Raw genomic sequence first — 576716 nt, 5'->3', positions numbered from 1 at the left:
TCTTTCCACAAATATTTATTGAACACCTACTGTGTGCTGGGCATTGTACCAGAGGTACAAGCAGCAAACATCTGCCTATCATCATAAGATGCCGTCTAATTCTGATAGTGGAGAACAGAAGAGAAACAAAAGAAGTGATTATTACCATATTTGAGGTTTAAAAAAAAGTGGTATGTTAAGGGTTAAGGATGGTAGATTTCCACTTTATGATGATGGTTCCAGGTATCACAGTCTATGTGTATGTGATTTTTGAGTATTTGGGGGTCTGTGACTGTGTATATGTTTGTGTGTGAGAGGAAATATGTGTCTGTGTGGGTGATGGCTTGGGGCTGAACACTTGCGTGTGCTAGCATGTATATTTGTGACTGTATCACTGTGTGAGAGTGTGGTCCCCCGTTCCTGGAGCAGAGGCAGAAGCTGGGGGGATGTGGGTGTGGAGGACTGGGGTGGAAGGGTTAGAAATAGGTTTCTTCAGGGGTGGGGAGGAGTCCTGAGTTCTGAGCCTCATCCCTTATTCTTCTAGCAAAGACTGAGACCCATCCACCTTCTTCCTACTTCCTTCCCCACTGCAGGCAAAGCTGGGATTTGGGGGCAGCCAGTGAAGGTACTGAGGGGCACAGTGACCAACCCGTAGTGGAGCAGATTAGCCTTCCCCTCAAAGCCTCCACTTCCTCCCTATCCCACTGGTGTCCAGTCCCTTTAGCCTGCCTTAGATGGGTGGCTCCAGGCTCTTCCAGAGCAGTGAAGAGGCTCCACAGTCTGGCCTCTGACCTGCTCTTCTGCCTGGTGCCATGAGACGCCGCCCGCCCCCCACCTCCCGCTTCCACTCTTCCATCCCACACTTGGTCAGCAGCCCCGAGGGCTTTGGAGTCTTCATTCCTAGGAAACTAATCTCACAGCAAGAGGACAGTGCCGTTTGTTGAGCTGGTAACACTGGAGCTTGCAAGGTTTCCAAGGCTAACATTGAATGGATGGAGAAACAGGTCTAGAGGAGGGGTGAGGATGGGTTCGCTCAAAGTTGCTCAGCAGGATGCCAGATATAATGCTGGAATCTACAGGCTCTATGAACCAACATCAATAGTTAAAGTATTTGCTTAGGCATTTTGAGGGAAATAAAAACCCAGCATCTCCCCTGGTACTCTAGGGAAGTCTTAAGTGTAGTCTGGGTTATGGATGCTTCTGAATCCTTGCTTCCCAGAGGCAGGACTGGAGGAATGTTGAGATCCAGGTGTGAGAAAGCAGACTATGATTCAGATAAGTTAGGGTATGAGGTTGGTTGCCCTTGGGTGAATGAGGTGCAGTAAGGAGGAGTGTGAGTGAGCAAGAACCTCTTGTGTTCCACTCTATGCCATGTTCCTGGGCTGGGGCAGACAGCTGAATCCTTCCGTGAGCCCCAGACCTGGCGAATTTGGGGCAGCAGCTTGGCAGTGAGGAAGGAGCGGTGGAGAGGCAGGAGAATAGTCAGGGTTTGCCAATAAATTGTCTCTTTCCCTTCAGTCTTCCCAGCGAGTAACATTCCTCCTTCCCGGTTTCTAGTCCACCCACCTGGCTACCCCGAGTCTTGCTTCCCATGCCCCATCAGACTTTAGACCTTTCAGACAGTGGAGGATAAATGAAGAAAATCTGAATCAGGTAGGCCTGAGGTTCCCCTGGCTGGCGCCATTCCTTCCTGAACCAGGATGGATGGAATGGCCCAGTTTTAAGGCTTTGAAGAATGTTGGTGGGCGGTAGGCCAGTGTATGTGTGCGCCTGTGTGTGTGACCCCACCTGCGTGCATGCACAGGAGTGCATAGAAATTCTGAGTTACACTGACCCCCGAATGGTACCAGACTTTGATGCCTCTTTCCCTTCCTTCGCAGTTTTCATTTTAGCACCTTCCTGAAGATGATTAATACTAGGGGCAGAGACGGGGAGGAGGGGAGAGGATTGCTGCCTCTGTGGCCTGGGGCCAGTCTTTCCTGCCCTCATTGAGCCTCAGTTTCTCTGTCTGAGAAATGAGCTGGGTTCCCTTAGCCTGGACTCACCTTCCAGGTCTGGGGTCAGTGACTTCGTCCAGCTCCTCCCTCTGGTCCGCCAAGGAGTTCTCGCTCCTCCCTCCACTCTCCTGCCAGGGTGCAGGAAGGGACAGAGCTGGCCTGCCACAGGTTGTGCTGGGACTCCAGAGACGCAGCCCAGGGGGCCACCTCAGGGTGTCCATTGTGTTGAGGGGTAGGAGAGTGGGGGCTTGACTTGCTCCTTTCTGGATGCAGGAGACTTCTAGCCTAGACTGTGTGATTTCTCCTCCCCTGGCAGAGCTGAGGGCCTGAGTCTCCAAGGACTTCTTGGTTCCCTGCTTCTGCATAAACCTGCCTCCTTTGTGGATCATGGGGAATACATGCTACTGTGAAGGTGAGTCACCACCTGGCAGCATGCTGAATTCCCTGCCCTTTGTGGCATTGGGATAGGTGCCAGGGAGTGGGAGGCCGGTCCCCAAAGTGACCGGGAGCCTCTTCCCCAGCTCCCTTTACTCCTGCCTCTTTTCGTCCAGAGACACCGCACCCCCCTTTCTGGGAAGCGCTATGGGGAGTGTCCGCATGTTGAGGAGGAGGGAGAGGGGCTGGAAAGACTGGAACCAGGATAGGTGGCCCGCGGCGTGGGAAGGACAGTTCCAAAGCCCGGCTGGGGAGCGGGCTGTGTTCTGCTTCTTCCCTTGGTGTCCCGTCTGAGGGTAAACTTGAGAACTTCAGATTGTGTAGGGTTGTAGCGGCAAGTACACAGAGCCTGGGGGTAGGGGGTGGACCGCGCTCTCAGAGACAAATCCCCAGCAAGCCTGTCCGCAGACCGAGACCCAAGGCAGAGGGGAGAGGCGGGAGGGGGAGGGTCGGGCTCCGTGGTCGCTCGTCTGCTCTCTGCTGCATCTAGAATTCTCGCTTTCAGATGCGCTCACGCACCCAGTTGCATGCTGTGAGCAGAAAGAGCCACAAAGATGCGTGTAAAGACTATTGGGAAGCAAAACACTTCCTGGAGGGCGAGGCCCGGGACCTCCAGTCTCCCCACCTCCACCAGGCTCCCCATCTGAAAGTGAGAGGAACGGAGTTCCTGAAACTCTCCCAGACCCGGATCCGAGCGCCGACGGGGCCCTGCCACCTGGGGGCGCCGCTGGCCCCGAAGTACCCGGAGCTTTCCCGCCGCTACCGAGGAGGTGACCCCGCCCCGCCCGCTCTGACCCTCCGTTAGAGGCTGATCTGCAAACAGGGAAGCTCTTGCTTTAAAGCGAGCCGACCTAGCGCTATAAGGGATGACCAACTCTGAGCCCGCCTGACCCTGCGCTAACAGGCCTGACCCTGCACTGACCCGGGCCGATCCACGCTAACGTGCTAAGGGGACGTGCTTGGGCTAACCCGTCTGGCTCTGTGTTCTCGCTCGCAAGGTTTTTCCTCACAGATTAAATGCTGAGGCTGTCCGGTCCTTGTCGTAGGTCCCCAAGCTCTGGCACCGAAACTGGACCCCTCATCCTCACCCCCACCTTCACACCGGTCGCTGCTCCATCCTTTCTCCCTCTGGCACATCATTTGAAGAGAAGGCTGGGCTTGCCATAAAGGTGGTGGAGTGTGGGAAGGAGAACTTCCTTAAGAAACTGATTCTGTAGAGGCTGCGGCATCTTGGGGGCCAGGGCTATGTGTGCCTTCCTGTGTCTGTGCTCCCATCCTGCCCCCACCTCTCTGTCTACACTTGCAGCTCTAGCTTGGGGCAACTCCATCCTCTGTGGGCCCAGTGTTGCTCTCTGTGAAATGAAAGGAGCTTACCACCAGGCCATCCCTCATTTGCTGAAATGTTCTTCCATATCCACTCATCAGTCTCAATTCATTTCAGCAAGTCTCTTATTACCTGCTTTGTGCTTGAGGATACAGTGGTGAGCAAAACAGATGTTGTTCCTGGCCTTAAGGTGATGATGATCTAGGGAGGAGAGGAAGAAACAGACACGTGCATATCTAATTAAAACTGTAACATGGGCTCTGAAGGCAGGAGACAGGGGGCTTTGAGAGAGACTAGCTGGAGGATATAATTTAAGAGGTGAATCACTTCCCCCCTCTGGCAGGCGGCAACCTGTTGCGGAGACCGACCACCACCCAAAACTCCATCCTGTTTGACTCTGATGCCTATCAACAGAGCTCTGACCATTGGGTTACCAGTCACTGCATTAGCAGGGAGCCAGGGTCCCCTTCTGCTGTGCCATTGTCCATCTCAGAGAATTACTTTCATTCCACCAAGAGGGATTCACCCTTCTTTCTTATATTCAGGGAATCTTCAAACTCGTTTTCCTCTCCCCTGGTCCTTGGAGTTGGAAGAGGCAGTCTACCCTTCAAGAGCCGCTATGGAAACCAGGCCAACTTTGAGATACAAGATCCCTTTGATTCTGAGATCTTTTTACCCATCATGGTCATCTTGTATTGGTCATACCCAACAATACATTGTTGTTCATTAGAAGAATGATTCTAGATGTCTATGATTCTACCCTTTGATAAGTCCAAGAGTCAGTGATTCTAAGGTTCATGCATTTGATTGTCTCTTCTCCCCCTTTCTATTAATACCTGGTTCACTCCCAGCTCAGGTGTCACTTCTTCCAGGAAGCCTTCCATCCCTATCCCTCAAGGCTGGTGTTAGATCTGTCCCCAGTACTTCTACAACCCCTGGTGCTTTTAAATAACTATTGTAGAGTGTTTTCTACTCATTGTTCTACCTCCCTTTACCAGACTGAGAGTTCCCCGAGGGCAGGAGCTGAGTCCAGTGCATCTCTGTGTTCTCAGACATGACACAGGCCTGGCACCTGAGTGAATGAATCAACCACCTGCATGTGGAAGTGCCCCCAAAATGCGTCACATTGCTCAAAGTCAAGTGGAGTTAATGTTACTCAGAAGCTTGACCCTTAATAGAGCAGTGATGGTGTTTGGTGCCCTGTGTGGTGGGGGAGAGGGAGGGGGCACAGCAGTATCCAGAGCAGGGCCTGGGGGCCCATGAGCCCCACGGTAGCAAGATAACCCGAAGAGAGAAAGGCAGCAGGGACTTCAGCCCAGCTCCATCTCCATTCTCTTCTCCCTTCTGAAGGGAGCTTGAGCTGGCAGGAGCCCTCTGAAAGAGGGGACCAGAGACTTCTCCACTGTTTCCACTCTCCCATGGTGCAGCAGCTGTCAGGGGGCAGGTCTGAGCTTCTAGAGCTACACGGAGAAGAGAAGTGCTCCCAGTCCAAGAGCAGAGGCTTCACTTGCCTGGTGTGAGTGAGGGTGAGGGAGGGGTGGGAGAGAGGGGAGTGAGCAGAGGGAGTGGCTTTCAAGGGTATGGGACAAAGAGGCTGACTCAGCTGGGACCCACAGAAGGCATCTTTCATCGGACTCATCTTGTTTTGAACTCCTTCTCGTCTCATCTGGCTACCCAGACGATAGAGACCTAGAGGACAAATGTATTGATTGGAAATCCAGGCTGAACAGAAATAATCTCAAGAGGAGGGGACTTGAGGCCCCGGTGTGGGAACGCACCTAATGCCCCCTCACCCTCGCCCGCTCCATTTTCCCTAAGTGTGCACACACTGTGAGGACCTGGACCAGGTTACAAGGGAGTAGAGCTGAATCAAACAGACAGTTCCCTGGCCATGCACCTGCCTCCCATGCAGCAAACACTAGCCCTACCATGGCTGATCATTCCTGAAGTGGGCCCACTCTAGGGGTGGGTGTAGGCTGGGGGACAGGAAGGGAATTTATCCAATGTCCTATGCCTGAGGAAGCTCGCAGTCTAATGTTGGTATCGCCTGGTGCTTCAATTCAAGGGCAAGAGGGTTCTGGGATGGGGAGGAGACCTAGGAAGACTTCCTGTAAGAGGTGGCATTTGAGCTGGGACTTCAAGGTTTGGGAGAATTTGGATAGCAGAAGTTTGAGGGGAGGGCATCCAGGGCATTCCATCCTTCATGAGCAATGGCATATAGGAGAACTAAGACTGAGTCTAGAGTTAACTCAAGCCAAGAGGGCCACCCTGTACTCTTCCTGGATCTACAAAGACTACTCTCTGTATATAAAAGGTCTTCAAAGTCTTAGTAGTTTAACAAATGAAGATTGTTTTTATTCATCTCATAATCCAAATGTTGGATCAGTGGTGGTGGTAGTAGGGCAGGGGATGTCATCCAGAGACCCTGGGCCTTCCCTCTAGGGGCTCTATTACTCTCTAGAGGAGGTGTTCTTATTTTTTTGTGTGTCATGGATCCTGTTGGCAGGCTGCTTAAGCCAATGGGCCCCTAAGAATAAAAATGTTCAATACATAAAATCCAATTCATGGGACTGTAAAATAAATCAATTATATTGAAATTCAAGTATCAAAGTGTTAAGAGTTTTTATATAATAGGATGGAATATAACAAGCAGAAGACAGCAAAAGGATTAATAGTACAATTTCAACATGTTTTCAGTGTAAATGATCTTTTGATATTTCGACAGCCACTTAACATCATATAGAAAAATATATGGGTGGCCTAGTGACAGGTATGGGGAATACCACTGGGATTTGTTGCCTCTCTTTGCAGTTAAATATAATATTGAATCTCAGTTTGGAGGTTCTGTAAAAATAAAGATAAAAATTTTTTCATCTGAATATATGAAGCTCCCACATAGCAAATTCTATCATCGACCCTCTGGGGATTATGTACCCCAGTTCTAGTGGCTTGGCATCCTCCACTGGAACTTCTAAACTCATCAGAGGAGGAAAGAGAGCTGAGGATTTGGGGTGGGGGTGGGGTGGGGGCGTGTGTGAGTTTTTAAAAGGCCAGGTCTGCAGGCAGCAAATATCACTCTGATCACTTTCCTTGGTCAGAACCCAGTCACACGGCTCCAGCTGATTAGCTGGGAAATAGTATCTGGTCTTGAGCACAGGGGTCTTTCTAGGTGGTAAAAGAATCCGCTTGCCAGTTCAGGAAGTGCAGGAGACCTAGGTTCGCTCCCTGGGTCAGGAAGATGACCTGAAGAAGGAAATGGCAGCCCACTCCAGTTTTCTTGCCTGGGGAATTCCATGGACAGAGGAGCCTGGTGGGCTACCGTCCGTGGGGTCGCCAAAGAGTCAGACGTGCCCGAGCCCATATGCTTGTGTGCAGGAGGAGAAGGAGTAGGGAGAGGAGTAGACTGACCTCGCCACACTTCTGTCAGGGGAAAGTCATCTGAAACCAAACACAGAAGATGCTTGAGAAGGAAAGGCTGAATTGAATATTGGAAGAAATGACCTTTGCCCTAAACGTCTCTTGCCTTCTTGTTGCCTCTGTCTTTATTCCTCTCTCCACCCATTTGCCCTTCGGTCAGTCTGTCTGATTTTCCCCTCTTGGCCAACTCAAATCCTTCGTGGGATGAGGAGGGACGTAGAAGCACGCGTAAGTATTGAGAGTAAAATGTCCCTGTTGGCAGATAATTGCTCACGGTCATGTCTACGCTGTCTCATGGCTTCTCCCCCGCTGGCAACCTCCATCAATGAAGAGGTGCACAGACCTCGCTAGAAAGTAGTTCCATCCCTATCGTCTCATTTGGTCCACCTGGGGACTTGAGGTGAGAATCTGTATTTTCCAGATGAGACTTGTAGATGTTAAGGGGCTCCTGCAAGGTTGCACCGGAAATAGCAGCATCAGGACTTGAACTCGGATCTGATTCCAAGGGTCCCTTCGCTCCTTTGTCCCCACTGAAAGGTTTTCTTTTTCTTGCCTCCCACCAGCTTCCTGCTCCTCCATGGGCCTCCAGGCAGGCTCTGAAGAGGGAGGGATGCTCACCCCTCCCCCTGCCCCCCTCACAGTGTGGTCCAGGTCCCAGGGAGGTTTCCTTGAGGATTCTTGGACAGGTAGGGCAGGACCCACTCTTTGTCAATGACTTGCTAAGGCTGCCAGAGAGACCCTGGTCCTGAGTCCTTACGTCCCTTCCTGCTGCAAGAGTTTCTGTCCTTTATTTCAGCACTGCCCAGGGTCCCCCGTTGGCCTCAGTCTTCTTATCCATCCTACTCAGACATTTCTTCTCTTCTCGCTGCCCCCTGTTCTTTCCTCTCTTTCTCTCCTCATTCATCTTTCCGCCACCTCTGCATCCAATCTGAATCTCCTTTGTCCGAAGGCCGCTCTGCAGGGTGTCTTCTGCAGGCTCACTCGGAGCCTTTGTCTCCTGGAGTCCTCTAGGCACCCTAGCCTCAGCAGCTCCAGGAAGGGGGCTGAGGCTCACCCCCATCCTCTCAGATCTGGTGACCTCAGAGGACCCCCGAGGGGCTGGAAACCCAAGTCCTCCTCAGACCCTCAACCAGTCAGTGTCCACGGCTCTGGACCATCTCCTTGGTGATAACAGAACAGCACATGTTCCTGAATCTAATTCTCCTCTGGACCGGCAGGTCCCAGTTTCTTCCTCTGCCCTCCCTCATCCCCTGCCCCCTGTCTCTTTCAGAACACCCCTCCCCCCACTGCTACATTGACGGGGGCTGCAAGGGGATCTGGTTTGTGATGTGTTTGCTCTTGGATAGTTATGCAGAGGGCAGCCCTACCCTGCAAAGACTCCCCGGGGAGAGGGGCCGCCAAAGAGTCACAGTCCGGGGTCTGCTCTGTACAAACACACACGCACACAGAGGCAGCCGTGCTGGAGTGTGAGCACATGCACACCTCTCACCTTACCTTACCCTGCAACACACATAGGCGCCCACACACAGATATAGCGTCAGGGCTTTAGGTGTACCCAGCAGGATGAACCTTTTCAAACACTGGCAGAAGCGGAGAGAATGGTAAAATGAATTCCTTACACACCCACCACTTAGATAAAACAATGATTAGGTACAGGCACATCCAAGTGACAGCTGCATTTAGCACAAGTAAGTGAAAAAGTCTATTTAGCGTTTTGCTGGTTACACTAATGCAGAGTTGAGTGTGTTCATTATTTTCCCATGAATAATTACGTGGGGAGGGTGTATTTAATGGAAGTGGGTATGGGATGGGCATTACTAGCAGTCATGGAATATCCTCAGCCGTTATCCTTGTAGTGTCTTGTGTGTCGATGACAACAGGGGTGTGAACTGGGTGCGTTGGGAATCTGTGACATGTGTCATGCCTGGGTGGGTGTGTCCTGAACAGTGAACTCAGATCATTTTGTGATGATAACTGTGCCTGTGAGGAAGTGTCTGTGTGTGATAGGGTATTTGGCATGTGTGTGTGTGTGTGTGTGCGCGCGCGCGTGCATGCGCATGCCTAGGGCCCACAGGAGAGGTGTGCAAGTGTCAGGAGAAGCTGAGAGGCAGCCAGCCTGGCTCTTGGGAGAGACACTCATTGTGAAGAGCTCAGCGCTCGAAAGCGGCTGTTTAACAGCTTGAGCATCAAATTATAGCCCACGTGGACAGAGGTGTCAGCGGTCGCTGGTTGCTGTAAATACTTCACTGCAATTGACAACAGCTTGTGGAGGGCTAAGTGAGACGGGGAGTGGGGGGCCTCCTGCAGGGACCCTAGCCCTATAGTCCTGTCGCTGCTGGATGGAGTGCCTTTGGGGAGAGGGTACCTGGCACAGAGCAGTGGGTCTGCAATGGGGTAGACTTCAGAGATAGACTGGTTCCAATAATCCATCATTTATAGCTGGGTAATCTTGGGCAAATGATTTACCTACTCTGTGCCTCTGTTTTTCTATCTGGGAAAAAAAGAAAACAACCAACAGAGATCTTCGTGAGGAAGTATAAGAACTTTCTCATCTGAAAGCACTTGTAGTTATACAGACATTATCGTTTATCACTTTGTGTAGGAAATTGCACGGGAATTAACACAGAGCCTCTCCCACAAGAAGCTCTCAATAAATGTTAACCAGTGCTGTTAGCTTAGTGCTATTGTCTTCATAAGCCTGGATCCATAGCTGGAGGTACCATAGTGCTTCCAAATATGCATGGGAAAAAGGCTTCCCAGAGGGCAGCCAGTGGGTCTTTGTGGGTTTTCAGAGAAGATGTTTTTTAGTTTCCTGTCTTTCAGAGAATCCTGCTGGACAGGATCTGAGAGATTCTGCCCAGGGACTCTCTCTGTAGATCTTCTTGCCTTCATTAGTGTCTTGGCTGCTGCGTTCTTGAAAAGTCCTGGGTAAATGGGTTTCTGCAAACTCAATCCCATTTAAAATGCACTAGCAGGGCTAGGAGCTTAAAGGGACCCTGGGGTGAATTCTTTTGTAAAGCATAGCATCTCCTGAATGTATCTATTTTATAAAGCACAAAGAATTATAAAGTAGTAATAGTCAGGGTTTCTTGAGTGCCTACTATGTGCGGAATATTTAACATCTATTATTTAATTATGGGCTCCCCTGATAGCTCGGTTGGTAAAGAATCCGCCTACAATGCAGGAGACCCCCAGTTTGATTCCTGGGTTGGGAAGATCCCCTGGAGAAGGGATTGGCTACCCACTTCAGTATTCTTGGGCTTCCCTTGTGGCTCAGCTGGTAAAGAGTTCGCCTGCATTGTGGGAGACATGGGTTCAATTCCTGGGTTGGGAAGATCCCCTGGAAAAGGGAAAGGCTACCCACTCCAGTATTCTGGCTTGGAGAATTCCATGGACTGTATAGTCCATGGGATCACAAAGAGTTGGACATGACTGAGCGACTTTCACTTTACATTTAAGTATAGCCTCAGAACAAGCCTATGGAGGACAATATCCTAATCTTCAGAAAGAAGAAATAGATGCACAGAGAATACCACAAACCTACCCATGGTCACACATGGGAAGGTATGATGGGAACTCTGTCCTGCTCCTGTGGAAGCTCAGTTCTTTCAGCTGTGCCCTCCCCTGCTTCATCCTGCCTTTCCCATCCCTCCTCCCCTCTTCTTCCCTTTCCACAGCCTCTCTTCTTTTTTTTTTTCCTGCAATTACACAAGAATCTTTATTTCATATGTACTACAAAGAGGGTAGTTCTAAGAATCAACAGTCACCTGAACCACAGAGACTTCAACAGTGTTTAAGCAGTAGGACCAGTAGTTGTTACACGTTCCCGAGTTTTTGACAGTTCTTGTTAAAAAAAATTTTTTTAATGCACATTTTCAGAGAGAAAAGTACAATGAACCTCCTATATACCCACCATTTAGATTCAACAATTATCAAAATTTTGTTTCCTCTGTCCTCTACTTCTTTGAGATCCTGTTTTAATTTTCAGACAGAGGAATTATTGCATCAGTTGTACTAGTTTCTGAGCATGCACTGAACTATATATACAGTTGGAGAGTTTTGCTTTTATTCAGAACAACTTGATGTAATTATCATATCCCGTAAGCAATAGTGTCTTTCCTGCATTTCTGTGTTATCACAAGATCCTTTTAGATCTTGTGACTGGGTAGCTTTTTTTTTGTTGGCTTTATCCTGCACCCTGTTAGCTGTTTTCTGATGGAACCCCTCGAGGAAGGAAGTTCCCAGTGTGATGGAAGGGACAAGGCTCTCCAGCAGCCCGTTCTCCATGGCTCAAGGCAGTTGATGGTCACCAGACTCTTTGCTTTCTTTTGTAAGGATGCAATGAAGCTCTCTCCTTCACCTCCTCCTCAAGTTAATAATTATGATAATAGTTAAAATAATAACCGTAATTTTCTACAGCTTTCCATTTTCCAGGACTGCTTTCTTTTTTAACTTTTTTTGGGGGAGGAGGGCATGCTGTGTAGCTTTTGGGATTTTTTGTTCCCCTGCCAGGAATTGAACTTGGGCTCTGAGAGTGAAAGCTCTGAGAAGGACTACTTTCTTAATGCCCTTGTGAGTGGTCCTATTTCTCTTCCAGTTGATTGGCTTTTGTGTGTTGAATTCACCCATGAGAGGTCCTATCTGTGGTGGTGGGGTCTTGGGCAGGCGTTTGACTGGGAGCGGCAGGAAAGAGTTCCTCCACCTTAGAGGAAGCCGTGGCTTCCCTGTGTGTTCTACTCCACAGCATCTGGACGGTCAGTCATAGGTCTGTTGGATGAGTCTTGAACACTCTCTGCATGTGGATGTGTGTGTGGAGTGTTCCAAGGACGAGCTACTGAGAGAAGCGAGTCCTTGGACCACGAGACCTGCCCTTCTGATGTGGGATGCAGGTTTGCCCCCTGGGACGGTGGCTTCTAAAGCAGTTGGCCGAGTAGAGCAGATCGTTCCTAACGTGGCAGATGGCTGCCCGTGCACAGCCGCCCCGCGGCTGCCTGGGTGGTCATCTTGTGAGATCATCATAGGAGAGTGTGGTGGGCTGGCAGCAACACTTACACCACTTCACTCAGCAGCCAGGCCTCCCTGCTTCCCACCAGCTCACATTCCCATCCATCCTGTTTAACATAGGGCGGGGCGCTTACGACCCCTGAGGAGCCAACACCCCAGGAAAGTGGAACAGTTTCTCCAAGAATTTTGAGACATGACTGCATCTCGGACTGGATTTTCATCACCTTTGTGAGATAATGTTACCCCTTCCCTGCTTGTCATAATTACAGAATTTGATTTAGTTTTCATCTCCTTTTACTTCACTATGAACACAGCCTTACCCTGATAAGGCCTCTTCCTCACTGAGTCTACCTTGTCCTACCAAATTATCTTTGGACAAGTCATTCATAAAAAATTTTCATTGTTCCAATTCTGGAAAAATCTGGGGGACTGTCAATGGCAAGATGATTTTTGCTGGTTGATGCTGCATCTGTTCATCATATGGTGTTTCGTCTGTCAAGAGCCCCCTTACAAACTATTGAAAAGATTTCAGAAAAACTACCCAAGATGATAATTTTGAGAAAAAATTAAAAAGACCATTAAATGATCTGACTTTAACCATAAGAATGGCACTGCTCGACACAGACTTCAGTCTGGGCAGCCAGCAAGGAAATGTTGCAGGCTTGCACATTAGAGCATGAGACGGGCCTTAAGAACATCCTGGCTTCACCGGATGCTTCCACACCTTGCCATGACATGGCACCCGGAGACTGTCCTAGTCTCTGTATGGCACACTGGTGTAAGTGGAAGGTCAGAAGCCCCAGAGTGTACAGTTCAGAGTTACACTCACTGTGTAAGTGCAGCTGTGAGATTCAACACAGGGCTGCCCACAGAGGGGGGGTCCCCTGAAACCAACAAGGGGGTATGTTCTGAGGAGGAGTGATTGCATCGACAGTGGGGTTTTCTGGAAGATTCCCTGGAGGCAGTGGGCTTTGGTCAAAGGCCTTAAAGATTTAAGAGAATCTTTGTTAATTGCAATGGTGGTGGAAGGAGAGACTGATGTTATTTTTAAGCACTGCCAGGTGATGGTGGCAACACCCAGGGTGGAGGGGCTGTGAGCACAGGTGTAGCAGTGAAGGCTTTTTACCATTTGCAATTAAATTGTACAGTCAGTTTTTAATAACTGTCTTGAGAGCAGGGACCCTTGCTCCATTATTCATCTCTGTATCCCCAGCACAGCCTGGAAGGATGGTGGGTTTGGATATAGGGCAGGGAGAAGGGAGGGCATTCCTGGAGGGGAAGTAGTGTGGGCAAAGGCACAGAGGTAGGAAAGCATGAAACATGGGTTGAGATCAATGAGAAGTCTGGATCATCCGGAAAAAAAAAATAGCGTGTGCTGGGGAGTTGTGGGCGATGAGGTTGGAAGGTGGGCAGGAATGCTACATTTTCCAGGTTGGGTCTGAGGCCACAGCAGTGATTCCCTGTGGAAGAGCAAGGGAAAGGATTGGGCAGCAGCAGGGTTTGCTGTGTGGCCTATGGTGGGCTGGGGTGGGTGGCAAGAGGCTGCAACCGCCTCCTTGAGTTTCTGTCCAGCCCCTCGTCTCTTCCGGTGTTATGCAACTAGAAGTTGAGGGAAGGGCCAAAAATGTCATTTTTCCTCTGTGGGCAGACACACAGACACACACACACATCAATCCTGAGAATGATTTTTTTTTCCGTTTGTCAAGAGCCAGAAAAAGGCTGAAGGTATAAAGTTCAGAACTGGCAGGGCCAGAGGGCCGACAGGAGGGCTGAGGATCTTCGAGCTTCATAAGCTACAGCAACTTTTGGGAACTGGAGAGAAGAAAGGGATTTCCACGAAGCTTTGCGGTGGCCTGTGGGAGACCTTATGGAATGTCTGGAGAGGACGTGCGCTCTCTCCTGAGCCTGGGCTATGCTGGGGGTTGGCACCCATGCCCATCAAACACTTCTTTGGGCGTAGAGGGTAAGGCTTTACAGGCCAGGGCTGGAAGCACCTGGTCTCACTGCCAGAGCCATGCTGCCAGGATCCATGTCCTGAGTCCCCAGCCTGCCAGCTCTGTGACCTTGAGGAAGTTACTCAACCTCTCAGTGCCTCCCTTTCTTTGTCTATAAAACAGACGCCACAGCATCCACCTTCTAGGGTTTGGACAATTATGTCAGTTCATATTTACTTAGAATGGTGTATGCGGTAAGTGCCCGATAAATGTTAGTTGTTGAGTTGTTGTTGTTGTTATTGAGAACATGGAGGTCAGAGAAGGGACGTGATGAAGTTATTTATACTCGAGTCCCAGCTGGGATTAGAATGGCTACCTTTAGGCTTTAAGAAAGGTTACATTACTTTCTGTATATGCTGATTAAGAAGTCAGGGAAAGAGTACATATTTTTAGAGAACAGTTTCTAGAAATGATTAAAATTAAAAAACAAAGTTGATGTTTAAATCTCTAGCTGTCTGAAAGCTCCGGTATCTGGAAAAATGCATTAATCAAAGGTTCTAGATAGCTGAATGTCACCGTATGTGTGTTTATTTATTTTAATTCTATTTTTGTTTTCATATGTGAATTTAGATTTGTGGCAGCTAGACACACATGATAATTAAAAACTGAATGTAAGCATTGCCAACATTGGGAAGAGGTCATGCAAAAATGTTTTGTTTTGTATTGTAAGGATCATTAGACGTGGAGACCAAAGATCTGGGTGTTGGCTCAGCCAGTAACTGGCTATGTGTCTGGGCAACTAGTCTAGCCTTCCTGAGACTCTATTTCCTCATCTGCAAGATGAGGATAAAAATTCATTATTCATTCATTCATCAGTGATGATGATGGTAACAATGACTATACCTACAAACAAGAACTGTCACAAAAAACAGCAAAACGGGAAATGTCCCTGAATAATTTCAAAATGCTAAACTTTCCTCCACTTCTAGGTAGAATTTATTTTTTTTCAAACTTTAGTTTTCCCAAGTTATTAAATAAGTAATTTTTATTTACTGTAACAACATTAAAAACTATCATGAGCAAAGAGAAGAAAATTAAAAATCAGCTTAATATAATTATGTATTTGGTTTCTACTGAAATATTGAAAACCTGTGTATCTTTAACAGATGTTCAGTAGGTGACCATTTGCATTTCATTTCATTCTCGTAAGAGACCTGGGGGAGGCAGGCAAGGCTGGGAATTATTAATTTTGTTTTATAGGCAAGAAATTGAGGCCCAGAGAGGTTTGTGATTGGATTAAAGTCACACAGCTAACCATGTTTCTTCTGGATGGAGGAGACAGGAATCCTTTCCAACTAAGCCAGAAGGGCTGGGCAATGTGGGCAGCTGGGCTTATTGACAGGGAAAGAGAAAGAGGGGAAGGCAGCTGAACCGCCCCAGACGTGCAGGAAGACATGTGAGCAGCCAGCAGCCGTGATGTGGGTGGAGATCACCCTCTCCAGCTGTGGGTTTGCTTTTCCAGGGCATCATTCCTGGTCACCCACTTACCAGGCCATCCTCACCCTTGGAATGCTCCAAGACTGGGAAGATTTTTAGGAAGATGGAGGACTTGGAAAAATGAAGACGGGTGGGGCTGTGAGGTCGTAAGATCTGTGCAAGAGAAAGCATAGACAGAAAGACTTCAGGTCTCTAAATGAATTTATAATTTCCCAACTTTGTGTCCCTTTTCCCATGCACTAAACTGCTCCTCTTCTGGTAACCCTGTCCCAGCAGAAGCCACTATCTGTACCTTAGCTTAGGTGTTACCTCCTCCAGGAAGACTCCCCAGCTTGCTCTGCCCAGCTCCAGTCGTGTCAGACTTACCTGGACTGTCAGCTCTGAGTGGCCTTGATCTAGGGTGTGTGTGTGCTCCCATTTGCCCTTTCGTGTACCCTCATCACTCACTACCCTCCTTCCTTCTACCACCTCCAGACCTGGAGAGTGCCTGTGGGTAGACCTTTGCTGTCATTGACCAGCTGTGAACTGGAACCACACTGACAGCCTCCACTACTCCCAGAGTCCCCAGGATGATACCTATGTCATACATTCTATTCTGTGGTCGCCCTGTTCCTTAGAGGCTGGAGTTGGCCAGGTGTGCTGAATTTCAGTTCCGAAAATTCTGTCTCTATGGTTGTACAATGTCATGAACCTCCATCCATAGTTCTTCAGGCACTCTGTCTATCAGATCTATTCCCTTGAATCTATTTCTCACTTCCACTGTATAATCGTAAGGGGTTTGATTTAGGTCATACCTGAATGGTCCAGTGGTTTTCCCTACTTTCTTCAATTTCAGTCTGAATTTGGCAATAACGAGCTCATGATCTGAGCCACAGTCAGTTCCTAGTCTTGTTTTTGCTAACTATATAGAGCTTCTCCATCTTTGGCTGCAAAGAATATAATCAATCTGATTTCGGTATTGACCATGGGGTCACAAAGAGTTGGACAAGACTGAGCGACTGAACTGAACTGATAGTTGTATGACCTCAGCTGACGGAGTCCTAAGGTATCAAACCTGAGCTTCATAGCTTTGAAAATTTTCAGTGAGACAAAAATATGTAGGCATTCTTTTGCAAAATGAAGTATTGTCTTCAAAGGTAAACTTTCATAATCATTATTCAGCAGAGACGTCACTTTGCCAACAAAGGTCCATTATAGTCAAAGCTGTGGTTTTTTCAGTAGTCATGTGTGGATGTGAGAGTTGGACCATAAAGAAGTCTGAGCACTGAAAAATTGATGATTTTGAACTGTTCTGCTGGAGAAGACTCTTGAGAGTCGCTTGGACAGCAAGGAGATTAAGCCAGTCAATCCTAAAGGAAAGGAAACCAACCCTGTATATTCATTGGAAATACTGATGCTGAAGCTCCAGTACTTTGGGCACCTGATGCAAAGAGTTAACTCATTGGAAAAGACCCTGATGCTGGGAAAGATTGAGGGCAGGAGAAGAGGGCAACAGAGCATGAGATGGTTGGATGGCATCACTGACTCAATGGACATGAGTTTGAGCAAACTCTGGGAGATAGTGAAGGACAGGGGAGCCTGGAGCGCTGCAGTTCATGGGGTCTCAAAGAGTTGGATATGACTTATTGACTGAACAAATTACTAATAAGGTCTCTATATCTCTCTCAAGGGAGAAATCACCTTCTCTACCACAGTTTCTTTATCCATTTATCCACTCATTGATGAGCACTTAGAGTGTGTTCATATCATGGTTATTATAAATGTTGCTACAATGAACATGGGGATGCAGATTAGTTAGTGTTGTCGTTTTATTTGGGTAAATACCCAGAAGTGAAATTCAGATCTTCTGCCCAGGTTTTTTTTTGTTTGTTTTCTGCCCAGTTTTTAGTCAGACTGTTGTTTTTTTTTTTTTTTGCTGTTGAGTTGTATGAGTCCTTTATATATTTTGGATATTAATGACTTATCAGATACATGGTTTGCAAATATTTTCTCCTGTTTTGTAGGGTATGTTGCCTTTTCATTTTGTTGATAGTTTCCTTTACTATGCAGAAGCTTTTAGTTTGGTGTAGTCCCACTTGTTTATTTTGCTTTTGGTGTTGGATTAAAATAATCATCTCCAAGACCTCTTAATTCATCCATTGTTATAAAGACGGTATGGTAGGTAATGAATTTAATTTTCCATCCATCCATCCGTCCATCCTTCACCATTTTACTTATGTATCTTGTTTCTTCATCTCAACTCCCTCGGTTCTCTGAGCAGCCTCCCCAATATCTCAGCCTTCTAATTTAGAAATATCCCTTTGAAATTGTAGATACCCTCTACAGAGTATCCATAACCACTTTTTCCAGCTCAAAGGGATTTTTCTGGACTCTTCCTCTGTCCTTCCCCCAGGGACCTCCTTGGCCTGGTTTGTTTTCCAGAATTTCAGCCTTATTGTCTCCTTCTTGAATTCTCCTCCTTTGCCTGGTCTTTTTGCGCTTTATCCAGACTCTCATGCCTTGTCTCTGATCGTTTCCTCTGCCTGGAACACTCTTCCCTACATTGTCTCCTGTTGATGACTTTCTACTTATCTTCCGAACACTTAGTTCAAATGTCACTCTTTTGTGACAGTGTCTCTTTCACATCTTTCGACATTACCTTTTCCAGCTGAATTAACAGTCCCCTCCCCTGTGCTCCCTCAACAATTTATACATCTCGCTAGCACAGCATTCACCACTCTGAATTTTAATTAATTGCTTGCTTCTCTGTCTCACTGCCTGGAGGGAGCATGCTTAACCCACCCCTGTGCTTCTGGTACCTGGCTCAGAGCTGGGCTAGTAGTAGCATCTGTCTGTCTATCTATTTATAGATCTATCATGATCATCATCACCATCATCAACATCTATCCATCACTTATCATCTATGTATCTACTATCTGTCAATCATTTATCATCAATCAGTCATTTACTTATTTTTGTATCAATCATTTATCACCTATGTATTATCTATAGAAGAAGTTAGATGTGTTAGTCGCTTAGTTGTATCTGATGCTTTGTGACCCCAGGGACTGGTCAGACTCCTCTATCCATGGGATTCTCCAGGCATGAATACTAGAGTGGGTTGCCATTCCCTTCTCCAGGGGATCTTCCTGACCCAGGGATCAAAACTGGGTCTCCCACACTGCAGTCAGATTCTTTACCATTTGAACCACCAGGGAAGCCCATATCTGTTCATCTATCACCTACCTATTTATCTATGTATGGAGTGAGTAACTCACTCTGTGGATAAATGGACTGACTCACTCCATTTATAAATGGATAAATGAAGGACTCACTCTGTCCTTCACCACTGTGGTCTCCATTCACCTAGTCACACTCTACTCTTACTTGAAAGCTTTGCTCATGTACTTGCTTCATGAAATCATCCTTGATTTCACTGCCCCATCAGAATTTCCACTCCCTATTCTAATTGTCCCAGCGCTTTGCTGAAGGGGAGATGGAGCGGGGAGTGGGAAGAGGTATCCTGTGGAAACTGATGGCACCTCTCCTCCCCTCCCGCTCCTCCTCTGTTTTAGCTGTGCGTCATTATACAGGCCCCTGGCCAGCCTGGCATTCTTGATCCTTGAGACTCCAGCTTCCCCTCACCTCTACCCCATGTCCCAGGTGACTTAGGCAGGCTAAGAGAGGAGCCTTCAGAGGTGCTAAGACAAAGCCGGCTCTTTCCAGGACGGGAGGGACATGTTCACCAAGAGAACTGTCTAAGAGGATGGGCCCATGCTAGGGGACTTATGTAAATCAGAAGCAAATTGAATGCAAATATTATGCAAATATACATGTGGTTCTCCTGATTGCTTCTTTCAGTGGGAGGGGGTCCTTGGCAAGCCTCTTGCCTGGGTCACTGGGAACAGGATGAGCAGGGACCCTACCCCCATCCATTTGTTCTCCTTCCCTTCTCCCACAAGGCCCATCATCTCTATCTGACACCATAGCTACAGCCCATGCTTCTGTCAGGAGTGTGTGGGGCTAGGGTTTCCTATCACCCTCTCCTTAGGGGTGGGCTGGTTTGTATCTCCCTTGTCAGACTGGGGAGTCCTGGAGGGAATGTGGTGGCAGGAATGCTAAGGTCGGCTTATCTCAAGCATGCCTACATTCTGAGAGGATGAATATGGGGAAAGGTCCTTCTCCATGACTGTGTCAGCTTTGCCTGAGTAATTCTGCCCCTCTGTCCCCACTGTCCCCACAGACTAGCGAAACCCAGTGGGGGAGGCTGGAATGAGACTTGAATTTCTTGGTTTGGAGTAAGGCAGAGTCCTGTTTTGTTTACTCCACCAAAAAAGAAGAAAAAAAAAAAAGTTGTTTTTCCTGAGGGGAGAAAAGCTCCAGTCATTTCCATAAACAGGTCCACCTCCTCTCCTGTGCCGGAGAGTAGGCTTCTTAGTTGAGCCTGGCTCTTGGTCTGAGTGTGAATGAGTCAGTCCCCACAGGCTGCGCCATGATCCAGGGCATGTCTTTAATTAAGGGGACAATTGCTTGGCTCAAGGATGGAGACTTCTAGCCAACAGCCCGATCTACTCCGTCCTGTGAATCTTCTCTCAGCTTGTCTCAGAGTCAAGCCTCTTTTTTTCTTACTGAGGAGACGAGATGTGGGCAAATTGGAATGAGAGATGGGGGAGCAGCCACCTTCTGTGATTATGTCTGGACTCTAGTGAGGGCTCCTCCAAGAATCTGGAGCTGGTAAGAGCAGAGACATGCTGGACCAGAGCCCTTGACATCTGTATCCTTTGGTATAGGAAGGTGAGAGACCAATCCCTCATTTTACAGGGGCCCAGGGGTGGGAGACCTTTTTTAAGGTTATATATAAAAAGGCAGTGACAGAATTTGGATGCTAGAATGCTGAACTTGTGCTGAGTTTAGTTCACTGACTTCTTTATCCAATGGGTATTGATCTGAGCAAGAAGTGGACAAACGAGATGATGGAGGCCTGAGCTGCTGGGTTCAGCACAAGTAGCTTAGTAGGCTCTTTTCTCAGCAGTGATGTTTACAACTGCAGATTAGCTTTTTTTGTTTCTGTTTTTCCCTTCTTTTTTTCAAACTGCTCCTCTGTCTGTTGTTTGTTTCCTTCAATTAGTCAAGTTCCTGAAAGAGTCCTAGAAATTCTTTGTCATTTACGAAGGTTGCTAGTACTGGAGCTGCTGTGTTGGGGTTCCTGGGTGACCCCCTGAGCCTGGGAGGAGCCTGGGTCCTGGGATGCTGAGGATGGAGGGGAATGCTCTGAGGTATGGATGCTGGAAGGATGGTGTCCTGCGCATTCCCTGGGCCTGCTGGGTTCTCAGATTGTCCCTGGGAAAAAGGAACAGGGCCCAGACACTCAGAATCCATGGGGAAAGGTGCAGGCTGAGAGGTTTGCAGTGCTTTTCTTTCCTCAAAGACAGCTGAAATCTGGAGATGTGTGCAGGGAGAGTTGTGGCTTCTCCAGCAACTCAGCCGGGACCGCCAAGTCCCCTCTAAAGGGTAACAGATGGACCACAGCTAGGGCTCCAGAAAGCAGCGCCAAGTCCTCGTATCGGAGCCCAGTCAGAGGCCCGTGGTATTTCACTAGTAGCGAGGCCTACAGGGAAGTGGGGCCCTGAGAGGATGGCTCCTTCCTCAGTGGGCCTTGAGAACCTGGTCTTGGAACTGGGGCATGTACCTCTGCCCACATATTCTTTATTTTATTTTTTTTTGTCCACATATGCTTATCTAGAGCATCCCCAATACAAGGAAGTGGAAGGAGGGCTGGGCCATAGGAAGTATAGTGGCCTGGATCACTGGGAATGCTGTTTGTGTGTGTGTGTGTGTGTGTGTGTGTCTGTGTGTCTGTGTGCATATGTGTATATGGGAACATGTCTCACCTCCCAGAATCTCCAGTATTGTGTGTAGAGGTTAAGGTTAAGGGCACAATGTCTGGAACCAGGTTCAAATACTGATTCTTGTCACTTACCAGTTGTATGATCTTGGGCAAGTCACTCCACCTCTCTGTGCCTCAGTTTTCCCATCAAGAAAATGGGGATAACCTACCATGTAGGATTGCTGTGAGATTCACTTCGTGAACACTAGCATCTAGTAAGAGTTATTTGTATTATTTTGCACAACACTTCCTGTCAGTCTCTCTTATGAGTCTTAGGACTAGGTTTGGAAGTAGCTCCACAGATGTTCACTGCTTTCTCTGTGTTTCAGAGGAGATCTGGGACTGGAGGGCAGCATGATTGATTAGAGCAAGTCTGGAGTTATACAGCCAGGTAGACCTGAGTTCAAAGCCATTTACAAGGTATGTGACCTTGGTTAGGAGACCTTGCGTTTTTGTACGTCAGTTTTCCCATCCATGAAATGGGGAAATCCTTATCTCATAGAGAAACTGTGAGAATTAGATGAGAGGACATATGAAATCTCTTAGCTCACTGCCTGCCAAATTGTAGACTGTCAGTGGTTAATGTGGTTTGTTCCTTTTTGCCCTTTAGAATGCCTACAACAGAACTGAATTTTTTTTTTTAACCAAAAGCTTTATTTTTCCTCCATATACATTTAGGAAACTGGTCTGAGAAGAAGGTTCATGAGATAGACCAGAGGACTATATACAAACTGAGGAATTCCAGATCAGCAAGAAAAAGTGCACAGACAACACAGTCTTCCCCAGCGCCCTGGGGCCTAGGACTGTCCCAGCCGAGAGGAGGCAAGCTCCTGGGTGGCTGATGAGTTCAGCTGAGGAATCGTGCTGATCTTCAGGAGTCTGCTACTTGCATGCTTATTCCTGACGGCGGTGAACTTGGTCGTGTTCTCGACTCGCATGGCATTTTTGGCCATGCGCTGCATGCCCGCCGGCACCTCACTCTCTGGGTAGCTGGTGTGATACTGCTGCTTTAGCAGAACGGAACTTTTTAAAAAAGTTTATTTATTTTTGGCTATGCTGGGTCTTCACTGCTGCACAAGTTTTTCTTCTTTTTAGCGTGTGGGAGCTACTCTTTAGTTGCGGTGCTCGGGCTTCTCCTTGCGGAGGCTTCTCTTGCTGTGGAGCGTGGGCTCCAGGGCATGTGGGCTCCAGTGCCTGTGGCGTGTGGACTCACCAGTTGTGTCTCCCAGGCTCTAGAACATAGGCTCAGTAGTTGTGGTGCATGGGCCTTGCTGGTCCCCAGTATGTGGGTTCTTTCCAGATCAGGGATGGAACCCATTTCTCCTGCATTGGCAAGGGGATTCTTTACCACTGAGCCACCTGGGAAGCCCAGAACTGAACTTTTATGTATTTCTCTATAATTGCAACAATTATTTGAATGGCAGTGATAATAACATTCATAATAGTAATAACTCCCCTCCTCCTATATAGCTGTTTATTGATTTACACATTGTTCACATATATCATCACAGGTAATCATAACAATAGCCCAGTGAAGCATGTGGTATCATTATCCCCACTTAAAGATGAGGAAACTGAGGCCCCTTGAGAAGGCAAGTAGCTTCCAACAAGGCACTGGCCAGGTTTTGCAGAGGGATCCCCTTTCCAGCTGTGCAGAGGCCGTGGCTCGCTTGGGTCTAGGGAACCCCTGTGCTTATGCAAATGGATGAGTGCTAATCGCTTTCCTAATGGGAAACACACGGGGAGATAGGATCTGCAGCAAAGCGGAAAGGCCTTCCAGGAGAGCAGAGTTGCAAGAAATCCCAGAGAAATCTGGGAAGATAAGGCGCTGCCATGGAAACTCGAGGGTGGGAGCCTGGCAGTGACTCCAAGGTAGGCTGGGATGTGTGTAGTTAACCGACTGCCTTGGGCCCAGAGCAGCTTGGAGAGCAGGGTCCCTCTCCCTGAGCCAGGTCCACTTGTAGGGCAGCTGAGCACAGAATTCCTGGGCACCTTCTCCTCTTTACTTTGCTCTGTGATGGGTTCTAGTGTCATCCAGACACATCTAAACCCTGCCTTTTAAGAGAAGACTTCAGCAGATTGAGCATCTGGACTCTAAAGCCAGATCCTCTGGATTCAAATCTAATTTCTGCAAACTTACTAGCTGTGTGACCTTGGACGAGTTACTCAACCTCTCTGTGCTATAGTTTCCTCATCTGTGTATTGGGATACTATATGTTAGTGATGATCCTATACTGAGGATTAAGTGAATTAATCCATGTAGAATGATTAGAAGAGTGACTGAGACATAAGGAGTACTAGATAAATGATAGATACTGTTGTTGTTGTCATTATTACTTTAGAAAGACAATAAAAATTTGGCCAAGTCCTTTCTTTATTTGGAATACTTCCAGAATGTCTCACTGCCCTCAGGCTCCAGTGCATTCTCAGTGCTGCCGTCTGCATGTAGCCCCTGCTCGTGTTCCAGCTTTATCACATTTCCTGACCCACTGCCCTGCAGCCACCCTGAATGACGTGTGTTTTCCTGAACGTTCCATACTTTTGCCTCTGGGCCTTTGCATATGCAGTTTCCTTGGCCTGGAGTTTCCCTTTCAAAGGATGTGCTGTCCTCCCATCCCCTGTGTTCGGCTGTTGCCAAGGAAGCTTTATTTCTGATGCCCAGCAGATTTAAAAATATATATATATTTATTTGGCTGCTCTGGGTCTTAGTTGTGGCATGTGGGCTCTTTAGTTGTGGCATGTGGGACCTAGTTCCCTGCCCAGGGATCAAACCGGAGCCCCTTGCTTTGGGAGCACGGAGTGTAGCCACTGGACCACCAGGCAAGTCCCTGTCCGTCAGATTTTGACGTCCATGCCCGCGGCCTCATGGCCTCTTGAGTCCCACTAACCCAGCACTTACCACCATGTCATGATTGCTCAAGATCTGTCCCCCACACTGGGCTGGGTGGCCTCTCTGTGCCCAGTGCACAGAGCAAGTCCTGACCCGGAGGAGTTTCAACAAGTGCTTGTTGAACAAATCTAGAAAGGAACTCAGACAAGTCCACCAAGATAACTGCCCTGAGGTCCCACTCGGCTTCCATAGACAACACAACCTGAGAAACGGCAGCTTGAAGGGAGGTGAGGCTGGTGGTTATAGAACAGGCTTTTGAGACAGATTGAGGTTTGAGTCTTGACCCTGCTTCTTGTGAGCTGTGTGACTGTGGGTGAATTGTGTAACCTGTCTGACCTTCAGTTTCTACCTTGGTAAATGGGAATAATAATAGACACTGAGCATGAAGTGAAATCATGATGTAAAGTGCTTTACCCCATGTCTGGAACATAGTAAAGGCTGTTAAGTGGTGAGTGTATACTTCACCATCACCATGATCCATCCTAAAGCTGCCTATCCCACAGGCTGCCTTTACAGCTACTGCCTTTAACCTGGGCAGCAGCCAGGTGTGTGAAACTGTCTCTCACATTGTCAGCAAGGAGGAACCACCTGGGAATCTAAGTGGAAAGAGGACTGGTTCGGTGTTCAGACATCTACCTGACGGCCCTGCCTGACCCAGCCATTTCGAGATCTCTTCTGGCATTTGGATTCTAAGGTTTGGTCCCCTGGACTCTAGAATTTAAAATTGCCTATCTCTAGCTGGGGTTCTACTATATGAATAAAGCCACACTGTGTATGGGTTGATGCTAACATGCATTCATTTTTTACTCATTCCACATTTACTGAGTACTTGCTCTGTGGTTGGAGTTGGCGATACCTAAGACTAGTATGGTACAGTGAACCTGCTCTCAAACTGCTCACAGCCTGGAGGGGCAAAGGTGTAAACGAACAGTTAAAGACCAAGCTGTCAGGACTTCCCTGGCAGCCCAGTGGTTAAGACTCTGCCCTTCCAAAGCAGGGGGTGCAGGTTCGATCCCTGGTTGGGAACTAAGATCCCACATGCCTTATGGTCTGTCCAAAAAATAGAAAAAGGGAAAAAACAAGCTGTCAGGGGCTGTGAAGGGATCAGGGGGCTATGGGAGCCCTAGCTTGGACACCTGACACTCCTGAGCCTGTTCTCTGTCCCAGGTGCTTGCTAAGGGGTCTCCATGTGGACTGCTATTTGGTCTTTCAAGAGCCCGAAGCTGAAGTTCCAATGCTTTGGCCACCTGATGCGAAGAACTGACTCACTGGAAAAGACCCTGATGCTGGGAAAGACTGAAGGCAGGAGGAGAAGGGGACAACAGAGGACGAAATAGTTGGATGGCATCACTGACTTAGTGGACATGAGTTTGAGCAAGCTCCGAGGGATAGTGAAGGATAGGGAAGCCTGGTATGCTGCAGTCCATGGGGTTGCAGACATGACTTAGTGACTGAACAACAACAGAGCCCAGCAGTTAGGCATGAATATTGTATTCGCCTGAATGTGTTTTCTGTTTCTGCTGTAACAAATTCCCATGAAACTGAGTGGTTTAAAACAACACAAAACTACAATCTTATAATTCTGGAGACAGAAATCAGGAACCACTTTCACTGGACTAAAGTCAAGGTTTTGGCAGAGCTGTTTTCTGCAGGCTATGAGGGCAAAATCCATTTCCCTGCCTTGTCAGGTTTTGGAGACTGCCTGTGTCCCTCAGCTTCCAGAGGCTGCCTGTGTCCCTCAGCTCAAGGCTCTTGCGTCACTCCAATCTCTGCTTCTGTCACCAAATTCCCTCCTCTTACTCCGACCCTCTGCCTCCCTAGGGTGGCAGGGACTCATGATTACACTGGATCTGCCCAGATAATCCAGGATAATCTCCCCATTCTAAAAGCCTTAACATAATCACACCTGCAAAGCTCCTTTTACTACACACGGTAACACATTCACAGGTTGCAGGGATTAGGATGTGGACACCTTCGGGAGGGGTTGCTATTTAGCTCACCCCACCATCTTCCAGATGAGAAAACTAGGGCGTCTGAATGTTAAGGAATTTCCGGAGTCATTTAGCCCAATCCTGGGCTCCCTGGTCTTAGGCCTTGAGCTCTTGTCCTTGAAACAAGAAGACTGCTAGTGGAGGTGAACCTTGAACCAGGTTTTGAAGAATGAATTGGAGTGAACAAAAGGTGTGGCAGGTAGAGGAGTGGTGTGAGCCAAAGCACATTGGTGAATGTAAGCTTAGCTCCCGATGTGTTTTGGGGCCATAAATTGCTCAGAATGGCTGGAGTGTGACGTGAGTGATGGGGAGCAGGTGGACAGGGTCTGGATGGTGGAGATGCCTGCCATTCAGCCTGAGAGATGTGAAGATCCCTGGAGTGGGGTTGGGCTTCCCTGTACGTCCTGGATCAAATCCCATTCTCTCTCTGAGCTCTGATTTCCAGTCATGGGAAATGATGGGCCGTGACTGGGTGAACCCACCGGCCTGCCCCCTCGTTGCCTGGCCTGGTCCCATCCATCTCTGGGCAGAAAGGAGGGCTTGATGAACTGCCCCCTCCCCCAATACCAGGACAGTGACGGTTTCCAAATATCTGTCTGTTGAAATAATGTTCTCTGGGCGCTGGGCCTCCCTCCCGCCCTCACATTCCTGGGCGAGCCTGCCTGTTTGGCTTGCTCGGACAAATATTGACTTTCTCTGTCCTTCTCACTCTGGGTCTGTTTAAAAGGCATCAATCTTTGCCGGGGTGTGAGCTCCCTCTCCGTAACCTGTGGCCTCTGCGGTCCTGTCCGGGCAGGGAGTGGTGGGGAGGGGCTAGCAGGCCCCGGGGGACACCCCTTGGGCTGCCATAGAGAGGCTTTCATGAGATCGTCAAGTGCCTTCCATCCGGTCCCTGCAGCGTGGCATTCACGTGGAGACTCTCCGGTTACCTTCCTCCCAGCTTCACCACACCAAGCAGGGTAGCTCTGTGATCCTCTGTTAGAAAACCCTGCTGACTCTACCTTCCAAGTCCTACCCATAAGCCAACCACTTCTCAGCTTCCCCAACTACTGCCTGTGTCCAAGAACCATCATCTTGCTCTTGGGTTATTAAATTAGCCTCCTAACTGGTCTCTCTGCTCCTGCTCCCGTCAGGCTGTTCTCAGTGTTGGAGCCAGACTGCAAATGGTCGTCAGATCCTGCCACTCCTGTGCCCCCAGCCCTCCAGTGATCTCTCGGTCACTCAGAGGAAAAGTTCTTACCAGTGGCTTCAAATCCTCCATGGTCTGTCCCCGCCTTCCTTCCTTGACCTCCCTTCTCACTCACTCCTGGCTGCTCTGCTCCAGTCTCATTGGCCTCAGCCTGAGAAACTTGGCACTGACGGTTCCCTCTGCTGGCCTGGGGGGGCTCCTGTTCCCCCACATCTGTATTGTTTTTGCTCAGATGTCACCTTTTCAGTGAGCCCTTTCCTGGACAGCACCCTCCTACCCTTCCCCCCCCCAGCACTCTGTCCCCTCCTGCTTTATAGCGCTTCCTACATCTAACAGGCTGTGTATTTAATCACTGATTTTATCAGCTGTCTCTCCTGAGGGCAGGGATTTCTGTCTGTTTCATTTCGCAGCTGCAGTGTCTGCACCTAGGATGGTGCTGTCCCACAGCAAAGAGCCTGACTGTCCGTGGAGTAAACATGCAGCTTCCTGCTTTGTAGATGAGAGTTCGTGGGTTGTTAGTGTAGTAGCCAACGTTTATTATGTGCCTTCTGGGCACATCACATACACAAGCTCACCAGATGCTCACAACAAGCAATCTGTAAGCTGGGCACAGCTATTGCCCCCTTTCGTGGATGAAGGAAAAGAGGCGTCAAGTAGCGTAGGGGTGGGGCCTGGCTGCCTCCCCAGGCTGTGTCCAGCCCTTGGTGCGTGCATGTGTGCGTGTGCCGCAAAAGGCCAGCTGCGGGGTGAGCCGGTGTCCAAGCCTGTGATCCTCCATTCACCCCCTGCTTCCTTGGCCCTCCCACCTGTCACCAGGACACGAGTTCACAGATTCATCTCAGTCCATCTTGCCCCATGGCACTTGGCCAGGCCCCTTCATTCAGCTCTGGCTTCCAGCCTCTCCCTCTGTATCCGTGTCTGCCTCTCTCTTTCATGTGCCACCCAGCTTGCTGCCTACGCGCTGCCCTTAGACCTCATTTCCCTCCTCTCTTTGCCCTGAGCTCCAGGGGGACCAGTACTAACCCCCCTCCTGGATTTCTAAGCCCCATGGTCTCTGGCTCAGGAAGCCCACCCCCACTCCCTCCCTTCTCTCATAATGAAGGTCAGCCCCATGGTTTTCCCCGCCAACCCTGCACACCTCTGCTTTTGGGATGCCTTCTCCTGTTTTCTCAGTCTAGCCAATACCCCTTTTTATTTTGAAAAAAAAAAATTGAAGAGCAGAGAAGTTGTAAGAATCATTCTAACAACATTGTACATCTCAAGTTACCTGTCTGAATACATTCTCCGCTTCCTCCCTCTGTCCTACTCACCTCTTTCCTCTCTGCCTCCCTCTCTTTCTCTCCCCCACCATCTGTCCCTCAGCATTTGTAAGTAAATAACAGCCCTCAGCCCTCAAACTTCAGTACATATCTTTCAAACAAGGATGTTTTCGTACATAACCACAATAGGATTATTGCCCTGAGTTTAATTTGGATACTTTATTATTATCTAATACATTGTACCCATTCAAATTTTCCCAATTTTCTAAATAATGCCCTGTAGAACATTTATTTTAGTTGTCATGTCTCTTTAATCTCCTTTAATCTAGAGTAGTTTCCAAGTCTTTTTTGGTCATCTTTCACGACACTGACATTTTTGAATGGCCTAGATTGGTCGGTCGTTCAGGGAGTTATCTCCTGACTTGGATTTGTCTCAGCGGTTCCTCACGATTAGGTTCAGGTTAAGCATTTTTGGCAGGAGTACTCCCCTCCCTGCCCCCAGCCTCTCCCTCTCTCTCTGGATCTTCCCACCCACACTGCTGCCTCAGGCCTTGCCCTTGACCTCACCACATCTTGCCAGTGCTTCTCCACCCATGCCCAGCCCCATTCCCAGCCCCAGCTGCCGGGTCAGCAAGAAGACCGGGTCAGCACCCAGGGACCGGAGTGGGAGGAGCAGAAAAGCCGCCCTGCCCCGCTCGCTCCGAAGACATGAGGGAATCAGGGACCCTTCCCCTGGAGAGGCTCAGGAGGTGAGGGTTTGCTCCTGAGATGGTTTCCAGCAGCCCAGTCTTCTATTCAGATCCATCGTACACGGGAAGCGATGGAGACTGGCCCCGCTTCTATTGGAGGAGGTGTGTGCCGGTGCATGTGTGTGTGTACATCTGTGTGTGCATATCTGTGTGCACACACAACTGTGTTCTTGGGCTTGGGTTCTGAAGCTCCAGCTCCAGGCCATCCTTCTCTGCCCCAGGGTGCCCCCAGGAAATTTTCATAGAGTCTTGGGGGTCCCACTGATCCAAGGAAGCCGAACCACACAAACATCCATGAGATGTACTGTGCTGAGTCTGGTGCTAGGCCTGTTGAAGGTGGTGTGGCCCACTGGCTTTGGAATCACATAGACCTGGCTTCCAAAGCCCACCCTGTTTTATTTTGGTTCTGCAGTCCTGAGCAAGTTACTTAACCTCTTTAAGGTTTGGTTTCCTAATCTATAACATGGGATGGTAATAGTATCTACCTCTGTGTGACCCTGTGAAGTTGAAATACAGTAATGGCCTTGCAGGCCTGACACATAATAGATGGATGTCCCCAAGTGGAGTGAGGAGAGCAGGGAGGGGGTCCACAGGCTGGGATACTGAACCCCCTACCCGGCAGGCTGAGGCTCAGGAACTGATTGTCAGAACAGTTGTTTCTGATCCACAGAAGGCTCCTGACTTTCCGCTCTAAGACTGTCATTCTGCAGTGGGTAATCAAGTGGGGCTTTGATGGTGGATGCAGTGGATTAGGGCTGGGAGGAGTTTCCAGGCCCAGCCCTTGGCAGTGACTGTGGGGAGGAGAGACTTTCAGAGCTGAGGGCAGGAGTGGGGGGGCAGGGAGCCCTAATTCACATCAGCCTCTGCTTGGCGCTTACCCCACCCTGTGCTTGGAGACCACTCCAGCTTGTCCAGATGTGGGAGAGGAATTGGTCCCCTGGCTCAACAGTTGGGGTGTCTGAGTTCTAGTCCTGACTCAACTGCCTATTCTCTGTGGACCAGGGTGTCACTCCCTGGCTCTCAGACTACTTTCTTCATCTGTAAATTGTGCATGATCATGCATGTGTGTGTGTGTGTGTGTGTGTGTGTGTGTATTGGATTCATTCACTAATTCATCAAGATTAGTTGAGTACTTACTGTGTACAAGATGTAAGGATATAGTGGTGAGCAATAAAGAACTGTGGGAAATGCTCAAGGAGAAGAGCAGAGTGCTCTAAGGCTGATAGTGATGGTGGGGGCAGTCAGGGAAGGCATTCCTGAGACGGTGACATCTAAGTCGGCATAGGGCAAGAGACCTCTAGGCAGAGGAAACAGTATTTGCCAAGGTCCTGGGGTACAGAGAGCACAGTGCTCTACAAGGACTGTTTCAGCTCCGCCACCTGAGGGTGCTTGACACGCACCTTCCTTCTCATTTGATGCGTGCCTCTCACAGTATATGGGATTTTCAGAACTGGCCTTCCTTCCCTCTGTTCTCTGTGGCCCCAAAGACTGGAGAAAACAGGGATAAAACCGGAAAAGGGATATTCTATTCCCTTGTCAAGCCTCATCAAAACATTCCTTGTACCTTGGGCCTTCTCTCCCATTTCCTCAATCTTGAAATGACGTATGATGCTTGGGATTTTCTTGTTTGCTCTCCTCTCCTTCTGGTTTTTTCTCCACGCTTCCTGTCAGTGTCTGCTAGGAGGAGAAAAACATGGAATTTTTGGTTTTGTTGTCAAAGTGACTCATTCTCCATGTAGGTGACCCAGATGAAGTATGAGTGTGAGTGTGTGTGTGTGCGTGCGCACGTGTGTGTGAGGCAGTGAAAAGAGTGGGTGGTGGCAGTTGCTGTCAGGAGGCTCGGGGTTGGAGAACCCAGGCTTCAGCCCTGCTCTGGCTTTGGGACTAATTAGTATGTGGGCAGCAGGAGAAGCAGGGTAAGAAGAGACTGTGGGAACCTCAAAGTCCCCTTGAGCAGATGTGGCTGTGCTTTCGCTCAGGGAGAGCAGCAGGTTGTTGCCTTGGGCCAGCTGCTTACAAGGTGCTGCTGCTGGTGCCCTGGAGTCACTGAGGACAAACTGCTCTAGCAGGACCCTGATGGCACTCGAGGGCCTGGGGGCTGCTCCCTGGAGCCCTCCTGTGTGCCTTGCATGGCCGAGAGGGCTGAGTGCATCCTGCGGCCCAGCCTCTCGAAGGCTCACAGCTGCAATCAAACAGTCCTCATGGAGCTCCAGGGGAGGCTGAAGGGTAGGGAGGCATCTCTACTGTCTGCTAGCCTGCAAAAAGAGGATCCGGGTAGTGGAGGGTCCATGGATCTGTGGCTCAGATTTAAAAGTCCCTCAACTTTTAAAAGACTTTTTATTTTATATTGGAGTATAGCCAATTAACAATGTTTTGATACTTTCAGGGGCATGGCAGAGTGACTCAGCATGTCAACATGCTGCAACATGTATCCATTCTCCCCCAAAGACACTTAACTCAGCTCACTCCTTCTCCCCTCAGCTCAGTCGAGCTTGTATCAATACAACCCAACCTAATGCAGTGCAACAAAGCTGAGTTTACCGTAGGGCAGGTTTATCCAGCCCAGTACAAGTCATCTGGGCCGAGACTAGCTGTGCACTGACCCATTATCCCAACCCAGTCTAAAACAACTTGGTCCAACTTGAATCGACCCAGTCTGACTCAAGTTCAACTAAAGTTTCCTTTCCTAGATTTGAGCTAATTGATCTCAACCCTTTAGTAACTCCTTTAGTAACTCAGACTATTAACTCTGAGGGCAGAGATTTTGTATGTTTTAGTCATCCAGGTATCCCAAAGAAATAAAATAGATACAGAGTAGATGCTTGATAAATCTTTGTAAAATGAATTGTTGAATGAATCTTTTCTGGCCCAACTTAAATTGACTCCATTTCATTCCACTTTTAGTCTTAGTTTGAACTAGATTCTATGACCTCTTATATCAAACATCCAACTTATAAAAATTTTGTATATTTATTCAATTACATACTGGGAAGGGTTCCAGTGCTCTGAGTATCACAGTGAAAAGGCTGGCGAAGTCTTTCCTTGAGCTTACATTAGCAGAGATGACAAGAATAAAATAAAAATATATAAACACACACGAATGTGTGCGTGTATGTTGTAATGCCACATAGTGAAAAGTCCAGTGAGAATAAACACAGCTGAGTAAAGGGGTAGAGGATGATGGGGGTGGAGCAGTGGTCTTCATGTATGAAGAAATACGCTGGTCATAGAAAGCCTCTCTCAGATGATATTTGATCAGGGACCTGAACAAAAGAGCAAGCCCTTTGGTTATCTGGGGCATTTTCCAGGAATGGGATACAGCAAGTGTATCCTGAGGCCCTGAGGCAGAAATGAAGTAGGTTTGTTCAAGGGACAGGAAGGCCAGGGCAACTAGAGCAGTGTGAGATCCAAGAGACTTCTCTCCTGCTGGTCTCTTGCCTTCGAGTGTTGGGACTGTGCTGTGTGTGGCCGCATGCCCTGCTTCTGGCATGTGCTGACACACAGGAGCCACTTAGAAACACATTTTTGAGTGAATGGATTCAACTGAGCGTAATGCCAATTGATTTAACCCTAATTAGTATATTTAACACAAGACACTTTATTTCAGTTGGACTTTGACTTTTTTGGACCTTGACAATCTTTGGAAAAGTGGGCTGCAATTCTAAGATTTGAAGAGTGTAAGATTCTCTTAATTTTCCTAAGCCTCCATGAACTCATTTATTAAAGAGGAACAATAACGTCTGCCTTGCCTCTTTGGTGGGTGTTTTGAGGATTAGTGAGATTGTAAGCGTGAAGGTGCTTTGCAGACAATCAAGTGCTCACGTGACCTTTCTGACCTTGGAGGTGTATGAGTAAGGGGGAGGGCAGACCATGTCATCTGTCTGGTCCCTTCTCTTTATAACATCCCACAAATCCCTTTTTCTATTGGAGTATCTAAGAAGACCCAGACTTGAGCAAATCCCTTCACAGGTTAAAACCCTCCCAGGGAGCTTCCCTAGTGGTCCAGTGCTTAAGAATCCACCTGCCAACGCAGGGGACATGCGTGTGATCCCCGGTCTGGACCGATCCCACATACCTCGGGGCAGCTAAGCCCGTGTGCCACAACTACTGAGCCCGTGCTCTAGGGCCCTTGAGCCACTACTTCTGAAGCCCTCACACCTGGAGTCCTGGGCTCTGCAACAAGAGAAGTCACTGCAATGAGAAGCCTGTGAGCCGCCACAAATAGAGAAAGCCAGTGATCAGCAACAAAGAACCAGCACTGCCAAAAATAAACAAAGGCGACAATAATACCAACAAAAATCTCCCCTAGGGATGCCTGGTGGATGTGAGAGGAAGTTCAAAGTCCTCACCATGGACCCACCACCGATCACAGCCTGCCCTGACCTGCCGGGCCTCTGTTTGAACGCTTGCTCTCCTGTGTGTCCCATCCCAGGCCTCTCTTCTTTCTCTGGGTCTCTGTACCTGTGGCTCTCTCTGCCTAACTCCAATTCCTTCCTGTCTTTTCTTTTTCTATTTAAATCTCAGGTAGGCATAGAAAGTTTAGTTGATGACCCTTCTCCACGTGGTAAAGCATCATTCTCATATATCCTGCAAGGCCCTGCTCTTGTTTTATTCTGTTTATGATTTTCCTACCCCTCCATCCCCAATTCCTCCTCCCATTTCACTCTTCCCAATAGGTCCCCTCTCTAATGTGTTTGGTGTATGAGCTTGGAAATGCACATTTCTTAGAAAAAAATACATGGTGTTGTTTTCTTCGTGTATGTTTTTAATTTGTATAAATGGCATTTTGTTTTTGAGCACCTTCTGTTTCTTATTTTTGTACTCTTAACGATGTTCCTAAGATCTGTCCATATCACTGTACGCTCCCCTGGAGTCTTGTTCCTTGTGTCTAACTGCCTACAGGCTGTGTGATTTCACTGCATTTTTCTTACCTGCTCCCCTGCCACTCCTTGCTCCTCAGACCACTAACAGTGCTCTCATGAACATTCTTGTACCTTCGTGATCATGGACAGGGCGAGCATTTATTTGTGGTGAATACCCAGGAGGAGCACTGCTGAGTGGGGGTGGGGGTGGGCGCTCAGACCTGGATTTAATTTTCCTGAGTCTTGCCTGATAGTACCCTGCAGTGGTTCAGGGGTCAGTTTTCCCTAAGTCTTTGCCATAATTTCGTATTACTCAACTTTCACATTTACAATCTGATGGGTGTAAAATGGCCCCTCACCGTTTTGATTTGCATACTTCTGGTTAGGGTGAGGCTGGGTGTCACTCCCACACCTGTTGCCTTTGGCTTTCCGCTTCCTCTTCACCTGCACTGAGTCCTGCTGGCCCTCCCGGCTTCAGTGCAGGCGTCCTCCCTTGGGAAGCCTTCCCTGACTGTGCCCCTCTCACTGCATTTCCTGTCTCTCCTTTGTTTCCTTAACCCCCTGTGCTCTCCTATCCAAGTACTAACCAGGCCCGACCCTGCTTTGCTTCCCAGATCAGATAAGATTGGGCACATCCAGGGTAGTATGGCTATAGACACCCCCGTGCTCTCCATTGCAATAAAACTTGTCCTCATCTGTGATAATTGTCTCTGTCACTAGACTGTGGGGTCCTTGAGGGTCCCCTCCAGGTCTAACTCATCTCCTTGACTCTGGTGCTTGGTATGGGGCCTGGTCTGATAACAGTGCCAGGGAATGTTTGATAACTGACTGACTGATGGAGAGAATCAAGGTGGTGGTTTTGAAATGTTGAGAGGTCATGCTGGCAGGGGGCAGCGTGTGCCAGGCAGAAGGGCTGGGAGGCTTATAACTGGAAAGACAAGGGAGAATCAGAGAAGGAGACTGTAAAACTAGATCAGACTTCACAGACTGAGCCACAGGCTCAAGATCCTGCCAGAAAGTACCCCCACACTTAGGGGGCTTTCGTTCACCTCTTGTTGGAGGGGCAGTCCTGGGGTGGTCAGCCTGAGTATGGGGCCATGGCTGGGAGCAGGGAGAGAGCAGAAAGAGCCTCCCACACTTGGTAGTTACTCCTCTGCTCATCATCTTGACTCGTTGTCAGTGTCCACCTAGAAGGCAGTGGCATCCCATTCCAGCACCCTTGCCTGGAAAATCCCATGGACGGAGGAGCCTGGTGGGCCGCAGTCCATGGGGTCGCTAAGAGTCGGACATGACTGAGCGACTTCAATTTCAGTTTTTACTTTCATGCACTGAAGAAGGAAATGGCAACCCACTCCAGTGTTCTTGCCTGGAGAATCCCAGGGACAGGGGAGCCTGGTGGGCTGCCGTCTATGGGGTCGCACAGAGTCAGACACAACTGAAGCGACTTAGCAGCAGCAGCAGCAGCAGCAGCAGCAATGTAATCCTGGTTCTTTTATGCCCCTGCCGACACTAGTTCAAGATGCATCTTCTTACTAGCTTTTAATCTTTGTCTTGCAGCCACAGCTGCCAAGGGGGCTGCTGGCAGGGCCGTGGGCTTTGGCCAGCCTCGCATTAGAAGCCCCTGCAGTGATGTGCAGCTGCAATCATGGCTGTCCCAGCTGAAGGATTCTCTCCACAGAGCCCACTGCCCTGTCCTGCAGCTGAGGTAATTCCCCGCCAGAGCTTGCTCCCTTCTCCTCAATGCCCTTCTTTTCTTTCCACATGGTTTGGCAGAGGCTTAAAGGCAGAAGATTATAAGCATGCAGCACAGCCCCGCAAACCAGCGTGAAACCCCACGGTTGTCTTTTTCCACCCTCTGCCTCTACTTAGTTTTTCCTTTCTCTGAGGAGCTGGGTTCCCAACATCTCCTTTCCCAGGATCAATCAGTTGGCAGGGTGTTGTGGGAAATAAATTTGCATTCAATCATGCCCATGGCAACCATCATAAGCAGGGCCCATGTTCCTGTCCTGGAGCCCAGACTCCTTTCTGTTTTAAAAGGCTTGGGGTTTACAAAACTAAGTGGACTAGAACATAACTTTTAATAGCACATTTGAACAGAATTTAATGAGGTTTTAAGACAGAACTATAAAGTGGTTTTTCTGCAAGGACTATTATTAATCATAAGAATAATCATAGCAGTCTATTACATTTGCCCAGCATGTTCCAATATTCAAGAGATTTTCACATTAGTCATCCCATCTGACACTCTTAACTCTCCTGGGAGGGCTGATATTATCTGCTTTAGCTTAGAACTGTGTTTCTCAAATGTGAATGTGCACAGGGATCAACCAGGGATTTGTTGAACTATAGCCCCTAATTCAATAGGCCTAGGGTTGCCCTGAGATTTGGCATTTCTAACAAGATCCCAGGTGATGCCCCTGCTGTAGAGCCATGGACCACCCTTGATTATTGAGAATGAGTGACTCGAAGTTTGTATAGATAAATGGTGTGAGAGCCAGAATCAATCGCCTTCTTTTCTCCTTCAACAAATACCAGCAAGTGCTTACTATGTGCTAGATGTGGTTCTAGGTGCAGGAATGAGTGACATTTAAAATACCTGACAATGGGAACTTCCCTGGTGGTCCAGTGGTTAACAATCTGCCTTGCAATGCAGGGGACACAGGTTCAATCCCTGGTTAGGGAACCAAGATGCCACATGCCAATGGGCAACTAGGGCCACAGGCTGCAATAACTGAGCCCGTGCTCTGCAACTGGACACAAAGCAGCCAAAATTAAATAAGTATTTTAAATACCTGACCATGGTATTTAAGCATTGGTCACAAGCACTGACCAATCAGATCAGATCAGATCACCGGCTATGTCATTGGGCATTGACCCTTCAGTGACGGATGGAGGCAGGTCCAGAGGATCTCAGAGGGAAGTGTGAGTGGCCAAGGGAGTTCAGGGCGGGTATTTGGGGAGGGGCGCTGACAGAAGCCTCTCAATATTCAGTACCAGTTACATAAGAGCTTTGGGCGATTATACAGAGAAGCATCAGGAAGAGCTTCTGGCCTTGCTGAGCACCCAGTGCAGCAGGAGAGCAGACATGGCTCCATGAGGCTTGGAGAGCATTGTGTCCGTAAGCTCCCTGAGGGTAGACCACTGCGTTCCTCTGTCCCCTTCTCTGTTACAGCCCCAGTCCTTGGGCAATGGATGTCCTGGTACATAGTAGACACTCCATAAATATATATTTTTTCTGGAAATGAAGACTGAATAGAACACAGGGGGTGCAGATAAGGGAGCGGTCAGTTCTACTTGGGGTGCACTGAGGTGCGGGGGAGCTATCAAGGAAGGCTTCCCAGAGGAGGTGATATTGGAGCCGTCATAAAAATCCGTGGGTATTTGCCAGGCAGATGGTGAAGGGGAGCAGGCAGGTCTGGAGCAGGGGCTCCTGTTTAACCTCATAGCTACCTTAGTACAGGGAGCTGGCGTGTCTGTCTTGCAATCAGGATGCTGGAGCACTCACCTAAAACTCCCCTCCTCCAAGGTGTCTGGGCATTAGGATGTGGTATCAGGGTTCCCCCAGCTCCCTAGGAAGTCTTCTCTTCACAAGGTGAAGGGGCTCCTCCTGGAGGACGATTCAGGCGTGCTTGAGCATACTGTGTTCCGAGTAGGCCCAGCCAGTGGAAGGGACCTCCCCTGTGCCAGATGCTGGGGCCTCTGGGATGAATCAAGTGGCCTTCCATCAATTCCCGGCAAGTCTTCCCTAGTTTAGCCTCAGGCTGGTTGACTTTCCTGGCTGAAAATGCTGGCCACCAAGCGCTCCTCACCTCTATCCTCTGATCCCACGGCCTCGGGCCACAGCTTTTGCCACCTTCTCTCACTCTCTGTTCCACCTTTACATGTTTGATATTATTTAAATAATAACATAATAATAATATATTAAAGAATTGAATAAATCTTTTGATATGGGAATCAGAGCAGGCAACATAACCCCCATTTCATGGATGTGGAAACTAAGACTAAAGCTTTTTGTGTATGTGTGTAGCAGAGTTTTATTGAAGTAAAAAAGGGACAGAGAAAGTGTCTGACACAGACACAAGGAGAGTGCCCCTAATGAAATGTTTGACCAGTAATTCTTCCATAAGGGAGAATTAGACTCAAATTCTGTATTTTCCTCCTGGGTCTGATGACTTGCCTAAGCGGCAGCGTTTTAATCAATCAGTCAGTCAACAAATACTTCTTGATGGTCTACCGTTTGACGGTCCACTGTGCGCCAGTCTCTGGTCTAGGTTTTGCCCTCATGGAGCTGTCTCTTTAGTGCAGGGACACAGATAGTAACAAATATAACATACAGTATAGCAGGTAATGTTCTTATGGACAAAAATGAAGCTGGGAAGGAGGACAGAGAGCACAGAGGGGCTGTGTCTGCCTGTAAAAGTGGGGGTAGTTAGGGACTACTTTCCTGAGAAGATGAGTTCTGAATAAAGACTTCAAGGAGATGATGGAGCCAGCTCTGCAGGTATCTGGAGGAAGGACGTTCCAGACAGAGAAACAGCACAGGCCCAGAGGGGGAAGCGCGGGAGTCCCTGCTTCCCTTTTGATGTGAGTCTGGTCTTCTCAACCCCACAGGGGCAGGATTCTTTGTTCATCTGCTCTTTCCATCTCCCCTTGGGGCTCCCAGCATGTAGCTTTAATAAGCCAAGGCACCTGGGAGCCACTGCAGCTGCTGGGAGGGTGGTAACAAGCCAAGAGAGGCTTCGAGAGCCCACGAGGCTGGGGTGCCCACTCTCCCGCTGCCCTGGGATGTGTCTCTCGAGCAGCAGTGGTAGTATTGAAAGGTTGATCTCCCCATTAGGAGGGATTTGTCAGTACGAGCTGGGGGCTTAGCGGCCTAAGCCATGGGTCTGAAGGCTCAGACAGGTTCAGGGCCTGGAAGAGCTGACTCAGGCCTGGCTCCCCGGGGAACCAGGGAAGGCCAACAGAAGAGACAGCCCGGGTCAGAGTCAGAAGGAGTGACTTGGTGTCTCCAGTAGCACTGCCAAAGCCACCGTCACTCCCAATATTCTTCCTGGGATTCAGGAGCAGCCTGATGCTGTACCTGGCATGCAGAGCTGAACAGAGTCTCAGGGCTCAGCTGGGCACTGTGGGGCTCACTTTTCTCTCTTTCCTGAGGACAGTGCCTCCTTATCCAAGGCTTTGGATACACCTGTGCTGCAGTAATTCCCTGACTCCCTCAGGCCACACTCCTGATGTGCAGCAGTCTACCTGACATCCCCACCGGGATGTCCCATAAACCCCTCTGCCTGAATGTGACCAAAACTAGACCCCCAATCTTCTCCAAGATCTGCCTGTCAATCAGGCTACTTTTTACTGTCCCACGTACTTCATGGTGTATCAACTCACCTGTGTAATTTCAACAGTCTTATGAGTAAGGTCCTGTTGTGCCGAGTTGCTTTAGTCGTGTCCGACGCTTTGCGACCCTGTGGACTGTAGTCCGCCAGGCTCTTCTGTCTGTGGGATTCTCTAGGCAAGAATGCTAGAGTGAGTTGCAGCACCCTTCTCCAGGAGATCTTCCAAACTCAGGGACGGAACCCACGTCTCTTATGTCTCCTGTAATGGCAGGCGGGTTCTTTACCACTAGCGCCACCACAGCCCCATTTTCAGAGGAGAGAACCGAGGTAGGGGGAGATTACATCACATAACTCTTGTGCTAAACTGTTTTGCTGAGTCAGTTTTACATCCGGAATCTACTTGGAAGCTTCACATCCCTCCATCTCCCCTGCCATGACCCCATCCAGTTCCAATTATTCTAGTAGTTTGCTAACTGGTCTCCATTCGCCTTCACCCTGGAGCAGCCTGAGTGATTGTCAAGAAAATACAGAGAGTTTCCCTGGTGGCTCAGTGATAGAGAATCTGCCTGCCAATGCTGGAGACACGGGTTTGACCCCCTGTTCTGGGAAGATCCCACATACCTTGGAGCCACTAAGCCTGTGCGCCACAACTATTGAGCCTGTGCTCTAGAGGCAGAGAGCCACAACTACTGAAGCGCTGGTGCCCTGGAGTCCATGCTCTGCAACGAGAAGCCACCACAGTGAGAAGCCTGCACACCACAACTATAGAGCAGCCCTTGCTTACTGCAACTAGAGAAAAGCCTGTGCATCAGTGAAGACCCAGCACAGCCAAAAAGAAATAAATAAGGAAAGAATTAAAAAACAAAATGCAGAGCTGATGACGTCACTTTCCATGGCTCTTGGATAAAATCCAAACTCCTTACCATGACCTACCAGGCTGTGTCCAGCATGGCTCCTGGTCACCCCTCCTGACATTTCCCCCGGCCCTTGCACAGCTCACACCAACCCCATGACTTGCTCTTGGGTCCTTAAACATGACAAACCCCTTCCTACTCAAGGCCCTGCCACTTTGCTGCTTCGTCTGCTGGGAGTGCTCGGCTTTGTGACACTTTCTTCAGGCTTCAGTTTAAATGTCATGTCCTCAGGAAGCCTCATTGACTTCTTTCTCAGGTCTCATCACCCTGTTAGATGCTCATGGCTCCCTGAACTTCACATTGGCCGTCTCTACATCAACTGCAATTACCTAATGGTCTGGGTCCTTCTAGGTTGAGCACGTGGCTTCCCTGAGGATCAGAAGACCTGTGGGGCAGGCCTGGGCCTGCATGGTTCCCAGCACGCACCTGATGTGCTGCGGGCGCCTGGTGAATACTGGAGAATGAGCCAATGACATTCTCAACCTTTCCTTCCAAGTTGTCCCTTGTTCCCCTTCACATGCGTCGTGTTTCACCTAAGCTGCTTCACACTCGGTGCAGCCGCTGTGCCTTTGCTCTTTCTGGTGCTCCAGTCCAACGCCTGCCACTTCTTCCTGCCCCTCCATGACCTATCAGTCACTCTAGGCTCTGCTCTGGCCTCCACTGGCCAAGAAGCCTCCCTTCTGCACGCTAAGAGTTGCATAGTCCTTGGTTTTTCTTGCCGTCCTGTTCTATTTCTCCTCCAATACTGGCCATGCAAGAATCCTTGACCTCAGCTCCATGCAGGCAGGGGCCAAGTCCTTTTTTTCCAGGACTCTCCCCAGAACTGATCAGCTCAGGGCTGGGCACGAGAGATGCGCATGAAGGTGTATTGAGTCAGCTGAAGCCCCATTCTGCTGTCTCCATCTCTCCTGGTCTTTTAGGTTCTCCTGGGAAGCACCCCAACCCCTACCCCATTCCTCACCACCTCTGTTTATACCACCCGAGAGCAACTTCTCACTCACTAGAACCTATGAGTGAGTTTGCTTATGAGAAAGCACAGGAAGTGGAAATAGCTTTGGAGTCAGACAAATCTGGACTAAAATCCTGTTTCTGTCAGGTTGACCCTCATGAAATTGCCATGTCTCGACCCCAAACTATTGAAAACAACAGACTCGTGGGTTCAACAAGATCGTTCAGGCAGCTGGTCTGAGCTTTTTGAGACTTAGTTTCTTCATCTGTGAAAAGGGAATGGAACCATAGTTACAGAGTAGGGGATGGGGGTGAGGAGAAAATGGAGTGTGGCATTGTGGGTAAGAGCTTGAGTTCTGCAGCTAGGTTTGAACCCTGGATCCCACTGTCTTATTGGGGTTTCTAATTGCAAACAACAAAGGTCATCATAGTTGGTTTAAGCAGAGAGGAATTTATTACAGGGTGCCAGCCGACTTGCAGAACCTCTGGAGGGGCCCAGAAATGAGGCCTGACAAAACCATGAGCGCATGTTTAGTGAAAACATCGCTACCCCGTCACTCAGTCCCCATGGCCTTCTGGGCTGGATGCCAGGGGCCCTGTCAGTTCTGCCCCTTGTGTCCTAGTGCCTCTGCCACTGCCCTGGCCACATGACCGATCCTCTCTGAATCCAGGTTTCATATCAGTGTGCGCCTGGGTCACATGTCTCCTTAGAGCCACAAAGCAGTCTGAGGATGAGGCTCTTCTGGCTTCTCCCTGGAGAATGTTGTGTTCAAAATGCAGGAAACAGCCAAGACACAGGGAGGGTCTTCAGCAGTGACAGCTATTTGCTACTGTGTTTTGTTTTGTTTTGTTTTTTAACTGGGGCTTTCTTGGTGGCTCAGGTGGTAAAGAATCCACCTGCGATGCAGGAGACCTGGGTTGGGAAGATCTCCTGGAGGAGGGCATGGCTACCCACTCCAGTATTCTTGCCTGGAGAATTCCATGGACAGAGGAGCCTGATGGGCTGCAGTCCATGGGGTCACAAAGAGTTGGACCAGACTGAGCAACTAACACACACACACACAGCTGCTTTACAATGTTGTGTTAGTTTCCGCTGTACAATGAAGTGAATCAGCAATACGTATACATATATGCCCTCTCTCCCTACCTCCCACCATCGCATCCATCTAGGTCACCACAGAGCACTGACCTGGGCTCCCTCCACTATATAGCAGATTCCCGTAGCTATCTGCGTTACACAGGGCTGTGGACATACTGCAATTCCAACTCATCCCATCCCTCTTCCCCACCCCATGTCCACACATCCATTCCTCACGTCTGCATCTCTATTCCTGCCCTGCAAATAAGTTCATCTATACCATTTTTCTGGATTCCATATAAGTGCATTAATATACGATATTTGTTTTTCTTTTCTGACTTCACTCTGTATGACACACTCTAGGTCTATCCATGTTTCTACAAATGACCCAATTTCGTTCCTTTTTATGGCTGAGTAAAATTCCATTGTTTATATGCACCACATCGTCTTGATCCATTCACCTGTCAATGGGCATTTAGGTGCTTCCGTGCCTTGCTATTGTAAATGCGTGCTAAGTCGCTGCAGTTGTGTCTGACTCTTTGTGACCCAAAGGACTGCAACCCGCCAGGCTCCTCTGTCCATGGGATTCTCCAGACAGGAATATTGGAGTGGGTTGCCATTTCCTCCTCCAGGGGATCTTCCTGACTCAGAGACTGAACCCCAGTCTCTTATGTCTTCTGCATTGGCAAGCAGATTCTTTCCCACTAGTGCCACCCGGGAAGCCTGCCATTGTAAATAGCTACACTAAGCTTTGGGGTGCCTGTATCTTTTTGAATTGTGATTTTCTCAGAGTATATGTCCAGGAATGGGATTGCTGGGTCATATGGTTGTTGTTGTTCAGTCGCTAAGTCGTATGGACTGCAGCACGCCAGGCTTCCCTGTCCTTCACTATTTTCCAGAGTTTGCTCAAACTCATGTCCTTTGATTCGGTGATGCCTTCCAACCATCTAATTCTCTGTCGCCCACTTCTCCTCCTGCCCTCAATCTTTCTCAGCATCAGGGTCTTTTCCAGTGAGTCTCAGGTCATATGGCAGCTCTTTTTTTATTTTTTTAGGGAACCTCCACACTGTTTTCCATAGTGGCTGCATCTGCTACTGCTTGTTACTGGCTATATGATCTCAGGCAGGTAACTCGTTCTCTCTGAGCCTCAGGCTTTTTCTTCTGCAAAGTGGTGATGATAGTAATATGTACTTCATAGGGTTGTTGTGAGGACTGATTTCTAAAAAACTTCTTAAATGAAAACCTGGCATATAGTATACTCCTAGTAGATGAGAGCTAGAATTATTATTTTATTATTATTAATGGCTTGAGACTCTCGGCATGGCCTAGTGTGGAAAAGGTACTCTTTAAATGTCTTTTCAGTGCAAAGCCTGGGCGGAGGTGCTGGTGTTCAGAATTCCTCTTGGCCAGCCCAAGCACTGCAGACATGTAGGATCAATGGTGTGTTGCAACTGATCTGTACTAGCTGACTGTTAACTTTTTAGGAATTTTACAAGCTGGTTAATGATAGTACTGGTAGCTAGAAATTCACCACTGTGGGAGAATTTACATCATAGAAATTGGTAAAAAGTCTACAAATTGCGGCTCTCTTTTGCCTAGACATGGCAATTTCATATTCACATGGTTAGCATTCATCAGCAGAGCACAGGCTAGAACAGAGGGCAGGAGGTATACAGAGTGCCTAGCACTGTGGCATCTCTACTTGTCCTTCTACATGATGTTCTTCTCCCTAGTGAGCAGATTCTTAGCATCAGCTTTATTTTCCAGATACCAGGACATGTATTTGAACGGAATCCCTGGATTCATGGCTCTTTCAGGTCCCTGGCAGACAGTGAGTCCTTTGAGGAAGGCCCAGCACCCAGCACTAGCATGTGGTAGCGCAGGAGACACTTGTAGAAGGGCTAAACGGATGCGATTCCCTTCCCCTCACTGCTTAACAACACTCTTTCTTGCTTCCTGATGCTCTTAGAAATGCATCATCACTCCTGTTTTCCTTCTTGGTGCCCTTCTGTCAAGTGGATCACGGAAGAAGGACAAGTGGTGAGGTTTGGGGAGGCGGGAGGGCCACTCAGAATGTTGGTGAACCTCCTAAAGAGGGGAAGGTGGGGGGCTGCCTCCCACTTTGGAAACATTTCCCTGATTGCTCTGCACAGCTCAGCAGGCAGCACTGGCTTAGTAGGAAAAGGAGGGTGAGGCAAACACCCTTTATTTTAATTAAAGCCAACTTTACATTGTTATTCCATTTGCCTGTGTTATTGCACGAGCTTACAATAAAGTTATATGGCGCCCTCAGGGCGCCTTGAGCTGCGTGATAGAATGTATCCAAGTTCAGCACTCCAGGACTGTGCTTGGCTTCTCTGCAGGGTGAACCGGAGCCAGCCCCTGGTCCTCTCTGGGGCTCCAAGCCATTGTTCGAGCTCAGATCTGTCAGCAGTGCTTGTATTTATATTTCATTCATTTGAAAAACATTTATTGAGTACTTTCCATGCACCCAGCAATTGACTAGGTGCCAAATCCACTGCTGGCATATTGCTGCATGCTCCCTGCCCCCACCCTCCCCAAGAGTATACATACTCAGTCTCCAGGACCTGGCCTGATCCATCCCTCTCCAGCATCCCGGAGCTCCATGTGGTCACCCCCACCCTCACCTGTGAATGCTTATTCTGGTCTTTCTTCTTTTGCTCAGAGGAAGCATCAGTGATTGAGTTGAACAATCCTTCATATTTAGCAGTTCCCTAAGTTCCTTCATGGAGAAGGCAATGGCACCCCACTCTAGTACTCTTGCCTGGAAAATCCCATGGACGTAGGAGCCTGGTGGGCTGTAGTCCGTAGGGTCACTACAAGTCGGACACGACTGAGTGACTTCACTTTCACTTTTCACTTTCATGCATTGGAGGAAGAAATGGCAACCCACTCCAGTGTTCTTGCCTGGAGAATCCCAGGGACGGTGGAGCCTGGTGGGCTGCCATCTATGGGGTCGCACAGAGTCGGACATGACTGAAGCGAATTAGCAGCAGCAGCAGCAAGTTCCTTCATATCTGGCATCTTGTCTGGTTCTCACAATACTCCTATTCAGATTCTTTAAGCCACAGTGCAAATGCCACCTCCTCCCTGAAGCCTCCCCTCCTCACACCTTTCCCTAGACATTTTTGGTGTTCTCTTTGCCCTGCTTTCATGGATCTCATCACAAGTTTTTCAACTTTTAAAATTAAAGCTGATTTTAGATAGAGTGAGATATATAAATCTTAAGTGTGATTGGATGAGTATGTATATACCCAGGTAAACACCACCTGAATCAAGACATAGAACATTTCCATCATTCCCAGAAAGTTCCCTCAGGACTCTTCCCAATCAATTCCACCCTCCAGAGGCAACCAGTTTTCTGAATTTTAACACTATTGATGAGTTTTTGCCTGAACGTCGTATAAATTGAGTTTAACAGTATGTATTCTTTTATGTCTGTTTTGTCTTGCTCAGCATAATGTTTTTGAGCTTCTTCCACGTTGTTGGTGGATTAGTCATTTGTTCTTTGTGCTTGCTGAGTTGTATTCCATTTTACGGAGGTACCACTTTCTTGTTTATTCATTTACTTGGATTGGCTATGGTTTGAAGCCATTATGAATACAACTGCTATAAACATCTTTTGTATAAGAAAAATGGGCACATGTCTTCATTTCTCTGGGATAAATATCTAAGGCTGGAATTGCCAGGTCATAGAGTGGATATGTTTTTAACCTTTTATGAAGCTATCAAAGAGTTTTTCTACATGGTTGTACCATTTTACAGTCCCTCCAGCAACGTAGGAGCATTTTAGTTGCTCCACATTCTTGCCAACATTTGCTCTTGTCAGCCTTTTTTCATTTTAGCTATTCTATGAGGTGTGTAGTTGTAGCACTTTGTAATTTTTAACTTGTGTTTACACATGCTTAAGATATTGAGCACTTTTTAATGCATTTATTGATTATTTGTATATCTTTCTTTATGAAGTGACTATTTAGCATATGCCAGTTTTTATTGGTTGGGCTTCCCTGGTGGCTCAGAGGGTAAAGCGTCTGTCCGCAATGTGGGAGACCTCAGTTTGATCCCTGAATCAGGAAGATCCCCTGGAGAAGGAAATGGCAACCCACTCCAATATTCTTGCCTGGAGAATCCCATGGATGGAGGAGCCTGGTAGGCTACAGTCCACGGGGTCACAAAGAGTCGGACACGACTGAGCGACTTGACTTTCTTTCTTTCTTTATTGGTTTGTCATTTTATTATTAAGAATTTCTTATATATACTGAATACAAGTAATAGGCAAGCTATATTGAGTTTCATAATATCTTTGATGAATAAAAGTCCAATTTGTCAATTTTTAATTTTATGGTTAATGCTTTTTGTGTCTTGAGAAATTTTTTCCTAGTCCAAAGTCACAAATATATTCCATGTTTTCTTCTAAAAGCTTTGTAGTTTTAGCTTTTAAATTTAGGTCTATAGTCAATTTTGAACTTTCCTTTTTTTTTTTTTTTGGTAGAAGTGAGGTAGTGGTTGAAGTTTGATTTTTCCCCTGTGGATATACAATTGTTCCTTTCCCTATTGGATTGACTTGGTCAAAAGTCAACTGATACGTGTATGGATCTATTCTGGATTCTATGCCAGTCCCAATCTATTTGTCTACTTATGCCAGTTCCAACTTTTCTTGATTACTGTAGTTTTTTGATAACCTTTAAAATCAAGTAGTCTTAAGTTGTCTCTGTTCTTCTTTTACAAGGTTGTTTTGGCTGTTCTACGTCATTGTTTTTCCTAAAAATTCTTCAAATAAGCTATTGTTATTTTGATTGGCATTGTATTGAATATATCAATTTATTTGGGGGACAGCTCAACAATATTAAGCCAACCAATCCATAAAAATGGTGTACCTCTCCATTTCTTTAGGACTTCTTAAATTTCTTTCAGCAACATTTTTTAGTTTTCTGTGTAGAGGTCTTACACATATTTTTCTAAATTTACCTGTTTTGTTTTTGATGCTATTTTAAATGAAATTAAAATTTTTTTATTTTCTTATTGTTCATCACATATATTATATATGATTGGTTTTTAACATTTACCTTGTATCTTGCATTCTTGCTAAAGTCATTTATTAGTTCTAATACATTTTAATAGTCTTTATTATTTTTTATAATCAAAATTATGTCATCTGTGAATAAAGACAGCTGTACTTTTGCTTTTGAAATATTTATGCCTTCTATTTCTTTTTCTTCCCTACTGCACTAAGATTACAGTACAGTGTTGAAGAGAAATGCTGACAGTGGCATCCTTACCTTATTCTTTTTTTTAAATTTAATTTAATGTATTTAAATTTTTAATTTTATATTGGAGTACAGTCGATTTACAGTGTTGTGTTAATTTCAGGAGTACAGCACAGTGATTCATTATACACATACAGGTATCTATTCTTTTTCAGATTTTTTTCCCTTTTAGATTATTACAGAATATTGAATAGAGTTCCTTGTGCTATATACAATAGGTTCCTATTGATTATCTATTTTATATATAGTATATGTTACTCCCAAACTCTTAATTTATCCCTCTCTCCCAGGTTCCCCCTCTGGTAACATAGGTTTGTTTTCAAAGTCTGTGAGTCTATTTCTGTTTTGTAAATAAATTCATTTATATCTTTTTCTTCTTCTTTTTTTTTAGATTCCACATATAAGTGATATGATACAATATTTGTCTCTTTCTATCTGCCTTTCAGGACTTCCCAGGTGGCGCTAATCGTGAAGAACCTGCCTGCCAGTGCAGGAGACACAAGAGATGAGGGTTCGATCCCTGGGTTGGAAAGATCCCTTGGAGAAGGGAAAGACTACTCACTCCAGTGTTCTTGCCTGGAGAATCTCATGGACAGAGGAGCCTGGTGGGCTACAGTCCATTGTATCGCAAAGAGTTGGACACAACTGAAGCGACTTAGCATGCATGCATGCATCTGACTTACTTAACATTGTATGATAATCTTTTGGCCTATTCATGTTTCTGAAATAATCTTTGCCTTATTCTTGATCTCAGTGGGAAAAGGATTTAATATTTCATTATTAAGTATGATGTTAGTTGTTGATTTTTCACAGATGTCTTTTTATTAGATTGAGAAAGTTTTCTTCTATTTCTAGATTTCTGAGTTTTTATTACAAATGAGTATTGAATTTCATCAAATGGCTTTTCAGAGTTTATTGAGATGATTTTCTGCTTTGTTGTGTTAATGTGGAGAACTGCCTCTGCCAACTTGGTGTATATATATATACATATATGCATGAATTTGGTTGTTTGATTTGATTTGTTAAAGATTTTTGTGGGTGATATTGGTCTGTAATAATGTCCTTGTCTAAAACAAGGTATCAGGATTACGCTAATCTTATATAATGAGTTCCTCCTACATTTTCAGGAATAGTTTTGTTGTTCAGTCACTCAGTCATGTCCAACTCTTTGCGACCCCATCAACTGCAGCACACCAGGCTTCTATCCGTCACCATGTCCCAGAGTTTGCTCAAACTCATGTCCATTGAGTTGGTGATGCTTTCCAGCCATCTCATCCTCTGTTGTCTCCTTCTCCTCCTGCGTTCAATCTTTCCCAGCATCATGGTCTTTTCTAATGAGTTGGTTCTTCGCATCAGGTGGCCGAAGTACTGGAGCTTCAGCTTCAGCATCAGTCCTTCCAAAGAACACCCAGGACTGATCTCCTTTAGAATGGACTAGCTGGATCTCCTTGCAGTCCAAGGGACTCTCAAGAGTCTTCTCCAACACCACAGTTCAAAAGCATCAGATTTTTTATTTATTCAGTGTTTGGGAGAATTCGCTATTGGAAACATCTGAAGCCATTTGTGAGAATTTTAAAAAATTATGAGTTCAACTTTTTAAACATATAAGGCTATCAAGATTTTCTATTTCTTCTCATGTCAGCATTGGCAATTTGTGTCTTTTAAGGAATTTGTTTGTTTCATCTAAGTTGTTGGATTAATCAACATTAAGTTGTTCATAATATTCCCTTATAGCATTTTAATGTCTGTAGGATCTCTAGTGATATCTTTTATTTCTGATATTGGCAGTTTATGACTTATATTCTTCTTGGTCAGTCTAGCTACGGGCTCATCAATTTTATTAATCACTTCAAAGAGCAAGATTTTTATTTCAATGGTTTTATTTATTGTTTGTTTTATGGTTCAGTGTATTCCATTCTTATCTATACTATTTCTTTCCTCTACTTACTTTGCTCTTTTTCTGGATTCTCAAGATGGAAACTTAGATCATTGATTTTATTTTTCTATTTTGGCTGCACTGGGTCTTTGTTTTAGCACACAGGCTTCCTCTAGCTCCGGAGCCGGCTCAGTACTTGAGAAGAGGGGCTCTCTAGTTGTGGTGCCCAGCCTTAGTTGTCCTGCAGCATGTGGAGTCTTAGCTCTGCAACCAGGGATCGAATCTGCATCCCTTGCACTGGAAGGCAGATTCTCAATCACTGGACCACCGGGGATGTCCCAGATTATTGATTTTAAATCATTCTTCTTTTAAAATGACATTTAAAAGGCTAGAATTTTCTCTAAGCACTGATTTGGCTTCCTTCTACAAATTTTATGTTGTATTTTCATTATCATTCAAGGTTCATGCTTTCTTTCCACTCAGGTCTGTGCTTAACTGTCAGTTTCTCAGAGTCTTTCACGATCAATTCATATAATCCATTTCACCTCTACCAGTCTTTATCCATGCCTTAAATTATTTTTTTTCATAACATGATATACTACAATATGTTAACATATTATATTACACATATCTATAATATATATGATATAATTTTATGTGATAGTTTATTCACTTTTTTATTATCTATCTTCTCTACTAAGCTCCTTCAAAGCAGGGGCTATTTATTTTCTCCCCTGATGTAGCCCAAGACTTTAAAAGAGATTCAAAAATATTTGTTGAATGAAGGAATAAATACATTGTTTAAAACCCTGTACAAATATCCCTATCACAGAAGGCCTACTTGATAGCCTTCTCCAGTTCTCAGGCAAGTTCACCTCACTTGTATATAATGTTTTTATCCTTGCTTATACTTTGTCCCTGGTTATAAGTGTAGCATTATTGTCTGTCTCTTCCACCAAACACCTGCTCAAGAGCCAGGATTATGTCTCTATTCACCACTGCCCAATGTAGGGCCTGAGACAGAAGAGATTAGCAAATGTTTAGAAATAAATAATGAAGTTTCATCAATCATTCCTGCCTTGCAAATCAGCACTGAGCTAGACTTGTTTGTTAGAGCAAAAACCTCCTCGTGAATGTGGGGGATTTGAACTAGGAAAAGCTTTCAGTCTGTAGGGTGATGTTGCTTGTCTGTGATCTGGGCAATGAAGCAAGTCTGAATAGGTTTTAATAAAAGTATGTCCATGCAATATTTGGCATATATCTATACAGAAAGCTATTTATTTATCTGAAATTCAAGTTTAACTGCATAGTCTATTTTATCTGGCAACCTTAATCCACGAGTTTGTAAGTATACAATAGCTTTGAAGCCTTCTGGGAAAGGTGGTGCTTTTGTTATGGCTTAGACTGGGCAAGTGCCTAGGGGCCTGGAAATGGAATTGGCCTGAGAGCCCACTAGTCGAGGGCCCCCACTTTATAGACCGCGGCCCAGAGATTGGAAGGATGTGGCCAAGTTCACACAGCGGGAGGCTGAGGGGGCGCCAAAGGGGAGGCTGGAACTTGGGCCCCCAGCTCCAACCACGGCTCCCTCCTGGGCCAGCAGCTCTGTGCTCTGGGCTGATGGGGAGGCTCAGGTTCCCACTCCCCTGCCCCTGACCTGCCCTTGGCCAGCTTCAGAGGGGGGTCTGAGGACGAAATGTGATCCTGCCATAAAATCTATACCAAACCAACTCTTCTCACAGCCCACCCGCCCGCCTCAAAGGGGGGCACCTAATCCCCATTTATGGGGCTGAGCAGCTGGGCCTGGCCCAAGTCTTTGAACGTGAGCATGGGGTGCCCTGGGTCAGCCCAGCCTTGGCCAGGGGAACCTGAGAGTGAGGGCATCTAGGGAGGCCATGCAAGTTGAGGGGCCAGCCTGTCAAGTATGGGTGAGAATATAAAATCAGAGGACTGAAAATGGAGGGTCAGTGTGGACACATCTTTCCAAGGGTGTATGAGAAGCCTGGGCTTTGGTCCAGCAGCCGAGAAGGTATTAGGGGGTTTAAAGCAGAGAGCAATAAGATCCTAATAGCAAGATGTCTTGGAGACCCCTTAGTTACAGATTCTGGAGGTTAATTCAGACGGAATGATGACAGTTCTGACTCTGAGAGTGGTGGCCACTGGACAGATTGAAAGGAAACCATTTAGATGTCAGGAGGTTGTAATGGGACAACTGGGCCATGGTGTCTGTGGGCGGTTCCCGAATGATGCCAGTTTTCTGGTTTGGGTGATGTGGTAGGTGGAGGTTCTGGCACAAAAGAGGAGCCTTAGGGAAGGTGCAGGAAGAAGCTGGGTTCCCTTGGGTGTGCTGAGTAGGAGGGGCCTGTGTAGACCCCAGCAAAGATGCCAGAAGGTAGATGTGAGCCTGGGGCCTGGAAACAGACCTGGGATGTGGAGATCAGGTTAGGCATCATCAGCCTTGAGACTATTACTGAGGGGAGAGTGAAAAGAGAAGAAAGAGACCCCAGGAATGCCAACAGGAAGACCTGGGTAGAAGCAGAGAAACCCACAGAGGAGATGGTAGGCCCCACCATCTGGGAGAAGGAAAACCAGAGAAGGGAAGGCTGTGGGAGCCAAGGAGACAGTCAGTGCTCTGAGAGTCCTGCAGGCAGAACCTTCGTTGGATTGAGCAGCAAGCCCGTGTTGGTTCTGAGGGGTGTGCTGATTTGCCAAGGAATGGGAGGCAAGGGCTTGTAAACACAGTGTAGACAACTCTCCAAAGATGATTGGTTGTGAAGAGATCTGGGAGGTGTTTGGGCAGAAGGGTGTAGTCATGGGAGGAGAATGTGGGCTTGAAGGGGAGGTTGTTTCTGAGATTCTTAAGGATGTTCAACTGCTAAAGGGAAGGAGGAAGTGGAAAAAGAGGCGGAAGGATGCCTTTCATTCTTGCCCAAATGTCAGACCTACATTATCTTCCAGACCTGGGAGGCCTACACACAGATACACACCAGAAACAAAGTTTCATGTCATATACTCAGCTTTACTGGATGAGACACTCTGTTATTTCCTCTTCTATTTTATCTTTTAAAATTGCTGGTCACAGCACCCCAAATTGAATTTGTGATCCTTGAATGATTCACCGTGGTCAGTTTGAGAAATCCCAAAGTAGAAGTCATGGGCAGAGAAGAGAGAATGGGGAGGGGTGATCTCTCTAGTGGTGAGGGCTAGGATCCAGAGGGGCCGCTGGGCTTCCCCTGGGGAGACATCCCATCTGTTATCCTGGTAGGGGAAGAGGAGATGAGTGGGAGGAGGCACAGGTAAATATCCAGGTTTTGTGGCTGAAAGTTGATGGCTTTTGTTTTCTCCTTGAAGGTCACCTGTTGAAAGGTCAGGGGAAGGAAGAGAAAGGTTGGAGGTTCTGAGGAGAGGGAAAAGATTTGAACAGCTACTGGGGGGAGCAGAAGGAGCAGGGCAACAGCTTTGAGGTTTGATGGAGGTGGGCAGCCAGGGGTTTAAAGTGGTACTGATTTTCTGGGAATCTTAGTGAAGCCGATGCAAGAGAGTTCCTTCTTTGGTTGGGGTCAGGTAAGTCCTGCCATGGAACAAGGGTGGAGATTTCTTAGCTGAGTGAATGAATGAGCAAATAGCTCATTGAACACATTTGTCAATTCAACAAATATGTGGTGAGCACTACCTATGTGTCAGGTGTGTGCCAGTATGTCCCACTATGTTCTAGGAGGGGGATACAGAGGTGACAAGGCAGAATTCTTGCCCCATTGGAAGCAAAGTGTGCAGTGGACCCTTCAGACTTCATGAGGCTTTCTTGAGGGTTTCCTCCTTTCCTTCCTTCCCTCTTTTCCTCTCTCTTTCTTAAGGTGGCAAGCCCAGTCCAGTGAAAAATGCGGAGAGATGGCCATCATCTTTCCACGTCCCTGTTTGTGTTCATTTCAGCCCAAGATGAAGGAGTCAGGAAACCTGGTCCTCATTTTAAGCAGCTCAGAAATGCAAAGCCACTTGTTCCAGGTCACACAGCACATCAGCAGAGCAGCTGAGAAGGTGAGGGGCTGAATTTCCCACTCCCGGTGCTGATCTACTCCTGCTGTCTACATGGCGCTGTCTCTACAAACCTTGACATAGGTAGGATGGTGGGGTGGGAGGTGGCAGCTTGGATTTCAGTTTTCTGGAGGGAAACCTTAACAAGCTTTTCTTTTCTTGTTTCCCTGAAGTAGAGCAAACAGGGATTACCTAAAAATGAAGTAGGTCCAGCAGGCCAGGGCATATCAGTTGAAAGCATGGCCTTTCACGGGGAATGTCTGCCCTCAGTGGAAGGTATCCGTGTGTGTGTATTCAGGATCCAGACCCCCCACCCCAATACAGACATCAGAGAAGGTATGGGAAGTGGCAAATCAGTATTCGTTAAAGACATACATTAAGAGGTACAGATGCTTGTGCAAACACGAATTTACAAGTTTTTATCCAGACTCACAAGTATGGACATATAGTTAACTGTATAGGTATACTTTCAAATACATTCATATTCACATTTAAGTGCTTACCCATTCATTTATACATATATACACACTTCCAAGAAGACATACCCATTTTAAACAAGCACACGTATGGTGTATATTTGGGGGTGTATTCAAATGCACATACCTTAGGTGTATATTCTCATGTGTATATGTGTGTTTGCATGTGAATGCACACACACACACACACACACTCACACAACAAAGAATAAAATCTAAAAGTGCTCACTGAAGGTTGTATGCTGTGAATTTACACTCCCGAGTTGGTGATGGACAGGGAGGCCTGGCGTGCTGTGATTCATGGGATCCCAAAGAGTCGGACACGACTGAGCGACTGAACTGAACTGAACTGAACCCCTCTCCAGTCTCATTTCCATCTGGGCCTTCAGCAGGGATCACATGTTCTGTCTTGCCTCCGCGCCTTTGCAGGGGCTGTTTCTTCTCCTAGAATATCTCTCACTGCTGCCTCCGCCACTCCTCACCTTTCAGCTAAGTGTATCTATCCCTTCCTCTGGGACCCCTGCCTGGGCGCCCACTTGGCATTTTCTATGCCTCCTTTCATAACACTCAGCCTCTTGTTCTAACTGCTCACACTGTCCGCTGTTTAGTTCATGACTGTACATAGGAAGGCCTTAACAAATGTAGGTTGCCTGAATAATAACCACTGTGTACGGAGTGCTTGGCTATGCCAGGAACTGCAGTAGGTGGGTACAGGTATTAACTTTCTATTATTGATGGCATTTTATAGGGGAGGAAAGGGAGGCATCCTAAGTGTCAGAGCTGGGATTTGAACCCAGGGTGGACTCTTTCTACTCCCAAGTGTTTCTCTGATTCCCCTTTTCCCCAGAAGTCTGCGCTTAGAGACCCACCCACTAGTTCATCCTTATCCTGCTCTTCTTCCCAGGGACTTCCCACCTCCCTGGCCGAGGGCCTTGAGGTCCCTATATTCATATCTCAGGGGTGCCAGCCCTGGTGTAGCATGGGGCTGGGGCGGAGCAAAATCTTCCGGGAAAGGAGCAAAAGGGAACCCCTGGAAACAGGTTTGAGGGGATGTGGAGGTGGGGGTGCAGCTGGGGGCGGAGTTATTCAGCCGATCCAAAGCGAACTCCCGTGGGGAGAAAGCTCTTTTCGAGCCCACGCCCGGCGGAAGCGCCTGGGGTCAGCGCTGTCCCCTGAGCTGGAAGCGGGGCGTGGGGTCCTCATGGGCAGCGCGCTCAGCTGGGTCGGGGGCGCCGGGAGATGAGCGGAACGGGCGGCGGGCCGAGCTCGGGCTCCCGGCGTGGGGCGGGCGGCTGGCCGGCCGACCGGGTGGCGAAATGTCTTTTCCAGATTAGGGGCCCAGCCCGCGCTGTTGACACAGTCGTAAGTTTTAATGAGAAATTTTGAGTATTTGCGTGGGAGACGCCGCCTCTGTGTGCACAGATGCCGCGGGCTGGCGGCGCGGGGTCCGGGCCTCCCGGGGGCGCCGCTGCCACAGGCCCGGCACGGATTCCTTTCAGGCAAAGGGGAAACATTTAAACTCGCTCACCTTTGAACTGCCAGGGACTCTGTTTACCTTGGCTGCCCGACTGGCAGTTTTACAGATATTAAATACCGTCCTTAGGGTGATCTGGGGCCTCCCTCCATCCCCACGCCCCGCCTGGGGCTGGCCCGGGCGCCCATCCTCACGGGGGTCACTGGGGTGGCTTCCCAGGCACACGGCTTCCCGAGGGGTCGCGAGCCCCTCCCCTGCAGATGGCTTTCTGTATTTTGTGCTGGAGAGACGCCCCGGGGCTCTCCCTTCTCATCCACTCCCTAGCCCATTCATCTCTTAATTCGATTTTCTGTGTCAGGGCCAGAGCGATGTGGAGGAGATGCAAGGCTGTCTGGGGCCGGCTCACACTTTCTTGATCTCTGTGTCTAGAAAGGGGATGTCTCAAGTGTAGGCGCCTCCCAGGCAGGACCCAGGTTGCCTGGCTCTCATCTTCTCAGGGGATAGTGGAGACTCCTCTGCCTAAAGAGCCCTGCGGGACGGAGGAGGGCTCTGCTTGAGCCCCAGGCTTCAGCCCTGGCGGTCAGAGGGCTCCCTGCAGAGGAGCAAGCCATGTTGATTTTACGGAGAAGGCTGCTATGCACATTTCACTGCTGATTTATTGGTTTTTAACTAGATCCTTATGCTGGGCTAAAAAAGCCATCTTGCACTTTGCAAGGCTCTGCTGACTGCTGCCGAAAATGACACACACAGGCTCCTCCTGCCCCCACCCACTCCACCAAAAGGGCTGTGGTGGAGGTGTGAGCCTGGAGTCCTGTTCTGAGCAGGGAGCTTCAGCCCCCAGCCCCTGACCACCTGCGGTGTACACTCGGGTGAGTGTGTTTGTGTGTAGAAGAATTTATGGACTTGAAGGGAGGGGCTGGGAGAGGCGGAGGTCCCAGATTGAGCCCTGGAACATACTGCCATCTCTTCTCCCCCAGGGCTCACACAACACTTGTCATACGTTTTGGTGAACTCCGGAGTCAGGTGAACCTAGGCTGACAGCTTGGTTATCGTCCCAGCTGTGTGATTTGGGAAAGTTAACTAACCTCTCTGACTTCTGATTCATCATCTTTGGAGTGTGTATAACTCTGATCTAGGATGTGGGGATCACGTGAAATATTAACCCAGCATCCAGCACACAGAGGGGGCTTACTGACTAGATTTCCTTTTAAATTCTTCCTCTCAGCCCTGGCTGGTCACTCCCAGTAAGGGGAAACTCTTTAACACATGGGTGGGTGAGCCATACTGCCTCCCAGTACTGTGTGCAGTTAGTTCTTCATGAGTCACACGGAAAATTATATACTAATATAGACCACCAGTTTATAAATCATAAAGCACTTTTAACGTATTAGCTCATCAAATCCTCATAAACGTTCTATGAAAGAAGAGATGGGATAAAAGGAAGTAGCAAAGTCATTTGACCCAGACAGATAAAGGGATTTTATCGTAGAACCATAATTTGAACCCAGGGCAGACAATTTCTAGCCTAGAGCACTTTCCTTGACAGCAGCTGTCTCTCCTGTTATTCAACATTGCTTCTCTTCTTAGGGAGAATGGCTTCATGGAAAAGGAGGCTTTTCTTAGGGAGAGGGATCTTAGATACACAGATGGGATACTTACAGACATGGAAGCAAAGGAGACCCACATGACACCCGCCTGTTGGAGAAGCCAGCCTTGGAAGAACAACGAAAGCAGGGTGGGCACAGTGAAGACAGGTCTGATTGAGACCCCCAGAACTCAAGGAGCTGGAGGAGGACGCTGGCCGCATCTGCAGAATCCATCAGGCGGCTTGATGGGTCGCCGTTAAACAAAGATGGGATAAGGTTACATGTGTTTTCCGTGGGAGTCGGCTCCAATTTCAGCCTGATGATTTAGTCAGGTGTAAGCATGAAGTTTCCAATTTAGAGAAATAAATCTCCAGTGATTTTATTATCCCCTGTTTTACCCTGACACCCAACTTCACCCCGGCCCCCTGTCAAAGCCCTCATGATGTGTTTATATAGGGCGCACTGTAATTGATTGGCATGCAATAGAACATGACACAGAAAATGTGGCCTTCCCCACCAGGCCCAACTCTGGGAGCTTCCATATTTCATCATCCCTCGGGCCCAGTCTCAGGCCCCCACTCACAGTGGCCTCAAATTCCTGGGATTCTAAGTTGTCTGGGAATAGGAGGACAGGGCTAAGGAGTCCAGTCAGGCACCCCAAGGCGGGCTCAGAAGGAGTTTTGATTTGGAGATGTGGGGTGAAGAACGCCAGAAAGGGACATCTGCCCTGGATAGAGGCTCTTTTGGAATGGCCTGTCTCCTGACCTCAGAGGTCCTGCCTTTTCTGAGAGCTGCTGAAATGAATCATCTGTGTCTCCGAGGCTTGGTAATTCTACAGTTCTACGCTTCTGAGATGGTCAGATTCAGATAATTTTTTATTTCAGTCTATGACTCTGTGGTCCTAGATTTATGAGTCTATGACAATAATAAGTAATACAGGTAAATACTATTGTATACTATGATAATATTTCCCATAAATATGAATATAAACGTAGGTGTGGATTTGAATACTGATATTAGTGCTAAACTAATAATTCCAGTGTTGTTTATCATAGGCTTTCAATATGCCCAGCATATTAGGTACGTTATGCATTAGGTACCTTATGAAATTCTTTCATTTACTTTTCCCAGCAACTCTGTAGGAAGACATTGTAATCTCTGTCTTATACATGATACCACTGAAGATCAGACAAGTTAAAAAGTTGTTCAAGTCTATACTGTTGGTCTCTATGTTTTAAGATTCTGGGATTTTAGTATTCTTGCCTACAAAGCAGTCAAGATAAGAGGGAAAGCAAACAGATATGGGTTGAGAAGCAATTCCAACTTCATGGGTTGTTGTTAGATATGTGCCTTATAAGTGCCCAGTGTTAGCATAGCTGTCACTGATGCTGTCTTCAGTCCTTGGAGAAGTATCAAGGTAGAGAATCCCCAAGATTCAGGATAGAGAATGAGGGCTCAACCTTCACCTAATCCAGATGATGGAGGAGTGCACTTCTGATTTCTCTAGAATCATATCATTTCTGCATCTGAAGGAAAGAGTCATTAGCCCAGCCTCTCAACTAGGATCTAGGTTCTTCCCCTGATGGAGGTGGGGTGCCTATTTTCTATTTGTGCATCTTTAGAACGGGAAGCTTCTACCTCTGAATGAGCTGAAACATGTTTTCCCGTAGCTTTGATTTAGGGATACTAACTCTTACCTGCAGTTCAGTTCAGCTCAGTTGCTCAGTTGTGTCCAACTCTTTGTGACCCCATGGACCACAGCATGCCAGGCCTCCCTGTCCATCACCAACTCCTGGAGTTCACTCAAACTCATGTCTATTGAGTCGGTGATGCCATCCAACCAGCTCATCCTCTGTCATCCCCTTTTCTTCCCGCTTTCAATCTTTCCCAGCATCAGGGTCTTTTCAAATGAGTCGGTTCTTCACATCAGGTGGCCAAAGTACTGGAGTTTCAGCTTCAACATCAGTCCTTCCAATGAATATTCAGGACTGATTTCCTTTAGGATGGACTGGTTGGATCTCCTTGCAGTCCAAGAGACTCTAAAGAGTCTTCTCCAACACCACAGTTCAAAAGCATCAATTCTTCAGTGCTCAGCTTTCTTTATAGTCCAACTCTCACATCCATACATGACTACTGGGGAAACTATAGCCTTGACTAGATGAACCTTTGTTGGCAAAGTAATGTCTCTGCTTTTTAATATGCTGTCTAGGTTGGTCATAACTTTCCTTCTAAGGAGTAAGTGTCTTTTACTTTCATGGCTGCAGACACCATCTGCAGTGGTTTTGGAGCCCAAAAAAATAAAGTTTGCCACTGTTTCCACTGTTTCCCCATCTTTTGCCATGAAGTGATGGGACCGGATGCCATGGTCTTAGTTTTCTGAATGTTGAGCTTTAAGCCAATTTTTTCACTCTCTTCTTTCACTTTCATCAAGAGGCTCTTTTAGTTCTTCTTCAATTTGGTGTCATCTGCATATCTGAGGTTATTGATGTTTCTCCCAGCAATCTTGATTCCAGCTTATGTGTGTAGGGCCACAAGTAAATCTGCTTCCTCTACTCGATGACTTTGGAGATTTTGAACCATAGTACGTGAAATCTGTCTACTGACTTATCCACTCATCCATCCATCCATCCCCCCATCATCTATTAATCACACACCTGAGTGTCTATCCATTTCATCATTCACCTATTCGCTCATCCATTTTCCACTCATCATCCATCCATCCATCCATCAACGCATTAATTCTTCCCTCCTTTTGTCTATTTCTTCATCTCTCCATCCATCCACCACTACTGTAATAGCCATCCCTCATTCATCTATTCATCTCTCCATTTACTTGACTCATTGAGGGACAGTCACTCAAATGGCACTTGTCAGGCACTCTGGGGAGGAAACAAAGATGAATATACTCTCAGTAACCTTGAAAGAGAGACTAGGCTCTCATCTACAGGGTTTGCTCATTTCAAGGTATCAACAGTGTAGATGTTGACCAATAGTTTTAGCAGTTTGTACATTAGCACTGGGTGAGGGGTTCAGGCTCTAAGCACAACTAGGGGTCAGGTTAGAGAGGGACCAAAGTGAATGTGCTATTCAGATTGGGCTTCCTGCGTATTATTTTCTTGACTTTATAAGCTGGTTTCTCAGACATGATCCCTCCACTGGACCAACCCTGAAGTTTTGTAGTGATTCCATTCATTCATTCATTGGTTCAAGAAATAGTTTTTGAGCATTATTGTCTATCTCTTCAGATATTGTGGTGAGTAACAGATTTATCATTTAGTATAGGAAGCAGATGATAAACAAGTAAACAAATAAGTACCCAATATAATTCCAAATAGTAATAAGTGCCGTTAAAAAAAAGAGCAGGAAAGGACAGAGCAGGAAGGAAGATGCTATTTTAGATAGGAAGACTGGGAAGACTTCTCTGAGAAGATGACATTTGGGCAAGGATAGGAATTGTTGGGGATTCCTAGGGATGGAGGCCCCAGTTCTTGGCTTCCCGTTTCCACTGGAGAAAGGGAAAGATATGCACCAGGACTGGAATCATGGGAGCCTTGGGCCCTTAGCTGGAAAAAGAAAGATGGTTCATCAAGAAGCAGAGCTGGGACCTCCTTGGTGGTCCAGTGGTTACGAATCCACCTGCAAGCGCAGGGGACATAGGTTTGATCTCTGGTCCAGGAAAATCCCACCAGCCTTGGGGCAACTAACCCTGTGTGCCAGCTACTGAGCCAGTGCTCTAGTTCACAAAGCCACAACTACTGAAGCTCTCATACATAGATCCTATGTTTCACAATAAGAGAAGCCGCTGCAGAGGGAAGCCTGTGTGCTGCAACAAAGAGTAGCCCCTACTCACCACAACCAAAGAAAGACCCAGTGCAGCCAAAAATAAACAAATAAATAAATCCCCCCCCCCCCCAAAAAAAAACGATGAGTCTTAGAATCCCCAAGGGGCCAGGAGAGGTAGAGGGCCAAGGTGAAATCAGTGCCTTTCCTTTGGGGCGAGAAGAGAGAATGATGTACTCAGCCTAAAATGAGAGATGAATGGAGACAGTTGTAGGCTTGGAGTCCAGATACCTGGTCTCTAATCCTAGTCTCTGGTTTACTGTGGTACCTAGGAAAATCCCTTCTTCTCTTGAGATCCTTACTATAAATTGAGGGGTTTAAACCAGATGATGCTTGTGAATCCTTCTAGTTAGAACATGCTTGATTTGCACTGATATAAAATAGGCTGGAATTTCAGCAAGAGGGTAGCAGGTAAGATATCAAATGCAACTTCCACTAAAACAGTTTACCTACCGTGGGATACACTTTGCCTTCTAGAAACCTGGTAGCCAGACACACAGATCTGTTCTGGGCCCAGATTGGATCTAGGCCTCAGGGAATTGATTGTATATATCACTTGATGTGAACAGCCAACTCATTGGAAAAGACCCTGATGCTGGGAAGTTTGAAGGTAGGAGAAGAGGGCAACAGAGGATGAGATGGCTGGATGGTATCACTGATGCAATGGACATGAACTTGGGCAAACTCGGGGGAAATGGTGAGGGACAGGGAGGTCTGGCGTGCTGCATTCCATGGGGTGTAAAGAGTCGGACACAATTGGGCAACCAAACAACAACATGATCATTTATATCCAAAGATGTCCCCAGGTGAACCATGCTTCCTGGTATTCACGTCCTGTGCATTCCACTCACAATTACCTGGGCTGATCCTGTGACTCTTCTGACCAATAGAGTGTGGTGGAAGCGATGATGCACCAGTTCTGGTTGGAAGATACCTGATGCATACATAACAAATTACCACAAACTTGGAGGCTTAAGACAACACTCACTTATTAGGTCATAGTTCTGTAGGTCTACGCATGGCACAGATGGGTCCTCTGCTCATGGCATCACCAGGGTGAAATTAAAGGTGTTGGCTGGGGCTGTGACCTCATCTGAGGGTTGGGGTTAATCTTCTTTCTGAATTCTCTCGGCAGCACTGAAGTCTTTGTGGCTGTAGGACTGGGGTCCTCATTGTCTTTCTGGCTCTCAGCCAAGGGCCTGTCTAAGGTCCTAGAGGTTGTTTTCATATACTAGCAGCATGGCCCTCTCTCAGCATGGCAGTTCTGTTCTTCCAAGCCAGCAGAAGAATTTCTCTCTCCAGTTTGCTGTGATGGCATCTTACATAGTATAACATAATCTATGCCATTGCCTTTGCCATATAATGTAACATAATCAACAGAGTCACTTTCCCACCATATTTTCAGGTCCTGTGCACACTTAAGGGGAAGGGATTATACAAAGTGTGTACACCTGTGGGTGGAAATCTTGAGAGTCATCTTAGGATTCTCCCTATCTCACTGACCCAAGATTTAGGAAGACCTGGCAACTTCCACTCAAGTCCGCTTGAGATCCCTGAGCTGTGATCTAAGAAGTCAGGCTGCCCTGATAGAGAGACCAAATGGAGAAGCCACCTGGGGAGGGGATAGGTCTTGAAACTACATGGAATGAGAGAGGCCTAGGTGCCCAAGTGTCCCAGCTGAGCCCAGCCTTCTAGCCATCCCTGCTGAAATGAGCTTTCTTTGTGAGATGCACAGATGAGCTCTCTTAGATATTCCAGCCCAGTTATGCCCCCTGAAGTCTGCAGCCCCAGAGGACATCATGTGGGGTAGAAGAACCATCCAGCTGAACCCAGTCAACCCAATGAGAGTAGTAAATGATTCCACCTGCCAAATGCTCCTTGTTCTAGGAGGAAATATGGTTCTTCCCATTGTATTTTTGGGGTCATGGCAAACCTGTCTCTTGTGTGGAATTTCTCCACAGCAGAGTCTCTGTTGTGGAGGGTGGTGCCATCATTGAGGGATGTGACTGGTCACAAGGCTGGTTCCTTCCTAAGTATCTTCAGAGGCAATGTGGCTGAGTGGGGAAACTTCTAGAAGAGAAGGCTAGGGATCTGGACAGTAGCACCAACTGTTACCCTACAGCGTGATCTTAGAACTATAGGCATCAATTCTATGGTGTTCATACACATTAACATACGACATAATAACATTAATTCAACACAATAACCCTGGGAATAGATACAGTTATTACTCCATTTTATAGATGAGGAAATGCAGGTACAGAGATGTTAAGTAACTTGCCCAAAGTCACACAGCTAGAAAGCGGTGGAAGCTGTCTCTTTCCTGAACAAAATAATTCTGACTCTCAGATTCTGGAATTTCATGGTTCTAGGATGTCTAAGATTCTACAGCTCTTAAGGTCCTGGTAGTCCCAAATTCCATTAGTTTGAAGATCTTAAAATGCTCAGATTCCAGGTTGAAAAAGCAAATGCCTGGCATTTGTGGGAGTGGGGGCCCAGGCTGTGAGGGGGAATGACACAGCTTGAACCTTCAGCCCCCCTCAGCCCTCCGCTCCAGCAGTTAAAGACACCACTGCCCCTGTAGGCACTGCTTTCATTTCTCTGAAACTTGAAACCTCTCTTGGAGCCTTTGGTGGTAAGAGAGCAGGAGGGAGACCTCCTTGCCCCATAACGCCTGCAGCATCCACGGAGAGGGGCCAGAATAAGCAGTGAGAACGGGACTCGGAGTTCCCTGAGAATGATAACATTCTCCACATCCCGCAGACCCCAAATAAACCCACGTCGTCCTCAGGCACTGCCGAGGCCTGAGGAGGGGAGGGAGGTGAGTGTTTGCATAGGGCCCACCACCCTGGGTGTTGTGTTTCTGTTGGAGTGGGGGCCATAGGACTGGCGGCCCTAGAATAGCTATCCGCTTCTCGACCGCGGGGAGGCCGTCCAAGGCCCGGAAGCAGGGCTGGCTGGCTGCGTTCTGCAGGCAGAGATAAGAGCCAGGTCAGGGTTGACATGTGGAAGTGTTTAAGAGTCCGGGAGATCGGACACTGCAGAATGAGATGTCCTCGAGGGCCTGGGGGCCCAGGGGTGACTGACTCCGGTGGCCTCATTCTACAGATGGCGAAACTGAGGGGAAGAGAGTGGCTACCACACAACATTCAGTGTGGAGTACAGAAAAACCTCTGAAATGGACCCTGCACTTCAGTTCCACCAGCCTAGTTAGTGCCCTTAACTCCAATACTGTCTCATCTCCAGGCCTCTGTTCATGCTGTGCACTCTACTTGGAGGGCCTCCCACCTCTTCTTTTCCTGTCGAAATACTTAGCATTCAAGGCACAGCTCTGAATCTTCCTCCTCCAGGAAGCCTTCCTTCATCCTTCCCCTGTCTCTGATATCCTTTCACCCCCTTGTCTGAGTACTGCCTCTCTCTTTTGTTACATGTCACTGTCCCCTTTCAAGTAATAATAATAGTGAACTGACTGATAGGCCAGGCAATTCACATGCATCCTCTTAAAAAAAAATCCTCAATACAAATGGGCAAACTGAGGAGCAGAGAAGTTAAGCAACTTACCCAAGGCTGCACAGCTCATGGCTAGCAGAGCCTGGGTATTGATTCAAACTTGGTATGGCAGTATAGTCCACACTCCTGTATTTCGTTTTCATTTTAGGACCTAGCATAGTGTCTTACACCTAGTAAGTGTGTTGTTCAATAAATATTTGTTTACTAAATGAGGGAGGTGCTTTAATAAGAAAATAAAATTTACTTGTTATCCTGCCACATAGAGAGTCTGGGAAGTCATCCTTTAGATTTTTTTATAATGCAGGGATACACTTTCTGTTTGTTTGTATTTTGTCTGAGCCATGCAGCATGCGGGATCTTAGTTTGCTGATCAGGGATTGAGCCCGTACCCACTACAGTGGAAGTGCAGAGCCCTAACCACTGGACAACATTTTATCATCATTTGAAGATGATAGATCAGGCATCAGTGTACAATGTTTGACATTTTGTTGTGTTTTTTTTTTATATCTAATAAGTATTCATTGGATGAAAATACACAAGCTGCTGCTGCTAAGTTGCTTCAGTCGTGTCCAACTCTGTGCGATCCCATAGATGGCAGCCCACCAGGCTCCCCCGTCCCTGGGATTCTCCAGGCAAGAACACTGAAGTGGGTTGCCATTTCCTTCTCCAATGCACGAAAGTGAAAAGTGAAAGTGAAGTCGCTCAGTCGTGTCCAACTCTTAGCGACCCCATGGACTGCAGCCTACCAGGCTCCTCCGTCCATGGGATTTTCCAGGCAAGAGTACTGGAGTGGGGTGCCATTGCCTTCTCCGACATAAGCAATAGTCTGTGCATATTAAAGAGATTTGAGGAGTGTTGCAAGGCTTGCCAAAAACACCTCCTCTGCCTTGTGACAGTAGTCCTAGAAATTCCTATTGTTAGACTCACTCCTCTGGATTAAGTTACTGCTTCCAAGGGGTTCTGGAAAATTAAATATTGTATATCAGTTACCTGAGAAAGACTAAGCCAATTAGCACTTGGAATAGATCTGTTCCCAGTCTTGATAGAATGACACGACATCTTTTTCAGGTTAAGGAAGTTCTTTTTTATTTCTAATTTGCTAAGAAGTTTTTCCCTTTTCAATTATGTATGGATGTTAAATTTCATCAAATATCGTTTCTGCATCTGAGATGAACATACCATTTTTCTCCTTCAATCTGTTTATATGGAAAATTTGTTAAACATTTTTGTATGTCAGATCATCTTTGAATGATGAAGATAAACCAGCTTGCTCATTATGGGTTATCTTTTTTATATTTCTGCATTCAGCTTTTTAATATTGTTTACAATTTTTGCCTCTGTGTTAAATTGGCCTATACTTATCCTTTCTCATACTTTTCAGGTTTTGATATTGTGTTTATGATAGCTTCTTATGATAAGTAGGGAATATTCCCTCTTTTTATCTATTTTGAAACAGCTGTGTAAGACTGAAATTACTTGTTCCTTCAGTAAAAACCTTGGGTCTGGATTCTCTTTTAGCAAAAGAGAATTTTTCAACTACATATTTAAAATATTTCGTGACTATAGGGCAATCTAGACGTTTTAACTTTTTGGGTCAGTTTTGGCAAATTGTAATTTGCTTTTTTCATCCACAGTTTTATATTTATGTACAAAAATTTGTCATAATATCCTTTTTTAATATTTGCAGCATATATTTAGTTATAACTCCATTCACTGCTAACTTTTTCCCCTTTCTTGTTGAGATATAATTGACATATAACATTATATTAATTTCACGTGTGCAATATAATGATTTTGTATATGTAAATATTGAGAAGTGATCACCATCAACTGATCAGCACCCAGTTACAAATTTTCTTCATCTTCTGAGAGAGCTTTTAAGATCTCTCGTAGTCACTTTCAAATATACAATACAGTATTATTATTATTATTATAGTCGCTTTACACTACTGTGTCATTTTCTGCTGTGACAGTGAACTAGCCATATGTATACATGTATCCCCTCTTTTTCGAATTTCCTTCCCATTTAAGTTACCACAGAGCACTGAATAGAGGTGCTATACAGTAGGTTCTCATTAGTTATCTATTTTATACATAGTCGTGTATATATGTCAATCCCAATCTCCCAATTCATCCCACCCCTTTTCCCCCTTGGTATCTATACATTTGTTCTTTATGTTTGTGTCTCTATTTCTGCTTTGCAAATAAGATCATCTATACCATTTTACTAGTTTCCACATATATGCACCAATATACAGTAGTTGTTTCTCTCTTTCTGACTTACTTTATGCTGTATGAGTCTCTGGGTCCATCCACATCTCTGCAAGTGACACAATTTCATTCCTTTTCATGGCTGAGTAATATTCCATTGTTTATATGTACCACATCTTCTTTATCCATTCCTCTGTTGATGGATATTTAGGTTGCTTCCATGTCCTGGCTATTGTAAACAGTGTTGCTATTAACATTGAGGTTCATGTATCCTTTTGAATTATGGTTTTCTCTGGGCATATGCACAGGAGTGGGATTGCTGAGTCATAATGGTAGTTCTATTTTTAGCTGTTTTTTTTTTTTTTAAGGAAACTCCATTCTATTCTCCATAGTGGCTGTATTAATTGACATTCCCACCAGCAATGTAACAGGGTTCCCTATTCTCCACACCCTCTCCAGAATTTATTGTTTGTAGATTTTTTTGATGATGGTCATTCTGACCAATGTGAAGTGATGTCATTGTAGTTTTGATTTGCATTTCTCCAGTGGTCATGTATGGATGTGAGAGTTGGACTGTGAAGAAAGCTGAGCGCCAAAGAATTGATGCTTTTGAACTGTGGTGTTGGAGAAGACTCTTGAGAGTCCCTTGGACTGCAAGGAGATCCAACCAGTCCATTCTAAAGGAGATCAGCCCTGGGTGTTCACTGGAAGAACTGATGCTAAAGCTGAAACTCCAATACTTTGGCCACCTCATGCAAAGAGTTGACTCATTGGAAAAGACTCTGATGCTGGGAGGGATTGGGGGCAGGAGGAAAAGGGGACGACAGAGGATGACATGGCTGGATGGCATCACTGACTCAATGGACGTGAGTCTCAGTGAACTCTGGGAGTTGGTGATGGACAGGGAGGCCTGGCGTGCTGCGATTCATGGGGTCGCAAAGAGTCGGACACAACTGAGCGACTGAACTGAACTGAATCGTCCTGTTGAGTATCCTTTCATGTGCCTGTTGGCCATCAGTATGTCCTTTTTGTAGAAATATCTATTTAGGTCTTCTGCCCATTTTTGGATTGGGTTGTTTGTTTTTCAAATATGCAATACAGTGTTATTAAATATAGTCACCATGCTGTACACTAGCAACCTCTTATTTAATCCTCACACTATCTGTCTTGATAGATAAGGAAATCGAAACCCTGAGAGGTAAAGTTATCTGCCTGAGGTCACACACCCAGGAAATTCCAGAGAAGAGGCATACACCTGGGTCTGACTGGCTTCACCATGCACACCCAAGCCACGGGATTCTCAATTTCCTAGATGTCACTCATCTTCAAGGACATGGCTCTCGGTCATGCTGCCTTTTCATTTTTCATCTACACCTGACCCCACTCTGTCAGCTGTTCAGGGGCAGAACTCCTGCTAGCTTCACTGAACGATTCCCCAAAGAAAGTGCCCACTGAAAGTTGGGTTAATTTAGGGACTATGAGACCATTAAGGTGGAATAATTTAGGACCCAGGGAAGGGCCCAGATGATGAGCGTCCAGGGTGTTTCTGGTCTGTTTTGTCCCTAAACCATCAGGATAGTTTCCTGGAAGATGGTGTTGAGCTCTCCCTTGAAAAATGGTATAAGAGGCGGAATCAGAGGAAGCATTGAGGTGGGAAGAGGGAACCTACAGGAGCCAGAGAGAGGCTCATTCAGCTGGAGTTGGAGCCCCTTGATGCTGAAAATTGGAAGCCTTAAGCCACAGAGGGAAAAGCACTGAGACTTGGTGAGAGAGGCAGTGGGGATCCGAGGTGGGTTCTTGGGTGGCAGAATGATGGAGATTCCCAGGGCAGCCCAGGAAGGAACTCACCAGGTGTGTCTCCAAGCTTCTCCCACTTGCCTTGCCTTCAGTGACGAGCCCTGGCCACCTCACTGGAGGATGATCCTGTGGTGTTTCCTGGAAGGATTCCTCAGGTAGAGGCACCTGGAGATGATGGAGAAAAGGACATAAGTTGCAAGAAGACCAGGGAATCCATCAGGTGGCCATTTAGTCCCTCAGGGCAGACCGACTGGGGCACCATGTGCAAGGAGCATGATGCTGAGCCCAGGTCTCCAGTTTCCCTGTCTTCTGACCAATAGTGGACCATTGGGTTTCCAAGCTCATCCAGACGTGCACAGTGTGTACGTAAGGGCCCAAGCTTTGGGATCCGGCAGGCTGAGGCTATCTCCCAGCCTTACCACCTTACCAGCCAGGTGCCTTGACACAAATGGCTTAGTTCCTCCAAACCTCAGTTTCTGGTTTCCTCATGTGTAAAATAGGCACAAAACCCTGTATTTCTCAGGGATGTAAAATAATTGGCCCACAGAAATGCTTGGAAGATGATGGCCATCCCTGCAATGCTATTTCATCTACATCCCATCCTTGTGCCTCTGTCTGTCCAGTGGGATTGTAGGGCCTTTAATAGTTCCAATTAGAGTCCATGTGCCTCTAGATCTTTCTGGAGCTGCAGACAGCTGTCATCTGCTTTTTGGTCAGTGGCTCCTGGATTTGGGATCAGGAGCCTGGGCCAGCTCTCAAAGTTGTTTGATTCTCTGGGTTTCTGATTCCAAGGTTCTCGGGACCCCTGCTTTCACCCCCAGTCTCTCTGTGAACACCCTCCCTGCCTCCTCCTCCCATCTCTGTCCCCTCAGTGTGACTCTGCTTGCTCACCTGCCTCCAAACCTTTGCTCACACCTTCACCCTGGAGCACCTTCCCCTTCACTCTCCATGCAGCTTTCTCTAACTTCTCCTTTTAGACTCTAGTGGGCTGGGTCCTTTGGCTCTTTCCCAAGACTACAGGGTGGGTATTGGGTGAAGGTCTTTAAGTGGCCTGGGATAGAAGAGACATTTCCAAATGTCAGGATCATAGGCAACTGTCCATCCATTCATTCAATCATCCATCCATCCATTTATTCATGAAGCTCATGCTCTGGCCAGGCCCTTTGCTGGTGCTGGAACACTGAGGGAAATGGCACAGCAAAGTCTTAAGGAGCAGCAATTTTGGTGTTTGCCTGACCAAAGTATCAGTATCGATTCTGCCACTTTCTAACTGTAGCCTTTGCAACTGATCTACCTTCTCTGAAATTTACATTCAACATTTGTAAAAGGGATTGTTGTGAAGATGAATGGGGATAATCCATTTATTGGTGTCTCAATGGTAAAGAATCTGCCTGCATTGCAGGAGACAAGGATTTGATCCATGGGTCAAGAAGATCCCCTGGAGAAGGATATGGCAACCCATTTCAGGACTCTTGCCTAGGAAATCCCAAGGACAGAGGAGCCTGGCAGGCTATAGTTCATAGGGTCACAATAGTTGGTCACGACTTAGTGACTAAATCACCACCACCAGTCTTCTTGGGCTGCAGTAACAAAATACCACATACCAGGTGGCTCAAACGACAGAAATGTATTTTCTCTGTTCCAGAGGCTGGAGGTCTGAGATCAAGGTGCTAGCAGTGTTGGTTTCTGGTGAGGCCTCCTTCCTTGGTTTGTAGATAACTCTGCTCTTGTTGTGTCCTCACATGGCCTTTCTTTGTGCATCAGTTTTTATCAGATTAGAGATCTGCCATTCTAACCTCATCTAAAAGTCCTATCTCCAAATATAGTCACGTTGGGGATTAGGGCTTTAACATAAGATTTGGTGGGGACACAGTTTAGTCCACAGTATCATGTTAAGTGTTTAGCTGAGCTTGGACGGTGCTTAGTGACTGCTCCTATGGAGTCTCAGCTTAACGGCTGAAGGATATGATGGCGATGATGAAGACTCAGTCGCTGTGTCCTTCAGAGTTTCTGGATCTGGTCGCAGAAACTGGCCTGTACATAGGAAAGGATGAAAAGGGGCTAGGGATATTTAGAAAGATTATCCAAGGGTAGAGTCAGAATGCTGTTCTAGGTATTTGTCTACAGCAGTGTGCTGCTTAGAGTTGTGATCTCAAAATTAAAGTGTGTGTTTCCGTGGACTGGGAGCTCCCTGAGGGCCACAGCCTGCTGGCCCAACGCTGGGGGCCGAGCACACGATCAGGTACCTGAGAGTGTGATGATAACTGATAGCCATATAGACCACAACTGGCTTTGAGGATTTATTGAGTTACTAAAATGATTTAGCTGGAGTAAAGCTCATTAGATAATGAGCATAGCTTTTAGGCGCAGAAGTAGGATAAGCCCTGGATGGAGCTGAGGCTGCTGACCATGGCAGACCAGGCATCACCTGCTCAAGTCTCACATCTCTCCCTCCATCCTCCGAGGGGCCAGGGTCAGTGTCTGGGGGAGTCAGGACTGTCTGTCCAACTGTGCCAGGAGCTACAGGAGCAAACAGAGTTGTCCACTGGTGACACTGCTTAACTGATTTCCCACTTCAGCTTCCTTATAAGCCTTGGGAGGTAAAACAGGATTTTTACAATCATTTGTCAGCAGATGAAGCCGAGACCCAGGGAGTGGGAGTGACTTGCTAAGGTCAGGAGTATGAGCAAGCCCGGGGCAGATGTGGGACCAGGCCTCTCTTGTCCTGACTCACCCAGGCCTCTGTGACCTGCCTCTGTGGGAGGGGTCTTCATGGCTAAGCAGACACACGTGGTTATCTCCAGCTCCCTGGAGAGCCCCATGGCATCGGGCACACTGGATTCAGTGCCCTTTAGGTTGATCCTCCACTCCTCCAAGGTCATCTTCCACTTTGAGGGTTTTCTCTGCTTCTCACATCAGCAGAGACCCAGGAAGGGGTTTGAAGGTGAGGTTTTGTGCAAGGAGAGCTGGGCTAAGTGGGGACTGCAATGTCTCCTGCACACAGGATAGAAATGAGAGATGGGTTGGGGGTTGAGGGAGGCTTGAAGGGGTTCTCTTTGCACAGAGGCCTCCTTGGGAGCACCAAGGAGGGGAAGACCTGTCCCGCCCCCTCACGGAGGCCATATGTTGTCCTGGTTCAGGCAGGCATTCTGGAGCCAAGCACATGAGCACCCACTCCTCCACCCTGCTCTGCAAGCAACTTACACCTCTGAACCTCAGTTTTCTCAGTTTGACATGGGCACACTCATAAGGATACTTAGCTCATTGTGTGGTTGAGAGGGTCAGATGAGGTAATGCACTCTGACACCCGGGAAGCATTAGATAAGACCATGATTTGCTTTCTCCTGGCCAGGAGTGAGGGAGACACATGGTTTATATAGGGCTTTCCCTCTCCTGGGGGAGGTCCACAGCACAGGGGTCCACAGCTCAGGAGGAAGGGGGGCCAAGCCCATCATCTCCCCACATGCCTGAGCCGAGGAGAGAGGACAGGCTCCAAGGAGGCCCCTGCCTGGCCAATCCCCAGTGATAAATCATGAACATGTTTTTAATGATTATTTAAAGCTCTTGGCTGAATGCCCATCCTGGAAGGGCCATCTTAGCCTTTGTCAGGCTGTGGTAGATTGGAGGGAAGCCTGCACATCCCTTATTGAGGGTGGCTTCTTTTATTCCTTTATTTTTATAATAGACTCACTGACACAATATTATTCTTGGCCCCAGCTCAGACCCTCTGAATATGTTCAGAGGCAATAGGCTGGCCTGGCCAGGGTACTGCAAGCTTCCCATCAAGGGGGTGGCAGGAACAAAAGCTCAGCGATTTCTTATCCAAGTTTCTGATAGAGTGAGGAAAGAGAGAGTACGTCTTGCAGAGTTTGCAGGCCTGGGTCTGGGCTTCCTCTACTCAGGGTGAGGGGAGAGAGCTGAGGCAAAGGGGGAGAGGTAAGGGGGGTGGATGTCCTTCTCAGTTATCTTTCCATTCATTTAGCAGTCCTCACCATGCACAGGAACAGAGGACCAGCTAGAACAATGGTTGTCAAACTGAGCGTCAAGGAACCCTAGGGTTCCTGAGACACTCAGAAGGAGCGATGGCTTCTCACGGCTCCTCAGCCCAAACAGCCCTGATTTTATTTTGCTTTGGGCTCCTTTGTAAGGTTTTACTTGAAGAAAGAATTCTGAGAGTTAAAAGAAAAATCTGAATATCACTGGCTTATACCCTTATTGTATAGAAGGGGAAACTGAGCCCCAGAGAGGGGACAGACTTGCCTAAGGTCACACAGACATTTGCCAAGTGAGGATCCATCTCTTGGCCCCTCGTTGTGTGAGGAGCCCGAGCCAGTATGTGAAACAGTCAGGGAACAATCAGCTCCACTGGTCTGGATGCAAGTGTGCAGGTGGCGTCCTGTGTCAGCATATGGCCAGGCGTGCGGGGGACCCCAGATGCCGGCACCCTCAGTTTCTTCCTGGTTTCCAACGGCATCCAATGAGAGCTTAACAAGCTCCCCTGTACAACTTCGAGGGTCAGCTTCCAGAAACCTCCATAGGAGGACAAGTCCACGGTCAAGAACTTTGGAAGAAAACTGGGTAGGGGGAAGTATCTATCAGACAGGGTCCCTGGAGGAAACACAGCCACCCTCTGGGTGGTTAATGGAGGTGAGGATTGCTTTTTTTTTAATTGTGCATATATATATATATATAAAACATAAAATTTTCCATCTTAGCCATATTTTGATGGTAATTAAAAATTTTTGTATTGAAGTACAATTGATTGCAGTACAAAGTGAAGCAGATCAAAGGCTAACAGAGTTTTGCCAAAAGAATGCTCTGGTCATAGCAAATACCCTCTTCCCACAACACAAGAGAAGACTCTACACATGGACATCACCAGGTGGTCAATACCGAAATCAGATTGATTATATTCGTTGCAGCCAAAGATGGAGAAGCTCTATACAGTCAGCAAAAACAAGACCGGGAGCTGACTGTGGCTCAGATCATGAACTCCTTCTTGCCAAATTCAGACTTAAATTGAAGAAAGTAGGGAAAACCACTACACCATGCAGGTACGACCTAAATCAAATCCCTTACAATTATACAGTGGAAGTGACAAGTGGATTCAAGGGATAAGAACTGATAGAGTGCCTGAAGAACTATGGATGGAGGTTCGTGACATTGTATAGGAGGCAGTGATCGAGACCATCCCCAAGAAAAAGAAATGCAAAAAGACAAAATGGTTGTCTGAGGAGGCCTTACAAATAGCTAAGAAAAAAGATGCAAAAGGCAAAGGAGAAAAGGAAAGATATACCCATCTGAATGCAGAGTTCCAAAGAATAGCAAAGAGAGGTAAGAAAGCCTTCCTCAGTGATCAATGCAAGGAAATAGAGGAAACCAATAGGTCTAGAAAGACTAGAGATCTCTTCAAGAAAATTAGAGATACCAAGGGAACATTTCATGCCAAGATGGGCACAATAAAGGACAGAAATGGTATGGACCTAACAGAAGCAGAAGATATTAGGAAGAGGTGGCAAGAATACACAGAAGAACTATACAAAAAAGATCTTCATGACCCAGATAATCATGATGGTGTGATCACTCATCTAGAGTCAGACATCCTGGAATGTGAAGGCAAGTGGGCCTTAGGAAGCATCACTCTGAACAAAGCGAGTGGAGGCGATGGAATTCCAGTTGAGCTATTTCAAATCCTAAAAGATGATTCTGTGAAAGTGCTGCACTCAATATGCCAGCAAATTTGGAAAACTCAGCAAGGGCCTCAGGACTGGAAAAGGTCAGTTTTCATTCCAATCCCAAAGAAAGGCAATGTCAAAGAATGTTCAAACTACCACACAATTGCACTCATCTCATATGCTAGCAAGATCAGATCAGTCACTCAGTCGTGTCTGACTCTTTGCGACCCCATGAATCGCAGCACGCCAGGCCTCCCTGTCAATCACCAACTCCCGGAGTTCACTCAGACTCATGTCCATCGAGTCAGTGATGCCATCCAGCCATGTCATCCTCTGTCTTCCCCTTCTCCTCCTGCCCCCAACCCCTCCCAGCATCAAGGTCTTTTCCAATGTGTCAACTCTTCCCATGAAGTAGCCAAAGTACTGGAGTTTCAGCTTTAGCATCATTCCTTCCAAAGAAATCCCAGGGCTGATCTCCTTCAGAATGGACTGGTTGGATCTCCTTGCAGTCCAAGGGACTCTCAAGAGTCTTCTCCAACACCACAGTTCAAAAGCATCAATTCTTCAGTGCTCAGCCTTCTTCACAGTCCAACTCTCACATCCATACATGACCACAGGAAAAACCATAGCCTTGACTAGCCAAACCTTTGTTGGCAAAGTAATGTCTCTGCTTTTGAATATGCTATCTAGGTTGGTCATAACTTTCCTTCCAAGGAGTAAGCGTCTTTTAATTTTGTGGCTGCAGTCACCATCTGCAGTGATTTTGGAGCCCCCCAAAAATAAAGTCTGACACTGTTTCCACTGTTTCCCCATCTATTTCCCATGAAGTGGTGGGACCGGATGCCATGATCTTCGTTTTCTGAATGTTGAGCTTTAAGTCAACTTTTTCACTCTCCACTTTCACTTTCATCAAGAGGCTTTTGAGTTCCTCTTCACTTTCTGCCATAAGGGTGGTGTCATCTGCATATCTGAAGTTATTGATATTTCTCCTGGCAATCTTGATTCCAGCTTGTGTTTCTTCCAGTCCAGCATTTCTCATGATAAGTTAAATAAACGGGGTGACAATATACAGCCTTGACAAACTCCTTTTCCTATTTGGAACCAGTCTGTTGTTCCATGTCCAGTTCTAACTGTTGCTTCCTGACCTGCAAACAGATTTCTCAAGAGGCAGATCAGGTGGTCTGGTATTCCCATCTCTTTCAGAATTTTCCACAGTTTATTGTGATCCACACAGTCAAAGGCTTTGGCATAGTCAATAAAGCAGAAATAGATGTTTTTCTGGAACTCTCTTGCTTTTTCCATGATCCAGCGGATGTTGGCAATTTGATCTCTGGTTCCTCTGCCTTTTCTAAAACCAGCTTGCACATCAGGAAGTTCACGGTTCACGTATTGCTGAAGCCTGGCTTGGAGAATTTTGAGCATTACTTTACTAGCGTGTGAGATGAGTGCAATTGTGCGGTAGTTTGAGCATTCTTTGGCATTGCCTTTCTTTGGGATTGGAATGAAAACTGACCTTTTCCAGTCCTGTGGCCACTGCTGAGTTTTCCAGAAAGAATGAAGGGATGGAGCCAAAGCAAAAAGAATACCCAGCTATGGATGTGTCTGGTGATAGAAGCAAGGTCCGATGTTGTAAAGAGCAATATTGCATAGGAACCTGGAATGTCAGATCCATGAATCAAGGCAAATTGGAAGTGGTCAAACCAGAGTTGGCAAGAGTGAATGTCAACATTCTAGGAATCAGCGAACTGAAATGGACTGGAATGGGTGAATTTAACTCAGATGACCATTATATCTACTACTGTGGGCAGGAATCCCTCAGAAGAACTGGAGTAGCCATCATGGTCAACAAAAGAGTCCTAAATGCAGTACTTGGATGCAATCTCAAAAACGACAGAATGATCTCTGTTCGTTTCCAAGGCAAACCATTCAGTATCACAGTAATCCAAGTCTATGCCCCAGCCAGTAACGGAAATCAGTCCTGAATATTCATTGGAAGGACTGATGCTGAGGCTGAAGCACCAATATTTTGGCCAGCTGATTGGAAGAACTGACTCACTTGGAAAGACCCTGATGCTCGGAAAGATTGAAGGCAGGAGGAGAAGGGGGTAACAGAGGATGAGATGGTTGGATGGCATCACCAACTCTATGGGCATGAGTTTGAGTAAGCTCCAGGACCTGGTGATGGACAGGGAAGCCTGGGATGCTGTAGTCCATGGAGTCACAGAGTTGGACACGACTGAGCGACTAAACTGAACTGAATTTGCTTTATAAAGTTGTGTTAGTTTCTGCTGTACAACAATGTGAATCAGCATCATTTTAGGCATTTTAAATATACAGTTCAGTGACATCAGGCTTCCTTGGTGGTTCAGGTAATAAAGAATCTACCTGCGATGCAGAAGACCTGGGTTGAGAAGATCCCCTGGGGAAGGAAATAGCAACCAACTCCAGTATTCTTGCCTGAAGAATTCCATGGACAGAGGAGCCTGGAGGGCTACAGTCCATGGGGTCACAAAGAGTCAGACACAACTGAGTGACCAACACATTGCACATCAGTGACAGTAAATATATTCACATTGTTGTACTTAATGTTGTGCTTAATTGTTGTACTATCACCACCATCCATCTCCAGAGCTAAACAACAACTCCTTAAACACTAATGCCTCCTCCTGGCAACCCCCATTCTACTTTTTGTCTCTATGCAGGTCAATCCTTTGTAATTCTACTTTTTGTCTCTATGCAGGTTTATCCTATGTAAGAAAGTGAATGGTTTTTTTTTAAGAGACTCTTTACAAGGTGTGGATAGGATTTAGAAGCAGTGAGGCATGGGCCATGGCCTGGGGCTGGTAAATCAAATACTGTTTTCTCTTTGAGAGGTGATGGCTGGAACTACCGTTGGCTCAGGGAAAGGGTGGAGGGTGGAGGTAGAGGATCTATGCAAGATGCTGAGCTCAAAGCCTGGGGAAAGCCTCCAAGCTGTTCATAAAGACACAAAAATAAATCACAGAGGCAGTTTGTATATTGTTGGAGAATGACAATGGGAAGGTGTAATGAGTTCCCATTTCCTGCCCAATGCACCCTACCCATTTCTCTCACTCAGTGATTTGCTGGCAAATTTGTTTTGCTTTGTGGCAGTTGATTTGCAGGATGAGAGGTGCTCCCCTGCCCCCCAGTGTCGGATACTTCACTCCAATCGCCAGCACCTCTCTCAATTCACAGCAGCAACTTTGCCAACTTCAGCCTGCCCCGTCCTTCACCCTCCCAAAGCAGAGACACTGGGATATTGGTGAAGAACAAGCAGAGTAGAGGAGGTGTTTCCTAATTACCCTCACTTGGGCTGTGGAGTCTTAGCTCTGCCCACATGACTGACTCCTCACTAAAACCTCTGCGCCACCTCTGTATGTGTGTGTGTGTATGTGTGTGTGTGTTTCTCTCTGCGCCACCTCTGTATGTGTGTGTGTGTATGTGTGTGTGTGTTTCTCTCTGCCCCACCTCTGTATGTGTGTGTGTGTATGTGTGTGTGTGTTTCTCTCTGCACCACCTCTGTATGTGTGTGTGTGTATGTGTGTATGTGTTTCTCTCTGCACCACCTCTGTATGTGTGTGTATATATGTGTGTCTCCATCACCTCTGAATGTGCGTGTGTATGTATATATGCATTTTTCTCTCCTCCTCTCTTTCTCCTCTCATTTTCTTCTTCCATCCTTCCATATTCTAGGCTCAGCATATCCATCAGTGAACTCTCCTCCCCCTTGGACACTGTGTTGCCCAGTGCCTTCCTGCATCCACCCCTGAGCTGATGGGTGAACTCTGACTTCTTATGTCTGGGGAGAAACCTCAAGAAATCCCAATCCCTTACACCCCTAACTGGGACATGGGAATAGGGGATGCTTAGGAGGGAAGCAGTCAGTGTCAGAGGCAGGAATTCCTGTGTTCCACCCGGTTTTCACTTTCTGCTTATGTTAAAAAAAAAAAAAACTGTCATTGTGTTGATTACTCTCTGGGAATTTTGCACATATTTATAAACTCACTTAATTATCACAACAACCCTGCCCGGAGGCTTTATTCCCATTTTTCAGAGGAGAACTTTGAGGATTAGAGGTCAAATGACTTCTCAAAGGTTGCACAGTTGTCTGTCACAGAGACTTGAATGTAGGTAGATCTGTCTCCAAAATGCTTTTCAACCAGTTCAGGAGGTAGTGAGTTCCTGGTCTCTGGAAGCATGTAAGAAGTGTTGGAATTGCCCCCTGTCATGGAGAGAGCACATCCAGGAGGGTTTTCCTTCCTGTCCTGAGACGCTGACACTGTGACTAGATTTAGGTTCTGACTTGGATTTCCTCTAATTGACACGTGTCTCTTGGGAAGCAGTGTTGGGTCAAGCACCTCAGTGGGGTCTGGTCACACAGGGAGACAGGCATTCTGGGTAAAGGGGCAGGGAGAAGGGGCGGGAGGGCAGAGTGCTTGCGAGCAGTAATTGCGGAAATAAGTTCTCTCTCCTTCCTGTCCTTGCTTGTTGCCCTGGGCTGATTTTGGAGTCCAAGAAGGGCAAAATTTAAAAATCTATTTAGTTTTGAACCAAAGTGTCACCAGGATTGCGATGTGCTCTTTATGTGTTGGAAAGAAACAAGCCCAGGGCAGGGAGCAGAAGTGCTGGCTTTGATCCTGCTGCTGCTGCAGGTTTGTGGTGTGATTTTGGGCAAGCTTCGCCATGTGTTTAACGAGGACTTGGGGAGGCAGATGGCTGAGGACCCTCTGGAGTCTGATGCTCAGTCCCTGGGAGGGAAGCAGCCTTGCAGGCGTGCCGAGCGGGGGCTGTACTGAGGGGCTCCATAGCATGCAGAGTGTGGTCAGTGTTGACTCAGTTTCCCCTGCTCTTGCCAGCCCCCAGATTCCCATTCCAGCTAAGATCCTCAAAAACTGAGATGATAAATGTGGTTTTAAGCTTTTTTGGGGGTAACTTGTTATGCAGCAATAAACAACTGAAACACTCACACATCTGTGATCATATGGCAAAGATGGTCTTACTTACATGCCTGGTGGGTGGCTGGCTGGCTGGCTGATGGCCTGGGATTCTTCACGAGGGGCAGTCCCAGGCTTCCCAGAGCAGTGAGAGAGGCCAAGTCACAATATGTAAGTGCTTTTTAAGCCTCTGCTTGTATCACATTTGCTAACAGCCACTGGCCAAAGCAGATCACTTGGTCAACTCATGTTCAGAGGGTGAGGAAAACAGTCTCCATCTCCTGCAGGTTGGGGAGGAACTTGTGGCCATTTTGTGAAACTGCAGAACATGAAGCTCCTGTACTAAATATCCCTTCCTTCTCCACTTGCTCACTTTTGAACAGACTCCGTTTTGTAAGATTGAGTCTAAATCAACTCTTACTGAGCATCCGTGATGTGGCAGGTGTTTTCACCATCATGGCCTTAATTAATCCCAGACAATAGCCCTTAAAAGGTAACCCACTGTGTGGGTGAGGAACGCAGGTTCAGAAAGGCAAGGTGGTGGCCTGCAAAAAGCTGGTTAACCGGCAGAGCCAGGATCCAGTCCACGTCGAGGAAGTCCAAGTTTGGCATTAGTTTTACTTTCTCTGTCAAGATGCCCAGAACTTTCCATTTAACTTGGTCTTTTCAGGTATACACAGGCAAAATATGTGGAGACTTGTCCTGGTTGGGTTCTCCCCAGGAATCCCTGTTCTGTGATGACTGGTCAGGGCTGAAGGTGAAAAGTCTGTCTGGGGCAGGAAGTTTGGGCAAAATGAACAGACTCTAGGGGGCGACAAAGGCCAAGTCGCCTTCTCATTGCTACCCTATGCTCCATTCCTTGGAGGAGAGAGATGCTGGCAGTTAGGAGAGAAAACTGTCATCTTTAGGCTTTAAGAAACCATGAGAGGGATGGGAAGAAGGAGGAAAGGAGAGAAAAGAGGAGGAGGAAGAAAGAGGAGGGAGTAGAGAGAGGTATAAGAAGGTAAAAATGGAGGGAAAATAATAAAAACACATAAAGAGAATGAGGAATAAGACAGGGACCTGGTGAAAAAGAGCAAAAAGAGAGGGGCAGATAGAAAAACTCCTAAGATGGGGATGGAGAGAAACAGAGACAGGGAGACAGAGATGCATGGAGAGATAAGGGAAATAGAGAAAGGGCAAAGGGAGAGAGAAAGGAAGTCGGCAGGGTGGTGGAAGAGGAAGGAGGCGGGAGAGGGGAGGAGAAGGCTTTAGTCATGCCGTGTGACCTTGGCTAGGTCAGGTCAGCTCTCTGCGTCTGATAAAAAAGGACTGACTGCAGAAGTAGTGGCGCGAATGACCTGAGCAAATACTCATGAAGACTTCAGAAACTCTAAAGTGCTAACAAACCTACACTGCTCCTACTGGAGTATTATCATTCTCATGCTATGGTGGGAGATGCTAGAAAAGAGTCAAAACAGGGGACATGTTTCCCGCCTCTTCTCTAATGAGAGGCTTGGTGTCAAGGGAACACTGGGGCTTCTTGATACTAAACACTACTGCATGTAAGATGTTATGGTGGGAGAATGCAATGCTAGAAAAGAGTGTCAAAACAGGGGACATGTTTCCTGTCTCTTCTATAATGAAAAGCTCGGTGTCAAGGGAAAACTGGAGCTTCCTGATACTAAGACACTACTGCATATAGGACGCCAGATCGATTTAAGTCCACTTTAGGGTGGTGGGAGAGTTGCCGCATTATAGGTACATAATTAGGAAAAATAACTGAGAGCACATAGTTGTTCCTACAACTGCTCGCTTTTGTTTTTCAGGATCATAGTCGACATTTGAGTGGACACTAGAACTTCTATATGATACACTGTAGATCCCCTTTAGGTCATCAATAATTACGCAGAATGTCATGGTGATGATGCTGCCTTTTTGCTCATGTAAATAGACTTAATTTTCTTTTTAAAAGATTAGCAGTATAGGGACTTCCTTGGTGGTCCAGTGGTTAAGATTTTGCCCAAGCAGGGGGTGCAGGTTAGATCCCTGGCTGGGGAGCTAAGGTCCTGCATGCTTTGTGGCCAAAAAGCCAAAACATAAAACAGAGGCAATATTGTAACAAATTCAATAAAGACTTAAAAATGGTCCATATTAAAAAAATCTTTTAAAAAATGATTAACAGTATAATGTCAGGACATATTGAAGACCACTGGTGTTTCACATGAATTTCCGCTTTGGATAAATACACAATGTCCCTCCCCTCTCCATGCGCTGCGCCGCATGTTGCTGGAGGTAAAACAGCTTTTTTTGAGATTTAACTGGAAGCTTTTGACAGGTAGGTGTTTAGTGTCTACGTTATAGGACTTGATGGATCAATTTGTCAGACCCACCTCACACCACTCAGAAAATGCTCTGATTTATTTGGGAAGACTGGGCAATTTTTATTGCCGGTAACTGCACTGACTGGGGGGTGGCAGGCCATTTCTTGCATAAACAGTAACTTTAAAAAAAAATCACCATGAAATCTTTTTGAGGACATTTAAAGCAGTATTTAGGGATCCAAATTTAAGTTAATAACCAACTCTTTCATTGAAAATTACACATCTGAAGTAACACTGCATAAACATGTCAACTACCTGACTACTTATTCCTCCTCTTGAAGGTTGACCCATTATTATAACACACATTCTGATTTCAGAAATTCTAAAGTGTAAAGAAGAACAAATGTAGGAAATGCTAGTGGTTAAGAACAATGGAAATGACCTAATATAGCTTATTGATAAGAGAGAACCAAATGTGTTGACAATGTCCTGATTATATCTAATGTATTAATTCAAAATGGCATACTTCTGCCTCTTTTGAGTGAATGAGATACTATGCCTGCAATACTCAATGCTGCCACTAGGTAGTGGTATTGTCTTCAATGGCCTTAAGTATCTGAACTTCCTCCATGCGGTCTAAGTGTCAGAGACTTCTGGCACTCATCTAGCCAATCACCTCCCCGCCCCCACCCCCCAGCCCCCAGCCCCCAACCTAAAATAAGTCTGGTTTGAGTTATGGTTCTGGCACTAACTAGCCATGAGGCCTTAGGTAAGTCAGCTTTATCACTGGAGAGGAGGGGGATAAAGTAGTGCCATCCAGGCCTTCAGCATTTTATATCTGTAGAGCACTTCTCATCTTGCCAAGAACCCTCAGACCATGTCCCTCTAGGTGCCTAGACAACCTGGCATGAGGTTGATGGTTACAGCTGTGAGCTGTGTAGGGCAGGGAGCATAATTTATAACTGGACTAAGCCCTTACCTTGGTACATGTATCAATTCATACTTACACAATAGCAGTGTCATGTACTGAGTGCCCATCTCGATACCAGTTCTTTTAATCCTCACAGCAACCCTATGAGGTCAGTATCATTGTTATGCCCATTTCATGGAGGAGGAAATCCCCAAGGTTGTAGGAAGATTAAATGACTTAATGCATGAAACTTGCTAGCATAGTTCCAGGACACAGTGTTTAGGATTTACAGGGATTACTATTAGCAGATGAGGGGATCAGGCTCATAAACTGGGGCATATAAAGCAACAGTGTACAAGGGGCTGTAGAAGCAGAGAGGAGGGGACAATTGATTCTTCTTGGGAAGGGATCCAGGAAGGTTTTGCTGAGGAGGCAACATGCAAGCTGGATGGTAAAGGACAAGGAGGGATGGCAGAGTATGTTACTTGTTTTCCCAGTTCTGTTTATCTCTTCTTCCTTTTGGTAATAGAAATACCCTTCCTAGTGAAGTTGCTTCCCATGGCTGGAATGAGGATGTGGTGTAGATAGATGAGTTGGGCCATGAAGGGATGGCAGAGCAATACAATAGAAGGAACCTGGGTCCCTAAAGCACAGCTGCCTCATTCACCTTGGATCACACACCTATCTCCAAACCACTGCGAGAGAGAGACATGAACTTCTATCTTGTTTGGACCACTGTATTGTTGGTTCTTTTATCTAAAGCCTATTACTTTGTCTGAAGCCTAAATTGTGCAGGTAAAAACAGAGGAATATTTACAAGGCAGAAGGAATAGCATGTGCCAAGACATGAAATATGAAAGAAGTTAGAAAGCTTTAGGAAACCATCTCAGAGTATTTCTGTGGCTCAAGTAAGATAAATGTATATAAAGTACTTTGTATAGTACATTCTAATTGCTCACTAAGTGAAAGCTGCATAATGATGTAAATGTACATCTGATGTAAATGACTTCTCAGGGCTTCAGCTGTAAAATAGGAGTAATGCCACCTGTAGGATGAAAACAGAGGTCTGGACCTTTCTGTTCTAAGAGGGTATGAATAACATGGAGAAACTGTATTGGGAATAAGATTTAAAAGAAAAACAATTACTAAAGGGTAATGAGTACCCTGCGTTCCCACTGGTTTAAATAATTTACTAAACAAAACCTCTGATGCTGTCTCATCATTCCAGTTAACACCTGTCCTGCTCAGTCAGTCAGTCAGTTCAGTGGCTTAGTCATGTCTGACTCTTTGTGACCCCATGAATTGCAGCACACCAGGCCTCCCTGTCCATCACCATCTCCCGGAGTTCACTCAGACTCATGTCCATCGAGTCAGTGATGCCATCCAGCCATCTCATCCTCTGTCATCCCCTTCTCCTCCTGCCCCCAATCCCTCCCAGCATCAGAGTCTTTTCCAATGAGTCAACTCTTCGAATGAGGTGGCCAAAGTACTGGAGTTTCAGCTTTAGCATCATTCCTTCCAAAGAACACTCAGGGCTGATCTCCTTCAGAATGGACTGGTTGGATCTCCTTGCAGTCCAAGGGACCCTCAAGAGTCTTCTCCAACACCACAGTTCAAAAGCATCAATTCTTCGGTGCTCGGCTTTCTTCACAGTCCAACTCTCACATCCATACATGACCACTGGAAAAACCATAGTCTTGACTAGATGGACAGTGGGCCCTAAAAAGTATAAGCAGCTCCTTGAAGGGGTTCTGGATGGCCAGTGCTCCATACTTATCACAGGCAGGTTTCTCAGTTCTTTCTCCTCCCAGGTAACTCCTTTACTTTACTTCAGAAGACTCTGTACCAACATTACATCTATTGAGACCTACCTTGACCTTCCCTTCTGGGAAGATCTGCTTGATTCTCTGCCTCAACATAATAAGCATCTCTATTGTGGTTTTATTCCTTTATTATTGGTTCAGCTGCCACTTTCCCCTGCTGGGTTGTGAGCTCTCCAAGGGCAGAAAACATGAGTGTTTCACTTTTGTTTCCTCAACACCCAGCCAGAGTAGAAGCTCCATTCACATTCACTGAATGAATGAGGTGTTCTTGGGTAGATATGCAGGGTCAGTTGAGGGGGTGGATTTAAGGGATGTTAGAAAGTCAGATGTGAAAAACAGAACAGGTTTCTCATCTACACAATAACATATGAGCGTTGCTGTTTAGGCATTGCTATTGCTTTCGTGGTATTCTTAAAATGCTGTTTACAGGTGGTGAGAAGTCTGCTGTCTAAGAGGTGGTTTGGAAGAGTGAGGGAACATTGACTTGGCCGTCAGATCTAGGTTCTAACTATGGCTCTGCACTGACCTGCTGAATAAACTTGGGCAAGGGCCTTTACCTCCGGGGTTCAGCTTCCTCAGCTGTAAAATGAAGCAATGAAACCTATCACAAGAGTGTTGAGAGAAGTAAATAAATGTGTAATAGCAGCTCATAGGTTTTTGTAGGCATATTAGTGCTATTAATCACATCCCTTAAGTTGCCTTCATCCTTGCCTTCTCCCTGTGAACTCCAGATTGTATGGTGATCATCAGTACTGTGGAGTTTTGAACCAAACTGCGTAGGTTACCTATCACTTCCTAGCCACTGACTTCAACAAATCAGTTCACTTCTCTGGGGTCGTTTCCTCATCTAAAAAATGATAAGCACGGACCTTAAAGAGTTCCTATAAAGATTATATGTGGCTTCCTGGATGGTACAGTGGTGAAGAATCTGCCCTCCAATGCAGGAGGTGCAAGAGACATGGGTTCACACTCTGGGTTGGGAAGATCCCCTGGAAGAGGAAATGGCAACCCACTCCAGTATTCTGGCCTGGAGAATTCCATAGACAGAGGAGCCAGGCGGGCTACAATCCTTGGGGTTGCAAAGAGTTGGACATGACTGAGCAACTGAGTGCACACATACACACACCCAAAGATCAAATAAGCATTATTTTATTTGTATTTCAAATAGTTCATTATCTATTAACATAGTTCATTATTATCTATTAATAGTGAGTGTATATTAATAGTTCATTATTATCTATTAATATAATATCTCAGAAGGCAATGGCAACCTACTCCAGTACTCTTGCCTGGAAAATCCCATGGACGGAGGAGCCTGGTAGGCTGCAGTCCATGGGGTCACACAGAGTCGGACACAACTGAAGCAACTTAGCAGCATAAATGTATGTGTGTATATATATATATATATAATATATATATAACATACTAGTGCCTGGCATGAGGGAACCACTGCCTAAGTGTGTGTCAGTATTTTCTCTCCTTGTAGAAGGTAGGAAGCTCCAGGCAGCTGAGAAGATGGGGGGAGGGGTTCAGCAGAGAGGGAGGCTAAATGGGAGTTGGGGTCACTGAGGGCAAACTCCCTCCAACAGATCTTACTTCGGAATCTGCATGTTGGACTCACATGCAATCTGCTGCTAAAAACCAATGAAAGAACCAAAGTTCACAATTTTCCTTTTTCTTTTAAGAAACCCAGAGGAATTCCAGGTCACCTCTCTGAAATAATTCTCTGCAACTCTCCCCAACCCCTCCCCCCGGCCGCTGTGTACAGTGCTTGCTTGGGCCTCGGGAACAGGCCTGGGGCCCTGTACACACTAGCCATGCAGCCCGGGGTTACCTGCTACAGCGCCTCACTCTGGACCCTCCTGAAGCAGTCAACCATTGCTTTGTTTGTGCTGAGGGAGAAAAATGGCTGAGAACTCCTTGAATGGATAATGCAAATCCCCAGATAATCCCAAATTCCATATTAGCCAGTAATTTTCACTTCCTTCTCTGCAGCTGAACCTTTACCAGAGCTTCCTGAAGGGGGTCGGGTTACCTTGCCTGCCGTTTCCTGGCAAGGACATCAGCCTGCACGTTCCCTGGCACCAGGTGGGTACTCGGGAACCATTTGCTGAATGACTGACAGGACAAGTTGATGCAGCACTGAATCCTGCAGGTGTCATTGCAGACAGGACTACACCCTCTCTCTCATGTTCTCATTTCATCTGTACCATAATCCAAGGAGATGGAGATTGTTCTCCCGGTTATACAGATAAGGAAACTGATTCTCAGAGAGGCCAGCAGCCTAGTCATGGCAATGGCAGGCTCAGAAAACTGTGCAAAGCTTGGAAAGTACTGGGCCAATTAGGGCAGAGGACTTCGGGGATGTCAGAGTGTCAGATGTAAAAAAAGAAGCTTTTCACCCACAAAATTATGCCGGGACTGCCATTTAGGCATCATTAGAGGGACAAGAAAAGGCAGTTTGGTAGAATGTAAACTACCCAGTTTGGAGAAGGCAATGGCAACCCAGTCCAGTACTCTTGCCTGGAAAATCTCATGGATGGAGGAGCCTGGTGGGCTGCAGTCCATGAGGTCGCTAAGAGTCGGACACGACTGAGCGATTTCACTTTCTCTTTTCACCTTCATGCACTGGAGAAGGAAATGGCAACCCGCTCCAGTGTTCTTGCCTGCAGAATCCCAGGGACGGGGGAGCCTGGTGGGCTGCCATCTATAGGGTCGCACAGAGTCCGACACGACTGAAGCGATTTAGCAGCAGCAGCAGCAAACTACCCAGTTTAGGAAACAGGAGGCCTGGCCTCCCACCAATCTTGCCCAGGATGCATCTGTGTGACCCTCTTAAGTGTCTTTACCTCTCTGAGCCTTAGTTTTGGCCATTCCCTTTCCTGTCTTTTATGAACCTGAGTCTTTTAAGTCACTAAGACTAAGTGACTAAGTCTTCTAAGTCTCACGTCTAAGATTCCTAGAGCCCGCAGTGGAAAAAAAAAGGCTTGGCTCTCTCAGGGGCCCAAAGGATGACTTGCTACCTTCCGTTAGCCCGAGATGGCGCTGCCCACCGACCACTGTCCCTCCCCTTCCTCTGTATTCCTCGTCTTCCTCCTACTCCTTCCTCGCCACCCTCCCCTCTCCTTCCCCCGCCGACCTCCCCTTCTTCCGTACCTCTTCCCTCTTCCTCCCCTCGCTCCTCCTTCCCTCCTTCCCCGATCCGCGGCCGGGGCGCGGGCCGGGCGCGCGCTGGGTGGTCCGGCGGCCGGGGGCGGGCGGTAGCCTGCAGGCGTAATTGGCATGCACGCCGTTGTAGCTGAGACCGCTTAATAAAGCATTACATATCTCACCGCTTCCATATTTCATTACCTCACGCGGAGCCTGTGAGAGGGCCCTAATGGGAGTCAGCTGTGTTTTTACTTTCTGTTGTCGGCCGGGGGACGGGTTTCTCTGCGGATTCTTTGAAATGAAATAATGTGATGCACGCCGCGATAAGGGCCGGCCCTGTAATGAGGCCCAGGCCGCGGGGCGGCTGCTATTGCTCCAGGTGTCGCGTATTTGGGCTCCGAGGACAAGGAGGAGGAGGGGGCGGCGCCGAGGAGGAAGGGGAGGGGAAAACGGGGGCCGGGTGGGGAGGGGAAAACGGCGGGGAGAGGAAGGGAGGAGAGGGGAGGGGGTTGAGGGCGGTGGGGCTGGGGCCCCCACTGGCGGAAGCCAGTGAAGGCGGAGACAGCAGCGGGATGTGGGCCAACGGACTGATTCTGGGAGAGAGAGCGTGCTGGGGGCCCGGGTTCAAATCCTGATTAGCTTTTGGCCGTCAGTGCGAGTCAGTCTTTTTCCCCATAATGCTCATCTCATAGTGTTGTGCTGACAAATATGAAAGGGATTTGTAAATTGCAAAGGGAAGTCTCACGTGGAAGAAGTGGAATCGTTTATTGAGAAAGGATCTGATGCCCTTTGAGCAGTTCCTCTGGGCATGGCACCTGCCAACAATTTCAGCAGCCTTGCTCCCCTTCACGGAGGAGACTGAGGGTCAGAGAGGTTAGGGACTGGCTCCAAGGCACCTCATAAGAGGCTGGGGGCAGCCCTGGGCATGGAGCCAGAGGAGACAGCAAGAAAGGAGGAAGGAGATAAAGCTGGAAGAAAGCTGGGCAACTGCCCTATGATTTGTCTAAGCCCCTCCCCACCCAGGGAGCAGGGCTTTCTCCTCCAGCCTGTCCTGTGGGTCTCCTTGCTGGGCCTGAGACCTTTGCTTTCCTCACTGGGAGGGAGAGAAGGATGGGCAGGCTTATGGGAAGGGGACCCGGGTGGAGAGCTTTGTAGTTGGGGCAGCAGCTGGGTGTGATGGGTGGGACCTCAGGAAGCCCCTCTGTTCTGAGTTCTCTCCTCTGTTGAAAATCCCATAACTACAGTCCTTTGAGTTAAAGATGGCTCTTTGTGCTTTGGTCATCCAGGTTTAAAGTCATCAAAACTGTCTAGTTCTTCCAGGTCCACTCTCTTCATCTCCGTTTTCTCCTCTAAAAAGTGAAGGCTCTTTGAAGAGTCTCCTTGGTGTCTCTCACACCCACCCACTTCTCCCTGTCCCTCCTGGCATGGGGCTCAGTTTACTTGCGCCTGGGTTAAGCCCACAGCCTGGCCTCTTGCCCTGTAGGACTCTTCCTAAGATGCTGATCCAATGCTGCTGCTGCCCTGCGGGGCTCCCTGCTAGTCAAGAGCTTCCCTGACACGCCCCATACATCCTCCCCTCCCTGATCTTGAAGACCTGCCTCCACCTCCACACTCCAGCACAGACCCTGACAGACCAGGTGACTTGTCTTCTTCTACGTTCATCAGTGACATCTGGGCACTTGCTCATGCTGTCCCTCTGCTCGATATGCCCTTCCCATCCAGACCCATCTTCGCAGTCCTGCTCACTCTCCAAGCAAGGCTCAGCACAATGGCTGGGCATTCCAGGAAGGCTTCTCTCCAAGAACTCTCTCTGCCCTCTGCTTCCAAGCTGGTCGTGATCTCTTCCTTCCTGAGCCTGCATTTCCCCGTATGTACAATGATGGGCTAGGGGCCTGATCCCTGGGCCTCATGGTCTCATGAATTGACCCTTATTGGGTGGTGAAAAGAAAGTGAAAGTGACTCAGTTATGTCCAACTCTTTGAGACCCCATGAACTGTAGCCTGCCAGGGTCCTCTGTCCATGAGATGCTCCAGGCAAGAGTACTGGAGTGGGCATCATTCCCTTCTCCAGGGGATCTTCCCAACCCAGGGATCGAACCCAGGTCTCTTGCATTGCAGGCAGATTCCTTAGCAGCTGAGCTACCAGGGAAGCCCCTATTGGGTGGTAGTTTCTTCTTAAAGACAGCTTGAGTGTGTTGATGTGTTGGATGATGATAACCGTATTTTGTGTGTCTACTACATGCCGGGCACTTTGTATGCAATAGGTACCTGCTTTGCTCAGGCTCCTGCAACAGCAAATGGAAAAGCTGGGGTCTGAAGCCAAATCTCTCCGATCCCTGAACATGTGCACACTTGCACATATGGATGTGTCTGTGTACATGTAAAACAATGGCATACAGTATTGGTGGAGCACTTTAACTTTCTCAAAAGTTTCTTACCTCCAAGAGGGAGCCCTTGGAGGCAGCTAGGGAAGGGACAAGAGGGATATATAGACACACAGAGATGGGGCAATTGCCTGAGTTACACAGCTGTCGGGAGGAGACCCAGGGAGCAGGAGACCTGCCCTGGCCCCGGGAACTGAGCTGGACCCTCTCGGGACAGGATTCTTCAAGCTTTGACTTCAACTTGACTTTGCCAGTATTGTTTCCCAAATGTTTCTGTACATCCCACCTTTCTGCATACAGGGCTTGCTTTAGAGCCTTTGCTTGAGCTGGTCTCCATCTGGAAAGCTTTTCCCTGGTGCCTGCCTGTGGACATTTTATTCATCCTTCAAAACCTGGATTATATCTCTCCTCTCCACAGAACCCGCTAGAATCTCTAGGCAGGACCATCTCTCTCTGTGTGTCTGTTCCAGGCTGTGTACACACTTCTCTGGCCCAGCTTATGGTCTCTCAGCTCAGAGCTTCTTTGTTTCAGGACCCTGAGTTCCTAGGTCAAGGGTTGAGCCCCACTCTTGATCAAGAGAGAAGTAGCTGGGAATGAGCACAGAGGATAGGCTGTGAATGCCTGGCTAAGCAGGGTGTGCTTTGAGGATGGCTGAGAATGTCTGCAAGTCTCCACTCATAGAAAACCCTTGATAAATGGCAGCTTGTGATATTGTCATGATTTATCCCTGGGCTCTTGCTTTGGGTCAGGTTTTATGTCACAATCTGTATTTTATTTAAATCTCACAGCATCTTGATGAGACTGCTGTTATTACCCCATTTTACCAATGAGAAAACCGAGGCTCAGTCAAGCTAAATAAGTTACCCAAGCCTATAGAGCTAACCAGGGGCAGAGCCAGGGCTCACGTCCAGTTCTGAGTGCTTCCCATTCCGTCCTTTCTGCATGCCTCACACACATCGTATTGTGAGCTACTTGAGTTCTCTGTGCCTGTCGGACAGGCTGCTCTCCTGATTAACATGCAAATGGTTTTTGGAGAGAGGGCTTAAGTGTAGTTGGTCCCAGCCAGCCACAACTGAGCTTTGCAACCCAAGCTCCAGTCCTCACCAAGGGCTCTGCTATCAGGTTTTCATCTCTAGAGTGATTGACGGGTATTTTTTTCCTTCCATGACCCAGAACGCCAGGCCTCCAATACTACTGAAATGTTTGCACAATCTTGAAGCATTTATTTAAAAGTTGCTTTTCCCCAAAGGGCCCGGCCTCAGCCAGATCCTGAGCCAGATCCAAAAAAACAAACAAATCCTATCTTTACAAGCTCCTCAGCTGGGCTGCGTGGGGAGGGTGGGGGCGGGGGTCCCCTGGGTCCTACCTTTCCCTTGGCTGGCTGACAGACCCGCCTCGGGGGCAAGGAGCCCGCTCTGGCCTGTTTATAGCCCTTTCCAATTCACAGGCCAAACAGGAAAGGGTGGGGACTTGGGGAGAGGGCGAATGTCAGAAATTACAAATAACACAGTTGCTCCTCAAAGCAACAGGAGGTAGAGATGTGATGGGAACGTGACTGGGTGGCTTTTTTGAATGTTCATAGGGCCAGAATGAGATCCTGCCCACACTTTGTAGGTCCCAGCTCCAAGTGCTCAGCTCCCCACCCCCACCCTGTCCCAGCATCATGATCAGGGCAGGGGTCCTGAGTGGGTGTCAGAGGACCTCAGTGGTCTGCCTGGCTGGGTCTGCATCACACTCTGCAGGCTTGGAAGAGCCCCCTTTTCTCTGGCTTCCACCATCCTAGGACCACATCTGGGATCAGAGGTGGCTGATCTGTAGCCCCGTACTCTCTGCTGCTGAATACTACCCGTTTGAGACTTTTCTCGTGGGCAGAGCAAGGGGAAGAGGACAAAACCCCCATTTACAGAGGACATTTTATGTGCCTGGCACTAGGTTTGGCATTTTTTGGAGATGGTCTCATTTACTTGTCACAGCTACCCTGAGAGGTCTTTGCTGTTAACCCTTTCTGCAGGTGAGAACTCCAGGCCAGGACTGGAAAGCCAGCTCTGTCTCTGAGTCCCTCCTTTCAGCTCCTGGTACCTCCTGGCAGAGCACTGGAGCCAGGCTGGGTGGCAGGTGTTGTCTGTGTAGAGTGTGGTGGGGCGGCCTTTGTGTGTCCTGTGATGAGACCAAGGGGGCGGTAGTACTCTGCAGAAGGGCACACTGAGGTCTGGGGGAGTGGCATCTCTCACCCAACTTCTCATCATCATAGAGGGGCCCTCTGGCCACAGATGGTTACACTGAGGCCCGTGACTGGGAGGGCTCAAGTCAATCCGCTGAGGTTCTGTCAAAGAAGTGGGGCTCAAACATTTTGGTTGTTTTTTCCAAAGCCCCCCTAATGTGTAGTCCTCAGGGTGCCCAGTGGGTATTAGCCACACCTGAGGTTGGCTCTGTGCTGCTGACTGGAAAAAAACAAGTCTTTAATGGCCTCCATGCACACCTCCTTGCTATAGCCAAGGCCCACTACTTAAGCTTTGGGCCATTTCTCACGTAGACTGGGCATTCGTATATTTCTGGTTCTGCTTTCTAGAATATTTCATGTCTCATCCTGGTCAAGTGACTTCAGTTTTCTCATCTTCAAAAGGGGGATCTTATGCAGGAGTGGATATCACAGTGCTTTGTGACCACGAGTCCAGGCTAATGTCTGAGGGCTCGCGGTCACTAATGCTGTTTTCAGTATGCTGTTCTAAGTCTGACCAGGAACTGCTGTTGAATGACTGCTGAATTGATTGGCTTCTTCTCACTCCAGCCAGCTGCTTTATGAGCAGTTTGTGCCTGAGTTCAGTCCTTAAAGATGCTCTGGAACAATTATGGGCACAGACTGGGTACTCTGGGAAGAGGAAAAACAAAGAAATATTTTGCTATCGTTTCCCTATAGCTGGTCCCCAAACTGTGAACATGTGCCATGGGAGCATTCTGGAGGAGTGGAATGAGCAGATCAGGCTCCACCTCTCCCCAGATGGGAACCCTGAAGGGGGACCATTCTGATTTCTCCTTGTATCTGCAGAGTCCAGGACAGAGCCTGAGACTGAACAGGCATCCACTAGATACGTGTTTACAAATGAACAGAAACTCGGGCTAGTTAGCTCAGAGCCTCAGTTTCCACATCTGTAAAGTGGGGATAATATTCTGACTTAACTCATAGGTTCATTGTAAGGATTAAGAATAACAATCCATAAAACGTGCTTAGGATATTGACTTGTGATCATAAGGATCTGATGTGCATGGAGAAGGCAATTGCTTTGCTCAGTATTACACAGCTAGAAAGCGCAGATCTAGGAATGGAACTCAGGGTTGTCTGATTCCAGAATTGGAGATATTGGCCACTGTTGTGTATCACCTGAGGTAGAGATTACTGGTTGACCCACAGCACCCTTTCTTTCCCTATTTCCAATGAATAGAACCTCCAAGTTTTAGTTGAGCACATGGCCAGCTAGCATAGACTACATTTTCCAGTCTCCCTTTCAGAGACTGGGTTGTGTGATCAAGTTCTGGTCAGTTAACTGCAGTTACATGTGGAAGTTACCAAGAAGTGTCCTGAAAAGGGCGGGGGCATGTGCATCCCCTGCCCTTCCTCTTCTTTGATGCTTGGGATTGTGACCTAACAGCTGTAGCACCCGCCGTCAGGCATCTCAGATTATGAAATGACAGAGAACAAAGCCATACGTGGTGGAAGGAAGGAACCTGGATCCCTGACAATATAGGAGTCATCACAGCAGCCTGTTCTGTAAGTCAGAGAGAAACATTAATCTGTTTCAGCCACCGTTATTTTGGGTATGAAGATAATCCTAACTAATGCTTCTCCATGGTAGACCATCAATAACTGTGCCTTACCATCACATCGATCAGACTGTGGCATTTAAAAATTTTTCTGTCTGTCTTTGTCAGAAGATTAAACTCTGTGATGACAGGGACCCTGGTTTCTCTCTGCTGGATCTCTACTGACTGGTTCCCTGCCAGGCACCCAGCAGATTTGGTGGTTTCTATCATGTCAGCTCAGCTAAGCTGGAACCCTATTTCCCAGAATGCCTTTCCCTCCATAATTCTAGGTTAGCAAGGGTTGCTTGCAGAAGTCTTTTGCTTGAGATCTGGAACGTGGCAGGGAAGCAGCAGCCATGTTCCTTTCATGCTGGAAGATCAGGGATGGGCCTGAGGTCATGTTCTTTGTCATGTCTCTGCTGGCTCACCTGTTGACGTGCGGCCACAGCCAGGGCCCTGAGCTCTTACTGCATCTCTTCCTTCACCTTCCCTGAGTTCTGGCCCCAGTATGTATGCAGCTCCATAACAAAGGGACCAAATTCTCCTGGAGAACATCCAGTCATCAAAGTTAGAGGCTTAGAGTAGGGAGAAGCCTTGTGGTTCCAGTTTGTCCTTCCTTCTGTACATTATCTTCTCTTCCTCACTGCCTGGCCTATGGACTTTTAAGACCAGACACGGAAGCCTGCAGAATATCTCATTCCCACTATTGCATAAGATCAAATCCCTATAATAAACCCATCATTCTACATATCACCTGGTGGTTCCACTTCTCTGATCAAATCCTGATTGACCCAGAGATATTCTATGAATACTTAGAAAGGGCTTATACAATTGGCCCTCTGGTAAGTGGTAACTGCCAATGGGCATCTAGTTCTACCTGCTTGGAGGCTGGAACAGGTGGGAGAAGGACTTGGGGTCTATCTCTAAGACCACAAGTTTCCCAGTCCTTGTGGACACAGCATGTCCAAGTGGAGTTAGAGGGGGCAGAGAACTGTTGAGAGCTGGCAGAGAATGTAAGAGGGGATTTGGGGTAATTTCTTGGGAGGCCTGGATGCTGGTCCCAGTCACCAGACAATACTTACCTCTGTCCCGGAATGGGGACCTAAGGTCTCGGGAACCTTTCGTTTTTCTGATCAGCCTTTTCACAATAGACGGGGAGGAATACCTAAGGTCAATACCCCAACTCTTCCATCTCCTTTTCACTTAGAGCACTCAAGATGTTGGTGGCTCCTTTTGATGCCAGAGAACCCTCTACCCACTCTTTGTCAGGCTCACGATAAAGGTCAAACCCCTTAAATCTGTGCAAGACTCTCTGTGACCTGATTACTGCCAACTGGAGTTCTCCTAGAGCCCAGCCTGTATAATAATGTCCCTCATCTGGGCTTTACCTCAGTGAAATTGAAAGAGTCAAGATTTTCAGGTCTGTGCGCCTATAATTTATTGTCTGGGTCATCAAGAGCCTCAGTTTTTTAAAACTGATTTTTTTTTTTTCCAGGTCAGAAGATTCTTCCTGGAGGTGGGTTCCAAAGTTTATTTTCCTTAAAGGAGAGATACTGTTTGTCCATTCATTCATCCATCCATCCATTCATGTAACTACTTACCATCTATCCATCCATCCAACCACTTATCTATCTTTCCAGAATGCTCTGATTCTACTCTGGACCAGGTCCTGTGCTGAGAGCTAAGGATCCAGAGATGAATCAGATATATTCCCTGCTCTCCCAACAGCCCACAAGAGGATAGACAGAGATGATGCAAATAGACCATAAAACAATAAACATCTGAGTGCCATCTTGAGAACACTCAGGAGCTGTAGGAGCACAGAGGAGGCCTTCTGAGTCCCGAGCCATGGGATTCAGAGAAGGCTTCCTGGAAGAGAGGACACCAAAATTGGCCTTCGAGGACAAGATGGCCTTAGCTAGTCAGAAAAAGAATGGAAGTCATGCAGAAGGAAGAGCGTGTGCAAAGGTCAACTGTGTGTAGTAGGGATGGTGGAGGAGGGTAGGAGAGACGTCAGAGCTACAACCAACCCAGATCTCTGAATCTGTTCCAGATTCTTCTGGAAAAAGTGGGCAGCTGACAGGGAGGAAGGTAGGAGAGAGGTCAGAGCTACAACTAGTCCAGATCTCTGAATCTGTTCCAGGTTCCTCTGGAAAAAGTGGGCAGCTGACAGGGAGGAGATGCAGATGGAGGCCCCACAGAGCTAGTGTGGCCAATACTTGGCAACTGAAACCAGATGTGAGTGAGTGCTCACAAAGGCTGGGGTCCTTGGGCAAGAGGGCTGAGGAGGCTCAGTTTCAGGCCATCCCACCAGTCAGATGTGCACGAGGCATAAATTGTAGAGACAGGCAGAAGGGGGCCAACTCTTGACTCTTTGCAGACAAGTAACCTTGGACAGATCTCTTTTCTGAGCCTCATTTTCCCATAACTTGCTAGGGTTATATCCTTAACCCATAGGGCTGCTGACACTCAATAAACATTGCTTTTCTTCCTTTTCTTTTCCTTTCAAGATGACTCCACATTATAGTTTTCTAGTTGAGCACCAGGCAGATCCCCTTCGGTACCCAGACTTATTTTCAATAACCAGTTCATCTTGGTCAGAATGCTTTTTTAAAATACAGCTTTGAATGTGTCATCTGCTCCTCAAGGGCATTTCGGAGCTCCTCAGTCACACTGCTTGTGGAATAAAACATAAATTTAGTAGGTCAGTTCAGAAATCCCAGACTTCTTGATAATCTGTCTCCTCTCCATCCATCCATCCATCCGTCTGTCTGTCCATCCATCTCTCCATCTAGCCACTTGTTCACTCGGTAAACAACCACTTCTTGCCTTGCCCTCCTCTATTCATTTTTTCTCCTTATGCTCAGTTTCTGAAAATGGTCAGCTTCTTTTCTTTCATGCCTGTGTGGACAGGTTCTTGCCCCTGTTCAAGGGGTGGGGGCTGTTGATCCCTTTCTTTGCCTCTCACTTCGTACTTTTTCTTCAAGGCCAAACTCAAAGGTAACTTCCTCCATGAAGTCTCCTAGCCTGCCAGTGGTCCTCTCTCTGGGCTTGCACTTCCAATAGCTTGTCTTTTTATGGGACGTGTATTCATATCACTGTTTCTGGGTGTCTGTTACCCACTGGCTTGCACCCCTACCTCAACCCTCTATGTACGGTTGTTTAGGTTGCACACTGCACAAGAACACGAGGGAGCTGCCTCTGCCCAGAGAAAAGAGTGCTTTTTTTTCCTTTCTAATTCATACCAAGGCACCAACTCCAAGTGATAGGGTCAAGTGGCTGAACCCACCTGGAGGGGACACATTTTTTCCATTTTCAACACAGGAGTTATTAGAGCTAGTGGTGGCCCTGTCCTGATTCTAAGTTCTTGGAGGTCAGAACCATGTTGGGTTCATCCCTGTCCCCTCAGCTCCTAGCACAGCAGCACCAGAGACCTCTGTCAATGCTCTTGAGAAGAAAGAAGGAGAGAAGGAAGGAGAAAGGAGAAGGCTATCAGTAGCAAATTTTATTTCTTTGGCCTCAGAGGGACAGGACTCATGCTTACCTCGCTGAGAGAGGAGGCTTCTGGGCTGACAGTGGAGGCAGCAGGTTTGTTTGGAAATTCCCCAGTAAGTGGAGTTCTTGGGCCCGTCACCCAGGGACACAAGAGCTTGTTGGAGGACCTGCAGACCAGGGCTCCTCCAAATATTGTTTTAAACTGATTGATACCATGCCAGGCAGGGAAGGGGCGGGCATTTTTCATACATGAAAAACAATACATTCTAGGGCCAAAGTGAAATTATTTTACATTTATACAATCACAGGCAGGGAGACAAAGACGATGTGTGAGGACGTTTAAACCCTCAAAATCATTAGTCACTGTCCCGGCGGGCTACACAAATGAATGATCAATGCACAGAAAAACAAGACCCTCCGAGGTGTTTGCCCAAGACCACTTATGTGTCAAACAGACTTATTAGATGTGAAGGGAATGATTATTTGTACAAAGTGAAATGAACATGTGCAATAATATTGTAAAATGTTTATTAGTCTAGAGTGTGCTGAATGTTCCTAAAATATATCAGGTTCTCAGCTTGCATTTAATGTACTGTTATAAATGATATCACATCCTTCCAAGCCGATTTTCCGCTTAACGCTAAGCTTCTTTGCTGGGGAAATCATGTTTTCAGATCTCAAGTATGAAAACACTGTGGGGTTAAACTCTTCCAACTACTCCCCACCCCCAACCCAATCAGTTCCCTCCCTGTGAAACTTGTCCTGGGTCTGGCTGGGAGGGATGGGACAGTTGGTCAGGCCAGATGTCAGCTGAAAAAGGGTGAGTGAGCTGTCATGGCTGGAACAATGCCAGAGACTCAGATTTCAGGATCTGCTCACTGAGCCCCTGCTGTATGACCTTGGGAAAGTCCCTTTCCATCTCCCATCATCTCAATCAGAAAATGAGAATAACATCTAAAGAGACTTCCAGAACTAAACATTTGCATGTTCTAAATCCCCTGCTTGTTGAGTTATGAGTCTAGAAGGCCAAACGAAACATGGAAGTGAATAAATAAAGAGCTATAGAAAAATTGTTAGTTTTTCCCTGATGTTGGCAAACTTCTACTCATCCTTCAAGGCCCTGCCCAAATGTCCCTCCTCTGACCCCTAAGAAGTCTGTCAGTATGTCTTTTTTGCTCTTAACAGCACCTAATCCTTGTGTTCTCTATTGATTTCTCACCTCATCAGCCTGGGGTGTCTCCGTATCTCTGCCACCCAGGCCAGGCATAGAGTCAGTGCTCAGGGAATGGTTAGTGGATGCCAGACAAGGGGGAGCAGAGCTGGGGTGGCCTTTAGAGGTGATCCATCACCCGCCCTGCACTTTCAAGTAGGAGTCTCAGCCCTGAGTAGGGGGGGTACTGGCCCAGTTTGTCCCTCGGCACTGTCAGAATCCTAGGGAGGGAGAGGGGCTGCACAGCCTTTCTGGAGAAGAATCAGGCGGAACATTTCCTACAACTGTCACACCCCACCTGTTGTGGACTGCATGTCTGTGTTCCCCAGATCATGTGTTGAAATGCTAATGCCCAGGGGGATGGTATTAAAGGTGGGGCCTTTGGGATGTGATGAGGTCGTGAGAGTGGAGCCCTCATGTTGGGATTAGTGCCCTTCTAAGACACACCAGAGAGCTGGTTTCCCCACCCCATCCCCACCAGGTGAGGACACCGGAAGAAGGTCCTGCCTGTAAGTCAGGAAGAGGGTACTCGCAGAATCTGGTCAGGCAGGCACCCTGATCTTGGACTTCCCAGTCTCCAGAACTGTGAAAGATACGTTTCTGTTGTTTCACCTCCCCAGTCTGTGGCAGTTTGGTATAGCAGCCCAAGCTGACAAGAGACCCCAAGAATGGGGGGGCACAGAGGAGCCCCCACAAGGAACTGGAGTCCTTTGTACTTGACCGGCTGATGGGGGCAGAGGTGTAGGGGAGAGTGTGAGGTGAGTTTCCTGGCACAGGCCTGTGGGTGCAAGAGGCAAATTAGCACCCTTATTTTGAAGGCTCAGAAAGGCTGCCCTCCTTGCCTGGGGTCACGCAGCAAGTGGGTAGCCCAAAACCTGTGTTTTGGCTTAGAGCCTATGCCTCCCATCAGGAAGCAGCCCAGCAGTATCAGCCTTACCCTCCATCCCTTCCCAGCCCAGGATTCCTTCAGACCCTTCCAGTCTCCACCTGGTGTTAGAGGTCACCAGGGACCTGCTTGTTGCTGTCAGATGGTGGTGCCTGGAGGGTGAAGCCAGGTCTCTGCATCTCTGCATCTGCCTCAGTGGACAGGTGGGCCATGGTCTGGGCCTGGCACAGGGGACTGAGCAGGGCCAGGTTTGTTGAACCCATGAAGGCTGAGAGAAGGGGAGCAGAGGACAGAAGGAGTAAGTGAGTGAGTGCATGACTGAATGTGGGCATCTCCTGAATGAAAGGATGAACTTCCCATGCCATTGCCAACTGAGCTCCTGAAAGAGTAGCCAGCCCCCACCATGCTCCTGATGATTCCCTCCAGTGGCCTACCACTGCAGGCAGAATAAATCCCAGTTTGTTACCTCAGTCCAGACACACTGGCTGACTCTGACCGCTGTGCTGACCTGTGTACCCCTCCAGATGCTCTCTACCCCTGAGGCTCACTGACCTGTGTGCAGTCCGTCAGTGCTTCCCTTACAGTCTGGTCTCCAGCTGGCTTGGTCCCTGGGAGGCACCTGCAGGAGATCAGATGGGGTGAGCAGAGTGGGGTCTGCGTGTTTATTCCCACGGCTCTCTCCCTGCGAGTGTCCTGGGCTGGTTGTGTCCCTGACTGGAGGCCATCCCTTGTCCCAGGGACCTGCCTCTAAGTTCCTGCAGCACTGCCCCTTCTTCCTCGTAGGATGGTAACATCTTTGCTGTTCCTGGCCCCGGCTTCTGCTCTGCTCTGCTCCTGTGTTTCCCTATATCCTCTCCTTTCATGGTAACTTCTCTGCAAAGAAAATCTCCTTGAATCCTGCTTCCCCCCTTTTATGAATATTTATTTACTTGGTTGCGCAGGGCCTTAGTCGCGACCCTCGGGTTCTTTTAGTTGCAGCATGTGGGATCTAGTTCCCTGACCAGGCCCCCTGCATTGAGACCGTGGAGTCGTAGCCACTGGGCCACCAGAGAAGTCCCTGAATCGCCCTGTTTTGTGTGTGCTCCCTGTTTCCTGTTGGGATGCTAACGGATGCAGCACCCGTCTCAGGACCTCCGTTCTTGCTGTTCCCACTGCCTCGTATGTTCTTCCCCCAGGTTTCTACACGAGCAACTACAGTACTTTTCTGACTGGTACCTTCTCAGAGAAGCTTTCCTGGAGAGGGGTCTCTTCCAGCCGAAGGGGCCTCCTCACCCTGGTCAACTTCAATCCCTTTACCCGGAATACTTTTCTCCATTGAACTCACAGTGCTTGAAATGTTTGTCTGGCCTCCTCCTCTGGAATGGAAGCTCAGAGAGCAGAGGCTTTAGCTGCTTTGTCTCCTTCTGTGTCCCCTGAGCCTCAGACAGTGCCTAGGACATAGTAGGTGCTTATTACAAATGTTTACTGAGTTTATAAGTGAAATGGATTTAATGTTCAAACCAGTGAGTAGCATGAATGAATGAATGCATGGATTGGCAAGTAAATAATCTGAATTTGAAGATGAATGAATTGGGCAAATGTGTGACGAATGAATGGATTGTGCAGACATGTGAGGGAAGGAAGGAGTCAGTGAATGATACAAGAATGAGTGAGTGGATTTGTCTGGGGAGTCAGTGAGGAACCCAGTGTTTATGTCCCCTTGGCAGCAGGACAGTGGCATTTCGGAACCCAGGAGGTGAGGTGGAGTCCTTGATATGTATGTGTGTGGGGTGGAGCTCTGTGGGGGATAGACCCCATATTTCCTGATGAAGGTCAGCGTGGATGACCTCCTGTGCCCTGTGAGCGGTGCCTGCCAGTTTTAATTTCGGGCCCTTGCTTCCCTGCCTCAAAGTGTCTCCTTTTCCCATGTCAGACCTTCTCATGGAGATAGGGTCTTTAAAAAAATTCTATTATTTTATTTTAAAAATATTCATTTATTTTTGCCATACTGCACAGCGTACAGGGTCTTAGATCCCCAACCAGGGGTCATACTTGTGCCACTTGCAGTGAAAGCACAACTCTTAACCACTGTGCTGTCGGGGAAGTCCTGGAGATAGGGTCTCTATAGATGCAACTCAGTGAAAATGAAGTCTTTAGTGAAAAAAAAGTGAAGTTGCTCAGTCGTGTCTGACTCTTTGCAACCCCATGGACTGTAGCCTACCAGGCTCCTCCATCCATGGGATTCTCCAGGCAAGAATACTGGAGTAGGGTGCCATTTCCTTCTCCAGGGGATCTTCCCGACCCAGGGATTGAACCTGGATCTCCTGCATAGTGAGCAGACGCTTTAACCTCTGAGCCACCAGGGAAGCCCAAGTCTTTAGAGTGGGTCCTAATTCAACATGACTGACATCCTTGTAAGAGGGAAACTTGGAGATAGGTACACACACACATACACACTGAATGTCACGTGAAGGGGAAGGTGGAAATGGAGGGTTGGCTTCTAAAAGCCAAGGAATGTCCAAGGTTACCAGTAAACCCCCAGAAGCCAGGAGAGAGGTGTGGAACACATTCTTACTCAGCCTTTGGAAGAACCAATCCTGTGACGTCTTGACCTTGGACTTGCAGCCTCCACAAACTGTGAGACGATAAAGTTCTGTAGTTTAAGCTCCCCCCTGCCCTCAGTTAATGGTATGCTATTACGACAGCCCGAGACAACTAATGAAGCATCTCTGGGCCGCAAGGTTCTATTTAGAGGTGATGACCTACTACGTGTAGGCTTGGAGAGGCAGCACCGTGTGGTGGAAAGAGTGAGTTGCGGCTGGGGACAGGGACTAAGCCCACATCTGCCATTGATTGTTGGGCTCAGTCTTCCTGCCTATGAATCAAAGACATTAGGGCCCCAAGATTTGTGGGGTCCCTCCTAGCCTTGACTTTCCCTCCTTGAGGAGTGGTCAAGAGGAGGCCCGGTGAGATCAGGGGCCCAACTGGGGTCTCCCAGTGTGTTAGCAGGGAGTGGGCCCAGGCACTCAGTCTCCGCCTCTTGCATGGTGATGGGTCCTTTGACCTCAATGCCTCTTAGCAGAGTCCCTGGTGAGCTGAACCTTTTCCCTGGACATCTCTTCTGAGACCCTGGGTGGCCTTCATGATGTGTGTATGTGGTGAGGCCCTGGCTGTTTGGAAAGGCAGCCTCTTGCAGGAGGGGGTAGTGTGTGCCCTGCTGGTGCCCTGAGTTCCAGCACTGCATGCCCATGCTGCCTGGATGCAAGGCCTGGGTAGGCTGCAACCCTTGAACTCACTGTGCAGAAGCATAATATGTCTTTGTCTGGCCAGGGCTTCTGAGGACCATGGAGTCTGATCACATGCCCCACCAATATTTTCTTGGGGTCCCTAGTGGGAAGCTTGATGCCCTGACTGTCTTTCTGACTTCCCTTCCTGTCTGCCTCCAGTGTCTTCTGAGAGCTAGCCTTGGGACTCAAGCCACTCAGTGCCAAAGGGACACCAGCATTCTAAAGCCAGCAATTTGCAGTTGTAGATCATTACACAGTGGTTCTCTGCCTCTTTGTCATTCAGGGCTTGAAAGGCTGTAACCAAGAAAGGTCTCCTGTTGGGGGCCAGAGTGAGGTACTCCGCCCATGGCAAAGGTCATGAGGAAGGAGGCTCGACATACGCAAAGGCGGGATCGAGCCTCAGGAGTCCCCCTGGAAATCCTCGAGCGTCTACCCCCATAACCAGAGCCTGCCTACTTTACTACTTCGTGCTCTTACCTACACCTCTGACTTTACGGGGGGCTGTCCCCCACCACCTCTTTCGGAGAAGGAGTTAACCTAGAGCTCCAGTCAATAAAAACTCTTGGGTGTGAAAGAGTGTTTTAACCTACAAACTCCTCTGAAGGTTCTCTAGCCTGCCTGACAGGCTCCTCCGGCCACATGTGATTGCTCACAGCCTCCCAACCGTGAGAGGCACAAGATGCTTTAAACCTTCTAAAAACAGGTTCCTTAGAAAAGTTAGAAAACTATTAGTATAAGTATAATGGGCTAATTAGAAATTGTGTTGGTGAAGGGTTTTTCATTTGTTGAGCCAATGTTTGTTGCTAAGTCTCCATATCCTCTGCCCTTACACACATTAATGAATATATAGAATTAACCTTTGATATTAATCACGTTAGACCTTAGGCTAAGTAAATTCTTTCCTTAACTAAAACCCACTACACCCTCACCCTGTAGGAATGTAACTTTATTTGGGTGGCATCTGTTTTGAGAATAATCAGCCCTGGAGAAATAAGTGTCCTGATTGACTGACCGCTGTCACAAGGAGAGGGTCGTAAATTGTCAGCAGGCCCCCCTGGCCAGAAGATGATGTAACACCCCTAAGACCTCTGTATACATTTGTGTGAAGCACCTGACTTTAATAAAAGTCAGGACTGCTGTCCCCACGTGACTTTTGTATAACATCTCAGTGTATAAAAACAGACTCTGGAAAATAAAGAATGGGGATCAGTTTCTCGAAATACTGGTCTCCCCATGTCGCTCTCTCTCTCACTCTGGCTGAGTCTCCATCTGGAGCGCGGAACCCACCATGCTTACTAATTATGCCTGGGCTTCTAAGATCCGACTGGGGAGGCCTCAGTGTCTCCTCTCCTTCGGGAGAACGGAAGGACGCCTGCGGCCTACGTAAGTGGTGCAAACTTCTTGTCTTGAAGTTTTATTGGTCTCCCGCGTAAACCAAGCCACTCAGCCTCTTTTCTCCACTGAATTTTCCTACTGAGCTATCCTTATTCTATTACTCTTTATATCTTTAATTAATATCTAATTGAAGCTATTGTATCCTGATCCTCGCCTATGCCGTCTCTCCTTCGAATACCCTGGATCAGCCGGGGCTGGTCCCCGGCAGTCTCCAGTGAGGTCCTGCACGTCTCTGCCCTTATCCAGGGCTGCTTAGTATACTCTCAGCTGGTAATGTTAATTTCATGGAGCTGGAAAGGAGAGTGGAGATGCTGGCTGGCAGAACGAGAATTTACAAAGGTTCAGTGTTTGAAAACATCGGTTTGAAAAGTGACAGCCTGAGTGTAGGGTAATGGGGTTTGTTTCAGAGTTCTTTGTATGAAAAGAGTCTGGAGGTCACAGTGGTACCCAAGTTCAGTATAAGTTGACAATGCCAGGCAAGGGAACACACTTGAGGCTATATTCATGAAGGTATGGCTTCCTGAGCAAGGCGGTAACAAGTCTGTTGTTTCTGACTCATCTGACTCCCTGTTCCTTAAACATGGGAATTCTGCCTAGAAGCCTCCAATGACAAGTTGTCTCTCTCTCTTGAGGTGGCTCTGTCTTTTAGGAAGTTTTCTTTTTTTCCTGTATTCTATCTTTTGTAATTTTATTCAGTAATATTTGTCAAGTACCTATTGGGTGCCATACTATTTTTTTTCTCTGTTCTCTGACACTCATTTAGTTTATCTGCTCTCTTATCCTCTGAAGGTCTTCTGCATTTTCCAGACATTAACCCCATCTTTCATGTCTTCTCTTCTCTGGGGAGAACAGTCCTTCTTCCTTCATCAGTTTTTCCCAGGACATGGCTCTGAGAACCTTTTCTTCTTGATTGTGACCCACTTTATCATTTGCCCCTTAACCTTGATCTTGAACTCCTTGTGGAGCCTAGTGAGACCATCACTCCCTTGTTCTGATGATAATACTCCTACTGATGCAGCCAGGGATGGGAGGCCCTGTACTGCTCAGACTCAGTGACCAGAGCTTGTGACCCTGAATGTTTCTTCAGCAATGATTCACTCATCCTCTCCTGAAGGGACCTGCGTTAAGTCACACAGTGAGTTCAAGAGCTGTTTCAGATGCATCCTGGCTGCAGCCTTTCCTTTCCCTCCTCCCCTTACTATCGCACCAGAATGGACATCTTCCCTAAACTCCCTGATCAGGCTTTCCAATTTCAACCTGTCTACACTGAGAAGGGTTAATTACTTGGCATGCCTTATGGCCCAGCTCATAAAGTCCTTGTCTCTCTCTAGAACTCAGTTTACCCTCTATGAAATGAGATCAGTCCAGCTCCCTTCTAGAGGCCCCCCTCCCCCGCCCCCCCAGCAACCCGGCCCCGATATCCAGTGTGCTGAGTACATAATATGGGCACTTCCGCTCCCATGACCCGCCAGCAAGATCAAGGCTTTGTTGGCGCCACTCACATCACACATGGTGTAGGCGGTTCAGCTGAAGCCTCCTTCAGGAAGCCAACGGGGAGAAAAGTCCTCCCTCAGTCATCCGTGGATTTTAGGGAGAAGCCCCCACCCACCGGGAGAATAGACATTAGTATCCGTGTGGTCACTAGTTGGAGGTACACAGATTAGGGCTAATCAAAGGCAGGGAGATGTGTGCTTTTGTCAGTGAATCCCCGTGGTCTGGGAGCAAATCTCCATCTTGGCAGGAGGGACTCTTACTTGATGGGGCTGAGTTCTACGAGCGACTGTAAATTCTCAGTAAAACAGCCCCATTGGGCCTAATTTCAACCACTTAACCCAGAGGTTGCATTCTTGAAGTGTTCTGCCAAATGCATTCATCTCCTGGCTCGGGAGAGCACAGCTCCTGAGCACTCTCGCACGCAGCAGCTGCATTGCCACCAGCCTTTCTGTTCTCACCTGTCTGAGCCCAAGCTCGAGACTCAGGGTCCCCCAAGTCCCTTTTCCACATGAGGGAGTCTTCCAGAGTGGCTCCTCTGAAAATGCAGGTCTGTGTTGCCCACTGCTGCTCCTGTCTGTTTGAGACCAAACAGTTGGGCAGCTCAGTGAAAACCTGGTCAGCTTAAGAGACCCTGTCTGAATGCCTATTTCAGTGAGCCACAGAGTCAAGTTGGTCAAATGACAGCTGAAACGATCAAGAAGAGCCCAAATGCCTGGTCAACTCAGTTAAATCAGTCACTGGCCCCAGTAGTGCCAAACAAGCCACCATCGTGGCCCAGGAAATGGGTATTTTCAAAACAACTGGGTTAAACCTTGACAACACATTGCCTCAGTTTGAATAACGACTCAACTTGTTCAAATAATACAAAAGCAATTGTTCAACTTAGCCAAACAAGCAATCAGCTTGATCAAACAATTCACAAACAACCTGTCTTTAGAGTTAAACAAAGCGAAAACACCGAACCAACTCAACAACTAGCCATTAGGTCAGACAATGCCAGAACGACGGGTCAGCCGGGTCAGATGATAGCAACACACCCAGTCTGTTGTAAACAGCCAATCGACTGCCTCAAACAATGTCAAAATATTTGGATTAATTCACTCAAACATCCAGTCAGTTCAATCAAACCCAGCCCGCCTGGTTAATGAATGCCAAAACACCCACCCAACTTAAACAGCCAGTCAAATGGGTCTAACTGTGATGGAACAACTGGTCAACCTGGTGAAACCACCAATCACCGCAGCCAAACAAGCAGTCAGCCGGATCAAACTAAGCAAAAGCCACAGGTCACCCTGGTCACCAAGCCGTAACAAAACACCCACTCCGTTCTGTCAAACAACCTCTCAAGCAGGAGAGGCTGTGTCTAAACATTCAGTCACTTCTATGAAGAGCCAGTTGCCTCGATAACCGTGAAACCAAAACAACCACTTAACTTGGTTGAATTAATGACAGGGCCAAGTACTTAGAGAGCACCTCTGCTCTGTCCAGCCTTCCTAGGCAAGCGACGCCAGAAGAGGTGGTCGACACAGCCCAGAGAACTGTTCGCCTCTTTATACTTCACCAAATGCCCATCAGTTCAGTCTCAAATACCCAGAAAGAAATCAGACCTGCCACTCGATTGGATAAATAAACTCTCCAACTTGGAGATTGGGTTTCTTGGAGAGCATGGTTGAGGGTGGAGGGGGAGAAGATTTGTGAGAGCTGTTTCTGTCCCTTCCCCCAGCCTGAGGTTGAGCGGGAGGAAGACCCCTCCAGTGTCCCTCATTGCAGAGTATTTGGGATGGAGATCCTTTACTCCAGAGGCCAGACTGTGAGGGGTGAGGCTGCTCATTGCCTGCAATGACCTGGTGGTTAGCCTACTGAACCGTGTGTTGGGTCAGTTAATTCTTAGAGCAAGGCACTAGCCCCACAGCACAAGCCTGATATCCGAGGCCTGAGGCCCTCACTGGAACTAGAACTCTCCTCAAGTGCAGGAGCTCTGGTTGTCGTCATAGCACCATTGTTCAGAGCTTGATAATGACAGTGACCTTACTGAGCTTTTACTGTGTACTAAGGACTGGGCTAAGAAGCCCTTTTCGTACTTCATCACGTTATCTTTCAAAACTCGACAAGGTCAGCACTATTATTATCTCCATTTAATAAGTGAGGTTTATGGGGACTCACAGAGGTGAAGAGAGTTATCGAATATCACAGGAGTATTAAGTAAGAGGCAGGGCCAGGGTTCAAAACCAGCTCTAACCTTAGGAGCCAACTGTGTCTTCAAAATACTTATTGATAGAAAGGATGAAGTAACGAACTGGCCTGAGCCGCAGTGCACTGGGTGCAATGGTGCGTAAGGAGCCTCTGTGTGTGTCTGCTTTGTGGTGGCTCTGAGAGAAGAGGCACTTCATTCTGGTGGAGACTCAGGTGTAGACAGGTTGGAAGCCTAAATTTCAGTAAAGCACACTCTCAACTTAGATTTCACCTTAGTGCTAAGCCCTCTTGCCCAGGAATGCCAAACAGGCGTTACTCATTCCCCCAGAGGCCAGTGGGCTCTGGGGTACCTGGACCGACAGGCCACCTCGAGGTCTGCCTTACAGGACAAAGGTTCAGGCGACTTCCTGAGCTCTGCCCAATCCTCCCCACTAAAAGCCCCCTAGGCGCCTACCTCCTGGACCAGCAGTGGGTCTGAGCCACCATTGACCACAGTCGACACCCTCCCTTCATTCAAGGAATGGTTGGCGTGGACTCACTCCCGACGTTCGGCACAGACCATTTTATTGAACGCTAACGCAAATCACCGGGGCAGGAAATGTCGTAAAAAGAAAAGTAATCTTCTGACGGAAAAATAAATTATCAGCCATGTTCTGAAGGAAAAGAAACATTCTTAAATAATTTCTCTTGCTGTTGGTATTGGCTGGCAGTGTGGGCCAGCCAAGCAAATGGTAATTTCCAAATTAGATTATACATTATGTCATATTAGTTTTATGTTAGAAAAACAAACGGGATCAGAGGAGAAGTGCCAAGGTTGGCGGGCCATGCTTGCCACGTGACCGGCTGCGTTTCCACTGCAGAATGTTTAATGATTCCGGGGGAGGTTGGGAGAACAAACATTTGGACCAGAATGGGGCGGGCGAGATTGGCTGCAAGGAGGGAAGGGACCTCTGTGAGTGTGGGTAGCCGCTGGGGTGGGAGGCAGGGAGTACGTTCAGAGCACATCCCCTACTCTCTGGGGATCTGGCCCCTCCCCAAGGGGCACTGTGGGCAGTAAATGTTCATGGGAGTGGCAGGTGGAGGTGTCAGTGTGGGGTCCCAAGAGGGGACGACCTGGTGGGGCCCTGTTGCTGTCCCCACTTTCCTATAGAGCTGTCCTTGGGCCAGAGGACAGATATGTCTGTGTCTCCCAGAGCACAAAGCCAAGGTAACCTGAGGCGGTGGACTTTGGCTTGGAGTCATCCTGCAGTTCACCTTCATGGGGGCCTACTATGTACGGGGTGATTTACCTGTACTCACGTACAGGTAGAAATGGAGAGCTGTAGAGGTTAAATTGCCTGGGATTACATGACTGGGAAGTGGCAGAGCCTGCAGGGCCTGAAGCCTTAACCACCAACCACTGGGTGATACTTTTGCCAACAAGAAACATGATGCCTCCCTGATGGGAATGCCTGTGAGGGGTGGGGAGGGGGGATAACGATCGGTCAAGGGTCCCCACAGGTGTTGAAGCACCACACCCCTGACCTCTGAAGCCCCCTTTGTTTCTAAGACTGTAGCTGAGACTTCTCCCATTGTTTGCCTGGGAATTTGGGCAAGCAGCTTTCACCAAACTGTGAGCTTCTTGAGGGCAAGGATCTTGTTTGATTATCTAATGATACTTTGTACACAGCACAGAGCTTTGTACTGCTGTCAGTGTTCACAGAGGAGGCAGGAAAAACAGGAAACTTAGATGGCTAGAACCGGAAAGGAGTCAGGGGCTGTAGGAGCCTGGGTCCAGGTCTCTGACCTCTGCTGTCCCCCAGGTTGCCTCCCGGCCCGTGACAAGCATCACTTATCAGTTATAGGTCTCCCGCCCTTATAGCTCTTCTCAAGCAGTCACTACCAGGTCATCAATGTTGGCACTGAGAGGAAGCCTGTTTGCCCTCTTGAAATAGCCCACCTTCTAGTCTGCAGTTGAGAACACTGACAGCATAGGAAGGGAGAGATAACACAGCCAGTCATGGACAGGGCAAGATCCGAGGCCACCGTCCAGAGCATGCAACGAAGACTTAGAATGGATTAATTGGCAAGTATCCGACAAGTAAGAGCACATGGAGTCTGGGTGAAGAGATAAGACAGAATGTGGGGAACCAATCAGGCAGCAATGCAGTTCATCAGTTTGGACCCTCTCATTCTCAAAATATTTTCCATCTTCCTCAGGGCATCTGGGTTCTGCTTCCAGCTCTTTCCTTTGGCAGAGCTGGAAGGAAGCCTACGTCTTGTCTCTGAACCTCAATTTTTCCATCTGTTAAATAAGGGCAGGCAAGGTGCTCAAGCTCCCTAAGATGTAAAATCTTTCTGGCTGTAACTTGCCAGGATTCTGTACTCCCAAATTCATCTCAGATTCTCCCATGACTTACTTGAGGTGAATCAGGGCCACAGGAAGCTGCAGTAACTTGCTCAGACCACGAAGGGGAGAAGGAGGGTTCTGCATGATTTCTGCTTAACTTTGGTACTGACCCCCTGGTGGCCTGGAGGTTAACTGCAATTCCTGACTTGCTCCCTGTGTCTTCCTGGAGTTCTCAGCTCCTGAGGATCATCTGATGTAAAAACATGTGTATTTACTCATCAAATAGCATTCGAGTCTCTCCTCTGGACTGGGCTCCTTCTTACTGAGTGCTGGGGATCCCATCTCTGCCCTTGGAAGAGCTCACAGTCCAGTGGTGGAGCAGTGGTGGAAATGCATGGAGACCACCCCAAAGCACCATGTGCTGTGACTAGGGTATGTATGTCCCGTGGGAGTACAAAGGCACCTTCCTGGTAACTCTTCATGGAAGGAGGGGTGTCTAAGCCAAATTATGAGGGATGAGGCAGACTTTGGCAAGAAGGGTGGGGGTGGGGGGAGGAGTGGAGGGGGGGGGGGGCTGTGCTCCCAGTATAAGGAACAGCACAAGGGAAGGTCAAATTAGAGGAGAAAGAGTGAGTCACAGGTAGAGAATGGGGTGGTGCTGTGGACTGGAGGCCAGACTGTGAGTGTGAGCTGCAGGCGAGGTGAGCAGGGACAAGCATTCTTTTGCTCAAAAGCATTTATTGACTATCTACTGAACACCAGGTTAAATTGTGAAAGGCCTTGAATGACATTTCCCAATCCCAAATTTCCCTTCCTGGTCCCTGACCTGTGTGCCCACAACATTTATGATAAGAATTTGTTTCTAAATTTACTTAATTATGTTTGGCTTCCTCTGTCTCCCCTTGGGGATAGATAGCTGCGCTAGAGGGAGTTGGGACAGGAAACTGGCCTCGAGACTGGGACCAGCACAGGGACAGTGCAGTCCAGGACAGGTGAGATAACAAGGGCAGGAGCCAAGGTCACACCCTGGCCAGCTGGCCTCTCTACCTAGCCTTTTCTCTTTCCTTGGCTTCCCATGTCTCCCTAAGGGCACGAGATCCAGGAACCTCACTCTGCTCAGAGCTGCCCTCTTCATCAGTCTCTGAGGTTGGTCCCACATCTGGACATATTTGTTCCTGAGGCAACACTGTTCAGAGGTTTGGAGCCAGGGTCGTTCTCAGGAGTGCATGGGGTGGAGAGCAGGGGTTGGCTGAGTGCAGAGGCTGGAGGGGAGTGGCTGGAGGAGCTGGAGGGCAGAGAGGACCCCTGGGGCAAGAACTTTGTGAAGGAAAGTCCTACAAGAGGAGGGAGGTGGTGTTTCAGCCAGGAGGCAGCCCCAGAAGTGCAGGGCCCAGACTCTGGGAGAAGCAGCCCTGGTGGAAGGGAAACAGGAGGGAGTCCTCATTAATAGCAAGATTCCAGTGGGCTGGGAGCTTTGCTCACATTCTCTCATAAGATGTTCCAGTTACCTTGTGAGGGAGGGTCATGTCCGCATAGCAGGGTTGGATTTGATAGAAATGGCATAAGCACAGAGAGGTTAACCAAATTGCCCGAGGTCACACCGTCAGAAAGTGGTGCCACTGGGATCAGAACTCAGTCTGCCTGGGTCCTGGATCACTTCTTTTGGTGGTGCACACTGTGATCTGCATTTCTTCTTTCCTCTTTCTGCCTCTCTCCTTTCCTAGATTCAGTGAATCTCATCCCTCCCTATCTTCACATGCTGTTCTCCTGTCTGGAACACCATCTCTTTTGTTCATCTATCTTACCTGGTGATATTCTCATATTTTTTAGGTCTGGTTCTTTTGTCCTTTGTAAAAGTTCCTTGATACTTCCAGACAGATTTTTATTTTTTTATTCTTTTTTTTTTTTTTTGGCCTCACCATGTGGCTTGTGAGATCTTAGTTCCCTGACCAGGGAACTAACCTGGGTCACCGCAGAGAACGTGCTGAGTCCTAACCATTGGGCTGCCAGGGAATTCCTAGATTTAATCATATTTTATCCACCTATCTACCATTCATCCATCACTTTATCTCGTCACTTGTTGCAGAAGGATTTATGGCCTTCTGGATAGAGTCAGTGGCTGCCTCCTCTTGTGATTCCACAGCACTTTATCAAACAGGTGAGCACCACCATACTTGACTGCGTATGTTTGTTCACGTGTCTCTCTTTCCACCAGCCTGGGAGCTCCCTGGGGGCAAGAGTGGTCTGACTCTGCTCTTAGCATTCCCCGGCAGACTCTGCTTCCTGTCCACCTCACCCTGACTCTTCTTTTGCACAAAGGCTTTCTCAAATTTGGTCTGTTCCTCAAAGAGAGAACAATGTCTGCAGTGACTTTGGGTTGAAATGGAGAGTTTTTGTTGTTTTTGTTTTTCTGATGTCAAGAGAGATTCTTTCAAAGCACTGCTGTGAGATGGGAGAACTGAATGGGAGGTGCTACTGAGAAATGGTTTCCTTTGCTTTTTTGTAGAACCATGGGATGACACTAGAATTGTAGAGAATTTTGGACATTTTAGGGACCCTACGCTTCCCTAAGCAGCCTGGGTTGGGCAAATCTTTGCTCAGAAGTGGGGGAGGCCTGGTGGCTCCGTGAGTCCCTGGGGGCTCAAGGCGGGATGCTGGGGTATGAGCCAGTTCTGGATGGGGATGGACTGAACATTAGTCAGTTTTTTCTTGGTTATGTTGTGGTAACAGACACACCATAGCAGGCCCCAAATAGGGGCTTTACAATAACAAGTTTACTTTTCGCCTACATTATACTTTGTCTGTGGTGGCTGTGGGTTGACTGTGGCTCTGCTCCATGCATCCTCTTTATCCCAGGATCCTTGCAAAGGAGCTGTGACATACTCAGGACAGAGAGCAAAAAGAGAAAGGGCTGAGCCACACACTAGCTCTTCACTCATATCTCAGGACAACGGCTGAGTGCAGTGAAAACTCTTCCTGCAGGAGGTGCTGGAAGCTGCTTGGCAGTGGGTAGGTACATAGAAGCCTCTTACAGGGAAGGGGAGTGAATAATCAGGACCAATAGCACAATCCATCAGAGCAGAACCATCTGGGGACTCAAGCCAGATCCCATGCAGAGAGCTTTCTCATTTCAGAGTCCAGTTCTAAAAATCACCTCCTCTAAGAAGCCCTCTGGGACTGACCCTCTGAGTCAGGATTGGTGCTTTTCCTCTGTGCCCACATGCCGCTTTGTGTTTCTCACTCCACACCAGTCACTTTGTGCGTGATGTCTGTTACTGTGTATGAACCTCCAGGCAGCAGTGGATGCTGGAACTGGCTCTTGAAAGTTGATGGCATGCATCTCTTCCCAGCGGCATGGTCAGAGGCATCATGTGAGCAACTCGAAATTGGCCAGGTTAGAGTATTTACATCACAAAAAGTAGCTGCTGCTGCTGCTGCTAAGTCGCTTCAGTTGTGTCCGACTCTGTGCGACCCCATAGACAGCAGCCCACCAGGCAAGAACACTGGAGTGGGTTGCCATTTCCTTCTCCAATGCATGAAAGTGAAAAGTGAAAGTGAAGTCGCTCAGTCGAGTCCGACTCCTAGCGACCCCATGGACTGCAGTCCACCAGGCTCCTCTGTCCGTGGGATTTTCCAGGCAGGAGTACTGGAGTGGGGTGCCATTGCCTTCTCCACAGAAAGTAGCAAGTGCTACAAATAAGAACTGTTTTTCTTCTGCAGAGGTAGCTAAACACTGGCCATTGGCCACTGTCCTGGAGCACAGACAGACTGAGGGCCAGGCGTGCCGTACTCACCTCTACCTTCTGATAGGGCCTGGCGGGGCGTCAGCTGTTCACAAATGATGACCGACAGCCTGAGTGGAGGAATGAGTGGGCTCACGTTTGGGTAGTGAGACAGAGCAGTGAGTGAATGCATGTCTGTCTGCACCGGAGTTCCTGTCTGTGTCTCTCTGCTCTTCCCTGGATCTCCTTCTCCTCCCAGTGCTCATTGCCCCAGGGAAGGTATGCAACAGGCAGAACACCAAAAGCCTGCAAACCTTCCTGGTCTTTGTTCTCCAAGTCTCTGAGCTTGTGGAATTGAGAGAGTTTACAGAAGACGTAAAGGGATCAACTGAGTGTCTTGAAGAAAGATAAAGAGGAGAAGTGCAGCCTGGCCTGTATGTCGTAAATGACTTTGCTGGGAGGTGATAAGAGTCTCAAGAGGAAGGGCTGTGGGGTGCAGCCAGGACACAGTGCCATGCAGGGGGTAGAGGGTGGCCAGACATGCAGTGTCAGGTCAGGGGTCTCAGATGCAATCAGTGCGGGCCAGTGCCCTGTCCTTACCCCACACCTTGATACCATGTAAGATCCCCAAATTGCGGAATGACCCCAGAAATGTGGGATAAGAAATTAAGTTATAGGAAACAAAGAAAGTGACATTTCTTGCCCCCTTACTCCCATGCTCATTCCCAAGATTGAGACCTGAGGGTTATACTTGCTGCTCATGAATGATGTAGATCAGAGGTTGGCAAGCATTTTGTTTTAGAGGACCATATAGTAAATAATCTCAGCTCTGCGGGCCCCACAATCTCCATCACAGCTGTTTAACTCCGCCCTCGCAGTGAGAACACAACTATAGGCATATATAAATGAACAATGTGGCTGTGTTCCAGTAAAACTTCATTTATGGATGCAAATTTGAATTTCATATAATTCTCATGTGTCTTAAAATATTCTTCTGACATTTTTTCCCCAACCATTTAAAAATGCAAAACACAGGGGACTTCCCTGGCAGTCCAGTGGTTAAGACCTCGCCTTCCAATGCAGGGGGTGCAGGGTTGATCCCTGGTCAGGAATTTAATATCCCACATGATGTGCAGGTGAAAAATCAAAACATTGAAAAAAAAGCAATATTGTAACTAATTCAATAAAGACTTTAAAAGTGGTCCACATCCAAAAAGATCTTGAGAAAAAAAAATGTAAAAGTCAATGTTCATTTATAGGCGGTGCCTGGATTTGGCCTGTGAACCATAGTGGACTCTGATCCAGACGGACTAAGTGCTGTGAGGAGTCAGTTGTCCATCATAAGTCGGTAGGGTGGACGCACCTGGGCAGAGGGGGTGGAAAGCAGACTTGTTTGGAGGTCATAGCATGAACCTGTTTGGAGGCAGGACACCCCGTCTTCTCTTTCTCTGCACCCCACCTCCCCTCAGCCCTGCTCTGGGTCATTCTGCAGCCTTCCATGGCGCCTGCCTGCAAGAAGCTGGGCCCTCCTTGGGCGGGTAGCCTGACAGCTGGACTCAGCAAGGCGGGCGGGCCGGCCATGTTCAGTTTCTGGGAAATGAGTGTGGACACGGCTTGGGCCCCATGGGGCAGCCCACCCTGATCTACCCAGATCAGGTTCCCGGCGGCGTCTGAACGCTGTAAACACAGCGGCTGGACAGGCCACCTCTCCAGAGGCCCACTGAAGGTGGCCCTGCCCAGGAGGAAAGGATTGGGGCTGACAATTTGACATAAACCACGGGGCAGTGTCCGGCGGCTGGGGAAGCTGGGCGACTCCCTCCCCAATGCTCCCACGCTCGCTCTAGTGGCAGCTGCTCCCAATTACCATCTCCTGTGGAGCAAGGGGTCTGTAGAGTGGGGTGGCCCTTGAGAGATCCCGCTAGCTACCCCTTCTGGCAGAGGTAGGGAAACTGAGGCCCACAGACACTTGCTTAAGGCCAGGCAGTCATTGACAGACAGAGGCTAGAAACTTGGTCCTCCCAAGACAGGGCTCTGGATCTCTCCCAGGGTGATCTAGAGAAGAAAGAAAGTCTCTTGAGGGGCACCTGGGACCCTGTCCCTTAGCTTTCAGCTGCCCCCTGGTGGGGAGGGTGTTTTCCTTTGGACCCATCCAGAACACTGGAGTAGGAGTCGGGGACCTGACCATCACGCCCAGCACTGACCCTAGAGGTTTAGAGTGCTCATTTCCAGCTGAGGAAACAGCCTAGGAGTGTTGAAGTGACTTGCCCAAGGTCACCCATCTAGTCAAAGGGAGAGCTGTGATTTGAACCCGGGCTGTCAGATTTCTAAGTCTGTGCTCTTTGTCAAGATGCCTTGCTCCATCCCCAGCCCTCAACTTGTGGGGCCATGCAGGCAGGTCTCTGCCTCTTCGGATGCTGTGGGTGGTCTTCAAGGGCTCTCCAAACTCGGGATGCTGAGTTTGCTTCCCATCTAAGGGTACCTCTGCAGCGGCTGAGCCGGTTATCCAGATGCCCTTAAACAGACCCCCTCCCCTCTCCTAGTCCCTCTGACATCGTGGGAATCTCATGTCTTGGGCCCCAACCTTCCGCCCAGGACCAAGTGGACTCAAACAGGACAAGGCTTAGTTCCCTTTCCTGTCCTGCCCCAGGTCCAGCGACTGTCATGGTACCTCAGTCAGACACAGTCAAAGCAGACACATGGGCAAGTATAGTCCATCCATTGACACCTACAGGGGAGTGTATGTGGGAAGTACAGGTGATGGGCACCTACTGTGTGTCAGGCTGGTAAATGCTTAACCCATGCCATCTCTCAAGCATCTTATAGCTGGGCAGCTGTTCCCATGGAACCCATCCATGGTAGATGGAGGCATGTGCATGCTGACCTGAGTGTGCAATCACGTGCATGGAGACACAGGCACGTGTCAATGCTCCTGACCGCTAGACATGCACACCAGCTCTTGGGTCCAGGTATGAGGATGCACAGCACCACATTGTGCTCTTTCTCATCCCTTTCCACAGGCAACTCTGGCAGGCACGGCTCCACTCAGACCTGGGATTCACAGTCTTCTCTGGGGTCCCTCACCATCTTGTTCTTGACATGTTTCAAAGTTCTATTCAGAGTTAGTTCTGAGGGCGAGGGGGCTGGGAGCCCTGAGAGTGGAAAAACAGGCGATTTGGAAAATTCCTGTCATTTTTGAGCTCTGTCCAAAAACACCCGTGGGAGCCACAGTGGAGTCTGCCGACATCCAGCCTTGGGTGGGCCCAGTGCCCCAGGGCAGGCCTCCTGCCTCCCCCAGCCCAGCCCAGCCTGTTTGCTGACACCAAGCCTACCAGACTCTAGTTGCTCACCTCCATCAAGGGTTCCTGCTGGAGAGCCTTGTGCATGCCCTCCTTGGACCAGGTCTCCCTATCCATGCACGCCCTCCTGTAGGCTGACAGTAACAGCAAGTGACTCCTGGTGCCAGCTGACTATGCACTTTATTTTTATAACAAATCTATACAGTATGAACTATGGCTATGTCCATTTTATCAACAAAAAATACCGGAGGCACAGAGAGGTTAGGCGGTAAAGCAGCTGGCCGTTAGTCACACAGCAGGAAGTGGAAGAGCTAGGCTCTACATCCCAGTGAGCTGGCTCCAGCATTAGCGTCTTGTCCGCTCTACTCCATGGTGCTGCCTCTTGAGACACAAGGTAGGTTCACCTGGAGAAGTGCCAGGACCTCAGAAGCTCAGGGAGGACCAGAAGGAGAGGACTCACACCTCTTGTGGGCTCACTGTGTGCCAGGCCTGTGCTGGGAGTGCCCACTGGCCTCCCTGCCCCCAGACTCCCCCCACAAGCTGTCCTGGACACAGCAGTTGGAGGATCTTTCTTAAAGCCCAGGTTGGGCCCGGCTGGCCCAGCCCCTCTGAACGCTGTGGTCTCCTTCAGGGTCCCGGGCTCCCCATTACAAGTTTCCATGAGCAGGGCTGTGAGTGGGAAGGCAGTGCTGACAGTCAGTCCTCTCAGGTCCTTCAGCAGCATAGCAGCAGCCCCAGGAGCAGGCGCATCTTTGTCTCCGACCCTGCCTGCCTGCCCTCCCGCCTGCCATCCACATGGTGGAAACGCCAAGGAACAAGGGCCTTCCTGTCTTCCTCTCGATCCCCCTTTTCTAAAAATAAGCTGGAACCTTCCCTTCATCTGCCCCCAATTTTCTCCTGCTTGACCCTCATGACCCTACACCCTCAGAAGAGGCCACATGTGTGCCCACTGCTGGACAGATAGGCCAACACTGCAGTGCAGATGGTGGGAGCGGGGAGCCCGCCCTGGCCTCTGCCCCAGTCCAGTTAGCCCCTCCAGCTATGCCCAGAACAAAGCACTGAGCCAGCCCCTGATCTGCAGGGTGGGGTAAGGGAGACCTTGTTTATAACAGGAAGTTCCACCAGGGTTTTATGAGCTGTCATGATAATAATAATCATCGCCCACATTTGTATACACTAAGCACTTTCACATCTGTTATCTTCTTTAGTGCGTGCGGCGAGTCCTTGAGATTGGTATTATTGTTACTACTTAGGTGGAACAGATGAAGAGACCAGAGAGGCTAACTGACTTCCCTAAGGTGGCACAGCTGGGAAAGAGCAGGGCCAGGATTCAAATCTAGATCCTCAGATTTGAAACTCTGCCCCTTGATACTTCCCTCCTGCTTGCTGACATCTGTACCAGGCAGCAGCTTTGGTGCTTTGTGCCCAAGGATCTTCACACTTCCCTTTTAGCTGTCACTTATGAGGGTCTTTGTGTGTGCTGGCCATTGCGTTCGGAACTCCACCACAACTAGGGAAGAAGGAATTATGGAACCTCATTCTGAGGAGGAGGAGGAGGCTGAGACTCAGAGACGTAACTCAGCTTGCCAAGGCCCTTCTGCAGTAAGAGCTGGCATCAGAGTTAGGATTGAAGGCTGCCTGACCCCGAAGTTTTTCTTCTGCAAAATAGTTCACAGTAGCTGGTACCATGTCTTTCATTTTAATTAATTAATTCAATAGAACATCTTCCAGGTGTCTGCTCTATGCTAAGCCTAGGGACACTAGGGTGAACACAAGACACACAGGTCCTACCCTCGTTGGCTTCGTGATCTAGTGGGAGATGGACGTGAAAACGGCAATTATGGCGCAGGGCGATAAACCATTATTAGCCATAATAGCTAGCTTTGCACAGTGTTTATAGCTCACTGAGGGCCCCAAATGGAAATCTGGTCATTTCCATGTCTGCTAAAAATGGCCTAAAGGCTTCCCTGCTGCTGTAGCATCACATCTGAGCCTCCTGGCCTGGGACTCAAGGTCCCTGTGATGGGGTGGAACCCACCTCCACACCCCGGTCCCTGGAGAGCCCCCTGCCCCACTTTGTGTTCCAGCACCAGCAACTGCTAGAAGTTCCTCCCACATGAGGGTGTTTCTCCCCTCCACGGCTTTGTCACTCAGAATCTCTGTATTCTTCCCTACTCCCAACCTTCTCCTGGTTAACTCCTATCCTGCAAAACTCAGCTCAGATGGTACCGCCTCCTCAGGCTGGGTGGAAGGGAGTTTCTTGTTATTGGAGATGTCTGAGCCAAGGATGGAAGATCAGGGCAGGGAGGCAAATCACTTAACCTCTATGGGCCTCAGTTTTTTTCTGGAAAATGGGCCCCAAAATAAGCCTAACTATAGGAGGATAAAGGCCTTGTTAGAGGGGGAAGCACACAGCCTGTGGGGGCTAAGAGAAGGAATAAAAACAGCCTGTGGGGTCAGAAAAGCTTCCTGGAGGACTCAAACAAGGGGAAGACTCAGATGGGGATATTTTTATTTGTAGCGAATACGCACATGGTGTGTTTTTATGCAGAGAGCTGCTCTAGGCCCTTCCTATGTGTAACGTCATTGAATCCTTGTGATGGCAATATGAGGTGGCCACTGTCATTATCCCCATTCTACACGTTAAGAAACTGAGGCACTGGGAGATTAGGCAAAATGTTTGGGGGCATCCAGCTAAGAGGGGCAAAGCCTGAATTCTAATCCAAGCATGTGGCTCCAGTGTTCACTCTCAAATCACCTTGTCATTACAAGGAGAGCAACAGGAGTGGAGGATGGGGGTCCACTTAAACTCTGGGGCAAGCATCACTGTACTTGGTAACACAGAGTAGCGTGAATGTCTTTGTCCTCCAGGAAACAGGCATGCCCTCTGGACCCACACAGGCCAGGGAACTCTTGCTTTGACTCCACTCACCCAAGGGAAGGGAAGGCCTCTCAGTAAGGTGTTCACCCAGGTGTCTCCTGCTCTGCCTGGATAATGAGGCTTCGTCTGGGGGGCAGTGGCTGGACTGGCACTGCCTCCTGGTAATAACCACCCAACGCAGGCAGAAGAAACATTTTTCTCCTCATTTCACAGGTGAAGAAACTGAGGCCCAGCAAGACAGGAAAGGATGGGGAAGTCTCTAAAAAGGCAACTCGAAGCTGAGATTCTGGCCTCAGAGGCCAGAGGATCTCCTTAGCAACGGTGGTACCCAACATCGCCATTTCTGGGGGATTGCTACGTGGTGTGCATCAGATGGGAAAACCTTTGTCAGACGTCTAGTGCTAGACCTGCCCATGACACCTGCTCAGTCCCTGGACATTCCCCTTCCTTCCCTCAGGAAATGAGTGAATAGATGAGTGAAAGATTGTAGAAGTCACCTAGAAACTGGCAGGAGGTGGGGGAAGCTTTCTTGCTGCTGTGAACTCTTCTGGCTTCTGCCCCACTTGCCGACCTGGGCAGCTAGAGCTGGTGGCATCTGCTTAGCTCTGCCCACTCTCCTTGCTGCCTCAGAGGCAAGCCCTGCATGTTTATTCTTATTCATCTCACACTCCATCCCCCTTCCCTCAACCTGGCAGCTCACGCTGATGTGGGCATCCAGGAGTCAATGGGGATCGTTCTTCTGATCTGACTGAAGACCAGTTCTTCATTTCTGGCTGGAAGCTAGGGGGCAATGCTCAATCTGTGCAGATCCGTGAAAAAGCTGACTCCCCATCCCCCTCCTCCCATTTGTAGGGGCTTTTCCTACTTTCTCATCACTTTTCCTACCTGTGACCTAGGGATATTTTCACAGCCCATTTTATCAGAGAAAAAGGCCAAGGAAAAGGAAATGATTTGATCAAGATCACAGGCCATAACTCGGGATCTTTGCCGCAAAATCATGATGGTTCCCTGTCTCCCTGTCATTCTCCCTCCCCCTCCTCTGTCTCCTTTCTTTTCTTCTTAACACAAACACTTATGTGGAGGAGGAAGGGAAATAGGAGAAGAGAATAGGTGGGCATGATGGAGTGGAAAGAGTACTGGATAGGAGTCAGGGGCCTTCAGTTCTGGTCCTGGATCTGCCACTAATTTACTCTGTCACCTGAATAAGCCGCTTTCTCTCTCTCAGCCTCAGGTGTTTATATTAATCATCTGGGGCAATGTCACTTCCATCCTTATCCTTGGGAGAATTGTTGTAAGAATAGATTCAATGAAGCAGTATTTTGTTCTCACATCTGCTCACCCACCTGACTAACCAACATCCATTCATCCATCTATCCTTCCACTCACTAATCCACTTATCCATCCATCCACTCCCCCATTTACCACCCATCCACCCATCCATTCATCCTTTGTGTCCCTACTGTGTGGCACGTACAATAAGAGAAAGACCATGCTCTTTATGGCCTGGCACAACCGCCATCTCCTCCAGGTGATTTCCCACCTGTGAAAACTGATTGCCCATCCCTATTTCGTCCTGGACGGTGCCTGTCTGTCACAGTGAGTCCTTAACCAGACAGGGAGGCCTCTCCACAGTCACCAGACCTGGCTGACTGGGCTGGCGCATTCTTTCCTGGTTCTGGCCTGCTGCGGCAGTCCCCAGCGCCACTCTGAGTCAAGCATCCCCTCAGTGCCTGCAACATGTCACTGGTACCTGTGAGCCCCGCCCCTGCCCCCCACTCCTCAACCAGCCTCTCTGCACCCAGGGTGGGTTCCTGCAGGGAAAGTGGGCTTGCTGGGTGGGCTGTCAGCAGAGGTGGTCTCACTTTTCCCCGCTCCCTCCCTAAGAGTCTCTCCTAAGCTGTCAGCCACATTGGAAGAATTAGGGGCCTCTGGCAGAGGGAGGTGGCTGGTCCCCGTGGTGGGGACGGTACATAAGTCCTGACACATTGGCACTGTGTGTGCACTGGCTGTGGGCAGTGAGCTCTGTCCATGTGGACGCTGTCTCACGAACTGTGTGCAGGGCCTGCCCAGAAAGTCTTTCTCCCTGATTGGCCCTATGACTTTTTTGGACCAGGGAAGGGCCTCCAGTATTTTTTTTATTTTTGCGTTTGTTGTAGATTCTGCTCATCACGCATGGAAGGGTCTCCTCTGGGACCTCATTGTTGGGTCCCGGGTTAATGATTCTCTGTGTGACTTTGCGGGTGCCCGTTCCTCTTTGGGTTTCCATTTGCTTGTGGGGCTGCTGTGCTCCTAAAAGCCATTGAGTGGACTGCCCGGGACTCAGATCTTCATGTTTATGAGGGTCTGCTGTATACCTGATCCTGTGGGGCTGTGGGATTAAGTGGGGCCCATGGTTCTTGCCCTCATTGAACAGGGTCCAACGAGTAGTGAGTGCCGCCAGATGGGGTCTCCTGTGCCTACAGGAGTGATCTGGGCAGCTGGGACCTGGGGAATGGGCACAGCCTGAATCCCGAAGGACTGCACTGCCAGGGATGGGGGCTCCAGACAAGGACAAGACAAGGGACAGTGCTGAGGGTGACCGTGATCATGTTGATGCCCCTCTGCCTGCAAAACTCCAGGAACAGACTTGCTGCCCCCCTCCCCTTTTGTGATAACTAAACAAGACATCTGTCCCTCTCTTTATATCATTAAGAAGTAATAGTAACTAAAAATGTCCAGCATGCCAGGTCCTTGCTGTGTCCTGTGCAAAGCCTTTTATACACATGTTGTTGTTGAAACCTCACAACCAACTATTATTAGTGGTTATGACAACTGACAACGAAATCCTATTATTATCTATAATATAGAGAGGAGGGGATGGACTGCGTGGGGTGGAGGCCCTGGCTTGAGGTCTTAGAGCTAGAAGTGGCCAAACAGGGATTTGATCCTGTGTCTGTGGGGCTGTGTTACTTTCTCAGCACCAGGCCACTTCCTGGGGCAAGCAGGAAGAGCAGAACCGGTTTGTCCCAGCTCAGCTCAGGCAGGAAGCAATCAGATGGGCCTTGTGGGGCCTGGGAGAACCTGGGCCAGGACATCAGGCATGCCCGCACTTCTCTCGGGTTCTGAGTCAGGGTTCTTAGTCGGGTTCTCAGTTCTCTAGTCCAGTAGGCTAATTTCTAGTGCTTCCTGGGAGGCATGGAAGGGCTCTGAGGCATCTAGAGTCTGGCTCACGAGAGAGTGAGGCAGGCAATTATGGGTCCAGCCCATCAGGAGAGGCAGGACCGCTCCAGTCTGGGCGGGGTCTGCATCCTTTGGTGGCATCAGGGCATCCAGCGTTCACCTCACAAAGCGCCAGGCCCGGAACTGGCGACATATGGATTTGATTGTTTGGGAAATCTGCTTGGGGGGCCTAGGGTAGGGGAGCAGGGGTGGAACAGCTGATCGGCCTAAAAATAGCACAGCCTGGAATGCTGAGGGGCTTGAGGGTGCCCCATTCCAAATTTGGAAGTGGCCCAGAGTGTTCTTGGTCGCCGGCACCCTACGTGGGTGGCTCGTCAGCGCTTCAGCAGCAAGCACTGGGGAAGGGACATCAGAGGTCGGTCCTGGCATGGCCTCTCGCTGGCTGAGCAACCTGGGCAGAGAAACCCCTACTGCGCCTCGACTTTGGCTACCTGATAATCCCTGCCTGGCCACCTGGCAAGCTGGTTAGGAGGGTGTATTTGGACAAATGTAAAATGGTTGAGTGTTGTATATGTGTCCGCTCTCACTGTGAAAGGGGAGGGAACCCTGGGGGAGGGCTGATTTCACAACAGTCTCTGGGTGTTGACAAGTCTAAGCTCTCTCTGATGAGGTTCACAGCTTCCAGAGCTTTCCCATGGCTCCCAGCCTCTTCTCATAGATGTGTCTTGTTGCTTCTTCATAGAAAATGCTTCCTTTGCATGAGCTAAAATTTGGAGCATTCCAACCATCCGATGAGCTGTATTGATAGGAGGTGAGCTTTCTGTCACAGGAGGTATTTAAGACAAAGCCAGACAACACCTGGCAGGGAAACCATCTATGACTTAGACGAGATGCTGCTGAACTCCCTCTGACCCTCAGAGTGCAGCCATTTGTCCACAGGGACTACACTCCACCCTCAGCCACAGAAGTGCCTCGTCCAGATCCGAGGCAGACATTCTACCCCTGGCCCTTCTGCACTGTGTCACCCCAAACTCAGCACCCTCCCTGACTCTCACTGCTCAGCGTCCAGTCCTTGCCACGCCTGAGCCTCCTTATCTGGGCATGTTCTAGTTCTCTGGTCATGTTATCCCCAGGGCCGCAGTCTCCCCATTTGCAAAATGGAGATGCTGATGTTTGGCACTTCTGCTTTGCAGGGCTGAGCAGGGACAAGACGACATCAATTCACAGGCACCTCAGATACCACACAATCCGATTCCCCTTCAAGGAGTCTCCTCGTCTCTAGAGGACAGACCGGGGCCTTGGGAGAAGGGACTGCTTGAGGTCACAGGTGAGACAGCCCTTGAATCTGGTTTCTCAGTGTCTAGCACTGTCCTCGGAGCTCACTTGGCACGAACGGGTCTGATGTCACCACTGTGAACCCGAGTTTGAGTCCTGCCACTTGCTGGCTGTGAGGCTTGGGGTAAATGACACCCCTCTGTGCTTTAATTTCCTGTCAGTACATTATCGTGACACCTTGCACAGTTGCTGAGGGGATTGCATGTGATCACATGGGGGAGGAGGCCAGACTCTAAGGCAGGGGCTGAGGGAGGCAGCGCAGCACGGCTGGCTGGGAGTTCCCGAGTGCTCGGACACGGGAGTAGAGGAGGGTGGGGTGTCAGCAAGGCTTCTTGGACGGAGAGGGAACAATGTCTTCAGCACGCCTCCTTGTCCATTTCCTACTCATCCCGCAGGTCTCAGCTCAAAGGGGCCTCTTCCAGAAGTCCTCCTTGAGCCATGAGCAGAGCTGGCGCCCAGGCTCCCTCGCACTTTGTGATTCCAGTTGACAGTTTCTTGACATTGTGTGGGAGACAAACGAACTTGGATTGGAATGCCTTATTAGCCGAATGAACTTGAGCCTTGTTTTCTCAGCTGTGAAATGGGCACCGACAGTCAGCCTCATAGATGTGCTGTGCATATGAAGTGTTTGGTTTAATATTGAGGATGTGCTTTTGCACAAAGATGATGATGATGGCCTTTGTTCATTTATTAATTCACTCATTCATGTGTTCAAAAGCCTTGGATACATCCTTCTCTGAGCTCCAGCTGGGCATTAGAGACACAGCAGGTGATCAAATAGTCCCTGACTCCTGGTGGCTCAGAATCTAGGTGAACAGGCTGCACACTCACCATTCTAAACCTAGTACAGTGACAGTTGCCGTAGGTCCTCTAAGACTCAGAAGAAACACAGAAGGAGCCTGCCTCCCCTGCAGGCTACTAGCAGGAGTCAGGGAAAGCGTCACAGGGAAGGAAGCACTTGAGCTGAGATTGAAGGGTGAGTTGAATTTGGTCAGGTAGGCAAGCTGGGGAAAGGCTGCCCAGGCCTAGGGCACAGCATATGCAGCAACCCAGAGGTGGGAGAGGTGATGGGGACCCCTAGGCAGACCATGGTATCCAGAGCATCAAGTGAAACCCTGGGCCCAAGATGGATCCGAAGTCGTGGGACCATCTCCTCACTCAGTCATCCATAGCGAGTAATGACCACAAGGACCCTTAGGAGAGGCAGGTTTTGACTGATGATGCTGATGGGGAAGAGGACAGCATCTTCATCATTGATGAAGTGATTGATCATTAATGAAGTGACAGTGATTGATGTTGTGGCTGGCACTGTTCAGGCCCTGTTCCCCACAGACTGCTGCTTGTCAAGGGCTGGCACACACTCCCTCCGGTCAGGGTGTACAGGCACTGGGAAGTGATGACACTCAAGGCTCCAGGTAAGCGGGAATAAGCTCTACAAGCAATGACGCTCCCTCCCCGCATTCCAGCCTGGAAAGGCCCCGAGTTTGCTGACTTCTCCACCTTGGGGCTGTGTCCACCTCTGCGTCCCCTGTGCCTAGCACAAGGTGGCCCCAAGCAGGTATTCACAGGTGTCAAAGAATCGCGTCCCCGCATGGCCATTCAGATGGAGACTGGGAGGGTCACAGCAAGACAAAGGGTCTCCTGTTGGCCTGCACCTACTGGCCTTCTCCATTCCATCCACTCAATCAGTCCTGTTCCCCTCCAGTCTGATGCTCGGAGTCTGTCCTGCCTGGGAAGAGCCTGGACAGGCTGGGCTGGCAGTCACTCTGCCCTTCCCAGGATCTGAGCCCTGACCCCGGGCACCGCCCGTGGGCAGTCGGCAACCTTCCGAGGGCTCCTCGAAGCCATCCTGTCTTCTTGACGAAAGGCATCTGGGGCCTGCCAGCTCCTCCTCCGCCCAGGCGGGAAACACAATACGCCGATAATGATCTAATATTTATACAACGCCTTTCTACCAGATGCATCCCAACAAAGTTTACAAGCTGTCCCCGCTGACGGCACAATGTATTCCAGATCCTCCCCCGGGCCCCTGCCCGCCCCCAGCCTCCCGCCCCGCTCATCCGGGCATCCCAAAGGCCAGCAGAGCTTCCTTCATCCACCTGAGGGATGGAGAATCCAGCTGGCTGGAGGGACCGCCACTCCCATACCCTCTCTGGGCACTGCCCTGCGGGGCGATGATCTGTGCTCATAACCGGGGGTGTGGAAATAAGCTGTCCAGAGGAAGGCAGGGCTACCCCAAGGGTTTTGAAGTTTGGCCAAAACTCACAGCACCCCTCGAGCCTCCCCCTAGCCCTCCACAGCCTCAGACCCGCGGGAGGGACAGGGGAGGGCCCGGCTGCCCGCGAGAATGTGCCTCCTCAGTCACTTCCTCCGCGGTGGCTCCATGAATGAGGACTTGTGTTCATTCCCTCCCATAAATTGCCCCTGGTCACCAGGGCCATGTACTGTGTCAGAGTCCCTGACCACCGGCCTCGGACAAAACCTGCTTTGTGAAGTCCGGGTGGAAGACAAACAAATGCTTATTACCTTCATGTATCCCCTCCCCCACCTTCTTTTCTTGGCCTGGAGTTAAGACCTTTTTTCTCTGTCAACAATCTTGACTTTGTTCCCTGAGAAGGAAACAGCTCCGGGAGGGACTTGCAGAGATGCTGCTTGCAAGAAAACCGTTTGGGAGGGAGGGTGAAACAAGACAGAGGTTACAGGAAATGGCAGACATTTTTTGTTGAATTAAACCATTAGGAGTGACCCCCAAACCAGAGTGAGGCAGAGGGAACAACTGGATACATTTAGGTCAGGACAAGCAGCCAAGTGAGGAGCTGAAACCAATTACCATAAATGAATGTTTCTCTTTTATTCACGACCACCGTGCCTGTTCCCAGGATGCTCTTGGGCCTCTTATAAAAACAGATGAACTCTCTGGTTTTGTTCGGGGAGTTATTAGCTAATGCAACTGTTGGGCAATTTATCAAACATTAGCACATGCTACGATTAATGACCAAAAGAAGTCGTCACTGGCTGGTCCGAAGCCACTGGGGCTGCCCGGACTTCAGGGCAGAGAAGGGTCTTCTCCTTGGTGCGGCCATTTACTTAAGATGCTCGTAACATCTTAAAAAGTTAACAGTCATTCTCAAAACCTGCCCCTCCTGAGGGTCCTTGTGGCCATGACTCGCTATGGACAATTGGGTGAGGAGATGGTCCCTAGATTTTGGTTCCATTTTGGGCCCAGGCTTTCACTCGATGCCCTGGACACCACAGTCTGCCTAGCAGTCCACATCACCACTCCCACCTCTGGGCTGCAGCATATGCTGTGCCCTGGGTCTGGGCAACCTTTCCCCAGCTTGGCCACCTGACCAAAGTCAACTCATCCTTCAGCTCAACTCAAGTGCTTCTTTCTCTTGTGAAGCCTCCCCTGACTCCTGCTGGCAGTCTGGGGTGGTGGTGGGGTGCTCCTTCGATGTGTCCTCTGGGTCTTAGAGGACCTATTGCAGCTTGCACTGTACTGGGTTTAGAATAGTGGGTATGTAGCTCGTTCACCTAGATTCTGAGCTGCTAGGAGTCAGGGACTGTTTGATCCTCTCCTGTGTCTCTAGTGCCCAGCCGGAGCTCAGAGCAGGGTGTGTCCAGGATTTGTGAGCAAATGAATGAACGATTCCATGTATAGCAGTGCCCTTCTGTGACTCCTGTGGTCTTAGGCTGTCTCTCTGTCCACTGAAGGAACAGGATCGTGATTCTCCCAGAGGTGGACTCTGGGAGAGCGCACCGTGTAGTGCAACTCCAGTGTGGAGTTGCAGGAAGCTGGCGTCTAGCTGAGAGCCACACAGAGGATCACATGGGGAGGGGGAAGACCTGGGCTGTGGCTTGGTCTTTCTCTCTGCAGTCCTCAGTATTCTCATCTGTGAAATGGGCTAATTAACTCATCTCCGAAGCTTCTGGAAAGAAAAGCTCCAGAGGATTACATGTCCTTGGGGGCATTTCCAATCCCAAAGGGGAGAGAAGGCAGCAAAGGGAATTGAACCTGCCCTCCCACTTCCCCTGAATAACTCTGACTTGAGGAAAGAAAGGGTTTAACTTCTTTACAGACTTTTGGCTAAAAAGACCTTCTGTGTGTGGGGTGGAGGGAAAGAGCTCATCTTCAGAATCAGAAGGAGCTGGGTCCAGTCCTGCTCAACTGTGTCTTTGCTGTGTGACCTAGGGCAATTCACACCATCTCTTGGAACCTTGGTTTTGGTTCTGAAAAATGGGACAATAATGCTTGCCACCCTGGGGTGTGTCAGTGCCTGACAAGTACTGAGTCTGGCTCCTGGCCCAGAGCAGGGACTTACTACATAGTAGCTTCTCTTATTGTCATTAATTCCATTAACAAATGCCATCAGCAGGAGAGAGGCGTGGAGGAGCAGACCTCAGCCTGTTGTCTTCTCTGTTGTTTTTTTTTTTCTTGCCGGCAGTCTTAGTGTTGCAGAATTAACATTCTTCCTTTCTGCTAATTCCACTAAAATGTGTTTCCAACCTAGCAGCTACCCTGTCCCCGGCTGGCTGGGGCTGACATCTGCCAGAGAAGCAGACCACCTTCTCGGATTTTCCATTTGCAGCTGGGAGGGCGGGCTGGCAGAGCAAATTACAAAGCAGGCTCCGGCTCCAGCTCCTGCTTGGGCGGGGCTGGCCCCTCGTGTGGTGGGTGAGGCCTTGCCAGCAGCTGGCTCAAGATGGGCCTGGAGCAGCAGGCGCCCACACGTCTGGGCGAACAGGAGTCCCCATGTGTCCGTGGGCCAAAAAGGAGAGCAGGAAAGGATTCGGGCAAGGTGATGAGGGTCTTCCTGGCTGTAAGGAAGGATTCGGGTAGGAGTCCTCTCTCTGGGATTCATGCAGGTTGTTTTACCCTTTTCAGACTTAGTTTCCTAGATGGTGAAGGACAGGGAAGCCTGTTGTGCTGCAGTCCATGGGGTCATAAAGAGTTGGACACAACTGAGTGACTGAACAACAACCAGTAAAGTGGGAAAAAATGGAGGTGCACCATCCCTTATCTGAGCTGCTTGGGTCCAGATCTGGTTTGGAGTTCAGAATTTTTCAGATTTTTAGAATGTGACGTTGTTTAATATTATACTTTATTAAGCTTTTCACTTTCATGCATTGGAGAAGGAAATGGCAACCCACTCCAGTGTTCTTGCCTGGAGAATCCCAGGGATGGGGGAGCCTGGTGGGCTGCCGTCTATGGGTTTCGCCCAGAGTCGGACATGACTGAAGTGACTTAGCAGCAAACACCCCCAGCAGGGTAAGCGGAGCTGCTTATAAGCAAACAGGTGATTTCTGGAGTGGAATGTGTGAATATTCATATTAAGTGGGAATAATAAAGACCATAAATCGTATCATGTAGGTTCAGCTTGAGTTTTTTGACGCCAAATGAATTTCTGCCAATTTATGGAAAAGCTCTCCTTTTTCAGAACTTCTTGGACTTCAGAGTTACGGATAAAAGACTGTTGCAACTGTCATATTCTGTGGGCTAGAGTTGTAAAAACGGTGCGAGGTAGTGAAAATAAGGTGGCTTGTGGATTTTCAGTAAGTGGGAGGTACTGGTTCTCCTGGACCAATACCTCCAGTGATTCTCAGCGTTGGCTACATATTGGAACCACCTAGGGGACTTTAAAACTACTGATGCCCAGACCCCACCCCAGGCAGCTTTAAATCCAAACCTATGGGGCTGGAGCCCTGGCAGCTATGTTTCAGAATATACCTTGGGTGATTCCTTTTTGTTAATAGCTTTACTGAAATACAACTCATGCATCAAATAATTCATTCATTTACAGGATACCATCCAGTGGTTTTTAGTATATTCACAGAGTGATGTAACCATCACCACAATCAATTTCAGAACATTTCATTATCTCACTCAACCCTCCAGTCCTAAAAACCACAAATCTACTTTCTAGATCTGTGTATGTGGGTGTGAAAGCACTTCAGTTGTGTCTGACTCTTTGTGACCCCATGAACCGTAGCCCACCAGGCTCCTCTGTCCATGGGATTCTCCAGGAGAATACTGGAGTGGGTTGCCATGCCCTTCTGCAGAGGATTGTCCTGACCTAGGGATTGAACCCAGGTCTCCTGCATTGCAGGCAGATTCTTTACCACTGAGCCACCAGGGAAGCAGCACTTTCTATCCTTATAGATTGCTTATTCTGGATATTGCATATATATGGAGTCATAGAATATGTTGTCCTTTGATTCTGGCTTCTTTCACTTTGCATAAAGCTTTCAAGGATCATCTTATGTTGTTGGGTGTACCAGTACTTCATTACTTTTTATGGCCAAATAATATTCCATTGAATAGGTATACCATATTTTGTTTATCTACTCACCTACTGATGTAAATTTGATGTAATACTGCTATGAACATTCATGTACAAGCTTTTGTGATGACATATGTTTTCATTTATCTTGGATCTATGCTTAGGAGTGGATTTATTGGGTCAAATGAGAATCCTATGTTTAACTTTGTGAAGAAATGCCATACTGCTTTCTATACTGGCTACACTATTTTATATTTCTACCTGTAGCAGATAAGGGTTCTGATTTCTCCACATCCTTTCCAACACTTGTTAGTATCTGACTTTTTGATGATGGGCCTGATATTGGGTAAGAAGTGGGTGGTATCTCATTATGGTTTTGATTTGCATTTCCCTGAAGACTAATGATGTTGAAAGTCTTTCTAAGTGCTCATTGGCCATTTGTATATGTTGTTTGGAGAAATGTCTTTTCAGATCCTTCACTGATTTTAAAATGAGTTATTTATTTATTTATTTAGAGTTTCAAGTGTCTTTATGTGTTCTAGATACAAGTGCCTTATCGGTTATATGATTTTCAAATATTTTCTCCCATTCTGTGGGTTGTCTTTTCACTTTTGATGGTGTCCTTTGAAGCACAAAAGTTTTAAATTTTGATGAAACCTAGCTTATTTATTTATTTATTGTTTATTGCTCGTGTTTTTGGTTTCATATCTGAGAAATCATTGCCAAATCCAAGGTCAGGAAGATTTGCCCTATGTTTCTTTCTAAGAGTTTTATAGTTTTGCCTTTTACATTTAGATCTTTTTGTATCCTATTTGAGTTAATTTTTATGTATGATGTGAAGTAAGGGTCCAACTACATTCTTTGCAGGTGGCTATTCAAATTGTCCATTCTTGAGTAATATGTATAGAGTTTGAGAGTCACTTCTGTGGGATGTAAGCCCCAGAAAGGCTGAGTTCATGCTTGCTATGTCCTTGGTATTGACCAAAGACATATCAGTTCAGTTCAGTTCAGTCGCTCAGTCGTGTCCGACTCTTTGCGACCCCATGAATCGCAGCACACCAGGCCTCCCTGTCCATCACCAACTCCCGGAGTTCACCCAGACTCACGTCCATCGAGTCAGTGATGCCATCCAGCCATCTCATCCTCTGTCGTCCCCTTCTCCTCCTGCCCCCAATCCCTCCCAGCATCAGAGTCTTTTCCAATAAGTCAACTCTTCGCATGAGGTGGCCAAAGTACTGGAGTTTCAGCTTTAGCATCATTCCTTCCAAAGAAATCCCAGGGCTGATCTCCTTCAGAATGGACTGGTTGGATCTCCTTGCAGTCCAAGGGACTCTCAAGAGTCTTCTCCAACACCACAGTTCAAAAGCATCAATTTTTCGGCACTCAGCCTTCTTCACAGTCCAACTCTCACATCCATACATGACCACAGGAAAAACCATAGCCTTGACTAGACAAACCTTTGTTGGCAAAGGAATGTCTGTGCTTTTGAATATGCTATCTAGGTTGGTCATAACTTTCCTTCCAAGGAGTAAGCGTCTTTTAATTTCATGGCTACAGTCACCATCTGCAGTGATTTTGAAGCCCCAAAAAATAAAGTCTGACACTATTTCCACTGTTTCCCCATCTATTTCCCATGAAGTGATGGGACCGGATGCCATGATCTTGGTTTTCTGAATGTTGAGCTTTAAGCCAACTTTTTCACTCTCCACTTTCACTTTCATCAAGAGGCTTTTGAGTTCCTCTTCACTTTCTGCCATAAGGGTGATATCATCTGCATATCTGAGGTTATTGATATTTCTCCCAGCAATCTTGATTCCAGCTTGTGTTTCTTCCAGTCCAGCATTTCTCATGATGTACTCTGCATATAAGTTAAATAAGCAGGGTGACAATATACAGCCTTGATGTACTCCTTTTCCTATTTGGAACCAGTCTGTTGTTCCATGTCCAGTTCCAACTGTTGCTTCCTGACCTGCATACAAATTTCTCAAGAGGCAGATCAGGTGGCCTGGTATTTCCATCTCTTTTAGAATTTTCCACAGTTTGCTGTGATCCACACAGTCAAAGGCTTTGGTATAGTCAATAAAGCAGAAATAGATGTTTTTCTGGAACTCTCTTGCTTTTTCCATGATCCAGCGGATGTTGGCAATTTGATCTCTGGTTCCTCTGCCTTTTCTAAAACCAGCTTGAACATCAGGAAGTTCACGGTTCACATATTGCTGAAGCCTGGCTTGGAGAATTTTGAGCATTACTTTACCAGCGTGTGAGATGAGTGCAATTGTGCGGTAGTTTGAGCATTCTTTGGCTTTGCCTTTCTTTCGGATTGGAATGAAAACTGACCTTTTCCAGTCCTGTGGCCCCTGCTGAGTTTTCCAAATTCGCTGGCATATTGAGTGCAGCATTTTCACAGCATCATCTTTCAGGATTTGAAATAGCTCAACTGGAATTCCATCACCTCCACTAGCTTTGTTTGTAGTGATGCTTTCTAAGGCCCACTTGACTTCACATTCCAGGATGTCTGGCTCTAGGTGAGTGATCACACCATCGTGATTATCTGGGTTGTGAAGATCTTTTTTGTACAGTTCTTCTGTGTATTCTTGCCATCTCTTCTTAATATCTTCTGCTTCTGTTAGGTCCATACCAAAGACATATAGGAGTGAATAAATGGATAAATTAATGAATGGATGGTTGGATGTGTAACGTCTATACCCTAAAGACTGCAATGACGGCTGATGTGTCATGACTCAGAGACTGTCAGGTCTGGCTAGGTACTGATGGAGACCAACCACTCTCCTGGGGAGAACCCCCTCTTGGAAAGGCATGGCTTATCTTGGCCTCTTTTGACATAGCTTTGGTGTTGGGAGCTCTTTCCTTACAGAGCTGGTCTCTGGGGAGAGATCTCTTTGGCCTGAAGGAAAGTTCTTCCTCATACAAGTGGAAACTTGCCTTCTCATAGCTTCCTCTTTGTCCCCAGCCCCAGATCTGCCTTCTGGGACTCACCTGGGGTTTCAGTCTCATCTGCTCTAGGCTAGCCCTGGGGATTGTGTGATGATGAGGATGGCTGCAGCTTCCTCTCCTGCTGACTGAGCAGCCCCTGCTCCCCACAGGAAAGGATCCCAGCCTCTCACATTCCAGCTGCCTCCTCTGTGTCCATCTCAGCTACCTCTGTTCTGCCAAGGAGCAGGCCAGGACTGGACATGGTCCACCAACTGGGGTCTAACCAACCAGCTCAAAGGAAAGCCGGTCCAGTTCCTCCCTTCTTTTGTACCCTTGACCTCTATTAATGCAATCTGGGCTCACATTAGCTCTTTTTAGTTAGACCCAACACATTGCTTACTCAGATAATTATTAACATAATATAGTATGTACTGTTATTTATTAATAATATATTAGTATTATCGATAACATATTGGAATATATTCATGATGATGAGTATCACCTACTGAAAGCTTGCTGTGCACCAGTATTATGCTCATGCTTTATAAACATTGTCTCACTTGATCCTCTATTAGTCATCACTGGACCCATTTTAGAGAAAGCTGAAGTTTGGAGAGGTTAAGTAGTTCATTCAAAGCCGCGAAGCTTGAATTTGAACCTGTGTTTGTCTGACTTCAAAGCCCCCGATCATAAGCTCTGTTAGTCTGCCTCCAGGTGACTGTCCTCTCTGGGGGTGGGGGTGGGGGTGCAGCCCTGCTCTGCCCTCGTATGGCTGGTGCCGAGCCTGGGCTACACCGCATCCTAGTCCTTGCTCTGTCCTTGGATTCTGCCATCCCACATTCTTGCTGTCCTCTCTGTAACTCTGGGCCTCCCTCCACGTCTCCAGTCTGCCCTTTATGTTCTTATTGACAAAATTCTGACCAGGCACGGATGTGCAGAGGCAGAATCCTTCATACTCACTTGTGACCCTGCCCAGCTTAAGAAATAATCCCTCTGCTGTCAACTGGGAGCCCCGCTGATGTGCATCGTCACACCTCCCCTTGGGATGAAAGAAGCGATCCCTGCAGCGCTTTCTCTTTCCTGGAGTTTGGTGTATCTTAGAGCATGACCACCTGGTTGAGGGCATGTGGGGTTCACTTCTGCATTCTGAGGAGGAACAGGCTGGGAGTATTATAGACTCTGAGACTGGCTGGAGAAGGAGCTGGTCACGGCCCTGCAGGCTTGCCTTATGCTCTCCTCCAAGAAGGCACTCCCTGGTCCCACCCCATCAGCCTGGCCAATCCCCTGTGGCTGTGAGGGAGTTGAGTGCAACCTGCAGAACCCTTGCTGCTGCTGCTGCTGCTAAGTCGCTTCAGTCGTGTCCGACTCTGTGTGACCCCATAGACGTCAGCCCACCAGGCTCCCCCATCCCTGGGATTCTCCAGGAAAGAACCCTTAGGGACCTCTAAAAAGAAGGGAGGCCCTTGAAACCACCCCGCAAAGTTCATTAGACACATTTTCAAGCTACTAAATGGGCTCTAGGAAGTCATAGAAATAGCTGGTGGTTTCTTACCAGCCAGTATAGTTTGACCACTTCATTTCACTTCACCTCACTTTACTTCAATTCATTATAACAGATAAACTAGTCACAATCCTCATGTTCTTGTCCACTCATTCATTCATTCATTCAGTGATTCCTCATTCATTAATTGCTGTATTCATTGAATTATGATTAATTATTATTCATGTGGTCTGATTGTGCCAAGCACCAGGAGAAGAAGTCATTTGGCTTCCTTATCCATCTCTGCTGTCTTACATCCTGGGTGTTTGTGAGATGTGGCTTCTTTGTGTGGATGTAGAAAAGGTGAAACAATGAAAGACCCACCCATGAGCCTTTTATTTATTTATTTATTTTGGCTATGGTTAACATGGCTGTGGTTAGACCAGACTGAGAGATAAAGTATTAGTGTTTGACACTTGGGCCTGATTGCCTCCAAGTGAGTATCTGCCTTTTGAAAATTATAGATAAGCCTGCCCTGGAATTTTGAGCAAACTTCAATCACAGCATCAAAGCTTTGGATTTTATGCAAAATTATAGCCAGAAGAGGAGGAAGAGGGAGAGGAGCAGCTGGGAAGACTTCCTGGAGGAGGAGTCTTTGAAGGACCCTTCCCTGGTAGAGGGAGCAGGCCTACCCTGCAGGGCCCCAGTGGGAGAGAATAGGGAGGCTGTTCCAAAGCATGAGGAAGGACCCTCTTAGAGTCAGATTTTTCCAAGGATGGGATGGTTCGACTTGGAAAGTAGTGAGCTTCTTAATCCATGAGGTGTGTGAGCAGCTGCTGAACAGCCAACTAATAGGAAGACTGCACAGGGGCTTCCTGTTCTGGGTGGGTAGTTGGAATGAACTTCACCTTTGAGGTGCTTCCATGATTTGTATCCTAAGCTACTAAAGAAATGTCGAGATTAAACATGTCACATCATTGCCCCTCCCTAATGCTGAGATGCTCATCCCCCAAGGACCCAAAGTCATGACTTTAAGGATGGAAATTATTCATAGGTCATAATAATAGTGTTCCAACTAATGAATTTACAATAAAAAGACAGAGTCTGGTATCACCCACCATTTTGTAATATCCAACACATGAATGGATCTCGGCATTGAGGATCAGTGGGTGCTGACCATCCCAGAAAGAAACGCAGCCAGACTTTATATATTTCTGGCAAAACAGGACAGCCCCGTCTGTCATCTTGTCAAAGGGGTTTGAGCCAGAGCCTGATCTACTCTCTGGATCCAGCCACCGATTTGAAGGAAGGGCAAAGAACAAACATACATGGTGAATGGTGCTGTGAATATTCAATCAGCAAAGTCCAGAGTGTGGATTCTCTGCAGGTCACGGAGCTGGGGTTCTTCAGCTGACAGATAAACTGTCCGGAAAAGTAAGAGATGGAGGTGGAAAGCTGGGGAGTAGGAGAGATCTAAAGGATGTACCAAATATAGAAAATGGGCACAACTATATGGCAGTGTCTAGAGATGTACATTTGAGTGATAAAATTATCAGGAAAAGCAAGAGGGCAATAATTATAAAAGTTAGGATTATGGTTAGTTTTAGGGAAGGGAGAGGACTGTGAGTGGGATGGGTTGCCCAGAGGGGCTCCTAGAGGGGGCTGGCCCTGCTCTACTTGATTTTGTTAATCTTACAGGCACGTTCACCTTACAATGATTCATTATGCTGTCTGTTTGCTTTGTGTGGTTTCCTGTTATTTTATAATAAAAAGGTTAAAAAAAGAATAAGTCACATATGTACTATTTTGGTAATCCTCCTTACATGCCAATATGTTGGCAGCATCTCTTCTGCTCTCAGTTAGGTGACCTTGATTGGTGGTGGGCCTCTTACTTCCAGCCTCCCAGATGTGCTGAAATGTAGAGATAAAAAAAGAATGAGAATGGAGAAAAATGGCTGAGATGGAGAAAAACCATTGCTTAAAAACACCAGTGACAGCCAGAACAAGAAAGAGGCCCATCTGCAGAGCTGTAGGTCTCCAGTTAAGCAGATGGGTCCCTTCCTAATTAATCCCTATTTGGTTGAGAACTGGTGTGGGTCCAGGTTGGGGAGGGGGGAGATGGTGGTGGGAGCTGGAGGCCTGTGAGAAACCTAAGGCTGTCTCGTCCTTTCCATCCCAGGGGACCCCCATGCTTTGAACAGTTGCCCTGGGAAGCTCGGCAGGTCCCCTGGGCCCCTCAGCCTCCTGGGACAGGTGCTAATCCATTTCCTGTGAGATAAGCCAGAGGAACATATTTAGATAAGAACAAAATCAAACTGAAACTTCCTTAGGGGGTGGTGTAGAAGGTTCTGGTTTACAGTCTGGTGAGCAGGGAGCTTGATCCTTGTCCTGTGCTGAAGGCAGCATCAGGCCACCAAAATAATGTGTGTGTGTGTGTGTGTGTGTGTGTGTGTGTGCATGCTTGTGTGTTAATGAGTGTGTGTGCCTGTACTGGGAGCCCTGGAAGAGATGGACCTGACTCCTGCCCCCAAGGGCTCAAATAAGGGTTCCCTGGGATGGGCCAGGCAGGGGGTGCCATGGAGAAACTCAACTCTGGAAGTTGGAAGGTCTAGCGCTGTCCTCAACACTGTCTTCAATACCACGGAAACTACACAACTCCTCCGGTCCTCTGATGTCTCACACGAAAAATAGGGGGTTGTAATAAGACGACCTAGTGGTCCCCCCTAGTTTTAACAGTGAGGGACTCTAAATTGGAGGATTTCTCAGGCTCATATTTCTTCGATCTTCATCCTGGGCACCAAAGAGCTTTCTTTCTATGAAAAGCCTCCAGCCTGTGCTTACACCTCCCTCCTGGGGGAGTGGCTGAGCTGCCTTGACACCCAACCTTCTCATTTCTTAGGATCTTTGAAAATAAGGCACATCTCAGCTTTCTTGACTTGTTCCCAAAGTCGGTGGTGCCCACACACCTTGTGAGAGTTAGAGAAGGTACCCTAGAGCGGGCACAGCCCAGGGTGCTCATCGTTCAGTTGATGGAGAGGGGGTAGTATAGCTATGCAAATTGGACAGGGGAGCTCTTTTTTCCCCTAGAAGATACAGCCTCATGGCAGCACACACAGCTTGGAGAACAGAGCAAGGGCTGAATTTCAGCCTCCACTCATCCCCTTGGCAGGGTGTCTTGGTCAGTGAATGACCTGTACAACTGTACATGGTAGACCGTTTTACTCTCTTGTATTCCTGAAGGGGCCAGACCTTCAATCTTACTCCCCAAAAAGAAAACAAACAAGCAGAGAGGAATCTCTAAAGAACTTCCCATGTGAGCTTCAGTGCTCAGCAGAAGGCTTGGGAGAGAGTAGAAAGCAAAGGGTTTCATGGAACCCTGGTTCAGTGACCCATTGGCAGGCTGAAGTCCTAGCAGCGGACTGCTCCTAACCTCCTATTCATGGAGAAACAAGAGTCCAGCACATGGGGTCTCCCTCAGCTTCCTGCCCCCAGAGCTAGGAATCTAGTTACATCCCACCCCAACCACACTCCTCCATTCTCACCCTCTCCAGCTATGCAGCCCTTCTCTGCGTTTTCTGGATTTCTTCCCCTGCCCCATTTCTCCCTCAATCTAAGTCATCTATATTCACTTTCAAGTCTTCTTGAGCATATCTTCCAAGGGGCCAAGGGGAGGCTGAGACAGGACTTCCCTGACCCCCAACATGGGAAAGGTCTTCCTGTTACAAATTCCCATCACTTTCTGCACTTCTTCATGGCACTCCATGGATTGCTAATTTACTTCTTCAGTTTCTCTTCTTGCCTGATAGACCACAGGCTGTTATGGGCAGGGGTGGTGCCCACTGTGTTCATTTGCTGCAGCCTCAGTGCCTGGGCCCTAGCCTGCATGTGGACAGGGTGTGGGGGTGGGCAGTTGTGGTCTATGACTGAATGGATCAGTGTCCTTGCAAGGGAACAGAGGGATAACTGAATTTGTGAGTGAATACTTCAAGCTCCTGTGTCTTGCTTACCTGCAGCGTGGATCCCTGGATTCCTCAAAGGTGAGAAATGGGAGAAGATACAGCTCATCTAGGTTTATCCTGCTACTCTACAGCTTAGGAAACTGAGACCCCAAGAGTGTAAAGGAGGAGGAGCCTGCCTAAAGTCACTCAGCCAGGGAATGGCAGAGCCTGGGTTTCATCCTGGCTCAAGGCCTGTGGGAGAGAGTGTCTAAGTGACAAGATCTTACCAGCAGCTCCCCCAACATGCACAGCACTTTACAGTTTTCAGAAAGCCATCACACCAGGTCTGTAAGGCAGGCAGGCCACGCACGCTGGGTTATCCTCAGTGTTCAGGTGGAGAGCCTGAGCTCAGTGTCTCCTGTGTGTGACTGGGGTTGCTTCTTCCCTCCCAGCTCCCTGGAGAAGAGCATCTCAGAGGACAGTGTGAGCAAGGGGCTGTGAGACCTAGGCATCACCAACCTTGTGCTAAATCTGCTTTTGAAAATGTGTGTGGTGTGGGTGCATGTGTGCCTGTGTGTGTGCATGTGTGCGTTTGTGTGTGTGTGTGAGCGCGTGTGAAATGGGGGCAGCGACCGCCTCAGCTGAGGTGGAAGGGGGAGGTTGAGTCAGGCATGGTGGGACTTAGAATCCAGGAGAGGAGGCTGGGTTTCCCCAGCAACCGAAGGGAAGCCATGGATGGCGTTTGACCCAGGGGGTGACACGCTCAGAGTGGGTTTTAGGAGCAACATCCCACTGGTACAAGTGAGGATTGGTGGGTGTGAGTCTGAGGCAAGTGCTGGGGGAGATGTGAGGATGGTTTCTCTCTTTTGTTGGGTGGGCGCTGGCAGGTTGCCAGGCAGGACAGGAGGAGGGGTGGCATCTCCGAACACCACCAGCCTTTGGCTTGTGGAGGAACAGTGAGCTCCTATTTTGGAGCCGTGAAGCAGCAGGCCAGCATCTGGCCTGGGACCGGGCTGCGCAGCTGCACACTCTGCTCCAGCATCAGTGGCAGCCGTATCCACCAGGGGCAGCCCCTGCGAAGAGAAGAAGGCCAGGCAGGGCCAGGGGCAGGGAGGGCACGGCTGGAACACATGTGGAGGCTGCGGAGAGGTCTCCAGGGTCACCCTTATCAGTGCTGGCCATAGGCACCCACGGAAAGTGAGACAGAGGGGTGCCCAGAAGAGGTGTGTGAACAAGAGGATGTGTGTGACACTGAGTGTAGCTGAGTGGGAGATTATGAGACCACACATGCACAAGCATGAAACTGTGTAGTGATTGTGTGTGTGTGTGTGTGGTGAATGTGAGCACGTGTGTGACACCCTGTGTGGGCAGCTGTGAGACTCTGTGTTGTGTGTGTACACCCAGGAGCAATGCAGGGGCTGGGCGGGCTGGAGGTGAGGGGCCAGCTCCGAGCCCAGAGGCCCCTCTTAGGGGTCAGAGAGTGTCAGTGCTGTCAAAGCCCTCAGAACTCCTTCCTCCTAGACTAACGCTGACCTCAGTCTGCAGCAGGACCATGGGGGTCCGAGTCAGCCCTGTGGCGCTGCCTCCCTGCCAGGACTCTGTCCTCTGCACAGGCTGCCAACCTATGCTGCTGCCACCAGCAGCTGGACCCAGGATGGGGGCAAAGGGACTCCAGAAAGCCTCGCCAAGCCAGCGACTTCAGGAGCTGGCGGCAGCTCTGGCTGTCGGCTTGGGCAGGGACTTCAATTCCAATTTGGCTCTCTGAGTGAAGGAGACAGCCCAGTGCTCATAGCAAAACAAAACAAAACAAAGCCTTGACTGGAGGGCAGGAGGCATGGTCCTAGAGGCCCAGCTCTGTCACAGACCTGCTGTGTGACCTTGAGGAGGCCCTTTGCCCTCTCTGGATGATGGATTAACATGAATGCCTCTCACTTTGAGCTCAGAATGAACAAAGGTTTATCTGATCCCCAAGCTCCGGAGGAAAAATCCTGTGATCCAGTTGAACAAGATTATCTCTAAGCTCCTGAGGACAGAGGAGCCTGTCCAGGCTACAGTCCGTGGGGTCGCAAAGAGTCGGACACGACTGAGCAACTAAGCACAGCACAGAGGGCAGGTACTGAGTGGGGCCGGCACACAACAGGGCCTCAAGAAGTGCCTGATGAGCTGGAGTGGTGAGTCCCGCCCTTTCGGGGAAGGCCGCTGGGTCTGCGCTCCAGGGGCAAGGGCTGGGGACAGACCTCCACCCCAGGCTGTGGGGAGTCAGGGAGACGGGGAGGCCACTCCCCTGCGAGCCCTAGGGTATCTTTGTGCCAGCTAGAAAAGACGCCCCCTAGGGTTGGCACATGATAGCAACAAAGGGACCCGTGAAGGTTCTGCTAGCACCTGCCAGGTGTCAGGGAAGGCCCGGGGCGCTTTCCATTAACCCCCCACCACGGCCCTCTGATCCAAGCGTGGGGAGGCATGATCAGCCCCCGGCGGAGGGATGAGGGAGTGGAGGCTCCTCCGGGAGGAGCGCGAAGGAGCCGGCCTCACACCGCACATCCCGGCGGCCGGCGAGCAGCCGCAGCCAGCGCCCTCCCGCCCCGCGTGCGGCCGCCAGCCCAGCGCTGAGCTGCCCGGGCAGGGCCGAGGATTTTCACAGCGCAGTTTCACGAGAGCGAGCGAGCGAGCGAGCGAGCGCGGGATTAAGAGGAACTCCTCGGGTGGGCCCTAGCCAGGGGCCAGGGGGAGGCCGGGCGGAAACCCAAAACCTCCGCAGCTGTTTCCAGTTTGCCGCGCGGCCGGGCGGAGTGGGGCGCAGGGAGGACGGCGCGCACCTCCGAGCCGCTCCCGACCGTCACTGAGGGTCCCTCTCTTGTCCTCCGTCTCCGTGACTCTCAGTCTGTCCCCCGTTTTCTCTCAGGTTTCTTTCCCTCGCGGAATCCAGGAAATCATTGAGGGCTCTGGTCCCTCCTTGCTCCCGGCTCCTCCATGGTGCATGCCCGGCCTGCCCGAGCAGGCTCTGCTGCCAGGTACGAAGTGGCTGAGAAAGCCCAGGGCTCAGAGCCCAGCGTCAGGACGGTAGAGTGGTAGAGTGCCTGCACCGGAAGACATGCCAAGGGCTCTGGGGACATGCTTCACATCCTGGCCTCGCTCTGCTCCTCCATGCCCCACACCTTCCTTTCCCGGGCATCTCCACCACCTTCTTCCATCCTCCCCACCCCCCTACCTACCAGCCTCACAGCCTGGGAGTGTCCATGAGGGATGAGGTTCCAGCGCTGACTTCACACTCCAGGCAGAAGGCAGGAAACCTCTGCTTCCCAACGATCTCGAGGCCTGGTGTTCAAGAGCCCATCTGTGGAGACATGTCAGATAGTGATGAAGGCAGTAGGGGAGGAGTGAGAACCTGGGCTCTGGGGTGGGACAGAGCTGGGCATAAATGCAGCTTCACTGCTTCCTAGCTGCTCTCCCTTGAGCAGGACACCCTGAGCCTCAGCTGTAAAATGAGTAGTCCTGGGCAGGGAGCAGGCACAGTGCCTGGTGCTGAATAGAATTTAGGTTATAGGATCTGGTGCTCCATCCCTCTCCAGCCCGGTACTCCATATGATCTCAGCACCACTCTCATGTTCTAACACTCTCTGTGGCTCCCCAGCACCTATAGAATCAACCCCACCCTCCTGCCCCACCTTTTGCAGTCTAAGCTTTCCATGATGACTGCCAAACCTACCTTTGAAGTCCTTATCTTGTAAGCACTTGAGAGAAGCTGAAACAACATATTCGCAGTCTCCCACTGCCTCCCCCCGACCCCCACCGCAGCCTTCCCTGGGAGCCCTTTCCACTGCCTCCCACTGTCCTCATTTTTATGTCACTTAAGTTCTGTAACGCCTTCCATGATGTCTTCTGTTGCCATTCAGCCAGAAGAGGGGCATTTAGTCACTGCTTCACTTGACCTTCTTGGAGCTTCCCTGCTGGCTCAGACGGCAAAGAATCTTCCCACAATGCGGGAGACCTGGGTTGGATCGCTGAGTTGGGAAGATCCCCTGGAGAAGGGAATGGCTACCCATTCCAGCATTCTTGCCTGGAGAATCCCCTGGGCAGAGGAGCCTGGTGGGCTACAGTCCACAGGGTCGCAAAAGGTCAGACATGACTGAGCGCCTAACACTTTTTCTTCACTTTTCACTTGACCATGCAGCTTCACAGAGAACCAACTTGGTGCCAGGCCCTGGGCACAGAGAAAAGAGCCAAAACAGCCATGCTCCAGTGTGGGGGCTGGGGATGAGCTTCACTCGTGGCATTTGAATGGGAGCAGGAGATGTGCCAGGAGAGGAGCACCAGGGAAGGTAGAGCTGAGGGCAGTTAACAGGGGCTCCCAGTGGGTCCACTTCTTTCCCCTGCAGGCCTGCCCACCCAGCCCTCATCACTTTTCAGCTAACTGACAGTGTACTTCCCTGGGTAAGCTTAGAGTTTAGATTCTAAGCTACAGGTCAGGTGCCGAGGCCTCCAGTCACCACTTAGAAGGAAGGCTTATCACAGGCAGGGGTCACCAGCTCTCACTTGCCAACCTCCAAGTCAAGGAACTCAACATTACCAAAGGAATAGGGAAGAGTCAGTTGCAGCTGTATTGGAGTGTTGCTTTTATCACTTCCTAGCTTTTAAACCTTAATCAGTTCTTCTTCTTCTTTTTTTTTTTTTTTTTGCTGTACTAGGTCTTCACCTAGAGCCAGACATCCTGGAATGTGAAGTCAAGTGGGTCTTAGGAGGCATCACTACGAACAAAGCGAGTGGAGGCGATGGAATTCCAGTTGAACTATTTCAAATCCTAAAAGATGATGCTGTGAAAGTGCTGCATTCAGTATGCCAGCAAATTTGGAAAACTCAGCAGTGGCCACAGGACTGGAAAAGGTCAGTTTTCATTCCAATCCCTAAGAAAGGCAATGCCAAAGAATGCTTTTGAGCATTCACAATTGCACTCACCTCACACTCTAGTAAAGTAATGCTCAAAATTCTCCAAGCCAGGCTTCAGCAATACGTGAACCGTGAACTACCAGATGTTCAAGCTGGTTTTAGAAAAGGCAGAGGAACCAGAGATCAAATTGCCAACATCCATTGGATCATCGAAAAAGCAAGAGAGTTCCAGAAAAACATCTATTTCTGTTTTATTGACTATGCCAAAGCCTTTGACTGTGTGGATCACAGCAAACTGTGAAAAATTCTGAAGGAGATGGGAAGACCAGACCACCTGACCTGCCTCTTGAGAAACCTATATGCAGGTTAGGAAGCAACAGTTAGAACTGGACATGGAACAACAGACTGGTTCCAAATAGGAAAAGGAGTACGTCAAGGCTGTATATTGTCACCCTGCTTATTTAACTTATATGCAGAGTATATCATGAGAAACACTGGGCTGGAAGAAGCACAAGCTGGAATCAAGATTGCCGGGAGAAATATCAATAACCTCAGATATGCAGATGACACCACCCTTATGGCAGAAAGTGAAGAACTAAAAAGCCTCTTGATGAAAGTGAAAGTGGAGAGTGCAAAAGTTGGCTTAAAGCTCAACATTCAGAAAACTAAGATCATGGCATCCAGTCCCATCACTTCATGGCAAATAGATGGAGAAACAGTGGAAACAGTGGCAGACTTTATTTTGGGGGGCTCCAAAATCACTGAAGATGGTGACTGCAGCCATGAAGTAAAAGGACGCTTACTCCTTGGAAGAAAAGTTATGACCAACCTAGACAGCATATTAAAAAGCAGAGACATTGCTTTGTCGACAAAGGTCCATCTAGTCAAGGCTATGGTTTTTCCAGTGGTCATGTATGGATGTGAGAGTTGGACTGTGAAGAAAGCTGAGCACCAAAGAATTGATGCTTTTGAACTGTGGTGTTGGAGAAGACTCTTGAGAGTCCCTTGGACTGCAAGGAGATCCAACCAGTCCATCCTAAAGGAGATCAGTCCTGGGTGTTCATTGGAAGGACTGATGTTGAAGCTGAAACTCCAATACTTTGGCCACCTCATGCGAAGAGCTGACTCCTTGGAAAAGACCCTGGTGCTGGGAAAGATTGAAGGTGGGAGAAGGGAACAATGGAGGATGAGATGGTTGTATAGCATCACTGACTCAGTGGACTAGAGTTTGAGTAAACTCTGGGAGTTGGTGATGGACAGGCAGGCCTGGTGTGCTGTGGTCCATGGGGTTGCAAAGAGTCAGACACGACTGAGCGACCGAACTGAACTGAGGTCTTCATTGCAGCCCAAGGGCTTTCTCTAGTTGGTGCTCTCAGGCTTTGTTGCCCTGAAGCATGTCAAATCTTTTTAGTTCCCTTGCCTGGGATTGAGCCCACGTCCCCTGCACTGGAAGGTGGATTCTTTACCATGGGGCCACCAGAGAAGTCCCCTTAATCTCTTTAAGTTGAAGTTTATTCTTTTTGGAAAATAGGGATAAAAGAGATAATAAAGAACAACAGTTCTGAAACTCTAGTGTGCATCCCCCTGGGTGGGAGGGGAGCATATTAAAACAAATTATTGGGCCCCAACCACACAAATCCTGATCTGGTCAGTTCAGTTCAGTCACTCAGTCATGTCCGACTCTTTGTGACCCCATGGACTGCAGTACACCAGGCTTCCCTGTCCATCACCACCTCCTGGAGCTTACTCAAACTCATGTCCATTGAGTTGGTGATGCCATCCAACTATCTCATCCTCTGTTGTCCCCTTCTCCTCCCGCCTTCAGTCTTTCCCAGCACCAGGGTCTTTTCCAAGGAGTCAGTTCTTCACATCAGCTGGCCAAAGTATTGGAGCTTCAGCTTCAGCATCAGTCCTTCCAATAAGTATTTAGGACTGATTTCCTTTAGGATGGACTGGTTTGATCTCCTTGCAATCCAAGGGACTCTCAAGAGTCTTCTCCAACACAACAGTTCAAAGCACCAATTTTTCAGCTCTCAGCTTTCTTTATAGTCCAACTCTCACATCCATACATGACTACTGGAAAAACCATAGTTTTGACTAAACAGATCTTTGTTGGCAAAGAAATGTCTCTGCTTTCTAATATGCTGTCTAGGTTGGTCATAACTTTTCTTCCAAGGAGTAAATGTCTTTTAATTTCATGGCTGCAGTCACCATCTGCAGTGATTTTGGAGCCCTGATCTGGTAGGTCTAGGGTAAATCATTTGCTTTTCTAATACACTCTCAGGTGATGGCTGTTGCTGCCAGTCCACAGCCTGTGCAGCCCTGCCTGGCACTGATATGGAAAGCATGGGCCAGCACTGTCATAGTTGCTGTTTTAGTGTTACAGGTGTCTGGTGCTCTCACTCAGCTGCCCTCCTTGGGGCAACCCTGGTTTGTCTCTTTCATTCTGACTTGGCCCGTATTACCTGGCTGGGCTCTGGGCAGCAGACACTCTGCCAGCGCCAGAATAAAAAAAAAATTATTTTATATGGCTACACTGTGCAGCATGTAGGATCTTAGTTCCCAGGCCAGGGATCAAACTCACACCCCCTGCACTGGAAGATGAAGTCTTAACCACTGGACCGCTAGGTGAGTCTGTTTTTAGGATTTTTTTTTAAAGCAAAATCTTTTGTCCATGAAGCACCTTTATTCTGTGAAGCTGTGAAAATTGCATGGGTGTTTATTTAAAATTTGGCAAAGGAAATACTGTACGTCCCCAGTATGTGAACGTTCAAGTTGCGAGCTTTGAGAGATGCGATCTTGTTTGCCCTCTGTCTCCTATTGCTGATGAGCCTTCAGCTCCACCATCTCCCACCTCCTCTGCCTCCTCCAGTTAGTAACTCTTCTTGCTGTTTTCTTGATGCCAGTCCCTGTTGCCACTTGTTGTACTGTACTACTGTACTATTCAAGGTACTGCACTATAAAATTTAAAATGTTTCCATTTTTTGTGTTTATTAGTTTTATGTATTATTTGTGTGAAAAGTATTACAAAGCTATTACGGTACAGTACCATGTCATCAATTGTGTTAATTGGGCACCTAGGCTAACTTTGTTGGGTTTGCTAACAGATTGAACTTGCAAATGCCCTCTTGAAATGGAACTCGTTCATATGTAGGGGACTTAAAGAAGACTCCGTTTTTGTTCAGAAAAATATGACCCCAAAATGTCTACAACAAAAGACATTTCAGTTCAGTTCAGCTCAGTCGCTCAGTCAAGTCCGACTCTTTGCGACCCATGAACTGCAGCACGCCAGGCCTCCCTGTTTATCATCAACTCCTGGAGTTACTCAAACTCACATCCGTTGAGTTGGTGATGCCATCCAACCACCTCATCCTCTGTCATCCCCTTCTCCTGCCTTCAATCTTTCCCAGCATCAGGGTCTTTTCAAATGAGTCAGCTCTTCCATCAGGTGGCCAAAGTATTGGAGTTTCAGCTTCAGCATCAATCCTTCCAATGAACACCCAGGACTGATCTCCTTTAGGATGGACTGGTTGGACCTCCTTGCAGTAAGCATCAATTCTTCTGCACTCAGCTTTCTTCACAGTCCAATTCTCATATCCATACATGACTACTACAGTCACTGTTAAGCTTATAAGTTTCCCTGTCTCAAAGGCCAGGCAGAAAAATGTGTCCTCAGGGCTCAGGGATGGGTGAAGCCTACCTAGGTGCTCCCCTCCCAGGGAGTTTCTAGATTAGGGTTCAAGGCCTATGGCTCTTGTTCCTGTGTTTTTATTAATTGAGGGAAATGTGTATAAGAATGGTGTTGCCTTGTGTGTTTGTGAGTCAGAGTGTGAGTGGGTGTGTGCCATTGTGAGTATGCATGTGTTTGTGTGTGTGAGATACCTGGTGGGTGCATCTGACTTTATGCAGCATATGCAGGGTTGATGTGGGTCCTGAGAGCCTTTGGAAAGTCGTGAAGCCCTGTGTGGGTTACAGGCCTCTTTTGGGAGTTTGTTGTGGGTTTGTGGGAGGCTCTGTGAGTTGGGACTCTGTTGCAAAGCTGACTGGGTCCTGATTAGCACGCTAAACAAATATAAGAAACATCTGATCCTCTTATGACCCCAGAGTTGAGGTTTGGGTTGATTAAAAAGGCAACAGTTGGAAAACAGACCATCAAATGAGGCCATCTCTGACCACTTTTTCTTTAAAAAGAATCCAGGCCCAAACAACAGTGCAATTAATGGGAAAGTTCTAGCTTTCACAGGGGACATCTCTCTCCAGGGAGACAAGCACTCAGAGCTGGCCCCAGAGTCAGGCTCCGCTCTGGTCTCAGCCTAGCAGCCCCCATGGTCAGGCTTTGCTGTGATGCCCTCATGTGCTGGAAAGAGCATGGGCCCTCGTGCAACACAGATCCGGGTTCAAACCCCAGCTGTGTTGTTCACTTGCTATGCGACTTTGGGCAGGTATATTCCTCCTCGGCCTTAGTTTCCTACCTGCAGGCTGGGCAAGGATATCGTCTTGCAGGGTTATTAAGGGAATGAAGGACCCAAAGTGTGTGCAGCACAGTTTCTGGAACATAGCAGGCATTTAATAAATAGATGCTCACTCACTGAGCTAGCTATTTTTCCCCCCACCCTCTCTATGACTCTTCCCAGTCCATCCTCTCCTTTGTTCTGTGCCCCAGGAGTTTGATGTTACCAACTGTATTACCTGAACTGCCTTGTCTCAGGACTTCCTGTTGTATTCAACCCATGGAAGACTCCAGCAAGAATTGGAGGGCTGGGGAGAGAAGGCCAAGGTATTCATTGCTTCCCTCCCTGTCAAGCAACCCCTCTCTCATGCCTGTATCTCTCACTGGTACCTCCTTTGAGGGAATAGAAATGGTAAAGTCTGGTCCCTGGAGACTTCACCATATCATATTGGTTCCTTGACACCTGCCCACACCTCTGTAAACAGACCTTCATTAAATCCCCAACAGTTAACCCTCTGGTTGAGCCATCTATTTCCTGCAGGGAACTTAATGGACACATTCACTCATCATTCATCCTGGTTTGGTCTGTACTTTATCCCTTAAGGAGCTGCAGAAGAGATAAAAATGAATTCAGTGGATTTGTGTGAGCTCAGATCATCATGATTGAAATCTGGCTTCTCATTTTGCCAGTGGGAGAAAAAGAGGCCCAAAGCAGGACAGGACAAAGTCATATCTCAGAGAAAGAGAGTGACCAAATGGAGTGAGAACTTAGGACTCTTATCTCCCTAACCCCACGGACCCACTGATAATAGCTTCAGTCTTTTATTAGAAGGCAATGGCACCCCACTCCAGTACTCTTGCCTGGAAAATCCCATGGACGGAGGAGCCTGCTAGGCTACAGTCCATGGGGCCACTAAGAGTTGGACACGACTGATCGACTTTACTTTCACTTTTCACTTTTATGCACTGGAGAAGGAAATGGCAACCCACTCCAGTGTTCTTGCCTGGAGAATCCCAGGGACGGGGGAGCCTGGTTGGCTGCCGTCTATGGGGTCGCACAGAACTGGACACGACTGATGTGACTTAGCAGCAGTAGCAGCAGCAGCATATGTATTACTGCCTACTTGTGTCATGAGTTTAGTCTCTGACAATATTGCAACTCATTTAGGGCAGAAATATTGACATATATTCTAAATAAAACGAAAGCCTCACAGTGCTCCCTTCATGCAGTGACACTCAATGCATGTTTTGTTTAATTAACAAATACCTCTGAGTATTGTATTATAATAGCTATCATTTGTTGAGCACTTCCTATGGGTCAAATATTAAGTTAACTATTTTATGGAGAAGGCAATGGCACCCCACTCCAGTACTCTTGCCTGGAAAATCCCATGGACGGAGGAGCCTGGTGGGCTGAAGTCCATGGGGTCCCTAAGAGTCAGACACGACTGACTCTTTCACTCTTTGACTTCACTTTCACTTTTCACTTTCATGCGTTGGAGAAGGAAATGGCAACCCACTCCAGTGTTCTTGCCTGGAGAATCCCAGGGATGGGAGAGCCTGGAGAGCTGCCGTCTATGTGGTCTCACAGAGTCGGACACAACCGAAGTGACTTAGCAGCAGCAACTATTTTATATACATGTTCTCATCTAAGTCTCATTTTGTAGACAGGAATTCTGAAGCACAGAGAAGTAAACTAGAAGTAAACTAACTTCCTGAAGTCCTGGAGTTAGTAAGTGGCAGACACGGGGCTGTTCAAAGCACTTTCCTCCCCTATCTCCTTACGATATGTCAAAGTCTATGTCAGATGTGAGAATTCAAGGCCTTGTCAGACGTGGCCTCTGTTCTCAGGGAGTTCATGGCTGAGTGGGGGAGGTGTTTGAGTAGATATCCTGGGAACAAACCAAACACACAAACCCAAACACACCTGATATCTGACAAGAGGACCAAATAAGGCCAGATGCTGCATCCTCCCCCAAACTGAGCCTTGAAAAGGCCACAGATTCATCGAGATATGGATAGTTTTCAGATGATAAAAACTGTGAGAACCCCCTGGGGATATATTAAGAGAAGGTGGTAGGTCTTGGAGGTGTGAGGGGTGGGTAGAATCCTGAAGCAGGGGAGTGCAGGGGCCATGGATGGGGGCAGGCTGGGGAGAAGATTACATAGCATCCTCGAGTCGCTCTCGCTGGGACCATGTCCCGGATGGTCACTGCCCATCCTGTTGCCACTGCAGAATAGAAAACACCAGTGACAGTGATAACAACACGTTTCAGGATTGGCCCCTGAACACTCCTTCTCCTTAGTCGCTGCCAGGCCTAACCCTGAGATGTAGATGATTGCACCAGAGGAAGACAGTAAATGGACCAGAAGGATCAAGAATTTAAAATAAACATGTAAGTGTCCCCAAAGAGATAAATTAGGATATAGGGGACATGGGGTAGGTTCAAGTAGTTGTTAGAGGAGAAACAAGGGGAGATCCTAGATATGAGGAAGTTTATCACCAAAAATCTTCTGCAACACCTTCTAAAGGAAATATTTGAGAAGAAAGATATTGAACCCAGAAGGAAGGAATGTGTTGGGGAAAAAAAAGCTGGAAAAAGAAAAGTAAATATGAATTTATACACTGTCAAATAATAATTGTATAAAGTTAAAATTATTACCAATTTAGGGGTAAAATAAAGGTAGAACACAAATTCTATATAGTAATGTCATTCAAGAAAGGAGAAAGAGTGATTTAAGTTGAAGCAGTCTAAAGTCTTTGTAACTAGAGGGGAGGGAAAAAACTTCAATATAAAATTTTTTAAAATAATTTTAGCTTTTAAAAAGTATGCATATTAAAATTTTAAGAGTGACTAATAAAAAAAAAAAAAAGTTGGAGAAGGCAATGGCAAGCCACTCCAGTACTCTTGCCTAGAAAATCCCATGGATGGAGGAGCCTGGTAGGCTGCAGTCCATGGGGTCGCTACCAGTCGGATGCAACTGAGCGACTTCAATTTCACTTTTCACTTTCACGCAATGAAGAAGGAAATGGCAACCCATTCCAGTGTTCTTGCCTGGAGAATCCCAGGGACGGCAGAGCCAGATGGGCTGCTGTCTATGGGGTTGCACACAGTCGGACACGACTGAAGCGACTTAGCAGCAGCAGCAGTAAAAAAAGTAAAAATAAAAAACCTATTAATCAGTAAAGAAAAAAAAAACAAAGAAAAGCATTGATTAATTCTAAAGAAGAAAGAGAACATTTTAAAAGAAGCAGAGGAGAAACAAGGAAAGCAGGAAGCAGAAAATAATGTTGTAGACATAAACCCAAATATAGCAGGAACCCCAGTAAATGAACTAAAATCTCCAATTAAAAGGTAAGGATTTCATGTTAGGCAAAAATGAAGAAAACAACTCCCTGGCCATACCCTGGCTGTGTGCTATTTATCCAAGATAACTTTAAAACATGCAGACTCAGAAATAGTGAAAATAAAAGGTATTAAAAAGATGTTGTGAAGATAGATAAGATTGATGAATGGTTCCTGAATTGCCAAATCCATCAATATTTATTAATGACACATTGTAATCAGTTGTGTCGACTTCATTAATGCAAAGATGGTATAGCATTTTTAAATCTACTAACTCAATCTCAAATATTAGGAAATTAAAAGTGAAAATAATGATCTTAATGGACTTAGAAAAAGCATTTGGTAGAATTTTGTACCTATTTATGATAAGAATCTCACTAAACTATTATAGGAAGGGGTATTTCTTAACAGATAAATGACTTCTACCAGGAATTAGGCAAGGATGTTTGCTCTACAACTTCTATTCAACATTGTACTAGAAGTCCTAGGCAGAACATTAAGGCAAGACAAAGAACTATAAACCAGACCGTGAGTGATTACGGTAGAACATAATGATCTATATAGGAATCTAGAACATCTGCAGACAAACTATTAAAATGAACAGGAGCTCAGCAGATTTTCTGAATAAAAATAACACCAATATACAAAAATCAGTTGTGTCCTTATATGCCACAACAAACTATTAAAGATGAAATTTTAAAAAGGTTGCATTTATGATGTGAACAAAAAACAAGGTACTTAGGAATAAATCTAACAAAAGATGTAAGAGATACTTTAGTAGATAATTATGAAATTGAATTTTGAGGTAATAAAATCCAACTAAATGGCTTCCCAGGTGGCTCAGTGGTAAAGAACCCACCTGCCAATGCAGGAGATGCAGGAGACATGGGTTCAATCCCTGGGTCAGAAAGATCCCCTTGGAGGAGGAAATGGCAACCCACTCCAGTATTCTTGTTGAGATAACCCATGGACAGAGGAGCCTGGTGAGCTATAGTCCATGGGGTCGAAAAGAGTTGGACACAACCAAGAGACTGAGCACACACACACACACACACACAAATGGAGAGTTATGGAAACAACCCCAGGGTCCATCAATGGATGAATGGATAAATAAAAGGTAGTGTGATATGTGTGTGTGTGCTGCTGCTGCTAAGTCGCTTCAGTCGTGTCAGACTCTGTGCAACCCCATAGACAGCAGCCCATCAGGCTCCTCCGTCCCTGGGATTCTCCAGGCAAGAACACTGGAGTGGGTTGCCATTTCCTTCTCCAATGCATGAAAGTGAAAAATGAAAGTGAAGTCGCTCAGTTGTGTCTGAATCTTAGGGACCCCATGGACTGCAGCCCACCAGGCTCCTCCATCCATGGGATTTTCCAGGCAAGAACACTGGAGTGGGTCGCCATTTCCTTCTGCAATGCATGCATGCATATGCTAAGTTGCTTCAGTCGTGTCCGACTCTGTGCGATGCTATGGACAGCAGCCCACCAGGCTCCTCTGTCCACAGGATTCTCTAGGCAAGAATATTGGAGGGGGTTGTTATTTCCTTCTCCAGTGTGTGTGTATACATACATTAAAAGAAAAAGTAATCTTGACATTTGTGACAGCATGGGTGGCATTATGCTAAGTGAAATAAGTCAGATAGAGAAAGACAAATACTGTATATGTGTAGTCCAAACAAAACACAAACAAACTCAGAGATACAGAGAACAGACTGGTGTTTGCCAGAGGTGGGGAGTTGGGGAGGAGTGCAGTGGGTGATGAGGATCAAAGACACAAACTTCTGGCTATAAAATAAATGTTATGGGGATTTAATGTACTCCATGGTGTCTATAGTTAATAGTACTATATTACATGTAGTAATATATTACATTATATTACCAGAGCTTCCCTGGTGGCTCAGTGGTAAAGAATCTTCCTGCCAAGCAGAAGATGCCGGTTTTATCTCTGAGTCAGGAGGATCCCCTGGAGAAGGAAATGGCAACCCATTCCTGTATTCTTGCGTAGGAAATCCCATGGGTAGAGGAGCCTGGTGGGCTATAGTATGTGGGGTCGCAAAAGAGCTGGACATGACTTGCTGACTAAACAGCAGCAGCAGCACTATATTACATATTTGAAAGTTGCTAAGAAAATAGATCTTAAAAGTTCTTCAGTTCAGTTCAGTCGCTCAGTCGTGTCCGACTCTTTGTGACCCCGTGAACTGCAGCACACCAGGCCTCCCTGTCCGACACCAACTCCCAGAGTTTACCCAAACTCATGTCCATTGAGTCAGTGATGCCATCCAACCATCTCATCCTCTGTCATCCCCTTCTCCTCCTGCCTTCAATCTTTCCCAGCATCAGGGTCTTTTCAAATGAGTCAGCTCTTTGCATCAGGTGGCCAAAGTATTGGAGTTTCAGCTTCAGCATCAGTCCTTCCAATGAACACCCAGGACTGATCTTTAGGATGGACTGGTTGGATCTCCTTGCAGTCCAAGGGACTCTCAAGAGTCTTCTCCAACACCACAGTTCAAAAGCATCAATTAAATTCTTCAGCTCTCAGCTTTCTTTATAGTCCAACTCTCACATCCATACATGACCACTGGAAAAACCATAGCCTTGACTAGATGGACCTTCATTGGCAAAGTAATGTCTCTGCTTTTTAATATGCTGTCTAGGTTGGTCATAACTTTCCCTTCCAAGGAGTAAGCGTCTTTTAATTTCATGGCTGCAGTCACCATCTGCAGTGATTTTGGAGCCCAAAAGGATAAAGTCAGCCACTGTTTCCACTGTTTCCCCATCTATTTGCCCTGAAGTGATGTGACTGGATGCCATGATCTTAGTTTTCTGGATGTTGAGCTTTAAGCCAACTTTTTCACTCCCTCTTTCACTTTCATCAAGAGGCTCTTTAGTTCTTCTTTTTTGTAACTATGTATGAGACTGATGTTAACTAGTCATATTGTGATTACTTCACAATGTACACAAATAACAAATCACTGGACCTAAAAATAATATAATGTCATGTGTCAATTATATTTCAATTTGAGAAACATAAGTTTGGAAGAACAACATATAAAACAGACAAACCACTTCCTAAAGCTGCCCAAATTTTATTTTAAGGTATTAAGATAAATAAATGAAAAGACATATCATATTAATGGATACGAAGAGTCAATGCTATAAAAATATCAGTTTTCTCTAAATTAATAATAAATTTGTTGAAATTAAACCCCAAAGCTCAACATCGTGTGTGCATGTGTGTTTTAATTTTTTGGCTGTGCCATGTGGCACGTGGGATCTTAGTTCCCCGACTAGGGATTGAACCTGCTCCTCCTGTACTGAAAGTATGGAGTCTTAACCGCTGGACCACCAGGGAAGTCCCTGTGTGTGGAATTTTTTAAAAGCTTGCTCTAAAACACATATGGAAAGTTGAGATTTAGAAACAGTTAAGAAACAATTGAAGAAAATGAAAAGGCAGCTAAATTTTCCCTAGCAAAAAGTAAAACTTATTTTAAAACCTTTGTAATTAAGACATTGTGTCCATCTGGAATAGATATGGCTGTGTAAAGCAGCATTTTTTCTCCTTCTCCTAGAAACCATCCAAAATCAACAAAAAGAGTGAAAAAATAAACACTATTTTTGGCAAAACTTGAGGACAGGTATTATCCAAGACTCCAAAATATGTGTAAGAACAGTCCAAAGAAGCTGAGATTAGGAAGAAAATAAATAGGAGGAAATGAAGAGAAAGCAGCTCCGAGGAAGATTCCTTTGATGAGATAGCCAGGCAAACATATCCTTCTGAAAAGTAAGGGATATATCCAGAGAGGGAAAAACTGTATCTCCTGCTTTCAGGTGCAATGACAGGAGTAAAACGGGACGGGGGAAAGCCTTCTTGGACCTGAGTTAGTTTAGAAAAGCTAAGAAGCCAGAGCTACCCAAGAAGCATAAGGATGAACTCCTTTGTGGAAGCAATTTGGCTTTGTGGCAGCAGAGAAGAGACTGTTTCTTGTGAAAGCCAGCCATGCTGGGATTCTATCTTGCTACCTCCTTTCTTCCCCTGACCAAAGCATCTTTCTGTTCATGGAAAGTCCAAGCAAGCTGACTCCAACTCATCTAGTTCTAACAAGGATTTTTGGTGCTATAATAAGGAGGAATTAAAAAAAAAAAGTCTAACAAAGTATCACTAAAATGATATTATAGGAAAAGAAGAGAAAAAACTCAGAAAAGTTTATTAAATGGCAAAGACTTCTCCCTAGAGAAAGTTACTGCAGAGCAGATGAAAACTGGGAGCAAACATTTTATCATGAATTTTAAAATCGTGATAAAGCAATTATTTCTATGAAATATAACAGCAAAGCAAAGATGAAAGAAGCCGGAGAAGAAAGGACAAAGTCATAGGAGAAAATAACACATGAACTGGCAAAATTCAAGAAAGGAATAGAAGAAAAAAAAAAGTCATTCAGAAATGAAGACAGCTTAGAAAAAGCACAAAGGAGAATAGATGTTGAAAAAAATACAGTAAGTGACCTAGGGAATAAAGAAGAGAAAAAGTAAACAAAATTAAACAGAGATATATTTTTTAAAAAAGGATTTAGAGAAAATGACTAATATAGAAAATAGACAATGAAGATCCAATTTATGTACTTTTGGAGTCCCCAGAGCTGAAGAATCTCTTGATGAGAGTAAAAGAAGAGAGTAAAAAAACTAGCTTGAAACTCAACATTAAAAAAACTAAGATCATGGAATCTGGTCCCATCACTTCATGGCAAATAAAAGGGGAAAAAAGTGGAAGCAGTGACAGATTTCATTTTCTTGGGCTCCAAAAATCACTGCAGATGGTGACTGCAGCCATGAAATTAAAAGACACTTGTTCCTTGGAAGGAAAGCTATGAGAAACATATGACAAACACAGCATGTTAAAAAGCAGAGACATCACTTTGCTGCCAAAGTCCATTTAGTCAAAGCTATGGTTTTTTTCAGTAGTCATGTACGGATGTGAGAGTTGGACCATAAAGAAAGCTGATGCTTTCAAACTGTGGTGCTGGAGAAGACTCTTGAGAGTCCCTTGGACTACAAGGAGATCCAACCAGTCCATCCTAAAGGAAATCAACTCTGAATATTCACTGGAAGGACTGATGCCGAAGCTCCAATACTTTGGCCACCTGTTGTGAAAAGCCGACTCATTGTAAAAGACCCGGATGCTGAGAAACATTGAGGGAAAGAGGAGAAGAGAGAAATAAAGGATGAAATGATAGGATGGCATCATCAACACAATGGACTTGAGTTTGAGCAAATTCCAGGAGATAGTGAAAGACAGGTAAGCTTGGCATGCTGCAGTCCATGGGGTCACAAAGAATCGGACACTTAGGAACTGAACAACAACAAAGCAAGCAACCAAATTAATTGCACCTAATAAATAATTAAAAGTTTAACTCAAGAAAATTTTTCATAAGATAAAGTCAATTTGATTCTATATTTTTATCGAGAATGAGAAAATCAGGGCATAGCTTAGTAAGTTTATTCTACTTATAAAGATAAAGAGGATTTGGTAACCCAGGTAAGTTTGGGTCATGTATAAGAGGAAAAAAGATCTGAATAGACTGAGACTTATTCAAGTTAACTTTTCATGGTGTCAGGCAGTGGAATGATATCTACAGAAAAGAAAATAACACCTTCAAAGAAAGAAAACGAGGCCCCAAAATTGTTTTATACATCCCAGCTAACCTTCAATTAATAGTTCTTTAATTTTAAAGGCTACACAAGCAATTTAAATGTGCATGATTTCAGGATGACCAACCAATGGTAAATTAAAACTATAAAACTAAAAACTGTGACGATTAGGCCAAAGAACAAAATACACTGCATTCTAAAATTATAGAAATGACACAACTTTACTGTTTGTAAACTGTGCAGAGAATAGGAGTAAAAGGATTGGAGGCAAAGTATTTGCTGTTTGTCTCTACTTTTATAAATGACAGTAAAAAAGCATATATTCTTTAGCTGAAAAATCAAATAATTGAAGTATATGCATATTTAACTGCACAGAAAATAATATTATTAACAAAAATTGAGGAGAAGAGAAGAGGAGGGAAGAGGGGAAGAAAGCAACACACAATTTTTTACCATTGTTCATAGGAAACAGCTGGTAGATGCTGTATAAAGAGACAAAGAACCACAGGAGTTACGTAAGAAGAGGTGGCAAGAATACACAGAATAACTATACTAAAAAGATCTTCATGACCCAGATAACCACGACGGTGTGATCACTCACCTAGAGCCAGACATCCTGGAGTGCGAAGTCAAGTGGGCCTTAGGAAGCATCACTACGAACAAAGCTAGTGGAAGTGATGGAATTCCAGCTGAGCTATTTGAATCCTAAAAGATGAAGCCGTTAAATTGCTGCACTCAATATGCCAGCAAATTTGGAAAACTCAGCAGTGGCCACAGGACTGGAAAAGAAACACAATGCCAAAGAATGTTCAAACTACTGCACAACTGCACACATCTCAGTTCAGTTCAGTTCAGTTCAGTTGCTCAGTCGTGTCCGACTCTTTCTGACCCCATGAACCGCAGCACGCCAGGCCTCTCAGTCCATCACCAACTCCCAGAGTTTTCACAAACTCATGTCCATTAGGTCGGTGATGTCTTCCAACCATCTCATCCTCTGTTGTCCCCTTCTCCTCCTGCCCTCAATCTTTCCCAGCATCAGGGTCTTTTCAAATGAGTCAGCTCTTTGCATCAGGTGACCAAAGTATTGGAGTTTCAGCTTCAATATCAGTCCTTCCAATGAACACCCAGGACTGATCTTCTTTAGGATGGATTGGATCTCCCTGGTTGGATCTCCCTGCAGTCCAAGGGACTCTCAAGAGTCTTCTCCAACACCACAGTTCAAAAGCATCAATTCTTCAGCGCTCAGCTTTCTTTATAGTCCAACTCTCACATCCATCCATGACCACTGGAAAAACCATAGCCTTCACTAGACGGACCTTTGTTGACAAAGTAATGTCTCTGCTTTTTAATATGCTATCTAGGTTGGCCATAACTTTCCTTCCAAGGAGTAAGCATCTTTTAATTTCATGGCTGCAGTCACCATCTGCAGTGATTTTGGAGCCCAAAAAAATAAAGTCAGCCACTGTTTCCACTGTTTCCCCATCTATTTGCCATGAAGTGATGGGACCAGATGCCATGATCTTCGTTTTCTGAATGTTGAGCGTTAAGCCAACTTTTTCACTCTCCTCTTTCACTTTCATCAAGAGGCTTTTTAGTTCTTCTTCACTTTCTGCCATAAGGGTGGTGTCATCTGCTTATCTGAGGTTATTGATCTTTCTCCCGGCAATCTTGATTCCACATTGTGCTTCATCCATCCCAGCGTTTCTCATGATGTACTCTGCATATAACTTGAATAAGCAGGGTGACAGTATACAGCCTTGACGTACTCCTTTTCCTATTTGGAACCAGTCTGTTGTTCTGTGACCAGTTCTAACTGATGCTTCCTGACCTACATTCAGGCTTCTCAAGAGGCAGGTCAGGTGGTCTGGTATTCCCATCTCTTTCAGAATTTTCCACAGCTTGTTGTGATCCACACAGTCAAAAGCTTTGGTATAGTCAATAAAGCAGAAATAGATGTTTTTCTGGAACTCTCTTGCTTTTTTGATGATCCAGCGGATGTTGGCAATTTGATCTCTGGTTCCTCTGCCTTTTCTAAAACCAGCTTGAACATCTGGAAGTTCGTAGTTCACGTATTGTTGAAACCTGGCTTGGAGAATTTTGAGCATTACTTTACTAGCATGTGAGATGAGTGCAATTGTGCGATAGTTTGAACATTCTTTGGCATTGCCTTTCTTTGGGATTGGAATGAAAACTGACCTTTTCCAGTCCTGTGGCCACTGCTGAGTTTTCCAAATTTGCTGACATATTGAGCGCAGCACTTTCACAGCATCATCTTTTAGGATTTGAAATAGCTCAACTGGAATTCCATCGCCTCCACTCACTTTGTTCGTAGTGATGCTTCCTAAGGCCCACTTGACTTCACATTCCAGGATGTCTCGCTCTAGGTGAGTGATCACACCATCATGATTATCTGGGTCATGAAGATCTTTTTTTGTATAGTTCTTCTGTGTATTCTTGTCACCTCTTCTTAATATTTTCTGCTTCTGTTAGGTCCATACCATTTCTGTCCTTTATCGAGCCCATCTTTGCATGAAATGTTCCCTTGGTATCTCTAATTTTCTTGAAGAGATCGCTAGTCTTTTCCATTCTATTGTTTCCCTCTATTTCTTTGCATTGATCACTGAGGAAGGCTTTTTTATCTCTCCTTGCTATTCTTTGGAACTCTGCATTCAAATGGGTATATCTTTCTTTTCTCCTTTGCTTTTTGCTTTTCTTCTTTTCACAGCTATTTGTGAGGCCTCCTCAAACAGCCATTTTGCTTTTTTACATTTCTTTTTCTTGAGGATGGTCTTGCTCCCTGTCTCCTGTACAATGTCACAAACCTCCGTCCATAGTTCATCAGGCACTCTGTCTATCAGATCTAGTCCCTTAAATCTATTTCTCACTTCCACTGTATAATCATAAGGGATTCAATTTAGGTCATACCTGAATGTTCTAGTGGTTTTCCCCATTTTCTTCAATTTAAGTCTGAAATTGGCAATAAGGAGTTCATGATCTGAACCACAGTCAACTCCTGGTCTTGTTTTTGCTGACTGTATAGAGCTTCTCCATCTTTGGCTGCAAAGAATATAATCAATCTGATTTTGGTGTTGGCCATCTGGTGATGGCCATGTGTAGAGTCTTCTCTTGTGTTGTTGGAAAAGGGTGTTTTCTATGAGTGCTTTCTCTTGGCAAAGCTCTATTAGTCTTTGTCCTGCTTCATTCTGTACTCCAAGGCCAAATTTGCCCATTACTCCAGGTGTTTCTTGACCTCCTACTTTTGCATTCCAGTCCCCTATAATGAAAAGGACATCTTTTTTTGGATGTTGGTTCTAAAAGGTCTTGTAGGTCTTCATAGAACCATTCAATATCCGCTTCTTCAGCATTACTGGTCGGGATATAGACTTGGATTACTGTGATATTGAATGGTTTGCCTTGGAAATGAACAGAGATCATTCTGTGATTTCAGAGATTGCATCCAAGTACTGCATTTCAGAGTCTTTTGTTGACTAAAATGGCTACTCCATTTTTTCTAAGGGATTCCTGCCCACAGTAGTAGATATAATGGTCATCTGAGTTAAATTCACCCATTCCAGTCCATTTTAGTTCACTGATTCCTTCTTTCTTGCCATCTCCTGTTTGACCACTTCCAATTTGCCTTGATTCATGGATCTAACATTCCAGGTTCCTATGAAATAATGCTCTTTACAGCATCGGACCTTGCTTTTATCATCAGTCACATCCACAACTGGGTATTGTTTTTTCTTTGGCTCCATCCCTTCATTCTTTCTGGAGTTATTTCTCCACTGATCTCCAGTAGCATATTGGGCACCTACTGACCTGGGGAGTTCATCTTTCAGTGTCCTATCTTTTTGCCTTTTCATACTGTTCATGGGGTTCTCAACGCAAGAATACTGAAGTGGTTTGCCATTCCCTTCTCCAGTGGACCACATTCTGTCAGACCTCTCAACCATGACCAGTCCGTCTTGGGTGGCCCCACAGGCATGGCTTAGTTTCATTGGCTTAGTTTCATTGGCACTCATCTCACACGCTAGCAAAATAATGCTGAAAATTCTCCAAGCTAGGCTTCAACAGTACATGAACCGAGAATTTCCATATGTTCAAGCTGGATTTAGAAAACGCAGAGGAACCAGAGATCAAAATGCCAACATCTGTTGGATCATAGAAAAAGCAAGAGAATTCCAGGAAAACATCCACTTCTGCTTCATTGAAGCTTTGACTAAAGCCTTTGACTGTGTGGATCACAACAAACTGTGGAAAATTCTTAAAGAGATGGGAATACCAGACCACCTTACCTGCCTCCAGGGCTTCCCTGATAGCTCAGTTGGTAAAGAATCCACCTACAATGCAGAAGACCCCAGTTTGATTCCTGGATCAGGAAGATCCACTGGAGAAGGGATAGGCTACCCACTCTAGTAATCTTAGGCTTCACTTGTGGCTCAGCTGGTAAAGAATCCGCCTGCAATGTGGGAGACCTGAGTTCGATCCCTGGGTTGTGAAGATCCCCTGGAGAAGGGAAAGGCTATCCACTCCAGTATTCTGGCTTGGAGAATTTCATGACCAAGTGACTTTCACTTTACCTGCCTCCTGAGAAATCTGTATGCAGGTCAAGAAGCAACAGTTAGAACTGGACATGGAACAACAGACTGGTTCCAAATTGGGAAAGGGGTACATCAAGGCCGTATATTGTCACCGTGCTTGTTTAACTTATATGCAGAGTACATCTTGCAAAATGCTGGGCTGGATGAAGCACAAGCTGGAAGCAAGATTGCAGGAAGAAATATCAATAACCCCAGATATGCAGATGATACCACTCATGGCAGTAAGTGAAGAGGAACTAAAGAGCCTCTTGATGAAAGTGAAAGAGGAGAGTGAAAAAGCTGGCTTAAGGCTCAACATTGAGAAAATTAAGACCATGGCATCTGGTCCCATCACTTCATGGCAAATAGATGGAGAAACAATGGAAACAGTGACAGACTGTTTTCTTGGGCTCCCAAATCACTGCAGATGGTGACTGCAGCCATGAAAGTAAAAGACACTTGCTCCTTGGAAGAAAAGCTATGACCAAACTAGACAGCATATTAAAAAGAGACATTACTTTGTTGACAAAGGTCCATCTAGTCAAAGCTATGGTTTTTCCAGTAGTCATGGATGTGAAAGTTGTACCATAAAGCCAGCTGAGTGCCAAAGAATTGATGCTTTTGAACTGTGGTATTGGAGAAGACTCTTGGAGAGTCCCTTGGACAGCAAGGGGATCCAACAAGTCAATCCTAAGGAAATCAGTTCTGAATATTCATTGGAAGGACTCATGCTGAAGCTGAAGCTCATCAATATTTTGGCCAGCTGATTAGAAGAACTGACTCATTTGCAAAGACCCTGATGCTGGTAAAGATTGAAGATGGGAGGAGAGGGGGACGACAGAGGATGATATGGTTGGATGGCCTCACTGTTTCGATGGACATGAGTTTGAGCAAGCTCCAGAAGTTGGTGATGGACAGGGAAGCCTGGTGTGCTGCAGTCCATGTGGTTGCAAAGAATCGGACACAACTGAGCAACTGGAATGAATGGAACTGAACTGGTGAGTGTAATCACAAATACAAAAATAAATCTTTTTTTTCTAGCTATCAGAATAACTTTACTCACAGAAAATAAAGCAAAGAGATCACATAGTAAAGAACTTTAGAATAACTTCAATATGGAAAAATGTGCAGAAACCAAGACTAAACGTATCGCTCATATCAACTAATGTGAACAGGCTAAAATCACCTATTAAAGGAAAAAGATTTTGGGGGGACTTCCCTGGTGGTTCAGGGGCTAAGATTTCTCACTCCCAATGCAGGGGGCCCAGGTTTGATACATGGCAGGGAAGTAGATCCCACAAATCACAACTAAAACGTCACACGGAGAAACAAAAAAGCTTCACCATTCTGCAGTGAAGACTGAAGATTCCACTTGATACAACTAAGACCAGGCACAACCAAATAAATAAATAAAGAATACTTTAAAAAATTAAAGAAAAAGATTTTCAGACTGGATCACAAAGAAAAAAAGTTCTACACAGTGTAAAAGAGATATGCCTAAAGCAAAGCAATTCGGGAAGGCTAAAAATAAAAGTTTTGGCAAAAATACATCATGCACAGAAAAAGTAGACATAATCAGACAAGAAGGACTTCAGGCCAAAAAGCATTAAATGAGTTAAATATTATATAAGCACATGATCATGTAAAGTTTGCAATGTACAAAGAATACATTTATTAGCTATCTATGGGTGCATATCAAATTACCCTAAAGCTCAAGAAGTTTAAAACAAACAGCATTTATTACCACATAGAATTTCCAAAGATCAGGAAATCTGGAGCAGCTTAGCTGAGTGGTTTTGGTGGAGAGTCTCTGAAGAAGCTGCAGTCAAATGGTTGGCCCAGGGCTGCAGGCAGCTGAAGGCTTCCCTGGTACTGGCAGATTCACATCCAAGCTCATTCACCTGACTGCTGGCAGGAAGCTTCAACTCCTCATCACATGGGCCTGTTCAAACATGCAGTTGGTTTCCCCATAGCAAATACAGGGTGATGAGGGGTGGGTGGAGAGAGTGGGTAGGGGTGGCGTGGGGAGGGAGAGAGAGAGAGGAAGGGATCAAGATGAAAGTCATGAGATCTTTCATAACCTATTCTGAGAAGTGATGTGTATCATCATTTCTGTCCTATTCTGTTGGTTCTGTTGGTCATGAAGACCATCAACCTTGGGTATACAGTGGGAGGGACTACACAAGCGTGTGAACACCTGGAAGCATTGTCCATAACAGTTATGAAGATCTATCTATGCACAAAATAATATAGCATCAACATTTATGAAACTGAAGCTACAGGAAACATGAGGACAAATAACTTTGAATATACCACTAATGAGAGATTTAATGTAGCAATCTTAGCACATGATGAGGCAAGTGAATAAGGAATAATTAAGGATGGAGAAGACTAAATATTACTTAAAATGCATACTATAATATAGATAATTCACCAATTTTATTCAATTGCTTATAAAGTATTCATTAAAATTAATACTAAGTCCCAAAGAAAACCTTGAAAAACTACAAAAAGTAAAAAATTGTTTGAACAGTATTGTTCAGTTACAATAAGTCTAAATTAGAAATTTAATTGTAAAATCAGCAAAGAGTCACTCTACTTGGAAATTAAAATAAAACAACAATAATGAAAGCCTTGGGTCAAAGAGAAAAAAACCCTAAAATTGTAGAATATTTAGAAAATTAATTCTGATAATGCTGCATATCAGAGCCCATGACATACAGCTGGTGATGCTGCAAGGCCAGTGCTGCTTATAAATGAGTGGTAAGTCAGACAGAAGCCACATTTTCTAATATCTAAATTTTATCAGCAATAAAGTGTATTTGGCCTCTTTCTGTGTTATTTTCAACTGGTCCAGAATTTGGGCAAGGAAAGGTATTATTTGCTGGGCTTTCCCAAGACCTCAATACCACTAGATGAGGCAATGGGACAAAGTTAAAAAAATGAGAGTTGTAAAAGCTGGAAAAGAGACGTCAAGCTATCACTATTTGCAGATGATTGTAGTCCTGGAAAACCTAAAGAACCTACTGAAAAGCTATTCCCAGGAGCAAGAGGATTTAGTAACATGGCTCTGTAAAGTTAATAAGTAATCAATTACTTTCTTGTATAAATATAACCATTGGGAAGATACACTGAATGAAAAGATGCCATTAACAAGAACAATGACAATAACAACAACAAAAACAATGAAATCAACTACTTTGCAATGAAGTTAACAGGTAGGAGCAAGACCAATACAAAAAAAGCTGAGACACTTTCAAGGAAACAACGAAAACTTTTGAGTAAATGCAAATCCTGAAAGATGATGCTGTGAAAGTGCTGCACTCAATATGCCAGCAAATTTGGAAAACTCAGCAGTGGCCACAGGACTGGAAAAGGTCAGTTTTCATTCCAATCCCAAAGAAAGGCAATGCCAAAGAATGCTCAAACTACCGCACAATTGCACTCATCTCACATGACAGTAAAGTAATGCTCAAAATTCTCCAAGCCAGGCTTCAGCAATACGTGAACTGTGAACTTCCAGATGTTCAAGCTGGTTTTAGAAAAGGCAGAGGAACCAGAGATCAAATTGCCAACATCCATTGGATCATCGAAAAAGCAAGAGAGTTCCAGAAAAACATCTATTTCTGTTTTATTGACTATGCCAAAGCCTTTGACTGTGTCAATCACAATAAACTGTGGAAAATTCTGAAAGAGATGGGAAGACCAGACCACCTGACCTGCCTCTTGAGAAACCTATATGCAGGTCAGGAAGCAACAGTTAGAACTGGACAGGGAACAACAGACTGGTTCCAAATAGGAAAAGGAGTACATCAAGGCTGTATACTGTCACCCTGCTTATTCAAGTTATATGCAGAGTACATCATGAGAAACGCTGGGCTGGAAGAAGCACAAGGTGGAATCAAGATTGCCGGGAGAAATATCAATAACCTCAGATATGCAGATGACACCACTCTTACGGCAGAAAGTGAAGAGGAACTCAAAAGCCTCTTGATGAAAGTGAAAGTGGAGAGTGAAAAAGTTGGCTTAAAGCTCAACGTTCAGAAAATGAAGATCATGGCATCTGGTCCCATCACTTCATGGCAAATAGATGGGGAAACAGTGTCAGACTTTATTTTTTGGGGCTCCAAAATCAGGGCAGATGGTGATTGCAGTCATGAAATTAAAAGACACTTACTCCTTGGAAGGAAAGTTATGACCAACCTAGATAGCATATTCAAAAGCAGAGACACTACTTTGCCAACTAAGGTCCGTCTAGTCAAGGCTATGGTTTTTCCAGTGGTCATGTATGGATGTGAGAGTTGGACTGTGAAGAAATCTGAGTGCCGAAGAATTGATGCTTTTGAACTGTGGTGTTGGAGAAGACTCTTGAGAGTCCCTTGGACTTCAAGGAGATCCAACCAGTCCATTCGAAAGGAGATCAGTCCTGGGTGTTCATTGGAAGGACTGATGCTAAAGCTGAAACTCCAGTACTTTGGCCACCTCATGCGAAGAGTTGACTCATTGGAAAAGACTCTGATGCTGGGAGGGACTGGGGGCAGGAGGTGAAGGGACGACAGAGGATGAAATGGCTGAATGGCATCACTGACTCGATGGACATGAGTTTGAGTGAACTCCAGGAATTGGTGATGGACAGGGAGGCCTGGTGTGCTGCGATTCATGGGGTTGCAAAGAGTCAGACACGACTGAGGGACTGAACAGAACTGAACTGAAAGACCATGCTTTTGGCTAAGAAGCCTCATCATCATAAAGACGTCAATCCTCTCTAAGTTAACTTCTAAATTTAATGCCATCCCAATAAAATACCAACAGTTTTTTTTTTTAAACCCAGATAAGCTGATTCTAAAGTTCATGTGAAAAATAAAGAAACTAAATATTCAGGGAAACTCTGAAAAGGGAAGTAATATCAAGGAACTAACTCTACCAGATATTATATTGAAAGTCTCAATCATTGTAATAGTGAGGAATGGAGAGATGAATAGCAAGACAGGCTAATCAAATAATAGAAAGTCCAGAAATAGAAGTGAATACACATATGGGAGCTTGGTACATAAGAAAACGGGCCTCTAAATCAGTGAAGGAAATGATTAACTATTCAACATGTATAGTTAGGGTCCTGGTTGGCCATGTGGGAAAAAGATAAAAGTTTGGTTCATGTATCCTGTGCTTTGCACCACATACCAGAATAAATTCTAAGTGGATCAAAGATTGAAGAGTAAAATAATGCCACAAATATGCTAGAAGTAAACATGAGTGAATCCTTTTATAATCTTGAAATAGAGAAGATGTTTCAAATAGTGACTCAAAATAGAGATGACGTTAGAGCAAAGATAGAAAAATTAAGGTGCATTAAGGAAATCTTTATGCCAAAAGGCAAACAGAGTCGAAAGATAACTAAATGGAAAATATTATCTGATACTCTTATTTTATCAAAGGGTTCATTTCCCCAGGTTATAAGGTGGGCCTAGAAATCAGTGAGAAAGTACTAGATGCTCAGTGGAAAACTAGGCAAAGACTATGAACAAATGAGTCACAGAAAAAGTTCTGCCTCATGCACAATAGTAGAAAGGCAGATTAAAACTATACCAAGGTATCATTTTCTTTTAACCTGTCAGAATGATAAATATGCTGGAATCTGAAAACCTGCTCTGTTGACAAGGCAGAGGAAGCCACATTTGTAGGTGTGAATTAGTACAGTCCTTGTGGAAGGCAATCTGGCGAAAACCTATCCAAATTACAAATGTGAATGTTTTCTGTATTAGGGTTCTCCAGAGAAGCAGAACCAACACAATATGTTGTTGTTCAGTCTCTGTGTCTTATATATATCACTAGACTCTTGAGAGTCCCTTGGACTGCAAGGAGATCAAACCAGTCAATCCTAAAGGAAATCGGTCCTGAATGTTCATTGGAAGGACTGATGCTGAAGCTGAAATTCCAATCCTTTGGCCAGTAGATGCGAAAAACTGACTCACTGGAAAGATCCTGATGCTGAGAAAGACTGAAGGCAGGAGGAGAACAACAGAGGACAAGAGGTTTGGATGGCATCACTGACTCGACGGACATGAGTTTGAGCAAGCTCCGGGGGCTGGTGATGGACAGGGAAGCCTGGTGTGCTGCAGTCCCTGGGGTCGCAAAGAGTCAGACACAACTGGGCGACTAAGCACACACGACAGCACACGTAAGTCTCTAAGTGATATATAATATATATATATATATATATGGTGGTTTGGTCATTGAGTCGTGTCCGACTCTTGTGACCCCATGGACTGTAGCCTGCCAGGCTCCTCTGTCCATGGGATTCTCCTGGCAAGGACAGTGGAGTGAGTTGCCGTTTCCTTCTCCAGGGGATCTTTCTTAGCTAGGAATTGAACCCGGGTCTCCTGCACTGCAGGCAGAGTCTTTACTGACTGAGCTACAGGGGAATTCCATATATATTTATTATAGCAATTGACTTGTGTGGTTATGGAAGCCAAAAAGCCCCATAGTCTTGGCCTTCTGCAAGCCGGAGAACCAGGAAAGCCAGTGGTATAATTCAGTTGGAGTCCAAAGGCCTGAGAACCAGAGGAGCTGATGGTGTAACTCCTAGTTTCGGGCTGAAGGCCTATGGACCAGGGGTCTACTAGCTTAACTCTCAGTGTCCAAAGGCCCAAGAACCAGGAACAGGAAAAGATGGACACCTCAGCTCAAGAAGAGAGAGAGGGGACTTGCCCTTCTTTCATCTTTTTATTCTATTGGGCCCTCAGTGGATTGGGTTTTGCCCACCTGCACGTGGTCACCTGAGGGTCATCATCTTTATTCAGTCCACTGAATCCAATGCTAACCTCCAGTATTCTGGAAAGGTTCTCACAAACCACCCAGGAATAACGTTTTACCGGATATCTGGGCATCCTTCAGCCCAGTCAAGCTGACACATAAAATTAACCATCACATTCTCTGATCCAGCAATTCCATTTCTAAGAATCTACTCTAAAAATAGATCTGTACATAAAGGAAATGACATATGCCGAGTTATTTGTAATAGAAGATGGAAGCAATCCAAATGTCCATCAATAGGTGAATGACTTTTAAAAACTTTGTCACACACGTTATTTCTACACAAGGGAACTCATAAAACTGTACAAAAGAGTGAGGAAACTCTCAATGTACTGACATGGAATGGTCTCTAGAACCTAGCATCCAGTGAAAAATCTTGTGTATTTGGTACATTGGCATTTGTATAAAAAGATGGACAGCGGAATATATGTTTATATTTGCTTGAATATACATAAAAAGCCTGTGTCTATCTGTTCAGAAGTGGGATGGGGATAGATGTGGGATGGAGACATTTTGTCCTATATCAGCGTGTTAATTATTTAAATAATTAAATACTTTAGTGAAATTTTAAATTTTTCATAAGTGAAAAAAATGTAGTACTCAGCACAAATTTAGATAATGGAACAATGGATCAGAATAGAGAGACTAGAAACAGACCCCCAATTATATGGAAAGTAACATGGTAGAGGGAGCGTTCCAAAGAAGTAGAAAAATGATGGTTAATTCTATCCATTGTGTTGGGAAAATTGTTATCTACCTAGAAAAGTTAAAATTGGACTGCTTCCTCTCACTCTGTACAAAAATTAATTTTAGAATCAGTATGGGAAAACATGCAAACAAAAAACTTAACATTTTTAGAAGAAAATATAGAAGAATATCTTTATGACCTCAGGGTATAAAAGGATTTCTTAAACAATTCACATAAAAACACAAACAGGATGGGAAAAGATGGATAGATTTGACTACATTAAAACGTAAACATTTATGTGCTTTCAAAGACAAAATAAACAAAGTAAAAAAGAGAAGTCACAGATTGGGAAGAGATATTTGCAACCCGTATCACCAAAAATGTAACAAGTACTCAGAATGTATAGAAGGACCTACAAATCAGTTAGCAAATGTAAAGAACCCTACAGAAAAATAAAATACAGGAAGAGTCAGTTCACAGAAAAGGAAACCTGAAGAGCTAATACATTTTTGAAATGGTGCTCAAATGTACTACTAATTAGTGGAAAGCAAAATAAAATCATATGGTGAATATATTAGGTACACATTAGATTTGCAAAAACATGAAAGCTTGATAATTTCAAGTGCTGAAGGAATTATAGAGCAATGGGAGTGCTCATATGCTGCAGATGAGAAGGAGAATCAGTAAAACTACTTTGAGTGCAAGCTGGTATTATGTGATAAAGACACATACATTTCATATATGTAATTCATGTTTCATATATATAATTCATAGTTCTTATATATGTATATACTGGGAAAGATAAGGTGGTCTGGTATTCCCATCTCTTTAGGAATTTTCCACAGTTTGTTGTGATCCACATAGTCAGACCACCTGACCTGCCTCCTGAGAAACCTGCATGCAGGTCAAGAAGCAACAGTTAGAACTGGACATGGAACAACAGACTGGTTCCAAATTGGGAAAGGGGCACATCAAGGCTGTATATTGTCATCCTGCTTGTTTAACTTATATGCAGAGTACATCATGAGAAACACTGGGCTGGAGGAAGCACAAGCTGGAATCAAGATTGCCGGGAGAAATAGCAATAACCTGAGATATGCAGATGGCACCACCCTTATGGCACAAAGTGAAGAGCAACTAAAGAGCCTCTGGCTGAAAGAGGAGAGTGAAAAAGTTGGCTTAAAGCTCAACATTCAGAAAACTAAGATCATGGCATCCGGTCCCGTCACTTCATGGCAAATAGATGGAGAAACAGTGGAAACAGTGGCAGACTTTATTTTGGGGGGCTCCAAAATCACTGCAGATGGTGACTGCAGCCATGAAATTAAAAGACGCTTGCTCCTTGGAAGAAAAGCTATGACCAAACTGCTGCTGCTGCTAAGTCACTTCAGTCGTGTCCGACTCTGTGTGACCCCATAGACGGCAGCCTACCAGGCTCCCCCGTCCCTGGGATTCTCCAGGCAAGAACACTGGAGTGGGTTGCCATTTCCTTCTCCAATGCATGAAAGTGAAAAGTGAAAGTGAAGCTGCTCAGTCATGTCTGACTCTTCACGACCCCATAGACTGCATGGGGTTCCTCCATCCATGGGATTTTCCAGGCAAGAGTACTGGACTAGACAGCATATTAAAAAGAGATATTACATTGCTGACAAAGGTCCATCTAGCTATGGTTTTTCCAGTAGTCATGTATGGATGTGACAGTTGGACCATAAAGCAAGCTGAGTGCCAAAGAATTGATGCTTTTAAACTGTGGTGTTGGAGAAGACTCTTGGAGAGTTCCTTGGACAGCAAGGAAATCAAACCAGTCAACCCAAAAGGAAATCAGTCCTGAATATTCATTGGAAGGACTCGTGCTGAAGCTGAAGCTCCAATTCTTTGGCCAGCTGATGTGAAGAACTGATTCATTTGAAAAGACCCCAATGCTGGGAAAGATTGAAGGTGGGAGGAGAAAGGGATGACAGAGGATGATATGGTTGGAGGGCATCACCAATTCGATGGACATGAGTTTGAGCAAGCTCCAGGAGTTGATGATGGGCAGGGAAGCCTGTCTTGCTGCGGTCCACGGGGTCACAAAGATTCGGAAACAACTGAGCGTTTGAACTGAACTGGGAAAGATCAAGGGCAAAAGGAGAAGGGGGCGGCAGAGGAAGAGATGGTTAGATAGCATCACTGACTCAATGGACATGAGTTTGAGCAAACCCTGGGAGACAGTGGAGGACAGAGGAGCCTGGCATGCTGCAGTCCATGGAGTCACAAAGAGTTGGACACAACTTAGCAACTAAACAACAATGTAGTTCTCACAAGAGGAGGCATGCCCAGAAATACGTCTTACAACATTGTTTAAAAGAGTAAGAAACACGTGGATACAACTTTAAATGTTTATCAAGAGCAGAAATGGTGAGTCAATTGTGTTATAACTTAAACTGGAAAGCACTATGTGTCAGTAAAGATAAAAGAGCCAGAGCTACATAAATCAATGTAAGTAAACCTCCCAAACATAGTATTGAACAAAACCAAAGCAATCCAGAAAAAGCAAATTGCAGGATAGATAGTATGATAGCATTTGTATAAAGTTTAAAGACAGGCAAAATAAAACTATATAATGTTTATGCTCATATGAACTTGACATGTGTGCAGGGGTATAGTAAGAGTGTAAGCACATTCACAATAATGTACGCAGTAGGCATTTATCATATTGGTGACCTCTGTAGGGCAGGAGAGGAATGGGAGTTGGCAGAGGTCCCTAGAGATCTTCAACTGTATGTTTATTATTTCCAATCTGGATGGTGAGTATGTAGGGGTTTGTTTTCTTATTTTCTGAACCGTTTGATGTCAGCTTCATGTTATAATTGCAAAAGATTAAGTGTTCCTTAACAACAATAGTAATTAACTAGAAAATATCATAGTGTATATGATACCTTTAGGTTTTTTTTAACGATAGCAGCAAAAGCTATTATATGTCTGGGAATTAACTTGTCAAGAATGTATAAGATCTTTATGAAGAAAAAAATTAAGTTTTACTAAAAGACCAGAAAAGAAGCCCTTAATGAAAGAATAGATACACCACATTGATGGATTGCATAGCTCTTATTTCTCTCCAAGTTTATTTATAAACTCAGTGTAGCACTGAATAAAATTTCCTTCTCCCCACACCCTCACCCCATTCTTTGATGATAACAACTATGTTTTCTCAGTTTTACGAGTTGACATGTGAAACAATGGGCACAGTGTCCCTCACAGAGCAAATGTGGGTTAAATAGGATCAGTTAGGATGGTTCAGTCCACCACCCCACCATAGGGTCTCTGGAACTTTGAGTTTGTTGGGGGTTTGTAAAAGGTTAGGATACCATGCATGTGAATAGATAAACCATTTATTTGGCAAGTCTGTGTGTGTGTGTGTGTGTATGTTTATTTACAATTTACAAAAAGAGAAAATTAGGCCTTGTCTCATCCGTGTGCATTCAGGTCAGCGGCTGGGGCTGGGCTGAGAAAGAGAAGGAGGGAAGGACTGAGAGGAATGGGGAGAAAGAAAGGGAGGAAGGGAGAGGAGAAGAGAGTAACGAAGGAGAAGAGAGGAATGAAGGAGAAGAGAGGAACGAAGGAGAAGAGAGGAACGAAGGCGCAGCGCGGCACAGAGAGGGAGGCTCCATCGGGATAGGTCTGCTGGCTCGCTGGTGATGGGAACAGAAAGCCTCTTCTTCCTCACTCAGGGGAGGACACCTCCACCCCCTCTTCTGGGGGAGCTGACTTGTCCATCTTCATGGTGCTCTTTCATTTTCCCAACCCAGTGATGTCTTTGTCTCTTTGGTTGAGCACTTTCAACCCTGATCTCATTTCTCTTCATTCTCATGGAAAACCATGAGGTCCTAAGTGGTCCCCAGTACAATCTTGGCCCTCTGGGAGTTTCCAGGAGGAGAATCTTGCAAGTGTGGTGAGGGGTGAGTGCAGGGGCCTTTCCCAAGCCTCACGTGATCCCCTGCAGAACAGTGTCATTGGCGGGGGGTGTGGGGGGCAGAGTGGGGTCCCCAATCTGGAGAGGGTCAACAAGAATTCTCAGGGCTCATGGGAGGGCTCTCTGCCCTGTGGTCCATTTCACCTCCCCCATTGGTTAGAGAACAGCTTCTTCTGCACTCACAGGAAGTAAAGAACAGTGACAGGGGATAAGGTTGGAGACTTCTTGATGGAAAAAACCACATCCCTATGGAGAGAACAGATTCATAGATGTGAAGCAGACACACTAGCTCTAGGATGCTGAGGACTGCCTCTCACCAGGAGAGATGGGGGCTGACCAGAAAGTAGGAGAGGGTATTAGTTTTCTTTCTAAGTTCTGGATTCTATAGTGGGTAATCTTCACACCAACTCTACCAGGTGGATTTGACTAATTCCAGATCACAGAAGTGAGAAGAAGATCTCGGAGTGAGGCTCCGAGAGGTAAAGTAACCTAGCAAAGAAACATAGTGGGTCTTTGGGGCTGATGGTGACAGAGACAGGAGTTGAACACAGGGATAGCTGGTTGCACAAGTAGCTCTTTCTGCTCATATGCCATGATGCCTCGTGCTGAAATCACAGGGGAGAGAATGGCATTAGAATTATTGTCTGAAAAAGGGACGTGCAGAATCTGGGGGAGAAGGCTAGGCTCCAGAAGCAATGAGGGAGTCCTGCAGCAGGATCCTGGAGACTGCTTAGGAAGGACTGGAGGAGCTGCCTGCTCCAGGTCCAAGTCAACAGGCTGTGGACTGTCTCAGAACCTGGGGTCGTCTGGTCTTGTCTCCAAGTTCTTCCTCCAGGTTGTGAGCACTCACGGCCATGAGTCCCTGGAAAATCATTTCCTCATATCTCTGCTGGTGTCTCAACCATCCCGACCATCTTCGCCCTCTGGAAGGGGACCTTGGCCTGTGCCATGGCTGCTGACCCCTCCTCAGGCATGGGAATCCTTGGTCCCCACACTGAACTCCTATGAGGCAGTGGCCAACTTCCTCAGCAGACAGGGATGGAAATACTCAAGTGGAATGCTGGCGAGGGGCCAGGCCTCCAGGTCCAGATGGAGGGGATCCTGCTCAGGGGAGCCCAATCTAGGATCTGTTAAAAGTCATCATCTCTAGTCCATGATTTTCACACCTGTGTTCCTGCCTCTGGTGCCACATGGGTGTATGTATTCGTGTGTGTGTGTCTAGCATGTGTGCATGCATGTATGGTTGATGTGTTTGTGTTCACAGTGGGTTTGTGTATGTGATTTTTCGCTGTGTACAGTGACCTCATTCTTCCTTATCCTCTTGCAGTCATTCTCTAAGTCATACAATCTGACAGTGAGAGCCACAGGCTCTTCCATGGACCCCACATGTGTGGGGGACAAAGTCTGATCCTCTGTAGAGTATACTGGTCCTCCCCAAGCTGGCCTCGGTAGCGCTTAACCTCTTCTCTTGCCATTCACAAGCTCGGTCCCTGCTACCTCTTTCCCTGGGTGTTTGCCATTCTCAGCGTGTGCTATGCTTACTTATTTCTATGCTTTTGTACATACTGTCCCTCTGCTTGAATGTCCTTTCCCCATCCCATATCTGGCCAATACAGTCAAGGACCACTTTCTCCAAGAAGTCTTCCCTGACCTGACCAGGATGGCTTGGCTGTGTGAACCTCTGCCACAGAAACTTCCCACACTCAGCCATGTCCTTGTCTTGCCATAATTACATATTGCTGTGTCTGTAATTCTTTCCCTAAGCTGTGACCTCATTGGAAGACCTGGGTCTAATCCATCAGTGCATTTCTAGAGTTCCTCCCAGGACCAGACACAATGTAGGTGTTCAAGGAGTGATGAATGAATGAATGTGGGACACAGTGTCAGGATTGTGAGTGCTGGCCCTGGGCTCCTGCTGCTTGGATTGGAATTCCAGTTACTGCACTTAACTGTGCAGCTGTGGACAAGTTACTAATCTGTGTGTGCTTTATCCCCATCTGCAAAATGGGGCTAAATAGGAGTTCCTACTTCATGAGGTTACTGTGAGTCAATATGTGAAAAGCATTTCAAATGGTGCCTGGCACATGGTTAAGTGGTATAGTAAATATTAGCTATAATTATTATTGTTGCAACTAAATTATTTGTTGATTTATTCAGTCTTCATTCATTTATTTTCCATAAAATATTTCATCTAATGCCTTTCCTATGTTAGGCATTAGACTGACCACTGGAGTCTCGGATACAAATCAAATAACTTTAGTCTTCAACACGGGCAGGGATCAAGGGGAGATGAACCTAGGTACTGGTAATTATATCCCTGGGGAGGGGTGCCCAGTGCTCAGTGGGGCATGGCTCAGGGTTAGCAGACAGAGGCTCCTGGCCTGCGCCAGACAAACCCCTCTCCTCTTGGGGCTCACCAAAGATTCAGTGGCTCTAGGGAGAAACACCATGTAAATGAAAGCTTGACCTGGGAACCTCTGCTCAGCCTTCATGGATAGCCAGGCCCTAAAATCCAGGACCTTTGATATGTCATTGATTAATGCTGTATTTCATTGACAGAAGCTTCCAGTTAAAACAGATGAGATTTTTAAAATAATCCTAATTGATGCCATCCCTAGAGTTCAGATCAGTAGCTCTTGCACCCAGCCAAGATCAGAGTAGGGTGTGTGTGAGCGTGTGCAGCTGAGGGTAGGCATGGACAGATGGCGGCAGCAGCCACCCTTCAAACACCCCCCATGCACCTGTACCAGTGCTAGGCCTCTCGCTAGCACTTGATTTCATTTGGTCCTCACATCACTAGGCATAGGACTTTCGTTAGCATCATTTTAAAATAAAGAGACTGGAGGTCAGAGAGGTCAAGACACCTGCCCAAGATCATAAAGCTGTAAGTGGTAGAGTCAGGGCTTGATCTTGGTTCTTTCTAATTTCAAAGCAACACACGGTGAGGGATGACAAGAGGAGTGAGAAGACATGAGAGTCATTGGGCTTATTTGACGAGGCAAGGGATCCAAGAGGTATGTGATAAGAATAAAAATAATAGTGACAGCTACCCTCTGGTGAACCCACCCACTGAAGGCACTGGCATCAACAATTTGCAGCACTAAATCCTCACATTCTTTCAGTAAGTGCTATTAGTCCCATTTTCAGATAAGGAATTTGAGGTTCAGAAGAATTACGAGGTCTTCCAAAGTCATGTCATTAGTAAATGTTTCTGATGTGCAAGTCTTCCTTTCTTTGTGGCTATTGCATACATTATGTGCACATGTGTGTGTGGCAGGGAGGCATGAATCGTGACTATTCCTTCAAAACTGTGCTTTGAGTCCTCACACTGGAATTACGAGCTGCTGCATTCATTCATCAATTCGGTCATTCAGTGCCTGTCCTGGCCCAGCCCTGCCGCTGAGAACACCTGAGCACAGGAAGTCAGGGTGGAGAAGAAGATGGGCAACGTGCCTGCTGGCCAGGAGCTGTAACAGAGACAGACACCAAGCCTCTGAAACAAGACATCAGGAGAACTCCAATTGACTGGGGGTGGCTATTTTGGTAGGTCCATTTAGCAATGATGAAGCATTTACGAAGAGAGCCAGTGGGATGTTCTTGGGGAGGAGCATTCTAACAGACCAGGCGGCTACTACAAAGGTCCTGGTACTAGAACAGGTTTGGTGTGTCTGAGTACCAGAAGGAAGGGGGCTGGGGCCAAGCAAGGAGATAAGGACAGGGGGCAGGTGCTTGGATTAAACAGGGCCTGGGAGACCAGCACAAGAAGGTTGGATTATGTTTTAATTGCCAATAGAGAGTTTTTGGCAAGGGTGTGACTTGAGCTCATCTACACTTGTGAGGACTGCTCTGCTATGGGGATATGGGGTGGAACACGATGGGGGAAGAGGCGTGGCAACACAGCAGCAGGGAGTCCATCCAGAAGCTACTTCAGGGTCCTGGAGACAGAGGGTAGTGACTTGACTGAGAAGTTAGGTGAAGAGATGTGGACAGATGGGGAATATGTTTCTGAAGAGCAAAGCTTTCTGATGAATTGGATGAGGGATGTGAGGGGCAGAGGAATCAAAGAAGATCTTCAGGTGAGCAACCAGGTAGATGGTGGATCCTTTGCCTGAGATGCAGGAAGACAGGGAGGAGCAGAATTTGGAGGAGTCAATCAAGACCAGGAGAGGGAAGTAGGCGATGCCAATTAGATACCTAAGGCAATGCACCTAGAGTTCATAGCTTTGCAGTTAGATTTGGTTGTCCTCAGCATAGAGACATTCAAAGGTAAGAGACTGGCTGAGATCAACTAAGGGAGTCGTTGTTCAGTCACTAAGTCATGTCCAACTCTTTTTGACTCCATGGACTGCAACACACGAGGCTTCTCTATCCTTCACCATCTCCTGGAGTTTGTTCAAACTCATGTCCATTGAGTCAGTGATGCCATCCAACCAACCCATCCTCTGTCACCCCCTTCTCCTCCTGCCCTCAATCTTGCCCAATGTCTGGGTCTTTTCCAATGAGAGGGCCCTTCACATCAGGTGGCCAAAGTACTGGAGCTTCAGCTTCCAGAACATCAGTCCTTCCAATGAGTATTCAGGGTTGATTTCCCTTAGGATTGACTGGTTTGATCTTGATATCTAAGGGACTCTCAAGAGTCTACTCCAGCACCACAGTGTGAAAGCATCAATTCTTTGGCACTCAGTCTTCTTTATAGTCCAACTCTCACATCCATACATGACTGCTGGAAAAACCATAGCTTTGACTATAATATGGTCCTTTGTCAGCAAAGTAATGTCTCTGCTTTTTAATATGTTGTCTAGGTTTTTCATAGCTTTTCTTTCAAGAGCTAGTGTCTTTTAATATTGTGGCTGTGGTTAGACCATCCACAGTAATTTTGAAGGCCAAGAAAACAAAATCTGCCACTGTTTTCATTGTTTCCTCATCAATTTGCCATGAAGTGATGGGACCAGATGTCATGATCTTAGTTTTTTGAACATTGAGTTTTCAGCCCTTCCATGTACAGAGGAGCCTGGTGGGCTACAGTCCACAGGGTCACAAAGAGTCAGACATGACTGAGTGACTAACACTTTCACTTTCACCTAAGGGAGAGTGGAGGGCAAATTTCCAAAGAGCCAAGGGAAACCAGATGCATATCCATGAGTTGTCCAGGGTTCTCTCTCAAACCAGCAAGTCCCAAGTTCAGCCTCATGTTGATCTTCCAGAGCAATCATGGGGAAAGAAGATGGGCTTCCAGGGAGATCGGATTTTGATCTCAACTCTGTTATTTCTATCATTTCCTAACTACAGTGACTGCTGTTCACTGAACCTCAGTTCATTTATCTATACAATGGAACAATAATGTCCACCAGAGAATGGATTGAGTTAGTGGTTGTGAAAATGATACAAGCATGAGAGACTCAACAGTTGCTTTAGAATGTCCTGTGAAGGAAGCAAGATGGTAGAGTACAGTTACACTGATGTTCAAAACTGGTTTCTCTCAAGATTTCGATAAATCAGGCTTACTGTAGATTCTAACCAACTTCAAATCCATCCTTAAGTGACCTTCTTTTGAGGCTTTCTCTAATCTCCTAAGGATGCTTCTTCTCCTGGATGCTCTCTGTTGAGTAGGGGCAGGGAAGGAGGGACATATCTGATTGTGGAGTTGGGGAGGAGAAACTGGGCTTGAGCAGCTCAACTCCCCCTGCTCCTCAGAGATCAGTCGGCTTGCAGAGCAGCTGTCCAGGTGACCCAGCCTCTGATCTGCCTCATCCATTGCAGGCTTCCGAGAAGGCTCAGTGATAAAGAATCTGCCTGCCAATGCAGGAGATGCAGGAGACTCAGGTTTGATCCCTGGGGCAGGAAGATCCCCTGGAGGAGGAAATGGCAACCCACTCCAGCATTCTCGCTATGAGGGCAGGGAAGGTGCCATAGCCATAGCCATGTGTGTTTCATTGGCTCTGGGTACAGAACTCGATAGGGAGCTGGTCTGCAGATGAGAGACTGAATGAGGCAGCGGGAGGGGGTATCTCAGTGGGATACAGGAAGTAGCTGCCTGGGACCCAGTCCTGATGGCATGGCCATTACGAATGGCTCTAGGGCTTTCTGAGAACTGTGGGAAGGCTGCATGCCTGGTTACCCCGAATTCTAGGCCTGGAGTTTGAGACACAGGGGACCCACAGAGTTGCCCATTTACATGGGGAAATTGTAAATGGGAAAGATAAACGTTGGAAAATTAGGCACTGACCCATGGGCTCACCACTGGGATGGGGAAACCTGAGCCGAGCTCATGGAAAAACTATAACTGGAGCAGGCTGAGCCGCACCGTCCCAGAAAAGCAGATGGGGGCAGCCATAAAACCTGACCCCTTTGAGTCAGCCAGGCCAGGCCCAACTCTATTTTTAGATGTCATATTATTTTAAGCATTCCTCCTTTAAACGCCAGCCTCTGCCCCCCAGTGCGGTGCTATGAGGGGCAAGTGGCCTGACTTCCCTGGGCCTCCTCCTCTCTGTCCTCAGACTGGGGTTATCTCTCTCCTATCCTGTCCCCAACATGGGTCTACTTGGGTTGAGAGAGAGAACTTTTTGTTGGAACATTCTAAAACTCTGAGATTTTGATCCCCATCTTCATGTTTTATTCTGTATTGGAGGAGAAAGAATAAGGGTTTTGGAGGAAGCTTGTCAGTCCTCGAATTTTCCTCCTTGTGTGTTATTTACTTCAGGCGTCTAGAAAGGGAGGATTTGGTGGGAGTGGAGGGCCTTCTCCAGCCTCATCTTAATCTTTCTACCCACCTTGTCACTCTCCCCAGACATCCTGTCTTTGTGGGACACCTTGTCTGGAATCCTTCCCCACCCACATTTGCTCCTGCACTCACACTCCATCTGCCATGGGCCGAGAGATAAGTGTTGGGCTGTGGGGCTCAGCCTGGGGACCCCGAGTGCTTCCCACAGATGGTAGTGCCTGAATGGGGGCTGAGAAGGGAACTGACTCACAGGAGGGCCAACGGAGATGGGCAGGAATTCCAGACCACGGGGTCAGTGTGAGCAAGAGTGCAGAGCAAAGCCTGCGATGAAATCAAAATAAGCACTTTGGTGTTTCAGGATCATCAAGCGCAAGGTGAGGTGTGGATGGAGGGTGCTGGAGAGGTACTTTATGGCCAGAATGAAGGCTCTGCACTTCTGCCTAAGAGTGATGGGGAGGTTTTCAGGTAAGGGAGTGATAGCTAGTGGGCCACCTTCTCTTTCCTCCTGTTGGCCGCAAACTGACTCAGGGCCACATGGACTTTTTCTCTGGCTGTTTCACAGATAATCCAGTGCCCAGCATGGGTCTTGTTCATTTCCATTCAAGTCCTGGTCCTAACCCCTAGACACCATGTCGTCCTTAAAGGTCATCTGATCCAAACCCCTATTCTGTAGATAGAGAAACTGAGATCCAGAGACGGGCAGATTCAGGAGTGGGTCTGGGTCTTCTGATGCCCATATAGGGACTCTGTCCACCCTATGCCTTTCCTCTCAGAGCCCGAAGCGTTCTGGGCATGATGGGAGGGAGAGAGAACAGGGCTGTGCCTGGTGGGCCACGCGCACTGGGTCACTTCTGAGGATTCAGTCGGTCTCAGAAGAGACCCCTTTGCATCCCATCTCCTCCCATTCATTTTAAGGGCAGGTTGCTTGTAAAACAGTCAAGATTAGGTCATTTATAGCAGAGGAGTTTGGGGCGGGTTATAAAAATGTGTGTCTGGGTGGGTAGGGAAATTGTTTTTCTTTTTCCATTTCTTTTTGGACTTTCTCTTTGAGACCTAAGCTGGAATTGTCTGGAGCCTTGTAAACTCCTGAGAAATGCAAGCCAGGAAGGGGCCAGTTGTGGAAAACTGTGGAGAGTGGGCATCACCAAAAAGGCTGGGTATGGCACCCACAGAGGAGGCGGCTGGGAGTCCTGACCCTGGGGTGCCAGGTCTGCAGTCCCAGGAACATCTCTGAGGAGTTTCTCAAGAAGAAAGAGGAGAAGACATGAAAGAAGTCAAGGAGACAGTCAGTGGGGAAGATTCAAACTGGAACCAGAGTAAGAGAAAGAGAGAGCCCCACAGGGCAGGGGTGGGCAGAGGTGAAGGCAGCATGGTGGGGAAAAGCGCTTCCGGCTGGTTGTTGAAAGACTGGTCCAGCCCCCGCTGCATCCTCTGCAGGACTGTCAGAGTCTCCCAGCATCAGTGTTCCCATTCTTCCAAAGCAGAGGCTGCCCCCTGACCAGCCCCACTGGCGACGAGAGTCCAAGGAGATTATGGAGTGAGCAGCATCCTGTTAAGTTCTCCGGAAGAAAGGGAAGCATTCTGAGCATCACTGTTACTGTTCCCAAAGAACAATCGAGCTTGGTCTTGGGCTCTGGTGGAGTCTCTGCAGGGAGCTGGGCTTGAGCCCACTACAAAGCTTTGAGTGGGGCATTCTGCCCCGCTGTCCTGTCCTACACATTCACCATCTGGATGGGTCACTGACCCACTCACGTGGAAATATGTAGAACTGTCAGAGGCACAGCATTTCTCCATGCACGGTCTCCACCCATCCACCGTCTCACTGGGTCCTTGCCCTAAGCCTAGGAACTGGTGGCCAGAGATCCTTTATACCCTTGGAAGGCAACTTGTCCCCAAACCATGCCATTGCTAAGTGGATGAGGCAGGTCTGGAGGCCTGACTACAAAGGCCAGTCTTCCGGCCACTGGGCCTCTTGTTTTCCTAAGGAATGAAGATAGCCTGGACCCACAAACAGCACTGGCATCATTCATGGGCCAGGCTGACATTTCTGAACGCCTGCTCTGTGCCAGGTGCTCTCCTAAGCATTTTAGGAGCAAAGCATCACACCGCCTGGTTTGCATGTCAACCCTATGAAGAGGGTGGTGTTATTGCATAGGTTATGGTGCTGCAATGGAAGCACATAACTTCCATTATGAGCTTACATAACTTCCATTATGAAGTTACATAACTTGCCTGGGGTCAGATGGCCAAGAAATGGCGGGGCTGGTATTTGAACCCAGGCAATCTGGCTCCAAACTCTATGTTCTTAGACACTGCTGCTGCTGCTGCTAAGTCGCTTCAGTCGTGTCCGACTCTGTGCGACCCCATAGACAGCAGCTCACCAGGCTCCCCTGTCCCTGGGATTCTCCAGGCAAGAGCACTGGAGTGGGTTGCCTTTTCCTTCTCCAATGCATGAAAGTGAAAAGTGAAAGTGAAGTCGCTCAGTTGTGTCTGACTCTTAGTGACCCCATAGACAGCAGCCTACCAGGCTCCCCCGTCCCTGGGATTCTCCAGGCAAGAGCACTGGAGTGGGTTGCCATTTCCTTCTCCAGTGCGTGAAAGTGAAAAGTGAAAGGGAAGCCTTAGACACTAGCCATATGCAAATTTGTTGGGGGAAAGGTCCTGAGGGTATTTCCTGGAAGGAAGTGGCAAGCGATGACTACCTGATTCTTTCCTGAGATTAGGGGGACTGGAAAGCAGGGGACCTGTGGTGGAAAAGCCAGAAGCAAAGTCCCGGCACGAGGCTTGTTGGAATCTCTTGGTCCTGGGGGGCCTCACGTGTCACATGCAGTTGACCAGAGCAGGGCGCCCCCAGCCTCTCCGTTTCCCCAGTTCTGTAAGGGGCACCGTCATCCACCCAGTCTGGAGAGCCAGAAACCTCAGCAGAGTCCTCGATTCCCCTTTGCTCTCCTCCTCCACAGCCCATCTGTCTGCGGGTCCAGTCGGTGTTACTGAATTTGTCCACCTCTCTCTGCCTCCCCTGCCACCATCCTCATGGATTAATAGCCTTCCAGTAGGTCTCTGTGCATTCCCTCTCACCCTTCTACCATCCATTCTCCACACAGCTGCTGGAGGGATTTCCTTAAAATATAAATCAAATCACATCACTCTACAGCTTGAGAACTCTTCACTGTACTTAAATAAAATCCAGATTTCTGGCCATGACCTAGAAGCTCCTGCATGGCCCAGCCCCTGTGAACCTCCTAAACTTCCTTCATGTCACTTTATCCCTCAATCCCCATGCACCAGACAGACTGCTTCAGTTCCTGCAGCATACCACGTGGTTTTCCTCCCCAGGGCCTTTGCACATGCTGTTGTCTCTGCCTAGAACGGTTGTCTTTCATTCTTCCCCAAGTTAAGTCCTTCACATAAATATCACCTCTTTAGAGGGGACTTCTCTGGTCACCCTCTTATCAGTTTCCTTTATACCACTTGTTGGGCTTCCCAGGTGGCTCAGTGGCAAAGAATCTGATTGCCAAGCAGGAGACTGGGGTTTGATCCCTGGGTCATGAAAATGCCCTGGAGAAGGAAATGGCAACCCACTCCAGTATTACTGCCTGGGAGATCCCATGGACAGAGGAAACTGGCAGGCTACAGTCCAGGGGGTCTCAAAGAGTTGAACACGACTTAGGGACTAAACTACCACCATCACATACCACTAATTATGACTTGGAGTTATTTCAGTTATTTGTCCATGTTTGACATTTCCCTCCAGATTATAAACTCTCCAGGGAGAAGGATTGTGTCTCTCTAGTTCCTGTGTGTATCCCTGGCACCCAGCATCAAGTGGTACATGGTAGAGATGCAATAAATGTTGTTGGATGAATGAGTGAATGAATAAAATCTGAATAATCAAAGGGAGTCTGTGGAAGTCCAAGGCAAATTAGTGATGCTTCTGCTCTGCCAGCCCCCAGGGCCTACCCCTGCACTCGCAGACATCACTCGCCTCTGCCGTGGCTGCCTGTCCTTTCTCAGATTACTTGGATGGCGCATCTGCTCTTATTTCCTGCAACAGCCTCATCATTACTGTCCTGAGCGGGCTCTCACGTGACCAGCCTTTAAGGTAGGTGCTGAGATTACTCCCCTTTTACAGGTAGGAAATGAAGAAAGGCAAGGGCCAGTGCTGGAAAGTGGAGGAGCCAGGACTCAAACCTGGACAACTTGAGGACGAAGCACCTTTGGGTGTGCTGTTCCCACGTGTGGTGCTATTCAGTGACTCAGCGTCTCACCCAGTGGTGTTTCCCAAACTTGCTTGATTTGTAAGGATCATCCAGGTCCCTTCATATAAATGCAGGTTCCCAGGTTCCTTGCCTAGAGGCTCTCTCTTAAAAAAAATCTTTATTTTTTTGTTGTTGTTCATATTAGTGCCATTAAAAAAATTGGAGTATAGTTGATTTACAATGTTGTCTTTGTTTCTGGTGTACAGCAAAGTGATTCAGGTTTTTATATGTATATCCATGTTCAGATTCTTTTCCATTAGAGTTTATTGTAAGATATGAATACAGTTCCCCGTGCTCTACAGTAGGACTTTGCTGTTTATCTATTTTATATGTAGTAGTGTGTCTCTGCTATTCCCTGGTGTACAAAAGTTTTAAGGGAATGTTATTCAACCCAGTATACACTGTTTCTTTCTCTATGTGCTATGCCTTCTTTGCTCTTTTTAAATATAATATTTTTTTCTTTGATCTGCCAATTCCAAACTCCTTCCTCTTTCCCCTTTGCTAACCAGAAGTTTGTTTTCTATGTCTGTGCATCTATTTCTGTTTTGCAACTAAGTTCATTTGTATCATTTTTTTTTTTAGAGAGAATCTGCGATTTTAACAATGGCCACAGATGATCCCCAGGAGCCAGCAAGTTTTAAATACACTGGTCTACAAAATACAGCCACAGCTACTCAGTCTAACCTGCAAAGCCTTTGATGACACAGCCCTTGTGCCCCTCTCTCGTCTTATCTGTCTTCCTGGGCCAGCCTTCCATGCGGCCTAAACGGGCCCCTCACTGTTGCCTGAAGAATACACCTGGGCTCCAGCCTCTGTGCCTTTGCTGCTGACGCACCCTCCCCTCTTCCTGTTACTGCCTCCTCCTCCTCCCCTGATGGCCCTGAGCAGCACTGACCCCTTTGGCTGACATGTCCGGTTTCCCAACTAGCTTGTGGCCCTAATGGGCAAGGTCATGCCTGGGGCTTAGAATTCCAGAACCTCAGAGCCGGAAGGAACTTGGAAACCTCACCATCCAACTTTTTTATTTGACAGATGAGGAAATTGAGTCCCAGAAAGAGGCACAGACTCACAGAAGGCCACAGGGTCTTGTGACAGAAGCAGGATGAGGTGGATCTGGGGACTCCCACCGAGTCCAGTGAATTTGTCAGACTTGCTTCTCCATTCAATATTTCTAGAAAAATCCTTTCTCTGGTCGTGAAAATGCAGGGCAAACAGCGGGCTTCTTAGTCACTCACCCAATCGACACTGTGCTTAGTCGCTCAGTTGTGTCCGACTCCTTGCGGCCCCAGGACTGCAGCCCGTCAGGCTCCTCTGTCCATGGGGATTCTGCAGGCAAGAATACTGGAGTGGGCTGCCATGCCTCCTGCAGGGGATCTTCCCAACCCAGGGAGCTAACCCAGGTCTCCTGAACGGCAGGCGGATTCTTTACTGATTGAGTCCCCAGGGAAGCCTAATCAACACTCAGTTCCTGTTAAGGGCAGAGGGTGGTGTCAGGTCTGCCCCTGGGAGCTCACAGTCCAGGGCAGAGATGGGACACAGGGTTCAGGAAGCACAGTCATCTTTGCCACCATCATCGTCATCACCTAGTCATAGTATGTATAATGGCTTTCATTGAGTGACTATTATATGCCAGATTCTGAATGAATGTTTTTGCCCCTCACTATAGTCCGGTTGTAGCTTCCCTGGTAGCTCAGATGGTAAAGTGTCTGCCTGCAATGCGGGAGACCCAGTTCAAGCCCTGGTTGGGAAGATCCTTGGAGAAGGAAATGGCAACCCACTCCAGTACTCTTGCCTGGAAAATTCCATGGATGGAGGAGCCTGGTCGGCTACAGCCCATGAGACCGCAAAGAGTCGGACACGACTGAGCGACTTCACTTTGTACTTGGTACTTATAGTCCCATGAGGCGGGCCGTGTTACCATCCACATGTCAAGGCAGCGCCTGCTCTGAGCCTTGAGTCAGGGCCCATGTGTGGGGAACCAGGGAGGAGGGGGAGAGAGGAAAAGGAGGCTGGGGTGGCAGGGGGTGGTGGTAGGGGAAGAGGAGAAGAGGGGGAGCAGCCTTCTTTCTGCTGGCTGGAGTAGGAGAGCTTCCTGAAGAGGGGCGGGGAGCTTGCCTTGAAGTAAGTAACTTGATCTCGAGGATGGAAAGTGGGGAGGCTGTTCCTGGCGGAGAGAACAGCACGGAGAAAAAGGAGGAGGGAGGGATGTGTTTGCAGACAAGACGCGATGGGAGTGGAAGGCGTGTGTGGAGGGCAGGGCCAGGTATGAAGCGCACCTCACTTTTCCTGAGGGCAGGACCCCTGGCGAGTGTCACAACCATGGCCATTATTAACAGTACCTGCAGGGGGGGGCGGAGTGTGTCTGAACTTAGAAATTGGCGTTGGGGCGCGTGGGGAGGCCTGGCAACAGTGACTTTCGGGGGCACGATCAGGGACAGCGTCCTGCTGCTACCCCTTCCTGGGACCACCCTACAGGGGTCTCCTAGGGGGTGAGCGTGAGAAGGAGACAAGCAGGCCTGCCTCCTGGTGTGGCAGCCGTGAGGGTATGTGAGGGCACGTGTGAGCCTGGTATGGGGCGGGGTGTGGATGCGTGTGTGTATATGTTCATGCGTGTTCGCCAAGTGTTCTGCAGTCCGCCTGTCCCTGTGGACAGATGCCTGTGTCTGTGAGTCCAGCCGGTGGGCCAAGTGTGTGTGGCACGCGTGTGGGCTGTGCGTGTGGGGCTGTCCTGTGCACACGCGCTCCCCTCAGCCAGTGTTAAACACTCTTTGGACAGCTCACTAGGTAAACATTCAATAATGTAATTTGGAAACCTGTCCCCAGGGCCCCGCTGTGTGGCCGGGCAGCTGGCGGGTGGTGGTCGGATTAAGATATTAGCGCATTAATGCCATATCAAAGCGCAGCACCCTGGGCCACGGGAGTGTCTGCTGACAGCGCGCCGTGCCCGGGCTTCGCGGGCTGGGCAACCCCCGCCGCATCCCTCTCGGAATCACAAGGAGGCCTTGTGCTCGGAGCCCACTCTGAGAGCCTCGGGGCTCCGCAGACATGAGCTCATGCCTGCCCGTCCCTCTGGGAGGCGGTGGGTGGCCTGCCGAGCCACCAGGCCTCAGACCTGCAGCAGGGGCCAGGCCACGGGAGGGGTGGGAGCTCGGCTTTGGGGTGGGGCTGGTCTTTTGACTTGAAAAAGTAGGTGCTTATGTGTTTGTTGGATGAATAAATGAATGATTCTCTTTCCAGGAGCTCTTTTGAAATTCCACAATAGCAGGTACCAAGTTCCTCTCACCTTAGTGTTCGAAGTGCCTAGCAGCACTTGGTGTACAGCTGGTGCTGTATTATTGCATATTGGATGGATGGACTGCTGGCAGAGAGAAGAGGATTGGGCTGGAAGCCAAGAGCCTAGGGTGTGAGGCCTGATTTTTGCCTTTGATCTGCTTGGGGATAGCTGGTTACCATAAACAGTGATGCTAAGTCTAGCCTTTTGTGCTGGCCTCTGTGGCCTGGGGGTGGTGGCTGAGTCTAACTCCTTTTCCCTGGGAGCCAAATATGTGGAGGGTTCAGAATAGTGATGCCAGTCCTCTCCAGAGGAGGTCCTCAGGACTGACCATGAAAGGCAGGGGCCAACGCAAAGAGTTCTATGCAGCTGACCGGAGGGAGCAGGGAGGAGCACTGGGCTCAAATATGTGCTTGAGGGTGTCTGAGCAGGGTCCATCTCCAAGACTATTTAGCCTGATCCTGTACTTTGAAAACTGAGGCCCAGAGAAGAGAAGTGAAGTAAGCAAGGTCCTCTAGTAAAGCAGTGTCCAAGCCAGGACTAGGACCAGTCCCTGAACAGGGGAGGTTGGCTCTCTGAGTGCTGGCAACCAGGTCAAAGGAAGGGGAGAGGTGTCCTAGGGGCAGACTTTAACTTTCCATCCACTTACCCAGGGTCTACCTGGCTCAGATGGAGAAGGACATGACAACCCACTCCAGTATTCTTGCCTGGAAAATCCCATGAACAGAGGAGCCTGGTGGGCTACAGTCCATAGCGTCACAAAGAGTTGGACACGACTGAGCAAATGAGCACACATCCCGGCTCAGACGTGAAGAAGCATTTTCTGACAATTAAGCTGCTGAACAATGGCCACTGTTGTCCATTGTCCAATAATAGGAATAGTCAGGGAAATGGGACTGATGATGTCAATAGAAGCCACCTTTCCTCAGGTCTCATTGAGTGCCAGATGTTGTGTTAAGTGGTCTGCATATTTTGTCTTATTCATCCCCATAAAACCCTCTCCCCACAAAAATCTCAGAACGGGAAAGTTATCTGCCCCAGGTTACAGTACTGGTGAGCAAACCAGACTCTGACTTCTTTCCCACAAGCTGACACTGTGCCCATGAGATGACACAGTGACCCTTTGAGGGGGTGGGTGTCCTGCCTCTGGCACCTGAGCAGAGGCTGGTGGCTCCTTCAGGGGAGCTGTGGGGGGGGGGGTCTGGACCTTGGGGCAGTGAGGATGAGGGAGAAGATCAGACTTGATGACTTGTGATTCTATTTTCCTCTTGTTGAGAGTCTCGGGTTCCTGTGAATCTCTACTCCTGAGAGTCAACTTCTACCAGACATAACAATCGATCATTCGCTCTTCCAACCTTGAAGGGAGCCACTGATAAAAATAAGGAAATAGTCCCAGAGGCCCATGTCCACTTTCCTGCCCAAAGAAGGGTCATGTTCAACAGCAAATGAGGGACAGAATGGAAAGCTCAAGGTCTCTGCTTTGAGGGAACTCTTGATTCTTGGAATTCTATTTTTTCAGAGTTGGAGGGTTCCTTGGTGGTCACTAGCTTGAGGCTTGCCTACATCGCTTCTGTAATTCCTTTTACCCCACTCAGCCCAATTTACTTTTGTTCTATTCAGCTTAACTCAATGCCATGGAACTCATCTTGAGTGAAGTCACTCAGTTGTGTCCAACTCTTTGAGACCCCATGGACAGTGACTCTTTGAGCCCACCAGGGTCCTCCGTCCATGGAATTTTCCAGGCAAGAGTACTGGAGTGGGGTGCCATTTTCTTCTCCAGAGGATCTTCCTGACCCAGGTATTGAACCCAGGTCTCCCGCATTGCAGGCAGACACTTTACCGTCTGAGTTACCAGAGAAGCCCCATAACATGCCACAAATCCAACTCAACCAACACAATCCAACCCAACCCAAACCAAACCAAGTGAATGAAAAAGAACTCAACTCAGACCAGTGAATCCCTCCAGTCAGCTCACTTCAACTCCTTGCAATTCAACTCACAAACAAAGTAGGACAAAGAGCATAAGCAAAGATAAGGAGGCCAGAATGCTTGCCTGGGGGGATGTGGGAAGGTGAGCACAGTAAGCTCGGTCAGTGCAAGGGAACAGGAAATACCAAGATGGCACAGACTGAGAGGGAACTGGGGACCCTCGTGGCTGCAGCTGTCATGCTGGGCTGGGGAGTAGCTTTGCCCACCTTCTCTGGCTGATGTCAGGAATTCCTTGGAAGAACTCAGCTCTCTGGAGAGAGACATCCTCGGCGCTCTACTTGGGAATCCTGAGAAGTAGCCACTTCCCGAGGAGGACCTTGTGAAGGAAGTCCAGACCCATCCGTTTCCCCCCTGCCTCCACCACAAGGCTCTCCTGGGGGAATCAGAGCTGGGCAGAATCTGGAAGCTGAGGTTGACTTCCTTTTCCAGGCCCTTCAGAAATGAAGGAAAGAAGTGCTCTGGAGCAGTCTGGGTATGAGCATGCCACCATGCATGGAATCCATCCTAGCTCTGCTACTGGTTAGCACTGTGAGTGGCTCTTCCTGGGTCACACTACTTCCATGGACCTCAGTCTCCACATCTGTCAAATGGAGCTCCTTCACGGTATTGTTTATATCCGTCGAGGTGGCTTGAACTTGGACCCATGCACAGTGTCTGGCACCCAGCAGCCAATGACCAAATAACAGAGCCCCTACCTAACTTCCTAATACATAGCCAGACACCTGTGGAGTATGACTACCTTGGTGAGCATCCCAGCTCTGCTGCTTGTACCAACTCTGTGATCTTGGAAAAATTACACACTTTCTCCTAAGCTTCAGTCTTCTCAAGTGAAGACAATGCAGCATTTATCTCAGAGCATTGATGGGGCAGTTGAGAGTGCTTAGCACAGACCCTGGCACTTACTAAACGCTCAATAAGTGCTTTTATTATTACCAGCCTCCTCCTAGCCTCGATGTAAGTTGCAATGAGGAAAAAGGTTGTTTTTCTCTGTTCTGAGCCTCTACTTCCCCATCTGTCAAGTGGGCTTGCCAAGTTCCCTTTCCTCTAATAGTCTAGGTTTTCCAGGTTATGGTGACTCTTGAGTCTCAGGGTCAGATAAAGGCAGAGGACATGTGGTTGGGAGCAGTTCCCAGTCTACTGGGGTGGGGCCCTTCGCTCCTGTGCCCGTCCCCAGCGCTGCCATGGGAACCGTGCAGGCTGGAGTACAGCAGCTTGTGATAAATATTCATGAATGGGCTTCGGTCTTGCCCCTCCTCAGGTCCATTTGGGGCACCTCAGTGAGCTAATTGAGGGCGGCCATTGTCCCTGCACTCCCATCGCCTGGGCCCCGTTTTCACATTCAAGTGCCTGGCCTTGGTTTAAAGTGGCCGAGTGGCGGGTGCTATTTTATTCAACAAAAGCCCCTTGAGAGGATGGACGGAGAACTCTGTGGGCCAGCCCATCGCCTGAGCCCATTCCTGTCCTGGGCCAGGGGAGGGTGTCCCATCAGACCACCTGATCACCATTGAGGCCGAGGCGGCAGGGGGGCACAATGGATGTTCAAGAGGCCCGTTCACCTGCTGGGATGAATAGAGAGGACGCTGTCCATCAGCCTCCCGTTAGAACCTGGTATAATTTCCCCCGGGCCAGGGGGAGGGCGAGCTCTCTGGGATGAGAAGAGGCAGGGGAGAGGACAGACAGTAATAAAGCCAGAGGCACTTTGAAACCCACCCCAATGCCCCACTTCTCTGCCCCCATCCCCTGCCAGGAAGACCTCCACTTCGTCTGCAGTTGGCACAGTGGCTTTCCTGAAGGGCAGGAGATCCCCGGGGAACACGGGAGAGGGAGAGTGCAGTCAAGATGTAGGGTGTCTCAGCTCCTTCACCCTCAGCTCCCACCGTGAAGGGGCCTTTAGGTGACATGCAAAGAAGAAGAGAAGCTTTCCTTCCTCCTTGGGTGACACTCCTCCACCCTCTTCAGTGGTAGCCACCTTCAAACACACGGGCTAAATGCTGCAGTGGGCCATGGAAGTCAACCCTGTGTTCTGGCTGTAAAACAAGTGTTGCTGACTGGGAGGAAAGCAGAGGGGGTGGGTGGGTGGGAGATGGGGTCGGGGGCAGGTAGGGGTAGGTGGGGGGAAATGGAGTGGGTAGGGGAGCGTGGGGTGGAGATGGGGTGGGAGGGGCGGGTGGGGGGAGATGGGGTGGGTAGGGGAGGGTGGGGTGGAAATGGGGTGGGAGGGGAGGGTGGGGGGAGATGGGGTGGGTAGGAGGGAGATGGGGTGAGTAGGGGTGGGTAGGAGTGGGTAGCGGGGAGATGACTCCATTTCTTCCCACAACAGGGAGCACAAAAGCTGCTGGCAAGGCTAGGTCCTGAGTACTTCTGTCCCAGCATCCTGAAATCTCACCAGCCCACAGGAGATTAGCTCCCCAGCTTAATGATGAAGAGAATGAGCTCAGAGAGTTGAAAGCTCACCCAAGAGCAAGCACGAGAAGGCAACAGAGCCCTGTAGAGAAGAGCGTGGCTTTGGAGGTGCCTGCTCCGGCTGTGAACCCCCGGGCTCAGCCACCAGGTGGGTGGTCAGAGCCAAGGATGGAACTTTGGGGAACTGAATAAGCTTAGAAGTGAGAAGAGGAAGTGGCCTATGAAAAACACTGGAGTAAGCAGTGTCCCAGAAACCGAGAGGAAGGAAAATATCAAGAAAGAGGGAATGGCTAGCAGTGCTCAATTTGTCCCCGCAGGAGCAGACAGGCCATCCCCACCAGGTTTTCTTGGGAACAGCCCTAGCTGTGGCTCTGCCTTTTTATTTCACCCCTGGCTCCTGCTGTTTTTATGAGCTTAGTTCTTCAGTCTTCCCCTTAATTCTGTGGCTCACTCAAAAAAAAAAAAAAACCAAGATGGAGATCCTTCCCCCTTCCCCATCTTCTTCTTTCTTTAAGTCAGCCAGACTCAGCTCGTGTTACCTGCAACCAACATCCATGACTGGTTCATTTGGAGACACTGCTAGACCTATGCTGAGGTACTAATTCATACTAAGAGGTGGGTGGTTGATAGAGCTGGGAGGGCCTTTAGAGATTACTAAGTACAGCTTTCTTATTGTGAGGAGTTGGGGAGTCTAAGGTCCTAAGAAGTGAAGGAATGAACCTACACAAAATTAATGTAAAGGCTGTAGCTTGAATGCCATCCAAGGTTTTCATGAATGGTAATCCTTCTGGAGAAATTTTTTGAGGCCTTCTCAACTTTTCCTAAAGAACAATCATTATCATCTTGCACAAGAGTCCTTCATGGGTGGATTTGAGTTGATGGTGGGTATTTTCGGTGCAGGAAGAGATCATGGGGGCACATTTGTGTTGGGCTCTATCTTGTAGAACTCTGCCTACTGGGCCATGGACACAAGGAAGGCCAGCCCATTGTTTTGAGACCAAATTTGGACTGGACTGGGCTTCCCTGGTGGCTCAAATGGTAAAGAATCTGCCTGCAACGCAGGAGACTTGGGTTTGAACCCTGGTTTGAGAAGATTCCCTGGACAAGGGAATGGCTACCCACTCCAGTATTCTTGCCTGGAGAATCCCATGGACAGAGGAGCCTGGCAGGCTACAGCCCATGGGGTCACAAACAGTTAGACATGACTGAGTGACTAAGCATACGCACACACACACACACACACACACATTGGACTGCACCAATTGTAAATTTTGACAAAAATCCCACAAATGGGAAATTCAGGGAGCCTTATAAAATCTCAGAGATAAAAAAAAATCCAAAGAAAAGATGAAATTAAGAATGTTTTCAAGAAGAAGGTAAGGGAGTCAGGGTGATTGAAAAGAAGAGAGTTGTCACAGATCAGAGAAACTGGCTGTAATCTGTGTGGTGCCTGTGCCCTGTGGGGTAGGATGAGGTGACAGACACACAGATGTCATACATTAGGAAGAGCTGAGCAGCCAGAACTCCCCCACAGAGGAGCTAAAACTCTTTAGGTAATGAGGCTCCCATCAAGGGAGGTGTGCAAGCAGGGCCTGGTGCCTCTTGGAGTTGTTTACCAGATGGAGATTGGACTAGATGCCTCCATGTTCCTTTGTCAGGATCTAGAATTTTCTGAGACACTGAGAGTGGTTTGGGTTTGCTGAGTGAAGTGAAACCACCTGGAATAGCTTGGCAAATCACCACCAGGGGAAAGGCCGCCCGCTGTGCCAGGCCAGGAGGAACATCCACAAGGGAGCCATAGCGGACGGGCCAGACCACAGCCTTGGCAAGACCAGTTTATTCCATCACAACTCACAGGCGTTGCTAGGATGGAAGAACTCTCGGGGCTGTTCAAAAGAAACTGGGCCACTGGGATTTATGGCCGGGCAGAAGGGTGGTTCTGGGCATGTCTGGATCCCTGTCACCCACAGGTGGGGACCTGGCCAAGCAGGTGGGGTGGTTGTGTGTGTGTTTAGCAGGGTCTCAGCCTCACCATAATCAATAAGTCAACAAACATTTTATTGAACAACTGTTAGGTACAGGGCACTATGCCAGGAGCTGGAGGTAGATACCACAGTGCGTGTGTAAAGGCTGGGCGTTGCTCTCAGAGTCCAGCAGGCAAACACATAAGCATGATAATAATAGGTGACCTTACAGAGTGCTTACTCTCTGCCATGGCCTGTTCCAGATGCTTCTATCAGTCAGAATAGGACAGGTATGCTGCAGAAACAAACAGCCCCTTAATCCCAGTGGCTTGAAATGACAAAAGGTTGTTTTTGTTCACACACATTGTTTATTATGAGTCAGCAAGAGGTACACAGCACATCTCCCCTCATTCAGGGTCCCAGGCTGAGGGAGAGGCAGGACAAGGGGACATGACAAACCGCATAGTGTCTCTTAAGACTTCTGGGAAGTGGCACTCTTAACTTGGCTCACATTTCATTGGCCAAAGCAAATGGCACTTCAGAGGTGAGTTTGGTCCTGCCATACACCCAGAGGAGGGGAAAACAGCCCCAAGGACTGCTGTTCACTACAAATTTACACTTCACCTCTACCACTGGGAGGAGGTGACTTTCCTATATCCACTTTACTGATGAGGAAACTGAGGTGCAGAGAGATCAAGGGACCATCCCGAGTTGATAAGTGGCAGAGCTGGGATGTGAACCAGGCAATCTGGCTCCAGGGTCCACAGGCTCTTAACTGCTGTGCCTCATTGCATCCGTGCCATACAGCAAAACAGGAATGATAGGGAAATATGGCTACAAAGGCCCAGGGAAAGGTCAGGGAGTTAAGGGGACCTCGGTGCAGTAAGGGGTGAGTGACATCAAGGATGGCCTCTGAGAAAGGGACCTTTGTCCTGAGTCAGGAGGAATGAGCTTATGCAGCTTGGATGAGGTGAGAAGGGTGGGCCTTTGGGGCTGAGGGAAGAGCACCCATGGCAGCCGAGGGAGGGAGAGAACATGGCACATTGAAGAGCTGTGAAGCAGGAACACAGCAGGTGCAGTGCCAAGACTTGGTGAATAAGGCAGTCATAGTCAGGTGATCATTACAGAGATTTAGTAGAGCTAGAAGTGGGGGCTATAAGAGAACAAAGGTGATTCCAGCCTGGGGCATCAGGGAAGACTTCCTGAAGGAGGTTACATGTAAACTGGATAAAAGGGTAGAGGAAGATGAGCATGTTCCAGAAATAAGGAACGGCATGAACAAAAGCCAGAAGGGAGGAGGAGGCACAGAAACCTCAGGAAAGTGTGGTGAGTTCCACCTGCATGGAGCTGATGGAGGGAGGTGAGGCATGGGGGAACAGAAAGCGACACAGCAGAGAGGGTGTCTCTGCTTCTCTTCATCGTGGTTGCTGGGAGGTTGGGCCTCAAGAGGCGGAGAAAGAACTGTCTAATCTGAGACAATGATTGAGAACCTACTGTGTGCCTGCCTTGGACTTGGACTTCTTCAAGCCCTTATCTCCTAACCTTTAGGGCTAGCCGGAGTAGCTGTGTCTTGCAGTCAGTATGCTCTGTTCTTATCTGACTTCCTTGCAGAGCAGCTGCCAAGCAGCTCTGGGACTCAGCCTGGTCTCCATGTCTGACTTCAGGACACCAGGAATGCCCTCTCTGCCCTTCCTGTTCTCTATCTGCAAGGGCCACCAGACTCTTTTACTTGGCAGGCAAATAGAACACATCGAATATTCCATCAGCAAATGAAGCCTGGGCCCTGGAGAGGGCAGCTGGTCCACTGCGTGTCTTTGCACAGGGCTCCCGGATCCTGCATACTCTGGGTGGACCCCTGCAGGCCTTTGATTAGGCTGCTCCTCCTCTCAGCTTGGGCTTCCCTGGTGGCTCAGTCAGTGGTAAAGAACCAGCCTGCCAATGCAGTTCAGTCCCTGGGTCGGGAAGATCCCCTGGAGAAGGAAATGGCAACTCACTCCAGTATTCTTGCCTGGAGAATCCCACGGACAGAGGAGCCTGGTGGGCTACAGTCTATGGAGTCACAAAAGAGTCGGACAAAACTTAGCGACTAAACAGCATCAACCTCCCAGCACAGCCTCCAATCCCATTTCGCGCCTCAGGAGAAGGACCGACTGGGGCTTCAGGAGTGGTGGGACACGTCTGCTCTATCAGGATAAAGAGACACATCACTTCCTTTCACGTGACCGCACAACCACCTTGTGCTCTGGCCCCTCCTGAGCACTCAGGAGAAGCAATTGCTTCCTGACTATTCCCCACTCTGTCCCACCTGAAGCTTCAACGTATAATGTGTGCAGAGAAAAACAAATCCTCTCTGGCGCGTACTGGTTACCAGGTTGGAAAGTTCAGAGGAATTTTTAACTCCATTCTCCCCTCCCACATCCAGTCAGCTGCGAAGTCCTGTCAATTCTCCCGCCTAAGCAGGTCCCCAGCCCATCCTTTGATCTTAGCCCATCTATCTGAGTGCAGGCCAGCATTCTCCTGCAGAGTCTGGGTTAGCCTCCTAACTGGTCTCTGCACACCACACTGCAGCTGGGAGACCCTTCAAACATGGAGATTTAATCACGGTTTAATGATAAGTATCCCCTTATAATCTGCTTGAAATCCTTTAACAGTTCCCTGTTGACCTCAGGATAAAGTCTAAACTCATTAGATTGGTATTTGAAACCTTGTCTCAATGCCCAGACTGTCCCTTTCTCCCATGTGAAATTGGCCCAGCACTTATTCTTCACTCAACTAAGCCATTCTTGTCATTCTGGGCTCTATTCCAGTCCTCTTCCAGGAAGTCTTCTCAGATCTTCCAGGACTCAGGGATTTCTCCCATCTCCACTAGCCTTCGTGTCCATCCTACTCAGCTCTGTTCCAGATAGCTGTAGCTATTTACCCCTTCCTCCCTCTCATTTGTCTTAAACAGATGTATCTGGTTAGTTAGATACTAGATGCTGGTGAATGAATGAATGGAAATAAAGAATGATAAGAAGTGTTACAAAAGAAGGAAACTGGGAGGCTGTAGAAACAGAAAGGAGATGTATCTGACTCGTATACAGCAATGCATGTGTGTATAGTCGTGAAGTCATGTCTGACTCTTTGCAACCCTTTGGACTATAGACCACAAGGCTCCTCAATCCATGGGATTCTCTGGGCAAAAATACTGGAGTGGGTTGCCATGCTCTCCTCCAGGGATCTTCTCGACCCAAGGATGGAACCTGCATCTCCTGTGTCTCCTGTATTGCAGGCAGATTCTTTACCCACTGAGCCATCTTATCCAACCAGGGTTCAAGCAGATCTTCCAGAGAAGGTGAAGACTGAACCAAGTTTTAAAAAGGGGTAGATGTTTTCTAGGAGGGAAGAGTTCCACCTAGAAGGAACAGCGTGTGCAAGGCTGGAAGGTGCAGTAAACAGCACACACTTGTAAGTGCATCTGGCTAGATTGAAGAGGGTGACGGCAGAGGTAGCAAGAGATGAGACTGGAGGGTAGGGGGCAGTTAAGCCAAGGCCAGAAGATGGAGATCTTATAGGCCTTAGTCTTGACTCCAGAGGGGGAGATTTTAAGGAGGGGCATGACCTAAACTTTTCTGGGATTTAGAAAGATGACTCTAGCTGCAGTGTGGAGGGAAGGTTGGGGCAGGGCTATGGGCAGAGGCTGCTCTGGTGATTCAGGTGAGTGAACAGATTCCAGAGAGCTTGAGGAGGCAGACATGGCAACTAATCAGATGGGAGTGGGGATGCAGGGGAGAAGGGTAAGTGAATATCATCACTGTGGAAATCCCAGGCCCCTGGGCTCTGACCACAGACCAGAGTAGGCCCTATTAAGTGCCCGGATACTGTCCCTGAGGCTCGCCCCTAATGTGTGAGGCTCGCCCCTTTACACTCAGCAGACCCCCGTGTCTTGTCTGGCCCTGGAGGGTGGCCCCAGGGCTTCATACATTGGAGTGTCTTGGCTGAGATGCATGGAGTTTGAGGAGTGACATCTGGGCACACCATGGACATATCCCTGTCTGCTCCTAGGGACGTCAGAGTGGGCGGGATGGAATGGGGGAAGCTACGGAGGCCAGTGTCTTGTCAACCAGAGAGATAGAAGATACCAGGCAGGCTGACTTCTCCTGAGGGCTTGGAGAAAAAGGCTTATATCAAGGTCAGATTGACAAGCATAAACTGAGCTGTTACTATGTGCCAAGTGCTGTGCTTCATCCAGCCCGGCATTTCGCATGATGTACTCTGTATATTAGTTAAATAAGCAGGGTGATGACATACAGCCTTGAAAAGCAGATCAAACCAGTCCATCCTAAAGGAAATCAACCCTGAATATTCATTGGAAAGACTGATGCTGAAGCTGAAGCTCCAATACTTTGGCCAGCTGATGCGAAGAACTGACTTATTGGAAAAGACCCTGATGCTGGGAAAGATTGAAGGCCGGAGGAGAAGGGGACCACAGAGGATGAGATGTTTGGACGGCATCACTTATTCGATGGACGTGAGTTTGAATAAGCTCCTGGAGTTGGTGATGGACAGGGAAGCCTGGCGTGCTGCAGTCCATGGGGTCGCAAAGAGTCAGACACGACTGAGCGACTGAACTGAACGGAACTGAAGTGCTGTGCTAATTGCTGGGGAGTCAGACAGACACACAGCTCTGCCCTTGGGGAGCACTCAGATTCAAGAAATAAAATGCACTGAAGAGTTTCTGCCTTTTAGCAGCCCTGGAGCTGGCAAAGGCGGCCAGAGGAGGGAGAGAGGGCTCAGGAAAACCGGGGGGCAGCCCTTGCTCTGGCTGTGCAGTCACTCTGCTTCTATCGGCTGAGTCCTGGCTTGCACCCCTCCGCCTCCTCCCCCTTGATTCCCGCCCACTCTGGGACTGACTGCTAACTGCCGGGGGGTTAGCCGCAGGCTGACATTCTCCATGGGGCGCATCCTTCCTCATAGGGCACTACAGAGACCTTCTCTTCCTCTGTCCCACCAGCCCGTGGAAGCCTACCTTCTGGAACTCACTCAGCATGATTGTTGGTTTTATTCTCAGACTTCAGTCTCCCTGCCACTCCTAAGAGCTCTGCCACTGGGCTCTTGCTGATTTCTTTCTCTCATTCATATATTCTTTCATTTGTTCTTTCATTCATTCAACAATCCTGATTATCTTTCCATATGGGCACTTGAGCAGACACTGGGGATACAGTAATAAACAAAGCATTCAAATGCCTGTTTTCATAGAGCTCAGTCCAAGAACGAGCAGACAGTAGATAATAAAATGGAGTGTGAACAAAGCCTTGAGAGCCCAGAGGAGAGATTTGCTCGTGAGTGGGGAATTCAGAGTCTGCCTCTTGGGCCAGGGTTGTCTAAGTGGAGACCCCAGGATGGGTTCCTTACATGAAGTGTGAGGATGAGGGTTCCAGACAGAGGAACGAGCCTTTGAAAAGGCACAGAGGCAAGAGAGAATACAGGTATTCAAACACTGAAGGACATTCATAACTGGGGTATTATCAGTGACCCTCTGGGCACGTGGGAGGGTTGCCCTTCCTGGGCCCCTTGTGGCTAAGGGGTTCCATATGGCTAGTCAAGGCCAGTGGTAAAAAAAGTGACCCGAGTCACCTCCAGGCTCGGGCATTTAACTGTCAGTGTGAGACCTTCCACGGCAGTCTTGCATACACAGTGAGAGACAACATTCAAGATGACAGCCGTTCCAGGAGCCCAGGGCCTAAGGGACTATGATGAGCAGAGTCCCCTGCTAACCCTCAGTGGTCATGTACTAGGATTGAGAAGTACTGATATTTTCAGCTGCTGAGATTTCTGAGATGTTAGTTTCTGCAGCCTCGCCTAGCCCATTTGGACTAGTACAGAATAGGGACTATTTCTCATAGATAATTAAAAGATTTTAAGCAGAGAGAACGGCTTCCCTGGTGGCTCAGAGAGTAAAGAAGCTGCTTGCAATACAGAAGACCTGGGTTCAATCCCTGAGTCAGGAAGATCCCCTGGAGAAAGGAATGGCAACCCACTCCAGTATTCTTGCATGGAGAATTCCATGGACAGAGAAGCCTGGTGGGCTATAGTCTATGGGATCACAAAGAGTCGGACATGACTGAGTGATGAACACGTTCACTTTCAACCAGAGAGAAACTGGTGAGATTTGTAGTGTAGAATGATGGCCCAAGCTGCTAGGTAGGGGATCTGGACATTAGTGTGAAGCAGGCTGCAGTGAGCCAGGTACAGGAGGTGTGGAAGTGAGGCATGGTAGTGGGGTGGAGAGAGGTGAATGTTTTGAGGAGTCTGGGGGAGGAAGAAGGGCCAGGGCTCCAGGTCTCAGGAATGTGGAGGAGAGGGCAGGAGAGATGTCGGATGACTCCCTGGTTTCAGGGTGGGGTGCCTTGTGGGTGTCAGTGCCTCCCCTGAGGTGGGAATGCTCTAAGGGGGTGAAGAATGGGAACCGGCTGGGTCTCAGGGGCTGTGAGACATCAAGGAGGGCATTTCCAGCAGACAGCAGGATACATGGGTCTCAACCAAAGAAAGAGGGAGAGCTGGGTTGGGTGTAGAATTCTCCTGGTCAGGAGCATGGAGGTGGTAGCCAAAGCCACCACCAGGAAGCTTGATCTCAGCATGAGCAGAGCAGGGCCCTGGGACAGCTGCCAGGGCAGAGAACAAAGGTCGTGGAGAGGCAGTAAGGACCCAAGGGAAGCACCCACTCCTGTGGCCAGGCAGCATGCTGAGGCAGGGATGCTTGCCCAGAGGCACCCTTGTCTGGGGTAGAGGGCCTCTCTAGTGTCCCAGGGCTCTCTCACGTGCCATCTAAGGGCCCTGTGTGGGTCTCAGTCCCCCAAGTCTCACGGAGCCTGCAGTCCCATCATCACCTCTTCAGCAAATCAGTCCGTCCAAGGCTGCGAGTTCAGCATTCAAGTTTCAGACATTTCCCTCTGTCTCATTGGGAAAGCCCCTGATGCTGGGAAAGATTGAAGGCAAAAAGAGAAGAGGACAGCAAAGGACAAGATGACAGCATCACTGACTCAATGGACATGAGTTTGAGCAAACTCCAGGAAATGGTGAGGGGCAGGGAAAGCTGCGATGCTGTAGTCCATGGGGTTGCAAAGAGTTGGACACAACTTAGTGACTGAACAACAATATGGAGGAGGAAGGCGGGAGAAGACCAAAGTTTCTAGGAGCTAAGATTCCAGACCTCTGCTAAGGTCAGACCCTCAGATCTTCAGATCCTGTTATTCTGAGACCCCGAGACTCTGGTCCATGCTCATGCCTTGGAGTTCTGGTGGTCCAGCAGATGGAGTCAGCGGGTTCGGATGGGCTCTGTCTTGACCACACGTGGCCCACATGCGTGAGCTCATCTCTCACCAGGTTTCCCGGGTGTGGCAGATGCTGCCTTTGCCGACTGTCACCACTGAAGATGCTTGAGCCCCCTGGGGAATATGGGGACTTGGAGAGTCAGGCGTGTAGCGTCCACTCTGTGGCACTGGCTTCAGCATCTTTTGAGCCCCTGAACCCAGAAGGAACCAAGGACCGAAAGGATCTTTGCAAACCATTGTTTTGCAAGCAACTTCCTCTCCAGGGCAGCAAGTGGCAGGCTCGGAGAAAAGCCTAGAATTTGACCTGAGTCTGTTTTCTGGGAGGAGGTGGCCGGGGCGTCCAAGAAAGAATAGTGTTGGTCAGGACTCCGACCTGGGGGGCCCCTGGTCTGTCCCTCCTGTCCCTTGACTCTCTGTCTCTGGGGCTCAGGCCATAGTAATGATTTAAAGAACAATTATTATAAAGCTAGGTTTCTTTTTACGAAGGCCAGTGTTCCCTCCTGCAATGAGTTCCAGATGGCGGGAGCTCTCAGTGAGGGAACTGGCTCCTCTGAGGATGGCCTTCTCCCTGCAGAGTGACAGCAGCTCTGGACCAGCCAGCAGTCTCCCGACGTGCGGGCCTTTACAGTTACCCGACCCCTTTCCAGTTTGTTTAAAACCTTTTTCTTTTTCCGTGCAGATGTTCCTCTGGGTGAGCGATCTTTATAGTTTTGAAAAGATTATATCAGTTTTCCATGAGATTGTGTTACTGTATTTCTTGGGCTCCCCCCTTTTTAATAGCACTGGAAAGCCCAACTCCTGCATCAGGCGTCACTAGTGGAATGTAGAGAGCGAGGCTGAGAAGCCAGGCGAGCTGGGAGCACTAAAGCCCAGGGCTCAGAGTAACGCAGAAGGAAAACAGACTCCCAACGACGCCTTCCAGAGGCGGCTGTTATGGTCAGAAAGCTGAGAAACTGCTTGGGCCGCGCATTTTTCGATGATTATCAAAGGTGTTAAAATAGAGACAGAGGCACATGTTTGGCTCGAGGGCGGGAGAGGCCGCCACATAGTTTTGCAGGCTTCAGCTGTCTTGAATCAAAACTATCACTTTGATACTGGAAAATTATTATGAAAATGTTAGTTTTGGGCCTTGGAGCACAAAGCAAAGATTGCTTGGAAGGCTGAGGGCTCTTCATTTAGCATTTGTGTCAGGTCCAAAAATAATCTCTCCCAACTGTTGGATTTCACCTTTATCCAGGCTTAGCGATGGCTCCGTCCTGCCCTGCAGCTTTCCAGGGCGCATGAGCGAGTCGGAGGCCACCTAGATTTCAGGCTCAGCAGAGATAGGAGGGGGCCAGGTCAGGAAAGGCTTCCTGGGTGAGGCACATTAGCTCCAGGCTTTGGAGGGAAAACAACTTACATGGGGCGGGGGAGGCACGAAAGGGGCAACTGACATTTTCCGAGGGCCTAGGCTGCAGCCAGCTGCTTTACAGGTGAGGTTTAGAGTTGTTATGTCACACCCTGGGGAACCTGGTGGAATGAGAGGAGGTTCAACCTGCCCTTGCCTAATTTCGGTGGGCCAAGAAGGAAAAGAGGAGGGGGAGGCCGGAAGTGTGCGGGCCTGGGGGAGTGGGGTGATCAGTCTTTAATTGTCTGGGTTGCAGTGTGAGCATGGGAGGGGCAGCAGTGACCCTGGTGAGAGCACTGAATGCCACACCAGGGAAGAAGACTTCATCCTATTAGACACTGGAAGACTTAATTGCTCTTCAAATTCTGAATTATTATTTTTTCTTTTTTTAAATTAGAGGATAATTACTTAATAATATTGTGATTTTTTTTTTTGCCATACATCAACATGAATCGGCATTAGGTACACACATCTATCTCCTCCCTCTAGAACCCCCTCTCCCGCCTCCCTCCCCATCCTACCCCCCAAGTTGTCACAGAGTGCTGGTTTTGGATTCTCTGCATCATACATTGAACTCCCACTGGCTATCTATTTTATATCTAGTAATACATATGTTTCAGGGCTCTTATCTCGTATCATCCCGCTCTCTCCTTCCCCCACTGTGAACAAAATGTCTGTGTCTCCTTGCTGCCCTGCAAGTAGGATCATCAATACTATCCTTCTAGATTTCAAGCTCGCTGTCGCTTCAGTCGTGCCTGACTCTGTGCAACCCTATTGACTCTAGCCCCCCAGGGTCCTCAGTCCATGGTTGGACAAAGGGGTTGCCATGCCCTCTTCTAGGGAATCTTCCCGACCCGGGGACTGAACCCATGTCTCTTATGTCTCTTGCATGGGCAGGCGGGTTCCTTACCACTAGCACTACCTGGGCAGCCCTTCTAGATTCCATATATGTGGATTAATATACAATGCTTGTCTTTCTCTTTCTGACTTACTTCACTCTGTGTAATAGGCTCTAGATTCATCCTAATTTTTTCTTTTTCTCATGCTCCAAGGCCGTTTGCTGGACTCTATTCCCAGAAAGGGGAGTGGAAGAGATAATAGACATTTATTGCTTCCCACTGTGTCCTAGGCTCCAGGAAACGGAAACAAGGGAAACACACATGCTGCCTTTAAGAGGCTCACGGTGCCCTTGGAAAAAGCAAGAGGAGTGCAGGGGCTACAGGAGCTCCGAGGAGAGGCTGCTCACTCCTCGTGAATCAGAGGAGGCTTCCTGGAGGAGGGCTGGGTGCCTGCCCTGAACTTTGGAGTATGGGAGGATATGGCTGAGCTGAGCCTTCAGGTATGGTAAGTGTGCACGGAGGGAGGAGGCTGATGCGGGCAGGGAGCTGTATCGCTGGGAGGCCAAGACTCTTGGAACTTCAAGGACATGGAGAGAGGGGGCCCCCAGTGTGACAGAGCTCTCGAGGGAGCTGAGCCCAGGCTGTCCCAACAGAGACATCATAAGAGAAGTCCACAGGTCAGTGGCCTGTGGACTCTGAGCTGCTCAGGTACACTGAGGGTTCTGTGGCCCCTGCTGGGATGAGCCTCTCAGAGGTAGTGGAGGAACTGGGGCTTTTCCTAGAACGATGTTCACAGGCTTGATGGTTGCACCAGAAGACGCACAGGCTCAGGGCAGAGCTCCTGGCCTTTTGATCTCATCAGGTATGTTTGGGGCAGAAGGAGCAGATGTGCTGTTGGAATGTGGCCCCCAGGGATGGCCTGAGACGGGCTGGGATGGTCATTGTCCTTGGGGTGGTTTACCAGGTGCCCAGGCAGTGGTCTGGTGCTCCCACATGTGCCATCCCACGTAATTCTGCATCTTGCCCAGGCCTTCTGCCTGAGACCCTCTGTTTAGCACCTTGAGCCTCCTTCCTGTCCTGGTCTGATATGACTTTGGTCTCTGAAATCTCCGTAATCCCACATTTGATCTCCATCTTGGAGGCTGCCCATTGCTTTTTGGGCAGAAGTCTCCATAGAGTGCTCACTCTTGAGAATGATCTGATCTAATCTCAGGTCAGAGGACTTGGGGTCAAGTCCACTAACCTGCTACATGACTCATGAACACACTCACTTCTCTGGACCTTGGCTTCCTTAACTCGGTCAGGGAACTGAGGATCCCTGTTTTATCTGCCTCCCTCTCCCAGAGCTGGAAGGATCAAATGAGGTCAAGGATGGTACAAGCACATGGTAACTATCAGGCAGCCCAGGGACAGGGGTGGAGCTGCGAATGTCCTGGTACCTGTCACCTGTTGTCCATGGCTAATCCCTTCTCTTCCTGACCCTCAGATCCTGGCAGTTCTTTCAGATCAGAGGTGAGGAAGTCTCATCCATGATCTCAACTGGCCACCAAAGTCATCTTGTAAAGCTGGGAGTGTAGACTGGTGTGGAGGCTCTGTTGAAACTACTGTGGGGGCTTCTATTGTCCCCAGACTCACATCTCATGTGGTTGCCTCCGGAGGCCCTGCCTCATCTGTTCTCTGCTACTTTGCCTCATTCCTCTCCTTCTTCCCTCTCTGCTTGCTGCTCACAAAGAGGAAACAAGTTGACTGCTCCTCTGCCTCAGGGCCTTGTCACGTGCTGGGCTTTTTTTTGTTTTTTTTGCATGAAGGCCTCTACCCAAACTCTTCCTCTGACTTACTCATCATTCAGGCCTCAGCTGAAGAATTATTTCTCCAGGGACTTCCCTGGTGGTCCAGTGGTTAAGAATCCACCTCCCAATGTAGGGACATGGGTTCGATCCTCGGTTGGGGAACTAAGAATCCACATGCCTTGGGGCTACAAAGCCAGTGCACAACTACTGAGATAGCATGCTGCAACTAAGACCCAACACGGCCAAAAAATAAATATTAAAAAAGAATTATTCCTTCAGAAAGGCCTCATTCAGCCCCTATCCCATTGTAAGCTCTGTGCATCTAGCATATCCTTTTCCAAACATTCGCTTAATTTTTAAAATTGGATATCTACTTGTGTGGAGATTTGTTTTGCCAGTCTATTCTGTAGACTTAAAGCTCTATGAATTCAAGGATAATGTCCATTTTTCTTCACCACTAAATTCCCAGTGCCTAGTCCAGTGCTTGAGCAACAGTAAATGCCCAATAAATTTTTGTTCAACTGAATGAATGACCTATCCTGTCATCTTGGAGGTTATTATTAATGTGCCCATGTTGCTTATAGGAAAACTGAGACTCAGAGAGGACAGGCAACTCAGCCAACTTCTCCTAGCTAGGGAGTATAGTTGGGGCATTAATAAATCCTGAGGGCCTGTACTGGGAACTGGGAGAAAGGGAAGACAAATCTGAAGGGGGCACTGGCCCAGGAGAGGCCTGCCACCTTTCCCTTCAGTGCCTCCACGCTGGGCAGATCAGTAGGGGCTGAACTTGGTAGACAGCCTGGAGCTCTCCTGAGTTCCTGTCGCCTACAGGTGCAGCCCACATGAGCAGGTGAAAATGCAGAGGTGCTGACAGCTCTCAACCCTGCACGCCCTGGGGCATCTGGTTTGGATTTGGTCAGGGTTTTTACTAGTTGTTTTAGAGACACTTAAGCCTGCACATTACACCTTGAGCCCACCGCATGGCTCCTCCAGGGCCTCATCAAGCCACCCAGGGGCAAGGAAAGGGCATACCACAGACCTGACATAGGGAGAAGAAGATGTCCCTGCTAGTGCCCCATCATGGACCAGGCAATCAGCAATTGCTCCTGGCCTCTGGCCATACGTGGGCCATACCCCCCAGACATGGGGGAGATATGTGCAGAGTACAGCCGCTGAGCCTCTGGGACCTCCATCGTTAGAGCTCAATGTCCCGTTCCAGCATCTTCTCTCTCAGTGTCCCTCCATGCCCTTGACACTGGAGACGTTCCCCTCCTTTGAACACACCCTATACCTCCAGCCTCTTTGCCTTTACTGACGTGCTTGTCCGTGCTGGAACTGCTCTTGTTCACTGGGAACAAAGAATTATACATCTTCTATTCGTCTGGCATTTGCAGAGGGCAGAACCAGGACAGGATGCGGAATTCACTCCAGCTCCATCCCGGCAAGACTTTCCTTGGAGCCATCCAGCCATGGCCCACCTGCCTCCTCAGGTTCACCTGGGTTTGGGAAGTCTTCCATTCATAGGGAATGGGGTTGATCAAGAAGGTCTGTGGGCCTTTCTTATCCCCATCAGGAGTCTTCTGCCCTTGATCTTCATATTAGAGGCAGCTTCATACCTCAGCATGGCTCCTGCTATTTGCTCCCATTCTCATTCTTCAGGCCAGTTTCCTCTCCCTAGCACACATCCTGGTTGCTGCCCTGCCCCTTACATAGTACTGGCAACTTCTTTCCTTCCCTAAGATTTGCCTGCCATGGGCTGGTTAACCAGGGCATGAGATTTAGGGACCTCAACAACCCCTGTTGATTCTATGGCACCAAATTTCTAGGTTGGCAAGGTCCTGCAATTTTAGATTCTGTTTGTCTAAACATCTTTTAATTCTATTATGTGATACTTTAAAGGATTCCAACATCCTCAAAGTCCATGACACTAAGTTTGTACGATCATCTGACTCTAGACTGGCCTGTATTTGTAAATCTGCAGGGTCTGACACTTCATACACATTCAATACGTGTTTGATGTAAGATTCTTTGATTGTGTTACTCTGAAATTCTGTGCATTTCCAAATTTTCCAAACTCCTTACTCTACACTTGGCTGTTTTACTCAACAGTGACAGAAACTGCATTTTCCACTTTCCAATTGATTGGTGCAGAGACAGCTTAGAAGAGGTAGTGATGAGTCAGTGTTCTGGGGGCAGGAGGTAGAGAGCGTGGCACACCACATGAATGGACCCGTTTCCTTTCTAACCCATTTCCTCTACTTAGATGTGGACGGTCGGATGGAATCTCTGGGCTCAGCTTTCACTGGGGCAGGCCCGTGTACTTGACGGGGTGTGGCGGGAGTCAGTGTTTATGGCCTGACACCACAAATGCACCATCCTGTGCAGACTGCATCTCAGGCGAGTACAGCTCGAATGGGCTACTTGCCAGCTCAGGCCTTGGGCGAGCTCCTCGGGCCTCTCTGCATCCCTTGGGACTCTCATAAAAGGAGATGGGAAGCTTCAGGGTCTCTAGCTCCTCAAGGGTGAATCCCTGGGTATTTGAGGACAAAAGGGACACTTCAGTGCTTTCCCCAGGGAGGAAACATGAGTGGTTTCTATGTTGCCTTTTCATTCTCATGCTCCAGAGGTGAACTCTGCCCCGGACAGATGAAATTCCCTCTTAAGTTTCAAGGTGCTTTTGATTTTGATTCAAAGCTGAGCATTTGTGAGTGATAGTAAGGCCCATCTCTGGGGTGTAATCCCTTAGGGCAAGTGCGACGGAGTCAGTATTCTGAGAATCATAGAAGGACCCTGCCCAATAGTCATGGAAGTCCTTGGGAGGAGGCCAGCCTGAAAATCAGAGCTCTCCAATTGTGCCACACACAGGGAGTATGCAGGGGGCTGCTGGAGCCCCAGTCCCGTTGCTGGGAAAGGGAGCTTGGCCACAGGACTTCAAAGGTCCCTCCTTGTTGAATGAGTCTACGATGGAATTCAGGATGTTAGAGCAAGAGGGGCCTTCAAGATAATTGCGGGCCACCTTCCTGATTGTGTACAGGAAATATAGGCCCCAGAGAGGAGACGACTCAGTGTGTGAGTTGATTGCGGAGCTGAGACTAAATACCCATGAGTTTGTCCCTAGTTACTGTGAGCTTTTCATTATCAGCAACACAGTGAGGTCCAGATATGTGACTCTCATGGTCCCTGGAACAGAATAACTGTAAGTAACAAAACTTTACAGCAAGGAGGATCTGTGTTTGAGGACCAGCTAGACCCTTTAGATGGATGGACTTGGGAAAATTAATCCTCCAGGCCTCAATTTCTCATATACAAAATGATAATTATAAGAGCAGATTCAGAAGCTTCCATGCCCCATATCTCAAACTGTTTGTGGTGAAATGCTATTTTTTATTCCCAGTCTTTTGCTGACCAGTAACGCTTTTGTGAAATACAATACATTTTGTATGACAACGCCAATGATCTATAAACTTTTCTGACTGCTTTCTTTTGATTTCTGCAAATCAGTTGCAAAGTGCTAAGCAAGCAGTCAGGGACTGGCTGGTGCCAGGCCCTGAAAAGCACTTGGAGTAGGGCTGATTCAGACTCTTTGTATGCTGGTGTTTCTTGAGTAAGTTCAAGGCAGAGGAACGAATCGGTGTAAATCACAGAATTCTCATATATTAAGGACCTGCTCAGGGCCTGGTGTCTACATACATTATTCTGTGCTAAATCCCTCTTGCCAGCCTGGGTGGCATGATGACCTCATGCTGTAGCTTCTTTTTGGTTTCCTTGTTCCTTCCTCTGAGAGGAACACCCTGGAAGATGATCACATCGTAGTCTTCTGTATTCTCTGCAGTGCTCTGGAATTGGCCCTGCTGGGGTTATTCAGGTTGACAAAACGAACATTTCCTGTTGCTGTTGGGGAACATGTCTCCCTGGCCCTGGTGAGAAGCCCTGGTCTCCAACCGGAGCAGATGGCAGGGCCCAGGGACCTCCCCCAGCTCGAGTGGCAGACCTGACCCACAAGGGGGCTCCCAGGCACTCAACCCCTGGGAGGCTGGGCACAGGACTCTCTGTGTTAGCAGGAGAAATGAATCTATGCCTTGCTCTGCCATTCTGAGTGCACACTGGAAAGGAGATTTATGGTGGCAATCTGGGGGAAGGGATAGTTTATCTTCTAAATGAAAACTTTGGGAAGCCTCTGCTTGGGACCCAGACCTCACAAGGATCTAATTAAAGGCCTATTAGTCAAACTAATTCCCGACATGACATCGGTTTGCATTAGACAAACATCTTTGACTTTTCAAACACTCTCTTGGGAGCCAGGACTTGATTGTGTGACATCTATTGATACATAATCAGGGAAATGGCTGACAAGAAATCGGGCTGTCTGATGCCATGGGGGTTGAGTGCTGGAAAAGCATGAGGGCTGGTTTTATTTGGTTGGCAGGTGTTCAGCTCATAAACCCCACGGGGCACCATTTCTCTGCAAGGTGATCCCTCTTGTTGGTTTGTTGATTAAATAAATGATTAAAGATCCGATTGAGCCCTTGTGGCATCTGTGACAGGCCATTGCCTGTTTGTCTCTGCATTCCTGCGACCAGACCAGGACCCAGCACACAGTAGGTGTTCAGGAGTGGGGCAGAAAAGGAAGGCTTGGTGACAGCAGCCTGGCCTGCAAGCAAACAGTCTTCTGTCCTCAAGGAGAGAGGAGGCCAGTGAGGGAAGTGTGCACACGCGCAGAAATAAAGTGACAGAGTGCTAATGGTGGGACAAGCCTGGGCTGTTAAGGGCTTGTGGAGACGATGTCTACCTACGCTTCCAGAGGCAGAAGCTGTGCCTAAAATACGTCTGCCTCTCTCATGTCGAGGATCTGTACATCGCTCCAGGCACCCTGAGACAATGACACGTGCCCATTTGGCATCTCCCTCATCCCACAACGATAGACATCTGCTTGTGAGGCCATGGGTCAGGGTCAAGGCCAGTGGTGTCCAGGATCAAGCCTCAGTCTATCAAAGAATTAGGATTCAGACTGCATCTAGGTCTCATCTAGTTGGACCTAGAGCTTAGTCTATCGCTAGGTTCAGGACTCAGTTGGCCTTCCAAGATCAGAGGTGAGTCTCTAAGAGGATGGGGACTCTGACTGGATCTGGGCTCAGTCAATAGCCGGAGTCAAGGCTTACGTTCAGGATCAGGGTACAGCCTGTTTTTTCCTTCTGAAAGTTCTTGGAGGCAGAAACCAGTCCGTAACCACCTCTTGTCTCACAATCTTGTCACACGCTGAGTTCTTAGACTGTATTTATTACACTGAAGTCTGCTGATTGGAATCAAGAATGACTGAAGCTTTTGCAAGATTGTTTTGTGGTAAAGGAAACAAAGGGTATTTTCTGAGTGACCGTCTGTAGAGTGCTGCCCCATAGCCCTTAAAGGTAGTGAGCTTCTTGTCACTGGAGGTGTGCAAGTACAATCACCCCACAGGAAGCTGAGACAACAAGGTGTTTTTGTTCCAGGACGGGATGAGCCACAGTTCAAGACGTGGATCATGGACCTCCTACTCTGGGACACCAACCAGATAACCAAGAATGTGCACAAACTGCAGCTGCCCAATCCATAGCCAGGGGCCAGTCCCGGGCTTCCAATTGTTCCCGTGCCTTCAGCTTGCCAGGGTCAGCTCCATCCATCAGCAACTCTGCTTGTCATCGGCTCTCTGACAGGCCTCTGGCCGCCAGGGTCTGCCGGTTGGTGAAAGCTCTTATTAAAATTAATCTCATTTTTACGACGGCGTCATCTATCTTCTGTCCATTGGGAACTCGAGGGTCACTGTATTTTTGTTTACTGTCAGCCTACTTCCTTTGGCCATAAATTGCCTTCCTTCCCAGCTGAGCTGGAGCCCTAGAGACCAACCCAGTTTTTTTTTTTAAGTCAGCTCTGCTTGGGTTGCCTCACTTCTCTGGCCTCTGCTGCTGCCCTCCATCTGCTCTCTATCTGGGGAGTCAAACGATTTCAGTCTTTCCTGTCTCTAGGTGGCAGCCACCCACACTGTTTTCTGTTTCTCTCTTCTTGACAGTACAGTTTTTCCTGCAAGTTCAAGAGATGTGGGCTGAGCATCTGCCATGGGCAGAGCTTTGTGCTGAGGGCCCTAGGGAGCATAATCCAGCAGGAAAGACTGAGAAAGTACACATGTGCTGCTGCCATTTCTTCTGCCTGGAGTACTCTTTCTCCTGGAGAACTCCTACTCATCCTTCAAAACCCAACTCCAAATATGCCTGCTCTGGAAAGCCTGTCCTGAATGCTCTCCAAGGTTGAATTACTTGCCATGTCCTCTTTGTTTGCACAGAGGATTTCCTTTTACTGAAGTATTCTCATGCTGTTCTGTAATTGTTTATGTATTGTTCCTTGAAAGTGGAGAACATTTTGGCATTAGTTTTTAGAGTTGCCAAACGCTCTGCTTATTTAACTTATATGTAGAGTACATCATGAGAAATGCCAGGTTGGATGAGTCACGAACTGGAATCAGGATTGCTGGGGAAAATATCAACAACCTCAGATATGCAGATTATATTACTCTAATGGCAGAAAGTGAAGGAGAACTAAAGAGCCTCTTGATGATGGTGAAAGAGGAGAGTGAAAAAGCTGGCTTAAAAAAAACTCAGCATTCAAAAAACTGAGATCACGGCACCTGGTCCCATCACTTCATGGCAAATAGAAGGAGAAAAAGTAGAAACAGTGACAGATTTTATTTTCTTGGGCTCCAAAATCACTGTGGATGGTGACTGCAGCCATGAAATTAAGAGACACTTGCTCCTTGAAAGGAAAGCTGACAAACCTAGATAGCATATTCAAACACAGAGACACCACCTGGCAGACAAATGTCCATATAGTCAAAGCTATGGTTTTTCCAGTAGTCATGTATGGATGTGAGAGTTGGATCATAAAGAAGGCTGAACGCTGAAGAACTGATGCTTTGAAATTGTGGTGCTGGAGAAGACTCTTTGACAGTCCCTTGGACTGCAAGGAGATCAAACCAGTCCATCCTGAAGGAAATCAGTCCTGAATATTCATTGGAAGGACCGATGCTGAAGCTTGAGTACTCTTCAATACTCTGGCTGCCTGGTGCAAAGAGCCAACTTATTGGAAAAGACCCTGATGCTGGGAAAGATTGAAGGCAAAAGGAGAAGGGGGCAGCAGAGGATGAAATGGTTAGATAGCATCACCAAGTCAATGGACATGAGTCTGAGCAAACTCTGGGAGATGTGGAGGATAGAGGAGCCTGGCGTGCCGCAGTCCATGAGGTTGCAAAGAGTCAGACACGACTCAGTGACTAAACAACGACAACAATAATGAAGTACCACAAATTAGGTGACTTGAAACAACAGAGATTTATCTGTCAACAGTTCTGGAGGCCGAGATATCAAAAATGAAGGTTTTGGCAGTGCTATGTTCTCCCTGAGGCTTCTAGGAAAAATTCTTTCCTTGTCTCTTTCAGCTTTTAATATCCCCAGGCACTCCTTGACTTGTGGCAGCATAACTCCAATCTCTGCCTCTGTTATCAGATGAGGTTCTCCGGGTGTGTCTGTATCTCTTCTCTTCTTGTAAGGACAACAGACATTGAATTAAGGGCCCATCCAATTCCTCTATGACCTCATCTGAACTGTTTACATCTACAATGACTCTATATTCACATGAGGGCATGTTTTGAGGTACCGGGGGTTACAACTTCAACTTATCTTTTGGGGAACTAATTCAGCCCATAGCCATCTCTTATTTGTTGTATTCTCAGCATCCAGCACATCCTTGGCATGTGGCAGGTGCTCAGGATATTATGTTAAACAAATTAATACTTTGTTAAATGACTAAACAAATATACAAAATACAGCTGTAGCAAAGTATATAAGCCTCAGTGAGGGGGATAAATGAGTGTTCCATGCACTAAGTGGAAGAGAGATTAATTCCACCTGAGGGCTTCTGGAAGGGCATTTCCATGGGGCTTTGAGGAATAAGTAGAAGTTTAATGAATGGAAAACTTGGGGGAAGACAATAAAGTTGCAAAGACATGGACACACTATAAAGACTCTTGCCTGGAAGGTAGACTGTGTATTGTGGTTACATGCTAGGAATTGGCAAAAACAGCACTGAAACCCACATCGTTCCATTTCTAGTAAGATTTCCTCCAGTATTGTCTTTCTCTCTTGCATTAAAAATTGAGCTCCTTTTGTGGCCCCTGGAGAAAAGGGAGAAGGAAATGGCAACCCACTCCAAGCCTGGTGGGCTACAGTCCATGGGGTCGCAAAAGAGTCGGACACAACTGAACGACTTCACTTCGCCTCACTTGTAGCCCCTGAGAGACCCGTGGCTCCTTTGTTGAGAAGTTCTGACTTGTCTCAAATCAAAGTTCTGGTTTGCTCAAATAAGCGAATCACTGATGTTTCTCTTTGAGATTTATGTTCTTACTGTGGGTCTATGGGTCCATGTGAGTCTTCATTTTGAAAGCCCACTTTCCAGATTGGCATGTGGAGGCAGAGAGTGCTTTAGTGTCTGGTCCCTTCAGGTCACTACGGAGTATAGGGGGACAGAACAGGTTGTTACTTAATCTACTCCCCAAAGTGCCCCACATTCAACAATTCCTCCAGCATCCTAATGAAAATGTGTATTCCTAGGACCATGCATGGCAGGATGGAAATAACACCCATTAACCTCTTTCTTGGGCAAGCCCCGCCAGTAATCAACTTCACTGACTCACATCAGCGAGAGTGTGCGAAGAACAGAGCTGGGTCTGTGACAGGCAGTCAGGAGGAGGGTTAGGAGCATAGACTCCAAAGCTGAACATCTGGGGCTTGTATCTTGGCTTCTCCATTTCCCAGCCAAGGCCTGGGCCTCAGTTTCACCATCTGTGAGAACTGTGGTCATATCCATCCTACAGGGAGGGACTTCTGTGCACATCGGACGGGCTCATAGAAGTAAAGTGTTCAGAGCAGTTGCAGGGCAGGCACTGAAAGAAGTGGCCACTGGTATTAATATTACTGAACTGAGGCGAGTTTCACACACAGAATGAGGAGAGACTGAAGTTGGGAGGTTGGGGTCTGTAATTTGTTGTTTATGAGACTGATACCTTTTGGCTGTAGACCTTCAAAAAACTCCGGCCTCGTGTCAGCATCACTGACCTTGCTGGGAAAGGCTGCCTCACGATGAAAGGGGCTGCTGAGAAAGAGTGAGGAGACAGAGTTTCAAAGCAGAGTCTTCCTGAACAAAGGCCGTGAGGCAGCAGGGTGATGGCGCTTAAGGTCTGGGAGAAAACCAGAGATTTAGAAAGTAATCGCTGAACACCAACGAGACTAAGGAAAAATCACCAGTGTGTGCCTGTCCTGTGTTTTTATTCCAGTTTTGCTCATCTTTTTAAAATCGCTCTTTATATCTTCCTGTAACTGAGTTTAACTTAATCTTTTAAAACCTGCTGTTATTTGAATATGAAAAATGGCCAATAACTCAAGCTGGGGAAAATCAAGAGGATTCTTTGAGGTCGGCTTCATCTTCACCATCCTCCATGGGAAATCACTTGCCAGATGCCTGATTCTCCTTCCCAGCCTCACATCTGTCCCCTCTCTCCATCCGCCTTGCTCCAGCCTTGTCTGCCTCAGCCCCCCTCACCAGCATCCTCCCCTCGTGGTGGCCGGGTGCTGGAGAGGGCGGGTGTTGGGTCCCTTTCCCCTCCCCATCTCCTTCCCACGGGGAGCAGCTCTGCTGCTTCAGAGCTGGGTTCGTGGAGACTGGCATTCAAGGCCCCCCAGGAACTGGCCCCAAACTTTCTTTCCAAACCTTTTTCCCACCCGGCCTCAAACATCCCCTTCCCTCTCGCCGCACTGGACAGCTCATATGAGAAAAGAAAGGAAAAACCATTAGGCCTCGAGTGCAAAACCACATTAAAAAAAATTCATGTCTCTATAAAGTTTGTGATTCTTTTTTTTTTTTTTCTCACCACGGTTTCCTGAAATGACTTCCCAGCTCTCTCCTCATTCTACCTACCTAACCTCTTTCCTCCACCCCCACCAGTCATCTCAACTTGACTTAGCTGGCCGTTCCACCTTGCCAGGCGGGCCAGAGACATTTACATCTACTCAGAGCCTCTGCAGCTCCTAATTTTTCCATTTATTTTGACTTTTATCATTTTCTGCCTTGTATTCGACTCTTTTATTTATCTATATTTTTGCTCTGAATTCCTTGAAGGAAAAAGTTAATTCTCATCCCTTACCTCATTCATTCATTCATTCCATTGAATGTTCAACATGCCACATCTTTTCCTAGGTTGTGATGATACCAAGACAAAGAAGATAGGTCTTTGCCTCAGAAGAGTTCAATGCTCATTAAAAAATTAAATTAAAAAGCCTGTGGTTCTCAGCTTTTTGACGTCTTTGATCCCTAAGATATTTAATGAATGCTTTCGCTCACCAGCAAGAGTGTACATGCAGAATATTGGCTAGCACTCACGGTGCTTCCGGACCTATTGAAGTCGTGGGACAGGCTCAGGAGCGCTGGATCTAAGGGAACAGAGATGAACAGAGCACCCACCAGGTACCAGTTCCTGTAGAAGATGCTTTACCTGTGTCATCTCTTAATCAACATGCCCACTGGTCTCCCCAGCACAGGCTGGCACTGCTGGAGGAAGCTTGGGTTGAACAAGCATGTACTGTCTGAGGGGCATGGCTCAGCCAGAGCCCTTGGCCGCTGCTTGGGTCACTCAGGCCTTCTCTTCCCTCCATGAAGGGGTGGAGCGGAGGCCGTGCTCAAAGGCAAAAGGCTTTGTGTTTCTCTGAGAAACAGCTTCCTATTTTAGGACTTGTCACTGGAACAGGATGGCCTCTGGCCAGCCAGCCTTGCTGTGGGGAGGTGACTGTATTTGGGAGTTAAAATGTCATAGGCCCATCCATCGCAGGGGAGCCTGTGTCTGGGCCTCCCTGACATTTACGCCTGTGTCTGCTCATTCCAGCCCTGGAGCAACAGGAGTGGGTGAGAGAAGTCGCTCGGACTCACTCTTCCGGAGCCGTGGAAGAAAGGACAAGGGTCAGCTTGGAGGGTGGGACTCAAGTCTCTAAAGGGCCACAGCACAGACACGGGACCCTGGTCCTTGGATGTGGCCATCTTAGAGCATGTTTGCATGGAAGAACAATCTAGAAGTCTCTTCTTGGGCTCTTTTCCTTTTTTCTCCCTCCAGCAGAAGATTTGTGGTATCTGGGAAAAAAAGAAAGGAAAAACTATTAGGTCTGAATGTAAAACCACAGGACTTTAAAAAAAAGTGTTTATTTTTCTGCAAAGTTTGTTTTTCTTCCAATGGGAGCCAAGACGCTCTCTAATGCCGGCCTCTGCTGGCAGCTGGGAGCAGTGGAAAAGATTGCTCTATATGGAAGAAGTTCGCTGATTGGGAAAGAGCAGGCCCAAGTGGAATGGGGGTCTGACTCACCTCTTCCGGCGAGTGGCTTATGTGTGGCAACAGGAGGTCGTGACTGAGTAGAAAGGGGACAAGGAAGACCAGGGGGCCCGTCTTCACCAGAGAGACAGCTTTCTGGACTTGTGGGCGGAAAGAATGCCTGCCAGCTGCCGAGTGCCTGCTAGGTGCCAGCTGCCGAGTGCCCTGAGCTAGGTGCTTTCCATTTGCTCTTCATCTCTAAACTGAGATGGTGTCACGATTATCCCCATTTCATAACAGGAGGACGGAGGCTAAGTAATGATCTCGCAACAGCTAAGTAGTACAATGGGATTTTGAACCTAGGCCTACTCTGATTCGCATGCCTTTGCTCTGAAGTTCTATGTCATGCAGTGTCTCTTAAGTGACCTGAGTAAGAGACTGAACCTTTCTGTGCCTCAGTTTTCAGATCTGTAAAATGGGTATAATGGAGTTTTTTGAGGCTTCAGTGAGAGGACAAACGTAGTGCACTTGGAGCAGAGCCTTGTGCACAGTAAGTACATAAGTGTTCACACTCCTGGCAATGAGTATTTTTACATTGTTCACAGGCTTGTGCTTGGCAACTTGGTGTAGAGGGATGGGAAGTGGAAGGAGGTTGGCCCCTGGCCTCAAGGGGTGCACTGTGTGATTGCAGGAACAAGCCCCCCATACCCACCCGACCCTCACCCCACCCCACCTCCTGGAGCTGCCCTCGCATGATGAGGTCCTGAGTGCCAAGGCCTCTGTGATGGAGATGTTTGGTCCTTAGCTCTTCATTCACAGATATGTGCTGTCTGCCCAGTGTGGGCCAGAGCTTCTGTCACTAGGGGCTCACAGGAGGGGCTTGGATGTAGTCACTGCCCTGGGGAAGTACATGGCTCGCTGTGGAAAACAGAAGGGTCAGCTGGTGATGACAACTCAGGGTGCTTGGTGCCATGATGCAGGGACATGCTCTGACCATGTCTGCCCCAACCTCATGCTGTTGGCTCTGGCCTGGGTGTTTCCTCTTCCTAGAATACCTCTCTGCTTCTCTGTGCTCAGCAAATCCCTCCCTCTCGCAGGATGGACTCAGCTACCATTTCCTCTGAGAAACTTTCCTGACACTCACCTCCCCTTTTCGGGGTTGGGGACCCCCTTCTGTTCTCTCCTCCTTGTGCCTGCCCATCCCTGCCAGTTAGAATATCTGTCACAGTCTTGTCTTCATCTCCTCTTGGGTCATGCCCAGGTAGGGACTTAAATGCCTGACATCCTACCTAGCATGTGCTCAGGGAGTCTTTATTTTTTAAATAATTTTTGCTGAAATATAGGGGGTTTCCCAGGAGGCACAATGGTAAAGAATCCGCCTGCCAATGCAGGAGATGCAGGAGACACGGGTTTGGTTCTTGAGTCAGGAAGATCCCCTGCAGGAGGAAATGGCAACCCACTCCAGTATTCTTGCCTGGAAAATTCCATGGACCGAAGAGCCTGGCGGGCTACAGCCCATGGGTCGGAAGGAGCTGGACACGACTGAGCACGCATGAACACACACACTGGCGTATAGCTGATTTACAGTGTTGTGTTAGTTTCGTGTGTACAGCAAAGTGAATCAACTATATATATATATATATCTCCACTCTTCTTTAGATACTTGGATGAATTTCTATGACTCTAAATTTCCCCCCTCAAAAGTCTGTTTGCCTTTTTTCCCGATCACACCAAAGGAACCAGAGAATTGTGTGACTGGTCAGGGGAAAAGGCTTTTTGACCAGGACCTGGAGCATGCTCCTTGGAGGGGACAAACATAGATCAGAGACCAAGCTCATCACACTTCCACTGATGTCCTTGATGACTTGTTTAATGTTAGTTTCTGCATCTGTAAAAGGGGTAACAATAGTTACTTCTCAGGCTAGTCAGAAACATAAATGAGATCATAAATATAAAGCACTTAGCACACGGTACTTGGCACGTGGTCAGAGCCAAACAAATGTTAGTTGTTGTCATTGCCATTACCAAGGCAATGGTGACAATGGCCACCAATGCCAGCTGGGTTGGGCGTGGCAGCAGTCAACTCGTTTATCTCTTTAAGACTGATTTCCCCCAGACATGCTGATAGAGCCATTGAGGCATCATGCTCCTTGCTGGAGGAAAGAGAAATGCATGTCTCTCTGTAATTGTCATATTTTACACGCACAGCCCCTGAGTGGGCTCCTCCTCCAAGAAGCTTTCCCTGATCATACCTGCTTGGCTATTCTCTCCTGTTTGTGCTCTCTTGGCACGTAGCATTGAGCTGCCCATTTAGCACTTGATTACAGACTGTCTGGTTTGCTCTCTAATTGCTTTCTCTGTTTATGGGCCTGTCTGCCCAGCGAAATCACAAGATCTGTAAGAATAATGATTGCATCTCATTTATGTCTCTCAAAACACAAAGCTCTGTGGTTTCTAGGTGCCTAGTAGGAATTTAATAAGTGATATGCTGATGGGCGCTTTACCTGTCATAGGAGAAACACTAAGAGTCGAATTATAGAAACAGACATGTAAATGGCCTAGGGATATGAAAAAATGTTTAATCTGGCTTATTAAAATTCAAAGCAAATAAATGAAGTCGAGGTCGCATTTTCCTTATTCATAGGCATCTCACTTAAAAATTATACAACTGCTGGGGATGGCAGTGAGTGAGGCGAGATCTCTCAAATGTTGCTGGTGGGACGGTAATGTAATTCTATGACAATTTTCAGTATGCAGCAAGAGTCTAAAACAATCCCTACCCTCTGACTCAGTAATTCCACTTCTAGCAATCTTTCCCAGGAAACAGAAAGAGATACAGATAAAGACTTACACGCACAGACTGTGATCACACTGTTATTTTTACTTGGGAGTTTTAAAAGATGTGCTAAATAAACTATGGCAGGGGGTTGCAGTAAGGCACACTAAGATAAGTGTTTTTAAAAATTTGAAGATGTCAACTTCTCTGTCATAATAAGAAAAATGAAAATTAAAACAAGGCATTATTTAAACTACAAGGATAGAAAGAATAAAAAGTTCCAGTAAAACATCATGCAGGAAGATAGACATTTTAACCTACTGTTGGAATAGTCATTATCAATGACAGTTTTGCAAAAGTAAAATTTAACAAATGTTGTGCAAATTTTAAAAGTGAACATACATTTAGAAGTTATACCTCCAGGAATCTAATTTATAGATATACCCACATATATATGCACAGATACAGCACAAGATCATTTATTTTGACTCTCTTTGTAATAGGAAAAAAATTTAAAACTGAAATGCAAATCAGTAGAAGGCTGAAGAATGAGGCAGAACTCAGTTGCGCATAAGTAAAGCATGTCAAGCTACATTAAGTGGGAAAACAGTATAGGGGGAGATCTGTAAGCTATATTGTTAAGTGAACAGTCATTATTGATATATATAACATGCCTTAATTTGTGTAAAACCAACAGAGAGTATCTAGACAAAGATATAAATATAAATATTAATGGAGAGATTTTGGAGAGGCACTATAGTAGAGTCTAAGCAAAGAGCTGACTCATTTGAAAAGACCCTGATGCTGAGAAAGATTGAGGGCAGGAGGAGAAGGGGACGACAGAGGATGAGATGGTTGGATAGCATCACCGACTCAATGGACATGGGTTTGGGTGGACTCTGGGAGTTTTTGATGGACAGGCAGGCCTGGAGTGCTGTGGTTCATGGGGTTGCAAAGAGTCAGACATTACTGAGAGACTGAACTGAACTGAACTGAAGAGCAGAGATTCTGAAGCAGACTACTTGGGTTTAATGCCCATCTATATCACTTATGAGAGGGCTTCTCTGATAGCTTGGTTGGTAAAGAATCCGCCTGTAATGCAGGAGACCCTGGTTCAATTCCTGGGTCGGGAAGATCCACTGGAGAAGGGATAGGCTACCCACTCCAGTATTCTTTGGCTTCCCTTGTGGCTTAACTGGTAAAGAATCTGCCAGTAATGCAGGAGACCTGGGTCCAAACTCTGGGTTGGAAAAATTCCTTGGAGAAGGGAAAGGCTACCCACTTCAGTATTCTGGCCTGGAGAATTCCATGGACTGTATAATCTATGAGGTTGCAAAAAGTCGGACACAACGGAGCGAATTTGACTCACCACTTATGAGCTGTGTGACCATGGATGAGTTACTTAACCTCTCTGTACTTCAGTTTTCTCACCTACAAAATACTATATGTGTGAGTTATTATTATTTTAAACAAAGCAATAAACTTTCGAGGGTGGTCACCTTGGGCAGTGGACCTGGAATCTTAATTTTTGTTGTATAACTTTTGGAACTTCTCATTATTACTGCTACTGCTGCTGCTGCTAAGTTCCTTCAGTCGTGTCCAGCTCTATTTTATCCATTCAAGTGTTGCATCAGTCAGGGTCCCAGCAGGAAACAGTTGCCATGATTAGCCTGGGTAACTCAACAAGAGGTTAACAGGAAGATGTCTTATGGGAGTGTAAGCAGAGAGGAAGGGCAGCACTCCGAGTCTAGCAACCGCAGGTAGCTGTAGCACCCAGCGGCCTGAGGGCTGGGGGAGGGCCTGGTTAGCCAAAGTGGGAGAGGTTGCTGTGTGCAGAGGGTTTCTGATGGGGGCTGTGGCTGTGGGGAGTGGAGGGTAGCCGACCAACAGCAGCCCCAGCAAAGAGGGAGCCCAGGGGACAAAAACCCATCTCCTGCCATGTCTCCCATTGGAGGGACCCAGACATATGCCAGAGGGCAAATAAGAGAGAGGAAACAGTATCTACCCACCAGCCCGGTGAGCCTGGGGCAGGAGGAAGAGGGAAGAGGAGCAGATCCGGAGCCATCCCAGTACCTAGTGCTAAGTCGTGTCCAACCCTGTGTGACCCCGTGGACTGTAGCCCGCTAGGCTCCTCTGCCCAAGGGATTCTCCAGGCAAGAATATTGAAGCTGTTTGCCATTTCTTACTCCGGGGAATCTTCCCAACCCAGGGATGGAACCACATCTCCTGTGTCTCCTGCATTGGCAGGCAGGTTCTTTACCACTAGAGCCACCTGGAAGGCCATCCCAGCACCTGGGGTTATACAAATGACCTCTCCCCACAGAGGATGTGAGAATGAAATGAGTTAACACCTATAAACTCCTGGAACATAGTAATTGTTCAGTGGATGTTAATAACCACAAGTACTGGGTATCAAAGCCAAATGAAGACATCTCACAGTGTCTCAGAGTGTTCCATAACAGTTAAAAAAATTATGTTTTGAAGAATTTTTAATGACACAAGAGAATTCCTATGGTATGAGATTAAGAGAAAAAAATATAAAATTGTATATTGAGAATGATCTTAAATTTGTCAGAACAAACCACAGGGCAAGCAGACTATACTTGCACAGGATAAAGAGACTGGGAAAACATCTGAAAGTGTCTTTTGTTTCTGAGAGGTGAGGTTTTAAATGGTCTTCTTCATACTTTTCCACAAGGAGCATGCATTTTCCGCAAGGGTCATATTTGCTATTACAAAGAAAAAGGAACATTTAAAAAAGAATTCACGAGATAGCTGACACCTTCAGTGGCTCATCATAGATAAAAAATATTCATGTTGTAACTCTCACAACCAGCTTGTATTAGGTTCTATTGTTACTCACCCTATTTGAATGTGAGGCAACTGAGGCACAAACAGGTAAATGGCTTGCAAAGTTTACCCCAGGTAAGAAATATTGGAGCTGGGATTTGACTGAGGAGAGGGGTTCCTGAGGCTGCATCCTGCACGAACTTGCCACAGTCCTGCCTCCTTAGTGGCTAAAGCCCAAACATTGCCTGAAGCCCTTCACCATTTGAGCCTCACTTCTGGCTACTCTGCCTCTTCCCCTTTTGCCATCCCCAGGATGCCAGCGTGGTCCCACTAGCCCTCAGGAAGGCTGTTCTCTCTCAGGACCACTTTTATTACCTTATTATCAGACTTGCATGCCTGTATGCTCAGTCGATTCGGTTGTGTCCAGCTCTTTGTTATCCTATGGACTGTAGCCCTCCAGTTTCCTCTGTCCATGGGATTCCCCAGGCAAGAATACTGTAGTGGGTTGCCATGCCCCTTCTCCAGGGGATCTTCCCAACCCAGGGATCGAACACATGTCTTCTGCATTGCAGGCAGATTCTTTACCAACTGAGCCACCAGGGAAGGCCAGTACCTGGCTTACCTGGCTTCATTCTTCAAGACCCCAGCGGAGTGTCACCTGCTGTGAGGGGTGCTTCCCTGAGTTAGGTGTCTCTCCTAAGCTCCTAGATCCCCTGTGCTTAACCTTCCCTGCCCTTACTTCCCTTTTAAAAACTCATGGTGATGATGATTGCTGGGGTTTTTTGTTGTTTTCCTTGAAGTATTCCTTTTCTTCCATCAAACTAGAAGTTACAAGTTAAAAGCCTATGCAGATGCTTAAGCTACATAGTATGAAAGGGAACTAAACTGTCAACATTTAAACACTGGGAGATCTTCCATAAATATCCTGATTTTTGGCTTCCCTTTAAATCTGGGAAAGGCTGGGAACACAGCCTTCAAAGGCAGCAGTTAAAAGGAGCTGATAGAGGCTACTTCCTTTCAGGCAAGGACAGTTTGCCATCATCTTCATGACTCCCTATTGTCTTCCACCAAGCCAGTTTCACTTCTTTACTTACTGACCTGTCTTCTAAGATAGAGGACTCTGTATTGAGCAGTGCCTTAGTTTTGTGTGTGTGTGTGTGTGTGTGTTTTCTGCTGAATTTGTTGTTGTTCAGTTGCTAAGTTAGGTCTGACTCTGCGACCCCATGGACTGCAGCACACCAGGCTTCCCTGTCCTCCACTGTCTCCCAGAGTTTGCTCAAATTCATGTCCAATTGAGTCAGTGATGATATCTAATCATTTTTTCCTCTGCTGCCCTCTTCTTCTGCCTCAATCTTTCCCAGCATCAGAGTGTTTTCCAATGAGTTGGCTCTTTGCATAAAGTGGCCAAGGATTGGAGCCTCAGTGTCAGTCTTTCCAATGAATATTCAGGGTTGATTTCCTTTAGGATTGACTGGTTTGATGTCCTTGCTGTCCAAGGGACTCTCAAGAGTCTTCTCCAGCACCACAATTTGAAAGCATCAGTTCTTCGGCACTAAGCCTTCTTTATGGTAAGCTAAGCTAAGTCACTTCAGTCGTGTCTGATTCTATGCAACCCCATAGACGGCAGCCCACCAGGCTCCCCCGTCCCTGGGATTCTCCAGGCAAAAACACTAGAGTGGTTGCCATTTCCTTCTCTAATGCATGAAAGTGAAAAGTGAAAGTGAAGTCGCTCAGTCGTGTCCGACCCTCAGAGACCCCATGGACTGCAGCCCACCAGGCTCCTCCATCCATGGGATTTTCCAGGCAAGAGTACTGGAGTGGGTGCCATTGCCTTCTCCGAAGCCTTCTTTATGGCCCAACCATAAAGAAAACAAAAAAACAAAAACAAAAACCAAAACCATAGCTTTGACTATTATTCAACTTTGCTGAAAATACCACCCAAACCTCCCCCTTCATGAATCATAGCCTTGTTGTGGTGTAGGGGCTCACATAACTCAATGAAGCTATGAGCCATGCCATGCAGGGCCACCCAAGATGGATGAGTCATAGTAGTGTTCTGACAAAACATGGTCAACTAGAGGAGGGAATGGTACACCACTTCAGTGATCTTGCTGCAAGAATGCCATAAACATTATGAAAAGGCAAAAAGATGTGACATCCAAAGATGAGCCCCCTAGGTTGGAAGGTGTCCAATATGCTACTGGGGAAGACCAGAGGGCAATTACCAATAGCCCCAGAAAGAATGAAGTGACTGAGCCAAAGCAGAAACAATTCTCAGTTGTGGAAGTGTCTGGTGGTGAAAGGAATGATGCTGTAAAAAAACAATATTGCATAGGAACCTGCAATGTTAGGTCCATGCATCAAGGTAAATCGGATGTGGTAAAGCAAGAGATGGCAAGAGTGAACATCAACATTTTAGAAATCAGAGAACTAAAATCTATGGGAACGGGCAAATTTAATTTCAGTTCAGTCCAGTTCAGTCGCTCAGTCGTGTCCGACTTTGCAACCCCATGAACCGCAGCATGCCACGCTTCCCTGTCCATCACCAACTCCCGGAGTTTACCCAAACTCATGTCCATTGAGTGGGTGATGCCATCCAACCATCTCATCCTCTGTCATCCCTTTCTCCTCCTGCCCTCAATCTTTCCCAACATCAGGGTCTTTTCAAACAAGTCAACTCTTTGCATCAGGTGGCCAAAGTATTGGAGTTTCAGCCTCAGCATCAGTCCTTTAAAGGAACACCCAGGACTGATCTCCTTTAGGATGGACTGGTTGGATCTCCTTGCAGTCCAAGGGACTCTCAAGAGTCTTCTCCAACACCACAGTTCAAAAGCATCAATTCTTCGGCGCTCAGCCTTCTTCACAGTCCAACTTTCACATCCATACGTGACTACTGGAAAAACCATAGCCTTGACTAGACAGACCTTTGTTGACAAAGTAATGTCTTTGCTTTTCAATATGCTATCTAGGTTGGTTATAACTTTTCTCCCAAGGAGTAAGTGTCTTTTAATTTCATGGCTACAATCACCATATGAAGTGATTTTGGAGCCCAGAAAAATAAAATCTGACACTGTTTCCACTGTTTCCCCATCTATTTGCCATGAAGTGTTGGGACTGGATGCCATGATTTTAGTTTTCTGAACATTGAGCTTTAAGCCAACTTTTTCACTCTCCTCTTTCACTTTCATCAAGAGGCTCTTTAGTTCTTATTCGCTTTCTATCATAAGGGTGGTGTCATCTGCATATCTGAGGTTATTGATATTTCTCTCGGCAATCTTGATTCCAGCTTGTGCTTCCTCCAGCCCAGCGTTTCTCATGATGTACTCTGCATATAAGTTAAATAAACAGAGTGACAATATACAGCCTTGACATACTCCTTTTCCTATTTGGAACCAGTCTGTTGTTCCATGTCCAGTTCTAACTGATGCTTCCTGACCTGCATACAGGTTTCTCAAGAGGCAGGTCAGGTGGTCTGGTCTTCCCATCTCTTTCAGAATTTTCCACAGTTTATTGTGATCCACACAGTCAAAGGCTTTGGCATAGTCAATAAAGCAAAAAAAGATGTTTTTCCGGAACTCTCTTGCTTTTTCAATGATCCAGCAGATGTTGGCAATTTGATCTCTGGTTCCTCTGCCTTTTCTAAAACCAGCTTGAACATCTGGAAGTTCACAGTTCATACATTGCTGAAGCCTGGCTTGGAGAATTTTGAGCATTACTTTACTAGCGTGTGAGATGAGTGCAATTGTGCAGTAGTTTGAGCATTCTTTGGCATTGCCTTTCTTTGGGATTGGAATGAAAACTGACCTTTTCCAGTCCTGTGGCCACTGCTGTGAGTTTTCTGAATTTGCTGACATATTGAGTGCAGCACTTTCACAGCATCATCTTTTAGAATTTGAAATAGCTCAACTGGAATTCCATCACCTCCACTAGCTTCATTCGTAGTGATGCTTCCTAAGGCCCACTTGACTTCACATTCCAGGATGTTAGGCTCTAGGTGAGTGATCACATCATTGTGATTATCTGGGTTGTGAAGATCTTTTTTGCATAGTTCTTCTGTGTATTCTTGCCACCTCTTCTTAATATCTTCTGCTTAGATGATCATTATATTTCCTACTGTGGGCAAGAATCCCTTATAAGAGATGGAGTAGCCCTCATAGTCAACAAGAGTCTGAAATGTAGTACTTGGGTGAATCTCAAAAGCAACAGAATGATCTTGGTTAATTTTCAAGGCAAACCCTTCAACATCACAATAATCCAAATCTATGCCCCAACTACTGATTCTGAAGAAGCTGAAGTTGGCCAGTTCTATGAAGACCTATAAGAGCTTCTAGAACTAACACCAAAAAAAGACATATGGTCAAAGCTATGGTTTTTATAGCAGTCATGGACAGATGTGAGAGTTAAACCATAAATAAGGCAGAGTGCCTCAGAATTGATGCTTTTGAATTGTGGTGCTGGAGAAGACTCTTGAGACTCCCTTGGACTGTAAGGAGATCAAACTAATCAATCCTAAAGAAAATGAACCTTGAATGTTGGTTGGAAGGACTGATGCTGAAGCTGAAGTTCCAATACTTTCACCACCTGATTCAAAGAGCCAACTCATTGGAAAAGACTTTGATGCTGGGAAAGATTGAAGGCAAAAGGAGAAGAGGGCAGAAGAGGATGAGATGGTTGGATAATATCACTGACTCAATGGACATGAATTTGAGCAAACTCCAGGAGATAGTGAAGGACAGAGAAACTCAGCATGGTGCAGTGCATGGGGTCACAAAGAGTCAGACAGGACTTACCGACTAAACAACAGCAACAACCCAAACCTTAGAGTTTTAAACAACAACCACTTTTCTAGCTCATGAGTCTGTCAGTCAGAAATTTGGTCTGGGCTCATCTGAGAGATTCCTCTGCAGGTATCAGCCATCTATGGTTGGCTGGCTGTTTGATGGAGTCATTCAGTTAGTTCAGTAGCTTAGTTGTGTCTGACTCTCTGTGACCCCATGGACTGTAGCACACCAGGCTTCTCTGTCCATCACCAACTCCCAGAGCTTATTCAAACTCATACCCATTGAGTCAGTGATGCCATCCAACCATTTCATCCTCTGTCATCCCCTTCTCTTCCTGCCTTCAATCATTCCAAGCATCAGGGTCTCTTTTTTCTAGAGAGTCAGTTCTTGGCATCAGCTAGCCAAAGTATTGGAGTTTCAGCTTCAGCATCAGTCCTTCCGATGAATATTCAGGACTGATCTCCTTTAGGATGGACTGGTTGGATCTCCTTGCTGTCCAAGGGACTCTCAAGAGTCTTCTCCAACACCACAGTTCAAAAGCATCAATTCTTCGGCGCTCAGCTTTCTTTATAGTCCAACTCTCACATTCATACATGACTACTGGAAAAACCATAGCTTTGACTAAACGGACCTTTGTTGACAAAGTAATGTCTCTGCTTTTTAATATGCTGTCTAGGTTGGTCATAACTTTTCTTCCAAGGAGCAAATGTCTTTTAATTTCATGGCTGCAGTCACTATCTGCAGTGATTTTGGAGCCCCAAAAATAAAGTCTCTCACTGTTTCCCCATCTATTTGCCATGAAGTGATGGGACCAGATGCCATGATTTTAGTTTTCTGAATATTGAGCTTAAGCCAACTTTTGCACTCTCTTCTTTCACTTTCATCAAGAGGCTCTTCAAGTCTTCCTCACTTTCTGCCATAAGGGTCGTGTCATCTGTATATCTGAAGTTATTGATATTTCTCTCAGCACTGCTGAGTTTTCCAAATTTGCTGGCATACTGTACTTTCACAGCATCATCTTTTAGGATTTGAAATAGCTCAACTGGGATTCCATCACCTCCACTAACTTTGTTCGTGGTGATGTTTCCTAAGGCCCATGTGACTTCGCATTCCAGGATGTCTGGCTCTAGGTGGGTGGTCACACCATCGTAGTTATCAGGGTCACGAAGATCTTTTTTGTATAGTTCTTCTGTGTATCGAGGATGGAGTCATTAGGCAACATGATTCTCATCATCCAGGAGGCTAGCCTGGGCTTCTTTATATGGTGGTGGTAGCAGGGCTCCTAAGAGGAGAAAAGGGGCAGATCTCATTGCCCTCTTGCTTTTCAGACCAGGTGCTTTCAAGTCATGTGTATTGGCCCAAGGAAGTACCTGGGGGCAATCCAGAATCAAGGGATAGAGGAATGGACTCCATTCTTTGATTGAAAGAGCAGCAAAGTGACATTGCAAACATGCTGGCATCCAGTTGTGAGAAGAATGTGTCATTTATGCAATCCACCACAGGCAAGGACCTTTGCTTATTTATCCATCACTCATGGCAAAATGCAGGGCCTGACCTGTGGGAGGATAATCAGTAAATGTTTGTTTAATTAAATGGAAATGAATGCAGATGAACCTATTTACCTCTGGCATTGAAATCGCTTCTCAACAGACTCTTCTTCTAAGCCTTCATTAACTTTGCTTGTGTCTTCAGAGACCCTTTGTGCTAAGGAGGAGGGCAAGTGAGACCTCTCAGGACCCCAGAGTCAAAGGCCCTTGTTAGTGCTTGCTTTGGGTTAAGGCCCACCCTAGCTGAGTTGTCTGGAGCAAGAAGCAGTTGGATTGGCGGCCACTCTAAGCAAATGCGAATGAAGCCACAGCAGAGGTTCTAGCTTATTAGACTTGCCCCCTGTGATTTTGAAGTCGTGGTGAGAACATTTATCAATGGTCTTAGTTCTGGGTGGGGACGTGAGAGAATCCTCTTGCTAATGGGATTGAACCTGCCATTCAGTCTAGCACTTGCCCCCAGCATGGCCCATTTCCCACAGCTCAGGCCACTGCCACTTACCACCCACCCAGTCTAAACTGTAGACAGAGGCATGAGTGATGATTAAGTAGCCCCACCCTGGTGAGAGAGCCAGCTGTGAGCCCTGGTCCAGCGAATTCTCATTTCAGGCCAGCCACCACCTTGTTCCCCCTCTGACCAGACTTTGGCGGTAAAGCGGGAGTGGGAATGGCTGCAATGCTCCCTAAGCTCTTTCCAGCACTGAGAGTTGAAGAGCTTGTTCACATGCACATTTGCATGTTTCCTTCCAGATCACTCACAGACCCCAATCAAAATCCCCACCACTTCCAGCTTTCTCATCTGCTCCCCTGGCTACAGTTACCCACCTCCTCTGAGTCTCTGCTCATATTTCACCTTCTTAGTGAGACCTACACTGACCCTCCTGCTGCTGCTGTTGCTAAGTCACTTCAGTCGTGTCCAACTCTGTGCGACCCCATAGACAGCAGCCCACCAGGCTCCCCCGTCCCTGGGATTCTCCAGGCAAAAACACTGGAGTGGGGTGCCATTGCCTTCTCCAACACTGACCATCCTATTTAACACTGTAGTTCACTCCCCTTCACCACTTACCCAGGTAGACTTATGTTTTTGTATTGTCCTTGTAATACTCTAATATATCATAAAATTCACTTTGCACTATTTGTTGTTTAGTGTGTGTAGAAGGCAATTGCCATTGGGCAGAGAGCCCAATATTCCTGATTTGCTGAAATATCAGTGTTTAGTATTGATTTGCTCGGCGCATCAATAAATAGCATCAGTAAATATGATAAATGAGTCTCTCTATGATGGGAACTCCCCCAGTCCACTTCTGTGGTGTGAGGACTTTCTGTTGGATTTATTGAGCATTTTTATCATATCATTTATCCCCTCAATTAGCTTAATTGTTGTACTTTCTTTTAATGATTTATCTAGAGGTATAAAAATATATTCCTGACTTACCAAACATTGTATAATAGATACATTTATACTTTTACTTCTTTCTGAAAATACAAGGATCTTCAGTTCAGTTCAGTTAAGTCACTCAGTTGTGTCTGACTCTTTGTGACCCCATGAACCGCAGCATGCCAGGACGCCCTGTCCATCACCAACTCCTGGAGTCCACCCAGACCCATGTCCATTGAGTCGGTGATGCCATCTAACCTTCTCATCCTCTGACATCCCCTTCTCCTCCTGCCCTCAATCTTTCCCAGCATCAGGGTCTTTTCAAATGAGTCAGCTCTTCACATCAGGTGGCCAAAGTATTGGAGTTTCAGCTTCAGCATCAGTCCTTCCAATGAACACTCAGGACTGACACAAGGATCTTAGAACACTTTTATTGAATTTATCCCTTTTTCAAATTTAATGCTATTGGTTTTATTATATTTTAATAATCTGTATTTTTTAACCATATAAGACATTACTGTCATCATTTTATTCTATCAGTTTTCCTTTATACTTACTCATATAGTCATGCTTTTTGTTGCTCTTCATTTCTTCCTGACTTTGCAAACTTCTCTCTGGAATCATTTCCCTTCAAGAACTCCCTGAATATTTTTTGTAGTTCAAGTTTCCTGGTGATAAACTCTTTTACTTTAAAAAATTTGTCTAAAAATGTCTTTATTTTATCTCTGTTTTTGAAGACCGTGTTAAGTGGAATTGAATTCTAGATTAGACCTTTTTTTTCTCAGCTATTTGATGTTATCATTTCACTGTCTTATGTTTCCACTGTTTCTATTGAGAAGTAAACTTTTAGTCTAATTGTTGCTCCTTAGAAGCTAATATGTCTTTTTTATCTGGTTGCTTTAGGGTTTTCTTTCTGTTTTTATTTTTTCAGCAGCTTAACTCTAAGATGGTGTTGTTCACTTTCAGCTAGTCCTGCTATGGTTTTGCAAATTTTATTGATTCTGTGGCTTGTTCCTGTCCTATTATCTCTCTTCTCTCTATCTGGGACTGTGATTAGAGCTGTATAAGGCTTGTCTTGCATTCTTTTTGTTTTTTATACTCTTTCATCTCTCTGTATGTCATTCTGTGTATTTCCTTCTAACTTGTCTTCTAGATCATTAATGCTATCTTCAGCTACATCTAATGTGCCATGAAGCTGAGCCACATCTGAAGTTTCTTAATTTCAGATATTTTAATTTTCAGTTCTTCAATTTCCAATTAATTCTTTTCCATTGCTTTATCCTCCCTTTTGAAATTCTCCATCCTGATTTTTAGTTCCTTAGACACATTAATCTTAACTATTTTGAAGTGCATGTCCAATTAACTGAAATTTCTGGCTCCCCTGTCAATATATTTCTATTGCCTCATTTCTTTTAATTCACATATTCTTGTATGCGTAGTTATTTTATATTGTGTTCTGAACATTTTATGTGAAAAGTTGTAGAGAAAAGCTGTGGCTTGGGCTGATATCATTTTGGAACACAGAGGATTCACATTTGCTTAATACAGGTAGTCATGGCTGTGGCTGAGGCTATAGCACTATCTATCCTGGATCACATTCATCTAGTCAGCAATTAAGTTGATTTAAAACTGGGCTTCAATCCCTGTTGGGGCAATGAATTTCCTGTTCACTCTTTCTCCTAGGGTATAGCCTATTAGGAGCTCAACCAAAAGCCTTCTTGGCAGGCCCAGGACTCCTAGTTCTGTCCCTATAATCTTGTGAGCCTGTTGAAAGCTCAGGTCAGTTTCTCAAGCTCTCAAGTGCCTCTTGTAGAATTGGCAGATCCGCCTATGGAGAAAGCAACATCAAATACTAAACTAAGCTGTCTGAGATCCCTTCTTAAGTCAGCTTTGTTCCCATAATTCTTCATTGTCTTGTTAACTCCCCAGGGCCTTCAAACATATGTGCTTTGCTGTTCCTGTTCAACTTTTCTAGTTATTCTTATCAGGAGGGTTTGGTCTGAATTAACAAGTCTGCCAATACCAGAAGCCATGTTGAATTATCTATAGTAACAGTGATAATACAATTAGGATGACTTGACCACCGTGGTGTGCTGGTAAATGTTTAAAATTATTTCTAAAAAAATGTATGTATATACCAATGTGCTTATTACAAATTTTACTGATCTAAAGAATCTGCAGCACACAATTTACAAATAAAACACACAATCTTTTTATTGTTGATTCCACATAGCCTATTCATCTGCCTAGAATGCTATTGTTGATGTTTATTCAAACTAGGGTTGCAGTGGATGAATGAGCACAGTTCTGACATAGATATTATTGATAATTTTGTTTCTATCAACAAGTGAGATACAAGAAAAACAACAAAGATGCATGTTGTAACTTCAGTCATTCATTATCAATGTGAACAAATATTTTGATAAACCATGTCATAGTTTTTGAATATTGGAGTAGTGTTTCTTCAACTTTTTGTATCACAACCATGACATACTTTTAAGTTTAATTTGCATTATTAACATTTTCTCTAACACTTTCTTAAATCTAGATGATCAAGGGAACAATAAATCAAGCCCTTATTGGAAGCTTTTGCCAATTTCTAATGTGTAAATCGGGCTTCCCTGGTGGCTTAGCAGTAAAGAATCCACTTGCAAGGCAGGAGTTGCAAGAGATGTAGGTTCGATCTCTGGGTTGGGAAGATACCCTGGAGGAGGGCATGTGACCCACTCTGGTATTCTTGCCTGGAGAATTCCAGGGAAAGAGGTGCCTGGCAGGCTACAGTCCATAGGGTCACAAAGAGTTGGACAAGCTGAAGTGACTTAGCATGCATGCAAATCAACCATAGTTGATTCTGAACTACGAACATGAGATCATCACACAAGAATTATGTGTGAAGGGATGTACAGTAGCACGTCATTAGATAGTATTTCCCTCATGCAGAAACAATAGATGTAAATAACCTCAGAGCATGGATAATAGTAAAATGTAAGTAATTAGGAAATGGTGGGTTTTGAGTATTACAGTTATTTTAAATATAATTTCTTTAATTGAAATTTGTATACTTTAATTTTTAATAGCAGTTCTTTTTAAAAATTGGCTCATACAATCCCTGAAAATTTAACATTTAGCTCACAAGATGGTATAGGCTGACTCCAACATACCATTTGACTATCAGTTGTTGTACTACCTCTGTGTCAGGCACCCTGCCAAATTCTACACATTTTATCTCATTTAATCATAACTATATAAAGTTCAGATATGCCCTCTTTTTGAAGGTGACGTTTCTGAGACTCAGAGAAATTGAATACTTTTTCCAAAGATACACAACTTGAATCCAAGTCCATCTGATTCTTGATTGATTAGAAGAATGATAATGATGATAGGTAGATAGATAGACAGACAACATGTACTGAGCACTAGCTTTGTGGACTATAAGGAAGGCTGATTGCCAAAGAATTGATGCTTTTGAATTGTGGGGCTGGAAAAGAGTCTTGAGAGTCCTTTGGACAGTTCAGTTCAGTTGCTCAGTCGTGTCTGACTCTTTGTGACCCCATGGACGCTAGGCCTACAGCACACTAGGCCTCCCTGTCCATCACCAACTCCTGGAGTTTACTCAAACTCATGTCCAATGAGTTGGTGATGCCTTTCAAACATCTCATCCTCTGTCATCCCCTTCTCCTCCTCCCTTCAATCTTTCCCAACATCAGGGTCTTTTCAAACAAGTCAGTTCTTCGCATCAGGTGGCCAAAGTATTGGAGCTTCAGCTTCAGCATCAGTCCTTCCAATGAATATTCTGGACTGATTTCCTTTAGGATTGACTGGTTGGATCTCCTTGCAGTCCAAGGGACTCTCAAGAGTTCTCCAACACCACAGTTCAAAAGTATCAATTCTTCAGCACTCAGTTTTCTTTACAGTCCAACTCTCACCTCCATACATGACTACTGGAAAAACCATAGCTTTCACTAGATGGACCTTTGTTGGCAAAGTAATGTCTCTGCTTTTTAATATGCTTTCTAGGTTGGTCATAACTTTTCTTCCAAGGAGCAAATGTCTTTTAATTTAATGGCTGTAGTCACCATCTGCAGTGATTTTGGAGTCCCCCCAAAATAAAGTCTCTTACAGTTTCCATTGTTTCCGCATCTATTTGCCATGAAGTGATTGGACCAGATGCCATGATCTTAGTTTTCTGAATGTTGAGTTTTAAGCCAACTTTTTAACCTTCCTCTTCCACTTTCATCAAGAGGCTCTTTAGTTCTTCTTCCCTTTCTGCCATAAGGGTAGTATCATCTGCATATCTGAGGCTATTGATATTTCTCCCTGCAATCTTGAATCCAGCTTGTGCTTCATCCACCCCAGCATTTCTCATGATGTACTCTGCATATAAGTTAAATAAGCAGGGTGACAATATACAGCCTTGACATACTCCTTTTCCCATTTGGAACCAGTGAGTTTTTGCATGTCCAGTTCTAACTGTTGCTTCTTGACCTGCAAACAGATTTCTTAGGAGGCAGGTCAGATGGTCTGGTATTTCCATCTCTTTAATAATTTTCCACAGTTTGTTGTGGTCCAGTTGTGAAATAGTCAAAGGCTTTGGCATAGTCAATAAAGCAGTAATGGATGTTTTTCTGGCTTTTTTGACGATCCAACGGATGCTGGCAATTTTTTCTCTGGTTTCTCTGCCTTTTCCAAATCTAGCTTGAACATCTGGAAATTCATGGTTCACATACTGTTGAAGCCTGGCTTGGGGAATTTTGAGCATTACTTTGTTAGTGTGTGAGATGAGTGCAGTTGTGTGGTAGTTTGAGCATTCTTTAGCATTGCCTTTCTTTGGGATTGGAATGAAAACTTAAATTGAGGAAAGTAGGGAAAACCACTAGACCATTCAGGTATGACCTAAATTAAATCCCTTTGGATAGCAAGGAGATCAAACCAGTCAATCCTAGCAGAAATCAACCTTGAATAGTCATTAGAAGAACTGATGCTGAAGCTGAAGCTCCAATACTTTGGCCATCTGATGTGAAGAGCTGACTCATTGGAAGAGACCCTGATGCTGGGCAAGATTGAGGGCAGGAGGAGAAGGGGGGCAAAAGAGGAAGAGATGGTTGAATGGCATCATTGACTCACTGCACATGAGTTTGATCAAGTTCCAAGAGATGGTGAAGGACAGGGAAGCCTGGCAGAAGCTCCAATACTTTGGCCACCTGATGTGAAGAGCTGACACCTTGGAAAAGACCCTGATACTGGGGAAGATTGAGGGCAGGAGGAGAAGGGGGCAACAGAGGAAGAGATGGTTGAATGGCATCATTGACTCAATGAACATGAGTTTGAGCAAGTTCCAGGAGATGGTGAAGGACAGGGAAGCCTGGCATGCTGCTGTCCATGGGGTCACAAAGAGTTGGGCATGACTGAATAACTGAAAAACAACTTTGTGTTGGAGCGCAATCTAGGTTAATTCTTGTAACTCTATTGTTTTTTAACCATCTCCTGTGTTCTTCTCTGCAGTTAATACAACCAATATTTTAGGGAAATAGGAAATTCTCCTGCAAGAGGCAGTACCCAGAGGATGGGAGGGGGACCAGGAGCCAGTGACAGTCAGATGGCAGGACAGGGTCATTCTCCCTTGCATAGTCTTGGCTCGTTAGTCCTCTCAGTATGGTGTTCAGGGAATTTCTGAGGCTGTCTTTGTCATTATCATCCCATCTGCCTGCCCAGTGGGCCCGTCTGGTTGGCAGGTCTAAGCACCACTCAGAGGAAGCATGGTCCCTCAGACAGGGCAGTCCAAAGAGGAGTGACCCCCAAGATAGTTAAGTGCTCTGCCCTGGAAGGTGAGAGCAGAGGCAAGGAGCCCTTGCAGGGAGGTGAAATGTGCCCCGTCCTTCTCCTTGTCCCATACACATATCAGAATCACCTGCAAATTCTATTAATTCTTCCTCCAGGGGTCTACAACCTGACTGTTTATCACTATTTCCACTGCTACTGCCTTGGTCCAAGTGTCTCCTATCTCTTGCTGAGACCACGGCAGATGGTCACCACCTAAATAAGGTCAGTCATTTCCCATCACTCCTCTGCTCAAACCCTCCACTGACTGCCTTTCCACTAGGAGCAGAACCAGCCACCCTCAGGTCTGTGGGACTGGCACAGCCTGGCTCCTTCCTACCCTGCTTCACCCCGCCCCTCCCCTGAATCCCTTCCCTCAGGTCTCACTGCAGGCATTTCCTCTGGGCTTTCTCACAGCTCACTCCTTCACCTCATCAGGACTTCTTCATGGGGTCTTCTCCGACCACTTCATTTCAATCACAAGCCTCCTCTCATGCCTCTTCTTTCCTGCTCTGATTTATTCACAGCACAAACCTCTATCTGAGAAGCAGCAGTTCATGTCACTATGAGCACCAGTACTTTGTTTATCCTTTCTCCTCCCACTAGAAAGTAAGCTCCACAAGGGAATGCATTCTGTTGCCTTGTTTCTGTGGTCCCCCAGCAGCCAGAAGAGAGTCTGGCATCAACTAGCTAAGCAGTTACTGAGCGAGTGAGTTCTTTCCCTACATGGAGGCTGCACTGCCTGGCTGGCAAAATCAAGTCTGATTCTATGAAAAATGCAGTGGCCTCAGAGAAAGTGGGGGCGCATTTCTCCTTCTCTTCCTCCTAGAGCTCCTGACGCCCCCCTCTCCTTGTGGTCCCCCCATCGCCACACCCACTGCAGCCCCCTCCCCAAGGGCTTTTGTCTCCTCCAGCCGAGGACCCAGGTCAGGCCCACCCCACCCCCAGGCTTTCCATAACGCCTGGTCCTAGGGGGACCCCATTAACCTGCACTCCCACACCCAGCAGAGGTTCTGGGATCCTCTGCGGTCTAGGAAGCAAGAGAAGAGGTTAGTTTACATGACAGGCTCTGGGATTTGAACAGTCTGTACATTTGCTGTAAATGAGCATGGAGCCAACCACATCTTTAGATGTGAACTTTGGCAAACTCCAGAAGATAGTAAGCCACAGGGAGGCCTGACATGCTATACAGTCCGTGGAGTCATACAGAGTCGGATACGACTTAGTGACTGAACAACAACAACCATGTCTTTCATTCTGAGTCACGGCCATTTGGTTTTCTCTCCACAGTATTCCTGCCTGGATGTCATGGGCTTCCGCCTATCTTGAACTCTCTGGCGCCTGGGTCTCTGTCCTTCACTTCTCAGGCCGTTCTTCTCTCCAGCCTCTCTCATCACCTTCCCACTCCCTGTGTGTTTCCAGCTCTCTCTTGTTTTCTCCCTGACTTTCTGCCTTCGCTGCTGGCTGGCTTTCTTTTCTCCTCTCTCGGCCTCTCTCTCTCTGCCTTGCCTTCCTTGACCCTGTGTTTTCTCCCTGAGGGTTTTCTTGAGCCCCTTTATGCCTCAGTCTCTGTCTGTGGTCTTTCTCAGCTTTCCCGCCTGACTCTTGGTTTCTCCCGCCTCTGTGTCCACGTATCTCTGCCTCTCTCCATGTGTCTCTGTGTCTCTGTCTCCGTGGCCCATTCCCTGTCTCTGCACCTCCTCAGCCCCTGAACTGAGAGGGCCAGGAGGAGGGGAGCCAGGAGAGACTTCCCTTTCATCGCCCCCTGGGAACCGGCAGGGCTTCCGCTGGCCCCAATGTGCTGAGGCTGAGGCCTGGAGCTGAGGAAATGCATCTGTCATCTCTGATGGAAAGGGCCCCTCCCAGGAGGCCTCTGCCCTCCCCCGGCTCCCCCTTACCTGCCCATGAACTCTGGGAGCACCTGAGGGAGAGCCGCTTGCGGGAAGAGGGTTCCACACGGGAGGAGCCTTCCAAGGAAAACACGGCCTTGATAGATCGTGTGTTGGGAGGGAACTGGCTCCTCACACTGTAAATTGCCAGCCTGACCTCCTCCACACAGCTCCTGCAGCAGGGGGAGGCGGAGCCCCCAGGTTGAGTTTCTCCTTTTGGCCAAACTAGGAGGATGGGAGTCAGGGAATTGGAGCCCACCTAAGAGCTTCCTGGGGCTTGTAGTTACAAAACATTTTCATTGCCAGCACCTCTATGTTCTCAAGTCAGGGGATACTTCTTGTGTGAGTGTGTGTTTAGTCGTGTCCAATTCTTTGCGACCCCATGGACTGTAGACTGCTAGGCTCCTCTGTCCATGGAATTTTCCAGGCAAGGATACTGGAGTGGGTTGCCATTTCCTTCTCCAGGGGATCTTCTCAACCCTTTTAGGGAAAGAGGCATTAAGATTTAGAGGGGTGATAACTGTGAAAGGGCCATAGTGAATTAGGGGCAGAACTGAGAATATTTGACTTGAAATCCAGTCCCTCCTTTCCTTTCCTCCTCTCGCCAATTTATTGTCAGAGGAGACACCTAGGGAGTTAGCTTAGCCTGAATCACACAAACAAAGGTGTAACTGTCCAACTAACAGTCTATATGGGAACACATCAGTGTGACTTCCCTGGTGGCAAAGTGGATGAAAATGCCTGCTCATGCAGGGGACTCCAGTTCTATCCCTGATCCAGGAAGATCCCACATGCCTCGGAGCAACTAAGCCCATGCACCACAACTATTGAGCCTGTGCTCTAGAGCCCGCAAGCTCTAGACGGGCAACTAGTGAGCCCACGTGCTGCAACTGCTGAAGCCCATGTGCCTAAAACCTGTGCTGTATAACAAGAGAAGCCACTGCAATGAGAAGTCCATGCACTGCCACAAAGAGTGGTCCCTGCTCGCTGCAACTAGAGAAAGTCTGCACTCGACAACCAAGACCCAGTGCAGCCATAAAAAAAAAAAAAAAAAAAAAAAGAACAAGAACAGAGTAGTAGGATGGGGAAGCAAGCCATTTTGGGGGAAGGCAACAGGGACAGGTCCAAAGGAGAGCTTCTGCCGGCTCTGCTTTTCCTCTCTCTACCCTGGCTTGGCCTGTGCTGGCTGGGTTGGCAGTGCCCACCCTGCTCCCACCCCTTCAAGAAGCTCTTCCCCTGAAAGAATCCACCTCATAGGGAACCAGTAGCTAAGACTTCTCCCCAGTCCTCTGCCCAGGCACAGGCCTGTCACTGCTCCAGCCCTGGGACCCTTCCTGAGAAGACACGTGTGCATGCGGGACCACTCAGAGACTCACTGCTCCAGACTTGGGTCCACAGACAGGCACAGCTTGTGTTCGTGTGTGTGTGGAGACACTCCATGCCCTCATAAGAACCATGCCCCTGTTCACAAACATTTGAACACAAGTCACTGACAGTCTGCCTACAAATACATTCATAAACACACCTTCACACAGAACTACAGAGGCAAAAGTCAATGTGCGCTCACGTGGACACACAGGCTTGAGCTCATCCCTACACAGACATGTGTACCCACAGATCCTTGTGTGTACTGACATATGTATCACATCACACGCATACTCATATACATACTTGCTAAGTCACTTTAGACAAGTCCGACTCTTTGTGATCCTATGGACTGTAGTCCACCAGGCTCCTTTGTCCATGGGATTCTCCAGGCAAGAATGCTGGAGCGGGTTGCCATGCCCTCCTCCAGGGGGTCTTCCCAACCCAGGGATCAAACTCGTCTCCTACATTAGCAGGCAGTTTCTTTACCATTAGCGCCACCTGGGAAGTAAGAACACATACTTAATCGATAACATATTTACTGAGAGCCTGGTCATGGGTGACATATGATGATGCTAAGCTTTAGGGAATGAGGCAGAGTATCCTTTAGGTAATATAATTAGTCGGCTTGGGCAACTCTAACAAAGTACTACAGATAAGGGGCTTAAACAACAGATGTTCATTGCCTCAGCATCCCAGAGGTGGCTAATCCAAAGTCAAGGTGGTGGTCGTGCTGGTTTCCTCGAGGCCGCTCACCCTGGCCGTCTTCTCCCTGTCACGTCACATGCTCTTTCCTCCATGCATGTCTGTGTCCCAGCCTCTTCTTCTTCATAAGGACACCAGTCATATTAGGGTCCACCCCAGTGACCTCATTTTCACATAGTTATCTCCTTAAAGGGAGTTCCATCTACAAATACAGTTACATTCTGAGATACGATGGAGTCAGGGCTTCAACATGTGAGTTTGAGGGGACAAAACTCAACCCATACCTTGGAGCTGACCTCTTAGAGGGAAGATAGACCCAAGAAACAGAAGATGACGCAACTCTGATAAAAGCCATGAACAAGCACACAGGGGCTGAGGGAGAGACCACGGAGGAGAGGGCTGGAGGGTGCCTTAGACATGGCAGTTGGGTGGGAGTCTACAGAGGAGGGGCCACCTGTCTTGTCCTGGGCTGAGGGCACTCAGCAAGGGCCAAGTCTTTTCACCTCTGCCTTGCAGGCCTGGTCTGGACTGTGGCTCAATAAGTGTGCTGGAGGTGGACAGATAGGTGTGCAGACCCCAAATGGGGTGTTCCCTGAAGAGACCCCACTGTTGTGCAGGAAAACCCTGAAGGAAGGGCAGGTGAGAAGACACCCAGTGCCTGAGTGCCTGGGTGGTCAGACAGGGTGTGCACGGCCTGGCAGGGAGCCTGAGCCTGAGAAGAAAGCAGGAGGGAAGGATGGACAGAGATGTTGAAGGCTGGCTGGAAGGCCAGTTCTGGATCTGCTGTGTGACTTTGGGCGAGTTACCTAACCTTTCTGAACCAGTTTCCTCATCCTTAAAATGGGGGATAAAAGAGTAGCTACCTCACAGAATTGCTGTGAGGATTAAATGAGGTCATGTGTGTAAAATGCTTAGCACATTGGCTAGCACATAATTAGTAGGTAATAAATGCTAGCTAGTATTGCCATGATTATTGGTACTTTTTCTGGAAAGCAAACACACCACATACCCGAGTCATTCTTGGCTCCACCTCTCTCTTACCACACACAGCCACCAACCACCCAGTGCTTGCTAATTCTGCCTCCTATACAAGCCTCCAGTCTGACATACCTTCTCCATCTTTTTGGAGACAGCCCCATCAGCTCTCATCCGGACATCCCACCAGCCTCCCCCTTGATTCCCAACCTCTAGCCTCTCACTCTCCAGTCTAGCCTCCACATTGGCCTCTGGAGAAACTCTCTAAACTGCAAATCTGGTCGTATGATTCCAGGCTTAAAAATCCTCCAGAGCTCAATACCACCCACATGATAAAGGGCATTCAAGGCCTTTCCAGCTCTGGCCTTAAATTCCAGCCATGGTCAACATACGCCATACCCACTGGCATACTTCCCAGATTCCAAAGAGTTCGGGTTTGCTCAGACTTTTGGGCCTTTGCACATACGGTTCCCTCAACTTGGCAGACACTTCCCATCTCCTTTACCCTGACAGGTCTTAACTAATCTCCCTTCACGATTGAGCTCAAGGGTCAGGAAGTCCTGCCCTGGCCAGAGTCAACTAGCCCCCTGTGGAGCTCCTGGGAGTCGGACTGCTCTGCCGCACTGTTGCTGTCTCAAGTTCATTAAGAGCAGGAATTGGCTCCGCTCCCTCAGATGTCCCTGGCACCTGCACTGTGCCTGGCTTAGTAGGCTCTCAGGACATTCTTTGAATCACTGAATGAAGGCCTGATCCCGCGAGATGGAGATGGTTGTCTTAGATTTACAGACAAGTAAACTGAAGTTCAAAAACGCTAAGCCACCTGCCCAAGCTTAGGTAACCAGGCAAAACCATGTGCACATCCTGTTCTTACAGTTTTCTCTGCCTGGATTTCTCTCCTTTCCCTCTCTTTTCCGTCATTCTTTAGACCCAGCTTAGATATCACTGCCTATAAGAAGCTCTCCAGTCTCTTTCTTCTGGGCTCACCTAGCACTTCTTTTCTCACAATATTGTAGAGTAAACTGTTTCTTCCATGCAGATTGTGAACACAGGATCCAGGGCTCCCTCTAAGGTGTTCAGAGTCCCTGTCTATAGAACCAGTCATTCAAAATCAGCATGTTAGCACCATTCTGGAGATGTAAGTTTGTGGGCACCTACAAGAAAAATATCACATTGGCAAGTGTAAGTGATCCATCTTCCAGGCTGCTCTGCTAGCAGAGGGCCTGGCTGTGGAATCCCAGGTCCAAACCATAGAAATGAATCCTGGAGCTCCTCAGGTCATCTGGTTGACCTCATATATGAAGCAAAGGGTGGAAGAAACCCTGAGTGGGAGAAATGGACCAGAGCCCATGCAAGTTTCAGTCCAGGCCCAGGGCCCCACCTTTATAGCATTGCTAGCCCTGGACAGTCTCAGGCATTGGAAAGGGACTTGGACAATTTTGAGGAAGACACTCCAAAGTGTGGGGCTGCCTGAAGAGTGGGGCAGGAGCAGGAGTTTTGCTCACATCAAAAAGCAGTTCTGGTAGGGACCACATCCATCCTATTTGCTGGTGGGACAACTTAGCCCTCAGTTCAGTTCAGTTCAGTCACTCAGTCATGTCCGACTCTTTGTGACCCCGTAGACTGCAGCTCTCCAGGCTTCCCTGTCCATCACCAACTTAGCCATGGGACCATGCATATGGCCAAACCTGGTGTGAGACTATGGAGTCATGGAGTTGCTTAAAGTGTGGGTGGCATTAACAGAAACATAATCTCTAGATCAAGGGAGGGATGTACCTGCTATTTTCTGCAGACCAGCCTGCATTTAAACCTTAGTGTTCAGTGATGAATTCACTGTTTGAAGAGGAACAGGAAGGAATTAGATTGTTTAGCTATTAGAATTAGCTATTGGGCTTTCCTGGTGGCTCAGATGGTAAAGAATCTGCCTGTGATGTGGAAGACCTGGGTTCGATCCCTGGGTCGGGAAGATCCCCTGGAGGAGGGCATGGCAAGCCATTCCAGTATTCCTGGAGAATCCCCATGGACAGAGGAGCCTAGCAGGCTACAGTCCATGGGGTTGCACAGAGCTGGACATGACTGAAGCAAGCAAGCAGCAGCAGCAGCTATTAGAAGGGTCTTTTCGTAGAAAGAAAAACAAAATACAGTGAGAGCCAGAGGACAGAGCCAGGGTAGAGGATGCAAGTGGGGAGGTTTCAGCTAGATTTTAGAAAGTATATTCTTATAATCCCAACTTTTCAGAACTGGACTAGGCTGCCTGGGTAAATAGTGAGGTCTCTGGGCCTAGAGGCGTGTAAACTGGGTGGATGGGCCACCCTCTGAAAGGCTTCAGGGCAGATTCCTGCCCTGGGAGTGGTTCAGTTAAACTTCCTGTAAGGCCTTTCCAACCCTCAGCTTGTGAGACGAGCCCTTCATCAGGAATCCATCTCGTAACGTGCTGGATATCATGGAGGTGAAAAGAAAAGAGTTGGAGCTATAGCCCCCAAGGTGCATGAGTCATTTTAGGGAATGAGAGTAATGGAAGATCTCAGGCTTACGGAAGCCCAGAGAGAGGAACCGTTTTGCATCATGACCATGATGATGGCTTTGAAGGCCAACCATGCTGACATCTGAGAACACTGCTATGCAATTGAACTTTCTACCATGACAGAAATGTTTTATAACCATGTGGTCCAGTATGATAGCCCTTGAAACGAGGCTAGAAGGCTGAATTTTTTATTTAATCTAATTTACATAGCCGTCTGTGGTGATTGCCTACTCTGCGTGCATGCTCGGTTGCTTCAGCTGTGTCTGACTCTTTGTGATGCTAAGGACTATAGCCTGCCGGGCTCTTCTGTCCACGGGATTCTGGAGGCAAGAATACTGAAGTGGGTTGCCATGCCCTCCTCCAGGGGAACTTCCCGACCTGGGGATCAAATTTTCTTCTCCGGCATCTCCTGCATTTCCACTGGATTCTTTATCCCCTTAGCCACCAGGGAAGCCCAGTTGCCTGCTGTATTGGGCAACAAAGATATAGAACATCTCCGTCACTGCAGAAAGTTCTGGACAGTGCTGCTCCAGAGAATTTCAACAGACAGCTCCATGACTCCGAGGCCCAGAAAATGTTCTGCCCTGAAGACCCTTCCTTTCCTTCCCTCATCGTATCAGTAACACAGAGAGGGGAGGCTCTAGACTGGGAGACTGAGCACCTGCTTCGGCATTGGATAGGCCGGCTTGCTGTGTGAGTTTGGATAAATGCCTTACCTCTCTGGGCTACAGTTTTATTCAATAAAATGAGGGGTCAAACTCTAACAGGGTTTTTAAATTTTTATTTTTTCAAATAAAGACTTAGTGAGGCTGAGGTATGGGGAGTCCTCTCCTCTCCTCTCAGGAAAGGAAAGAAAGCCTTCACTCCTGACCACCCCTCCCCTCCCCCTTTTCCCTCCATTGCCCCAACCTTCTGCCACCCAGACCTCAGCTCCCAGCGACCCGGAGAACTTTTGTATTTACCGCTTAGCACTTGCTGTACGGGTCTATGACCTTCTTTAGAAACTTTTTCTTTATGAGTTTATTTTGGCTTGTGCCGAGCATTCATAAAATTCCTAGGGAACTGGGGGTTTAAAAAGTCGGGCTTGTAAAAGGAGTAGGTGGGAGGGGGTGGGAACCGGGCAGAGAGGGGGAGCGGGCAACAGTCAGCCCTGGGAAGGCGAAGGAAAAGGAGAAGTCTTCCATTCTCCACTCTAGGCCTCCCCACCTGTGAGCTCTGAGTTGGGTCATAAAAGGGGAGAAAAAGTGGAGGAGAGAGGAGAGGGTGGGTGGGGGGAGTTGGGAGGAAGAAATTGGAGGCACAGAGGCTGAGTATTCCCACTGGATGAGCAGAACTGGGCCCCGTCCTGATAAGGGGTCCCTCTGGCTTGTCTTGGGTTTTTCTTGTCATTCATTTCTCCTTTGGCCTGGCAGCTCCTCAGCAGGTTGGAGACACCGGTGAATGGCTCAGAGATCACGGGGCATATGAAACAAATTAGGTCTCCATTACAGCCACCCAGAGGCGGGTGATGGATGGGGGCCTGCGTTCACGGCAAAGCTAATTGGCAACACACAGAGACATCCAAGAAAGTATATTATTTTGCCAGACTTTGGAGTCATTGGGCTTTTTTTTTTATATAATTGTAGAACATTATACAGCCGGAGATAAAAAGCATGGTAAAAGTTTTAAATCTAATAAAAGCATTTGACTGCAGAGTAAAAATAACATACACAGAGAAGTTTGATTTGGATTCAGGTTTTATTAATGTGCTTTCATTGCAAAATGTTTCCAATTAAAAAACAATTCCGAGAGCACCACATTAATAAACTGCTTGTCTTTCGGAAGGGCCAGAGATTTTGAAACGCAGGGTGGACAAATATACACACATACACATACAGTGCTACCAGGAGGTTATTACAACAACACCTAATATGTTCCAAATTGGAGTTTGTTCAACTCAGACCTGGAGAGAGGTGAAAAACCTCATGCCTGAGCTTGGAGAAAAAGCACCTGAAATTTATTCAACATCCCCCTGATCTGAGGACCCCCAAACCAAACACAACCCTGGCCCACATGTCATCAGCAGGGATTAGCAAAGACTGGAACATTCTCAGCCTCAGTTCCCCCACTTGTAAAACGAGGCTGTTGGGTTCAGCGGTCTGTGAGGGTTTTAGGAGTCCTCCAGGGGGATCCTTATTGATTGTCCCCAAACATTTTTAATCCTCGATCTAGAAAAAGTTGACTAAATCTGAAATTGATTAGCAATAAGGACACCAAATCATGACGGAAACCTGTCAAACCAGGGGGCGGTGCTTGTACCTAGTTGTTAGTGAAGAGTAACGAGGAGTTTGAATGATGCCAACTGGAAGCGTGCAGAATAACCAGTCATCTGAATAATACGGTATCTGGTTCCATCACTTCATGACAAATAGATGGGGAAAGAATAGAAACAGCAAGAGACTTAATTTCCTTGGGCTCCAAAATTACTGCAGATGGTGTCTGCAGCCATGAAATTAAAAGATGCTTGCTCCTTGGAAGAAAAGCTATGACCAACCTAGACAGCATATTAAAAAGCAGAGACATTACTTTGCCAACAAAGGTCCATCTAGTCAAAGCTATGGTTTTTCCAGTAGTCATGTATGGATGTGAGAGTTGTACTATAAAGAAAGCTGACTGCTAAAGAATTGATGCTTTTGAACTGTGGTGTTGAAGATTCTTGAGAGTCCTTGGGACTGCAAGGAGATCCAACCAGTCCATCTTAAAGGAAACCAGTCCTGAATATTCATTGGAACGACTGATGCTGAAACTCCAATACTTTGGCCACCTGATATGAAGAAATGACTCATTGGAAAAGACCCTGATGCTGGCAAAGATTGAAGGTGAGAGGAGAAGGGGATGACAGAGGATGAGATGGTTGGATGGCATCACCAACTTGATGGACAAGTTTGAGTAAGCTCTGGGAGTTGGTGATGGACAGAGAAGCCTGGCGTGCTGCAGTCCATGGGGTTGCAAAGAGTCAGACACCACTGAGCAACTAAACTGAACTGAATAATAAGGCGGGGGTGGGCATGGGGGTGTTGGGGTGGAATGTCAGGTTATTTTAAGGGGGTGGTTTTCAAAGGGACTTCCTGTTTGCAAAGTGAATGGTAAATTAATCAGTTCCTTGACTAATTCCCTACTAATTGTTTTCAGAATAACTGGTCATTTTCCATTCAAGCACATATTTAACTATTTAACATATTTAACTTTTGTTTTCTGCCCCCATACAAGTGCAGTTTTAATGCTGATGAGGAAATGCAAATCTAACTTGGTGCTTTTTAGGTGATGAGCTGTTTGCACCCAGCTCCCCGCCGTCCCCCGCCCCCTCCCCGCTCTGCGCCCCGCCCCTTCCCGCCCCAGGCCTGGCCTACCTGAGTCAGTTTGGGGAGTTGATATCTCCTTAGCGGACCTCTCACACACTGATTCATCCCTGGGGTGGGGGTGGGGCTGCAGGAATGCTGGTCATAAACCTAAAAATAAGCGCCTTTTCCGCCTAAAGTAAGAAATCAGTTCTTTGTTCTGGTAGGGTGTCAGAGAGGGCTGGGCTCAGCTTTCCGGCTGTTTGCAGAATTGGCGCTGAATCCTCATTCCAGTCCCTTAGCCCCCTGCCGTCATCTCTCCCATTCAACCTCGGCCCCAGGGCCCTGATCTAGAGCTCCCTGGAGAAGAGCAAAGACAGTCTTGAAACGCACAGGGTCACTTGGTCAAGACAGACACCCACATCCAGGGCTCTCACCATCTAGGACCCCGGGCAGCCAGCACAGCGTCAGCTTAAAAACTCTTCATGGGTCTATTTTTCAAACAGAAGAGAGAAAGGGAATAAACTCATTTTTCCTTGGGTGACCCCTGATTCCACTCTGACTTGCTCTTCCCACACCTTCCGTGTCCCACGAGGACTTCCGGGGTCCTGGCAAAAGGCCACAAAGCGCAGAGCTGGGTCTGAGGAGGGTCAGCCCACCTCTCAGCCCACCGCATGACCTCACGACCCCTCCCGACCCCTGGCTCGGCCCCCACACCCCCAACGCCTCAGCAGGCAGGCTTGGTCCGGTGGTGACCACCGCCCGGGGCTCTCTCCTGTCCACCTTCCCAGGGCCTGGATGGCCTTTGAGTAAACAGATAGCCCAGCGAGGTATGTGATCAATTAGCTTTGCTGAAAATACAATCATTTTGTTATTCCAAGCTGATGAGAAGGCCTCTTCGGCCTGCTCTCCCAGCCTCCACGTGCCAATCAGCCCGTGTCACCGATATAATTTTCCACATAAACACAACCTTTGTGCAACATCTACTCTTGTAAATAGATGTAATTCCCAAACCAAATAACGCACTTGAAGGGGAAATGGATATTATGCATGCAAAAAGAGAAGCCGGCGATTTTTACACTTTCCAGGCAACAAAAGATTACCCCTAATTGCACCGGGGGAGGGGGTGGGGGAGCGGTCGGGTGAGGGAGGCGGCGGCAGCAGCAGGGGATTCTGGGAAGCGGGGAGGCCAGCTTCCAGGCGGGGTTTTTTCCCTCCTTCAGCACATGTGTGAGAGCAGACCACCAGGAACTGCTTAACCTGGGATTTGTCCTGTTTAGGCATCGGGGAGAACGTGGTTGTTATTGTTGATATCTTAAAGGAAGTGGCAAGTTACTTAATTATACGGTTCGGTCTCCCTTGCCAGGAGGGACCCCCTCTCCAAACCCCAAACTGTACACATCCTGTTTCAGAAATGTCCCCCCGACATTCCTGGACGGGAATGGCCCCGGTAGGCCCGGGGAGTGTGTGAGTCCCTCTGAACTGCCCTAGTGAGCCTTTCTCAATGTTCTGCTCCCTTGATTCCTGAATTAGACTTTGAAAACAGCGGAAGTTCCCAGGCAGCCGGAGGGAGAATCCCCAAAGAACCCACTGTGTAATCCCAGCCAGGTTCTGGGCACGGGCTGCCTCCTGGGTCTCCCTGTGTCATGGAAACGAAAGCTGGGATGCCCCCTCCCATGCCTCTGGTTTCCCCATGTCTCCTGGTGTTGAAGGGGAAAAGCCCTTTGGGGTCACAATCAACCCCGGGTGCTGATCCCAGGCCAGCCATGGAGGGGGTGGGCAAGGGTGATCCAAAAGGGGTCAGCAGTTTACAGGAGGAAGCTGCAGGCTTGCGTCTCCCAGGACTTCCAGCCAGCCCCACTCTGGGCCTGGCAGTGTGATGCATCTTAGAGCTTTACCCGGAGGTGACATCTGGACAGTGACAGAGTCCCAGTAGATGTTGCTTACGAGGATCATGTCTGTCTTTTGCAAAGTTGCTTCTATCAGCATGTGAGTGATGCCATCTTGGTAGTGATGTTTTATTTCACCTAAGTTCAAAACAGTGAGTGAGGAGTCAGGGAAGGGGGTAGTATGGGCGAGCAGAGAGGAACAGGCAGAGTGACCACGGGGCTCCCTTCCAGAGGGGTGGGCAGGCCCAGTAACACTTCAGCTACAAAAGATTTTTCTTTCTGACCCCCCGCTCCCACCCCTCCCCTCCCCTCCCCCTGCCCATGAAACTCGGCCTAAGAACCCTTATCCCCCAGCTTCCATCCGTCCCGGGCTCCTGAAGGCCATCTGAAACTCATTAGCTGCTTGAAATGATTGTCATGGGAGCCCTTGATGGAGAACAAGAAAGGGAGAGGGGTACTTTTAAAGGACAGCAATCGGGACCCAAACGCTGGCAGATGTTTGAAAACGGGGCTGTTGAAGAGGGGCCACCTGGAGGCATGGGGGCCACTGCCGGGCCTGACACTGGGCCTGGCCCCACCTCCACACGTCTTTGTCTTGCAGCAGCTCCAGGAGCCCAGGCTCTTTTGCTGAGGAGGAAAGACCAGCGGCCCTGGCACACTACAAGCCGAAACGGGACGTCTGTGCTGGTCACTTGATTCAATTTCAACTTAATTCATGTACTTTGTAGATGAAGCGACTTTATAATAATGAAATCATCAGTTCAGTTCAGTTGCTCAGTAATGTCCGACTCTTTGCTACCCCATGAAAAATATTGGAATTATGAGTATACAATATTAAAATCATGGAACTAAGAATCGTGGAATTATAGATTCTTAAACTATAGAATTTGGAATTAAAAATATCTTTGCATTGTAGGATCTTAGAAACCTAGACTATTAGAGTATATTCAGAAATATAGACTGTTAGAGTTCTTTTTTTTAGAATTCTTAAAGTAATTTATAGAATTGCAGAAATGATTTAGATCCTTAGTAGCATAAAGCTTTAGAATTATGCAATTTTAGGATTATGGACGCAGCATTCTACAATACTAGAGCACTGTAGAGATTGGAAATATGGAAGATAAATTTATGGAAAGCTAGAATCATGGTCTTTTAGAATCATAGAAGGCAGGAGTGGTGGAATGTTAGAATATTAAATTAAGGAAACACTGAATGATAAGATCTTAGAGTCATAGAATATTGACATCATAGAATGGTGAAATTAGAAAGCCATAGACTTTTACAGTCATAGCAGTTTATAATTACAGACTTATTGGATTATAGACTCTTAGAATCACAGAGAATTAGACTCAGAGTGTCTGTTTTGTTAGAGAAGTATAGGATCTGTGAATTACAGAATTTTGGAATTAGACATAGCCTTTTAGACATAGCCTTGATGAATTTTAGAGGCAAAAAGGGATTTAAAGGTCATTTAGCCCTACTCATGGCCCTGCCCAAATCTTCACCTAAGTCTACAACACATACACACACACTCCTGTACTTATCTCTAGACAATGCAGTCTAATTTTTTCGTTCCTTGCATCTCCCTGAGCTGCCGACCCCCTTTCCTTCCTCCCCTCTCTGCTTTCTCTCATCATTACAAATTCCTTTTACCCTCTGTTTTTTTCTGGGACAGTTTGCTTTGGTCTCTGCAAATCATCCCGTGTCTTAACTCATCATGCTGGTGTCTTGCTGTTTCAATGATTAACGTATTGGTGAAATGAAGCTTTGGCCCCTTTGGGGTGGGGAGCAAGAGGGAGGGGCAGACTTGTGTGTCTGTATTTCTGTGGCCTCTGTCCCAGAAACAGCAGCGGACAGGTCCAGATTTGAAGCTCGGCTGCCCATTCCTTCTGACATGAGAGCCACAGCCGAGGCTGAGACTGGGAGTGTGGCCTATCTAGGTGAGAGGAGATTGGAAACTATAAACCATTTCATGCTTATTTGTTTTATGATCCTCATGGGCTGAGGTTTACACAAATCAGACAACATGTGGATTAGATAATTTGCTGGGAATTAACAGCCTCTGATGGTTATCAGTCTTGGGGGGTGACGGAAGCTGAGTGGATGAGGATGGTTCAGTGATGAGCTGATGATATGATGATATTATCATGTCCTCACTGGGGTTTGGAGAGATATGGGATCTTGTCACCGCCATAAATCCCCAGAGGGGGACAGTATATGTATGGCAGGGGGTGAATGGTAATACTCAGGATTTCATTACATTGTCAGGAATACTCTCAAAGCAGAGCTGCCAGCCTGAGTCACCCTGGTACTTAGAAAACATTCACTTCCTAGAGAATTTATCCCAAAACTCTGTAAAAGGACTAGGCAGAGACCATTTAAATATGGAACCTCATGCTTTTTATTCAAGCCCCGTAAAGAGAGACTCTGCCTAGTGGCTGCTTAAGTGGAGGCTACCTTCCTCGAAAAACCTTTTCTCTGGCTCAGCTCACGCACAGAATCCCCGTTTCAGGTTCGTCTGCAGCGCCCCAAGGCTCCTTAGGGAAGAACAGCTCGGGGTAGAAATGCTGAGAGATCTTGTGATTTTCCCCATAGCTGAAACTTCGTAAACAACCCCTTTTACCAATGTAAAATTTTTTCTTAAAATCAATTTAGTTTAGAAACTCCAAAGCCCCAAAAACAAACCGCAGTGTCCAGCTGGTTCTAGAAATACCGTTTCAAAGTAGCCAAAAATTTTTGCAAACTGAAACACTTGCCTGAGAGACTCCAGGGACATTCCAGGAGCACTAGCCCGGGCTTGCTGTGTGCCTTTAGGCAAGTAGACCTCCTCTCTGGGCCTTCTTAGGCCCACCTAGAGATAGGAAGTTGGATTAGATAATCTAAATGTGGGAGCAAAAATATTAGAAACAGGAAAAGAACAATTTGGCTTTGCTTCCTTCTAGTGAGTTGAATTTCAAATTAGTCAGGCCACTGTTTCTATTTATTTTTGAGGTAGTTCATCCAAGAATTACTGTTTTCATGGCTCTAGCTTTTGATTTCTGATGCTAAACAACGAAACCACGACCCCAAACTTCCTCAACTACTGACGGCAGCTTTTGTACACATTTTCAATGGTGCGGCATATTGGGTTAGCACAAATGGCGAACACTGTAGCCTTCTCAATAAGAAAGAAACAGAGTGGAAATGAGCTAATGGGAGGGCCAGCTGGGTGCCAAGAGGTCTTGCTATGTGACTCTCAGTTTCCCCACCTATAAAATGGGGACGGGAAGCAGGCAGGAGGATAGCAAAATATCATCTTCCTGCCCCAAAGCCAAGTCTGAGTTTCTGAGGCTTCAGCCCTGCTTCTAAGCCAGAGTGTGGGTGTATTGTGTCCTGTTACATCCACAGCTCCTCTGGGGCCACCCCTGCTGATCCTGGGGATGGGCGGGGTGGGGCGCAGAGAAATGGAGGGCCTTTACAAAAGGGGACAATGGCAAATCCCCAATTTGTGGACAAGTCCCTTTCACCGGGAGTCTGAAAGGCCGAGGAGGGGTGGGCAGGGTGAATGGGGCAAAGAGGGTAAGGACTCTCTTGTCAGGGCCCCATTGAAAGTCCCTGGACCTGTCAGCAATGAAAGGAAGTGAGTTAAAGAGGCAAATGAGGGGGCTGTGCTGGGGGCCCAGTGATCCCCCTAACACGGATGAGGAATAAGACTGGAAGGCTCGGGCCACATGGACAGCCAGGCAGGCAGGGCTGCCCTGTAAGGCTGCAGGACAGACCGCGGGCTGATTTGCCAGCTCCTTAATCAGGTTTTCCACTTTCTTGATGTGAAGGCCAATTTTCAACAATATTGTGTGTGCTCTCGGGGCAGTCACTGTGGGGTTTATGGCTGGAACATTTAAGACTGGATCTCTTTGGAAAGGCCAATGTCGGCAGGAAGGTTGAGGGGTGGGTTTGGTATCAGCTGGTTTGACAACAGATCCCGGACCTGTCCATTTAGCCAAAATATCCTGTCTGGACAGCCCCCAGCCAGCTGCTTTAGCCCCCCAATGCTCATGACAGACAACAGCTCAGCTCCTCCAACAAAGGGTCAGTTTAGACAAACAACAGGTCAGTACAACCAAAACAGTCAATCTAGTTATAAAAATGATGGGGGAATAGAGGCTACAGAAAAACGACAACATCAGTTCAGTTTTTTAAAAGCAACCATGCAGCTTCCTTGACTATTACATATGGAAACATCCAGTCAGTTCATGGACACAATTGCTCTGCCTTATTCAAACAGTCAACAACTTGGCCCGTCTAGAGGTGGAAACATTAAGAAACGACCCTTTGGTTGTTTGTTTGGAAACATTAAGAAATGACCCAGCCAGACATTCTCCAGCAGGGGGAATATTCCAGAGTCTTCTAAGTGTCACCTGAGGGGACTTGGAGCCCCCTGGGTATTTCCCCATGGCCCCACTACCTTCCTGGGCCCACTTGTATTAATTGCACTAAACAAAAACCAAAACTGAATTCAAACAAAACAAGGAGAGACTCTCCATCTATAAACATTTCTCAGTTAGCAGGTTAGGGAGAGAAAAGGACATAGTAACTTTCCTGCTTGTGAGAAGTAAGAGAGAGAGGAAGAATCAAAAGAGGTGTGAATGGGAGAAAAAAGGAGGAAGCAACAGGGAATGAATAGTGGAAATAGTGGAAATAATCTATCTAGTTTCTCGCATAGAGCACTTCACAGAACATACTGGACAGCGTACTTTGTATCCATTAACTTGGACCTACTCTTTGATAATTATGCCCGTTTTAAAGATGGGGAGACTGAAGTCTAGAGCAGCACAGTAACTTTGCCCATGTTCCCACAGTCAGTTGATGGTAGAGCTGGGTTTCCAGCCCCTTGTCTCATGCTGTGACTCTCAGAATTACAATGTTGTTAGAACTTGGAATCAAGCAGTCTCACCCCTCATTGTAGGGGTGAGGAAAGGAAGCTCAAGCAGAGGAACCCAGAATCCTTACCAAGAGAGCACAGTACTCAGGACATTTCCTGTCTCTGAGCTGAATGTCCCTCAGTGGCAGAAAGTTCTTCCTCGTGTCTAACCAGACTCTCTCTTGCTGCAGGGCCAGCCTGGAAGCTCCTTCTCGTGGCCAGTCTCTGGAGGTGTGCGTGCCAGGTACGCTGAGCCTGGGAGTGGGCTGAAAACCCTTTCTTCCCCTGAGGTAGCAGAGGGTCTGGATGGTGGAAGAGAGCCCAGAGGGCCGGCTCTATGTTTGGTGAGTAAACACTGGAGTCGAGTTTCTGGCCTGTCACTCCGCAGCCTTTCAGCGAGTGAGAGGCCAGGTGGGCCAGAGGGAGTTCCCACTGGGGGCGCATGAAGAGGCCGGGTCTGCCGGGCTGGAGCCTGGGGAGGGCCGGCTCTGGATAGCCAGCAGAGTCAGCCTCTGCAGGCCGTGGAACTTCACACCTTTGAAAGGCTCTGGAGCGGCCTGCAGGAAAAATAAACTGTTCCTCCCATCCGTGGCCAGCCGGCCATCCTTGGGGGCTCCCCATCGTGCACACGGAAACCCTGTAAAAGGGCCCAGTGTTTCCTTTTCCACTCCCCAAAAGGATGCGTGTTGGGCCTCGCGAGGACGGCTGGGCTGGGCGAGAGCTCTCTGTCCACGGCCAGCAGGCCTGGTTCCAGCCTGACTCCTGTGGGATAAGCCACCCGGCTCTTCGAGCCTTGGTTTACACATCTGGAAAACAGGGGGAAAAAAAAAAAAAAAAAAGCCTCCCTTAGAGTTTGACTCTGTGTGTGCTTCATGATGAAGCAAGTCCAGTTTCCTCTTAGAGCCTTAACCTCCGGCTTTGTAGAGTGGGATGGCCACCTCTATGGTCAGCGTTCAGTGAGGCAAGGTGTGAACACGATGCCTGGCACGCAGAAGGTTCTTCCTCTCATCCTCCTTCCCGTTTAGCCTCGCTCTGCGTCTCAGGTGCCTCATCTTACAAATGGGAATGATAATGACCTACAGGTCGAGAATGCTATGAGGATAAAGGTGATGCCACAAGCATCTGATGAGCATTGCAGTGCCACAGAGCTGTAGGAAAGTTGGAAAGCAAGCAGAAAGAATACAAGGGTCACAGGGCCCCAGGGTTAACACAGAAAGTCTCATACTAGGGCATGGTTCTGGTCTCGTCCGGCGATGGCTCAGGCAGGGGTGTTGGGAGCCTTGAGGGGAAAGGGAGGTCCTTGCTGCTTGTTGGCACCAAGGAGGACTTCCTGGAAGAGTGTTCTATCCAAAGGAGCTTAGTCTTTCCACTCAGGTCTAGTTTGCTGTAGATGCTTGGCTTCCTTGATGCCTCAGACAGCAAAGAGTCTGCCTGCAATGCAGGAGGCCCAGGTTCTATCCCTGGGTTGGGAAGATCCCTTGGCAAAGGGAATAGCAACCCTCTCCAGTATTCTTGCCTGGAGAATCCCAAGGACAGAGGAGCCTGGCAGGCTACAGTCCATGGGGTCGCAAAGAGTGGGACACTTTAACTTTGCAGCACAGACTACTGCTTGCTCCCAGCAAGTTGGGAGATGCCCCAGAAGTGGCCTCATTCTCCCACCAGGGCTTTTCAGAGCCTGGAGCGGACAGTCACAACTAAGACCAAGAGGTGGACAGAACAAGAGCAGATTCCAGTGGGATCTCTCCAGAGATAGTAAGTGCCCTGTCAGCGTGTGTCAGCAGGGGCTGGGGGACCCCGTGACAGGTACGGAAGAGGGACCATGGCCCTGGGTGAGAGGTGGGAATATCTGGGAGCTGGCTTTGAAATCAGGCACACCTGGACTCACGTTCCCACATTGCAATTCACCCTGGGTGACCTTTGGTTAGCCTCCTAACCTTTGTAAAGTCTCAATTTCCTCATAGGTAAATTGGCAGTAATTCCTACTTCAAAGAGTTGTTTTGGAGATTAAATGAGATAATGCATGTAAAGCATTTAGCGGAGTGTCAGAAAAATGCAGGCTTTCCCTGTTGCCACGGAGAGGAAGGTCTAGCAGGCAGATTAGGGGGTTAGAATTCTCTACTCTTGAGGATTCTGAAATCGGAGACTGTTTCCATTTATTTAACAGCACACTTACATAATGCTTGTGCCAAACGGTTTTCTAGGGGTTTTACAAATATTTGCTCACTTAATCTTCACAACAACTCCATGAGATCAGGACTGCTATTACCCCCAATTTTTTTTTTTAAAGAAATTTATTGGGGTTGTTGATTTACAATGTTGTATTCGTTTCTGCTATACAGCAAAGTGAATCAACCATACATATACATATCTCCACTCTCTTGTAGATTCTTTCCCCATGTAGGTACCTCTAATTTATAGATAAAGAAGCTGAGGCAGAGAAAGACAAGTTACCTGCACACAGTCCTGCAGCTGAGGAAGAGGCAGAGCTGAGCCTGGACACTGGTTCCAGAGTCTGTGCGCAGAGAAGTCTCAGACCACCTGATTCTAAAACTGCTCCATGTTCCTGGGATTCCAGAGAGCTCAATAGTATGGGACTTTTATTAATAAAAAATGGATGACAAGTTTTGAGAGCAGGAGTGGGTACACTTTTTCTGTGAATGGCCAGACAGGGGCTTCCCAGGTGGCGCAAGTGGTGAAGAACCTGCCTGCCAATGCAGGAGACATGAGACACGGGTTTGATCCTTGGGTTGGGAAGATCCCCAGGAGGAGGGCATGGCAACCCACTCCAGTATTCTTGCCTGGAGAATCCTGTGGACAGAGGAGCCTGGTGGGCTACAGTCCATGGGGTCGCAAAGAGTTGGACACGACTGAAGCAACTTAGTATACCATGCAAACCATAAGCTCACTGTTACAATTCCCCAGCTCTGCTGTCATAGACAATAGCTAAGTGAGTAGGTGTACCTGTGTTCTAATAAAACTTCCTTCACACACATACACACAAAAAAAACAGGTGGCAGGAGGCTCTGGCCTTTGTGCCACAGTTTGCTGGCCGCTGTTTTCGAGACAGAGCTCAGGGGCCTTCTGCTCACTGAGCACTCCGATGGGGACTCCCAGCAGAGCTGAGTCTTTGGAGAGGCAGAGGGGTGGCTCCCTGTGTGTGGGTGCCTCTGAGTGTGGCTCGCTCTTTCTGTCCTGGAGAGGCTGTTAAAAAGGCTCCTCTTTCCAGCAGCGGAGCCTCATTACTCACGGGCTGGAAAACGATGTTAATTTCCCCCAAGCGGGAAGCAGCTGCACTTGTGAGCCGGGGCTCATTTTGCTGCATGAATATTTATGGCATGTCCCTTAATTAAGCCCAGAAATCAAATTTACCTTGTTCACGGGGGCCACAGAGGACTATAAGGCCATGTCAGGAACCAGCCTCTTGCACTTGTGAAGTAAGGTTGCTAACGAAACATTTATGTCCAGAGGCGTGTGGTGGCCAGGGCCAGTGTCCACAGGCCTGGCACAATTGGGCGCTCTCTGGCAGGTCAGGCACCCTTGCTATGGTCACATGCAGGGGTAGAGGGATACCTCAGCCACCTTGCTGAGCCCTGCTGCGTGGCTACTGTCCCCAGTTTTTGTGGGTGACATAGAGGTGGCCCCAGGCCAGAGCCCCCAAAATGCTTTTTGTTTTCTGACTCCAGGATTTACGATTGGCCTCAAAGGTCACTCTAGTGGCAACAGCTCGGGGAGGGAGAGCCCCTGGCTGGGAGCTGGGTGTGCTTTTCCCCTGACACTTGATCCTGTACAACGTGGGCAGGCTCACCAGCAATCTAGCCTCAGTTGCCCCATCATCACAATGATGAAGGAAATCATGGGATCACCAGCATCATGGAGTCTTCACTGAGCCTCAAGGCAGGCAATGGAAGAGAAAATATTTAGGGGAATGGTTCCCCAAAATTCTGGGGTTTCCTTTGCCTCCGCCCCCCCACCACTTAAACCCCTTAAACCCAAGGGCTGAGGAAAGCCCACTCTCTGCCCAGCTCAGTAACCTTGAGAGTTTCCGGAAACCATAAATCTTGGCTTTTTTTCGAGGGGTTCTGTCTCCAGAGACCTGCTTGGGCCCTCATATCCTCTTCTGAGGAGCCAATAAACCAAGCAAATATCATAAAGCTCCTCCCCCAGCCTGAGCCCTGATGGAATCAGAGGTGGCATCAGGAAGGCCGAGTTTCAGAGCACGACCATCAATCAAGTTGAACCTGAAACCTCCCTCTTTTCATTCCAGAAAAATGGAACTTGCCTTTGGTTTCTCTCTGCTGTTGTCTTTTTCATTGTTTTCCTCTTTGAACTTTCCACAGCACCTGAGAGGTCCCACCCTGTGCTCCTGCCCCACCTCCAGGCTGCTGGTGGGGACCAGGCCAAGAAGGATGATTTCCTAAGGTGGGTCCAGGTGTGCAATCATCCCTGGGCCTTGGCAATCAGCACACCTTGTAAATTCGAAAGTCAACAAGATGTGAAAGCAGTGAGGACCTCCAGGCTGGAGAGAAGGAAGTTGGGGGGTGAGGGTGGGTCAGTTAAGGATGGCTTTAGTGCCCTCTGTCTTTCCTGACGAGCCTGCCCCACCCCTGGAGCCCTGGGATTTCCTGCTCTCACTGTCCACTTTCACATGCTGAGCTCGGACCTGGTCACAACAACAGCCCAGACCCTGAGAGCACCCTGAGAGGCCTCTCTCTCACGACCTCTCACTACAGACAGGGAGGCTGCAAATATAGGGTGGGCTTGGCAAGGTCAGTGTCAGGGCAGGTGTAGTGGCGATAACACTGGGTTGGGGTCAGGAGGCCTGGACTCTGGTTGTTGCTTTGGCTGAACCCAGACCAGGCCACACACAGAGCCCTGATCCCCCTCACTGTTGAGCCCTAACTGCAGGTTGCTGCCTTGCCTTCCAACCACAGATCAATGGGAGGTAGGAGCAAAGACCACAGCCTCCAGTGGCCCATCTCAACCACAGGAACCACTTACTGCTCTTTCTACCCAGGACACCGTCTTCACTGAACAAGGATGCCATGCTCTTACTGCTTTGGAGGTTTGATGCAATGGGCCCTTCAGAGGAGTGACTTTGGGAAAGTCTCTGTACTTCAGTTTCCTCACCTGTAAGTAGATGGGAATTATAATTTGCTCCCCACCACCTCCCATTCTCTTGGTTTCTTATGAGGATCAAATGAGATACTGATTATGAAGGCACTTTATTAGCTGAATGTTATTACAGATGAGAGAATGTTTTGAAATGATCCCATTGTTTTTGTCATTATTGGATGTCTCATCTCCTTCCTGGCTAGCCAGAGGATCTGATCCCCTCTAGAGACCTAGACCCAGGAGAAAGTTCAGTCCAAGCCAAGATGAGGCCAAGAGTTCTGCCAGGGCCCTACAGGGCCCAGAAAACTCGAGGACCTGCAGAGTCAGATGGCTGAGCATCCTTTGTCCTTGTTAAGAACCAAGTCTATGGGTTGGAACAGTGGCACCACATAGCTGGCACCCACTTAGTTCGTCGGTTGGTGCTAATATGGGCCCACAGGTGATCTCAAAGGATTTGGGTGCCTAGGCTTGGGCTCTGCCTCCCCACAATCCCACAGAAACCCCCAGTCTCTGCCTGAGAGACCGGGGAGGCTCTACTGGGTCCTGGACACACAGGTTCCTCCTACACCTAAACACTCTCCTGATTTCCACTAGCTTATGTGTTTTGGGGAGGAAATGTAATTCACAAGCTTCTGATTCATTTGCATTAGAGCCATCACAAAGCTTTGTAAAAGCCATTTGGATCCTGTTGGAGAATCTTGGGGCTTCCTAGGTGGCGCTAGTGGTAAAGAACCTGCCTGCTGATGCAGGAGATGTAAGAGATGTGGGTTCACTCCCTGGGTTGGGAAGATCCCCTGGAGGAGGGCATGACAACCCACTCCAGTATTCTTGCCTGGCAAATCGTATGGACAGAGGAACCTGGTGGGCTACAGTCCACAGAGTTGCAAAGAGTCAGATATGACTGAAGCGACTTAGCATAGGAAACCTAAGCCATTTTTGAAGGCCCTTTCCTTCTCTCAGGGAAAAAAGGAAGTCATACTGCTCCAGGGACACCCAGCGGAAAACATTCAGTACTTGCTTGCCCCACTGGGCTCTGCACAACTGGAAATGAAAGACTCAAGTCATTCTCCCTTGGAGCGCAACAAACCCTAATTCTTTAATTGTTTTGGCTGTACTCTGTGGCATGCGGGATCTTAGTTCCCTGATCAGAGATCAAATTCAGGCCCTCCACTGAAGCGTGGAGTCTTAACCACTGGGCCTCCAGGTAAGTCCCCAGCAAGCTCTTATGCCCAGCAAGCAGAACCCTCCATGATTTGACCCAAGCGATCTGTATAGCAGACAGCTCTTAGCAACCTACCAGGAAGGGACTATTTGCAGTCGGAATCCTGTGATGTTCATTGCAGCCTCTGTCATGCTGTTCCTTCACTGTGACTACATTTCTTTCCTGCTATTCCTAAAATTTTATCCGTTCTTTGAGGCCCAACTCCAACCCAGCCTCAACTTTCCCTTGATCATTTTGAGTAAAGCAATATGCAGCTCAGATTTGGTACTAAGTGACAGCAGTAAGTGTTTATTGAAGAATCAGAGAGTGAACAGACAGATGGAATGGATAGATGACAGGGCCTCAGATGATGTTTCTCTATATTTTCTTCTTTCCTATTTTTCTTTTAAAACGTGCCAGGGCCAGAGTTTGGCACGTGCAGAGGTTTGCCAAATACCTGAAGGAATGAATAAGCATTAGTAAATGAATGGATACAGGAGTTTATTTATAGAGTATGATTTTTTTTTTTTAAACTGCACAGCATGGAAGATCTTAAGTTCCTGATCTGGGATTGAACCTGCACCTCCTGCATTGGGAATGTGAGTCTTAACCACCGGACTGTCAGGGAAGTCCCTAGGGCATGTTCTATGGGCCAGATGCTGGTGTGACAGCTGGGAATAAGTCATGCATTCAGCCCTCATGCCCTTACATTTCAGCTGAGAAGTCAGGCTGACACAGAGAGTTGCATAATTCATTTCTTATTTAGTTTCTTTTGTGATAAATGCCACAAGGGAGGAAAACTAGTGAGTAAATAACTGAGTGAGGGAGGGATGAGTGAAGACAGGACTAAGCAAACAGACTGAGGGAGGGAATGAATATATAAATGAATATCAAGGAGGACAAATGAAGGAATGAAGGAATGATGAGTAAAGACTCATCAGCGACAAGGGAAAGTATCCATATCACATGATCCAGGGTTATGGTCACGAGGACAAGACCAAGAAGCCAGAGTTGCCAGAGGTCAACCCCTTCGACTCCCCTGGGGGCAGAGGCAGCAGGCTAGGTGGGATGGGCTCCCAGGCCAGTGAGCTGGGTCCTCTGCAACCTGAGGTCAGCATCACTACCTCAGCACCTCCAAAACTGCAAGTTGGACTTAGAAAGGTCTGAAGACTTTAACATGGAGAATCTCTGGGCATTGCAAGGTCTGATTGTTTGCTTAGCACGTGGAGTAAACCTCAAAGCTTTTACAATCACGTGCAGCATTACTCATAGCCTCTATAGTGACGAATCAGAGTGAGAATAGGAAAGGGGCCTGCCCAAGGCATATCACCAAACCCCTGACTTCAAGGTGCCTTAAGGAGTCTTTGCTGGGATGCACAAGGTCTCTTATAATCCAGCCCTCTTTTCATCTCTGACCTCTTCTCCTAATCCTCTCCCCAGGCACATGCTTGCCCCGAGCCTTTGCACTCCTGTTTCCCTCTGCGTGGAGGGTATCCCAGATATCTGCAGAGCTGGCCCTCTCAGGGCTTTGCTCAAAAGCTACCCTAAGGCTTTCTGTGGCTCTGCATCTATAATTTTGTCACTGACCTCTTCCTTCTATATCTCCTTAACCTGCTTTGATTTTTCTCCATAGCACTTATCCTGGAAAATGTCAGTTTTCATTCCAATCCCAAAGAAAGGCAATGCCAAAGAATGTTCAAACTACTGCACAATTGCACTCATCTCACATGCTAGCAAAGGAATGCTCAAAATTCTCCAAGCCAGGCTTCAACAGTACGTGAACCGTGAACTTCCAGATGTTCAAGCTGGATTTAGAAAAGGCAGAGGAACCAGAAATCAAATTGCCAACATTCATTGGATCATCGAAAAAGCAAGGGAGTTCCAGAAAAACATCTACTTCTGCTTTATTGACTATGCCAAAGCCTTTGATTGTGTGGATCCCAACAAACTGTGATTCTTCAAGAGATGGGAATACCAGACCACCTTACCTGACTCCTGAGAAATTTGTATGCAGGTCAAGAAGCGACAGTTAGAACTGGACTTGAAACAACAGTCTGGTTCCAAATTGGGAAAGGAGTATGTTAAGGCTGTATACTGTCACCCTGCTTATGTTACTTATATGCAGAGTACATCATGCGAAATATCAGGCTGGATGAAGCACAAGCTGGAATCAAGATTGCTGGGAGAGATAACAATAACCTCAGATATGCAGATGATACCACCCTTATGGCAGAAAGCAAAGAGGAACTAAAGAGCCTCTTGATGAAAGTGAAAGAGCAGAGTGAAAAAACTGGCTTAAAACTCAACATTCAAAAAACAAAAATCATGGCATCTGGTCCCATCACTTCATGGCAAACAGATGGGGAAACAATGGAAACAGTGAGAGACTTTATTTTTCTGGGCTCCAAAATCACTGCAGGTAGTGACTGCAGCCATGAAATTAAAAGATGCTTGCTCCTTGGAAGAAAAGCTATGACTAACCTAGACAGCGTATTAAAAAGCAGAGATATTACTTTGCTGACAAATGTCCATCTAGTCAAAGCTATGGTTTTTCCAGTAGTCGTGTATGGATGTGAGAGTTGGACTATAAAGAAAGCTGAGTGCTAAAGAATTGATGATTTTAAACTGTGGTGTTGGAGAAGACTCTTGAGAGTCCCTTGGACTGCAAGGAGATCCAACCTGTCCATTCTAAAGGAGATCAGTCCTGAATGTCCATTGGAGCAACTGATGCTAAAGCTGAAACTCCAATACTTTGGCCAGCTGATGCAAATAACTGACTCATTGGAAAAGACCTTCATGCTGGGAAAGATTGAAGGCAGGAGGAGAAGGGGCCAACAGAGGATGAGATGGTTGGATGGCATCTCTGACTCTATGGACATGAGTTTGAGCAAGCTCCAGGAGCTGGTAATGGACAGGGAAGCCAGGTGTGCTGCAGTCCATGGGGTCACAAAGAGTCAGATGCAACTGAGCAACTCAGTTCATGCATCTGACTCTTTGTGACCCCATGGACTGCAGCATGCCAGGCTCCTCTGTCTAATGCTCTGTAGATTTTTCTTATTTTGTTGATCCTGTTTTTTCTTCTAGGATGCCGACTCAAGGAGGGCAGGGGTTTTGTATTGCTTTGTTCCCTGCTATATCCCCGCAGCTGGCATATAGCCTGCCCACTAAATATGTAATGAATAGATAGGTGCCCACTGCATATGTATGTACTGAATGGATAAATGGAGTGAAGTCTCCAATCCAGCCTCTTCTAAAAGCTGCTATCGCTATTTTGTCTTGCTTGGACATTGCAACAACCTCCTTGACCCTTAGCCTCTTCCTCACCCTAGCCTTCTCCCTGAGCTCTCAGGCTTGTCTTGACCCCCAGATGCCTCTTTGATCCAGGGTGCTTTCTTCTATGATAACTATGACCACATCATTCCTCTTCTGGAAACTCTTTCCTCTCCCCATTTTCTTCTCTCTGGATTCTGTCTTTCCTGATCCTGTAAAATGACACACAAGATTGACATACCACAAAATGACATACCACACACAGAAAGTGGTAGGTACTGTTATCCCTGACGCGAAGGCATCGGTTTAAAGTTGTGGTGAGGAGGGAGGGGACTGTTTCAGGGTGTGGGGGGTGTGCAAACAGCATGGCAAGCACGTGGGGATGGCAGCTGGGTGGCACGAGCAGAGCGACTGTGGTAGACTGGGCTTGCCGGTGGGCTGACTTCAGTAGGAGAATCCTGACCACTGGGTGAGAGAAGCAGTTGGATCGGATCCCAGAAGGTATTGACTACAAAAGCAAGGAGCTCTGCCCCGTTCTCTAGGCACAGGAAACCTCTAAGTGCTCCTTCACCGACTTCGAACAGTTTGCAAACCTGCTGAGGAGCCAAGTGCTGCGGTTGTGACTTTCATACAGAGGGTTCAGGAGAACCCTTATAACAGTCCTTTGAGATCTGTGTTACTGGCTCCCTTTTATGTATGTGGAAACCAACACTCCAGAAAGGTCGAGTAACTTTCCCCAGACAACCAGATACAGCAGAAATTTGAAACCACGTGACCTGAGATCTTTGTGTCTTTTTGTCCCCTAGGAGCGTTTGTTATTTTTTGTTATTTAGTCACTCAGTCATGTCTGACTCTTTATGACCCCATGGACTGCAGCCTGCCAGCCTCCTCTGTCCATGGGGTTTCCCAGGCAAGAATGCTGGCGTGAGTTGCCATTAACTTCTCCAGGGGATCTTCCTGATCCAGGGATTGAACCCACGTCTCCTGTGAGTCTACTGCTTTGCAGGTGGATTCTTTACCACTGAGCCACCGGGGAAACCCTCCCCCAGAGGCCTGCATGCACGCATGCTAAGTCACTTCAGTCCTGTCCGACTCTGTGCGACCCTATGGACAGCAGCCCTCCAGGCTCCTCTGTCCATGGGATGCTCCAGGCAAGAATCCTGGAGTGGGTTGCCATTTCCTTCTCCATCCCCAGAGGCCTAGTGCTCATCAAATGCTTGTCGACTGAATTCCAGTTTTGCCACAGAGCTATCGTCAACACCCAGGAGGGTGATGATGCTTCACCCTAACAGCGGCGCCTTCCTTCTTCCCAAAGCAGCCTCCAAAGCTTCAAGCTGCGAACTGCGCCTTCACACCACCTTCTGTGGCTTTGGGAGTCAAGGGGAGAATTCACAGTACTTTGGAAAACACATTTTCTTTTAAGGAAGAATTTTTTGTTTTCATTTCAAACAGCCCTGGCTGGTGACGAGTGGTGAGGAAAGGTGCCCTGTTTTCCATTCTCACACCTATTTTCAGGTGGGGGCAGGGAAGGCTCCGGCCCAAAATGTTATTTCAAAATCTTTCCGGGCCTTGCAGCTCCATTTCCAGGCCACATGCCTCAAAGAAAAGCACAGTTTCCCATGACGTCGTGTTTTGCCCTTTCTGGTCTGAGCACCTTTCAAAGGGGGACAACCCAGCGTGTTCCAACATTCCCTCCTGCCCCATAAATAGAGCTGCATCGTGTGATGTAGGGCGCCCAATGGCCCTGCTCCCGATAGGCATGCTTGCCAAGAGCCGCAAACTCAGGCTGCTCCTCCCAGGCCCTCAAGAGATAGAAGACAACATGTGTGACATGAATGCTCCCTGCCCGCTCTCTGCCATCTGAGGCACATTCCTGAAAGGAGCAAGGCCAGCAAAGTCTTGTCATATGTCGGGGGTGTGAACAGAGGTAGATGACATGCTCCCTGCCAGGGACGGCCACGTTTAGACACTCCCGGATAGCCAGCTGCCACTTTATTAACAGAAAGTATCCCCATCTGAACCAGGCTGGGAAAGAAAATATTTATGCTTGCCTGTCAGGAGGACCTTCATTTTTCTTCCAAGGGAGCCAGCCAAGGTGCTGGCCCAGGGATGAAGGAATGTGACATGTCTGTGGGGCTGCTCCAAGCTCTTCTCTGGCCTGGGGTTGATGGAAACTCCAGAATATCCACAGGAGAGCTCTAGACAAGTACGAGGGGCTTCAGGAGGACTGGATGTGGGAGCCCAAGCGAGGCAGGGCCAGGGCAAACAGAACACACCCTGGACCCTGTTAAACTGTGAATGAGATATCTGGGTATGGATGTGGAGGCTGCAATTAGAGATCCTGTCCAAATGCACCTTGAAGTGATTCCAGTATTGACTAAAACCATGGAGTTACATTAATCTGAGGAGTGACTTTGTATGGAGAATAAAATAATCTTGCCTCCTTAGAAACTGTCAACACAGCAGCTGAACTCGTCACTTAAGCTGGGCACATATTAAAACTACTTTGTGTTATTGTTTTGATCATGGTCATTATTTTATACAAAAGTCACAACCAATTCTTTAACATTTCAGGGATACATGTGGATCTGAGCCTGGGAAACCGTACTCCTGGAGACAACTACACATACCAATGATGGTGATTGAGTAATAAGGCTCAGAGCTGCACAAGCCACGTGGCCCTGGGGAATGGAGGCTTTGGCCTCATGGGCATAGCAGGATGGAGAGGCTCACCTCCCCTAACTCCCAGTGCTAGATGGCTTATTCCCAACAGAACATGCATATTGGAGTTAGAAGTATGTTACTTGCTCAGTCATGTCTGACTCTTTGCGACCCCATGGACTGTAGCCCTTTAGGCTCCTTTGTCCATGGGATTTTCCAGGCAAGAATACTGGAGTGGGTTACCATTCCCTTCTCCACGGGATCTTCCCTACCCAGGGACTGAACTCTGGTCTCCTGCATTGTAGGCAGATTCTTTACTGTCTGAGCCACCAGGGAGTCAGGAGACCTGGGTCCAAATCCCAACTCTACCTTGTAGAGTTGTGCAACTAACTCTGAGCACCTTATTTAAGATTTAATCTCCCTGATACGATGGAGCTAATAAATGTCTCCCTCAGGGGGAAGGGGGCTATCTTGAGAATAATGTGTGCCAACTACCTCTGTAAAACACTCAGCACAGTGAGAGCTCAGTAAGTGATTCCAGAAGCAGTGGTGGGAGAAACACCCATTACTCCCCATCTAGAAGTGTGTCAGTAATTTTTGCTGATACGTGAATTAATATTTGCAAATGTGTGCAACTGTAATTCCTAGTTCATACCTGTATTAGTCTACTTGGGCTGCTATAACAAAAAACCACAGATTGAGAGGTTTAAACAAAAGACATTTATTTTCTCATGGTTCTGGAGGCTGAAAAGTCTAAGAGCAAGTTGCTGGCAGATTTGTTTCTGACTTGCACTTGGCCACCTTCTCACTGTGCCCTCACATGGTACAGAGAGCAGCTCTCATCTCTCTTCCTCTTCTTATAAGAACACCAATCCCCTCATAGGGGCCCCACCCTCATGATTTCATCTAACTTAATTGCCTCCCAGAGGCCCTACCTCCTAATACCATCACATTGGGGGTTGGGATTTCAACATATACATTTTGGGGGAGGACACAAATATTCAGTCCATAACAATATCTGTATGTGACATGTTAATTCATATCTGTATCTGCTTATGAACTGGTGTATTGTCTTAATGTCCACTTATGTTTTGTAAGCTAAAACATAGAACAATGGTGGAACAGAGGCTTATATACTTATGTACACATGTGTAGACCTATGTGTACATGAGAGCCTGGCACAGGTTGAAGTCATGGGCTTAGGCCGCCTGTGCAAGTGATCCATGTGTGATATGTGTACACATGTGTATATAAGCCTGGGAAGGGCATGACTCAGACTGCTGTAGGCAGCTGCCCTTTAGCCCAGCCTGGCAGGGCTCCTGCTCCTTCCAGCCCTTAGCAGCTGCTGAAAGGAAGTGGACAGAGGGGCTTGGAGGCTCTCTGGGACCAGGGATCTGTCAAGCCTGAGATCCTCAGCTGCAGGTCTGCCTGGTCTACGCTGCAGAGGAACCCCAGCCTGAGGGCACAGTGTGCCTGGAGAGGGGACATGGAGCCTCTCTTTGACGTGGGGAACTTTATCTGCTCATCTTCATCCAGCAGGAGACCCATCTTCACCTATTCAAATGAATCATTTATCTCATTTAGAGCCTTCCAAGCTTCAGCCCAAATGACATTTGCTTAGCAATTGGCCTGTTTGAAAAGCCGCTGTATTAGAGCCAAACACTGCACCATCTTTCTGAGCTGGGGGCATGGGGAGACAGGCCCGTGGGATACAGCAGGAGGGAGGTGGGGGTGTTCAGTCGGTCAAGGATCCTACGGAAACAGGCAAACACATTATCCACTCCAATACAGGCAATCCCCACCCCCCTCCCCCAGGGTGGCTAATTAGCTGGTGGCTGCCCCGGCTCTGTACTTGACTTGCAGAATTAGAATGCTCAGCACAGAGATCCATGTTTATGCTCAAAATCATTGTCCCTCTTCCCCAACCAGGAGAGGAGCTCTGACTGTGAGTTCTGGGTCCTGGAGACTGCTCAAGTGGCATTTCAGGGGCCTGGATGGAGCTCCTCCTCCATAGAAACTCTTGCTCTGTTGGAGGCCTCAGAAAATGGCAGGCTCACCAATGCAGGCACACAGGATATATCCACACACGAGCATAAAGTCTCCTCGTGTATGTAAACATGATGCTGAGGCACCGCCACAACGAATTCACACAGAGGCATAGGTACCCGCCCTCGGAGACACGCATATGCTCCCAGCACATCTGTTCACAGACACCCAGAGACACACAAGGAAACACGCCTGCACCTGTGCATGCAGACACATGCCTAGACTTAGAGGTACGTGGTACATACACCTTCACAGGCTCCCTGGAACAGGACACACGTGGAGAAGGAGAAGCTGCTTAAATCTGTAGAAACAAAAATTCTTAGAACCTAACCTCAGTGATTCTCATCAGCATCAGGTATGAGAATCAGGTATGGGATTATATGTGAATGATACACCAGAGGAGATAGCTGGTATCAGATTCAGAAATCAAGCAAATCAGAATTCTATCACAATCACCAGGGAGTTTTATATAAATCCTCATACCGGGCTCCCCCAGAATCTGATAAGCCACTGGCTTAGGCTTGTGATATAGGGGTAATGTGGTGAATTTTAAAATGTTCCCTTGTATAATGAACAAAGAACAGTTTTATCATTAAAAATAAAATTAAATGGTGCCTTGCTGACTCTTAGGAGAAAGACCAGTTTGATTGAGAACTGTTAGGACTTTTTAAGGGATGGCTTTTTCATTTTGTTTTTTCAAGAACGCAGAACAATTCTGAACTTTTTCCTAGTTGGCTTCCTTATATCTTTATTGAACAGATAGGAATGGTGACGACAGATACACCTTGTCTAGATTTTGATTCAACTACAGACGTTTCAGATTCACTGTCTAGCCTGGAGGTCCCACCCCTGCCTTCTACAGAGAAGGAAACAGGCCCAGGCAGGGCAAGCTACTGCTCAAACTCATCCAGCTATTAGTGGTTTCTGTGCGCTAATGTATGGCACGCACACAGTAGGAGCTCAGCAAGTGTTAGCTGCTATATTATGATGATTATTGTTAATATTATCGCTATTCTAATCATAAGTCATCGTCACCAGCAGAGCAGGACTAAGAATCCAGATCTTCCTCCCGTCCGGTTTATGGTCTTAGGATGTCCTTGCCAGCTGAGAAGACACTTGAGGGGGCGGCAGAATCTGGGCACCCTGCCCAGGCCCCTCTTCTCTAGTTACGCTCCTGTTTGAGGTTCTCCAATCCTTCCAACTCCCAGGCAGAGGGGCAGAGGATGGTTGCCAGGAGTGGTAAGGGTGGCAGGATGAACTTTCCCTTCTGACAGTTCCCGCTGTCAGTCAGGGCTTCAAAGGACAGCGCTGACTTCTGCTATGTTGGGAGAACTATGCTGCCTTCAGATATACAACTTTTGCTGTCCTCTGGGAGAACAGAGAAGCTGCAGGTATCAGGACTGGGAGCTCCCTTTCTCTGCGCGGCTCCCTGGAGAGTTTCTTCAGGCCAAGGAAAGCTTTGTTCTAACCACTTCTCCCCGAGCCAGCGCTGCTGGGTGGTCTAGGGGCAGAAGGGCAGAATGGGGGTGGGCAGGGCAGGCCCTGGGTGCGGAAGTATGGGGTCCAAGACTAGGGCTGGGGTGGGCTGGGGTGGGGGAGGAAGGGGGTGGGATCTGTGTGTGGGGGCTTGTGAGGGCTGGTGCAAAGGGAGAGCGGAGGTCCGCACAGGAAGGTTTGGAGGCATCGAGAGTGGGAGGGGCCAGCAGATGACAGAATCATGGGAGGGACCAGGAATTTAGGTGGGGGGGGGGGGTCTGCCAGGGTGAGCGCACAGACGAAGTCCCCCTCCCTAGATTCTGCTGTCCCAGGTGGCTAGCGGGAAGGGTCCACCGCGTGGCGCTGAGCCCCCCGTATTTTGTGTCTGAGGCTCCAGAACATATGGCCGACCCGTCCCCCCTTCTCCCCCCACCCCCGCCGAAGGGCTGCCATTTGGAACGCATTTGCAGACACATGGATTGTTTTTAAGTTAATGCTTTTTAATTCACTCTGTTTCCCAGTTGTCGTTTTTTATTGAAAAGGCGGATTCTGCCGGTGTGTGTTCCTTTGCGGGGGCGGGGTGGGGGGTGCTTCACCAACAGAGATCCGAGGAGAGGCAGAGACAGAGACAAAGGCGGTGCGAGACACCGGGCAAGGAGTCAATAGGGTCAGAGAGCGAGAAAGAAGAGAGACGGGAAACGGGAGCCGGGACAGGGGGACACACAGAGACCCCAAGAAAGGGGAAGGGAGGGAAGAGCAAGTGTGCTGAGAAATCCTGCTCCGGGGGATCCAGGGCGGACCCTGCCACCTCCAGCTCCTGGGGCTTTCTCCGGCTCTCTGGTTCCCTTCCGCGTAGACTAGGCGAGTTGGGCGCCGGGAGTGGACTGGAAGTCGCCACGGACCGAGTACGCAGGACCAGGGTCTTCGAGGGCTAGGGATCCGCGATCCGACAAAGAGGACCCGGGAGTCGGAAGCGTTCCGCTCCTGCCTCCGCAGTTCCGTTTTAGAGCCGACCCCAATCCTGCGCTGCGGCTCCCCTGGCCTGCTGCGCCGCCTGGAACAAGCGCCCCGACCTCTCTGAGCCCTGGCTCTGCCACCTGTGGACAGAGAGGCCTGCTGCTGGCCGAGGGGCTAAACGGCTCGAGGGCGTGGGGAGCAGAGCTGCGTCAACACCGCGGCTCCGCGGTTAGGGCAGAAATCCTGGGATTTTCGGTCTGGGCCGCTGCCCCGGGGTGGTGGTGGGGGCTCATGTTTATGCAGGACTGGCGGGGACGGGAGACAGCGGGGCCCGGGCGCTTCCTTCCTTCGCAGCTGAGAACCATTTGGTTCTCCCACCGCGCCACCGCCCCTCTCCCTTTCCGCGCCAGGTTCGTGCTCAGACGCGTGAGTGTGAACACACACCCGCGGACACACAAAGACGCTCACAGGCCAGCACGTGGCGGAGGTGTAGACGCTGGGTGGTGGCGTGGGCACACAGGCGACGCGAGGTCCTGGGGACTGGGATAGAGCCGGTTCCCTGGGCGGAGAGGGTGCGTTCAACCGGCGCGGCTCTCAGGCCTGGAGCCTAAGAACTGAAAAAGCCCGGGATAATTAGAGCTAATTACACGTGTGCACACAGCTGCAGCCTCGGGCGCAGGCGAGGGGGCCGTATGGGCCACCCCTCCCGCGGCCTGACCCCCGCGATCCTGCCCAGCGTGGGGAGGGGGTGGAGTGGCGCATCTGGGTGCGGGTCGGAAGAGGCAGGGTAGGAGCCCGCGGGCGGAGAGGCCCCGGCGTCCGGAGTCGGGGTGAGCCCTCTGCCTCCAAAGAGAGGCCCTCATCACACCCGGGTGCAGCCAGGGACGCCCAGGGATGGCAGTGTGGCCGAGCTAGAAGCTAGGACCAGAATTGGGGTCCGAGTACCCTTGGCCTTATGCTGAGCGGGCCCAAGCGGGAGGTCCGGAGCTTATGGGCTTCGATAGTTTCAGACTCCTGAGCACTCCGGTCTCTGCAGAAGGCTCATGCGTACCCAGTCGGCAGAGGTCAGTGCTGCCAGGGACCTGAGGCCGCTGGACCAGGAAGGGACAGTCCGGTGCTGGTGTCAGGAGACCATTCCGTGTATGCCCGAATGAGCCACAAGACCCCCGAAAGGGCGACCTCTCTGAGCCTTCGTTTGCGCTTCTGTAAAATGGGAATGCGGAGATCCCTGCGTGCTGACTCCGAGGGGCTTCGGATGCAGAGTCCAAAAAGAGTGAGAAAGGAGCGAATTTCTACGTGTGGATGAGGGTTTAGAGTTTGCACTGCTAGTCTGAATCAGCGTTCTCATTTTGTGGTTTCAGGAGCCTTTGGCGGACTGGGTTAGAGCAGCATCGGTGGAGGGAGTTATATTTTTGTATTCTATAACTGACGCTCAGAGAGGTCGAACGTCTCAGGGCAGGTCACACAGCGGGAAGAGGCAGCTGACTTTCCGGACTTCACATTTCAAATTCAGACTCGGCGCAACTCTCCTCCACCCGTCCTGGTCGCCCCTGGAACCCGGGCACCCCCCAGCGCTCTGCGGAGCCTGGTTGCTGTAAGAGTACGGAACGCGATCTCTCGCGGTGGGTTCCGCCGCCCCAGCTCGCTGTGAGCCCATGGCGCCCCCTTGCGCTCGTGGCCGGAGGCGCACCCGGCTCCTGGCCTGGCCCCTGCCGTCTAGCATCTGACTCCTCCGCCTCAGTTTGCGATGATGCTGGAGAGGGTTGATGAGCTTCAGACAGGGTGACTGGAGGTCACACAGGGATGCGCTTCGTATACCGTGTACTTCGTAAACTGTAAAGCATGGTACGCACTCGGTTCCAGCGTTTGGACACCGCCACAGTTTTCCATGCGCTTCCACCTCTGTTCTTGAATCCAGTGAGGTTGGCAGGGCAGGAATTATTCCCAGTATACAAATGGGGCAGCTGAGATAGACCCACAGCCATTCACTGGCAAGGAGTGGGGCCAGCAGCCAGGCTGCCTCTGCTTTCCCGCCTCTCATTGCTCCTTGCTCCAGTGGTGGCCTTCTTGTTCTCTTGGAGGTTAAGGAAGAGTTAGATCTGGGTTGGAATTTCATTCTTGTACTGGCTGTGAGATTGCAGTCAAACCACAGAACTTCTCTGGGCATCAGTTCTGAACCTGTACACTGGGATGAGGGTGCGCCTCAGACTGTTGGGGGAGGGATGAATTAATGAGACAGGGGTCAAAGCTTGCAGAGCATGGAGTCAGGCAGCTGGTTCTGGAACAGTAGGTGCTTTCATCAGGGAAGATGGCAGCTGCTGTGACTACCCCACTGGGAAGGAGGAGGGGTGGAGGACTGTGCCCCTCCTGGGGTGGACGGTAAGCCTGGCACCTCAGGGGTCTGACCACTTGCTGGGACTTGAGGAGCAGTGTTCGTGGCCTACTGCCCACTGCCTTGCAATCCACTGACCTTGTCCAGGACCTTAGGCAGGTTCTGGGAGGGCTTCTCCTGCTTATGAGAGGGCACACACAAGCCCTGAGAAGGAAGAAGCCACTTCCCTAGAGCCACACAAGGAAAGATTTAGGGCTTGCCCCAGACACATGGAGGGTGAGGAGGCCAGGTGAATGAGGGCTGGGTCTTGGTGGGGAAGGGAGCAAAGGAAGAGGTGGCAGGTAGGGTCCCTGCTCTATAGAAGACCCAAGAGGCTTCCAGGGGGGCAGTCTCAAGGGCATCAAGGGGTGACACGGTAGAAAGGCAGGAGGCATATTTGAGGCAGGTGATAGGACCTGAAAGGGCGGTAGAGCTGTTAGCCCCGCCCTCTCTGGGGAGATACTGAGTCTTGGGGGCAGGAACCCTCCTCAGGGTGAACCAAAGCCAGTGTGGGGAATGTGGGGCTTCCTGAGCTTGCTGGGGGACAGGTGTCTGAGTGTGGATGTGAGGAACTAGCATCGTTGAGCCCAGTGGTTCATGATCTTCTGAAGCATCAGGATCACAAGAGGATTGCTCCCGCTCCTCCAGAGTGTCTCATGCAGGTCTGGTGTTAGAGTTGACATTTCTAACAAGTTCCTGGGTGATGCTGCTGGTCTGGGGACCAATTCTGAGACTCAGAGAACTTACCCTGAGGCTCCAAGGCTCACCAGCTCCGCAGTCAAAGCACATGAGTAACTCTTACTCTGATTGGTTTCAGAGAGCACATCCTGGTATGGGGTCTCACAGAGTCGGACACGACTGAAGCGACTTAGCAGCAGCAGCAGCAGCAGCAGAGGTACAATGTGGCTGGGCCTCCAAGCCCCTTCCTTCTCCCAGTTCCAACGCTGCAATGGCTCAACAAAGAATAACTTCTTCATCTGCCAGATAGGGCAGTCTGGCAGGCTTCCTGGAAGAAGTGGATTGAACTTGCAGGACTAATAGAGGGGAATTAGGGCAACAGCTGGCTAGAGGCTGAAAGGTGGAGACTGAGACAGAGGAAGACCCTCCAGTGATTATGGGTGGTATGGCAGGGACTTGGGGGTCCTGCTCCAGTCTGCCCCTGAAACACACACAGCCCAGGACTGGAAATGGGGAGCAGGGGGACTACAATAAACACTAAAATGAATGAGCCATTGCCAGCTGGTCTGACTGGGACAGGCCAGGCTGGCTGTAGGGTCCTTCTGATGGTACTTCCAACAGAGTCCAGGCAGGACTGGCTTCAGCAGCTGCCCTTCCTGCCTTGGTTTCTCCATCTGAGGAATAAGAGTCATGTGTTTGCTGTTTCCCTGACCTTCCCAAGCTGCCAGCAGGATAATATATGGAAATTGCTTTGACCTCCTGAGAAAAGAGGGTCTCCAGGAATAGAAAGTTCAGCCACTAATCCTGTCCCCCCAGACTTCCCACTAATTCCTGCTTCCGATGTCAGCCTGGCAGGTTGAGTTTAGCAAAAGAAAGAACAACTTAGAGGGCTGATGGTTTTTCTAATGGCCCCAGTTCTCCAAGCACATCCACACGCAATCAACGTGCACACATAGCCTGGTCACAGGCCCACCCTCACCACATCCTTCCCCCATGCTCACTCACACACAGGCCTCCCGCGGAGCAGTCATAATTGTGGAGAATAATTAGAACTAACATTTGCACAGTGCCCTGCCGTTGACAGAGCAGTTCCACCCTGTACTTTTGTTTAATCCTCACAACAACCGGAGAGGCAGGGATTATTGCTATTATTAACTGAGGCTCAGAGAGGTTAAGTGACTTGCCCAAGGTTGCTCAGCTAGTAAATGATAGGCACGGCTCCAACTTGGGTCTGCTGACTCTAAACGCTCTCCTCTTTCCGCTGCGCCATGCTCCTTGCTCCATGCTTTCATGCACTTTCCCTTTGTTTGCTCATGGATTCACTCATTCACTCCACAAATATTTATCATCAGTCATGCACCAGACTCTGTACTGCATGCTATCGGCTTTCCTACATCTTCTCACTTAATCCCACAACAGACTACTCAGCTGGGCACTTTTGCTGTCCTGGGTTTACGGTAGAGGAAATGAGTACAGAGAGACTGAGCAAGGAGCAGAGTTGAGATCTGAGCCCACAGTGTGACTCGAGAGCTTGGGCCCCTGTGCCCTGCTCCTGTGCTCCTGCTCACGCACACTCACACCCGGAACCACACACACCCACATACCCAGTCCCTATTCTCCTAGGCAGGGGCTGGGGCAGCAAGCGATCTGTCCAGCCCCACATAGCAGAGCCTCCAGCCTGTCCCTGTCACCCAGACATTTCAACTAAACCGGCCCAGAAAATCAAGATGGGATTTTCTCCAAAATGCCAGTGGCATCTCTGGGGACACAGTCACATTTTCCTACTGATTACACAACACCGTAGCATTTACAATAGTCACTTGGTCCGTCAATACCAGTCGGAGGCAGCAAGAAATGTCCCCCCACCCCCCTACTCTGTGCTGACCCAGGCTGAGTGCAGAGGCAGGATTCAGGGAAGAGGGGACGTGGCCCCTCTGCCCTTCACAGGCCCTGGGATGAAGGAGAGATGTACCCCCTCAGGGGGGGCCTGGGGTTACTGTCACTAATGCCTATGGATTTCAGAGTGACACAGACTTCGATTCTGATCTAGACCCTGCACTCTCTCGTCAGTGACCTTGGAAAGTTCAGTTACTTTCTTTCTAGGAGCCTCAGTTTCTTTGTGTGCAAAATGGAGATGAGGACACATCCATCCCAAGATGGTCTGTGCAAACTGGATGGGGACCCAGTTCTGAGCACTGGGTGAGCGGGCAGACTTGCAGGCTGGTCCAACTGAGCTGAGACAAAGTCTGAGACCTCTATCCTGTCCTCTCTTGGAAGGGCAAGGCGAACTGCCAAATGGAACTGCCCGGTGTCTCCTCTGCTCTGTACCAAAGAATCTCAGTGAAGGCTGGTGATAAAGGAGGGGGTGACATGTGTACATGCACTGGTCATGCCAGATCACGTGGGGCATTTTGGAGTTCTGAGTCCAGATGTTTCTCTTCCTGATCCAGTGGGTCAGGAAGTGCATGAATTTGTGACCTGATCCAGGCAACATCAGTGAGCAAAGATGGGATAAGACTTTAAAAACATGGGACAAAGGGCCCATGTCACAAAGACCATATGTGTGCATACCCAGGCGTGTGTGTGTCTGTCACTATGAAAACAACATGGGTTTCTGAGCCTTGAGTTTCTCATTTATTTAGTAATGTATGTGTATGCTGAGTAAGTATATATTGAACACCTACTATGTGCTAGGACTGTTCTAGATGCTGGGATTACAACCATGAGCAAGATGGGCAAAACTTCAAACCTCTTGGAGGCTGGAGTCTAGTCCAGGAGATAGACAATGTTCACATAAACACAAACGCATGAATCCTCACTTTGCTGTGTGTCTTTGAGCAGTCCGCTTAGGCTCTCTGAGCATGAATGTCTCCATCTGGGATATGACATAAGACTCCTGCCTCACACAGCAATTCTGAGAGAAGGTACAGATACTGAAAGTGTGTTGCAAACCAGAAAGCCCTGTGCTCACACGCATGACTCTGGGTGTGTGTAACCGTGTGTGCTTGCCAGCACCCATTTTCCTTGGCTCCGTGAACAGAGCACCTGTGGGACTCCGGAAATAGTCCCAGATTCCATAAAATCCACAACCCCTCCCCCCAGAAACGTAGGGAGGAAACCATATGGCTCTGATATCCTGATTTGGGGTTTGGTTTTGCCCCAAGACGACACATCCTGCAGGTTTCTCTGTTTGAAACTCATTCCTCAAGCCTCTTGCTCTAACTGGCTTCATTTTAAGGAGGGCAAAGGAGGTTGAACTGAACACTGGACATGTCTTAAGCCTGGGGATAGGGCCAATTTGCATGAAGTGGGGATAAGCCTGGTCCCAGGTAGTGGAGCGGATGCCCAGTGAGGATGCACTGATAGAGGTGTCATTCTCAGCAACACAGCCATCCTCCAAGTCCTTCTTTCCTACCTCCCAGTGAGCATAACTCTCACTCCACTGGATACAAAGAGCTCGACACCAGTGTTCAAGTGTCAACCCCAGAGCTGCTCCCAGACCAAACCACCCATCACAATCCAACCGCTCCAGTACCTCCCAGCCCAGTTCCATTCGGCTCAGCCACACACATCACACACCTTCCAATTCAACTCAGTCCAACTTGCCCCAATCAGGCAACCTGGTCCGTCCCCACTTATTCCAACCACTCCCCACTTAGCTCGGTGGTGGTAGATAGTATGGAGTAACTCATTCAGTCTCTATTCCTCTCTCCTTAGACTGTGCCTTTTTATCCTGCAGAAGCTGAAAATCTAGAAACTACATTTTCCAGACTGCCCTAAAATTAGAGTTTAAGATGTGATGTAGTTTTCACCAGGTGTCATGAACTCCTGCAAGGCAGTTCATTCAGAAGTGTATCAAATGGACAGACAGGCAGGGCATGAGATACCCATCCATATTTGCAATAATACTAGCAATTTTCAAAAACATACAAAATTAGAAAAAGCAGTATGGTGTACAATTATGAACATTTCTTCTACTTTTGTGTTTTCTAGCCAAAGAATTTGCTTATCATGCTTTTTTCCCTCTGAAGATAGACCTTGTCCTGCTTTCATACTGAGCTGTGCACTTCTGCTGGTGTAGACACACAGAGGAGCATGTTTCTGGAGCCAGAAGCTTGACTAGTGGCTTCCTGATCTGGCAGATGTCTTCCTGATGGTTGCAAAAGAAGCGACTGCCTTGGTGGTCCAAGCCTGCAGGGCAGTTTTGGGAGTTGGTCTTGAAGATACAGCCTAGAATCTGCTTCTTCAGCTCTTCAACCATTACTGTAAGCCATTAAAAACCCATTCACACATTTATTTTGGCTTAAGCAATCCAGGGCTTCCCTGGTGGCTCAGATAGCAAAGGATCCGCCTGCAATGTGAGAGACCTGGGTTTGATCCCTGGGTTACAAAGATCCCCTGGAGGAGGGCATGGCAACCTACTCCAGTATTCTTGCCTGGTGAATCCTCATGGACAGAGGAGCCTGGCAGGCTACAGTCCATGGGGTCACAATGAGTTGGACATGACTGAGTGACTAAGCATACCACACAAGCTATCCAGAGTGGATTCTGTCTCTGCAACTAAATACCAATCCCCAGCTAACCCAACCCATAAGTAGGTCTGCTGCTGCTGCTAAGTCGCTTCAGTCGTGTCCAACTCTGTGCGACCCCATAGACAGCAGCCCACCAGGCTCCCCCGTCCCTGGGATTCTCCAGGCAAGAACACTGGAGTGGGTTGCCATTTCCTTCTCCAGTGCATGAAAGTGAAAAGTGAGTGAAGTCGCTCAGTCATGTCTGACTCTTAGCAACCCCATGGACTGCAGCCTACCAGGCTCCTCCATCCATGGGATTTTCCAGGCAAGAGTACTGGAGTGGGTTGCCATTGCCTTCTCCCAAGTGGATCTAACCTGCTCCAAACCTTTCCAATCCATCCAAGCCTGTTTAGTCCATCCTGACCCTAATCAATGTAGCCCAGCAAAACCCAGCCCCAACCAAGCTACCCCCTGCTCACGTCTTTCTATCTCAGTCGATCTAAACTCCATGCAACTCATCCCAATCTAGCCCACACCAACACTCTGTCTAAATAAGCTGCTTATTTCCAATTCGACCTGTATGATCCCATCCAACTCATTCCAACTCAGCTCTAATCCCAATCTACCCAATGACTCTCAACCCAGCCCATTCCATGTGAACTGAGCAGCACAGTCTGTTCACTACCACATATTTTATTTATCCGGAGAAGGTAATGGCACCCCACTCCAATACTCTGGCCTGGAAGATCCCATGGACAGAAGAGCCTGGTAGGCTGCAGTCCATGGGGTTGCTAAGAGTCGGACATGACTGAGCGACTTCACTTGGCAATCCACTCCAGTGTTCTTGCCTGGAGAATCCCAGGGAAGAGATTCTTGGACAGGGGAGCCTGGTGGGCTGCCGTCTATGGGGTTGCACAGAGTTGGACACGACCAGAACAATTTAGCAGCAGCAGGAGAAGCATTTTGTTTATCGGGCATCTTTTAGGAACCCTCACAAGGAAGCAGAGCCAACTTGAACTTCTCTATAGATGTAAAGCCTATTCATTTGTTAACATTTCTTTCTACCTCTCTCTTTCTTGTCATCCCTACCCTCACCCTAGAAACCCTGCCTCCTTGCCCAGGACCATTCCTGTTAGCCCCCACAGTAATTTCTTGGTGTTCAAGGCCCCCGAGGGGAAGCCCATCTCCATCACAGTCTGACCTTCCTAGAAGTTCCCCTTAGAACCTCCACTCTACAAAGCCTACCCATTGCAGTGGGCAGAACCTCTAAAACAGCTTCCCAGAGATGTCCTGTCTTAATCCTGGAACTTGTGAATGTAAGGCGTCACTCCTGTGATTACACTATATTTTATGGTCCAGGTGACTTTAAGATAGGGGCATACCTATCATTAGCCTACCCAATCACTACCCAGATTAGCTGGGTAGCCCCACTGTAATCACATGAGCACTTAAAAGCAGTGGACTTTCTCCAGCAGGGGGAAAAGGGGGAGTTAGAGGTACTGGAAGCACAAGAAGGACTTGCCTCGCTGTTGCTGGCTTAGGAGATGGGGGTGACCACGTGAAAAAGAATGTGTGTGACCTTGAGAAGCTGAATTATTCCAGAGCCTCCCCTGCAAGACCTTCACTGGCTGACACCTTGATTTCAGCCTTATGAGACACTGAGCAGAGGACTCAGGTGAGCCCACCTGGATTCCTGGTTTACAGACTGTGAGATACTCAATGAGAGTTGCCTTTTTTTTTTTTTTTTTAAATTTATTTGGCTGCATTGGGTCTTACCTGTGGCATTACCACATGCAGCATCTTCACTGTGGCATGTGAACTCCTAGTTGCAGCATGCGGAATCTAGTTCCTGACCAGACAACAAACCTGGGCCCCCTGCATTGGGAATACGGAGTCTTAGCCACTGGATCACCAGGGAAGTCCCGGATGTTGCTTTCGGTTGCTAAATTTGTGATGATTTGTTACAAAGGAATAGGAAAGTAGTATGCCCAGCCTAGGTCCACTCTCTCAGAATTATCTTGATTTTTATCGTAATCAAGAGGAGCAATTAAATATTATAGAATATTGAACACAGATACACCTGGGTTCCAATCCTGGCTCAGTCACCCACTAGCCATGTCGCTTCACCCAGCTTATGCCACCTTTCTAAGCAGAACTCCATTCATCAGTAAATATGTAGACAATAACTTTTCTGGTCACTTTGCTTGGAAGATTATATATAATACACATTATTACATTCCTGACACACAGCAGGGTCTTAACTATTTCTTTTGTCTGGGATAGCACTGAGCTAATACTAAGTAATCTGTTCATAGATATTAGAGTAAATGAAACTCTTGTTTTTCACTACCATTGCTAACGGTAGGGTAATTTTAATAGAAGGCCCCCAGTTTAAGCCAGAGGAAGAGCTAACTGTGGAAGGTAGGGCCCTGATGAGGAGGGGCTCTGCAGGGATCGCCGGCTCCGCCTGTGTTTGAGTCCAGGTCTTGGACTGGTGAGCTGAGAGCACTAGGGGACTAGGCCACGGGGGGAAGGAAACAAGCCATGAAAAGGAACCAGTGTTAGATATATAAATGAATAAATGCAGTGCTTACGAAATGAACCCACCTGGTGGTCTTGTCTGGATCAAGGGAGTAGGCGAGCCCAGCCAAGGCCATTTGTCCTTCAGTCCCTCAGAAATGCAAAGGAAGCAGATATTGTAGTATCTTACTGATCACCCAGGAGGCTCCCATCCCGCCTCCCGCCCCCCAAAGTCTGACCTTTACAAGTCATGGGACAGTACACAGAATGAGCAACTTGGGCTCCTAGAGAACGATAGGTAGGCCGACGCCCAAGCCATGCTGTGCTGGAAAAAACTGTGATGACCTGAGCATGTGGAGCAGAAAGGCCTTTTTAACCTCAGAGGTCTCCCGGGTTCCACATTGTCTGGCCCTTGTTCCTTCCTGTGCCTCTGGGGCAGGGACCAGCTGGAGGTCTCCAGGCTGTCATGGCTGTGCTGTAGTCGGCCATGTCCTAGAGCTGTCCATCACATCTCTGTCTAGCTCTGCTCTTCCGTGACCTGCCTGTAGTAGCTTGAAGTTGGCCATGAGGGGTCTTTACTCCACAAAAGGTGGCAAAGTCTACAGTCCAGGCTTTATCCCCTCTGGCAGCTGGTGTTAGACAATCAACAACACCGAAGCTTCCTACTTGCGTGGACTGCGGGGAGGAGCTTCCTGCTCTTTTCTGGGCCTCACTTTCCTCCTTAGTCAAAGTGTGTGGGCTCTTTGGCTACTTCTAAAGGATTTTTTCTCTCATCCCGCCTTGATGGTTTTGTTTCTCTTTTTTTAGTTCATTAGATACCAAGGAAAAGAGAGGGGGTACTAATAACAAAATAACTATCTTCCTGGTCATACTTAAACAATAAAATTAGTGCTCATAATACTCCTCTTTGAATTTTCTCTTTGCCTAGCCCCATGCTATGTGCTTCATCTCAGTCTTCTGTCTTATTCTGACCATGCTGCTGCTAAGTCGCTTCAGTTGTGTCCGACTCTGTGCGACCCCATAGACGGCAGCCCACCAGGCTCCCCCATCCCTGGGATTCTCCAGGCAAGAACACTGGAGTGGGTTGCCATTTCCTTCTCCAATGCATGAAAGTGAAAAGTGAAAATGAAGTCGCTCAGTCGTGTCTGACTCTTAGGGACCCCATGGACTGCAGCCCACCAGGCTCCTCCATCCATGGGATTTTCCAGGCAAGAGTACTGGATTCTGACCATGCACACCCCTTATTCAATCATTCAGTGAGTTCCTTGGTGCAAAACACATGTTCCCTCTTGGCTCTGAAATTTGTGCATTTGGTTATAAATCTGGGCGTTACCTGTTTCTAAGTTACTTTGACTAAGGAATTTAATTTCTATCTCTGTTTCCTGACCTTTAAAATGGTAATGATAATAATAGCTTCTACTTCTTGGAGCTATGTTAAGTGAGAAAATCATGTCAAATGCTTAGGATAGTGCTAGTCACATAGTAGCGCTCATTCAATATCACCATCCTTGCACCTGTCCGTGGTAGGCACCCAATAGATGTTTGTATAGGAAAAGAAGGAAGGACTGTAGATAAAAGATGATCAAGAGCATATTAATTATCTATGATTAATTACATTAATTGCTTATACTAATAACTAAATGAATCCTTCACATTTACTTTCCTCTGTCTTCCTGTTTATTTTTACTTATTTATCTTGCTATCTTGCACCCTTAGAGATGGATGTTTTAGAAAGAGTTGGGAATTCATTCATTTAGTCGCTCAACAAACCTTCTGGTGCCAGGCTCTGGCTAGGAGCTTGGGAATGAGTTCTGGGTTCTGCTTGTGAGTCACTGAGCCCTCTGGACTTTCAGTGAGGGGCTCAGTGAGCTGCCAGGCCTGCCAGAGGCCAGGAGCTTTGCTGGTAGAAGGACTAGTGCCAGGGTGCCCAACTTCTGGAATAGGGCTATGTTCCCACTGGAACCTGCCACTGTGAACCCAAGGTCAGGTGGCCCTTGGTTTGAACCCTGGCTCTGCTACCTTTGAAGCCATGGTTTCCTCACAGGTAAAATGGGAGTAAAAATCTGCCATGCTGTGCTTAAAGTCTGAGTCTCTCTGTGGGAGGAAGCAAGGGTGCTGCAGGCTTCTGCAGGCGGGTGCAGCCAGTGCCCACTTTTCCTGCCCCTAGTCTGAGGACAGGGAAGGAAGCTGACACTTGTTAAGTTGTTAAGCACCTTCTATGAGCTATGTATTTTAATTACAGGCTTCCCCGATAGCTCAGTTGGTAAAGAATCTGCCTGCAATGCAGGAGACCCTGGTTCGATTCCTGGGTCGGGAAGATCCCCTGGAGAAGGGATAGGCTAACCAGTCCAGTGTTCTCAGGCTTCCCTTGTGGCTCAGCTGGTAAAGAATCCAACTGCAATGTGGGAGACCTGGGTTTGATCCCTGGGTTGGGAAGATCCCCTGGAGAAGGCAAAGGCTACCCACTCCAGTATGCTGGCCTGGAGAATTCCATGGACTGTATAGTCCATGGGGTCGCAAAGAGTCGGACACCACTGAGCGACTTTCACTTTCACTTTAATTACATGAGAATTTAATTCTTACAATGACCTACCTGATACGCCCCCCACTTTGTAGATAAAGCGAGACCCAGAGAGTGGAGAAACTTCCCAAGTTTCCCACACTTCCCCACTGTGTGTAGTGGGGAGCAACATTCCTACCCAGCTCTGGAGTCCAAGTTCTGCCCACAGTGCGGGGGCCCCTGCCCAGGTTGGAAGAGAAGCCTCCAGGGACCCGGGGCTGGAGGAAGCCACCAGCTCTGCTTGGCCCAGGCAGGCAAGGGGCAGGGAGGCCAGGCCTGGGGGGGGGGGGCGGGCCTGGGGTTCACTGGGAACTGCTCTGAGGCAGGTCTTGAGTTTCACTTTTCACCACCTCAGCCCCAGGGTTGGGGCTGCCTGAAATTCAGAGAGAATATGTGACTCAGAGGTCGAAATTCAGCTGAGAAGTTATCCCCAGGCCCCTCGGCTGGGAGAAACGTGTTCAAGCTGTTGCCTCCTCCCCGGGGCCCTCTCCCTCTCCCATCCCCTGGTCTTCCCACTGCATTGCTTTATAGTGGGGGTGGGGCGGGGGGGGGGGCTGGCTTCAGCCCCTCCTCCTGTAGGAAGTCTACCCTGAACACTTCTGTTCCCACCAAACGCCCTTCACTCTGATTACAATGAGTACAAGGTACATGCCAGGCTCTGGGCCAGACACTGGGGATGCTGAGATGGATACAACTCTATCAGGTAAAGAGAGCTCGTGGGCTGAGCTGGAGAAGAGACAAAAGCAGATGTCTGTACTACACGTGATAAGAACTAAGAAAACTGCAGCTTCTACTTACTGAGTCTTTTTAGGAAGTATAGGTTTTCTATACTTTCTATCATTTGATCTTCAGGATAAATAGAATCCCCGCAGAGCAGTAATTCCATTTGACAGTTGAGGAGACCGAGACGTCTGGAGAGCAGCTTGTCCAGCTCCAAAGCTCTGCTCTCTCCACCACCTGCTTCTGCCCAGGGGGTGTGGGAAGCCCAAGAACCTCATCTGGCTCCGGGGAGGTAGCAGTGCTGAGGAATGCCTCCTGGAGGACATTGGACCTGTGCTGTGCTTTGAAAGATCAGGAGTGGGCTGGTTGGAAAAGGATGGATTTCAGACAGAAAGAGGAGTTTGTGCAAAGGCCTGGAGAGTTAGCGCTCATCGCCTCTTGGAGTCAGGCTCTGTTGCTCTCAGCTGATTTCTCTCGGGTCTTTTGCTGGCTTGTCCTCTTGTCCTGGGCCTTTACCTTTATCCTGCTTCTCATCTCACCCCATCCTCCTTCCCTACACGACGTCATCACGCCCTTGACTTCAGCTCTCTTTGTGAATGAAATGTCTCTCTCCTCTCAGCTAAGAACCACACAGGCTACTGCCTACTCGAGCTCTTCCCTTCTTAAAGGGACTTGAAACACAAACAGACCCCAAACAGAACACCCATGCCAGGGTCCTGTTGGTCTCTGTGCCTGGCACCACAGCCAGCAGTCCATCCTCAGCTCAGTCAGCCTGATACTTCCTGCTCCCTCATCTCCCCAGTGGGAACATCACCAGGGTCTGTCCGCTCACCCTCCATCCATGCCACCCATGCATACCTCTGCCACATCTGAGCTGTCATCTGCGCTTGGATTGTACCATCACCCCCCTCACTGGGCACCCCTTGTTACTCTCGCCTAACTGTGTTGCCAACGGGATCCTTTGAAAATACAGACCTTCTTGCTGCTTATGTCCACGGCTTGCTAATGATTTTTGGATAAGACTGCAACTCCTCCGTGGCTCCCAGGGGCTGCTGACTTGTCCAGGTTTGCCTTTTGCTGTAGTACCATCAGGCTTCCCTGGTGGCACTAGTGGTAAGCTCTGGGTTGGGAAGATCCCCCCTCCCCAGGAGGGCATAGCAACCCACCCACTCCAGTATTCTTGCCTGGAGGATCCCAAGGACATAGGGTCGAAAGAGTTGGACCCGACTGTAGTGACTTAGCACACACACAGGTAGTACCACCACACCACCCATAGTGGAAGCTTCCTAGTTCTCTGAATGTTCCAGGCTGCCTCCCACCCAAGGGCCTCCCAATGCAGATTCCACCCCTAGGAATGCCACTCTCACCCTCAGGCCAGCCCCAGTCTAGTTAATTCCTCTGTTGATGCTAGTTACCTCCTTAGGAAGCTTCCCGGGCCCTCAGAATAACCACCCTCGCCGGGGAGCTGGGGGCTGGGGAGAGTGGAAGGAAGGCATCCCACCCCCAAAGGCCACCCATTTCCCTGGCTCCTCAAAACCTCTGCTCAGGTCCTCCTGGGCTCAGCTGGCATTTCGGTAACAGCATCTAAGGGCCACCCACTGTGACAAAATGTCCCCACACATTCCCTAATGGCCCTGGGGGTAGATGCCAATCCCTCTGGCCCACTCCATTACCTCTTCTGCTGGGAGCCCACGAGTCCAACTGCTTTGGTGTGCTGACTGGGGGTGGGGCCATGAGAGGGCCAGAGTCTTGTCCCAGGAGAGAACAAGGCACACATATCCCAGTGGGGAGACTGCCTGGGTTTCCCCTCCAAACCCTCACGTGGGTCACATTCACGTTCTGATGGTTGCCGTCCACAACCAGAGCCCCTCCCTCAGCAGAGTCACAGCAGGCAGCCAGGACCTAGGCAAGCAGCACACTAGCGGGGCCCAGCCGCCAGGAGTCTCGTCCCTGCTCCGATGCTGAACAAGCTTAGGCAACGGCCTTTCCCCCTCTGAGCCTGTTTGCTCAGCTAAACGTGGGAGATAAACCGATCTCGAAAGAGACCAGAGAACTCTACCTAAGCACCCAGGTGGGTGCACACAGCGTTTTGCTTACATCCTTCCTGCTGAGGACACCTGTCCCTGGGGTTGCCAGCAGAAGCAGCAGGGTGTGGAGGGAGAACACAGTTTGCATCCCTGCTCCTCCAGTTCCTGGCTTTGGTGGTTCTGGGAAAGTTGTTCTTTCCCCACTCTGTGCCTCAGTTTCCTTATTTGTGAAAAGTGGAGAAAAGAATAGGTGTGAGAATTGAAGGCACTGCCGTGCTGGGCCCTTCTGGGCATCAGTAGACATGAGCTCGGACAAGTGTCCTCATGCTCACAGGTGGAGCTGACAGATGAAATAGCCAGGAGGTGCGGGTCTGCTGGGGGAGGTGTGAGGTGCGAGGCTGCCGCCCTGATGCAGAGCAACAGGCCCCAGTGGATTCCCAGCAAAGTAGGACAACCCTGACCTGCTCAGATCTGCTGCTGCCCCTGGTCCAGCATTGTAGTCACAGCAGGGGCACAGCCCCACCCATGTTCATGCACACAGCCCACCTGTGTCCATACACTGCCCAGCTCCCCTCAAACGCAACGTGAACACTTCCCTGGGGCTTCGGGAACAGGCTCCCCCGTCCCAGCTGTTTCTGGGTTGAGTCTGAGGCTGAGAAGGGAAAGGGCCTGGCCCAGGAAACAAGGTGATGGCAGACTCGGAACTGCACCAGGCTCCTGCTCCCCACACTGGCCGGCTCCTGGCTTACAGGAGTGAGTGAGGCAGTATCCAGGCACTCTGGCGCCCTCGCCAGCAGATCAAGCATTCAAGCGGGGACCCCGACATCACACACACACCACATCACCGGGCTCGGAGCACCTAGAAGCCTGGCAGGGGACACGGACCCAGACCAGGGCACTCAGGGGCCCAAAGACACCCCCCACCCCCACATACACACACCTCCAGGGCCGCCCTACTTCTCCCCCGCGCGCCAGTGCGTCGGCCTCCGCTTAACCTGGGCGCACCGGGCAGGCTGGGCCGGGGCCATTATGCGAGCGCATGGCCGGCCGCGCCGGGGCGCAGAGCAAACTTAACCTTCATTTGGGAGCGCCCAGCGGCCGGAGCGCGCGGCGCGGCCATCGATCGCCGCTAATGGCCTCGTCTAAATGCGGAGCCGCTGCCTCCGCCCCCCGGGTCAGCGCGCCCCCGCCCTCGCCTCGCGCTCTGTGCAAAATGGTGTTTACCAAAGTCAATATTGGCCGCCCGCACCACCCAGGGCCCCCGGCAGGCAGCCCCCGCTGGCCTCCCCGAGCCCGGGCCGCATCCGGGCTGCCCAGGCCTCGTCCTTGCTGTCGCAACGGACCCCGCCCCGAGGAGATGCCTGCGAGCCTGACCCTTGGGCCTCACCCAAGGTCGCCCAGGGCCCCGAGTCTCTGGACCCTCCAGGCAGCGCCCACTGTGGAAAGAGGGAGCAGGTGGTTTGGCCCTGGGAGACTTCGGGCTGACTCCTGGCTGGTATGTCTGTATAATTTGGGCAGGTCCCTTCACCTCGAGCACTCAGGGCTGGCATTTTTAAACGCCTCCCCCAAAGGGTTAGTGAAAGGATCACATTAGAGATAGTGCAGGGCAGGTGCCCAGACAGAATCCGACAGGCGGGGTGGGGGCGGGGCGGGGGTGGGGGGAGGTTGGGGTTGGGGTGGAGTGCGGGGGATGGGGTGTGTTTTGGCGAGTGGCGGCTGTAACTTCTGAAGTAAGGAGATGTCCGCATTCATTTGTGTCCTTGTCTCCACTCCCCCCCACACACCCCCCACTCCCCACCTACGCCCCACGCCCTACCCCACACCCTAAGCCACACCCCGTGTCACACACCAGTGCCGGCCTCAGCTCGTGGACAGAGCACACTCTAGAAGGTTCTCTGTCTGACTCCTGGCCTCACCACGGAAGAATCTGAGGCAAAACCTTGACCCCTTAGACCCTCTGCTTTCTAATCTGTAAACATGGTGATGATTCCAGCCCTCCCAGAGGAATGGGTGTCTGAGCTGGGGGTGGGGGTGGGGCACGGAGGACCACGCGGCTCCCAGACACCGGGGCAAGCAGCAGATAACCTTCGTGAGAATCTCTGAGCCTGCTGAAGCCCTGGGGTATGGCTCCCCGCTCCAGTTACCTTTCCAGGCCGAGCCATGAAGTGTTTACGTGGCATCATGTTAAGCTCATTTGACAATAAAACCACCTCCCAGCTCGGGTCCCCTTTAATTCCTGCATTGTTGATCTTTGGATTGATAAGAAAAACATAGTAATTGCAGTTTCCCTCCCGCCTCCTTTACTCTGTTCCCATCAGAGAAAGGAACTTTTCAATGAGAGCCCCAGAGAAGACTTGGGGGCTGGCTCCATAACTGAGTTAGGGAAGGACCTGTAACCCGAGCCCGCCATCTGGTGGCCACGGCTATGCTGACATTCCTGCAGCTAGCATGGGATCGAGGCGTCCTGTGCTGCGCTGTTCAGTTGCTCAGTGGTCTCCGACGCTTTGCGGCCCCATGGACTGTAGCCCGTCAGGCATCTCTGTGCATGGGGATTCTCCAGGCAAGAATACTGGAGTGCACTGCCATGCCCCACTCCACGGGATCTTCCCAAGGCAGGGATTGAACCCAGGTCTCCTGCATTGCAGGCAGATTCTTTACTGACTGAGCCACCAGACCCATGGGTGACATCGGAAGAGTCACAGATTCTTAGAATCACAAGGAAGTTTGCTCTTAAAATCGGAGAATTTTAGATGCTTGAGACACTGTGGGTATGGAACTCTAGAAGAGTAAAAATTACCAGAGGATGAGATGGCTGGATGGCTCACCGACTCCATGGACATACGTTTGAGCAAACTCTGGGAGATGGTGAAGGACTGGGAAGCCTGGAGTGCTGCAGTTCATGGGGTTGCAAAGAGTTGGACATGACTTAGTGACTGAACAACAACAATAATAACTACAAGAGAGGTTTCTCAGTGCCAGGAACTATAGTAAGTATTTTGTAAAGGCAGTTTCTTTTCATCCTCTTCACATCATCAGTTTTAGCTCTATTGTATAGGTAAGAAAGCTGAGATTCTTGTTAAGCAATTCGTCCAGAATTGCACTCTGATAAGCAGGGAGATTGAAATGTTAACACCAAATCTCAGGACTCCAGACTTGTGCTATGAGCCACAATACCTTGCTATAGAATCTTAGGAGAGTACAATCTAAGACTTCAAAATGTTGGTATTATAGAATCGTAGAGTATTAGAATCTTAGAATCAGAGAATCTAAAGATTTTTAGAATCATGAAATACCAGAAAGAGAGTATCTTAGACCTGCAGCCTCAAGAACCCCACATGGTTAGGGCTGGGAGGCTCCTTGGGGGTCCCTGGTTTTGCACATGAGGTCAGACAGGACAAGCACCTGCCTAGATGGTGTGGGACAGGGTGGGAAGTCTGGGCTTCCTGTCTCCTGACCCAGAGTTCTTTCCGCTGTGGGTTTCTCAATCAAGGCTTTTCCAATCATGTTCTTTTATAGCCACTGCAATAAAGCTGTGGACTTTTGCTCCAGAGCAGCACATAAAATATCCCATTATTTGCCTCTTAACCTGAGCTTCTGTTTTACATCTTAAGTCTAAAGTGTAAGCCTCATAAAAGGTAATCATCTAAGGCCTGTTCAAAGCGAAGTCATAAATTGGCCATTTAGCCCAATCAGTCTTTATTGCGCTCCTACAGGCACCCAACCAGTACAAGCCTGTACCCGTGGAGAGGACGGGGGAGTGTACACCCCGAGGACTATGAGCTGCTTAACCCCGCTTTGGGAAGGACCACAGAGATGCTGAGTCATTCCAAGGAGCATAAATGACAGGGCATGTCACTCCATGGTTACATACAAAGACGGGAGAGGCCAGTGTGTGCTGGGAAAGAGTAAAAGCAGACGTGGGAATTTTTGTTTGTTTATTTTCCTTGCTACTAAATGGTAAGTAATTACTGTGCACTAGACATGGTGCCAAGTATGTGATATACATTATCACAGAGTCCTCACAATAATTGTATGAGGTGGATATATGGGCAAATCAAGGCTCAGAGAGGTTAAGTGGTTCACCCGAATTCACTGGGCTTCCCTGGTGGCTCAGTGGTAAAGAATCCACCTGTTAAGCAGAAGGTGTGGGTTCCATCCCTGGGTCAGGAAGATTCCCCTGGAGAAGGAAATGGCAGCCCACTCCAGTATTCTTGCCTGGGAAATCCTATGGACAGAGGAGACTGGTGGGCTGCAGTCTACAGGGTCACAAAGAGTCAGATACAACTTAGCGACTAAACAGCAACAACAATAATGACTTCTGGATTTAAGATTTGGACCTGGGTCTATCTGATTTCAAAGCCTTTGCTTTTCGTCACATTGTCACACTGCTTTGGAGTTGAGCCTTGAATGACCACAGTGGTCATTTGAAGAATGGAGGTCACATGGGATCTGTGGATGAGTGAGGCTGGTCAGTGGGATGAAGGCTGGCTTTTCTAGAAAACACCTCCTCCACACCAGCTGGCCCTGCTCACTCCAGTCTCATTCCTTGCTTCATTGCCTCTGAGTTGATCGAGAAAATAAGTCTTCTCCTAGGCCTGGGAACTCAGAATCCATTCTATCCTGAGGCTGTCTTGGCAGGGCGTGGGCAGCCAGGCTCCCGTGGGCCATCACTCAGGGAGTACTCCAGTCCCTGTTCCAAACCCCCTCAGTAGAGGGGCCTCCTCGGCTGCCTCCTGTCTCTCCCCTCAACCCCCAGCTCTCTCCCTAAGGCCCATAAAGGTAGGGCCCACTGTCCCCCCAATAGGGGGGATGTGCACGGGGAGAGTTTTGTCAGCATCTCATCTCCCTGAAAGCATCTGCCATGGGCTCTGCTTGTGACTGGGGGGACTCTGGCCCCTGAGGCCGCCCCTGTCTCCACTCTCTCCCTCACACCCAAAGGGCACCAGATCCTGCCCACCTTCCTCCTGAGTTGCATGCCAGTCCTCTTCCCCCTTACCTATTCCCCTAAGTCTCAGCCTTGATTCAGGCCCCATCATTTCACACCTAGAATAGCGCAGGCATCTTCACTGTCACCTGTTTTATTGTCTGCACACAAATGTGCCTTCCCCATGGAGAGCCCTCCCACTGCCCTCAGGATGTCCTCCAGCTCCTCTGGGGTTCAGAGTCTCGTCACCATCTACATCTATTGATCTCTGTATGCTTTCCTCTCTTTTGGCTCTTTTGTGTACAGGGTGTAGCCCTGGATTAGAATCTTAGCCTCACTAATAAGGGCAGAATGATGTGGATCAAGTTACCCAACCTGTAAGTCTATAAACTGGGGATAATAATAGAACCTTCTTCATAGGGTTGCTGCAAAGATTCAATAATACAAGAAAATGTAAAGTGCGTATAATGTTGCCTGGCACCTAGCAAGCACTCGGTAATACTCAGGGTTATCCATCATCATGGACATCATCCTCATCAACTTACACTGTCGTCCTTCTATATCAAACTACCTGCTATTCTCTTAGCTCACTCAGCTATTTCACACTCTCCTGGCTATTTTATGGTCGAGGCAGATTCAGAATGGGCTCCTTGATCCTGTTTCCTTAAAGAGATGGAGTCTGTGTCCTCTCTTCTTAAATGTGGTCTGGCATGTGACTGCTTGGCCGATAGAATATGGCACAAGTAACACTATTCCAGTGCTGAGCCTGACTTTCAAAGGACAGACAAGTACTGCTTTGGTCTCTAGGAACCTCGACCTGCCATGTAATAAGTCTGACTTACCCTATAGGAGAAATCATGTAGAGAGAGACTCTGAGACTTCATAGACAGGGTCCAGTTAAGTCCAGCTCTCCAGCCACCCCCACTTAAGACACCAAGCATCTGAGTGGATGTGTCTTGAATCCTCCATCGCAGCCTAGTCACTAGGGGAAAACTGCATGACCCCAGTTGACCCACTGTGGAGCAAAGGAATTGCCCTGTTTCTGACATCTGAAATCAAAAGATATAATAAAATGTTGGTTTAAACCACTAAGCTTTGGGATAATCTGTACACTGTAGTAGGTAACCAAATCCATAACCAAGGGGCTTGCAAAGGAAGTCCCACCACTATTGGTATTAATGTTTTAAAAAAATATATCATTAAATACCTAATAATAAGATGTTAAAACAAAATTTTATTGAACATTTAAATATGTGATAAACTAAGCATATTTCTTAATTAAGAACGTGCTTTTAGTTAACTAACTATATATCTTTTCTTAAACTGTAATTACAAATTTTGTAATATATTTTTGAATCCTCCAAACTCATGAAACAGATAAAATATACACAAGACAGAATTATTAAAACTTAATGACTATGTTGATATTTATCCTTATCCTAAAGCTTCTGTTCCATGGGTTAATATATTTCTTCATGATTTCTATACTCAATTTTATACCTTCCTAGTTTCTAAGATAATTTATTTTGACAGGTAGCGAGGGTTACAATAACTTTATAAATTGAAAAGTAATACTGACTCAGACCAGAATCTGGGTTTCCAAACATTTTGGTTCCTGACTGGGCATGGAGTATGAGTACTTCTCCCAAAGGCTTTGAACAAGAGTCGCCAGTCAGCAGATTGGGCTGTTTCTTTCCTTTTGATTTAATCTTCACTTGTCATATCAGGAGGATTTGTACAATCAGGCCTTTCACATAGCCTTCAGTTTTCTTGTGATTCGGTGTCTCTCCTCTAAATTGTGTACGTTGCAAAACTTACTTGGTCAGCATCACATAACTCATTGTCCTGTTAATTGTGACCTGTGGCTCTGATCCATGAACGTTATTTAGGAATTCTTTATTATCTTATAGTTAGTGGGGTCATACAGAGATTTCACAGGCGGTGAGGGATTGGGTCTGCGTGTTTTTTCTCCTCTATAAAAGGTTTAACTAATCCATCGCCGTGGACACCGGGCAGAATGCTCCCACTGCTCTGTTATGGGGTTCGCACGCTGGGGGGCCAGCTCAGCTTGCAGTGTCTTCTATCTGGTTGTTAGTGAGGCCACTGTCTGGGTTCTCAACACAGTTCATACCTTTTCCATGGCTTCTTAACTTACTCATGACTCCCTGTGATTTTTCTATCTTGTTTGTGTAGAGCTAGAAATGGATACATGAGAAAGCTTTAAAAAGACATATGTTTACTAGAAAAATAAAATAGGTAAATATTCTCCAACTTATTGAAATAATAAAAATCTTATCACATTTGAATTACAGCCACCTTTTTATATTGCTTTTATATTGACTTTTTAAAAAGTGTCATGAATTCACAGGCTTTCATTAACTTACCTTGCTCGCTCTCTCTCTCTCTCTCTCTCTCTATATATATATATATATATATATGTTAGTCGCTTAGTTGTGTCCAACTCTTTGCTACCCCATGGTCTGTAGCCTGCCAGGCTTCTCTGTCCATGGAATTCTCCAGTCAAGAATACTGGAGTGGGTTGCCATTTCCTTCTCCAGGGGATCTTCTCAACTCAGGGACTGAACCCAGGTCTCCCACATTGCAGGCAGATTCTTTACCATCTGAGCCAACAGAGAAGTCCCTTACCTTGCTCTAATAAACTCTTTTTCTTCCTCTCCCCTTCCTTGTCTCCCTTGTCTTTGATGTTCAGATGATCAATTTTGCCAGTGGAAGGATCTTGAAGCTGACCCCTTATCTTTTTAATACTCCACGGATATCCTTTAAGGCAATCCTGCTTTCTGGCAACAGCAGGATGCTGCATATCCATCCGTACTATTCCTCTTTTTCTCCGGGATATAGAACTATCTGTCCTCTAAAACACACTGATTCTTTCTAGTGGGCAGTAGTGTTAGAGACCAGGATGTGGGCACCACATGGACAGATGTAGTCTTGGTGCTGCTGTGACCCCAGCTCTTCTGTTTGGGACTCATGGGATGCTACCACATGGAGACCAGAGGCAATCATGCCTCAGACCCACAGTTCTCTGTTAGGATGTCCTGTTGGCTCTGGGAAGTGATGGACATGCTCTTCCCTTTACCATGTTGTCTTAACCTTCCCTAATCTCTTATGGAAATCCAAGATTGTCTATAACTTTTGATTGAAGGCTCAGGAGGGGCAGTCACTGGAGAATTATATAATCTCTACTACTTGTGGCTTCTCTTAGCGCCCTAAGACCTGTATCCATTCTAAGATCATTTTCAAAGCGTCCCTGCCTTGTCCCAGTCTGTCTCTGCAGAGGAGAGGCTCGCTCACACCCTGCCAGTCCCTGCTTCTAAGCAGGAATCCACTGACATGTCTTCGTTAGAATTTTGGACCAAGCATCAAAAGGCCTGATGAGTATAGGATGCCAGTATCAGATTCGATGGCTGCCTAGATGATTGGCAATAAGAATGTCCACTTCCTAGCCTTATTCACAAGGGTGAGTTCTGGTCCTAAGTGCTGCAAAGACAATCACAGGAGAAAGCAACAACTGAACAGCAATCAGTACGTTTCTCAGATTCTGGATCATTTAGCTTAAGTAGCCTGTGGAGGAAGTTTCCCCGGTGGCTCAGATGGTAAAGAATCTGCCTGCAGTGCAGGAGACCCAGGTTCGATCCCTGGGTTGGGAAGATGCCCTGGAGGAGAATGGCTACCCACTCCAGTATTCTTGCCTGGAAAACTAGGTGGTGCTAGAGGTAAAGAACCCACCAGCCAATGAAGGAGACAGAAGAGACAGGGCTTGACCCACGGCTTGATCCCTGGGTCAAGAAGATCCCCTGAAGGGGGCAGGGGAACCTGCTCTAGTATTCTTGCCTGGAGAATCCCACGAACAGAGGAACCTGGCAGGTTATGATTCATAGTGTTGCAAAGAGTCAGACACTACTGAAGCGACTTAGCATGTATGCAGCCTGTGGAGAAATCTGTAATTAGTTCAGTTTGAGCTCTAAGTCAGCCTGGCTAATTGTTACCACTGGTCCTGCAAATACCACATCTGGACATCTCTGTTTTCAGCTTAGACTGTCTGGTGAATTATTAAATAAGATTACACACACACACACACATACAGGCACAATGAAGTCTAATTCATAGAAAGCAAATAAATATTTATTTTTTCGATCTTTTTGTTTTGATAAAAGAACAATAAAATCTACAGAAACACAGCACTTACCATACCGCTTGTGACAACTGACATGACTACCTACTTCAAGCTAATTAATTAGACATTCCCTATGAAAGGATTTCAGGCAGATTCTTTACCGTCTGAGTCACCAGGGAAGCCCACAGAAGGAATTGGGATTATTTGCTTTATAAGATGCTACTAAATGGCCAGTTCTTGTGTTTTCCCCAAATAATTGAATATTTTGCCCCAGAATGATATAGAGAATTTAAAAATGTAATGCATGCCCATGATGCCAACTTCAGAAGTTACAAAGGATACACAGTGAAATATTTCCATCCCATCCGTGTCTCCAGCCACTCAGCCACCTCCACCCAGAGAATGTCACCAGTTTCTTATCCCTTTTCCCAGAGATATTTTATGCATTTTCGAATGTATAATTTTGCAACACACAAAAGTTCTGCACTATCTTCTGCATCTCACCCTTTTCACCTAACAATGTATCTTGCAGATGATTCCACGGTATCTCCTAACGAACATTCTTTATTCTTTTCCACGTCAAAGTGTAGCATTGATGAATATACCTCAGTGTATTTAATTATCTCCTGCTGCTGCTAAGCTGCTAAGTTACTTCAGTCGTGTCCTATTGATTAACATTTAGGGCTTCCCTGGTGGCTCAGTGGTAAAGAATCCACCTGCAATACAGGAGACTCGAGATGTGGGTTCGATCCCTGGGTTAGGAAGACCCCCTGGAGAAGGAAATGGCAACCCACTCCAGTATTCTTGCCTGGGAAGTCCCATGGACAGAGGAGCCTGGGGGGCTACAGTCCATGGGGTTGCAAAGAGTTGGACATGACTTAGTGACGGAGTCCAGGACACACAATACTATTCCAGTCAAAGCTACAATGAATAATTTCTGTGCACACACACTTGTATATGATCTATCTGCAGAATAAACCCTAGAGGTGGAGTTGCTGGGACATAGGATATATGCAGATGTACCTTGATGTTGCCAAACAGCCATCTGAGGGAACTGAATGAGTTAGCATTCCTTGTCACCCCGGCCCCAGCCCCCAGCAATGTGGGCTGTTGGGTTACCTATATCTTTGCGAACAGTGTATCTATCAAACTGTTTAATCATGACCGGTCTGATAGGTGAAAAAAATCTTAGAGAAGTCTCAATTAGTATTAATTTAATTATTATCATGAATATCTTTTTACATGTTTAAAAGAAATCTATGTAGTATTTCCGTTTCTAGGAATTATTTGGTTTATCCTTTGCTCATTTTGGGGGTGGGGTGAGGTGTTGATCTCTATAATTGATTTTCTGTGCTTATATTTTAAAGGAAATTTCCTTTTGCCTAAGATCTGAGTTGAAAGTGTGTCCCCCAGCTTATTATTTGCCCTTCAATATTATATTATGAATATTTTTGCATACTTACTTTTCCACATGAACTTTAGAATTTGTGGAGTTAAAAAATATCCTATTGATATTTCTGGGGAGTCTTTTGGCCATGAATAAAATTTATATTTTTGTGTAGTCAAATTTATCAACCATCTTCATTGTGGCTTCTCAGTTTTATCGTATTTAGAAAAGTCATCCCTGTTCTGAGACTATAATAAAATCATTCTCCTTCTGTGCTTCTTATAGTACTTTTAGGTTTTACATTCAAGCTTTTGATCCTTCTGGAATTTTTCCTGGGGTAACAGCTTCCACACTATTGTCTCCTGGGTCTGCCTTGCTCCTCTCAGGCACCGTGGCTGAGATATGATGTCTGTTGCTAAGAGCCAACCATATTGCTAAACACCCAGGAGATGCTGGCTGAGTCCATGGCAGGAGGCAGATTGACCCAGGTTTCTTGACCTTAAATCTGGTAGATCTTAGAGAGTTCGGAGCCCTGTCTATTGAGAAAAAATAGTTCAGAGACTCCCAGTCTCTGAAGAGAGCTTTTGTAAACTATTCAGAGACTATTTTAACCCACATTTATTCTTTTTTCCCCACTTTTCTTTAAGATTAGTCTGGTAGATTGGGGGTGGGGGGGGTTGTTCCAAATAGTAAGTAAATAAATAATAAACCAAACTCTTTACAAAAGTTTTAGGAAAGAAAAGGGGGAAAGGAATCTCCCAGAACAACCCACTAGGAATATTTCAGTCTTCTCTCATAATCTTTCCCCATATATATCTTTATTCTATATAATTCAATAATACTTCCTATACATCTCATCTGTTTTTTCTACCACAAAATGGCTTATAAGTATGTCCTCACATTATCCTAAAGCATTGATCTGCATTATTTTTCCTGCTGCATGCTATTCAGACAAAGGAATGTGCCATGGCTTACGTATCCAGTTTCCTATTGTTGGGGAGGTAGGGTGTTTTTACCTATTTGTCATTACACATAATGATGCGCAAAGAATCTTTGTGCCTAAAGTTCTGTACACATGATGAGATGTTGGAATGCTTTTTAAAGGACTTGGTCCAAACTTCCAAAACAAAGCTAGTATTTTTAGAGACAGAGAAATGGCAACTGAGTCAAGTGAAAGACTTGCTTCCATTCACATCATTTCCCCAGTAGCTCTACAAGTTCCCCTGGAGGAGGAACCCTGCATTGGTTCCTAAATATTGTTGTTGCTCATGAACTATTTACTGTATTTTAAATTGAAATTATAATGTTAAGTAGAGAGGACTAGAGCTAGAGAGGGGAAAGAAAAGATAGACCGAAGTTTAGAGGAAGATATCGCTTTGAACCACATCCCCTGCCCTCCTATTTGCTGTGATTTTCTATCTTAAAGTCCCCACTTGGCACTTAGGGGGTTGGACAGATGACATTGTCTCAAAGCAAGGAAAATGATGTGTGAGAACTCAAAATGTCCCAGAATACTTGGGGAGCTGGCAGTGGCAGTACTGGGCTGGGCTGGACAGCGGTCAGCTCCCCTAGAATTGGCCCATCTCACAGATGGACTCTAGGTGGTGCTGTGGCTGCAAAAGTTTGGGGTGGAGGAATTTTTGGCAAAGCTGTTAGGACTCTGAGAGGAAGGCAAAGGAGAGAAGCAAAGGAAGAGGAACAGTGGACTAGAGAGAAGGAGGATGAGGGAGGGATAGAGAGAGAGAGTAATAGAGAGAGACACAGATGAACAGAGACAGAGAGAAGAGAACCAGTAGAGAACCAAAGAGACAGAGAAACCGGACAAAGATGCTCCAGCATGTGCTTGGTCTAGAAGAAATGAAATAAGCTGAGGGTACATTCCATTCATTCACTCAACAAGCATTCACCAAGGCTCGCCCTCTGCCTGTCACTGTGGTAGCCAACTGGGGTAAAATGCTGGGCTGAGAGGCTCATCTCCGGGGTCACGTTGCATAGGAAAAGTGAGAGTGACCAACATTAATCAGCCCACACTAAAGCGAGTAGTGGACACCGTTGAGATGGGCTGTGAAGGAACGAATAAGGACCTATGAAGGCCATGACTAAGGAGATGAGCTGGTATGGGAGGAAGGGAAGGATTGTCAGAGGTGATAGCCCAGTGGAAAGTTCTCGAGGTGAGATCTGAAGGCAGTCAAGAGTGAAGGAGTGGGGAGGGGAAGAGGGCCATCCAGACAGGACAACAACGTGTGCAGAGCTGGTGGTGAGAGGTGACAGCAGTGAGAGGAGACAGGGTGTATCTGAGGAAGTGAAAGGAGATCTTGGCCGAACCAGAGACAGGGAAGGAGGAGAGAAGGCTGCAGGAAGGGTGAGTCCAGTCCTTACGGCAAGCACCTCATTCACACCAGAGGCTTTGATCTCTGTCCTAAGAGCATGGAAAGGGGTGGAGGGTGACATGTTCAGAGTAGCTTTTAGAGGTCACTCTGGTTAAAGTATGGAGACAGAGTGCAGGACTTGACTAGGCACAGGGAGACTGGTTGGGAGGCAATGCAGTAACCAAATGAGTTGCTTCAGGTAAACAGTGACTGTGGAAATAAAGGAGACTTGATGCGCCTGAAATACTGAGGGGTAAAGTTGGAAAAACACAGTGAGCAAATAAGATGATCCCACTGCTGACTCCTGGCATGGGCACCTGGAGGGTTACCTACGCCATGACTGATAGTGGATCTTGGAAAGATGGCCATATTTGGGGAAAAGATCATGAGTTGGACTATGGACACATTTGTAGGGACAACCAACCTCTCTTCCCAGTGTTCCTACATCATGGAGTGGGTGCCCCCATGCTTTTGGAAGAACCAGGAAGAAAATCTTCCTCCTTTTCTGCCTCCTCCTTCAGAAGGAAGTAAAAGTGAAAGTCGCTCAGTCATGTCTGACTCTTTGTGACCCCATGGACCAACTATACAGTTCATGGAATTCTCCAGGCCAGAATACAAGAGTGGGTAGCCTTTCCCTTCTCCAGGGGATCTTCCCAACCCAGGGATTGAACCCAGGTCTCCGGCACTGCCAGGTCTCCCGCATTGCAGGCAGATTCTTTACCAGCTGAGCCACCAGGAAAGCCCAAGAATACTGGAGTGGGTAGCCTATCCCTTCTAGGGATCCTGCATTGCAGGGAGATTCTTTACCAGCTGAGCCACCAGGAAAGCCCAAGAATACTGGAATGGGTAGCCTATCCCTTCTCTAGCGGATCTTCCCAATCCAGGAATTGAACCAGGGTCTCCTGCATTGCAGGCAGATTCTTTACCTACTGAGCTATCAGGGAAGCCCTTCAGAAGGCAGTAGATAGGGACTTACCTGTTGGTGAGATGACAACAGTCAGGCGTGACCCTGCCACCTCTCTTTCTCATCAGGCTCCGCCTGCAGGATGGTTGAGCTCTGCTCTGCTCCCTCTTTCATGTGTACAGCACATGGGACAGAGGCCCACATGCTTCTAGAGGTTATCTGGAGGCCAGACCCACTTTGGCTCCATTTTCCTGGCTCAGTGTAAAGATGTGATTCTGCAGAATTGTGTTTGCTCAGCTGATCCAAATTCCCCCCAGGTGGGTCACCCTAAGGACTGGAGTTGAGGTAAGTTTTAGGGAGCAGGGTTGTGGCTACGTATTCGAGCATCACGTCCCATCCAGATTCACCGGCACTAGAGCTGCCATGTTTATCATCACCTCCATGATTCTGGTGTCTTTTTCTCAGTTGATTCAGAATGGAAGAGACGGTGTGCCTTATTGCCTGTGAGACATCCAAGTGCAGATGTCAAACAGGTCTGAAGCTCGGAGAAGAGGTCTGGGCCAGAGAGATAAATGTGAATCATCAGCGACAAGGTCAGAATGGAGGAGGGAAGAGGCCTTTAGGCTGAGTCTTGAGGAGCTCCAGCATTTCAAGTTTGGATAGAGGCGGGTGATCTTACAAAGCAGACAATACAGGAGCAGTAGAAGGAGAGTCAGGTGGCACTGAGGAGGGAGCCTTGTCCCTCCAAAAAGGAGGGAGTGGCCAACAAGGGATGTGTCTGTTAGATTGTGACAGGGTGGCCACCAGTGACCTTTGTAATCCATGTTTGGAGAATGATGGGGACCAAAAGGGGGTGGGAGGCTGGTGTAGTCCACTCTTTGGAGAAGATTGTATGAGCTGTAAATGTCGACACCTGTCAATCCTCTTGGTTGCCCAGTAGCCGTCTCACCTCCCATTATTTGGAGAATTCCCTACTTATGAATCTTGCTGAGAAACAGGGCCTTCCTCCCATTGGAGATTAGAAAGGTGCCATATACTTGTCTTTCCAACTGGCTTTGAGCTGGGTTGAGCCAAGGACTGGACTTCCAAAGGCCTTGCCAACCAGAAGCATAACTTGGAATCAGGAGTTAGTGAAACACAAGGGCAAAGACACAGAGGAGTGTTTTCTGAGAGCAGTGGTGGTTATGAAAGGAAGAGTTCCTGAGCTGGTGGACCAGCAGGGCTGGTTGGTGACAAAGGAGTGAGTGCGGCTAGCCGTGGCACCAAAAGAAAGGGCTATGGTGGTGATGGTGGTTATAGAAGCAGACCCGAGCAAGTCTATCTTCCCTGCAATTCTGTAAGCTTCAACCAAATATCTACCTGCCTATTATCTATCTATTATCATCCAGCTACGTATCCGTGGTAAAGAATCCGCCTGCCACTGCCACAGGTTCGACCCCTGGGTGGGGAAGATCCCCTGGAGAAGGAAATGGCAACCCACTCCAGTATTCTTTCCTGGAGAATCACCATGGACAGAGGAACCTGGCAGGCTACAGTCCATGGGTTCGCAAAGAGTGGACATGACTGAGTATACACGTACCTCAACGTGTATCTATAACTTTTAAAATCAACTTTAGTTATGGCAGTTTATGTACTCAAAATCAACTTGAGGCATAGTTCAATGAGTTTTTAAAAATGTATATGCCTGTGTAACCACTACACTAATCAAGATTTAGAATGCTTCCATTAGCCCCCGAAAGTTTTCTGTGGCCCTTTATGGTCAACTGCTTCCCCCACCTCGGGTCGCAGAGATGTTTCTATATCTATATAGCTTTACCTGTGTTAGAATTGTACACAAATTCGATCAGTGTTTTGTGTCTGGATTATTTTCTTAACCTTAATGTTTTTAAATATTTTTCTGTGTTGCTGTATGTTTGCCAGTAGTTCATTTCTTTTTGTTGCTGCGTAGTATGCTACTCATTAACACACCACACTCACATATTTGTGTACTCACCTGTTGGTGACTATTGAAGTTGTACCCAGTTTTTGACTACTATCAATAAGGCTGCTGTGAACATTTGTGTACTAGTCTTTTTGTGGACATGTGTTTCAATATCCATTTAATCAGTTCCATTTTTTGTTTGTTTGTTTAAATCAGCAACAGTTGGCTTCTGTTACTTGTAACCAAGAAATATGACTACAACAGAAGGAAAGATGAGAAATGAGCTGGCAGCTAGAAGGGGATGTTGAGTCAAGGAGAGGCTTTTATTTTCAAGATGCAAAAGACTTAAACATACTTAAACATTAACCCTCATGATCTGCTTGAGAGGGAACTATTGAGACAAAAGAAATTGGTCACATGAATCTACGAAGGTGGGAAGGGAGCAGCTCTGAAGTCCAGTAGCTGGAATGGCTTGGATGGGGGGAATAGAGCCTCAAATGGAGCAAGGGGTATACCCAGAAAATGGGGTAGGTGGGTTTGTAGGTAAGGTAGTTGGGAATTCAGGGAAGTTTCATCTGAGAGCTTCAACTTTTACCATAAACTAGGAGTCAAGGTTACATACCAAGAATAAGGGAAGAGTTAGGGTGTCAGAGTTTAGAGGATGGGGGCGATATGAAATGATCATTGTAAGGAGAGTAAGAGGGTGGTGATGAGAGAAATGAAGGGACATACTGGACAGCACTGAGAGCCTGGTTAAGACTAGTGATGATGACCTCAGAGCAACACCAACCAGTCCCACTGATGACTCCCCCAGCCACCTCTACACAGGAGCCCAGAGGCAAGCCTATAGGGAAGGGGCTGAGTGCAAGGAAGACTTTTCAAGAAGTTAGGAGGCTGTGTTGAACATCCTGACCCTACGCCCAGGATCTAACACGGCAAGTTAAATATTTGTTGAATGGATGGACGAGTTTAGAGGGCAGGAGAAATTAGAGCTTAGCACCGGTCTGGCCCAACTTCCTCACTGTATAGAGGAAAAACCTGAAGTACAGAGAAAGGAAGGGACTTGACCAAGGTCAAACAGCAAGCCTGTGGCAGAGATAGGAGTTTTCCCTCGGGTCTGTCTGATCTCAAGTTCAGTGTTCTTTCCACTAGCCTTTAGTCACTTTGATTGAATGGACAAAGGTCTGCTTTCAGTTCATGTCTCTGGCACTGGCTCGCTGTGTGACTTTTATAAGACACTAACAATAGGATTAAATAGCCATTCTCTTTGCCATGTACTTTTAAATTTTATTTATTTTTCTAATTGTGGTGAAATATACATAACATAAAATTAACCATCTTAACCATTGTTAAGTGTCCAATTCAGTGGCACAGTGTGCATTCACATCGTTATGTAGGTATTGTCACCCCCCTCCACCCCGAGAACTCTTTTCATCTTGCAAAATAAAAACTCTGTAATCATTAAATAATGACTCCCTATCTGCACCCGCCCCCCCCCCACCCCGACGCTTCCCTAGCTCCTGGTAACTATCATTCTGTTTTCTAAGAACGTGACTACTCTAGGTAACATAAAAATGAAACCATATAATCTTTGTCCCTTTATGACTGATGTATTTCACTTAACATATTGGCCTCAAGCGTTATCCACGATGTCTTCTGTGTCGGGATTTTCTTCCTTGTTAATGCCGAGTAATATCCCACTGTATGTATGTACTGCGTTTGCTTATCCCTTCATCTGTTGATGCCCATGATGAACATTTGGGATGCTACCAGCTTTGGACTACTGTGAATATGTTACTATGAACATAGGTGTGCAAATATCCGTTTGAGTTCCTGTTTTCAATTCTTTTGGGCCCATACCCAGAAGTAGAATTGCTGGATCACGTGGTGGTTCTTAGTGTATAGAAATGCAACTAATTTTTGCATATTGTTTTATATTCTACAACTTCATTTAGTTTATTCGTTCTAACAGTTATTGTTTTTTGTTTTTCATTTTGGTTGAGTCTTCAGGATTTTCTATGTGTTGAGTGCTTTATCACAAATGGTGTTGATTTTTGTAAAATGTTTTTCTGCATCAATCAACATGATGTGTTTTTCTCCTTTTATTCTGTTAATGTGGCATATTACCTTGATTAATTTTCTTATGTTGAGCCATCCTTGCATTCCAGGAACATCCCATTTGGTCATGGCATGTAATCTGTTTGATATGCTGTTGATTCTGTTTGCTAGTATTTTTTTTGAGGATTTTTGCATCAACATTCCTCAAAGATATTGGTCTGTAATTTTTTTCAGTGTCTTTGTCTGGTTTTGGTATTGGAGTAGAATGAGTTTTGAAGGATTTCCTCCTCTTCAATTTTTGGGAAGAACTTTAGGGGGATTGGTGTTAATTTTTATTTATGCCATGTACTTTTGCAGTGAGGAGCATATACTTCTTTTCATTGACACTGGGTGTGGCTGTGTGACTTGATTTGGCCAGTGGAAAGCTGGTGAATTGACATAGGCCAAAGACTTAAAGGAGCTTGGCTTCTGGTGATTGCCATAAGAAGAGCAGCTGTAGAAAGCCCTGTACCTTCAGCCTACCACACATAGATCAGACCTGAACCCAAGCTGCAGCCTGAAACTCACCCTGATGACCTTCATCTTGAGCAGATCTACCCAGACTAAACAGTCAATCTGGAGTTCACCTGCAGTCTCATTAGCAGGGGAATAAATGCCTGCTATTTTAAACCACAAAATTTTGGGCAGTTTGTGTATATTATTATTGTGGTAATTACTAATTGATACAAGACCAGATCCTTTGCTAAGTGCAGACTTGGGTTCCAGAAATGAATCAGCTATCAGTTCTCTGGAGCTCACAGTTTAGTGAAGATGAGGATGGGATAACTCAAAATAATTTTTAATATAATTCTAATTTCTAAAATTCATCTTTAAATCAAAGAAGCCTATACAAATTTTCTTAATACTTCTTTTATGGACAGCCTTTGAATATACTTGGCAGATACAGTCAACAAATTGTAAAAATACTATCCCGTGCACAAATGGCAGAATCTGGTTTGTGATCACAAGAGGCATCCAAGCTGGCAAGTACCTTTCTTGAATAGCACATTGAATAGCACGTTTAATGAGCCTGAAGGCAAACACCTGATTTAATGATTATGGTTAACTTGACTTTCACCCTTGAGTTGTATGAAAACATAGATGCTAATTGTTTGACCATTTTTATTTGTTTTTGTTGTTTTATTTTTACTCAATGTTTAATGATGATGTATGTGAAATCATGTTAGTTTGCAAAATGCTTGTAGCAATTTCCAACAAAACATGAGTTTTTGGGTGAAGGTCGAGTCCACTGGGTGAATACATGGCTATATGTGAGCAGGGATAGGTGGGGAGGGAGGGCTTGCATTTAGGCCACTGCATGTGCTCATTTGCTGAGGATACCTTACCTCTGTGGGTCTGCCTCCCAGTATTAATGGTATCTTGCAAAGGAGCCCAAAGGATGGATTTTATTAAAATATGCGAGTAGTGATTTTAATGTTTATCTCTTAGAGTAAATTTTAATAAGATTAGAATTGATTCTTAAAGCACAGATGCTCTTTGGAAAACCTCATAAGAAGATGCTTGTTGATGTCTTTCATCTTAAGGTCAAGTTGTTTTATTTGTTATTCCCTTGATGGTTTGAAGAAGTGGTGTGCTAAGATGGAAGGCACTTGAGACCAATTTTACACAAAAGAGAGGAGTTGAAGAAGAGGGAGAGGCTGAGGATGGAGGAGAGGGAGAGATTGACGGGTCAAGGCCCTGAAGGAGATGAGGTGAGAGTGTTCAAGAGAAGGGACCAGCCTTGAAAAGGAAGATTGATTCCCCCATTAGTTGAGACTGAGGCTAACGACATGGAAGTAGTTAGTTTGACATATCTAGGTTGGGTTGGAGCAGGGAAGAAAGTTGAAGAATTCCAAACCAAAGGCCTCAGAGAATTAGGAGGCAAAGATCTCCCCTTGTGAGTGAAGGCCGTGGGAGAAGGGGAAAAAAGTAAAGGAAGTGGTAGCAGAATGAGAGGATTGTCTAGGGACCAGGGGCTGACAGAGGGGCAGCGGGGGTGGTGGGTATCCTGATGAGGCTGCCTGAGTTTCTACCTTCTTGTCTGCTCAGCTGTGTAAATTTGTTTTTTTTCAGAAGTGCTTATTCTTAATGATTCAGGTCCTGCAGTGCCTCCTCCAGGAAGCCTTCCATAATGTCATTCCTGTGTATACACACACACACACACAAACACAAACGCACACACATACTGGGTAGGCTCCCTCTGGGATGCCCTGGAAGCCCCAAGGATTTCTTTCTATTAGTATCCTTCCCAAAGTTTGCAGGCTCCCTTCAGCTTTTTGTTCCAGCCTGTGGAGGACACAGATGTGAGCCAGTGCTGGGTGCTGCTAAGTCACTTCAGTCCTGTCTGACTCTGTGCGACCCCATGGACGGCAGCCCACCAGGCTCCGCCGTCCCTGGGATTCTCCAGGCAAGAACACTGGAGTGGGTTGCCATTTCCTTCTCCAGTGCATGAGAGTGAAAAGTGAAAGTGAAGTTGCTCAGTCGTGTCCGACTCTTAGCGACCCCATGGACTGCAGCGCATCAGGCTCCTCCATCCATGGGATTTTCCGGCAAGAGTACTGGAGTGGGGTGCCATTGCCTTCTCCTGCTAGGCTGGAAGGGGAGGCCAATGCAGCACAATCCTGCCTTCCCTCAGTCAGACCCAGGCTGAATGGCTGATGCAGGGCGAGCCTGCTTTTCCTATCCATCCCCGCCACCTTTCCCACCTCACCTTTCCCAGCCTCCTGCTTTCTCTTCTTACTTTGACTCTCCCCTTAGCCCTCGTATGAGATGAGTCCCATCATTCCTGCGAGGAGCCCACATGCTTGTCCTCAGGGACTTAGTTTTCCCATCTATAAAATGGGGGGTAATAAATGCATCCTGTTTGGGGTTGTGGGGAGATGAAAATGAGACTTCAAATGAAGCACAGAGCCTGGCACAGTGAAAGGGGGTCCCACTCCCCTCAGCTGCCCCTCACTCCCCTACCCCTTCTCTCTGGTACCGTCACTAACTTGCATGACCTTTCCCTTTCTGGGCCTCAGATTTTACGTGATGATAATCTGTAATCTGTAAATCACCACCCTCGATATGTTTATTTTTTTTTTAGAAGGAAATTTTTTTTGAATTTCAAATTATTTTAAAAATTATTTTTGGCTGTCCTGGGTCTTCATCGCTGCACACGGGCTTTTCTCCAGTTGTGGGGAGTGGGGGCTACTCTCCGGTTGCGATGCACAGGCTTCCCATTGCGGTGGCTTCTCTTGCTGTGGAGCACGGGCTCTAGGCACGCTGGTTCAGTAGCTGTTGCACAAGAGCTTAGTTACCTTTCAGAAGGTGGCATCTTCCTAGACCAGGGATCGAACCTGCATTAGCAGGTGGATTCTCAACCACTGGACCATGAGGGAAGTCCAACATATTTATTTATGCTTCAGTAGACTGGGAACCCCTTGAGGGCAGAAGAAACCCTCCTGTTAACTGGTGATCCCCTCACATGGGGCCAGAAGGAAAGTTCTTTACTTCAGAGTCCAGTCATCCTGTGGCACGTGTATGGATTACCTGTGGGTCCTCAGGGTCTGGCCAAGGACTGACACAGGGCATGCATCTGAGAGCTGGCCAATGGGTCAGTTCCTGAATTAGGGCCAGGGAGCCAGGCCTTTGAATAGCCTATAATGACACACATCTCTTTAAAAACGTAGCCCTAGTTTTACTATAGACAGAACTTTCAAAACTCACACCATAAACACTTTTTGAGAGTGGGCTTTGAGCCAGACAGTGGACATAGAGCAGAGAATGTGCAGGGAAGGTGTGAAACCCGGGGGCTGACATTCTAGTTCTCATGGGGCTGGTGCATGGGGGCATTGGGCTCAGGAAGAAGTCTGTCATGTAAGGTCAGGGAATGAATGTGATATGAAGAAACACACATGGAGTTGGGCTGGGAGGCCAAGAGAGTGGCTTGAATTCTGGGCTCCAAAAGGCAGGGACTGAGGTTGGGCCAGGCTCTGACTTAGGGTAGTTGAAAAGGCATGGATTAGCATCTTAGGGACCTTAATGCTGGTTTTTGCAGCCACTCCCTATCTGTGAGGGCTTCCCAGATATCTCAGTTGGTAAACAATCCGCCTGCAATGCAGGAGACCCCGGGTCGATTTCTGGGTCAGGAAGATCCCCTGGAGAAGGGATAGGCTACCCAGTATTCTTGGGCTTCCCTTGTGGCTCAGCTGGTAAAGAATCCTCCTGCAATGCGAGAGACGTGGGTTTGATTCCTGGGTTGAGGCCCCCCTCAAAGTCCCTCATCTTTCCAAACCTCGGTGTCTGTGGTTATACAACAGGGCAGGTGGTGCTGATTTCTCAGGGCTGTTGGCAATGTGGGTGAGAGGATGACACCCAATGCCCTGCCTGAGAACTCCAGGAGAGCAAGGGCACTGGGAGTGGGTGTCGACTGGCAGTTGATATGGGTCTCTTTAATGCAAGACTTGAACTTGGGTGCTAAGTTTGTGATTCAAGGTCTTACTTTAAGACCAAGAAAGCCATTTTCAAGGGTTTCATATGTAGAGTCCTTTGATTAAATGTTTTACCATGCCGGCTAGACGATGACTCTGTTCTCTCTGGACTCCAGAATCTGGACTTCTAATGGTTACCCCTGTTCAGATGTATCCACACAACAAAACTGCAAGTGTTTTTTGTTTTGGGTTTTTTTTTTTTTTTTAAACTTGGACTTTCATTTTGGGAATGAAAATCATACACAGCTTAATACATAGCACAATGCTAATTGGATTTAATGGTTCTGAAGTGCTACATCAGTGACTTTTGAGATGGGACTTCTGTGTGTCCTTACTAATGAACTGGTAAGAATAATCATCAGAGCAGCCAAAGGCAGAACCCCCGCCATGGTCTGTTTTGGTTTCTTTTTCACCTTGTCCTGCCTGACGCTGCTTGTGTGGCTGACTCCACTGGCCTGATTTCCTAATGTAAACTTCTGATTTATCTGGTTGGACCCAGTGGGGTGCAAAGAGGAAACAAATTTATTATTTTTCCCCAACCATTCCCTGCAACTGGCTCTGTGCTCCCTCTTCATCCTTGAATGAGTTTTTATGTAATGTTTTTTTTGACGGGGGCCATTTTTTTTAAGTTTTTATTGAATTTGTTCCAATATTGATTCTGTTTTATGTTTTGCTTTTTGGCTATGAGGCATAGGGGATCTAAGCTCCCTGACCAGGGGTTGAACCCCCACTCCCTGCATTGGAAGGTGAAATCTTAACTGCTGGACAGCCAAGGAAGTCCCACCCCTGGATGACCTTTTGTGCAGACCCATTCAATAACTTTCCTGTCACTATCAGCTATTAGAAGAGTCTTCTTTTCACATATTGAAGACTCCAACCTGATGAAAATCAATCTAAATTTCCCATCAAATTCATAGTGTTCATTTTTCCCCACTCCCCTGTCAGCACAGAGTAAGCCCCATAACTTCTTCCCTTCAGTGGAGGCTGCAGTGGCTCCTGCAAGGCTGGACACAGAGGCGAGATGAAGGGAGGAGAGACACTCGTGCTCTCTGTGTGGCAGATGGCCAAGTGCTGGCTCTTTCTCTGGTTGGGGGCATATGAGTGGATTTCTTCAGAACCACGGAGCTCCTCCCTGATGTGGGCCAAGCCCTCCCTGGCTAGCATCTTCCAGTTCCTCTGAGGTTTCTGCTCTGAAAGTGCAGCTCACTGCCTCCATATCTCCCATCCCTGCTCCGAGGGTCCTCTGGCCTCAACGCTACCCATGAATAGGTTGGTGGGGCAGGGGTGGTCTATGAGTGCTGGGCTAGTTTTGTTTTCCCTCAGCAAGTCCTGCAGGAGCGGTCTGGCTTCCTTTTTCTGAATTGGAACACATCAGTCTTTAGCTTTGAGGCCTCAGCTTTGAGGCCTCAAACTTTTCCTAGGCACCAGGATAAGTTACAAGTAACAGTGTATTATATTTTAGTTTCTTTGTCTCAAATGCTCAACTTTTAAGTGTAGAAGAGTGGTTAACTGTGTGGGTTTTGGAGTCTGACATTGGCTAGGTGACCATGAGTAAATCATCTAACTTCTTGGAACCTCAGTTTCCTTATCTATAAAGCAGGGACAATGGCCTTTACTCTCCGGGACAGTGTGAAGATTGAAGTGTACTTTGCCTGTTGGGTGGACCATAGCAAGCCCTCAATGTGTGCTGTGCTTAGTCACTCCAGTCGTGTCCAACTCTTTTTGACCCCATGGATCGCAGCCCTTCAGGCTCCTCTGTCCATGGGATTCTCCTGGCAAGAATACTGGAGTGGGTTCCACGCCCTCCTCTAGGGGAGTCTTTCTGACCTGGGGATCAAACCTGCATCTCCTACATTGCAGGTAGATTCTTTACCACTGAGCCACTGGGGAAGCCCCATAAGCCCTCAATAAATAGAAGCAAGTATCTTTGCATTTCTGAGGTGTTCTCACTTCATCCAACCCAGACTGGATGTCAGTTCTTCTTGCTAATGCAGAGGTGGCTCCCTCCTGCCATCTGCCTGGTCTGCAGATCTCTCTTTGATAAAAACACTTAGCATATCTTGAGCATCATTATCTCCTTTACATCTCATAGTAAAACTGCAGGATAGATATTACTATCATTCCCATTGACAAGTAACAAAACTCAGGCTCAGAGAGATCGAATCCCTTGCACAAAGTCAAATAGCTTGCAAATAGCAGAACTGGGATTCTGATTCTAAACCCTGCATGTGGTCTACTATTTATTTAACTTTCCTAACCTCCTCGTTCTTCATCTTGTCTTCTCATTCCCTCTGCCAAGAGCTCTCTTTTGCTCTATGGCAAATAGATGGGGAAAAATGGAAACAGTGACAGACCTGATTTTCTTGGGCTCCAAAATCACTGTGGACGGTGACTGCAGTTATGAAATTAAAAGGCACTTGGAAGAAAAGCTATGACAAACCTAGACAGCATATTAAAAAACAGAAACATTACTTTGCCGACAAAGTTCCATCTAGTCAAAGCTATGGTTGTTCCAGTAGTCGTGTATGGATATGAGAGTTGGATCATAAATAAGGCTGAATGCTGAAAATTTGATGCTTTTGAACTGTGGTGTTGGAGAAGACTCTTGAGAGTCCCTTGGACTGCAAGGAGACCAATCCAGTCCATCCTAAAGGAAATCAGTCCTGAATATTATTGTAAGGACTGATGCTGAAGCTCTAATACTTTGGCCACCTGAGGAAAAGAGTTGACTCATTGGAAAAGACCCTGATGCTGAGAAAGATTGAGGGCAGGAGGAGAAGGGGACGACAGAGGATGAGATGGTTGGATGGCATCATTGACTCAATGGACATAAGTTTGAGCAAACTCTGGGAGATGGTGAACACGGAAGCTTGGCATGCTGCAGTCCATGGGGTTGCAAAGAGTCAGACACAACTGAGCAGCTGAAAAACAACAACAACAATGTAACAAGTCATCTTTCTCAGTGAGGACACTTCCTGCCTGGAGTGTACCCTGGAAATGGGTCCCTCACTGCTCAGTACAATGACACTTCCTGTGTTGCATCATAACAAATCCCTGTGGCAGCTGCTTAGAGGTGATATTGACATCATCCACTTCCTGTCCACTATTACTGAAGTTATATAAAGTTGCTTTTTCATGAAAAGCATCTATGTAGCATTGATTGTGAGAAGGCAATGGCACCCCACTCCAGTACTTTTGGCTGGAAAATCCCATGGACGGAGGAGCCTGGTGGGCTGCAGTCCATGGGGTTGCTAGAGTCAGACACGACTGAGCGACTTCACTTTCACGCATTGGAGAAGGAAATGGCAACCCACTCCAGTATTCTTGCCTGGAGAATCCCAAGGACAGGGGAGCCTGGTAGGCTGCTGTCTATGGGGTCACACAGAGTCGGACACGACTGAAGCGACTTAGCAGCAGCAGCAGCAGCATTGATTCAGCATCAATCTCTTGTCCAACACTGGATTAATCACAAAGGGGAAGGTGTTTTTGGATATTATGCCTAGAATATATTTTGAAAGATTATTTAATGTAAAAAAGCTGCCAGCCATGTAGGTGGTAGATCTCTGTGAAGGGGTGTGGGAAGTCATAACCCCAGGAGCTCAAAGGTAGAGTAGTCTGGTAGCCACGTGGGTGGGGAGGTATAAGGTCTGGGAAAGGAAGTCACAGAAGGCTGCCTGGGAACTCTGGGGCTGGTCTGAGCCTTGAAAACAAGTAGGATTTGGATGGGTGAGAAGGAGGCATGGTTGGTCTGTTTGCAGCAAAGAAAGAGCAGGGGCTCACAGAGGCAGGAACCCAGCATGGGCGCTGGTATCATACTTCCAAAGGAGCCTTCTTTTATAACCACGAGCCTCTTTGCTCCCTGCTTGGGGGATTTTTATGACCCCATCCATCTGTTTGCAGTCAGCCTCAGGTTTACTTTGAAATTCAAAAGCTGAAAGCGAAGAGCTGTGTCGAAGCCAGAGCAGCGGGCCGGGCAGCTGTCCTCTGAGAAGGGAGCGGCCTCATGGAGCATAAACCACAGCAGGCAAAGCACCTCTTCTGGTTGGCCTGAGTCCCCGGGAAGCTTGGGACCCAGTGCTTGGAGGAACGCTGGAAGATTCGTCCCCTGGAGGGACTTCTAACATGGGCCTGAGCTGGCAGCCCGTGTGCCCACCCATGAGGGTACTGAGGCCAAGTGTGGACACTGGTCAGGACTTTGCGTCTGACGGGGATCTGCCAGCCTGTATTTGTTCCTCTGGCCAGCACAGGCAGATGGGCCCGGGCCCACTGTGAGAGTTGGCTCAGCTCTCTGTGCCTCCTGAATTCCCTGGCCCACTGCACCCTCTGCATTCCTCAGGAGCCTCAGTATCCCAGAGAGACACGACTTATTTTCCCATCTTCTCAAATAAAAGACTTTTAATTGCAGTCAGTGATCAAATCCAAAATCCACAGCAGGGACTTCCAAGTCATGCTCCAGACCCCTTACTTCCCTGAGCCCCCACATCCCCTAAGACCACCTCCTAGCTCAAATCCTTTGCCTGGGACCCCACACCCCCAAACCATGTGTCTCTGTGCCCTCATTCCCTGTTATTTACACAGCCAACCACTGGGAGTTCATGCTCAGCTCTTGGGGAAAAATCCTTCCGAGTGGCTTCTCTTACCAGTCCAGTCCACATCCCACACTCCCATGGCTGCTCTGCCTGTCTCCCGTTCCAAAGGCTCCCTGAGCCTCCTCTCCACACCACAACCAACCATGGTTGCTGGATGTGCCTTTGGGCCTGTTTAAAGATGGGCTCTGCTGGAATGTGGTTGGAGCACTTCTAACATGGAGCTGGAGCTTTTCACCAAGCTCTAAAGAAGTGCAACATCCCTTTAAAAGCCAGTCAAGCTGCTGGACTTGGAAATGCTAAAGGTGGCAGCAAGTTGGTGAACTTTAGCATTTGATGCAAACCAATGTTTTAGAGGGGGTGCTTCCAAAGCCTGGGAGCTGAGCTGAGAGGTTGGAGCTGAGCTGAGAAAGCTCCTGCCATAGCTAGAAGGCTTTCTAAGGCTCATCTGCTCTAATTCCTGCCATCTTCAAGTAGGAAAACTGAACTTCAGAAAGGGGATGCCGCTGGCCTGGTGTTGTTTATGAAATCAGTGGCAAGGCAGGCCCGGAACCCAGTCTGGGGCTTGAGTTAACCATCATCTCCCACTTACACAGCTTGGGGTTCCTGATTGGAGGTTGGAGGGATGGTGAAAATTCAGCACACCTATTTCTTTTCTCTTCTGACAACTGTAATAAACTGCATTGATGTGGGCTTTACATATGAAGCAGTTCTCATCTGTTGTCTCAGTCACAATTCCAAGCTATAAAGTAAGTTATCTTTGTCCCCATTTCCCAGATGAGGCAAATAAGTCGAGGATTAAGTCACACTCTCAAGGCAAGATAACCAGTAACTAGCAGAAGAGTCTTCAGCCCAGGCCTGTTGCTCTTTGCCATAGATCATACCAGCTCCCTATCCTTTGAAAGGCACCAATGTCTTGGCAAATCATTCAGAAAAGTCTAGTGTAATTTAGGATAAAAGATCATTAGCTTCAGATTCTAGGGACTAGTCCAACATCACAGTTCTTTTCACTTCTTAGACTTGAAAGACACATGTAGAACAGGGGTTTTCAACCAGTGTCCTCTTTTATTACAAGTACTTTATAATGCTCCTTTCTATGCTAAAATCAAATATCTGGATAATACAAAACACCTACACATACAATTTTAAAATTTAATATGATGCCCTAACTATAGGGAAAAAGAGAAATAAAAGGAAAGTAGTTGATAATAAAACAATATGTAATTTGGTCTGTTAATGTTGGGCATAAGAATGCTAGCAGACATAATGCAGTGGTCAAAGTCTTGCACCTGTCGACTGGGGAAAAAAAAGCTGCACAACCTAAAAACTGAGAATTACACCTTATTTGGTAAACTGAGGACTTAAACCCAGAGACAGGCATCCAACAGTGTTGCTCTGATGCCTCAAATGCACTAGCAGTGATGTCCTAAGGTGACCTTCAGGAGGTCTGAGGGACTGTTCTGAAGAGGGAAGTGGAGAGCCAGGATATATAGGAGTCTTTCAATTAAAAAAAGGTAGTTGGAACATTAAGAGATTACTGTTAATTAAAGAAAAACTAGACATCACAAGTTAATGAATTTAGCACTTCTCTCTGTATGGGAAGATACAAGAGTCTGGACACATTCCTTTGATGGGCACCTTAACATGATTTTGAGCAAGCTCTGGGAGTTGGTGATGGACAGGAAAGCTTGGCATGCTGCAGTCCTTGGGGTCTCAAAGAGTTGGACACGACTGAGCGACTGAACTGAACTGAACCATCTAGGGCTGGTATCCTGTTTTTCTCCAACCTGAATCCCCACAGGGTGCACTGTCGGATGGCTACAGTGACTGATGGCTTGAGGGCTGAAATATCCTGTTTACTGATATGGCACATTCATTACTGATATGCCGTATCAGTAATGAATGTGACTGCTAAAATACAGCGGGATTCAGGTGTGTTGTTCTGATGCTTCAAATGCACAAGCAGGGCTGTCCTTAAGGTGGCCTTCAGAAGTGGTGAGTAGCTCTTGGTTAGGTTTGGAACAAAACAATGTACATTTGTCTTTCAGTGTGCAGGGCAATTGCATTCCTGTAAGGTGCAGTATATATATATATATATATATATATATGAAAACTTTGCAAAAAACCTCACAACTTTATGTTTACGTAAAATGGTTTTAGGCTCAGATAATACAAATGGCTTTTTCTCTCCTGACGAATGTCTGGCAAGATGTGCAAACATTGTGCAGGACAGGGAATAATTCTCTTTGTGGAACTCCTTACAGGACACCAGGCATCCCTGACCCATGATCACAAAGCCCCTCCCAACAAATATATGAAAGCCCAAACCCCTCTGCAGAGTTTCAAAACACCCTGTGGGTGGTGATATTATCCCTATTGCTAAACACTGACTGGGAGCATTTCTCTTAGAAACCATGCATACAAGAGGGAAGACAGACCTGTGTGGTAGCCAGAGGTTTGCATTGCTTTCTATTTTGCTTCTGATAAAATAAATTCAGTACTAATCTTGAATGGTACTTAATCTTTAGCTATAAAGTTAATGAACTAGATATCAGTCACATGTCCTCTATTTTAAAGACTTCACTCAGGGAATACAAGGATGAGTAAGGTCTCTGCACCATGGGCTTTGCCTTTTTTTTTTTTTTTTTAAGAGCAATAAGACATAAGAAAACCATAATCTAAGCTTGCTCATATGAAGCCCATGCTTCAGAAGAGGTGTAAATTGTGAGGCTGGTAGGCCAGGGAAGTGTCTATGAGGAGGCAGAATGAAATGAGGTCTTGGAGAACAAGAGGGAAATTTCAGGTAAACATAGGGAGACTGGGAAATTATCTATGCAAGGGACAGTGAGGGCTGGTAACTGGAGCTCTGTTCAGGGAACCTTGAGGAGTTCTATGTGGCGGGAGTGTGGATTTGTTGGGGGAGGGAAGGGGACATGTGGCTGGAGAGATTGGGTGGGAGAACTGAAGCAGGATTAATGGGGATGGAGAGGGGAGGGAGGCTTGAGGAGGAGGTCAGTGTGCTTCCAGATGAACTCTAAGTCCTGAGGCTGGCCCTGCCCTCCGTGTAACCATCACCTGTTGTAGTGTTACTCCTGGCGCCTGCACAACCCGAAGCTGTGGACTCTGGGACACAGGGAGGACCAGTTCTCTAGCTGGGAGCTCAATGCACAGCATAGTGCAGTTGCTCAATAATGCTTCACTGAGAGTGTTAGTTGCCCAGTCGTGTCCAACTCTTTAGGACCCCGTGGGCTGTAGCCTGTCAGCCTCCTCTGTCCATGGAATTCTCCAGGCAAGAATGCTGGGGTGGGTTGCCATTTCCTCCTTCTGGGGATCTTCCCGACCCAAGGTTTGAACCCAGGTCTCCTGTGTTGCAGGCAGATTCTTTACTGTCTGAGCCACCATGGAAGCCCATTGCGTGCATGAATATTTCTGAACAAGTTCCAAACATAGGGCCTGCCCTCCCTGCAGATTCAAGCTCACTGGGGGGCAGGTGTTGGAAGCTGAGATGAACCGGATGCTGGCCCACTGCCCTACATCGAGGTGAGGCACAGTGTGCTGAGGCCGGGAGGGCACCTGGGAGTCTGGAAATCTAGACTCAGCTTCCACCTTGAATGTGCCAACAGGACTTGGGCAAGTCTGGTGGTCTTGGGCGAGTCTGCTCCTGGTGGTCTTCTTATCTGTTCCCCAAACCAAAGGCAAGCCTGATCCTTTCCAGGTCCCAAGCTGAAGCCTTGCTCTTCCAGGTCACCTGTTTGGAGCCCGAGGTCACAGCCCAGGCAACACTGCCTCCTGGTGGCAGTCACCAGACGGCAGGCGAGCCTTCACCAACCAGCACGATCCAAGTTCAAATCCCAGCTGAGGTTGCCCTGGGAGGCTTCTGGTTCTGCACCTTTGGGTCTGGCCCAGGGGGACTGCTCCTCAGAGAGTGGGGAAAGAGAGCTTCACAGTCAGTCGTTGTCAGGGTTCTTCCAATATAGAGCGGCCCATGCCCTCCCACCCTGCTCCGCCGTCATGGAGGGGAGTCCCTGGGACCATGAGACTTCCTATGTCATTGTGTCCCTGCGAGCTGTCATGGCCTGGGGGGAGGCGGGGCTCAGTAAATGCCCTCCTCCTTTGTCATCTTCACTACCTTCTTTCATCACCACCACAAAGCACTCAGAGCACTTGGGTTCTATAAGCACAGGCACATCCACTTGACCCTGAGTCCTCATGGGAGCTCTTCTAGTTTGCTGATGGGAACAGAGACTCAGAGGGAGGAGAGATAGGGCCCAGGCCATCAGGCTTTTACACGACATTGCACTGCCTTGTTCTAAAGCTGCCCGTGGCTTCTGCTGCCCACAGGGCAAAGTCCCAGGGCCTTGCAGGTTGCAGCTGCTCACACCAGACCCCAGGCCCCACCCAAGCCCAGCCTCCTGCTGCAACCTTTCCTGCATCCTCCAGGTCCAAAGCAGTCAGGTGTCCTCAGCCCCACAAGGGCACAGGTCCCTGTGACAGTGGGCACATCTCACTCACCCCACATCCGAGAGGGTGGGGTCAGAACCAGGCTCAGGCACAGATTCCTCGGGGGTGAAAATAAGGGCCAGCCTTATCCCTCCTCCAAACTCCCCCTTCCTGCCCTAAGCCAGGGTCCACCCACCCTAAGGCTCCTCCACAGGACAGAAGCTTAATCGTTTTTAGTCGCTAAGTCATGTCTGACTCTTTGTGACCCCATAGACTACAGCACCCTAGCCCTCCCTGTCCTTCACTATCTCCTGGAGTTTGCTCAGACTCATGTCCACCGAATCAGTGATGCCATCCAACCATCTCATCCTCTGTCGTCCCCTTCTCATCCTGCCTTCAATCTTTCCCAGCACTATGGTCTTCTCCACTGAGTCAGTTCTTCGCATCAGGTGGCCAAAGTATTGGAGTTTCAGCTTTAGTATCAGTCCTTCCAAAGATTATTCAGGGTTGACTTCCTTTAAGATTGACTGGTTTGATCTCCTTGCAGTCCAAGGGACTCTCAAGAGTCTTCTCCAACATCACAGTTCAAAAGCATCAATTCTTCAGCATGCAGCCTTCTTTATGGTCCAACTCTCATATTCATACATGACTACTGGAAAAACCATAGCTTTGACTAGACGGACCTTTGTTGGCAAAATAATGTCTCTGCTTTATAATATGCTGTCTAGGTTTGTTATAGCTTTTCTTCCAAGAAGCCTTTTAATTTCATGGCTGCACTCACCATCTGCAGTGATTTTGGAGCCAGGGTGATTGCAGAATCAAATACCATAATGCCAGGGGAACAGAAAACTTGGATGACGTGCTCTGGCCACACAACTGACCCGTTGGCTCCAGTTACCTACCTGATAAAGCACCAGCTTCTAAATGTGTGCAGTGAAGTAGTCCAGGTCTGTACCTGCTCGCCACTCAGGCCACTGCCCTTGGCTGTGCCTGGACCTCACCCTCCAGGGCTGAAACACTTGCGGGCCTCCAGGGGCAGCAGCCGCTTCCCGACCCTGCACCTGGCTGCTGGTCTCTGCAGCCTGCAGGGACAGCAATAACAACTAACCATGTATTGGGGCTTGGTTTCCATCCACTATCTCATTGCAACCTTATTGTAACCTGTACCAGAACTATGTTTATTATGCCCATTATAGAGATGAGGGAAATGAGGCTGAGAGAGGGACTCCTTGGGAGTGGGGGCAAGGTCAGGGCCAGGCCCCAGGACCCCTGAAGACCAACCCGTGACTGGTGCTGAGCCAGAAGATTCTTTGTTGGAGGATGAAGGGTGAGGGGGCTGCTCTACTGAACTGGGGGACTCAAGCAGGGAACTTGTGTTTTTCCAGTTTCCCTGTGGGGAGGAGGCTGCTTGCTCCCAGGAGTGTCTCTAGAGGCCTGTGTGTCTTGGCCCCTCATCCTAGGCCGCAGTCTGTGCTGGCAACTCGTGCTGTGGCCACCTTGCTTTCACTGAGACCCTGCTGTGTTCCGACTCTAGGTGGTCTGGTCCCTCCCCGTGGATTCTCCCTCATCCGCGTTTTTCTTTCTCTCCACCCGAGCCTCTTCTGACTGCGTTTTCCTTCTCCTCTTCCTCTCTCTGCAGCATGGTCTGTCTGTCTCCCCCTCTTCTGTCTCTGTCTCTCCTCTGCTGACCCCTCACTCCTGGATCCTCACTCCATCTTCTGTCAGTTTTCTCTCTTGTCTGCCTGTCTCCTGTGTTCCTCTCCTCTCTCCCTATTACCATCCTGCTCCGTCCTCTTTCCATGCTTCCTGAGTCTCGGGGAATAGGAGGCAGGTGAAAACTAGGGAGGGATCATCTGGGAAGCCTGTGACTCTCCAATCCTTGTCTGGGGACTTGTGTCTCCAGGCTGGAAATTTTATCATTCTTTTTTTGTGACTGATCAGGGAGGAAGAAATGGAAACTACAAAGAGAGAAAGCATAGGAACTGGTTTGCAAGCCCAGAACTGACATAAAACAGGGTTTTATGAATATTTTCTGAAAAATAATTTCTTTTTATGGTGCCGTTTAACAGTGGCTGGCCCGGCTTGCCTGGCTTCCTGGCTGCAGTGAGTTGCAGATGGAGGCCCCCAACTCTTCTCACACTTCCCAGCCCCACCCTGCCAGGAATCGGCCAGGCCAGGGTGCTGCCTCTGCTGCAGCAGTCCGGTGGGTGATGATGAGGTAGGGAGAGGGGAGACTGATTCCTGGACCATTCAATGAGCCCTGGAGCTCCCCAAACCCTCAACTCATGGGAGCCCAAGGTGGGCAGATCTAAGCTTGTGATTTGTGTCCACTCATAACCCAGACGTGGCCAGAACATTCTGGCTCCAACCTCCCCGATTAAGATCGTCCTGGACACAGCTCCACGGCTGACGTTGAGACCCTCCCAGAGTCAGTGGATTCCCTGGGGCTTATACTCAGGGAAGTGGCCCTCCTGGCTTCCAGTTCCCTGTTGTTTGACCGCACCACCTCTGCTTCACTCCATGCCAACTGGCAGCGAAAAGCCCCTCCCGTGGTCCCCTCATCCCACATCTCAAGCCATGGAGACTATACTTAGGATCGGCAGAGCAGATGGAGTTGGGGTTCTTGCTGCATCCAGGAAATGACTGTTACCTGCACGTTTTCTGTCTGCCTAGGAGATGCTGTGCCTACTTCCCTCAGTTTCTCTGTCTTCCCAGCTCCTCATTTCTCTTCCCTCCTCTTGCCTCCCTTTCAGAAGCACCATGACAGGATTGCTCCCCTGGTCATAAAGATCATTTTCCCCTTTGCCTCCTTTGAGGTGGGGGACGGTGGTAGTTTTCCTTCCTACCTCAGGCACCCACAGAGGAATATCTCCACATGAAAATGGAGGTTGCTCTTTCTCAAAGGAATTTTATTGACTACAGTCGGCTCCACCTCCTTTCGTGTAAATAAGGAGACAGGTCCAGAGAGGGGCGGAGCTTGCCCGCGGCCACAGTGCTGGCCGCAGCAGAGATTGCAGCAGCGCAGGGCCTGCGGTCCCCAGTACAGGTTCCATTGCAGTGGACGCTGTGCCGCTGCAGGGTTGGCTACAGGGTCCCAGATGCTCAGGGCCAGGAAGGAGGGGCCTCGGGGGACACAGAAAGATGGAGGCGGAGCAAGGGCCCAGAGGGGAAGAGATCAAAAAGAAGAGTCAGAGTCAGAGGGAGCTAGAGATGGCCAACTAGCCCGCCTTTATCCTGGGGTAGGGATCACTTCTCCATGGAGACTTCCCGGCCCCTCGCACACACCTCCCAGAGTCAGAGAGCCCTCCTCTACCTCCTCAGCGTTGTGTCCTGGTTCTGAAGCTCTTCCCCACCCTCTGTAGTTTCCTCCCTGGACCCAGCTCTGATCTTTGTAGCTGAATGGAGAAAGCCTCATATCTGGGGCCACTCTACAGAGAGGTGGGGCTGAGATGGGGTTCTCCCGAATCTAATGATCTGTTATCAGGAGAATCTGGTTTCTCCCAGGAAAAGCATGTCAACAGGAGCCTGCCCAGAGCTCAGGGCAGGAGAGGTGGGCAAGGCTCCCAGGAAAGGAGGTGCAAACACGTGAGTGTACCAGGTATAAACACTGGGTCTCCCCTCTTGCCACCTGCTGCCATATGGAGAGCAAGGTGTCAGGGGCTCTGATGAGTCCCTGGTCCCCTTGGTCACTCAGTCCATAGTGTCTGAGACCCCATTCCTAGGCCATAGCTTCTTGAACTGAGGACTACATCCCCCAAGGAGGGACAAGGGCTCACTTTCCCACTGAGTGTCTAGGCAGGTAGATGATGGCTTCCTTTCCTGAGTACAACCAGAGCTCGAGGGGTAGAGAACACGGGGTCACAGGCTACAGCTGTGATATTTACACTATTGATGCCAACTCTAAAGACCATCACAGTGGGGCAGGGGGTGGGTGGGGAGCAGGAGGCTTCCTATCCGGAACTCTGTCCAGAGTCAGTGGGTGAGAGAGAGGTCTGGGCTGGCTCCAGGACACAGAAGAGACATTGGGCCTTGGATGGGACCTAACCTCACCCACTGCCCTGTGAAATGGGGGAGGCAGAGGCCTCCTTGCTCACCTCACAGGCTGTAGCCAGCACAGCAGAGCTTGAGTAAAGGTTAAGAAAGCAGTCTGGGAGCTTAACTACTTGGGTTGCAATCCTGGCTCTAGCATTTATAAGCTGTGTGATTGGGAACAAGTTACTTAATCTCTCTCTCTCAGTTATTTCATCTATAAAATAGAGATAAGAGTTGTGAGAATAAAATAAGACAGAAATGCTTGGAACACTGTCTGATGCGTAATAGATGCTCAATAAGCATTTGCTCGCCGTTGCATTGTCAGCTTTGTCTCGCGGACGGGCCGCCCAAGTGCAGTCCACATTATTCTTCATAGGAGCCAGCAAGTACTCATTAACAGGGTCAATGAATTGGCTCTGGTGAAGGCTCTGGGATTTCAAACCTAGAAACCTTGCCCACTCCAAACCTCTTGGTGTCCTGCCCCCTTCTGCCACCGAGTCCCAGGGGCCACGCTTCTTTCCTGGTGGACCCTTACAGCACGGTCACCTTGTGCAGATCCTAGCCAGCTAACACTGTGATATCTGATATAAAAGCTCTATCATTTACCTGAAGTCTTGCCTCCCGTTCTTCTTCCTCCCCTCCTTCACTGACTGTGTCTTTCTTCCATGAGCACTCACTAGATGTCAAATCCTGGGCCTTGACAATATAGAGATGACCAACCACGGCGCCGGCCTCAGGAAGTCAAGGGGAAGGACAGCCACATGCAGGTCATTTCTGCACAACCCAGGTGCACGGCAAATGGGGTGCTGTGGGGCCAGAGGGACAGAAGGGCTGATGTGGCTTGAGGATTAAGGGAAGCCTTGTGGAGCAGATCTTGCTGGAGCTGGGCTGTGCAGGATGTATAAGAGCAATGAATGAGGGGGAGAGATGCCGAAAGACAAGGAGCACCAGGGGAAAGTGTGTGCAAAGGCAGAGGATGGAGACAATTAGGGTGAGTTGAAAAAACACAGAGACAACCAGCAACCCTGCAGTGCTAGAAACCAGGAGGGGAATGGGTAAGATGTGAAGTTCATGCTGGGGACATGGGCAGGTTGAGGTTATCAGAGGCCTTGTGTGACCTTGACTTGTGTACTGGGAACAGTAAAGCCATGGATGAATTTGAAAAAGCCAGGGAGGTTTGTGGTCGTTGTTGTGGTTTATAGAGCTCAGTTGGGCTGCCGGGGTTGTAGGGGGTGGTGGGTGGAGAATGGGCCAGAGAGCACACAGCCCTAGTTGGCAGGGGAGAGTGAGGACACCTGGGCTAGGCTGGCGCCGGGGGAGGGAGAGAGGTGAGAGCGTGAATAAAGTTGAGTCAGTAGGTGCTGATGAGTGAGAAGTGAGCGAGGGGGCCCCACGGGTGAAGCCAGGTTCCAGGTTGATTGTTCAGATGAACAAAGCTGGAGAGGGCTCCGAGGACCCCACTTGGTGTGAAGTCTCTCAAGCCGCTGGGCCCCTGCCCAAACACCCTTCCAGAACCTGCCTGCATTTTTACATGGAAAATGGGCCCGTGCCAGGCCCTCTGCACCACCGCCTCAGGTCCTGGCCCTCTGAGCAAAGGTGACTCCCCACACAGCCCCCCGCAGGAGGAGGGGGAGCCGTCGGCATGCAGAGACACCGTCACGTGGAAGTCATGATATCTTTTATTAATATATTATGCTACAAAAATATTCTTGGCAAAATAACATTAATAGCATCTTTCTTTGTCTTCTATTATATTCTTAAAGAACTCTTCAGGATAATTCACAGAGGTGAGAGGAAGAGGTGATTAAAAGCACAACATCAGGAATACCTTTCCAATACATTAAGATCTGAAGCTGTGTCACACAGTGAGAGTCGGGCCGGGATGTCCTGCAATCTCTCTGAGGCCCAGGAATGGGACAGGGGCTCTGGCTTCCCTTGCTCTGGGCTAGAACATCCCTTGACCAAGAGTCAGCCCCTGCCGCCCCAGCCACTAGGGGCCCAAGATGGCTGACAGCCCCGCCAGAAACTTCTTAGACTGAGAGTCTTATTCAAAAGTCCACTTTCCCGCAGTGGGACTTGGGATGGAGCGGCCCTTCAAGGCGCGCTACTCTGTCACCTTCCTTGCCTGCCACGTGCTCCTGATCCCATGGCAGCCCTCAGGTGCTGGGAGGAAAGCTGAGCACAGGGCTGGGGAGCGGGGAATGCCTCACCTTTGTGGAGCCCCAAGATTGCACATGGCATCTCCCAAGCAGGAAACAAAGTCTCCATTTGACAGATAAGGAGATGGAGGCTCAGAGAGGGGCGGGGACTTGCCCAAGGTCACTCAGCAAAGTGAAGGAGTATCTAGGCTATCTCTGGCAAGGAAAAGCCTACACTTGGAGAAAGAGCAGGGAGAGCTGAGAGGCTTCCTCAGTGGCTCATCAGTAAAGAGTCTGCCAGTAATGCAGGAGACGCAGGGGACGTGGGTTCGATCTCTGGGTCAGGAAGAGCCCCTGGAGGAGGAAATGGCAACCCACTCCAGTGTTCCTGCCTGGAAAATCTCAGGGACAGACGAACCTGGCGGGCCACAGTCCAAAGGGTTGCAAAGAGCCAGACACGACTGAACACACACACACGAGGGAGAGCTTGGGGTGTGCTGATGCTCCTGGGAAAGGGCCAGGCAAGGCTCAGGCAGTTCTCAGGCCTCCCCTTTTCTCTCCCCGAGTGTTGGGGGTGGGGGGCAGGGAGGGAAGGAGTTCTGGGCTGGGAGCAGGGGCCTGGGTTCCGGTTCAGCCTTGCCCCACTGCCCAGAAGTCCCCCTGCCCCAGGGCAGCAGGCGAGCGTGCCAATTCGCGTCAGGCCTGGCTGCGCTGTTGAAGAATGGGGGTGGAGGATGGGGGGAGTGAGGCTGGACTGATTTCTGAAACTTACTGGTTTAGAGAGCCAGCCCGGGTGATTGTTTTGGCTGCTTAGATGAATTTTTGGAAAAATAACAATGTTCAAAGAACCTGAGTATTAAAGAGCCAGGAGGGACCCTACCCCACTGCCTTGCCAAGACTTCCACTCTCCTACCACATCTCCAGCCAGTGGGCCCACTGCCCCTGCGCACACACCGCTCCTGACGGGACACTCACCGCTTCTAGGGACACCTGCCATCTCACGACAGCTTTGGCTTTGCAGAGACCCTTCCACCAGCACAACTCAGGTCTGCCTCTCTCCTTCCCTTCCTTCATTCACTCCTTTCTTCCTCCGTCCTTCTCTACACATCTCTTGGGTGGCATTTTTGTGTCCAGTGAGGACACAGGGATGAATTCACAAGACCTTGCCATTGAGGAGCTCACAGTATGATAGGGGAGCAGAGACACAGTCAGTGCAGAGGGCTTCCTGGAGGACGTGCTATCTGAGTTGCTCCTCAAAGGATGAGCAGTTAGGGGTAAAAGAAAGGCATTTCCAGGCCTGGGAAACAGCATGTGTGAAACAGCCTGTCCTGGGAAGGACAAATATGCTTCAGTCTGGCTACGCTTCATAGACTCCAGATCTTTGACTCTCAGAGCTGGTGGGGCCCTTGGTGGCCCTTTGCAGCTTCCTGCAACTTGACTTGTACACCTTCATGGCCCCTGCCTTCACAGGATTGCTGGTGCTCAGAACAGCCTGGAGGGAGATCAGGAGACAGGGCCATGCTGACCTGACCTAGAAAGCCCCTTGGTCATTCAGTCAGCTGTTCTGGCGGACAGGACCCAGGGCCACCAGGAACATGCTGGCTCTCAGTCCTTGATCTCCTCCACCTGCCTAAAAGTCAAAGTGAGAGTCCTAAGCCAAGGATTTAGGATCTTAACAATGCTCTCAGAGAAACAGGGGCATTTTGTGAGGAGAGGCACATATCATATGCCGGAAAAAAATGTCAGCAGTGGTGGGTGGATTATTCTAAATCATGTGAGTGACTGCGGACGGAATGATGGTTCCCTGGCCTGGGAAGAGAGAATTCAAACGCTCCAGCTGTGCAGATTTCTGTCCATATGGCTCTGGTCTTTGGGGGTATAAGTCAGCAAGTTCTCTACTGCTTGCGGGGACTTGAGGGATGTAAGTTTCAAATCCTGGCCAGTGGGTGGTTCCTCAGGGACCAGTGGATGTGGGCTGCAGATGTCTAACTCACACTGGCTCCGGCTGTCCCGTCAGCATGTGTCTACCTGATCAGGCGGCCCATCTGTCTGCTGCCCATGTGGCTTTCTTTAAACACTTGAGTACTTGGTGGAGGGAGAGCTTGGGATCTCCCAACCTGCTCAGAGGAGGGATCTGGGGAAACTGCCTGTGATCAGGGGCCTGGACAGATGACCTGTAAAGTTCCTTCTAAGAACCTGGGACTCGGCTGCTTGTTGCCTCTTGATGATGAACTTCTCTAGGTCAAGAAAGGCGGCTAGATTTGGCCCCGGTGCAGAGCCTGGCACTGTGCGTGTTTGATAATCACACACTGCATTAATTTACCTCTTTGGCCCCACGCCTGGCACAGATCTGGGCATGTGGTCAGGTGCTTGGACTGTTTACCAAATGCTTCATCTTTAATTAACCTCGGGCTCCACCTCAATACATCTCATGCCACACTCTGCCCTGAACAGAGGGAAATCTGGCCTCTGTGTTTCTAATTCCTTTACACTTATCTCATCCAAATAGCACTCTGCGCCATCTATTTGATGTCCTACAGGCCTTCTGAGCCTGCTTAAAAGTCAGCTAAGCCCCTTCCGGCTCAGAAATAGGAAGTCACATTTCTGCCAAGGATAAATGGACTCCAGCCTTGGCCGGGGTCAAGTTCAGTTTACAGTGTGGTACCCACAGGGCTGGCTGGACCCTGTGAAGCAGAGCTCAGGGCTCCTGCCAGGTCTCAAGTTCAAACATATTCATTTGGGTCAGAACTGAAAAGAATTCAGCTGCCTGCCAAGACGCCCCTGGGACTTCTGACCATCCAATGAGTTGCCCAGAATTCTACTGTTTCAGACAGGAGGCAGCTGCCAAGCTGGGCACAATGGCACTGATGCTAATCAGGCCTGCTAGGGAAGCCCATGGTGTGGCGTCGCTGAGGAGCACTGAGCCAGCTGGGGGTCAGCAGACCTGCCCAGTTGTGCAGCCTTGGGAAAGTACCTCACCTCTCTGGGCCTATCTTCTCACTGTTCTTTTCTGTCAAATGAGGGCCCTTTCCGCTCTTGCATTCCAGGACTCTGTAACTAATGAGCTGCCAGCCCAGTGAGGGTTCAGGGCTGGGATGCAGCCAACCTGGGCCCTCTGTCTTCTTGGCTGTCACCCTGGGGACAGAGGAGCTGGTCAGTTTCTCTGAGTCTCGGTGACCTGCCTTCCCCCGTTTGGCTGCTCTGTCTCTTCAGGCCTATCACAACTATCCTCCAGCCTCTCTGATTTGGCAGGAAAGCCTCTCATTGGCTCCAGGATAAGACAAGCTGGGGCATGGGACATGTGGCAGAGCCTGCTGCCAGAGCCCTTTGGCTGGAGGGACCAATGATGACTGTAGCCAAGCGGTCTCTTTGGCTGCAGTAAGAAGCGTGTGCTGGCCCATTTGGGTGAGATCTGCCTCCCTTGGAACTTTCCTCTGCACAGAGAACCTGACAGACATGGTCTGAGAGACAAGCGTTGCTTCTGAGTCACCCTGATCTAGGGCCAGGTGCTGGCTGGGGCACACTGAACAAGTCTCTTTATCTCGAACAGGGGCTCAGTTTCCTCATCTGTGAAATGGGGACAATCACATCTCACAGAACTGGCATGAGGATCCGTGATAAAGTGAGTGTGCAAAATGCCTGCCAGACTTTGAACTAATGGCAGCTCTCATTACGAGTATCATTACCATGGAATTCCTAGAGGCCCCGTCTCTAAAACTGCCCTTCTGTGCTCCTGTCCTTTGGCTCAGCTCACTCCATTTGGTCATGACTTCAGCAGCCTCTCCTGTAAGCCGAGATGGATTAATGATACCAGCCAGAACAGGGGGGTCTAGACTGACACCCCGGATCTCCCACTTGCTTTGTGACCTTGGGCAACCACCTTCTTCTCTTTGGTGAGTTTAACCATCTCAGTTTAACCATCTGTCACTTGGAGCTGGGGGGACCACCTCCCTCAGCACCAACAGCCCTTCCCCCACCCCAGTGCTTTGGTCGGAACACTTACCAAGAGTTCTGGAGGGCCAGTTCACAGACACTCAGGGTTTTCAAAATAGCAGCATTCTCTTTCCTAAAGTACCTTCCCAGCCCCAGGATGCATCCAGGGGAAGGAAGGACCGTCAGCATTCACATCTCTGGCTCCCAAGTCCAGTTTCACAAAAGCTAAGCCTGTCTGCCTGCCTCTCCCTCTGAGGACCCCACGGCGGGAGAAGCCAAACCAGCACGCTGGAGGACTCCACTGATCCAGAAGCTAGCCAGTTCAAAGCCACGGTCCCTGCAAGGTCGCAGTTGTCCTGGCAACCTGGGTTCACCTCCTGGGTTGGCGATGGGGCTAGTTATTAACATCGGCCACATAAAAATAGTTTTATCAGTAGAATAAATACATTTTTCTTTTTTAATATGGACACATATTTTACAAAAGAGCCCCATAGCACTATGGGAAATTAAGATCCTTCTACAAAAAAGAAGATGTAAGTCAGGTACAATAAAGCTCTAGTGTTTTAACGGATCCCATCTGGACTGCCCGAGAGGTGTTGAGCACCCCTGGAGGGTGGCAGGGGCAGTGGGTGCGGCTGCAGACCTTCCCGTCGGTTTCTCTGGCTTCTTTTTCTGCTCCGGGCAGGCATGCAGCCGAGGTCAGGAGGGTCCGAGGGTGTGCAGCAGGAAGGAGGCTACTATGCTGGCAGCAATGGTGAGGAGTAGGCCCAGGGCAGCGGGGGAGCAGCTGGGCGCTGAGCTACTGGCGGGTGCTGGCTCTTCCTGCTGCTGGAGTGGGTCGGAGAGCTGGAAGAGGGGCTTGGCGGTCCCGGAGCTGTGCATGGTCTGGAAGGGCTGTGGGGGTGGCGAGGCCGTGGTGCTGGAGGGAGAGAGAGACATGGAATGTGGCACGGCCACTCAGTAGTCTTGTCCTGCGCTGTGATCTTAGAGTGCAGATCCAACATTTTGTTGAATCTGGGTTTTCTTCCCTCGTAAAATGGAGAAGGAAACAGAGGGCTCAGACGCGGAAAGTGAGCAGCCCAGAGCCACACAGCTAGCCTCCAGTGTGACCACTCAAGAGAACTGAGTCCCGGGCAGAAAGCAGTGAAGTGTTTTGGGGGAGATCCATCTGGAGTCACACTGTGGCAGGCAGTCCTCACACCTACGTACGCAGGGGGCCCCAGCTTCCTGCTGCCCTCCCCTCCCCAGTCTGAAGTAAACAGAAAAGAAATACACAAACAGCCGCCACGTACCACAGCCACTGCTAACTGAGCATCTACCGGGAGTCTGCACTTTACTACCAGCAGTATCTCTGGTCCTCAAAACAAATGTTCATCGGGTCTCACCAGCCCCCTTTCACCAGATGAGAAAACTGAGGCTCCACAAGGCCAGCTCAGAGGGAGTGGGGCGGCGCCTCTGGGGGCAGGAGCCCTGGTGACCTCACTCTGCATAGGTGATCCCTCATAAACTGATCAAAATAGAAGCCAGTTTGGGAGGTCACAGGTGAGGTTCCAGGCTCAAGAGAGCCCATGTGAAAGAGACATGGAAGGGCAGAGACAAGAGAGTGAGACAGAGAAATAAAAAGAGGTGAAGTACAGAAGGAATTGGCGGGCCAAGGCCAGCACTTGGTGGAATTGGGAAGTGGAGCGGAGGGCGGGGGGCCAGGACCAGGTTACTGGCTCAGGTCCTGGGGAGATAGGAAATTATGAAGAAAGAGAGGGGCAGAGAGCAAGGCAGGGACTTCGGAGGACACAGGACAAGGATGGAGGCATAACAAAGAGAGACCAAGAGGGAGAGGGTTCCGGATAAAGGAAAGGACTGGACCCCACAGGTGAGGGACCTACCCCTGCCCTGTGCAGCCCCAGGCAGCGGAAGGCAGATGGAGATGCAGGGGGAGGATCTGACAAGCTCCATCACCCCAGAAGGTCAAGGCTGGGAGGGAAAGGCCAGGGACATGCAGAGAGGCCCCAGCCTAGTGTGGAGCCAGGATGGCCTCGCAGAAGAGGTGACACTGTGAAGGCAGCGAGACCAGCTTGCTTATGGCTGAGGGCATCTCCAGTGGTGAGAAGAGTACTTACAAACTAAGGGCCCTGCTACAGTTGTGCCAGCATGCTGTTGTTATTCAGTCACCCAGTCGCATCCAGCTCTTTGCCACCCCATGGACTGTAGCACACCAGGCCTCCCTGTCCCTCACTATCTCCCAAAGTTTGCCCAAGTTCATGTCCATTGCATCAGTGATGCCATCCAGCCATCTCATCTTCTGACGCCCTCTTTTCCTTCTGCCCTCAATCTTTCCCAGCATTAGGACACTGCTAATCCTCAAGACAGCACTACGAAGCAGGCAAGACCATTATCCCGTTTTACTTGTGAAGAAACAGAGTCACAAAGAGGGTAAGCATTAATAACTCATTCCAGGACACACAGCAGGGACGGGATCTGAACTGGGCACCCAGTGGGTGCTCACTAGCAGCTGACAGCTCGGCAGGGAGCCTGCCCCTCTCTGGCTGTCTGCAGAACAGGAAGCCTCCTCCCTGTAGAACACTGCCCACTCTCCAGTGCTTACCTGCTCTCCCTGATGGGCTGCTCATGCCCCAGATAAGCCAGGAGTCCCTGTGCCATCTTGGCTGTGTTCTCACATGCTGGGCATGAGACCCCAGCCACTGGCCACATCACTGTGGTGAGCCCTGTAACCATTACTGCTGCAGCCCAGCCTCATCTCTGTCCCAGCCTGACCCTCTCACCCACGCTGGCTTAGCCTCATTGGGGGGTGGGGGATGGGCAGAGGAGCCCAGGGGTTATAAGCACATCCTTGTCTGTACATGGATCGGGACTTCTGATCAGTGTGTGTACTCAGCAGTGAAGGGGCTTGTCACTCTCTGCCCTAACCCTCCGTCTCAGCTCTACTCCCAGTCATGCTGTGGCTGCAGGAATCCACCGCATCTTCTCACCCTGGACTCTACAGTTGTTACCTGTGTGCTCCTGTCTTTAGAAATTCCCAGAGACCTAATCAGGAGAGGAGGGTGCAAATGCTTGTTATGCACCATGGATGGCAGGAAGGTGTTTCTAGACAGAGACTCTGTGGGTGGCACAAGAAAGGGGGGGCAGATGGCTTCGAATGCCCCTTATGACCACCCCCCAAATCTGGCCTGTCCTGCCTCCCACCCCGTGCCAGCCTTCAGAGCACCTGAGACCTTTCGCATGATTTGGTGTGGGCTGACCTCACCTTCCCGGGCTCTCTCAGGAGTACTACCCTCCCCAGTCACATCTAACGTCACTGCCATTTTCTGACTCACCTTTGAAGGCCTGAGTCAATGTCCCCTCACCTGGAGACCTCTTTGATCTGTCCTCCAAGCCCCAAGACCCCTGGAAGAGTTGAAGCTCCTACGAAGCCTTTCATATTTCTCACTATTCACTGCCATTGGCACCTATTTCTGCACATGAGGCTTGAGTGGGTTTTGTACATGAGGCATTATGTACAAAGCAATGCCTGGTACCCTGGGACTGCCATATGGCATTGGCCGTTTTTAGCATGATTATGACGTTTGTGTCTTCATCTCTCTCACTGATAGCGTCCTCCACATATGGAGCACTTCCTGTATGCTGGCTGACCCTGTGCTCAATGCTGTACATGAATCATCTCATTATCCCCATTTCCAAGATGGGGAAACTGAGCCTGAAGATGTGCAATGGACTGTCTGCCTCCCCAGCCTCAGGTGGGCTGAGGTGCCATCCCTAAATGTGGAGATGGAGAGCCTGGGAGTAAGCATGGTGCTTCCTGTCGAGACCTCACATACCTGCGGATGGAGGCTTGCCAGGGTCAGAGAGGACGCCCCTGTGGTCTCAGCCCTGGGAGGGGATCTTGCCCATACCCAGGAGGGCCACTACCACAGCCCCTTCCCTCCCTTTCTTTTCTAGGGAAAAGTCCCTCCCAGCTGTTGCCCTATCTTTTCAGCTCAAGCAGCCAGGAAGGCTGGCCTCAGAAGGGAGGCTGAGCTGCTACCTGGGATGCCCAGAATGGGAACCAAGGCTGGCTGCAGCCAGCCCCAGTGTAAGAAGGGAGACAAATAGAGATCTTGAAAACTATGTCTCACAAGGTGCCCAAAGGCATTTGCTTTCACACTTTGAAAACCAAAGATGCAAGCTCCCCCTTTGAGCCTGAGTAGGGGTTTTATATGTTTGGAAGGAGTCCCAGGGAAATGGAGTGAGGTTGCTGCGGGGGTCGCGGTGGACAGAAATCCTCTCCAGATGCCCCCACATCTTGGGCCCCCTCTAGAAAGCCCAGGCCCCAGTCCAGATCCCAGCCCTGCCCCAGGCTCATGCTGGGGAAAATCGTCTCATGGCAAAGCGGCCTCAAAGCCAAACCAAACACCCCGAGTGTTCCCAGGCTCTGCAGACGGCTGGCTCCAAGGCCTGGGTGTGCTCAGAGCTGACAGGGACCCCAGTGTGGGCAAGGACCCTCTGTCTGGGTGAAGAGCCCGAGGTCCCTGTCCCCTGCATGACTTTGGGCAAGTCCTGCCCTCGAGGCCTCAGTTTCCCTGTGTACAATGAAGGAGCAGAAACAGACCCTTGGCTTTAAAGTGTTTTCGAGCTGCAGAAGCCAGAAGTGGGATCACAGGCAGAAGCTGAAGGTATAATGCACAGGAACGCAGGGCTGGTGGCTGAGATGCGGCAGCTGGCTTCCCTGAGGCCCCACTGCGGGGCTTCCTGGAGTAGGGCCCCCATCCTGGCACTAGACGGACCCTAAGAACCACCCAGGACTGGGTCTGGGGAGTCCTGGGGCTGTGGCTTTCTTGCAGTACAAGCAGATGGGCTCCTCAGAGGGCTCCAAGGAGACAAAATGGAGATGGAACTGGAGGCATGAGGGCCTGGCTGATGGGTGGCCCTGCTGGCTGGTGTGGCCCTCGCGATGTGGTCAGGCTGGAACCATCTGGGCAGACTGGGCAAATGCAGGCAGAGATCTAAAGTGACCGGTATGACCACAGTTCCCTGTCCTGATATCTAAGGCCCCTGCCAGCCTCCAGGCCCTTGGCCACAGGGCCTTCTCTGTCAGGACTGCCTTCACCTTCCTCTCAGCTTCCCTGGGTCACTTCACCCCTCAGGGTCCCCGACCTTCCTCCCCTCACTGACTGGATTCCCTGCCAGGCACAGGCAGGCTGGCTGTGGCTGCAGGGCTCTTTCAGCTGCACCATAGCTGGGAGCAGCCCCTGCCTGGCTATGATCCAAGGCTCTTCCTGCTCTAGTCCCCACCAGCACTGGACGTGGGCTGGGCACCCTGCATGTGGCCATCACATTCTTGTTTAATTGTGTGCTGCTCACCCAGGGGCTCATTTAAGCCTGAGGTGCGCTGACGGCCCAGGAGCCATTTCCCACTGGGGGACAGGGCGGGTGGTGCCCTAGACCTGACTCTGAGAGTCAGCCACCAACCGGGGGACAGATGTTCCTGAGTGTCACCAGTGGCCTGATGCCAGCTCACCACTGTATAAGCACCATCTTTTTACTCTAAGCCTCAGAGCAAGGACGAGGAGGGTCTGGGGATGCTGCCCAAATTTATCTGTGCTCCCATCCACTGAGTGATCTTGTTCTCTGATCAGATGGGGTCCTGGCATCATGAAGAGATGCTGAGCACCCCGTCTAGTCCCGGGAGACAGCCTGGCTATACTGTGAGAAAGCTGAGCTGGAGAACCTCAGGGCAGGCCGGCAGGCCAGTGGGAAGTGTGCAGAGCCCTCCCAGGGGCCCAGGGCAAGAGGACATAGTTCTCTCCTCCTCTGCGGGGCCTTGGGCCATCTGCTCAAACCTCGGGGGGAAACCGAGGCCCACGAGGCCAATGACCCCCTGCTTATGCGTGTCCTGCACCCCCACTCCTGTGTGGAGGCACCTGCAGGGCTCTGCGTCCACCACATACAGACGCCCACCTCTGTGCTTGGCTTCCGGCCATGCGCAGAGCTCGGGAAACGCTCTATCCCCTGCACCTGCTCCCTCATGACTGTCCCAGCACCTTGCTCCCTCATTTATCCAACTCCCTGCCTCCCCCAACGCCCAAACACACACACACACACCTGCGGCCCAGCGGTGGACTGGGGAACAGCAGAGCTGGTGTGACCTACAGAGGACAGCCAAGGCACTAACTGTGCAAAAGGAGAGACCTAGCACTGTCCCAGATCTGACCGACTGGGGCAGTGGCCTGCACAGAGCCTGCGTGGGAATCGACTCCGCCCTGACCTGCCCCCTGCTGGTCATGCCACTGCCCTGCTGCCCCCGATCCGGCTGACAGACGCGGGGGGGTTCCCTGACAGCGCTCCACCATGGCTGCTCAACCATCTGCGGACATATGCCCCACCCCTTCCTCGGGTCCCCATAAATCATCCTGCCACGAGCCGCTGCTTCTCTAAACTTCCTTCATCGTGTTTACATCTGGGGTAATGAGGGGCGAGGGGAGGCCAGCCTGCTCCAGGTGGCGTCCTGGTCGGGCTCTTCAGCCCCCTCCTCACTCTTTCCCTGCTTCTCTGACTCATGCATGCGGTCAACAAACACTCCACGAGGCCTCTGGTGACCCGGAAAAGTCCAACCCAGCTCTGATCCCCAGGGCCTCCCAGCCTAGACGCAAGTGAGGAACTGCTGTCTGTGTGAGAGCATGCCAGGACAGGGGCACCCGAGGCACCCACGGTCGGTGCGGGTGGGGTGAGGAGGGGGGCTGTGAGAGCCAGGGCAGGGGGAAGCACAGGGAACACGATGTGGGGAGGAAGGGGAGGAAGAGGGAGACGCTTGCCAGGCAAGGACACAGGGGCGTCTGCGTGGTGCTGGACGACTGTGACTCTCAGCATCTGACAGACCTGGCTGCAGCTTCTGACTCCCTACCTGACTTGAATCTTGAATATTCATTGGAAGGACTGAAGCTAAAACTCCAGTACTTTGGCCACTTGATGTGAAGAGCCGACTTCATTAGAAAAGACCCTGATGCTGGGAAAGATTGAGGGCAGGAGGAGAAGGGGACGACAGAGGACGAGATGGTTGGATGGCATCACTGACCCAGTGGACATGAGTTTGAGCAAGCTCCGGGAGATGGTGAAGCACAGGGAAGCCTGGTGTTCTGCAGTCCATGGGATCACAAAGTCGGACATGATTGACCGACTTAACAACAACAACAGCAACGACAACCTGATTTGACACACGGTCTTGGGCAAGTTACCTGAGCTCACTGAGTCTCAGTTTCCTCCTTAGTCAAGTGAAGCTGACTTCCGGGACTCTTGACAGGACTGGGGGTCATGATGGATGTAAGCAGCTGGCACAGCAGGAGCTCAGCTCCACCTCAGAGGTCCACTCACACCCATCCCCCCTCAGAGAGCAAAGCAGGGACAAAGGTGGGGGTGGGCCACGCACAGTCTGCTGGGGGGCAGCACACAGCTCAGCCAGGACCGGGCCTCTGGGGTCCCACAGGAGGAGGGCAAAAGCTCTGCATCCAAGTGTACCCGGTGAGGGCTGGGGCGGCAAGGGAAAGCTCTGAGAATCTCAGACTGAGGACGGCGCTGTGCTGGGGCATGACTGGGGGCCAGAGACTCGGGAGGACCTCGCTTCAGGATCGTGGGTGGAAGATGAGGTCAGGGAGAGGGAACGGAGAGCAGAGGATGGAGCCCGTGGGGTTGACAACTGTTTTGTGCTCAGTCGTGTCTGACTGTGCGACCCCGTGGACTGTAGCCCGCCAGGCTCCTCTATCCGTGGAATTCTCCAGGCAAGACTGGAGTGGGTTGCCATGCCCTCCTCCAGGGGATCTTCCCGACCCAGGAATCGAACCTGGGCCTCCTGCATTGCAGGCAGAGGGGGAAGCAAATTGAGAAAACCCTGGATGGAATGAACGCTCCAAGGAAAACAGTACTGTCAGAAGGGCTGCAATGGACTCCAGATCCCCTCCAGAAAGGTCTCCTCTGCTTCCTCCTGGAGAGCGGGAAACTTGGAAGCTCTACGAGGATGCGTAGGGTGAGACCTGGGCGTGGCGGGAGCTGGGCCCTTGCATCCAGGTCCTCGGGGACCTCAGCGCTGGCTTCCCTGTGACGCAGAGAAACTTGCAACACACAGGCTGCCGGTTGGTGGAACCCTCCTTCTCTAATCCAACCAGATGGAAGAAAGTTATCCAACCACAGTTCATCTATTGGGACTGAGAAGGGATCCCTCTAGTCAAAGAAAAGCTGTTTTCTTCTCCTGAAACCAGGCTCTGTATTCCAGAGAGACATTTTGTGAAAAGGAAACCGTTTGGAGTCATTTGCTGAAATTTACCTTTCAGACGTGTTTAGGAGCTGGAGGTCTGTGGCTGGAGTTGACAGCCCAGCCTCCCTGCTGTCACCCCAAGGGCCAGACCCACTGCTGGCCATGTCTGGTCACCTGGCAGGTTGATCGGGGCCCAGGGTGAATGGCCTGACTGGGGGGTTTCATGGGCTGCCAGCCGCTCCCTGGTGGCTCGCGAGCCCTCTCCAGGGCTGAGGAGCAGCTCTTGGTAACGCTGTGCTCTTGTTCCTGGTTTGAAGGAGGCAGGCCATGGCAGCACAGGAGCCAAATCTGTCGAGGCCAATATAGCTACAGCAGTGACCCCGCCTTGGGCAGGGCGGGCCTGTGGGACCCCTGAAGAAGCATGTTTCCCAGTAACCCAAGGCAGGCGCTCGGAAACCAATGTAGGCCCAAATGAGCAATGGACTCGACTCTTACTGGCTGGAAGGCTCTTTAAGACATTGCACACGCTGCACATTAAGGCTGTAGACTGGACTATGTCAGCTTTTTGTCTATGACTTAGAGACCTGGCTGAGGGAGGACCTTGAAGGGAATTCCTGTGCAACCCTGGACAAGCCCCCGCCCCAGGCCTTGGTTCACCATCGGTAAACTCAGAGTTGGATCCATGTTTCCCAAAGCTGCTCAGAAGACTCTGGTACATGTTCAACAAGCAGCTTTCCCGGTCCCTGTGCAGCATGTCCCCATAGATCAATCAGGTCCACAGTGGGGCCTGGGATATCATTTAACAAGTACCCAAGGAGATTCTATCTAGGGATGCTGAGGAAAACCCCAGGTAATGAACTTAGGGTCCGGGTGGAGACTCTGAGTCTCCAAGGGCCTGGTGCTGGGCACAACGTCCAGCGCTGGGCTACCACGGTGGGCAGGACTCTGCCCTCCCTGGCGGTCACTCCCTGGGACGTCCTGGCTGCTCTGGTGACACTGTTCACCAGATGTGGAGATTTCTGCCCCCAAGTGGAATCTGGGGAGACCACTCAGTGCTGGGCCTGCTGGTGGAGGTTGGAAGGCAGTGCCTTGGTTACAGCAGGAGCTGTGAGCACAGACAGGCCAAGGGAGTGCTGCAGGGAGACACGGGCAGAGGACAGAGAAGGACGATTGCAGCACCCGCCAGCCCTGAACAAGGATATCACAAATCCCTCAGCCCCTCCTCAGAAGGAGCCTACGGCCATCACCTGCCATCTCTCTGACCTGTTGCAGAGGTGCTGGCCGCTCAGACCATTCAGAAGGCTCACAGCCTTCTGATGTACCCAGCCTGTTCCATTTTCTCCTACTTTCACCTTCTGGCCCTGGGACAAATGGAGTCTGCTGTGCACCCCAGGTGCCTCCAGGAAAGCTAAGGGCAAAGCAGAGTTTTGTCCACTGCACCTGAAGGGAGCTTCTATTCACTCACCTTTAACTGTGGGAAACTGACAAGTCAGGTGTGAGCATGCTCCACAAACCCTGCAGGATGAACAGGCGACGAGCCTATTCCGATCGAGCACCCACCCGCCACGCTTCCTCAGAGCCGGCCTTGTGGATGACAGAGCGCGTCCGACCCTGGGTGGCTCTGAGGTAGGCTGGCCAGAGAGAGGCCCAGCTCCCGGCAGCCCCGCCCTCGCAGCTCACCTGTCCTCGATGCGCACCCAGAGGTCACTAAACTGCCGCGGCCGCTGGTGTTTGTTCTGCCGCTTGAGCCACTTTTTCTGTCGCCCAAACTCCTCCAGCTGGCTGAGGCTGTCGGGGAGCAGCAGGTGTGGGGACAGCGCTGGGTCCTCCTCCTCCGGTGGGGCGGTGGGGGGCGCCGAGGGGGCCGCGGGCACTGCAGCAGCTGGGGTCGCTGGGGCGGGGCTCGCCGAGGTCCCCGCGGGTGGAGGTGCAGGGCTCCCGGCGACAGGGCTGGAAAGGGGCAATGGCAGGTGAGGCATGCACGTTGGAGCCTGTCACTCACGTGTGATAGGGCACACAACTCAGTGGGCGGGTTGTCATGGCAGGAGAAGGTGCCAGGGTGCCCCGCTGAGAGGCACCCAGAAAACCATTGCCTGGTGTGAAGACAGAGAGCTTTGATTCCTTCTTTCATTTATTGACTCAATGTGTGAAAGTGAAAATTGCTCAGTCGTGTCCAACTCTTTGTGACCCCATGGACTATACAGTCCATGGAATTCTCCAGGCCAGAATCCTGGAGCGGGGTAGCTTTTTCCTTCTCCAGGGGATCTTCCCAACCTAGGGATCGAAGCCAGGTCTCCTGCATTGCAGGCAGATTCTTTACCAGCTGAGCCACAAGGGAAGCCCAATATTGATTCAATAAATGTTTATTAAGCATCTACTCTGCACCAGGAGCTTTCTAGGCAGTGTCAGTCTATTTACCAAAATAGGCAAAGGCTTTGCCTTCTTCGCGCTAATATTCCAAAGCAGGAGACAGAGAGGAAAACGTGCATGATGTCAGACAGTGACAATTGCTGAGGAGACAAATAAAGCAGTCACGAGGGACCGCGTGGGCCATGGGGAGGGGGCTGGCAGGGAGGACAGTTTGGTCCCCGTTGGTGACATTTGAGCCCAGACTAGTAGGAGTGAGCCCTGAGTGGGTATCTGGTTCCTTATCTGATCTTGGTCAAGGTCTTGTTCATTCAGCAGCTCTGGCTGAGGGGCCTGAGGCGAGCTGCCTAAATGTAATGTGCTGCACCTCAGTCTCCTGCTCTGAAAAATGGGGATATTACAGCCAGTGCCTCATAGCTGCATCACGATAAAGGCAAAGCACTCAGAAATGGTGCCTGGCAAATAGCGGCTGAAACATTCTAGTAATTAACATCCTTAAATATGAAATATTCACATTGCTGCTGTGTCATTTGTCTAACACGCGTCTCCTGAGCACCTTTTCAGGGTAGGCAGGACAGCTTGGAGCAGGTTAGAGCTCAAGCTGTCCTGGGCTCTAACGTGGGTTCACTCCCCGGCTCTGCACTTTCCAGACTCTGTGGCTAAGGGCAGGGACACAAGAGTCCAAGCAGCTGCTGGCTATAAGCGGAAGTTAGTACTACTCACTTCATAGGATTGTCATGAGGATGAGAGAGATGAGGTCTTAACACAGTGCCCGGCACAGATCTGGCCTCTCTTTAATGTCACCCACAAGTGAATGGAGCTGGCTGCCGCAGGCACTGACGTGCAATTAAGCGTGTGGTGTGGAATCTATATTCCATACAGTGGAGCACAGACACCCTTTAGCCTGGAAACACCCTCCACTCCGCTCCCTTTTACTCTTTCCTCCCTGTGGTCTACATGGAATTCCTGCTGGGGACATCTGACCGTGGGGGATGTTGGGCATGGTCCCAAGAATTGTAAAGGCGAGGTGGTGCCCAAGGGGGTCTGTCCCCCAACTCCATTCCCGCATGCATGAAAGGGGTGAGGGATTTCTCTCTCCTTGAAGGACAGAAGGCCATCAGCTCAGCCTGTCCTACCCCAGCCCCCACAGCAACCCCAGATTCCCAGGGTCCAGGAGATGCCGCAGCTGCTGGGGAGATAATTCAAAACAGGCAGACAAAAAGATGGATCCAGGAAGCACCTGTGGTCGATGATGGCTTTTATTGTTGGGGCCTCCTCGGCATCCCTGCCCCCTCACCCCACCCGCAGGATTTCAGCAGAGACTCAGGCTGAGAGCGGGCCAGGGTCCATGGGGGCATCCCCCCACTACTGCCTGGGCTCTGAGATGAATAAGAGCCGAGGCAGCATTGCTCAGCTGCCCTCACCCCTGCCCTGTTGGGACAGACACAATGAGCTTTGAGGTGAAGGTCCTTGGGGCCTGTGGGGAGGGGGAGCTTGAGGAGGGCCTTGTTCCTGAGGCTACCTTGGGTCCCTTACCCTTCAAGCACACGCCTACCCTTGACCCAGTACAGACTGATTTGTACTGGGCTCAAATAGTCAGGAAGAGCAATCTGGTCAGGCTGACTCAGAAGATAGAAAGGGGAGGAGTCCAAGGTTTGTAAGTTCCTCCAGAAGTGTCATGGAGACAGGAGGGCATTGGCCTGGAGCTGGGAGACCAGATGTTCCAGGCTCCAGGCCCATCTTTGGAGAGTGAAGAGCAATGCTACAGTCATTTCCGAGCACCTCCCACCCCTGAGCCTCACCCCCAGCCCTTGAGGGAGTACAGGTTGTGGTGAAGACCTCAGGAAGTCCCTAGAGCCAGACTCCCATTGAAAGGAGCTCTGCGTCCTGTAAGCGGCTTCACCTCTCTGGGCCTCAGGTGCCTCAATTTTAAGGTGGGGATGCTCATCATTCCTGCCTCACGGGGATGTCGTTAGGATTTGATAAGCTAAAAGCACTTAGAACCCAGTACACAGTGGGTAGTCAATAAACATTAGCAATGATTATTCAGGGCTTCCCAGATGGCACTAGTGGTAAAGAGCTGACCTGCCAATGCAGGAGACATAAGAGATGCGGGTTCGATCCCTGGGTCGGGAAGCTCCCCTGGAGGAGGGCATGGCAACCCACTCCAGTATTCTTGCCTGGAGAATCCCATGGACAGAGGAGCCTGGTTACAGTCCATTGGGTCTCAGAGAATCGGACACAACTGAAGCGACTTGGCACACACGCACACATGATTATTCAAGCTTCTTTTGGACTCTGGGTTCATCAGGCACAAGGGCCTAAATTGCTTGGTGAGGTGAGGAAGGCTCCTGCTCAGGTTGGCCTGGTTTGGGATTCTGTCATTGTCTTTCAGGGCCGCCCAGCATGCGCTGACGCCTCTCCATGCCCAGCCTGTTGCTGGCACTGGGGACCACAGGTAAATCCAGCTGGCCTCTTCCCTTCGTTGGCTTCCAGCTTAGAGGGAGAAAGGAAACCCCACAGGAAGAGAGGATGGCCTCTATCTGGCTCTTTGGGCTGAGTGAGTGTGCCCTGGCAGGAAAGTCAGGGGTGAGAGACCTGGCCAAGAGACAGCAACAAGCAGGTATGTCAGAGGAGGTGATGAAGACAAGGTTTGGGTGGGGCTGAGACTCAGGGAAGAGGCCTGGCCACTGCCTGTTGTCACTATGGCCCCATCTCGATTCAAGGCCTGGGCATCCACCAGGTCTTCTAGGCAGCAACCCAGAAGTCCTACAGGGTCCCTGCACCCCACCGATCACCAGTCTCTAAGTCTTGAACATCTCTCAAGACTTAGTGCTCTGCCCATTCCCACCTCCACTCTTCCCCGCCATCCTGACCTCCTGCCAGGATTACACACCAGCCTCCTCCCGGTCTCCCCACCTCCAGCCTAGCCCCTACTCTTGGGTGCCTGGTGAAGGCTGGTCCCTAGGAGGCCCCAGAGGGAGACTCTGCCCTCCAGGCCTGAGCAGGAAGGCAGGGTATGGCCCTCCGTGCAGCACGTGGTCAGGCATGGCCTTCTGGACCAGCAGCAGTGGGCCAGCCAGTCCCCCGCCCCCAGAGGCCCTGGCTGCTTACCTATGGATGGTCTGCCCTGCGGGCGTGTGCTCCACCTCCAGCCCTGCCTGCCGAAGGACATCGATGACTGTGTTGTTCCCCAGAAAGTGACCTGGAACACAAGAGACAAAGTGGGCTCAGCCACATACCAGGTCACCGGTGATTGGAGAGAGCCCCAGGCCGACGGCCTAGGCCAAAGCCAAGGGCCAGACTCCCTGAAAGGCAGTGTGGTGTAGCTGGAAGATGGGCCAGTGCCACCCTGCCTGGATCCAAACCCCGGCTCTGTTGCTCATCAGTTGTACCGCCCTGTGCCTCAGTTTTCCCATCTGTAAAGTGGTAATGATTGTACTAGCAGCCTCGAGTGTTGTTGTAAGGACTCCAGGAACACTGGTTGGCATGCAGTAAAGGCTCACTGTGTTTCCTGTTTCATCACTGTCCCCCACACCATCGAGCTGACCCCAGCTGTGGACTGTCCAGGCAGGGACAGCTTCCAGGAGTCACACAGGGACCAGCTCTGAGAAAACATCCTCCAATAGGCCTCAAGGTCTAACAGGTTTACGGCTCATCTTTGTCAGTTCCACCAGCAACTCAAGTCTCCCTCCCTAGCAGGGAGATGGAGGCGGGGTTCTGTGTGTGCATGTCTGTCTCCTCACTAGACTCCAAGAGGCAAGGACCACGTGGCCACTGCCCCACACATGCTCAGCACGCGTTGTCTGGATCTAAGACTTTGAAGATTCGTTTGTTCACCATCTATCCAATATTTATGGATCACACACTGTGACCCATGCCCTGGGGTGGTCCCTGAAGACTCACTGAGGTGTAAGATTCTGGGGAAGGAGAAAGTAGTAGGATTCTGTGTGTTGGGAGACAGGCTTCCCAGGTGGCAATAGTGGAAAGGAACCCACCTCCCGGTGCAGGAGACGGCAGAGAGACGGGTTCAATCCCTGGGTCAGGAAGACTCCCTTAAGGAGGGCATGGCAACCCACTCCAGTATTCTTGCCTGGAGAATTCCATGGACAGAGGAGCCTGGTGGGCTACGGTCCATAAGGTCTCAAAGAGTTGGACATGACTGAGGCGACTTAGTACTCACTCGTGTGTTGGAAGGGGAGGGGGCTGGTCTCCATCTCACCTGCACCCCCTAACCATTCATCCGACAGACTTTTATGACACCCTTGCTGTGACCAGCCCCGGAGCAGACCCTGAGAACACAGAAGTGAATCATTTGACCCACCGCCCCAGATGAGACCAGGTTTGGCCCTCGGGCGGGATGCAGGTTTGAGATCCGGGAATACGGTGGAGGCTCTCCCAGGTTCCAGTTAGGGAGGCCCCTCGAGAGGCCAGTCCCTGCTGGGGGTTGGCCCCTCCTCCGAGCTGGTCCTCAGTCTCCCCACTGTTCAATGTAGGCAGAGAGGTGGTGGCCCTGCAGCCTCCCAGCCCGAGTCCTGCCTGCAGCCCCTCACCCGTGGGCACTTCGCTCCTCTCCTGCTCATCATTCACCCCAGAACCTGAGGGGAAATTCTTGCACTCTCACTCTAATTGCCTGTGATGGATGGTGACAGGTGGGAAGCTGGGAGGTCAGCATGTTGACAGCCCCAGGGAGATCCAGGGAGCAAGCACAGGAGGTGGACAGGCTGCTGGGAAACGGAGGGAGGGAGGTTGGGACTGCACAGTAGCTGGATGGGGAAGTGGGGCGGTGAACCCAGAAGCACCCCCACCAGCCAGGCCTATATACCTCTGGGCTGGCTTCAAGATGCCCCAGCAAGCCCCCCACCTGACAGTCGCCCTCTCTGTGACCTGCCACAGTCCCTGACATCCCACCTCTGGGTCACTGTGAACCACAGGTCTGGGAATGACCTGTGTCTTTGATGGAACCCCCCACACTCACTCTGGGGCCCTGGGCAAGCCCCTTACACCTGGACACTCTCAGGGTCTCTGTGGACAGGGAGGGACTGGGCTGCATCACATGCTCCCCTGGCTGCCACACTCACGGGGACTCCAGATACCCTTATGAAATTGTGCTCTCCCTCCCTCCTCCTCTCCCTCCTCTTCTCTACTTATTCATTGCATTTATCTGACAAACACCGAGTGAGTGCATATCCAGAGCTGGATGGTGGTGAACAAGTAGGGACCTGTTCAAGGCACTCATGGTCTTGAGAATCAAGGTCTTTTGATCCAGGGTATGCATGATGCTAAGGGAAGCACAGGAGGTGGTGCGGGCACTCAGGAGGCCTCTAATTCAACCTGGGGGCAGGGCAGACTTCCTGGAGGAGGCATCGCTAGCTGAGGGATGGGATCAGAGTTAGCTAGGTGAGGATGAGAGTGGGGCAGCGGCAGGCAGGGGTAAGGGCATGTGCAAAGGCTAGGAGGTCAGTGAGGCTCATCTGACCCAGTGAGCCCTGACCCAGTGTTAGGGTGGAACACAGAGGATTCTGCCAAGGCTGTGAGTCTCCCCTATGTGATCCCAGGCAATCGGCTGCCACCTGCCTCAGTTTCCCTGTATGTCAGATGGACCTGGGTCCCTGTGGCTGCCTTCTAAGGGAGGCTATAATAAAGTCCTAAGAGGCAGGAGGAGTGAACATCCTTTGGAAAAGCCCAACGTGCACCTTTGAGCAAGGGACTGAGCCAGTCCTGGGCTGGGGCCACCGAGTTGACACCACCCTTGCCTGCCCCCACGCGTGATTGGGCTGGAGGGGCACCCGGTGCGGCAGCCTCCAGTGCATAGGCTGTAGGAACTCCCTACCCGCAGCTCTCGGAATCCACTCTTGGCAGCAAAGGCCATTCCTTCCCTGCGTCCATGGAGACCCATTAAAGACAGGGGCCTCTGGGCCCCGCAGTGGTCCACACAGAAGACGCCAAGAGCCACAGGGAAAACAGGGCACCCCAGGCTGCATCGGAGCAGGTGGCCGTGTGGCCGCTCTGAAAGGAGCATTCCTGGAGCTGATGGAGGGGGCATTCAGAGGGGCCCAAGCCTTGTGGGACACTGGCTGGGTCCTGAGCACTGCCTGGCAACATTTCAGTGTCTGGTCTGTGTCCTGTCTGCTCCCTCAGCCTCAGTAGCTCCAGACCCTTACTGTGCATGGTAAGACCCCAAACAGAAGACTTCAGATACTTTGAGAAGTAGGAAGCAATCAGCAATTTTTTTTTCGAATTCCTATAAGCCTTACGGGCCTTCATCTCCTTCCCTCCAGGGCGGGGGGTGTCTGCCCCCTGCAAGGGGCAGCTCCTGCAGGAGGCCCCCTCCTATGGGGTTCCTGCCCCAGGACTGTCCAGCGGAAGCCCTCACTTCTGACCCCGGGTTCCCATCGCCACTCCCTTCCTCGCCCTCTTTGAGGCTTGGTGTCGCAGGACACCACAGCACTGTTCTGTCCTGTTTTCTTCATAGCTCTCACTTCTTCTTCTCTGTCCCCTTAGTGGGTTCCTCTTTCCCTTGCCTGATAAATGTGGGTGCCCCTGTGAACGCCGTCCACGGCCTTCTTTTCTTCTCACTCTATTCACAATCCAGGGAATGTGAATCCATCCATTCATATGGTTTCAGTGACCACAGTGCTGTCACTGAGATGTCCCTGACCACAGCTGCTATTCAGGACCCGCTGTCCTAGCCCGGACCCATTTGTCCAGTGGCCTCCTGAGCATCTCCCACCCAACTTCCCCAGAGCCTCACCCTTCCCTCCTGGGTGTGTCTCAGCTGAGCTCTGCTACCCTTGTCAGATGGATGCATCTTTGCTCTTCCTTCTCTCTCCTCATCCTCATACCATCAGTCACCAGAGTTCCCCAGATCCCTCTGAACCACGCTCAACCCTGGCCCAGGTCACCACCAAATTCTGCCAGAATCACTGCATGTAGCATCCTCCCCACTCTCTCCAGTTCACTCTCTTCACCGCGGCTGGAATGAGCTCCCCACACCTCAGAGCTGCCTCTGTCAGAACGAGTTCCCAACAAGCCCCTGGAGTGGAGACCAAGAGCTTTGAGAAGGCGAGGGACCGTGCCTGATCTATCTTTGTCCCCAAGGCTAAGATCAAATCTGGCACATGGTGGTGGCTTCATGAATGTCTGCTGAATGAATGAATAACAGGATCTGTTAGTCCATATCCTTTCCATGATCTCATCTTATCTCCAGGAGACCTGAGCTCGAGGATCCCCTCCCCTTGTAACCCTGCCCCGACCCCTTGGTGATGCTCCCCACAGAGCCTGGGAGCTTGGCTCAGAACAGCCCCAGCCAGGTCCTGGGGCATGATGTCCCAGGGGTTGGCAGACAGGGTTTGGGCTTGCCTCCAAGGTCACAAATCCTGAAAAAGGCACCACACCCATTCTGGAACCTGCAGGGAAGGTGTGGAAAGTTTCCAAAGGGGCCCCTCGGTGTCGGAACTTAGCCTGCTCAGCTTGCCCAGGCTCCCGGGGTCTCCTGGCCACCGCTCAGCAGCTCCTTCCAGCACTGACAGCTGCTCTCTGGCCAGCTCTCTGCAGGAAGGCACATCCCATTTCATTTACTGAGGCTGCGTGAACCAGAAGAGGAGGGCGGAGAGGGAGTGGGACACACAGAGCCACTGAGGCAGAGTGAGGGAGAGGGACACACAGAGAGAGGCAGAGAAAGGAGAAACACTCAAGACAGACAGGGGAGGGGGAGAGCTCCAGAACACAAGGAGACAGAGAGGAGAAGAGATGAGGTGACAGGGGCTGGGATGCAGGCTACACCTGAGACCCAGAGACAACAGTAGGGAGAGAAGGAAAAGCAGAGATGCCATGACAGCAAGAAAGATATACAAAGAGGGAGAGAAGGGAGAAAGAGATGAGAAGCAAAGGAGAATCCAGCAATGAAAACAAAGGGCATGAAGGAGAGACTGACACTGAGGGCATCAGGGAAGGCTTCCTGGAGGAAGAGCCCTGGAAGGGGAGGATTCAAACAGATATACGGGCTTGGGCAGGAGGGACAGGCAAGAGAAGGAACAAGGGCCTAGAGGAGGATTATAGGTTTGACAAACGGTGGGCTGGCTTGGTGCGTATGTCCCCTGACCCCACAAGCCAGAGCATCACTTAAAAGACATCATATACAGTCAGGGAAGGAGTTTGGCTCTGAATAGGCAGAGCTCCACAACATTTTAGTGCAGAGACAGTTTCCCCTTCTTCCAGGCATAAGCAGGCCTACGCCAGGGCACAAAGCTCAGTGAACGGAGCATAGGCTGGGCTGAGTCCCTATCCCGGGTTTCCCTGGTGGCTCAGTGGCAAAGAACCCTCCTGCCAATGAGGGGGAGACTCGGGTTTGATCCCTGGGTCAAGAAGATCCCCTGGAGAAGGAACTGGCAACTCACTCTAGCATTCTTGCCTGGAAGAGTCCCAGGGACAGAGGAGCCTGGTAGGCTACAGTCCATGGGGTTGCAAAGACTGGGACAAGACTTAGTGACTAAACAACAAGTCCCTACCCATCAGCTGGGCAGTCTGACAGCTCCCATTAGTCCTCTGAGACGAAAGAAAGGGTAGGACAGAGCTAATAATTCTGTCCGGAGGTTAGGACAGACCACCTGGCTCAACAGTCAACCAGCTTTGTGATCTCAGACAGTTGCCTTCCCTTCTCTAAGTCTCAGTTTTCCTGCAAAGGAATCTCCCATGATAGAATCTTCATGATTCTATCTTGTGATTACTTGAACATAACCTCCTCCTCAGTGAGTCTCTTGGGCCACAATAATTTTCAAACATTAATTCATTTCACCTTTGCAGCAGCCTTTCCAGGTACCCCCAGTTTACAGATGAGGGAACTGGACCTCAGCGAGTAGACAAGGCCTGCTCAAGATCACACAGCCAGCAAAGGCAAAGCTTGGACTTCCATCCAGAGATGTCCTAGCTCGCTGCATGGGCTGTACACCCACTCTGAAGTGCCGGTGGCTACAAGGGATCCCGAGCTCATGTTTTGGGGGCAGGGCATCATCAGAAACATGTGTCCCTTGCTGGGATCACCAGATCGGAGAGGAAAGTGTGTGAGTGTTCAGTGCAAAGAATATTCCAATTAACAGGGTAATTTTAAGACAGTGTTGGGGGGCCCGGCGGAGGGGAGGAGGGGGAACCAGATGTTCCCACAAAGGCTCCAGAGTAACATGGGCTCCCCTCGGCCAGCACACGTTTTCTCTCCAGTGAGTCCAACGGGTTTCCAATTTTCTCTTCCTAGAAGAGGGAGTCCAAGCCCATATTTATGTTCTGTCTGAAATTAATGCAAGGCGAACTTTTAAGTGCTAATCTCGCTGCCAGGATCAGTTGCTGGGTATCAAGCAATGGCAGTGTTTGTTTTCCTGAGGAAGTGTGGCAGGAGGGCTAGACGGATGAACCTGGGGGTGGACGGACGATGAGGGATACCCTGGGGCTTCGAATCTCCGAAGGAGGGTCCACCTGAGAAACTGGCAGCGCTGAGCTTTCCTTCTCCAGCTCTACCCAGGAAGGGCTGGACTGGGGCCTTGTCAGTTCTGTGAGGACGGAGATGATGTCTCCCTGCACCCAGTTTTGTGCCAGGAGCTGAGGCACATGGTCCCCACCCTGGAGGGCATCACAGTGCAGAGGGGAGACGGGCGCACAAACAATTGCAGGACAGAGTGAGCCAGGCGGCGGCGGAGGGGTGCCAGGGGCTACGGGGCTGAAGAGGAAGGGACAGGATGCAGCCTGGGGGAGGGGCCGGCCTCCTCCTTGGGCCCCCCTCTCGTCCCATGGTGAGGATGCAAGCCTGGGGTTTTCTGACGAACCTGTACCCTAAGGGCCTGAAGCCTCAGGGGTACCTAAAGGAAACCCTGTTCTCCTAGAATGCACCCCAGGAGAGCACCCTGTTGGCCAACACGTGGGCAGGGACACTTCCTGAGCTTCACTGTCTCTTGGAGCTGAGACTGGCCATGGGGGTCTCTCTCCAGGGTCCCAGCTGGGTCCTCAGGGGCCACCGAGCACTTCTGTCCTTGGATAGCCCTGCACTCCCCTGGAGGGAGTCCTGTTCCTGGGGGCTCTGGGCTTTGAAATAATACTGATGAGGCAAGAGCTCATGTGTGCTGAGTGATGGCACTGCACCATGTTTTGAGACACACACGTGCTGCCCAGTGATGCCAGGCTCCTCTTAGATGGACTCTGAGGGTCAAGAGAAGCCAAGTACCTGGTCTATCCAGGCTCCTTCCTGTGAGGAGAGGCACTGGGCTCCTCATGCAGGCAGTCTGAGTCTGAAGCCCAGACACTCTCTTCTCTTCCTGCCTTCCCCACATGTCCAGCAGGAGTGCTGAGCCCGAAGCTGACATTTGGGCCCCCTGGCTCACAGACAGAGCTCCAGCCTAGTCCAGAGTACAGGGTTGGCTCCAGTTAGGGACGAGCTAGCAGATGGGATGTTCGAACTGGCTGGATGCTCTGGGCTGAAACAGGAAGGGTGACTCTGGCCAAGGACTGCAGCCCAGAGCAAGCGTGCCAGCTGCCAGATGTGTATATGGTGGGGCGGCAGGGCCCTTTGAAACACCGTTGGAAATTCTGAAACACTTCTGGATGCTGTGTGGCCTCACGTTCCAAGGTGGAGTATGGCAGGTGATCGGCGTTTGCCCGGGAGAGGAGAAAAGTGGCTGGGTGTGTGCTGTTTGCTGGGCCCCTTGTTTCCAAGGTCTCCAGGGCCCCACGTGAGCTGTGTGTGCTCTTCTGTGCTTGGCTATGAGCGCTGAGGGGTTTTGTTCTGGAGGCACCCAAGTGGACAACCAGTGGGGGAAGGAGGTGGGTATGGGCCTTGTCCTGAGGACTGTGGGGATGAACTGGAAGAGGAACTGGAAGGCAGCTGAACCTGCATCAGGGAAATTTCAACCAGCCAGTTCTCACCTCCTCCAGGAAGCCTTCTCTGACTTACCTTCCCTCCTAGAAGAGTAGATGACAAATGTGCTAAGCATGAACAGAGTTGTATTAGGAAATCCTGGGGGACTGGGGGAATCCCAAAGAGGAGGTCCAGGCAGGAGAAGGGAAGGGCATTCTCAGGTGAACAGAGTAGCAGCTAAATGACTTTTTGGTGGAGACTGCCTGTCAGGAAGAACGGCCTAGTCATTGTTGACCACTGTTTCACTCAGTTCTAAGATTCTTGCTCTACTTATCTGTACCTCGATTTATCCACCCACCAAAGGGAATAATCAATATCATTTTGTCTCCCTCCAAGAGGCACTGAGGACATGAGAGCCACATGAACTGATGGATATGGGTGTTCTTCAAGCAGGATGGTGCCCACTCTCCAAGGAGCAATGGCTGCTGTTATTAATTTTTAAATGTTACTGGTGTTCAGTGTGTTTGGTTTCTGTCTCTCCCTTCCTCAAGCCCAAGTCTTCATCATGAATCAACTTCTGTGTCTTGGCCCCATCGGTGTGTTTCTGGTTATGGGTCTGCTTCAGCTGGGGTGTGAGAGAGGCTGGCCTGCTCTCGGGGTAACAGGTACAGCACCTCTGTCTCTGGTGCTCCCACAACCTGGCTTTAGACTCTTCAAACCCTGCTTTAGATTTGAAGAAGCAGATTAGGTTTGAAGAAGCAGAAGCTTGGACTTCCGCTTCCTTGGTAGGGGGCAGGTGGCAACAGTCCCACGTGGAGGGATTTCCAGGCCCTGGAGGGCTCTTAGCCCCATCCTCCTTCCAAAGAATTCAAGAGTGATTGACGAAAACTCTGTGAGAGGGTTAGAATGCTACGATGATGGAAGGCTGGGATATCAGAACCACATAATCTTGGAACAACAGGCTGTTAGGGTCCAAGGAATTTGGAAAGTCAGAAGTTAGAATTATATTCAGATTGTTGCATGCTAGGGTTACAGGATATATGATAACCACTGGCTGTCAGAATTCAAAATGAACAGGCCCTGCAGGTTAACTGGTCTACCCTTTACTTTGGCTCCTGTCTCCAGCCCAGCTCTGCCAGCCAGCCCCTACATTATGCACTCTGTTCCAGATTCTATCTTCAGAAATGGTGGGTGAGGGGGAAACAATACAGTTACCAACTTTCCACTTTCCCGAGGGCCTCTGAAAGCCCCATTTGTCTCATATCACCATCATTTTTTTTTTTAAAGCAAAAGATGTTTATCTTCAAACACAGTAGAAAGAAGATGATTTCAGAATATAAGATAAGCTTATAAACTGAATGTTTCATTAATAAAAAATTCACCACCTTGTACTTATTTTTCTCAGTTATGTGGAGACCAGAGGAAATCCAGGGACACACTTGGCTCTTTGAGGACCCTCAGGCTCACTTGCCAAACTGCATGGGCCCGGCATTTGGGAATCAGCCCTTCTTTCTCCCAACCCCAGGCCAATATACCCTTCCAAGGCAGGGGCCTGGATCCTTTCAGAACATCTGAGGTTGCACCCTGGCCACAGCCACCTCACAGGGAGGCGGGACTTCCATCTGGGCCTGTTTAGAGTTGTCACACATGTGCACACCCTTACTGCCCCTGAACCTGCTGAATAACCTCCAGAAGAGGTCAAACAGCGCCTGGATACAGAAACATCACAGACACCAAGGACAGTACTCTTCTATGGGATGTGCCAGATAGAAAGACACTTTCCCACAATATTGTCAACCTTTCTGGAAGTACACAGCAAGGGCACCATGTCTGGCAGGTGGGGAATGGCCTGGAAGAAGACCCAAGAGGCCAGGATTCAGGTTGAAGGTCTGCCTGCCTGTGGCCTTGAGGAAGCCATTCATCCTCCCTGGGCCTTATTTCTACCTACAAAATGAGTATAATAGCTCCCATCTCCTGGGATTATTGCACAGAGCAGGGGTGATGCCATCTAAGAGCCTGGAATGGTGGGGCTGGCCCTCAGTAGAGCCTTTCGGATAAGGGTCCATCCACCGCAGTAGAGAGTTTAATGCCGCTACCTAAAGCACGTCTGGCACGGTCCAATGAGGCAGGTGTGTTATCCCCATTTTACAGATGAGAGACTGAGGTCTTGGAGGTGAAATGGCTTATAATTATGTTTCTGTATCCTAAGCTATTTCCTAGGGACATCCATGAAACTGGATTGAGAAAACTTTGCATGAGCAGACGCCTGTTGGGGGATAGAGAATCATATTTCCAGGGGTACAGACCCTCCCTCCCACAGCCACAGGGGCCCTGTACCTCCTTTGAGGGCTGGACAGGGCATGGGCCCTAAGTGAGGCTGACTCAGGTCCCCAGTGCCTGGGGGTTGCGGAAGGCCTGAAATGGAACAGGCACCCAGAGGGTGCCCTGGAGCGGGGGAACCTGTAGTTTGCAGACCATCGAAGAGCGCTTAGCCTGTCCCTGCATATACATCCTCAGCCTGCCAAAGGACATGGGACTCAGGAGCTACATGGACATAAGGACACAGCGAGGCAGGCATGGATTTTTGTCACCACGAGTTACGTAGGATGGGTCCCATGCCATCACACTGACTGTCACAGGTCCACTCAGCTGGCTCCCTGCCTGCCTGTGAGAGCAGAGCCCCTGACCACAGCTCCAGAACCAGGCACTCGTCCTGGCTCTACCCCCAACTCGCCATGAGCTTCACCCATGTCCTGGCCTCTGTGGAACTCAGCCTGCCCATGGCTGCGATGAGGTGGGCAAGCTTGAGCTGGAGGCTGAGTCCAGCTTTGAAATTCTTAGGATAAGGGTAAAAGTGCAGCACTGAACAGGACTTCTGCTCCAGGTATAGCTGAGCCAGAACTGGCAAGATTGGCCCACAACCTGGGCCCGCTGCTACAGGGCAGAGGGTCTCTGAGAGCCAGGGTGGGGCTCCCACTGCCCTGGCTTTACTGCTGGCCTAGCCCAGGAGACCAGGACTGGAGGATCTGGTCAACATTCGTCCATCTATTCCTCCCTTCACTCATACATTTCTCCATATGTTCATCGAGCTTAAAACTGTTAGGTGCTACTAAAAACACAGGGATGATTAAGTGGAGTCTGCCTTCCCGGAGTTCAGGGCACGGGTGGGAGACAGACCCAGCACCGCTCACCCACTCCACTGTGGGAAGCAGACTGGAAGCAGGGAGAGGACCAGGAGTCTGGAGCTGATGGAACTGACTGGGCCAGGACAGTGGTTGGGAGGATGGACACAGTAGACAGGTGTGAGGTCTTTTGGGTGGTCTGTCAAAAGAACTGATCATGAATCAGCGAGATTTCAGAGACAGGGAAGAACCTGAAGGCCGGCAGGAGGCGTGCATGCTGGCCTGTGCCTGAGTGGACACTTGTGCCCTTTGGGCTCGGGGTTTCAGTGTCAGGGGCTGCCCAGGCCATTGTGATTTTTCAGCTCTAGGCTCTCCTATTTCTACACTCACAGAAAGGAGCTGCTGTTAGCCACCTCCAGCCCATGGGTGCCTGGTCCTGAGCCTGGGGGAAGGTGGGGCAGCATTCGTGCAGAATGCTGGTCCCTAACTGGCCTCCCTCAATGACTGGGATCTCTAGGGGCTTCTCTTAGGCCAGGGGAGGAGCCTGGGGGCTAGCTGAGTTCCGAGTGGTTCCTCTTTCATGGTCAGCTGTGGGCCTTTCCAGCCCAGGGACTCTGCCTATATGCCCATGGGGGGAGGGCTGGGATGGTGAGTGAGGGAGGGGTGAGCTAGGGAGCTGGGCGAGGTCCCCAGCAGGCGTCCTGCAGTCAAAGTCCTGCTTCTCCTGCTTCCTTCAGGAAGCCTCTCCCACTGCTACAGGAATCCCTCCCGATCCTCAGAAGTCTGTTTTATAGCTCCTGGAATCACAGATGGCCCAAGTGAATCCTGGCTCTCTGTACTTAGATGAGTAAACTGTCGTTGCCCAAGTTGGGGACAGAGGCCACATCAGGCCATGGAACAGCCTCAATGCGAGCCCAGAAGTCTCTGTCCAGTTGCAGGTGTGGCCCTAAAGAGGCCATCACAAAAGTCCTGTGTTTCTGAGGCCCTCCCGTGTGCCTCTCCTGTGCTGGGGGCTGCAGGGAGGGGAGACCACTGGAGATGCACGAACCCTGGCTCTTGCCCTTTAGCTATTCGGAGTTGAATGAGTGAGGATGGGGAAGACTTCCAGTAATGAATCAGGATGTCCATAAAAGCCCTTCTGTGTTAGATAGACTGCTTGGCTTGATCCAACTCAGCCTGATGTAGGCAGGCAGCGTGTGGGTATTCAGCCAGGGTAGGGAGGAGAGAGAGGGCAGCCAACCACCTTGTTTAATTCTCACAAAACAGGAGGTGAATTCATTCAGCCCAAACTGCCAGTAACATGAATAAGAAGAAATAACGTTTGTCTTGCAGCTCTGGAGCAAAAGCTGACAAGGAGGTAAATGCGGTATCCTGGTCCCAATGTGGACAGCGCTGTCCTCAGCAGACAGCCATGGAGAAGAAGGAAAGAAAGAGTGAGAGAAAAGAAGCAGGAGACAGAGAAGAGAGGAACAGGGAGAGCGAGGCTGAGCAGGTCCCGCAGCTGAGAATCCGGTGATGATAAAACTTGTATTTATCGTCATCATCATAATGATGCCGACAACTGTGGCTGCCCCTGAGTTACTCCGCCATGGTACTGATCTTTATGACTCTTCTACAAGATGTGTGTGGGTGCTACGTTGCTTCAGTCACGTCTGAGTCTTTGTGATTCTAGGAACTGTAGCCCATCAGGCTACTCTGTTCATGGGATTTTCCAGGCAAGAATACTGCAGTGGGTTGCCATTCCCTTCTCCAGGGGGTCTTCCTGACCCAGGGATTGAACCTCTGTCTCCCTGTGTCTCCTGCATTGGCAGGCAGGTTCTTTACCACTAGAGTCATCTGGGAAGGTAGGTCTTTTCAACTCATCACATAATTATTGCCATCACTGCCCACTCATAGAAGAGAGACTTGAGCCTCTGAGAAGTCCTAGAGCCTGCTGAGGCCATGCCACCCAGAGGGGGCTGGGATCTGAAGCCAGGGCTGTGGGATGCCAGAGCTGCCCTCTCCCCGACTGGGCCACGTGGCCCTCACCATCTTGGCCTTTGCTCCGCAGGGTAGGGCCAAGGCTGGGCTGGACACTGGGAGCTGGCATCAGTTCTGGCCTCTCAACATGGCCTCCGGGGCATAAAGCTGCCACAGAAGTCGCCCTGCTCTTGGCAGCAGTCACTGCCCTTGCCCATGGGGACTGTTAGAACAGAACCCTAGACCAGAGTTAGAGGACTTGCTTTGGATCCCAGCTCTGCTGAACACTAGGTGGCTTTTCCTGCTCTTTCTGGGCCTCAACTTTTCCCTTTATAAAGTAGACAGCCCAGCAAATTTCTCAGCCCTGAAGGATTCTGCAGACAATCCCTTCCCCACTCCGGCCCAAACCTGCTCCGAAGGCAAAGAAGCAGATCTTGTCTTCATTCTCCTGCAGGAGCGTCATGACCCTCTTCCCCATGCGCTCATTCCTCTTGTAGATGAGCTCCTGGCGGAAGTAGCTGTCAATCTCCTGGGCTGTGACCTGCTCGTGCGGCGGGAGGGTGGTGTTGATAAAGTTGGGCAGCTGTAAAGGCAAGACAGAGGCTGCCTTCAGTTCTTTCTGGAGCAAGGAGGGCTTCTAATAAGCACACACAGCCCAGTGTGGGGCCAGGTTGAAGTGAAAAGCAAAGTATTAGTCTCTTTAACTCGTGTCCGACTCTTTGAGACCCCATGGACTGTAGCCCACCAGGCTCCTCTGTCCATGGAATTCTCCAGGCAAGAATACTGGAGTGGGTTGCCAAGCCCTTCTCCAGGAGATCTTCCTGACCCAGGGATTGAACCTGGGTCTCCTGCTTTGCAGGCAGATTCTTGACTGTCTGGGCTACTTACCTTTATTAAGGTAACTGATGTTTTTCATCAATTCCAAGATGCTTTGAGATGACTGTTGTTATCCCAGTTTTATGAATAAAGGAAGAAGAGCACAAGGTCCAGAGACAGGTGGAGAGTCACACAGCTAACGGAATAGCAGAGCCAGGCTGGGAGCCCCGGATGCCGCCCTCACTCAGCGTATCACTCCTGCCTTGTTGAACTTCAGCCTCTAGACACTGAGGTCATGAGGCTCTCCCTGTGGCACTGAGCCTGTCACTGGCATGAACAGCGAATCTGGTTCAGCAGATTTTCAGGTGTAGCGGGTCAGCTGAGCTGCCTGCCTGGTATAACAGAAAGGCTGACCTGGGCTTTGGCCCTGTTCTGATGCTGTGGGACTTTGGCCAAGTTACTAAACTTTTCTGAGTCCCAGTTTCCTCATTTACAAGGTGGGACTGACGATATTGCAGCAGATTGCATGACATGATGGGTGCTGTCATGGACACCTTTTAGCCCATCCCCCTCCAAAGAGGTTAGAGGAGGGGTCATAGCCTTTGGTTTTCCCAATGTATGAGCACTAGCTGACTACTTTCCGTTGCCACCACTATCTTCCCATCCCCAGCTCTGCCACTTCCCAGGGTGTAACCCAAACCCTCCATCCCTCCTTGAAAACTTCAGCTCCAAGACCAAGGCCTCCTCCCATAATGATGGCTTGTTCAACACTCTGGCTTGGAACTATCCATATTTCCTGGCTCTCAGTCCCATGTCCACACCCAGCCACGTGGTCCAAGGCCAGCATCTCTGACATGTTCTTGAACGAGGCACAGAGCTCCTTGAGTTCAGGGACAGCACGTGTGTCATTCCTAGGCCCTCAATGCCCAGCACAAAGTCGGTGACCAGCACAGGTTTCTGGAGCCTTGAATATAAAGATGTGCCGTCCTTCCCCACTCCCACTGTATTGCCTCTCTAACCTGGATGGTGGATCCAGTGCTCCAGGACTGTGTCCTTCAGCGTGTGGGTGGTAGGAGAGGAAGCCATGGACCGAGGAACCTGAGGCCATGAATCAGAATGAACCCTCTTTCCCCGCAACCCACTGTGCCACTCTAACCTTCAAGCCCTTGCTCACAGAATGTCTTCTGTGTACCTGGAGTCCCCCCTTTCATCACTCTGTCTCCACCAACCCAGGCCCAAAGCACAGACCCAAGGCCTAGATGACTGGTGGACCAGCAGATGGAGCGTGTGGCATGAGAAGACTAATTTCCTGCAGGTTTCAGCCCAGTCACATGGCTTCTAGAGTCGCTGATGAGTTTTCAACCCTTTTTCTGAGGAAAATGGTGGTATCCATGGAGGCTGAACCCAGAAGGACTCAGGGGAGGCTGGGACCTCTGCCTCTGCTGTCTGCTGGCCAAGGATGAGTACATTCCCCAAGAGAGAGGGGAGGGTCTTCTCTGCCAGAAAGGCCTGGTATGCTGATCTAGGAGGAACAAGACAATGATGTGACGGGTGTTCCCTACACTTGAGCAGTGCACAACCTGGTGAGCAGTGTGCAACCTGGTGAGCTGTATGCAGCAGCTCTCCGAGCGCCCATCAGGGCCAGCAAAGAGTCGGTGCTTGCAGACTGTTTGGTAAATGGATACATGAAGGAACAGAGTTCTTACTCCCTCCCCTAATCATGGAAGAGATGCTTGGCAGCCCTGACAAACTGGGCCACGCCTGGACTTCATGCCACTATAGGAAACAGACTTCTGAGTGGGGCTGGAGCACAAGAGAGACTGACTCAGAGGGGTTATTCCTGGAAACATGGCTCTCACAGGCTCCTCTCCATTCCCTGTGTATGGAAGAGAATGTGGGACAATGTTGTACCAAACGATAACTATTTTTCAATGGGTGAATGTGTGGATGAATGACTAGGCTTGCAGGCAACGGCTCTGGAGATAGTGAATGCAAGTCCTGAGGTCAGACAGCCCGGTCAGCTCGGGCTGGAACCCCTCTTTTGCCATTTACCAGTTGGGTGGCTACCGTAACTTATAAGTTACTTGGCCTCTCTGAGACTCAGTTTCCAAACTGGTCACATGAGCGCTATTTACATTGTCATGGTAGAAAGGAAATCTGACTAAACATCAGTACAACTAACTCAGGATGGAGCTGGCTCCCTCATCTTTCCCCTCTGATGGCAGAGGCTACAGCAAAGGGCGGCCTTGCACAGAGATGGAGATGACAGAAAGATGGCCTTCAGAATCATCGGAGAGCATGAAGGCAGCGTTCTGCTTCCCTTCCCTTCTTCCAAGGGTCCAGGCATATGCCTTCTTCCTGGGACCTGCGATGTGTCCAGCCCTCTCTCCTTGGCTCCCTAAACATGAGTGTGCATCTGTGAAAGCTGAATCTCCATCCATTCCTTATGGAGATTTACTTTTTAAAAAAGAACAAGAACCAGAAAGTCCAATGTCAAAGTTGTGAAAAGGCTGGGTTAGCCATTTGGTTCCCTGAGCTGCCCAGCAGCTGGCTGATATTCTCTGCGTGTTTCATGCTGATGGGCCCTGGCTCCATGCCAAGGATGAGGCCTGGCTGGATGGAAGCAAATTAATGATGTCATTAGGTTTGTTGGGAGCCTTAAATCTCTTGCAACAAGTTCAAGTGCAGAACGTACGAAAAAATTTTAAAGAGGATGTGCCAGGTCCCCAGGGCCCTAGAATGATGGATCCAAGGTGGAGTGATGAGTAGATGGGCCTGGCAGAACTGGAACAGGGTTGTGAGACTCCCCTGACCCTCAGCGAGGATTGGGTGGTTTAGAGGTAAGTGCTCAGGTCTGCTAATGTCACAACCTCACCCCTTCTCTTTATCTTGTCCATCCATAGACACCTTCTAAGAACTTCCATGGGTCCAGTTCTTGGTCCACTTAGGAGGCCAGAGAAACCTCGGTCCAGAGAAACCTCAGACTGGGTCTGCTGCCCTGGATGAGTCTCATGGTCAGTGGGGGGATCAGAAGATTGGGGAATGTGTGCTTTCAGAGGACAGTGAGTGATGTGGGAGCATGGACGAGGCCCCTAATAGGGTGGCCATGTGTCTTGGTTTGCCCAGGACAGTCCTGGTTAATGGCGAGGGTAGATTGCTGCATGCTAATTAATTATTCTGACTCAATTATATTTGACCTTTCACTCTCAAAAGTATCTGAATATGAATTATATATATATATATATATATTTATTTATTTATTTATTCTACACCTAATACAAGCTAGGGGGCTCAGAGAAGGCTTCCCAGTGGATTGCCCTGCTGATCTGGGACACTGACAATGCTAATGATAGGAGAGCGGCGGGAGGCCAGGGCCTCAGCCATTTCTGAAGGTGGGATGTGGGGTTAGGGGGATGAGGTGAAGCAGATCAAGAAGCAGACCAAGCGTGAGGTGTGCCTGGTCCCTGTCTGCCAGAGTTACCATCCTGGGCCCTGCATCAGTCCAGCCCCGGCCTCCAAAGGCTGCTCCAGCAACCTCAGCACTGCAGCCAGAGGCAACTTTCTGACCACATTTCTGTCTGGCTTAAACACCCCAGGAAGTTGGCCCCTCAGTGAGCATTCTCACTCCTACATGGTCTGCCCTCTGCTTTCTGGTAATTCCTCAGGACCTCCCACCATCCTGAGCACTGGCCACGCAGCTGGCTCTGCTTGCCAGTTCCTGCCTTCATCTGCATCTGGCAGACTCTACTCTCAAGCCTGGTACTCAAGACTCTACTCTCACATCACCTTCTCCCTGAAGGCCTGCCCAACTGCAGGTGATGACCGCTCCCCTCCAGCCCCTGGGTCCTGCAAGGCCTCCATCTGCAGAGCCCTTCTCTGTTAGCACATGGGCCCTGGATTTAGTGTGGATACCCTGACGTCAGGCTTGTCTGTGTCTGGGGGCAGGGCTGCCTAGTCCCTTCCGTGAGGGCTAGACTCTGTCTGTGCACCCTGGGTTGCTGTTCTAATCTGGGTGGGCGAATCTACCTGTGCCCTCTCACCCACTTCAAGTATAGGCACTGCGAAGAGACCCTCCAAGGCAGTTCACCTGCCAGAGATGTGTCAGTGGTTCTGGGCACAGGCGCAAAGAAAATCTGAGCTTGTCAGGCCTGGGGGTCACCCCACTCTTCCCTGTCTCAGTTGAGTGTTATGCTGTCTGTGGCCACAGATCTGTCTTGCACATCCCTTGCCCCAGGTTCCCCTCAAGCATACAGCTCCCTGGCTGCCCAGGGCTCATCAGCCTCTGCCCAGCAGAGAATGCAGGGTCAGGCTCTATCATGGGGTGAGTGGCTGGTGATGCAACTGTGAGCCTTGTGCTGCCAAGGTTCTCCTCCTTCTCTCCTCCAGGAGTGAGAGTCAGAGCACCCGGAATCCCAGCCTCCTGTGCAGGGCCTCCGGATCCTCCCTCCTGCACTCTGCACCAAGCACAGCACACACCTGCGTTTGCCCTTGTGGCATTGCTCACTAATATTTGCTCTGTGCCACAGCCTGTGCAGGGCAGCCTGACGAGAGTGGGCCAGACGCCCTTGCTCTAGTGGGGTCCCTGGTTATGCCTCTAGCCTAAACTCTCACCTCTCCTCCCACTCTCTCTTGCCTCCAGCTCACCAGGATGGTTTCCTCCACTGGCACATTCTTCTGCCTCCTGTCTGTGGCCAAGGCAGGTTTCTTCTCTGACCTTTCATCTTGCAAGAATGTTTCCATCTCTGCCCAGCCCTGCTCCACCCCTACCTCCAAGCCCACCTAAATCCCTGCTCCTGCTATGGGCTCCAAGGTCATCCTCCACTCTCCCCTGTAGCAAGGGTCATGCTTTGTGCCATTGCTTGTTGAATCTCCCCTTTTCTCTTAAGAGACTCCCAGCCCTCTGAAGGCAGCTGTCTCTGGCTCCCTGCCACATCCCTTTCCATATCCCTGTGACTGGCATTTATAAATTATTTCTTTCATTCATCCAATATTTACTGAGTACTGTTCTGTGCCAGGCTTATTATCAGTGAATAAAACAGACCCCAATTCTTGCTCTCAGGGAGTTTATGCTGTAGTGGGAATGGACAGACAACAAATAATCACTGATCAATGAATCGAGATATGTAAGTGTGCGAGAAGATGATAAAAAGCCATGAAGGAAAAGTGGAGCAGGAGAAAGGCGACAGGTGGGGAGGTGGGAGGTAGGCTGCAATTCTAGACCAGGAAGTTGGGCTTCCTCACTGAGACGACAACATGTGAGTTTCTATCTTGAAGGTAGAGAGGTGGTGAGCCATGGTGATAGCTGGGGAAAGGCCTTTCCGGCACAGCAAATAGCCAGTACAAAGACGAAGTGTGCAAGTGGGCTCATGGGTCAGCGGGGAGGCCCATGTAGATGGGGGAGGCGGAGGACATGGGGTGAGAGACACCTGGTCCATCACGTGAAAGGTCACGGAGCCGTGCAGGTCCTCACAGAGATTCTAGCTTTACCCTGAGAAAAATGGGGAGCAATTGCAGTGTCCTGAGCAGAGAGATGGCCTGTTCTGACTACTACAGCTGCCTCTCGAATGAATGGATTACTGAGCACCAGATGCAGAAAGCACAGGGGACCTCGAGGTGCCCAGGAGAATATCTAAATCCTTCTGGGGCATCAGAGTGGTTTGGAAGAGATGACCCTAGACCACGGCCACGCGGGAGGAAACCCAGAGGGAGGAGGCTGAACAAAGGCAGAGCAGTGGGCAAGGGCAAGGTGCGGGGAGGGCTACGAGTGGCAGAGACCCTCAGAATGAGGCCTGTGTGGCAGGGTCCTGGGCTGTGATGAGGTCCATGGCGGGTAGGGTACGGACGGGGGCCCTGACTGCCTACGAAGTATCTCAGAATTATCCCAAGGGAACAGACCTGGTGGAGCCATGCTCCGCTCCTTGACTCCCTCCTACCGTCTGGCCAGCCTGGGGTTAATCTTTGCTCTAGGACTCGAATCGAGGCAGAGCACCCTGGACTGGACTCAAGCCCAAGCTCTGAGCACCTGTGAGCTTTCCCTTCCCTGGACTTTAATCTCCCCAGGTGCTGCATGGAGCCTGGATGAGGGTTCCCTATCCTTAGGTAAGCTTCCAGGGTCTAGGTCCCAGAGCCACACACACCAGGCTCAAGTGGGGCTCTTGACAACATGACAACTAAGCGGTGTGGCCTTGAGCAAGTCTCTTCCCCTCCCTGAGCCTCAGTTTCCCCATCTGTAGCAGGGATGCCAACAGCTCCTGCTCACCAGCTGCATCTGGCACACAGTAGGTGTCTAATAAATGCCTTCCTAGAAGCCTTGGTTATACTGGCGCCCTGGAAGCTGCCTGGGCCCGGGGAGAGAAGCCTCACCTGGGAGGTGTCGTGGTTGAAGATGACGGCGTTGAGGTCCCCGCAGTTGTAGTGCTTGATGAGGTCTTCGGTGGTGTAGGGCGCCTGCAGGCTCCCAGCCCGCACGCTCTCGTGCTGCAGCAGAGTCTGGTTCAGGGCGAACAGCACCTAGGCAGAGGAGGACAGGAGTCAGGGCTGCACTCACGGCCCCTGGCTGAGTCCCTGACCCCTCAAGGGAGGGCCCTCCACCCGCTGGACTTTGGGGCCACAGGCCTGAAACAGGGTGTGTGAGAATGAGGGGAGCCTGACGTGAGCTGGTGCTGCTCGAATGCTCCACGGCCTTCGCTCTTCACTCCCTGGCCTCTCACCACACTCGGCCTGCTCCCGTCCCCAGCCCTTTGCCCTCACTGGTCCCCACTCCTGCTCTGGGCATCAACTTAGCGAAGAAGGTGGCAAAGGGAATCCTAGTTGCATCAGGGTTTTGGAGTGATGGGTGAATTTTTTCCTGACTCTTTTCTTCTGTGCTTAGAAAAGTTCTAGAAGAAGCACAAACTCATTTTGGAATCAAAAAGCACCCCAAACACAGCAAAACAAACAAATGAACCAGAAACCAGAAAGCCCATTAGATATCAAGGCCCAACCCAAATGCTACCTCCTTCAGGAGCCATCCTTAAACCGGGCAGAGGGCTTAGGAGCCGGGACCTGAGTCAGATCCGTGTTGCCACTCAGCACGTGTTTCCTCCAGCCCCTCTGTGCTCTGGGCCACCATGCCAGGCCCTGGGGCACAGCTATGCCCAGCCAGACCGGATGGCATCAGGATCACTTGGAGGTATAGCCAGGCTGTGGATTTCTAACAGGCTTCCTGGGAACTTCTTTAGCAGTCTTATGGCTTCTGGCATTTGAGCCCCATGGCTCTAAAAGAACATGGTCTGCCCAAGGCGTAAGGCCCTGAGACATGATCTAAAATGTCTCATTTTAGGTGGGGAAATTGAGGCTCAGGAGGGGAAGGGGCATGCCCAGTTCTGTATGTCTGGGACTAGAGCCAGCTCCACATATCTGTGCACCCAGACTCCTTTGGTCAAAAAAGGGAGGAGCTTGACCATAAAGCGGGTTATTTAATACAATGAGAGGGAAAAACAAATTGCAAATCCTGTGTAAAGCATCAGGAGGTAATCTCAGGCTTCCTGTCTTTGTTGTTTTTCCAGCTCCAGTCTACCTGGCAGGGCTCAGGCCCAGCTCATCCTGTCTGGAAACAGGGTCCACCCCAGCCTCTTGGTCCACGTTGATTCAGGCCCAGGCATCTCTCACTGCAACCCATGCTTTTTTGCAGAACCCCCTCCCTTCCCATTGATACCATATTCTTCTGCCACAGCTATCTTTTAAAAACAAATCTGATTGACTTTAGTTTTCTCTTTTTTTGCTCAAAGTTTTCATGGATGCCTCCTGCCCTGAAGATAAAAGCCTAGCTCTTCACTGGAGCATGCACGGCAGTGACTTGGCCCCTGCTGTGGTCAATGACCTTATTTCTAGCCCTTGTGTCTCCCAATGCTCAGCTACTTAGCAATCTTCTGACTCTGTGCTTCGTACATGCTGTTCCCTGAGTATGAGAAACCTCCCACCTCTACTCTCTACTACTTACAGATCCAGACTTGATCTTTCAGGCTCTGCTTAGATGTCTCCTCCATGAAGATTCTCTGACCACCTGGGGGCTGGGTGAAGGCCTCCCCCTAAAGCTCTCATAGTCTCTCTGCGTGGTAGAATGACACAGTCATGGCCTCAAATCTTAACCTCTCCCTATATACATATAGTGGGCACGTTTGGTTGTGAGAGCTGGACTGTAAAGAAGGCAGAATGCCAAAGAATTGATGCCTTCCAACTGTGGTGCTGGAGAAGACTCCTGAAAGTCCCCTGGACAGCAAGGAGATCAAACCAGTCAATCTTAAGGGAAGTCAACCCTAAGTATTCACTGGAAGGACTGATGCTGAAGCTGAAGCTCTAGTATTTGGTCATTTGATGTGAACAGATGACTCATTGTTAAAGTACCTGATGCTGGGAAAGATTGAGGGTGTCAAGAAGGAGTAGAGGGTGTCAGAGGATGAGATGGCTGGATGGCATCACTGATGCAATGAACATGAAGTTGGGCAAACTCCAGGAGATGGTGAGGGACAGGGAAGCCTGGCGTGCTGCCGTCCATGGGGTCGCAGAGTCAGACACGACCAGGTGACTGAATAACAACAATATACATACACCTGGCCAGCGACCTCGGTAGCTCGCTCACATTCTGACTCTGGACTTGCTACGTGACAGGTGGAGGCCAGCATCACAAGCCTCCACAGACGAATGGAGAAAACATTATGCACGCCCTGCTGCCGCTGCCTCACACATGCCCACATTGTTTTGAGAACAGTCCACACTGGCCTGCTGGAGGGTGAGAGGCGTGCAGGGCAGAGCCCAACTGCTTCCATCATTGTCCCATCAAGGTCGTCTTGGTCTGGCCAGCCAGCTCCCAGGCAAGCAAGTGAGCCCAGCTGAGCCCACGTGCCTGCAGCTGGGCCCAGACATCTGAGCGAAGGCTTCATAGCACAGCTGTGCTGAGAGATGAGCGACCCACCCTGCTTCCTCCAGCAGGGTGTGAACATCGGATTGTAACTACTATTTCACTACCTCTCTCCCCACTGAGGTTATGAGCCGCTTGAAGATAGGAATTACATCTTATGTATTTTTGCATCGGCAGCACTCAGCACTGTGTCTGGTAAAGGGAGGGTGTCACCCATCCTTTCTTTAGCACTTTGACACCTGCTGTGGTCAATTCATCATTCAATGTTGCTCCGTAAATCCTTCACACTAGCCCCTAGAACTCTGGCATTCCATCAGCACGGGGCACGCTGCCACCACGTGGTTCCAGACCACCTAATCTGAACAGAAAACTCAGGCCATAAGTACACAAAGTCTGGGGAAAATACTGTCTTGGGCAACGGGACCAAGCTTGTGCTTGTGAGATCACCTCCGCCCATCCCCTCCGGCTTTTGTTTCCAGCGGGGCAGGGGAGCTGGAGTGCATGGAGCTTGACAGCACAGGCTACTCCCTCTAATAAGCCAGCTGGAGATGAGGTCAGGCCCCACCAGCCTACCTCTGGGCCTTCTCCGGGCCGCCAGGTTCTGGCTGTTCCCCTTGAAATCTGATCTGCAGCCACCTGGTGTGGGGTGTCGATGGCGGCTGGGTGGCTGGGGATGGATCACAGGAGGCAGTGGCCCTGTTGGCCCAGACATCGCTAAAGCAACAGGCACTTCCTCCCGCCCAGCACATGCCTGGGACGAAAGCGTCCATGTCGTGCTGGAGCGCGCTGCTCCTCTGTGGGGCTGGGACACACAGACTTCCTGTGGCCACACCCTGTGCTGCGCACACCTGCCCCTGATTCTCAGTGCCGGCACCTCCTGGCCTGTGCTGAGGTCATCGGCTCAGGCGCTCAGAAGACCTGGCTGGGGGGCAAATGGTCTCCCTGGACCCTCTTCGATACACAGAGTCACTTCTGCAGACATGTGGCCTTCGTGGAGCTGGGAGGCGTTCTAATGAATGAAGCACATCACAGTCTGTAGGGTACTGAGAACAGTCCTGGCATGCAGTAAGTGTGGAATAAATGCTTGTCAAATACAACTTGGAATAAAACAGTTAGGCCTAAATATTCTTGGATTGGAGCCGGAAGGTCCCTTAGGGTCCAGTGGTTTCTCAAACCTTTTGTAGCCATGGAATCCTTTCCTATAGTTCTTGTTTTCCAAAGAAACCTTGCCTGGAACTCAAAATGTGCAGTGGATAGGAATGAAAACTTCCCTGATTGATGAAAAGGAAGCAGACTAGTGGCTGCTTGAAGTCTCACTGGCTCAGTGACCCCTGTGACAAGCACCTAGTGCTTCTCTGTGGAACCCGCAGGTACCCTGGAGCCTCGTTTGAGAACCAATGATCTCTTCCTATGCCCTCTTCATATGGAAGAGGAGAAAGGACAGGGGTGCAGAGCAGGCAGGGTGAAGCTTGCCCAAGGCCACACGGTGAGCTGGGGGCACCGTGGGCTCACTATTCCTCAACCCCCAACGGAGGACCCTTGGCTGTGCCCCAGACCATGTCCGGGGCTGGATTTCCAGCTGGCTACTGGCACAGTCCACATTCATCCCATGCACCTTGCCAGATCCATTTTCTTTCAGAGCCTTGAAAAATTACCAGAAACAGGCAGGGAGTGTTTGTTATTAACATATTAGAGATAAATCACTGCAATCAGACCATTCAAGAAGCACCCCTAGGGTGGCACAGTTGAGGAGTGATGAGACTGGGGCTGAAACCCAAGCCTGTCATTCCAGACTCCCCTCAACCCCCACCACAGACCCCCGAGCTCCCCTTGGTCTTGGCACTTATCCCACTGAAGTGTCCATTTCAGGTAATTCCCTGTTCCCTGTCTAGACTGAGAGCTTGGGGTGGGTGGGGACCCTGCCTCTTTGGTCACAGCTGAAGAGCAGACAGTCAAGAACTACTTCAGAGAGTAGGATGCTGACCCGAATCCCACGCATGACCTTCCCCACCATTCCCTGTCTTGTACCCATCCTCTGCAGTTTGAAACTCGGTCCTCATCTATTTATCACGGGATAAGTACATGTATTGAGCACTTATCATGTGTCAGGAACCCTCTAAGCCCATATTAACTTATCTAACCTTTACAACAACTCTGAGACAGGTCTAGTATTAACTCCATTTAATAGATTGGAAAAAAAAAATGAAGCAAAGAGATAGCGAGTAACTCAATGAAGGTGACAAAGCTGGAGAAGGCATGGCAGATGCACTGGGGCCCAGCCCTGGAGCCCGTCACCTCAATGCACCACTGCCCTTGGGGCTTCCCCCTGCTTTCCCTGGGAAAGAGCTAGCAGGGGCAGTCCTTAATCACAGATGGGAAACCAAAGAAGCAGAGGGGAAGGGGACACAAGGCCACTTGTCTTGTAAAGGACAGATGTGGGCTATGAAATTTACTTTTGTCTGGCTCCCACAGGTTCCCACAACCAGGGCTTCAAAGTAATACGTGCTTCTTCATGAACAATCCTGGCACTTCCAACAGACATAGGGAAGCTATACTCATTCGGTCATTCAACAAGCATTTACTTTCTGATTTTCTGCAGGCATCTGGGATGGTTGGATTAATTGGACTTGGTTACCACCCACAGGGAGCTCCTTTTAGAGGCAGATAACACCCACTGGCCATTACCATGGAGCATAGCTGGTAAGTGGGGCCTACAGGGCCCAGCGCACGGGCATGAATCAGTGCCCTGCCCTGCTTCCTGCTTCCTTGTCATTCATCCCAAATCCCCAAGCCTGGCCCAGCTCAGACTCCCAGGCTTCGATGCCTTCTGCTCCCGGCCACTTTAGAATAACAAACCCTCCTCGCCTGTAGCCCTGGTGGCCAACTCTAGGATAATGTTTATGATAAGCCTTTGACATGAAATAACAAACATGGGGTGAAGGCAAGAGCCACCTCACTCCCTTGGATTGCCGGGTGTGGAGGCCTGGCCACCAAGAGCCCCGAGGGTCCCAGCACCCCCCTCAGTGGTGCCTGCAGGCCACGAGCTGGTCCACAGGGTCTGCTGAGCGTAGGCCTGGAATTTAAACACATCTTCAAACACGGGCTTCAGATGGAGGGAGGGAGGCAGGCGCCAGGAGGGTGGGGACAGGTTTATTGTTGCAGATTAGTCTAGTAAACAGTCCTAGAGGGGCTGGAAGGGTGAACACCACCACCTGTGTTCGCTTGTTGGCCCTACAGCATCATGGTGAAGAGAAGGAAGGACCCGCTTTGTTAGGAAGGTGTTTGAGACAGGCCTGGCTCTCAGGCTGCGGCTGCCACTTCTCACCCACCCCGAAACACAGGGAAATCACAGCCAAGGCCCCAACCCGCTCAGTGGTGCTGACGGAGCAGCCAGCATGGGCCACACACTGTTCTAGGTCGGGGGATTTAGTCAGGGACAAAACAGACCTAAATCCTGCTCTCTCTGCTGGGGAGGAAAAGGAGAAAAATAAAATAACTGGCAAAATGTTAATATTTAGTGAGTTAAAGACACAACAATGGTTCCATTTAACTGAAAGTTCAGACCCACTGCCCCCTGTCATTTTGGGCTCCTCGTGTGTCTTAATCAACAGGCAAAGAAGGGAGTTACTGTGTGGGCTGGGGGACTGGTCCTGACGACCGGGGGAATCGGACTGCTTTTCCACAACAGAGGTGAGGATGAGCATGTCCCCCGGGCAGGAGATCCCTGAGGGCATCCAGGCCCTGTGGGTAACTAATGTTGATGGGAAACGACAATGACCCAATGCAGGCAGGACGTCTAATGGCCCAGACCCTCCACGAATGAAGGTTTGGGTTATCCCACCAGGTAAAGAACCACGACCAGCTGAGAAGCTTGCAGAAGGCAAAGGGAATGGGTAGTGGTGGTGCTAACAGATGAAGGCAGTTATGAATGCCAGCTTCGACCACATGACCAGTTACAGAAACAAGGACTGTCCTGGAGTATTTCATTAATTTGTTAAGAATGTGTGTGTGTGTATAAAATCTTTGTTTTCTTCTCTCTCTTCTTTTTCTTTTCTTCTCTCCCATCATGGTAACAGAAGACATGTTGACTTTGTGGTTAAATATTGTTAACTCAAGTACTTTAAGTATCAATTCAAGTTATGGTACATCAAGAAGAGTAAATAACTTCCACGCAAAGATTTTGCATCCTCTTTGGGGGAAGGCATGAGTGTGCTTTGGTTGTATGTAGAATTGTTGTATCATATTAGGATAAATGAGGCTTCGTTATTATTTATTTGGAGATTAGGTACCCTTTTAAGGAGATACTGTATGAATGCCAACTTGACAAGGGGGGAACTTGTGATGGTTAATTTTGCCAACTTGATTTAAATTGATTGGCATGACGGGTTCCACGGGCCGTGATAAGGATGTTGAGAAACTATCCTACACCATAATCCTTCCAGAGAATGGATTGTTATTCCCATATGACACTTGAAGAAGCCAAGGCCTTGAGGCTGGTGAAAGCACTAGCCTGAGGTCTTGCACTGAAGAACTGGAGCTGGTATTCAAACTCAGCTCCGGCTGACAGGTCCTGGGCCTGACTCCCAGGCTGCTTCCAGCTAACCAGACAGACGAGTAGGGACCAGCCTGTGAAGCCCAAATTCTGAGCAGTCAGCTGGGAAGGAAGAGGTCTGCTAGGACCTCAGCCATGGGGCCCGCTCAGAGCTGGCACATGAGGAGAGGAAAGAGGTCACCTGGCCCAGGAACCCCACCTGGAACGTGGCCTCCTGTTCTGTTTCTGCTCTTTGCCCCGCCTGATGGAAACTTACTCGACTCCTCTCTCATACTGAACTCTTCTTCTCAGCCTCAGGGCCTGCCCCTTGCTCCCGCTTCTGCCTGGAACCCTCTTTCACCCAGCAGCTCCCAGTCCCCTTTCACTTGGTTGCAGAGGCTCCTGTCTCAGGAGGACTGTCCTGGGCAGGGCCAGGTGAGTTCCCTGCTTAGTGCCCCCGAAGCACTGGCACTTTCTGAACCATTGCACTCCCCCTGCTTCATTGCTTTGTTTTTTTAGTTTGTTTATTAATTTTTGGCTGCACTGGGTCTTCATTGCTGTGTGCGGGCTTTCTCTAGATGCAGAGAGTGGGGGCTACTCACTAGTTGCAGCACATGGACTTCTCAGTGCGGTGGTCTCTGTGTAGAGAGCAGGCTCTAGGTACATGGGCTTCAGTATGCAGCATGGGCTCAGTAGTTGTGGCCTGCTCACTCTAGGGGGCACGGGTTTTAGTAGTTGCAGCGCAGGGGATCATTAGCTGTGGTTCGCAGGCCTTAGAGCGTGCAGGCTTCAGTAGTTGTGGCTCTTGGGCTCTAGAGCACAGGCTCAGCAGTTGTGCACACAGGCTCGGTGTGCACAGGCCTTGTGCAGTGTGCTCTGCGGCCTGTGGAATCTTTCCAGACCAGGGATTGAACCTGTGTCCCCTGCATTGGCAGGCGGATTCTTTGTGCTACCACGGAAGTCCTGTCATTGCTATTTAATGCTCGTTCTTCCTGCTCGGTGGTGAATGCTCCAAGGGCAGGCAAATCGCCTTTCTTGGTCTTGGCTATTTCCCCAGCAAAGCGCACAGAGCCTGACGCTTACATAGTAGATGCTTGAGAAATACTTGTAGAAAGAGTGAATGGATGCGTGCATGAAAAGCTGGACCACTCATCCCAGGACCCCACCCTGAGCAGCTCCCTGCTGGGACCCCACACCCTCAGGGCACAGAGGTGGCACCGAGCCCCTGGACCCTGGGCCACGTGTCTGTCAGCACCGATGTGGGTTGGGGTGAAGGGCAGCTCTGCCTTGCAGGAAGGTTTCTCCAGCCTGGGGGAGATTTCCTCAAAGGTTAGAGCTTGCCCGACTCTGACTGAGACTTATTTATTTATTCTCCTTGCTCCATCGGCAGGACCAAAGCAGCGCTGACAACTTCCCTGCTTCCTTCTCAGTACATTGAGTCCCCTGGCCCCCGGCACAGAATCCTGTCTCCTGACACTGTGCCACTGAGCAGCAGGCCTCCAAATAAACACAGGGCTTTCTGGAGCCGGGGACTGGCTCTGGGCTGCCAGGTAGGACCAGAGCTCCCATCGTCATCTGAATCTCCACTATAAAGCCCTGAGTAAGTCATTTTCCTTCCCTGGGCCTTGGTTTACCCACCTGCAAAAAGGACCCATTCACACATTCACTGAATAAATATTTATTGCGCACTTAAGTACCAGATGCTGTTCCACACCCTGGAGGGAAAACAGTAAACAGCAAATAGAGATCCTTGTCCTAATGCAACTTTCATTCCAGTAGCAGGAAGCTGACAATATACAAAAACAACTAGTAAATATCTATGTTAGGGAGTGAATGTAGCTAACAAGAAAACAAGGCAAGGAAGATAGTGTGTGTGTATGTGTTTGTGTGTTGGGGGATGACATTTTACATGAGATGCCCAGGAAAGGCACAATGAGAAGTGACATTTGAGAAGAGGTCTGAAGGAGAGGAGGGGACTATCAGGTCATGGGAGTATCTGAGAGATGGAAGGGTTTTCTGGGCAGAGGGAAGAACAAGGACAAAGGCCCTGAGGCAGAAATGAGACTGATGGGTGTGAGGAACAGGAAGAGGCCAGCATGGCTGGACAGGAGGAGGCAAGGGGGAGCTAGTCGATGAGATCTGTCTCAGGCAGAGACCCCACAGAAAACAGATGGTGCACTGCCAGTGAAGTGAGCTCCAATGAAGTAAGTTCAACTGATTGGGTAACTGAAGAGCATTGCATGATGGGAATATCCACAGAGGTATGACTGGGGATGGTGGAGCACTGAGGAGCAGCAGCAATGGGAAGTTTTCCTGCCCTTGAGCCCTAATGGGAAAGGGGGGGGTCAGAGACCTGAAACCAGCCAGAGCCACAGCTGTCAAAGGGGACGACAGCTGTTGTTCCATAGTCTGGACCATGGTGGCTGGTAGGAAGGAGGAAGTGGGTGGCGGCAAGAAATATCCCAACTTTCTTCCCCTCCTGCCAGTTCATCCTCTGCCTATGCTTCTTATTGAAACCAGGATAAGACAGGCCCAGTGTCAGCTCCGGGCTCAGAGCATGCAGAGCAGAGGGTTGATCTGGAGAGGCAAGGGGATTCCCAGCACATGGGCAGAAAGGTGGGGAGCACATCCTGTGGGGTCTGTGGGCCCTGAAGGCCTCTGGCTTTCCCCAAGGGGAATGGAAAGTCCCGGAGAGGCCGAGCAGAGGTAGCTGCATGGAATCTGGGGAGACGGCGTGAAGCAAGGAGATGAGGCTGAAGATGAAGGCGGAAGTGCTGAGCACTCTCCTTCCTCCCCTCCCCACACATACCCTGTCCCCAACCCCAGCCACAGCCCAAGAACTTGGACTTGTCTTCTAGTGCAGGCGTTCTCCGCTCTGTGGACGCCCACCGGTTAGACCTCGGTGGAGCGGCCACATCCTCTGTCTGCCCTGCAGTGTGGGCTGGCGGGCTCTCTGCGCTTTCCTGGGCCGGCCGCGGAGGCTGACTCACCCTCGCGTTCTTTCCTTCTTTTCTCTGAATGCCTCATTTCTCCACCCAAAGACCACCCTTCAAGATCCCAGCATTCCTCTTCTGTCCTTCAAGTCATGCCAGGAAATGCTCATAAATCCGGAGCCACCCACAGGAGGAGATTAGCATTCTGCTGGTAGGGAGGCTGATAGCTAGGCTGTGGATCAGGCTGAGGTGGGCGGTGGGGACAGGCCCGGAGGCTTGGGGTCTTCAGGAAGGGAGTTTGCATGGGAGTCTGCTCTGATGGACGGCAGAGGGGTCCCTTGGTTTCTGGTTTTAGGCACAAGTAAGCCCAAGGGAGGCTGAAGACCTAGATTCTGTTGCTGCAGGCTCTGAACCCAGAGTAGGCGTTGGCCCACTTTCTGGTCACAGGGTTTCCCTCTGAAACACGAGGGTGTGGGAGTATCCAGCTCTGCCTGCCATGTTCTATGAAGCCAACATTTTAGGACAGTGACACTCCACTATCTTATGACTTAAACTGTCTATGGTTCTAGGCACTTGGCATAAGAAAGTTCATTTATTCTTTGTAACAGTCCTGTGAGGCCAACATTATTGACTCCATTTTACAGACGGGGAAACCAAGGCGCAGAGAAATAAGTAACATCACAGGCAACCCCACTGTTAGGGTTACATGACCCCAGTGACCCCAGCCTCAGCTGTGCCTAGGCTCAGCACTCCCTGACCCCAGCATTGACTGTCTGTCATGAACTATTTTTGCTCCCCAGTAACTACTTCAGATCTCCTAAGTTGAATACACACCATGACTGGAGGGAAAAAATAAAAATGTATCAGGATCCTCTAGGCCTGCCTATTTTCAGTTATAAACTTTTGAGGAACTTCAAGGTGGTGGAGGAGGTGGACAGAGAAACAGGTAATTATAAAACACAGGGATAAGTTAGTGATAAAAAGAAAACAGGGACCTTTGGGTCTCAGAGAGGGTTTGTGATACACCCTGGGAGTTGGTGAAGGAATCAGGCTTTACGCTGGACTGTCCAGGATAAGTAGGGTTTGGAGAAAAGTGTATTCAAGGTAGAGGGGCTGGGAAATGCATGACATGTTTTAAGACGTGTCAAGAGTTAGGCCAGGAGGGGACACAGTGGTGAAAAGCCTTTAGTCTCAGGCCAAGGGCTCTGCGCTCCACCCAGCCCTTCCCTGCTGGATGTTCAGACAGTGGGCTGGTCACCTGTGGAGGAAAAAATGGGTGGGGAACCACAGACGGGAAGACTGAGACCCTTAGAGGGACAACGGCCTATGCGGCAGGCAATCAGTTTGCGGTGGCCATGGTTACCACCATCATCATTATTATTGTGAAGCAGCTGCATCCATTGGTTGGCAGCATGTCATTTTTATTTTTCCTGCTGTCTCAGACCTGCCTGCTGACACAGCTGCCTAGACTTCAAAAGGCAAGTCTCCATTTTCATTTGCAAAATCAGTATGAAATTCCTAGAGGGCTTGTCTAATTCCTTCTGGTCTGACCACACAGCAATTACCAATTTGCAAGGAGGAGGGGGGGAGCCTCCGGGGCCCGCCAGCAGGGAGGGGACCTCTGTTCTGCCTTGGGCCTGGGCAGCGGCCAGGGAGGACGGGTTAGGGGTGGGCAGTTCCAGGTGGCCTGGGGTGGGAGGTGGGGGGCTGGCTCCGTGAGCACTCGGTGCTGATGAGTGAAATCGTTTCTCTGCTAAGTCTCAGGCTACAAGTGTTCAGAGACCAACCACACAGAGCAGCAGAAGGGGCAGGGCTCTGACACTGACTCAGATCTGGGTCCTGGTGCATTCAGGCTGTGTGAAGTTGCCATTCTTTGGGTGGTGTACTGCCGTAAGAACATGGGCCAGACCCTTTTCCTCTCCAGGTCTCAGCTGACTCATCTGCCAAGTGGGGAGAATAATATTTGTTCTCCCTGCCTAGGGAGCTAGCACCCTAAAAACCTTGGAAAACATTACTGTTCTTTAGGGCATTTTAAGAAGCTTCTGCTCCCTTAGGAGCAGTGGGGTGGCTCTGGGTGCAGGGGGAAGGGAGGAGCCAATGTACATGGATTGATTCCTATTCAACCATCAGTGATCACTATGGATTTGTACCAGGCCTGGTGATGGGGCCATGGAACCATATCAGCACCATTTCTATCCTCAAGGAGCTCAGGGTCAAGGATGGGGTAGAGTAAAGCTGGAGGTACCCAAGGAAGGCTTGCAACCCTAATGTCACTCGTGAAGCTGGGCACAGGGATGGACACAGTGCTGTGGGAGCCCAGCTGGAAGGTGGGGTGGGGGTGCTTATACAGCCAGGGGAGGACCGCAAACGGGACTCATAAAAGAGATGCTTCGTGGTAGGAGCACACATCTGCCACACAGAGGAGAAAGAAGAGGAATTCCAGGCAGTGTCAATGTCCATGCAAAGGCTGGGTGAGGCTGGCAAGTGCAGGGGAGTGCCGATGATCTCCTGGGCTGAGTATAGCATGTGTGGCTGGTGAAGGGCATGAGCTGGGACCAGAGCAGGAAGACAGGACGAGATCTGAAACTCAGACTTTATCTGAAGGACCACAGGAAGCCCTGGAAGTTATAAAGCAGGGAACGACCACTCAGATTTTTAATTTAGAAGCTGTTCTCTGGCTGCTTCACTGAGAAAGGATCCGAGGAGCCCAGGCCACAGTCAGGAGACAGTCTTAGACCTCTTCGGGCTGGGAGAGGTGAGAAGGCCCCACCTGGGCTAGGGGGCTTTGGGGATGAACTGAGGAAATGAAGGCAGGCTAGAATTCCAATGCTTTCCTGGCTTGGATGATCTAGAAGCCTACAACTTAGGGCCTGGAGTCTCTCCCCTTGCTTACCACTGGTACCTCTCCCCTGCCCCAAATTTGGGGCCGGGTCCTTACCTTCTCTTCCATTTCAGGAAGCCTTAGTCACACTTGGGGAAGCAGTTGGATGAAGAGGAGCAGGCTCAGAATGGCAAGAAGGAAAGAAGACAGCGTGGGACTGGCATGGGACCTGCAGCCTTGACGGCCCAGGGGATTAACAATCTTGCTAGGATACATCAAAGGTGACAGCTACATAGGACTTGGCCTCACAGACAAAACTGAAATACTGTCCCCAATTCTCCAGCTTTTCGCTGGTTTAGTCACAGGGGACACTTCTTGGCAGCAAGACAGCGGGGGACTCTGGCTCTACCAAGAGAATGGCAGGTGGGGGAGGATCCTTAGTTCCTCCATGGGATCTCATTGTCGAAAGAGGACGTTGTGGCCCAGAGATGGCAGGAAGGTGCCCAAGGCCACACAGCAATCAGAAGGATGAAAACTAAGACAGGAATGAGGCTTTACTTGGGCAGCTCGGGTCTCCTAGGCCCCCTTATCCTTTTCTTCTCCCCACCACAGAAAAGGAAAATGTTTTTTAGACCCAGGCAAAAGAATGTGAAGCTGAAATCCGAGCCTTGGGTTTTGGGAAAAGAATACAGAGAAGTCAGACATATTCTAAAGGAGCAGAGATCTGCTTACCCTGCAGACAGGAAATACTCAGGGCTGTCCAAGGCCTCCTTCTGTGCAGGTCAGACTTGGGAGGGCAGGCCGAGTGTGAGCTGATGGGAACAGGAAAGTGCTGGGTAAAGGGCTAGTCCACCATGGGCAGTTAAGTTACTAACTTAACTAGTTAGTACTAGTTAAGCTAGTACACCTTAGCTGTAACCTTCTCTTGGGGCCTCAGGCCCAGGCTGGCATAGTCCACTGTCTAGCCTGGATCTGTTGCCAGGGCCCTGCCAGATCAGGGGCAGCGGTTCTTGCTGGCTCCCACCTATCCACACTCACACCCTTCCTGCCCCATCTGGAAGCTTACCACCTTTAAGAAGGAATCCCTTCAACTCCAGTCTTTGTTTGTCTTCTGTTTTGGGTGCTTCTGCAATTGAGAAGGGCAGCAAAGGACCAGAGTTTCTTTCTGCCTTGCAGGGTCTGGGGCTCTAAGAGTCTGTGGGTTCTGTAAGGATATGCGTGTGCACGTGTGTGTGAAAGAGATGGAGACAGAGATAGATAGACAGCTGAGAGATTCCGGACAGGAGCATGGACTGTCCTGTGTACTATCCACACCATTAAAAGCCTAACCACAGACTTACGTTCACCCATGTATCAAACAACAAACATCCCATCTAGGCCAGGTGCTGTGCAGGAGACCCAGAAAGACTCAAATAAATGTGATTTAGTTTTGCTCCTTGCTGACACCAAGGGGCCCCATCAACCATTCTCCGTGGTCAGTCTTAGGCTGGTGCGCCGAGGTTCTCTGTGGTCTGGCCCCTACCATGTTTGGGTCTGCGCCCTCATTCCCCTTCACTCTCTTCTTTTAGTTTTACTTCCATTTGCTGTCAGAGGGCACTGCACAGGAAGACCTTGGGCTCGAGCCTCAGGGTCTGGACTGTTCCTGGTACCCTGAGTATCCCTAACCTGATGCATGCCCACTGGGTCTAACAGGAAAGGGGATGCTATGTATGGTCATGATCTTTAAAAAACCTAAATGAGGCCAGGGCACTCCTGGGCTTAAATCCTCATGGCTCTCTTCTGCTCGAGGAATAACCATGGACTTATTCAACATGCCTCTCAGCTCTGCTTGGCAGGCCCTGCCTGCCTCCTCAGATTTACCACGCTTCCTGCCCTCCTTGCTCTGTGTTTTCAGCATGCTGCCTTGACAGGTTTTATTTGAATGTGTTCTTTTGTTCCCACCTCAGCCCCTTTGCACACGCTGGTCCTTCTGTCATGCGTGCCATTCCCATCTCTGCTCTCCTTTTTGCCCCATTAACTCCTATTTATATTTGTTAGTGGTTTAAGCATCACCTCCTGAAAACATCTTCCCTGATGCCCAGATCAGTTCAGGGTCCCCATTCAAGTCTCTGCTATACCCGGCATCTTTCTTCAGTATGCTCATAATAGTCTGCCTTCATATACTGACATATATAATCATTTAATGTCTGCTTGGAAGTGAACGTGTTAGTCACTCAGTCACATCCTACTCTGCTACCCCATGGACTGTAACCTCTGTCCATGAGATTCTCCAGGCAAGACTATTGGAATGGGTGGCCAGTCCCTTCTCCAAGGGATCTTCCCAACCCAGGGATCAAACCCAGGTCTCCTGCATTACAAGCAGATTCTTTACCATCTGAGCCACCAGGGAAGCATAATTTTGACTTCCTTTGATTAACCGTTTGTTCAATGCCTGACACTGTACAAAGTTCTTTCATTTAAGCTCCCAACAACCCTCTGAAGTAGTTACCATTTTTATCACATTTTACGGATGATACAAAGGAGGCACAGAGTTGCTAAGCGATTTGCCTGAGGTCATACAACCAGAAAGCAGTGGATGAATCAAGACAATCTGGCCATTTTAGCCACGGGCCAATCCTCTGCCTATTGCTGTAGAGACACAACGGGGGTGGGGACCGTGTCTGCTACGCTCATCCTCACATCCTCATACCTAGTCTTGGACCTACCGCTGGCAGCCACACCATTAAAGGGAAGGATGGAAGGACAGACTGGAATGCCCACCGTTGGAAAGATCTCCAGGAACAACCTTCAGAGGCCACATCTGCCCTGCCTCCTGGCTCCTGACTGGGGAGAGCAGTGTTCAAAACCAGTAAGTGTGAATGCTCTGTGGTGACTTAAATGGGAACAAGACCCAAGAGAGAGGGGATATATGTAAACATATAGCTGATTCACTTTGCTGTACAGCAGAAACTAAACCCAACATTGTAAAGCAACTATACGCCAATAAAAACTACTTAAAAAAAAAAAAAAGAAAATCCTATTGATTGTTCAAAAGTTGATATTTTACAGGTTTCTATGTCTAGTCACAATCCAATAAAATTAGGAATAAATAATAAAAGTTGATCTAGAAAAAAAAAAAACATAGTAAGTATACTTTTGTAAAAAAGATGGAGCATGCAGAGAATGCAGACAGGGAGCCAGAGCTGGGCAAAAGCCCAAATGTGGACCAGAGCCTCAGGGTTTTCTGAGGGGCCTCAGAAATTGTGCAGTCCAGGGCTTCTCAGCTGCAGGGTTTCTTTTCAAAGTCGGTTCAGCCCAGGCGCCTGCCACATCTTCCCAGGGACACACTGCAGGTCCAGGCTTGTCTGTGTAGTGGCAGAGGCTTGTCTCTGCCTGCAGGCAAGGCTATTGCAGGGCTGAGATGTGGACCGTGGAAAGGGCACTCCTTCTGCAGTCCTGGTGTCTGCCTCCTGAAAGCTTTGCCTCCTGTTGGAGGAGCCAACCTGCTTCTGAGACTGGCATCTGTTCTGGAGATGAGGTTCCAATCCCTTTACTGGACACAAAGAGGGCCCCTCACCGCCCTCTCCCTCAGCCGCACCCAGGCTCCAACATCAGGAACAGGCCTGGGCGGTCAGTAAGCCTGGGAGGCTTCCCTTCAGCTCCCCGGCCCCCCTTTGAAGGGGATCAGGTTCCCCCACAAACATAATTGAACAAAAATATGAGAGAGAAAAGGTCTTTGTTCTCCCATTTACAGCGTCAGAAAATATGTAACAAATTAGCCGTTTATGAGGCAAGAGAACGGGGCCATGCGCTGCGGCCAGGAGGTGCGGCCGCCACACAAGGGGGCCTTTCAGCACGCCGAGCACGGGGGGCAGCCAAACCAGGAAGGACGGCTCACTGGGTCTGGCACTGGAGGGGCAGATGGAGGCCCCACCTGACCCCTAGCTCGGACTGGGTGAAGCCTGGCGAGTGGACACAGGGCGCCAACCAGGCAATGAAGAATGGGGGCCTAGGAAGGACTGGGCAGTGGTGAGGGGAAGGGGGGACCTCAGGAAGCCTGGCTTCCTCACCCACCTCTGACTGGCTCCCCAGACTGACCCTGATGACCTCCTCCGTGCTGGGGACTTGCTTCTCCATCCCTAACAGGGGAGCCTGGGCTATGCTCTCGCGGCTCATGTGTACCTACAGAAAAGCCTGGTGATGGCTTCCCTGCTGGTTCCTCTGAACCTCAGAACTGGGGAGGTGGCTCTTGGCATTACGTAGGATTTTTCTCTCAACTATTTTTGATTTTTCTTTTAGGGTATGATCAAAAATTCCAGCTGAAACACCGACAGAGGATATCACTAAGGTCAAGAGGAACCAGTGAGGGGATGGTTGGCTGAGCAGGAAGCTGCCCCCTCAGAGGGAAGATGGGGAGAGCGTTTCTTCTTCTTTTTGAGTATTTATTTATTTTATTTGTCTGCTCTGGGTTTTAGTTGCGGCACGTGGGATATTTCAACTGCGGCACAAGAACTCACAGTTATGGTGTGTGGGATCTAAGTTTCCTGACCAGGGATTGAACTTGGATTCCCTGCATTGGGAGCATGGAGTCTTAGCCACTGGAGCACCACAGAAATCTTAAGAGAGCACGTCTTTCTTCAACCTTGTCCTGGCCATTATTTGCTATACCAGCATGTCCAGAGGAGCAAGGGGTGGGCTGAGAGCATTTGGAAGGGGCTCGTTGGGGCTATCCTGCTTGGTGATTCTCAGAGCTCAAGATTTCACACGGTCTACTTGTCCCTCTGTGGTCCCGAAGCCCTGCGACCTCAGCAGTTCACTTGTATTCTATGGTGCTGGCAACTCATGGCTTGGTATTACTGATTCTGCAGTGACCGTGTGTTCCTGGGGCTTCTGTTTGCCCATGCCCTTCACGCTGCTGCAGGGCTAGCACGTGGCAGGCCAGTAAATGTCGTGCAGTCACTCAGGGCTGGGGTCTCCCCTGCGGCAGCTGGGTCATGGATTCATGGAGTCACGGTGTCTGTGCTCACACTGGCATGCACTTTCTTCTCGTCGCACAGGGGCAGGAGGCCCACGACAGCCCCAAGCCTCTGAGAGTACAGGCTAGTGAGATCATGGGTCCATGCCAGTCTGGGGTAAGGAATTCCCGCGGAAAGCAGGGTGCTGGGCTTCAGCATGAATATCCTGAGTGTTTCGTTTGCAGTCACAAACACATCGCTTTCCTGGACCTGATTTTATTTATTTTGATTGGATCTTAACAGTTCTTTACAAGGTTGAAACCGAAGCCGCCTGAGGTCCCTGGGAGACTTGCTAAAACTTCAACTGCACCCAGTTTAGCAGAGCAACTTGAAAGTCAATCAGCGGTGAGGGACAATTTGCCTCATTATTTCCAGCCCTGGAATTTGGCAGCAGACGGAATTCTAGGCCTGGCGTGGATGTGGCGCAGGGCGATGAACACAGCAGGGTCTGTCGCCCCTGGCTGTGTCTGAGTAGGGTCTGGGGCCAGTTGGGCTGATATTCCCTCTGAGGGTGGGTGGTGCCAGGAAGGATCTCCTACTTGGGGAAACAAGGGCAAGAAGCCCTTCAGACCCCAGGTTCAAGGTTGCTGCTCCAAACCTGTGTGGATCAGTCCTGTAGGTACAGGATTCTGAACACCCATGTGGGCTGAGCCCTGGCTGGGCTCTAAAGAAGCACAGATGGAACCGGACACAGTTGCTATTCTCCGTAAAGCAGCCAGGAGACACTGGGGCAAAATCTTACAGAAGAGAGCAAAGGGCCCTGGGAATTCCCAGGAAGGAACACCAGGGGCTGTTTCTCCATTAGGCCTCCCTTTCTCTGTGAGGTCCACGCTGACCCCAACCTCTGTGTGGTCCCCACCCCTCTCCCCACCCCTGCTTCATAAGCACTATCATTTTCTTCATTCGCCACTTTCTAACACATGATGCTAGTCACTCACTTATCATATGTCCTCCCACTAGAAGGTAAAACTCTCAGTAAATGTTCGGCATGTGAATGAATGAGTAAACCTGGTGGCTTTTTAATACCAGTGACCATTCCCGGGACCTCCATTGCAAGTCCAGTGCCCCAAGCCTCCATCCCTTCAGCAGCAGGGTGCCAGTGCTGGGGAGAAGGGAAAGTGGGGCTCACATACCATCACACCCAACTGCTCAGAGAGGAGCAGGGGTCTGTCCAGGGTCACACAGTGCAGGAGACCTCAGGATGTGCTGGTGGATCCTTCTGCTCCCTGGTTAACCAGGGAGGGCCTGGCCCACTGCAAGCTCACCAGGAAAGAGCCTGTGTAAGAAAGGACCAGAAGCCCTTGGCAAGGCCAGCAGCAGTGGACCCCACCTTGCTTCCAGCCATCCTGCCCTCCCTCCTGGCATGAGAATAACAGCAGTCAATGGATACCATTTATCAGGTACTGAGAAATTTGTACATGTACACACTTTATAAAATCTCAAGTCTCTTGTCAATCCTAGAATAATGAATATTTCAGTTTGAAAAAACAACAAAACTAAGGCTCAGGGAGGGCGAACACCTTGTCAAGGTCACACAGGGTGTGCTCTCTCCTTGCTCCGGGTGCTTATGGTGCCTCGTCTGGCCTCTCTTCCCCATCTCTCCTCTTCTCCTGCAGGAGGTCCCCAGATGAGCCCAGGTTCTCCCCCTCCACTGACAGTGGTCAGTGTGTGAGAAGATCCAGGGCAACCCTTTCACACGACGGTGCTAATTGCTAATCGCAGGCAGTAAGGGAGTCGGGAGGCTCCCGGCAAGTGCCGTTCTGTGTGAGGCTGTGCTGCGGAGCCTCCAGAGGCTGGCAGGGGAGGAGGCTCTGGGTTTGAGTTATGGCAAATCAGGTCACCTCTCTGAGTCATCATCCCTGTCTTCCTCTGGAAAGGCGAAAGAAGAAAGCCCAGGGCTGTTGGAGGAGTCGTGGGGGACCCGTGGGAACCTGATTGTGCAGAGGACTCGGCTCTGGGAGCAGGAACCACGGCCCTGACTCTTAGAACTGGAAGGATCCCGCCTGTCTCCCCGGCTTGGGGATCCTTGCAGTGTCACTGTCTGGCAGGCACAAGGTGGGGTGGGTGGGGTGGGTACCATGCCTCTGCGTAAGACTGGGGGTTCTTGAGCAGCTGTACCCCATCCCAGGCCACTACAACTTCTAGAAAGTGCTTTTCCCACTGAACCAGACCCTGCCCACCATCTCAGTCCAGCCTGCCGGCCCCCAGAACCAGTCTGTGCTCTGTGACCTGGGGAAGGCCGCAGAGGTTTGAGGCAGCAAACACCCCACGTGCATGCAACCCGCATTCTCCATGGAGACGCCCAGCTCGAGAGCCCGTCTCCTCTGGGCCAGCATGAACTCCAGACCCCCCAACCCAGGCACTTGCTCTGTACACCCTCCAGGCTGTCAGCATCTCATCCAGAAGCAGACATTTGAGGAAGAAGACATTCTACATAGGTTGGAACAGTGAGGTGCCTCGATTAACTCTCAGCCTACCAGAAAATGTCATTAACCTCACTGCCCAACCCTAGTGCGGGGCAATCTGGTCTCTCTCAGACCATCACACAGAGACGTGCTCAGGCGAGCACATACACACACATGTGCGTGTGTACATTCCCACTCACATACATACTCCACAACACACCAGGAAATCCTGCACAAATTCTCCCGTAGACACACAGCTACATGTACACAGCTCCCCAGACATAGATACAGACACACACACAGTCACACTTAATTATACACACACTCACTGTCACAGTCTCACACACATGGTCACAACACACACCTACACACTTAAACACAATCATACACACATTCATACTCACCGTCTCACACATACACACAGTCAGACACATATTCATACTGTCTCTCACAGACACAGTCACACACACACACACACACACGGTCAGGCACACACACTCCTCAGGGGAGATCCTGCTTGACCCTAGGCCCGACTCACCTGCTATACTCTTCCTGCCCCCCACACACCTGTGGGCTTGCCCTGGGATAAAATCTCTCTGCTCTGGGGATCTATGATCCCAGAATAAGACCACTGCTCAGGCAAAGTGAAACATGTGGACCTCAGCTCAGCTATCTTCAGCTCTAATAGACCCCTTCCGGTACACCCCCCCACTGACATCCTCATCGCAGTCAAGGATGCAGGGAGGGAACATTCACCCTACTGTAGAAGTAGGACAAACTCCTACTCACTCAGTGACCTTGGGCAGGTGCCTGGATCTCTCCAGGGCATTTCCTCATCTGTAAAATGGGGACATCTTTCTTGCAGGGTTGCTGTGAAAGTTAGAGATAATGTACATACCACACTTTTTGTTTAATTCTTTTAATTTCCTTAACAACCTTATGAGATGGGTGCTATTATTACCCCCATTTTAAGATAAGGAAATTGAGGCACATGGAATTTAAATAGCAGGCATACTTGTGATCATTGGGCTTCCCAGGTGGCTCAGTGGTAAGGAATCCACCTGCAATGCAGGAGATGTGAGTTCCATCCCTGGTTTAGGAAGATCCCTTGAAGAAGGAAATGGCAACCCACTCCAGTATTCTTGCCCAGGAAATCCCATGGACAGAGGAGCTTGGCGGGTTACAGTCCATGGAGTTGCAAAAGAATCGGACACGACTCTTTCTTGGACTAAAGGCACTGAAAATCTCATCTCTGACTTCAATTCCAAGTGGGAATGTTTGCTGCCTCCGTAGGGTAAGGTCAGGGTCACTGCCTGGGGCAGGAGATTTTGGACTATAGGGAGAGGCCTCAGATGCCCTGCCTGACCGCCCTGACCCGGAGCATGGGCCTCTGCTTGCATTCCCCTTGTGACAGGGGGCTCACTAAAGCCTAGGGCTTCAGGGAGGACGGGTCTCTGGTGGGCATGCTTGGTCCTCGGGTGTGTGTTTGCTGGTACAGAGGAGCAGGGGTGCTGCTGGTCTGGGAGGAGAGAACAGTGTGACAGGTGAGGCCTCCAGCCCAGCTGAAGCAGCATCAAAGCTGCAGAGACCAGTGAAGGTCTTCCCTCTAGCTGAATCCTCTGGGTTTTCACTGGGTTGAATGGAGGCCTAGAACCAAAGCCGCTGAGTTCCTGTTCAGAATTTCTTCTGGGAAGCCATGTAAAGGGTGAGATCGGAGGGGCTCCAGGAGTCACCCCACTTGCAGGAGGGCTCCCCAGAGCTGAACGAAACCGCACGCTGCTCCCTCTTGGGATGGTGGCTAGTGTCATGTGGGCAGCTCCCTGGGTGGCCCCCGGGTGGGTAAGTCCTGTCCTGGGGCCTGGTTCCTGCTGCTGGCCCTGGGAAGGTTACTGGCAACTCTCTCGTCCTTCCTGTGCCTGCATTTCCTCATCTGTAAAGTGGAGGCTGTTAAACTGACTCCCAGAGTCACTATGAGGGTCAGTGACACACAGGAAATCAGCCGGCACAGGGCTTAGGAGAGGACCCTGGTCAAGGACCGTGAGGAAGAGGCTTGCCCACAGGGTCTGCTGTAACTGGGAGAAACAGGGTTCCGGGACTGGTCATTCTTGGTCCTCTTCCCTCACTCCTTCTGTCCATCTGCCCAGGCAGGCAGCCTCCTTAGGCAACACAGATCTGTTAGGTCTAAATCCTGCCAACACCACAGAGGCAGGGCTGGTGGGGGGCCTCTAGTGATAAGGGTTATCAGCTCCCCCTCAACATTCTGCAAATTCAGTCCTAGACTGAACCTACTGACCATCCCCATTGGTGGGGGCTGGGGGGCGATGTGCTCTCTAGTCCATGATCTCAGTCATTACAGGATCCTATGTGTGGACAGGGTTGTCTCCCCATTTCACAGGTGAGGAAACTGAGGCCCAAAGAAATGCAGCCACTCACCCAGGCATACAGCTCACCTAGTAGGTGGGGGAAGTGGCACTTAAACTCATATCCAAAACTCAAGTCCAAAGTCCATGTCCTATCTGCTCCACCCTCAAACTTGCTGGAAACAAGGATGACAGCAAAGGGCTGTGTGGCAGAGGGGTCCCTGACACTAAGAGGGCTGGAACAACACTTGAGGCTCCCGAACCTTTAATAATTTCTCCCCTTCTACTCTGTTCCATCGTCCCCAGGCCCCGGCGTTGCCTGCAGAGTGGCTAATCGTGGGCAGTTACCGCAACAGCACGTCATAAACAGTCTGTAAAAGGCCCGGTAGCTCAGCTCACACCACACAAATCCAGAGAGCACCCCACCCCCACACGCATACACATGGTTGCCCATGGGAGGGGGCCAGCCTGGCCAGCTCAGGCCCCGGACCTGCTGGGTACTCACCTCAGAACAAGGTGCCATGACGGAGACAGAGAGCCAGCCCAATTTTTTCCAGCAGCGGGTCTAGGGCTCAGAGAAAAGGGCACCTTTTCCAAGGTCACAGAGTGGGCTATGGGCAGAGCAGGACTAGGCGTCTTGGTTTCAAAAACACATGAGCAAGAATAAAGGTTGACGCCACTGGTAATTTCCAAAGTACTTCCAAACCTGGGTTCTCACAAGTTCCCACAATAGCTGTCTTGGAAAGGTAGAAAGTGAGTCTCAGAGAAGGAAAGCCATAGTCCATTCCTAGCCCAGGCCCTGGAGTGACCACGAGTCCAACCACACCGCCTCACTCCCAAGCCCCTGTGGCTCCCCACGGCCCCTGATGCACATACCCGACATCGCCTTCCTTAGACGCACCTCCCACTCACCCGAATTACGGTTCTGAAGGGGGGACTAACTACTCATGAGTCGCCAAGACACCAGTCTCTTTCAGTCGTCCACACTTTTGCTTAAGTTCTGACCTTTGCAGGGACAGTTCTCCTGCCATGCCTCTACCTGGCTGACCCCACCTGGACTGAGCATCTATTCCTTATGGGTTTCCACTGAAGAATCCCCGGCTCTCTGGGGCTGGATGCTGAGCTGTACAAGGGCGGGAACACACAGCCTGGTATGGAGTAGGTGCCTAGGAAGGCTCTTATTTCTGGGAGCGCTGTCTCTCCTCCCAGGAAACACCTAGCCCCTCAGCCACTACTAAAGGACTCCCTACCGGCTCAGGGAACCCTCTAGGGGAATGGAATGGGAAGAAGCTGCTGAGTTCCCGGCATGTAGTGCCACCCCTTCAAGGGAAGCCCACTCTCTGAGATGGGCCCTTGGGCTGGGAGTCAGGAACCTAGTTCACATTCTGCCTCCAGCACTGACTTGCTGTGTGGCAATGGGCCTTGTTTTCTTGTCTGCTCCATGGGGAGAGGTCTGAGGCTCCAAGAGAACAGAGAGGATATCTGTGTGCCCCTTAGACTATGCTCAGTGCCCTGCAGGTGGCAGAACGCGGCGAACAACCTCATAACCCACCAGCTGGGATTCTCAGTGGGCTGACTGCAGTGTCAGACTCTTGCTGGGGGTTGGGTGAAAGCTCGCACATACTTAGAGAGTCACGCAGCCCACCTGGCTACAGGTGGCCTCCAGTGAGCTCCGTCTCTCACACCTGGGTCAGGGTAGAAGGGTGGCTGGCGCTGAGTCCACAGACATAACTATGGTTGATGGAGAAATGTCTGTCTTCCCAGATGAAAAGCCATTCTTAATTTTACCACTGCTTTTGGTTTGTGGTTGAACTCATGATATATAATTTAAAATCTATTTAACTTATGATATAGAATATATTTTACATCTGACATTTATTTCAAAAGATATACTTATCTTGAATAAGTAAAAGAGGGTCTGAGATGTTCATGTTGAGTGAGAAGGGACCATGTTGTTAAAACACAAAGAGTGGGGAGACACTGTCTTGGTTAAAGGGATGCTTCATGGGTCCAAGCTCCATGCAAAACCAGGCAGGATGGGTGGGTGACTGTTGGGTGGGGAGGAAGGGGGTGGGGCTGTCCAGGGTGCCATCCAGGCTTCTTATTCCCCTTCAACACCATGTATCGCAGCAGGCTCCCCAAAGTCAGCTGCTGACGTCTGAGAACTGGAAGGCATGTGATGCAGGGAGGTAGCCAGTGAATTCCTCAACCTACTAGCTAGGGACTCTGGAAATATGAACGGATCAGGGAAGTCTGCAAGCGGGTTGCCTGATTTCTCAAATCAGCAGGCGTAGTTAGAGCATCCACACATGCTCTGCAGCGAAAGCCTTGGCTTCAAATGCCCATGTCACCTCCTCTGTGGCCTGTGGTGAGTCCCTTGGCCTCCCTGCTCTGCACACACCGCCCTTAAATTGTCGCAACAAGAAACACAGTGAGGTGGAAATGGCTGAGGGTACTCCTGGAGGGTTCGGAGCCCGGAAGAAGCATTTCCCTCTCCGCAGATTCCTGAGGCAGCAGACCTGCCTGTGATGGGGAGGTCAAGGCCTCTCAGGGCCCAGAGGAGACACAGGGTGGATGGAGAAGGGGCCTTTGAGGGAGGAATCATCCCAACAGCGCAGAACGGGAGCTGAGGCCCCAGTAGGTGGGCAGCCATCAGCACTTTGGCCCATAGAGTTGTCCCTCCTTTTTTAATAGGAGGAATTTATATAAACAATTTACTCAAGCTGGGGCCATCGCTACCTTGGGTCAGCCACCTCAAAGGTGCCACTTCGGGGCTTGGTCAGGAGAGCTGGGGCACTTGGGCTTCAGGAGGTGGAGTCCCAGGAGCTCAGATAGGCTGGGACCTCAGGCCAGGGACTTGGCCAGGAGCCTCGGTTTTTGCGTGTTAACTCAGGGAGGGTGAGCCCTTCCTCACAGGCTTGTGTCTCACAGCAGGTGCCCCAAAGGGCAGATGCTCCCTCCGAGGCTCAGCTCCCATCCGCTGTGTTCCTACCCCAATGGGGTGGCACTTTCCCTCTTGCTGGCTGGTCCCCTGGAACTCTGAAGGCTTCCAAACTTTATCTGCCAAACAGGCCCCTGAGTTGAAAATCCCTCCCCCAGGCCAGATGGGGGTCTCTTATTCTCTGATTTGGCCCCCACAGCGAGGGAGGGAGGGGCCGGGCACACAGGAGGAGTTTGTCACGCCCCTTTCACCCAGCTTCTGTTCGGAAGAGGGTGGTTGTGAGTGGAAGGTGCACTCAGGCCACTTGGCCAGCAGCAGCTGCAGCCTTTGAGGGGACACACGGGCTCAATTCAGAGGAGCAACAAAGAAGAAAGAATAGTTGGCGAATGGTGCCCTTTAGTGGTTGAGCTCACAGAGGCCGGAGGCGTGAGCCTGCTTCACCAGGGCCTCTGTCTGAGCCGCTCCTTGCCAGGGTGTGGGCTTCCAGAGGAGCTCCCTGTGCTCAAGCTGCTCGCCAAAGCCGCCTGTGGTCTGTAGATGAATTGAATATAACCCAATGACAAAGTGAGCCCCAATGCCAAGAACCTACATTGAGAAAGGAGGGTCTTTGAAGGTCAGGGGGCTGCAGCCGCTCAGGGCACAGGTGCCCCCTATAGGGGCATGTCAACAAGTGAGGTGGGGCAGCAGAGGTGGGGTCAGAACCCAGCCCCTTTCCTCCCTGGGCCCTCAGTGACAAGAGGCTGCTCCTGTCCCACACCTGCCTGCCGAGGTCTTGTCAGGTGACAGGCATTAGGCAAGACAGCAGTCCTGGCGGGGACTGTGATGGGAATACCACGCTTTCATCTGATCCAACGCCACCCTGAGTCTGCGACATGGGCAGGGCAGGGAGGGTCATTACTGCCAAGGAAGCTGGGGCCTGGAGAGAGAATGACCAGCCCAACGTGACCCAGAGAGTCCCTGTGCCGGCCTGTTCCCTTTTGCTCAGACATCAGGACTGGCCTGGCCTCGATTTTCCAAATTCTTACAAGAAGCTAATTTTAAATATCCCCCCCGCCGGGTGACAGGACACAAGGAATGTGCTGGCTTCTCAGATCTCGAGGCTGCCCACAGCCCTCTTTGGCCTCAACAAGAAGTGTCCAGTTCCTGGGGGAGCCCTAGGCGTCACTCACGCCCTCCCCAGCAGAGGTGCTCAGCTTGGGCAGGGTGGGAGAAGAGTGGGAGGAACCTGGGTTGCAGCTCCAGGGACTGGGGGCTGCAGCTCAGCTCGTGCCCTGGCTCACAGGGGCATGCTGATGTGCAGCTCCCCTGTGCCCCAGTGTCTTCAGTGGTCATATGGGGCTCACAGCCCAAATCCACCTGCAGGGGTAGATGCCTGGGGGTCACCCGGGTCACCATTCCCCGCTGGATCCTCAAGTCCACCTTCCAACTCTTCACCCCACCACTCCTGTTCGCCCCTGCTCCCACGTTCAGGCCACCTCTTGGGCCCTCCCTCTCTCATCCCTGTCCCCTCCACCTCTTTCTCCATCAGTTCTAAGATCCGAATCAGAACACAAACACAAGCATACAGTCAATGAACCTTGCATGAATGAATCCCTACAGGACACTTAAGATCCTCCTAAAACACACTGACAATTTTTTTGCTGTACCCCATCCTTCTTAGGACTGGAGAAGGAAATGACAACCCACTTCAGTATTCTTGCCTGAAAAACCCATGGAAGGGGAGCCTGGTGGGCCACAGTCCATGGGATCGCAAGAGTCAGACACGACTTAGTGACTGAACCACCACCGTCCTTCTTAGCACAAGGTCAAGTCATCATCTACCATCAGGGACCCGGCCTCTCCCTCCTCCTCGCTCACTACTGCATACCCCACGTTATGCTTCACTGCTTTTTTAAAACCTCAGGCCTGCTCCAGCCTCTGGCTCATGAACCTGCTTTTCTCTTCTATGCCTTCTGCCAAACATCTGACCATCCTTAGAAAGCCCAGCTGAGGCCCTTTCTCAAGGCCCTTTCTCACCAGGTTGGAAGTCCTCCTACATGCTCAGCACTTCAGCTGATCTTTTCAGGGTCTCACTGCCCTGCCCCAGGCAGGACCTCTTCTTGGACTGGACCTCTTGAGAACAACCCAAGATGACCCAGAGAGTCCCTGTGCCGGCCTGTTCCCTTATCCTCGGACATCAGGACTGGCCTGGCTTTGACTTTCCAAATTCTTACAAGAAGCTAATTTTAAATATCTACCCCCACCCGGGGGGGCAGGACTCATGCCTCCCTTATTCACCCCTGGTCTAGTTCCCAGACCCAGGGACAGACCTGGACCACAGGATGCCCTCAGTGCATCTTAGAGGAACAAACGAAAGACCGATCTCTTGCAATGACATCAAATACAACAATCCTGATGGGCAGTCGGGCAAGGGAGTGCAGGGGTTCACACAAACCAGGCATTTGCTTTGCTACTGAGAAATGAAGTGACTTAATACACTCTTTCGGATGGGAAAACCCTCCAGGCAGGTGATCAGAAGGAACTGGGTTCAAGCCCCAGATCTGCCTCAAAGCCAAATTGCCTCCCTTCTCCAGGGCCTCAGTTTCCCCTCCTAACAAAAAGGACATGACCCCACTTTGCACTTTTTAAAGGATCAGACAAGATAATGGTGGTGAAAGGCGCTTTGACAAGTACAAAGCTCTAGTTAGACGTATAGGGTGACGGATATTATTCAGGCACAAAGAGAGGTTTCTCTAAAGCCTGTTATCTCGTCTTTATTTTCTTTCAAGGAAATCAGACCAGCCCGCCTGCATTATTGTTGGCACTGTGCACCAGGGGGAGAGGGAGGCAGAGAAGGAATCTTTAAGAGAGACTCTCTGGGGGACACTAATATTTTTAATAGTTTGTGGGTTATGAAGCAAATCTCTGTTCTCCGTATTATATATCTCGGCCGAGCCTGAAGAATGTTTCCAGAGTCTTTAATGAAACTGAAGCAGTAACCCAGCAGAGAGAGAGAAAGGAAGAAAGAGGAGATTTATTTGCAGAGATGTTTGCTCAGAGAGAGGAGAAAGCAGTCAGAAGCAGGGGTTCTGACTCGGCCACTTTCCCCTGCCACCGAGAGCCCTGATCCTGGCTCTGGTCACTGCCAGACCACCTGTCCTCACCTTTGAAGAACATAGGTGGTGGCCGAGTCCACGGCCTCTTCTCTCCAGGGCTGGGGTTGGTGTGTGTGGGGGCGTTGCTGCTTTCCCATCTAATGGTCTGGAGAGGAGGGTGAGCTCGCCAGCAGCGGGGAGACTGGCTTTTACGGCATGTAAGAGAGCCGGCTGCAGCCCAGGGCCTCGGTGGGAGAGCGGAATTATTAATAGATCCTACCGAGGCCTCGGGAAAAATGCAGGACTACGTGGAGTTTAAAAGGTCAGTGTGAATAACAAAAACAGACTTTCTGGGGAGTCAGAATGGGTTTAAAATACACTCAGAGGGGCCTGGGGCTCCTTTGCCACGGCGGGCGCAGCAGGACCGGCTTTGTGTGTTTGCGGGCGTGTGTACACACCTCTGGGTTCTGGAGACGTTTGTCAGCTCCCAGGGCGCCGGCTGGAGACTTCAGCCTCACAGGGTGTGTGCTCTGGGCAACTTTTGAGTGCCAAGAATGGCAGCTCAGGGGCTCAGCTGCTGTGCGCTGGGGGGACCACTCATCTCTCTCTCTCTATAAAGCGGGGAGAGTGGATTAGCTGGGCCTAAGAACATTCCCCACGTGGATAGGTGAAGCGCTGGAGGATGGGAAGACCTGGCCCTGGCACTGCACGGACCTGGGTTCATGTCCTCAGCCATCACTCAACTGGTGAGGGGACTCTGGGCAAGTTAGTTTTTTGCTTTCAGCCTCTCTGTGTCCTTCCCACCCACAGGGTTACTGTAGGGATGAAGCAAGCAGAACGTTCAAGACACGTGGTTCTGTGGGTCTTTCTCCTCATGCCAGGCTTCTTCTTTCAGTCCATCATCTCTCCTCTCTCTGCATTTTAGAAGGTTCATTCATTTGATCAGACCAATATTTACTGAACACCTACTATGCTCTCGGTGCTGTCTGAGGCCCTGGGATATGGTTAAAACCTCTTGTCCTCTGGAGCTCACATTTTATGCTCACTGGTATCCCCCTGTTCTGGGCTGACAGAATCAGACTCTTAAAGAGGGGGCTGGAGGTCAGAACAGAGACTGGGAGCCCCGGGGCTCTGGTCCAGTCAGATTTACATCACCATGATCCCAGGTTAGCAGGAAAAAGGATACATCACAAATGAGAAGATGGTGTCAGTCTTAAGATAAAGTCTCAGGTACTACCTGGCTGAGCAAGTCAAGAGATACAGCCTAAAAGAGAGACTGAAAATTTAAAGCTAAAAACAGCTTCCCCAGATGGAGTAGTGGCATTTGGTTGAGTTCAAATAGCCAAGACCCCAGCCAAAGGTCCAGCCAGTCAACGAGCATGGCAAAAGAGGTTGTCAGGTGACAGAAGATGCTGGGATGGGTTAAGATACCTTCCCTCTTGGTAGTTGTAACAACTTAGCATCCCAGCTCCTCTTGTAACATTTACTTGTAATTCATTCTACCTTGATCATACCTTTCTGAGGACTCCTATGACATTCATTATAACCATGCATTTTGGCACCTGGTAGACCTTGAGGACACCCCACTTTCCCCTTCATGCCCATGGATACTTCCTCCAGCAAACATGCAAGGAATTAGACGTCACCAAACTGTACAGTCGAGTAAGGATATCTCAAAATTCTCTCCTCAATGAAAGCAACAAGAATATTGGGGAAAAAAGATCAGAATCAATTTTTAGAGAAGTATGGAAATTAGCCAAAGGATTGTAGGAATCCAGGGAGCATGTATTCAAGAAAAAGGAGGTTAATTTTGGTAAGTATAGCAAATTTTTTGGTATTTTAACTTTCCCTGTTCTCAACCCCCTTTTTTTAAAAACAACTGCAAATACAGTGAAAATTAGCAGTTTGGCCGTCACTGGACAGTACAAAATAGTATTGAGGGAGCTCTTTTATAAGCCTCATTTCTAGAGAACTGCCATTGTACAACCTGCTGGTAATGACTTAGAAGTCCCAACTCTCAAGGTTGTCTGTATGTGATCTGACTTTGAGTGCCCCTCATGCTTACAGCCTTTTCCCCAGGGATGTTTACTGAAAAAAAAAATCAGAGAAATTGTTTAACATCAATGCAATCTGAGGTAGTGGATAACAGTTGAGGCAAACAGGACTTCCCTGGTGGCTCAGTCGGTAAAGAGTCTGCCTGCAATGCAGGAGACTCGGGTTTGATCCCTGGATCAGGAAGATCCCCTGGAGAAGGAAAGGGCAACCCACTCCAGTATTGCTGGGAAATCCCATGGACAGAGGAGCCTGGTGAGCTATATATATAGTCCATGGGGTCGAAAAGAGTTGGATACTACTAAACCACCACCACCACCACCACCACCAATAAGCTAATTTGAGCAAAGATTTCAGGTGACCACACATGACAAAGAATATACACTTAATACAACCGTCTCAGAAAAACCAGGAGGGAAATGGTGATAACAACAAACAGCCTGAGGAGAGGGAGAGTCTGATTTCCAGACTTGTCGTCTTGCATTATTTTAAATGCCTCATTTTCAACAAAATATATAAGAAATTCATAGAAACAATTTTTCCTATAAATAGGGGGAAAAAGTGATCAACAGAAAGTATCTCTGAGGAAGTGCAGTAGTTGTACTTACTAAAAAAAAAATAGACTTTAAATTATCTATTTTAAATATGTCTAAAGAATTTAAAATGTATAAAGAACTAAAGGGAAGTATGAAAATGATGTCTCACCAAACAGAAACTATCAATAAAGAGACAGAAATCATTTTTATAAAAGAAGCAAATAGATATTCACATATTGTATAGCTGAAAATCACAATAAGTGAAACGAAAAGTTCACTAGAGAGACTCAACAGTAAATGTGAGCAAGCAGAAAAAAATGTGCTACCTTGAAGATATGTCAATTGAGATTATTCAGCCTGAGGAACAGAAAGAAATAAGAATTAACAATGAACAGAGATCCATGGACACCATCACAGGACCAAGACAGGCATAATGGGGGAGTGTCCGAAGAAGAGGGGACAGAAAACACAGGCAGAAAGAATATCAGAGAAGTAATAGCTGACAACTTCCTATATCTCATGGAAAACATTAATCTACACATTGAAGAAGCTCAAAGAACTTCAAGTAGTATAAATTCAAAAAGATTGACACTACACATATCATAATCAAATTGTTTAAAGCCAAAAATAGAGAACCTTGAAGGCAGCAAGAGAGAAATGTCATTACATATCTAAATAAAATTAATTGTTGGTTTATCATCAGAAATCGTGAAGGCCAGAAGGCAGCTGGATGATGTATTCAAAGTCCTGAAAGGTAAAGAATGTCAACGAAGAATTCTGTATCCAGCAAAACTATACTTCAAAAATGAAGGAGAGATTAAGATATTTGTAACAAGATAAAAACAAAGAATTTGTTGCCAGAATGGCCCTGTAAGAAATCCTAAAAGGAGTCTTTCAGGCCGAAATGAAAAGACACTAGGCAGTAAGTTGAATCTACATGAAGAAATAGAGCAATGGTAGGGCTTCCCAGATGGTGCTAGTGGTAAAGAACGTGCCTGTCAGTTCAGGAGATGAAGGAGACTCAGGTTCGATCCCTGGGTTGGGAAGTTGGAGCCGGTAATGGCAACCCACTCCAGTATTCTTGCCTGGAGAATTCCATGGACAGAGAAGCCTAGTGGGCTACAGTCCATGGGGTCGCAATGAGTCGGATACGACTGAAGCGACTTAGCAGTAGCAGCAGGTAGCTTTAAAAGATGGTATGCATTAGTTTTTTGTAACTTTCCCCCTACCATCTCATTTAAAAGGCAAATGCATAAAACAATAATTATAAACCTATGTTGATGAGCTTTATTATACCTAAGGATATAATTGGTGAGACAAAAACAAAAGAGGGGAAGGAGGGAAAGAAGCTATGTAAGAAAAAAGCTTAGTATACTATTGCAATATAAGATTATATTAATCTGAACTAGGTTGTTATAAATTAAGACGCTAATTATAATCCCCAGGGAAAACACTAAGAAACTAACATGTGAGTAGTCTTAGACCTAGGGTGTATACCAGGCCACCCAAGATGGCTGTTCTCTTGCTCTCTGTACATCCCTGCTCAACCAGCCCTGCTTCAGCTGCACCCTACTCACATGCCTGACCTTCCCTCTTAATGATAGAGCCTAATCAGTAAATGCCTATACACTTGCCCCAGGCCCCAGCTAGTGACTGTTCCAATTATGAGATCAGAACTATCTCCACTATAATACTTTATCAAAGGGGTGATTGAGTGATGGGCCCCTCTGCCATGGGTTCCGTGGTAACCAGTGAGCCAAACTAACATCAATTCCCTCTATAACTGGTAATCTCCCTCTCTTTCCCCAAACCTGCTTCCCTGGAAGTGAAGACTGCTATTGTGTTCTGCCCGCTCTTTGCTGCACAGGCTGAAGTATCATTCCAGGACCTCGCTTCTGATGTGTGAGATCCCTCATCTATTAAACACCAATGTCTATGTCATTGCCTCCAGGCTCTTTCTTTGGTCAGAGAAAGACCAGAGCTGTATTTGCCCAGCTCTTTGAGGCTTACAGGCCTGTGGGGTACAGTCCCACGTGGGCTCACACGATAGGGCTGTCATTTCACTGCTAGATGACCTTTGGCAAGCTACTTCCCATTTTAGAGTCTTAGTTTCCTCATTGGCTGTCGTTAATCCACACGTTTATCCATTCCCCCAACAAGGCAATGGATATGCTATGAATATAGAAGAGAAGATCCCTTCCACTGGACGGTGGGGGCCACACTGGTAACCTGGTGAACTTGTTCATCATCCTTCTTAGTTGTATGACTTTGGACAAGTTATTCAACTTCTGAGAGTCTCAGTTTCTTCTGTGTACCGTGGGGACACAACAGTATATGGAGTTAACTATGGCCACGTGTACTATCCTTGTCTGGCAGAGTGCCTGGCATGTAGTTGTTGTTGCTGGTTCAGTCGCTAAGTCGTGTCCGACTCTTTGTGACCCCGTGGACTGCAGCATGCCAGGCTCCCCTGTTGCTATTTCCCGGAGGTTATTCAAATTCATGTCCATTGAATTGGTGATGCTATCTAACTATCTCATCCTTATGTAGTAGATATCGAATAAATGTTGGTGATTACTCTGAACTGTGAGCGACCAAAGGGCAGAGATGTTCTTTAATCATCTCTGGGTCCCCAAAGCCTAGCACAGAGTAGCTGTCCAGTAGATGGAGTGTTCACTCAACTGAACTGAAATTCACTGTCCCTTTTGTCATTCAAACAGAAGCCTAAGATCCTGTGAAAGTTCACACCACAGGGAAGGGGCTTGGGGCTCACAAGGCCAGGGTTGGAATTAGGAGAGAAAAGTCATTGGTGGGATCCATCTCTGTTCCCTGCTGGGCTCTGAGAGTCCAGGGCCAGGCCCGGCAGGACCTTAGCAGGAAATGTCATAACCTTGGCATCAAGAAGGGGTGGATTTGCGTTTTTCCCACATTAGGACATCTTGCTAAGAATGGGTTCCTGGCTCTGAAAGATATTTGGGTTTCAAGGGTAACTAGGCCTCATTTAACATTTCTTAAAGGGACCACGTACTCCCTCCATCACAGCCACTCTTTCTGACAATCTCCACCTGCCACCTCTCCTTGTCCTTCCCATGTCCTTCATCTCCCTTCCATGGTCTCCAAGAGCCTCCTCATGACTGATTCCAAGCTGAGCACCTTCGGCCCACCTCCTGCCCTACTGTGTCACCTGTACCATCAGGCCTCTGTAGGGCTTGGAGAGGGGATAATCGGGCTTCTGGGGTAACTCGACTTCCATGAGTGGAAAGTCCTCCTGGGAGCTCCAAGAGTGATGAGTTGAAAAGCATCCCACAGGGCAACAGTGCCCAAGTCTCACGCAGTGGGCCAAGGAGCAGGAAAGCAGGAATCACATTGCTTGTTATGAGCCTCTTCCAGGCCCTTCCCATGGGTGTCCTCACTTAATACTCAACAGCACTAGAAGGCTCAGCATCCCTTGAGGAAACTGAAGCCCAGAGAGGTTCAATACCATGCTCAAGTCATAGAGGGAGGGAGTGGATCCAGGACTGGCATCCACACTGTCTTAGGGCAGAGGTCACACTCTCAACCAGAACCCAGGTAGCATCTCAAGGTAGGACATCTGCCTGGGAGGCAAGGGAGGGCAGCAGGGCCCCCGCAGTGGCTTAATTTAGGGTTAATTCACAACTTGAGGGGTTGAGTTTCAGGAAAACAGCTTCAAAGAAAGCAGCAGCAAGAGAAGCAGAATGAGAGAGGAGGAGAGGGTGCAATTTGTTTGCAATCAGAACTGGCCTTGTTCTTTCCTTCCCTACTAGGGACACTGGCTTCCCTCCTGAGACACCCACAGCTGGGCCCTGGACCAGGCTCACTTTTCTGGGAGGCACTCGCCCAGGGATCTGGAGACGTCTTAGCAAGAAAGAATGTAAACTGTCCTGCTCAGACGATGGGGCATGAGCAGGGAAGGCTAAGGCCTGGGAGGGAATCACCCTGCATCTCTGAAGGGGGATCAGCAGCATCTGCACCCACAAGCAGTGAGACCGCAGATCATCTCTGAGGCTCCCAGTGCCTGCAGCTTACTGGGTGTCCTCGGACACTTCATTCACCTCTCTGTATCTCCTGTTTCCTGCTTAGAAATAGGTGTTGAAAGATGCTTTCTGTAGTCAGTGACTGCTCACAGGGTTAGATATTCACACCCAAGTCATTCCTTGGAGAAGACTAGATCCCTTGGTAGCACTTTTAAAGAGAGGAGAAGGCAATGGCACCCCACTCCAGTACTCTTGCCTGGAAAATCCCATGGACAGAGGAGCCTGGTAGGCTGCAGTCCATGGGGTCTCGAAGAGTTGGACACGACTGAGCGACTTCACTTTCACTTTTCTGCATTGGAGAAGGAAATGGCAACCCACTCCAGTGTTCTTGCCTGGAGAATCCCAGGGACGGGGGAGCCTGGTGGGCTGCCATCTTTGGGGTTGCACAGAGTCGGACACAACTGAAGCAACTTAGCAGCAGCAGCAGCAGTGTAACACACAAGCCAGCAGCAGCAGAACGGACTTGACTATCCCCTGGGGCAACCCCACCACCAACAGATGGCAACAAAGGCCCGAGGAACAGGGACTAACAGAGGGCTACCTGGCACACTCAGCACACTGGGACATTGATCAAGTGTGGAGGAAGTAGATGGAGGAATGAGCTGCTTAATCAGAGAGTCAAGGCTGACCCCCAAGTGCTTCCAAAAGGGATCATGAAGGAGAGCAAACAGGGGCTCCAATGGGAAGGGCACATGGCCTGTTGCCCAGGGTGGATCTCTGCCGGCCCTAGATACCCTCAGAGAACCTTGTGGCATGAGGGCACTGGCTAGGTGTGGTGACCATCTATCAGTCCTGCTTCATCCTCTGCCTTGCGTGGGCCATGCCGGGCTTCAGGCTCTGGGAACAGGCTGGACGTCCACTCACAGCTGCGGGATCACAGATATGAAATGCTCTCGTGACAGGACGTGTCACAACGCATGGTAGGTGTTACTCAAGAGGTCTCAACTCCACCAGAGTCTGTCCTCAAAGAAGAGCCCACTGAGCAAAGGGCCGGGCTCTGACAGGCACACCGTGCCAACTGCAGGGGCACCAGAGCCCACTGAGTAAAGGGCCCAGCTCTGACAGGCACACCGTGCCAACTGCAGGGGCACCAGAGCCCACTGAGCAAAGGGCCGGGCTCTGACAGGCACACCGTGCCAACTGCAGGGGCACCAGAGCCCACTGAGTAAAGGGCTGGGCTCTGACAGGCACACCGTGCCAATTGCAGGGGCACCAGGGGACATGGGGCACCCCCATACTCAGACCATCCCCCACTTCACGTGCAAGGAGCCTTGAAGTTGAAGGTGTTAGTTGCTCAGTTGTGTCCAACTCTTCGAGACCCCATGGACTGTAGACTTTGTTCATAGAGTTCTCCAGGCAGGAATACTGGAATGGGCTGCCATTCTCCAGGGGATCTTCCCAACCCAGGGATCAAACTCAGGTCTCCTGCATCGCAGGCAGATTCTTTACCATCGGAGCCACCAGGTCTCTCCTTTAATCCTACCCCCCTCCAAACACACACACACACACACACACACACACACACACTACAGAGCACTGACATGCACATGCTCAGGCACTCACTCACACATGAATACACATGTGCACACACACTCACTCATCTAAGCAGTCTCCTAGTCAGGCTGAGCTGGCCTCTTAACTGTCTGGATGCTAAACGTCTTAAATGTCTGGACGCCACTGCCTCCAGACCGCCTCATTCTCCACCAGAAAAGCTGATCGACCTCCTCACCAGGTCCGGGCAGTCCATGCTCCATCCAGCCTGCAGCCAGAGAGAACTTTAGGAAATGCAGATCACACCTCTGAGGGGAGGGGAACAGAAAGAAAGAACTAAGGACATTCAAACTCTGGAGCAAGCCCAGCTCCTGTGTGAAGTGCTGGGTGACTTGACGAGGCTGGCAGCGTTCCTCCACCCCCATGATCCCGACTGCTAGCAACTCAACTACTTACTGAGCACAGTCAAAGGGCCATGTGCTTAGCATCTGTGGCACTGCTGAACCTCTCCCAGACTCTACACAGCTGTGGAGAGGAGACCCTGTCCACCTGGTGGGATAAAGGGGAGGAAGATGAGCCAACAGGTGGACGGCGTGGAGTGAGGTATCTGGCCCTCTCTCCATGGCCAAGCCTATTGCTGTCACTACCATCACTCTTCCTGTAAATCTCAGTTGCTGTGGGTTTCCCCATGTGGACTGCAAGTCCCAGGCAGGGGGGTTTACCTCCTTAGATTCAGTTCTGGGCCCTGGGCTGCAGATCGAGCCTGGCCACAGATCAAGTTTGCTGAATGAGTGAATCTTTGTCAGCTCATCAGAGCTCAAAGGGGCAGGAAGAGACCAGAATGCAAAGCTGGCAAGTTCATTTCACAGATGAGCAAAGTGAGGCTCAGAGATATTTCAGGATGGGCGTGTGCTTCCCCTAGCAGGTTATGCTTAATGGCGGGGTAGGCTTATCCTTTTATATATGGGTGCTCTCATGCTGGGAATAAGGAGGTTAGGCGGGCCTGTTCCAGGGCTGTCCTGTCATTCCCCATGGACATCCACTGCATGTTGAGCCCTTTCATGAACATTGTCTCGATTAGCCCTAAACACATCCTTTCCATTTTCAGAAGCAGAGACTCAGAAACTCTGAGGGTTTCAGGAACGTGTTCAAGATCACATCCATTAGGCTGGAAATGATAAGAGCCATGATTCAAACCCAGATCCCCCTGAGCCTAGCATTCTTTTCTTTGCTCACAGACCCTACAGCCCAGCTCCTTGGCCCTCATCGAAACAAGACAGGGTATAAAGCCAGCCCCAGACTTGGTCCTCAGCATCCCCCAGAGCACTCATGTTTGAAACAGAATTTGGCAGGCCCACTGGGATTAATTAATTACAGGCCTATCTCCCGGGTGGCCCTGTCGGCTATTGAGGCTGCTGCATACCTGTTGATTACATAATCCATAAATACATTTGACATCTTTAATTGGAATCAGGCCCCCCAGGCCCTGCCCACAGTTGAGTTACGAGCTCCAAACTCCCTGCTGGCAGCCTTGAGCTTCTGCCTGAACCAGGGCCCAGGGAGGAGGAATCAGTTAGGGGCTTGATGACATTTCTCCAGGATTAGGAAGCAGAGGGAAAAAAAGTAATTTCTCTAGTGTAAGGAAGGGGATCTTCCTCAAGCTCTGTGGCTGTGGGTCACCTCCAATCCCATCTCTCCACATGCATAAAGCCTCCTGTGGCCTTCTGCATCCTGAGCTGCTGGGACCATGTGACAGCAGAACAACCATATTGGGTTTGACATGTGGGGATTTGGGGCTTTATTGCTGGAATCCCACAGTGGTCTGCCTTACCCCTCTCATCTCCCAAGGTAAGCCCAGCACCTCCCCAGCCTAACAAGTAGATCCTGCAGGCATAAGGTAAGATGCTCAACTTGCCTGGACACTGCAGGGGTGCCTGGGCTTGTCTGATCCCGGAACTGTCGCCCACCAGGGGGGTAACTTTGCACAAGTGACACAACTCACCCGTGGGTTTTGTGCCCTCGTTCACTCCCTCCTTCATTCAGTGTCCCTGAGTGCCTTCCACCCGCCAGGCTGTCTGAGGGGTGTGATGCAGGGGTGGAGGGGAGCTGTACGTGCTGAGCACAGTCCTGTCTGAAGGACCCCATAGCCTAGAGGGCAGAATACGGGCACAGTATGGACAGAGGGGTGGGGTGATGCAGGGCTGGGGTGATACCTCAACTGGGGGAGGGCTGGGAGGAGGGAGGAGAGGTTCCCTAGAGCTGAGCTGGTCTTTCTGGACAGATCCTGCAGGGCCCTACCCCACTGTCTCTTCTGCCTTGCTATCCTTTTTCTTTTTTTAACTTTTTTTTTTGCATGTGGACCGTATTTTTTAAAATCTTCATGGAATGTTTTATGTTTTAGTTTTTTTGACCGTGAGGCATGTGGGATCTTTGCTCCCTGACCAGGGATCCAGCCCCACACTCTCTGCACTGGATGGTGAAGCCTTAACCACTGGACCACCAGGGAAATCCCTGCCTTGCTATCTTGACAAAAAAAAAAAAAAAAAAAAGTTGCTGTGAAAATTTACACAAAAAGCTTGTGCAAAGTGCTTGGTATGATACAGTTGTATTGACACTAGGTTCTAATTGGAGAAGGAAATGGCAACCCACTCCAGTATTCTTGCCTGGAGAATCCCATGGTCGGAAGAGTATGGTAGGCTACAGTCCACGGGGTCACAAAGAATTGGACACAACTGAGCAACTTCACTTTCACTTTCTTTCTAGGTTCTAAACTTTTTTTCCATGTCACATGGAAAATGACAATATTGGGCACACTGGGATAAAAGCCGGGAACTCTAGTTACCCTAATCCTTGAAGGAACACCCAGAAGGCTCATCTTTTGGGAAGCTCTGCCTCACTGGGGGACTCACACCCCCCAGTCTGCCTCTAAGAGTTTACCACCCAAGCCAGAGCATCGCCCAACCTCCTGCCTTGCTTTTTCACTCTACCTGGTCCCCCACTGGGGCTGGGATCTCTCAGAGGGAGCGGTCTGGTCCCACTGTCTCTTCTTCTCCCCCAGCACCAGATGCTGCAGAAGCTTCCATGGTGTGGAAGCCCAAACACCAGGAAAGAGAAGCCGTGTTCCATGACAGGGCATGGGAGCAGCCAGGGCTGAATTTAGCTCCCACCATGGCTGTGTGCTGGCTGTTCCCAACTGGGAAAGTGGTTTACTTCTCTGAACCTCCTTTTCTCCTCACAATGCTTCCTAATTGGTTGACTGGGTGATTCATTCATAGGAATGTGTCTACTCCATTCAAAAATTGTTTTAGATCCCGGGGTTATGGCAGGGAACAAAACAAACCCTCTAACATGTTGAAATTACTTTCTAGTGGAAAGGCAGGAATTAACAAAACAAGTACAGAAAACCACTGGGGGAACACGAGGCAGGGGATGGGAGACCAGAGGGTGTGTGTGGGGCTAGTTTAATCAGTGTGGTCAGGGGAGGCTTCGCCAAGAAGGGGCTATATGGGTTTCGCGCCCTCATTCATTCCCTCTCTCACCCAGCGTCCCTGAGTGCCTTCCACCTGTCAGGTTGTCTGAGGGGTGTGACGCAGGGGTGGAGGGGAGCTGTATGTGCTGAGCACAGCCATGTCTGGAGCAGAGGTCTGAAGAGGGTGTGAGAGTGGAGGACACCTGAAGAACATTCTAGACAGAGGAAGTCTCCCAAACGTGAGGCTGGAGCACCGAAGGCCCGTCTGAGGAGCAGTAAGGAGGTGTCACTGAAGTGCAGTGACAGGGGTGGGGTGAGGACAGGCATTAGGTGGTAAGCGTGCAAACGTGGGGTGACCATAAGCAGGACCTTGGGCCATCATGAGGGCCTTGGCTCTTCCTCAGGGTGAGGCAGGAGGCACTGGATGGCTTTAAGTCAGGGGTGGTGAGACTTGCATTTTAGAAGCTGACGGACCACTGTGTGTGACTGGCTGCTGACTGACCCCTTGAACAAAATTCAAGGGGGCAAGGCAGAAGCAGAGAGCCCAGGAAAGTGGCTACTTCGGGGGTTAGGGGTGGGGTGGGTTCGGGGCCAGGGAGGTGGAGGAGAGATGGTGAGCAGTGGGGGGTCTGGACTCACCATGGAGGTAAAGGCAATGGGATGTGCTGACCAAATGGACATAGGATGTGAGGGGAAGGGGGGTGGAGAATGAGGCCAGCTGTGTGGGCCTGGGCACCCATTGGAAAAAGTGAAAGTGTTAGTCACTCAGTTGTCTCCGATTCTTGGTGACCCCCATGGACTGTCGCCTGCCAGAATTCTCTGACCATGGAATTCTCCAGGCAAGAATACCGGGAAGGGTAGCCATGGAGTTGGTAGCCATTCTCTTTTCCAGGGGATCTTCCCAACCCAGGGATTGAACTCAGGTCTCCTGCATTGCAGGAAGATTCTTTACCATCTGAGCCACCAGGGAAGCCCATTGGAAGTGTGACTCCATTTCCCAGGATAGAAGAGAATGTGGGAGAAGGTGTGCAAGGGAGGGGAAGACTGAGAGTTTGGTGTCCAGTGGCTAATTCTGGGGCAGCTGCCAGACAGCCAGATGCAGGGATCACAGAGCACAGTGCACACCAAGCTCTGGGGTTGAGGAGGGAAGTCTAGGACAGAGAGAGACGTTCGGGAGATGACTTCAAAAGCGAGTGGAGGTGGAAAGGAGCTTTGAGGATGGGCCTGGAGCCCTGGAGGCGTGGATGTCAGAGCTGTGAGGAGCCAGGCCACTGCGAAGGAGCGCCAGGCAGGCAGGAGGCAAAGACAGCGGCAGCTCAAAATTCAAGTATTGTAGAAATAGCTTCAGAAAGAAGTTCTCCAGAGTCAAGGCTGCTGACAATCAGATGCCCTTGTAGGAGAAGATGGCTGAGGCAGGTGTGGAGCCTGAGGAGCAGAGGGACCCATACACCAGGTCATTCACCTCCCTCCTGGGATGCACACTCAGAATGGGTCTTTTGGGAAATGGAATGGCAGGGCCGTGGTATCTCTCTAGATGGGCTCCTGGCCCCAGGCCCACAGCCGTGGAAGAGAGCCCCAGCAGAGGCTGAGTGGAGCCCTAACTCTTGGAATGTCTTTGAACCCCACAAGGAAAAGTGGGAGCTTGGGAAGCAGGTAATTTTAGCCAAGTGCACAGTGTTTGCTTAGAGTTCGGGTGCAGCAACCAGTTAATTACACAAGTAAATCATGTCATGTCCCTGCAGCCGCTGTGCAATAACACCAAGCTGACCACACTTTTAAGGGTGATAGAAGCCTCTGAGTGCGAGCTAAGAGGTTTTATAGGCCACCCTTGAATGGGCCTCTTTCTCCCTGAGCCCACAGGAGTCATGTGTGTCTACGCCTGCTCAGCAGTGGGGCTGGAGGGTGCCTCTTGAGGGCCACCTTCTTAGACAAGGTCCGTATGACCTGGGGCCAGTCCAGGGCTTGCTGGTAGCCCAGTTGGGAGGTGGAGAAGTCCATCTTGTGTAACCTTGCACACGTCATCATCATCATGACATTGCTCAGACACCACCCGACTCTTCAACTCAAATTCAGTTCAAGTCAACAAACATCCATGGGGCCTGGCCCTGTGTGTTGCACTTAGAACCCAGGGGCTGATGTATGTCCTTCCCTCCAGGCAAATGCAAGAGATGGGCAGAGACTCTGTTCCTAGGGGATGGCAGAATGAAGTCAGTGCTTCATAAGAGGCAACAGTGTAATGCGATGTGAAAGCCCAGAGTGAGCAACGGATTCTGGGATGGCTGTTCCTACAAGGACAACTGGGATAAGATTGCAACATGGGATTTGGGGATAAAGGGCTTGCAGACAGGGAAGCAGCATGAACACAGGCCCAGGGACAAGCTTAGAACTCTTGACTCAGACACTCGGAATCCAAGAGTCTCAGGCTGCTCCATGAGTCACAGACTAATGGGTCCATAGAAATGCAAGGATTTCAGCTCTTTAAGGAAGACAGAGGTTTCCCTGGTCAGATCTCTTCCCTCCCCCCAGAGCAGGAGATCCTTCCACCAGTCACCAACAGGTGACACCTTCCAAGATGGGTGGACACGTGGGTCAGGGTTCCATCCTGCACAGGCATTCAATCAGCATCTTTGTCACCATCCATCAATCTCTAGACACTGACCAGGTGTGTTCATGTCACCAGCTTTGTCCCATAGTGTTCCAACATCTCTGCAGTGACCCTTCCTTCCAAATGTGAAGTTCCCCTTGCCACCAGGGCTGGTGTTTCTGTTGCGGGTCAGGGAAGGGGCTGAATCTATTAGCATGTTAATAACTGACAAGAGTCTAGGACCTCAGTTAGGAGCTTGGTCTCTGGTCTAACCGTACCTGGACATATTTGATCTCTCCTTCCTTAATATTAGGATAACACTGGGTACCACGATGGCATGTCACTTACCTAGAGTCAGACATCCTGGAATGTGAAGTGGGCCTTAAGAAGCATTACTATGAACAAACCTAGTAGAGGTGATGGAATTCCAGCTGAGCTATTTCAAATCCTAAAAGATGATGCTGTTAAAGTGATGCACTCAGTATGCCTGCGAATTTGGAAAACTCAGCAGGGGCCATACGACTGGCAAAGGTCAGCTTTCATTCCAATCCCAAAGAAAGGCAATGCCAAAGAATGTTCAAACTGCTATACAATTGCAATTATTTCACATGCTAGCAAGGCAATGCTCAACATCCTTCAAGTTAGTCTTCAATAGTTCATGAACTGAGAACTTCCAGATACACAAGTTGGATTTAGAAAAGGCAGAGGAACCAGAGATCAAATTGCCAAGATCCATTGGATTATAGAAAAAGCAAGAGAACTCCAGAAAACATCTACTTCTGCTTCATTGACTACGCTAAAGCCTTTGACTGTGTGAGTCACAACAAGCTGTGGAAAATTTGTAAAGAGATGGGAATAGAGATGGGAATACCAGACCACCTGACCTGCCTCCTGAGAAACCTGTATGCAGGTCAAGAAGCAACAGTTAGAACCAGACATGGAACAACGGACTGGTTCAAAATTGGGAAAGGTGTTTGTCAAGGCTGTATATTGCCACCCTGCTTATTTAACTTGTATGTAGAGCACATCATGCGAAATACTGGACTGGGTGAATCACAAGCTGGAATTAGGACTGCTGGGAGAAATAGCAATAACCTCAGATATGAAGATGATACCACTCTAATAGCAGAAAGCAAAGAGGAACTAAAGAGCCTCTTGATGAAGGTGAAAGAGGAGAGTGAAAAAGCTGACTTGAAACTCAACATTCAAAAAAGTAAGATCATGCAACTGGTCCCATCACTTCATGGCAAATAGATGAGGAAAAAATGGAAATAGTGACAGACTTTATTTTCTTGGACTCCAAAATCACTGCAGACACTGACTGTATCCATGAAATTAAAAGACACTTGCTCCCTCAAGGAAAAGCTATGACAAACCTAGACTGCATATATTAAAAAGCAGAGGCATCTTTTTGCTGACAAAGGTCCATAGGGTCAAAACTATGGTTTTTCCAGTAGTCATGTATGGATATAAGAGCTGGGCCATAAAGACGGCCGAGGGCCAAATAATGGATGCTTTCGAATTGTGCTGGAGTAGATTCTTGAGAGTCCCATGGACTGCAAGGAGATCACATAAGTCAATCCTAAAGGAAATCAACCCTGAATATTCATTGGAAGGACTGATGCTGAAAAGAGTCAACTCATTGGAAAAGGCCCTGATGCTGGGAAAGATTGAGGGCAGGAGGAGAAGGGGGCGACAGAAGATGAAACAGTTGGATGGTATCATTGATTCAATGGACATGAATTTGAGCCAACTCCAGGAGAGAAGGGAGGACAGGGAATCCTGGGGTGCTGCAGTCCATGGGGTTGCAAAGAGTCAGACACGACCAAGAGACTGAATGAAAACAATACCAGGCAATTATTTTGCTGTTACTAAGTGTTTGGTATTGGGTTAAGAGATTTAAAGGCATGATATCTTCTAGACAATCTGTGAGATGGGCACCATTACTCTCTTCTTTTATACGGAGAGACTGAGACAGAGAGGTAATGTAACTTGCCCATGGTCACCCAGCTAGTAAATGGTGGAGGTGGGATATGGACCATGGAAGTCTGACTCTAAATATGCTAGTAATGGCAATAATAATAATAACAACACATCCTTTTCCAGGAGTACATGCAGCAAATTCATTGAACAGGTGGTGTTTGAAATCTGTCTTTAGGACCTTTGGGTATAAAGAATATGAGTATATGGCCCAAGGCAGTGTGACTGCTGAGAAATTGTTATTTTTTTGTAGTGAGAAATACATGTTTTATAATCTGAGTAATTTCCTTCTAATGTGTTTAGTCCCCATTAAACTGTGCACTTCTTTCGGGAAACAAACATGCTGTAGACAACTTGAAATCTCCAGAACAAAGCCCAGCACACAGTAGGTGCTTAGTATGTGTATGTGTGCATGCCCAGTCACTAAGTCATGAAGTCTCTTTGTGACCCTAGGGACTATAGCCCACTAGGCTCCTCTGTCCTTGGGATTTCCCAGGCAAGAATACTAGAGTAGGTTCTTCTCTGGGGATATTCCCAACCCAGGGATCGAACCTGTGTCTCCTGCATTGGCAGACAGATTCTTTACCATTGAGCCCCCTAGGAAGCTCAGGTGTCTCGAAGATGCTTGCCAAATGAACTGGGCTTCCTCCCAGACTCACACAGTGGGTTTCTTTTCTCTGGGGTTGACACGCATGTTTGGCATGTCAAGGGCTGGAGGGAGTGCATCTGTTCTTACATATTTGCACTGTGGGTTTGGTGTGTGACCAGGCATATGAACCTCCCAAGTCTGGCTTTATGGCAATACTTTAACAGCTTCTGTGCAAAGACTTCTATGCCTCTCAATGCAAGGCTTAAAAAAAAAAAAGACCCAATATAGTATATAGCTAAGATGTGGTTAATAACACTCAGCATGCCTCCCCCTCCAGTTAATTAGAAAACTTTATTACAGGAAAGTTGAAGTGGCTTTTTTCTTTTTCCCAAGGGAAATGTACCAACTTCTGAGAAGTGGGAAAGAGGGATACCAAGGGCTGCTCCATCATCATTTCCATCCCATACTCCTCTGGGACTGCTGACACTCACCCAGCCACCCAGCCAGTCTGGCTCATCTGCAAAACGGTCACAGCTCACACCTGGACCGTGAGATGGAGCAACCTGATAGAAATGGTGTGTGCCCATCCAGGAGTCAGAATCCTGTTTCTTCAATTTGCTGCATGGCCCCGGCAGGTGATGCAACTGTTCTGGGCTTGGTTTCCTCGCCTGTTGAAAGGACTGGCAGCTGCCCCTACCTTTGAGGAGCCTGGGTGGTTGGGTAAGACAGTCAGTGAGGTGCATGAAATATGGAGTCTGGATCTCTGGGAGGTCAGTACATCCGGTTATTTCGGGGAACAGAAGGAAAAAGTTCCTTGCACGAGCTCGCTAGGACTACAGACTAAGCATCTGGGGGACTCTCTGGGTTTTTCCGCTTCAGTCCACTGTTGAGCTGGTACACGGACAATGGGTGACCAAACGGAGCTGTAACACCCACCTAGACTGGGAGTGATTCCCATCCCATAAGGCATTCCAGCTTAACATAACACAGGCTAGGTTAGGTTAAAGCACACACACTCACTCAAAAATGAAGGCTGGGTGCCCTCTGACCCTCAGTTCAATAGCTACCTCCCGGGCAGTGATGCTCGAGAGACAAGAGAGTCCACATCAAAGGAGGGAGATGGGAAGATTTATGGGTGTGCAGGGGCTTCTCGCAGGTGTTTCTGCTCCAAACCCCTCCCCACTGGGGCATCTGGAGGGGAGGTATTGGCCTTGGAACGGGAGGCCAAAAAGGGCTTTCCCTGGAGCCAGCTACTCCTCTGGGGTGTTGCAGGGGATCTTGAAGGGGGTCTTGCAATCATGGAAGCTGGGTCCACAGCCAAGGGGACATAACCCTAACTGACAAAGCCTGAAATGGGTCCTTTCTGGCCAGACAAAACGCTTCCCCTTCATGCTGGTCTTCGCAAGCGCCTCCCCCATGAAGCCCTCCGTGGTTCCCACAGGAAGGAAGGATCAATCGCCTCTGTGTCCTCAGCGCATGTAACTCCTTTCATAGAGCTCCTCTTGGAGGAAGGCCTGTATTTAATTCACCCTTGTGTCTGCAACACCCAGCACAGTGCCTGACTTGGGCAATTATGTACCAAGTAAATGTGGGTATGATGATTGCAAATGTTCTTGACGGAGTTATGGAGACTGATCTAAATAGTGCGCTCTTCGCCGGAAAGGTGCGGAAATTAAGGCCCCGGGGTGGGGGTTGGTGGGTGGGAATCACTGCCCAGTGTGGCTGCCGGCAGTCAGCCACGGACGCATGACGGAGCTTAGGACTCCTTCACGCCGGCCATAGAGCTGGTGGGCAGCTCCGGCAGGATCTGGGCTTAATAAGCGAGTTCTCCCACCTTACCCTGCCTGCATCCATTTGACTAGGCTGTGCATAGCCCAGCCAGGAGAGGGAAATATCCACATTACAAAAATCATACGAAAGAAATTATGGATGGAAAAATCATTACCTTATAAATCGGCTGAGCTGTTCAGAACTTGTAGGAAACAGGGCATATAAAATTCATATGGCACATTGGGGCTTTGCTAGAGCCTCATTACAGCCCTCAGACTCCAGTGAAATATGTCCTGACCCAGAGAGGCTAATTTTCCTTTATTAATGACATGGGGCGGGGCTGACACCATAAATTCCAGCTACCTGAGGGCCTTGGAGCTTGGGACAAACTCTTTTGAGCGATGAGTCTCTTAAGGCTATACTGGTCCCACCACACCCCTGGACTCTGTTGCACCCCCAGGAAGCAAGGCAGCCTCCCTCTGCCCCAGGTCCCCCGTCCGAGAACCACAAAATACAATGGAGAAGGCAGAGGTTGGGGGCTCTCTTTTCTCTGATGAGGGCCTGACCTGAAATGTTACATAAATCAGCCCCTTAATGGGAGATGGAGTCCTAAGAAGGGGATCCACACTTTACTCCCAATTCTTGGTGTGATTCCTGTAACAGAAGTGTCATGAACAATGCCATCTGCATTCCTCAAGCCTGGTCTATGACCAGGGTAAGTCTCAGGCTGTGACCAGTCTCAGGGCTCAGGCTGTTCCAAGTGGGCAGAATGAGACTCTGGTCACAGGCTCATAGAGGATCCAAGAATACAGAGTCCTAGTCATAATATCAGAGAACAGTCAGCCAAACCTGGTCCCTGGAAGCACACTTGGCCCCTAGCCTGTGTTTTTGCCTTTGTTACAGCTGTGGTCAGCACCCAGGGTTACACAACTGAGTAATCTTCGAGGTTAAGTTATCTCCTTGCTCATGATACAAATGAGGAAATGAAGGGCTCACCAATATCCCTGGATGCAGGGAGAGTGAGCCCAAGCCACCTGCCCCCACCCATTGTGGTTTCTCCACCACCCACACTCCCTTTGCAACAGAGGATGAGGGTAAATGTGCAGTCACAGCCTGGCCCACGGTCCTGGCTCCCGGCTCTTCTTGACCCTGTGTCCCTGGGACAGAAGGAAAGGGAGAGCTTGTCTGTCTTCCCGGATAATCCATCACACGTCCCCAAATGTCTCCCCTAGGGCCATGGCTTTCTGAAATGCCCCGGCTGCCTCTGTCCCTTTGGGTCCACAATCAGCAACCTTCACACATAGATGTGGTGCTCACAGGTTGCCTAGTCTTTGACCTGGGTTAGAGGCAGGAAGTCTGAGAAGCAGAGTAGTTGGGTGGCTGCTATGGGCTGAACTGTATCCCTGTTCCCAACTTCATGTTGAAGCTGACCCCAGGACCTCAGAAAGTGACTGTACTCGGAGATGGAGTATTGAAAAGTAAAGATATAAGTTCGCCAACAGAGATCCATATAGACAAAAATATGGTTTTTCCAGTAGTCATGTACCGTTGTGAGAGTTGGACCATGAAGAAGGCTGAGTACCGAAGAACTGATGCTTTCAAATTATAGTGCTGGAGATCAAACCAGTCAGTTCTATAGGAAATCAACCCTGAATAGTTATTGGAAGAACTGGTACTGAAGTTGAAGCTTCAAAACTTTGGCCACCTGATGCGAAGAACTGACTCATTGGAAAAGGCCCTGATGATGGGAAAGAGTAAAGGAAGGAGGAGAAGGGAACAACAGAGGATGAGATGGTTGGATGGCATCACCAACTGGATGGACACGAGTTTGAGCAAGCTCCGGGAGTTGTTGATGGACAGGGAAGCCTGGTGTGCTGCAGTCCATGGGATCGCAAAGAGTTGGAGATGACTGAGTAACTGAACAACAACAGTAGCTAGTTAAAATGGGGTCTTCAAGGTGGGTCCTAGTTCAGACTGACTAGTGCCCTAGTAAGAAGAGATGAGGACACATGAGAGGCTGCACACGTGCGTGCAACATGGCAAACACGTGTGTATCGAGGGATAGCCCTGTGCAGAGGCAGGAAGAGGGTGGCTGCCTGCAAGTGCAGGAGAGGGGCTTCAGAGGACGCCAACCCCGCCAGCACCCTGTGATCCCTGACTCCATGGGAAAGCAGCCATCTGCTGAAGTCCTCAGTCTGTGATATCTGTTACGGCAGCCCACACTGACTGAGAGAGGTTTACCTGAGATTTGCCTAGACCCGAACCCAAGTCTTCTGACTCTTAGTTCTGATTCTTCCCTACTGACCAAGCAGGCACCTCTTGATGCCCCAAGCAGCTAGAATGTGAGTTCTTAGACAAGAGAAGATGCATCTTTGCTTCGCTATATCCATCATCTGGCAGACCATCATGAAGTGGGGGCTTCGTGAGTCTCTGCTGCTTTGTTGAACCGTGAGCCTGTAAGGTTTGTTTGCTGGATGAGGAGATGGATGGGGCTGCCCTTGGAACTGGAGGAGGGGAGGAAGGACAGGGCACACTTGGCCCCTCAAGGCTAACTTGGTCCCTGCCTGGTGCTTTTGCCTTTGTTACAGTTGCGGTTGACACCCGGAGTTACACAACTGCCTTCTCACTCAGTCCCCATCCGCTTGCAGCTGAAAGTGGAATCCCCTGATGGGACATTTGGCACAATGTAGGGTTCATAGGCCTGTTCCTTCCAGAAGGAGATGCAGACCCGGCCAACGCTGGCCCACAGACTCACAGGAGAATTGCAAAACCCAGGCGTTCACCCCAGATCAAATTCCCTGGCCTTGGGTCTCTGAGCTACTTGTTTATACAGAAGAAAACCTACTTCCCACCCTCAGCAGGGAGGCGGCTGGACACACACACAAATGTGTCATTGGGCCATGGCAGAGGAGGGACGGCTTCTTAGGGAAACTTCTGCCATTGCAAGTCCTCAGAGGATGCTGCAAGCTTTGCTCCAGAGCTAGTCCAGGCCCTTTGGCTGGGGCACGGAGCAAAGGCCTGGACACAGAGTCAGTGGACACAGAAGACAGTGATGAAGGACTGTCTTGCAGTCTGAGCTATCTTATCACAGAGCAGGCTGCCCCTGGCCGTGCTGAGTTTGCCAAACATCACACAGTATGTTGGCAAATGACCCCAAAGACCTCTTCCAGCCTGGAGAGAGTAGGAGTCCAGGAATCTAGATTCATCCGTTCGATGAACATTCATCCAGTGCTGAAGCCATGCACTGTGACATATGAGACTCTGCCCTAAGGAGCTGGTGGGAGAGAGGGAAGTGGACGATTATAGTCCAGAATCATGTGTGCAGTGGCACACGTCCAAGACACTTCCGTGGGTTGGGTTCCCTGCCCACGTCCCACCATATCTCCACTCCTGGCCAACTTCCAACTTCCAGCCCCTGCGTGTTTTTGCCTGAGGCTTTCTCTGACCACTCAGGTCTACCCCACCCTGAGCCAGCCAGTGCAGGGGAAAGAATGCTATCCTCTGGACCAATGATGGACAAGAGCCAGGGTATTAATACCTCAACTCCCCTGCCTTGCGGGTGTATAATTGTAAGGTGCATTGCCATTGTGAAGTGTTAATGTGATTCTCAGGGTATCCCAGCAGATTGGGCTTCCTCTGCCAAGCTCACTTCCCCAACGCCCTGGGTCCAATCTCAAAAACATGACTTGTACTCAAATCCTTCACTCAGGGTCTGCTCAGACTTGAGAGTCACAGACTGGAGGGAAGGGACAGGAAGGGAAGTAAAGAGAGAGAAGGGGAGAAGTTGCTTTTTGACATTACACTCAGTAAGAAATGTAAGTCTTCTTTTGAGTGACATGTAAGCTGAAGAAATGCCAGATAGTTTTCTAGAGTCAGAGACTTCTGGTGGAGCCCTTCTCTGTGACTTGCCAGGTGCGTGACCTTAGGTGATCATGCTCAACCATAAGCAGAGTGATACTTCCAACGCCATAGGGACATGGAGAGAATTAAATGAGAAGAACATGTGTGTGTGGATCTCACAGACGCTGACTTATTAAGTATCAATACTGCTACTGCCGGTGTTAGTCTCTTGGTTGTGTCTGACTGTTTGCAACCCTATGGACTATAGCCTGCCAGGCTCCTCTGTCCATGGAATTCTCCAGGCAAGAATACTGGAGTGGGTTGCCATGACCTCCTCCAGAAGATCTTCCTGACTCAGGGATTGAACCCAGGTGTCCTGCATTGTAGGCAGATCCTTTACCATCTGAGCTACTAGGGAAGCCATGTATCAATACTAGATGTGAGCAAATTACTCCACAAGTATCACTCTCTTGACTCTTCCCATCAACCCTAAGAGGTGGGGACTATTACTATCATCATTTTATTGATGAGGAAACCGAGGCTCAGAGAAATAAGTGAACATCCCAAGATAACTCAGCTAATATGTGCTGGAGCTGGTGGCTCTAGAATCTGTGCTCTTAATCAACGTGATGAACACAGCAGGTCCTTGAAATAACAGTGGAGCAACCAGAAGCCCACCTGAGCCAATGCAGGGGAAGCTGTCAAGAGCTATTTCAGAGCTCTGTGCTAAGGGCTAAACTAAAAAAGCTAAACAGAAAAACAGAAACTGTCCAAAAAATAACCCTGAATCCAAACACCCACAAGCCACAATGGTGGTCCCTGGCACGGCTGGGCTCCCAGGGAACCTCATGGGCTCTGGAAGCAGAGCTGGGCCCAGACTGTGGCCCGAGGAAGGAGGGTGGGGCTCAGGGCACAGCTGCCCAAGGAAGCCTGAGGGGCTCTTTGACCCAAGGAGCCCATCTCATTAGGGCTGGAAGGCCACCTTTGCTGCTGTCGAAGACCAGGAATTCCAGGCCAAAGCAGTCTAACAGACTATGACTAGAAATGAGTTTGGGTCTCCCCGCACCAGCTCCCAACCCACCATGGGACCCATTTTCATGATCCCCTTGGAATGGTGTGAGCTGGAGAGAGCTAGAAAGGGGCCCCTTGGGGCATGTAGCACAAGGAATCGTAACTGTCCCTGCAGCCCCCGTGGGCCACTGCCGGACAAGACTGGCCAGACTCCCTGGGAACCTGGTCTCTTGGTGGAAGCAGCAAACCCTCCAAGTGTGCTGTGGCTGCCTGTGGCTCCCTGGTGCAATCCATTTCTGCTTAAAAGCACCAGCTGTATTCTGGACACTTATTAAATGTTATTTCACTTAATCTCAGAGGAGGGGCTACTACTGCTGTCTCCACTTTGCAGATGAGGAGATGAGGTGGGAGGCGATGGTGTTAAAGTTGAGTAATTTATCCAATTTCACTTTCCAAAGTGTCTTTGACTCAAAGGCTCTTAACAGCCATAACAGTTGCCCCCAAGCCGAGTGACTCAAAGTGTACTGGCTGGTCATCTTTAAAGTGGGGGTGATGGGATGATGGTGCCTCTCAGCGGGCCCGCCTGACTTGCCATATTCTCTTTGATGTTTTAGGGCTTTACTTCCATGACTTCGCAGAGGCAGCCAGAACCGGGTGGGATAGGTAAAGGGAGGGGTCTGGTGGGAAAGCCCCCCGCACATCCTGGAAACCCGCCAGACAGAGAAAAACCTTTTCTAATGAATACAGACTAAGCAAAGTGGCCCCTGTGCAAATATCCTGAACAGGGAACTGCTTGGTGATCGGGCCGAGGGCCACTCCCTGGGTGCTGTCAAGCCAGGGATGTCAAGCTCTGGGAAATGAGCAAACAGATTCCAGCAGAGTCCACATTCCTCGGCCTGCAGCCTAGGGCCCAGACCCAACAATGCACCCTGGCATTGTCTGGCAGTGGTCCGGTTTGGGAAGAGAGGCAGGATCAATATTTGCTGGTATATATTGGGCCATACTTTCAGCAGCATCTGTGTTTGGACAGCCCTGCCTCCCACTGCCCAGCATCTCTTTCTGTATATACTCTGGGCCCAGAAGGTTCCCACAGGAGGGTGGAGGGTAGGCATTAGACTTGTTGGTTGTGGGTTGGGAAAACTCTGGTGGGATTTCCTATAGTATCTGACTTCTAAAATTTCACATATTTCAGAACAAGGAAAGTCATGCAAGCAAGAGTCTAAAAAGATCTTGGGAAGCCTGCCTCAGGGCCTGCTTGAAGACCACGTTATTTAATATGACTTCTTCTCTTCTTTCAAATCCTACAATCTGTCCATCCATTCATCCATCCATAAATCCATCCATCCATTTATCCATTTATCTATCCTTCCAATATTTATAATGCTCTAAATACCTTTGAAAGTTTATTTCTTCTCAACCATCACTGGTTCTGCCCAAGTCCAAGCCCTTCTTGCCTGGATAACTGTAACCATCTCTTACCTGGACTCCTTGCTTCTCGCCTCCCTCCCTGCAATTTAGTCTCCAGGTGCATCCAGAGAGGACTTCTGAATCACCAGAATGATCATGTCTCTCCCTGCCTAAACCTTGCAACAGCCCCCATGCCTGCAGGACCCAGCCCAGCTCCTCAGGTGGCTTACAGTGGCCTTCATGCTTTCATTACTGCATCTTTCTCCCTCTGGCCTCATTCTGGTCTCCTCTCCACAATAATATAATGTAACGGTTATGAGCAGGACTTTAGAATCACAAAGACGTGGCTTTCAACTCTACCACCTAGCCATGTCCCAGGTCACTTAAATTCCTGACCCCTGTAAAATGGGATGGGCTCTTGGTATTTCAAATTCTTAGCACAACGCCTACCACCTACAGAGCTGGCCGCCAGCCAGAGAACAGGGAAAGGGGCCACACGATGATGTTTGAGCGCCTCACCTTCTCCACTCAGAGATTCTGGTTCGGTTTTGATCAGGAAGGAAATTATAGGAATGATGCTTGGGCGTCTGAACTAAGATTTCCTTCCTTTGAGGTTGTATAATCAATATGCAACCAGAGCAGAAATGTTTTATCTGGCCAGCAAAATGGAATCACTTTGCCAATTGTTTAGAATACGCCACAGTCCTCTACAAACTGATGGTGAGGGTCTCAGCTGTGAGTGGCAGGAACCACAGGCAAGCACCTTTATACATATTAACAACATGGACAAGGGCAGTTATCCTGTTGGGGAAGCCACCATGGTGCCATCTGCATTTTGCCCTGAGGGCACGTGAAGCTCCAGGGGATAGTAGTTCTCGAAGGTCAGAATCAGTATGGAACAGAGGCAAGGTTCGTGTCAGACTCTGAGTTGGTTTTCATTTTGTTTGGTGTTTGTTTGTTTCCATTGGTTATATTTCATCAAAGAAATGCAGCTTGTATATAGGTGGTGAGATGTGGAGGAGAGACCACAGCTTTGGGGGTTATATCACCAGAGTTCGAAGCTCAGATTTTCCACCTAAAGCTGTGTGACCCTGGGCAAGTTACTTGCCCGCTCTGAGCCTATTTCCTCATTTGTGAAATGAAGATAATAAGCCCCCTTCTTGGAATGCGGCAGATTAAATGTGAAAGGGTTTAAGAGAGCACCTTCCACAAGTCTGGTACTTCAGAGGCCCTTAGACTGCGGTTCATGTGGGTTTTTGAGTCAGACTGTCTGGGTTTTGTTTAAACATCTTATTTTTTTTAATGAAATATTTCAAACCAACAGAAAAGTACAGAGAACCTAGCAAATGCTTGTATTTACCACTGAGATTTAACACACATTGATCTTCTATCATCTTTGCTTCACATATGTTTTAAAATAAATACAATTATCGCATCAGAAGTCCCCTTGCCCCCTCCTTGATCCCATTCACCTCTCCCCCCACCCCCCACCCCAGAGGTAACCACTTCTGAGTTTGGGCTGTATCTTTTTTGTCTGTATTCTTATTCTTTTATTACATGCATATGTGTGCATAAACAATATGCAACATTGTTCCTTCTTTAGATTTGCATAAGTGGTAGAAGACTGCACGTATTGTTCTCTGATTTGCCTTTTTAACCCAATATTATGTAAGTGAGATTTACCCATGTTGACACATGTAGGTCATTCATTCTAACCGCCACGTCGTGCTCTATCACAGGGACAGAGTATGCTTTATTTATTTACTTGATGGACAGCTCCCAGGCCCCAGTCCATGCTGTTTTCACGAGACTATCACGAGGAAGAGAGACAGGAGAAGGGAAGCCACTTTCCCTGGAGAACAGACAAGCCACTTTCCAAGTGTGTGGCTGGACACAAAGAAAGTCCCCTTAAATGCTGATCAGCCTGGGTGAGGTTTACCAAGGCAGCCCAATATCTCCTTCCCCTGTTAACACAGGCTTGGTGTTCTCTGCTGGGGGGAGAGGGAAGAATGGAAAGGACCTCTGTCCCCTTCTGCTCATGCCCCCCTCACACAGTGCGCGTGCTCCCTGCCCCTGCTCTGAGGTCCTCCCCTGCTCCGATGGGCCCAGGTGCACCTTCTGCCGCCCTGCTGCAGGCTCTGTGCTGGGCACATAGTAGGTGCACAGTAAACATTAGTGACAGATGCAGAAGAGAGTGACACAAAAATGAGCGAGCACATGTGAATGATGAAGGGGATAAGTGGATGAGTGTCATTAGTTCTCATATATAATTCTGGGCTCAGGGAGCTGTCTCCATTGACCTTGGGAACACAGACGGGAGCGGGGCTGAAATTCCATCCTCGGTTCTAGACCCAGTCCTGCCACTGATGGCCTGTGCTCCCCGACACAGCCAGGTGCCCAGCTGTGAAGCCCAGGACTCTGAGCTGTGTCCCTGCTCCCACATACCCAACCCCATGCCCGGTTGCACTGTCCTGTCGGCAGTCTCTGCTTTCAAAGAGCACAGTCTGGGATGAATTCCGCCGATGGTAAAGGAGATTTATTGCCCCGCAAACTCTTTTTATGCTCCTCCCTCCCAGCGACTTTGATGGATTTTATCTTGATAAATGAGGAGGCCTGCACCCAGTGGGCGGGGACAGAGGTGGGCGGGGAGTGGTGAGCCTGGAAAGGAGAAGGAAAAGTAAAAAGTACCAGAGGCTCTCCGCTGTTGCCGTGCAGGAGGGGCTGGCACTCAGAGCTCCTGCAGGGCTCAGAGATGGTGTCTGAATAGACTTTTGGACCACTTTGGCAAAGTTCCAGTTTTCTGGGCTTTGGATTTGAAGGTCATAAAGGCACCCTCTGCATCTAAGTGGTCAGTCTTGGTGGAAGGCAAGCATTTTCTTCAAGTGCTCTCTCCTTCTCTCACACCTGGGCCTAAGGAGGCACTCCCTTATCAGGGACCTATTTGAGTCCCGGGCCTGACCCCTTCTTGAAGCCCCAAGGCTGTTGCTTTTGTATTCAGACTTTGCTGGTACCTGACTCAGATACTGGAGCTGGAGGCCGGACCGCAGTAGGAGATTCGGCCTTGCCCACTGTGCATACCCGCCTGGCATCCTCCTACTCACGCTTGCGGGCATAGGGCCACAGACCCCTCCTCAGTACCTTCCTGGGTATCCCTCCAGCTCCCTCCTGACCCCTGTGCCTGAGGCCTGAAGGTACATCTGTCTCTCCAGGTGACCCCCTAGGGCATCTGGGCTGATCCCATGTCCAGGAGAGGCAAGGCACAGAGAAGGCCCCGACAATGCACAGAAGAGCTGAGGACGCAGGCGAGCTCTCCCTGGGTCCCTGTGCCTTCCTCTAGGGGGTTGGCTCCCCGGACGTGGGGACCGTCCTGTGCTTCTTTCAGCATCATTTATGTCACGTATTGCTGCTCAGCCAATGGTAACTGCTGCTACCAGTGTCTATGTGTGACACTGCGGCAAGAACTTTATTTCTCATTGAACACTCTAACAGCCTGCAAATTAAGAACTCTCCTCCCCTGTGTCAGTCAACGTAGGTGAGCCCGAAATGGGGAAACAACTTCCAAAATTCACCCAGCTCTGAAATGCAGGGTCAGATTCTAACATGACCTCCCAGCCCCGAACCCCCGGGGTCTTCACTCTGCCTTATCCTGCACTGGTGGGCAGTGAGCGGCCACAGACCTTCCAGGAACCTGCCAGAAACCAAAGACTCGCCTTTGCCTTCCAGGACGGGCTGAGCTTGCAGGTACCCTGGGGAAGGGCCTCAGACTGGTGGCCAGGAAGGGACTGGAGAGGTAGGGACTGGAGGGCACAGCGGGGAGCCCCAGACTGGGACGGGGACCGAGGTGACTTGGTCAGGGCAGTGGCCTTGTCTGCTCCCTAAACCAAAAGCAGCCACAACTACCTCCCGCCCCCAGTCCACACACATACACTGTCCCCTCAACCCCCAACACACAGGCTCCTCGAGCCTGCTAGGAGGTGGTCTCTGCAGCCAGGCAAGCTCAGTGAGGCGCCGTGGGGCTCCTGATGGGAATTCATCATTTTCTCAGACACAAGGCTGTCCATCCCTTCATTCCAGCAGACCCAGCTTTGCGGGCCTGATCCTTCCTTTCTTTCTTCTCTTCCTGCCATTTGGTCTGCCCCCCACTCCACCTTAAGATGCCCTCCCACTGCCAGCGCTGTGGTCCTGGTGGTTACCCAGAGCCAGCCACACCTGACTGGGAAGTGAATATAGTGACCAAGGGCCTGCCCAGCCTAGCTGGTCTAGGCGAGCTTGAGTTGGGCCCCAGGCCCTGCATCCAGAATCAGCCTCCCAACCCCATTTATAATACCTCCTCTCAACTGTGCCTGAGAATAGATTCATGGGCCCCCGGGCATTGCTGGCCTTGGTTTTGACTTGTAAAGCTCTGGCCGTGGAATTCAGCGGTCTTCCTGTAGCAGCCCCTTTCTGGCCTGGCCCTGGGGTCACGGAGGCTTCTGCATGCACCAGCAGGCGCTCGGGCAGAGCCAGGCAGGGTGGGAGAGTGGTCCACATAGGTGGAGAAGGGGGGATCACGCTGCCTGGCCCAGGGTGGCTGGTTCCCCCCCACTCCAACCCGCCCAAATGGCAAGAGGCTCTGCCCAGCTGCTCCCTGGGGAGTCAAGTTCTCAGCCCCTTCCAGTCCTGACGCTTCTGTTTCAGTGCTGATCTCACCCCACTTGGTATGATAACCATCATTCCTCATGCTGGGCAACTTTTTGAGGTTAACCAAACTCTCAGGACTCCTGATCTCATTCAGCCCTCACACAACCCTGGGGGTGCCCTGCTGACAGGTGGAAACGCAGCTCAGGGAGGGATGGCCCAGCTGGGGATGCAGTGGGATGAAGACATGAATCGCCTGGTCAGACGGCCTTTCCAGGAGCCCTTGCAGCACCCTGGCTCAGGTGTTGGGGACGTGATGCTGCAGAAAGCAGGCCCTGGGGAGTCCCGTGGCTCCCACTCTCCTGGAGATTTGAGCTGACTCACATCACTGCCCTCCTCCTTCAACTCTCCTTCCTCTTTGCAAAGGTTCCTTTCTTAAAGAATTCTTTCCCAACACGACCTGCAGCCCCTCCAGCCCTGCACAGACAGCTGCACAAGCTCTTCTGGTCACGTGCAGCCAGCCTGTGACCCGCACTGGGCGGAACTGTCTGGAGCAGTCCTGTCTCTTCCTCCCTCTGTCTCTTAACCTGCACCTCCTGGCACCTGGCACGGGGCTAGGCACCCCTGATAGGCTAGCCAGGGACTTGAGCTTGGAAGGAAACAGTTCCAGCCTCTGAGGCCTTGTTACAGGTGATGTGAAGAAGTGATGAGTTCCAGACTCCTGAGTGACAGCAGGCACCCTCCTCTCCTCTGGTCCCAGCATCTTCCTAGTAAACCGAGGGTCTCATAGACCGACGGAATGCTAGCTTTGGGGAGTACCTTTCAACCCTTCCATGCAACAGCTGGTCTGACCCAGGTGACCCCAATATTCCCTTTCAGGTTGAAATTCTTTGATTATCTACAACTATGATTCTCAATCTGGGGGCAATTTTCTCCCTCCAGCTCCGTAGGAAACATTGTCTGAGGGCATTTTTAGCTGTCATAAGTGCGGGGGAAATACTCCACTAAGAGTATCTCCTATACCTGGTAGAAGAATTGGGCAGCTTCTATTCCTGGCAGAGGCCAGGGATGCTGTACAATATCCTATAGGGCACGGGACAGTGTCCACAGTGAAGAATGAGTCCACCTAAAACACCGATAGTGCTGAAGAAGCTGGTCTAGGCTACGGAAAATGATATGATTTTCTCAAAATTTCCTTCCTCCTGTATCTGTGTTTTTTTCCCCAGAGTGGTTTGAAGCAATCTCTGTTTATTTGTTAGGAACAGATGGTGCCACACTGGATTTTTTTCCTCCTAGGAGCTGCATTCAAAATTCACATGGCAGCATCTCCTGGAGACATGGTGAGGTGGCTCACACAGAGACCTGGCGGTGGGGAGAGGCCCCGCTTTCAGCTGAGAGGGGGCAAGGCTGGAGGTACTGATGGGGGTACCTCACGAAGGCAGTGAGCAGCCAGACCCGTGTTGAAATCTTAGCTTTCCCACTTGCAGCTGTGTGTTCTTGAGCAAATCATCAACCTCTCTGGGCCTCAGTTTCCTCATCTGCACGTTGGGCATGAAATCTTCCACTTGGGGTTATTGTAAAGGTCAAGTGTGATACCGCTGTGTGTGCTGGGGGTGGGGAGGCCTGTGCTAAGCACCAAGCTGGCACTCAGCAGCTGTTCGTGTGGTCACTCCATCTCCCGTCCTCACCCCGCTCAACACTCCCAGCTTAGTCCTGCCTGGGTTTCCACATTTCCTACCAAGTAAAGAATTTGCAAAAAGGTAGGAACCAAGGCATCACCTTCCCCCCTTCTCTCCCTTCTCCATCTCTGACCAGCTCACTGGCAAGTTCTGAGGGTTTGTTTTTTTCAGAAAGGCTGTACGGGACTGGTCTCTCCTCTCCTGTCCCATCACCACCATCCTGTGCAGGCTCGTGTCGCTCTGCTTCCGGCTGTGATTCCCTGACTCTCCCTCCCAATTAACTCGAAGGCCTCCCTCCTCACTTCTGCTGTCAGGCTGCCCTCTGAAGGCCCATTTGTCTTCCCTGAGAAGAGCTCCCATCTTGTTCAGGAGCCTCTGCTGGCCAGCCCCGAGGTGCGGGAGAAAGTCCAAGAGTTCCACTCAGACCGGAGGCTCTGCCCTTCCCCTTCAGGTCTCATCAGTCCAGTCCCAAGACTTACGTGAACGTGGCCTCCCTGTGTGTGCTAGCAACCACCCAACGCCTTTCCTATCTCCCAGCACTTTAAGCGGGCAGCACCCTGCCTGGCGTGCCCACCCCTACTGCCCATGGTCAGACTCTGGTTCACCCTGCAGCATCCACTTCAATGCCAAGGACGCCATCAGCCCCCAGTCCCCCAGGCCCACCAGGGACACCGCTGTCACAATGACCACTGTATGTTCTGATGGGCCCAGAACGTGAGCTTTCCCAGGGTACGGGCTGTACCTTTGGGTGTGTCCAGGAACCGTGGAGAACATGGCACTGTGCAGGCTGGACAAATGCCTGCAAGTGGTGAGAGCTGAGGACATGAACCGTGAGTTACACACTCCACCATGTAGCAAAACCACCTTCCGTCCACTCTCTTTGACCCTCACGAGAGTCCAGAGCTGCGTGTTTACTACAGAAACGACGTACCAAGGGGAAGAATCAGAAACTTCCCAGTGATTGGAAGTGGCACTTCTTTTTTGTATCAAAAATAGCTCTCTAACAAAGCCGTCCAAGAGGCCGAGGTGGCACTAAAGCTTGGCGCCATCTGGCCAATCACAATAATAGCAGCTGGCAGAATCCTGCTTCCTGAACCAGGCATCCCACATCATGGCATTGACTGGCATGATGGCCGTAGCAGGTGGGTAGCGCTGTCTCCATTTCACAAATAAAGAACCTGAGACTCAGAGAGGGAAAGAGGCGTGCCTGGGGTAACACAGCAAGTGGAACTGAGGGTCAAGGGGAGCTGCCCTTCCTGCTTGGTACCTTGCTCCCGGAGGGGCAAGTCTGCCAACTCCAGGCAGAGGCTGGCACAGACCTGTCCCGAGTGACCTTTGCCAGAGTCAAGTGTGCTGCTGTGGAGGAACCTGTCCATGCCATCTGCCCAGAATGAAAGCCTGCCCTTCTCTTCCCTCTTCATGGATTGGGCACAGGTACCCCAGAGGCCTCTGGTCCTCCCCTTTCCTGTTCAACAGTCATTCCTGAATTTCACCCCCATGCCCCATGCACACCACCTGGGGCCAGATGCCTGGCCTTGGCCTTATTGCTCACAGATCATGGTGGGGCAGGCCAGATCTGCAGGAAGGCCTGACTGTTGTGGGAGAGGAGGCTACAGGGGTTCCTGGGCACAATGCCTAGCAATCTGCCCCTTTCCTGGGAAGCGCCTCTCTTTAAACAACACCCCTGTGACATGCCAGCCTCCTTCAGCATCACACTCTGTCCCAGCCCTCCCTTCTGACAGGCCATCCCCTTGGCTTGCAGCAGGAATCAGGAAACCAGGAGGTGTTTGGGAAAGGAGGCCTGACCTCTCCTCTCTGGTGGGCTTCCCACCACCGCCAGGCCTCCTTTCTTCACTCTCTCTCTTTCTGCAAACCAACCTCAGGGCCTCCCTCTCCAAAGTTCAGGTTTATGGAGACTGAAGTTCACCCCATCATCGGTACTCAGACCTGCTGGCGGACTCTTTATTCACTCACGTTCCCAACAAACTTCACCCAAGGTTTAATGATTAAATGGAATTTCGTTAGACATTTGACGGTTCACCTTTATGGGAAAGAATAAAATTTTATGGCCTGGGCAGTGTCCCAGAGTCCAGGAAACAGGCTTGTGGGAATTCAGAAGAGAAGTCAGGACGCTGGTTCCTGCTCTGGTCCCCACCCCGTCTCTGAGACTTACTTTCTCACTGGTCAAGGAACAAGTTTGCACCAGTCGGTGTCTAATGGCCTTTCAGCATCCTGGGCCCCTGTCACTTCCTGCCCACGGCGGTGATAATTCTGGCCAGACCACGGCCAGAATAAACATGCAGACTAGTGAGAGAGGCAGATGCTCTTGGGAGGTGGAAGGCTGCTACTGTGTGCTATGGGTTAGGAAGCTGTCAGGTCTGGGGCTCAAATCTCAACTTTCCACATACTGATGGTTACTTTCACTCCTTCAGTCTCCTCAAATTTGATGGGAGATGCTAAGGACTGTGTAAGAACTAAAAGTGAAATGAGGTCTGGACCTAAACAGCCTGGCACGCTGCATGACTTACGATCACTAAAGGGAATGCTTAGTTGTTCCGTCTTCTCTGGCTCTTTGCGACTCCCTGGACTGTAGCCCCCAGGCTCCCTTGTCCATGGAGTTCTCTAGGCAAGAACACCAGAGTGGGTTGCCTCTCTTCTCCAAGGGATCTTCCCAACTCAGGGATGGAACTCAGGTCTCCTATATTACAGGCAGATTTCTTTACCGTTTGAGCTCCCTGGGAAGCTATGACAATTGTTAAGCCTCATCACAGCTCGAGGAACTCATTCACTTAACCCCTGTGAGTGGGAAGGTGAACCCTGCTTGCATGCTTGCAAGATTCTCATCTGGCAGGCGATCAGCCTTGACATAGAAAACATCAGACATCAGGCAGAACTGTGCCAGCCCAAGTTCTAAATTCAGCATCTGAACTCATGCTCTGAGGGAGGCAGACACAGGCTAGTTAGCTCAGCTCAGGGCTAGCTAAGACTGTCAAGAGCAAAGAGAATGAATTACTATGTAAGCCTCAAAAGGGAGCATTACTTCCGGGAGATCAGAGAAGGCTCAAGAGATATAAATTGACTCTGGAAGTCTTGGCTGTTTTTCTACACCTTCCTTCCTCCAAGGATACTGTGAGGCAAGGGGGCCCATCATGCCTACTTCCCAGAGATGAGGCTCTTGCCCTGGGAGAGGGATGCTGGTCCCGTGAGGCTTCTGAGCCAGCAAGTGGCCCAGATGATCCCACTATCACCAGCACAGACCTCCCAACCCTGCCTAGTCCAGGAGAATCCTGGAAAATTCCCAAGGCACGTGCTGGGATGAGGGTGAAGGATACGCCAGAGGAGGCCCCTTGGCTGTGTTCCTCCTGTGCTTGAGAACTTGGCTAGGCCTGTGATGCAATTCAGTGGACCCCTCTCCACCCACCCTTCCCGTCCAAGCCTGTTATCCCCTGACTTTCTAACAAGCGCCCAAATGAAGGCAGGCTGAAAGGCTCTGGGGGCCTCAACGTCCAGGAATGGGCTATTAGTGGATTTCAAAGGCCCAGATCTGACTGCTAGGCTGCAGCCAGCTAGACCTTCACTCTCAGGCCCTGTCACAGCCAATCGGCCCCTCACCAGCTGGTAAGAGATTTCCCTACACTCAGTTCTACCGTCAGACTTCAGAGCCACCTGCCTGTCTCCTGCAAGGAAGTAGAATGTGTAATGACAACTGCATTTACAGAGCTGCCCTGGATCATGGACCCAGATGCTCTGAAATCATTCTTGGCTGTAATGTTTGCAGTGGCACATCCGCTTACAAATGAGAAAACATGGTCTTTAGCTGAGAGAGAAGGAGAAAACATTGGTCCTTTTCTGGCTTACACCAACATCCTTTTCTACAAAATAGAAAAAAAAAAAAAAATGGCGGGGCATCAGAGTGTAAACTATAAGTCACTGGTGGAGTAAGGGACCATGTAACTAAAGATGCAGCAAGATGAAGGCTGCATCTGGTGTTTCCTTGTGGACAACCTGGGTCAAGTTCATGAGCTTTTCTTAGCTTTGGGGTTGCTGTTGGGAGGATTAAATAAGATAACATTTGCAAAGCACTTAGCATTACATATGTTGGCTTCCTTCCATCTTTCTGAAAGGAAGAGGGAAGGATGGAGGGAGTGAAGAAAGAAAATGGTGATTCCTTCCAAGGACAGGCAAACATGCCCAGTGGACATCAGAAGTGTAAAATTGTGTTTTTGCAGGCTCCAGAATAACTTTCCTGTGACATTTTGGGTTTTAATGGATTCCAGAAACTTGAAATTTTCTTCACAGTCAGAACAGGATGTTTAACTTTCGTCCTTCAGGAAAAAAACCCGATGCACTCTCTAATCTCTTCATTCACTGGAAATATGTGGGAAATAACAAGAAATCAGGCTAAAAAAAAAAGCCAACATGAAATGTTCTGTTTTTAAATATGAGCAAACAAGAGTGTTGCAAAACATGGCTGGAATCAATAACAAAACTTTTGGAGATGAACCACTGAGAGTGATGCTTTATTAGGGGCAAAATGCTTGGGAGGTTCCAATTCTGGAGGCCTTAAATAGAGTTTGACTTCCCTTAGTACCTCAAGGGCAGAGAAAGGAAATGCTTTTATCAGAAGTAGATCGGAGGTGAACTAGCTCAACACGAAAACACCACCTCCTTGCTTCTTTTTCTTGAATTCTTTCCTCATGTGAAATGGGGAAAGGAAACTATTTCACAGAAAACACCAACATGGAGAAACTCAGCTGTCCCCAAGCACCATTGACATTTGGTACCTGGAGGCACAGTATCATTCTTTGGTTTTAAAGTGATGTGAATCCTGAATTAGACACTTTATGAAGCTGAGATCCTTTGACCTGGCCCATCACTGTTCCCAGAGTCTAACAGCACCAGACACAGGGCTCGTGCTAAGGAAACACTTTTGAATGAAGAGAGGAGGGACAGAGGGAAGAAGAACTCACTGAGATCACGAGTGGGACGCTGCTTTGTAAACTCGAAGAGAAGAACAGTGCGTGCGTGTTCAGTTGTGTCTGACTCACTGTGACCATATGGACTGTAGCCGGCCAGGCTCCTCTGTCCATGGCATTTTTCAGGCAAGAATACTGGAGTGGGTTGCCATTTTCTCCTCAGGGGATCTTCCCGCCCCAGAGATTGAACTCAAGTCTCCTGCATTGGCAAGTGGATTCTTCACCACTAAGCCAGAAAGCATGATCCTAATTGGGGGATATTACTGTGCTCAGCTGCAATCAGCCTGGAAACACACGGGGATTTAGAACTGTGGGGCCTCACCTTTCCCAGCTTGGCTGATATCCTCGGTTACTTTTATAAAAATCCTAATGCTTGGTCTCATTCATTAGTAACCAGGTGATTCTTGGTCCCAATCGTTCCCTGTCCCCTGGGGTCTTACTCTGACTCTGCCTGTGTGCATCTCACAGTAGTCATGGACAGGTTCCATGCCTCTGGGAAGACTCCTGATTGGTCTCTCTTCCTCTTCCTTCATTCTCTCCTTCCCCCGAAGAAACCTCTATCTGTGCCTCCCCCAAAGAATTCTATGCATAGAATGGCCTCCTGAAGCATTTGTTTCTCCTGCCTTGAGGACAAGAGCTGTTTTATATAGACTCATATCTCCACTGCCCAGAATTTAGTTGGTTCTCAATAAAAGTTTACTAAATAGATAGATACTGCTATGTTCAGCAAGAGAAAGAAAAAGAAAACTCTTAAGACTTGTCAAACATGAAACACATCAAACTATTTTCTGATTTTGAGCTATAGAACCACCGAGCTCTGGAAAATGAACTGAACCGCCAGGATAGTCAGCCAAGGTAGGCAGGCGTGTCTCCAAGAGAAAGTGGTGTTGCCCTGGTGTCACTCTGGCCTCCATCCTGGATGTCCACAGTCTCCTAGGCTCAAAGATTCAGCTGGGGGCAGTTTTGCCAAGGGTTGGGACTGTGGAGACCAATTCTCGGCCAAGAGGACTGCTTCTGTCAAGGCAGGGAGAGGGGCAGGAAAAGAAGGCTGGGAGAACATATTTCTGAGGCTCAAAAGCCATCAGATATCGCTCCAGATCACACTGCCTTTGAGCACAGGGGAGCTGAATCAGAAACACATGCCACACGTTCCCTCCAAGTCACACACGGCTTGAGAAATCAAGGCAAGCAAAGAGCACTTTGAGGCCACGGAGGCAACTGGAGCCAGTCCCAGCGGCTGTTCTAGGGAAGCAGAGTAGGCTGGGGAGGTGGATGTTCTCTTTAGACCTGACCCATCGGACCAACGAGAAGTGGGGTCCCAGTATATAAGTTAGGATCCAACCCAGAGACAGATACCGTAGAGACTGAATGATTATGACCCTCACTCAAGTTCATACTTGAAAACCTAATCCCCAGTGTGGTGGTGTTTGGAGGTGGGGCTTTGGGTGGTTAAGTCATTAGGCAGAGCCTTCAGGAATGGGACTGGTCCCCAGAGAGCCCCCTTAGCCCTTTACTCATGTGAGGGCACAATGAGATGGCAGCTGTCTCCGAACCAGGGAGCAGGCCCTCACTAGATGCTGAATTTGCCGGCGCCTTACTCTTGGACTTCGAGAACTGTGAGAAATGCATTTTTCTTATTTGAAAGCCCCCTAGTCTATGGCAGTTTCTTGTAGCAGCCTGAACTGAACAAGAGAAACCACAAAGAAATATGATCAGGTGTAATGAGCACATGGATGAAAAGTCTGTACTAGTATCTGTAAAAAACTCACACCTTTAAAGCACTTTCGTAAATAGCTGACAGCCCACAACTTTACCTCATCTTCCCAATTTCCTACCTCCATCCTCCCCAACCTCAATCAGGATCCGTCCCTCTCGTGAGTCCCCAGCTCTGTCCCTCACTCAGCTCATCGTCACCATGTGTTACAATCACCACTGCACATACACCCTCCTGTCCTCCAGTGAACACTTAAGAGAAGAAATAAACATTGCTCACATCCCCTGCCCCAGTGCTTGTGCTGTGTTAGAGACACAGAGGTAGATTAATCACTATGGAGACAGACAGGCGAGGGGGTAAAGTACCAGTCTGCTCGATAGACCCCCAGTGCCATCCAGGCACAGCAAGTGTTACAGTCAGGATGTAGTCAACTCGTCCACTAAGGACGTAGGAGAGGATGGACCAGACTGAGCTGAATCTTCAAGGATGAGTAGGGGTTTTCCAGACAGATCAGACAAGGAAGGGCATTTAGGCAGAGAAAATAGCATATGAAAGGCAGACACGGAGTGACGGAATTTCACGAAATATCAGAACAGCAGGGGGATGTTCTCTGGGATTAGAGCATACTGCATATGATAAGCATAATCACAGTAGTAATGATAGCTACCCTCAGATATTTTGTATACTGTTTTCTATACACCAGCCAGGATTCTAAGTGCCTTACATTTGATAACTCTTAATCCTCACAAACAAGCCTAGGAGGTAGGCACTATTGTTTCCATTTTCCAGTTGAGGAGACTGAGGCAGAGCTACTCCTCTAAGGGTACACCAGTAGTAAGGGGCCAAAGTTACCAGGGTGGGAGCTAGAGAGGTGGGCAGGGACAGGGGCAGGTGGGGTGGGGGTGAAACTCGAAGGACCCAGGAAGCTCCCTCTGCACCTGCCAATCAGAGGGGCTGAAGAGAATGACCTGGATCCTGGAACAAACTTGCTGGCCCTTTCACCCGAGGTGGGCTGCTTCCTGCAAGCCTCATACAAGCTGCTCCCACACTGGGGCGGGGAGGTGGGCAGGGCAGCAGGGAAGATGCGTCAGGCGGGGCTGAGTGTGCACCCTTGTTGCTGGGCTTCACAGAGATGGGGAAGTGAGGTCTAGAGAAGGCGGCGGTCCCCATGTGCCCGAGAGGGTTCCTCGTAGAGTCTGCTCCAGGTGCCTGGTCCTCGGAGCTGCATTCCAGGCTCTGTCTTTACCTCATTTGTCCAATCCCTCCTGCCCGCTGGAAGTCAGTGCTCAGCACTGCTAATCCTGGCTCTTGGAACAAACAAAGGCAAAATGGCATCTGTAGTGGTCAGGGCTTCTCTTAGGAGGGGGAGGCTGGCAGGTGGTGGGGGGCAGGCAACAGATGCCAGTGTCTTGGGCACTACTTACAGGTACTACTTATCTGCCTATCTTACAGGTTTTTTATATGAAGTTCAATATGCTGATGAAATTTTAAAGAACTGAGACAGAGCCTGGCACCTGCATCCGATGAGCACGCACTCTCATGATCAGCGAGGAAGCACAGAGCATCAGTGCTGAATCTCCGAGAGGCACCAGAGGGTGAGTATGGAGCTCTCGGCCCACACCTGTGATCCCCACGTGCTGAGCAGGTCCCACTGACACGCCAGGACCACTCTTGGAGGGCCACACTGGCTCTGGGACCATCCCCAGCATGCCTCCTCGAGACTGGGACAGGCTGCATGGATGCCAGGCCGCCCACTCCGTCTGTCCCCTGACATCACTGGTACCTGCAGGTGTTCACACTTTTGCCTCCGCTGGCTTCCCAATGGCCTCGTGAGGCAGGCAGGCCACAGTGGTATTTACACAAGAAGAAAGTGAGGCTCCAGAAGGTCAGACAACTGGCTCAAGGGCAGCAGAGCTGTAAAAGTCCCGTGGAGAGTGGAGGAGTTTCAGTGCTGTTTTGAAGTACCAGGAAGGCACCATAGAAGAACTCTCATATGAACCGAGTCCTAGAAGTTATCTTCCTGACCTCAAAGGGAAAAAGAGGCTTGGAGAGAATCTGGCTCCCTCATGGGACAGAAATTCTTGACCAGCCTGAAGACAGGAGGAAGGAAGGTCAAGGGCAGTGTGTGTAAGGCTGAGGGGTGCTTAGGTCTCCTGTGCCTGCCAGACCACAGTGCTACTCATGTTTGAGTCCAGGCCCAAGACAAGGTGGGGCTTCCATGGTGGTTCAGACGGTAAAGAACCTGCCTGCAATGCAGGAGACCCGGGTTTGATCCCTGGGTCAGGAAGATCCCATGGAGAAGGGAATGGCTACCTATTCCAGTGTTCCTGCCTGCAGAATCCCACAGACAGAGGAGCCTGGTGGGCCACAGTCCATGGGGTCGCAAAGAGTTGGACACGACTAACTGACTAACGTTTCACTTCACTTCCAGGACAGGGAAGGGGGCAGCAGGCGGCTTGTCCAAACTCATGAAGGAAGCTTTCCAGATGCTGATGCCAGACACACAGTTCATGTGCCACTCTTCCCTGATCCACTGAGTGGAATTCATCCACTTCTGGCTCCCTGTCTAAAGAGCTCGAAACACACAGCCTTTACAACCCATAGGCACAGAGGCAGCAGCGGGCACGTGGCCGGGGAGAGGGGACCGTGTTGCAGGAGCATACACACAGGGAAGTGGGACGTCAACTGTGATTCAAAACACAGCATCGTCTTCCAGATGTGTCTACACCGCCAGGTTTTCCTGTCTAGACCATGCGACTGCTTTCCCTCTCCCCACGGAAAACTACGAGAAGGTCTGAACACATTCTGAACAGCACAGGGCCTCCAGTGGCTCCTGAGAACGTCCCACACAAACCCCGACTGTGTGCCAGGGCCCTGGAACTTGAAGGTTGCCGCGCACACGATATCACTAGGTCAGACCCTGCAGGAAGGAAGGCAAAGGCCAGAACCCTGGCGCTGTGTTTGGGAGCCATTCTGACACTAACTAAGGTTTGTCTTTGCTTTTCTTCCCTTTTTAAGATAAAAGCCTGGATTTCTACCTGAGAACGCGGGCTATGAGAGGATGCTGACGCCGGGGAAAGGGTGATGGGAGAACGTGTTGTCACATGTCTCAGAGCAGGCCATGGCCAGGCTGTGACCTTGTCTTAGAAAAAGAAGGCTGCCTGCCTAGCAGAGGTCAAGACGGAGGTCACAACTTGTGAAACTGGAAACTTGCCAGGACGGAGCCTTGTCTAGCACGGGGCAGGGGGTGCGGGGAGGGGAGAGAATTTGCAACAGGCAAAGTGGATAATGAGTGAGCAACTCAGCAAGTTACTGGGCAGAAGAGGTCAGAGGAAGTGGACCTGTGAAATGGACTTTACAAGACAAAGCAGTGTCTCAGCAGGTAATGAGGTGGATGGAGGACTAGGCCATTTATAAATCAGAGTGCACTTGAACGAGAACCCTTACAGGTTTGATGCTTGGCTGGACTGAAACAAAACCACAGATTCTCTCAGCTGGGCTTTTGCCTTCTGGATGCTTCAGATGGGTACCCACGTAGTCTGGCAGAGTACGGAGGGTGGAGACAGTCAGGAGGCCTGGTGCCAAGCCTAGCTGCTGTTCAAGGAGCTGTGGGATCCAGTGCAGAACCTCAGTTTTCCCAACCACACAATGGGAACACAAGTTCTATGCTTCAAACCTCATCACCCGTATAGCATAAACACAGCTCATTAGGGTCTTCTGCAGAAAAAAATAAAAGGATAGATATAAACACCACAATGGGAGGTCTTTGTAACACACTTGCTATTCAGAGTCTAGGGAGACATGGAATAGTTGAAAGCCAGAGTTGAGAGGAGTCTCAGAGATAAAAGTGTTCAATCCTCCTTGCCCTTCCACTTCAGAGATGAGAAGACTGAGAACTGAGGTCCAGAGAGGTAAGTGGTTCCTCTTGTCTCATCGCTGCTTCTGAATCCAGGAGCTCCTCAGCTCTGTACCTGTTCACACAGCTGCTCACAGTGACTGTACCGAGGGGAGGTCAGTGCTGAGGGCTCAGGGCTCAGTTGGAGAGGTTTGGAATGTGGCTCTAGGGTGGGCTGAGTCTTAGGTGTTAAAAGGAGATCAGTACCTCCCAGATAGGAAACAGTCTCTGCTCCAAGCTGCGAAAAGCCTGTTAGCACTCCACCGAGACCTCTTCCTGCGTCCAGGGACGCCTGACATTTTCCTACTACGAAAAGGCGAGTGTTCTTTACTTCTCTCTCTCTCTACACATGTGCGCGTGCACACACACACACACACACACAGACACACACAACCCCTGAATACATTACCCATAGAGCCTAAAGCTTACAGCTTAGATGCCACCAAGCTTTCTTTTCAGCCAGGAGCACAGTGTGACTGATGAGTCTGTCCCTGGGGAGGAACCCACACCTCCTCAAGGTCCCAAGCCCCTTGAAAGTTCTGATCCTGGCCCCCCAGCCAAGACATGCACCCAGTCAGAGACCAGCAGCAATGCTGGCCACCATCTTGGCCTTTACATACATTCACACCTATTCCTGTTTTTGCTTCCCACTGAACCTTCTACCATGCTATGCATCATGCGGGCACTCAATATATATATATATATTTACAAAATTACATGTTGAAAGAATAATGTTGCAAATCAAATCCAAGACAGTTGGACATGCTCTTCCACAGATGTATGGAACACGCAAAGGAAGTGGTGTTCCCTCCAGCCCAGGAGGACTACAGGAACTGAGTTCATCCATTCACTGCCCCTACAGTAACAGTAACAGCCTGGATACCTGGGAGGCTGAGTGGTAAAGAATCCGCCTGTCAATGCAGGAGATGTGGGTTCGATCCCTGGATTGGGAAGATTCTCTGGAGAAGGAAATGGCAACCCACTCCAGTATTCTTGCCTGGAAAATCCCACGGACAGAGGAGCCTGGTGGGCTACAGTCCATGGGGTTACAAGGAGTAGGACATGACTGAGCAGTAACAGTAACAGTCATGAAGAGAAGAGCCATCGGACAAGCCATGTTTTGTCATAGCTGTGTAACCCTGAACGAGTCAGCCACCCTCTCTGAGGCTCAGGGTTCAAGAGGAGCCCTGAGATCTTGGGACTGCTGGAAAAACTCAAATAAAATGACCCACAGGGAGCCGTTGGAACCCTGACTTACAACAATGTAATGTTATTATTGCCATAGCATGAGCACACAAAGCAGAGAGCCAGCGAGGGGGACACCAGCCCAGGCGACCTTGGAGCCACAAGCATTTCCTGTCCCTTGGAGACCTGGGGACGGAGGTTGATAACTGCGGATGGAGAGCCACAGGGAGGCACCCCTCCTCCAGGCTGAACTCTGCTCTTGAACTTCTTATCTTCTATTTCAGGTACTGGCTTCTGTTCCTTGTCCGACTGTCTCACACCTTTCACTCCCTTCAGCCTCTACAGAAAGGGAAGCTCCTTCAAGGTGTGAATAAAGAAATGAATAGATTCACCAACCCATCTGTCAATCACAATACTCCTTTGGGGAGAAAGCTTTTATTTTTAAATTGGGAAATCATACAGACATGCCTCGTTTTACTGAATTTCATTTTACTGTTTTTCACAGATATTGCTTTTTAATTCTCTTTTACAAACTGAAGGTTTGCAGCAAGCTGGTGTTGAACAAATCTACCAGCACGACTTCTCCAACACCTTTGCTCATTGGATGTCTGTATGTCACATTCTGATAATTCTTACAAATACATTTGTTATGGTGATCTGTGATCAGTGGTCTTTGGTGTTACAACCGTAATTGTTTTGGGGCACCACCAGCTGTACCCATAAAAGACAACGAACTAAACAATAAATGTCGTGAGTATTTTGACTGCTCCACTGACAACTGTTCCCCCATCGCTCTCTTTCTTCTTGGGCCTCCTTATTCCCTGAGACACCATAATACTGAAAGTTAGGCCAATTAATAATCCAATAACGGCCTCCAGGTGTTCAAGTGACAGGAATAGCTGCATGTCTCTCACTTTAAAACCAAAGCTAGAAATTATTAAACTTAGCAAGGAAACCATGGAGATAGCCAAGACAGGCCGAAATCAAGGTCTCTTGCACCTAACAATTAGCCAAATTGTGAACGCAAAGGAAAAGTTCCTGAAGGAAATTAAAAGTGCTGCTCCAGTGAACACATGAATGACAAGAAAGCAAAACTGCTTATTGCAGATATGGAGAAAGTGGTAGTGGCCTGGATAGAAGATCAAATCTCCTACAACATTCCCTTAAGCCAAAGCCCGATCCAGAGCAAGGCCCTAACTCTTCCGCGAAGGCTGAGAGAGGTAAGAAAGCTGCAGAAGAAAAGTTTGAAATCATCAGATCGGTTTGTGAGATTTAGGCAATGAAGTTGTCTCCATAACACCAAGATGCAAGAGGAAGCAAGTGCTGATGCAGAAGCTGCAACAAGTAATCCAGAAGATCAAGCTGAGATAATTAATGAAAGCAGCTACACTAAACAACAGGGTCTCACGTAGATGAAACAGCTTTATACTGGAAGAAGATGCCATCTAGGACTTCCATAGTTAGAGAGCAGAGGTCAATGCCCGGCTTCTAAGCTTTGAAAGATAAGCCGACTCTCTTCTTAGGGGCTAAAGCAGTCAGCGATTTTAAGTTGAAGCCAGTGCTCATTTACCATTCTGAAAATCCTAGGGTCCTCAAGAATTCAGAATTAAACCAACTCTGTCTGTGCTCTATAAATGGAACAACAAAGCCTGGTTGACAGCACATCTGTTTACAACATGGTTTGCCGAATATTTTAAGCCCACTGTTGAGACCTACTGTTCAGAACAAAAATTCTTTTCAAAATATTACTACTCACTGACAATGCACCTGGTCATTCAAGAGCTCTAATGGAGAGGTACAATGAGATTAATGTTGTTTTCACGTCTGCTAACACAACATCCATTCTGCAGCCAGGGATCAAGGAGTCATTTCGACTTTCAAGCCTGAGTTTTTTAAGAAATATATTTCATAAGGCTACAGCTTGCACAGATAGTGATTCCTTGGATGGATCTGAGCAAAGTAAATTCAAAAACTTCTGTAAAGGATTCACTGTTCTAGATGCCATTAAGAGCATTCATGATTCATGGGAACGGGTCAAAATGCCAACATTAACAGGAGTTTGGAAGAAGCTGATTCTAATCCTCACGGATGACTTTGAGGGGTTCAAGACTTCAGTGGAGGAAGTAACTGCACATGTGGTGTAAACACCAAGAGAACTCGAATTAGAAGTAGAGCCTGAAGATGTGACTGAATTGCTGCAATCTCATGATAAAACTTGAACAGATGAAGAGTTGCTTCTTAGGGATGAACAAAGAGAGTGGTTTCTGGAGACGGAATCTACTCCTGGCAAAGATGCAGTGAAGATTCTTGAAAGGTCAACAAAGGATCATTTAGAACATTACATAAACTTAATAAAGCAGCAGCAGATTATGAGAGGACTCTCAACCTTCTTTCCAATTTTGAAAGAAATTCTAATGTAGGTAAAATGCCATCAAACAGTACTGCATATTACAGAGAAATAGTTCACGAAAGGAAGAATCAATCAAATCAGCAAACTTTATAAGTGTCTTAAGAAACTGCCATAGCCACCCCAACCTTCAGCAACCATCACCTTGATCTCTCAGCAGCCATCAACCTGGAAATAAGTCCCTAAGTCAGCAAAAAGATTACAGCTTGCTGAAGGTCCAGCTGATGGTTAGCATTTTTTTTTTTTTGAACAATAAAGTGTTTTTTTGTTATTAAGGCATGTACATTATTTTTTCAGGCAAAATGCTATTTCACACTTAATACAGTGTAGTGTAAACTTAGCTTTTATAGGTACTGGGCAACCAAAAAATTTTATGTGACTATAAATTCATTTATTGCAATAGTTATTTTATTGTGATGGGTGTTTTAGAACTGAACGCACATCTCCAAGTTATGTCTGTACTGATATAGACACTGTGAGAGAATCAGTTTGGATTCCGTCGCTAAGTGTAGTACATGCCTAGGACACTGATGCAAGGTCAGAATTGAGGCCAAGAAAGGACAGAGCAGGAATGATGCACGGGGAAGGGTGTGGGCAAACAGTGTGTACAGAGGTTCTCTGCCTCTCCATGCCCTCCACATGGGGTGCCTGTCCCCTCCAGAACTATAAATTCATTTATTGCAATAGTCGCTTTATTGTGATTTTTTGTCTAGAACTGTGTGGGATGGCCCACCCCATTCTGGGACTCAGTAGGAGGCTTCTTTGCCTTTCACAATAAGCTGTGCGCTTCAACTCACGGCAATCAAGAACTTTCTCAGCAATCAAGAGTCTATTCAGCCCCCATTTGCCATCCTTTCTCAGCTGTTCAGAAGTGGAGGGGCACTGCTCATCGGGAGCCCCCACGGGGCAGTACCGGGTTGTGATGCGAGGAGAGGGAGGCAGAGGCAGAGCATGGAAGTCTGTGAATTTCAGGCTCAGGAAGGGAGATTGGCTCTTGGCCAGAAGGTCATGGGGAGCCACAGAAGAGTCTGTGTTTTAGTGGCTGGAAACCACACCCGCAGCATGTGGCTCCTCAGCCAAGAAGGCCTTTGGTTGGCCTCAGCTCTGCATGGCGTGGCCATGTGCTGCCATCAGCCTGGGCTGGGCTGGTGGTGGGGGGAGAAGACAGCGGGTGTGAGCACAGGTCTGCACAGGTCAGGTCCAGGCAGACTTACTTGTGAGCCCCAGGGGATGCCTCTGTGGTCTTTCTGTGTTCTCATGTGTTACTTGGCCCATCTGTGTCTTTGTGTGGCTGAATGTCTACATGCCCACATTCCCATGTGAGCCCACGCCTGGGATAGGGTTAAGAGTGACTGCTTTTATCTAAGGTTCATGTGGGGCTTAGTGAGCACCAAGGGCTCTGCTAAGAGCGACTGTTCATTTTCTCATTTTTATCCTCATAATGACACCACGAGATTAGTATTGTTGTTATCCCATTTGATAATGGAGGAAACAGAGGCACAAACGGTTAAAAAACAAGCTTCAGGTCACGCTTCTAGCAAAAGGTAGATCTAGGAGCAGATTAAGGCTTTCTGATTTGGAAGCCACGCGCGCATCTCCATGACTGTGGGGGTAGGACCACGAGCTATGAGTTCCGAGTGGCACATGTGCCAGGTTTATCTGAACGTCTTTGCCAGGCTGTGCTTGCCTCACCGTGCACCCACGAGCAGCTACGGCTCTGTGTGTATTTAACTGGGTGAGGCTCGGTGGGCCGATGCTTCGTCCTGTGAATCAGCGTGTTTCTATGTGCCTCCGGCTGCTGGGATGTGCCCCTGTTCTGCACACATCTGGCTCCGACACGCTGCCTGTGGGGAGAGTGGCAGCGGCTCTAATCCTGCCGTGTGTGCCTGCAAAGCTGGGAGAAACCCGACAGACGCAGGCAGGCGGCGCACTGCTGGGGGCCTGGCTGGGTTTATTTTCAGCAACCGAGAAGGCCCCGCGGCATTTAATTAATTCCACTCTCTATGTAAACATCAGCAAACACAGGGTTCCAAAGGCAGAAGCAAGTCCCGCCTCACACCCCCTGCGGCTGCCACTGCTCAGGGACATCGCTGTGGGGCCCGCACGTGTGTACCTGAGCGCCTGCCAAGAGGGGCTTGGAGGTTCTGCTGTAGCAGCTCCCCGGGATCTGCTCCCCAAGTCTGTCTCCTCACCCCATCTTCCCACCCTGGCTCCAGCCTCACAGTGCTGGCCCAGATCTCTGCAAAGTCTAGGTTTGGTGATCTCTGTTCCCAGCTCCTTCCAGTGGTCTACCCTTCTCAAAGGATGCAAGAAAGGACCTTGCATCTTTTTAATGCACATTTAATCTTTTTAAATGCACATTCATGGGACGTTTGGTTCGGATGGAACAGTTACTGACCTTAACATGCACGCAGGGTGTCTGCACATGTGATAGTCACCTTGTGTGTATGTAACACAGGGCACCTACAGCAGGAGAAGCAGAGAGGACCCCGCCACAGTCTCAAAGCCCCAGGGCCCAGTGCTGGCTTCACTAGGATAAGCTCTGTGAGCGCTGAAATACCGTGCAATGTAGGAGAGAGGGGTTGCACGGGTCTCTAAACCTTAAGGAAATAGCGATCAGTGAGTGGTTGTGGGGAAATTTTTCTTCTGAGGAATGAGGAAGGTGGGAGTGAAGTAAGAGGTACCCGGGAGCCAAAGCACGGATAGATATCAGAAGGAGGCAGGTAAGAGGTCTCTCCAGGGAATCGGGGACCAAGGGATGGAGAGGAGTCTAGGGAAGAAGCTGCTCCTTCTCAGAACACGTGTCAGATCCTACCCCACTGCAAACACTAACAGTACGACTTTGGGCAAATCACTTAGTAACCGGCATCTTTCCCCAAGTGCGACTGTGCCTTACAAACATAGATGACGTATGTTTGATGACATATACAAACCTCTAGTAGCGTTCACTTCCTAAGACACAGAACCAGTACTTTCAACATCTTATCTCACTCACTTTTTTGATGATCACAAAATATGTATCTGACACAGGTTTTATTTCTAAAATACATGAACTCCTACAAATCAGTAATAAAGAACAACCCAATAAAAAAGCTCTGACGTAAGTACTTGCCAGTGTTAGTGATTGGGTTAAAAAAGAAATCAGCAAATTAAAAAATGCACTGAGATACTTCAACAGTCACCAGAGTGCTTTTTCCCTCTTTACTCTTACTTTTTTTTTGAAGTATAATTGCTTTAAAACATTGTGTTAGATTCTCGAGTCTGTCATAAAGATTGAAGTAAGTCACTCAGTCTTCACAGCACCCCTTCCTGGTCTCTGCCTCCATCCCTCAGGTTGCAGATGGGGACACAGAGGTTCAGGGATGTCAACTCTCTTATCCAAGGCCACACCCCAGTTAGGCAACAGAGCTAATCCCAAGCTAGGCTTCTCCCAGAGCTCCTGCTCTCGCACTGCCTCGGTTTTCTTAGCTCAAAACATGAGTATTCTAGCTTGAGGTTCATGTTCGTGTTCAGTCACCTTGGGAGCTTTAACTCCACTGAAATGCAGACCTATTGGCAACAAGACAGACATGACTAGCGGGTAGGGAGGAGAGAAGGAAGACCAAAAGAGGACAGAGCTGGGAGCAAGCCTGGCCCAAGAAGGGGGTGTCTTGGAGCTGCTCCTCTGAGATCCTGGAGGGACCAGGAGCCTGAACCCATGAACTGTGTCACAAAGGCAGGACATCTGGTTGATCAGCCAGACCCAGAATAAATAAAATGCCCAGGGGCATGCATAGTATCTACACCAAAGCAAAACACTTCAACAGTCATTTTGTTCCAGCTACAGGGAGGCCGAACGTTCCAACAGCTCTGACAGAGGAACGCAAACCAAAACCCATCCTATCTCCCCAGCGTCTCGCTTAGTGCCATGGGCTTACTCTTTATTTAGCACATTGCTTTTACTGCTCATTTTAGGCAAAGTAAAAAATATGCATGAAGCATTTCGGAGGTCCACACCCACCCCACCAACTGTCCCAGGAGCTCTGAAGTTCCCAAACCATTCATTCTCTCTCTGTGGGGACTTCTGGGAGCTGAGCCTGGTGGCTTGGAAGGGATGACTCTGTGTGCCTCCCAGGCCTGATGGGGGCAATGTGACCAGCTACAGGGAAATAAATTCTAGAAGCAGTGGACCAGTGCTTGTGATGGTTATGTAAAGGGCAAGCTGCAGAGCCAGCAGCCTCATGGTGCTGGTCGTTAGGGCTACACCCGTAAATTGTCTGGTTTTCCGGTCTTCCCAGAGTGGGTAGCACTTCCCTACCTTCTTTGAAAACAGAAGCGGCCATTGCTTTGGCCAATGAAATGTGAGTGGATATGGTGTGTGTCACCCGTGGGCGGCAGCTTCAAAACCAAGTGAAACCTGCCTGCTCTCGTTGTCTCTCCGCATTCTGCAGAGTGGCTGCTCTGAGGCCTCTGATGGGTTTGTGACAGTCACGTGGTCACATGGGTGAGAGATAAGCATCTGCTGTTTGAAGCCACTCAGAGTTTCAGGGCTGCTCCTTGCCGTAGCAAAACCTAATTATCCTGACCCTGACCTCCCACAGCCCACACATCTGCTGGGGGTCCCCAAGTACAGCGCGAAAGGCATCCTGCTCACCCCAGTCCCTCTGATGGTGTCCATCTCAGTCCTACGATCTGTTAGCCACACGGCAGCCAGCGTCACCCTTACTCTCCAGCCCACTCAAAACCCCTCAACAGGATAAGGTTCCAGAGCTTCACGGCAGTAGCTCCAGTTCACCTTTCCAGCCTCAGCTCCTGCCACTGCTGGCTTCATACCCTCAGTCCCATTCAGCCCAGAGTTATCCCCGTCATCCAAAGGTGCCGCGCTTTCTCTCCCTTCCACAACTCTTCAGGTGCTACTCCCAACACCCAGAGTACTCTTGTCCTCACTTAACCAATTTCTATACCTCCTTTGGGCCTCAACTTAACTCCCACCTCCTCCAAGAAGCCCTCTCTGACTTCCAAGCCAGACTAAAGGCCTCCTCGGTGTCTCCACTCTTATAGTGTCATTGCACACTGTCTACTTACTAGCAGTTCCCTATCTCAGGCTGTGGATTCAATGAAGGCAAGGACTGTATATGTTTTTTCCCCATGTTATCCCCAGCACCTGTCACAGCACTGGCCACTTCGTTAACTATCAAGCAATATTAAATGTATGGATGATGAATTCCCCCCACCCCATGCATAGGTCCTCTGACTGTGGGAGGGGGCAGCTGTCTAATGATGCAGGAGAAGCGTCCACGTGCACCCTGCCTCCCCCACCACTCCTGCCAACTTGAAGGGGAAGGCAAGGAGTCCTTGTGATAAATGGAGGCCTTCTAAGTGGCTCAGTGGCTGGGACACAGGGAGGGCAGCAGCCTGTGGAGTAATAGTTTTAGGAGCAGTTTACCAAAGAGTCCCACAAACAGCCAAAACAAAACATAACCCCTGCAGACCCCCTCTGTCCCAAGTGCTCATCTCAGAGAGTGCTCAAAGGGGCTTAATGAATTATTGTGTCCACATTTCTTGCTGATAAATGACAGTCTCATGCTCCATTGCCAATTGCTGGTTGTAATATTTAATCAAAGTCTAGTTTCATGCATCAGTTGGTTTTGGAAATAATATTTATGGGTCTGGAATGCCTTCAACCTTCAGGCATATGGCCAAAAAGAGTCATTGTGTGGCAACTACTGGTCAAGAATATAAGAAGTGAGATAAAGAATTTCCAAAGGTCATTGTTGCCTGTTGAATGCCAGCTCCTCTACTGGATGTTGGAGATGCCAGGATGGAGACAAACTGGTTCCTTCACACCCAGGACCCATCCTCAGATCCAAGCCTTAGCCCGTAGGTGCTTCCATCCTCTGCCAAACCCGATTCTTCATCTAACCCATTAGTTCAAGTCCCCCCTCCTCCAGAGAGCCCTCCATGACTGGCCTGCCCTCCAGAGAGCTCTTGTTCTCTGAGCTCTGCTTGCTCTCTGCTGGGCACACAGGCCTACTCACTGTTCTGCACCCTGGATGACCTTTACCCCTGGGAGTTCTGCCATCCCACTGGACTGCAGGCTCCCCTGGGGCAGGCAGGTTTGCTTCTTGTTTCACTTCTCCTCTCCCCACGCTAGACACCTACTGGTGTTAGTGAAAGTCCACTTGGTTGGAATGAATGAATTTACAGCCTCTGGACCTTGTACACAAAGGAAGTTTAAAAGTTTTGATTATATTATAAATCACTCTCTACATTTTTCTCTTCTCCCTGTGCTCCCTATTTCGGTGACTATGCCAAGCCAGACACCTGAAAGTCATCTGGGAGTCATCCTTCCGCTGCTTTTAACCATTCACTCATTCATTCATTCATCCATTCATCTGTTCACTCAGTCTTCTGTTCCTTCTGTAATTACAAAACAAAAAAATGTAATATCTGCTTACGTGGCTGTTAGGCCATGTGGTAGGGGCTGGGCACCAGAAATGATGAATTAATCAGAAATGGTCTAGTGGGATTTTACCCTCTGAAGAGCTATTCACGTTGGTTTTTCTCCTCTACACCCCCAAGGCCACTGCCTTGGTCTTGTTCTCTTCATCCCTAATGGGCTTCTATCTGGTCCTCTGCCTCCTGCCTCCAGCCTTCTCCATTATCATACCCGATCAGAGTTTCCAGAATGGAGAGGGGAAAGTAGGGTAGGGGAAAGAGAGGACTGAATGAGGGCTCAGAGGGCTGGCTTCTAGCTCTCTATGTGAACCTGGGTAAGTCATTCTCTAAGCTTCAGTATTTTCAAGCGTAAAGTGAACCAATAATCTCCACTTTAGTGTGAATCTACCTTGGAGACAGACCTGGAATCAGAGGAACTCTGTGCTGAACAAGCCAAGCACTCAATCCCCCCAACAATCATGGGTGGGCAGCAATGCCTATTACCGTTTTGCAACACGGAAACTGAGGCTCAGAGAGGTGAAGTGGCTTACCCCGTGTCACACAGAACTGAGATTCCACACACAGGACTGAGCCAGAGCCCCAGATCTTAACCTGGACATTTTACTAGCTCTTTCAGACTTCGTGGGTGTACTTACTATGGCTAAAGGCTTTATATTGAGTAGAGTGTGGGGTTTTGGAATCATGACTCAGTTTCCCCTAAATAGAGAACTAGAAATATTCTATCTTGGGGAGGTAATCACACTTAAATCTGTGACTTGTCAAAATATTTTCAGATTCTTCACCATTAAGTGAAAGGTAGGAAAGCCCCAGGGGGTGATTATGTGATAAAGCCAATAAGACAGCTTTAACCTGAAGAAAGCATGTGGATCTTACCAAGGTCACAAACTGCCCAATGGTATCACTGCAGATGGAGGCTGGAGAGCAGCACAGAAAGGGTCAGTCTGGAGGGGGAGGGGGCCAGGTTCCCCTCTCCCAGAACTGCCTTTAGATTCCCCCCAGCAAACCAGTCCAGGGTGCTCCCCACCACCCCACCCGGCAGCTTCCTCTCTCATTAGGATTTCTCTGACAACCCCCAGGATTTACAACGTGAAATGTTTCCATTTCCCTGACATGATGTCTCCGCTTCAAAGCACCCGCGCCTGCCCTCCGGAGCCCAGGATGGAGGTGATTTTGAGAGGGAGACAAATGAATCAAGGGGTTGACACCCATCCCTTTCTTTTCCCCCCATAATACATCTGTTTATTATTGAACGGGGGCTTGCATGGTCCATGATGAATCGTCTTCTCCTCCATAGCCGTGTCCCCAGACGGCTGGGCAGGCTGAAGTGTCTTCCAGGAGCATCTGCTTTTGATCTCTGGTCCTTTTAAATCTCGGGTTAAAATCTTTAGCTTGACGGGTCTGAAAGGCAGCTTCTAGCGGCAAAGGAGCCTTTAAAACCCTCAGAGAGGATGGTCTGTGTTCTCTCTGGAGAGAGCCCCTGCAGGATTCCCGCAGACAGGTTGAAAATAGAGTGAGGGGCCTTTCTGCTAGGAGGGACGCCCCCGCTTTGGTCTCGAAGATGCAGCTTTCATCTGCAGGCGCCGTGCCTCCTGGGGCCCCAGGAGGAGTGGAGGGGTTCAGACTGTTCTCCTACCCAGGTTGGGTGCTGCCTGGAGAGAGGCTGAGCCTGGTCCCCTGGACACCTCTGAAATCCCACCTCTTTAGGGAAATCACTCTTGACCACCTCCAACTGGCCACCTGCCCACCAAATCATGCCCCCTCTGCCGGGTGCCATTCCTGCCTCCCCTGCAGGTAGGCGGCGCCACACACCTGGCACTGGCCAATGGAACGCAGGTCACTTGCAGGCCAGACCCTAAAACATCCCTGTGTCATCCCATTCTTCCTTCCCACAAACACTGCCGGGGTGAACCCAGCCAGGGTAGAGCCTCTGTCCACCGGGGTCCCCTCACTGTTCCTTCAGTCCACTGCAGATACCCACAATGGGGCTGTGAAGGCACTGAAATTTGGGGCTTGTCATCACAGTGGTTAGTGTCGCCCCAAGTTTGGTCCCTGCGGGAACCAGCACCCCACCCACCACCCCCTCCACACAGCCTCTTGTCCTTCCTGGTTGTGCTGACATCCTTGAGACCATTTCATTCTCTGGAGGCGCCTCTGTGATATCTGCCTTTCTCACTAAATCGTCCTCTCCCAGGTGGAGACTGTCCCTCCCTCTCCGCTGCAGACGTGGGCCTATCGCAGCACGAGGCACACAGCAAGAACCCGAGGCTGCGGCAGGATGACAAGTGGCTGGGAGATGGTAATCCTTCCAAGACCCTCGATACTCGGCGTCGAAGTAGAGGTATTAGTGGGAGCTGCCTGGAAGATGAAACCAGGGGCCCTGGTTTAGACCCCAGCCTTGACTGGCAGGAGTGAGTTTCCTTTTTCATGTCACTTCCCTAAGCCTCAGTTTTCCTTTTCTGTTCACTGGAACAGGCAATATTCCCACCTCCCGAGGTTTGGGGTTTGGGGGAGAATAAAGAATGAGGAGCGTGTGCTTCAAGTCACATCAATGCAGGTACCTGAATCTTAGAAAGCCAAGGGTAGATGGGACCTTGGGGTGGCCTGGTGCAGTGTTCATTCTCCCATAACTAATAGTACAGAAGGCAAGGCAGGTGTTATCAAGAGACGGTCAGCTACTAGGTCAAAGGTCCACAGCTGCTGAGACTCAGTGACCAAGTTCAGTGGGAGAATTGCGATCGAGGTCTCTGGAATTCAGGACCAGGGCAAAGCCACCACATTAACACACCTTCCCTGAGCTCTGAGGCATAGGCTCTGGAGCCTGGCAGTGCCCTACCTCTGACCATCTGGGCAATCTCAGGCATGACCTCTATGCTCTCTGAGCCTCAGCTTCCCTGGGTTAGAAATAAGGGAGATTAAATCACCATCTTAAAGTCATCATGTAGATCAGATGAGTTAAAATTCATGAATGCACCCAGCACAGTATCTGATCTAGAGGAAGCACTCCGTAAATTTCAGTTATTCCTTCACTTTGATCTCTGAGTTTTTTATGGCCCGGATGGCGTTGTCTGAGTTGCTCAACATCTCTGCCTGAGTCTCCTTTCCCTCTTCACTACAAGATGCCTTGCCTACCTCACCAACTTGCCATGACTGTCAGAGCAAGCATGGTGTCACCCTGTGATGAATTGCATGGTATTCTACGTGCATTAAAAGTTAAGATCATTAAGAACAATAACTACAAGTGGTAGTGATAATAATACCAGAGGCTGGGGCTAGAATGGCAGAAGGAATTGAACTGGAGTTGGGTTACAGCATCAGAGGTCAGGGTGGGCCCAGCAGCGGTGGCTGTGATGGAAGGCACACCACATGCTGGGGGCAGGAGAACCCTGGAAGGAAGTGACAGTGGCAGTGGTGGGTGTGCTGTGGGCGGTGGAGGTGGAAATTCCAGTAGAAGTGGCAGCAGTGACAGACAGGCTGGTGGCAGAGGTGGTCACTCTGCTCAGACCACACTGTCCTGCTTCCTGTTAGCAAGCCCTGGCTGTCTGCTCTCCTGGGAGACGCCTGTGTCCCGGCAGCCCATCCCTAGTCATTGCTCTACAAGGTGACCAGGTGGGGAGAGAGCATTCCTTCAGGCTCCGGGTGCTGGGGAAGCCTAGGTGACCACAGACGACGGAGCACCGACAGGTGGGCCCACAGGTCCACAGACCTGATGTCTCAGGCCTCTGGTCTGCCAAATGCCTCCTCAAATGCTCAGCCACAGGGACCTCCTCCAGGAAGCTTTGAGAATCCCCCGAACAAATTTACAGGTTTTCTTTTCCACTTAACACACATCCGTCCCTTAACACACACGGATTCATTCAATAATTATTCTCTGTGGACCCTGGAGAAGAACAAAACGGTGGCAGGCAGTTTTAAATAGGCCACAGTCTAGGCAGGATCTCCGGTGTCCTGGCAGCGGGCTGCTGCGTTTGGGATGCTTGCTGGGCTGTCCTCGATATTCATAGAGTCTGGTACACAGCAGCCACTCGGTGGCTGGATTTATATCACCCAACAGATACTTTTGGAGCAGCTACCACGAAAAGGCACAGGGTGCAGTGGTTAAGAGCCAGGTCCCTATCTTGGCTCTGTATGACCTCAGGTAAGTTTTTCAATCTCTGCTTCAGTTCTTCAACTGCAGATATTGAGGACCTAGTCCACAGGTTTGCTGTGATGACTAAGTTATTCTTACAAGTAAAGTATTCAGAATAGTGCTCAATGCACATAGCGACATTGTAGGGAGTGTAAGCTGTAAAAAGGTGCCAGGGATCAGGCTGGGCACTGGTCATAGAGCAATGAGCAAAAACCCAGTCCAAGCTCTCATGGAGTTTACATTTTAGTGGGGGAACAGATGATATGTGCACGTATATATACATATGTGTACTCGGGTGGTAAAAGGTGCTAGGAACAACACAGCAGGGTATAGAGATGGAAAGGAGTGGGGGCTACTGTGGAGGTAGGGACAGCTTCTCTGAGGGTGTGACATTTGAGCAGAGGCTTCGGTAAAATGAGGTACAAGCCATGTGACCACCTGGGGAGAAAGGGTTCAGGGCAGAGGCCATGGCAAGTGCAAAGGTCCTGAGGTAGGAATGTGCTTTGTATGTTCAAGGAAGAGCAGGAACCAGTGTGGCTAGAGTGAGGGGGGAGGTAGGAGGTGAGATCACTGGGGTAGCTGGGGCCAGGTGAGGCAGAAGCTTTCAGGCCACACTAAGGACTTGGATTTTACTAGGAGTGAAGTTGGGAGCCAGTGGAGGATTTGAAACAAAGAAGTGAGAATTGATCAGACAAGTTTTTGAATGATTGCTTTAGCTGCTGTGTGAACTACAAATTCCCAGATGGGAGAAAGGCAATGCAAGGGACCAGTTAGGGGACTGCAATCAGGCTTGGTGATTTGGCTGTGGGTCTACTAGAGCAGAGGATGAGACACTTAGGCGGCATCACTGACTCAATGGACATGAATCTGAGCAGACTCTGGGAGATAGTGGAGGACAGCGAAGCCTGGCGTGCTGCAGTCCATGGGGTCGCAAAGAGTCAGACACAACTTATCAACTGAAAAACAGCTAGGCAGGAGAGGCTGTGGGAAGCGGTAGGATCCTGGACATATTTAGAACATGGAGACTACAGAACCTGCTGACTGATGTAGGATATGAAAGAAAGGGAACATTCAAGGATGACCCTAAGTCTTTCAGCCTGAACACCGGGCAGAAGGGAGCTGCCCTCTGCTGAGCTGAGAAGCCAGGACGAGAATCAGGCCTGGGATCTAGTGTCAGGGAGAACCCACTGGTTTTGAAGTTGTTAAGTCTGAGACATGCGTTCACCATCCAAATGGAGATTAAACCAGATATCTGAGATCAGGGAGTTCACATGAAGGGAGAATTCAGGCTGAAGATATAAAGGCAAACCTCCACCATACAGAAATAAGAACAGTAACATTCAGATAAAGAAAAGAAGATTTGGGACTTCCCTAGCGGTCCAGTGGCTAAGACTCCATGCTTCCACTGCTAGGAGCTTGGGTTTGATTCCTGGTCAGGGAACGAAGATCTCACATGCCAAGTGGCAGGAACAACAACAAAAAAAAAATTTCTTGAATTGAGTAAAAATGAAAATGCAACATATAAAGAAAAAAAAATAAGAGAGAAAAGGGCTGAGGATTAAGACTTGTGTGTGTGAGCAAGCTCAATCGTGTCTGACTCTTTGCAACCCCCTGGACTGCAGCCCTCCAGGCTCCTCTGTCCAGGGAAATTTCCAGGCAAGGATACTGGATTAGGTTGCCATTTCTTCCTTCAAGGAGTCTTCCCAGCCTCTGCTGCTGCTAAGTTGCTTCAATCGTGTCCGACTCTATGCGACCCCATAGACGGGACTATGCAGCCCACCAGGCTCCCCCATCCCTGAGATTCTCCAGGCAAGAACACTGGAGTGGGTTGCTATTTCCTTTTCCAATGCATGAAGGTGAAAAGTGAAATTGAAGTCGCTCAGTCGTGTCCAACTCTTAGCGACCCCATGGACTGCAATGCACCAGGCTCCTCTGTCCATGGATTTTCCAGACAAGAGTACTGGAGTGGGGTGCCATTGCCTGTCTGGGACCCTGCAAAATTCAGAGGTCAAGGAGAGGAGGAGGAAGTAGCAGAGGAGAAGAGATGGCGTGTCCAGTGAAGAAGGAGGAGGGCCAAAAGAGGGTGATGTTCTGGAAAGTAAGAGAAGGAAGTGTTTCCGGAAGGCAGGCGTGCTGATAGGTTGAGTAAGATAAGGACTGAAAAACGACCACCGAATCTATCAATGTGGATGAATGGCCAGGAGGTGATAACAGCTGGAGGGGGAATCACATAATCTGGAGGAAACTGAAGCCGAGATCTGAATACAGGCCATCTCCGGGGCTCCTGGAAGTTCACTGAAGCAGCAGGCATGAGCTGTGTGCCCTGGGAAGCACAGTCTGATGTGCAAAGCTCTTCAAAGTTTATGAGGGCTTCCAGAGGCATAGGGAGGGGGGAAGAGGTCAGCAGGCGGGGCCTGATTTACGCTTACTTCGGGACAATATAAAAAGTGCTGGGGTCATGAGCACCCTGCACAAGCCACCATGAGGTCAGCGGTGGAGGTCTGGTAGAGCCCATGAGGAATGGTTTCTGGCCAGATGGTTCCTTGGACAGAGGACGGTCTCATCTCCCCAGGGTTCCCAGGAGGAGGGGATAAATTTACTGATTTCTTTATTATTTTCTGTTTCACGATTTAATTCAGTTGATAGTATTACTGCTGATCTGACCAGTCCATCCTAAAGGAGATCAGTCCCGAGTGTTCATTGGAAGGACTGATGTTGAAGTTGAAACTAATACTGTAGCCACCTGATGTGAAGAGCTGACTCATTTGAAAAGACCCTGATGCTGGGAAAGATTGAAGGCAGGAGGAGAAGGGGACAACAGAGGATGAGATGGTTGGCTGGCATCACTGACTCAATGGAGATGACTTTGAGCAGACTGCGGGAGTTGGTTACGGACAGGGAGGCCTGGAGTGCTGTGGTCCATGGGGTTGTGAAGAGTCGGACATGACTGAGCGACTGAACTGAACTGATACTATTTTCAAATACCTAAGAAAACTTGTTTTCTAGGAACTGTCCTCCTCATGCCAGTTACTGGCTTTACACAGGACAGGGGTGCTTCCACATATCTGGCCAGAGGGAGCGGCCAGTGACAGATATTTTCTGAGCATCTGACAGATGCCAGGGCGGGTGGGGCATCAGAGGAGCAGGACAACAGGGGTCTCTGCTACGTCTCCAGCAGAGAAGGCAGGACTCGAGAGTCTTGAGTTTGAATCCCAGCTCCGCTGCTTCCTCAGTGTGAGCCCCTGTGTGTGACATTTTCCTTCTTTGGGCCTCAGTGTTCCCATCTGGAAAATGGGAGCAATGATAATTCCTGCTGCGAGGCGTGGAGGGCTGACCAACAGTAATGATAAGAGTGACACTGCCTGTGTACATCCGCTGCAAATGTGACAGCCTTGTGTAAACTTTCCATGCCATCAGACCAGATGTGTATTACTGCATAAAATGACTCTGGGGACAGAGACCTCAGTTCCGGATCCAGTCCTAACCGTCTGCTAGCTGTGTGCTCTTGATTGGTCACATCTCATCTCTGAGTCTGAATTTTAGCATCTGTAATGCGGGCTCTTGGGGTTGCTGGAAAGACTGAGAACTGAGTAGGAAGTGCTTCTTCCTGAGTGGTGAAGAGCCTCCATGTCTTAGCAGCTACTATTACTGTAGTGGATCATTTGACACAATCGATAAGAGCAGGTAACAGGGCTGCTCCCTCTGTCAGGGGACGGATGCTGGCACACTAAGGAGTCGCCAACACAGCACAGTGCCTGGGGGTGTAGGCACTCCCTTCATTTAAGAATTCGGCTCCAGGGTGGGAGGGCACCTGGCAGGAGGAGTATTCGAAGTTCTGTGTCAGGCTGGTTTTGCACAAAACACGTGACCAATTCTGCCCCTGCAGAACAAGAAGCACCGAGGGCATGCTGAAGGAGATTCTGCAGAAAGGGAAGGTATGACGCAGAGAATTAGAAAAGGAAGTGTGTCTTTCTAGTCAGTCAATAGAAATTTCATGGTACCTGCTTGGAGGAGACCCCGTGAATAGTGTAGCCGGATGTCTAGGCTCCCTGACTCTGGGTTTCCCCAAAACTGACCCTGAGATAAGTACTCAAGGAGCTAAAACTTGTGACATGAAGCCAGGAAAGCTGGCGGAAAAGCAAAGAACTGAGACAGGGGAGGGAAGAGCCAAGAGAGGATCTGTAATGAAGCACTTTAGTCCTACTGGGAACTTGGAGAGCCCATGGAGAATGTGAACCTCCAAGTTATGCTTCTCTTGGGCCCAGGGAGCGGGAGTCCTCACTGGTCAATCCCCCGTAGTCACTTCATGAGGGCGTTCCCAGGCCCCCTGCCCCTGGTATCCCCAGCCTGCAGCAGCATGTGGCAAAGTAGACTCCAGGGACAGAAAAAGTTCTTGAGGAAAGAAATGCAGGAGGAACGGCTGGACATCAGGTCGGAATGCACGGATGAGGTGAGGACAGGGCGGCTCCACTATCTTCAAGGCACGTACAGCTTTCAAAAATTACAGAATACAGTGACAGGAAGCCTTGACAGAAGACTGCAGGCAGTGACCACAGAATCAACGGTACCGCAGTAATCCCGCCAAGTTCCAGGCTAAGGGCAAACTCAGATGCTATGCATTTATTATTTGTGGTTTCTTTCTTAAATCTATCACTTTTAAAATCCTGTATTGACATAGAACGTACATGAGAAATATGCAGAAATCATCAATTATAGCTGGATGATGACACCAAACCAGTACCATGATCAAGAGGCAAAACATTAGATCCCCAGAAGCAAGTTTCCCAAAGCATAACCACTATCCTAACTTCTAAAGCCAGTGATTAATTTTTCCTGTCTTTAAACTTTATATGGTTAGAACTGAGAGTGCGTATTCTTCTGTACTGAGCTTCTTTTAAAAAAAATTCAATATTCTGTTTGTGATTCATTCACATTATTTCATGTAACTCTGGTTCACTTGCTCTTGCTGCTGCATCATATCCACTGTGAGAATCCACTCTGCTGTGGATGGGTACTTGGGTAGCTTTAGCTGTTAAGAACAGGGGTGTTAATAACATTGCTATACCATCTTTTGGTGAATATAAAAGTTTTTTTTTTTTTTTGCTCTGAAGAGTGGACATCCTTAGCTTGCCTTTGATAAATCCTGCCAGCTTTCCAAAGTGGTTGTATAAATTTTGCACCCAGCTGCAGTATGTGAGAGTTCCGGTTGTAAAGGAGGACACCACCAGTAGGAGAAAGAACAAAATGGAAACAAGGTATGTGGATGTGGAAGTGAGCACCCAATATCACTCATTCAGCAAAGAGGTGGCACAGACGCGGTTCAGATGAGACTCTTGAGATCAGGGCGATGGCCAGACATGACCACAAAGAAGCAGAACAGCAGGTAGGGAGATCTCAGGGCAAAGGGCTGGGCCAAGGAAGGACAGGAATGAGGCTCTTGATCTCCTGCCTGATTATCCACCAGCCAGGTCTAGTCCAGGTTCTACTTGTCTTAGGAGTTCTCTAAAAGTGCACCTTAAAGAGGCTGGCAGAAACTCAAAGAGCCCTCGGGCAAAAATCAGCTCTTGTAACTCCTGCCCCATCCAAAGCTGACAATCTGACCTTCTCCAGGGAATTCCTAGGAGAAAAGAGAGACTTGAGTTTCAGTGGATAATCCTCATTACAGCTTGGGACCCCCGCTTGGACACAGAGGATGAGCCCAGGAGAACAGACAGACTCATGTGGTCTGCCCAGCCCAACACCAGCTTCTTCCTGGAGTTACCATAAAGCCCCGCCTGCATCCGGTCACTCCACGTGAGCACTGCCGGGAGCTGTGGGTTGCCCTGTTGAGCTGAGGGAAGCGCATACACTTCCAAGTTCAACAACCTGGCTGCCTGGCAGTGGGTGCCTTGGGACTGCCCGGCCCTGGACCCCACTGGCCCCTCCCGCCACAGTCAGAGAAAGGATCCTTGTTGCAGAGAGGAGCTGTAAGGCTGCCTCCGTGTCTCACTCCCCGCCAAGGACCAGGTGTTTTGCTCGGCAGCAAACCAGACCTGTCCTGGAACCAACCTTGTCCAGACTTTGTCACCCCGTCCATCACCTTGGCTTGGCTGCAGGGCTCAAGGTGGCAGGAGATGAAATTCACTCCTCATTTATTTTCAGAATTCCCCTCTCGGGGTGGGGGGCACTGGAGTAAAAGTCTCTTGTGGTGACAGTGCCTGAAAGCCCTTGGGTAATCCTCTCTGCTGATGGGAATCTCTCAGAGATTCCCACAGGTCCTGTGACTGGGGAGGGGGCAAGGATGGAGCTGGAGAAGAACCCATGCTCTCCCTACCTGCCAGCCCTACCCCCTCGTACTCAGCTTTGCCTTTCTCCAGAGCCTGCCCAGATTTGCCTTTGCCGGGCCTTGCCACACCAGTGGTGGGAGAATAGTTACCTGGTGCCTGGGCCCCAGGCGGCAGGACTTATTCCAGCCACGGCTCTCAGGGCACAGTGCCTGGCACAGGGCTGCAGAGGCCACACCGTGATCTCCAGCCCCAAACCGCAGGCCGTCCCTGCATCTGTCAAATGCGATCTCTCCCGGGCTGCCGCTGGCCCCTCCAAACAAGCTATCTTTATGAAATGAAATGACTGCCCTCCATATATTAAAATAACACCTCCCCAGGAAGGACCTCACGTCAGGGCTGCGCACAAAGGGACATTCACAGGCTGGCAGAGGGGAGCCAGGGGAGGCTTGGCTCGGGGCCCAGAGGGAAGAGAGGATGGGGAGCTCGGGGCTCTGGGGTTACAGACAGGAGGGCGGGTTGAGGAGAGGCAGGGCTGGGGACTGTGTAGACTCAAGGCTAACAAAGAAACTCTGGGTTCAGCCAGGCGGTGCAGCCCACTCTGGGCTGATGGGCATGCCAGGGCTCCCTCTGAGTGTGACCTCGGGTTTGGCCCTTTCCACGCTTGTCCATAAAGCTATGGTCTACACTGCCTACACTGCCCCCAGGAATGCATGCAGGGACCCTGGCAGAGAGATGGGGGTGGACAAGGTCTCAGAGGCCAGGACTTGCTTACCAAAGATGCTGTATCAAGAGTGGGCACAGAGGCCAGCCTGGGGGTCCACAGAACTCAGGAGGGTTTACCTGCATCCTGCCCACAGGCTGCACTGTGCCCTCTCTGAGGAGCCTCCACCTCTCAGCTTGGGAATGCAGCCCCAGATTCAGACTGACCTGGGTTTTGGTCCTGCTACTGCCATTTCTGGGGCAAGAAATTCCATCTTCCTTGGCATCAGTTTCCTCATCTGAAAACTAGGGATCATGGCAACTAATTGAAAAGATCCATCATGACGGCCGAGTAAGAGAGTGCAGTCAGAGTACTGCACACAGTAGGCACTCAATACTGGTTTTCTTTTCTTACACTCCCCCATGGATCAGGATTTTTAAATAAGCTGAGATATTTAGTTCAGCTCCCAGAGTTCCCAGCCTAGAGTGAGTTAGCAAGGTTGGCAGGAAATTTGAAGACCTACACACATACACACAAAGCACTGAAAATGCAGAGGTTAGGCACTAAGTGAAATTTATGGGACATCGGAAGGGCATCACATATGAATTCAACAAATACTGAGTCCCTATCGAGCCCAACTCTAGTATTGGGATGTTCAATGTACAACAGACTCCAATCCTTGCTCTCCTGGATCTTACAGTCTATTGTGTGTCAGGGGGGTTGAGACAATGAACAAAAGACACGGCATAAGTTGAGGGCAGCTGAGTATTTTGGGCCTCCTAGACCCTAGAGTATTATGGGCTTCCTCAGTGGCTCAGTGGTAAAGAACCCGCTGCAATGCAGGAGACGCAGGAGACTCGGGTTCAATCCCTGGGTCTGGAAGGTCCATGGGAGGAGGGCATGGCAACCCTCTCCAGTATTTTTGCCAAGAGAATTCCACGGACAGAGGACACTGGAGGCTGAGGTCCGCAAAGTCCAACACAACTGAAATGACGAAGCACAGCACAGCACAGACGACTCTACAGCTTCTAACATCCCCGAAGAAGGACACAGAAGGCCTTTGATGGCTGAGGGGGAGTTCACTGGGCCAGGAAGTAGGAAAGCTCAGAAGTGTATCTGAGAATAGATAGAAGATAGATAGAAGACCCAGGAGGGAGGCTGGCAAGATGGAAGCCTCCATTTAATAAACGTCATTTTTTAAAAATAAATGTAATTTTGCATGTGAGGAAGAACAGCTTAGAGGCAGTGGCCCACCACTCTCAAGATGCTGCATTCACCCCACTTTGCTTCCCAAGAACTCCCCTGCCATCACCTCCTTCATGGGCTTGTTGGTAAGGATTAAAGTAACACTTGCAAAGCACAGCATCCTGTACAAAACAAAAGTATTATATTGACCTGATACAATAAATATATAACTGAAATTTACTTTTCTCTTAAAAGGGTTTTTCTTTAGTAGCTACACTGTCCCAGTTCACTGAATAATCACAACACTCAGTCATGTGGGTACATAGTAAGTGCTCAGACATTTTTGTTGAATAAATGAATGAGTAGATGAAGGAAGGAAAGAATCCTTGTACAGAATCACGTAGTCTCCTACCCTGGGCAGGTATTGGTGAGAGATGTGGAGGAGGCAATCTGCCCATCAGGGGCTATGATCATGCTGAACATGGTCTTCTTTGAGCCCTGACGATGGCTCAAAGACAGGCACGGTGGTCCCCAACCTCTGCACCCAGGCTGCTCTGGCTTGCCCTATGATAAAAGTCACTGCCCTCCCACTTAGCAGGTGCCATTAGAATGCTAATAATACGTGATTAGAAATGGTCTGAGACTCCCATTTCACTGACTCCAGGATGGCAGAGATCTGCCCTGAAGGAAGAGGAAAGACACAGAAAAAAGAAAGACACAAGGAACCGGGGCCCAGCTCAGGGTCTGAGGGGAGCCAGGGAGGCACAGGGCAGTACAGTCAGGGGTGAGGTTGGTGCTCTGCATCTTCAGGAGGACTTTTTGAAGCTAGGAAGAACCTGCTGGTCATATTACAGCCCTCACTCTCTTACTGGCATTTTAGAATCCAAGAAGCTCTGAAGAACCACAGGTGTTTGGTAACCTGGCCTGAATTTGCATGAGGCTTCCCTAATAGCTCATTTGGTAAAGGATCTGCCTGCAATGCAGGAGACCCCAGTTCAATTCCTGGGTTGGGAAGATCCTCTGGAGAAGGGATAGGCGACCCACTCCAATATGTTTGGGCTTCTCTGGTGGCTCAGCTGGTAAAGAATCTGCCTGCAATGTGGGAGACCTGGGTTCGATCCCTGGGTTGGAAAGATCCCCTGGAGAAGGGAAAGGCTATCCACTCCAATATTCTGGCCTAGAGAAATCCATGGACTGTATAGTCTGGTCCATGGGCTCTTAAAGAGTTGGACACAACTGAGCAACTTTCACTTTACAGAGTCTTGATAGAACCCACTGTTCATGGATATTCATGTTTCGCTGCACAACTATTGTGTTTGATCATGGGTGCTGTTTCAGACCCCAGTGAGGTATTAATTAATACATGGATGTTCACCTTTGTTTGCCCTCTAAAATCCAAAAAAAGTACGGACTTCTGAAACAAATGCAGCTTCTAGGGTTTTGGATAAGAGGTTGGGAATCTACTCAGTGGCTCTCCTTCTTTAATCGCTTGTCATTCATTCACTTAACCTATTCATTCTTACGTTCAGCACATCTTCACTGTCTTTACCATGTATGTCTATCCCTTTGCTGCTGGAGACAGAGGCCCTGGCCATCCACTCACTCAAGTGCACACTGAACCAGCTGGGGGTAAGCCCCTGAGACAGGCCCTGAGGGGTTCATCTCTCACTTCTCCCTGTTGTTGAACTTGCCCCACAGAGCTATGGTTCTTTTTCCATCTGGCCTCCACTCCAGGCCAGGGTTCTTATGCCCCCAGCACTGAATCTTCTGCTTTGCTCACTAGAGCGTGGCATGTACTTGGATTTCAGCAAATCAAGTGCCCACAAGGATCCTTGCATAGGAACAGAGAAGGCCCAGGCTCTGCTCTACTGTGAGGTTCATGCACAGCTGGGAAAGCAGGTGACCCAGAATGAGGCCTAGAGGAATCACAGACTAGCAGGGCAGGGAGGACCAGCCACGGTCACTTGGACACTGATTGCTAAGGCTCACTCCACTCCACACGAGGCCAGTTACAAAATGCTCTGCTATTCAGTAGAAGGAAACCCACCTTCCTGGCATTCTCCCCATGAATCTTAGGAGTACTGAGAGAAGCAATTTGTTCCAATAGGTGGGTGAAGGAGAGAAACCAAGGAAGGCTTTCAGGAGGAGGTAATAATGGAGCATTTTCAAGACAGGGTTTTGAGAAGCCTAACATGTTTGTGTAATGGTGGTCCTGAGTGTGTGCTCATGTGCCGATATGTGCTGAGTAGACAGAGCATTCTAAGGGAAGCACTTGGGGACAACCACGAATCCTGGTCATGGAGGATGAGAGTGATGTGGACCCCACTTCGGTGAAGGACTTGCTTCCCAGCTGCTAGCACTGCCGCTGGAACTGTCAGCCCTTTCAGGGCTCGCCTCAGCTGCAAAGTCACCTCACTCAAGGTCCTGCCCTTCTAGCAGCACTCACATTCAATGATGGATCAAGACAGGTGTATAAAGCACCAGGCAGTTATTTCAGATCCAAGCTTCCCCATGGAAAGGCTTTAACCTGCATCTCCTCTGCCGATGCTTCCTCCCCCACTCCTTTCCCAAAGGTTGATCCCAAGGGCTTCCTTCATAAACATGGGGCACACAAAACTGTCTCAGAGTCTGCTTCCTGGTGACCTCAACCTGTGACACTGAGGGGCTCAAAAGAGGGTGCATGAGAGGACTGTCAGAACCTAAGGCTGCAGAGGTGGGCAAAAGGCACCCTGCCCTTCCAATGACAGGACCCACTCATAATGCCCACATCTCCAAGCAAGTTTGGGGTTCTTAGCACAGAGCCAACCAGCTCTCACAGGAATTCAAGGGGCCAGTCTCACCCTGTGTATTGGCACTGGCTGAGCACATGCTCTTTGCACACTTGTTATTTAACAGGATCTTCACAATGGCTTGGCTAGTAGGTTTTATAACTCCTTATTCTTAATAGATAAAAGAACCTGAACACCAGACATATTCAGTAAATCAAACAGCTAGAAAGTGGCAGAGCCTGGATTTAAATGCAAGTCTGATTCCAAATCTGTGTATTTCTCCAAAGGTGGCCCCCACCCCTCTGCAGAGAAAAAGAACCGTGGTCTCTAAGGTCCAAACCTGATCTAACAGTTTGTGTTCTCTAAATGGAGGGAGTGAAAACCTAGCTTTTTTCTGCTGGTTCCAAGAGTGCAGACTATGGCCAGGGTCAAGGCTGAGGCTGTGGCTGGTCAGGGCTCAGTGCCTGACTAAGGGCTGAGCCCAGGTATGTGGGGGAGTTCAGGTTCAGTCTGAGACCACAGGACAATGTTTGTGTCTGTAAAATTAACAAACCGTGACTTTACTGGAGCCATCCTTCCCTCTCATCCCAAACACCATCTTTTAAGCGTTAAAAAAAAGCAGAAAGGGGCGGGAGGGGACACCGAAGAGTAAGGAGACAGATTTGAAGGGGTTCCATTCAACCTTTTATCCATCATCAAAACCCTCCATCATTAGAATAGCTGTGCCCGTCTGTCCCATAACATTTACGGACAATCATAAAAGGGAGGGTAATGACTGCAATTACAACTGAAGGGTTGGCTTAATGAATATTAAACAGCTTTGAACATCAAAGTATTGACTGAAGTGGAAACCTAATCTCTCTCCTCGCAGCCCCTTCCGCCCTGCGAAAGGGCAAGGCAGATGGCCTGGCCTTCTGCGGGGCTGTCAGGAACAATTTGCGAGAGTCACCAAGTGGCACTTTGAACAAGGATTTCTACCTCAAGGCCGGCCCAAGAAATAAAGGAATCTGCCATGATCTTCTCGGGCGGCAGTCAAGCAGCGGGGGAGGAGTGGGTCCATCTCACGGAGGAAACCTGGAGCCCGGGAAGCAGACAGGATGCCCCTCCCAACAGAGGCCACTCAGGTCGGAGCAGAGGGGCTCAGCAGCAGGAGGGGGGTGCTGTGCGGCTGGCCTGCCTCCTCTCACCTCCCCCTGCCCGCCTGGGCCTCTTTCTGGCTCCATCTGCCCACAGGTCCTCTGCTTCCAGGCAGGGTTGACACAGAACCACCCCCACCTCCTGCCTTCACTCAACCGTTCAGGCAATTAGGGAGCTGAACAAGACGGCCCCTGAGCTGAAAGGAGCTCATAGTCTAATGGTGGATCCAGAGATGATTGCTGCTGTTTAGTCGCTAAGTTGTGTCTGACTGACTCTGCGACCTCATGGATATGTAGCCTGCCTGGCTCCTCTGTCCATGGAATTCCCCAGGCGAGAATACTGGAGTGGGTTGCCATTTCCTTCTCCGGGGGATCTTCCCAACTCCTGCTTGGCCGGTAGATTCTTTACCGCTGAGCCAGCAGGGAAGCCCGGATACAGAGACACAAACAGGTAATTCTGATGCAGAGGGGGAGCAGTGGGGGCTGATTCATGGAGAAGCACAATCAGGCCAGGGAATGACCACAGTTAAGGCAGGTCTGGGTCCTCAAAGCATCCAAGGGTGAGTTAAGGAGAATGACATGGCAGCAGACAAGTGCCAAAATCCAGGAGACGGGCAGTTGGGGCTCTTCAACGAATCAGGGAAGGCTACTTAGAGGAGGTGATGTTGGAGCTGAGTGAGATAGAGGGAGAAACTTTTTTGTGGGGCAAGGAGGCATAGGGCAGCCCAGGAACAGACACTTTCCCATGCTGTGTCCTCCTCCTGATCACTTCCACCCACTCCCATTCCCCCAGCACACAGCGCACTTGACCGGCTCCCCAGGGCTGCTCTGTTCCCTGTGGCTCATGAATTGTCATGAACTTTGACCAACTTTCCCACAAGCTGCATCTTCTGGTGCTGGCCCTGCCCAGCCTCCGCCGAGAGCTTTCTGGCAGGGTGCTGTGAGGGACAGGTGCTGTGTTTGCTGCTTGCCCACAAACCCTGGCGATCTCAGAGCCCTGACATCTCTGAGGAAGCATCTGATCCTTCTCCAGAGGCCAGGCTCCTAGGCATATGCCTTTCTTGTAAACCAGAGACAAAGGGCACAGAGCAAAACTTCATGCAAGGCTGTGGAATGTAGGAGCAACCTCTGTGCTCCAGCACATGGAGGTCCAGGGAAGAACTGACTCTTTCCCTCCCCTAGGAAGGAGCCCAGAGTCCTTCACAGATCACTCAAGGCTCCTTGCAGTCTGACCCCAGTGACCTTGTGGGCTCTTCTCTGGGGATCTGCGCTACTCTACACTCTAGTGCCAGTGCTGGACAATCCAGCTTCCTCTAATGATAGAAATTCTTTAATCCATCAGCACTACTAGCCACACCTGGCTGCTGAGCACTTGAAAGGTAGCTGGTGCGACTTGAAGATTGAATTTTAATTTTGTTTAATTTTAATGAATTTAAATGGCCACATGCTGCTAGTGGCTACTCTACTGAAAAGCACCACCCTAGCCACAAATCGGAGAAGGCAATGGCACCCCACTCCAGTACTCCTGCCTGGAAAATCCCAAGGACGGAGGAGCCTGGTGGGCTGCAGTCCACGGGATCGTGAAGCGACTTTACTATCTGAGCGACTTCACTTTCACTTTTCACTTTCATGCACTGGAGAAGGAAATGGCAACCCACTCCAGTGTTCTTGCCTGGAGAATCCCAGGGACGGGGGAGCCTGGTGGGCTGCCATCTCTGGGGTCGCACAGAATTGGACACGACTGAAGCGACTTAGCAGCAGCCACAAATACATCATGGTCTCTCAGATTTTTTTCTGTGCCTCTGGGTCTTGGCATACATCATTCATTCTGCCTAAAATGTCAATTCCCTCTTCTCTGTCTGGTTTCACATTGCAGCTCAAGACTGCTTTCTTGGAGAAGCCTCCCCAGGCTGAGTGAGGTGACCCTTCCATTCCCCACAGCCCCTGGGCTTCCTCTGGTCATAGCACACACATACCCATCTCCTCTGTGTGTAGCATTTGTCCATTTCAGCTTCCAGCCTTGTGATGTCTGTGAAAGGGTGCCCTCTGACAGTGTGCAACAAATTTCTTGCAGGCTCTGCACTCCTAAACCTGGGGGCTTCTGCACCCCTACACCTGCAGAGTTCTGCACACCCCTATACCTGGGGACTTCTGCACACCTACACCTGGGGGATTCTAAACCCTTACACTTGGGGACTTTTGCACCCCTACACCTGCAGGGTTCTGCACACCCCTACACCTGGAGGGTTCTGCACCCCTATACCTGCAGGGTTCTGCACCCCTACACCTGGAGGGTTCTGCACACCCTTACACCTGGAGGATTCTGCACCCCTACACCTGGAGGATTCTGCACCCTCACACCTGCAGGGTTCTGCACCTCTACACCTGGAGGGTTCTGCACCCTCACACCTGCAGGGTTCTGCACCCCTACACCTGGAGGGTTCTGCACCCCTACACCTGCAGGGTTCTGTACCCCTACACCTGGATGGTTCTGCACACCCCTGTGCCCTGCCTTCTGCAAAGACCTGGCTGTGCCTTTCCTCCTCCCCAGCTGATTCCCCAGGGTTTTGATGACTAGCTGTGAAGTGCTGGGCAAGAACAAGGTCTGGGAATCATTTCTCAGGGAAGATATGAAAAATGAGGAGATTCCTTTGGAAGAAGAAGCTGCATCTGCTCAGGTGTACCCCCAGTGCCCAGCACAGAAGCAGGCACAGTGAGGGAGTGAGAATTTGGTGAGGAGGGAGTGGAGGGGGTGCTGGGAGCTGCCTGGGGTACAGGTTATACTGGAGAGCCCAGGAAAATCAATAGAAAGCCAAGCTCCACCTGCAGGAGGTTTCTGGGGCTTCCTGGTTGGGGCAGTTGAGTCTGGTGGGGGGTGGGGCTCTGAGGCAGGTGGAGTGAGCTCCCTCCCCTAATTCCCCAAGGGTAGCACATGCCTCCCATTACCATAAATGAGAATGGCTGCTAAATCCTGCATTAGGCTAAAAACTTAACACCCAGTAAATATTTATTAGTCACATGGACCCCTGATTAACCCCTGCTGCACCAGAGGCTGCAGCAGGCCAGGCTGCAGGTCGCCCACTTCCTGGGGCTGTTCTCCCTCCCCCACACTCACTGCGCACACTCTCTGGGCCAGGCCCGCCACAACGAACCCATGACTCAGAGCTCCCTCAAGGAGCTCACTCTGGGAAAGGAAGGAGATGAGTTCAATCCCCCCAAACCTAACTTAAGCATAAAACAGCATGAGACACACAGAAGAAGCTACAATAGGGCACTGAAGGGGGTGGGGGGTCGGGGGGAGGATACTGGCCATGGAGAAATGAGAGAAGGCTTCCTGGAGGAGGAGGGATCTGAGTGTAACCTAGAAGGATGGGGTGAAAGGATATGGTAATGGGTCAGAGTCAGGGAGGCCACTGAAAGAGATGGGAATAGGGTGACTCAAGGCTGGGATGGGGGCAGTGGAACATGGGGGCAGGAGGAAACAAGGGTGCAGTGCTTGGCAGAGTGCAGGTCTGGGGACACAGGCTTCATTCTGTAGGCGAAGACATCATTAGGTTGAGTTCGTTCCCATTCAGGGCAAACTCACGGGGCAAATTCCCACCCCCCGCAGGAAGCCTTGTTACTGTGGTCACAGCAGTGGAGCAGGAAACTCCAGCTGCACAAAGTTCCCCAACCAAGTGCCTAGGATGCGTCCTCACTTCTTCCTTCTCCAGGTCAGCCTGGCACAGGGTGGAGGGTCCCAGAGCCATGTCGGTCCACTCACACCCTTGTGGACGATTCTCTTCCAACATGCATCCCTGTCCTTCCCTCCAACAAAATGCTCCGGTCCATATCCCCATCACACCTGCCTCCTGCCGGAACCCTACCATTAGTGCCAATCTTCCACTTGAGCAAGCACTGCCCTCCATATATTATATACTCTGCTTTCAAAATATAATTTCCTCCCTCCTCCCTCCCAACAGAGCTAACTCTTTAACTCTGCAAATCACATAAATTAAATTCAGTAAGCCTCCCTCCAGATTAATCAGATTTGACTCAATTTAATTCAACAGAAACCAGTCAACACACTGAGGCTGGAGCCTGGGGCTGCAAAAACATAAGGGGACCAGGGGCTAAGCCTGTCCTCGAGCAGCTCACAGTCAGTGGGGAAGAGAGGGCGTGGGGCTCAAAGAACCAAGGATGGGGGGTGAAATCGCGAGAACCAGATGAAGATCATGGGATAAGCAGCTCACAGTCAGTGGGGAAGAGAGGGCATGGGGCTCAAAGAACCATGGATGGGGGGTGAAATCGCGAGAACCAGATGAAGATCATGGGATAAGGGAGCTTAAAAGATCAAATTAAGTGAGACAAGCCACGTTGAAGTACCCAGCTCATGCCTGGAGAGTGTGAGGCTCTACGTAAATGGTTGCTAAGTTTAACATTTTCTTTCTTTTTTGTCCACACAGCATGCAGGATCTTAGCTGTCAGACCAGAGATTGAACCCCTGTCCCCTGCAGTGGAAGCTTGGAGTCTTAACCATTGAACTGCCAGGGAAGTTTCCGGTTGCTGTGTTGAAACTGTACTCTTTGATTTCTCAAAGGGTCCAACTCTTGGGGGAATATGGTGGGAGAAGCAATGAGAACCAGCTTCCCAGAGGAGCAGGCCTGGCCAAGTAGCAGCTGGGCATGAAAAGCGGCACTAGCCCCACAAACCGGAAGATGTCTGAAGATCCCCCCAGCTCAGCCTCCCTCTTCGAGCCTGTTCCTGGTCAGAGTTTCCTGGGGAGTAAGTGCCATCACCTCCCCATTCCCGGCAGAAATGAATCAGTGCCCTGCATCTACATGGTTCCCCGGGCCTCCCGTGGCTCTCTCTGCTGTGTGTGTGTGTGTGTGTGTGTGTGAGAGAGAGAGAGAGAGAGAGAGAGAGAGAGAGAGAGAGAGAAAGCATCAGACAGTCACACTGGGAGGCATACCTCACATGTCTTCAACACTGAGCCATTTTTAGGGGTTAACAGCAGGTGTAAGGAAAAGCTTTAATTCTGAGGATGGCTTCCCTACTGGGAGGTCCAATCCTACCTGGAATTCTGCCAGCCCCAACCCCTGCACCTGCCATTCTTAGACCCAGGCACTCCCAGTTACTCCTGGGCCTAGAGGTCATCACAGCACTACCACCATCTCTCAATTTTCTATCACCAGGAGAAAGTTAACAAGGGCTCAGAAAGTGGCTTGGACTTGCCTGAGGTCATACCAGGGATGGCGGCAGAGCCAGGATCAGAAACCAGGTGTCCTGACTCCCAGCTCTGAGTACTCCTTCCCCTCAAGGGCCCACCTACGGCACTAAGACCCCCATGAAGGAAACATCTGAGTGGAGTTCGGTTGCCATGGACCAGGCCCTGGACTCACTGCTTTGCATCAAAGAAGATTGTGACTCAGTTCATCTCGAAAATGACCCTAGGAGGTGGATACTGTATCAGTATCTCCCTCATCTCACAGAGGAGGAACCTCAGGCTCAGCAAGGTGAAGGAACTTGGTAAGGTCAACAGCAAGTACGTGGTGGGTGGTGGAGCTGGACCTAGCATGGGCCACCTAGCCCAAGCTCCATGTCCTTGGTCATGGTGTGCTAACACCTTTCTTTTTATAAAACAATATTTTTACTTATTTATTTGGCTGCATCAGGTCTTACTGCAGCATATGGGATCTTTGTTGCTTCATGTGAGATCTTTTGTTGTGGCCCATACACTCTCTAGTTGGGATGTGTGGGCTCAGTTACGCCACAGCATATGGGATCTTAGCTCCCCAATCAGGGATCGAACCTGTGTCTCCTGCTTTGCAAGGTGAATTCTTAACCACTAGACCACCAGGGCAGAGACGGCAATGGCAACCCACTCCAGTGTTCTTGCCTGGAGAATCCCAGGGATGGGGGAGCCTGGTGGGCTGCCGTCTATGGGGTCGCACGGAGTTGGACACGGCTGAAGCGACTTAGCAGCAGCAGCAGCAGCAGCAGCAGACCACCAGGGAAGTCCTTGCTAGTACCTCTCTGATCAAGGCCTTGTGCTGCCCTTCTCCTCCAGTTCTCAGCTCTATTGCCCCGTGATGGGGTCTGAGTGCGACAGGGCTCCATCCAACCTCCCTGTGGGGACAGGACCGATTCCCCAAGTCTGGACTCGCTTTGTTGCAACCCCACTTGGTAGCAGCCTGGCTGGGGGCTGTCAGCCAGCTGTCAACCACCCTGCAGGGAAAGCGGCATTTCTCCACAGCTGCTCTTGCAGTTCAAAGGAACAGGGGCCCAGAATCTTGGCGAGGATGGCCTGTATTATGACAGGTCCCAGAACCCTAAAAGCAAAAGACAGCTTAATAACGCAGCAAAGAAAACACGTCTCTTAGCCTGGCTCTCTCGGGCAGTCAGGAGCTTAGTAGGGGGGGTGGGGAGCTGCCAGTGCCAATCCCTTGCTCTGTCGGTCCCCCTCTGGCAACAGGCACGATCGCCCTAGAAACACAACACCTCGTGCCTGCCTCGTTTCAGCCCCTTCCACGGACAGTTAGGAACTGTCCCCTGGAACTGGCCTATGAATCTTGGGCATGCACAGGACAGGTAGCCCATGTGAGCACTGGCCGGCGCTGCTGTGGGGAGGAGATGGGCAGAGTCTGGCTCCAATAACACACAGGTTCCAGACACAAAAGTGGGGCTCTTCAGGCAGGAATACCATCACCTCCAGCAGCTGAGGCTGCCGTGGCAAACACGTTTTCGTGCTCATTGGAAACTCTTTCATGATGGGGAATTTGTTCATTAGTTGGCTGGGCTTCCCAGGTGGCTCCGTGGTAAAGAACCTGCCTGCCAAAGCAGAAGCCTCCGGTTTGATCCCTGGTCTGGGAAGATCCCCTGGAGAGGGAAAGGGCAATCCTTCCCAGTATTCTTGCTGGGAAATCCCATGAACAGAGGAGCCTGGCGACCTAGAGTCCATGGGGTTGCAAAGAGTCAGACATGACTTAGTAACTAAACAACAATGGGCTGGGCCACGAGCACAGCTTCCTACGAGGGAGTCTATGGTCCCTGGGTTCTGACTTCCAAGCTCTCCTCAGCCACTGAATAGAGGGGACATTTAACCAAGAACAGGTGGGCCCACTTCTCTTAGAGAAAATTCTCTGAGGATAGAAACATGTATGTAATTTCAAAAGTTATCTGTTGAGTGCCATTCCATTTGGTGCCATATGCTCACCAACCATCCTTCAGAGTCCCTGTTTCGCACCCACTTAACAGATGAGGAAACTGAGGCTCAGGCATGAATCAGGACCCTATGAATGAGGAGGGAAGGAATTTGAACCTGGTTCCTCTGACTCTGGGGCCATTGCACTATGTCAGGGTGGACAGTGGTTGGTTCCCCAGTGCACTCATGTTCGTTCTCCTTATCCATCTGAAGGGGGAAGATCACAGGCCCCAGAGGCCGTGAGAAAAGCAGAGGAAGGAGTCCTTATCACAGAAAGCAAGATAGTAGGAGAAAACTCACAATGTTTCATTTGAACTTGTTTGCCTTCTGTGCAATAACCGAATGAAAGAAATGAGCGGTGAGAGTCTTTCCAGCAATAAAGTTAAGTAATTGCAGGATTCACTGGAGACACACTGCCGGCTTAGAACTCAGCCGGTAAGCGAGGTCAGGTGAAAGGTAGCTGGGTGTGTGCAGGAAAAGGGAAGAGGGACTAGTTAGAGCTTCAGCCTCTTCTTTCACTTCAAATTTTCTTGATTTCTTTTCCTTTCTTACTAAAAAGTCACCTTGATAAGTGTTCTCCCCTAGGTGACTGTGGAAGCTTGGGAACAATCTAAATATGTCCTGTGGCCACTTTTTGACTGGAGTAGAAAGATGCTTTTGATATATGATGAACTGAATAAAGGAGGTTTCTGAACAGTATGCACAGTAATAATTCTGCTTTTATAGTTAAGTATTCATCTACATGCACATACATAGAGATGCAAATGGGCATGGGGAAAAGTCTGGAAGGATACTCATTAAATGTTAATAACAGATTGAAGGCAGGAGGAGAAGGGGACGACAGAGGATGAGATGGTTGGATGGCATCACAGACTCAATGGACATGAGTTTGAGCAAGCTCCGGGAGATGGTGATGGACAAAGAATCCTGGCAGGCAGCAGGCAGTACATGGGGTCGCAAAGAGTCAGGCACGACTGAGCGACTGAACTAAACAGCGGTTATCTCACTAGATGGTAGAATTTTATAATTTTTTGGTTTTGCCTTCTATAAAGATTACATATTCTCTAGTAACACATACTAATATCATTTTTTTAAGAGCAGAAAAACAAAAACCTTTGGAATCACATCACTGATTGTGTGAACTTAGGCAAGTCACAGTCCCATGGCCTCAGCCCCCTCGTCTTCAGTGGGGCTCATACCCCCACCTCCATGGTTGCCCCATCCTGACGGTCTGAGAAGCGCTCACAGCGTCCCGTCCAGCTCCTGTTCTCGGGCCCCACCTCCTATCTCTCTTCTGCTTCTGGTCTCTTCCTGCCTCGGCCCTGGTTTCCCGCTTCATGCAGTCTCCTCTCCTCCGAGCTGCTCTGGCCTTCACTCCAATTGCTGCCATCCTCCCTCTGAGACAGTCCCCATATTCTGGAACTCTGCCCCTTGCTGCCCTTTTCCATGCCTGCTCTGCAAGGAGGCCATCCCCTGGCCAGTTCCACCCTAAACTGCAGCTTCCAGACAGGAGGAGCAGACTCACTCTACAAGGTTGAGGACACAAGCAGAAGCTGGCAGAGAGGGGCTGGAAGTGTGGGAGGTCTTCCTGACCTCTCTGCCTCCTCAGCCCCATCTTCCAGTCCAGCCTCTTGAGGGGACAGTAGGTGGATCACTACTCTGGCTTTGCTCTAGCCATTTCTTCTGCTAAGCTAAGCTAAGCTAAGTCACTTCAGTCATGTCCGACTCTGCGACTCCACAGACGGCAGCCTACCAGGCTTCCCCGTCCCTGGGATTCTCCAGGCAAGAACACTGGAGTGTGTTGCCATTTCCTTCTCCAATGCATGAAAGTGAAAAGTGAAAGTGAAGTCGCTCAGTCGTGTCGGACTCTAGCGACCCCATGGACTGGAGCCTACCAGGCTCCTCCATCCACGGGATTTTCTAGGCAAAAGTACTGGAGTGGGGTGCCATTGCCTTCTTCTTCTTCTGCTAGGTATGCTCTAAATAATAATTAACATTATTAAATACTTACAGATACTTGCTATAATCCTCATGTTAATGTGTGAGGTGGGTACTCTTAACAGCCCCATTTTACAAATGAGGAAACTGAGGTTGACACAAGTGAGCACACATGCACTGTTTCCATCTCCGGGTCACTTTAGGATAGAAGGCGGCAATGTCTTATTTCCAGGTGGGAAAAAAGGCCGAAGAATCCTCTGGAATCACACAGGACAATACACCATCACTCCTCTATGACAAACATCCATTTGACAAACACCAGCCACACGTGGGCAAAGCCCTGGTCTTGGGTCCAACCTGGACCCTGCCTCAGAAAGAGATAAGGCGTTCTTGTGAGTGCCATGCGTCCCCAGCAAGGTCACATGCTCTCAGAGGGCAGGCCCTCACCTCCTCCATCCCTTGTCTCTCCTCCAGGACCAGCTGCCCCATGCGCAGCACCCAGTGCAAAATGAACACATAGGGCCCCTTATTAATAAACTCTTAAGAATTTCAAAACAGTGACAGCAAAGCCCTGAAACAAGCATGCAGGGTGGGGGTGGTCTCGTGCCTGTGAAGTGGGCCTGCCCCACTCTGTGCCAGCCCCGTGCCCAGCACAGAGTAGGCAGACAGCAAGCAAACCACCATAAAAATGAATGGAATCTGTGTGGCTCATGCCAATGCAGAGCATTCTGGCCTCCTCAAGGCAGCTGGGCTGGAGGTGGTTTGGATTTTCTTTTTCCCAGTTGCAGTCCTTTCCATCTCTTGGAGGAGGGGGCTGACGGAGGCACAGGGTTCAGGGGCTACAGTTCACATAGAAAACACACTTGCCTGGACGAGCGAGGGGACAGCAGGGAGCAAGAGGCATTTCTGAGCCATTCTCCTTGTTTCTCGCCACAAGATATAAACTAATCTAGTTAGTTAGAAAAACATGGTTTATTGCAATCTAAGTAATTTGTATTTCTTTTTCTACCACAAGATGTAAACTAATCTAGTTAGCTACAGCAAGTTGGTTTAACTGAATTCAGAGTAATTACACTGCAAAGTAAAGCGATGTGTGTGTTTTTTTGGTTTGCCCGGGCTTTTTTTTTTCCCCCTTGCCAGTATTCAAAGGTTGAGACATATATGCATTTATGATTAAATAAAACCCAGCCGTCTTTTGGTTTGCCGGGGCCTTGGCTTCTCTGGAGGGTCTCAGCCCCCATCACCACCACCTGGGATTTCCCGAAAATGTGCTGGAGGTGGCATGGAAAATCTAGTATGTGCTCTGGTGGAAAAACAATTTGTAACAACATTTCCTGGAGCAGTCCAGCTCCAACTCATTGGGAGGGTATTTACCAAATGCTAGGAGGGCTGAAGGGGCAGCTCAGGGCTGGGGAGAAGGGACACTGGGCTTCGTCCTGGTCACTTTGGGGAGGTAGGGGGGCTCCGAGGCAGCCTCTCTGTGTGCTGGGCCCTGAACTCCCTCTACCCAGGCCTGTCATGTCCTGGGGCTGGCCAGGGCACATTACCCGCTCCCTAACCATTACCGCCCCACCACAGGTCAGGGAGAGGATGGATGGTCATGGCCAGGAAATGACCAGCCTGAGGCCACAAAGCAGGAATGAGCTCAGGACAACCAGGCAGCATGGCTAACCCCAGAACCCCCTGCCTTTCTACAGGGCCAGGCGACTGATGCCCACTGGCACGCCCTCTGTGGCAGGTTGATGATCAATGCTCCCAGGGGCTGGGCAGCTTGACCCTGAGAAGTTCTTCCTTGCTTCTACTCTGCTTTTCCACCAGGCCCGGCTCTGGCTTCTGTGACCTGGTCTTTCCCTTCTGCTGCAGGACAGCCCTGCAGATATCTGGAGAAAGTGACCTCGTCCTCCTCAAGCCTCTCTTCCCGGGTCCGACTCCAGGTTCTTGCACTTCCAGTAGCTCCCCTGCTCCACGCCCACTGCCTCTTCTAGACAAAGACCCCCTCTCTCCTCACCACCCATGAGCACCGAGGAGCACACAGCCTTTTCTCCAAACTGCCCTGTGGGCTGGAAACAGGGTTTGGTCAGGCTAAGCCAGTAAGGTATCCAATGGTGATCCCATGGAAATAGGGACACTCTGAAGGGACAAATAGGAAAAGGAGTACGTCAAGGCTGTATATTGTCCCCCTGCTTATTTAACTTCTATGCAGAGTACATCATGAGAAACACTGGGCTGGAGGAAGCACAAGCTGGAATCAAGATTGCCGGGAGAAATATCAATAACCTCAGATATGCAGATGACACCACCCTTATGGCAGAAACTGAAGAAGAGCTGAAGAGCCTCTTGATGAAAGTGAAAGAGGAGAGTGAAAAAGTTGGCTTAAAGCTCAACATTCAGAAAATGAAGATCATGGCATCCGGTCGCATCACTTCATGGCAGATAGATGGGGAAACAGTGGAAACAGTGTCAGACTATTTTTCTGGGCTCCAAAATCACTGCAGATGGTGACTGCAGCCATGACATTAAAAGACACTTACTCCTTGGAAGGAAAGTTATGATCAACCTAGACAGCATATTAAAAAGCAGAGACATTCCTTTGTCAACAAAAGTCCGTCTAGTCAAGGCTATGGTTTTTCCAGTGGTCATGTATGGATCTGAGAGTTGGACTGTGAAGAAAGCTGAGCACCAAAGAATTGATGCTTTTGAACTGTGGTGTTGGAGAAGACTCTTGAGAGTCCCTTGGACTGCAAGGAGATCCAACCAGTCCATCCTAAAGGAGATCAGTCCTGGGTGTTCATTGGAAGGACTGATGTTGAAGCTGAAACTCCAATACTTTGGCCACTTGATGCGAAGAGCTGACTCACTGGAAAAGACCCTGATGCTGGGAAAGATTGAGGGCAGGAGGAGAAGGGGGCGACAGAGGATAAGATGGTTGGATGGCATCAACTCGATGGACATGGATTTGGGTGGACTCCGGCAGTTGGTGATGGACAGGGAGGCCTGGCATGCTGTGGTTCATGGGGTTGCAAAAAGTCGGACACGACTGAGCGACTGAGCTGAACTGAACTGAAGTGACACTGTTAAAGGTAGAGAGACGCCTGATAGGATCCCTTTGGTCTGGCAGATCCAGCTGGTGGCTGACCTGGCATTACCATGCCCATCATATTCAGACCAGGTGTCCCCCTTTCCCTCTGACCTTAACGGATGAATTTTTTTTCTTTTTTGCCACACCCTGCAGCATGTGGGATATTTGTTCTCAACTAGAGATCGAACCCGTGCCCTCTGCAGTGGGAATGTGCAGTCTTAACCACCGGACTGCCAGGGAAGTCTCGACAGGTGAAATTCTAAGTGGCTGCTTTTTTGTCCCTTGAGATCCCAGCGCAGACCCAGGTGGGAACACACAGGGTGGCCAGCACCCCATGGATGTGAGCTCCTATTAAAGCAAGAGACACACCGCAGAGTTACCACTTCCCTCTCCCTTTCCTCTCTCCCATCACGCTGCCCCACCGCCTGGCTTCAGGAGCAGAGTGGACATGTCCTTTCTGGTTGAAAACATCTGGAGAATAGCAGAACAGAAGTAAAGAAACTCAGGGGGAGAAGGAGACAGAGCCTCCTCTGTGCCTACACAGCCAAATGTTACCTTTTAATCATCATATCATCCTCGCTGCCATTTTACAGACGAGGACACTGAGGCATAGTCTATCAATCTGCTCAAGTTCAGCAAATGACTGAATGGCAAGGCCAGGCTGGAACCCAGCCCTCCCTCCCTGTCTATCCTGTGTCACCTCCACCACCCCACATGGCCTCCTGCCTCAGCAAAGTGCTAAAATTCCTGTTTCCAGGCTTCTAGACTCTGTATATTTCCAACGTTCCCAACAAACCCTACCTATGGCAGGACCTGGATAACTGAAAATGGGGGGAAGTCACTCACTTTTGGAAAAACTTTGGGACCTGGCAGGTGAAGCTGGGAGCCCCGACCCCAGGCTGTGTCCCTGAAGCCAGCCAGTGACCACAAAAGCCTTCCTTCACGGTCACCTTACCAAAGTGACTCCTGGCCCAGGCCTCTGAAGGCCAGAACTAGCCCCAAGGATGCAGGCATAAGGCCAACACCAGAGAATCAGGAAGGGGAGGGATCTGACCCGAGACGGCTCACAATCAGAGAGGTGTTTCTTAGGGCATTTCCTGCTCTCAGCTCTTCTCTCGGGTTCCCGTCCTGGTGACCCGGACAGACTCTGCTGGGCCAGCCGTGGGAGAGGAGCAGGCCTCCTCGCGGATGGCGAGGGTGCTGGGCGCTGTGTGATGGACGGTTGGAATTAATGAAGGAAGGGACTCGGAGCCAGCGTGCTTGCCCGGCGGCAGTCTTAGCAGCAGTGTGCAATTGGATAATTGAAATCAGGGGTGAGCACCGGTATGCAAGGCACCAGCTTCCAATACAAATATCAACGACCACTCCGGCACCCACCCACCCTCTCTCCCTCCACAGCCAAATCTTCCAGGGTGTCTGGCTCGGCCCCCACTGTGGAGAGAAGGAGTGTTGGCGTTGATGAGGAGGCTGAGTCAGCAGAACCTCAAAGTGGCCCTGCAGGGAGGATGGAGATGGAGTTACCCCTTCCATCAGGGGCCAGCGGGGAGCTGAGTCAGCTGGGAGTGTACCAAGCCCTCGGCTGGATGCTAGGGGGTCGGTGGTAAACAGACAGACGTGGCCCTCTCTGTACCATGCTGAGGGTACAGACCTGGTTAGATGTGGTCCCTGCCCCCCAGGGTCGTGGGGAGAACAGGCTCACGTGCAGCACCCCCAATACAGTCAGATAAACCACAGGGCAGGGGTGGCCAGAACAGGGGTGCCTGGGGCAGGCAGGGTCTGTGTGGCCGTGTACTCAGAGTCCTCGGAACATCCCCCGGTGCATAGCAGCTGCTCAGGAAGCACGTCTTGGGAGTGAAAGGAGTGAGATACAGGGAAAGGCTTCCAAGCTGAGGAGTATCGCACACAGACGTTGGGAGGTGCCAGAGACCGACTGACCTGTGCAGGAGACCAGGCCTCAGGGGGTCAGGCAAGGGTCAGAGGCTGTAGACTCTTCCTAAAGGCCCCAGAAAGTTGAAAATGCCTGCCTGAGTTCAGACAGTCCCTCAGGGATTGATTCAGAGCCAGAGGCACGGGGCGTCCTTTTAATAATCCCTGTGTTTTGTACTCCAGGCCCTGCACTGGGTCACTTGCACAAGCGCTCACACAAGCGGCTTCCCCCAGTCTCCTTCCACGACCCACTGAGAGACTCTTTACTGACCCATTTTACAGGTGAGTCAAATAAGACTCTAAAGGAAAAATTAGGTCCCTAGACCCACACAGCTTGGATTAAGCAATGATGAAGGCCAGGTGATTGGGACATCCACGCTTTCACTCCCTGGAGCAGAACTCCAGGTAAGGCAGGACAGAGGGAACAAGGGCCAGGCCTGCATTCATGCTCAGCTGTCTCCTCAGGGCCGGATTATCTGGACCCAGAACTCCCTGGCTCTGCTGGCTTGGGAGGGGGCGGTCCTGGGAGTCACAGCCTCCTGGGACAAGGGCATGAAGTGGCCGCTGCGCCCCGTGCCAGGCTCTGGGAGCCAAACACTCGGGGGAACCCTGCAGTGCCACCGCCCCTCCCCTGCTCCACATCGGTGACCCTGAGCTGCAGCACAGCCACAGCTGACAGGTCTCTGGGAGACACCTGTTTTTCATTGCAAGCCCCTTTGGCTCTCTGGCAACGATTGTGTTTGCTTTGGGGGTGGGGGGGCGGTCAGGGTGGGAGCGGAGAGTTTCTGCAGGTCTGCAAGGCCCTGGGGTTGCTGGGGAGGCCACAGCCGGCCCTGAGGAAAATGAACGTTGGGAGGGCGGCTGGTGCAGCACAGATCCTGGCCTCGCTCCTGCCCTCACCAGCAGAGGGGCTGCAGACAGTGGGGAGTGGCCGTGAGCAGTCACAGGCAGGGTGGGAGGGAGACGAGACTGTGGAGGCCAGGCCCGTACAGCAGCCTCTCCTGACTCCCCGTCTCCCCTCAGAGTTATCTATTTGTCCACTCATTCAACATGGGAACATCCACTGAGCTGCCACAAGGACCCACTACTGTTCGGAGGTCTCAGTCACAGGCCCCTGGCCTCAAGGGGCTCACAGTCTGTCTGGCTGGGGGGACAGCTGAGCAAGCAGACTAGACATGTGATGAGTGCTGTGAAAAGGGCAGCAGCTCAGGGAGCTGGGAGAGGCATGCAGGGCGGAGGGGCTCAGGAACAAGGTCAGTCAAGGAGGACTTTCAGGAGGAGGGGGCACTGTACAGCCTCTGCAAAATGACGTCTCAAACAGGGTGAGAAGCAACGGCTGAGGGAATGGATGTGGAAGAAAACTGCATTCATGGCAACAAATTCCATACGGCTGGAGAAGAGCCAGGACTCAGGGCTGGAAGGAGAAAGGGGCAGGCTGGGGGGCTTTTTATCCCCTCCTTTAATGCCCTCACATTTGTCCCCTTCTCTCCCCCTAGTCAAACCCACTTCCCTTTCTTCTTTGCCCTCCTTTCCATTCTCTCTTTTCAATCCTCTCCTCTCCCCAGCCCAGTGGTGATAACGAGTCACATCTTAAGAGCACCCTCTGTGTCTCAGGTGCTGGCTACAGCTCTTGACACAGTTTAATGTTTGCATTAAAACTTTTACAGATGATGACACAGGCTGTAAGAGGCTAAGTCACTCGATCAAGATCACCCCAGAGCTTCTGCAGAGCAGAATCAGGATCACAGTCAGAAGCCCCAGCTTTGGTGTCACAGACTGAGTCCAGTCCCCAAAGGGCCAACCCCAAGACTCCCCTGGACGACTGTGGACCAAGATGCTGAGAAGAAACAGTTCCACAGGCCCTGGATCTGATCCCGTGATGAGCACACCGGCCACACAGGAGGTGATCCAGGGCCAAAGCTCCCTAAGTGCGGTCCTAGTAAGGAGCGGCGGCCCTGAAATGCTGCCTGGTTAGGGGGAGGCAGCCTGGGAGAAGCAGGCTGGGGTCTGAGCCTTCATGTAGGATCTCTAAGGAGGGCCTGGGGGAGGTCAGGAAGGGCTTCCGGGAGGCAGGGGCATGGATGCTGGACTCCAGAGGGCACACATGGTGAGCCGGAGATGCTGAATGCCTACATCCAAGATGCCCCTCTGGGCCTATCTTTCCTGCCACAATCAGGATCCTTTCCCTCCCGTTGGAGAGTGGGAAGTTGTACAGCAAGGAGAGAAGCCATTGCCTCAGGGCTCATGAAATATTCTTCCCAAGCTCCAATGACTGAAAAACCAGTGTTACCGCTTCCCTCTGGCCTTTCCTGGGCAAATCCTCCTGAATTCCTGTTATGATCTATGACACGTGTGTTGGCATGTAGCGTGTGCTACGGGGAAGAACTTTAGGGTCAGGATGAGCAGGTTTGGTTTTGCTTATTTGTGATAAGTAGCTTTCCCACTACCGCCTATTAACATGCATTGTCCTGTCTTGTTCTCACGATAGTTATCCCCATTCAGTTGAGTCAGAATAAGATAATTTAGCAGTCTGAGGTGCTGTTTGGATGCAGAAAAAAGAAAACCTCCTACTTAACTCAGCTTTCAAGTTCAAGTTAGAATGTCACCTTCTCTCTAGAGCCTTCTAGGGACTTTAGACCCAGGCTCAATCACCCTGTATAGAAAGCACAGGGCCAGGTGTCTCCCAGTGGCTGGGCTGTGAAAGCTTTCTTTATCTGGACCCTGAGCACCTTTCAGGCAATGTAACACACAGGAAAGGCTCGACAATTATGCAGCAAGTGCATCTTAAGACATTAGGCACCGTATTTTGAGTACCTACAGTGAGTCAGAATGGACATACAAATACCTTCACCAATCCCGCAAGTTAGATGCTATTACATTTTACAGAGAAGGAAAGGGGCTCAGAGGAACCCATCCGAGGTCACGTGATAAGTAAGTCCAGAAGAATTTGAATCCAGGTCTATCTGATGCCAAGCACAGTGGCCCAGTGGCCTTGACTGCCATCCTCCTGCATGCTACTGCTGCTGCTAAGTCGCTTCAGTCGTGTCCGACTCTGTGTGACCTCACAGACGTCAGCCCACCAGGCTCTCCGGCCCCTGGGATTCTCCAGGGAAGAACACTGGAGTGGGTTGCCATTTCCTTCTTCAATCCTCCTGCATGAGGACACTGCTATTGATTCTACTAATCCCCCTCTCTCTCCTCCTTCCTTTCCAGTAGTAGAGGAGGCTATGTGGAAGTATGTGCCCCAGGTAATCAGCTGGATGACAGGACATAATATCCAAGATGGGGCTGGAGAAAGAGAGGATTCAGCTCTTTACACTCAACCAGACTCACCACCTCCTGCATCCCCACAGCCCGGGGAGAACCAGTGACCATGGCCACAGGGTTGGGGCCAAAGGCAAGCAGATCCAGGAGCTCAAGTTCCATGTACTCAGGCTGCCTGGGACAGAGGGATTTGGGCAGCTCAAGATCTAAGTGGCTCCTCAGCAGGAGCTAAGGGACAGTCCTCCCTTCTCTCTCATCAACAGTTCTCCTGCTCATCCTCATGGGCCACTTGGAGGCTCTCCACGGGGGGGTCTCCTTGAAGCCCACTTTCCCTGAGTCAGTTGCTCCCTCTGGGCTGCCCACTGTCTAAAACAATCATTTTGTGTTTGGTTACAGTTTTAGTATCAGTTTGATTATCAGTCTCTCCTTTGAGCACACGCTTAAATGCTCTGTGTTTGCTGGTTAAGGAATGAATGGGTCAGTAAGTGAATAAGTGGGCCGGTGAGTAAGTGGATGAGTAAATGATTACATGAACAAGTGAAAAATAAAGTAAATAAGAGATGAATGAGAGATGAAAGGGGGATGAGGAGTAAGCGGCTGGCTGGGTAGTGAGTGAATAGCCTGTGCTTAGCCTTACTGAGCGACTTCACTTTCACTTTTCACTTTCATGCACTAGAGAAGGAAATGGCAACCCACTCCAGTGTTCTTGCCTGGAGAATCCCAGGGATGGGGGAGCCTGGTGGGCTGCCGTCTATGGGGTCGCACAGAGTCGGACACGACTGAAGCGACTTAGCAGCAGCAGCAGCCTTACCCATGGTAAGCTCTCCAAGGTGATGAGAAAATCTCTCCATCGTAAGGAATCTATGTCAAGCCACACAGTAACGTCTTTCCTGAGGCTGTCTGAGGCTGCAGTCCTGTCCACGGGAGGCAGTGAGAGGGAGAGGTGTGTTCTAAAGACCCTTCCAGGGCAACTGGGGAAAGGAGCTCGAATGCTTGTCAGGGTCTGGTCTTCCCTGTCAGGTGACCTGGGGGAAATCAGTGCCTGTCTCTGGGTTTCAGACTCCCCACCTGTAAGATGAGAAGACTGGACTAGATGGTTCCTAAGGGCCTGTGCACATGGGAAAAACCCTAGGGAGGATGTCACCCACATCTTGATGTCAGCCCCTGTGCCCAAGCCATGTCACTGGTCCAATCGGCTCGTATAATCTGTCCTTCCAACATAGCATATTTAATGCACAGCCTGTGTTACCATGTACAACTGACTCAACAATTGGGGGAGCTCAGAAGGTGGGATATCAAGGAGGGCCTCCTGGAGGAGGGGATGCCAGTGCTGGGCCAGGAAGATTGGGAGGAGTTAAATGGGTGGAGAGGTGTTGCAAAGGCTCTTAGGTATGGAGCACAAGCAATGCCTGAGGTCAAGGGAGACAGAAAGGGAGCTAAGAACAGACAAGACTCAGCCTCCTGAACAGCCCTTTCACAGAAAACTCAAGTACCTTTGAGACCCTGGTCTGCAACTTCCAGTTGTGTGTGTGTGTTAGTCGCCTCAGTCATGTTTGACTCTTGGAGACCTTATGGACTGTAGCCCACCGGGTTCCTCTGTTCATAGGATTCCCCAGGCAAGAATACTGGAGTGGATTGCCATTTCCTTCTCCAGGAGATCTTCCCAACCCAGGGATCAAACTCAGGTCTCCTAAATTGCAGGTGGGTTCTTTACCATCTAGGCCACCAGGGAAGCCCTAAGTTGTGTGTGGGACTTTGGTATTTTTATAGCAAAATGGGAATAATCATGATGCCAAATGTAAGGGTTTTCCTGAGGACTGGGTGAGGTTACGTGGACCTAGTAGCAGGCACAGTAAGAGCTCAGCTTCCCTGGAAGGCAGGGAAGGCAGTGTCACCACCTCTCTTGCACAGTGAGGGCAGTGAGATTCAGAGGGGAGGCAGTATCCCCAGGGTCACACAACTACCCTAGGTCTCTGGATTTCCTGCCTTCAGACCTAATCCCCAGAAAACACAAAGGTCAAGGTGCCATAGGTTTAAGACCCTAGCCTTCCCTGTCAAAATGATGCATGACCTAGACCTTATGACTCTGAGTCGGAGCATTTTCCTCCCCAAAGAGATCTGCCCATTCAAGGTGGCCCTGGGGGAAGCAAGGTACTTCTCTTAGGAGGCTGCCACCCACCTGCTGGGGGAGCTGTGGCCTCTTCGGAAGCCACTCTGGAATCAGGAAAGCATCCTCAGGATGGCTCTGAAGAGGGGTTTGGGCCTGAGTCTGGTGTCTGGAAGTAGCCGAGACTCTTGTAGTCAAAAGCTTAGAGAGAAATAGAACTCAGTCACACTGTGACCTGTGCGGAGTTCCCAGCAGCTCCCTTGTCCTGGGCTGTCATTCCCTGGGGAACAGGACCCTGTATTCTACAGTGCTCAGCACAGAGCTGTGCCTAATGGGCTTCGGGAATGAAAGAATTAATGAACAAATGACACAGGGGGAGGTCTGAGGGGGCTTGAGAGACACCACGAGGTCTACCTCTCTTATACGGATGGCCCAGGAAGGAGAAGGGGCTTCCCTTAGGGTCACAGAGTCAGTGCTGTATTCAGAACCCCAATCCACCCTCCCAGACTCCAAGTGCAGTGCTTCTCCCACCGTCCAACCTGCGCTGACCATGGACACTCCTGGTTTTATTTCAGAAATCTAGTGATGCTGCTGAGGTCTGCATCCCCAGCACCGCACGTGGCCGGCCACATACTTGCTGAGTGCTTATTGAACTGGACCTCAGCATATTATCTGTGCTCGGAGCTTGTGAAACCCCTCCGTATCTCCCATCTCTGGACTCCCCAAGCATGAAAGATCAGCCAGGACCAATAGCTGGGTCAGTCTGACCTATGACGGACTTCAAGAAGTGGAGGCATTTCCAGGCTGCAGACGATGACCTCTAAAGATACGAAAACACAAGCTTCCTCTGCCTCCAGGGCTGGCGGTCCAGGAAGACAAACCCATGGGAGGGCTGGCAGGCCAAGAAGAAGCTTGCTAATCCCTTCCTGGACTCCTCTCAGCACACGCCAGCCTGACAGCACAGCGTTCATCACAAGAGAGAAAACACAGAGTCACTGTCTTCCTCCTGGTGTCCCAGATGGAGTCTGTGTGATGGGGGCTTTCTCCCCACTCACCCACACGGTGCTGTGTCCACTCCATTTTAAAGCTGATTGGATGTTACGTGTTGGCTATATCCCCTTGATGTTAAAGCTGATTGGATGATGTAAGCGGGACGGTGCAAAGATGCTTCTGACAACCTGACAGTGTGGCAGTCAGTGAAGCCGACCATCTCTGACACCTTCCCTGGCTCCATGACCTTCATCTGCAAAGCGCCGACTTTGTACAAGGGAGTGTGCTGGAAATACTGACTCAATGCCAGGAGATGCTGGCTGTCACCTCAAATATCCCCCAAATCTATTATAATAAAGATATCATATCTATAGTGGGCTTTCCTGGTGGCTCAGCTGGTAAAGAATCTGCCTGCAATGCAGGAGACCCCAGTTCGATCCCTGGGCCGGGTAGATCCCCCTCTGGAGATGGGCCTGGCAACCCACTCCAGTATTCTTGCCTGGAGAATCCACGTGGACAGAGGAGTCTGATGGGCTACAGTCCATGGGGTTGTAGGGGGTCAGACATGACTGAGCATGCAACATACCCTATACAAACAATATTTCTAATCCACACCTCAATTAGAAAAGTATGGCCTGGGATTCCCAGTTGACAGTGAGGAAACATGTTCAGAGAGGCAAGGTAAGCTGCCAATGGCCACACAGCTAATAGGGCTGGGTTCAGATCCAGGGCAAAATCACGCCTTATCTGCTGTCTATAGTGCAGCCACCAGCTCTCCATTTAGCCGGTAGGGTTGTTGGCATCTCCACTCTCTTCTAGCTCCCTGGATAGACAGCAGTGTGAACTGACCACAGGGCAGGGGCTGGAGGGTCACTAGCCCAATGCTGGGCACAGAGCAGCTGCTCGCTGTCTGTCTGGAGGATGACAGAATCAAGGGGTCCTGAGCAGGACTCCACCAGAGGCCAAGACTGGGACTGAGTGGGTGGCCAGGGTCAGGGCCTGCTCTGGAGCCAGATGGGGATTGCTTAGTCTATGGCAGAGGCCACAGCTTAATCCCAGGGTTAGGGCTGAAGCCTGTGGTCAAGAACTTGGAATGGACAAGACGGATCACAAATGGAACCTAAGCCTGGGCTTTATTAGCACCAGGGAGAACTCAGCTGCATGGAGGAGAGCCAGCTAGAAGTGAGACAGAGGTGGAGCACAACAGGCCTGGGCTGCAGAGCTTCGAAGGTGCTGGTCCACAAGCTCGGGCAGATCGCTGGTCCCTGATCCTCAGTTGCCCTTTCATAAAATGGGGATCCGGGCATGCATCTTTGATCACTCCCTGCCCTTCCCAGATCTACAAAAACATGACGTTCTGTGGATTTGACCTCCTAAATGTTCCTCAAATCTATCCTCTTCTGTCCATCTGCACAGTGCTTCTTTGGCTCAAGTCCCTACGGTCTCCCTGCTGGGAGTCTAGAGGCATTTCCCAGGGTCTCCCTGTGTCCACTCTGACCCCCCTCCAGTCTGTTCCCTGCAGTCTAGTGACGGTCACTTTTTCAAAAGGACCAATCTGCTCATGTGACTCCTTTGCTTCAAACATTTCAGGGGCTCCCTCGTGCCCTTCAGCTGAAGGTAGAGATCCTGGAAGGGCCTAGAAAGCTCAAGGATCAGTCTCTGCCTTCCTCTGCAGCCTCAAACAGGACCTCCCTCCCTTGTACAACCTGTGCTCACTGACAGCTTCTCTCTGAGTTTCAAATGCTCCAAACCCTTTCATACCTCACCGGCTTCATACACGTGGCTCCTTGGCCTGATACCTTCTCCTCCACCATGGTCCCCGCCCATCCTTCAGGTCTCAGCTTGGACCTTGAAGTCCCCTCCTCAGAGAAGGCCCCTCCAATCCTGACCCTGGGCCGGGTCCTATGCCAACTGTCCCCATATGCTCTGTCTTACTTCCTTATGTGATTCACCACCTGGAAACACAATGATATATTTGGGTAGCTATTCATTCAATGTCTGTATTCACCACTGAATTCTCAGGAGGGAAAGGATTACAGGTGACTTGTTAGACTAACCTAGGGCCTCCTGCAAAGTCAAAATTCAATGCAGCATGTTTGGAGGATGAAACAATGAATCCTGGCCATTCTGACTATTCCTCAAGGCTGCCAGAGAATCATGTTGACAGGACAGCTGAGAGAGGGGTTTTTCATTGTCACTGATTCTTCAGATGGGAAGCAATGTGATGCTAATTTGTTGTGTTACTTTTGGCTGGATACTCAGATTATTTGGTCAAACATTATTTTAGATATTACTGCGAAGGTAATAAGTTGAGAGGCTGTGACTCTCCCCGTGCCCTCTGAGATCTAACCTAAACCCAACCAGGCCCTGAGGCTCCAGCCTCATCTGCAGTGTGGACAGCAGGGGTAACTACGTCTCTGGACTGTGTTCAGTGACGACTAAATGAAAGAATTCCCAGAAGACAGAACTTAGGAGGCTATTAGCTCTCAGTAAGTGTTAGTCGCTGCTGCTGCTGCTGCTGCTGCTACCGTGCAGGGATTTTCCCCTTTCACTCTGAGATCAGTGCTTGACTCTCATAAAGTGAAATAGTGACCAGGATTATACTCAATATAAAGTACAAAAAGTCCTCCTTCAAACCCCTGTTCTTTCTCATTCCTTTTTCAATTTATTAATAATTCCCTAATGCTTTTTCAATTCTTTTTAAAGAGGAAAGATGGCTCTGTGAAGTGCCGATATGGCTTTGAAGTCTGTTTTCATGCTGTTGTCATGGAATGTGTGAGAAAACCAGAAGACGGCACAGGGATGTTTTGAGGGAAAGTAAGAAGAAACTGGAGGTGGGGGCCAATAAAAACTGGAATCAAGAGAGGTTTCTGTCCTATTTTATGATGTAGGGAGGCTGACATTTCAAAAGGGCCAGGTTGGATTGCTGGAAATATTAAGGGAATAACTCAGTTACTTTTTGGGCTAGATGACTTCTCTGGAATCAAGGCCATCTGGGGTCACAACCTGACACTCAACCCTGGCCCCAGGCTGAGCCCGAGTCCTGCCTCTATCGCAGGGAGAGCCTTGCCCTTTTTACCACCACAGGTTCTTAGTCACCAAAGGACCAGCACTAACAGCGGGGGACGGGGGGGAGCGGGGGGGGGGGGCTCCCCGCGCCCTTCCCACCTCCAGGCAGGGGAGCACCAGCCCTCTGCTGAGACCCAGAAGAACCTTCTTTCATTGAAAGAAACAGCTGTGCAAGTGGAAGAGTGGGAGGAGGCTTTGAGTTGACCTATTCTGTACTTGGTTACTTTTTTCCTCTTTCGGGAAAAGTGCAGGCAAATTACTGCTCTGAAGGCACCATTTGTCCGGCAGTTCATCTGGGGTTCCAAGACCACCCACCCCAGCTAGGGGTCAAGGAGGAGATGATGGGAACTGGACAGAGAATGGAAGGGCCCTGGGTGCCTATCTGGGTGGCATCAGATGCTGCTTCCCCAGGGTCCTCAGGACCTGGACGATACCCAGCCACTTAGCACCGAGAGGGCCTGAGCTCTCCTTCTCTGTGATTTTGCCCCATAGCCAAGGCACAGCCCCTTCCTTGGCTACAGGAGCCAGGAAGAGGTGTGCCCACCTCTGGAGAAGAGCACAGGGCGCCCCCGCTCGGCAGCACTGCGGCCAGAGCAGACCAAGGCCAGCCTGTCCTTCTGTGACCTCGCCCCTGCACACCACCCACGCCGCATCTGAGCCTGCCAGGGCACTGAGAAGCTGCCAGCTGCTCCCAGAGCAGGATGGCAGGTCCCTCCCAGTGGAGAGGTACAGCCATTGCTACCCCACAGCCCCGTGTACAGGGGGACTGGGAGTGTGAAGCGGGTGGAGGGTGGGCCACAGCTTCCAAGCATATTTATAGAGGAAGGAGGCCAAGGTGACTTCCCCGGGGCATGCTGCACCACAGGCTGCAGGCGCAGACCTCTCTGCCCTGTTCCCACCCTCCTCCAGCTCCTTGTGCTTCAGCGATCCCATCCTAACAGCCTTTTCTAAGTGATGATTGTATGCTCGGCTGAGAGAGGCAGAGGCAGTATGAACATGAGTCCCCAGGTTCAGGAAGTGGAAGGAAACCAAGATCCACCCACCAGCAAGTCCATGAAGTTCCTATACACACAAGGTACAACGGCAGGCAGACGCTGGACTGTTGGACGGAGGCCGAGTTCACAGAGAAGGCAGGCGGAGGTGGGAGCCCCCTGGAAGGATGTTGGAGAGCCTGGAAGGACAAAGGCTCTGGAAGGAACAGCTATCCAGGAAGGAGACTAGCTTGGGCTATGGTGGGGGCAGGGGCTGAGTTGGCCTTAGTGGAGGCCAGGCGCAGGTGAAAGGTGGCCCTGAGGCTGGGTGGGCTCAGACCACCAGAGGTGCCAGGTGCAGCCTTCCTGCCCTGGGTGACTCAGTCCTGCAACCCTGTCTCCCTGACAATGCAGGTAAATACGAGGCCTGCAAATCCATTCTCAAACATCCACTCTTCCGGTGCCTTCTACCTTCCAAGTCAACAAACTCGAAGCCAAGGCTGGGAGTGTGATCATGGCAGTGCCTGGCTGGCCTGAGAACAAGATTCCCAGCAGGGAGGCTTACTCTTCTCCATGAGCGCCTCCCTCCAGAGAGCCACACCCTTTTCAGGCCCCACAGGCAGCAGGGGAGGAGCAGGCTGAAGACCCAGCATGCATTTAAGGTGCTGCTTCTTCGTCAGGAGGGCCCTCCCCACGAGGGGAAACGTGGGGCTGTCCACATTGGGAGGTACCTAGAAGAAAAGGCTGCAGACGGGAGAAAGCCCCCCGAGAGTTAGAAAGTGTGGGGAAAAGCACTGGCCAGGCACTGCCAGGAGTGGACAAGCCCTGAGCCCTCTCTGAGTCTCTGGTTCTTCTAAAGCAGGAGATGTTCTACTTATCCTGACCTCTGCCCAGAAGCTGAATGGAATGGAAAGGATTTGCAGGAATGATCTGGGTTTGAGAAGCGCTTCTGCTCCTCTCCCCAGCAGGAGTCAGTCTTTGTGGATAGGTGGGCCCTGGTGATGGTCCAGAGCTTGGCATTCCAGGGGTGGTCCATGGACCAGAAGCATTGGCAACACCTGGGAGCCTGTCAGAAAGGCTGCCTCTTGGACCCCACCTCAGTTCTTCTGATGAGCATACAGATTTTACTGAAGTCCCCAGGGATTCCCATGCAAGAGCGAAGTTTGAGAAGTCTTGTTCTTGTCCATCGAGTCTAGCCCCTTCATGCTACCAGTGAGGAAACTGAGGCTTACTCAGAAAAAGCCACTTGCAGAAGGTTATACAGTTACTAAGTGAAATTAAAAGACGCTTACTTCTTTGAAGGAAAGTTATGACCAACCTAGACAGCATATTAAAAAGCAGAGACATTCCTTTGTCAACAAAGGTCCATCTAGTCAAGGCTATGGTTTTTCCAGTAGTCATGTATGGATGTGAGAGTTGGACTATAAAGAAAACTGATCGCCAAAGAATTGATGCTTTTGAACTGTGGTGTTGGAGAAGACTCTTGAGAGTCCCTTGGACTGCAAGGAGATCCAACCAGTCCATTCTAAAGGAAATCAGTCCTGAGTGTTCATTGGAAGGACTGATGTTGAAGCTGAAACTCCAATACTTTGGCCACCTGATGTGAAGAGCTGACTCATTTGAAAAGATTCTGATGCTGAGAAAGATTGAGGGAAGGAGGAGAAGGGGATGACAGAGGATGAGATGGTTGGATAGCATCACTGACTCAATGGACATGGGTTTGGGTAGACTCCGGGAGTTGGTGATGGACAGGGAAGCCTGGCGTGCTGTGGTTCATGGGGTTGCAAAGAGTCAGACACGACTGAGCAACTGAACTGAACTCAACTGAAGTGTAGACATAGGCTCTGGCTGCAGTGTGGTGCGAGGGAAGGCTTATTGTAGCTGAAATCAGGACAACCTGAGTTCAAATCCTGCCTCTGCCATAATATGATCTATGACCTGGGAGAAAGCTAGCAAATTTCTCTGAGCTTTAGTTTTCCCATCTTTAAAGTGGGTATGACAATGGCTACCTTTAATGAATACACTGAGGATTAAAATGAAATGACGTATCAGATACCTTACACCTGGCATCCGCAGTTTTGCCCTCCCTACCTCTGCTATCTCCAAATCCCATACCCTGTGACCATGAGTCTGTGAAAAGACTGCCTCTACCTCCAACAACACAGACACAGTTGCTGAACTAATAGGAGGGGGGAGGACAGGAGACAGGGTAAGCAAGGCTCTTAAAATTTAGATTCCTTTATCCTTTAAATTCCGGGATGTTCCCAATCAAATCCTCCAGCAAAAAGCCAATGTGAAGACAGGTGCCCACAGCTTGGTAAGAGCACCCAACACCCAGCTGGGTCAGTTTGATGACTCTGTGGCTGAGCGGTCCCTCAGGCCCTCACTCGGAGCTCAGTAAGGCTCACTTCTCCCACTCTCATCTGCCTGGGTTCTGCTCACCCAAACACCTTCAGCCTCAGGAACTTCATGCGGACTCCCTTATAATGTATATGGACCCGGCTACCTCTCAGCCTCTCTTTCTGACCCTTTGGCTAGTAGACCAGATGACTGACGGGTCCCTGAGCAGGCATCTCTTGCCTCGGGTCTTTGCATAGAACTATTCCCCTTACCAATTATGCCCTTTCCATAAAACCTCCCCTTCATCGAATTCCTGCTCAACCTGATGTCTCAGCCTGCATGTTAGTTTTGACACAAATTTTCCCCTGCTGGGCCAGGACTAAGGTGAGGCAAATGAGGCACCGAGAGCACAAAATTTACAGAGGCCCCAGCTCTCAGGGGCGCAGCCCGCTCTTGCATGATCCTGAGAGAGTGAATCTCCTTACCCTGTGAGTCCCAGGTGTCCCCACACCCCACTCACTCTAGTCCCCTCACTGTTTCCCTGAATTCCTGGCTATTTCCACACCCCATTCTATGCTGTCCCCTCATCACACCCTTTCCCAAAGAGTACTGCAATTGCCTGGGTGTTTATCCGTCCCCGCACACCCCTATCCCCCACTGAACTGTAAGCTCAAGAGCCAAGACTCCTGCAACTTGCTCAGCTTTTTATTCCAAGTGCAGCACATGGAGCAGGCACTGACCCTGTGCTTGCTGAATGGAGAGAAAACTCTAGTCTCCCTCCTGTCCTCTTGAACCCCTCCGAAGCACCAGTATCACAGCATCTGGGACCACCACCTGCCTTCTGCTCCATAAAGCTGCCCTCGTCTCCCTGGATGCATGCCTGGGGGCCAGCCCTCACCTGCCCCTGCCGGGGCCCAGCACAGGGCCTGCCTCAGCAGGGGTGCTCATGAGTGGGCTGGACAGGGCTATGCCACACGAAGGATGCTTCAGTGCTGGCACTCTGGGTGTTGTGAGCAGCTGGAGCTGGGCAACACTAACAACAGCTTATCTATTTCCTCACCTCCAGCCTCTCCTTGTCCAGCTCCTTTTCAATTAGAGGAGCCCATTGGAAATACACATCTGTCTATAGCTCCCTATTGCTTAAATTTTTGCAACAAACTTCCAGGTCTTTGAGTAGAACTCAAGAGCAGCATGCCAGACTTTCCATGAGAACTACCTTCCCCACTGGCTTGCCAATCCCAAACTGCTGGCCTTTTCTGCTCCTACCCTGCCACACACACATGCTCACACACCTGTAGCATTTCACACACCTATGCCCTTGCCCACTTCAACCCTTCTATCTGGAATGCCCTCTCCCCAGGCCTCCCATTCAGACTCCAAGGGGGTACCTTCTCTTCCAGGGAGCCTTCCCTGGCTCTCCGCTTTTGCCTCTGGGTTTGGCACATGTTATTCCCTGGTACACTCTTCCTGCTGTTTTTCATCTGTCTAGATGCTTCTCGTCCTTCAGCTTCCTTGAGCCAAAATCCCATCTTACTGCACGAACTCCAGTATGAAAATAGCAGATTACTGTGCAGACCTCACTTCCCACTCCCTCGGTCTCCTCCCTTTCACATACTCACCGCCTCTACGGCAGTGCTCGGGGGTGATGGGGGACCAATCCTCCCCCATCTCTGATTCCCCAGGATCCAGCCAGGTGGGCACTCAGGTGTGGAGTGCAGGCTGTTTGAGCCACAGACCCTCCCAGTTCCTGCAGATCACACCACGACCTTCCCCTCCCTCCCGGAAGGTGGATCCTGAGCCACGGTCAGCCGAGGTTGAGGGTCCAATTTCCTGAGTGCCTTTTGGTCTCTGACAGAAGACGCCAAAGAAGAAAAAGACCAGGAGGCCAGTGATTTATGAGGGAAGTGTTGGCTCTGACAATGTTTGAGCCCCTGAGATTAGGACAAGCAGGAGCAAAGTGCGCGGTCCCTTCCTGGGGGGCGGGGGTGGGATTTTTCTGGGTATCTGCACCTTGATCCCTCTGGATCAACGCTATGTTCTTCGCTGCCTCCAGCACCGCCCCAGCTCCACGTCCTGAGTCAGAACAAGGACCCTGGCCGTTTGGGAGGTTGGAGGGAAGGGAACTGCTGTCTCAGTGATGGTTAACCAGGCCTACTCTCCACCCCTCACCCCCCCATCCCCCACTCACCACTCTGCCCTCAGAGGCGGCTGGTGGACAAAGGAGACTCCCAGCTCACAGTGTGACGGGAGGGAGATGCACACGAATCTTTGTTCAAAAGCTGGTGACATACGGATGGAGGTTAATGTTTGTCCCCTGGTCCCCCAACTCCCCACAGCATCCCTTATGCTGAGAAAAAACACCTTGAGGCTTCAGTCCCAGGTCTTTCTCCTTCCTGGCAGCCCTCCTCTCCAAGGCCCAAGACACTTAGAATGGGATCTAGGGCCAAGTCTCTCACTTGACTAATAGGAGGACTGAGGCCCAGAGAGGGAAAGAAACTGACCCAGGGTCGCACAGCAACTTGTGAGCACAGGTGGGACCAGATCCTACATCTGATGACTCCGGGGCTCCCACAGACCGCACCCCACAGGTCTTCTTGGCACACCTGTCCAGGTGGAGGAAAGGAGTGTGGCCACCGGTGAGGGGAAGAGAAAGGTCTGGCCTTGAGTAGGGCTGAGTTGGAGGCCCTCTAAAGTTTGCCCTGTTCTTGAACACTCCAGGACTCCACAAGAGAGGGCATCTCCATTTTTTTCAAATAAGGAATTAAAACTTAAGTTGCTTGTTCTGCACGTAACTATCCTTCATTCATTCACTCCCTTATCCACTGTTCAGATCCCTTCTATGTACCAGGCACTGTTTTAAGTGCTGGAGATAAAGCCGTGAGTAAAAGAGAAAAGGTCTCAGCCCTCATGAGGCCTGCCGTGTGGTGACGACACAGGACAGATAAGAGTAACAGTTGACATGCTGGGATGTCATGCAGCCAGTCAAGGGTGGCCCCAAAGCCTTCGTCATCCCTCCCACTAACAGGCGGGTCTGCATCCCTGCTCCGTGGATCCTGGCGGGTCTGTGGCTTCCCTTTAGACCCAGTGTGGAAGTGCTGCTGTGCCCCTGCCGCTCCACCCAGAATGTCACTGTCCACCGTACGGCCCTGACCTGTCAGCTCAGGCCTTCTCTGGTGAACCGTCTCCCTTGAGGCCCGTTTGGACGCCCTTCCTCTGGCCCAGTCTCTTGGCATTTCTCACACTGCGCATCTCTGCTGGTGGAAGGTGTGCTTCTGGAGGGCCAGGGCAGAGTTTCTGTCATCTCTGTAACCCCAGAGCCGGGTCCAATGAGTGGCTCCTGGACCGGAGTAGATCGGGGGCAGGTAGTAGATCGGGGGCAGCCCTGGCCCACAGAACTTTCTGCAATGATGGGGATGCTCTGTACCCACGCTGTGGCCACTGCAGTGACCACCTGGCACATGTCGGCTTACTGAGCACTTGAAATGAGCTAGGACAATGGAGAAATGAAATGTTTTAATTCAACCGAGTTTAAATTTAAACAGTCACAGATGGCTAATGGCTGCTATATGGACTGCACAGAAAGAGGGCGGAAGGAAGGAGCTGGAGGAGGGCTGACATCATGAAGCACTTAGTATGTGTCAGGCTTTTGACTCTGTTTAACATGTTAATCTTCACTGTTATCCAGTTGAAGATGGGGAACACTATTATTCCCATTTTACAGACAAGGAAATCGAGCCTCACAGAAAAGGAGGTACTTGCTGTGATCCCTCAGCAAGTCTTCTGATTCCCAAATCTCTGGTTCTTCTGACTCCTCACTTCCCCAGGCAGACCACACACCTCTCCAGGGCCTGACTCGGAAGGTGCTTTAGTGGGAGACCCCTCCCACCCTGCTGCCCCCACCCACCCCCACACCCCCCGCCGCCATGGTCCCTGCAGCGCACACGTGTGAGGCACAACCACGGCACCCGCTCGCTAGCAGACGTCTGGGGATGCAGCCTGTGTGCGGTGGGGCAGGCGGCCCTGGGCCTGCCAGAATTCTGCTCCTTGGACTCCCACTCGCGGGAGCAGCGCTGGGGAGTTCTCTCGGTGCTGTTGTAATTTATTGTTTCTGCTCTAATGATTGCTCCATGTCTGATTATAAATGCCTTCTGGCCAGGGGCCCAGATTCAGAAAATTCCCATGATCTGCTTCCAGAGTTGATGGAGCCACAAACGGGACCCAAGTCTCCGTTTCGTCATCGGCCGCATTTCCAAGGTGGGTGGGGGTGGGGGGAGATCAGGGCCAGACACAGGGCTCAGAGTGGAGCTGCAAAACGGGGCCTCTGGTGGCCTGGAATTCCAGTAAGAGTCCCAACATGGTATCACCTGCATCCTAAAGAACCTTCGAGGTGGCTCTCAGATAAGCCCACTGTTCTCCTCTCAAAATAGAAGGCAGAGCTGAGTCAAAAGCAGAAATGACAGAGCTCATAGAGGAGGGGGCCACTGCCAACACCCTTCTCCTTAGCCAGCTGGCAAATCCCCACTGACCCTTCAGGAGGCAGCTTTGGTTTCGCCTCCCGTAAGAGGCCTCCTCGGACAGCCCTCCCCCTGCCCCTAAGCACGGCACACACACAGGCATCATCACACCTGCTATTTACTGAAGCTCTTCTCTTTGCCCAAGGCTGTGCTAAGTGCAGTATGTACCTTATCTCATCTAATCCTCACCCCATTCCTGTGCGAGGCATTCGCTTTACCCACACTTGATAGATGAGGGAACAAAAGCTCAGCGAGGTTAAGTGACTTGCCTAGGGTTCAAACAGCCGTCAATTAATGGAGTTGGACTTGAAGTCGGAAGAGTCCAGCTCCAAACTTTAAATTCACAGTGTTTGCTTCTGTACTTGTCATCACTACACTGCAATGAGCTATTTCATCTCCCTTTGCTGGAAGAGAGCTTCTGGGGGTGGGGGGAAGGTCTAACCCCACACAAGGTGGGGCTCTGGAATTGACCGCTGAGTGTACTTCATGTGACTAGAGTCCTGCTGTACAAAGTAGGTAATAAAACTAGGGTAGGCATCTATTTTGGAGGGACATTTAAGTAGGCTTCAAAAGAAAGGGACCAATGCTTAATGAGGATGCAGGACATGACTGCAGGGACAAATGCTCCATCTCAATGGGGACTGAAGGGCCTGAGTGTTCTGGGTTAGTCCTTGTTTCAAATTTCATATCCCATGAGCTGCTTATGTCACTGGTATGGCCTAGAAATCCCAATATCTAGGAATCTAAACTGTACTTTTTAAACACTTTCTCATGTCCAGAAGAGGCATCCCAAAGGGCCCACCACATCTTGTAATTTTCGATTTGGGACATAAAGTCACAGGAAGAAAGACACTGATGTTAAAGGCAGGCAGACTCACGCTCAAGTTCCACTCGTGCCACTTGTTAGCTACTTTGGACAAAGTACTTCCCTTCTCCGAGGCTCAAACGCAAAAATGGGGCTAAGAGCTGCTGCCTTGCAGGGCTGTTGGGAACAGAAACAGGAGAGCATATGGCAAAGCACTCAGCAGGGACTTGAGATTTACAAGGTCTCTCCCTCTCTCTCAGAGGAGGTCAGGGAAGAGTCATTCTCAGCAACAGACTTGGCTGAGCACAGAGGGTGCAATGCTTTTGTAGATCAAGCAGCACAGGGAGAAGACGGGCTCACCTGGGGCTGAGATTGTGAATTGGACGCTTTATCATTTATAGATGCACAAAGAATGTGGGTCAAATGATAGTCCACCTTAACACCAGCCCAAACCAGGGTAGAGGGAGAAAGAGATGGGCAAAATCCTGCCTCCCTCCCAGCTACGAGCTCACGTGCACTGGCGTGGAAAGGAGAACAGAGGAGCTGGCAGGTGTGAGGATAAAGGACAGACAGACAGTGTGGGGACCCAGATGCTGATATGGACTCTACCAGAGCTGGAGAAGTCAGGGGAGGCTCATGGAAGAGCTGAGTCTTAAAGAATGGGTGGAACTTACATGAAAGGGTGTCTCCAGTTACAGAGGAACAACATACAGACAGAAGAGAAAACATGAAAAAGCATCAGAAACTTAAAAAATTAGATTGCCATTGTATTTTCAGACTTGGAAGGAAGTTTAAAAAACCCATTGCACTATCCTTGTTGTCAAAGGTATTCTGCTTTTCTCATGTAGGAGCTCCATGATCTTGCCAAGTTAATCACCCAATGCCTCAGCTTTCTCATCTGGAGAAAGGGGGTATTAATGGTATTCACCACACTGGAATGCTGATCAATAAACAAGGATCGTCATCTTCATTATTATCACCACCATTCTTACTATCAGCATCATTTTCCTTACAGATGAAGAAACTGAGGCCCAGAATTTGTTCAGGGTGACTCAGAGGGTTAGAAGCAGGCCCCAACACTTTAATTCTTCTAGCAAGAACAGGAATTAAAAAAAAAAAAAAACAAGCTTCCTGTAACCAGTGGAAGCCCAGAGGTCTCTGACGAGGGAGCAGGCGTCATGGAGACTGGGCCAGCACTCGTGCAAAGGCACCTTCTCTCAAGGTCCATCTCTCTGCCTCCTGTCCTGCTGGTGCCAACTGTCCTTCAGCCAAGTTCTCGCCATCTCCAGTTGATGGCAGAGGGCGACATCCTAAACCCAGATGCCAGGGAGAGGAAGCACATGCCCCAGACTCAGGGAAAGGCTGTTGCGGGGGCGGGGCACATACATCTGTCGTGACTTCCTTGTTCCAAGAGGAAACAGGAAAAACCCCCAGCTCCTACCCCAATCCCACAGCGGTCTCCAACAATATCATCATTCTCCGCTTCTACCGCTCATTATATATTTTGCCAGCCGCAAATGGGGCCTAAATTACATACCATAGCCACCAAACCTCGGGTGCGGGCATGCAGAGCAAGGCTGGAGGGAAATTCAGGGAGGCCAAAGGGAACTCGGGCCTGGAAGAGGCCAGAAGCCCACAGAAAGGGATGAACAGTCCATTCCCAGAATCCTTCTCTCCTTGGGGTGTTACACATGTGATGGGGTTCTGGCTACAGGTGTGGAAGGAGCAGGGCAGGTGAGGGAGGAAGCAGAGGGGAGGACAAGAGAGGAAGAACTCAGAATTACACAGTCACAAAACCTCTGGGCTACCCACAGCTCTACCCCTCCTTGGAGTACGGCTTTCTGCAAACTTTTCCCCCTTCCCATTGTTTATCTGAAAACGATGGTCTCTTCTGTCCTGAATCCTGGGTAAACATAAACGGCAGGTGGGTGGGGAGCAGGGGGTGGTATGCATGAAGACACGCGGTTCAGTCTGTCTTTCTGGCACCACTGCTCTCTGGGATGGGGGAAAGGGAATGGCGGGGTCTCCCACCTTCCTTTCAGTGGAACCCTGGGTCCTTATCTGTAAAACAATGGAGTTGGGCCGGATTCAACTCAAGTCAAGCATGAAGCACACAGCACTGGGTGGAGACGATGTGCACAGCTGCAGAGAAGCTAGGCCACACAGCAGTCCCTGTAATAGACAAGCAGAGCTCTGTGAGAGTGCCCGGGGTGACAGTCACTCCTGGGAGCAGAGATCTGAGAAGGCTACTTGGAAGAAACAGGGTAAGAAGCTGACACGGATGGAGTCAGAATCGCACAGAGAGAAAAGTCAGAGTGTGTGCCTCTGTGTGTGCGCATGTGTGATAGAGACAGGGAACGAGGCAGACAGACACAGGGTGTTGGGGAAAACCACGCAGTGAAAGCTTGGGAGGCGGGAAGAGCTTCCCAACCCCAGTGTCCTCGGTGTCACTGAGGAAGAGAACCAGGACTGAGACCCAGGAGATCAAATAGCGAGCATCTTGAATTCCTAGTGCCCTGCCAAGATTCTCTAACAACTGTTAAGCATTTCTATTTTGAAATAATTGGGAAGACGGGACAGAAAGAGCAGGCAGAGACTTTTTTTTAAAGTTTTTCAAGTCCAACAAAAGCCAATATGACAATGAAGAGGAGATACTCCAGGAGCAGCTTAGAGCACAGGGGACGAGGATGGATATTGTGATCTAACTTAGAGAAGTTCTATTTAAATGCTTGATTATCATGGAATGGAAGGAGAAGATTCTAAATTATAATCATAGTAATCAATAAATTAGCCATAAGCAACAATAATGAGAGTGGCCAGTTATGTAGGTTTGCTATCTGCCAGGCGCTAAGCTGTGTTTTGTCTGGATTCTCTTTTAATTTGCTCAACAACGCATTGAGACTGGTTCTACTGTTGACCTCTTTTGTGGATAAAAGTCACAGTGGCTTTGAGAAGTTAAGTAACTCACCTTGTAAGAAACCAGGCTGGGAGTCTAACTCTGATATTAATCACGAGACTATCTCAGTGGCTTTGCTTCAGATGGAAAAATTGAAGCCCCCAGAGGATGATTGACTTATTTAAGTGACCTATTAAGTCACTTATGATGAGTGACTTATTCAAGGTCACACACAGTCTGTCTCCTCTTTTCCAAGTCATTCATCCAAACCTCTCTTCAGAGGAGCTTATCTATCAAGGCCTGCCTAGCTCAGGCATCTGGGACCCTTCTTCTGGACTATTCCACAGCCTCCTCCCTGCCTCGAGCCTCTCCTTTCTGCTCCATCCTTCTATACTGTACCCAGAGTGGTCCTTCCAAGATCCAAGCACAGTTTAAAATCTTGCAGGGTTTATGCCCCAGGAAAAACTCTGTCATTGAAGGCCCATCACAACCTGGTCCTTGTTTTCCAGTCTGTTCTCCCACACCAGCCCTGATACTCCCTCCATCCTAGCAACATCACGCTTCCCCCCACCCCGCCCCAAGCACTCCCCCAGGTGACTGGGCTCATGCTCTCCACGCCTCTGTTTACAATGTCCTCAGGTCTCTTCTCTGTTCCATCAACTCTGACTCTTCAAAGAGCAGCCCCAGAAAAGCTCCCTTGGCTCCCAGGAGGAATGAGTGTTGCTTGCCAGCCCCTGGTTCCCTACAGGACTCTGTACAGCAGGATTCCACTTGCTTTGTCGCACACCTAGCAGGGGGTTCCCTGCAGCACCATCATGCTATGGGCATCTCAAAAACAATGAGCAGGCTGCTGGGCTATGCTTAGAGTTAGTGTGCACAGGTACTATTATCTCATTAGTATCTCATTGCTGTTCTCAGTATTACTTTCATTACTCTTATCATCTCACTTCTCGTTCATAAGAAAGGAGGCACAGAGAGGTAGAGGAGCCTGTCCATGTTTGTATACTTGGAAAGGAAGACGTGAGCTGAAGTTGATGGCGTCTCTCTGAAGCCCAGGCCACATGCCACCAGTGTGTCACTGCTGACCGTCACGACACGTTTCCTCTAGAGAACTGGGGAGCAGCAGTGCCAGCCCCGGAAGCCTCCTGGGCCCACTCGTGTACCCTGCCCCCATCTGCCACAGGCTGGCTCCCCGGGCCACTGCCCAGCTGTGAGTGGAGTCACATTGCCCTGGTCACGTGTCCCCAACACAGACAGACAGCAGCAAGACCTGAGCTGGCTCGTCCGTGTGCAGTCCAGGGATGGAGGTGGCATGCAGGAATAAAAATAGGCTTCGTCAGAGAGAAATAAAGTGAGCAGTGTGGGAGGGGAGCTTCGGGGGGCATGGCGGTCCAGGAATTTGGAGGAGAAAAATGCCCATAATGGCATATTTTCCAGCAGTGAAAACCATTAAGACCCACTTTAAAAATGTAGTTCTCACCACAGCTATTCCTGGACTCCAGCCCAGGAGAGCAGTCGGGTGGATGAATGACACTCCCCGCCCACACTTCCCCATCCCGGCCAACTGTCTTGGTCCCAGGATCTTGTTCTTGGGGCACCTCCTCGGTGCAGCCTCCCTGGGCCCACCCGCTCCCTGTTTACTACAGCCTGTCAGCAGTGGAGAGTGCCACAGAAGGGCAGAACCTTTGAGACCCTCCTTGCCCATCACTCACCCTGACTGAGGCTGGGGAGAGGGGAAGGAAACGGGTACGGTCCCAGGACCCTGGTGGTGGAGCCAGGATGCATGCTGAGGTCTTCAGGTGAGACCCCACCCACCCTCAGGGCTACCAGCAGCCACCCACCCCCTCCTAACACACACACACACACCTGCATGCACATACACCCATGCATCCACATGCAAGCACAGACATGCACACAGAGAAACATGTGTGCCTCTGAGCACACACAAACGTGCATGTGCACACCCACAGTCCCCTGTGATCACACACAACACCCAGGTATTAACACATGTACAGGCAGCCCAGTGCAAAAATAAATCACCTTAAGAGCCAGGAGATCTGAGTTCCAATTTAATCTGACTATGAACTAGATGTGTAAACCTGGCCACGTATGTCATTTCACAGCTCTGGTCCCCCTCATTTATAAGCTAGGCCAGTGAGCCTTGCCTGTATCTCAGGGCTATTGGGAGGCTGAAAAAGGGCATGAGAAGGGACGATGAACTGATCTGCCTTCATGTCCTGTGAGGCCGATGGCACAGCCGCTCTGAAGCCCAGATACTTGGACTTAAGTCCCTTCTCTGCCACCCAACATCTATGTGACCCTGAGTGAATTATTTCACCTTTGTTTCCTCATCTGCAAAATAGAGATAATCCTAGAATTTACCCACTGGGTTTTAATTTGAGGATTAAATGAAATAACAATTAGGAAGTTTTCAGAACAGCGCCTGGAATGTTTTGTGTTCAACATTAGTCAATGGTATATAATTGTCAAAGTCATATTATGTATTAACTTTGTTTGGCCCAGTGCAAACCAGGAGTTCAGGAAATGTTTGTCCAAAGAATGAAGGAACACGATCAGGGGAGGGAGTGATGCAACCAGTCCCACCTGTGCTGGAGTTGTTGTTGTTGTTGCTGTGTAGTTGCTAAGTCATGCCCGACTCCCTGGGACCCCATGGACTGTAGAATGCCAGCTCCCCTGTCCTTCAGTATTTCCTGGAGTCTGCTCAAACTCATGTCCATTGAGTCAGTGCCCCCTTCTCCTCCTGCCCTCAATTTTCCCAAAACAGGTCTTTTCCAATGAGTTGGCTCTTCACATCAGGTGACCAAAGTATTGGAAAAAGTACAGTGCCGGAGAACTGGTCTGAAATGATCTCTTCTGGCCCCTCTTGTCCTCAGACTTCCCGGTTCACTGGGGACGCCAAGATCTCCTGCTCTGCCGTTCACACGTCACCCTCTCCACCTCCGGCTGAGCAAAGCCCTTCCTCTCCTGGAGAATAAGCAGGGCACTTCCTGGGCTCAGCCGCACAGAGCACTTAAGCACTTAAGACAGAACAGGACCAGGGTTGGGAGGGGATGGATTGGGGTGAAGGGGCCAGAGCAGGGGAGGCAGTGTCTCCACAGCTGAGGTGTTTATACATTTTCAGGGTCCCGCTCCAGCAACCATCAAGCATTACTCCAGGAAAAGCTCTCAGGCCAAGCAGGACTCAGGCGCCTCGTTGCTCCTCTTCATGAGTCACATGAGTTGGACCGCAGCCTAGCAGCTATGATGACAGTTTCCAGAAGGACATCCCCTGCCACCCACCTAGTGCCCTCCAGAGCAGAGAGGCCAACAGAAACCCGCCAGATCCCAGGCTTGGATTGAAATAACTCTGACAACAACAATAACAATGATAATAATTCCCAATGCTTACTGCATATTTAACCAGGGTGCCAAGGAGACACTCCCATAAGATCTCTATGCAAATTAACTTATTTAATACTTAACAACAGCCTAGGAGGTAGTGACTACTGTTCTACCCATTTTACAGATGAAGAGATGGAAACCAAGGAGGCTGAGGAACTTGCCCAAGACAGGAAGGCTAGTAGGGGGTACAGGGAGCATTTAAACTAGACAGGCTATTTGAGAGTTCATGCTTCTTACTTTCTATGCCCAAGTATTCAGTGACTGATTGTTTCTAAGTATTTTAGACTTTTTATTGGGTTTTTGTTTTATTTTGAAAACCTCAAAAGAAGAGCACAATTGTTGGAGCCAGGAAGCAGTGGGTTCAAACACTCAATCACTTGGCTGTTCCAACTTTTGGAAAAGCTTCTTCCTTTTTCTTGGTCTTGCTTTCCAAGTCAAAAACATGACGATAACACTGGCCACCCCAGAATGGGGTTCTAGAGGTTCAATGTGGACAGGCACACAAGGTCTCCACTGGGACACTGGCACACAGCCAGCAATTAATACATGTTTGTTTTCTTCCCCCACTTTCGGCAAGAAATTTCAGAAGTGGGTGAAACATACCTAAGTTCCACCACAGGTACATTGTAAAATGTAGTTAATATCAAGTTCTAAGGGATTTGTTGAACATCTGCTCTCTGTTATTATAAGTCAATCTGATGAACCCTCAGCTTTCCTAGAGAAAGGATGTAGGAAGTAGAAAAAGCAAAGATAATCTCAAAACAAAAAGCAAACCCAAGTTTATCTCTATTGGCTCTGGACCTTATTGCAAAAGCATAGCTCTATAAGGGTTGTGGAAACCAGAGTCTGAGTTTCTACTACAGATGGTGAAACTGAGGCCCAGAGAAGGCCAGGATCACACACAGCCGGCAGAGTCCCGGCTGGCACCAAGGTCTCCTGACTCCAGACCCACATGTTACGAGGCAATGAGGCCAGGACATCTGTGTCCTGTGTCTTAGGAAAAACAACACAATGCAGTTTAAACTCTTTCTCTCTTTCCCAGCTATATGTGTGATGCATCAAGGGGAAACAAAAAGCCACAGAATACAACAGAAGGAAACATCAGCTGTAATTTGTAAGATGTGCCATCACATGGAATTTACTGGAAATCAACCATGTACATTTACCATGCACCTACTGCCTGCCGGGCCGCATGCTTATTGCTTTACACACATTACCACTTCTCATCAATCTTGACAAGTCATGTGAAAGTCACTCAGACACTCAACTAGTAATTTCTGCACCCCAGCATATGCTATGCACTATCGTGAGCTGTCACCAGAGCCAGGTGCCATCAACATGAGACTTGTAGAAGTCCCACATGGAAGGAGCTACCTAAGGAATAAGAGGTGGCATTGCAAGACCCATTGCAAGACACTGCAATACAGGCATTGAGTGAACTGGGAATGGAGGGGTCACGGGATACGGAATGGCCATGCATGGTTGTCAGGGGGCATGGTGAAGGAAGACGCAGCTAGGTGCAGCATAAGGAGAGCAGCCCAGGCACTGAGCTGCGGATACGGGGGGGGGGGGCACTGTGGACTGGGGGCCTTGAGAAATATCTGTGGAATGAATGAATAAATGCATGAATTAAGAGCCAGTGGAGAAAGAAGGAAAGGCTAACAGGAGAAAAGGGAATAATCAAGGAGAGGTCCTCTAGGAAAGAGCAGCCGGGACAGAGGTAGACATCCTGCTGGAGCACAAACACTGTGCTCTGCTGGCTGGCCTCCTGGGAAGAGTGCGGACTTGGTTCTGCAAGGCGGACAGACCCCCAAGGCCCTGCTGCCTCTGGAGGCCTTCAGGGCTCTGTGCTCACTGGCAGCAGGGACCCTACACTGTCAGAGAAATGATAAGGGGCATACTGAGGAGGAAGCGTGCAGCCCTATCTCAGGAGGGCTCCTCTGGATGGAGGTCTCAGGGGAACCTCGGAGGTTGAGAAGATAGAGAAAAAAGGGGGCTGGAATTCCTGGAACAGAGAACAGACCACACCCCAAAGGCACCAAGGTGGAACCAGGTCTGACTTGGGCAGCAGATACAAAGTAGTTCAGTGTCCCTGGAGCTTAGGAAGGGCCAGGGGAGTGAGGGGTTGGGGGAGCCAGTCGTGAGGGCCCTTTGGGCCATGGGATGGATTCAGACCTCACAGCAAGGCCAAGGGGCGCCCTTGAAAGGAGAGGGTGTGTGTGCATTTCCATCTTAGATCCTGGGGCAGCACGTGCAACAGTGGAAGGCGAGGAGGATACAAAAGGAGGCTGCCACCCTGCTCCAGGGAGGTGATGCGACTCCACAGCAAATCCTGGATTGGACAGGGATGCAGTCTGAGAGAAAGACAGGTCACAGAAAAACCTGGGAAAGGCAGGATTTCCCAGGTCCAGCACATATTTGCATGCTATTCACCTACTCTGGAGATCTTAAAGCTTTACTAATCGGCTCTTGGGGCTTTAATTTTTTTCATTATTAAGACAGTTTACATACAGGAAAATAACTGTACAGTGTATATGTTTTAACAAACACATACAGCCTCATCAGCCCCTAAATGGAGATACAAAGAAGTTCCAACACTCTAAAGAATTCTTCGTCATATGTAGTAAACCCACCCCACCCCCAACCCCATAGCAGCTGCTGTTTTCTGTCCCCCTGGTTTTTCGCTTCCTGGAATGTCATAGAAATGCACCCCACGGTCTGCAGCCTTTCGAGTCTGACTTCCCTCACTCAGCCTAACACATCCGAGCTCACCTGTGCCACCTACATCAGGAGTCCTCTCCTTTCATTACAGAGCAGTATTCCATTTACGGATATACCACAGTTTGAGTATCAGGTCCTCAGTGTAGAGAGATCTGGGTTGTTTCCACCTTGGGGTTATTCTAGATAAAGCCACTATAAACATCTGTGTACAGATTCTGTGTGAACAGAGATTTTTTATTTCATTTGGATAAATGCTTAGCAGTGGGATTTTTCCGGTGTGGCAAGCATTTAACTGGATGGTGGTTTAGTCGCTAAATCATGTCCAACTCTTGCGACCCCATTGTCTGTAGCCCACCAGGCTCCTCTGTCAATGGGACTCTCCAGGCAAGAATACTGGAGTGGGTTGCCATTTCCTTCTCCAGGGGATCTTCCTGACCTAGAGATCGAACCTGGGTCTCCTGCATTGCAGGCAGATTCTTTACCGACTGAGCTACAAGGGAAATGCCCTCGAAATTTAACGGTATAAGAAACTGAAGAACTGTTTTGCAGAGTACCATTCTGCATTCCCAGCAGCAATGTATGAGGGTTATAGTTGCTCCACAAACTTGACAACATGTGGTATTGCCAGTTTTCGTTTTAGCCATTCTAATCAGCATGTACTAGTACCTCATTGTAGTTTTAATTAGCATTTTCCTAATAAATACAGCCATTAAACATTTTCTTCATGTGCTTATTTGCCACCCATGTATCTTAGTATTCAAATATTTTGCTCATTACTAAACTGTATTTATTTTCTTATTATTGAGTTTTAAAAGTTCTTTTATATTCTGGATACAAGCCCTTTTTCAGATACATGATTTGACCAGTTCCTGATCTTAGGGAAAAGTATTCGGTTTTCACCATTATGTTTAATGTTAGTTATATGTGTTCTGCAGATGTCCTTTATCAGATCAAGAGAGCTCCCTTCTAATCCTAGTTTACTTAGAGTTTTTTTCATGAACAGTGCTGAATTTTGACAATGGCTTTTTCTGAATCCATTGAGATGATAAGAATTTTTGCATCTCTCCGCATTAACAACACAAGGAGGACTGCTCTATGCTTTTCTTACACTATCTTTGTCTGGAGTTGGTTATCAGCATAATGCTGGTCTCATAAGGTTAGGAAGTGAGTTAGGAAGAGGAGTCCTTCTTCCTCTCAAAGCTTTATCTTTTTCCTTTCCTTTCTCTTTGTCATCTTTTCCATCTGAGTTATCAGTTTTGCTAATTTTATTCACTTCAGGGACTACACTGTGCTATACACAGCGGCCGAAGGGGTGCAGAAACAAATAAGACTAGGTTTCTTCCCTAGGGAGGTAAATGGAAGTAATAATAAAAGATACCATTTACTATGTGCCAGCTCTTTTCTGTGCATTTTCCTATATTAGCATGAGAAAATTGCTGTAATCCCATGATACCAGTTTGCAGGATTTTAAGGATGAAAAGGTTGAGACTCGGGAGAGTTAAGTAGCCTGCCTGAAATCACACAGCACTCAAGGGGTACAGCTGTGGTTTGAACCCACATTCAAAGTTTATGTTCCTCTCACCTTAACTTACTAACTCTCCTAGTATTTATGAGCACTTATCACTCAAAGCTATGGTTTTTCCAGTAGTCATGTATGGATGTGAGAGTTGGACTATAAAGAAAGCCGAGCATCGAAGAATTGATGCTTTTGAACTGTGATGTTGGAGAAGACTCTTGAGAGTCCCTTGCATAGCAAGGAGATCCAACCAGTCCATCCTAAAGGAAATCAGTCCTGAATATTCACTGGAAGGACAGATGCTGAAGTTGAAACTCCAATACTTTGTTTGGCCACCTGATACAAAGAACTGACTCACTGGAAAAGACCCTGATGCTGGGAAAGATTGAAGGTGGGAGGAGAAGGGGATGACAGAGGATGAGAGAGTTGGATGTCATCACTGACGTGATGGACATGAGTTTGAGTAGGCTCGGGAGTTGGTGATGGACAGGGAAGCCTGGCGTGCTGCAGTCCATGGGGTCGCAAAGAGTCAGACACGACTGAGCAACTGAACTGAACTGAACTGAACTAAGCACCAGCTACTTTAAATGCTTTAAGCCTAGTATTTTGCTCATTGCTAATCACAGCAACTCTATGAGGTATGTGTTCCTTTCCCCATGTTCACAGTGAGGAATTAAGATTCAGAAAGGCCGGTACCCTGTTCAGAGGTCAGTCAATGCTGTTAGACTCCACAGACTCATGAGTGACAGGGGACAGGAGGTATCAGCATAACACAGTTAACATGCAGATGTACAGAGCCACTGCGGCAAGTACTAGGGTAGAGGCATGAATGGAGGGGGAGAAACAGGGAGGGGTGATCCTGATTTGGGCTCTCATGAAAAACGCATTGGAAAGCAGGAAGACAGTGAAACCAGGCGAGAGGGGTGGAGGAATTGGAGAGTGGATTGAGTTAAAATTCTGAATAAACAGCAAGGGTAGACACGGCCCACGGAGTAAATGGAAGGAAGACAAGCAGGGCACGTAGCTGGATTTTCCAGTGTCACGATGCTGACGCTGAGCAGGGCTGACAGGCACTGAAACCGGAATAGCTCACATCTGCGAAGCACTTTCCATTCCAACACGTTATCTTCCAAGCCCTGGCCAGCGTCCTCTGAGGCTGTTTGTTCCTCAGATTTTGAGGGTGAGGAAACCGAGCCTTATCCAGGTGAACCGCTTGTTGGTGACGAAGCCCTGCTGACCATAAGCCCCGGGACCAGACCTGATCTTGGTCCAGGATTCTGTCAGGGCCAGGATGACAGGGACGGGGCAGACTAGACAATAGGGATGTGAAGTCAAGGAGGCACCTGAAAGGCTCCCAGACTAGTGATATGGGCCCTGAAAACCAAAGCACCCAAAGTTATGGAATTTGAGGGCTGTGGACTTTGGAATCTTGAGGTCAAAACTTCTGAAATTCTAATGAAACAGGCTCTAGGTCAAAGACGATGAATGTCGGGAGTGGGCTCTGAGATTGTGGGGACAAGGATGCAGGCACCTGTGTGCATGCTGAGTCGCTCAGTCCTGTCTGCCTCTTTTTAAACCTATGGACTATAGCCCACCAGGTTCCTCTGTCCATGGGATATTCCAGGCAAGAATACCGGAGTGGGTTGCTGTGCCCTCCTCCAGGGGATCTTCCTAACCCAGGGACTTGAACCTGTGTCTTGAACCTGCACTGGCAGGTGGGTTCTATACCATTAGTGCCACCTGGGAAACCTGCAGACACGTGGGGCAAAGGTTATCCTAAAAGCCTTTCCTGTCCATGGCAAGCTGTCTTTCAGTGGGGAGCAGAGAGGCCGGCTAAAGACCTATAAGCAAATGGAGTCATGAAAAGTAAAAGGGGTTGAGTTCAACATTAAGCTTTCAAATCTGTCACCCCAGCCAACTTGCAGTCCCTGGAGCATCAAGCAGTGAATTCACTTCTTTCAGGTCATCACCCTTTCACTTCTTGATGTCCTGGACCAAAGGCGTAAGGGACAGCCTTCAGGCTTGAACCCCAAGTGTGGAGACTTCCCTGCCTCTCTCTACTCCCTGGATTTGAAAACAAATGGAATCATATTTGGATTTTCAGGAGGGAAACAGAGAGGAAGCCCAGCTCAAAGACCTCACCCCGACTTCTTGGCACTTAGTTTGTTGGGAAGAGGAATATAAAATTTCTATCCCTCTATAAGGTTCCAAAAGCCCCACAAAGAGAGAGAAGAAGACAGCCTCTCTCCCTTCCCCCTTTTCTGGCACCTTACTCTCTATTCTTTTCCTGAAATTTCATGATGCTCCCCTTCCTCCCGTTTCTCTGCCCCTGAATCACCCCCTCTTGTTGGCCCCACCCCACCTCTGGCCAAGCTTGCTCACCCTCTCATTCAACCCTTGAGTTTCCCTTCTTCTGGCCATTAAGGCTCCAACTCCCATGACCTTACTAAGCATTTGATGTGTGTTTTTTCATTATATCCTCATGACAAATCTATGAGGCTAATATTTTATCATTAACTTTATTTTGTAAGTAAGAAAATTGAGGCTTATGGAGGTTAGGTGACTAATATAAGGATACAAAGGTTGTAAACGTCAGAGCTGAATTCAAATAATAACTGTATTCTGCTAAGTCACTTCAGTCGTGTCCGACTCTGTGTGACCACATAGACGGCAGCCCACCAGGCTCCTCTGCCCATGGGATTTTCCAGGCAAGAGTACTGGAGTGGGTTGCCATTTCCTTCTCCAATGCATGAAAGTGAAAAGTGAAAGTGAAGTCGCTCAGTCGTGTCCGACTCTTAGCGACCCCATGGACTGCAACCTACCAGGCTCCTCTGCCCATGGGATTTTCCAGGCAAGAGTACTGGAGTGGGTTGCCATTGCCTTCTCCAATAACTGTATTACCACTAAGCATAGTAATAGTAGGGACATCTCTGGTGATCCAGTGGTTAATGCTGCGGGTGCGGGTTCAATCCCTGGTTGGGGAACTAAGATCCTACATACCGTGTGGCCAAAAAAAGAAATTAAAATAAAAAAATACTAAATGTCTTTAAAAAGTAATAGTAAGAATAGCTAATAAATAATAATAAGAGTAATAGTTTATAATACTTGCATAATGCTTGCTATGGCACCAGCATAGTTCCAAGTGTTTTTAATATATTGACCCATTTACTTCTCAAGACAGTCCTTGAGGGCAGTGCCATCGGGAGTCCTATTTTACAGATGAGGAAACGGAAGCAGAGAGCCTACAGTGCCACAGTCTATTTGACTCTGAAGCCTGGTTGCCTAACTGCTCTGCCTGCCTCTGCCACTTCTCCCAGCAATCTCTCTATACCTTCCCAGACCACAGTTCAGATCTGTGTTCCCAAGGACCCAGAAACACGCTAGAGGAAACAATAAAATATTCTGAGAAGTCCCTGAAAATCAAGACACAGCATTTTGGATTTCACTCATTCATTCAAAAAAGACATGTATTTACTAAGTTCCAGGAATGCACCAGGCATGGAGCTTACATCCTGGTGGGGGAGACAAAGCTCCAACAAGCACATCAACATTTGACTTCAGCAAGGGACAAATGATACAAAGGAGAGTAAGGTAAGGCTTTAAAGAGTGTGGGTGAGGGGAGACCGCAGAAACCCAGAGGCCCCCTTGCATGTCAAGTACCACCAGTCACCAGAGGAGAGAGCTGCAGGCAGAGGAGCCGCGAGTGCAAAGGCCCTGAGGCAGAAATGAGTCTGGGGGGCTGAAGACACAACAAACACAGAGTGAGACTGGAGAGGGGAAGGAGGGGAGCAGCATTCGGTGAAGCTGGGGAGGCAGACAGGAGCCAGTTACACAGGGGCCAGGCTGGACTCTGGTTTTGTTCTTGTGTGTGATGAGAGGCTTCACCCAGTTACAAGCAGAGTGAGAAGAGAAGACTGTAGACAAGCAGGCAGGGGCCTGAGGGCACCGGCGGAGGCTGCCTTGGTCACCCTCAGCCTCTACTGACCCACCCGGAGCAGCAGAAAGGCACCCCCTCCTCCAAATCTCAGTCAATAAGACCTCGACGTGTGCACTTGGCAGGTTGGCTACCCTCTTAGAGCCTCCATTTTCCCATCTGTGAACTGGCAGAGGTGCGGGGCCACCAGGGCTCATCCGAGACCTGAACCTTGGATCTCAGTCCAGCAGGGAGAAGGGCTTCACTTCTGTGGGTACAGTGCCTGGCACAGAGCATGCCCTCAACACACACCAAGGGACTAGGGCTCCAGAGAGACCGGAGGACCACAGGGGCATGGTGGCCCCTGAGAGCCTGCTAGGCTGGGCTGGGCTGATCAGCTAGGGCCCCAGGCGTCTCCTTCCCTTCCTTCCCAGCAGCCAAGTCAAGCGGGCAGCAGCAGGCCCACTGGACCAAGGGCAGACAGGCGGGCGGGCAGGCGGGGGCGAGCACAGGGAGAAAGGAGGGCATTGTCTGCTGAAACCCAACTAAGGGGCCAGGGCCACAATGCGAGGGATTCTTTCAGGAGAAACAGACATGCCTTTCTTTCTACCAACTGCAGCTAAAACAGCCCGCTGGATTTAATTCTCTCCCATTTCGCCCCAAACAAATGATAAATAAATAAACCTCCGTGAGCTCAGAGCCAGGACCCTGGGCCCAGAGCAGGCTGGCCGCTGTCCTCCCAGGGCGAACATCTCTGGTGCCAGGTGGCCCGCCTGTGCTCCCGCTGCCAGGCACGTGGACCAGTCTGTAGGGGCAGGCTCCAGGCAGCGGCCTGAGGAAGTCCCTCCGGACGTACGGCGGGGCTGGCGGTCTGTGTGGTCCTCAAGCCCGAGGGGACCAGTGGTGGAGAGGGCGGGAAGCACATCACGGGCTGCGGGGCCCTGGTGGGAGGTTTGCTCAGGCATGGTTTCACCGGCGCTGTGTGCGCTGTCCTCCCAGATGCTCAGCGAGGTGACAGAGCCACGGTGCTCCACCCTCCCCAGTCGACAAACGTCCCCAGCCTGAATCCCAGAAGTGATGTGTCCTGCTCAAGGTCATGAGACAAGGTAATCACAGGATGCCAGCATCCTTGTTTCCCAGGTGGTCAGACTGCGGCGTGGAGTGGTCACCCTGACCCAAGCACTCAGCACGGCAGGAGCTTCTCTTGACCCTGGGATTCCTCCCCTGTACTCACTCCCGGGAGGAGTGGGCTCCAGCCCCTTCTGAAAGTGCCAGACACTGTGTCACGTGACGCCATGAGGCCCCCTCCCCGTCTGAGGCCCTGCCACGTCATGCTCCCGTCCGGTCCTGGTTCTATGCTCCTATTAGCTGTCCTCTCGCTTTCCTTCCTACTTGTCCAGCTCTCTCCTCCACTGAAGCCTCAGGTATGCCGCCTCCTCCAGGAAGCCTCCCAGGTTACTCCCAGCTCCACACACCTCACCGTCCTTATAGCATCTGCTGCCTATCCTGACAGCTGGGCTCCACTGAGACCCTGGGCAAAGACAGGAGTCGGCCCTCAGGTTGGGTGTAGAGGGCAGCCACACCCATACCCTCCCCTCAGGCAGCTCCAGGTCTTGGTCCTGCCACTGACTGCTGTTTGTATTTAAGACATTTTCCCCTTCTTTTCCTTAAGTCAAATTCCTTCTCCTCCTCTGGAACTCCTTCCTGACACCCAAGACCTTTGGGCACACCCTCTACCTTTACATCCATCACCCGTGCCGGGACTCCTGAGCTTGCCTGTCTCTCCCCTTACATGGTGAGCCCCTCCAGGGTAGGATGCCCAGTACAGAGCCATCCGGGGCTTCTACAACCCATACCTGGCTCTGCTCACCTAGGATTTGCTGAGACCCTGATGACTCGTTGTTTAGTTGCCAAGTTGTCTCCAACTCTTTTGCGACCCCATGGACTGTTGCCCACCAGGTTCCTCATCCATGGGATTTCCCAGGCAAGAATACTGGAGTGGGTTGCCATTCCCTTCTCCAGGGGATCTTCCTGACCTAGGGATCGAATCAGCATCTTTTGCACTGCAGGCAGATTCTTTACTGCTGAGCCACTGGGGAAGCCCAGAAGGACCCTTCTCTTATATTTATGTAATTGCTCTTCCATACGACCTGTCTCCTCCCCAGAGGACACTGTGACCTCCCCACTGCAGATCCACTTTTTGTTTTCTGGACCTTTGCTACTGTCAGCTCCAAGAGGGGAGGCCTGGGCATCCTCTACTTCCTCAGTGACAGCAAAGGGACGCTGGGTACTCATTCCTTACCCCAGGTTCTTGCTCAACCCACAGGCCACCCGGCAATCCCCTGCTGTTGCTGAGGGTTGGGGGCAAGGTTTACTCTGCTCTCATCTTCTTAGCTCCTGACCATGCGTGATTCAAAAACACCCCTGAGGACAGCCCAAGCAGCCCAGAAAAATATGGGACAAAGGAGCTGGGCACGCAGGACTTGTCCCAGTGCAGTCAAAGCACAGAGGGGCCTGGACCAAGCCCAAGGAAGAACCAGCGGCTCTCTGAGAGAAATCAGGACAGCTGGAAATTGAACACATACGTACGTGCAAAAGCCTAATTCCTCCCTTGGAGTTCTGGAGAGACACTTTCATAGCTTTTCATGACATCATGTCAGATGTTTCCAGACACCCAAGACTGAGTCTGGCCCTAATACTCTGTGTTCAAGTCACACGGTCCTTTGCTGTTGGAATCCTAGGGCTCAACACGACATCCCTTCCCACTCCAGACCTTCCTGAAGGCTCACTCCTGCCTCTTCTCAGACAAAAGCAAACCTCTTCTATTTTCAGAGGCCTCCCGGGCTGTGGGATGGCCAGATACATAACATGCTTAGTGGAGAATCAGTGTCGGTGACATTTAAGAAATACACAATCAGGCAACCTGTGACCTACCAGCTTGAGCTAGTTACTTCACCCCTCTGAGTTCCCTGATATTATTAAATAAGATGAAGCTGATGAATCAGTGTATGAGTCAGTATCCCAAGGTTGCTCTGTGGATTGATGAAACAAGATGCTGTTTGTGAAGGTGCCAAGTCTTATGCTTGGCTTCAGAAGATACTCAGGAAACTAAGTTTCGACTGGGGTCGGTGGCTGAGTAGCGCTACAACCCTGACTCCAGCGCTCTTTCTAGTAAATGGTTCAGCCTCCTTTAGGCGTTCAAATGATTTCAGAGGCTCGAGCAATCTGAGTTCCCTTGGAAGGAGCTCTAAGCGGCAGTCAATTTCTCCTCTTTCAACAGTCCTCGTTTGGCAAATGGTCACAATCCATTTAAACAAGCATTTTCTGAGGACCTAGCAGTTACAGGAGGCGCTCAGGTCACAGCTTCAAAAGACTGCAGAAACTGAATTAGAAGGAAAGTCAGGTGAGGGGCACAGCCCAGGTACAGGCAGACAGTAGGTGATGGGCAATCTGGAGAGGCGGGGGCGGTTTCAGCAGCTGGAGTCATGGGGAGGTATCCTTCCATCACACTTCCTCTCCTTCCACTTCCCACACGGGCTGCAGCCTGCAAGGCCACAGCCGAACACTCGAATACCTGTTCAGGCCTCCATTTGCCCTAGCTCCCTTCTCACAGGAACTCTCCTCAACCAGCTGACACCGGTTCAGGGGCCCCGTGTGCTGTCCAAGGCTGTGGCCCCATGGAGGAAGCAGCCTGCAAAGCTCACATCTGGTGTGGAGATCCTCCATTAAGCAGGTCATTGCCACGTCATCTGATAGGTGCCTGGAGAGGTCGGGGAGGGGCTGTGGGGATGTAGAGGAGGAGGAACCGGTGCTTGGGGCAGGAAGCTGCCCAGAGTTTTCCAGAGGAGAAATTACCTGAGCCGGCACCTGATGAGTCTTGGGGATGAGCTATGGTGTGTGTCTATGTGTCTTGTGTGTCTATGAACAAAGGTGTGTGTGTGCAAACAAGCATGTGTGAGTGTGAACATGTGTGTGTGTGTGTGTGTATGTGTATGTGTTGGGGACAAGGACTATGGCAGAGGGTCCAGCCTGAGACTGGGCATGGGGGGAGCTGGGCTCTCCTGTTTGCCTCTGATGACATCTCTGGACACCAGGAACCTGCACTTTGAGGTCCTGCATCCCCTCTCTGCCCTCTTGGCCCTGAGGACAGCTGCTGTCCAACACTTCCGTCGCTAGTCTCCTCTCTTCCTCTCTGTGCTCCATCTCTTCCCCATCTGTAGCTCCAGCTCTGCTGAGGCCTCCGGAATTCTACTCTCCAGCCCAGGCCCCACTCCCTAGGGCCCCTTCCTGATGGCCTATCCACTGGGGCCTTTGATACTCACCTTGAGTCCTACGAGATGGAAACACAACTCACTTTGGTCCACAGCCGGCCTCCCCCACCCCCCTACTCCTTCCGTATCTCATAGCCACCAGGAGCTAGAGCTTGTTGCTTCACGCCATTTCTCCCATCTCTCCTTCCCTCACTGTTCCTGCTGCCTCCACCCAGGCCTCTGCACTGTCCAGGCTTTCCACCACAATGGCTCAGTTAAGAAAGCTCCTCTGTCAATCTCTTGCTCCTTCTACCACTTTATGATCAGTCACTAAGTCATGTCTGACTCTTTGCAACACCATGAACTACACGAAAGCATCAATTCTTCAGCACTCAGCCTTCTTTACAGTCCAACGTTCACATCCATACACGACTACTGGAAAAACCATAGCTCTGACTATAGGGATCATTGTCAGCAAGGTGATGTCTCTGCTTTCTAATATGCTGTCTAGGTTTGTCAATGATGCTTTCGAAGTGTGCTGGAGAAGACTCTTGAGAGTCCCTTGGACTACAAGGAGATCAAACCAGTCAATCCTAAAAGAAATCAACACTGAATATTCATTGGAAGCACTGAGGCTGAAGCTGAAGCTTCGATACTTCAGCCACCTGATGTGAAGAACTGACTCCTTGGAAAAGACCCTGATGCTGGGAAAGATTGAAGGCAGGAGAAGGGGATGACAGAGGATGAGATGGTTGGATGGCATCACCGACTCGATGGACATGAGTTTGAGCGAGCTCCGAGAGTTGGTGATGGACAGGGAAGCCTGGCGTGCTACAGGCCAAGGGGTCGCAAAGATCGGACACAACTGAGACACTGAACAATAAAGGTTTGTCATAGCTTTTCTTCCAAGGAGCAAGCGTGTTTTAATTTCATGGCTGCACAGTCACTGTCATCAGTGATTTTTGGACCCCAAGAAAATAAAATCTGCCACTGTTTCCACAGTATAGACATACAGAAACTCTAATTGCATCGGATGCACTGTGACAGTGCTCACAAAATGTCCAGTTGCTCTTCGTTACCAGCTCAGTTCCAGGGTTCCCCTCCCCTGGCCTTGGCTCCTGAGTCTTGTTCCGGGCGTCTCCCCTCCACACAGAGCCTTCACTCTGTTCCATCCTCACAAGTGTGCTCAGATTCCTGGACCTCATTATGCATCACCCCACCTGCATCTTCATTCCATTCTCCCCCTCTGCCCGGAATGCCTCAACTCTGGTCATCCAAGTCATCCTCCAGGGCCCCATCTTAACTCCAGGTCTTCATCAAGCCCCTCTTCACTTCTCTCCTTTCTGGGATGTGGGTCACTGCTGACTCTGCTCCCGTGGTTCTAAGACTAAGCCCTGCCAGGCCAGGAGTCTGCTGTTTAGCAATGCCAGTAGCAGAGGCTTATGGTCTGGCTGCCAGAGACCTGATTTCAGGTATGCCTGTCAGGAACTCTGCGAAATCTACTAGGCTTCTGCCTCAGTTTCCCCACTAAGCACTCAAATATATCCCTTAGCTCTGGCCTACCTAGCTGGCTCTGAACCACTCTACCTGAGCTTGCCTGTTGCCTGGATGTTATTTGCTAAACTCTTATCCATTCAGTAAGTGTGTGTGTGTGTGTGTGTGTGTGTGTGTGTGTGTGTTGGGAGGTAGATGTTAGTTGCTTAAAACCAGAACCAGGAGGAAGCTGCTGCTATCCACTTTCACCTATGACCTCCTGCCTCCACTACTGTAGAAACCTGCCCACCAGACAGGGCCTGAGGGCTAGAGAGCCACACTTCAGAAACTCACTCAAACTGACCACAGCCTCTGAACAATCTACTTCCAATTGCAGCAGTCTTCCCTCCCACCCTTCACCCCTCTAAAAACTGAGCTGCCTAGAGGTCCTGACACCCCCGCCTCTCCTCCAAATAATAACATTAGAAAGAGCTAAATAATCAGTACTTATTCTGTGCCAGGTCCGGTTCTAAACACTTCACATGTATTGATTCAGTGAGGCCTCATAGCAACCTTTGAAGTAGGTACTGTTCTTCCTCCACCTTACAGATGAGCAGATGAAGAGGGGACATTAGCACAGGAGCCTCAGCACTCCAGCTTCAGAGTGTGTGCTCTTAACTCTCTGTTTCCTATCTCACCCAGCAGGACCACTGCACATACTGGTACAATCTGACCTTTGCCCAAAATCTCCCAGCCAGAATGGGCCATGCATCTCACAAGGGGCCCAGTGCATGCAGGGAAAGGCTGTCTGCTTCTATGTCACATAGAGACATCGTGCAGGTGAGCCTGCTGCTTGGCCATGAAACAAGGTAAGCCTGGTTGCTGCTTTACCTCTGAGTTAGAAATGAACTTCTGTAATTCCAGAATTCATTCATTTGTTCATTCAGTAACTACTGATTATATGCCTGCCACTGCTTGGTACTAGCTGCACTGGTCTCAGTGAGCATAGACTGACTGAAACATCCGCTTGCGTTTACCTGCTGGATTCTCTCCAAACAGGGATTGACAGGTTCCTGAGAGCAGGAGCCACCTCACAGACAGGTGCCTGGCTACATGCATTCACTGGGGTTCAAGATGTGTTTATTGAGGATCCTTCCAATAACAAACACATGGATGAGGCTTGGGTGGCCTCTACTGCCTCTGCCCCCACGTGACAGGTGGTAAACAGAGAGACCAGAAGCCTGGGGACCAGAACTCTCCTCCTGACTCCCCACTGCCTGGAGCTTCCCTTTGGGGAATAGAAAAGTTATCGCCCCACCAAAGCAAATCAGAGAAAAAGAGCAGGCTGGTCCTTTAAACAAGGGCCGGAAGAGCCGGGGCCCGAAGAGCCGTGAGAGCAACTTCAATTAATCCCGAATGTCGGAAGAATTGTGAAGGTCAGAGGAATGCAAAAGGTAAGTCGAGAAAAAAAGTTGGCATTTAGCAGTGGAGATAAACTGAGCTGATAAACGGCCTTTGAACACTCGGGTTATTTATTTATTTGCTTCCAGTTCTTATGCAGTTGTTAATTCCAGCGAAAATTCCCCAGCGCTCTGCTCACATGTGTGGTACATTATATACCCATCTGGCAGCAAAACAGACACCTCCCCTGGCAGCTGCACTCTGAAGTTTAAAACACACTTACATGTTTGTGTCACAACAACGCAGGAAAGCACATCCTGGAGTTTACTGCACCAGTTCTCTGGCAGGGCTGCTAGTTCACTGTGTCTTGTCTACGGTAGGAGTTCAATAAATGGAAGCAAACTGCGGCCAGGCCCAAAGCTGGGCTCACCGAGACACTGTGTGAAGTGAAGGGTACAAGGCAGACTCAGCGAGAGATGTTGCCGGGGTACCCGTGAGGCTAGTGAGGCTGCCATCTGAGTTCCCCTTTGCAAGATGAAGGTAATGGGTTCTGGAGGGTTTTTTTTTTTTTTTTCCCTCTCTTTTTCTCACATTCCCTCTGCTTGAACAAACCCTGCTGAAAAGAACTCCTGCTCTGATTGTCCATGGAAGGGTTCCCTGGAATGTTGGACCAAGTCTCTGGAATGTATAGATTTAACGAGCCAATCTGGAAATTAACAGAAATGGAAAGGGAGCGTTCTGGTTACATTACACATGGAATTACTACCTGAGTGAGTGCAGCGGGCGGAGGCAAAGGCACCTTGGAGCTTCCTGTGAGAGGGCTCAGCACTTTTCAGACCTGACTCTCGACCGTTCTAAAAATTTAGGCTTGGAAGAGTCCGCAAAGATCACACACATTGTTGCTGAGGGAAGGAACCAAACTTTATTAAGAATTCTGAAATGCTGGAAACATGGTTTCCAAACTTTTTACTAAGACGTCCCCTTTCCACTCATAGCCTGTTGAGTTTCGTGTTTTGAAATATTTTCCCTATTGAACACAGGACATCCCTGTCCCTAATGATGTTGTCAAAAATGCAAGTCCTATCTTCTGATCAGGAAAGAGATAACAGTTTAAGCCAAGGATACCCATGTACTTGGGGGTTAAAGACTTGTTGTTTGAGTAATCTCTGCAGTTGGCTTCCAATTACTATCATATTCCTACAGTTGTTTGTTTAACATTGAACAGCCTTGGAATTTCAACCAGCACCTTCTACACAGCTGGGGAATTCGGGGCTTGGTCACTTTATCAAGAATCTCTCATGTTGCAGATGAAATGATGGAAGTCCTGGGAAGAAGACAACACACCCACAGGGTACGGCACAGGAGGGACCCCTCAGAAGCTCTGCCCAGGCTGGGGCAGGGTGCTGCCCCTGACTGCAGGCAGACACCACCTCTCCTCATCTCAGGGCTCTACCTAACTCTTTGGAGCTTTTCCCTTTAGAGCAAGCAGGGCACTGAGCCAACTGACTCAGTCTTCAAAGAATACGTCTCTTTGTGTAGAGATGTATTCAGGACTATAAGCACCTCACATGATTCTCCCTTCATAGCCTTTGATTTTTCTTCCAGGACTTGATCAAGTGGGTTCAACTCAAGCATCAAGGCCAGGTTGAGGTTTCAACCCAAAGTCCCTCTGGGAAGGATGCCCCTATCAGATGAGGCTGGGGGATGGTTAAAGGGGTTCCAGTGAGGACATAGTCTGACTTTCCTGAGGACTTGGGGGTTACACCTCTGCATTCCAAAGTGATGGGGCATATCTATCTGGCAGGGCCCACGACCAGGTTACAGATCCAGACTTGCAGTTAAGCATCCCCCTTCTTGCAAAAGATCGCCTTCCTGACCAGAAGGTCTAATGAATGGCTGTGCGGGATGTTGGGGCAGAGGGAGGCCGGCCTTGGTGGCATCTGACATCTGACGTCACCCTCCCTCCCATGTCCCGAGGATGGCTCTTCGACTGACACTGGTCCTTCCCCAACCCAGACCCAACAGACCTCTGGGGGAGTCTGTTTCAGCAGGGCTTCTGACAAGGTGCCTGAGACCTAAATGTGGCATCACACATCCTTTCTACTTCAGTACGTAGGAAAATGGGATCCCACCTTCTTTCTTGACACCATGTGATCTGGGGTTGGCTTGAGTCAGCCTGAATCCCTCCCACCTCTAAACACTCAGGACTCGAGGTTACCAAGAGCCGGGTTCTCCAAAACGGCTTTTGGAGACGTGGACCCCGAGCCACAAACAGAGCAGGGAAGGAAGAATTCTCCTCTCTCTACCCTTCCCATCCTGCCAAGAAGACAATTTTGCAGGCAGACACTCCTCTCTGTTTATAAAGAGGGGAAGAGCCCAAACAAATAAAAAGGGCCAAGCTGCACTCGGCACCATGGCCACGCAGAGCTCTGCGTGTCGCTAGAACGACTGTTTGGTGCTCTTTACAAATAGGCCTATTAAATCCTTTTGAACACCAGCACAGGGTCCTAGGGTCTGAGTCCTCCACGGTGACTTGGCCGTAAACAGTAGAGAGGTGGCAGGTCTGTCCATGTGACATCTGCAAGCGCTAGCCAGGCCATGGGAACCCAGGCGGCTGCTCCCAGCACAGACACATGAAGCCCAGCGCCGTGCACATGCCTTCTCGAAGGCACTGGGCTATACTCATCAGTATTTACAGCCTTACAGCTGGGCTCTTGACCTGCCCCGCTGTCATTCGACATCAAAGGAAGCATCACCCATCTCTAGTTATTTAAGACGAAGGTCTCACCTTGGGAGCCAAGGAGGGCGGGACACAAGGACACTCAGCTGTCAGTGTGAATGACAGAAGGCAGTGCTCCCCAGACTGGTTGATAAACTTCCTGGCAGAACCTCAATAATTCAGACCCACCTAGGACCAGAGCAGCTTTCCTAATCAGTTTGGGCTCCCACAACAAAACACCATAGACTGAGTAGTTCAGACAACAGAAATGTGTTTCCTCACAGTTTTAGAGACTGGAAGTCCAAGATCAAGGGGCCAGAATGGCCGAGTTCCAGAGAGGCCTCTCTCCCTGGGTTGCAGATGGCTACCTTCTGGCTGTGTCCTCACCGAGAGGAGAGAGAGCAAGCTCTCTAGTGTTTCTTCTTAAAACGACACTCATCCCATCGCAAATGCTCTGCCGTCACAAACTCATCTAAACCTAATTACCCCCCAAACGCCCCATCTCCAAACACCATCACATTGGGGTTTAGGATTCAACATACAATTTTGGGGCTTCCCAGATGGGACTACGGGTAAAGAACCCGCCTGCCAATGCAGGAGACATAAGACACGTGGGTTCGATCCTTGGGTGGGGAAGGCCCCCTGGAGGAGGGCACGCAACCCACTCCAGTATCCTTGCCTGGAGAATCCCATGGACAGAGGAGCCTGGTGGGCTGCAATCCATAAAGCTGCAGAGTTGGACATGACTAAAGTGACTTAGCATGCATGCATATACATTTTGGGAGGATACATTTAGTTTGCAACAGTCGCTAAGCTGAACTGCAGATTCCAGTGATGTGTATACTTATATTTGGATAACATAGCTTTGTCTAATCTTAAAAACAGATTTTAAAAGTCAACTATGTCAACCCTTAAAATATATACATTCAGTATACATCGATTATACTTCAATAAAGTTGAAAAGAAATTCTAAATTTAAGAATCAGGTCAATCACTTGAGGGATGTTTAAATCCCCTCAACCATGTCCTTAGATGTGTAGTTACCTGGCCTTCATTAGAACAGTTCCACCAGCCCCCAAGGCAGGCATCCCACAACTGAACTTCTCTACTAGCCAATTCTTCCTTTTCTGAGCTGAAATCAGCTCCCTAAAAGCTTTCATCCAATAATCAGGGTCATAAAGAACATACTGGATCCCTGTATCGAAAGAGAGCCCTTCAGAAACTAAATTAACCACCCCACCCCACCCCATGGGTCTTGAGTATATGTGAATGAACACAAACGCACGCACACACCACAGAGTAATACTTCATGAATTTATAAGTTCCATATCTGGTAACTTCCCGCGTCTAGAACACGTGTTCAAACAACAGAATTGGCACCACATCGCATTTATGCACTTGACTCCTTGAAGAATAACTCAGCATCTTCATCTGAAATTAGTTTAGCTTTGGACTCATTTTTAATAAATCTGGTCCTCTGGCTTCCTAGCCCATGAAATATTTAAAGCAGCCAAAAAGTTGCAAAGGATATTGGCTCCAGGAAGCAAGTCAAAACCTTCAGTCTGACTCTAATGGGAGAGAGAGAGAAACGGTTAGCAGGACTCCCAGAAAATACAGAAAGACAGCAGCTGCCGGGGGTCATTCAGAGAAAAGGCAGCCACTGGCATGTACCATCCAGGCCACCGGGGATGACCCTGAGTCTCCAAGCAAAAGGTAGACCGATGGAAGCGCCTGCCCTCATGTGTGACAAACATGCTTTTAAAGAGCTTCCCATCCCAAGTGGGTATGTCAGCTAACATCGTGAGATCCAAGGGTTATGATTCTATTATCTAGACAATTATCTACCTGAACTTAAGGACCTAGATAATTCAATTCTGGTGGAAGAGCTCACAAAACTGACGTTGCCTAAATGAAGTGTCATTGTATGTTATCTCACAGTATACAATGTGGTTTTCAGAGACAACAGTACTGATGATTATAACCCAGCATCAGTGATGGGCACGTGGTGGGACCCACCCTGGTTGACTGATTCCCATGGTAACTTGAACTAAGCAAGAAAGCACTGCCTAATAGAGATGCTTACACTACCTGCTTTCACAGAGATAAGAACTGTTGAAATGTAGCTTATTAATATTTGATTCAAAACAAGTAACATTCCTGCCTTGTGATAACTGCATGTCATGACACCTATGCATATTTCCTCATGAATATCTATTTTTAATTCTAATGTGTTCAGTAAATCAAGCCAAAGAAGGTAAACTACAAGCTGCTCCTAGGACAAAAATTGTGATCTTACTTTGTCCTCAGGCCCCAATTCCTAGACCAACTGCCAGAGGCCAAGACTCTGGGCATGAATGGCCATGAAGGGACAGCAACTCTTAGTTGTCTGGGCAGCTGGAGGAAGTACAGCTGAGCAACTGAGGCAATTCCAATGGAGTCTGGTTGTCTTAATGTGTGTGTGTGGGTGTGTGCACACCTGGGCATGACCCCAGGATGTGATCCTGTGTACCTGACCTCAAGATGTATGACTTTGGATTAACCATTGTTTTGGCATTAGCTGGTCCTGTTTTCCTGGAGGAGGGCATGACAACCCACCACAGTATTCTTGCCTGGAGAATCCCAAGGACAGAGAAGCCTGGTGGACTACAGTCCATGGGGTCGCAAAGAGTCAGACACAACTGAAGCGCCTTAGCACGCATGCACACATGGTCCTATTTTCACAGCACACATTACTCTCCAGCTTACCAGTATATTTACTTAGGATATTTGCCATTTGCTGCCTTCCTGTCCCCTCTATAATGTAATGTGCACAGGGATCTTTCACGCTGCTTGGTTTTGGAGCCACAGCACCCAGGACACCCCCCAACACCAAGCAGGGGCTCAGTAAGAATCTGTCGAATGAATGATAAGTGAATGGGTGATCCTGCAGCCTGAGGAAAGAGCTCAGCCCTCATAAGCACTTGGCACGTGTGCCCCCCACAACTCCTAATTCATCAGAGCCCAGTGTCCTAGCAAGTCCAATGGAGCCTCAGAGTCATTCTCAGCCCAAGATTTCAGGAGACCACTACCATTAGCGCCTCTTTAACACCAGAAACAGGTTCTGGTACCCTTCCTGGCCCAGGCTGCTCTCACTGAAACCTAGGGGTTCTGTGTGCTTACTTCTCTTTCTCTAGTGAATCCACCGGTAGGAGCTGATGTCTCCTGACTCAGAGCAGGTGAGTCTGCTCACACAAGCAAGGTGCAGCCCTGCATGGGGGCTGATCTTCATCTCAACCAGCATCAGGCACTTTTTAAAAAGCCCTGTTCTCCGAGAGTTCACCTCAGCTTCTCTACCACGTGCCACCCTGAGGGACCCTCCCATCTTGCAGGAAAGGAATGAGACCACCTTTCAGAGCCTTGGTCAAGTATCGACTCAGTTAAGACAACACAGCCAGAAAGGTGCAGACTTGGGATTTGAATCCAGGCCTCTCAGTGGCCATTTTACAGATGAGGAAACAGACCGGGAGAAGGCCAGGATGTGCCAAAAGTCACCTGTTAGAGATTTATGAACCACTGAACTTTGTGTTCCTCTAAGCAAGGGGCTTCCCCGGTGGTGCTAGTGGTAAAGAACTTGCCTGCCAATGCAGGAGATGTAAGAGACGCAGGTTCGATCCCTGGGTTAGGAAGATCCCCTGGAGGTGGAAATGACAACCCATTCCAATATTCTTGCCTGGAGAATTCCATAGATATAGGGTCCACAGGGTTCCAAAGAACTGGACACGAGTGAAGTGACTTAGCACTAGCAAGGGGCTGGCCCAGAGCAGATGAGTGAATGAAGTGTGGACACGAAGCCTTAAAAGAACAGGCAGCCTGGTGTAAAAAAAGAGGAAGTCCAACATCATGGAAATTCCCAAACCTAGTAACCCCTGCAGAACCAGTCCTGTGAGGTTTCAGCGAGTGGACAAGGGGACCTGTCCTGGTCCCAGGTAAAGCCAGAAGAGAGGACGCTTGAACCTGCTGTGTCCTTGTGACTAGGAGCCAGGCACACCCCCTCCCTCGAGGGCACCACCGCCCCGTTCCCACACCGGAATGCCGCAACCCCTAACCTCTTCACTCTCCTGTTCTAGCCCTGCCTCCTGGTTGGCTTGAACCCTTTTCCAAAAGCTATGGGAAGGGTCCCTCCCCAAATTTCACCCAGCTCTTCCCTGGATTCAAGTACTTATTCATTTCAAGGGCTCAGCAAACAAATGTGAACAAATAAATGGGTAAATAAGTGAATAATCAGGGACTTCTATTTAAGTCTTCATTATCAGTCCCCCTTAGGACAATATGTTATACATTTATTCATTCAACAAATATTTATTAAGTACCTTCTGTATACAGGGTACAGTCCTGGGCTCTGGGACAGAGTGGCGAGTAAGTAATAGCAGCTTTCCAAGTCCTCTGACCTTTACTTCCCCCCCTCTCCATTTTAACTATTCTGCACTTATTTTCAAGTGTACTTTCTTCAGTGGGTTTGGGTCTCACCCTTCTAAGCTCAACAACTTTCCACGTCTCCTACTGCCTATTGGAAAATGATCAAATTCCTTCCACTGACATTCAAGACCTGAGATTTAGCTGGATCCTCTACTCCCAGTCTCATCTCCTGCCTCTCACTCCCTCTTTCCCTCCACTACATATGCTGAGGGCCAGCCCTTGCCTGGGATGCCCTGCCTGGAATGTCAGCTACTACTGTGTTACAAACCACCCCAAGGCTCTGTGGTTGAAAGCAACAATCCCTTCTTTTCACTGTGGGCCAGCAAGCGGTTGACTGGTCTGGGTTAAAGCCAAGCCGTGTGTCCATCTGGGCTTGGTTCTTCACTGCAGGCTGGGTTTCAGGTCTACTGTGTTCATCGAGGCTGAGCAGCCAGCAGCCACACGGGGAATCTCTTTCCATGGCGGTGGCAGACACGTGAGAGTATGAGCCCAACTAAGCAAGCACCTCAAGGTTCTGCTTGCTTCAAGTCTGCTAATGTCAAAGCTAAGTCCCATGACAGAGCCTAAAATCAAGGAGCCAGTAAGTACACTCTGCCCAACAGGAAGCCAAGGCAAGGCGCGTGGCCAAACCTGGCATCACTGGAGAGCGGCAGAAGGGGGATGCTCTGAGTATTTCTGAACAATAGTCTAACACATCCCATGGACTGTAGCCTGTCAAGCCCACTAGGCTCCTCTGTTTATGGGATTTTTCAAGCAAGAATACTGGAGTGGGTTGCCATTTCCTTCTCCGGGGGATCTTCCCAACCCAGGGATCGAACCTGCAGGCAAATTCTTTACCACGTGAGCCACCAGGGAAGCCATCTAACACACTAACTCTGCCTAATGAAACTGGGCAGTATGGTGAAGGAAAGCAAGCTTTGGAAACAGGAGGCCTGGGTTTGTATCATGCACATATTACTTTCTGAAGCCCTCCAACACAGTGTGTTCCCAGAAGACTTCACTAATTCAATGCTGCCGCTGCCGCCAAGTCACTTCAGTCGTGTCCGACTCTGTGCGACCCCGTAAACGGCAGCCCACCAGGCTCCCCCGTCCCTGGGATTCTCCAGGCAAGAACACTGGAGTGGCTTGCCATTTCCTTCTCCAATGTGTGAAAGTGAAAAGTAAAAAAGAAGTCGCTCAGTCGTGTCTGACTCCTAGCGACCCCATGGACTGAAGCCTCCCAGGCTCCTCTGTCCATGGGATTTTCCAGGCAAGAGTACTGGAGTGGGGTGCCATTGCCTTCTCCGCTAATTCAATGCACATGCCCCCAAACCCTACTGTGTGTAAGCATACCACCTGGACCCTGAGCCAGGCTGGTGAGTAAAGAGGCCCGCCCCGATCTCCTGGTGATATGAACGAAGCTCTGAGCCCCCAGAGTGTTGCTCCCTCATCCACAAAGTGGAAAAAAACAACCTTGAAATACGTGAGAAAACTGGGAAGCTGGCTGGCTTTGAATGAAGTCACAAGTGGGCCAAGTCCTATATCAAACACCACTTTCTTCTGTGACACCCAGGCTAGCGAGTCCTGTTGGAAGCGATTGCTCATCAGTCTGAATCCTTAAAACAATTAACTACTGTGTGGTTGAAGGCTCATCCAATCAATGGGAATTTATTGAGGTCCACCAGCCAGTTAGGCCTGCCCAGTTAAAACCCCCTGCCCTCCCCACAGACACATCTCCTGATGGGAAGACAGGGGCCTTCTTCCTGCGTTCTGACAGCCCCGTCCAGCACCAGGCCCAATTCGGTGTTCCATCCCTTTTGCTGTCCAAGACTCCAGAATCTTCTCAATTACTTTTCTCACTCCTTTCTGGAAATAGCCTCCAAGACTGAGATCTGCACCAAAGCCTTCCCATTCACCCAGAAAGAAAAATGCAGTTAATCAAAGCAATCTGGACTTCTCTTTCCATTCCCACCACCCCTCCACCCCTACTCCAGGACGAAACCTCCCTAAGTGATTAAATGTTATAAGAAGGATTTGGCATATTTACCTTGTCAAAGATTGTGCTTTTGTGGTGCCTCATGGAACACAGGCAGATTAAAGAGCCAACAGTGAGATGGACGATCAGCAGAGACCAATGAGGAAAGAAAACAGCAAAACCTCAAGATAAAAAGTCCGTCTTGGTCTCAGCCAATAAACTCTAATCACACACAGACAGGGCCAAGCATATAACTAACAGTTCCTTTCCGGCAAAAATAATGCTAATTAAGTAGTTATAAAAATTATTGTTATTATGAGCTATATCATTATTATTATTATAAAAAATTAAATACTGGCTAGAAATTCAAAAGTCTTTCTTCAGGATCTAGTTCCCTCCAGTTTTCTTAGGCAGTGGTCCCCTGTGGCCCTTAGGAGACAATGGACTCCTTCACTCCAGCATCAGAGGCCCTCCAGGCAGTGGTATCAACCTAGTGTCCAGTCACTCACCCATCCAACAGTTTTTAGTTTTTAGCACCTGTTCTGATCCATACGCTGGTGCATGGGTGCTTAGTCCCTTCAGTCGTGTCCAACTCTTTGCAACCCTATGGACTGTAGCCTGCCAGGCTCCTCTGTTCATGAGATTCTCCAGGCAAGAATACTGGAGTGGGGTGCCAGGCCCTCTTCCTGATCCAGGGATCAAACCTGCGTCTCCTGCACTGCAGGCAGATTCTTTACCCACTGAGCCATCTGCAAAGCCCCCGTATGCTGGTAGATGGGCCATAATTGTGCCCCTCCAACACTATCTACTTCCAATTCAATAACAAAGACCCTGGCCACATGGCCCAGTCCCCTCAATGCCCTTCCAATTCCTAGCTCTATTTCCATCTCCTCCAGGAAGCCTTCCCTGATACCTCCAGGCATCCCTGGAGACTTGTGCTTTCTTTCCCTCCCGTACATGGATGGCGGTACACTCTTTGCTAAATATGCTACTCACACTCAGTCCCTTCACCGTGCTTATGTCTTAATTTCCACAGAGGCAGGGACCATGACACCACACAGTAATCAGTGCTGAATTAACACTTGTTGACTGACTTTACTGTGGACATAATTCAGCACAAACTAACACGTGCTTACTTAATGGAAGCAGGGATAGGAAAAAACAACTTCCCATGGGCTAGGCATGGGGAGAGGCAGGAAGGCGTCCTGCTCAGTGCCTGGCACATACCCAGCAGGGCGTGGCAGGTGGCCAGGCCAGGTCCACCCTTCACATCCGGATCGCCTGCCAAGGACATCTGCCCTTTGCACTCACCCCTCAATTGTGTGGACTGCCGAGGAGAAAGGTGGCAACTGAGTCAGCAAACAATGCTGTCCCCGTCCCTCCAAATGTGTGGTGGAACCCAGAGGTGCCACTAACAGCAGTGTTAGCAAGTGGGATTCTGTGGGAGCCACTTTAATGCCCCGGAGTATTTGCATGTTAACCTCCTTAACACGCTCCTCTGCCTCCTCTACTTTCAGTTAATGGCACCACCAGGGGCCAAAGCACACAAGCATGTTTCAGTTTCCTGATCTCTCCACAAGCAACTCATCAGATGCACTGTTGACTCTCCCTCCAAAACGGAGCCAAACTGACCTCTACCTGCTTTCCCCAGGTCCAAACCACCATCATGCATACTGGTGTCCCAGTTTCCTTCTCTTTCAACTCCAGGAGGGCCCATTCTGCACACCACACCCAAAGCCATCACTTTTGTATAAAAAAGAAAATCCGATCTCCCCTGCTCTGAACCAATGGCTTCAAAATCTAAATGCCTTCTTGTGATCTGTAGGTCTCATGAGATCTCACGCCACCTCCTTTCTGCTCCATCTCCGGACACTGTCCAGTACACAAAGGGATCATGACATCCTTTCCGTTCCCTAAGCAGGCCTCAGTGCTTGGCATCCGCTGCTCCTTCTGCCCAAAATGTGCTTCCCAGGTTCTCATGGCTGGCCCCTTCTCATCCCTCCAGACTCAGCTTGAAAAGCACCTTCTCCTGAAAACCCCAGAAAACCAGCAGCTGCTCCTCCCCTTCCTTTATCCCCCTAGCACCCAGGTCCCTCTCTGGCCCACTGCCGTTTCCTTATACAACTTACCATGCTCTAAAATGATCTCCTCATTCATTGTTAAACCCTCACTTCCATGCAGGAAAACAATTTCTGTCTCATTCACAGCTATATTTTTAGCATCTGTGACAGTGCCCAGCCCAAAGCAAGTATTTGACAAACACAGAGCATGTGTCTGAGCAGTGCCCAAACACACTGACTGGATGCCTTAGGTACGGCCTGCTCATAGTGACTCCTTGCCAAAGTGGAGAGTATGGACAGATGGGGTAAGACGAGTAACTTTCAGCCGAGGAACCTGACAAAGAGTGCCTGAGCCGGGTGATCAAGGTTAGTATCTGCAGTGATAAGTCAGGTTGGCAGTATGTGCCCTCAACAGAATGTGATAAACATGGCTCTTTATCTCTAGTCTTTTACTCCTCAGAGCATAATCCCAGACTAATCATAAGAAAAACAGCAAAACAAACCCCAATCGAGGGCCAAATATCTGGTTATTACTCAATGTCAAGGTCATCAAAAACAAGGCAAGTTTGAGAAACTGTCCCAGCCAGGAAGAATTGGAGGAGAGATGATAAGTAAATGTAATATGGGATCCTGGGACAGAAGAAGGACATTAGGGGAAAACTGAGGAAATCTGAGTGAAGAGTGGACTTCAGTTAATAGTAAGATGTCAGTATTGATGTGTTCATTGTCAGAAAGTACCATATACTAATGTGAGATGTCAACAATGAGGGGAAGTGGATACAGAACTCTGTATTATCTTCTCAATACTTCTGTAAATCAGAAACTGTTTTAAATTTAAATATTTATTTAAAAAACACATTTGTTATGTGAATGAATGCACGGCAATAAATATATTTTCATGTCTTTTGTAAGAATACACTGAGCACAGGCTCCCGTATGATGCCAGGAAAGAGACAAATTCTTGAGTCTGTGAAGCACCGGGGCTGCTCTGCTTACAGCACTGGTTTGTTAACAACATACTCAGGAACACTGTCAAGGAAGACTGCAGCCCTCTCCTAAGTGGACTTCCAGTGGTTCAAGATTAGAAGCACTTAGGTCAACAACAAAAATAACAAATCCTGCTCTCTTTGAAGATGAATCACATTTTTCCAGTGCTCTCAATTCCATCCAGCCACAAGCACTGCTGAGGGCCTGTTGTGCACCCAAGCCCAAGACCAGCTTAGTAGCCAGCTCCTGCACCAGAGGACCAAGTCCCACCTCCAGTGAAGCTGCTCCCCTCACTTTCAAAGGGTCAAATGGTGCGATACAGACTATAAATGGCACAGATGTTCAGAAATAACAGATCATGGGAACTACAGCAATCAAGGAAGCCTTCCTACAGGAAGGGCCAGAGTGGATCTGGAAAAGGAAATAGGATTTCGAGAGCAGAGTGAAGGAGAGAGGTAGCCAGGGATCACAGCACCAGTAGAGTCAGGGCATCCAAAACCAGCTGCAAGGAGTAGTCTGAATAGACTTGCCAGGTCTCCTAGGGAAGCCATGGAAGAGGAAGTTGGTTTGCTGAGTAGAGGCTGGAGATCCTCCCAGACTTTTCAGGCGAGGAATCAGCACCTCCTCCAGGGCACCTTTCCCAAGCACCAGGTGAGCCTTCCCTCTTCAGCCCCCTTGCCTAGCATTCTTTCACTGCTCACACCAGCTTCATCCTCCCTTGTCACATGCTGTGTGCATTCCCGTGCACTCTTTCCTGCCCACCTGTAGGCCTCCTAGGGGCAGGATCCTTCTCTGCCTCCTCTCAGCCTGCTCTAGAGAGCCCTGCACGTCGTAATGGCTCAGAGAGACATCTGGTGAATGAATAAAAAGAACAGTGAATTAATGTGTAGATCACAATCTAAGAAGCCAGGACTTTACCCCTCACACAACAGGGAAGCCTACAAAATTTGCAGGAAAAAAACACGATCAAAACAACATTTCCTTCCCCATCTCACCAGCCCCTTCTCTGCTTTCTTTGCCTTTAATACTTAGCCTATCCTGACTTGTTTCTTATCTGTCACCTCTCAGTCATTCAACAAACTTTAGCTCAGTGCCTACTACATGCATGGCCTGTTCTAGGTGCCAAGGATACAGATAACACGGACAATTCTCTACTCTCACAGAGCTGACATTCTAGTGAGAGACTGAAGGGCAATAAACAAAATAAGGAAGTAAATTATACAGAATGCCAATTGATGACACCTTCTATGGAGCAAAACAGCAGGAAAGGACAGAGAGTTCAAGGGAGTGATCTGCCATCTTAAACAGGTGTCACGGGGAGACAGACTACCTTTGAACAAAGACCTGAAGGATGTGGGAGAGAGGATTTTTTCCTTTCACATCCACTGACACATGCCTAGTACCTGCAGCAGTACCTGACTGGCAGCAGGCACAGAAGAATGTGTTGAAACAGTTAATTCATTTTTTTTTCATTAAACTTTTTATTTTCAGATAATTATAGATTATAAGATAGATAGTTGTTAGAAATAATACCCTTCACTCAGCTTCCCCCAATGGTAACATCTCATGTAGCTGGAATTCAATATCAAAACCAGGACTGCAACATTAACACAATCCTCTGATGTGATTCAGACTTCAGAGTTTTATGTGTTCTTGCTTGTGTATACATACGCAGTATACTCAGTGGTGTGCAATTTATGCTCCCTTGCTTGTGTATATGTATATGGTATATTCAGTGGTATGCAATTTTAAGGCCCAATCTCTTTCTGATAATTAGGAGGCCAGTTGAAGAGTTGAAGGAAAGTGGGATGGAACAGGCTGGGCACTTCCACACATGAGAGTTCTGTTTAATCCTCACAGCTCTCCAAAAGAGTAGGTGTTCTTATCCCCATTCTACAGACATGAAGACTGACAACTGCAGGGCTCAGAGAAAGGAACTTGTTGAAAGCCACACAGCTGACAGGTGGAGAAACCAGAACCCCCAACCTGTGACTGTCTGGTTCCTTCACTGGGGCACATTCCTGCACATAAGAATGGCCTGAATTTAAAGAAAAAAAAAGAGAGAGAGAGAAGCAGCAGGGACCCAGAGGAAGGCCTGGCTCTAGGAAGGGAGAGGAAAGAAGGGAGGAGTTGATGAGGATGTCACTGGGATTCTGCGTGAGGGAGAACAGAAGTACCATTCATGAGAAAGGATGGAGAGCTGGAGAGTCCTCAGTGAGGGGCGAAGGGGCGTCCTGGCTCAGCCGGACCCGGTGTGCAATCTTGGGCAAGTGGATTTACATTTCCAGACTTTGTGTTCCTCAACGAGACCAGGCTGAGAATGGCCACCCAACCCATTTGCTCCAAGTCCAAGGAGAGTTGAAAAGGTAGCCCTCTGGCAAAGCCAAAGTGCCAGACCAACTGCCAAAGCCAGGAAGAAGGCGACCCAACCCGACAGCCCAGACTGCCTGCGGTCTCCCCACTAGAACGATTGGCTGATTTTCCCAAAGATGAAAATGCAGAATTTAGGTCAGCAGGCAGAGAGAAGCTCGCTTTGTTTACAAGAGACAGAGAGCGTGTGTTCCTATTAAATGCCTTTGAAACGCAGCGATGATGAGAGACCCAAGGCTGTTTACCACTGGGGATATTTACTTTTCTCATATACAAATCAGCTCGGGTGCCGTCAGAGCTGACGCCACCTCACACTGCGGCCCTCTGACGTCCCTGTGCTTCCCCGGTGCCCACACATGGTTTGAATTTATCGGTTTTAGCAGCTTTCATTTATATTGTGTGAGGATCATGGAATGACCAGCAAACAGAAGCTCTGATCCGTGTCCTGGAAAAAACACAGAAGCGTGAGGAAGGGGGGCAGGGGGAGGGCTGGGAAGACGCCTCCAATCCCACGAGAAGCACCGAGGGCCCCCGTGGGAATGAAGCATCAGCGGGAAAGCATCGCGGGTGAGAAGGGGCTCAGTGGGCAGAGATGCCAAAGCTGAACACCTGGGTGCCACAATGGGACACACGGGCGCCTCCCTAGATGTTTGACCTCCTAGAACTGAACATCTGGAAATCTGGGAACAGAGTGGGGGTAGCTGGGGACTTTCTGTTTCCATCCAGATACTCAGGCAGTGATGTGAGGGTACAGCTGGTAATTTTACAGCTGACCCCAGGATCCCTGGGTGTGTACTGGGAGCCAGGCCCCAGGCAAACTCAGGTCATCAGATGAGGGTCCTGCCCTCAGAGAACTTCAGTCTACGGAGGAGACAGACATGTAAACACATCAAAGACAGTAAAATTAACAAATGTCCTTTGCCAGTGAGGTCAGAGACAGCAGAGATAGCAGCTTTGCAGCAGCGGGATGCCCTGTGTGTCTACCAAGTGCTCACATCCATGGAGCAGGCACAGCCAGGGAGGAACCTGCCCAGGCTCATGCTGCTGGACTCCTGATCCAGTGCTCCCACGATGGACAGGCAATTTACGAACTGCAGATCCTCCCATCCCCCAACCTCCCAGAACCACCTGCCTCATCCCACTTCCACACTGAACAGCTGGAATCCCTCCCCCCAGTTCTGCCATCAAATGGGCCATACGAAATGCAAGGCCATGTTATGCTATGGTAACTATTTTAGAAATGGTGATCAGGGTCTCAGGCTCCTCACAAAGAGCTGATCTTTACACACTAGTCTCACTCGGCAGCCAGACCACTTTTACGGTCCCGTTTCTAAGAGACAACACACCCATGTTCCTAGAAAGCTGAGAGTCCTTCTCCTCTGGCTCAGCACTGAGATCAACTTGGAATTATTGAGGGAAAAGACCTTCTCATGGGAGCTCCTCCCTCAAGCCAAGGGGCTTGGGAATTTCCAAGCAAGCCTGAGTGAGGCGCTCCAGTATGATGAAAGAGTGAATTACAGAACAGAGGAGTGCAGAACAGTGCCCCCCAGCGCACCTGGGATGGAGTCTAAGTTTCTTAATATGGCTTAAGAGCACCCCAACATGTGGCCCGTGAGCCTCCCTGGGCGGTCCCCTGAATCTCCTATTCCACCAGTAAGCACTCTCCATGAGTGAATAGGACAGGTAGTGAGTAAAGACAGTCCCTCAGTCTGAATCAATATCACCATCAGCTCCCAACCCCATACTGGTGCTCCGCCTGAACCCTGGGAACACCTGTTTTTCTATACTGATCTAAGGTGGCACTGTACTGCCAAGTATAGTATGAGCATAGGTGTTACGGGAAGCACACTGATTGAAACCGCCTACCCTGGCCAGGCACCATAATAACCATTTGCACGAGCTGTTTTATGACAGGAGATCCTGATAAGGAATACGGAACTAATAAGCCACCACCAACCGTAAGAGTGCGGGAAAGGTCTAAAGGAGACACCGCGTGTCCGTCCACTTCCCAGAATCCCTCTCGCTAGCATCCATCTTGGCTGAGCGATGCGTGTGCCACCAGGAAAGACTCTGAATTAGAATGATTGGTCAAAGACGACCCGGAAACTAATCCCATCACCATAAAACCCGAGACCGCGAGCCACGTGGCAGAGCAGTTCTCCTGGGTTCCCTTATCCTACTGCTCTCCAGCCGGGTGCCCTTTCCCAATAAAATCTCTTGCTTTGTCAGCACAAGTGTCTCCTCAGACAATTCATTTCCGAGTGTTAGACAAGAGCCCAGTTTGGGGCCCTGGAAGGGGTCCGCCCTCCTGCAACATAGGTACGAGTTCCTAGCCCAGCCAGGTACTCATAAGGAGGGGAGGTCGTCTCTATCGTATACAATGAGCATCTTCACCAGCAAAGAAAACTCCTGGACAGCAAGGATGCTGTCTCATTCATCCTGACAGCATCTGTAAGGCCTCCCAGGGCCCTGCAAAGCCATAGTTGCAGGTGGGGCTGGGAGCTCAGGGTCAGCATTCAACCACGACAGGCAGATGGGAACTGTTACGCTACTCAGCTCGGGCTCCTGAGGCTGGGTTTTGGGAGTGGCCCTTTGTCACACTTCCTCGTCCTGCTCCCGCCCTAGAGAGCTACACAAAGAAGGATCTCAGTTGTCCAGCCTGTGCCATTATAAATTCACAGCCTCCACTCCCGTTGGGCCCTCAGTCTGCCCTACTATTCCTTCACCTGCCAAGGTCAGCTTCTGCTCTCAACCCCTGCCTCCCTCCTCACCTTAGGTCTTGGCCAACAGACCACCTCCCTCTCTCCTTCCCAATGTGGCACTCTTTCTTAGGAGGGAACATCAGTTGTCTACCAACTCCCTACTGCTCCTAATCTTTCTTACTTCTAGTCCCAGAAGAAGAGCTATGCCTCCCCCATCCACTCCTGACCCCTCCTACTGTCAGATTTCAGTCCCTTTTCATAGATGCAGAGAGTGTGAGTGCCCAGACTCTGCAGCCAGATTTCCTCAGTCTGAATTCTAGATCCTCCCCTCACCGACTGTGTGACCTCAGGTAAATGAAATCACCTATTGGTGTCTCAGTTTTCTCACCTGTAAAATGGGGTTGAACAATACTATGTCCCTGAGAGACTGTGGTGAGGATTCAGCAGGGCAGTGCATATATAAGACTCAGATGCATTCCTGGCACTCGGCTGTGAAGCACTTCTCTCTGGGGTCTCTTCAATCCCTCCCTTTCTCACCAGCCCCAGACTTGTGATCTCGAAGTAAGCCTGGCACAGTGTGGTTCCCAGCAGGGTTTGGTAAACAACTGAAGGAAGGAATAGATGGGTGAAGAGTTCCGCAGTAACTAATTCAAGCCACTGAGTAGATACAGGGTACTTCTCTTTGGGAGAAAGAGAAGGGGAGAAATACATACTGAGCAGCACAAAGCGCACAGCCCACTAAAGAGCTAATAAAGTCCGGCCCAGGCTTTAACCCCAGTTCTCCCTATCACTCTGAGTCACTGCTATTAACATACCAACCCCTGTGCAAAAGACAAAAAGGACCCTCAGAGAGGGAATGGCCTCAAGTCATGCATGAGGCGTGCAACCAGTGGCAGAGCTAGGCCCGTAGCAGTCTTCAGCCTAAACTTTTTTTCCTTTTTGACATGTCCACACCCCAGGGAGTGGTGGGAAATCATAGGCAAGCTGAACTAGAACAAGTATGGCTAGATGGTCAGAAAAAAATAACCACGCTCTGGGTGATCAGGTTGCACGGTCCCAATCAGACCAACCCCTCACCCTGCTCTGGATGACGCTCAGTATAGAGGAGACTGAAGGATTGAGAACCACCTTCTCTATGGGATGGGCTTCACCTCCAGACACAGTGTGAAAATGGGCCAGTAACAATAATTAAACTGACCATGACTTAAACCACCACAATTAACATCCATTACCTCTGAGTGTGTGCCAGGCGGTCAGCTCTGTGGTGGATATGCATTACCTCATTCACTCCTAAACACACCAGGAGGTGGATGCTATTATGAGCCCCAACTTTTCAGATATGGAAACAGGACCTCAGTCATCCAGTCTGAGTTGGTGGAGCTGGAATTCTAACTCCAGCTCAGTCCAGTCCCTTTCTTAAAGTATCAAAAGATCTAAATCCTGGCTCCATCATTCTGCACAAAGTACTTAGTCTCAGCTCCTAAAATGGGGGAAATGATACTTACCTTTCAGGAGTATTTTAGAAATTTACTGTAATAAACCCAAGGTCTAGCACATAATAGGCACTAAATAACAATGGCTGTCTTGGGAGCTGGAGAGGAAAAGCAGAGTACAGTCATTGGAAGGAGGGGTAGAAAGACCTTCCTTGCAAACCTTCTGCATTTCCTTCTGGCACTTCTGCCTAACAGTTTCTTTCCCCCAGGCAAGACCTCTCTCACTCCTATCTCCATGGGCCCTGGTCCTGTTGAAACTACAAGTTCTCCATCAAAAATCCTGCATCCCTTTCTCATCACCCTCTCCATAAAACTACACTGATGGAAGCAGAATAATAGAAAAGTCACCCGCAAGACCAGCAGAAGGCCTTGGCATGGGGGCTATATAGTGCAGGGTCAACTAAACAATCAAGCTCAAACACAGAGACCGTACCAATCATGCCACTGAGGTCCCAAAGTGACTCAGTTCACCCATCCATGGCCCATACATTCAGACTGCATCTCATCCCCAGCAGAGGGTCTGGAGCTCAAAAATATCCCATAATCCTGGAGAATTTATAGCCACCCAACTAGTTCTCCTGGGGAGCCCCTGGGAGTCAGAATAGGGGAGGTGGGGGGTTAGGGACAGGAAATTGGTCCAGGCCCCTTCAAGGTGTTTGTCTGGGGGGTCAGGAGGAATTGCGAGCTAGAGTTATTGCATGTGAAAGACTGTGGAAACTGCAAACCTCGATGCAAATGGTTGGAATTATCATTGCCAATTAGGCTTTTGTCTCTCCTCAAACTCAAAGCAGAGCAGTTCAAGGAAAGGAAACCGTGAGAACTAGGGCAAAAAGATGAGACAGGGAGGTATCCGAAAGGCTTTCTCTGCCCACATCTTCTTTTCTCAAAAGCGGTTTCAAATGGGGCTGGAGGCTTAAATTACAAACTGCCTAGAAGGCGCACTAAGTCGCCAGGAGGTAAAACTGGTTAGGAAACTTTACAGAACCATAACGGGGAGGAAGCAGGTAAGTCCTTTAAACAGAAGAGGAACTGGAAAAGGGCTGGCCTTTTATCTGTGCACTTTGGCTTCTGAGGGCAGGGCTGGCCAGAGGACGTGGGCGCAGCTTGCTGTGTCTCCTGTACAGTCGCTAGGGCTGACCGAGGGGCAGGCGGGGCCCTGTGCAGAGCTTCTAGGAAAAGTGCATCTTCTCGTCTGGGCAAAGCCGACTGCACTCTGACCTTGACTGGAGGTGGACAGGAGTGGGAAGCCGGCTCCCAGAGCACATCACGTTATCTGCCAAGACCAACCCCCCTCTCTTTGCCTACTGCTCCCCCCTCCACCATCCCCCACAGCGTAAGGTGCTTCTGCTCCCTTCCCTCCCCACCCTGGAAGGCATCACCAGGGAACAGCCTCATCCTGCTTGCTCACTTTCGTATCTCAGCACAAATCCCAGTATCTGGCACACAGTGGGAACTAAAAAACATTTCTGGAAAAATTATATGATGATGCTAATTTAAAGATGCAATAACCATGGGTGTCTGGTACTTCATAATCAGTCAATCCTCATAGCAATCAGATGAAACTGAGAGATAGGAAACTAAGACCCAAGAAGGTTAGGTAACTAGCCTTAGGTGACCTATATTCCTGATGAGGGCAATGGTTCTGGGCCCTGCCTGAAAGAGCACTGGCCTGTCCTGGGCCCTGCCTGGAGGCATCCTAGGGGGCTTCTGAGCTGAGTCTGTGCTGTGCTGGGTGAATACCGACTAATTCTTGGTTCTGAAGGTTGAGTCAGGCCAGGATGTTCTGCGGAATGAGGAAGCTAGAGAGGAAGCTTTATGCAAAGAAACAGGCTCACAAGGTAAGAGCCATGGAGAAGTAAAATTGAGTGCTTTCCCCTGCTCTTCCTGACCTGATCGGGAGAAAAGGAATGTATATATATACACACACAGACACACATGGACATGCCCTATAAAGGGCATGGCAACCCACTCCAGTATTCTTGCTTGGAGAATTCCCACAGACAGGGGAGCCTGGTGGGCTAGAGTCCATGGGGTCCTAAAGAGACATGACTGAAGTGACTTGGCATGCACAGGGGAGGTGGATGGTGGTTAGGGACTGATCTGAAAAAAACCTGCAGGTCCCCGCCCCGCCCAGAGTCCCCGCCCCTTGCCTAGTCAAGAGGGGAACACAGGCCAGCAGCAGGGGCCACTGAAGAGACTGGATAGGACCTAGGCCACCACCAGAGACAGCTCCAGGGCTGTGACTTGTGTGGGCCAAGTCTGATGACCTTCTGGCTTTTTTTAAGGGTAGTCAAGCATGCAGAGTGGCCCTGGTACAACTCACTCGCTATTAGGGACTGCAGATTTGTGCTACTCCATCCATATGCTAAAGCCCTAACCTCCACTATGATAGTATTTGAAGATGGAGACTTTACAAGGGAATTAGGTTTAGAAGAGGTCATGAGGGTGGGGTCCTCATGATGGGACAGGTGCCCATCACCAGAGCAGTAACTCTCGATCTCTAATATAAATGTCGTCAAACTGAAACTGAAGTCGCTCAGTTGTGTCCGACTCTGCGACCCCATGGACTGTAGCCTACCACGCTTTTCCATCTGGATATGGGATTTTCCAGGCAAGATATACTGGAGTGGGTTGCCATGTCATCAAATAAGCCTCAAAAAAAAAAAAAAAATCAGAAACGAAAAGGGAAAAAAAATAAACTTACAACGCTGAAAGCCAATCACATCATTGCACCTAAACTCAGACTGCTTGAGTTATGATCAGGCAGTATCAGCCAAGAGGGGACAGTCCAGTCTGGTGACTTTCATCTTCTCGGATGAAAAGTCTGGCTAGAAGGAATCATTTGCTTGAAGGGTCCAGGCTTTTCAAATGACTGCCCTCAGGGACCTTTAAAGCCAGACCATAAAAACCAGCAAGGGCTCTCAGGTAGAGGAACAGCATAAGCAAAGGCATGGAGGCCTGATCAGGGACTGTGTGAGAGAGAGGAAAGGAGAGAGGCCTAGAACAGGTCGGCGGCACGGGAGACCAACCAAAGCAGCAAGTATGGGTGAAATTAAACATTTTTAAGTGACCCTGGAGAAGCTCACATGAACTCTGAGTAGAGAAAGGAAAAGAAAGAGGCCTTTGTTTGCAAGGAACAGACAAGGAAGAGAAGACACCAAAGCATTCCAGGATGGAGAGATAGAGAAATTCAACAGTGACCTGTGGTGTCATGGAGTCCTCACCAATGGACTAGCGATCGCACTGAACTGCTTCCGTGTCTCAGGTGGGCAGTCAGAGGCTTTCTATGAATCTAGAGGCCAAGATGCAGCATCCTGTTAGCATCCAGAGCTGCCAACACCTCAACCACAGGATACAACACAGGGCCCCAACTTCAGAACTGGAAAACATCCAGTCTCATTTTGTAATCAACTTTGAGCATATTTTGAGCTAGGTTTTGAAGCTGGGTTGATTAGGAAAGAAAAGACAGCCGCAGTAATAATTACAATAGAATGTAAAATATCTAAGCGGTGAAAGAATAGCATAAAATGCCATCACACATTTCACGGAGGTAAAGAATAGATGTGGCTGCGTCATCAAAGAAAGGCTTGCACCAAGTCCTCCCAAGCAGATGAGATTTAGAAGCATTCTGGGAAGACTCCCTGGAGGAGGTACAGCATGGAGCTGAACCTTAGAGATCTCAGAGGATTCAGGAGTAGAAGAGAAAAGAAGGAAATTCCTGCAGAGGGAGGGGGCCCAGCACATGCAACAGCATTTCCAAGCTTGGGGCAACATTCTGTGTTCCAGAGGATATTCTGCGCAGATTTAAAAGCCTGTGGATCCTGGAGGAGCTGCTAGGCCAGACAGCTTGGCAGCCGCTGAGCAGAGCTGAAGGCTGGGCCACCGGCTGCCTGTGGATTAAGTGGGCGGACAGAGAGCCAGTGATGGGAGATAAAAGGGAGTGAAGTGGATAATATTTAGAAGCAAACTCGAGGGGGAAAGAAACACGGCCGCCTGGCTGGCTGGCTGCAGGCTCGTCCTATTCTTCAGCTTCCTCCCTCGGAAAGCTGCATTACCAGGCGACCTCTTCCTGGCTTTGAGAGATGTCCAAATGGGAACTATTAACAAAGGCACGCTCCCATTTTTATCTCCGTCACAAAGTCAGGCTTTTCTTTGGCCTGGGGAGGGTGGGAGGCTGAGTTGTGGGGAGGAGATCACTGTGTTTGAGGATGGGACGTCTTGGAATTCTTGAGAACTGGTCCCTTCCAACTCTAAGATGTTAGAAGTCTGTGTGTATGAGCTGAAAAGTCTTCAAAGCTAAGGGGCTAGGATTTCACGATGTGAAGATTCTTCGAGTCCAAAAATGCCTCTGAGGCTAATGTTCTAAGATTTCACCATTCTTAGATTCCCTGAGTCTCCAAGTCCCAGCTCAGAGATTCTGTAAATCAGGAAGACTTCATGCTGTGAACTTCTGATTCAGAGACAAGAATATTTCATGACATCTTGGTCACACCTCCGGCTTTATGGCCTCACTCTCCTTTGATGGAAGGACGTGAGCCATCCTGTGAGTCTGCTTCTGAGCTTAATAACATTAAATGTTTAAGTCTGAAATTAACCAAGTCAGGGGAAAAAAGAAAAAAGGACGGAGCCTGCTGTGCTAGCAGGGGCTCTTTGCAAGCAGCTCTCTGGGCACACAAAGAAATTGAGAGTACACATGTCTAGGGGTCGGGCCTTGGGGGTCCTCCAGGTGACTTCCACACCATGTGACAGATATTTGCTGAACAGCTCCTGACCACAGGGCTGGGATGGGAGCCACAGCGGGTGCTGCAGGCTGCAGAAGCAGCCGGCTCCCAGGCCAGGATCTGGAGTTACAGGTGTGGACTAGGCCAGCCTATGCTTGGAGCCAACACTGACCCCGAGGCTCTCACTCTGTAGGTGACACTGGGGAGAAGATGGCTCAGCATGGTTGCAGGTCCTTAGGGGTGCCCAGCTGGTCTTAAGAGAGGTGTCTTTTTTTGGGGAGGGCAGACAGATCTGATAGGAAGCCACAAATAGGGATGAGTGCTGTGGACGTGAGAGGCCAAAGGTCAGTGCTATAGCAATAGCTGCCATGGAGGCCCAGCAGGTTGGGGCGGGGGGTAGGAACAGCCATTCTTGGAGGATGGGAAGTGAGGGGTGGGTTCCATGAGATGGGAATGTATGAGAGCAAGAGAAAGGTGATGTGCAGGCAGGACGCAGGGGAGACTAACACACAGGCTTTTCATGCCTCGGTTTCCACGGCTGTTAAGAAGAAAGCACTGATAACGCCCCTGGCTTGGCAGTAAACTCCCCAGGGGAAAAATCCAGGCTGCTCCCCAGTGTCTGCTCCCCGTACTATCCTGGCTGACACTAAGATGCTCTGGCTGAATGAATGGGGAAGCCAGTGAGGGGGGAGTCCTGGGGAAGGGCAGGCTGCAAGGCTGGGCAGCTGTACACCAGACTGCGCCACGACGGGCTGGGGCTCCATCCTCTTGACAGGCTGGAAGCAAGAAGCAGCAGGTCACCCACTGGAACCAGCAGGCTTCAGGACGAGTACATTAGGTATAGGCAGCAGCCCGCCATAGACAAGCTGGCCAGCCCCTCCCAACCGCGGAGAACTCAGCCTGGAAATCTCAGGGTACCTCCAAAGTACCAGGACTGCAGAAGAGCACACGGAAGTCAGAACTGGGTGGGTCCTGGCAACTGCGGGACAGAGCGGGCAGTCCAGGCCCGGAGAGGGATAGGACAAGCTGAAAGTCATGGCCAAGGTAGAAACAGGCTAGGCCCAGAGCCTGTTTTGTACTCCACTGCCCGCTTTATTATTTCCACATTTTGTGTCCTTGTAGGATGGTGAGGAGCTATTAAAGTTCAAGGAGGGAGCTCTTCACTGTGGCTTGTGCCATCTTTCTTCATTCATTCATTCCATGGTGCTGGACGAAGGAAGGGAAGCAGGGATGGTCATATCATTGTTTCTGACCATTCATTCTCTCTCTAAATCCTAATTAAGCACCCTATAATATGTGCTGTTCCCTCAGATGTATTAATAGACCTAGGGCCTATGACTATAACCAAGGAGACCCTTTATTCAGTTGTGCTGCCGAGCCTGTGTTAGGGCGCTGTCTTCACCTTGGTCCCTTGGAAAGCTGGGCAAGCCTTCAGAAGAAAGAAAGTGCGCTAAATCGTGTCCAACTCTTGCGATCCCATGAACTGTAGCCTTCCAGGCTCCAGGCAAGAACTCCTATTTTAGAATCAGATCCAATTTCTAAGCCAGGGAGAAAACCAGTTTCAGCACTTTTCAATGATCTCTTTCAATACATTTTTAAAGTATTTTTTATTTTTTAGCAAGATTCGATGATCTCCCTGCACTATAATACACACACACACACACACACATCACCAGATCATGCCATCTGACTGTTCAAAACAAAATTACGTCAGCTCTCGGAATCTTGAAAAACATACTCTGGCATCAGACACACTTATGCTTGAATCCTGAGTCCACCTGACCTGGCTGTATAATCACAACCGAATGACTTAACCTATTAAGCCTTAATTTATTGTCTGTAAAAGAGATACAATGACAGGCCTTGTCACATCTCTGGGAGGATTACAGATGATGTAATTACGATGTTTAATAGAGTGCCCTGTATGGAGACACAGCTCAATAAATGATGACTTTGGGCTTTCTAACTCCTTTGAGAGGAGGCTGTAGAAGTTTACAAACATCTTGGTCACCCTTGGCAGCCACGCCCAAGCCACACACACTGGATGAACAGCGTCGGCGTCTGAGTTAAGTCACAACCAAGTTCAGAATGGCAGCGTCCTCGTATTTTCATCTTGCCTCGGAGAACCACATAACTTAGAGGGCTCCTCATCCAGCGCCTCCACCTTACTGAGTGGGGGCCACTGAGGCCCCCTAGAGGGAGAAGGAGGTCCCCTAATCAGTCCACTGCGTTCGGGGCAGCTGGTACCAATCCCCAGAGGCAGCCAGCAGAGCTGATTGAAATGGGCAGGTCTCAAGATTGTCACAAGATCTAGACTCGAGACTCAGGCATCCCCAGGCCCCTGAGCACAGGGGCTGCCACCTCCTGTTACTCCAGCTGTACTTTGTTCAGCAAAGCACAGGCAGTGGACATGGCTGCTGGAAGAAGGTGCCAACAGGTGAAGGCGATGCTTCCCACACAGCCTTCTTTCCTTGTCCTGAAGCCTCCCAGACTCTTTTCCAAGCACGGGCCCTACGGCTAGGTAGTCCTTTTACCCTCCTGACCACCCCTCACAGGTCACATCGGTTCACATCCTCACAAAACCAGCTCAGTTGTAAAAAAAAAAAAAAAGTCTAGTCACTACTGCTCCATTCAATAGATAAACAAGAACGCCAGAGTTATACACGAGCCATTGGCTTTGGAGCCAGAGCTGGGAAAACCTAGAAGCTAGACTCCCATTCCTCAGCCCACTATCCTGAGCTGCCTATAAACACATCAGAGAAATCCTTAGAGGACCTGCCTTTACCATCCCTGCTCCAGCCACAGAGCCAAAGGAAATAATTTCTCTACAAGGATAAATTCTCCAGGAAGTAAACTGTTAAGCCCTTTGCTATGCTAATGTGCTAAGTCACTTCAGTCCGACTCTGTGCGGACCCCATAGACGGCAGCCCACCAGGCTCCCCCGTCCCTGGGATTCTCCAGGCAAGAACACTGGAGTGGGTTGCCATTTCCTTCTCCAGTGCATGAAAGTGAAAAATGAAAGTGAAGTTGCTCAGTCGGGTCCGACTCTTAGCGACCCCATGGATTGCAGCCTAACAGGCTCCTCCATCCATGGGATTTTCCAAGCAAGAGTACTGGAGTGGGGTACCATTGCCTTACCCTAAAGGAAAGAAGGGTACAAAAGAAAGTACTGAAGGAAGAACTGCAAGACACGAACAACCTAGACGCAGGATGTCCAGGGACTCCACCTAGGGCAGCACGGGGATTGCGTCCTTCCTTTAAGTCAGGCAGACTGGCTCTGTTCCTTATTAGCCATGTGGCCTTGGCCAAGTCATCCAGGCTTTTGGAGTGCCCACCTAAGAAAGTCACAGGGTTGTGAGACTCCGACAGATGAAAAAGCATGCAGAGCCTCCTGCGGGGTGCCTGGCACATGGAGTTGATTATAATCGTCCCATGGAATGTCGGGGTTGAGTGGCTTGAATGATGACCTAATCCCGGTGTCTCATTTCACAGATGGGAAAAACAAGGGCCAGAGAGGGGAAGTGACTTGCTCAAGGTCACATAGCAAACACATGGTGATATTGGGTTCAGTGCGCTCAGTTCATATTAAAATTAGAGACCAGGGCCACGAAGCTTGATCTTTCATGCTGTGCAAAGATGGAAGAAACTTTTACATAAGTCCTACCTTTAGCCGGTATAGCTTTCTTTCTCCATTTACCTAGGGAAAATGTGGTATATTCTGACTAGAAGAAAATATAAGACTTTTGAGAAATACTAAAATCAAAACTAAAATCCCAGATCTTAACAAAACGCACTCTCTTTTCAAGCTTTTTTTTTCCCTCACCATCTTCTCTCATTGCTCCCCCCTCCCCAAATATTTTGCAATAACAGTAATGCTGGGAGGAAAGAAAAAATAAAAATCTGATGCACTTAACAGATATTTCAGTACAATAATGCATCACAGATGTTCATATCAAACTGTGCACGCGTGCATACAATTTTACTGAGAAGGCTGTTGTTGCATTTCTGACTTTGGGGTTGGGGATCCCTAACAACTCCATCTGCCCAGGCTCTGGAATCGCTCCCTTCCCAGTTAGCCCATGTCTGCCCACGAGTATGGAGGAGAGATTTCATCACCTTGCTCCAAAATGATAACAGGACAAATTGGCGGGGTCAGGCACTCTGGCAGGTGGTGAAGGGTGTGCAGATTAGGGAACCGAGAGGAGTCCTGTTTTCTTTTGTTCAGGACTTGCTTCCTGCAGCCCTCTCAGGGAGCTGGACCCAAGAACAATTTTAAGAGAGGGCCCAGGCTGGTGATGGGGTGGGTGCATTTTTGAAACCAGAGATTTGAGTCTGTTTGATCTTCAAACATGGGCTTTGGAGACTGTCAGCGGGCTTCTTGCTGGCCGATGAATGGCTCTCAGGAACTTTTCCTAAAACATAACCTCGCATGCTTTCCAGCAAATGTTTTCAGCCTACCAGAGCCATCCTTTGGTTGCACAGCAGTGTTTCCAGACCTCGAAGAAGGATAGTTTTGTTGTTTTAAGAGAGACAGATTAAAGCCAGGGGCTGTTTAACCAGAGTCTGTGTGCTCCCTTGGGCTTTGGTCGGATTCCTCTGTGGTTGGTACAAAGAGGGTGTTGAGAGGGACGGTGGGTCGCCCACCTTCACAGCCTAAAAAAAGACATCGAGGCCAGACATGAGGCCTCTGAACAGAGAGGCCTCCCACAAACCTGTCTCCAAAATGAGATGGGCGGTGAGCACTAGGGAGCCTAACACAGATAATATCAGCTTCTGAGGCTGGCAAGGGAAAAGTCACTTCAGAGGGAGCAAGCCGGTACGTTCAGAGGAATCAGTGCTGGGCCAGAGAATGCACAGGATTTTTCCCTGCGGAGAAGGAGTCAGGCGTAGTCAGAACCCTGCGGGGCGTGACTAACTGCCCCAATATTCCTGCCACCGGGCCCTCTGGGTAAGGACTCCACAATTATGGGAGAGCCAGCAGGAGAACCGACAAACCCGCCTTTCATTTGGCCGGCAAATCAATCTGGCTTCTTACCTCCCTGGGGACAATATTGCATTTCCCCTGGAAAAACAAAAGCCAGAGATCTCTGAAGGGGGATCAGTTTCTGCTCCTGTTTCCCTGGTGAAGAGCTTGCAGCATCTCAGGAGCACAAGCAGGTCTGGTTCCAGCAGTAGAGCTTCTAGTCCAGCCAATTTACCGGGCTGGCTCCTTTCTGGAAAAGCACGTCTTGGGGACCACACCTCACTTGGGGCATGGGCCCATGCTCCTTGCAGGAGCCACCAACCCCTGACTCGGAGCGCCTGTTCTGGGATTGACAGCCCGTCTCAAGGCGCAGATGTGAACTCATTGTTCCCAGGGCCTCAGAGTTGAGTTTGGGGCCAGTGAGTTGTGAGTGACCTCTGCCCATGGAGACAAGGCTTTTAACAACACTTTGCTGGATAAGCTCCGCCCTCCTCCCTGCCCCCATGCCTGAGGTTCAGAAATCAGAACTGTCAACCTTGAAGCGAACACATCTCTCTGAAATTATGAACCCCCAAACTATACTTGCTGACTTTCTCTCAGCCTAGGGAGGCGGTCCAAGGGGCACATGGAGTTCTGTAGAGGCTCCGGGAAATTTGGCAGCTCTTAACCTCAACCTGCAAGCCAGGGCCACCAGACACCAGGTCTATTGCACCTCTCCTGCCTCCCAACCCCAGGAAGCATATCTCCCTCTGTGCGTCCTCCGTACAGGTACACACACACACTCACACACACACATACACACACAACGGCTACCCAGATGCATCCTCCCAATGGCCTCAGGACAGCCTCCTGCTCTTGAGACCCCGGGGCCTCAGGGAAAGTCAGACGCAAAGTGGCAACTCTCTCTGTTTCTCATCACTGTGCTGCTCCGAGGGAAATTCTTTCTTCTCGGGCAGGCACAGCAGGTGGGGAGTGTATATATCCCCTCCAGGGAGCACACTGAGACAGAAGCACACCTGAACTCTCACCCCCAAGCCCAGCATACACCAGTCTGTCCTCATACCACCACAAAGGCAGCCCAAGAGCTGCCCCACAGCTCGAAAGATCCTCTCCCTTTAAGGCAAGGACAGGATCTGGCCACAGGAGGAAGACAGTCTGAGAAGAGGAGAAAGCCACATGGGAACGGCTGGGCTCTGGGACCCAGGCGCCCCGTGCTTACCTGGGAGAAGTTGAGCCCATTGAGCGGGTGGCATTGCTCCTCCACGCGCTCCACGGCCCCGGTGCTCTTCTTCATCTTCTCAGCCTGCTGGGCTAGGTAAAGGTCAAGCACTGGCACGCCACGGGAGCGAACGTCGGTCTCCGTCAGCGAGTTCACCATAAGCATCACCCACACCGGCCTCTTGCGCTCCCAGTTGCCCGCGATGGCATTGAATAGGTAGTCAGCGTAGAGCCCCTTGCCCCGTTGCGCGGGTGTCATCCATGACGGCATCATCAGTTTCACGTAGTCCAGGTGGCGCTTCAGACGCCAGTAGAGTTCGCGGGGCAGCACATCCTGCAGGTTCTCCCCGTGCGGCAGCAGCTGGCAGCTGGCCAGTGCAGAGATCGTGTAGGGGTCGGTCAGGTCCAGCTCGAAGTAGACGCGGGCGCTGGCCTGGAAGGCTGCCTTGGAGTTGTCCGGGATGAAGTCCCAGACGCGGGTGTAGGGGACATGGATGGTGCCAAACAGATAGGCTGGGGGGTCACGCCGAATAGTCCACAGGAAGGAGTTCAGGTCCCTCTGCTGCAGAAGGAGAGGTGAAGGAAGGCAGTCAGGCTGAAGCCAGCAGAAGGTTAGAACAGAGGGGGCAGGTGGAGGTGGGGATAGAAGACAGAGACCGACCGAGGGCCATGGGAAGGAGCAAGGGCTTTGGAAACTAAGACCCACATTCAAATCCTGGCTTTGGCCTGTCTTGGCTGTATGATCTTAAGCACACTTTTTCACTTTCCACAGACTCAGTTTCCCCATCTGTAAAATGGGAGCTGAGAGCAGCCACGTCAAAGATTGTTGGGAGAATGAAAAGACACAATCTATGTAAATAAGCCCGGAGAGCAGTGCCAGGCTCAGAGGGAGTGAAGGTAGTGAAGGAAGCTCTCGTTATGATTGGCTCTAGCTATGAGTGCCAAGGCCTGCCACACCACCTGAGAATATTTAATCTTGGCCAAGCCAAACCTTCACCGGCGGTGTTTCGTGTGGAGGGTGGGGAGAGGGGGACCAAGAGTCCTGCTCTGGCAAGAAGGGAGGAAGTCATATAACTTTTAAATCCAACCATTAGAAGATACACACCAAGAGCACTTTGAAAGCAGAACACCTATTAAAAATAGCCTATTTAAACAGCTACTTCCCCATTCAGCAGGGCGGATGCAGTTTTCTTTTTGGAGGGCAGGTCTGGGGTGTCAGCTACTCTGCTTCACCAGCTGAAACCACAGATGAGAAAGTGCTTTAAAACCTGCAGGCTAAGTAAAGTCTCAGGCCCTGGTTTGGGACGGAAAGATTCCACAGAATTAGTCCCAAGAAATGTACAGGCTTTCCAGGCTCCTCCCCTTAAAAGGTGTACCTGGACTCCAAGTCCAATTGTCTGCCATCACCTAGGCTCTGAAGAGGAATGTGTGTGTGTGTGTGTGTGTGTGTGTGTGTGTGTAGAGATGAAGGAGGGTCGTGAAGACGTGGGTCATTTCTCCAATCCAGTTTAGGTCCAGGGGTCAAGGGACATGAGAAAGGGTCTCTGGTGTCCCTCAGGCAGTCATTTTCCACCCTGGAACACCCCCTGGACTGTCCACTGCCCGCCACCACCTGCAAGCTTTCCGTCAACTCATAACATTTTTCTGCCTGATTCTAGTACAAAAGAAAAGTATCTGTTGGGGTGGGAAAAGGGAATAGTACCTTACTTTACCAACAGCCAACAAATGTAAATCTCAGCATCCTGGTGAGAGGCTAGCACTGAGGACTCTGCCTGTCGCCAAGCTCCCTGTTTCCATACAAGTCAGGTCGCTGGAGGTGCACCTTGCCCAAGGTCAACTAACTGGGCTGCCAGTGAGGACCCTACAGACGGTTTCCTGCTCCCTGGTCTCCAATCCAGGGCTATTTTCAAGGCACTAATTTACACTTTGAGGGAGAAAGACTGAGGGAAATCAAGGGATTCCTTAGTTTGGAAGGAAAATTAGGAAACCTAGTAATTACTCAATCCCCAAAGAAATATTAGGCCAGCATGTCCTGGCACTTTCTTTTCCTCTCCTCTGGAATCTTCATCCTTTTTGTGAAACCAGGGGCACTTGGGAGCGTGGGTGCTGGGGTCTGGGCTAGAGATGCAGAAAGTTTGCCTGAGGTCACCGGCGGGGATCAAGAGAAAGAGGGGAGCTTGCGAGGAGTCTGGGCGTGTGTGAACGAGAGGAAGGCGCAGAGAAGAGAAAGGCAAGGAACTGCAGAAACAGTGTCAGAAGTGGGAAGAGAGGAACCAGAGGGTAAAGACGGATCAAAGTAAGACGGGAGTCCAAAAGGGCACAGAGAGGAAAGGTCCAAGCAGGACCGAAAGTCCGAGGAGAGCCCGAGAGCGTCAGCGGGTGGGGAAGGAGCTGGAGAGGGAGCGCCCCAACTCGGTTCCCCGCACGGGGCAGGAGCTCGGGAGGCAGAAGCCAGGGCAGGGCGCCCGAGGCACTGCCCGGAGCGCAGAGGTGGAACGGGTGGGCCGAAGTGGGTGCGGAAGGCAGGACCCCCAAACCATCGTCCCCGAGGGGCTGGAGTGGCCGGGCGGCCGGGAGAGTGGCCGGGCGGGCGCTCGCTCACCGATCCGGGCGGCCGGCACTGTCCTCCGTCCGGGGGCTGCGGGCGGGCGCGGGCGGTGGCCAGGAGGGCGGCGAGCAGCGGCCCTGCCAGGGCGGCGTGCATCCTGCCGGGCCTGCGGGGCGCGGGGGACCGTCCTGGGAGGCGCCCCCTCAGCGGGGCAGGCAGCCCCCGGCTGGGCACAGAGGTTCCTCCGCAGCGCGGGGCTCCGGACGCGGGATGCCGGGAGCCCTTTGGGGCGTGGCCGTATGTCCCTGCCGGACCCGGGGGTCCCTTTGGGGCGGGGCTCCGTCTGCGGTAAGAGGGGGATCCTCTGGGGCGGGGCCCCCTCACCGCGGCGCGCCGCCCGCTTGGACGAGCCCCGGGGCTGTGAGAGCGCGCCGGGGTCCCGGGACGCGCGGAGGTCCCGGAGCTGCGTCGCGGTCCAGGGGTGCGCGGTGTTCCCGGAGCAGTACCGGGACGGCGGGCGCGCGAGGACCCGGGGTTATGCTGGGGACCCGGGGCGCGCAAGGGTCCCAGGGGTGCGCGATGCTCCAGGGGGCGCGCGGTGGGACAAGTGCGGAGGCGGGCGCGGCGGGGGCGGGGGTCGGGTCTGGGGCGCCCGGTGGCCCCCGAGCGGGGCTCAGAGGGGCGGCGGGCGGCCGCGCGGCCGCTGCCCGGGCTCCGCCATGCTGCTCCGCGGCCGGGAGGGAAGGAGAGAGGAGGGCGGGAGAGCGGCGCGGAGCCGGGCCGGGCGGGGGGCTGGGGCCGCCGGGGCGGGGGGAGGGGAGGACCCGGCGCGGGGGGCGGGGGGCCGGGGCCGCGCCGGGCCGGGCCGGGCCGCAGGGAGTCCGGGCGAGCTCTGCGCCCGGGCGCGGCGAGGCGGGGTCTGATGGGCATGGCAGGCGCTCGCTCGCTCCTCTCCTGTTCCCTCGCTCGCTACCTCATACACACGCGCGGAGGGAGGCGAAGCCCGCAGCAGCCACTTCCCAACTTTCCAAACTTCCCAGCGCAACTTTTTCCTCTCCTCCCCTGCCCGCGCCTCCTCCTCGATCTCCCTCCCTCCTCCCTTCGCCAGCTCCCCTCCGGGCCGCAGCTTCCGCGCGCGGCCACCAGAGGGCGCCTGGGCCGATATCCGAAAGGCCAACTTCAATCCGCTCCGCTCTGGACTCCACTGGCCCGGGCAGAGGCAAACGTGGGGACATGGACCAGACAAGTCCTGGAGCCGTGAACAGCGAGAGAGGAGAGGGACAGGAGTGGGTCGGCGCTCCCAGACTGGCTGGAAGGCAGCACTCAAAGGAAATCCCCGGAAGCTGGTATCTACAACTTTGTATCAAACCCCTGTTCCCAATGCTGGCACGTGATTAGTAGGTGTTCTGCAGACACTAGCTGCGTTAAAACCGAACAACAAAATGATCTTCCTCAAAATTTCTTCATACTTAAACCATTTAAACAGCTTTATCCATCTATATCTTTGTACCACACAGGATCCTGGTGAGGGGTCCTGCAAGGGTGAGTATCAATATCCCAGTTCCTTAGACTTTAAAAGTTGAAAGAGCCCTTAAAACCAGCCTCCTTCAGTTCTGGAGAGGCAAATGAAACTTAGAGAAGGCCAAGAGGCAAGACCCAAGCCTCTGGATGTTTTCCAGCCAAGAGGGAAACTGAGTCATGGGCACTACTGCTTACTTATGTTGAGAAGAGTTCACTGACTCTTTCTAGCCTGAGGATAGAGACTGGAGGAAGAATGAGGTGAAGTTGTCAGAGCCCTCAGCCTACGCAGGAGGGTAGATAGGGACAAACATGCAAATAGGTAATTAAAATATGGACGGTAAGTACCGGAAGAGACAGAAGCACGGAGAAATGGGAACAGAGAGAAAAGTGTCCTCATTCAGCCCCAGGGCTCAGGGAAGACTCCTGGGAGTGGTCTTGAAGGAGAAGTCAGGGGTAGCTGAGTAAAGAAGCAGGGGCCAAGCTGAGTAAGGAGCAGGTGGGAGAGCACGGGTACCTGCAGGGGACTGCTAGCAGTTAGGCATGGCTGGAGCAAAAACCCAGTGGTAAGAATTTAAGTTGTGTCCTTTGGCCAGGCATTGTACTTGGTACGTACTAGGCGATGGGGAATCATTGCAAGACTTGAAGTAGAAGGTGGCTGGGACCAATATGCTTTTAGGAGGCCTGGAGTGGAGGGGTCAGACTGAAGGTAGACGGATCATCGAATAGACGGGCAGTGAGTGGAGAGGGCCCCGGACTCCTGGCTCTCCCATGCCTCCCACTGCTTCAGGCAGCAGGGAGAGCAGCTGGAGCATGGCCACTCTAGACGCTGAGCAGGATCACTGGGCTGCAGGGGCTGAAAAGTTTCTGGAGCTCAGGACCTAGATCTTTGGTGGGAAACCGAGAAGGTAAGGAGGGGCTGCCAGAGACTTCCAGGCTGACTCACCTGAGATTGTCATTTCTGAAGGTCAGAAATAATGTCTGTGGGCAGTTTCATCTGGTTCCACCTGCTGGGTGTCAAAGCCGCGTCGACTCTTTGCTATGCACACATCTGGTGACAGATGCAGATCAGGCCAAAGGGTCCGGATGGTGTGAGAGAACAGCCTGGCTCCGTGCTTCCCACACACCGAGCTCTGAGAACTGCAGCTGCGACAAAAGAGTCCTTTAAAGAGCCTCCACTCCTCAAGGCTCCAAAACTCCCTGCAAAGTCAGCACTCCCTGTGGCGAGGATGAGGTGAAAAGCCTGGGGAGTGGGAGGAGGATTTAATTCCACTGAGAGTGCGTGTGATGGTCTTCACGGGGACCTAGAGCACAAGGCAAATCGTAGTAACAAAGGACATGATGAAACTAAACGGAACCCAGTAGTTAGAGTGATGGTGCACATGACTATGTGCACGAGTTTTTAAAACGTTCCAGGGCTTTTTCCCTAAAATTATAAATGTTTCATTGGGTAATTATCATGAGAGCCAGTTATGACTTTCTCCTCCATGGTCCTTTACTATGGCTGGGTGACCAGGTCAAAACAATTAACTTCTCTGTGCCTCTCTTGCTTCACCCCATTTCTTGCCCTCACTATTTGTCTGAGTCAGCGTGTACAATAACACTTTGGGATCCTCACTGGTATGTATGGTTACTGATACTATTACTGAGATGCAAGAACAAACAAGCTTTTCCACTCCTAGGTACATAGCCGAGAAAACTGAAAGCATCCGTTCTCACAAAAACTTGTACACAAATGTTGATAGTAGCACTGTTCAAAATAGCTAAAAGGGAGAACTAACCCAAATGTCCATTAACTGATGAGTGGCTATACCAAATGTGGTCGGGTCATTCAATGGAATACTATTTGGCCATAAAAAAGAATGAAGTGGTGATGCATGCTACAGTATGGCTCAATCTTGAAAAGATTATGCTAAATAAGAGAAGCCAGTCACAAAAAGGCATATATAATATGATTCCACTATATGAAATGTCCAGAATAGGCGCATATATAGAGGCAGAGAGTCTACTGGTGGTTGCTTCAGCCAAGGAGGAATGCAGAGATGGGGGTCGGTGGGGAGGAAGGACCGTGGTTAAAGGAAGCTGTATTTCTTTGGAAAATAATGAAACTATTCTAAAACTGACTGTTGTGATGGTTGCACAACTCTGTGACTATACTAAAAAACCCAGTATATTTTATAGTTTAAATGGGTGAATTGTATGGTATGTGAGTTTTATTTCCATAAACTTGTTACTCCCAAAGAAGAACAAACTACTTTGAGGCCCCAGGAGAGGGTGGTCCCCAAGAATAGGGGTTTCTGTGTTTTCAAACAATTTTTTCCCCCACCTGGTATATGGTGAGCAGCCCCAGATGAGCTATCTTAAAGTCCTAGAAATTCCACAGGCTTCTGCTAACCTCTCCCTGAGTGGCTTCAGGTGGTGGAGCTGTCCTGGCTAGACCTTAGTTGCCTGGTCATCAAGATGGACAGCGCAGGGAACAGAGACCATTAAAGGTCTTCTGTGCCCAACACTCGAGTCCAGAAGTCCATGCCACTGCCTGCCCAGGGACCTGTAGGCAGGATGGGAAGGGGCACAGGGCTCAGGAGGCAGGCAGTGGACTCAGATGCCTGCCTTCTCTCCCCGGTCATATCCGGCCCACTTGCCTTTGATTGCATTTTAATTGAGTTGTTCAATCAGGTGGGTACCAGGAATCTGAAGGCTTTAACAGCCGAGGCAGAAACAGAAGCCTTGTAGCAGAACTAAACCAACAAAGTCTGCCTCTTGAGCAGATCCAGGAGCCCCCGTCCTGTCGAAGGGCGTCTCTCAGGCAGGGAGGTCAGGGGCTCCCCTGCTGGGCTGGACCAAAGGAGAAGCTTTGCTCTGAGCCAGAGGGCTGCCCTCTCGTCCAGCCATCGCCTTGGTCGTGGGCCACACTGGTATTTTCCAGTGGACCTGGTGTGGCCTAACTCCCAGCTCCAGCTCTATCTCAGATGTGCCCTACTTCTACCCACCCCCAAGCTCTGTCTTCCCCAGTCTTTTAAAAAATATTTTTATTTATTTGGGTGAACCAAGTCTTAGTTGCAGCATGTGCAGTATGTGGGATCTAGTTCCCCGACCAGGGGGAGAACCCGGGCCTCAGACACAGGGAGCATGGAGTCTTAGCCACTGGACCAGCAGGAAAGTGCCCTTACCCTAGTCTCAGTGGGTTGGAAGTTAATCTTTGAAGGTTGAAGGTCATGATGTCCTTGGGAGATGGGAAAGACGGGAAGAGGATTCTGAGACCGTGCAGGGATCAGTAGTGCTTAATACACAGTGGTAGAAAGAACCAGGAAAAAAGGCAGAGGCTGAGATGATTCCCAAAGGGTATCCATTCTCTCACAGGAGTGGGGAAATACACACCACAGAAGTGCAACCAAGGAGCAGACTTGCCAGATTAGATGGTGTTCGTTAAAAACAGAAAGTTCTACTAGATCTGGCCCAGTGGGGGAGCAGGACACAGAGGAATCAGCCCAGAGTTCTGTCCTCAGGGAGCTTGCCACCCAGGGAGGGAGACAGAGGTACCCACAAATAGCACTTTGGGAAACAGATGGGGGCTGAGGGAGAGCAGCAACCTTAGGAGAGAAGAAAGTCAGGCTTAGGAGAAAGGAGGCCAGCAAAGGTCTTGCTGAGAAGGTGATGTTTGAGTTGATCTCTAAGGATGAGCAGTATTTGGACAGGGGGTGTGAGGAATGGAAGGTCATTTCAGACAGTGGGAACAGTGTGAGCAAAGGCAGGGAGGTATAAGTGTTTGGCTTACTGGGAATGCCATAAGCTAGAACTTGAGAACCATTGAGGAGGATCGGAAATAAGACTGCACCGGGAAGGGTCATGTATGACCTTGGAAAGCCGTTCATCTTGCCCTTCAGAGGATGCGATCGTCTTGGGTTATTCTCCATAAATTGTGCTAACTGAGGGTAGCGAACATGTCAGGTTCCTGAAGAGATGCATTCACAGCCCTGTGTGTGCAGCCATCAGTGATGGAAGAAAAATGATCTGCATTGACTCTGTTAACTTACAAATAGTTATGGGCCCTCATGTCTGCAGGCATGAAGGAACACAATCCTGACCTCTGGCTACCTGCAATTATTGAACAACACAAAAAGTATTCAGGTGACTAGTTACAATGCATCTCAGTGCCAAGTGAATCATGTAGTAATCGTAAAAGTTCAGGAAAAGCCAGTGAGAATTGGAAGGTCAGGGGCATTAAACCAGGAGGCATGGGATTTGTATTTGGCTATAGAGGAAAATGGGATTTAAAGAGGTGGAAAGAGCCTTGTTTGCAACCCAGTTAAAGGGAATGATGAAAGCAAAGAGGCAGAGGAGGGTCAGGGCCTAGGACATTCTGCCTGAAGAGGAGGGGTGATGTTGAGAATGGGTTGTGGTGGGGATGGGGTGATATGGACCAGGTCTCTGCAAATGAAGGAGGAGTAAGAGCTGGGGATTATCATAGACCAGTTCTGTGCCGGATTCTTTATCTAAAGCAGGGGACCCCAGCCTCCAGGATCTGATAATCTGAGGTGGAGCTGAGTAATAGTAATAGAAGTAAAGTGCATAATGCATGTAGTGTGCTTGAATCATCTCAAAGCCATCCCTCTGACCCAGGTCCATGGAAAAATTGTCTTCCATGAAACTGGTCCCTGGTGCCAAAAAAGTTGGGGCCCACTGATCTAAAGGATCTCAGCAACACTGTGGGACAGGTATTTTTACCCCCATTTTAAAGACAAGGAAACTGAGTCTCAGAGGGGACATATGACATATTCAAGTAACACAGCTGGTAATTTGAAGTTCTAGACTGCCTGGTTCTTTCTGCTGAACCACTCACTTCCTTTAAGACACCAGTGGGAAGGTAGTGAAAGGTGTTTGAGCCAGACTGGGTGCATCTGGTGAACACACACACACGGTCACTGGGGGACACATTCACACCACATGTGGCACATCCTGGGCTGTCTCCTGATCTCATTAGGACAGTGGGACATTTGTCATTTAGGAAACTTTTGCCTTTCTCTTTAGCCCGAGCCATCTGAGGCTCTAGTCCTCTATTTAGGCATTAGTAGAAGTATGGAAAGGGAAAAAAGAAATGCGATGCTTGAAACAAAATACCCCATCGAGCTGACCACTAAATAGCACTTAGACCCCAAGTATACACACAGCTGCTTTATGTAATGAAGGCTGTGGACCATGTTCCTGGATATAAAATAACAAACCACATATAACGTTTTACATAGCTGTGTAATTAGCACGGATCTGTGAGTGTGTGAGCTGACCGGGGTGAGGGAAGGGGGGCTCAAGCCTCTAGTGAAGTGAGCTGGAAGGAAGAGCATGTGCTGTTGGACCAAGAAGATGGGGGTTTGAATCCTTGCCGCCCACGTTGCAGTACTAAGACCTTGGGCAATTTATTTAAACTCTGCGAACTTCCAGTTTCATATCCGCCAATAGGTGTAAAAGTATATGCCTTATTGCAAATGGTTTGACCCTTCTTGCCCCTAGAGGAACGTTTGGCAATATCTGAAGATATTTTTGGTTATCATAATTGGGAAGGTGCCACTGGCATCTAGTAGGCAGAGCCTGGGGTGCTGTTAAACATCCTACAACGCACAGGATGGTCTTCCCAGGTGGCTCAGTGGTTAAGAACCCACCTGTCAATCCCTGAGTCGGGAAGATCCCCTGTAGAAGGAAATGGCAACCCACACCAATATTCTTGCCTGGGAAATCCCATGGATAGAGGAGCCGGATGGGCTATAGTCCGTAGGGGGTTACAAAGAGCTGGACGCTACTAAGCAACTGCTGCTGCTACTGCTGCTGCTGCTGCTAAGTCGCTTCAGTCGTGTCCGACTCTGTGCAACCCCGGAGATGGCAGCCCACCAGGCTTCCCATCCCTGGGATTCTCCAGGCAAGAACACTGGAGTGGCTTGCCATTTCCTTCTCCAATGCATGAAAGTGAAAAGTGAAAGTGAAGTCGCTCAGGTTGTCTACTTGAAAGTTACACAGTCGTGTCCGACTCCTAGCGACCCCATGGACTGCAGCCTACCAGGCTCCTCCGTCCATGGGGTTTTCCAGGCAAGAGTACTGGAGTGGGGTGCCATTGCCTTCTCCGACTAAGCAACTAAACAACAACAAAAAATGATATCTAAATATTTCAATTAATAATTCCTGGCAAAGGCTGAATCACAACAGTTTGAGGAAATGCTGATTGTCTGAACCCTGATGATTCGATCAGTGTAACTCAGACATTAGCTCCTGAGTGTGTATTGCTGATTTGACCACGATTGCATTTTTTTATTGTGCTTAAATACATATAACATAAAATTTACCATCTTTAAGTACATGGTTCTATAGCAGTAAGTACAGATGACCCTTAAACAATGTAGAGGTTAGGGGTGCCACCCCTCTATGCAGTTGAAAATCTGAGTATAATATCGGTCCTTTATCCATGGCTCCACATTCAAGGATCCAGCCAGCCACAGATCATGTTGTATTGCAGTATTTGCTACAGAAAAAGTCCTGCATATAGGTGGATCTGAGCAGTTCAAATCCTCATTGTTCGGTGGTCAACTGTATATTCATAGTGTTATGCAACCAGTCTCCAGAACTCTTTTCCTCTTGGCAAAACAGAAACTCTGTATCCATTAAACAGCAACTCCAATCTTCCCTCCCTCCAGCCTTTGTCAGCTGTCATTCTAATTTGTCTCTCTGAATTTGATTATTCTAGATACCTAGGGCTTCCCTGGTTACTCAGCTTGTAAAGAATCCGCCTACAATGCAAGAGACTCCAGTTTGATTCCTGGGTCGGGAAGATCCCCTGGAGAAGGGATAGGCTACCTACTCCAGTGTTCTTGGGCTTTCCTGGTGGCTCAGACAGTAAAGAATCCACCTGCAATGCAAGAGATCTAGGTTTGATCCCTGGGTTGGGAAGATCCCCTGGAGGAGGGCATGGGAACCACTCAAGTATTCTTGCCTGGAGAATCCCTCATGGACAGAGGTACCTGGCGGGCTACCAAGGTGTCCATGGGGTTGCAAAGAGTCCCACACGACTGAGCGACTAAGCACAGCAATACAGATTAGGAAATTGGAGCCCCAAACTTGATCAAAATCCCCCAGCCAGTCCATGGCAGAGCCAGATTTGAACCATGGCAGGGTGACCCCAGAGGCTGACACAAGCTGAACAAAATTCATGTACTGGCTCCAGCATCTGGACCTTGGCAAGGATGACGACTTCTATAAAGAGGGAAAGAGGATTTGGTCATTCATTAATGCGACACATATGTGTTGAGAGTCGAATCAGTGCTAAGGCATTGGTGAACAAGATAGGCAGAGATCTACCCACAATGGCCTTACTTTCTAGGTCATGAAGAAAAACAAGAAAGGAGTAACCCAGACCAGTGGGAGAGAGTGTGACTGGTGGATGCTGAGGAGTCTGCTGTGAGAGGAGCTGAGGGAAGAGCATTCCCAGCAGAGGGACCAGGCTGCACAAAGCCCAGAGGGAGGGACCACTTCAGTGTGTTCAGGAAACATAAGATTCCAGCGAAGCTTGCCTGCACGAGGGGGGAAATTCTAAGAGATCACATTAGAGAGATGGGAGGGGCCAGATGAAGTAAGGGTTTGAAGGTCAAAGTAAGGAGTTGGAATTCCAGCTTTACTAAGAAACTGTGTGTGTGTTTGTGTGTGTGTGAATTGATCAGTCATGTCTGAGTGTGTCAGTTGCAACCCTGTGGACTGTAGCCCACCAGGCTCCTCCATCCATGGGTTTTTCCAGGTAAGAATACAAAAGTGGGTTGCCCTTCTCTTCACCAGGGGATCTTCCTGACCCAGGGGTTGAACCCAGGTCTCCTGCATTGCAGGCATTCCCACCAGGGAAGCCCAAGAAACCATAGGAGGCCTTTAAAGAAAGCAACACAATCTGATTCACATTTTTAAAAGCTGGTTTAGACTTTGGTGGCTCAGAGGGTAAAGCGTCTGCCTGCAGTGCAGGAGACCTGGGTTCGATCCTTGGGTCAGGAAGATCCCCTGGAGAAGGAAATGGCAACCCACTCAAGTACTCTTGCCTGGAAAATCCCATGGATGGAGGATCCTGGTAGATTACAGTCCATGGGATCGCAAAGAGTTGGGGACACAACTGAGCGACTTCACTTTCATGGAGGTTGGTGAAGTGGCAAGTGAAGATTTCCAGGAGTCCAGTAAAAGCAGGAGGTGAGGTTGGTGGCGGTTCGGTCCAAGATGCGTGTAGTGAAACCGGAGGAAAGTGAGCAGGTTTGGGTTGAGGAAAGAGAGGGAAGTGAGGAGGTGGACATGGCCCATTCAGGCAGCTCTTGCTTAGACTGTTGTGGGAAAGAAATAGACTGGAGAAAGAACGCGGATCAGTGGAGAGACTTAAAATCACGACCCTATGGTCGTGTGCCAGTGTGAAGAATCCAGCAGACAGGAAAGAGTTTGTGATCCCAGAGCGAGAAGGCCTCCGTGGAGGAGTCCTTGAGAAGCACTAGAGCAGGTAAGAGGCTTGAGATCCAGAGATAATGGAGGATCCCATCCTTGTTAAGATGTTTCGTCTGTTATTACCGGAGTGCAGGCAGCAAGCATGTGAATGTTGTAAGTAGTTCAGAAAGCTGTTCTGAAATACTTCTTCCTCAGAAATATCAGTGCCATGTCGTGGGCCACTGGTCAGCCCCTAGCCCTGAACACTGATCCAGACTGAGTTCTGGCCCCTAGACTGGATATCTAATCCTTTGTTCATGAGGGAGACCCTGGGAATGACCACGGATGACTCAATGTAATCCATCTCTACAGCCAAAAAGACCACTTGAAGCAAAGTAGTTGATATTCCGCAACCAGGAAGGATCAATAGATGAAGCCTGCCTTAAGACAGTGTCCAGAAGTGGCATCCCCAGGACTTGAGAGGGTTAAGAGTAGAACTATTTTTGAGGAGTGTCTTAATAGGAAGATAGCTAAGAGACTGGGGCTTCGTAGGTGGTTCAGCAGTAAAGTGGTTCAGCCTGCAATGCAAGAGATGGAGGTTCGATCTCTGGGTGGGGAGGATCCCCTAGAGAAGGAAATGACAACTCACTCCAGGGTTCTTGCCTGGGAAATCCCATGGACAGAGGAGCCACAGTCCATGAGGTCGCAAAGAGTTGGATATGACTTAACAACTAAGCAACAAAAACAACAAGCCAAGAGGCCTTTCAAAATGGGTCAAAGGTTGGACTTCATTAGAATGAGAGGCCCAGACTGACATAAGATGTTACTGAGATTGTTAACAAGGACTCAAGCAGAGTGAAGAGTGGGGTAAGTGGGGTTACTGATGGTCAAGTAAATCTAGGAACGAGTGACTTGCAGCTTTTCCCTTTTTTGTGGGTCCTTGTAGGACTAATGTTGCTTGTGCAATTAGGCTTATACATTTATGTGGTAATTAAGAGTTTATAACTCTTAATTATATGCTGTATAAGAAGAGGCTTCACAACTCCTAGCCTAATCCCTGAGACCTCAATTTCCTCATCTGTGAAGTAAGAACAGTAGTAACACAGCACACAGGTGTGTTGTGGGGATCAAGCTGTTGGATGTGAAGGTGCTTTGTGTACTGTCAAGGGCATGAATGTTACTTTTATCATGATTATTAATTATATTGATAGCAAGAGGCTTCTAAAATATCTCCTCTCCTTTGATAAACACTTTCATGGTCTTCTAAGAAGTTACGAAAGAGCATGAGTCATCTGAGACACAGATGCCTTTTGGAAGAGGTCATGAGTGTCCACAGAAGAGTGGCACCCAGAGTCACTGCACCGAGCATTTGGGTGGGTGGTGCCTTGCACAAGGGCACTCTTAGTGGGCAGTGAAATCCAGGGCAAGGGGCTGCATCTATGTTTGATTCCAAAAGGCACAATTCAGGCTGGCAGTGGCTCTGATAACACCGGCCTGCAAACTTCCTCAAATATTTAATGCTTGCTTGACCTTTGTTGTTCAGTCGCTAAGTTGTGTCCAGCTCTTTGCAAGCCCATGGACTTCAGCACACCAGGCTCCCCGTCCTCCACTGTCTCCCAGAGTTTGCTCAAATCAATGTCCACTGAGTTGGTTATGCTATTTAACCGTCTCATCCTGTGCTGCCCCCTTCCCTTTATGCCCTTAGTCTTTCCCAGCATCAGGGTCTTTTCCAATGAATCAGCATCAGGTGATTTGCATCAGGTGGCTAAAGTGTTGGAGCTTTAGCTTCAGCATCATTCCTTCCAATGAATATTCAGGGTTGATTTCCTTTAGGATTGACTGGTTTGATCTCCTTGTAGTCCAAGGAGACTCTCACGAGTCTTCTCCAGCACCACGATTTAAAAGCATCAATTCTTTGGCTCTCAGCATTCTTTATGGTCCAACCCTCACATATGTACATGACTACTGGAAAAACCATAGCTTTGACTATATGGACCTTTGTCAGCAAAGTGAGGCCTCTGTTTTTTAATATGCTGTCTAGGTTGGTCATAGCTTTCCTTCCAAGGAGCAAGTGTCTTTTAATTTCATGGCTGCAGTCACCATCTGTAGTGATTTTGTGAAAGTGAAACTCTCTCAGTTGTGTCTGACTTTTTGCAACCCCATGGACTATACAGTCCACGGAATTCTCCAGGCCAGATTACTGGAGTGGCTAGCGGTTCCCTTTTCCAGGGGATCTTGCCAACTCAGGGGTAGAACCCAGGTCTCCTGCATTTCAGGTGGATTTTTTACCAGCTGAGCCACCAGGGAAACCCAAGAATACTGGAGTGGGTAGCTTATCCCTTCTCCAGTGAATCTTCCCGACCCAGGAATTGAACCAGGGTCTCCTGCATTACAGGTGGATTCTTTAGCAGCTGAGCTACTCGGGAAACCCACAGTGATTTTGGAGCCCAAGAAAATAAAGTCTGTCACTGTTTCTATTGTTTCCTCATCTATTTGCTATGAAGTGATAAGACCAGATGCCATGATCTTAGTTTTCTGAATGTTGAGTTTTAAGCCAGCTTTTTCACTCTCCTCTTTCAGTTTCATCAAGAGGCCCTTTAGTTCATCTTTGCTTTCTGCCATAAGGGTGGTGTCATCTGCATATCTGAGGTTATTGATATTTCTCCCAGCAATCTTGATTGCAGCTTGTGCTTCATCCAGCCTGGCATTTTGCATGATGTACTCTGCATATGAGTTAAATAAGTAGTGTGACAATATACAGCCTTGACGTACTCCTTTCCCAATTAGGAACTGGTCTGTTTTTCTAACTGTTAGAACTGTCTAATTGCCTGTTAGAACTGTCTGGTTCTAACTGTTGTTTCTTGATCTGCATATAGGTTTTGCAGGAGGCAGGTAAGGTGGCCTGGTATTACAATGTCTTGAAGAATTTTCCACAGCTTGTTGTGACCCACACAGTCAAAGGCTTTAGCATAGTCAATGAAGCAGAAGTAGATGTTTTTCTGAAATTCTCTTACTTTTTCTTTGATCCAACGGATGTTGGCAATTTGATCTCTGGTTCCTCTGCCTTTTCGAAATCCAACTTGAACGTGAAGTCCTCGGTTCATGTACTATTGAAGCCTAGCTTGGAGGATTCTGAGCATTACTTTGCTAGTGTGTGAGATGAGTACAATTGTGCGGTAGTTTGAACATTTTTTGGCATTGTCTTTCTTTGGGATTGGAATGAAAACTGACCTCTTCCAGTCCTGTGGCCACTGCTGAGTTTTCCAAATTTGTTGGCATATTGAGTACAGCACTTTCACAGCATCATCTTTTAGGATTTGAAATATCTCAGCTGTAATTCCATCACTTCCACTAGCTTTGTTCGTAGTGAGGATTCCTAAAGCCCACCTGACTTCACACTCCAAGATGTCTGGCTCTAGGTGAGTTATCATGCCATCATGGTTATCTGGGTCATGAAGATCTTTTCTGTATAGTTCTTATGTGTATTCTTGCCACCTCTTCTTAATATCTTTTACTTCTGTTAGGTCCATACCATTTCTGACCTTTATTGTGCCCATCTTTGTATGAAATGTTCCCTTGGTATTTCTAATTTTCTTGAAGTGATTTCTAGTCTTTCCCATTCTATTGTTTTCCTCTATTTCTTTACATTGATCACTTAGGAAGAGTTTCTTATCTCTCCTTGCTATTCTATGGACCTCTACATTCAAATGGGTATCTTTCTTTTCTTCTTTGCCTTTAGCTTTCTTCTTTTCTCAGCTATTTTTAAGGCCTCCTCAGATAACCGTTTTGCCTTTTTGCATTTCATTTTCTTGGGGATGGTTTTGACCACCGCCTCCTGTACAGTGTCACAAACCTTAATCCATAGTTCTTCAGGCACTCTGTCTATCAAATCTAATCCCTTGAATCTATTTGTCACATCCACTATATAATCATAAGGGATTTGATTTAGGTCATACCTGAATGGTCTAGTGGTTTTCCCTACTTTCTTCAATTTAAGTCTGAATTTTGTGATAAGGAGTTCATGATCTGAGCTGCAGTCAGCTCCTGGTCTTATTTTTTCCCTGTCATTCTACCTCCTCACCAATTCTTGGCCTTGTCCATATTTGTAATTATAGTCATGCTAGTGGGTGTGAAGTGGTATCCCACTGTGGTTTCAGTCTGCATGACTAATGATGTTAAGCATATTTTCCTGTGTTTATTTGACATTGTTATACCTTCTTTAGTGAGTCACTTGTTGAAATGTTTTGCTCGTTTGTATCAGGCTGTTTGTTTGGCTTTTTACTGAGGTGTGTTAGTTCTTTTTTTTTTTTTAATTTTTTATTATTATGATTATTTTTTTTACTTTATAATATTGTATTGGTTTTGCCATACATCAACATGCATCCGCCACGGGTGTACACACGTGTTCCCCATCCTGAACCCCGCTCCCACCTCCCTCCCCATACCATCCCTCTGGATCATCCCAGTGCACCAGCCCCAAGCTTCCTGTATCCTGCATCGAACCTGGACTGGCGATTCGTTTCTTATATGATATTATACACATTTTAATGCCATTCTCCTAAATCATCCCCCCGCCCCCCCACCGGCCCCGACAGAGTCCAAAAGACTGTTCTATACATCTGGGTCTCTTTTGCTGTCTCTCATACAGGGTTGTCGTTACCATCTTTCTAAAAAAATATGGAACGCTTCACGAATTTGCGTGTCATCCTTGCGCAGGGGCCATGCTAATCTTCTCTGTATCATTCCAATTTTAGTATATGTGCTGCTGAAGCGAGCACGATGCGTTAGTTCTTTAGGTATTCTGTTTGCAAGTCTTTTGTTAAACATAGTTTTGCAAATATTTTCTCCCAGTGCATGGCTTGTATTTTCATTTTCTTAATAGGGACTTATGAAGAGCAAATTTTGAAGAAATCTAAGCTATCAATTTTTTCATTTTATAATTTGTGTTTTGGGTATCTTATTTAAAAAATCTCGGCCTAACCCATGGTCATTAAGATTTTCTCTCCTCTGTTTTCTTCTAGAAGCTTTATAGTTTTAGGTTTTGTACTTAGGTCAGTGATCCATTTTTAGTTGAATTTGTATGAAGTGCGAGGTGAGAATCGAGGTCTTCTTTTTCTTCTTCTTTTTTCCTTCTTTTTGGAAATGGATATCCATTGTTCTAGCATCACTTGTTGAAAAGATCGTCCTTTCTATATTGAATCATCTTGGCACCCTTATCAAAAATCATTGGTTATTTATGCATGGCACATATTTGGACTCTTCTTTGAATTTAGATATCTGTATTTATAGGAACTCCACACTTTTAAAAAATTGCTATAGCCTTATACTTAGTCGGAGAAGGCAATGGCACCCCACTCCAGTACTTTTGCCTGGAAAATCCCATGGATGGAGGAGCCTGGTAGGCTGCAGTCCATGGGGTCGCTAGAGTTGGAAACGACTGAGCGACTTCACTTTCACTTTTCACTTTCATGCATTGGAGAAGGAAATGGCAAGCCACTCCAGTGTTCTTGCCTGGAGAATCCCAGGGATGGGAAGCCTGGTTGGCTGCCGTCTATGGGGTTGCACAGAGTCGGACATGACTAAAGTGACACAGCAGCAGCAATATACTTAGTCAAAAAACTGGGCAGTATAAATTTTCCAACCTTGTTCTTCATTTATGTATTTGTACGGCTACCTTGAATCATTTGAATTTTCATACAGATTTTTGAATCAGTTTGTCTATTTTTGGACACAAGCTTGCTGAGACTTTGATTTAAATTGCAATGATGATTGCAATGATTCTCCAGATTTACACCTTAAAAACACTGTCTTCTGATACATAAGTATGGCTAATCTCTCTGTAGTTTTGTTTTTTTTTTACTTCCCCTCAGTGATCTTTTGAGGTTTTTAGTGTATACAACCTGCCATCCTTTGTAAAACCATTCCGTAAGTATTTCATCATTTCTGATGCTCTTAAAAATAGCCTTTAAAAATCTTCAGTTTATGATTGTACTTTCCAAGTATATAAAATACAACTGTATTTCGTTTATTTTTCTTATCTCCCATAATATTGCATATTCTGAATCTATTGCAATGATCATGTGGATCTCTGATGATATCCCCTCTCCATGGCCAAACTTCTCTGGGAAAGGGGTATGGTTACTACCATGCAGAAAGGCCAGCCTCTCAGAGCAAGAGTAGAGTAGAGAACAGTGGAGAAGGGATTGGAGGGGAAAGTAGAATCTAGCACAACACATGTGTGTGAGAATGGCTGTGTCTGAGCTCTCTGTTCTGTACCAGCGGCGTATTTGCCCACGTGTTCTTGTATCAGTACCACAGTGCGTTTATACTGTGGTTTTGTATCATGTCAGTATCTGGGAAGGTGAGTTTTCCTCCCTTCATTTTTCTTTTTTCAATGTTTAAAGCGTTTAGCTTAAATCCATTTGTATTCCTCCCTGTATATTTTCAAATAAGTAGATTGAGTTCTCAAAAAAATCAATTGGAATTCAGATTGACCTTGTGTTAAATGTTTATACTGATTTCAGAGAAGAGACATGATTTTTTTTAATGCTAAGTCCGCCCTGTCCAAGAACAGGAATGTGTCTGCTTATTCAGATAATCTGTGTCCTACGCTAGTGTTACAGTCTTTTTCACAGTGGTATGCTGTATTCTGGGTTAAATGAATTCCTGGATACTTTCTATGTTGTTGCAACAACGAATGGTGCGAATATTTAGGAAGCACAGGTCCTGCGTTGGATGCTAGGAACATAGTAGTGAACATGACCTTGTCCCTGGTCTCATGGAGCTGACTCTGCAAAGACAGACATCGCCCATGTAAACAGACAAATGGACGGCCACACACTGTGAAGAGTGTGCTGAAGCGAAGGCCCAGCTTTCCACCCTGGCCCTCTGCCTCCTCAGTGTCATTTCTCAGGGCTCTGTGTCGCTGCTCTTACAAAGATCCCAGCCAGATGTCAGGGAAGCAGGGTTTCCAGTTCCAGATCTGATTCTATCTAGCCAGCTTTTTCGTCTTCAGAATGAAGAGTTGGACTACACAACCTTTGCAGACTCTTCCAGCTCCATCCACCATCTTTTGTTTCTTCCTTCTCTCTGTTTTTCTTCCTTCTTTTTTTGTCTCTCTCTCCTTCCCTTCTTCCCCCTCTTTCCTCCCCCACTTTCTTTCATGATTGAGTATGAAGGAAAGAATAGTATTACCTTGGGGACAGAAACTGCTTCATTTTCTTAAAACTGTCTAGTTTTAAGTGTTGTTGAATTGCTCAGACCAAATGCCTACAGTAAAACATGCAGGTGTGACTCGGGAGTAGAATTCATGCTGGAGATGGACAGATGAGAAGATACACTGAAACTCATTATGTGAATAAGACCACTTAGAAAAAGTGTGTAAAATAAGAAAAGAGAGCGAAGGATTAAGAGTAGAAACCAAAGACTGAGTCATTTAAAGTAAAATTAGAGAGAGGAAAGGTCTTTCAGAGGAAAATTGCCATAGGTTTATTTTTATAAGGCTAAGTCGTAAAGAATCCTCTTGCCAATACTGGAGATGTGAGTTCGATCCCTGGGTCAGGAAGATCCCCTGGAGAAGGAAATGGCAAGCCACCCCATTATTCTTGCCTGGAGAATCCCCTGGACAGAGGAGCCTAGCAGGCTATAGTCCATGGGGTCACAAAAGAGTCAAACAAGACATAGCAACTAAATAATAAAGACACTTTGGAAGGAAGTTTTATGATTCATAATCTTTTAGAATTCTTTTTTACATCATTCTCACTCTGGAAGGAAACTGGTCAAATTGATGGCCTTCTATGATTCAAAAATATAGCACTGATTTTTAATCATTTTGTTAACAAGATGCTGGAGAAAGCCATCTCAGTCCTCACTGACTCAAGTTCCTTATCTGAAAAGTGGGCATGATAAGGCTTATTTGACAAGGCTGTGATGAATGTGAAATTTGAGTCCAGGAAAGTAAGAAATTTCTATGGAATGAGGAAATATTAGTATAATCATTTTGTATGATAACACCAAGAGTTAAATTTGTTTTCTGTCTTTGACCTTTTCTTTCCACATCCAGTGACTAACATTTTCATAAACTATTGTGCTTGCCATTCTCACATATCTTCTCCTTCTGTCTCAGATCCTCTGGACTACCCACACCCAGTTGAGAGATCAGAAAGACACCATCTGCTGGTTAATAAACAGACATGTATTCGTTTATAAGCTGATTGGATCAGGGTGTCTTGATGTCCGTGATCTGAACATTCATGCATTCCACCACTTATCTGAGGTCACACCCAGAGGCTGTGTGGCTGAAATGAATCACAGCTGAGCTGACCATCCTTCCTGGAATCCACAGACTGCAATGGACATGAGTTTAGCCAAAGTGGGCACCTGCCACCTACTCAAATCAGAACTAACCCCTGGTGATCACATCTTTACAGACTCCACTTGGGGCCCCAATCAGTTGAGGATCATGGATGGAGCTTCTATTGAGTGCCTTGTGCATGCTCAGCACCGGGGTGGAGGCTGTGTATGGGGTGGAATTAGAATAAATCAAGAGACCTGGAGCTCCTCAGAAGGCAAGAGGGTGGGGGGATGGCGACAGGTTTGGGACAGGAAACTTAAGGCATTTCACGGGCATCTTGTAGTTGATCTAGACCAGGTTGGGATCTAGTAATACATAACTTCCCCCAAATGAATGAACACTCTGCCTAAAGATTCAAAAACCTCTCCCTCTGAGCTTATTGATGTCTGTTGGCTCCCCTCTTGCCCTGAAGCGTGTTTACTTCTCTGGGAGTTGCAGGCTCTCGTGTTCACAGGGCTTGGCGAGGGCCTTGGTCTGTCCTCCAAGTGGAGACGAAGAGCTGCAGATTTATCTGGACTTCACAGCCATCTTCCTTGCATTCTTTATCCCCCATCTGGATATCCCAGAGACATTAACCGATGAAGTAGGGGTTGTTTGCTTTTATTTAAGGAAGAGATATCGGAGAAACAGAAAGAAGCACAAAGCACAGAGGAGTCAGTCAGTTCACCACCAGAGAGTTTATAAGACGAAAAAGATCCTACTGTGAGAAAGGCATCCACAGTCATCAGTTTGCCTGGTATTGCCGTTTTTCAGAAAGGTGCTCAGGCCCCCAAATATCTCTTATTTTTTGGTTAGTAGAAGTTAATTTTTAAAATTGGAGAATAATTGCTTTACAACATGGCATAAGTTTCTGCGGTAGAGCAAAGGGAATCAGATACACCTACACATATATCCCCTCCCTCTTGAGCCTCCCTCCCCCACACCCCCAGCCCACCCCTCTAGGTCATCACAGAGCACCGGGCTGAGCTCCCTGTGTTATACGGCAGCTTCCTGCTAGCTGTCTATTTGACACATAATAGTGTATATATTGGAGAAGGAAATGGCAACCCACTCCAGTGTTCTTGCCTGGAGAATCCCAGGGACGGGGGAGCCTGGTGGGCTGCCGTCCATGGAGTCGCACAGAGTCGGACACGACTGAAGTGACTCAGCAGCAGCAGCAGCAGTGTATATATGCCAATGCTACTCTCCTAATTCATCCCACCCTCCCCTTCTCCCCTGCGAGTCTCTCCCAGACTTAAAAGTGCCTACCCAAAGTCTAATAAAAGTCAGTGGAAGAATTGAGATTAAAATCTAGGTGTCTCTTCCCTCGTCTGAGCTTCTATTGTGTACTGCAGGGAGGACCTAGGACAGTTGAAGAAGAAGGCTATAACAGGAGTGGCCTAGGCCAGGCATCCATGTGGGCAGTCCAGGACAGGGCTTGGAGCCCATGGTCATGGTGTCAGGGCTGGTGTGTCACTCACCGAGTGGTCAGGCCAGTCCTGCCTTGCTTTCTGGTTTAGTCTCTTTTCCTGGAAGGTTGGGCTTTTTAGAAGTGCTACCCTCAATAACAGGGCTAATCTGATGGATGGGGGGCACCCAGGGCTGTGTCTGTTGGGACTTTAGGCCTGTCCATGCCAGTTCCACCACCAAAAGTCAATCTGAAAGCCAGTGGGTGGGGCGTGAGTGGATATTGGCACCAGAGATGAAACACAGACTCACAGATTGAAATTCAGAACCCAGATCTAGCAATTCTCAGCTGTACCAACTTACAGAAGCTGTCGATACTTTCTGGGCCTCGGTATCTGAATCTGATTTTCATACCAATCCATGTCAAGAAGGCCTATTAGAAAACGAAACATCAGAGAGGTGAAATGGCGGCCCGGATGTAATACTAATCATACAAGGGGTTAAGTCCTGGCCAAGTTTTAGCCTTCATCCGTGTCAAGCACTACATAGCACTCCTCACTCCAGCTCTGGGAGGGAGGCACCACGCTTCTCCCATTTTATGGATGAGGAAACTGAGGCTTAACGACAACAGGCACTTTTTTGGCATCTGCTATGTTGCTCGTGTGTTTCCTGAGGCAGACCTAGAAGTCTTTCGCACTTTACAGAGGAGGAGCTGAGGCACAGTGTACCTGGTCACCCAGGAAGCAGCTGGGGGAGGACCTTCGTTTGAGTCCAGCTCTCCTGCTTCCCAGCTCAGGGCTCTCCCATCACCCACCCTGACTGGGCCCCACCAAGCCCCAGGAAGGGCATTCCGCCCGGGCGCGTGCTCTCCCCGGCCAGCCTCGCCCCTCTCGCCTGGGAAGCATGGCCCTCATCCCCTGCCAGACAGCCTGGTTGCCCAACTCGTGGGCAGGAGCCAAGCCTGGCAGCCTTTGGTGGGCGTCCAAGTCGAGCTGCTCTTTCCTGCGCCGAGTTTAGCACACAGCATGGCTTCATCATCCAAGTATGTCCTGCCAGACAGGCCTCAGCTGCTGGCCGGCGGGGCCCTTGGCGGCCTGAAAGAGCTTGGTGCTAATTGGGCCCAGCCGACATAAATCAGGGCTCTCGTTAAGAGGAAGTCCAGCCGTTCTCTGGCAGGCGAGGGGCGAGAGATGGGAAGGATGGCAGGGTGAGAACCCCCCACAGAAAGGGGTTGAGTCCCACCAAGTCCCAGTGACCTTAGCAAGTATCCTGAACCATCTGGGGTCTTCATCTGTCTAAAGAGTTAGGAGGCTGTACACAGTGATCTCTGATAGTTCATGCCAAACTGTGGAGCTGTCCTGTTGCTTCAGAGCTTGTGATGTCTTTCCTTTCTGTTTGGAGCACTATCGGGGATAAATTTGGTTATATCCCATAGTGCAGAGGGCTGAGTGCTTGTCATCTGACTTGGGGGAACTAAGAGGAAGTCCTTCCCATGAACACAAGATCACCTGAGTGCTGTTTCCGTGTCTAGAACCTTTGTGGCAGAAGGCTTGGATTCCCCCTGGAAACAGAGCCAGGCACTCTAGAAAGGCAGGGGCGGGGTAGGGGGTGCTTACACTGACAAGGGGTATGAGATTGATGTCAGGGTCTGTCCTAAGGGCAGGCTTGAACTGAAAGTAGTCCATGGTCAGCTGTGCTGAGATGAAGCTGGAAAACGATGGGACTGTTTGAAGACAAATTTTACCTACTCTACACCCTTTGCCAAGCATGCAAGTGCTTAAGCAGCTGTCCAGTCCCTAGGGCATCTACTCCCATGCTCCGTGTTTAGGAAGCACCCAGTGTGTGCCAGGTACTCTGCCAGATAATGGGAATGTCGACAGATGAGACTCCATTGTGGCCTTCTTCAAAGTCATGGTCAACAGGGAAGGACGCACGTTGGAAAAATTGACAAGATGGTGTGATGAGTCCTTTACCAAAGATACGTGCATGCTCCTCTGAGTGCAGAGGAGGGCGTAGGGACTCTTGGCAGGGGTAGGGTTGGTGGAGGGGATAACAGATTGCCCAAGAGTAGGTGGTATCAGCAGCTACTTAGAGAATGAGTTCAAAGCGCTGGAGAGGAAAGTTAAAGGAAGGGAGAGAGCATGAGAAAAGCTGAACAGAAATACCAAAGGGCTGCTATGATCAGAGACCGGTGGCGCTCCGTGTATTTGTGAGGGGGCATGGATGCTTGGTGGAGGGTAGGGGTGGAATGAAAACCAGAGTTGAGGCTGAGTCTTGGTCAACTCAAGCCATGTCCCAGCTGGGGACGGGGGATTTTAGTTTGTTCCAGTGTTCTGTGTTTTTGTTTTTACAGCTGTTCCCAACCCTGCATGTGCATCTGAAATACCTAGAGAAGAGATTTTGTACAGTACAAATGGTCCCCACCCTTGAGCTCCAGACTTAGCTGGCCTGGGAGTTTTGAGGTAGCCAGCTGAGCAGCCCAGCATTTCTTAAAAATGTAAGTCATTGATAAACACGATGGAAAAAAGAAAGTAGATGAGAGAGTCTCAGAATGCAGATGGCGGCACAAATTTGAATTGTGTTTTTAAAAGACCTGAAGGAGGAAGCCATGGGGGAATCTGGAGGAAGACCCCTCAGGCGGAGTCGCAAGTGCAAAGTCCCTGAAGCAGGGCTGACTGTTGTCTTGAAGGGAGAACTAGGAAGTCATTGTTGCTGGAATGTAGGAGATATGGTCAGAGAGGCAATGGGGTCGGGTGGGTTGTATAAGGCATATATCCTGGCCTTTTTGAACCATTTATTTAGTCCAACTCAATAGCATTTAGTGAGGAAACTGGCCTGGAGAAGGGACACTTGACTAGACACATCTATTTCCTCCCTCTTTTGCACAAGACTCTGAACCAGGCTGTGTGGTTGGGTGGTGTGGGGGAACATGTTGCTGAGAATACAGGCTCTGTTTCCCCAAAGATCTCAGTCTGGGGGGAGAGGCCCAGGCTCACACAACCCTTTCCAGAAGAAGGCATGTTTCAACCCTTGCTGCTATCCCAATTCTGACTATAGTGGAAATGGCATCACAGTGCCAGTGGTCGTGGAGAGACAGGGCACCTGACCAAGCCACTGTGACTGAGCAAGCAGCACCTTGAAGAGGGGTAGGACTTTAGCAGGCACAGCAGGAAGCACTTTCCCAATGAAACGGGACAAGTGAGTGGCCGGGATGGAGCCAGAAGTCTTTGGGGGAGACGGCAGTAGAGTGTGGGGGCTTTAGGTCCTGGGTTTCTAGTCTGCCTCAGCCTTGAAATTTGGGACCAGCTGACTGTGCATGGTTTTACATCTTTGTGTCTCCCTAGTCTCAATTTCCCCATCTTTTCCATGGAGTTAATCCCACCTCTGAAGATTGGCAGTGAAAATTAGTGAAGTAATGTGTGCTCATGTGTCTACCGCCCAGGGCTTGGTGAGGAATGAGTCTCGGCAAGTGGGCCGTGCGTGGTCCCTGTTGGTAGTGAGCACCCACTCTTTGCTGCACCAGGCTGCTCCCCTCAATTGCAGGAGGAGGAAGAGAGCCAGGTGGGGAGGGCAAGGAAGCATGATTTGGTCTGTTTTCCTCTCCGCATTCAGCATCTCTTTCTGATTTTATGGAAGCCATTATGAGCAATGTGCCATCTAACAGTCCCCACAGCCATTCCCACCGGCTGTCCAGTGGTCATTGTGCTCCATATCCCAACCACACCCTGGAGCTGGCATCCTTATTGTTTCCCTGTTTTGTGGGGTGGGGGACATGTGGAGGGGGCAGCAACATCAGGGAAGGAGCCAGGGCTTCTTTGTGTGTTTTTTCCTGGGGCCTGTGTGTTTTTAGCTGGGCCACGGACCTACAGACCTCTGAGTACACCAAGGTAAGCCTGAGCTGCTGAGCAGCAGGGGAAGCTGGGGACACTCCCCCTAAGCCATCTCTGTGGAGGGGTCCTGAGTGACGGTGCTCGTGTGACCCTGTCCCGCCCCCTCCACCCTGCCAGGGCTCTCAGCTTGGCCCTGCCCTAGCTCTACCCTCTGACCTAGGCCTCCTGCTAATTTGATTGAGGTTTCTGGGGAGGGGGGCTGAGCCAGGGAGAGGTAGGGTCATGCAAACAGGTTAACCCTCTTTCTGCCAAGAAAGGAATGTTTCTGAGGCAATTTGTTTAGATGCAAGTTCTTGGTTCTCTTGATCATTCATTAAAAAAAAATTATTTAATTGTTGGCTGCTCCGGGTCTTAGTTGCAGCATGTGGGATCTAGTTCCCTGACCAGGTATTGAACCAGGACCCCTGCACAAAGATGGGTTCCTGGGGAATTGCACTGATCACCTGCTGGGTATCCAGTTTTAGTTCTTGTTTAAACTACTTGGGTCTCATTTGAATGGAAATATCAACTTGGGGTTGGTTTTTTGTACTCATATTTATGTAATAATAGTTTCACTAAAGGCTATATCTGCTCACAGACTTTCTATGATTTGATTGCTTTCATCAAACTTTTCAGAGAAATAAAATCAATCAGATAAGACTAGGCCATTCTCAATATCACCTGTCTTGATTCTTGGTTCAGAAATATTGGCTCTGTGCTTATATCCACCAGCTGGGGTCTAGTCTGACTTCCTAACCCAACCACAAGGTGTTCTCAGGAAAAGTTCCGTCCTCAGTCATCTCCCCTGAAGTGGAGGGGGTGGTGGGGAGAAGGAGATGAAAGGATGAGGGGTCCCAGTTCCCCTCACCAGAAGGTGGGATAGCATCATTAGCATTCCCAGCTTGAAGTGACTCTGAGCCCCAAGAAAGAAAGTTCAAGGGTAGAGAAGTTTTTTTATTTATTTTTTCTCTGTTCTGTAATTTTTTTTAAATTTAATTTTATTTTTAAACTTTACAATATTGTATTGGTTTTGCCAAATATTGAAATGAATCCGCCACAGGTATACATGTGTTCCCCATCCTGAACCCTCCTCCCTCCTCCCTCCCCATACCATCCCTCTGGGTCATCCCAGTGCATCAGCTCCAAGCATCCAGTATCGTGCATTGAACCTGGACTGGTGACTCGTTTCATACATGAAATTATACATGTTTCAATGTCATTCTCCCAGATCTTCCCACCCTCTCCCTCTCCCACAGAGTCCATAAGACTGTTCTATACATCAGTGTCTCTTTTGCTGTCTCATGTACAGGGTTATTGTTACCATCTTTCTAAATTCCATATATATGCATTAGTATACTGTATTGGTGTTTTTCTTTCTGGCTTACTTCACTCTGTATAATAGGCTTCAGTTTCATCCACCTCATTAGAACTGATTCAAATGTAAGGGTAGAGAAGTTTTGGTTATCTTACTGGTTAGGAACAAGGGATTTTGAATCAGCTCTGTCTTCAGGCAAGTCACTTACCTAATGTACCTGTGCCTCCTGCATCTTTTGTAGGATCACTGAGGGCATCGTATGAGATCCTGTAAAACATTATCAGCTTGTATCTGGCATTTAGTAAGGACTTGAGAAAAGGTGATTGATCAAATAGTCCTGGTTATAGCAGTGGAAGCTGATCATAGATACGACTTTTGGGACCAGAACCTTCACAGCCCCTGAGATTCTGTTATCACCGGGACTGTCACCTAGCCCTCCCTCACCACTTCCAATTCACACACACCTGAGCAGGTGCAATTAGAGACCAGAGGCTGAAATGCTCAAAAATCATAAAATAAAAGAATGAAGACAATGACAGGCTGGGTTGTCTCTGTGGGGAATCCGGGGTCCCCCAGATCCCCTAAAGCCAGCATTTTCTCTTTGGGCATGTACTTCAGAAGAGGGCTCAGGGGCTCTGTGCCTTTACAAGGCCCTTTCTTCTCCTCCGCATTCTGCTGGTTCTATCCATTACCCCTGAATGGAAATGGAAGCTTGATCTTCCTCGCTTGAAGCCATTAACACTCTGGGCTCTTGACAGGAAACACAGCTCAGCTTTAATTAGCTACAGCAAGCTCCCTGCATGAGCTTCTATCACAGCCTGGGGACTTCAAAGATATAGGCTTCTCCATTCCTTCTAATCACATCTATTAATGAGCCAATTAAGGCTTTCTCTGGGGCCAAGGCAACCAGCACTCTTACTACCTTAGATACGCAGCTCTGCTTGGCTGCTAAGAGGCTTGAAAATGCCTTGGACTGAGAGCCCCAGTCTGCAGTTTATCTGCTGTGGATCCTCAGATGGAACAAATGTCCTCTCTGAGCTGCTTTGCACAGCAAAGGAGAGTAACGCTGTTTTCCAGAGGAGTGATTCTTATAACAAGAATAATTGCAGGTCATCAGTTCTCAAAATTTAGAGTGCTTCAACATCACCAGGAGGCCTTATCAGAACTCTTGACTGGGCTCCTTTCTGAGCTCCTGACTCAGTTGGTCTGGGAGGGGCGGTGTGCAAGAATTTGTATTTCTAACTTATTCCAAAGTGATGCCAATGCTGCTGGTTCGGGGACACATTTGGAGATGCTCTGCTCTAGACAGGTGTGAGGTATTGCTTGAAGATTTGGGTTGCACTCCCATCTATAAATGAACTCCAACCTCTTTCCTTCACCTGTGCCTCACCTGATAGTTTCCAGGGGTCTCCCACATGGGCTATCCACACATGGACACACCCGTGTTTCTGGCTGTGCAGTGGTCAGCCAGTGGAGAGTACTCCAGGGGTGATCAGTCTGGGGCAGAATTCAGCAGACCATTTCTTTGCCTCATCTTCTAACCAAGATTTCAGGTCCTGCTGTTGATCAGAAGTCTCGGACGTCACCAGCGTCTCCTTTAGGAGCAGAAATGCATCAGGGCTTCCTGATGCCAGAGAAGGCAGAGAGCACGGCGTCTTCAAGGTCTTCTCGACAGATGCGCTGCCTGGTGGACGCTGGGAAGATGGAGCTGAACAGGAAGGAGGGCATCTCAGGGTGTGGAACAGGAGCAAAGTGCTGTGGCAGGACCATGCATGTGATTTTAGGAGACAAGTTAGATCTTCTACTGCTGACCTGACTGAAGTTTGACTGAAGCCCCTTGGGCTGCATTTTACCTGTAACCTTACACAGCAGAGACAGACTCTTACTCATTTCAACTGCTGCCCCCTGCCTGCAATGCCTGAGAGCGTGACTAGTGTCTCTCCATGCTTCTGGCTTTAAAGACAGACTTCTGTGGTCAAAGGTGTTAACAGTTTGGGTACTTAGGTTCTGGGTTTCGCCTGAAGCTGTGGCCTCCCCATCCAGACCCTCATGGTACTCACTCCCAGAAGCTTTGCCCTTCTTCTTCACCCCTCCTCCCTGCCCCAGTTCTAATTCAGGCTTCGAGTTCAGCTCAGAGAACTTGCTCCCGAGTTTGCCCACTTTGGTGGTCTTTGCTTCCTAGACAGCATGTCCCAAAGTGTGTGCCCGTGGGCCTCAAGGAATGTTAACAACTGTCATGGGACTGAGGTGTCCCTCAGGGCGTGTTGGACTAAGTAAAGTCAATCCGATATCTTCTCTGCAGGACTTCTCAGAGCCTTGAACATACTATTGGGGGTGGGTTGGAAGATCCAAGAGGGATACTTCACAAAACATTTCCTAAACTCCTTTCTCCACAAAGTGCATACTTTTTCCAGAGGACCTTGCTTTTTTTTGGATATTAAAATTTGTATTACTATTTTAAAGAGTGGGTTGATACTGTGTTTTTTTTTCCTTTTAGTACTGCTGCTTTACAATGTTGTGTTAATTTCTGCTGTACAATGAAATGAATCAGCTATATGTATACATATATCTCCTCTCACTTGGACTTCCCTCCCCCTTGCTCCCACCATCCCACCCAGAGTTAAATAAACTTCAGAGTCCAGTGGACTTGCATTTCCCATCTTCAGACTTTTTGAGCTTCAGTCTCTTCATTTATTGGAGAAGACAATGGCAACCCATTCCAGTACTCTTGCCTGGAAAATCCCATGGACGGAGGAGCCAGGTAGGCTGCAGTCCATGGGGTCGCTAGGAGTCAGACATGACTGAGCAACTTCACTTTCATGCATTGGAGAAGGAAATGGCAACCCACTCCAGTGTTCTTGCCTGGAGAATCCCAGGGACGGGGGAACCTAGTGGGCCACCATCTATGGGGTCATACAGAGTCGGACACGACTGAAGTGACTTAGCAGCTCTTCATACATAAAATGGAGAGTGATCCCTACCTTGAAAGGTGGTTGCAACATTTAAGTGAGGTGACATAAAAAATGCACAGCCTAGGGTGAGATAGTAAGGGGCTTAATGAATTGAATTTTCTCCTCTCTGTCTTTTGCTTTTCTGGTGGAAGCTTTCAATCTGAGTCAAAATATGCCTGGTTGTGCACCAAGTACTCGGCCTGTGAGGGTGAGTACTCAAAACCACACTCAAATCCACAAGGTCAGAAGAATGAGAGCCCAAAAGGGACTGGGCCATCCAAGAAGGCTTCCTGGAGGAAGTGATCTTTGCTGGGCCAGATTCTGAAGCTAGTTCTCCAGTAAAGACCTAGGGCAGCGGAGGCAGGAGGGGAACCTTTAGAACTCCCTGTTTGTACAAGCAAGCTCCAGCAGGAATCCTTTTCTTTATTTTTCTTTCCTACCCTGGAGGCCCATTTCCCCACCAAATCCAGCCGACACAGCACTTACCTTCCCCTCGCACTGCCTGAACTTGGCCAACAGCTCAAGTTCCAGAGGTGTGAGCCTCAGAGTGAGGCCCTCCTGACTTGTGGAAATTCACTGGGCCCGCAGAAGCCTGTTATACTGACACCCTCAGGGAGCTCAGGGCAAGAGGCCACCAGGACCTGGATACTGGCCCGGAGCCTACCTCCCCAACCTTGGTCACAGGGGTAGGTGGGAGGAGTCCATTTAAGCTGAGGAGGAAGCAGTACTGGAGGCTTTCTCCCCAGACTCTGTATTAACCCCTGAACCCTGACCTCTACCAACCAACCATTTCAGGAGACACCACTTTGAACCAGGCATATTTCCTCCCTAACTCATTTAATCTCCTAAATTGTCATAATAGTTTCCATTTTACTGATGAGAAAACAAAGGTTTAGAGAGTCAGCTTGAAACTAGGTCCGTTTGGTTCAAAGTCCAAGTTTTTTCCACTAGCGCTCCGGAGCCATTATTTCTCTTCGGGCCTTACCTAGTTTATCTGGAAACTAGATGTCACCACCTCCAGAAGGCCCTCACCCAGGGCCATGCTTATCTGCCCTTCTGAGTGTCTACAGTTGAAACCACAAGGCACGTCTCCTGTTGGTCCATCTTTCCGGGCAGGGAAGGACTGGATGGATGCCCTGCCCTGTACCCCTAGTGCCTGGTACAGAACACGTAGTAATCTCTGTTGAGAGAAGAGATGAAGAAGTATAATTTTCGAGAGTACACAGATCTACCCAGTGCTTTACATCCCTGTCAAGTCCTGAGCTGCCAGCATCTTCTGACGGCACCACAACCCTCCACCCTTCCCTCCATCCCATGGGCTGGCCTCACAAATGCTACCTGACTCAATTTTCCAAGGCATCATCCACTTCACCTCCTGCGGTTCAGCTTGTTTCCTGGACTGCAGGACCCCCCGATATTCACGAGCAGATCCCTGTAGCTGGACACCCTCAGGAGGGCCCTGTAAGATCTCGGCTCCAGCTCTTCTCCTCCAAGTGAGCTGCAGTCCAGCACGTCCGCGTCAGACCTAGAGGTCACCCTCCACCTGCCAACACCCACTTCAATGATTAGCGAAGGTGCCAGGGAAATTATGAAAACCACGTGACAGGTAAATGGCTCTTCCTGAAACTTGCTTAGGTTTCAAAGGGAGGATGGCTTGCTCCAGTGTGTGGGTTGGGAATTCAGGCTTTGCAAACACTTTCCAGAAGGCATGGGCATGGCAGGCCTTACAGGGTTCTGATTTCCCTCCAATGAAATCCAACTGGGCCTCTTGGCCCCCGGGACTGAGACCAACCATGGACCAGGCTCTGTCCAAACACTGAGCCTTTGTTCCCTGCGTGAGGAGCAGACATGCCAGTGGGTTGGGAACAGGAAGGGAGAAAAGTAAACAGGGTTCCAAGGATGGAGAGCACGTGGGGTCACTAAGTCCATTCTTTTCACTTTCAGGACAGGGAAACTGAGGCCCAGAGCGAGGTATTGGCCTAGCATCAAACAACTTCTTGGAGACTGAACTGTGGCTGCAAGGAATACATTGATGTCTTTCTAAAATCTTGGGCAAGCTGGAGTGATACATGAATGTCCCTGAGGAATTGTATCCAGAAGCTTCTCTTTGTACTGGCTGGTAGAAATGCCACAGGTACATGGATTGGGCTTGCCCTAATTTGGATAATGCTGGCCATGGGCTGCTGAGGTCCAGAAGGACAGTGAAGGCTAGTTGGGATGCATAGCTTGTCTTCCTGCCTCTGGCCACCTGGCTATGTCTCACAGGTATCTTTATGCCCAGAGAAGTCACAGGCAGACTGCATCCTGGAAAAGAGCCCAGTCTGGGCACAAGTTGCCTTTGGCAGGCAGAGACAAGAATCTACAGTTGCCAAACACCGTGCTGTTTCTACAGGGTCCCGTGAAATACCTGTGAAAGCATTTTCTGTACATCAATTCTGGGGCTCCTACATGTGGTTCTTATGTAAATGTATTTTGAGCAACTCTTATGTGCTAGCACCTTCAATAGCTCCCTATTACCTACAAGAAATGGAGCTTAAACCCTTCCCATGCTCAACACCCTTATGGATTTATCTGTCCTATTTCTTACATGTCATTTTTGAAAACTTAGTTCATACCATTCACAACCATCATTCCGAAAGCACCATCCACTCTTTTGCTTCTGAATCTTTAACAAATACTGCCTGGAATGTTCTTTTCTCTTTCTCTATCTGGAGAACTCCTCATCCTTCTCTCTAACCCCACAACCCAACAAAGAAGGTGACACTTCTCCATCAGATTTTCCATCTCCCAATCCTGGGAAGTTGTATCTTCAAAACATATCTCAAACCTGACTCTTTATTGTCTGCACTGCCAACTCCCATCTCTAAGCCACCATCATCTCCTGCCTGGTCTACTCCGATAGGCTCCTAACTGGTCTGCCTGCTTCTAATCTTTCCTTACCACAAGCTGTTCTGTCTGCAGCAGCCAGGGTGATCTTTTATGCATCATAGATCAGACCTGATTCATGCTCAAGACCCTTGATGGCTGTCCACTGCGATCCGTACTGTGGTTGACATCGCCTCCCCTGCCTATCTCTCTACTGTCACATCATCCATTCCCCACCTTTTCCCCATGTTCCAGCCACAGCGACCGCCTTTTTGTTCCTGAACAAACCGGGGTTATTTAGGAATGCCTTCATCTGTCCCTGCCAGGCTCCCCAACCCCAGCCTCTCTCTCACAGTCGACTGTTTTCATAATTCAGGTCTTGGCTCAAATCACTTTCTAGAGAGATCTTCCCTGACTATTCTCTCCAGAGTAACCTCCCTATGTCGGCCGTTTATTGTCTTTGCAGCAATCATCCCTATATAAGTGACTTTTTGTATTTCCCTGTTTATTTTCTATGTCCCCTGCTGCAGCAGAAGCTGAATGATAGCAGAGCTGTTCTTCTCTTTATTGATGTATCCCTAGCATATGAAACACTCCAGGTGCCAAGTGGGTGCTTAATAATAAACTTATATGAAGGACTGCCTTAAGCAGTATCCTGGCAAACAGAGCCTTACGGAAGAAGGAGACCTTTGTGAGCTTTCTATAGGAAAGGAAACCTGGATGAGCCAGAAAAACATGGTGGGATTTGTGTAGGTAGAGAGATTCAGAGATGGTGTCCCAGGAAGTGGGTCTAGCCAGGAGCACAAGTGGAATGGTTGGAAGGAGAGAAGAGCGCAGGGGAAAGCCAGGCCAGGGCAGGGAGGCGAATGCTGAGTAGAGAAGTAAGGTCAGCTCTGCACCTAGGTAAGGGGCTGGCGGCAGGAGAGTGGGCTGAACAGGAAAGTTCGTGCCCCTTGCTCCTCTTTGCACTGTTTCCCTGCAACCTTGCTTTGCATGCACACAGGGCTATTTCTAATTGAAAAGGTAGACAGGAGCCACAGAAACTTAGAAGCTTAGGGTATCATATAGTATCCTCATCAGCAAATGGAAATGAAGCTCACCCTGGCTGGGACTGAGCGATGTCTGTGCCAGTTCGGGGGCCTCAGAGAGGCTGGGGCAGGACTCTCGGGATGGGCAGGAATAGCCAGTTACAGAGACTTTGCCTGCAAAGGGAATCCAGTCACAGACTTCTGAAATCGCAAATGTTCACAACACACTGCTCTACAGGCTCCGGAGGCACTCGGCTGACCTCTAATGCCCTTCAGCCTCCTGTTCCAAAGGGCCTCCGTGGCTCCTTTCACACCTCCAAGGATGGAGTGCTCCCCACTCGCATGCTGGAAAGCTCTGACACTCAGAAAGTCTTCCTCATATTAAGATGGATCTGGTCTGCCTGGAACACTCTGACTGGACTTCACCCTGACTCCGAGGCAGCCCCCTCTGCTACCAGGCAGAATGGTGGGCACACATCAGTAGCCATCACACCTCCAGGATCTTCTCACCAGACCCCATGCTCTGGGCCCTTCCACCCCTTGTCTGTGGAGCTCCAGTTCCCTCCACGCCTGAAACACCTCCTCTGGGCTTGCCTCAGTTTTTACTGCACTGGTTCCACTGCTTGGAGGAAAGTCTCCACAAAGGCACCCTGGGAGACCGTTGCACACCCCTTTCACCCGCTCCTTGAAGACCATATAGCATCGCTGGTGGAAATGTAAAACAGGGCAGCTGCTGTGGAAAACAGAATGGAAGTTCCTTTAAATATTAAAAGTACAAGTAACTGTATGATCCAGCAAGTCCACTTGTCAGAATAGACCCCCAAAAATTGAAAGCAGGAACTGGAACACTCGTATACCAATGCTCATAGCAACACTATTCACAACAGCTAAAAGGCGGGAGCAACCCAAATGTCCGGGCTTCAAGAATCTGCCTGTCAATTCAGGAGACATAGGTCCGATCCTCGGGTCAGGAAGATCCCCTGGAGAAGGGAGTGACAACCCACTTCAGTATTCTTATCTGAGAAATCCCATGAACAGAGGAGCCTGGTGGGCTACAGGGCATGGGTTTGCAAGAGTCAGACACGACTTAACGACTAAACAACAACAAAACCAAATGTTCATCAACAGATGAATGGATAAGCAAAATGTGATATGTCTGTAAATGGGATATATTTTTTTGTTGTTATTGTTGACAAGTTGCCAAGTCATTCCAATTCTTCACAACCCCATGGACTGCAGCATACCAAGCTTCCCCATCACTCACCATCTCCCAGAGTTTGCCCAAGTTCATGTCCATTGAATTGGTGATGCTAAAATAGAATATTATTCATCCTTAAAAAGGAACAAAATTATGACATGTTACAACATAATGAACCTGGAAAATAATGTGTGCGTGAGTGCTAAGTCACTTCAGTCATGTCTGACTCTTTGCGACCCCAGGACTGTAGCCTGCCAGGTTCCTCTGTCTATGGGATTCACCAGGCAAGAATACTGGAGTGGGTTGCCAGGCCCTCCTCCAGAGGATCTTCTCGACCCATGGATTGAACCTTTGTCTCTTACGTGTCCTGCAATGGCAGGTGGGGTTCTTTACCACTGAGCCACCTGGGAAGCCCCTGGAAAACAATATGCTAAGTGAAATAAGTTAGTTACAAAAGGACAAATACCATATGATTCCACTTATATGAGGTACCTAAACTAGGAGATTCATAGAAACAGAAAGTAGAATAAAGTCAACTATGGAGTTGAGGGGAGGAAAGAAAGGGGAAGTCATTGTTTAATGGGTACAGTTTCTGCTGGGATGGTGAAAAAGTTCTCAAGATGGATACTTGTGATGGTTGCACAATGTAGTGAATGTACCTAATGCTGCTGAACTGTACACCTTAAAATAGTTACCATGGCAAATTTGGTTTTACGTATGTTTTACCACATTTTAAAAGGCCACTATACTCTCCATTCTCTGCCAAGCAACAATCAAGCAGCAAGCGTTTGAAAAGCAAATGATGCCTGTGGGCCATTAGACTGGCAGTGGAGACACTAACAGCCAAGTGCTAGCTTAAGTAATTACCATGAGCTAC

The 576716-nt window shown here is 49.1% G+C and overlaps 1 protein-coding gene and 1 non-coding gene across 3 annotated transcripts; both read right to left on the bottom strand.

Moving 5' to 3' along the window:
* Positions 1 to 322397: 322397 nt before the first annotated feature.
* Positions 322398 to 543681, bottom strand: TRABD2B (TraB domain containing 2B). 2 transcript variants are annotated; one of them, XM_061412056.1, is made up of 7 exons: positions 542984 to 543679; positions 540383 to 540943; positions 360514 to 360660; positions 353743 to 353917; positions 340528 to 340618; positions 336727 to 336996; positions 322398 to 327726 (listed from the first exon to the last, which is right to left on the bottom strand). In XM_061412056.1, the coding sequence occupies exons 1-7, from the start codon at positions 543083 to 543085 to the stop codon at positions 327507 to 327509; spliced, it is 1566 nt and encodes a 521-aa protein (XP_061268040.1). In that variant the 5' UTR covers positions 543086 to 543679; the 3' UTR covers positions 322398 to 327506. The 2 variants fall into 2 exon arrangements, with proteins under 2 accessions (XP_061268040.1, XP_061268041.1); XM_061412057.1 differs by lacking the exon at positions 353743 to 353917 and having other exon boundaries at positions 542984 to 543681.
* Positions 543682 to 557545: 13864 nt separating this feature from the next.
* LOC133245506 (U6 spliceosomal RNA) lies at positions 557546 to 557652 on the bottom strand. The gene has a single exon (XR_009735752.1). It is a non-coding gene; the product is annotated as a U6 spliceosomal RNA (small nuclear RNA).
* Between the last annotated feature and the right edge of the window lie 19064 nt (positions 557653 to 576716).

The sequence above is a fragment of the Bos javanicus genome, chromosome 3 (genome assembly GCF_032452875.1).
Source record: "Bos javanicus breed banteng chromosome 3, ARS-OSU_banteng_1.0, whole genome shotgun sequence".
Lineage (NCBI taxonomy): Eukaryota > Metazoa > Chordata > Mammalia > Artiodactyla > Bovidae > Bos > Bos javanicus.
This window is presented reverse-complemented; position numbering and strand designations above follow the sequence as displayed.

Coding starts and splice junctions, on each gene's coding strand:
- TRABD2B (XM_061412056.1), bottom strand. CDS start 543,085: ATGCACGCCGCCCTGGCAGGGCCGCTGCTCGCCGCCCTCCTGGCCACC. Junction 353,918..360,513: donor TCAACCACGACACCTCCCAG/GTGAGGCTTCTC, acceptor TTGCCTTTACAG/CTGCCCAACTTTATCAACAC. Junction 340,619..353,742: donor CTTCTTTGCCTTCGGAGCAG/GTTTGGGCCGGA, acceptor CTTGTGTTCCAG/GTCACTTTCTGGGGAACAAC.